The following is a 576,716-nucleotide window of genomic DNA, read 5'->3' on the forward strand; positions in this document are numbered from 1 at the left end:
TTTTTTTTACTTAGACTCTTTTTCTTTGTTTTTCTGTTTTTGGAGTTTCTATTGATATACCCTGAAGTTCAGAGATTCATTCCTTAGCCTCAGTCCAGGCTACTAAAGAAATAAGACCCATTTTTATTTGTTACATTATCTTTTATCTCTAACATTTCTTTTTAATTATTTTGTATTATTTCCACCTCTTGTTACGCTACCCATCTGTTCCTACATGCCATTTGTCTTAACAGTTACAGCTCTCAGCATACTACTCATAGTTCTTTTAAATCCTTGGTCTGATAATTCCAGTATCCTTGCCATATCTGAGTCTGATTCTGATGCTTGTTCTGTCTATTCAAACTGTTATCTTTTAGTATGCCTTGTACTGTTTTTTGTTTCCCATACACTGTGTACTATATAAAAGGAACCACAGTGAATAGGCCTTTAGTAATGTAGTGGTAAGTTGTAGGAGGAAAAGTGTTCTATATTCTTAGGATTAGGTCTTAGTCTTTTAGAGATTATGGTGCTTGGCACTGTGAAATTCACAAGTGCTTCTCAACTTTTTCCTCCACTTAGGTGGGGCAGGATGAGAATTGTGACTAAAGCTGGTATTTCCTTCCCCCATGTGGAGCCTTTGCCCATTTTCAAATTGAGTTGCTTTTTGTTGAGTTATAGTTCCTTATATATTCTAGATATTAACTACGTATCAGGTAATGATTTGTACATACCTTCTTGAATTCTGTGGGTTGCCTTTTTGCTTTCTTGATAATGTCCTTTGATCACACAAGTTTTTAATATCAATTAGGTCTAAATTAGTCACTTATTTATTTGAAAGTTAGGGTTACAGAGAAAGAGAGGAGAGATCTTCCATTTGCTGATTCATTCCCCAAATGGATGCAGCAACTGGGGCTGGGCCAGGCTGAAACCAGGAGCCAGGAGCTTCTTCTGGGTTTCCCGTATGGGTACAGGGGCCCAAGCACTTGGGCCATCTTCACTGCTTTCCCAGGCTTTTAGCAGGGGGCTGGATCAGAATCAGAATAGTCAGGACTTGAAATGGCATCCGTATGGGAGGCTGGCACTGCAGACAGCAGCTTAACTTGCTGCGCCACAGTGCCAGCCTCCTGTGGGTACTTTTTTCCCCCAATGTTTTTGTTGTCCCAGCTAAGAAGTCATCACCAAATCAGGAAAGAAAAAGAAATAAAAGGCATTGAAACTGGAAAGGAGGAAATAAAAATATTCATGTTTTCAGATGACATGACTTAAACATGAAAAACCCTAAATACTCCACCAAAAAAGCTATTAGAACTGTCAGTTCAATAAATTTGCAGGATACAAAATCAACAACAAAAGACATTAGTATTTTTATATATCAATACTAATATTGCTGAAAGGGATATCAAGAAAGCAATCCCAATCACAATAGCTACAACTATAAAATAAAGTACTTAATTTTTAAGCTTTATTTATTTATTTGAGAGGTAGAGTTACACACACACACACAGAGAGAGAGAGAGAGAGAGAGAGAGAGAGAGAAAGGTCTTCTATCCTCTGGTTCACTCCACAAATGACTGCAATGGTTGGAACTGGGCCCATCTGAAGCCAGGAGCCAGGGGCTTCTTCCGGGCCTCCCATATGGGTTTAGGGGCCCAAGCACTTCAGCCATCTTCTACTGTTTTCCCAGGCCATAGCAGAGAGCTGGATCAAAGAACAGCTGGGATTTGAACCAGCGCCCATATGGGATGCTGGTGCTGCAGGCAGAGGCTTAGCTCACTATGCCATAGCACCAGCCCCTACAAAATAAAATATTTAGGGAAAAAAAAAACTTAACCAAAGAAGTGAAAGATCTTAAAATGAAAATCATAAAACACTGATGAAAGTAATCATTGAGTACACAAAAAATTGGAAAGATATTCCTTGCTCATGGATTGGAAGAATTAACATTATTAAAATGTCCATACTACCTAAAGCAATTTGCAGATTAAATGGAATCTCTATCTTTTTTAAAAAACAAATTTAAGACATTGTATTTGAAAGGCAGAGTTACTGGGAGAAGAGAGAGTGAAAAAAAAATCTTTCATCTGCTGGTTCACTCTCCAAATGGCCATATCAGCTACGGTTGGGCCAGGCTGAAGCCTGGATTCCCATATGGGTGGCACAGTCCCAAGTACTTGGAACATCTTCTGCTGCTTGCCCAGGAGCAGCAGCTGAGACTTGAACTGGTGCTCAAATGAAATGCCAGTGTCACAGGTGGTGGCTTAAACTGCTGCACCATGCCACTGGTCCCTGTAGTCCCTATCAAAATACCAATGACAGTTTTTACAGAATAGAAAAATAAAGCTAAAATTCATGTGGAACCACAATAGACCCAGAATAGCCAAAGCAATCCTAAGCAGCAGGGGGAGGGAAGGGTAGAATTTAGCTGGAGGCATGGCAATACCTGATTTCAAAGCATACTGCAAAGTTATAGTAATTAAAACAGCAAGGTACTGATATAAAAATGACACATATATTGATATAATAGAGAACCCCAAAATATACCCATGTTTGTACAGCCAACTGATTTTTAACAAAAATGTCCAAAACATACATTGATGAAAGGATAGTCTTTTCAATACATGGTGTTGGCAAAACTGGAGGTATATATAGAGAAGAATGAAATTAGATTCCCTGCTCACCATATACCTAAATAAACTAAAGATGGATCAAAGATCTAAGTTTAAGATATAAAAGTATGAAACTGCTAGAAGAAAACATAGGGCAGACACTTGAAAACATTGGTGTAGGCAATGCTTTTTGTATAAGACCTCAGAAGAACATGCAACAAAAGCAAAACAAGACAAATAGAATTATATTAAACTCAGAAGCTTCTGCACAGCAAAGGCAACGATAGAGTGATGAGACATCTGACAGAATGGGAGAAAATATTTGCAGGCTACTTACGTGACATACAATTAATATCCTGAATTTATTGGGAAGTCTAAAAACAACAAAAAGACAACCAATCTATTGAAGAAATGGAATTGAATAGACATTTCTGAAATGAAGAGTTACAAATGCTCACCTAATTTATAAAAAATGCCAAATATCACTAGCCACCAGGGAAATACAAGTCACAAACAGAATTAAGTATCAAAAATCACCTCATTTGCTATAATGAATATTATTATTAAAAAGATAGAAGGTAACAAATGCTGACTAGGATGTGTAGGGAAACTCATACACTATTAGTGGGAATGTAAATTAGTATAGCCACTATGGAAAACACAGTGGAGATAACTTTAAAAAAAATACCTGCTATATGATCCAGCAATCTCACTATTGGGCATATATCCAGAAGACATAAAGTTACTGTATCAAAGAGATACCTCCTCCACCATGTTTATCACAGCACTATTCACAACAGCCAAAATATGGAATCAACCAAAGTGTCTATAAGCAAATGAATGGATAAAGAACAGAGTGTTATCCAACCATAAAAGAATGAAATCCTATCATTTGCAGCAAACCAAATGGAACTGGGGACATTGTATAAAGTGAAATAAGCCATGTGAAAGCTAAAAAACAAAAACGTACCTCAATCTGAATCCAGAATGGTGATTGCTAGAGACTGGGAGGGGTAGGGAGTTAAAAAATGGGTACCACTTTCTCTCTCTCTTTCTCTCTCTCTCTCACTGTCTGTGGCTCTATCTGTCAAATAAATAAATTAAAAAAAAAAAAGAAAGGGCACCAGGTTCTAGTCCTGGTTGCTCCTCTTCCAGTCCAGCTGTCTGCTGTGGCCCAGGAGTGCAGTGGAGGATGCCCAGGTGCTTGGGCCCTGCACCCGCATGGGAGACCAGGAGGAGGCACCTGGCTCCTGGCATAGCTCCGGCCATTGCAGCCATTTGAGGGGTGAACCACAGGAAGGAAGACCTTTCTCTCTGTCTCTCTCACTGTCTGTGGCTCTACCTGTCAAATAAATAAATTAAAAAAGAAAAAGAAAATGCGTACCAAATCAGAGACAGATCAAAAGAGCAAGTTCCTAGTATTGTACAACAGAGTGGGGTGACTATGGTTTATAATAACCTAGTAAATATTTTATAAGTAAATAGTGGAAAGGAGCTGCCAGCCTCCAATCCTAAAGAAATGTCAAAGGGAACATGCTGATTACTCCCAATACACATTGTATATACATGTATTGAATTATCACACTGTAGCCCAAAAATACATTTAGTAAAAATTTTAAAAATAAACTGCCAATTTCTGTGTGAATAAAAAACAGTACATTTGTATTAAAAGTAATTACCAATAAAAAGCATTTGCTCATACTATTTTGCTATTTGTTTTCTGTTACAGCTTTTTCATCCCTTATCTCCTCTTTTGTGTTTAGTTGATTATTTTTAGTGACCTGTCCTTTCTTCTCATTTCATCTTGTGTGTATTCTATAAATATTTTCTTTGTGGTTTTATAAACCATGGGGTGACATATTATTGGGATTACTAAAATTATAACAAAATGTTTTGAACCACATGCAACACTTAACTCTTACACAGTTCCATCTTCCCCCTTGCATTACTAATGTCAGTGATTAGCTATTTACATATTGTATCCCATTAACATAGATTCATAATGACTTTGTATACATTTATGTTTTAAATCTTGTAAAACAATAAAAGGTGGAGTTACAAGGTAAAATGATAATAATATTGGCTCATATATTTGCCTATGTATTTACCTTTACTGGAGATCTTTATATCTTTATAACTTCCTGTTCCTGTGTAGTATAATTTCATCCAGAAGTACTTCCTTTGGCACTTTTAAAAATTAATTAATTTGAAGAGGATGGAGGGAGAGAAAGAGAGAGAGAGAGAGATATAGCTAGATATCGATTGATCGATCTGCCATTTGCTGGTTCATTCCCCAAATGGACACAACACCTGGGGCTGGTCCTGGGAAGCTGACACATTACAAGCAGTGACTTAACTGGCTATGTCTCAACACCAACCTGTCTTTAGCACTTCATGCAGGGGTGCTGGTGCCGCAGGTGGAAGATTAGCCTAGTGAGCCGCGACGCTGGCCTTGTCTAGTTTTTATAGACTGCAGCTTGGTTCTGTGCTGGAGTTCTCCTTCACCATATAGCTGGGTCTGCTCTGTCTCTGAGGATCAGTCCAAGGTGAAAGCTTTAGTTCTTCTCAGTGTATCTCTTTTCCCTGGGCATGCACATGGCTTTCTACATTCTCCCATATACCTGGCTGCTTTTGAATGTCCTAATTTCTCCAAGAGTCTCACTTTAGCTTTTTATCTAATTTTTATCTATTAGGTCTAGTTGTTAGACCTAATGTAGTATCTTAAAATTATAATTATAATTTGTTTTAATGACCTTGGGGATGAAGAAGTTAGAAATAAAATCTCAGAGCTGATGAATTTGGATAAGTTTACCATGTGATACCTTTCTTAATCAGGAACTTCAAAGGCATGGCTGCTATGAATATATTTCTAGTGTTCAACCTAGATATCCATTCATACATCTTGTTCCAGAGTAAAACTAAATCAGAAGCAAAATCTTTTCTTACCCCACAAACAAACAAAAAAAAGCAGTGAGTTTTGTTTTAGAAATTAATCAAACCCTTCTGTTTATTTGCATTCAGGTGCATGCAGCCTAAGTGATTAAGAGAAAAATCATGGATTTAATTTGAGACTATATATAAAACAAACTCAAATCCCCTCCTCATTGAAAAAGAACAGAACAGTGAGTATCTTCTACATATCATTTCATAGTTGGTAATATCCAATTAGGAATTTGAAAATGTTGAACAAGCAATCCCTCAAATAGCTGCTTCATAAACTCTATCTCTAATTCTACAAGAAATATTTTAATTGCTTATCTGCCCATGATCCAGGAGAGGTGATTAAATTTCTCATGGTGTTTACTGGAACTCCATTTGACTAGATTAGAATCAGAAAATCTTTACCTCTCTCTGTAATTAATTTATTAATTTCTATTTATTTATTTATTTATTTATTTATTTTTTGGACAGGCAGAGTGGACAGTGAGAGAGAGAGACAGAGAGAAAGGTCTTCCTTTACCGTTGGTTCACCCTCCAATGGCTGCCGTGGCCAGCGCACCGCACTGATCCGAAGGCAGGAGCCAGGTGCTTCTCCTGGTCTCCCATGCGGGTTCAGGGCCCAAGCACTTGGGCCATCCTCCACTGCACTCCCAGGCCACAGCAGAGAGCTGGACAGGAAGAGGGGCATCCAGGACAGAATCCGGCGCCCCGACCGGGACTGAAACCTGGTGTGCCGGCGCCGCAGGTGGAGGATTAGCCTATTGAGCCGTGGCGCCGGCCTCTCTTTATTCTTTATTAGAAGTGAGAGTAGCAAGGATAACGCTATTTTTAAAGAATTTTTTTTGTTTCTGTTTACTTCCAAATGTTCTTGGTGCAAACATTCTCTTACAATTGAAGTATAAGAATTTTATTTTGGAAATATTAGCACAACTACAATCCACCCATCTAAGTATGAAAAGAAAGGGACAAACTTTTTCCTTTGGGGAAATATTTATTACATAAATCTATATACACCAAGATATACAAACACAGAAATGTTCCTCTAAATGTTCAGGTATAATGTAAGAAAGGTAGAAGTGTCACTGACTGCAACTGAATATCATTCATGGCACCTTTTGTAGAGAATCATCATCTGTATTTTCTGGATTAGCAAAAGTGAGGAAGACTTGTTCCAGGGTTATCTGACTGATGGAATAATCTTCTAAATCGAATTGCTCTTTAGCTTTCTCCAAAATGCCAAACATCTTTAAGAACAACAAAAAGAAAGTTACATTATGGTCTGATCTCCTCTCCAGCCCCTTATCCAGATGAGTTTTTCCTCCACTTTTCCCAACTTTTGTCAAGTTTATGTTGGAGGACAAGAGGCACAGACAGAAGAGATGAGAAAGAAGAACTCGTTAACTAAGAAGCCAAGAGGAGGCAGTTTTCTGTGCTCATTGTCCTTTCCACATGGACTCATAGTGGGAATGTGTGTGAAAAGTAACCCAAATGCCTCACTCCACCCACAATGTTAGGATCCCATTTCAGATCCAAATCCTAAGTAGTTCTCATCATTAGTGCTCTCTTAACAGATCATGTTAGAAGGGCATAGTTTCTACCATCACCTTTCCCCAGCCGTTGTCCTTGCAGGGAATATAGTAGTTAAGGATCTTTTGATTCTGGTGCTTCAAGTCACTACCTAAGAGGAAAAACAGTGCACATGAATAATCTCATAGATTCCATGTATAATCGCTGAAATACTGCTGCACCCATTTAATTATATACAGTGGAGGAGTGAATGGATGGGCTTAATGAAAAGCTGGATATGACCTCCCAAAACTCCCCACTCTTTTTGCTATATATGACATAGTTAATGCTTTTGATTTATTCATGAGGAACTAGGTTATGTAGAGTTCATAGCAATTAATCGGAGCACACAAACTTGCCAGTTTACATTCTCAATGTAAAAAATCCCAAGTTTAAAAAATTCTACTGTTACTACAATACTTTTTTCTAAACATAATGCTGAGAATATGAACTGGGAGAGTTGTCCTTTTCATTGTATGACATGAATGTACAGCATTTGAAAGGGAAAAGAGCAGGACAAATTTGCTTTGTCATGTTAGAGATTATGCAGTTTTTTAAAAGATTTACTTATTTATTTGAAGGTCAGAGTTACACGCAGAGAGAGAGAGAGAGAGAGAGAGAGAGAGAGAGAGGTTCTCCATTTGCTGGTTCACTCCCCAATTGGTCGCAATGACCGGAGCTGCGCCAATCTGAAGCCAGGAGCCAAGAGCCTCCTCTGGGTCTCCCATACGGACGCAGGGACCCAAGCTCTTGGGCCATCTTCCACTGCTTTCCCAGGCCATAGCAGAGAGCTGGATAGGAAGTGGAGCAGCCAGGTCTTGAACCAGTGCCCTTATGGGATGCTGGCACTGCAGGTGGCAGCATTACCCACTATGCCACAACGCTGGCTCCAAGATTATGCAATCTTGATGCTATATAAATCACTGAAGCCAGTCCATGTGTTCATGTCTCTTTTGCAAGTAAGAATCCACTGATGGTATTAAGAGGGTGGGTATTCGTTCCTAATTTAGAATACACAGAAGTATTTACACTTACCAATGCATATTTGCAACTTATTGCAAATTGAAATAACTTGGATTAAACATGTTTTAAAGAAAAATATATGTTTGTAATGGTGTAAGAATTTTCTTAATGTTAATCATAAGGCATGTACTGTGTTTTTGTTCATGCAAGTCTCTTTTATTGTGAAATATGAGCATTTCAAACACAGCATAATGAAATATTACAAATAAGCACTAATGAAAACACCCCATCAAGCTCAAGTATTAGTAATCTAGTTACTCATACATGTAACTTCCAAGCCTCAGTATCCCAAAGAAATAAGCAATAACTTCATCAATATTATGAGCGTTTCTTATGACATAGTGGGTTTAGCCTCTGCCTATGGTGGTGGTGCTGGGTGCTAATTCAGGTTCCAGTTGCTCTACTTTCTCTCAACTAAATAAACTCTCAAAAAACTCTGCCTCTTAAATAAATCTTTAAAACATTTTTCCAATACTATCAGCTGTCTCCTCTATCCCTTTGTTGTCTGATCATCTAATTTCTAGCACTTAAAACTGTGATGTAGAATTTGTTTTCATATCAACTATCTCATTTGTAAATTTTAATGCTCATACAAGTGTTGAAAGAATAATCTCCATCTGTTTTGTGAAATTATATATCTGCTGTGCTTTCATTATCTGTTAAGTTTTGTTCCTATTTGCTTTTAGTTACTATGTTTTCCTGTGGTGCATAACCACATTCTTTTCTATTGCACATATTTAAGTGAGATGACTTTTCTTATTTTTGGAGAGACATTTTCTGTGTGGGAGGTGGGATGGGACATTATTTGAAAGACAGAGTCACAGAGAGGGAGAGGCAGAGACAGAGAGAAAAAAGTCTTCCATTCACTGGTTCACTTGCCAGATGGCTGCAGTGGTTAGAGCTGGGCCAGCCTGAAACCAGGAGCTTCTTTTGGGTCTCTCACGTGGGTGCAGGGGCCCAAGAACTTGGGTCGTCTTCTGCTGCTTTCCCAAACACATTAGCAGGGAGCTGGATAGGAAGTGGAGCAGCTGGGACTTAAACCGGTACCTGTATGGGATGCCAGTGCTGCAAGTGGAGGCTTAAGCCACTACACCACAGTGCAAGCCCCTAAAATATAGTTTTGCAGCTGTGGGGTTCCTTCCCCTGAGTCTTCCGCATATTTTAAATAATTTGGCCTCTCAGTGTAGACTTTCTTCTGGTACTTTGTGATATATGCTTCCTGTGGTTATCCCCTTGCTCTAAGCTAAATTAAGGATGCTTTCCTCCAGATATGCACTTGAGTCTGCTTACAGTCAAAAAATGCTACTGACCACCTACTTCTGTCCACTAGGAACGTCCTGCCCGTATGTGGCAGTCTCAGTGCAAGCTCCCATATAGGAAGAGAGCGCAGAGCTTCATCTCCAGACCCAGTGCTGACAAGGGCAGCTGTTTCGAGTATTTGTATTGTTCTGCTGCACCACAGTGCTGGTCTCTGTTTCCTATTCTTACTGTGTAATCAGTATTTTCCATTCCCAAGAGAATAACATTCCAACTGTAAAGCTTGACTCACAAGAACTTCTATGATATTTTCTTTAACTTAGAAAAATGGAAACTAAGATGAAAAGCCGTAATTGCTAAAATCTTTTCAATGTCTCTGTTTTATGTTTAGAAAAGAGAAGTAAGGGACAGAAAAGACAGCTTCCGTCTTTGGTACCATGCCACGTGGGCAGAGGTGCTTACTGAATTTACTGCCCAGAAGCAAATATACTCTTGAAGGCACAGAAATACTTACTTGTTCTTGGTCATATTTTATTACCATATCCTGGATGACCAGAGTTATACTATCAGTGAGAAGACAAAAATCTTAAAGCTTTGCATGGACAGTATATGAAAATAACTGAGAATTATGATAAAAACATGACCTTAGAAATATAATTTATATGGACAGTACGAAGATAAAGCTGCCTTAATAAGTGATTCAAGAGTTTGATGACAACCTTTGTTTCTTTTGTGAAACTTATTAAAATAATCTGGCACAAGAGATTAGTAGTAACAAACAACCCTAAAGGGAACAGTATGAAAGATCAGTAAATACCATTAACTCACAGTAAACTGGTATTGGAGATATAAGCCATTTGGATGGTAAGAACGACAAATATAATAAAGTTAGCACAACTTCACTTACCTGGAAATGTCATTTTGATAAAATTTTTAAAAGGTTCCAACATATGCTCACTCTTGCCCTTAACCTTCAGGATGTAAATATTGCCAAACTTGTTCTTGAGATGCTGAGGGCTGCCCAAGCACATGAACTTCCCCTTCACCATGATGGCTAGCCTGGTACAGAGGGCATCACATTCTTCCATACTTGCAAAACAGGAGAACAAAGCAATGTAAGGCTACAAAATTTCTGTGTTGGTTGGAAACTCATGACTGGTGCATAGGGAGATTATTGATGCCATAAACAGGAGTGTCAATTTGTAAAGTCAACAACAGGAGTCACTGTGCACTTACTCCTCATGTAGGATCTCTGTCCTTAATGTGCTGTACACTGAGGCTTAATGCTATAACAAGTACTCAAACAGTATATTTCACTTTGTGTTTCTATGGGGGTGCAAACGATTGAAATCTTTACTTAATGTACACTAAACTGATCTTCTGTAAAAAAAAAAAAAAAAGAAATTATCAATTCCAAACTTGACTCTCACTGGGATTAAACATGACAATAGGTCTGATCTGATTTCATCATCATTTAAAAAAAATCATCTATTATTTTTCACTTTATGTTTCTGTGTGGGAACAAACTGTTGAAATCCTTACTTAAGGTATACTAAGCTGATCTTCTGTATATTAAGATAATTGAAAATGAATCTTGATGTGAATGGAAGGGGAGAGGGAGTGGGAAAGGGGAGGGTTGTGGGTGGGAGGGACGGTATGGGGGGGAAAGCCATTGTAACCCATGAGTCGTACTTTGGAAATTTATATTCATTAAATAAACGATAAAAAAAAAATTTCTGTGTTGGAGGACATGGTGTAGTTTAATCAGAGCTAGAGCTTTGTGATTGTCCCTTCAATCAGAAGTTGTATTTGCCAGTCACAAAACTCACAGTTGGGAAGTGGATGTTCAATGGTGAATAATAGAGTATTCAATCCTCAAATGGAACACTTCTTGAACTTACTGTCTTTTCCCCACTCTTCATTTTTAAAAACTCATTGAGGGCTGGCGCCATGGCTCAATAGGCTAATCCTCTGCCTGCGGCGCCAGCACACCGGGTTCTAGTCCCGGTCGGGGCGCCGGATTCTGTCCCGGTTGCCCCTCTTCCAGTCCAGCTCTCTGCTGTGACCAGGGAGTGCAGTGGAGGATGGCCCAAGTGCTTGGGCCCTGCACCCCATGGGAGACCAGGAGACGCACCTGGCTCCTGCCTTCGGATCAGCGCGATGCGCTGGCCACAGCGCACCAGCCGTGGTGGCCATTGGAGGGTGAACCAATGGCAAAAGACCTTTCTCTCTGTATCTCTCTCACTGTCCACTCTGCCTGTCAAAAAAAAAAAAAAAACTCATTGAGGATTCTTGGCTGCTCTACTCATTATGGTTAGCAAGAATCATAACTCCTAATGAAGAGCTCACATATTCAGGAAAATTCACTGTCTAATATTCTTGGTCTCAAATAATTCCCTCTTAGAGCTACTATAGCTCCTACCAACCCCAAACCATGCCTCTCAATGAGTCACATCCTACCAACCCCAAACCATGCCTCTCAATGAGTCACACCTGTGGGAGGTGATAACAATAGCTTTTCCACTGTCACGGGTCTTGGTCACCACATTCCAGAGCAGGCGTCGGGCCACTGGGTCCATGCCTGTTGATGGCTCATCCAGGAAGACAACTGAGGACCTTCCCATTAGAGCAATAGCAGTACTCAGCCTACGTTTGTTTCCTCCACTTCATGGCCAAAGGAAAAGAGAAAGTGAGAGAAGACAAGGCTGTATATATGTATTAGTTATTTAAAACAAACAGCGCAAATAACTTAAATGCTGAGAATCCCAGCAAACAATCCATCTGCAATGCTATTAGATGTAATTTTAACAAGGTAGCAAAGCAAAGTACCTACTTGTATATATACCTGCATGCATGTGTGTGCATGTACACACACACAATTTATTTTGAGGTATAGAGGAGTGACTTTATGTGTCTGATTTTGACAGCATTATCAGAGGCTTACTTTTTTTGGTGTCATGGCTTCTCAGGTACATAAGCCCCACCATAATTTAAAGGGCCTACATTCCTCTTTATTTGGGAGAAAAAAGAACCATAGAATTACCAGATAGAAAGATGCTCCCTTTGATGTTCATAGGCTAAAATTCAAATGGAAATGGAATTTTGAGTTTCATCTCAACAAAGGGAAGATATACTGAACTACATTTATCTGTTTATTACTAGAATCTTAAAACTAGAAAACTCTTAGATAGTTTCATATTTAGGGAATTGTGTGAGAGAAAAGCCTAGGTAGAGTTGTGGGTATTCATTTCAAACATTAAAAATGTAAGGAAATACATCAACATTAACAAAAAAAATAGCAGCAAGCATAATGACTCACCTATAGGTGCTAATAATCTTGTTAGCATGAGGCTCCAGTTCCATTGAGTTCAAATATGAGTTCACATACAGCTGAATCTGAGACTCAGAGACTCCCCAAACTCTGGCATACATTATCAGTATTTCTCGAGCAGTCATGTATTCCAGCAAGGCATCAAATTGAGGACAATAGCCAATTCTCGACCTCACCTAATTCCAAGAATTGCCTTATGTAAAGACCCAAGTCATCCATCCCACTGACCATCTACAGATAGGGTGGAGGAACCCGCAGCCAGCCTTTTAGGTCAGGATTCCAAGAGTCCTACTGAGAAATTTTCTTTTCTGAATGGCTACAAAACTATGACTGTTGAACCTTACTACATTGGAATAAAAAAAGTTACCTAATTCTGTTTTAACAATATTAGGAACGAAGAAGTGAGAAACAAAATCCCAGAACTCATTCAATTTGGCAGAGTATTAGGGGGCACAGCCATCATGGAGGTTTTTGCATTGTTTAACCTGCACAGTCATGTATATACCTTATTTCACAGAAAGACTGAACCAGAAGCAGAGCTTCCCCAAACTTCGTATCCTATCCTCAAAACAGGAGACCACAATGAGTGTTGTGTTAGTAATTAGCCAAACTTGTCTACTGATTTACATTCAGGCACACATAGCTTTGGTAGCTGCAGATAAAGCCATGAAATTAAACTAATATTAACACTGATTCCCAGATTACTCATGCTCATAGACTTGGAATGTTGCAAGCCTCTCTGCATGAGGCTGACATGACTTCAAAGGATTCAGAGGGCTACCATCTTTCCCACACTTTCCTTTTTTTTCTTTTCCTCTGTTAGGATCCAGACATTGGAGACTTGAACAATAAAAAACAACTACATATACAAAGAAAATTGGAAAGTGACTGTACTTTCTCAAGGAAAGGTGCACAATCAGAAAAGACCTGAGAAAACCTTAAGTTCACAGCTCAGGTTTATCTAAGTAAAAAACAGCCTACAACACCAACAACCCAAAATTCCAAACACTATAAATAAAAAACAGCAAATAAGGAGAATGGAAAGAATATGATTCCCAGTGTTACTATATTATCAATGAAAATTTATAAGAAACAGAAAAATATGGCCCACCCAAGAGAAAATAACACAGAAACTTTCCCTAAGACCTGACAGAAGATCTATTAGAGAAACACTTTAAAAACAACTGTTTAAAGAGGAAGATGTGAACAAAGCAAAGATAGTGATGTACAAACATAATGGGAAAATCATTAGAGATGGAAAACCTAAAAGGAAATAAAACAGTCTATAGCTTAGAAATACAATAACAAATAGATTCACCATAGAGACTTACAGGTAGCAAAGAGAATCAGTGAATTTGAATATAGGACAATGGAAATTGTTGAGTTTGAGGGACAGAAAGAAAAAAAGAGGTAGGAAAAGTGAACAAAACCTAAGGGGCCCTTGGGATATCATCTAGTGGACTGACATATCCATTGTGGTTATTCAAGAAGAAAGGGGGAGAGAGAATATTTGGGGAAATAATGGCAGAAAACTCACCCCGCCCCAAAAGTGAGTATAAACATCCAAGCTCAATAAACTTCAAGATGAACTCAGAGACCCAGAGCAAGGCATGTTATAATCAAACTGTCAAAAGACAAAGACCAGGAGAGACTATTAGAATTAGCAAGAGAGAAGCAACTCATCACATGAAAGGGAGCCTCAGGTGACAAAGCAGTTAAGGCACTTTGTGTTTTCTTGATCTGTACAAAGAAAGTTGATATATCCTACAAGCAATAAACACTTATGCTAACAAACAACAGGGGCAGGTGTTTGGTGCAGTGGTTAAGTTGCCATTTGAACACCTGCATCCCGTATCTGAATTCCTAGGTTCAAGGACTGACTCCACTTCTGCTTCTAGCTTCCTGCAAATGTGTACCCTAGGAGACAGCAGTGATGGCTGCTGTCCCACACAAAGAGACCTGGGATTGAGCATCTCACTCCTGGTTTTGGCCTGGACAAGTCCAAACTATTGAGGGCATTTGGGGAGAGAACCAGCAGATGGACAATCTATCTCTGTCTCTGTCTCTTTTCCTTTCAAATATATAAATAAAAATTTTAAGAAAACAAGAGGCCGGCGCCGCGGCTCACTAGGCTAATCCTCTGCCTTGCGGTGCTGGCACACCAGGTTCTAGTCCCGGTTGGGGCGCCGGATTCCGTCCCGGTTGCCCCTCTTCCAGGCCAGCTCTCTGCTGTGGCCCAGGAGTGCAGTGGAGGATGGCCCAAGTGCTTGGGCCCTGCACCCCATGGGAGACCAGGAGAAGTACCTGGCTCCTGCCATCGGATCAGCGTGGCAGCACACCGGCCGCGGCGGCCATTGGAGGTTGAACCAACAGCAAAGGAAGACCTTTCTCTCTGTCTCTCTCTCTCTCACTGTCCACTCTGCCTGTCAAAAAATAAAAAAAAAATGAGTATGGAAACCACTTGTACAACTTGTGAAATTTTGTCAAGGTTCCATTGATTCTGGAACCATGAAAAAGTGCTAAGTGAGCACAGATTTGAAATAGTTGGTCTACTGAAATGAGGTCATTTACTTAGTGGCCTCATATCCATGATCAAGAAACATTTTCTCCTATCTTCCTCAAATAAGATGGTGATGAAACCCAGACATATCTTGTGTTTTGACTATATTTTATTGCTATAGCAATAATCATTTTTTTCTTCAAGCATAGAAAAACAATGCAATAGCAATAGCAACAAAAAAGAAAGAATCCTAGCAAATCATAACTATGATCCAGTGTTACATCCCTGAAGATTCACTCAGTTAACCTGCTTGGAGCGTGACTTCTATTTGGAAAAGATAATTGATTATGACATAAAGTTAAACCTTATAGATAGATTCTGGAAAGATTGTGGTAGTTGGTGGCCCCTTCTCATGTAATCAAAGTCAGTCTATGGACTATTATTCCAGAGAAGAATCTCCAAATTCATCCTATTTTCCTCCTCTTGATTTCTCTTTTTCTAATTCTCCCTTGTTTTCTTCATCTAGTCCATTTATTTTATATAAAGTATAGGGAAAGTGTGTTTTGTATATTCATCTATTTTTACTTTAAAAAGTCTGTTGAATATCTATATGCTGACAATGAATAACCTGAAAAGAAAATTAAGAAAACAGTTTAATTTACAATAGCACCAAAAAGAATAACATGCATAGGAATAAACTATCTAAGGAGTTAAAAGTTTTGTACACTGAAAACTTCAAAACATTGATAAAAGAAAGTAAGGAAGATATAACTAAATGGAAAGACATAATATTATTAAGATGTCAAGTCTACCAGAAAAGGTTTACAGATTCAGTGAAATCTCTCTTAAAATCTTAATATTTTTTGTAATAATAAAAATATTTATCCTAAAATTCACTTGGAATCGTCAGGAACCCGAAATTACCAAAGTAATCTTGCAGGTGAAATATCAGAATCCACTGACTGCATCAACAGTATCAATAATAATACTTACAATGATTCCTATCTATTATCCTAGGCCATCAGTATTATCTGCATTCATGAGTCATTATGGTTCTCCAATTTTTATAAAGATTTTATTTGGGAGATAGAGTTACAGAGAGAGAGAGAGAGGAAGAGAGAGGAAGAGAGAGAGAGAGAGAGAGAGAGAGAGAATCTTTCCATTCACTGGTTCACTCCCCAAATGGCTGCAACAGCCAGAGCTGAGCTGATCCAAAGCCAGGAGCCAGGAGCTGCTTCTGCATCTCCCATGTGGGTGCAGGTGCCCAAGAACTTGGACCATCTTCCACTGCTTTTCCAGGCCATGGCAGAGAGCTGGATTGGAACAGGAGCAGCTGAGACATGAACCATGCGACCATATGGGATGCTGGCACCGCAGGCAGAGGTTTAACCCACTATGCCACAGTGCCAGCCCCTGCTTCTCCAATTTTATACTCTAATAGTATCTCACCTGTAGGACATTTCTGTTGATGCTAAAGCCATCAATGAACACATCCCCTGAGGTAGCACTCTCTTCTCCAGTCAAAATTTGGAAGGTACTTGTTTTTCCAGCTCCATTGAATCCAAGCAATCCAAAGCACTCTTTCTTTTGTATTGCAAGGGAGATATTTTTCACAGCCAGAATAACTGGATACTTAAAATATATCTAAAAAAAATCCATAAAAGACAACTCATCGAAGAATGCTTCTAGGTCAAATACAATAGATAACCTCAGTCCCCTATGGACCACTGCCTTAGACAGTTTCACAAGAATAGTTCTGTTCAATTGGGGGAATACAGATTGTAAAGAAAATATATATGCCTATTTATCTATATAGATAGATAAGGAGGTTGATCAACAAGCACCAAAGGCATGCTCTTAAGTAGGGATGAAGCCAGCATATGTTGGCTATTGAATGATAATACCTTTGTGAGTTCCTTAATAAGAACTACAGAATTCTGAAACTTCTCAGGATGCTGCAGTATGTTAATTCTCTCATTTTGTACATCTTCATCTTCGGATTTTCCAGAAAGTTTCTTGGACACCTGCTCCTGTATTTTCAAGACAAGAATCATGAGGTGGAGACCATTTAGGCACATACTCAAGACTGACTGTCTTTGTGAAAGCTAAATTGAGGGATAATGTTAAAGGTATAAAAACAAAAGGCTTGAGCAATTTCCAAGAGACTTTCTGCACATCAACTCCACTCTCCCATACAACTTAACTAAGTTTTAGTAGTAAATAGTTCTTTGGGGAAATGTGGCTGTGGGCCAGAAGATTGGCAAAAGATATTCACACAGTAGAGAAAGCATGAGTTAACATGCTACCATGTATAATTTAAATTTCTGAAGGACAGAATTTAAAGCCAGAGAAATTATTTTATAACCTGGATCCTCATCTCAAAGAAGTAGAGAAGCTTTAAAGAATATAGTAATGACAATGTAGTAATAACTTCTGCTCAAATTAAAAGGGAATGGGAGCTAAGATAATCAGCAAGGCTAAATCAACTTTTCCTAAGAAACTCACTGGGACCCATTACATATATTTTCAATATAATGGTACAGATATGAATACTGTTTTTTTTTGTCTTCACTATACAAAGAAGCTTCAGAATAAAGCTGTGTCCTGCACAATGTCCTGAATGCAGATACTATATACCATCAGGTTCTAGTCTCACATTGTCTCCCAGTCGCTTTCCCTTGAAGATTCTTTGTCCTGCTTTTCTGAATATGTATCCACCTCTTACTAAACTTAGCTCACTGAATGGAGGAAGTAGTGCAGCTGGCCCTAAAAAAAAATCCCTAATTGCCATGACTGATGAGATCATTTATTTCCTATATAGTTCACATCTTGAGGTTGTTCTTTTCTTTTTTTTTTTTTTCGACAGGCAGAGTGCACAGTGAGAGAGAGAAACAGAGAGAAAGGTCTTCCTTTTGCCGTTGGTTCACTCTCCAATGGCCGCTGTGGCCGGCGCGCTGCAGCCGGCGCACCGCGCTGATCCGATGGCAGGAGCCAGGTGCTTATTCTGGTCTCCCATGGGGTGCAGGGCCCAAGGACTTGGGCCATTCTCCACTGCACTCCCGGGCCACAGCAGAGAGCTGGACAGGAAGAGGGGCAACTGGGACTAGAACCCAGTGTGCCGGCGCTGCAAGGCGAAGGATTAGCCTATTGAGCCGCAGCGCCGCCCTGTTCTTTTCTTGAAGTGTTTCTTTTCCAGATGCTCCAGTGCCTGCGCCAAAAGTAATTACCACATGCATGTAGCCTCTAGACTGACTGGAGCTTTATCTTCACAAAAATTCCATATAGAATGCAGAATCACTGACCAATCATAGGAGGGCCATAAGCACTACAGACCAACCAGGAATGTACCCCTCAATCCCAGCTTCAATCTGTAAGATTGTTTATCTCTGGCCCCTTGAGGAGCCCAGAAATTAAGTAATAACTGGGTTAAGACTCCTTGCTCTATGCTTTGCAATAAACATCTTTCTTCCACCACCCCAGTGTCAGCAATTGACTTTCTGCATATTGGGAGAGTGATACTGATCAGTTTTGAGGCAGTTCTATATCAAGAACATGGGTCTTAAGATGTTAGAACAGAAGTTTGGCATAATTTTGAAGATAATTTTGCCCAGTCCTTTTAGAACACATTGGTTTTTTTTTTAACTTTTATTTAATGAATATAAATTTCCAAAGTACAATTTATGGATTACAATGGCTTCCCCCACTTACCGTCCCTCCCACCCACAACCCTCCCCTTTCCCACTCCCTCTCCCCTTCCATTCACATCAAGATTCATTTTCGATTATCTTAATATACAGAAGATCAGCTTAGTATACATTAAGTAAGGATTTCAGCAGTTTGCTCCCACACAGAAACATAAAGTGAAAAATAATAGATGATTTTTTTTAAATGATGATGAAATCAGATCAGACCTATTGTCATGTTTAATCCCAGTGAGAGTCAAGTTGGGAGTTGATAATTTCTTTTCTTTTTTTTTTTTTTTTTTTTTTTACAGAGGATCAGTTTAGTATACATTAAGTAAAGATTTCAACAGTTTGCACCCCCATAGAAACACAAAGTGAAATATATTGTTTGAGTACTCGTTATAGCATTAAATCTCAATGCACAGCACATTAAGGACAGAGATCCTACATGAGGAGTAAGTGCACAGTGACTCCTGTTGTTGACTTTACCAATTGACACTCCTGTCTATGGCATCAGTAATCTCCCTATGCACAAGTCATGAGTTTCCAAGGCTATGAAAGCCCTCTGAGTTCTCCGATTCTTATCTTGTTTAGACAAGGTCATAGTCAAAGTGGAGGTTCTCTCCTCCCTTCAGAGAAAGGTACCTCCTTCTTTGAAGACCTGTTCTTTCCACTGGGATCTCACTCACAGAGATCTTTTGCCAGCGTGTCTTGGCTTTCCATGCCTGAAATACTCTCATGGGCTTTTCAGCCAGATCCGAATGCCTTTAGGGCTGATTCTGAGGCCAGAGTGCTATTTAGGACATCTGCCATTCTATGAGTCTGCTGAGTATCTCACTTCCCATGTTGGATCACTCTCCCCCTTATTTATTCTATCGGTTAGTGTTAGCAGGTACTAGACTTGTTTATGTGCTCCCTTTGACTCTTAGTCCTTTCATTATGATCAATTGTGAACTGAAATTGATCACTTGGAATAGTGAGATGGCATTGGTACATGCCACCTTGATGGGATTGAATTGGAATCCCCTGGTATGTTTCTAACTCTACCATTTGGGGCAAGTCAGCTTGAGCATGTCCCAAATTGTACATCTCTTCCCTCTCTTATTCCCACTCTTATGTTTAACAGGGATCACATTTCAGTTAATTTTCAACACTTAAGAATAACTGTGTATTAATTACAGAATTAAACCAGTCATATTAAGTAGAACAGACAAAAATCTACTAAGAGGGATAATGTATTAAGTTGTTCATTAACAGTCAGGGCTATGCTGATCAAGTCACCATTTCCCATAGTGTCCATTTAGAACACATTGGTTTTCACTTTCAACAGTTTAAGAAATTAGGATTAGGGGCCGGTGCCGTGGCTCACTTGGTTAATCCTCTGCCTGCAGTGCCAGCATCCCATATGGGCGCCGGGTTCTAGTCCCGGCTGCTCTTCTTCCAGTCCAGCTCTCTGCTGTGGCCCGGGAGAGCAGTGGAGGATGGCCCAAGTGCTTGGGCCCCTGCACCCGCATGGGAGACCAGGAGGAAGCACCTGGCTCCTGGCTTTGGATCAGCATAGGTCCGGCTGTAGCGGCCATTTGGGGAGTGAACCAGAGGAAGGAAGACCTTTCTCTCTGTCTCTCTCTCACACTGTCTAACTCTGCCTGTCTAATAAAAAAAAGAAGAGAAATTAGGATTAGACTATTGTGTTTTTCCCCAAAATAAGACACCTCATGAAACACTGAAGTCACAACAGAGATCAAATGTGATTTGTTACAATCATGTTAAACATTCTGAGAGACTAAAGGATTAACTCTTTATGAGAGAGTGAGAATGTAAGTAAGACAACATGTAAAAAATTTTGAGACTTCCGGAATGCAATGTGAGAGATCTGCAAACTGTGCCCCAGTACAATTGGTGAACATTATTTTAAAACATAACCCAGGCCATACAATGAATGAATAAACATTTATTCAAGAAAATCTATTAAACTTGAATAGTGAAATCCTGTGGCATACAAATCATGACCAGCAGCTCACTTTCTCCTGCCCCCCAACCACTGTGACAGAATTTCACTGCAGGCAGGTGCATTCAAGGACCCAGGGCTCCCTTTTCCTTCAGCCTTCCAATCAAGGGCTGAGCTATCTTTCTTGAAGGGGCGGAATGCCAGCTTTTCTCATCCCATTGCCCGGCTACCTGTTCCAAAGGCTATGTTTTAAGTGAGTGTAGCTGAGATTTTGGGTCTTCCTTCTTACATGAGGGGCCATTCATGTGGTCTAGTGTGCTGTGCTATACTATATTTCTTCCTAAGGTCATAGCCCTTTCCTAGGTGTCAGGTGCAGCCAATGACTAGTTGATGCCGGGATACAAAGTCTGGTGACCTTATTTTGATTTAAGACCACTATGAAAGGCCATCATTCTTCAGAGCTGTCAGTAACATGGATCAAGGCTTCAGCTGCAACCAAACTTCAGAACTTTGATTTCACTATTCACTACACTCTGACTCATTCATAGGGCATAGGTTTCATGCTGGCAAGGTACATCAAGAAGACCAGAGACTAATATCCTCCACTGAGTACCCAGATCTTGAAGCAGAGAGGCATACCACTGTTCCAGCTCTGGACCGAGTTCAGAGATTTTTGCCTTCAGGGAGAGTTGGGTTGTTAAGCAGTTGATCTCCTTTGCTCTCTCCAATGTTATTCATTTCATATGAAAGAGAGTATGAAGATTTTAAACATTAAAGTTGCTCTAAAATAGCAATGGAGATTTTGGTGGAAAGCAATTAAGAACGAACTAATTGCTTCACTAGAGATACGAATTAGCATATAGGCTAATTTACCAAAAAGACCTAGGGGAAAATATAGCTATGAAGAGGTCCCCTAGGTAACAATGAACCTTAAATCCAGATCTCAAACTATTTCTATGACTCTCAGAGGAACAGCATCAGAGGTTTCATACTGCAAAGAAAATAGACTTCACTGAAAGCAGCCCAGCCTGTCAGGAAACAATTAACTAGAAAAATACAAATCTTTGGTGGAAGGGCAGGACCAACAGTCACTAACATTTATTGTACATATCATTATTTCAGACTAAGCTCTTGCACAGACTTAACAGACTGAAGAACAGAGGGGAAAACCAAATGAAGAAAACGATCAAAATCTCAAGGAAAGATGGGATACCCTCTAGTACATCAGTATTTGCATAATGAAAATGTCAAATAGAAAGGTGAGAGAGGAGTAAAAAATACCCAGATAAATAATGGCTGCAAATTTCCTAAATATGAGGGAAAACATTAATCTACATACCCAGAGAGCTTAGTGAACAAGTATGATAAACACAAAAATATCCATAGCAGCATATTAGTAAAAATGCTGAAACCAAATGACAAAGAGAAAATACTGATCAGGAAAGCCCTTATTTTTTTCCCCAAAGAAACCTTTTGTGTAAGGAATACAAACTTCATCTATTTCATAAGGAAAACTTTAGGAATATAGTGATTCTTCCCATCATGCCTGTCCTACCCACACTCTTACCCCTCTGCCACTTCCCTCTCCTATTCCCAGTCCTATTCTCCACTAAGATCCATTTTCTATTAACTTTATACAAAGAAGACCAACTCTATACTAAATAAAGAGTTCAACAATTTGCACACACACACAAAAATGTTCCTCAACAGTGGAGACAAGGGCTGTTCAAAGTCACTGCATCTTGAAGTTAATTTCACTTTTTTTTTTAGAAACTTAATTAACTTTAAAGAAGCACCCAAGAATGATACATCTTTTGACAGCACTTAGACATACTAATACAACTCCTTGAGGACAGAGGTCCTGCATGAGAAGTTAGTGCACAGTGACTCCTGTTGTTAATTTAACAATTAACACTCTTATGTATGGCGTCAGTGATCACCTGAGGCTCTTCACATGAGCTGCCTTGGCTGTGGAAGGCTTTTGAATCCACAAACTCTGTCAGTATTTAGACAAGTCATAAGCCAAGTAGAAGTTCTCTACTCCCTTCAAAGAAAAGTACATCCTTCTTTGATGACTTCTTTCCACTGGGGTCTTACCCACCGAGGTCCTTAATGTAGGACATTTTTTGTCACAGTGTCTTGGCTTTTCATGTCTGAAATGCCAGACCAGTAAGCCTTAAGGGCTGATTCTGAGGTTAGAGGAAAACACTTATTATTATAATTTTTTTTTTGACAGGCAGAGTGGACAGTGAGAGAGAGACACAGAGAGAACTTATTAACAGGAGAACCCCAGTAGGGTTAACAATTGATTTCATTAAGGGAGGAGAGAACTTCCACTTTGACTATGACCTTGTCTAAATATGATCAGAGTCGGTGAACTCAAAAGGCTTCCATAGCCTTGGCAACTCATGACAAGAGCCTAGGGTGATTACTGATGCCATAAACAAGAGTGTCAATTTGTTAAGTCAACAACAGGAGTCACTGTGCCTTACTCCTCATGTAGGATCTCTGTCCTTAATGTGCTGTACATTGTGATTTAATGCTATAACTAGTACTCAAACAGTATTTTTCACTTTGTGTTTCTATGTGGGAGCAAACTGTTGAGATCTTTACTTAATATATGCTAAACTGATCTTCTGTATATAAAGAGAATTGAAAATGAATCTTGATGTGAATGGAAGGGGAGAGGGAGCGGGAAAGGGGAGGGTTGTGGGTGGGAGGGAAGTTATGGGGGGGCATTGTAATCCATAAGCTGTACTTTGGAAATTTATATTCATTAAATAAAAGTTACAAAAAGAAAAAAAAAGAAATAAAAAATTGATTTCATTAAAAAAGATGTATTTATTTAAAGTGCAAAGTGACACACAGAGAGGGAGGTACAGAGAAAGAAATCTTCCATCTGATGGTTCACTCCTTAATTGGCTGTGATGGTCAGAGATGGACCAGTCTAAAGCCAGGAAACAAGTACTACTTCCTGGTCTCGCACATAGATGGCAGGGATCCAGGTACTTAGACCATCATCTTCTGCCTTCCCACATGCATTGGCAGGGAACGTGATTGGAAGCAGAGCAGCCAGGACTCACAACTGCTCAGACATGGGATGCTGACTTTACAGGTGGTGGTCTAACCCTCTGTTCTTCAGTGCTGGCCCCAATAATTGACTTCTTGTGAGAAAAAAATTACATTGAAAAAACACATTAGAAGCTCAAGCCAGCATGTGAAAGTTTAGTCTAATGGTTAAGATGCCCACATTATCACACAACAGAGTGCCTGGGTTCAATTCTTGGTTCTGGCTTCTGACTCCAGTTTCCCAACTGTGTAGCCCCTGGGAAGCAGTGGTTTTGACTGAAGGAGTCTGGTTCTTAACCACCCACATGAGAGACCTGGATTGAATTCTCACCTCTTGGCTTTGGCCCCTGCTCAGCCCTGGCTCTTGTGGGCATTCAGCTGTTATGGGCATTTGGGGAGTGAACCAGCGGATGCGAGCTCCGTGTCTTTGCCTCTTTGGGTAAATGTCCAAAGAAAATGAAATCATCATATTGTAAAGATATCTGCACTCCAGTGTTTATTGTGGCATTATTCACAATAGCTAGGATATAGAATCAATCTAAGAGTTCAAAGATAAATGGATTAAGAAAATGTGGTACAGGGCTAATGTTATGGCATAGCTCCACTTTTGATCCAGCTCCCTGCTAATGGCCTGGAAAAATCAGTGGAAGATGGTCCAAGTGTTTGGGCCCCTGCTACCCATGTGGAAACCCTGGATAAAATTCTTGGCTCCTAACTTTGGCCTGGCCCAATGCTAACCATTGTGGCCATCTGTGGAGTGAACCAGTGGATAGAAGATCTCTCTCTCTTCCAAAATAAATAAATAAATTTTTAAAAAGAAGAAAATGTGGTATATGTACACAGTGTAATGCTATCAGGATTAATAAAGAGGGGCATACTCTAATTTGTGACGGCATGGATAAATATCACGGAGTACATTATGTTAAGTAGAGTAAGTCAAGCACAGAAAGACAAATACCACAAGATCTTGCTTATATGTGGAATTCTACAAGTTAAACTCATAGAAGTAGAAGATAGAATGGAAGTTATCAGAAGCTTGCACATAATGGTGACTATAACAACACATTGTATATTTAAAAATAGCTAAAAGAGAAAAAAATAAAAATAGCTAAAAGATATTTTAAATATTTTCACCACAAAAATCCTAAGAATGTGAGGTAATAGATTTGTGAAACAACTTGATCTACTCATTCCAAATGTAAGCATATATCAAAACATCACATTGTATACCATGAATACATACAATAATTATTTGTCAGTTAAAAATACAACTTTTTAAAGCAAAGAATATTTTTTTTTGCCCAGGCAGAGTTAGACAATGTGAGAGAGAGAGACACAGAGAGAGAGAGTTATAGACAGTGAGAGAGACAGAGAGAAAGGTCTTCCTTTCCTTTGGTTCACTCCCCAAGTGGCTACCACAGCCGGCGCGCTGCGCCGATCTGAAACCAGGAGCCAGGTGCTTCCTCCTGGTCTCCCATGAGGGTGCAGGGCCCAAGCACTTGGGCCATCCTCCACTGCCTTCCCGGGCCACAGCAGAGAGCTGGACTGGAAGAGGAGCAACCAGGACAGAATCCGGCGCCCCGACCGGGACTAGAACCTGCATGCCTGTGCCTCAGGTGGAGGATTAGTCTAGTGAGCTGCAGTGCCAGCAGGAAAGAATATTCTTTTTTTTTTTTTTTTTGACAGAGTGGACAGTGAGAGAGAGAGACAGAGAGAAAGGTCTTCCTTTGCCGTTGGTTCACCCTCTAATGGCCACCGCGGCTGACACGCTGCGGCCAGCGCACCACGCTGATCTGAAGGCAGGGGCCAGGTGCTTATCCTGGTCTCCCATGGGGTGCAGGGCCCAAGCACTTGGGCCATTCTCCACTGCACTCCCTGGTCACAGCAGAGAGCTGGCCTGGAAGAGGGGCAACCGGGACAGAATCCGGCGCCCCTACCGGGACTAGAACCTGGTGTGCCGGCGCCGCAAGGCGAGAATATTCTTAATGTAGGAGATTTGCAATATTGTTCTACAATAAAAGATAAGTATGTGACCCAGTGGATATAGTAATAAGCTGGATTCAGTCATTCTAGTGGATGAATATATATATATATATATATATATATAGTGGAATGACTGAATCCATGTTTTCATATATATATTCATATAGAATATATTCATATATAACAACATATATTATATTCATATATGAATATATAATATACATTATATTATGATCATATATATGAATTTATATGAATTATATGAATATATAATATATGAATAATTATATATATTCATATATATTATATTCATATATATATGAAAACATCATGTTGAACACTACAAATATATACAATTTTGTCAAAAACAATAATAAAATCAAAATTTTAGGTTATGGCTAGTGCAGTGTTCATAGGGAATGCTTAACTTTAAAAGTTTGTATTAGAAGAGACTTAAAAGCCATGGTTTAAAAATGCTTATTAAGGAACCAAGAAAGAAAGAAAGAAATTAAGAAAGAAATATAAATCAAAAGTAAGTAGAAGGAAGGAAATTATAAAGACAAAAAAAATTAATGAAAGTGAAAATAGCAGTAGAGAAAATTCAGTCTTTTGAGATGATCAACAAAATCAACATAGTTTATTATAGGTACCTCAACAAAATTTATTTACATTAATTTAATTAATTTAGATTTAAAAATTTTCTGTAGATATAGACTTTTATTCAATAACTGAGGTAGTCATATATAGATACATGTTTTTCAGGCCTAATCTGCAATTCTCTTGGCATTGTTCTTAAGCTGTTCCATACTTAAGTACTCACCTTCTTGAATTTCTTATAGATTCTAAAGAAAACTTGTTGATTGAGAAATGTTCTTACTCTCCAAAAAGTACTCTCCCAAAGTAAAATGAAGAGAAGGAAAAGAAAGCCTGCAATACCCATGATAATAAAATACTTTCCAAGCATACCCTTTTCCAAAGAGTAAATAGTCTTCTTAGTATCTGGAAAGACAGAGAAAGAGAAGGAAGGAGAGAAGACAAGAGAACTAATGTTACTGTGCAACACTGACACCGGAGATTTCCAGATACCCTTGCACTTAGTCTCCATTATTAGTAACCACATACATTAACATGCTAAACAACAGAATTAAGTGGCAATATTAACTAAAGTACCTCATTTGCTAATATTTCCTAATTTTTTTTTGACAGGCAGAGTTAGGCAGTGAGAGAAAGAGACAGAGAGAAAGGTCTTCCTTTCCGTTGGTTCACCCCCCAAATGGCCTCTATGGCCGGCACACTGTGCCGATCCGAAGCCAGGAGCCAGGTGCTTCCTCCTGGTCTCCCATGAGGGTGCAGGGCCCAAGGACCTGGGCCATCCTCCACTGCCTTCCCGGGCCACAGCAGAGAGCTAGACTAGAAGAGGAGCAACTGGGACACAACCAGCGCCCCAACCGGGACTATAACCCAGAGTGCCAGCGCCTCAGGTGGAGGATTAGCCTAGTGAGCCATGGCGCCGGCCAATATTTCCTAATTTTTAAAATATAATATTGTGTCTGTTCCATGAGCTAATCATAGATACAATATACTTAGCAATTGTGTCTTTTTTTAGTTCCATTTGGACATGACAATTTGTCATATTTTTTCTTGTTTTAAAGCCATTGAAATTTTTGAGAACTAGTATTTTGTAGAATACAAATTAGGAGATCTTCAAATGGAATCTGTCTAAGTTTGTTTATATTATGTTTCATGATTCAACTGGGATTATGGGCTTTTTAGAGGAAGACCACACAGGCAAAGTGCTATTTTTATCATATAAAAGAAAAAAATTATTGAATTATCATTGTTGATACTGACCTTGATCCACTTGGTTAAAGTAGTGTTTGTTAGTTTAATCTGCTGTATATTTCTTCCTCCTTCTCCCCTCTTTATAATGTGAATTATAAATATCAAGATCAAGTAAATACATTTAAACACCATTTAAATATCAAAATAAATATCAGAATTCCTTTGACATTTGTATCAAAATACTCTCACAGATTCTTTTTCAACTTTGAGTTGTAATCCAATACTATTTATCTTTTGCTCAGATTGTGCCAGTTTTGGCCATAAATCTGTACCATTTTTATGAATCATATGTTGTATTTATAGTTCATATATAAAAATACAATTAAATTTTGTGTTCATATTTTATTCAGCAACCACATTAAATTATTATAAAATTTAAAAATTTATTAGGATATTCTTTGGATTTCTGGGTAGACCATCATACCTAGTATTTTTTTCATTTCTCATACTTTATAACTGCTATCATATCAAAGATTATGTCATACATACATATAAATTTTAACATAATATCATGATACCCATCCCCAAATTAAAAGTTTGCAAATAACTTGCAAATACTTATGTGTGCCTCCAGTTTTCCATCCTCCAGAGGTGTTTGATAAATTGTATTCTGCATTCCTGTTTTATTTACATACAAGTGGGTCATTATATGTACATTTAAATTAATAATATTTGAAATTTATAAAAATATTTCATTCTCTATGTTGTCTTCTAGAACCTGTTTTCTCTTTATGCTTTTCTAAAATTCTCAAACATAAAATGGAATTGAAATAATAGTACAATAAACACCATTTCCTCTACTTAGGATCAACATTGTTACTGTCTTGTCATATTTGCCCCCTAGTTTTGTGTGAATGTTGGCTACTTGTTTCTGTTAGGAATTACTTTAAATTTTCATGGGCTATCAAAAACAGTAAGACTGTCCAATGAGGATAATGGGTTTAGAATTTTACTTGGTTGCTTAGTTTACGAAAGCTATTTCTGTTGGTAGAGTGAAATAAATTTTCTATATAAATGTCATTTTGCTGTGGAGTGAGAGACAGATGGTGATGGTAGTGTGGGCAAAGTTTGTATTTTATAATTTATTAATTTATGTTTATTATTTTCTTCATTATAAATTTTGGATGGTTAATTTTATGATATCATAAAATGCACTCATTTATCTTTTTTTAAATGGCTCTTAGTCATGAAAAGAGATGACTAAGATTATCTCAGTGTGGTTTGGAGGATCAGTATTCTGATCAGATTCTCTGAACTTCTAACATCTTGATTTAATGTTTCAGTACTTTAAAAAACTCTTGTTTTTGAAAAAGCAATATTTCTAAGAAAATAACAACTTGGAAGACAGAATTGTGCCTGGGGTGCTTGATCTTGTATAGAAAGAAAGAAAAATATAGCATAAGTTTAGGGTCCTACTGAGGCTATCAGATAATCAGAAAACAGCTAAAACTATAAATAAAAAAACCATAAGGATAAATGTGACTTTGGATCAAGCAATGGTTTCTTTGATATGACGCCTGAAGCATACAAGCAATTAAAGAAAGAACAGATAAATTAGGCTTCATCAAAACTGAAAACAATTGTGAACATAAGGACACTATCAACAAAGAGGAAAAACAGCCCATAGAAAGGGAGAAAATATTTGCATATCATACCTACGAGAACAGTCTAATATCCAGATTGGATAAAGACAAATCACCCAATTTAAAATGAGTACAGAGGGGCAGTAGTTGTGGTTCAGCAGATTAAACCACTACTTATGATGCCAGTATTCCATATCAGAGTGATGGTTTGAGTTTTCTGGCTCAACACCCTGCTAATATGCCTGGTAAAGCAGTGGTAGTGGGCCCATAGTGGGCTCCTGGCTTCAGCCTTGCCCAGTCGAAGCAGTTGTGGCCATGTGGGGAGATGGAAGATCTCTCTGTGTCTGTGTCTCTGTCATTTTGCCTTTCAAATACACACAAAAATAAATCTCAAAGTGAGTAAATAATTTGAATAGACATTTCTACAAAGAAGATAGACAAATGGACAACAGGCACATGAAATGATGTTCAGTATCACCAGACTAGAGTACTGCAAATCAAAACCATAATGGGATGCAACATCTACCAGTAATACTATAATAAAAAGAAATAGAAAATAACATGTGTTGGGGAGAATATGGAGAAGTTGAAACCTTCACACATTGCTGTATAAAAATAGTCCCATCTCCCATGGGACTCAATCATAAGTACTCACATCACTAGATTTTACTTTATTTTTTTTTTTATTTGACAGAGTTACAGACACTGAGAGAGACAGAGAGAGAGAGAGAGAGAGAGAGAGAGACAGAGAGAAAGGTCTTCCTTCTGTTGGTTCACTCCCCAAATGGCCGCTACGGACAGCGCTGTGCCAATCTGAAGCCAGGAGCCAGGTGCTTCCTCCTGGTCTCCCATGCGGGTGTACTTGGGCCATCCTCCACTGCCTTCCTGGGCCACAGCAGAGAGCTGGACTGGAAGAGGAGCAACCGGGACTAGAACCCAGTGCCCATGTGGGATGCTGGCACAGCAAGCGGAGGATTAACCAAGTAAGCCACGGTGTCGGCCCCACTAGATTTTACTTTAAATGTTTCTCTTTCTTTTTCCTACCTCAGCCTATCCCCTAAAGTTTACTGTCTGCACAATTTACATTTTCGAATACTGAGCTTCCCCCTGAGGTCACCAACTATTGTTTAGGTAGGACCAGACTTACTAATCACTCCTTTCCTTCCCACACTTTACACTCTCAGCACAAACAAGATATTTTCAAAATTATCTAATAAATGATAGTTTCATCATACAGATTTTAAAGCTAAAAACGCATGTTTACCCTTTCGTTTTTCACAAATAGTGTTCCTTTTTTTCTGTTACTTTCATTTGTGTTTCTTTTCTCATTGTACTGCTCTTTATCACCGGAATCACTACTTCCTGCCTTGACCTACTACTTATTAAGAAGCACAGTTGAGTCCTTCAGTGTGCCAGATCCTTCATTAGACACTGGGGATGGATTTTATTTTCCCAAATAAGCCATAGGCAGGTGAGAGTGTGACTAATGTGGTGGTGGTCGTGTAACACAAGTGTTAATGCAATGACAATACAAATCCTTCCCCTGGAGGTTCTTTCTCATAGAGAGGATCTCATAAAAGCTGTTTGACACAGGGCATGTGACATGGGGTGCCTACTCAGTTTCCTCGAAATGACTATAAAAACACAATGAGATTGTTATGAAGATTAAAGTCGTCCACATAAGCTAGAGGTCAATAATCAGTAGCTCTTGTTCTAGCTTTGATGACTGCTATAAATTTACCTTGGGCTTGCTTTTGAGGCTTTATCATATTTAAAGAGGTTTTCCCCAGGCTTACCAAATAACTAATGTACTGAACATGAGTCCTAACTCCTTCCTTGGAAGGAAGGGCAAGTTGCTTGTATGTTTTGTGGTCTGCACTGGAAGCTAATTTCCTAGAGGCTCAGATATACTTACTTTCTTTACTACAATTAAGGTAGGCAGAGGGAGTCTTTAGAGCGTTGCACAGTATCTTCAAACTGTAGATATTAGTATATTCACTGAGGCACTTTGCAAGGTTGTAATTGGGAAACAACAGTAACAAATTGCGTAGAAACTGTTTGGTGCCATTCGATAAACTTCGCACTTAAGAAAGGATGATAGAATCGGGTTACTTTAGAGGGAATGAACTATCAACAACATATCCCCAGTAACAATCAAGTCAAACTCTGGGAATTAAAAACCAAATGATTATTTTTGAAGAACACTAATTACTTCCAATATATTTGTTTCAGTTTGTAGCTGGTGATGCAGTTTGTGCTTTAACTGTAAAATTCTCAAGTCTTTTTGGTGAGATAAGACCATCTAGATCTTTTTTCTTTGTGAAAAGGATTTTAATTATTATTTACTTGAATGCTTTGTGGTGTAATTCAAATTTTTATTATTTCATATTTAGTAAATTGCCTTTTTTTCTAGAAATGTTACAGTTTATTCAAAGTTTCACATTTGCTGGTTGATACTTGTCATATCTTCCTATATTTTAATAGTATATTAACCATATGTGTGTATATGTAAATATATTTATAACCATATATACGTGTATATACATGTATATCCATACATCTATCTCCTTCTTATTCCTAATATTTTCTTCTTTTCTCGATGGACTTGCCATTTTGTCAATTTGGTGAGTTTTTTTTTATCTAACTACTATGGCCCTGTTGAAAATCTCTAAATTATCTATTAATCTTTGCTTTAATTTGTTCATTCCTTCTACTTTCTTTGATTTGTTTTTTTTCTAACTTTTAAATTCAGATGGTTTCTTAAGTTTTAGCCATTTTAATGTTAGCAGTTAAGGGTATAAAATTTCCTCCAAATAATTCTTTAGCTGTTGAGTATTTGTTACTCTTCAGTTATAAATATTTTCTAATTTCTGTTATGACTCCCTCTTTGGCCTATTAATTATGTACAAGCATTTTAAAATTCCTAATTGTGTGTTCTTTTCCCAGTTATCTTTTTGTTACTGATTTTTAATTTAATTGCATAATGGTCAATGAAAGAATCCTTTTAGTAGTCTTCATTGTCAGTTTCTGAAAGATTCCATGTGTTTTGAGGGTTCTATATGGACTTATTAACTCTATAGGTTGATGTATATCATTTACTCATTTACCTCCCACGTTAACCATCAATTACAAGAGAGGCGTGCTAAGATCTCCTGTGATGTATATTTTACCTCTTATTTCAAATAACTCTGGTAATTTTGACTTTTATACACTTACAGATTTTATAGCTAGGCAAATACAATTTTGGAATTCTTACAACTTCATGCTCAATTAATCTGCTATTATGTTGTGAACATGTTTTCCTCTAATGTTTTATTTTCTTTTTACATTAAAAAAAATATATATCCATTACTCCTGTCAGTACAATCACTCCAGTTTTATTTACATGATATATCCTTCATCATTCTTTACTTTTTCATCTTCATTTTTTAATGGTACCTCCTGTAAGCAGCATAAAATGAAAATTTGAGGTTGAGAAGTCTTCTAGAATGGCACCTGTCACTTATCTAAAAAGCATGTTTGTTGCCATTTAATTTTATTATGACACATTTGAGTTAATTACTCTCATCCTATTACCTTACTATTTATTCTCATTTTTCTGTTTTATTTATCCCTTCCTCCTTCCTATTTTGAGTATAATTTAGTTTCAAATTCTACTTCTTTTGTATTGATCATCTATTGTGTTTTGAAAGTTATACTTTAAAAATATTCTTTCAGTGGTTATATTGGACATTTAAACATACAGATTTCTCTCTGGCTGCCTCAAATATCTTCTCTTTTACTTTGGTGTTCTAGTTTCATGATGATTTGTCTAAGCAAGGATTAAAAAAGAAAAATTCAATGAACTTTCTGAAACTGGGAATTTCTCTTTGAACAATCCTGGAAATGCTCAATCACTTTCTTTTAAACACTATTTCTTTCCTTTTTATTATTATTTCTTTGTGGACATATATTGGACCTTCTCATTCCAGCCTCCTAAATTTTCCAGCTTCCTAAAATTTCCAAACTCAGATGCAAAATAGAATCCTTGCTATATGATGGCATTATAAGAGGAGATGGAGATAGAGAAGTAAGTCCTCTAACACTCAGGCTCAGTCCTATCATTTTAATATGAGAATCCTAGATCTGGCATGATACCTATCACTGGCAGGCACTCAACATAAGTATATTGAGTTCCATCAAGTACAGAATTTCCCCCAAACATAGAATCTAATTGCCTTCTAAAGATTTTAGATATCTGTAGGTCTATTACCACTTATTTGTTATTGCTATCTTCTTGGGAAGGAAGAAATTTTGTTTAGCCCTTATACTTACTGATATCTACCGAGTTGTCTATGAGGATGCAAATAGTGCCTGAAAAGTAGTTGAATAGGATCAGTTTGACATAGGCAGAAGTACTTCCAGAAAACAGGAAGCTCAACAGATACGTGAGGGGAATGGCAGACCAGCCAAATAGTGTGAAGATTAGCATTGTTTCCAGAATGTGATACTCCATGATGTAAATATTAAGTTTGTAGTATCTGAATACAATCTGAAACACAGAGGGCAAAGAGATAAAGGCAAGGTGAAGGACAAGTATAAAAAGAAACCACGTCAGAATATTTAGAGAAAGAGAGTAAATCTGGTTTTTATTTAGTTGAGAAGTATTCATTAATTAAGGCAATCTGCCACTTAAACATGCCTATAACATGGAATAAGTTAGTCCCCTGTCTTCCTCACCAGAGGACATTCCAGCGAGCAGAACCACTGTATGTTTTTTGCTTTCTACTTGGAACAGTTGTTTAATGAAAGTAAATCACAGACAGGATAGGCATTTGGCCTAGTAGCTACACCACTAGTTAAGATACTCATATCCTTATTGGATTGCCTGGATTTGACTGCTGGCACCAATTCCCACCTCCAGCTTCCTGCCAAAACACAGACCCTTGGTGGTGACGGTTCAATAGTGAGATCCCTACCACCCATAAGGGAGATCTGGATTGAATTCTCACTTCCCAATTTTGGGTGTTTGGGGTAATTGAGGAGTAAATCAGCAGGTGAGAGCTCTATGTCTGTCCATTTCTGGTCTGCCTCTCAAATAGAGAAAAACAAAAAGTTCCTACACAAAGTCAGTATACTTCTCCCCAATAATAATAATAATGGGTGCAGGGGGCCCAAGCACTTGGGCTGTCTTCTGCTGCTTTCCCAGGTGAATTAGCAGGGAGTTAGAGTGGAAGTGGAGCAGCCGACACTGGAACTAGCGCCCATATGGGATGTCAGCATTGCAGGTAGCAGCTTTACAAGCTAAGCCACAATTTGGACCCACAGATAATCTGACCTTCCTCTTTCCTATTTTTATGCCTTTAATTTCATTCTCTCGCTTAATATTTGGCTAAAACTTCTAGTACTATTGTGAATAAGAGCATGAGAGTAAACACCCTTGTCTGGTTCTAGACTTTAGAGGAAATGCTTACAGCTTTCCTCCTATTCAATGTGATGCGGGTTGAGGGATTGTTCTATATATGATTTTGAGGTATGCTTCTTTGGTATCTAATTTCTTCAAGTTTTTTTTTTTTTGAAATCACGAATAGATGTTAAATCTTCTGAGTGCCTTTTCTATGTCTACTGAGATGATAAGATTTATATCTTTCACTCTGTTAGTATGATGTATTGTTTATTGATTTACATTTGTTGAACCATCCCTGCATCTCTGAGATACATCTCCCTTGATCATGATGAATGATTTTTTTGATGTGTTGTTGGATTCAATTTTTAGTATTATTACATCTAACTTCATCAGAAATATTGATCTAAAGTGTGTGTGTGTGTGTGTGTCCGTCCTTGTCTTCTTTTGAATCAGGGTAATGCTGGCTTTTAGAATGAGTTTGGAAGGGGTCTCATCCTTTTAATTTTTTTTTTTTTTTTTTTTGGCAACAGATTGAGAAGAATTGTTGTTAGTCATCCTTAAAAGTTGGTAGAATTCAACAATTAAGCCATCTGGTTCTGTGCTTTTCTATGCTGGAAAACTTCTGATTCCCAATTCAATTCTAGTAACCATTACTGGTCTATTTAAGTTTTCTATGACTTAATGGTTCAATCATATTAAGGTACATACATTCAGAAATTTATGAATTTTTGTCTAGGCTTTCTAATTTATTGATATATAGCTGTTCATAATAGTTCTTTCTTTTTAAATTTTTTTGACAGGCAGAGTGGACAGTGAGAGAGAGAGAGAGAAAGGTCTTCCTTTGCCGTTGGTTCACCCTCCAATGGCTGCCGCTGCCGGCGCGCTGCGGCCGGCGCATCGCACTGATCCAAAGCCAGGAGCCAGGTGCTTCTCCTGGTCTTCCATGGGGTGCAGGGCCCAAGCACTTGGGCCATCCTCCACTGCACTCCCTGGCCACAGCAGAGAGCTGGCCTGGAAGAGGGGCAACCAGGACAGAATCCGGCGCCCCAACTGGGACTAGAACCCAGTGTTCCAGCGCCGCAGGTGGAGGATTAGCCTATTGAGCCGTGGCGCTGGCCCATAATAGTTCTTAATGATTTCTTCTATTTTTATCACTTTATTATCTCTTTTTTCATCTATTTTAATATTTTTCTTAGTTTAGCTAAAGATTTATCAATTTTATTCTCAGAAAAACTTCATTTCATTGATGTTTTCTAATTTTTAAAGTTTTATTTATCTCTGTTATGATCTTTATTATTTCTTTTTACTAACTTTTAGTTTGGTTTATTTTTTTTATGTGTCCTTGAGATGCACTGTTTGGTTTCTTGATATGTTTCTATTCTTTAATATAAATGCTTATTGCTATAAACTTCTACCCTAATACAGCTCTTCTATGTCCCATAAATTCTGGTGTGTTTTATGGCCTTTCATACTAGTTAAAAGGTTTTTCTTTTCATCTCTTCAATGACTCATTTTTTAGTCAGTAGGATATTGTTCAGTCCCCAGGTATTTGTATAATTTCTAGATTTTTTTTGCTGTTAATTTCTATTTTTAATTCTATTGTGTAATAAAAGATATGATTTGATTTTTAAAAACTTGTTAAATCTTGCTTTGTGGTACATGTAGTCTATCCTAGAGAATGTGCAGAAGAAAACAATGTGTATTCTGCAGCTGTTGGATAGGAGGTCTGTAAATGTTAGGTCCATTTGGTCTGTAGTATAGTTTAATGTTTCTTTGTTGATTTTTCATCTGAATCATCTGTCCATTATTGGAAGTCCCTCAGCATTATTTATTGGAATTTGTTTTCCCTTTAGATCTAATAGTGTCTTTTTTATAAAATTAGATGCATTGCCATTTGATGCATATACATGTACAATTGTCATGTCTTCTTTCTGAATCTGATCCCTTGATCTTTGTCTCTTTTTATAGCTTTTGTCTAAACTCTATATTGTTTCATATAACTGCTCCTGCTTGCTTCTGGTTTCCATTTGCATAGGATATCTTTTTCTGTCCTTTTGTTTTCAGACTATTTGTGTCTTTAGTGGGGATGTGAGTTTCCTGTAGGTATTGTGTTGTTGGGTCTTGTTTCTTAATTGACTCATCCAATCTGTTTCCTTTGAGAATTCAATCCATTTCCATCAGAGTTATTATTGACAAGTAATGACATTGTAGTCATTAAAATTATCTTCCCTTTGTTTTGAATACCTTTTTTTTGAGTGTGTTTTTCACATGTTTTTATGATGGTTGTTATCTTTGGCTTGTGTATGTAAGACTCACTTAAGCATCTTTTGTTAGGGTGGTCTTGTGCTGATGAATCCCTTCAGTTTTTGTTTGTCTTGTAAAGTATCCATCATTTAAGAAAGGTAAGTTCACTGAGTTAAGTATTCTTGGTTGGCAAATGTTTTCTTTCAAAACCTAGAAAATGTCATTTCATATCCACTTGGCCTGTAAGGTTTCTATTGAAAAATCTGTCAATCTAATGAAAGGTCCCTTAAAATATTTTAAAAGATTTTATTTATTTATTTGAGAAGTGAATTACAGACAGTGAGATGGAGAGACAGAGATAAAGGTCTTTCATCTGCTGGTTTACTCCCCAAATGGCCACACAGGCTGGAGCTGTGCTGATCTGAAGCCAGGAGCCAGGAGCTTCTTCCAGTCTACCACGCAGGCACAGGCAACCAAAGACTTGGGCCATCTTCCACTGCTTTCCTAAGTCATAGCAGAGAGCTGGAATGGAAGAGGAGCAGCCGGGACTAGAACTGGTTCCACATGGGATGCTGGCGCTGCAGGTGGTAGCTTTACCCGCTATGCCACAGTGCTAGCCTCAAGGCCCCTTAAAATTAACCTGATACTTTTCTCTTACAGATTTTAGAATTCTCTTTGTCCTCTGTTTTTGAGAATTTGACAGTCATATATCACAGAAATGAACTTTTTTTAAAAAAGATTTATTTATTTATTTGAAAATCAGAGTTACACAGAGAGGAGAGGCAGAGAGAGAGAGAGGTCTTCCATCTGATGGTTCACTCCCCAATTGGCCGCAACGGCTGGAACTCCACTGATCTGAACCAGGAGCCAGGAGCTTCTTCCTGGTCTCCCATGCAGGTACAGCGGCCCAAGGGCATGGGCCATCTTCTACTGCATTCCCAGGCCATAGCAGAGAGCTGGATGGGAAGTGGAGCAGCCGGGACTTGAACCAGTGCCCATATGGGATGCTGGCACTTCAGGCCAGGGCGTTAACCCGCTGCGCCACAGTGCTGGCCCACAGTGATAACTTTTGTGGTCATTCTATTTGACATCCTATGATCCTCTTGTATTTGGATGTCCATATCTTTCTCTGTATTGGGGACATTTCCAACTGTTATGCCATTTAATAGGCTTTCTAAGCTTCTTTTCTTTGTCCTCTGGAATCCTCATTGTTGAATCGTTATTTGTTTAATGGTGTTCCAAATGTCCCAGATATGTTTTTGGTCTGACTTGGGTATTTCAAATTACTGTGTTCAAGTTCAAATATTCTTTGTTCTGCTTGTTCTGGTCTGCTGTTAAAGCTTTTGATTTGACTTTTTTTTTTCACTTCCTGAGTCTTTCATGTCCAAGATTTTTTTTTTTTTTGGTTCAAATTCAAAATCTCTTCTTTTTTACTGAATTCATCATTCTTGTCATGCATTGGGGATTTCTTTCAATTTTCTGTCTGTATTCTCTTGAACCTCTGAGTGTTACACTCATTCTTTTGAATTATTTAACAGATGTTACCTCAGTCTCTTTTTCTTTTGAATCTCTTACCAAAACATTATTATGTTCCTTTGTTGGTGTCATACTGTGTACTTCCTATGTGTGTACACTGATATTTGCACATCTAGTGGATTAGTTATTTCTGTCAGTTTTAATGAGTGGGTTTTATGGAAACAGGTTTTTGAAGACACTTCTTCAGGTATCACTTTAATAAGCTGTTTTATCTTTATTTTCAGTTGGGTGCTAAGTAGTCTCCCTGTATCTTTTATAGCCATTGATTGTAGTAGCAGTGGGGCTATGGAGAGTTCCTCTCAGACTCAGCAAGAGTGTGTATATCTCAGTAACAGGCCATGGGGAAAGGTCCATGGTCAATGGGACAACTGTTTTCAGTCCACTTGTGCATCACACCAGGGTGCAGGTCTTTGCCTGGTGCAGAGCAGACAGAAAGGCTGCATCTGTGAGCAGATACAGAGCCATTTGAGCTTTACCTGGTGCTGAGTCTCACCACAGCGGGTTCTACTTTCTAGTGGCTTTAGTCTTGTTCTGCCTATGCTGGAGGTTGGGGAGAGGGGATCAGGCTGAAGCCATGAGCCTAGAACTCCATCTGGGTCTTCCACATGAGAAGCAAGGACTCAAGTACTTGAGCCTTCATCTACTGCTTACCAGGAGAGGCGTTAGCAGGAAGCTGGATCGGAAGCAGAGGTGGTGGTACTCAAATCAGGAATTCTGGTATGGGATATGGGCATCCTAAACTGTGACTTAACCACTGTGCCAGACACCTGCCCCTGTTTTTGATAAAAGCCATCCCAACAGATATGATACCTCAAGGTTTTGGTTCACATTTCCATAATTAGAAAAATTGAGCATGTTTTGTATACTTTTAGGCCATCTGTATATTTTCTTTGGAGAAATGTCTATATAATTTCTTTAACATTGTTGGATTATGTTCTGGAATGCTCCTTTCACTAGGGAGTAGTGTGGTATACATTCAAATATGTTTTATTTTTGCTGTGATTCCTCATTACATGGGTATGAATGTCATGGGAATAAGAAAAATAAATCTCATTTAGCTCCCCAGTCTAAAATGTGTTCTCCAATGCACTTACTCCCATAATGTTCAGGATTGGAAATCACTGGGCACTAACTTAGCTTCCCAATAGTGATCAGGCACACAGTGCTCCAACAGGGCTGTGGGATAGAATTTAGATTTGTATTTTAACAAAACAACACTGAATCCTAAGAAGTGTCAAGATGATAGCAGGTATTCAATAACATTTTAAAAATAAATTGATGAAACTCAAAGGAAAACTATAGAAGCTGGCAGTGGTATAAGAAGAGTCAGAAGGACTACCAGGGAGTAAAACCTGACAAGACTGAGTATATGAGACACAGGAAATAGTTTTCAACCTATAGAGCAATTTTGATAGCACAAGTTGATAAGAAGATAAATTGGAAGCTGGTTCAGGAAAAATCAGTGTGCTGTTGCCAAAAAAAAAGGAATTTTCTCCTGATAAAGCATATAGGAGAGACAGTTTCTGCAGAGAAAATTTGGAATGTATTTTCTGAGGTAATGAGAAAACATGATTTACTGGCAGAGCTAGGTTTATGGAATCATTAGAATAGAAATTTTCCATGTGGTAGAGAAAGAAAACAAGCTCAAGAAACTTTATCTAACACTCACCATTAGTAATAAGAAAGAAATGAAGAAGATGATGAAATCACACAGTAAAGCAGAAATCCAGTACACAAAGACAGAGGTTCCACTCAAAAACTGGATATGCTTTGCCTTAGAAGTTTTCTCAGTCACTGTCAGGAGACAAAATCCACTGATCAGAATAGCCACACCAAGCTGTATATTGGAGGCCACCATATTTCCATTTTCAGTTCTACAGAATAAGGAACAAAAGAAGATATATCACAAAATTAACAAGGCAGAAAATATACATTTCTATCAATAGCTGTCTTGGGAATGTAAATGTTATAATACAGGCTGGGAAGTGTAACACTCAATTCTATTGAAAAGAACAGCATACCTTTCCTTATCTTTACTGTTAGGGCGTGGCTGAGGTTTGTTGGACACTGTTAAGGAAGCATCCTTGCCAGAAACTGACATGGACAGAACGTTGTCTAACACTGCTAGGGCCACAGATGGTGAATGATATGCTTCATTGTTGAACAGAACAGTAAATACTGTCTCATTTGTTTTCACCTCAATGGAAAGCGCGATAATATATAAACGATTATCACTATTTTCCATTAAGAAATTCAGTAGATCACCTAGGATAAGGAAACAAGATTGGTCAGTGTTTCCACAATTCAGGTAACCTACAAAAGATGCCTGTAAAGAGGAACAAATAGTTTTCTCATACCTTTCAATTTCCCACAATGATTGCTTAAAACAATTGCCATTCTCCTCAAGTACATTAATCCATCATTAAGTCTGAAAATCTCAGTTCATAGTAATAATGTAAACTACAATTGCAATGAGAAAACAGAATAGATCTCTCAACTTGCTTATCTGCCTTACATGGATTTTTAAGTAGTTCACTTACAGCACTGATTGCTTATCTTAGAGCTGACAAAATCTTCCTCCACAAAGCAAGGAAAACTAAAAAATGTTTAAAGAACCTACTTGAGTGCATTAGAGTTCTAGAAAAGCAATATACAGTTGAGGACTAAGACCTTGGGAAGAATAAAATGCACTGAAGTTAGTCCAACATTTTACAACTCTTTTTTTCTTTAAGGCTTTAATATGATTTATAAATGGTAGGAATGCCTGAATAAAATTTCAAGTTGTCAACAGGGACTTTGTTGGAGTGGTATACCCTAATAGTAGTGAGGAAGAAGTACAAGAGACATTCAAAGAGTTCATGAAAAAATGAGTATTGTGAAAAAATGCATTGATTTCAAAATTTTTATATCAAAATAAACATATCTTTCAATTACACATATCCATGAGCTCATTGAAATACCCATATAGACTAATTCTTAAGTATTTTCAATACAACCTCAAACCACTTTGATTCCTGATTAGATTTAGATCTTCCCTCAATCTTAACTACCTTAAATAAAATCTCTGGAAAAGATAAACTCATGTAGAATTTTTATAACTTTCATTGATATATTTGCCATTGAATTAACAAATTATAGGTATACTAAGAAACAGAACCAAGAGAAAGCACAGATAACAGAAAGAAATTCACAGGTGCACAAGAGAGAATTTACCAAATGTTGATATCAGAATTAAAAATCAAATCAATACTTCAATATATAATACAAAGCAGATTAAAAACAAGTAAAGAGTAGATAAGGGAAATGGAAGAGAGTTGATTAAAAAATATCAAGGAGAGCTAGATGACATCTAGCCTAGTGACTTATTTGATTCTGGATTTACTCTTTCCCTCACATTCAGTTCAGTTTGATATTATATTTGATTTTATGCTTATTTTGTGTCAGGAGTTGAGTAAGGTGCTGGAGATAGAAAGGAAGTCTTTGCTTCTTATAATCTAGTTTGAGAGATAGATGAAAAATACACAATTGTAACAGTGTGATAAACTGCATAAAAGAGGGATGTACCTAAATTATGGAAGATGAGGAAACATTTAGTTCTGTTTGGAAAGGAAAACAATATTTTTATGTTATTATTGTGCTATATTACTTCCTAAAGCTCATATCAACTTATTTCATGGCTATGATTAAAGAGTTACTAGTGTTCCTCCCAGTTATAATTAAGAAAATTAGATATGAGACATTAGGTAGGCATGTATTTCCTCATTGGAAAACATTTTCCTATAGTTTGGGCAAAGAGAAAGAGCAATTTCTAAAGAATTTTTGCCCTTTCTGTACACTAAAGATTAAGAAGTAAAAAAGGCATGAAATTTGTAATACAGGGAAACCATATAAAACTAGTAGTATGCAGTATAAAAGGCTCTTTGGCTAAGAAAATAAGAAAAGCTTAGAAATTACACGAAATTTTCTTAAAGCAAAATTAGTCTGTTGGAGCCTAAAGACCGTATCTCTATGCTCAGATTATTTTTAGCTAATGAACAGAAAGATAACATTCAATTGAAAATAGAGATTGATGGGGCTATTACATTGTTCCATTAAGTTTTTAGTCTCACTATTTGTATAACAGAACATATTCAGTTAATCATTTTTATATTTTTAAATGTGAATAGTGTACTGTATTACAAAAATAATCATTGTATGAATCAGAGAACCTCTTTACATGTATTGTTGGTTTAATAGTGTTCCTCTCTTATTATTGTAAGACAGGAGGAATAGGGATAATTATTTGCAATCAGCTAATCAATTATTTGTGGATTGTTAAACAGAATTTCGTTTTTAAGGAGCAATCAACACTTCCAAATACATTTTCACCCCCTCACAACACATCCTGAAGAACACAGAATAATCAAAGCAGACTTGCTATTCCTGTAGAGCGTTTGCTAACCTAAAGGACCACTGTCCATCAGGTGGCAATTACAGGAAAGAACATGGTATCTGTGAGGAAACGATTATACTTGAAAGAAAATAGACTTTTTTCAGAGAGGTAATGTGGTACAGTGAGTTCTAAGTTTGTGGATTCAAGGCAGATCAGGCTAAATTCAAGTCTCTATATTTCAGATAAGAGTCGGAGAACTCAAAAGGCTTCCATAGCCTTGGAAACTCATGACTGGAGCATAGGGAGATTACTGATGCCATAAACAGGAGTGTCAATTTGTAAAGTCAACAACAGGAGTCACTGTGCACTCACTCCTCATGTAGGATCTCTGTCCTTAATGTGCTGTACATTGAGATTTAATGCTATAACGAGTACTCAAACAGTATTTTTCACTTTGTGTTTCTATGTGGGTGCAAACTGTTGAAATCTTTACTTAATGTTTACTAAACTGATCTTCTGTATATATAGTATTTGAAAATGAATCGTGATATGAATGGAAGGGGAGAGAGAGCGGGAAAGGGGAGGGTTGCGGGTGGGAGGGAAGTCATTGGGGGGTGGAGGGAAGCCAATGTAGTTCATAAGCTGTACTTTGGAAATCTATATTCATTAAATAAAAGTTAAAAAAAAGTTCTGCAAATAAGCAATAAAAAAGTCTCTATATTTCCTAGATGATTGATGTGAGACAAATTATTTGACTCACTCAAATGTTAGTGCTTCATTTAAATGAGGGTAGTAAAAATATATACAAACATGATGACTTCAAATTAAATGATATACAGGTAAATATTTTACTAAAAAACACAACAAAATAATACTCAATAACAAATTAGACAATGCAAACTATGACTATTTCTATCTTAAAAATAAATGTTCTTAGTTACTAGTCCACTAAGTCTTCCAGAATTCTTCTTAATTCATGCTTAATTTCTCAGCAACTATTGGCACTATGGGTTCTTTCTCTCTCTCTCTCTCTCTCTACCTCCCTCCCTCATTCCCTCCCTCTCTCTTTTTACTTGAAAGGAATAACAAATGCCTTGTATTTAATCCACAACCAAAATGCATCCACTAAAAATTTACTGTTACAGCTAGTAGCCTTATAGAGGGCATTTCTTGATTCACTTAACTACTTCTAGAATATTGATGACTAGCAGAAAAAAATGTAGCAAATAGTCAAATATAGTTAAGATCCTTCTTTGGAAGTAGCACAATCAGATTATCTAACAGCAGTCCTTTTTAATTTTTATTTTTTCTTAATGGATCTTACCTTTCACTTCTTTAAGTTTTTGTTTCTCAGATATTAGCTTACTCTCAAGGAGTTTTAAAAAATTTGTAGTCAAATCAGAATTTCCAGAAATAGAATAAGGCACAATGGTCTGACCATATTCACCCAAATCCATTTTTCTAGCCTTCTCTTCAGCATTTGAAGGGTTAGCAACCTCAAACAGAAAGGCAAAGGAAGCTGCAAGTCCCAGTACCTGTACCAAAACCAGTTTCCAATTGCGCCAACTGAACATTATTCTCTTTAAGAACATGGCACGAAACTGTTGGCAGTAGAGGGAGCACTAAAGAAGGGAGAAATAAAACATGATGATAGTCATAGACCTAAACTTATCATTCATGGTGAAATTAATTAAGATGAATGCATTGAAATTTTCTGATACAAACACACATGGTATAATCATATAAACTTTATATACATACATACTTGGAATCTGAAGCACAGATGATAGAACACACTAGTATCTTTTGTCAGAATAAGGCAGGAGAGAAAAAGCTATGGATTATTTTTTGTAAACAGAGTTTCACTGGAACACAGCTATGTCCACTCACTGCTGGATTGTCATGGTAGCTTTCATAATACAATGACAAAGTTGAATAGCTGTGATGGAGACAATATGGCCCACAAAACCTTCAACATTTGTGGGATCTACCTAAAGTTTGCCAATTTCTGCTATTTGATTTTTTGGAAATTTTTATAAGATTTATTTATTTATTTATTTGAAAGGCTGAGTTACAGAGAGGCAGAGGCAGAGAGAGAGAGAGAGAGAGGTCTTCCATCTGCTGGTTCACTCCTCAGATGGCTGCAACAGCCCAATTTGTGCCAATCTGAAGCCAGGAGCCAGGAGCTTCTTCCAGGTCTCCCACATGGGTGCAGGGGCTCAAGGACTTGGGCCATCTCCCACTGCATTCCCAAGCCATAGCAGAGAGCTGGATCGGAAGTGGAGTAGCCAGGACTTGAACTGGTGCCCATATGCCCATATGGGATGCTGGCACTGCAGGCTGTGGCCTTACTCACTATGCCACAGCTCTGGCCCCTACTATATGATATTAAATAAAATGCTTACAAGTCTGGCTTTTGATTTAACACTTAAAATCTCAACAACATGAATTTCTTTAGATTCCTGATAACCAAGTTAACAAGTTGGTTTATAGAAGGAATAGATAATTTGGAAGGACAATGAAAGAAATGTGGTAACTCAAAGAGACTACCCAAGCTGAGGATCATTACTGCTTAGGGAATGATCTGTTAGGTAGTAACAATTTCTACTGCAGAATCTTAAAAACACAGGCTTGACTTTTTAAAAAAAATTAGGCTCACTAGTACCCTTACTCTAGCTTCAATAAACCAAACAATGTCTGGGCTATCAATTTGAAAAATAATATAAGAGAGAAAAAAGAACTGAGAATAATTGATGTGGTCTTTTCCTTCCAAGGTTTGTTTTTGCTCTATATTTTAGCATATTACCCAGAACCTATCCCTTTTGTATTCGTATGTAAGTTAGTGTGTGGCACAAAAGACTCCACCTCTGGTTGTGCTTGCAGTGGCTGAGAACTCCAAATGTCTTTCAGTTAAACATTAAAACAAAATACACTTTATCCAAAACAAATATACACCAGGTTTTTCAGTACAGGTGCTTACCCCAGTATTAAACCTAATAGAGCTTTCATTCAGTGTGGGAGAATGTACCCCCTGGACATCTGATGCATTCCTATTCTGGTTCATTGTGGGTTGGCTCATCTGCGAGGGAGGCTGCATGGCTAGGATATCTTCTGGTACATTTTCCATATGACTGACCCTGCATCAAAACAAAACAAAAAAGCAACAAAACAATGAACTTTTCATTTCAAACTCATCCCAGAATGTTTGGAGACCAGGAGTAGCAGTTCCCAACACAGAAGCTTCCTTGGTTTGCTCATGCCTGGCAGGATCATTGTTTGGAGGCAATATGGTAACTTTGGTAGAACAGTGATTCTCAAAGTCACCCCACCATCCGCCCCTCCTCCCCAGCCCTTACATTTCTAATATGTGAAATATTAAAGTTGCATGAGTGTACAGGAAACTGAGATGTAGACCTTTCCCCCCAAGGTTTGTCTTTTCTCTATATATTATCACTCACCTGAGGAAGACTTCTTCCATAGTAGTGATTGAAGCACCAAAGCTAGCAATACCCAGCTTTTCCTGTCTCTTTTCCAGGGCAGTAAACAGAGTTTCAAACCTAGAAGTAGAAGAGGGAGAGAAAAACTGGCACCAAACTAGATGGCTTTCATATTTATATCTTTTAACCTAAACTGATTTTCCCTTACCAGTGAATAAAATGTAGATCATTCTTTACTTAATTGCTTTTTATAATTTCATGCTTCTTGTAAATCAGAAAGGTTAAACAAATGGAGAGAAAGAAACTAACAAATTGCTTCCCAGTCTACTTGATTCTTAGATAATTATGGTCATTTTTTCAAATTGTTTTGTTACTTATTTGAAAGGCAGAGCAAGAATGAGTGAGTGAGTGAGTATGAGAGAGACAGATAGAGATCTTCCATCTGCTGATTCATTCTCCAAATGCCCAAAACAATCCAGGTTAGGGCAAGCCATAACCAGGAGTCAGAGTTCTCCATCTGGGCCTCCCATGTGGCGTCAGGGACACAAGTACTTGACACAAGTACTTGACACAAGTACCTGCTGCCTCTCAGGGTGCACTTTAACATCAAGCTGTTTGAAGCAGAGGAGCCAGCAACTTAACGGCCAAAAGCCACTGATCTTTTTTAGGATGATTGTCACAGGTAGAGTTATGTCTTCTTTTACTCCCTTTGATGGATAACTGGGCTAACTGGAGCATTTCTACTGCCTATTTCCTGAGTTCTTGTCATCTTAAATCCAAGAGTTACCATTTAAGTCCTCTTATTTTAATTAAATTTTTAAAAAGATTTATTTATTTGAAATGCAGAGATATGGGGTGGGGGGGGGAGAGGCAGAAAAAGAGACAGAGAGATCGAGAGATCTTCTATCCTCAGGTTCATGCTCCAAATGGCCACAAGAGTTGAGGCTGGGCCAGGCTGAAGCCAGGAACCTATACTCTATCCTGGTCTCCCACGTGGGTGGCAAGGGCCTAAGCACTCAGGTCATCTTCTGTTGCCTTCCCAGGTGTATTAGCAGGGAGCTGGATTGGAAGTAGAACAGCCAGGACTCAAACTGGTGATCATATGGAATGCTGGTGGCACCAGAAGTGGCTTAAGTTGCTGTGCCACAATGCTGTTCCCTGATTACATTTTCTTAATACTTCCCTTCATCTACTCACTAGAAGTGCTTTTTAGTCTACCAACATACTACACCCATGGCTATAGTCATTAAGCAGCATCTTTTTCTTCAGTGCAAATGACAGCTATGAAAGAAGTTGTATCTTACTAAATAAATAAATCTTGCTAAGTCAGAAGAAACCAGGAAAAGCAACCATGATTTCTGGCTATTTAAAAATCAACCACTTAGTACTCTTTAGATTCATACCTGTGTGCATATTCTTTGGGCAGAGTAAATGACAATTCAGTTCCAACATTGCTCTCCATTGTGGCTGCTGGTGCATAGTAATGAATCAATTTTGTGACTTCTTCAACATTACAATGAGGTTCCTTCACCATGACTATGTGGTATCCTACACCTGAGAAAATTCATTTAGAGGAATTCATAAAACAATTTTTGGATTTTCCATATTCCTGTGAGAGCATGCTTAGCTTCCTATTGCTTGAGTGAGCTAGAAGATACAGCATGAGACAAGTCATTTGCTTACAACTCTAATGAGCCTAGTAAATACTTCTTTTATAATTTCATTAATTCTTAGGAACTGATAATTATCTGGATCATTTAACCAGATAGAGCAGAGAAAGGATCAAGTCACTGTTATCTGACTTCTCATTTTATTGACACTTAAATCTGAGAGAACAATATTAATATTTGTTAAATGTATATTTATTGGGTACATAATATATGCCAGTAAACAGAACACATAAAATAGTTTTATTTATATATCTTTGATATATCTTTGCAAAATATTTTTTATACTAATTTAGTGCACTTCACTGGCCTACCAGAAGGTGGGGGTGGATAGGATAGCAGAGAAAAATGCTCTCAGAGCAATCTAGAACTTGTGAAAAACATTGCAGTGGAATTTTGATAGCTCAGGCCAAGACAACAGAGCTGAGGAAAATACCTCTGAATTTCATCAGCCCCTTGCTTCAATAGCAAGGGCAGAAAGGTGGAGAGAACTAAAATACAGAAAATGGACAGAAGGGAAGAACAGAAAAGAGGATTTGTCAGATCCAAAAATCAGGCAACTGGAATCTAAATTACTGAAATCTCCATAATCAAATTCCCGTGTGTGTGTGTGTGTGTGTGAAAGAGAGAGAGGAGAGGAGAGGAGAGGAGAGGAGAGGAGAGGAGAGGAGAGGAGAGAAGAGGAGAGAGGAGGAGAGAGGAGGAGAGAGGAGAGAGGAGAGACAGCAAGAAAAAGAATTTAAAAGCGATATGCATTCTTGGGGCGGAGCCAAGATGGCGGAGTAGTGAGGGCATGCACCGATAGTCCGGGAAAAGATAGTTTAATAAAAGTGGAGTTACTGTAGCCTCAGGAAAAGGCTCAGGAAAAAACTGCAGAGGAAACTCTTCCGGATCTAGTGGATGTGACATGGAGAACCTACAGGGAGAGCAAGGTTGACTACCGCGTGGAAGCCCAGCCGCAGAGTCTGCGCGCCAGCACTGGAAGGGGAGGTGAGACAAAAACCTCGGTAACCCGAGACATTGGCGGGGAACGGCAGAAAGAGCCTAGAGGGAATGAGGCCTGAAGCCCCACTGGGGAAAGTTCACCAGGCTGACTGGAGGAGAGAAAAAAATGAACAAATAAGGGGAACTGGCACGGACACTAGCGTCTCTCTCCACTCACCTTACAAAGCCGAGCAAGACAAAGAGCAGGTGCCATTTTACATATGTAAAGCGGTGCCCGCCATTAGCCAAGCAGAAAAACCTAACTCTGGTGGGGAGAAATAACAGGAGGTTAGGACCTAGTGAAAGTGTGGAGCTAATGAACTCAGACTGTTAAAAAATGAGGGGGCAGGCCGAGAGAACTCACCAAGTACACAAACTCGGTAACCTTGGCAACCCGGTGGGAGACTGCAGAGAAATTTGAGACCACAATGAGGGCTGCATAAACTCTTTGTGTGGTCCCAGGGGTAGAGCAGATGAATACACACAGGGGCCAGATTTCATACATCAACTACCCTCAATTCCATTCAGCTGTGTGGAATTACTTCCCAACTGAGTCAAAAAAAAAAAAAAGAGAGAGAGAGAGAGAGAGCAAGCGAGCAAGAGAACAATCTGGGTGAGTTACTTTGGCACACCCTTAACCCTGAAGAACCAAACAGAGCTCTCTGGCCACACCCATCACAGCCTCTAAAGATCCATCAAAAGCAGACAGTCCACTTAATCTAGAGTCATAGTATAACAAGAAAAAGCACCACAGCGAAGAAACCAAAGAATATCTCCACAATGTCAAACAAACGCAGAAACCAAGGTAACAAGAACAAGGAAGACACTACGATGCCCCGAAATGATAAAGACACCCCAATTCAAGATTATGAAGATGACGAGATAGAAGAAATGCAAGAAGCAGATCTCAAAAAATTGATAAGAACATTAAAAAGTTCTCAAAAACAAATTCTTGAACTACAGAAATATTTAATGGACAAGATAGAAAATCTCTTCTATGAAAATGAAATATTAAGGAGGAATCAAAATGAAATGAAACAACTAGTAGAACATGAAACTGTGATAGTGATGAGAAATCAAAAAGAAATGAAGAATTCAATAGATAAAATGACAAACACATTAGAGAGCCTTAAAAACAGAATGGGTGAAGCAGAAGAGAGAATATCAGACTTAGAAGACAGAGAACAGGAAAGGATACAGTCAAACCAAAGAAAAGAAGAGGAAATTAGAAATCTAAAAAATATTGTCGGGAATCTACAGGATACTATTAAAAAACCCAACATTCAGGTTCTAGGAGTTCCTGAAAGCATGGAGAGGGAGAAAGGATTAGAAGGCCTTTATAGTGAGATACTAGCAGAAATTTTCCCAGGTTTGGAGAAGGACAGAGACATCCTAGTACAGGAAGCTCATAGAACCCCTAGTAAACATGACCAAAAGAGATCCTCACCACGACACATTGTAATTAAACTCACCACAGTGAAACATAAAGAAAAGATCCTAAAATGTGCAAGAGAGAAACGTCAGATTACTCTCAGAGGATCTCCAATCAGACCCACAGCTGACTTCTCATCAGAAACCCTACAAGCTAGGAGGGAATGGCGAGATATAGCCCAGGTACTAAGAGAGAAAAACTGCCAGCCCAGAATATTATATCCTGCAAAGCTCTCATTTGTGAATGAAGGTGAGATAAAGACCTTTCACAGCAAACAGAAATTGAAAGAATTTGTCGCCACTTGTCCAGCCCTGCAAAAGATGCTTAAAGATGTGTTACACACAAAAACATAGAAACACTGTCATCAATATGAAAGAAGGTAAAGGAAGGAAACCTCACAGGAAAAGATCACAGGGAATTCAAAGCATATATTAGAAAATATCTTTGGCAAATGGCAGGGCAAAGTTACCACTTATCAATAGTCACATTGAACATTAATGGCCCGAACTGTCCAGTTAAAAGACATTGATTGGCTGATGGAGTTAAGGAACAAAACCCATCTATTTGATGCTTACAAGAAACACATCTTTCCAACAAAGATGCATACAGACTGAAAGTAAAAGGCTGGAAAAAGATATACCAGGCCAACAGAAATGAAAAAAGAGCAGGTGTAGCCATCTTAATATCGGACAACATAAACTTTACCACAAAAACTGTTAAGAGAGACAAGGAGGGGCACTATATAATGATTAAGGGATCAATTCAACAGGAAGATTTAACGATTATCAATGTATATGCACCTAATTACAGGGCACCGGTTTATTTAAAAGATTTGTTAAGGGACTTAAAGGGAGACTTAGACTCCAATACAATAGTACTGGGAGACTTCAATACTCCACTCTCAGAAATAGACAGAAGACAGGACAGAAGATCAACAAGGAGACAGTAGATTTAAACGACACTACAGCTCAAATGGATCTAACAGATATCTACAGAACTTTTCATCCTACACATAAAGAATTTACATTCTTCTCAGCAGTACATGGAACCTTCTCTAGGATCAACCACATACTAGGCCATAAAGCAAGTCTCAGCAAATTCAAAAGAATTAGAATCATACCATGCAGCTTCTCAGACCATAAAGGAATGAAGCTGGAAATTAGCAACTCAGGAATCCCTAGAACATACGCAAACACATGGAGATTGAACAACATGCTCCTGAATGAACAAAGGGTCATAGAAGAAATTAAAAGAGAAATCAAAAATTTTCTGGAAGTAAATGAGGATACAGCACAACATACCAAAACTTATGGGACGCAGCAAAAGCAGTGTTAAGAGGAAAGTTCATATCAATAGGTGCGTACATAAAGAAATTGGAAAGGCACCAAATAAATGAGCTTTCCATGTATCTCAAGGACCTAGAAAATCTGCAGCAAACCAGACCCAAATCTAGTAGAAGAAGAGAAATAATTAAAATCAGAGAAGAAATCAACAGGATTGAATCCAAAAAAATTACAAAAAATCAGCCAAACGAGGAGCTGGTTTTTTGAAAAAATAAACAAAATTGACACCCCATTAGCCCAACTAACTAAGAAAAGAAGAGAAAAGACCCAAATCAATAAAATCAGAGATGAAAAAGGGAATGTAACAACAGACACCGCAGAAATAAAAAAGAATCATCAGAAATTACTACAAGGACTTGTATGCCAGCAAACAGGGAAACCTATCAGAAATGGATAGATTCCTGGACACATGCAACCTACCTAATTTGAACCAGGAAGACATAGAAAACCTAAACAGACCCATAACTGAGACAGAAATTGAAACAGTAATAAAGGCCCTCCCAACAAAGAAAAGCCCAGGACCAGATGGATTCACTGCTGAATTCTACCAGACATTTAAAGAAGAACTGACTCCAATTCTTCTCAAACTATTCAGAACAATCGAAAAAAAGGGAGTCCTCCCAAATTCTTTTTATGAAGCCAGCATCACCTTAAGCTGGAAAAAGATGCAGCATTGAAAGAGAATTACAGATCAATATCCCTGGTGAACATAGATGCAAAAATCCTCAATAAAATTCTGGCCAATAGAATGCAACAACACATCAGAAAGATCATCCACCCAGACCAAGTGGGATTTATCCCTGGTACGCAGGGATGGTTTAATGTGCGCAAAACAATCAATGTGATACACCACATTAACAGACTGCAGAAGAAAAACCATATGATTATCTCAATAGACGTTTAGAAAACATATGATAAAATACAACACCCTTTCATGATGAAAACTCTAAGCAAATTGGGTATGGAAGGAACATTCTTCAATACAATCAAAGCAATCTATGAAAAACCCACAGCCAACATCCTATTGAATGGGGAAAAGTTGGAAGCATTTCCACTGAGATCTGGTACCAGACAGGGATGCCCACTCTCACCACTGCTATTCAATATAGTTCTGGAAGTTCTAGCCAGAGCTATTAGGCACGAAAAAGAAATTAAAGGGATACAAATTGGGAAGGAAGAACTCAAACTATCCCTCTTTGCAGATGACATGATTCTTTATTTAGGGGACCCAAAGAACTCTACTAAGAGACTATTGGAACTCATAGAAGATTTTGGCAAAGTAGCACGGTATAAAATAATGCACAAAAATCAACACAGGCAATACCACGGCTGAGGAAGAACTTCTAAGATCAATCCCATTCACAATAGCTACAAAAACAATAAAATACCTTGGAATAAATTTAACGAAGGACGTTCAGGATCTCTACAATGAAAATTACAAAATCTTAAAGAAAGAAATGGAAGAGGATACCAAGAAATGGAAAAATCTTCCATGCTCATGGATTGGAAGAATCAATATCATCAAAATGTCCATTCTCCCAAAAGCAATTTATACATTCAATGCAATACCAATCAAGATACTTAATGCCTTCTTCTCAGATCTGGAAACAATGATGATGAAATTCATATGGAGACACAGGAGACCTCGAATAGGTAAAGCAATCTTGTACAACAAAAACAAAGCCGGAGGCATCACAATACCAGATTTCAGAACATACTACAGGGCAGTTATAATCAAAACAGCATGGTACTGGTACAGAAACAGATGGATAGACCAATGGAACAGAATAGAAACACCAGAAATCAATCCAAACATCTACAGCCAACTTATATTTGATCAAGGATCCAAAACCAATCCCTGGAGTAAGGACAGTCTATTCGATAAATGGTGCTGGGAAAATTGGATTTCCACGTGCAGAATCATGAAGCAAGACCCCTACCTTTCAACTTACACAAAAATTCACTCAACAAGGATTAAAGACTTAAATCTATGACCTGACACCATCAAATTATTAGATAGCATTGGAAAAACCCTGCAAGATATAGGTACCGGCAATGACTTCTTGGAAAAGACACAGAATCACAGGCAGTCAAAGCCAAAATTAACATTTGTGATTGCATGAAATTGAGAAGTTTCTGTACTTCAAAAGAAACAGTCAGGAAAGTGAGGAGGCAACCAACAGAATGGGAAAATACATTTGCAAACTATGCAACAGATAAAGGGTTGATAACCAGAATCTACAAAGAAATCAAGAAACTCCACATCATCAAAACAAACTACCCACTTAAGAGATGGGCCAAGGACCTCAATAGACATTTTTCAAAAGGGGAAATCCAAATGGCCAACAGGCACATGAAAAAATGTTCAAGGTCGCTAGCAATCAGGGAAATGCAAATCAAAACCACAATGAGGTTTCACCTCACCCCGGTTAGAATGGCTCACATTCAGAAATCTACCAACAACAGATGCTGGAGAGGATGTGAGGAAAAAGGGACACTAACCCACTGTTGGTGGGAGTGCAAACTGGTGAAGCCACTATGGAAGTCAGTCTGGAGATTCCTCAGAAACCTGAATATAACCCTACCATTTAACCCAGCCATCCCACTCCTTGGAATTTACCCAAAGGAAATGAAATTGACAAACAAACAAGCTGTCTGCACCTTAATGTTTATTGCAGCTCAATTCACAATAGCTAAGACCTGGAACCAACCCAAATGCCCATCAACAGTAGACTGGATAAAGAAATTATGGGACATGTACTCTATCGAATACTATACAGCAGTCAAAAACAACGAAACCCGGTCATTTGCAACAAGATGGAGGAATTTGGAAAACATCATGCTGAGTGAATTAAGCCAGTCCCAAAGGGACAAATATCATGTTCTCCCTGATCGGCGACAACTAACTGAGCACCAAAGGGGAAACTTGTTGAAGTGAAATGGACACTATGAGAAACAGTGACTTGATCAGCTCTTGTGCTGACTGTTGATGTACAATGTAATACTTTATTCATTTTAGTATTTTTTTTGTTCTAGTACCATTGGTTGAACTCTGTAATTAACACACAATTATTCTTAGGTGTTTAAATTTTAACTGAAAAATGATCCCTGTTAGGAATTTGGAAAACATTATGCTGAGTGAAATAAGCCAATCCCAAAGGGACAAATACCACTTGTTCTCCCTGATAAGTGACAACTAACTGAGCACCAAAAAGGAAACCTGTTAAAGTGAAATGAACACTATGAGAAACAGTGACTTGATCAGCCCTCGCCCTGACTGTTGATGAGCAACTTAATGTTATCCCTCTTAGTATTTTTTTGTTTGTTCTACTTAATACTTTTGGTTGAATACTGTAATCAATACACAATTATTCTTAAGTGCTGACACTTAACTGAAAAGTGATCGCTGTTAAATATGAGTGGGAATAACAGAGGAAGAGATGTGCAATTCGGGACATGCTCAAGCTGACTCACCTCAAACGGTAGAGTTAGAAACATAGCAGGGGATTCCAATTCAATCCCATCAAGGTGGCATGTACCAATGCCATCTCACTAGTCCCAGTGATCAATTTCTGTTCACAATTGATCATAATGATAGGACTAAGAACCAAAGGGATCACATAAACAAGAATAGTGTCTGCAAATACTAGCTGATAGAATAAAAAAGGGAGAGAATGATCCAACATGGGAAGTGAGATACACAGCAGACCCATAGAATGGCAGATGTCCTAAACAGCACTCTGGCCTCAGAATCAGCCCTTAAGGCATGCGGATCTGGCAGAGAAGCCCATGAGACTATTTCAGGCATGGAAAGCCAAAACATTCTGGCAAAAAAAAAAAATGACCTAAATGAAAGATCTCCGCGAGTGAGATCCCAGTGGAAAGAATGGGTTATCAAAGAAGGAGGTACCTTTCTCTGAAGGGAGGAGAGAACTTCCACTTTGACCATGACCTTGTCTAAATATGATCAGAGTCGGTGAACTCAGGGGGCTTCCATAGCCTTGGCAGCTCATGACAAGAGCCTAGGGTGATTACTGAGGCCATAAACAAGAGTGTCAATTTGTTAAGTCAACAACAGGAGTCACTGTGCACTTACTCCTCATGTAGGATCTCTGTCCTTAATGTGCTATACATTGAGATTTAATGCTATAACTAGTACTCAAACAGTATTTTTCACTTTATGTTTCTGTGTGGGAGCAAACTGTTGAGATCTTTACTTAATGTATGCTAAACTGATCTTCTGTATATAAAGAGAATCGAAAATGAATCTTGATGTGAATGGAAGGGGAGAGGGAGTAGATAAGGGGAGGGTTGTGGGTTGGAGGGACGTTATGAGGGGGAAGCCATTGTAATCAATATTCTGTACTTTGGAAATTTATATTCATTAAATAAAAGTTAAAATAAATAAATAAATAAATAAATATTTTTAAAAAGATTAAAAAAAACAGTATTTAAAGAAAGACACCTCTGGTGCAGGTGTTGTGGTGTAGTGGATCAGGCCACCACTTGGCTTGCAATGCCTGCATCCTATATTGGAATGGTGGTTCACTGATCCGAAGCCAGGAGCCAGGTGCTTCTCCTGGTCTCCCATGCAGGTGCAGGGCCCGAGGACTTGGGCCATCATCCACTGCACTCCCGGGCATAGCAGAGAGCTGGACTGGAAGAGGGGCAACTGGGACAGAATCCGGCTGGGGTGCCGGTGCCACAGGTGGAGGATTAGCCCATTGAGCCGCGGTGCCGGCCAATTTCCTATTAATGTTTCCTGGAAGACACCAAATGAAGGCTCAAGTACGTGGGCTCCTGTAACCCACATGGAAGACCCAGCAGAGTACCAGCCTCTTGGTTTCAGCTTGGTCCAGCCCTGGTTGTTGTGGGCAATTGGGGAATGAACCAGTGGCTGGAATCTCAATTTCTCTCTCCCTCTTCCACTTCCACCTTTCAAGTACATGAAAAATACATATATAAACATTAATAAAAGTGGAATACATTCCCCTAAAATCTACATATTCACCAACATAATCACTAACATTCACAATTTACAGCAATTAATTCAAAGTTGTTAGATAATTCTAAGTAGAAGGAAAATGTGTGACTCATAACTGGGAAGGAAGTTAACAGAAACAGACCCAGAAATTAAGACCTACAAAGTAAAAAAATTGTTAAAGTTCACAAATATTAGACATGTCCTTAAAGAAAAGTCCTAGGGAGTCTTTCACTGAAGCAAAGGGAAGCCAGACTCTAACTTGGCAGGGTTTTATTTTCTATTGAAATTAATATAAATTTTAATTCCTGGTTAAAAAAAGAAAGTTTCAACAAGATATACATGAAAAAGAAATGAGAAGAAAATCAAGACATTTTACTATATAAAACAACTAAGCAGAAAATAAGAAAGTGATAGAGGAAATAGGAACAAAAGATCAATAAGGAATATATAAACACCAAACTACTAAAGTAATTCAATCCTTGTTAGTAATTACTTTAATTGTAAATGTATTAAATTCTGCCATCAGAAGATAGAGATTGGCAAATTGTTAAAAAAAATCCAACTATTTTATCTACAAAAGGCTCATTTTAGATCCAGAGACACAGATAGATTGAAAATGAAAGGACAAAACAGCTATTCTGTGAGTTGATGCAGCTGTACTAATACCAGATAAAGTAATTTCAATAATAAAAAGTTACAGTAGGGAAATAAGGATATAATATATTAATAAAAGATTCAATACAGTAGGGAGATACAAAAATTATAAATATTTACACACCTCATATCATAACCCTCAAATATATAGAGCAAAATTGGTACAAATGAAGGGAGAAGTAAAAAACCCTATAGTAAGATAATTGAAGGGAGAAATAACAAGTTCTACAGTAACAGAGATTTCAGTACTCATTATAGTATATAAAACAAACAGAAAGAAAATAACTAGGGATATAAAAGACTAATATAATAAATTAATTAGATACAACAAACATACAAAAAACTCCACTCAATAATAACAGCATACACATTCTTTTCAGGTACACACAGAAAGTTTCCCAGGACAGAAAATATGTTATTCCAGAAATCAAACCTCAGTAAATTTAATAAAAAACAGATACAAAATTATTTTCTCAGACCACAAGATGAAGTGAGAAATCAATAACAAAAAAATTGGAAAATTCACTAATATGTTAACATTAAACAATATACTCTTAAACAACTGAGGAGTCAAAGAAGAAATCATGGCGCGATTCCAGATGGCAGAACAGGCAAAGGGCAGACGGCTCTAGGCTAAGGGAAAATAGTTAAAAAAAAACTCATCAGGAATTATTACAAAGGCGTGTATGCCAACAAATTGGAAACCTAGAAGAACCTATTTGCAAATGACATGATTCAGGAACCAAAAGACTCCACTAAGAGACTACTGGAACTCATAAAACAGTTTGGAAAAGTGGCAGGTTATAAAATCAACACACAAAAACCACTATGCTCCTATCTTTATATATGAAATACATGAAAATTTTATCACCTTATATAAATAATGAAAATATTAAAAAATTAAACTGAATATTAGATAAGAGTATTCTAGAGTAAGTGATGAAGAAATTATATTTTATAAGCTACTGCTTAGGGAGAAAACATGGAAAGAAATATGAAATACTGAGGATGAAATGATGAAATTTTATTTAGATAGTAAAAGAAGATGGAAGCATAGGTAATTTTGTGTTTCCAATGTTCATAAAAATTCTTCATGTTGGAAAAAATTATTCTTCTAATACAGAATCAGTTTGATAAGGATTTGACAAACAAGAAACTAGAAGCAGAGATATCTGGTCCTCCATATTCCATCTATAATATCTCAATCTATAAATAAATCTGTTTATTTATCTATCTGTCTCCCAGCCATCTACTTCATAAAAGAGATAACTGCATTTTATTCAATTACATTTTAAGTAGGAGCCATGTGGGAAAAATGAACATAAAAAATGAAAAACACAATAAATATAAAGTGGGAAATAATTTTGCATCTTCAAGAAAATATGAGCATTATTTCAAAGGACTTTAGTTGAAAGTTAGTAGGATGGGAGAAATGAAAATAATAAAAATTATGCTCTGAGGGTATTATTAATAGCATTAATATTAATAATTATTAATAAATAATTAATGAAATTGTTGCATTATTAAGGCATCAATATCCTAGGAATGACCAAAGGGAGAGATACCATATAATTTTTTCAGGAAAATTGAAGAGCCACAGCACTGCAAGTATCCTTGGACCATGATGGCAATGCGGTCACCTAGAACATCAGCTTCATCCATGTAGTGGGTGGTCAGTAACATGGTACGATTCTGTTTATAGTTCTGAAGGAGGTCCCAGGTGGCCCTCCTTGAGGCTGGGTCCATGCCAGATGTGGGCTCATCAAGTATCACCACCTAAAGACCGGAAGGACAATTTGATGGCCATTGTACATATTATGTCCTTGTGCCACTAGTGTATTCTCCATCATGGAACTTATTTTGGCTTTGCATTTTCAGTCATTTTGCCCAGCTAAGACAGTAAGGTAAGCTAATGATATAATAAGCCAAGACAGTAAATTCAGACAAAACCGGATTAGGAATGTTGGAATAATTCTAAACTCTTGGCCATTTTATAACAACGAGGTTGATAATGTGAATTCCCTGATTTTCAGTTAGGAGGTTCCTTTTAGAATGTTAGATCCATATCAACTATTAAATTTGTGTCAGCTGATTTTTTAGACCATTTGCAGTATACAATGAGGATCAATTTTTAGTTTGATTTAGTTTTACCTTAGAGTCTCCTAAAAGTGCTATAATGATGGAGAGTTTGCGCTTCATTCCTCCACTCAGTGACTTTGAAAATGCATCACGTTTTTCTAGCAGGTTAAAAGCAGACAGCATGTGGTCAATTTCCTTAAGACACTTCTTTTGAGGTATTCCTTTTATCTAGATAAAGGAGTCAGAGTTTCCATGGGTGCTTCCCACTTTATTCTTAGAAATATTTTATACCAGCTCTGTCCTTATATTACCTATGTAGTGATTTATTCCCTTTGCCACTCTTTATAAAGGAAAATTCATCAAAAGTATTCTTGAACTTTATAAGGATATTTATAGTTGCTAAACTACCTGGAGTACATAAATGGGGGAGGGGTGTAAAGAAATGTATCTTTGGCTTACCGCACTATAGAATTGAAGGTGTTCTGATACTGTCAAGTAATTAAACAACAAATCCTGCTGGGGACACAACCCCAGTGATTTTCTGATCTGGACCATCTGGGTTGAGATATCATACCCATAAACATAGGCCTCTCCACTAGTAGGCGGATAGAGACCTAGAATCAAAAATCAAGAACAGATTGAGAAATAGCTTTTCTGAGGGAACTTGACAACCAACTACTTATTAGTACTTCAGCTTTGACATATATATATATATATATATGGATTACTCATTAGAATTAGCAATACATCTTGAAGAAAATTTCAGAAACTATTGGTTGCTATTTTGGGGGTAATGAGATTAGAAATAATTTGTTGTTCCAGATCCTTAACTATATGTTTTAATTTTCAATAAGTATGAATAAGTAAAAAAAAAAAAAACCACTTGAGTAGTAAAAAAGGAAAAGGTGTTAGATTATTCCAGCATTGCCATCAGCCATTTGATGAAATTTATGAATTATAACTGTGCACTACCTTAGATTTTGACAGATTCTTGAATTCTGAAAATGTAGCCCATAGAACTGTTATCCTTAAAAAATTTAAGTTCTAGATAGAGGAAATAACATAGCGTAACCTAGAATAATTTTAGAATGATTTAAAAACAATAGCATTTTATCTATAGCTGTCATAATTGGTTACATTTAATGGGGGAAATATCACTTTAAGTCTAGTAATTTGGAAATCCTGTTTTAAAAACACTACCATAAGGATAAATGTGTTCAGGTATGTCCATTATGAGACACCATATGTCCCAAATCACTCCTGTTGCCCTACAGTCCCATTTATTTCACATTTGTTCCAAAGTTTCTAAGAGGTTATTCTAATTCTAGTTGCTTTAAAATGAGAGTGGCTATTTGGCTCTTTGACTTCTAGCTTCTGTCATGGACACTTCATTTTTAGATTTAGTAGTTTAAATCTTTATTTCTCCTGGCCAATCTAGCTAAGCTTTGCTACTTTTATTATTTCAAAGAGAAAACTTTTGGTTTCATTAACTTTCTCTATTGTTTTTAATATTCTCTACTTTATTAACTTATACTATAATCCTTACTTACTTTTTCTACTTGCTTTGGGTTTGATTGCTTTTTAGAGTGTCGCAAAGTGGAAAGTTAAATTGTGTATTTGCGAACTTTCTTTTTCTTAAATGCAGACATCTGTAAGCAGAAATTTCCACTACTGTTTGAGTTTCATCCCATAAAATTATTTTCATCAAATTATGTTGTAATTTCCTTTGTGATTTCTGCTTTGATCATAAATAAATTGATTCCCACAAAATTGTGAATTTCCAAAACTTATTTGTCATTAATTTATAACTTTACTCATTGTGATGAGGAACTATACTTTGTGAGATTCAAATATTTTAAATTCACTGAGGTTTGTTTTATGGCTTACTATATCACCTATAATGGAGAATGTACCATGTATGACTGAGAAGTGTCAAACATGTTCAGGAATATATTCCAGTTTCTTTTCTGAGTAATTTATCTGCTTCTATTCTTTAACTTTCTTTTTTTCTTAAAGATTTATTTATTTGAAAGTCAGAATTATAGAGAGAGAGTGAGAAAGAGACAAAGGTCTTCCATCCACTGGTTCACTCCTGCTGATGGCTGCAACAGCCAGGCCTGGGCCCAGTTGAAGCCAGGAGCCAGGAGCTTCATCTGGGTTTCATGTGGGTGTAGAGGCCCAGGGACCAGGGTCATCTTCTGCTGCTTTCCCAGGCCATTAGCACAGAGCTGGATCAGAAGTGGAGCAGCCAGGAATCAAACTAGCACCCATATAGGATGATGGCATTGGAGGCGGTGGCTTTATCCACTATACCACAATGCCAGCCCTTCCCACTTCTTTTGGAGCTATTATTATTACACACATTAAATCTATAAGCATATATGTAATCAACTATAACATACTTAGTTTTCTGTTTAGTAAGGAAGCTAAGAAACAAAAGTGAGAAAGTATATATTTAAATATTTATTTATTTTATTTGAAAGGCAGAGTTACAGAGAGAGAGAGAGACAGAGACAGAGACAGAGAGATCGTCCATCCACTGGTTCACCCCCCCAAATAGCAGCAATAGCCAGAGCTGGGCCAGAACAAAGCCACGAGACAGGAGCCTCTTCCAGGTCTCACACATGGGTGGAGGCGCCCAAACACTTGGGCCATTTTCCACTGCTTTTCCAGGAGTGGATGGGAAGTGGAGCAGCCAGGATCAAACTGGCATCTATATAGGAAGCTGTCTGTGCAGGCGGTGGTTTAACCCACTACACCAGAGAGGAAGTATAAATTAATAGAGTTTGTTATATTTACCTTAGTATTTACCACTGTTGGTTCTCTTTAGTTGTTTCTGAGTGTGTGCTGCCCTCTAGCATAATTTCGTTATTCTACTATATTTTTTATTCTCACCTAATTTCTTTGTGCTGTTATTATCAAGTATTCACACAATATCTTTCTATATATTATAGGTCCAACAATAAAATTATATATGTACTTAATACAATTTCTTTTTAAACTACTTGAGGAGATAATATTTATACTATTTATTTTTGATTACCTATATTTATTAGTTGTGTATGTATACTCAAATGGAAGGTATGTTCTACATATATATTAAGGATTGTTATGTCTTGCTAGTGGATTGTCCTTTTTGTAATCATATAATATCTCTCTCCAAATAAATTCTAAATTTGAAACTTTAAAATGATTATTTGCAAACTTTAAAATGAAGTGTATTACTAAGTTACATGCCTCTGAAATGACCAAATTGTATAGGATACCTGAAGGCCTCATTGTTTCTGTATAAAAACACTGTTTGAACAGAGTTGAACACCTACCTGACAGAATGGACATGGTAGTGGATTTTCCTGCCCCATTGTGTCCGAGAAGAACAGTGATCTGTCCCTCATATAAATTCAGAGACAATTCCTTTATTGCTACTTTAGTAGTGCCCTTATCTTGGAAAACCTGTAGGGGGGAAATCCATGAATGCTAATTTTATATCTATAACAACTATTTTGGAAGAAAAAGCACCCATTTCAACTATCTATAGAAGAAACAATGCCACATCATTGATCTCATGAGGAAAAAAATAAAAGTATGAAATGATGAACCTGTGAAAAGGAAAAAAAAATGGATGACACAAAGTGAGTTTTAGAATTTCTTGGAATTACAAACATCTTCTGGAAATCTCATCCATTCCTGCTTTGTTTCAATTACCATCTGAACTGGTAATACCACACTCTTCTTCAGTCAGTCTTCATTCTAATTTGGAGGAATGACCAATTGAAAACCTATACATAGATGTTCATCTAAATTTCCTTACATGTAAACTAGAATTGCTTCCACTTAGGATACAATAGCTGGAAAGAACATCACTCCCATGCCAGTGACACGTGCAAGTTGAATAATTTACTTCTTTTGAACAAATCAGAGAAGTGGGGTTTCTAGGCAACCAACTAGCCTGAAATTTAAGGAAAGACAGACACCTTCAGTGAGAGATGGTACATGAATATCTGCTTACCTGGAGTAAAAATGGATGTTATTTAAGTCTGTAAAAGATTTTGACTAAATAAAGAGCTGGGGGTCTGTAACTAGCCTGCTTCCTGTGCCAACCAGGCCTGTTGCTAATGTCAGTGCTGCTTCCGCAGCTCCTGCTCCTTCCTCAGGAGATGGTTGATGGACTATGTACCAGAGCCACCTCCCTGAGTCTCAGGAGATCCTCAGACCCCCATCACTGCTATCATCAAGTACAACGAAAGATGGTACAAGGAGACTACACTACTGTGCCCAACTGGAATTAGCACCAAGTAGCTTACCAAATTGATACCCAAAGATACATCAAGACCTCCCTAATGAAAGATAAAGAGAACTAATCTGCCAGATGTGCAAATATCACAAAGGGACACAAGAGGCATGAAAAAGCAATGCAATATAAAACCCCAAATGTTTGAACACAACACATCAGCAACAACGTCCAGTGAAAATAAGATTAAGGAAATGCCTGAAAAACAATTCAAAAGGGGGCCAGCGTGTGGTACAGCAGGTTAATGCCAGCATTCCATACCTAAATGCCAGTTGGAGTCCTGGCTGTTCTGCTTCCAATCCAGCTACCTGCTAATGTGCCTTGGAGGGCAGTGGAAGATGGACCAAGTGCTTGAGTCCTTGCCTTCCACATTAGAGACCTGGATGGAGTTCCTGTCTCTTAGCTTTGGTCTGGCCCAAACCTAGTTGGTGTAGCTATTTTGGGAGTGAACCAGTGGATAGAAGATCTCTGTCTCTCCTTCTCTCTCTGTCACTCTGCCTTTCAAATAAATACATATTTGAAAAAATTCAAAAGAGTGATTATAATGATTATTCAAAGAGATACAAAAGAATATGGGCAGTTGACTGAAGGCAGGAATACAATTCAGCAAAGAAAGAAATCTTGAAAAAGAATCCAACAGAACTCTTGAAAATGAAGACCTTTATAAGTCCAATAAAGCTGGACGCCTCAGCAAGAGGTAAATAAAGCAGAAGAGTGAGTATCTGAACTTAAAGACAGGTCATACAAAATATTGAACCAGACAAAAAAAGAAAGAAAAAGAATGAAGACAGCTTTTAGATTTACAACACACACAAATCAAATAAAAATTAGTAGAATGACAGAAATAACAAAAATCAGAGCAGAAATAAATGAAATAGAGACCAAGAAAATAACATAAAAGATCAGTACACTTGCTTTTTGGCAAGATAATGACAAAACTTTAGACAGACTGACCAAGAAAAAGAGAATGCTCAAATAAAATCAGATATGAAAAAAGATATAACAAATAAAAAGGGTTTTATGAATAGTAACATACCAACAAATTAGAAAGTCTAGAATAAATATATAAATTTTTAGATACATATAACATACCAATTTGAACCATGAAGACATATAAAATGTGAGCAGACCAATAATAAGTAACAAGTCTGATTAAGTAGTCAAAAGGCTGCCAACAAAGAGAAGTCCAGGACTGAATGGCTTTACTACTGAGTTCTACCATACTTTTAAGGAAGAACTAACAAAATTTTTTCTCAAACTATCCCAAAAACTGAATGAAAGGGACCCTTCAAATCATTCTGCAAGGCCAATTTTACTCTGATACATGAATCACACAACAACACAACAAAAAGGAAAACTAGAGATCAATTTCTCTGATAAATATAGATGCAAAAGTTCTCAACAGAATACTAGCAAATCAAATTTAACAACACACCCATCACAATCAAGTGAGACTTACCATGGGGATGCAAGGATGGTTCAACCTACATAAATAAATAAACATAATACTTCCCATCAATATAATGAAGGATAAAAATATGATCATCTCAATAGATGTAGAAAAAGAATTCCATAAAGGTCAGTGTCAATTCATGATAAAAGCCCTAAACTAATCAGTACAGATGGTCTGTACTTCAAAATAATAAAGGCTAAATTTTAAAATTTTAGTTAAGATGCAGGGAGAGGGATAGGGATAGGGATAGGGAGAGAGAGAGAGAGAAAGAGAAAGAGAAAGAAAGCGAGAGAGCACCGTGCATGTGAGAGTGTTCCCACGTTCACTCATCAGATGCCTGCCACACTGTCTCCTAAGGTCTACATTAGCATGAGGCGAGCTGGGTATCAAGCCCAGGTACTCCAATATAGGAAGCAAGCATCTTAATTGGTAGCCTGAATGTGTGTCTGTTATTAAATATTTTTATTGGAAGCTTAGCCAGTGCATTTAGAGAACTAAATAAAAGATATACCAGTAGGAAAGGAGGAAGTAAAATTATCCCTGATACAATATAAATAGAAAAACCTAAAGGCATTGAAAAAAAGACTATTAAAACCAATAAATGAATTCAGCAGAGTTTGAAGATACAAAATTGACAGTATGTTTACATACCAATAGCAAACTCACTGAAAAAGAAACTATAAAGTACTCTCATACACAATAGCTGAAATAAAATATCCAGAAATAAACTTAACCCAGGATGTTTGCTTGTTTGTCATACTTTCTGAACTATGGCTAATATATCAGCGCTGGCTCAGAGTCTGTCAACTGGGAAGCTCAAGAGATATGGCACTAAAAATGGTGGTGAGGGCTGGATCCTTGATTGACAGGAAGTTACCCTTTTAAAGTAGCTTATTCAATTGGCTGGGAATTTGGAGATGGTTGTGGGTTAGAGGGGGCAGTTCATTCTACACAGGCCTTTCTTCCTTCATTTAGTTGATGGCTTAATTATGTTCACAGCCCAGAAGCTAACTTCTCTCAGAATAAGAAATCCAAGAGACCAAAGCCAAAGCTTAAATGTATTTTATGACTTAGCCTCAGAAAACAGTCATGTTGCTTTTAAAGTTTTTGATTTGTCTTACTTGACAGGCCTGTTCAAGGGCATGAAAATCAGGAAGCGTGTATCACTGAAGATCATCTTGGAGGGTACCTACTACATTGTGTGACAGACACATATTATTTTCCCTATTGTCCAGAGTGAGTTTTTGTTGTTTTGTGGGGCAAAGGCCACTGCACATCTTCAAGAAAGCAGAAAGAAACACGAGTTCTTAATATGGAGGAGTGGGCCATTTCTGTAGCCTAAGTGTTGAGGAGAAAGTAGCATTTGAGATTTTTGAGTCCTATGCGTCCCATCCTATGTCTCATTACCATTCATTTACAATAAGGCCCTCAATCCACATAGCTGAGAATTGAACCTTACCTGGAGTTCTATTGTTATGATCAAGTCTGGGGCTTAGTTCTCAGCCTTTTCTGCTGTTTGGCTGCTGAGAATGACAATTTCTTTATATATTTCCTAGGAGACTCATTAAATTCCACTTATCCCCTGATGGTCAATCACATACAATATTTCTTTGTCTCCAGTGTATAATTTCTCCCCAGCAATAGCTACCAAATTACACAGTCATAAAAATAAGTAATTCCCCCATATTTTTCAAGAGCTTGATGCATGCTACTAACTAGTGCATTTCTTTCCCTTGGTATACCATCCCAGTGCACCATCTATGAACTCTATACTGGTACCTTGTACCAAAATCTATCTCTCATGTTATCATTCACTTTCTTAATCAATTCTGGGTACCAATAATTGCCAGTTGGCTTCCCCCTAAAGTCTACTCTAATGTGGAAGTTAGCACCCAGGAAGAAAGAAGTTAGTACACAGGAGTGCTTTTGAGACCAACACCTGTGAAAAGAAGAGAATACTACAGATTTAGGAGAAAGACTAGTTAGACTTCAATACAATAACAACAAGTCAGCCCCACAAGGAATTCTGTGGCTTGGATGACTATTCAGAGCAGACTTGAACGGGAAGAAAGTTCAGGGCCTTCACAAGCCCAGCTTGAGTACTTATTGGATCTAGGCTCTTTAAAAGAAATAGGTCTAATTTGGAATGAGGTGATTCTGTTCAGCTAAGGTTACTGTTAGAGAGGGTGAGCAGTATCCACATGGCCATGTTTGTAGTGGGGCTTCATTGTATAATCTACCTGAAGTTTTTCTCTTCTCCATCCTACTGCTTAACTGCTATATCATTACCTTATTTATTTTCATAATGGCATTTACTATATATTATAATTATCTTATTTGTTCATTTGCTTGATTGTTAACCGCTTTTATTCACAGTAGAATATAAGTTCCTTGTGGGCACAGACCTTATCTCACTTTTTCATTGCTATATCAGGGCCAACAATTAATGAATGGTCATAGCTCATGTGTTCATTGAACCAACTCCATCTAGCCTCAACCTATATACATGTTAGTAATATTCACAAAAATGTTTCAGATGAGCAGATCTTCTGAGGATACCAAGGAAAAGTTTGAGTTTAACCAAAATTTAGACACTATGTAGTTCCATGTAGTATACATAAAGGCAGAGCAGACTACAGAAGTATAAGTACTCCAAAAATAAGTCAATTTTCAAAGACAGCCTTAGCTTTCTCCAAGCTATAGAGTTAGGGGCTCAGATCAAGCTTATACAGACATTTGAGAAGCAAAGGAATGTCACAAAATATATGAGTTACCTGAATACTGCTTGCCTGCAGTTGATCTAGATAAACTGAGAAAGCCAAGTGTCCTGATAAACACCCAAACAGGAGAGATTTCAAGTGGATGAACATAAACATTTGTGAGCAGAGATTAATGTTAATATACTAAATAATAATAAAGCTCCACTAGAATCTAACTTTTAAAATGAGATCAACTGTATAAGATACCATTATAGTTCATAGAAAATTTAAATCCATTCTGGAGGAAAGAGAAAATTTTGACTTTCATAATATATACATTTCATTTTGATCTTCCTTATAGGGAGTAAACATGATGGCTATAACCTTTCATTAACATATGATATTTTTCTTGGTATTTCTCATAATAACACTTATAATACATTGGAAACTAAACTTCAGTCCCATGAAGAAAAAGAGATCTCTGAGACAATACCTTGTGCAAGTGTTTGATCGTGATACCTGTTACCAAATCAGTAGGTTCAGCTTCAAAATACTTGCTTTGAATTGTTTCTTGAAACTGGTGTGTTTCAGATTTTTTCACAGGTGGTTCTCCAAACCAGTAAGAGGGCTAAGAATGGAATAAAAACACAATCACTGCCATGGAAATGAAAAAATTAAGCATTAGGAAATACTTTAAATACTTATGGTCTGTTAGCTTTTATATTGAGATGTACTGCAAAAACTTCTTATGACTCAATTTTGAAGCTACTTGGCTGTAATTTGAACTCCTTGGGTATAGCAGCAGACTATTCTACAGAAATCATAATTATTCAAGAGACACAAAGGAAAATCACTCCTAAACTAGAGTATAGTGAAAGTATTATAATAGTCTTTGTAAGAACTTTTTTGATCAATATATGAACAAAATATGATTTGTGAAAATACTGAGAACAGAAAGCAAGATGTATAAACCTTCTATTTTTCTATGGTTCTGAAATCTGGACTGATCAAGGAAATAAAGTTAACAGTGAATGCCCACATACAATTAAATCTCTCCTTGTTGGCATCTAAAGACCTCCCATGCACTAAATTCTTTAAGACAGAGAGTTCAATTATTTATGAGACACTTGCCTAAAAGCCAGATTAATTATGACACTTTATAAAGCTTGAGGTTTCATGCCATGACATACAGATTATATTTATGAGAGCTGAGTATATTAGAAAAGGGCTAGTGAGGGGAGGGGCGTTGTGGCACAGTGGGTTAGGCCTCCAGTTTTGATGGTGTTTTACTTCTGATCCAGCTTGCTGCTAATGCACCTGGGAAGGTAGAAGATTCAAGTACTGGGTTGCTGCCACACAGGTGAAGTTCTAGGTTCCTGGCTTCAGCATGGCTTAGCCCTAACTTTTGAGGCATTTGAAGAGTGAAACAGTAGATAGAAGATACATCTTTCTCTCTCTCCATTTCAAATAATGGTTTTTTTTTTTAAGAAAAATGCTAGTGAATTAGTAGAGCAAGAGTATACAAAATAAGGGTTATTTTACCTGACCTATTTATTCAGTTACAGATAATGTAAAATTAACTTATGATGCTTTTAAAGATATTAAAAAATAACTTCATCAGGACTGTGGTCTCTATCAATAACATAAGCATTAGAACTCACCTGCAAGAAAAAGTTCCATGGCTTGGGCACACCATACTTTCCTGGATATACAGCTTCTACATACCAAGTCACAATGAAATACAATAAAGCATCAAGTAGTAACATCCCCAGGATATAGGCAAATAAAAAGTTGTCTTGTTTGTTTGGTGAGAAGATGTTATTCCATTTAATTCCAGTTTCTAAGACATAGGAGGAGACAGTTAATTAGGTGTCTACTGGGACTAAAACAGAACTATCCATGTGTACTGTCATAAAACACTGAAGAATACAACATGTTGGTATTTTCTAGAGATTCATACTAGAGTCAGATACTTTCTTACACTCTTAGAACTTAGGTTGTCCCACAGGACATCTGAGTAAGTAATCCTGTAAAGTGCTCCCCCATTAAATGCCAAATAAGCAAATGATTAGAAATGATTGAAATAAAAATAAGGTAGACTAAAATTTCAGGAAAGTAGCTTTAAGAAAAATAAGCAGACCTACAGGTTAAGATGGTGGTTCCTCCATCTCCACCTCTCCTCTTGTTAAAAGTTCATGTTTACTAGCATACATAATTTTAAAAAACATAATCATGGAAAAATAGGGATGGATTCTATCTATAGGACAGAAGACTATTCATAAATACTACACTGAGGGAAAAAGAGAAGGAACTGTGTCATTTCATGCGCTACCACTAGACAGCAGGTGGTAACTCTAAAAGGACCAGAATGAGGCCTTATTAGATTTGCAGTATGTTTTTGGAGAGATGCATGCATGTGGTGGTATAAAGCAGAATTTTGAAGGACAGCTTAGCAGCATCAATCAATATTAACAGTGAATATCCAGTAAAATAACAAAGATATTTACTAAAACATGACAACATTTACAAGGTATATACTCACTCTTCACTTCTGCATCAAATATAAATTTAAATCCCAGTGCCATTGCATAATTAGAGCTGAGACAAGAAACTATCTTCTGGTTGAATGTCATCTGTCCATAGTTGACAGACAGGTTAGCAGCCGGAAGATAGGTGATAAAAAAACAGAAACCTCCCAGAGTAATAGCAAAATAGGCTGCAAATATAAAGGAAATTATAAGGTCAATTTGAGTAACTTAAAAAACTTAACCTAATATAAATTTAGTTGATTTATTATAATAAAATAAGCTCTATAAGAAATAGAAAATATCTGTTTCATTCAACATTGTTTCCCTCAGCACATAATATATTCGACACAGTAAATGTTCCAAAATATTTTTATTAAGGCTGAAATGTAACATTTTAGGAGCTAATTTATTCTGCAATATATCATTCTACGTGTAGTAGCTATAAGCATTACAATATCTAATGAAAATTTATATATTAATTTATTATTACTCAGCAAAAAAAATTACAAATGTAAACACTTCTACTGCTGGTACAACCTAGATTGTATTTCCAGACATCATGAAATTTAGTCTAGGGCTTTGGAGTAAGATGGCAAAATAGAGACGACCATACCACTCTAGTCTAGGGGTAAACAGTACAAAAAAACTGAGGGAGTACATTTTTAGGGGAGAGTTAAAGGGAAAACTGCAGTGGAAATTTTAAGGAAGGAGGAGGAATGCCATGGATTGGCATGGAAGGTGTGGACACATAGCACAAGCATGGATACAACACATGACACCAGCAGCCAAGAGTCGGAGAAAGCAAAGATCTGGAGCCCGAGTCAAGATCAGACTACAGGTGCCAACCAACTGGAGATACAGCCAGAGGGAGAGCGTAGCATGAGTGCCCCAAGTTGGAACACAGACCAGAGCCCCCTTGCCATACCAAGCACTCACCTCTGCATACTCAGTGAAAAAGCAGACACTCCACTAAGAAAGGGAGGCATATTTCAAAGATAAAAGACATCAGAGGAAAAAACACCAACAAATATTTCCACAAATGCCTAAAAATAAATGCAGAAATTTAAGAAACAACAATAAGGAAGACAACAAAACCTTCCCCCTACTCCCACCAAAGGAACACAATAGCACTTCAATATTAGAAGGTGAAGATGAACAGATTGATGCAATGCCTGATATGGAATTTAAAAGATTAATCATAGGATTACACAGAAGCAAATTCATGAATTAAAGAAATTCAGGGCCAGTGACATGGCTCACTTGGTTAATCCTCCACCTGTGGCACTGGCACCCCAGGTTCTAGTCCCGGTTGGGGCGCCAGGTACTAGTCCCAGTTGCTCCTCTTTCAGTCCATCTCTCTGCTGTGGCCCGAGAGGGCTGTGGAGGATGGCCCAAGTACTTGGGTCCCTGCACTCACATGGGAGACCAGGAGGAAGCACCCGGCTCCTGGCTTCGGATCAGCGCAGCGCTGGCCATAGCGGCCATTAGAGGAGTGAACCAACGGAAGGAAGACCTTTCTCTCTGTCTCTCTCTCACTGTCTATAACTCTACCTGCCAAATAAAAAAAAGAAATTCATACATGACATGAATGAAAAATTTTCCCATGAAACTGGTATTTTGATGAGAAATAAAAATGAAATATTAGAAATGAAGAATTTTCAATGTCAAAAAATACAATAGAAAGCCTCAACAATAGACTTGGTGAGGCAGAAGAAATAATATCTGAGCTAGAAGACAAATCTTTGGAAATTATTCAGTCAGACCCACCCACCCCCCGAAAAAAAAAGAAGAAAAAGAAGAAATTAGAAAAATTAAAAAAGTGTTGGACTTTTGGGATACTATCAAATGACCCAACGTATGCGTCTTAGGAGTTCTTGAAGATGTGAAAAGACAGAATGGATCAGAAGGCCTATTCAGGGAAATACTTACAGAAAACTTCCCTAATTTGGAAAAAGAGACATCCAAGTACACAAAGCACACAGGACTCCTTATAGTCATGACCAGAAAAGACCTTCAGCACAAAACATTGCAGTCCAACTTTAAACAGTAAAACGAAAGAAACACTGTAGTCAGTCTTTTAACAGTAAATAATAAAGAAAGTTTCTAAAATGTGCATGAGAGAAAAACCAGGTTAATTTCAGAGGATCTCCAATTAGACTCGCAGCTGGATTCTCATCAGAAACCTTACAGGCTAGTAGAGAACAGAAAGATACAGTCCAAGTCTTAAGAGAAAAAAAACCTGTCAATCCAGAATACTGTACCCTGCAAAGCTCTCACTGATGAATGAAGGTGACGTCATCATTATGAAAGAATGTGAAGGCAGAAAATCTTCTAGGAAAAGTACAAAGGAGATCCAAAGCAAACAATAGGAATATTTACAGATAAATGGCAGGGCCAAGTCATTACTTATCATTAATAACCTTGAATGTAAATGGCCTAAATTCTCCACCTAAAAGATACAGGTTGGCTAAATGGATTAAAAAACAAGACCCACTATTTTGCTATCTATACACCTCACCATACACACAGCTGAATCTGTGGACTTGGTAAACTGCCCTTCCCAATGTAGCTAGAACTCAGACTGGATTTATGACATTGGCTTTCCTGGGTCCCCATATTTCTGACTGCAGATCATGGGACTTCCAAACCTCCTTAATCATGTGAAACTATTCCTCTTAATAAACATCTTTTTATCTATAATAATAAGACTATTGGCTTTGTTTCTCAGGAGAATCTTGACTAATATAACTTTCAAATATTTTTTTGTACATATAATATATATACCTCCAATGTCAACTTCAGCTCTATAGGGCAAGCAGTATATTTCAAATATATCCAGATACACATTAAGCATTTATTAATTGGGTGTAAAGACTATTTCTTTCATTATTTGTTTCTTCCTCTTCACATACACCAGGCTTATCATCATATACTAGTAGACATTATTAGCTCATCCAAAAGAATATACAGAAGTCATTTCCATATCATTTCTTCTTGGTGAAAAGTTAGATACTGTATATGAGGCGGCAGCTGAAGTTGAAAGATCATTCAGATACAGTCTTATTATCATATGTATACTGTGTCATATCAACCTCTCAATCACATGTATTTTCTACCAGCTAGTCATTGCTCTCTTTGTTCCATTTCACATCATTCACATGAATATGGCATCTTCATTTTAGATAGAATGTAAACAGGCTATCAGTGAAGTGGCAACTAAGATTGAGAAGCTATTTCCAAATACCATTTTTGTTCAGGCACTGAAAGGAAAAATCTTAGACTCACCATTACTGAAGAATGTGCTAACCATAAAGCTGAAGCATATTGAGGGCATGGTATAAAATAGCAAAAAGATGAAGACAATAATTGGGTCACTGTATTCAAGGACTGAGACAGATTGAATCTAGAAAAGTAATCAGGAAGCCAGTTCAGTCACGCTTTAAGTGATATCACAGCAAAAATGAATGAGGAAAAAGGAAATATCTTAAAAATCTTTAACATTTCTGGTGAAACTTATGAAACTACTCAATGAGCTGATTAACCATTCATTTATTATAGAAGGTCCACTGACCTAGGTTTAAAATTTAGTTCACTGAGAGACTAAGCAATCTCTTAATTTCCAGAACAGAATCAACAAAAGCCACCTTTTCATTCCCTAACAATCTGAGATCCATTGGGCCCATGACATATTCTAAGTTTAGCTAGAGCATACTGTAAACACTTGCCTTGATATATAAAATTATGCATATAATGATGATGATAATAAAATACAAGAGGATGAATGTGAAGAAATAGGCAGTCCAGAGCATCCAATTACTGAGTCCTATCATGAGCTGGTATTCCTGTGGGAAAATTAACACAAATCAAATATCAAATAAAACTATTTAATCATGTAGTACCTTAGAGTCTATAAATATCATCTACTTTAATATCTATAACCATAAAGGGTTAAGTAATGAATACTATTATCTCCATTTATAGAGCAGGAAATCAAGTTCAGAATATCAAATAACTTCTTTAAAATCCTTCAGTTGGTAAGTACTGTGATTTTTTTTATAAGCACACATATCATTCCTCTAGTAATTTATCTGACATCAAAAACATCAAAAACAAAGCAATAAAACACTAAAACTAATATTCCCTTTCTTTTGATTATGTCCTTCCCTCATGTTTATTGCTGCTCAATTCACAATAGCTAAGATACAGAATCAATGCAGATATCCATCAACTGATAACTAGATAAAGAAAATGTAGTATATATACTCTATGAAATACTAACTCAGCCATAAAAAATAATGAAATTCTGGGTTTTATTTATTTATTTTTGCAACAAAGTAGATGCAACCAGAAACTATGATGCTTAGTGAAATTAGTCAGTCCCAGAAAGACAGATATATGTTTTCTCTGATATGTGGGAGTTAACATAGAATACAAAAAATGTATAGGAATGAAATGGATATTTTATGATTTGATAGTTGTTTTCAGTCCTTGTTTATACACCTGTGGTACTATGGCCTTCCTACTGAAATGACACAAAGTATCTTTGTTTGAACACATGTAATAGAACATAGAAAAAGGAAAACTCATAAATATATGAAAGCTAAACAATCAATAGATGATAAGAGATCATAAGGAAAATTATAAAATACCTTGAGACAATCAAAAGCAAAAATATAACACATGCAAACTTTGGGGAGATTTGGTGCAGTCAGTTCTCACAGAGAAATTTATAGCTATAAATGTCTACTTTAAAAAATAAAGATTTCAAATAAATAACCAAACTGTATATCACAAGGCCTGGAAAAGAAAGGCAAACTAATCAGTAATCTAGCAGAGGGAAGAAACTAATAAAGATTACAGTAGAGATAAATTACAGAAAAGGCAAGCAATAGAGAAATTCAATAAAAATAAAAGCCAATCATTTGAAGATATCAGCAAACTGACAAACATTTTGTCAGAAAAATTGAGAGAAAATTCAAATTACTCAAATCATAAATGAAAGTGGGTCATTACTTTGGATATTATAGAAAAAGAAAGGGTCATAAGAGAGTACTATGAAAAATTACATGTTCAAAAAGTAGATAGTGTAGATGAAGTGGACAAATTCACAGGAACATAAATTTTATTAAGTCTGAATTGGGGGTAGCACTGTGATACAGCGGGTTAAAGCCCTGGCCTGAAGCACCAGCATCCCATATGGGCACCGGTTCTAGTCCCAGCTGCTCCTCTTCTGATACAGCTCTCTGCTATGGCCTGGGATAGCAGTAGAAGATGGCCCAAGTCCTTGGGCCCCTGAACCCATGTGAGAGACCCAGAATAAGCTCCTGGCTCCAGGCTTTGGATCAGCTCAGCTCTGGCTGTTGCAGCCATCTGGGGAGTGAACCAGCAGATGGAAGACCTCTCTCTCTGTCTCTAACTCTCTGTGTAACTCTGTCTTTCAAATAAATAAAATAAATCTTAAAAAAAAGACTGAATTACAAAGAAATAAAATATCTGAACAGACTTATAACTAGTAAGGTCATCAAATCAAGAATCACACACACACACACACACACAAACAGAATAGAAAAACATCCAAGAAAGAACATTCCTGAACTAAATGGTATTACAAGTGAATTTTGCCAAACACTTAAAGAATAATAAATAAGAATTCTTCTCAAACTCTTAAAAAAAACTGAAACGGGGGCTGGTGCCATGGTTTACTTGGTTAATCCTCTGCCTGTGGTGCCGGCATCCCATATGGGCACCGGGTTCTAGTCCCGATTGCTCCTCTTTCAGTCCAGCTCTCTGCTGTGGCCTGGGAAGGCAGTAGAGGATGGCCCAAGTGCTTGGGCATCTGCACCCGCATTGGAGGCCAGGAGGAAGCACCTGGCTGCTGGCTTCCGATCAGTGTAGCTCTGGTCATAGCAGCCATTGCGGGGATTGGGGTGAACCATCGGAAGGAAGACCTTTCTCTCTGTCTTTCTCTCTCCCTGTCTATAATTCTACCTGTCAAATAAAAACAAAAAATAAAAAAAACTGAAATGTAGGCAGAACTTCTCAACACATTCTATGAGGCCAAAATTATCCTGATAGTAAAACCAGAAAAAGACATGACAAGAAAAAAAAATTATGAGGAAATAAACTCTTATGAATATTAATGAAAATTTCCTCAAAAGGATATTAGAAATCCATACTCAGTAGTATACTGAAAGGGCTCTACACCATGACCAAGTAGGATTTATTTCTGTATATGAGAAGGATTCAAGTACAAAAACAATGTAATTCAGTACATGAAGAGAAGAAGTGATAAAAAATTATCATCTTAATTAATATAAGAATATATTCAAAACATTTTTAAATGACAAAAACTCAATATACTAGGAACAAAAGGAAAATTGCAGAGTATAATAAGAGTGACGTGAAAATCTGAATATCGTACTATTTTATCTAAGATCAAGAAAAAGATACTCACTTCACCCTACTTCTTCCATAATTAGGCAAGAAAAATAAAAGGCCTCCAATTGGAAAGGAAGGAGTAAGATTGAAAAGAGGTAAAATAATCTCTAACGATGATATAACTTTAGTTGTTTATAAGCACACAAAAATTCATCAAAGTTACAGGATAAAACAAAATGAATACATGGGCACCACCATTGTGGCTCAGTGGGTAAAGTCAATGCTTGTGATGTAAGCATCCCATATCAGAGTGCTGGCTCAAGTCTTAGCTTGTCTGCTTCCAATGCAGCTCGTTGTTACTATGCCTGGGAAGGCAGCAAATGATTGTCCAAATGCTTAGGCCCCTGCCACTCGTGGGAGATGAGCATGGAGTACCTGGCTCCTGGCTTTGGCCTAGCTCAACCTTGTCTGTTGCGGCCATTTGAGGGATGAGCCAGAAGACAGATGATTTCTCTCTCACCCTCTCTGATGTGTGCTTTTCAAGTAAATAATAAATATACATATACCTTAAGAAACACACAAAAATTTTCTACATCTCGATACACTAGCAATATAGATACTCCATTTAAAAGGAGGGGGAACCCTCATTTACAAAGGCATAGAAATTAATATAATCGGGGTTGGTGCTGTGGCACAGCAGGTAAAGCCACCGCCTACAGTGCCGGCATCCCATATGGGTGCCAGTTCGAGTCCCGGCTGCTCCACTTCTGATCCAGCTCTCTGCTGTGGCCTAGGGAAGCAGTAGAAGATGGCCCAAGTCCTTGGGCCCCTGGGCCTGCGTGGGAGACTCAGAAGAAGCTCTTGGCTCCTGGCTTTGGATCAGCTCAGCTCCAGCCATTGCAGCCAATTGGGGAGTGAACCAGCGAATGGAAGACCTCTCTCTCTCTCTCTCTGTGTGTGTGTGTGTGTGTAATTCTGACTTTCAAATAAATAAATCTTTAAAAAAAAAGAAATGAATACAATTCTCTGGAATAAACTTAACTGGGGGGGGCAAATTATTTGCACACTGTTAACTATAAAACAATGTCTTTTTTCTGTTTCGTTTTTGCATTTGAAAGGCAGAGTTAGAGAGAGAGAGAGAGAGAGAGAGAGAGAGATCTAACATCTGCTGTTTCACTTCCCAAAATGGCTGCAAAGGCCAGGGCTGGACCAGGCCAAAGCCAGGAGCCAGGAGCCAGGAGCCAGGAACCAGGAGTTTCTCTGGTCTCACCCATGGGTGCAGGAGCCCAAGGACTTGAGCCATGCTCCATTGCTTTCCCAATCACACTAGCAGTGAACTGGATTGGAAGTGGAGCAGCTGGACATGAACCTGTGCCCATATTGGATACCAGCACTGTGGGCAAAGCCTTAACCTGCTTTGCCACAGCACTGGTCCCCAAAACAGTGTTGAGAAAAACTAAATACAGTATAGATAAATCTGAAGATATCCCATTTGTGTTTTAAAATTTTAGTATTTTTGAAATATGGGAATCCAACAGATCAGATGATTACCACTGGAAACATGGTTCCCAGAGAAGGGGCATGCTATACCATTTAGGCACAGGGAGGCACCAGAACCAGTCAAATGCTTGAAAGGAAAACATGGGCAAGAGCCTATATTATAGTTTCTGTGCAAGAGGCAAGGCAGGGTTATTGTACCAGGATTTGGTTCCTGTGCATAAATTCAGGAGGCTGCAGGGTAAGAGGCTGTCTCTAGTTGTTTGTTAACTGATCCTAGGGTGATTACGACAGGAGGATAGTGGCTCAACCTGTGAAAGACAATGAAACATGGTAATGAGTAGGGGTTCTGCTTTGGTCAGTTTGCATCTCCAGAATGCGGTCTGGGTAAGTGCTTGCTGTCTCTAAAACTGGCTTGTAGATGCATTCCTTTCAGAAGTAAGAAGTATAAAATGTCAAAACATCAAAAATATGGAAAATAGAAAAATGGATGAGTAATATACCATGTTCAAGATGAAAATACTACCCAATCAAAATCCCAGGGATACTTTTTGCAGAAATAGAAAAGCCCAAACTAAAATTCATATGGCACCTCAGTTTCCTTGATTAGATAAAAGTCCTTTTAAATAGAACAAAAAGTTGGAAGATTCACACTCTTCTATTTCAGTTCCTAGCAAAAAATTTCATTAACCAAGATAAGGTATTGACGTAAGAATAGGAATGTAAATCCATGGAACAGAATTGAGAACCACTAAAACAAACAAACAAACAAACAAACAAAAAACACGGTCAATCAACACTAGATACATGGGTTAATATTGCTTGCTGAGCCTCAGCAAATTCAAAAGCATCGAAATCCTGCCATGCATCTTCTCAGACCACAGTGGAATGAAGCTGGAAATTAGCAACTCAGGAATCCCTAGAGCATATGCAAACACATGGAGACTAAACAACATACTCATGAATGAACAGTAGGTCATAAAAGAAATCAAAAGAGAAATCAAAACTTTCTGGAAGCAAATGAAGATCACAAACATATCAAAACTTACAGGATACAGCAAAAGCAGTGTTAAGAGGAAAGTTTATAGCAATAGGTGCCTACATCAAGAAATTGGAAAGGCATCAAATAAATGAGCTATCAATGCATCTCAAGGATCTAGAAAAACTGTAGCAAACCAGACCCAAAACTAGTAGGAGAAGAGAAATAATTAAAATTAGAGAAGAAATCAACAGAATCGAATCCAAAAAAAAACATTACAAAAGATCAGCAAAACAAAGATCTGGTTTTTTGAAAAAATAAACAAAATTGACACACCATTGGCCCAACTAACTAAAAAAAGAAAAGACCCAAATCAATAAAACCAGAGATGAAAAAGGGAATGTAACAACAGATACCACAGAAATAAAAAGTCATCAAAAATTACTAGAGTTGTACGACAAAAAACAGGGATATCTATCAGAAATGGATAGATTCCTGGACATATGAAACCTACCTAAATTGAACCATGAAGACACAGAAAACCTAAACAGACCTATAACTGAGTCAGAAATTGAATCAGTAATAAAGGCCCTCCCAACAAAGAAAATTCCAGGCCCACATGGATTCAGTGCTGAATTCTACCAGACATTTAAAGAAGAATTAACTCCAATTCTTCTCAAACTATTCAGAACAATCGAAAAGGAGGGAGTCCTCCCAAATTCTTTCTATGAAGCCAGCATCACCTTAATTCCTAAGCTGGAAAAAGATGCAGTATTGAAAGAGAATTACAGACCAATATCCGTGATGAACATAGATGCAAAAATCCTCAATAAAATTCTGGCCAATAGAATGCAACAACACATCAGAAAGATCATCCACCCAGACCAAGTGGGATTTATCCCTGGTACGCAGGGATGGTTCAATGTGTGCAAAACAATCAATGTGATACACTACATTAACAGACTGCAGAAGAAAAACCATATGATTATCTCAATAGATGCAGAGAAAACATCTGATAAAACACAACACCCTTTCATGATGAAAACTCTAAGCAAACTGGGTATGGAAGGAACATTCCTCAATATAATCAAAGCAATTTATGGAAAACCCACGGCCAGCATCCTATTGAATGAGGAAAAGTTGGAAGCATTTCCACTGAGATCTGGTACCAGACAGGGATGCCCACTGTGACCACTGCTATTCAATATAGTACTGGAAGTTTTGACCAGAGCCATTAGACAAGAAAAAGAAATTAAAGGGATACAAATTGAGAAGGAAGAAGCCAAACTATCCCTCTTTGCAGATGATATGGTTCTTTATTAAGGGTATCCAAAGAACTCCACTAAGAGACTATTGGAACTCATAGAAGAGTTTGGCAAAGTAGCAGGATGTAAAATCAATGCACAAAAATCAACAGCCTTTGTATACACAGGCAATGCCACGGCTGAGAAAGAACTGCTAAGATCAATCCCATTCACAATAGCTACAAAACAATCAAATACCTTGGAATAAACTTAACCAAGCACATTAAAGAGCTCTACGATGAGAATTACAAAATCTTAAAGAAATAGAAGAGGATACCAAGAAATGGAAAAATCTTCCATGCTCATGGATTGGAAGAATCAGTATCATCAAAATGTCCATTCTCCCAAAAGCAATTTATACATTCAATGCGATACCAATCAAGATACCACAGACATTCTTCTCGGTTCTGGAAACAATGATGCTGAAATTCATGTGGAGACACAGGAGACCTCGAATAGGTAAAGCAATCTTGTACAACAGAAACAAAGCCAGAGGCATCACAATACCAGATTTCAGGACATACTACAGGGCAGTTGTAATCAAAACAGCATGGTACTGGTACAGAAACAGATGGACAGACCAATGGAACCGAATAGAAACACCAGAAATCAATCCAAACATCTACAACAAACTTATATTTGATCAAGGAACTAAAGCCAATTCCTGGAGCAAGGACAGTCTATTCAACAAATGGTGCTGGGAAAACTGTATTTCCACATGCAGAAGCATGAAGCAAGACCCATCTTACACCTTACACAAAAATCCACTCAACAAGGATTAAAGATCTAAATCTATTACCTGTCACCATGAAATTATTAGAGAACATGGAGAAACCCTGCAAGATATAGGCACAGGCAAAGACTTCTTGGAAAAGCCCCTGGAGGCACAGGCAGTCAAAGCCAAAATTAACTATTGGGATTACATCAAATTGAGAAGTGTTTTTTTACTGCAAAAGAAACAGTCAGGAAAGTGAAGAGGCAACGGACAGAATGGGAAAAATATTTGCTAATTATGCAACTGATAAAGGATTAATAACCAGAATCTACAAAGTGATCAAGAAACTCCACAACAAAACAAACTACCCACTTAAGAGATGGGCCAAGGACCTAAAAAGACATTTTTTTTTGACAGGCCGAGTGGACAGTGAGGGAGAGAGAGACAGAGAGAAAGGTCTTCTTTTGCCGTTGGTTCACCCTCCAATGGCTGCCACGGCCGGCGCGCTGCAACCAGCGCACTGCGCTGATCCGAAGGCAGGAGCCATGTACTTCTCCTGGTCTCCCATGGGGTGCAGGGCCCAAGCACTTGGGACATCCTCCACTGCACTCCCTGGCCACAGCAGAGAGCTGGCCTGGAAGAGGGGCAACCGGGACAGAATCCGGCACTCCGACCGGACTAGAACCCGGTGTGCTGGCGCCGCAAGGCAGAGGATTAGCCTAGTGAGCCGCGGCGCTGGCGACATTTTTCAAAAGAGGAAATCCATATGGCCAATAGACACATGAAAAAATGTTCAAGATCACTAGCAATCAGGGAAATGCAAATCAAAACCACAATGAGGTTTCACCTCATCCCGGTTAGAATGGCTCACATACAGATATCTACCAAAACAGATGCTGGCAAGGATGTGGAGATAGAGGCACACTAACCCACTATTGGTGGGAATGCAAGCTGGTAAAGCCACTATGGATGACAGTTTGGAGATTCCTCAGAAACCTGAATATTGCCCTACCACATGATACAGCCATCTCACTCCTCAAAAATTACCTAAAGGAAATTAAATTGGCAAATAATAGAGCTATTTGCACCTCAATGTTTACTGCAGCTCAATTCACAATTGCTAAGACCTGGAATCAGCCTAAATGCCCATCAACAGAAGACTTGATAAAGAAATTATGGGATATGTACTCTATAGAATACTATACAGCGGTAAAAAAAAATGAAATCTGGTCATTTGCAACAAGATGGAGGAATCTGGAAAACATCATGCTGAGTGAAATAAGCCAGTCCCAAAGGGACAAATATCATATGTTATCCCTGATCAATGACTTCTGAGCACCTAAAAGGAAACCTGTAATAGTGAAACTGACACTATGAGAAACAATGACTTGATTAGCCCTTGTCCTGACTGTCGAGGAACAGCTTACTATTTTATTCTTTTTAGTATTTTCTTGTTCTACTTAATACCATCGGTTGAACTCTTTAATTAACACACAATTATTCTTAGGTGTTTAAATTTAACTGAAAGTTGATCCCTGTTAAAAATAAAAGTGGGAATAAGAGAGGGAGGAGTTACCCCAAATGGTAGAATTAGAAATGTGCCATGGGAATTTAAAATCCCATTAAGTTGTCATGTACCAAGGCCATGTTACTAGTTAAAGTGGTCAGTTTAAGTTCATAATTGATCATAAAGATAGGATAAGTGTAAAAGGGATCACATAAACAAGACTAGTGTCTGCTAGTAATAACTGATAGAATTAAAAAGGAGAGAATGATCCAACATGAGAAGTAGATACATAGCAGACTCATAGAGTGGAAGATGCCCTAAACAGCACTCTGGCCTCAGAACCAGCCCTTAAGGCATTCAGATCCGTCTAAAAAGCCCATGAGAATTTCTCAGGCATGGAAAGCCAAGGCACTGTGGCAAAAAAATGACCTAAATGCAAGATTTCTGTGAGTGAGATCCCAGTGGAAAGAACAGGCCATCAAAGGAGGTACCTTTCTCTGAAGGGAGTAGAGAAGTTCCACTTTATCTAAATAAGATCGAAATCGGTGAACTCAAGAGGCTTCCATAGCCTTGGCAGCTCATGACGAGCCTCTATTGATTACTAACATCATAAATAAGAGTGGCAATTGTTAAATCAACAATGGGAGTCACTGTGCACTTACTCCCCATGTAGAATCTCTTTCCTTAATGTGTTGTACTATGCGAATTAATGGTAAAACTAAGTAATGCAAACAGTACTTTATACTTAATGTGTTAGTGCAAATTGTTGGAATCTTTACTTAGTATATACTAAGTTGATATTCTGTATATAAAGATAATTAAAAATTAATCTTAATGAAGAATGGGATGGTAGAGGGAGTAGGAGATGGGAGGGTTATGGGGTGGGTGGTTATGGGGGGGAAACCGCTATAATACAAAAGTTGAACTTTCAAAATTTATATTTATTAAAAGTTTAAAAAATATTGCTTGATGGGGATCAACAAATAGTGTTGAGAAAACTGGACAACCTTCATGAAAAAGAGTGAAACAGGATTCCAACCTAAAATCACATACAAGAATTAATCTTAAATGGATAAACAATCTAAATATCAGAGTTAAAAACATAAAAATTTTAGAGAACATCAGGGTAAATCTTCTTAATTTTGGATTTAGTAAATGGGTTCTTGATATTACATAAAATAAACAAATCACAGAAGAAAATATATCTCGGCCAGCACCACGGCTCACTAGGCTAATCCTCCGCCTTGCGGCACCGGCACACCGGGTTCTAGTCCCGGTCAGGGCACCGGATTCTGTCCCGGTTGCCCCTCTTCCAGGCCAGCTCTCTGCTGTGGCCAGGGAGTGCAGTGGAGGATGGCCCAAGTGCTTGGGCCCTGCACCCCATGGGAGACCAGGAAAAGCACCTGGCTCCTGGCTCCTGCCATCGGATCAGTGCGGTGCGCCAGCCGCAGCGCGCCGGCCGCAGCGGCCATTGGAGAGTGAACCAATGGCAAAGGAAGACCTTTCTCTCTGTCTCTCTCTCTCTCTCACTGTCCACTCTGCCTGTCAAAAAAAAAAAAAAAAAAGAAAGAAAATATATCTCAACACTGATTGCATTTTCTTTGCATAGATAAGAGGGCTTCAAAGAGTTCATGGAAGAATTAAATTAGAAGATAATGTACATTTTCCAGTAACCGTCCAAAGTCCCTTTGGATAGGCACAAGTGGGACTGCTGGATCATAAGGTAGTTTCACTTTATATTTTTTGTGGAACCTCTATATTGTTTTCCATATTGCCCTACCAATTGACACTTCCACCAACAGTGTACAAAGGTATTCTTTTCCCTACACCTTCACTAAATTTGAGTAGTGTGTATGACTTTTGCACACAATTTTATAGTTAAAACCAATTTAAAAGTAATAGGAGAATGCACCATATTTATAGTTCAGAAGATTCAATATTACAGGATATCAATCATAATTTGTAATCTCAAAATGTCAGTAGCATTTTTGAAATTAAATGATTATAAAATGGAAGTGAAAAGATATGAGAATAGCTAAGAAGTACTTGAATAATAATAATAATAAGGAGGCCTGTTCCAAATTTCAAGAATTGGTTAAAAGCTAGAGTACTGTCATGGTGATACTATCATAAGGATAGAAAGGAGAAACATGTCACCAGATGCGTATGTGGGTTCAATTTATTTACAAATATTATAAAGTGAAATGGAATTGCAGTGCAAGATTATCATTGTATTAATAAGTGGTAATGTATCAATAGGTTATCTCTATATTTTAAAAATAAAATTTAAATTCTGCCCAAATCTTAAATAAAATCAATTTCTTTTGAATGAATACCTTAAAGTGGAAAATAATATAAAGTTTCTAGAATATTAGAGATAACATCATGATTTTGTAACTATCTTTCTTTTTTTTAAAATTTATTTATTTGAAAGTCAGAGTTACACAGAGAGACGAGAGGCAGAGAGAGAGAGAAAGGTCTTCTATCCGATGGTTCACTCCCCAATTGGCCATAACAGCTGGAGCTTCACTGATCCGAACCCAGGAGCCAGGAGCTTCCTCCAGGTCTCCCACGCAGGTGCAGGGGCCAAAGTACTTGGGCCATCTTCTACTGCTTTTTCAGGTGAAAGCAGAGAGCTGGATTGGAAGTGGAGCAGCCGGGACTCAAACCGGCACCCATATGGGATGCCGTCGCTTCAGGCCAGGGTGTTAACCCACTGTGCTACAGTGCCGGCCCCTCTAATATTTCTTAAATCAGATATAAGAAGCACCAAGGGAATGCTATTGGGAGGATTATGGAATACAAGGTCCAAGATTCACCGTTTCCACAGAAGTTCAATTTGCAATTACCCACAGGCAAGAACACCTTTGTGAAATCCCCAAACTTGAGGATAAGCCTGAGACACTTGTGTGGACCACAGAACCTAATAAAAATTGCATTTGAAGGGTAACTGCATTATTTGCATATTTATCCCTCCCTCTCCCAGACATCAGCACAGTACAAGAGAAGAGAAGGAAAAGAGAACTGAAGTTGAAATGTTCAGCTTCCTTAGCATTGCAAGATGCTTCCTAGGAAGCCTAGTTTAGACTTACCTCATGGGGAACACAGGGAATAATGGCATGATTAGATTACCTGTAGCCAGATAGAAATAAAAGCAGGGAGGTAGAACTCACAGTGATCAGCTTGTGGATTTTGGTGGTAGCTCTGGACTCTCCAGCAGTGGTATCCAATCAGAGATACCAACTATTAGCACAGCCCACCCACCAAGTTGAGTTGTCTGCTTCTGGAAACAGTGGGAAGTTCTACCTGGCTTCCGGTCAGACACCATGATCAGCCTCAGACCTCACCCCAAGTCTATGCCTGGGGACCAGATATCTACTATGGTGCATTTTGATGAACAGCAGGGACTAGATCTGATCCATCAGGGACTTTATTTTTTAATTTTTAAAAGACTTATTTGAAAGAGTTTTCAGAGAGAGAGAGGGGAGGAGGGAGGGAGGGAAGGTGAGAGGGAGGAAGGGAGGGAAGGAGGAAGATCATTTGAAAGGCAGAGTTAGAGAGAGGGAGAGAAGGAAAGACAGAGAAAGAAAGAGAGATCTTCCATCTGCTGGTTCACTCCACAAATGGCCATCACGGCCAGGACTGGGCCAGGCTGAAGCCAGGAGCCAGGAGCTTCAGACAGATCTCCCTTGTAGGCAGCAGGGGCCCAAGTAATTGGGCCATCTTCAGCTGTCTTCCCAGGTACATTAGTGGGTAGCTGGGTCAGAAGTGGAGCAGCTAGGATACAAACTGGCACTCATATGGGATGTTGGCATCATAGGCAGTGGCTTAACTCACTGCACCACAATGCCAGCTCCCCATTTAATCAACATTCTATTCAGTTTCAAAGTCCACTGAAGTCTTCACTCAGGAAGGAAGATCCTGCCAGAGTGCACTTTGGAAAAGAACAGGAATTGATACTTGACTCATCTAGGAGTTTAAACAGCACCCAGATTAGTCTCACAGACAACCCTGAGCCCAGCAAGGCAGGGAAATGCCCACTAATGTATATTTTGGCAAAACACAAGGGCTAGACCTGTCACATCTGGGCATCCAAACAGTGTATTGTTCAACCACAGAGCCTCCCTTAAGGTCCCATCCAGTCAAGTAAGATAAATCTCAACTGTGCATTTCTACAGAGCACAGCAGCTGCTACTGTCAATCTTGGGAAGTAACTCCAGCTATCCCTGGGGCCCGGTCCCCAACCGCATCCAACTGAAGAACTAAAATAGTGGTAACACTATTTTATAAAATATAGAATACAAAATGTGGCCCGTCTGGATCATGGGTGATTTCAGTGCTCAGCCAACAGTTCCATCTGATTGCAGAGCCCAGCTAGTATCTTACCAGTAGAGCCAGGCCACCCAGACTCAGAGCAAAGGCAGTCACTCAGGCATCTTTTTGGTCAGAACCTGAAAGCAAACTCTCCCTTCCCAGAGACATTACCATCTGGGCCATCCAGATTCACAGGCTCAATAGTGAAAATCCATACCTGCCAAAGAAAAACCTTCGAAGCTGGAGGAGGTGACTGTCTTCTCAAATATGTGCCAAGAATTCCAAAGCATCAGGGAATCATGACACCTCCAAAAGAAGCTAGCAAACAAATAAAGCTATAACAATGGTTCCTAAAGAAATGGAGATCTATGAAATGACTAACAAAGAATCCAGAAAGAATATCCTTCTGAAGGAAATACAGCAGATTACAATAATATATAGGTAGAAAATAAAATTTGAAAAAATACACAAATAAAAGTTTGATAAACAAAAAGAATAATAATTGAACCCAAAAATGCAATAGAAAGCTTCAACGGCAGGTTCAATCAAGTAGAAGAGTTAGTGAACTCAAAAACAGGACATTTGGAAGTACATAGAGGAATAAAAAAAAAATTTTAAAGAGATTGAGAAAGGCCTACAGTTATTGTGGGACACCAAGAAGAAAATTGACATCCATAATGAAGTTTAACAAGGAAAAGAGAGATGAAAGGAGACAGAATATTTTTAAATAATGACAGGAAACTTTCCAAATTGGGAGAAAGAGGTCAACACACAAGTATAAGGAATATTGAGGGAAAAAAAAAAAGGTGCATTGAGTCTTTCAATCAAATTCAACTGAAAGAGGAATTCAAAAGACAATCAAACTATCAAAAATTTGGAGAAAAAATTCTGAAAGCATTAAGAGATAAGAAGTATATCACACATGGGGCCAGCACCGTGGCTCACTTGGCTAATCCTCCACCTGTGGTGCCGGCATCCCATATGGGCGCCGGTTCTAGTTCCGGTTGCTCCTCTTCCAGTCCAGCTCTCTGCTGTGGCCCAGGAAGGCAGTGGAGGATGGCCCAAGTGCTTGGGTGCTGCAGCTGCATGGGAGACCGGGAGGAAGCACCTGGCTCCTGGCTTCGGATTGGTGCAGCGCTGGCCGTAGCGGCTATTTGGGGGGTGAACCAACAGAAGGAAGACCTTTCTCTCTGTTTCTCTGTCTAAATCCACCTTTCAAAAAAAAAAAAAAAGTATATCACACAAAAGGGATTCTCAACATGGCAGATTTCTTAGTAGAAACCCTGTAGGTCTATAGTGAGATGATATAATCAAAAAGCTGAAGGGATCTTCCATCACTCTGGTTCACTCCCTAAGCAGCCACAATGACTGGTCCTGGGCCAAGCTGAACCCCAAACAGTTGGGCCTTCTGCTGCTTTCCCAGGTACATTAGCAGGGAGCTGGATTGGAAGTGGATCAGCTAAGACTCAAAATGGCACTTGGACAGTGATGCTGGTGTCATAAAGTAAACCAGCAAATGGAAGACTTTTCTCAATGTCTTTCCCTGTCTGTAACTCTGCCTCTCAAATAAATAAGTAAAAATCTTTTTAAAAAATTTTAAAAACAGAGAACTAAATAAAGGACATCTGACTTGCAAAAGAGGATGTCAACAGTCCCAAGTTTCAGTTTAATGATTCTATATGAGGAAACTTTAAAAAATTTGTGGCGGATGGAATTAAAGAATAAAATTTTTAAAACATAAATGTTGTTTCTCCATTTCTGTTTTATAACCATAGGTATGATTAATTTGCAAGTAACAGTTTTCTTTTTTTTTTTTAGCATGCTTGACTATTTTATTTCGGGTTAATGCTTAAGACATGGTTATCAGGAAGTATATGGCCTTTTAGCTTTAAGATGAAAATCTGTTCTTTTTTTAACTTTTATTTAGTAAATATAAATTTCCAAAGTACAGTTTATGGATTACAATGGCTTCCCCCCCATAACTTCCCTCCCAGCTGCAATCCTCCCCTCTCCCATCCCCTCTCCCCTTCCATTCACATCAAGATTCATTTTCAATTATCTTTATATACAGAAGATCAATCTAGTATATATTAAGTAAAGATTTCATCAGTTTGCACCCACACAGAAACACAAAGTGTAAAATACTGTTTCAATACTAGTTATAGCATTAATTCACATTGAACAACACATTAAGGACAGAGATCCTACATGAAGAGTAAGTGCACAGTGACTCCTGTTGTTGACTTAACAATTTGACACTCTTGTTTATGGCGTCAGTAATCTCCCTAGGCTCTAGTCATGAGTTGCCAAGGCTATGGAAGCCTTTTGAGTTCACCAACTCCAATCTTATTTAGACAAGAAAGTGACAGTTTTTCATGTATCTCACTCAATATTATAACAGCCCTTTAAATCAGATATTAATAATCTAAATTTTCACTTAACAAAATAAGCTATAAGAGTATGTAACGTGTTACAGAGTAGATAATAGAGCCAGGATTAAAACCTATTTTCATGAGAATTCCCAAAACAAAGTAGGTACTTTACAAATAAATAAATACATAATCATTGAATAAATCATTGGTTAAACCAGTGATGACTGGATTTTGACTAATAGAGCAGTGAGGCTTAACACAACATGCTCTGGACTAAGGTATACTACTGGAAGGAACTAAAGAGGTTTTAAAGAATCAGAGGTCCATAGAAAAAGGGAATTGAGTTGTAGCTCATCTTGACATAATTTTAAAGTACAGTAGATTATTTCTTTATTCCAGACATGTTTTAGAATATTTGGTGTTTAAATTATATTTTTAATATTCTTGGAGGCTTATATAATTGTAACCAAAAAAAAATCTCACCAAGAATTCCAATAAACACAAAAACTAGATGTAAGTGCTCAATACTTGGCTGCTGCTGAAACATAACCATCTACCAGTTTTGAGTGTGTAAAAATAGTCCAACCCTCCAAATACAGACTGAAAATTTTCTACAGAAACTCTATCGGCGGCGGTTGGGGCCCAGTGCCTTGACCAAGCCTCACTGCCCCAGCCACAGCCCATGCAACCGCACGCATGCCAACAGCTGCCAGCGAAACCCTGGCTGAGCCACACGAAGGCATGTCAACTGGAGCGAGTAAGAAGTGTGGAAAAGATATTGCCATCACTCAAGTTGCTCCACAACAGCCAATTAATGAATATGGGTTAAACGCTGATCACGGATTGGACAACGATAGGGAGTCTACCTCCAAAAGAGATCCTGAAGATAGGAAATCACAAAGGAATTCTAAGGAAAAGACATCAATGCCAGCAAATGGAAGCAGTGTAAGGGATATGGCTGTCATAAATAATGCTCCACAGGAACATACAAATGGCAAATTAGTTCATGCCTATGTGATACACAAAGATACAGAATCTATTGTGCGATCAGACGATGAATCTGTAGAGTCAACTTCAGATTCTCAGACTATTTCTACAAATTCTTGGAAGAAATACATTAATCAATCAATGGCAGCAGATGCAAAAGGAAAAGATATGAATGAACCACTGGAAGCATTTGCTAAGGAATATGCTGAATTGATGCCTCGTCTGGAAGCAATGCATCCTTTTTGGAAAACACCAGTGGGAATGAATGAAGTACAAATGTACAGACAAGAAAAAATCAAGTTAAAACCAATATTGAAACATCTTGAGAGGCATTTCCTTCATCACTGCAATACTAATCAATATAAAAGCACAGAACTTGAATTAAAAAGTTCTTCTCCAACATGTAATAACATTAAAACAACACCCAAGGAAGAAAGAGAATGGTTTGATAGAAGTAAAAATAAGCAGTTTGAAGAAAAAGGGCAGCGTTGCCAAAGTAATGAAATGGAAGAGTTAAGAAACTTGCAGGCCAGTGCCGTGGCTCACTAGGCTAATCCTCCCCCTGCGATGCCAGCACCCCAGGTTCTAGTCCTGGTCGGGCGCGATTCTGTCCTGGTTGCTCCTCTTCCTGTCCAGCTCTTTGCTGTGGCCCGGGAGTGCAGTGGAGGATGGCCCAAGTACTTGGGCCCTGCACCTGCATGGGAGACCAGGAGAAGCACCTGGCTCCTGGCTTCGGATCGGCACAGTGTGCCGGCTGCAGCGTGCCACTGGAGTGGCCGTTGGGGAGTGAAGCAACGGAAAAAGGAAGACCTTTCTCTCTGTCTCTCTCACTATCCAATCTGCCTGTCAAAAAAAAAAAAAAAAAAAAAGAAGAAGAAGGAGAAGGAGAAGAAGAAGAAGAGAAACAACTTGAAGTGACACATAGAACACTAGAAATGGATGCAAGGACTTCAAAAAACAATTTGACTCAGTTCCAATAAGCAAATCATCAACATCAGGAAATTGTTGACAACACTAAGAGGTCTCAAAATCATCTAGAAAACTACATATCAAAGTTGGAATGTGAAAATGCCAAACTAAAAATCAAAATTCAAGAGCAAGTGATATTAATTGAACAACTACAGAAAAAGTCTGAATATAAAAAGCAACACATAAAGATGCTTGCTGAAATAAATGAAGCTCTGCAGGACGAACTGGACCAAAAGAGGAAGAAAAATTGTGATTTAGAAGACAAGATAACTCAACCAAAGAAACCCTTTTTTCAAATAAAAAACATATTTCATGCTTATGACAACACAGTGTGACTACCATTGGAGACTTTAAAGCCAGTCAATTAAAAATGGATATTAAGAGTCATATGTTACAGCAAAAGTTTCAAACATCGGAACATACCAAAAAGAAAGCTCCTCAGGAAGAATGTGATAAAGAACTGGAGAAACAAAGGGAATTCCATGTAGAAGAAGTACAAGTTCGAGAAACCTTAACATGTAAACTGAATAAGACGAATGAGGAATTAACAGTGGTTAGAACTGAATTTCTTCAGGAGACACAGAGGAATGAATCTTTACCCAGCACTAGTACTATGAGGCCTGCTGTACAGTCATCTAGTGTTGGAAACGTTAGTGATGGTTTAATATGCAAAGAAAACCATGTCCCACAAAGAAATTTAAGAATTCCTACCTCACAGCAACAGCTTTCATGTAAGCGCACACTGGACTCCTCGTACATGGTTAGATATGTTGTCTTTTTTTCCTTTGGGTTTTAGACTGATGATATAGTCATTTTTGATTTGGTGAAACACTGATTATGACTGACATATATGCTAATTGTCACAACTGTCTTCATCATATAGAAAGGAAATAAGTGTATGACTTTTTTACTTCATAGAATAAATGAGGCCGGCACTGTGGCTCAATAGGCTAATCCTCTGCCTGCAGCGCCGGCACACCGGGTTCTAGTCTTGGTCGAGGCGCTGGATTCTGTCCCGGTCGCCCCTCTTCCTGTCCAGCTCTCTGCTGTGGCCCGGGAGTGCAGTGGAGGATGGCCCAGGTTCTTGGGCCCTGCACCCACATGGGAGACCAGGAGAGGCATCTGGCTCCGGGCTTCGGATCGGCGCAGTGTGCTGGCCACAGTGCACCAGCCACAGAGGCTATTGGGGGAAGGGGGGTGAATCAATGGAAAAAGGAAGACCTTTCTCTCTGTCTCTCTCTCTCACTGTCCACTCTGCCTGTCAAAAATAAATAAATAAAAAAAGAATAAATGAAACCAAATGAACACATTTTAAATTTCTTAAAAGCTGCATTTATGTTAGCTTTTAGAAATTGATTATTTTTACCTATAACTAAAGGTATAGTTTGGAAGATGATGGCTTATTTTCCAACTGAATTTGCATTGACTGTGGTTCAAGGCATTTTTAATGTTTTGTTGCAACGTCCAATTTTTCTTTTATTCTTTTTTTAACTTTTATTTAATAAATATAAATTTCCAAAGTAAAAAAAAAAAAGAAACTATCACAAGAAAAGTGGAGTTACCTTCAATCGATTTTCTTTTTCCCACACAATAGATTGAATTATGGTAAGATGATTCATAGAGAAGATACATACAATTATTAAAGGGATGAAAACAATAGCAAATAAAAAGAAAACATCATGATAATAAGATGGATATGGAAATCTCTGAACAAAAATCTTGACTCCATTAAACAGTGTTTCTGTAGCTGTGTTGTTATGATGCCGCATGATGGCCTTATCCAGGGCATGCTGCACAGCCAGGAACCCTTCACTGATGTACCCTAAGTGAGAAAACAGAGACTGCTAAGTATAACAGGCCAAAATATAGTGGGACTGAACAAAGAACAGGCAATTCAAGTACCGCCATGTGCCCTATCATGACACTTCAGAGAAGAATGGACCGCATATATGATGGTCACTGACTGACCTGGCCACTGTCTTATCTGTGTAAGTACATTCTATTGTGTCTGCTTAGTGAGGAGATTGCTTAACACTGTACTTCTCAGATCTTATTCCTGTGACTACATTATACATCACTGCATGTCAAAGGCAAACAACAAAGCTAACTGTTATAATAAGGTTCTTCTCATAGTCTCAGTCTCAGAGCAGCTATCATGGAATCACCACACAAGTGCATAATGATTTTTGTCATCTGCAAATAAAAATAATTTCACTCCTCTTTTTTTAAACTTTATTCCTTCTTCTTTTTCCAGTGCAGACTAGAATTTCTGCTGATATGCTGAACAGAATTGATGAGAATAAGTGTTTTCACTTTATTACTGACATTAGGAGGGAAATGTTTAATATTTCACCAGTAAGCTACAAATTTTTCACATATCACATTGAGAGAATGCACTTTTACTGGTATTTTTGGTTGGAGAGTTTATATTTTTTTATATTGGAAAATGTTAATCTTACAGAAAAGTTACAAAGGCAGCACAGAAAATTCTTGTATACCATACCTTATTAATGGTGAGTTATACCACTCTATGGGAGTTACAGTACATAAATAGATCTACAGTGCATCTTTGGTATGACATTTTCATGGGGATTATTGCTTAGGTTAAAATGTCTAAATGAGGGCCGGCACTGTGGTGCAGCGGGTTAAAGCTACGGCCTGCGGCACCGGCATGCTATGTGAGCGCTAGTTTGAGTCCCGGCTGTTCCTCTTCCAATCCAGCTCTCTGCTACGGCCTGGGAAAGCAGTAGAAGATGGCCCAAGTCCTTGGGTCCCTGCACCCACGTGAGAGACCTGGAAGAGGCTCCTAGCTCCTGGCTTTGGATCAGCTCATCTCTGGCCATTGCCATCATTTGGGGAGTGAACCAGCGGATGGAAGACCTCTCCCTCTCTGGCTGTACCTCTCTCTGTAACTCTTTTGAATAAATAAATAAATCTTTTTTAAAAAAAGTCTAAATGGTCCTGAGAAGCAAAAAACAGAAACACTGCCAGATATTCTACATCAAGCTTCTCTAACATTACATCTTGCTATCACTGTAGTTGTCAAAACTAAGAAACTAACATTGTTGAAATACCATTTATAATTTATACACGTTTTATTTGAAATTTTCCAGTTTTCCCCCAATGTGCTTTATTTCTGTTTCGGGATTCCATTCAGGACATTGCACTGTATTTAGTTGTCAAGTCTCCAAAGTCTCTGATCTGTGAAAGCTTCTCATTCTCTCCTTGTTTTTCATAATCTTGAGTTTTTAAGAATACTGGAAAATATTTTGGAGAATGTTATACAATTGATTTTTCTCATGTTTTCTCATTAACTAATTGAAGTTCTGGGTTCTAGGGAAGGATATCACAGAGTGAAGGCCTTCTTCATCTAATTATAATTTATAAGGGGATATCTGATAGCAACATTACTTCACTGGTGATGTTAACCTTCATAACTATGGTTAACATAGTGTCTGCCAGATTCCTCCATTGTTAAGTTGCTGTTTACTTCTTTACATATCTACTCTTTGGAAACCAATCATTAAATGCAGCCTATACTTTACAGGAGTGGAATGTTTATGTTATCTTAAAATATTCCATAAGGAATATTTTTGTACATTTACACACATGTATTCTCTCTTGTCTTTATTATAAAGACAGAATCATTGACATTTATTTTATAATGTGGACTAAAACAAATTACTATTCTTGTTATTTTCAGGCTCAATTTCTTCTAGGCTTGGCCATTGGGAGCCCTTTCAGATTGGCTCCAGCATCAGTTTGGCTAGGCCAAATCCTTTCAACCTCCCTACTATTTTTTTGAAGTACTTCCTTACTTTCTGGCACTGTAAGATGTTTAAGAATCATCTGGCATTTTCCCTACCCAAATCCTAAATTCAGTCATGTCTCTAAAAATCCCTAGTTGCTTTTTTGTTTTTTTGAAAAACTACAATCTGGGTACTGGGTTGCTACTTATTGGCATTCCTGATGGACAGCCTTAGAAAATACATTTTATATTTTAAAATATATTTAACTCATATAAATGTGATCTTCAAAACTTTATGGAAAATGCTTATTATGGAAAAACTATCCATGGATTTCAAAAATTTGTGGACCCAATCAACTTTAAAAATTTTTTAATTTAGTTTTTTAATTATGAGGCAAGAGAGACAGAGATTTCCTATCTGCTGGTTTACTCCCCCAAATTCTCACAATGGCTGGGGCTGTGCTAGGCTGAAGATGGGAGCCGGGAACTCAAATCAGGTCTTCTACATGACTAGCAGGGATCCAACAACTTTAGTTGGGGAAGCTGGAATTAGGAGCTCAAACCTAGGCACTCTAATATGGGATGTAGGCATTTTAACCTCTAGGCCAAATACCCTCTCTTAAATTTATCTTTTAATTCCATTTTTAAATGTTTGCTTATTTATTTATTTTTATCTACTTGAAAGGCAGATAGAGAGATAGAGAAGAGAGAGAGATTGAGATTGATTGATTGATTGATTAACTTCCATCCACTAGTTTACTTAGTAAATACCCACAATAGCCAGGACTGGGCTAGGTTGAAGCAAGGAGCCAGAAACTTCCACATCTTCCACGTGGATGGCAGAAACCAATTTCCTGTGCCAATATCTGCATCCTCTTAGAGTGCACATTAGCAGGAAGCAGGAACAGAGGATGGAGCTGGGACTTGAAAGTTGGTACTCTGACTGATATTAGATGTGGGGATCCCAAATGGTGTCTTAATTGCAATTCTAAATGCTCATCCTTATCCACCTATTTATATTAACTCTTCTTTCTTTTGATTTTAGGTAACTTTTCCTGATTAATTACAGATCATATAATTCTGGTTTTTAAATGACAGTAGACACTAAAGGATAATTTTTGTTCTGTTTTCTTAAAGATGCTAGTTCTCTCTTTATTATGCAGCTACAGTGGGAAAGTAATGATTCAGATTCCTTAAGAGTTGAGTTTTGATTAAACTGAGCTCACTTTTGCTCTTAAGTAGTACAAGGGTATCTCAACTTATTCCTCTGCACAATTCCTCAATTACTGTGCCATTGTCAATGGACAGGTTAAATTTTGTCAAGTTCTGAAGTGGGACAAGGCTGGGCTGTGGTTACCTTGGGATCCAATTCCATCAGATTCTCACAGTACCATCACTATGAGACTTCATAAACTCTGCTTGCTAGCCCACTTCCTCTGCTGGTTATTCAGCAATACCCCTGTGTTTTAGGGAAGAGAAAACTATCAAACTGAAATACTCATTTTTGATTGTGGGCTCTTCAGATAATAATCCATTTTACCAATCCGCTCTATTGTTAAAACACACAGCCACATTATCTTTATTTCCACAAACTGTCTCTAAAACGTCTTTTTGACTAGAGAATAATATGAATATTTTCAGTATGGCAGGGAGAATTGTATGATAAATTAAATACATTTTATATTGTTTCTGTAATATACCGGGGGACATTCAGTGCACAGACTCTGGACATAGACTGCATTGAAGATTCAGCTACAGTGCTGAAGAGTCACTTAACAGCACAGATCATATAATCTCTCTGAGCCTCAGATACTTTACCTGAAAAATTGATATACCAAAACCTATCTCATAGTAGTTTGGAGTCAGGGTAAGCACTCAAAAATTTTAGCTCTTATTATTGGAGAAGAATAAAACAGGAATTTATATAATAACTATCTCTCTAGGACAGTTTATGGAGACAAGTAGGTAATTCAACAATAAGAATAGGGTTTTTAGGTGCTTCAGTTTATTAACATATTTTGTTTTTATATCCAGTACATATTTTAGTGTATTGGTATACACATACACACACTTTGTTAGCTTCAAGTGTAGAGAGTTGAGTTAATTATATTCAATCCATGATTCACTGGTTAATGTCACTTAATCCATTTTCTTTATTCCCTTATATGCCTTTCCTTCTTCTCCTTTTCATTAACAACAACTCTCATCTGTTTGACAAGTGTCTTTAGGCTTCTGTGTTTTCTTCTAAAACAGGGATTTGTTGGCACATACATTAATGCAAGCAAACCAAACTGTGTTAAAGTTTACTCAGTTCTGTTTTTAAGATGCTGTTACATGTATAGTTAATCCAGTCTTCCATACTAGTTGCCCTAACATAGGAGGTGGACTGACTCCAACACAAAAGACTCTGCCATTTACATTCCTATGGATCCACAAATGTGTTGTTGGGTTTTCTACTCAGGAGCATATTCTTAATTTAGCTTCCACTGCCAGACTGCTCTACAGAATGGCAGTATGAGCTTAGGCACCCTTCTTCTAGCAGTTCCTTTAGGTTTCCACATACATTCCTGGAAAATGTTAATTCTGCCAGCTTTCTACAATTTTCACCAGACTGATACTTTTTTCTTTTTTAAAAATTTTATTCAAGTTATACAAATTTCATGTATTTCACAAATACAGCTTAGGAACATAGTGATAGTTCCCACGTTACCCTCCCTCCAGCCCATGCTCCAACCCTTCTTCCTCCTCCCTCTCCCATCCCCACTCTTAATTTTTACAAAGATCTACCTTCAGTTTACTTAATAATCATAAATCTAACCCTACACTAAGTAAAAGAGTTCAACAAATAGTATAAAGGGAAAAACGAAAAACAAAAAACATTGTTCCTCAACAGAAGAGAAAAGGGCTTTAAGGTAAGGTCTGAGACTGGGTCCATAATGCAGCAACATCAATTGGAAAAAGCAAAAATTCCATTTTAAATTTTATGACTAGAAAAACATTCAAAATATGTTTTCCAAGAAAATAGCAATAACACACCACACAATTCCATCACCCTAACTTAGCAACTATTTTCTTTTTGAAAATTTACCCCAGTTTAGTGCTAATGAATATGTAGTTTACAAAGCTGTAGGTTTATAACACATTTCTGAACTTTGATTTTTTCAGAACATTCAAGATGATTAGTTTTGATGGCTGCAATGCTCTGTCAAATTATATTTTAACTTTTATCTCAAATTTTTAAGAATTAAGGTATATTGGTCATGATGCTTGTTTCCTTTGTTGAATAATTTCTTCAAGATGCACTTGCAAAATTATTGGTAAAAGTTAAGTTCCATATTAAAGACATCTTAATGGTAGTTTGTATAATTAACTTTAACATTATAGTTAAATTAAAAGCTACTTACCAATCTAGTAGAGTATCATAAAACTATAGTTATCTGTGTCAGTACATGAAAATATACAACTCAAGTCAATAAAGTCAAAATTTCACAAATAAGTCTATATCAAAATATAAAGACATGCAATTCCTTTTATCCTGGAAAGGATAAAAGTGGACTGTTCAAATGTACAGAGATGATGATGAAAGTTTAAATGAAAAAAAAATCAATACAGTAGGTTAAAAACAAATAGTTTTCACCACAAAGTTGAAGTTATTTAGTATGAATTTATAATAACCCTTACTATAGTACTGGGATATTAGGAGAAATACAATATCTTCTCACCTGGATTCCCCCCAAGTGCATCATGTTGGTTTCTGGGTCCCATAGAAGGCATGGACGGAAAGAGAGAATTTGTTAACCAGGATTCCTCTTCCAACTGAGTCGCAAACTTTCTGCTGTTCTTCTTAAAACTACTAAAACGCAGGTGGTATTTCACCTAGAAAGAAAAATAAGAAACAAACAATAATAAAAAACAAATAATATCAATAAGTAAAGAGAGAAAGAAAGAAAAAGCAAGACTCAGAAACAAAAGGAAGGAAATCAGGAATGTGTGGTTTTGAGCAGATTGATGAGCACCAAAATAGCTTCTGAACAACAGAAAGTGACAGCAAACTCATCGTAAGGCACATCACATAAGGCTCAGAAGTTTACTTCCCTTAAATCTTTCCTCTAATAACTGTGTGAAATTTTTAAAACTAAAGTATCACTAGTCCAAGTGATCAATTCCAGTTCACAATTGATCACACTGATAGGTCTAAGAGTCAAAGGGATCACACAAACAAGTCTAGTGTCTGCTAATACTAGCTGATAGAATCAAAAAGGGAGAGAACAATCCATCATGGGAAGCAGGATACACAGTAAACTCATAGAATGGCAGATGTCCTAAACAGCACTCTGGCCTCAGAATCAGCCCTTAAGGCATTCGGATATGGCTGAAGAGCCCATGAGAGTATTTTAGGCATGGAAAGCCAAGACACCCTGGGAAAAAAAAAAAAAAGAAGACCTAAATGGAAGATCTCTTCAAGTGAGATCCCAGTGGAAAGAATGGGGCCATCAAAGAAGGAGGTACCTTTCTCTGAAGGGAGGAGAGAACTTCCACTTTGACTGTGACCCTGTCGGAATAAGATCGAAGTTGGTGAACTCAAAAGGCTTCCATAGCCTTGGCAACTCATGACTAGAGCCTAGGGAGATTACTGACACCAAAAACAAGAGTGTCAAATTGTTAAGTCAACAACAGGAGTAGGAGTCACTGTGTACTTACTTCTCATGTGGGATCTGTCCTTAATGTGTTGTCCAATGTGAAGTAATGCTATAACTAGTACTGAAACAGTATTTTACACTTTGTGTTTCTGTGTGGGTGCAAACTGATGAAATCTTTACATAATATATACTGAATTGATCTTCTGTATATAAAGAGAATTGAAAATGAATCTTGATGTGAATGGAATGGGAGAGGGAGCGGGAGAGGGGAGGGGTGTGAGTAGGAGGGAAATTATGGGGGGGGGAGCCATTGTAATCCATTAACTGTACTTTGAAAATTTATATTTACTAAATAAAAAAATCACCATGCATTAATGGACTTTTAGTAGCAATTTACCTCAATAAATTATAATAATTATTAAAAAACTAAAGTATCAGTAACACTTGGATGTATACTGTGCATTTGCAGTAAGCAAACACAGTGGCAACTTGTATATTAATGTGAATGCATTCATTCCTAAACAGACAGCTGGCATGCATACAGAAATCAAATAGAAGAAAAAAAAAGTATTAATTTATCTTCCCATCGTCAGCCAAGGGTTCTAAGAAGAAAGTCTCTTCCTCTCCTAAAAGTGATTGTAAGAATCTTATACATAGGAGGAACATGATTAAGAGGTAACCGTGGAGTGCTACATAATTTTAATTGTTTAATGAAAAGATAATACAAAGTACATCATGCTGGGCCTGAGCAGCTTTACAAGACAGCAAGTGGATCAAGAGTTTCAAAAATCAGAAGGGTCAGATGAGAGAAATCAGATCAGAAAGGATGTTGTACATCCAAGTGATTATTTACATATTCACAAATCACCAACTAAATAAAGACAAAAGTTTCAGGAAATCATTTTATGCTCAAAGTCCTTCTTCCTCAAGGAGCTCAAATTCTACTTGAGGAAACACTGATTAGCTTGTGGCATAAAGTCAATTGCAGAGATATATTTAGAGCATTTATGGGAAGATGAAGGAAGAAACAAGTAGGCATGGGTAGGAAAGACAATGTAGAGTCACAGCAACAATCTTAGAAACCAACAGCAAGCCAAGTGAGAGGGAGAGCAAGACTTTACAAAAGCAGAGGGGTGGAGTTTGAAATATAACCAAAGACATTTTGCCCAGACTCTATATATAATATATTCTGTTGAGCCACCATCATCAGCCAACACTGAGTCAGTAATGAGGGAAGCTGACACAGATAGAAGTAGTGAGGGAGTGATAACAAAATGAAGAAATCCCTTTAACTTACAATGTGGTGACCATCCTTACTTTCAGTTACATTGACAACCAAATGTGCCCTCAATGCAGACTTGTGGTTCCATGCATACAACAGCAGAGACATCAGGTTCAAACTATTGGCCTCATCTCTACTTCTTGCTGGATATTATTAGCATCTTCCTCAGTGTCTGCAGATGTCCTAATTCTAATTCAGCCTGGCTAAGCCTCAGTTATTTTCTAGATTCAGAACTAGAAGAGACGAATGAGACTGCTTCAAAAGAGGGAAGAATTTTTCATAATTTGTTCCCTGCTAGTGAAGGTGTATTGGCTTCACTTTGCCAGGGCTGCAGACAACTGACACAGGTGAAAGTAATATCCTTATCAATTTTTCTGATGGTTCTAATGTAGAAATAAGGCCTTGTGGGTCATACACATAATATTTTTCTCATCAGAATAAACCACTGTGTAAATAAACACACTGATGAAGAAGTTAAGATTTGGAAACAAGCCTTCACTCTACTATATGTATAAGCAGTACAATCTTTGGAAAGTTACAGTCTCCCCACTTATGAAATGTCGCTTCTACTTCATTAAATCTCTGGAAACTGAAAGTAGAATTATGATGCTTCTATATGAAGTTTTCTCACCTTAAGTGGCAGGGGATCATTGCTATTCTGGAAGTCATGGTCAAAAACAATAGCAGCCAAAACGTTTTTAGTTTTATTATTTTGTTTAACATAATCTTCAAATTCTCTTTCCGAAGAAAATCCCAAAACTGTGGAGACAGAGAAATCTGTATGAGTTGTCCACATAATGGTGAAATGTATGACAGCCCTTCCCATCTGTTAGATGGGAAACTACTTCACATGGATGAAGAGTTATAGTAGTAAAAATTTCAAAACGCTGTTGCTCAAACACTGGCATAACAAATTGATATTTGGAGTGGACAACTCTTAGGAGTTTTTAAAATTTTAATCACAAGTTTAAAATAATAATTATTATAATATATATTGAAGCAGATGCTCCAGTGTTTTGAAATTTCCACCTTGAAGGAAAATTAGAAAAAAAAAGTTCACCTAATCTATTCAAAGTTTTATCATAAGAATTTATAATACCTAAATAAAAATACTTATAAGTTTGGGATTCGAATAATTTTATAGTTTAAACATATGTAGCAGTTATACTTCAATATATGAAATGACTGATGAATGATTTGGGCTAAAATAAATTAAACCTAACTGAATTTAACAGTGATTGTAGTATCACTGTACTCTCCCAAATCAAGTCAAAATATTTAGTCATTTTAAATATCTATATATGCATTAGTACATGTTAAAGATTTTCTTAGGAGTAAACATAAGTTTGATGTAAGTAGGATACCAGGGACTTCAACAGCCCATGGAGGGAAATGAAGTTCTATTTAAGATTTAGATAGCTTGACTGGTACAGCTTTTCCTCCAGCAAATCTGCAGTAATATGATTCTTAAAAGCTTCCATAAGAAGCATTATTATTGCAATTGTTGGTGATACTAGCTTGTGAGAACATCCATATCCTCACCAAGGTACTATCTCATGCTTCCAAAGTCCCCATTCCCAAGGTACACTCCTCTACTCTTAGTCACACTTGGTACGTACCTGGGTTCCAAGGTATGACTGTTTCTGAATCTCACAGTCATTTCCCCAAGCCACCTTGCTTGTGCCCACTGAGTTTGAAAAAGCCCGTGCAAACCAGCTCAGCTCTGCCTAATGCCTGCCCACCCAGAACCAAAAGCAGCCCTGATTACATAAAGCTCTAGTCTGTACGAGAATGGTGCTCTCTACCCTTGCCAGTAGTGGGTTTATCCCTGAATAAACCCGTACTGGCTATTGAGTTCGTGGTTTGTCTCCTCTTTGTCTTGTTCTTCTAGTTCTTCTACTCTAACATGGCACTTACTTGACATCTGCACAAAAAATAAATCATTACTATAGTTGTCATGAAACAAAGGAACAGCCCGGCCCAGAGGAAGAAAAGAGGGCAGGTGATCAGTGCAGTGATTAAGATAGACATCCACCTCCTTCAGTGGAGTACCTAGGTCCAGCCCTAAGTCCAGCTTTCTGCTGATGTGTACCCTGAGAGGCTAGTTTCCCATGTGGGAGGACCAGGTTGAGTTCATGACACCTTTGGCCCAGCCCAGTCCAAGCTATCATGGGCACTTAGGGGGTAAAATAGTGTATAGAGGACCTCTATCTGTCTGTTTTTCTCTGTCTCTGATTCTCAAATTAAAATAAAAAAACAGGGGAAGACAAGAATGATGAAGTCACAGATTATGCAACTAATCCTGATTGTGGGGCTAGAAGGCCAATGCTCAGCTTGGGATGTGACTGTGTTCTCAATGATTTGTCTCCTAGACATGTACTTGAGGCAGCCACTGAAAGAACGGACTCAGCCTTCCCACCTTTTCTGTCTAAACTTCAATGCTAGCCTTTAGTTAGCAACATGACAATTCCCCAAGAATGATAAAATATTTATAAACAGCTTTCTCCCTTAGATGAATCAGACATCCTAGCTTTATATGTTACTCCATAGGGCCAGTTAATACTCAGATGCCAATGTTTTTACCTTTTAAGTCATTTATCAGCTTCAAAAACACCCAGGGCACATAGCAGAGCAAGGATTTTTTGGGGCTTCTTGCTAATACTTCCAACACATGGTTAGGAGTGGGAGTGGTGTCCAAGATTTTAGCATGCATCTCAGCACATTAATGCAGCTCACGTAGGTTGCAGGTGGTATCAAGGAAGATCCAATCCATTTTGAAAAACCAAAAATTTACTGTCTTTCTAGCCTATTATACTAAACTAACAGTTGTGATATTTTGTGATACAAATATGCTATCAAGTACAAAATACTGTATTAGAGAAATGTGATTTTTCTTAAGGACTGTCACTAATGAGAAACTTTGATATAAAACTGCAGATTTATTATTGTGAGAAAAGGATTAATAGTAAGCATACTTGATTTTGCCAGATCCAGGGACACCTAGTAAGATAATTCTGAATTATTTTCTGGCAGCAATGTGCCTAGCTGCATATGGAATTAAAATACAAAATACAAGCAGTACCAGGAACTCCCAATCAACATTTCTCACTGTGATGTGATGAGCTAAGAGCCTTATGGAATCAATTGGTCAAAACTATGAAAACTAAGGCACAGGTAAGGCTGGTTTAAAACATAAAATCCAGGTCAAAGGGGTAGAGAGGAGTGGAACACAGGGTTGATTTCCTTAGACCAAGTACTCAAGGGCAAAATATGGTTAAGTTTGGTTACTTCCATTGCCTTGAATGAATTTAGGAAGCAATAACCTAAATTTCAAAAAGGCAGGTTTTACAGATGAGATAGATACGGTCTACTGTTTAAAACCTTTACTGTTTCTCTTTTGTTTCCTGTTTGAAGTGTTTGGTGAGACAGCGTTTCCAAATAGTCACTGGGAGTTTGGGCTTACAGGCAGTACTCCACAGAGGAGGGGGAAGGTGGCAGAGCAGGAATCTGTGGTTACCATGGTAATAAAAGCTAGCATTTACTGAGTGCTCACTATGTGCTGAGCATTACTCTCAACATTCATTTTAATTCATTTGATCTTCCCAACTACCCTATAATTGGGCATTTTTTTCCTCTGTTTACAAGTGATAAAGTATGCTCTTTTTTTCTGGTTTCTTATTGAAATAAAGCTATATAGAGAAATGAATGTGTGAAGATAGCGGTATGCTGGTTGTGTGATATAAACCACAGAGGTCTTCAATTATGAGCCATTTTACACTCAAGTCACTTGACATCTCAATCAGTTGTCATTTCTCTTAACCTTATTTCCTTTCCATCTCAGATTCCTGACTCTATCACTCCAACAAATATTCAAATTCTTCAACTCATCTCTTTCATTTTCCATTCCAGTAACGTGGCCAAAAATCCTCCAATATTAGAACAAAATAACTTACAACATATGGTAATTTTCTTAGCCTAATTTGTTTGCCCTGATGGAACACTAAACACATGTGCACACATACATGAACATAAAATTATTTTTAATAATATTTGAAAGGCAGTTACAGAGAGAAAGAGAGGGAGGGAAGGAGACAGACAGACAGACACACACACACGCACACATACATACATACACAGATCTTCTGTCCACTGGTTCACTCCCAAAATGGCTGCAACAGCCTTGGCTGGACCAGGCAAAAGCAAAGAGCCTGGGACTCTTTCCAGGTCTCTCACATTGGTGGCTGGGGCCCAAGCATTTGGGCCATCTTCCACTGCTTTCCCAGGCACATTAGCAGAAAGCTGGATTGGAAGTGGAGCAGCCAGGACTTGAACAAGTGATCATATGGGATGCTGGTGTCACAGGCTTAACCTGTGGCACCACAATACCAGTCCCAACATGCAACTATTTCCTTGAACCCTGGACTGGATACCTAGTTTTTCTTTCAAACTTTTTTATGCATAAAAACACAAATCCTGGAATGATGCAGTAACATTTGTCAGAACTGAAACCCAGCTGGAATGAGGAGCCAACAACAGTAAAGTTGCACAGGTGCACATCTGAGCAGTTCCTCTCCACCTTCCTTGCAGTTACTTTAGTTCTGCTTCTCCTGGTTAGGTTTCATTTTCTTTATTTCATCATTCTAGATCTCTTCACATGTCTAAAATCCTTAGACTAGATGTTTCAAATATGAACAAGATTATTTTGTTTTACACTATCTCAAAACTTCCCCCCCTCCTCCCTGCCTCAGCCCAATTGGAATTGTAGGTTTTGTCATGCTCATGCCATCATGAGACAGAATTCAAGGAAACCAAAAGACAGTTCAGCAATTCTCAACAACCTAGGACTTAACTAGCTGGAGCACAGCTTGTCCCAGCAAGGAAACACCTTAGAGAGAACTGAATCCTCCCCTTCTCCCTCAGGCCTGATTCTTTCACTTTCTACTATCTAAAGATGTCTGAGAAGTGGGGCTGGTAGAAGAACATTTGAGGCACGCCCTTGGAGGGTGGTTCATGTGAGATGTTGAAATATCACAATCCAAGTTTGGCCTAATTCTCTGTTTCCTGACTCACTAAGCAATCACTTGCTGCCACACCCACTGTAACCAACTTCCATCAAACACCATACTATGGATCCACTTGATACTGTAACCTCAAACTGTAAGATGAAGTAAATGCTTTTATTTCCCAAAGAAACTCCTCTCAGGTATTTTAGCTAAAGTAACAAAAAGTAGAAAAATACAGAAAATTGGTAAAAAGAAGTGGGGTTGTTACTATGAACTATACCTGAAGGTATGGAGGAGCCTTTGGAACTGGGCTGCTGGGAAAGTATACAACAGTGGACAAGCAGGATGGACAAAGCCTAGAATACTGTAAGCTGAGTGTTTCAAGAAATTCTGGTGATGTCTCAGGAGGCTAGAATGCTGGTTGAAATGTGAACTGTATAGGCCAGGCTGATGAGTTTTCAGATAGAAATGAGATTCCTATTGGGAACTGGAATAAAGACCACTGATGTTACATGTGGCAAAGAACTTGGCTGTTCAGTATCCCTGTCTAGGGAGTTTGCGGCAGGCTGAACTTAATGATGGTGGACTGACTTGTTTGCAGAGAAGATTTCAAAGCAGCACAATGTTCACACGGCAGAAGGCACATTAGGAGGGAGCTGGGTTGGAAGCTGAGCACCTTGGACTTGAACTGGCACCCATATGGGATGCCAGCACCACAGATGGCGGCTTAACCTGTTGCACCACAGCACTGGCCCCCACAAAAGTTCATAATAAACTTAAGAGGTTAATACCTGGTCATAATGATATGCTAACAAAGTTGTACTTGAGACATTTACTCGTGAAGATCCAGCTAAAAAGTTTATGTTTCTGCGGGGCCGGCACCATGGCACACTAGGTTAATCCTCCACCTGTGGCACTGGCATCCCATATGGGCGCTGGCTGTAGTCCCAGCTGCTCCTCTTCCATAGCTCTCTGCTGTGGCCTGGGAAAGCAGTAGAAGATGACCCAAGTGCTTGGGCCCCTGCACCCATGTGGGAGACCCAGAAGAAGCTTCTTGTTCCTGGCTTTGGACTGGCACAGCTTCCGCCATTGCGGCCATTTGAGGAGTGAACCCACGGACAGAAGACCTTTCTCTCTGTCTCTCCCTCTCACTGTCTATCTCTACCTCTCAAACAAATAAATATTTTTTTAAAAAAGGTTATGTCTTTGCTAAAACAATTTAATAATATGATTTCTACAGAAAATCTTAATTTCTAACCTTTCATGTTGGAGTTTAAATTGTCTTTCACATTTTCAACAATATTCTGTACTGCAGTACTTTTGGAAGGTACATAAGCCAATTCCCAAGGATAAGGAGTAGTAGCAGGAGCACCGATGAATGTAGGCACATTGTCAACTTGCTGAGCACTATAATTGAAAGGTCCATTCTTCTTTACAACAACAAATTTGCGTGCTAACAAAATTCCAACACCAAATACAATCGTTAAGAATATTTCTGTAAGTAAATTAATAATTCGCCGCTTCTATAGGAGGAAAAAATAAGATTATGTTAACTGACCTCAGAGGTCATTAATTTTGCAAATGGCTAATTCTTTTATATTAAGTTAAACAAATACTTCATGAAAGAATACATAAGTTGTCAAAAAGCACAGCTTCACTACAGAACTCTGTATTTGTCACATATAGCCCCTGAACTGGGAAAATGAAAACAGAATAAATTGAAATATGGTGATCAGGCTCTCATAATTTTCCCATGTGGCCAATGAACTATTGCAACAAAACTATGGATAGTTCAACTTACCTTTAAAATAAAATTCTTCCAGAGAAGACTCCTAAATGCTCTAAACTCCAACCAGGCCATTCTTCAACAAGAATGGAAGTTCAACTCTATGGAGGGAGAAAAGATTTAAATGAAAAAATATTTAAGAATATCTGACAATATGAAAATTTTACATACTTACTTAAATTTAAGTTAATTTGCTAATCAAGCCTTAAAAATGATAATAATAATAATAATAAGCACTTAAAATATTTGAGAAGTTGTTTATCCCTGCATTTTTAACTTATTTAATATCCTCTTATGTACAAAATGTCAAAGAACAAAACAAAAATCAAGGAATTATTGATGTAAGCTACCAACAAAACAGTATGTATGCTTACATAACTCCAAGCCTATAATACCAGTTTGACATGCAAATTTATCAGATTTGAGTATTATTGCCCTAATAATATTGTTGAGAGGAACAGATTGGCAATTAATTGAATGTTATATCCATCTAAAATTCATGTTAAATCCTAACGCCCGAGGTAATGATATTTAGAAGTAGGAACTTTGGGAGGTGATTAGAATGAGATTAGTGCCCTTTAGTCCCAGAGTCATTCCTCTCACTATGACAGGACACAAAGAAGTGACAGCCATCTGTGAGCCAGGAAAATGATCGTTTGCCAGACACTGAAGCTACTGTATATCTTTGTACCCAGCATTCAGAACTATGAACAATAAATGTCTTCTGATTGTAAGTCATGCAGTCTACGGTATTTTGTTATAGCATACCAAAGCAAATGGATTCATTCTTATATTTAACATTTGCTGAACACCTATCATGTGCCACACCAGGTATAGGAGAATTATGGGAAATAAAGCCAATCATTCATGATGTATTAATAATAATTATAATAATATAACATTAATTATTAATAACCAAGGATCTGAAGTTAGATGCTAGATCAAAATTCCAGCTCTACCACTAATAGTGTGACTTTGAACCCTGGACTTAAATTCTTGGAGGTACGAGGAAAAGAGCTAGAATTCAGGATCGGGAATAGGGATATATTAGATTAGGATCTCCCCTTACAAGAAAGGATGAACCTGAAGGAGACTGGCCTTCATGGGGATTTAGCACAGCTTTACACAATCTCAATCCCTAACACCAGATAAAGGTGACCCAAGACTTCAAGTGCCCACAGGTACCTGACATAAAAACAATAAATCTTTTCTGAAGAAAAATAAAAATTCCAGAGTCAACTACTCCTACGAGCATTTTCCCTCTGAATATAACATAATATAAGTATGAAAGCTATTAGAAAATCTCTATTACTAGTAATGAATATCCTTGCAACCTTGGGATAGGCACAGATTTCTTAAAGAGTATATAAAGGACATAAACCATTAAAAATGGGTTTTAGCAAAACCTAACATATGTCTATCAGAAACCAACATCAAGAAACTAGTAGAAGTCTGGGCCTCCAGGCCCACCCTGCATAATCACAGGTTCTGGGTCTGCACAGCACACACAGCTGCCGGTTTGGCCCCTACAGATAGATATAAGATCTAGACCTGCCCAGTGCCAGGCTAGCCTCTGCAACCTCAGGCTCAGACTGATACCATGGTAGACTGGGTCTGCAAAATCTTCCTACAGCTCCAACCTCCAGAGCAGTCCAGGAAACTAATTCTTCAGGCCTTCCCCAGGGAAAGCCAATTCCAACGGTCCCAGGCTCCAGACCAGCCCAAGCACTAGATAGTCCCTAGTGTCCTTGGGTTTTAGGCTCAAATCAGCATCAAAGTAACTTGCACAGAACCAGGTTCCAGACCCATAGATAGGCCAATCAGACCCAATAGCCTTTGGCTTTGGCTTCAAGGACTGGCCACCTGAGTAAGAGCTTCAGGTTCTCAGCACTGGGCTGGCCACTACAACCAAGGGCTTCAGGCCTACTCCAGCACCAGACTAGCACACCCGGGGACTATATCCTAAGTGGGCACCTGTAGACATGGGCTCCAGGCCTCCCTAGTGCTGGCTTTGTGTGCCCTGGTCCTGGGCTGTCTCAAATCCAAGGCCATCCCTTGTACAACTAGGCCAGAAAGTACAAATTCAGCCTCCAGGCCAGCATAAGAAGAAATAGGCTCTTAGCTGGTCCTCAAAGCCCCAGATGCTCAATAAGCCCCAGTGGCTCTAGGCACCAGGTTAATAACCAAACCATAAGCTAGGACTAGTCTTCAAAGAACCAAGATCCACGCCAGCTCAAGCACCAGGCCAGCCTCAAGTTCTGGACCGTTCCATGTGGTCCTGGACTCTACAGGATTTAGGGTCCAGGCCTGCTCCAGAACACAGGGGCCAGTGTCATGCCAGCAGACCTCAATGCCTGACTAGACCCAGGGCCTTAAGGTCCGAGGACATCTGCAGATCCATGCCCCAGGCCAGCCACTACAGAATCAGGAACAGAAGTGCCCTTAAAGACTCAGGTTCCAGGACCATCTCAACTCCAGGCCAGCCCCTACAGACTCAATCTCAAGGTCTACTCTACCACCAGGTTAGCTCCTCTGGACACAAGCTTCAGTCTTGGCTCCAGGAAAACAGCCTGGAAGCCCAACCTTATGGATCCAGGCTTTGGGTCATACTCAGCCAATCCAAGTATCAGATTCACCCACCTGTTGACCCAAGGACTTCAGCAGCAAACCTGTTCTTGGATCATGTCAGTTGGCCTGCTCAGAGTCACTGGATGGGCTGACTGGAGAAGGACTCTTAAACACAAAGCCAGTCTGCAAAGATTGGAATAAGTCCATAGCTTCTTCAAATCCATGGCAATAAGGAACATGAAAATCCATGGACACATTAACACAATAATCTCCCATTAGCTGAACTGAAAGAAATGGAGGTATATGAACTTTCTGACAAAGAATTCAAAATAATCATTTTAAGGAAGCTCAGCAAGGTACATGAAAATATAGAAAAAAAAATCAATGAAATACAGAAGACAAAAATGACTGAAATGCAAAATTTAACAGAAAGATTAAAATTACTTTGAAAAATAAACAAATTCTGGAGCTGAAAAATACAACAGAGACCATCAACACAGAAATGACCAAGCAGGGCAAATAATAGGTGCACTCTAAAAAAAGTTGTTTGATGATATACAGTCCAATATTAGAAAAGATGGAAAGGAATAATGAAAGCTTATGGGACTTATGAGACAGAATTAAAAGAGTGAATTTTTGAGTCATAAGTGCTCATGAAGTCTAAGAGAGAAAAGAATAGAACGCTTTGGGGAAAAATATAAACAACCAGGTACAGGAATTCCAAAGATTTCTAATCATTCTCAGATGAAACAAGACTCACCAAGAAATATTACAATCAAACTGTCAAAAATCAAGCATAGGGGCAGCCATTTGTCCTAGCAGTTAAGATGCTGGTTAAAGGGACAGCACTGTGGAATAGTGGGTAAGGTAAAACCACCACCTGTGGCGCTGGCATCCTAAACAAGTACCAGCTTGTGTCCCAGCTGCTCCTTTTCCAATCTAGCTCTCTGCGATGGCCTGGGAAAGCAGTAGAGGATGGCCCAAGTGCTTGGGCCCGTGCACCCATGCTGGGGACCCAGAAGAAGCTCCAGGCTTAGAATCGGCCCAGTTCCAGCCATTGCAGCCATTTGGTAAATGAACCAGTGGATGAAGACCTTTCTCTCTGTCTGTAACTTTACCTCACAAATAGATAAATCTTAAGAAAAAAAAAAAAAAACGATGCTGGTTGAGATACCCATATGAGAGTGTCTGGGTTTGATATCTGCTTCCAACTTGGTTGTAGTTCCCTGCTAATGCAGCCTCTAGAAGACAATAGTAATGGCTCAAGTAATTAGGTTTCTGATACCCACATGCAAGACCTGTATTTAGTTCTCAGATCCTCTTTGGCCTCAGCCAACCTCTGTCAAAGGCATTTGGAGTGAAAACTAGTGGCTGGGAGTTCTGTCTCTCAAATAGCATATAGCAGAGTTCCAATGAGGCAGCAGATTTCTCAAGAGAAACTTTACAGAACAAGAGGGAATGTGATGATATAGTCAAAGTGATGAAGGGGGTAAAAAAGACCACTGTACTTGCTAAGCCTGTCCTGCAGAAATGAAGGAGATAAACACTTTCCCACATAAACAAAAGCTACCTGAGTTCATCGCCACCAGAAGAGCCTACAAGAAAGAGGAAATTCTCAAGCTGAAAGAAAAGGTGCTAGGTAGTAACACAGAGATACAAGAAAGAATAAAACTCATTTGTAAATGTACACAAATTGAAAATATTCCAGTACTGTAATGGTGATATGTAAATCACGTATGTGTTTAGTATGAAGGTTAACACAGAACAATCCATCTTAATACTGAATACACATTTTTCTCCAATACACACTGTTAAGTTTCAAAGACACATTAGGCCACAAAATGAGTCTTTAAAAATTCAGGAAGACTGAAATCATATCAAGCAAGAATCTTTTCCTCCCACAATGTTATAAAAACAGTATATTTCACTTTGTGTTTCTATGGGGGTGCAAACTGTTGAAATCTTTACTTAATGTATACTAAACTGATCTTCTGTAAAAAAAAAAAAAAAAAAGAAGAAGAAGAAATTATCAATTCCCAACTTGACTCTCACTGGGATTAAACATGACAATAGGTCTGATCTGATTTCATCATCATTTAAAAAATCATCTATTATTTTTCACTTTATGTTTCTGTGTAGGAGCAAACTGTTGAAATCTTTACTTAATGTATGCTAAACTGATCTTCTGTAGATAAAGAGAATCGAAAATGAATCCTCATGTGAATGGAAGGGGAGAGGGAGTGGGAAAGGGGAGGGTTGCGGGTGGGAGGGACGTTATGGGGGGGCATTGTAATCCATAAGCCGTACTTTGGAAATTTATATTCATTAAATAAAAGTTAAAAAAAAAAAAACAGACTTTAGGACTGGCGCCGTGGCACACTAGGTTAATCCTCTGCTGGTTCTAGTTCCAGCTGCCCCTCTTCCAGTCCAGCTCTCTGCTATGATCTGGGAAAGCAGTAGAAGATGTCCCAAGTGCTTGGGCCCCTGTAACCACATCGGAGACCAGGAGGAAACACCTGGCTCCTGCCTTTGGATCGGCGCAGCTCCAGCCATTGTGGCCACTTGGGGAGTGAACCAACAGGAGAAAGACCTTTCCGTTTCTCTCTCTCTCTCACTGTCTGTATCTCTGCCTGTCAAATAAATAAATAAAATCTTTAAAAGAAAAAAGCCAGACTTCAGTAACAGGAGATATTTTGGAAAATTCACAAACATATGGAAATTAAATAACATGCTACTGAATAACTAATGGATCAATGAAGACCTCAAAGGGAAATTAAAAATATTTTGAGAAAAATGACACTGGAAACACAACAAACTAAAACCTACAGGATATAGCAAAAGTAATTATAAGAGGAAAATTTGTAACAATAAACACCTACAGCAAACAAGATCTTTTGTTTCTCTTTGTAAGCACAAAGTTAGAAGAAGGGGAGATAAAGATGAGAGCATACAAATGAAATAGAGGCTAGAAAAACAAAATAAAAGATCGACGAAACATCATGAAAGATAAATTTCCATGACATTGGTAAACATGTTATATATATAAACCCATATATAAACCCAAACGTATAGGCAACAATAATAAAAATAAAAATAGACAAATAGTATTACATGGAATAAGTTTCTACTCAGCAAAGGAAGCAATCAACAGTGAAAAGAAAACCTACAGAACAGAATATTTGCAAATCATACATAGTAGATAAAGAACCTAACAGCAAGAAAAAAACTAGATTAAAAAATGGACAAAGGATCTGAACAGATGTTTCTCAAAAGGAGATATATAAATGGCAGGAAGGATATGAAGAAGTGCTATCATCAGGGAAATGCAAATCAAATCCACAATGAGATGATCACCTCAAACCTCTCAGAATGGCTGTGCAACACTGTTGTGAGTTCTTAGGGAGGGTTGTTATAAACGAGCAACTCTGATCCCACCTAGGCCTCTCTGCGGGTGGATAGAGATGTAACCACTTCCCAGATAGAGATGTAACCACTTCCTGGCTTCTGCCTGTGCTTCTACCATTGTCATCCAGGCCATGAGGTGATGCAGCAAATGGGTGGGCCCTCACCACAGAGTCTATACTCTGCTGTTTGGGCTTTCAGCTTCAAAACTATGGGTTACAAAAACCTCTTTTTATTCATAAGTAGTCTGTGTTGGTAAACGTTTTTCATTTTGCTACTGAAAAGTTAACACAATTTCAATTATGAAAAAATAGGCTTTTTCAAAAAATTAAAGCTGTCATATCACCCTAGCAATCCCACTCCTAGTTATACATCCAAAGGAAATGAAATCAGTATGTTGAAGAAATATCTGCACTCCCCCATTCATTGTAGCATCAGTTACAACAGCCAAGACATGGAATTGGCCTCAGTATACATCAATGGGTAAATGAATAAGGAAAATGTGACCTACATTGGGTACTTCAAAAAGTTCACAGAGGGACCAGTGTTGTGGCACAACAGGTTATGCCACTGCCAGAAATACTGCCATCCTGTGTAAGTGCTAGTTTGAGTCCCAGATGCTCCACTTCCAATCCAGCTCCCTGGCTATGAGCCTGGGAAAGTAGTGGAAGATGGCTCAAGTGTTTGGGACCCTTCCATCTTATGGGGAACCCAGATGGAACTCTAGGCTCCTGGGTTGGGTCTGGCCCAGGCCTGGCTGTTACAGCCGTTTGAGGAGTAAATGAGCAGATGGAAGACATCTCTCTCAATCTCTGTTGCTGTCTCTCTCTCTCTATAACTCTGCTTTTCAAACAAATAAATCTTTTAAAAGTTCATAAAAATGTGCATTATTAAAAAACTGCATGGATTTCAAAATTTTTTTGCACACCAAAATAAATTGACCTTTTAATTCCATTTTTCCATGAAGCCTTTGAAAGAACTTTATATAAGCAAAGGAAGGCTTAAAAAAGAAGGAAATTCTGCCATTGTAACAACATGGATAAACCTGGAGAATATAATGTTAAGTGAAATAAGCCCAACTCAGAAATTCAAGTACTACATGATTTCACTTACATATGGAATCTAAAAGAGTTGAATTCATAGAATTACAGAGTAGAATAGTGTTAACTAGGGGCTGGATGGGATAGGTTGGGGTAGCAGTTGGGCTGGTATTGGCCAAGGAATATAAAATTTCATTTAGATAGGAGTAATAATTTCAAGAGATTTACTGTTCAATCTGGATACTATAGTTAATAATTCAATGTTATAGTCTTAAAAACTGCTAAGATTTAAACATTCATACCATAAAAAATAAGTATGGAAGGTAATATGTATGTTAATAAGCTCAATATAGTCATTATACAATATACACACATTTCAAAACAATATGGTATATGTTAATTACATACAACTTCTATTTGTGCATTAAAATTTTTATTAACGTTAAAAACATTCTAAAATTAATAACTGTACATTTTATAGGCTATTATGTAACATTTCAATTTGTATAAACAATGTATACTGATCCAATTAGGGCAGTCAACAGTTCTCTTTCTTTGATATTACTTTACAATTGGATAATGGGTACCAAATCAGAGTTAAATCAAAGAAATAAGTTCCCAATGTTACACAGCATGGTGGGGTGACTACAGTTCATAATAATCTGTCATATTAAAGTATGAATAGAAGAAAGGAGGTACAAGGATCCAATCATTAACAAAACATCTTTAAAAAGGAAAATAAGTAGGAAAGTCACTGACTGAGAGAAATTATTCACAGAAGACCTATAAGCACTGCCTGCACTGCTGCAACCCAATAATAAAAGAACAATCCACTATTTTTAATGGTTACAAAACCTGACCATATATTTCATTTAGAAAGATGTGTGTTATACATACATACTGCTAAAAAGCACAGGAAAAACATAACCTATTGGTTAAAACCAAATGAGATATCTTCCAACAGATACTAGAACGGTTAAAATATTGACAATATTAAATAGTTGAGCAAAAAGCCTCATTAATTATCCATGATCTGTAAGATGGTACAAATATCCCTTTCTACCTAAAGGAAGGTAATAAAATCTGCCCTGAGAAAAGTGCCTGCCTTGTACCAGCAGGAGGAAATCCTTCTCATGAGAGATGGAGTTGGCCTCAAAATGGCTCTGTATAAATAAATCTACAAAGATAGCCTTTCTCACCCAATAGTTGTCCCCATGCATTTCTTACTCACCACCCCTACCTAAAATCCCTTTGCATTGTCACTTTTCTACAACTTTATTATTTTTTGTTACATAAGTATATAAGTTCTTGTTCCTAACTACTTCTTCAGATCTCTTGTCTTCCTTATAATGACTTTCACATGCATATAAAAATAGTAAAAACAATTTGTACGCTTTGCTCCTGTTAATGTCTCACAACAGTTTACTTCTCTGGACTAGTCACAGAATCTAAGAGGGTAAAAGGAAGTTTTTTCCTTTCTTAAATGCTAAACATGTGTTTCTTTATGAGAGTCTGGAATTTGGGTATATGGTAGCAAAGGGTGCCTATGTGTTCAAATGCTTAACAACAATTTGAGGTATGAGCCTCTGGCTTATTTGGGTGGAAACATCATGAGAATATGTACAACTTTACAATTCAGGGGAAGAGTGTATCCTGACTCTTCATTGAAAGGAATGAGTTCATGGAGACAGAAACCAAGATGGTGGCCAAGTAAGATGCTTCAGTGACCACCTCTCAATAGAGACACCAATTTTAACAGCAATTCATACACCAAATCACTTTCACAAGAGCTATGGAAACTAGCCAAGTGTTTGTGGATGGAATCTCTGTACTTTCCCCAGTGTTAGGTAGAGACCTGTACCCTGGTATAACAGACTTGTTTTGGCATGAATAACTATGAGGGTCACAAGGGCTTAGTGTATACCCTAAAGATTGCACAGGGCCAAATGACTGTGAGACTCAGTTGTGACCCACCTGGCACCTGCCTGCATAACTGAGGGTCTGCCATTACATTCCCACAGCTTTAGCCACACAGCAAGGAACCACAGGACTATTTGAGGACTCTGAGAGGATGGTAAAATCCAACATTAAGCATATCTTAACAGCCCCTGTCCATAGGTCAGTTCCTTCAGATAGAGCCTCTGGACTTGCTTTAGAGAAAGTAGACCTCTATGGTTCCAGCTGATCAATCTATATCTCATTTAGTATCACGAGCTGTGGCTGGTAGGAACTGCATCATTCAAGTCCACCTTAACAGCTGACAAGGGGGGCTTTGATATGTTAAGACTGCAGATTGGTGCTTCCTCACATGGGGCACCAAATGTTAGGAAAAGAGGCATAGAACAGAGAGGAAGCAGAATACAAATCTACAGCAAGACCAAATTTACTCAGAGAAAATAAATCCGCAGAGGTGGGTGAGGAACTGCTGGTGTGCACATTGATGGAACATGTGGCAGGAGGCCCCAAACCCAGGGGAGCAGCCTTTTTATATGTTAGGAGGGCTAGGGGTGGGGGTGGGGTGGGAGCACTAGGCAGAGGTGAATTCCTCAGAACTGGTCTTTCCTGTAGCCACCTGACCTCTGATCCTGGGGAAGAATGTGGGGGTAGGGTGTAAAGACAATAGGGTGTGAGACAGAACTGAGATTCAAGGGCAAGGATAAATTCCAGTATTATCCTCTTTTGGCCAATGAGGGAGAATGGCTGGAGCTTATGTCTTTGTTCCATCATATACCACCCTCAGGCTGCAGTGGACTTGTTGGGCTGTGGGCTCTGGATGTGATGTAGCTAGCATTGTGGCATTAGTGGACATAGGGTAAGTCTGAGTCTGCCACAGGCTTCACAACAGGAATGTAGCAATGGACTGCTCCTTTTAAGCACTTCCCCAGTTCAATACAAACAACACATCAATTGCAGATTTGGGACACATTTGAGTTTGGGGAATATAACAGGAATGAATCAGAAGAAAAATATCAACAGCCGACCTGGGTAAAACCTTGACTTTTGGTGAAAGCTAATGTTCAAATAGCAGAAGTATCCACTGGCTGAGAGAAAATGCCGGCTTACAATTTCTAGGACAGCCACAAAGTCAGATTACTGTAACTAATTCTTCATGTGCTGATGATGTCAAACACCAAAAATCACCAGGAATTTCTGGGGAAACATGACCTCATCTAAAGAACAAGAAAAGGTGCCAAAAACCAACCATCTAGCAATTGAAATTTTCAAATACTTAGATGGAAACTTTCAATTATCTATTTTATAGAAACTCAACAAACTTCAAGAGAACACAAAGAAATGATTTATCATTCTAATAGAACTGATAAAGAGGTAGAAGCAACTAGACAAAATTAAACAGGAATCCTTCAAGAGAAAAGTACACCAACTAAAAGTAAAAAATGCAACAAAGGGGCTGGCGCTGTGGTATAGTGGGTAAAGCCACTGCCTGAATTGCTGGCATCACATATGGCACCTGTTTGAGTCTCGGATGCTCCCCTTTTAATCAGCTCTCTGTGTATGGCCTAGGAAAGTTGTGGAGGATGGCTCAAGTGCTTGGGCCCCTGCACTCACGTGCAGAGACCCAGAAGAAGCTCCTGGCTTCTGGCTTCAGATCAGCTCAGCTCTAGCAGTTTTGGCCATTTGGGGAGTGAACCAGTGAATGGAAGATCTCTCTCTCTCTCTCTCTCTCTCTCTCTCTCTCTCTGTTTCTACCTCTCTCTGTAACTCTATCTTTCAAATAAATAAAATAAATCATTTCAAAAAGTACAACAGGAAGAATCAGTAGCAGAACATGTCAAACAGAAGAAAGAATTAATAAGCTTGAATATAGGGATTGAAATACATGGTTAGGGAAGAACAAAGAATTGTGAGGAAGTAAGAAAGCTTAAATAAATTTGGTACAGCATGGAAAGAGCAAATAGCTGAATTACAGGGATTCAAGAGGGACTTGAGAATGCCAAAGTTACAGAAAGCATATTCAGAGAGATTATGACAGAAAACTTTCCCAAACTAGAGAAGATACAACTATCCAGGTACAGGAAGGTCAAAGCTGTTGTGCTCAGGAAAGCAGAAGGAGATGGCTCAAGTGTTTGGGCCCCTACTACTTATGTGGGAAACCAGGATGAATTTTCTGGCTTCCAGCTGGCCCAGCTCTGGCCCTTGCAGCCATATGGGGAGTGAACCAGCAGATGGAAGATCTCTCTCTGATTCTCTCTCTGTAGCTCTGCCTTTCAAATGAATAAAATAAAATTTTTTTAATGAAGAATGTTCTCATACTTTAAACAGTACATAAACATTCATATCCTTACTATCAAAAATGAAAAATCATAATTACTACATTATAATGTGAAGAGATAGCCAATGTAGAAACAAGTCAAATAGAACATCAAAATTTCAAAATGTGAGGAGAAATGGATAAGTATAGAATTATTTATTAGTATTTCTTCTCTTTGTGCTTTTTGTTTATCTCTTTTCCATTGTTGTTGCCATTTCAAATGAGCTTATGATAAACAAAAGTTTTTGTAAGTCTCATTGTCACCACAAAGCACAAAATCTATAATACATTTACTAAAAATAATAAGAATCAAAACATAAATCAAATAAGTGATATGAATGAAGATAGAAAGGGAGGAAAAAGAAAAAAAAAGAACCACAATAAAAATACAAAACAAACATCAAAATGGCAGTAGTGAGACCTTATCTATCAATAACTATCCTATATGTAAGTGGACTGAATTCTCCAATTAAAAGATACAGAGTGACCACATGGATAAAACAAAAAACAAGACCCAACTATATGCTGCTTACAAGGAACTCACTTCATTGCTAAGGATAAATATAGGTTGAAAGTGAAAAGATGGAATAAGACAGTCCATGAAAATGTAACCCCAAAGAAATCAGGCGTAGCCATACTTCTCCATACTTCTACAAATAAAATAGATTTTACATCAAAAGCAGAAAAAAAGACAAGGAAGGTCATTATAAAATCAATCCAGCAAGAAACAGCAATTAAAAATATATATGCATCCAATGGTGTAGCACCCAAATATATAAAGGAAATGTTAATAGACCTAAATGGAGAGATAGACTCCAATATAATAACAGGAGGGGATTTTTAACTCTCCACTTTCAGAAATGGACCAACCATCCAGATAGAAAATTAACTAAGTAACAGCAGTGGTAAATTGCACCCTAGATCAACTGACTATATAGATATCTAAAGAACATTCTTCCCAAGAGCTCTCAAGAGTACATGGAACATTCTCCAGGATAGATCAGATGGCATGTCACAAAACTAGTCTCAAAAAATTCAAAAGACTAGAAATCACACTGAGTATCTTTTCTAACCACAATGCAGTGAAGCCAGAAATCAAAAACAGGAAAAACTTTGGGAACCACATAAATACAAAGAAATCAAGCAACTTACTCCTGAACAATCAATGGATAAAGAAACCAAAAAGAAATTTTAAAATTGCTAAAAACTAATGCAAATAGAAACACAAAACAACAAAACTTACAGGATAAAAAAAAAAAAAAAACAGTGCTAAGATGGAAGTTTAAAGAAATCAATGCCTGCATCAAAAAAAAGCAGAAAGATCTCAAACAACATATCACTGAACCTCAAGGAAACAGAAAAATAACAAATCAAGTCCAAAATTTCTAAAAGGAATGAAATAATACAATTCAGGGCACAAATAAATGACATGAAGACTAAATTTAAAAAATTAAATGAGGGCCGTTGCCGCGGCTCAATAGGCTAATCCTCCACCTAGTGGCGCCGGCACACCGGGTTCTAGTCCCGGTCGGGGCACCGGATTCTGTCCCGGTTGCCCCTCTTCCAGGCCAGCTCTCTGCTGTGGCCCAGGAGTGCTGTGGAGAATGGGCCAAGTGCTTGGGCCCTGCACCCCATGGGAGACCAGGAGAAGCACCCGGCTCCTGCCATCGGATCAGCGCGGTGCGCCGCCCACAGCGCGCCAGCCGTGGCGGCCATTGGAGGGTGAACCAATGGCAAAAGGAAGACCTTTCTCTCTGTCTCTCTCTCTCACTGTCCACTCTGCCTGTAAAAAAAAATTAAATGAGAAAACCTTCCCTATACTTACTCATTAAAAAAAGACAAAAAAAGTTAGTACATAAAATCAAGATGAAAATGGAAGGGTTGTGTCATGGCACAGTAGGTTAATCCACCACTTATGAAGCAGGCATCATCAGGTTGGAGTCACAGCTGCTCTGCTTCTCATTTAGCTCCCTGCTAATGTGCCTGAGAAAGCAGTGGAAGATGGCCTAAATATCTGGGTCCTTGCCAGCCACATGGGAAACCCAGATGGAGTTCCAGTATCCTGGCTTTAGCCTAGCTCAGCTCTGGCTGTTGCAGCCATCTAGGGGAATGAACTAATGGCTAGAAGATCTCTCTTTGTCTCTCTCTGCCTCTCTGCCCCCCCAACCTTCCTGTAACTCTGCCTTTCAAATAAATAAGTAAATCTTAAAAGATGGAAATGCATTTATTAGGACTGACACCACAGAAATACAAAGTAGGTTATAGATTACAATGAACAATTATATGGCTACAAACTCAATAACCTCAAGGAAAGGGACAAATTCTTAGACACATATACCTTATCAAGGTTGAATCATGGAGAGAGAGAAAATCTAAACAAATAATGAGTAGCAAATTGAATCAGCAATAAAAAGTCTCCCATCAAAGAAAATTCCAGGACCAGATGGCTTCACTGCTGAATCCTATCAAACATTTAAAGATTTATTACCAGTCCTTGGGGCAGGCATTGTGGTGCAGCAGGTTAAGCTGCTACTTGAGACACCTACATCCCATATCAGAATATTTTTTTGAGTTCTGGCTACTTAGCTTCCAATTGGGCATTACTGCTAATGCATCCTGGGAGGTGGTGGTTAATACAGCTCAAGTGCCTTGTTACATACATGGGAGACTCAGATGGAGTTCTGGGCTCCTAGGTTTGGCCTGGCCCAGCTCTGGTTGTCGGAGGCATTTGGGGAGTAAACCAGTGAATGGAAGATTTCTCTCTCTCTCTCTCTCTCTCTCTCTCTCTCTCTCCCTCTCCCTCTCGCTTTCATTCTTCTTTTCAAGTACATAAAAATAAACATTTTAGAAAAGGACTAACTCCAATCCTTAAATTATTTCAAAAAATAATTATTCAAAATTATTATAGAATTATTCAAAATATATTCTATGAGGCAAACATCATATTGATACCAAAACCATATAAGGACACAACAATAAAAGAAAGCTACAGGCCAGTATTCCGGATGAACATAGATATAAAAATCTTCAAAAACACTAGCAAGAAGGGGCTGGCGCTGTGGCTTACTTGGTTAATCCTCCACCTGCAGCGTCGGCATCCCTTATGGGCGCTGGGTTCTAGTCCTGGCTGTTCCTCTTCCAGTCCAGCTCTCTGCTGTGGCCCAGGAAGGCAGTGGAGGATGGCCCAAGAGCTTGGGCTGCTGCACCCGCATGGGAGACCAGGAAGAAGCACCTGGCTCCTGGCTTCAGATGGGTGCAGCGCCGGCCATAGCAGCCATTTGGGGAGTGAACCAGTGGAAGGAAGACCTTTCTCTCTGTCTCTCTCTCTGTCTATAACTCTACCTGTCAAATAATAAAAAAAAAAGCCCCATAGCTAAAGTAATTAAAATAGCATGTCATTGTCATTATAACAGACCAACAGAGCAATGGAATAGAATAGAGACACTAGAAGTACACCAATAACCAACAGCCAACCAATCTTTCATAAAGGTACTTTGATAAAGAACATGCTTTGCAAAAAGGATAGTGTTTTCAATAAGTGGTATTAGGAAAAAGTGGATATTCACATACAAAAGAATGAAGCTAGACCCTTATCTTTCACCATGCACAGAAATCAACTCAAAATGGATTATAGGCCTAAATGTAAATCCTGAAACTCTGAAACTTCTAGAAGAAAACATAGGAATAGCACATCAGGACAAAAAGGACCTTTTGGATCAGATCCCAAAAGCACAGAAAACAAAAGCAAAAGACAAATGGTTCTCATCAAATTAAAGAGCTTCTGCCCAGCAAGGAAAATAATCAACAGAGTAAGGATACAACTTACAGAATGAAAGAAGATATTTGGAAGCTAAACATCAGAAAGAGGTTAGTATCTAGAATATTTAAGGAACTCAACTCAACAGCAAATAATCATCATCATCATCATCATCATCTTCGTCGTTAGTAAAATGGTGCAGTCTTAGCTGTGGCGATATCTACACCACGAACACCATCCTAGGCTCTAGCCCCCGCCACCACTGCCGGAAGCCAGGTGACCACATGGCCCAATCACAGGTGTCAGCTCTACCCCCCCACCCTAATGGGATTCACTGCTCCTACATCCCTGCCTGCCTCCCCCACAAAGGTTTAACAGGACCTGCTCCTGAACACTTTTTCCCCTCCCCACCCTTCCCCTTCTCTCCCCTCCCCTCCCCTTCCTCCCCTTCCTCCCCTTCCCTTTCCTTCCTCTCTCTCACTCACTCCCCTCTCTGTTTTTTTTTTTTTTTTCTTCCTCGCCCTTTCCCTCCAGTCTGTCCCCCACCAATAAACTCTTTCCCTTAATCTGGTGTTTGGTGTGTTTTGTGGCGGTCTTGCAATCATTATCCAATGAAAAATGGGCAACAATTATTTCTCAAAAGAAGACATACAAAGGGCCAAGAGGTATATAAAATGGTGGACATTACTAGTGATTGGGGAAATTAAAATCAAAACTATATTGAGATAGCACCACATTCCTGTTATATGGACTATTATGGAAAAGACAATAGAAGGTAAGTGTTGGTGAGGATGTGGGAAAAAGGGAATCCTTGAACACTGTGGGTAGGACTGTAAATATGGAACACAGTATGGAAGTGCCTTAAAAAACTAAAAATAGAATTACATATGATCCAGTAATCCCACTCCTACATATATATCCAAGGTAAATAAAATTAGTCTGTCAGACATCGACACTCCTGTGTTTAACACAGCACTATTTACGAGAGTCAAGAAATGGAAACAATCCAAGAGTCCATTCACTGATTAATGGATAAAGAAAATGTGGACACATACACACAAGGGAATAATACGCAGAAATAAAAAAGATGAAATCTGTCACATGCGACATACATGGAATTGGTCACTACATTGAGTGAAATAAGCAAAGCACAGAAGACAAGTACCACATGGTACAGTCTTAAAAAGGGTGGGGGGGCCCTCATAGTATTTTAAAGTATAATGTTAGTTATCAGAGGCTGTGAAGGGAAAAGGTAAGGGAGAGTTGGGGAAAGGTTGATTAGCAGAATTAGATTATACATCGATCGGAGTAAGATGTTCTGGGGTTCTACTGCATGCAGGGGTTAATATTAATGCACCACATATTTTGCTATGAAAAACAAGCTAGAAAATGGAATCTTGGATGTTTTCACTACAAAGAGATGTTGAATGTTTGAAGAGATAAATATATTTATCCTATTTGGACATTAAACAACATATACATATACTGAAACATCACACAGTACTCCATAAATATGTATAATTTTTACAAGTCTGTTAAATATTTTTAAATAAAGAAGAGACCTGCATATGGCTCCTCCAGATGCTAGTAGTGTCTTTTTCTTTATACAGTCATGTCACTGTAACATATCTTGGCGTGAGTACAACTATATGCTGAGTACTGTGAGTCCCAGCTAATCTTCAAATATGGAGGTCATCTTGGAGAACCCCTCAATCCAGGCATGAGAAGATTTTCTTTGATTATGATAATGTTGTTTTCACATGCATTTATCAAAAGACTGATGAGATTTACTATGAATATTTTACTACATGTAAATTATGATTCATTAAAACAACATGATTGGGGCCACCGCCTGCAGTGCTGTCATCCCATATGGATACCAGTTTGTGTTCTGGCTGCTCCACTTCCAATCCAGCTCTCTATTGTGGCCTTGCACCTGTGTGGGAGATCCAGAAGAAGCTCCTGGCTCCTGATGGGCACAGCTCCGGCCATTGAAGCCAATTGGAGAGTGAACCAGTGGATGGAAGACCTCTCTCTCTCTCTCTGCCTCTCCTTCTCTCTCTGTGTAACTCTTTCAAGTAAATAAATAAATCTTAAAAAAATGATAAAACCTATTTTTTTGAATGTTGTTATAACAGCCCAATGCTATAAGCAATAAATTCAGTAGAATTCAAGCCTAAAAGTAAAGGATATTTCATATTTCTAAAGTCTACAATTTATGATGAATATACTGTAATTCTATCTATGCTTCCAGTAACACATAAAACTCTATTACCAACACAAAATATTAATAACTACACAAGTACACTGAGTATAAAACAACTGAATAAAAACAGTCTAAAATTATCAACATTGACAAAAAATAAGTAGGAGTCCATATAATACCCTAGTTTAAAAAAAAAATCAGGTAGGGGCTGGTGCTGTGGCATAGCAGGTAAAGCTGCTGCCTGCAGTGCTGGCATCCCATATGGGCACCAGTTCAAGTCCTGGCTGCTCCACCTTTGATCCAGCTCTCTGCTATGGCCTGGGAAAGCAGTGGAAGATGGCCCAAGTCTTTGGGCCCCTGCACCCATGTGGGGGACCTGGAAGAAGCTCCTGGCTCTTGGCTTCAGATCGGCACAACTCTGGCCGTTGCAGCCAACTGGGGAGTGAACTAGTGGATGGAAGACCTCTCTCTCTCTCTATCTCTCTATCTCTCCTTCTCTGTATAACTCTTTCAAATAAATAAATAAATCTTAAAAAAATCAGATAATAAAGGATACATTTAAAATGATTGGAGGAAAAATAGACATAAAAGCTATTAACAAAAATATTCCACATAAACTAGAAAAAATAAAGTAAAAGTGAAGAAGAATAAATGAAAATAATAAAAACAGAAAATTCTAGCGTTAAAAAATAGACAGGGGCAGACACTTGGTATAGCAATTGAACAAGTGCTTGAGAGGCTGACTTCCTATGTCGGAGTGCCTGTGTTCAACACCTAGCCAGGTCCACTTCATGATTTCCACTTTCTACTAATGTTCACTCTGAAAGGTTCAAGAGGTTGGGTTTCTTTCACCCATGTGGAGACCCCTATTGCATTTTGAGCTCCTGGCTTCAGCATGGACCAGCTTTGACTGTTGCAAACATTTGGAGAGTACACCAGTAGATGAGAGATCTCTCTCTACAATTTTTTTTTTTAATTTTAAAAGATGAACTGCAGAAAAAATAACAAAACCCTGATTCTTCAAGAAAAAACAAAACCAACAAAATGTACAACTACCTTAAGAAGGGCTGCTGGTGATATAAAAATATATAAAATAAAGGAGAAAAAAGAAGGAATAACTGTTGAAGCAGAGGATTTTTTTAAAATCTTGAGTACTTAGTTGGGTAACTATACAAACATTTAAAAATCAGAATTGAAGGAGAAATATTTTTCTTTTTTTTTTAAAGATTTATTTATTTTTTGGAAGGCAGAGTTACAGGGAGAGATAGAGACAGAACAACAGCTGTGGCGGGGCCAGGCTGAAGCAAGAGCCTAGAACACCATTTTGGTCTCCCATGTAGTTTGCAGGGGCCTAAGCACTTGGACTATCTTATATTGCTTTTCCAGGAGCATTAGCAGGGAGCTGGATCAGAAGTGGTGTAGCTTGAACTAGAACTGGTGCACACATGGGATGCTAGCATTGGAGGCAGCAGCTTAATCCATTGTGCCAAACACTGGCCCCTGAATGGGAAATCTCTTAGGAGAATACAATATACCAAAGTAACCTTTTAGAAGTATAACACAGAATGATTTTCACTGAAGAAACACAAATACCATTGTATAGCAATAGAGAAATAAAGAAATGTCTCATAAAAGCATTAGATGTTTTCATAGAGAAATTCTGTCAATCCTCAAAATAACAGATAATTGCCACACTGCTTAAACTTTCTAGAACATAGAAGGAAATGATCAATTTGTCCTTAGGAAGTTTATTTAACAAACACTAAGCTGAATGCCCCCCTCCAACCCCCAAAACAACAGTAATTCTATCTAAATTAACACAAAAACACTGAATAGAACCCTATCAAACATAATCCAACTGCTTATTTTAAAATATTTTTCTTTCATGGTTCATATTTTGAGTGTACTAAGAAATTGCTCCCTACTAGAAGGCTATAAAGACTTCCTCCTGTGTTTTCTTTTAAAAGCTTTATAATTTTAGTTTTTTCATTGGGTCTATAACCATTGAGTTAATTTTTGTACCTGGAACAGGTGAGGGCAACACTTTTTTTTTTTTTCATATGGAAATCCAGTTGTTCCAGCACTATTTTTCAAAAGACTTTCCTTTACCCACTGAATTCCTCTGGCATTTTTGTGAAAGATAATTGACCACATTTTTTTGTGGGTCTACTTCTATATTCTCTTTGCCATTGATCTACATGTCTATCTCTTCACCAATACCACATAGTTTTAACCACTGTAACTGTGTATAGGAAGTCTTGAAATCTAGTTTTGTAGTACCACCAGCTTTGTCCTAAAATTGCTTTGATTAATCTAGGATCTAAAATTCTACACTATTACATCTTGGAATTTTGACAGGAATGTAGTTATCTTCTCAAAGCCTCACCAGCAGTGTGTTGTAAAACCTCTGAAATTGCGTAAGTCTGAACTTTAGTAATGACTTCAAAGGCATTTCTCTTATTGTGGCAAACTTGAGAATCTTTTAAGGACTATTTTTCTTCCAACTGTTTTCTTCCTATTTTTCCAATGGTTAGTCTCACCCCTTGTATTTGTAGCATTTTGTACATTAAAGAGATCATCCCTTTGCCACACAAATTATTTTTCTCCCAGCTTGTCACTTGTTTTTGGTTTTGCTTGTGCTAACATTTACCACACAAAAACTTTATTTGAATATACTTTGTTATGAAACTTATATTGCTGGTGGATTTTCACTAATGGAGATTTTTCTCATTCACATTTTACACTTTTCCAAATTGCTATCTACTTGTTTCAACACCATTTATTAAAAAGTGCATCTTTTGCCTAGTGACTTGTCAACTAAAGGGGATGTTACCAAAAGTATTTACTAAATTTCTCACGTGCACTTTGGTTTATGTCTGAACTTTCTATTCTGTTCCATTTGTCTTTTTTAGGATTTTCATTTATTTATTTGAACAACAGAGTTACAGAGAGAGAGACACAGAAAGAGTTCTTCCACATGCTGGTTCACTCCCCAAATGGGCACAACGACAAAGGCTGGACCAGGCAAAGCCAGGAGCTTCATCCCAATGGGATTCCTGTTTCTCTCCTTTCTCAGGCACATTACCAGGGAGTTGTATAAGAAGTGGAGCAGCTGAGACTTGAACCCATGCCAATATGGGATGCCAGTGTCACAAGCAGATTAACCCCCTGAGCCACAAGGCCCACTCCCTCACTTGTTTTTCAATTTAGGTACTAAGAACACACATTTTTAAATACAGAGATTAATTTATAGTATGCTTTAATATTTGGTAGAGTTAGTCTTCATCTGACTTATTTTTCACTGTTCTATTCTTTTATGTTTATCTTTTCACATAAACTTTAGAAACAAAAGTTACATATACTGAGAGAAAAATGATATTTTTATAACATTAGGTCATCCTATTCAAGAACAAGGAATGCTTTTTCATTTATTCAAATCTTTCTGAATTTTTTCTCATATAAATTTTACACATCTTTGTTGATTTTTTTTTACCAAATATTGTCTTTCCATTGCTGTTATATTCTCTTGTTTTGTATCTTTTAACAAGTTATTGTTCATATTAAAGTTATTTTAATTTCACATCTGCCACCATCTTGGATTTTTTATTGTCTGTGTTGGTTTTATAACGACCATGGTGTATTTTGATAAAAGACTTAGCTTTCTCTTAGTGTTGCCATGATATATGAGGTTTCAATAGCATACAGGATAGAGGGTTACAAACCCAAAGTAGGTCAAATGTTGAGCTTGCTTTACAAACCATGCACCACTTATCTATGTAACTTTCAGCAATTCTGTAACCTGTATACACTGCTCTTGAGACTCAGTTCCTGAAGCCTCGAGGATACCACAATGTATTGACCCTTCCCCTTAGACCTGTCCAGCAACACCCACACCTGTTACCCCTACTTCACCCTGCCTTAGGCACTAAGTGTTTAGATCGCACCTCCCAAGTTTCTCAACCAATGAGAAACTGGGGCAAGGGACCTCTGCAAGGAGCCGAATGTCTGAGGGAGGTGCCTCTGGTCACCCAGCTCTGGAGAGCGGGTATCAACAAACACCTCCCTTTCTGTTTCCGAGTCCATGCTTTGCTGGGTAGGGGGTTTCAGGTGGGCTTATTTCCCACAGTGTTAGCATTGATTCTCTAGGATTAAGCATTTCTATCTATAAATAGTAACAGTTTTACTGTCTTCTCTTGTCTGATTCCTTCCCCTAATACCTCCAATACGGAGTCAAACTGCAAAATGGGTGTCATGACCATCACTATGAGCCCGAGAACAGTCTCCGACAAACGCAACTGCCTGTAGCATTAATTTCCACGTATCTTTATTATTTACCACGTTCCAGAAAAACCAAGCATCACAGTCCCAACCCCTCCACCCCAGTTACACTCTTTGGCAGGGCCGGCCAAGAACCCAGCATTTTTCCGAGTTATTTCCAATCACACTGGACATCCACCCACTCTGAGGCGGGCCCGACCCTTATGCCCATTTCACAGATGAGCCCCGCAGAGGAGGGCCCCACAGCCAGTGAAATGGCAGGACTGGAACCAAGCCTGACTGTGCTTCCAAAACTTTCGCGGACGTAATTCAAACCCTCAAGTCTCTCCCGGTTTGTTCAGTTGCTGAGGGGAGGGTCGCGTGTTTGTGTCCAGTGGGCGCCCTTTCGGCCTCCAGGACGTCGGAGACGGGAGGCCGGAGCAGGGCCACTAGGGCTGGAGGCGGGAAGTCCTCAGGAGGGCCGCGACACTCACCTCATGGATTCCCAACGGCCACCTCAGCCACCGCCGCCGAGGGGCGCAGCTCGACCACGCTCGGCGCAGCCTCCAACGCCTTCCCCAACCGCCCAGTCGCGCAGGCGCCCCGCGAGCCGGTTTGTGGCTTGGGCCACGCGCGCGCGCGCGCGCGCAACCGAAGACAACGACTCGGGCTGGACGCCACGCGTGCGCCTGCGAGCCCCAGTCGCCGCTTAAGGCAGCTTCCCCAAACCCACCCCCAGTGCCTGCGACTTCGACCCTGGAAGGTCAGCGCTTGTGAACCTCCACCTCCCTCTCGTGCGTTCGCTACCCCGACTCCATCCCCCTGCATTTCTCAAGCTCCCCAAGGTCTTTAATACGTGCTCCTCTGGCCGGCTGCATCCCGTTAGCAATGCCCTATGTTGCTTAATAATTAGAATCACAGGTTCTGGGTTCCAACTGAAGGGGTGCAAATTCATTCCTGCACTACCTCTCAGCGCCCTTCGGAGCTGGACTCAACTGACAGGAGGTTAAGCTTCCTCAGCAGAGTGTCCGGGAGGAACATTGCAGGACAAGGGCACTTGGTTAAGGTGTAGCCTGATTTTGCACACTCCTACCTGGCTGCTGTCAGCAAAAGGTGTGAATATTCCGTGGCACTCACCCTCCTGTAAAGTGCTAGCACCAGGGAGTGACGCAGGTGCTGCATCGGTTGACTGTACGGCCAGTAACCCACAGCAATGTTTCCTGCTTACCAGACCCCAAACTGCTAGTTCCCATTCTTCCAGCCTGGGCAACTTATATCCTGAAGCTTGTTTCTCGCTTGTGCAACAGCTCTGGCCCTGGGCCAGCGAACTTCCCCATTGTCAAGTGAGCCATAACTACACCTTCTCCAAGGTCTGAATTCCAGCCTTTGGGAGGGGGGCCCTCTTCCAAGTTTGTTTTTTAAGAGTTCTCTTCACCTCCTTATTGTCTCATGTTTACTAATTCTTAAACGTTCCCTAATCAAATTACTCGATGGTTTCCTGTCTCCTGGTAGGGACACTGGTGGATATACCTGCTTACTTGCCGGGTGACTTTGGTCACATCTCTGAACCTTTCTGAGCCTCCCATGCGAAGTGAAGACAGTATTAGCACCTACCTACTTCAGATGGTCATGAGATTTTTAAATGATGCAATACATGAAAGTAGTTAACAGACTTTTTTTAAAATTTCTGTTAGATGAAGTGGGATGAGGGACAAGGGAAGGCTGTGAAAGAGACTACCAAAGTGAAGGAATTTTAAAGAGGGTCATTAATAAAGCTAAGTGGGAGGTCTTTATAAATTCCCTCTTGGAAAATCTGGGAACAAAGACTATATTGTCATAAAGACAATGTTACAGCTTAATAAAATTAGTTCCTTTTCCCTCTTTACTTAGTGGAAAGTGTTAAACTTATGATTATAAAATAAAGTATATCATTGTAAAAATTTAAAAGAATAAGGAAGGAGGATGGAGGGTGGGAGTGTGGGTGGGTGGGAGGGTGGGGAGTGTAGGGTGGGAAGTATCACTCTGTTCCTAAAATAAGTGAAATTTGTTCACCTTATTTAAACATTGAAAAAATATTTAAAAAGGGCAGCCAACCTAGGAAACACTTAAAAAAAAAAAGATTTATTTGAAAGGCAGAGTTACAGAGAGAGAAAGAGAGAAAGTAAGTCTTTCATCTGCTGGTTCACTTCCCAAGTGGCCGCAATGACTGGAGCTGGAGCTCCTGATCTGGAGCCAGGAGCTTCATCCGGGTCTCCCACATGGGTGCAAGGGTCCAAGGACTTGGGCCATCTTCCACTGCTTTCCCAGACCTTAGCAGAGAGCTGGATCAGAAGTGGAACAGCTGGGACGCGAACCAGCATCCATATGAAATGCCAGTACTGCAGGCTGTGGCTTTACCTGCTGTGCCACAACACCGGCCCCAAGGAAACACGTTTTGTAAATTCTGAAATCAGTTGCCAGAGATCTATGGCAGGTATGGAAATAGAAACCTAAGAAAGATACACTGCAGCTGACACCAATAGAACATAGACTAACTTTGGATATCACTCTGTCACTCGATATCCAATTATGGCTAAAAATGACTTTGAACAAGCCATCCCAGAATAGAGCAGCTTCATGGATTATTTTCATTTTGCAATTCAATGGCACCCATCCTGACTGATCATCTGACCATGAATCCTAAAGAAGTGGTTAGATTTCTCATATTGCTTATGGGCAGCAGTTAAGATGTCCTGTGGGATGCCTGCATTGTCTATAGCAAGGCCTGGGTTCAAGTCTCAGTTCTGTTCCCATTCCTGCTATGTACACCCTGGAAAGCAACAGACTCAAGTACTTGGCTCCCTGTTACCCATCTGGATTGAGTTCTTGGTTCCCGGCTTTGGCCTGGCCCAGGCTGTTGTGGCCATTGTAGATGAAAGACCTCTCTGCCTTTCAAATAAATCATTCAAAATGAAGAAGAAGACATTGTTTTCTTCCCTTTCCACTTCCTTGCTCTTTCTTTTCTTCTTAATGAAAATCAGAGGTGGAATAAGAGTAGAAAAGAAAATACAGTATTTTTAAGGAGTGTGTTTCCTTCTGTTCTTGGATTCTAAATATTTTCAGGGCAAAAATTCTCTTACAAAGGTAGAATCTTGGTTTGAGTTGATTTTAGACTTTCTGGTATGAAGTTGGTGTGTGTGCACACGCACTCATGCTTCTGGGAAAGATTTATTCCACGCTTTATGTGCTTCTTATCCATAACCAGATGCTAAAACAGAACACTCTTGCTCTACAGGCTGTTGCCTCTGCTAGCACATATTTCTGGCTGTTCCTAATCAAATATTCAGAATACTCAGGAACAAGTGCTCTTTCCCTCTCTGATAAATGCTGCTCCCATATTTTTAGGAGAGAAAACAAGAATTTAACCAAAGGTCTTTGGATTTGCACACACTGTATGCATAGGCCACCACTGAAATTTGCAAAGAAGGGAACAAACTTTCTCTTTGGGGAAAATCTTTATTACTTAAGTGTATTTACACCAAGATACACAAACACAGCAATGTCCCTCTATGCATCGAGGTGTAATGAGACATAAGGGTCACTGGCTGCAACTGAATCTCATGGCACCATATTTTAACGAACATCTGCTCTTTTATCTGGATTAGCAAAGGTCAGGAAGACTTGTTCCAGGGTTATCTGACTGATGGAATAATCTTCTAAATTGAATTGCTCTTTAGCTTTCTCCAACACACCAAACACCTTAAAGAACAACAACAAAAATTGCAGTTACTATGCAGTTTTCTTTCCAGCCTCCAATCCAGATGAGTCTTTACTCCACTTCCCCTAACTCATGTCAAGTTTATTTGGAGGACAAAAGTCACAGAAGGGCTAGACAACAAAGAATAGGAAATACTGAAGCCAAGAGGATGCAGTTCTCTATTCCCATTTTCTTGATGGATGTAGACTAACAATGGAATTTAGGGGAAGACATCAAAGCAATTGAGTTCTAGGGATATTGGAAAAGAAACCTGCAGCCTCTGCATCTGTCTGAATCCCAAATACTTTCCATTATTAGTGCTCTCTTAATATGCAATGTTAGAAGGACATAGTTACAATTACAATCATCACCTTTCCCCAGCTGTTTTTCTTGCTGGGAATGTAGTAATTAAGGAATCCTTGGCCTTCTTGCTTCAATTCACTACCTAAGAAAGGAAAATAGTACAGGTGAATAATCTTGCAAGTTTCACTTATAATTGCCAAAAACATTGCTTTATTAACTTAATTATGTGGGCTAACACAAAAGGAAAGAGAACTGAAAAAAGAATAACAATCTCTTCAGTGCACACAACATGGTTAATGATTCCAGAAGATGTAAACCCCATGGAATAATTATTATGTAGAATTCATGGAGGATATTAAGGACACAAAAATTTGTCATTTCGCATGCCCCAAGTAAAAAATGTGGGCTTTCTAATGTTACTACTAGACTTTATTCCTAAACAGTGTGCTGAGAATATGAAGTGGGAGGGTTTTCTTCCTGGTTATTTGAATAAGTGCATGTACAGTGTGTCTGAAGGGGAAGAGTAGGTCAAAGCTCTCTTGGTCTCCTCATGATTATGCCATCTCTATGCCACATGAAAGACAAAATCATACATATACTTGTAAATCATCAAAGTCAGGCCACATGTTCTTGCTACTATTACAAGTAAATTCTATTGGCAGAATGACAGGGAAGAACATAGTATCTATTTCAGTTTTAGAACAAACAAATGTGTTTGCATTTTTCATTTAATATTTATAGAGTATTACAAACTAAATTAACTGGGATTAAAATATTTATAAAATACATTTGTTATGGTGTGTGATTTTTCCTTTTTATTATTAACATATAATATCTTCATAGTCACATAGTTCTCTTTATTATAAAATCTTTCAAACATAGAGCTTAATGAGTTATTTAACACGAACACACATCGAAAACCACCCTATCCAGATCAAATAATAACCCAGATAGCCATCCTCATGTGTCACTTCACACCTGCTGTCCTACACTGAACATAACCAATGCCTTCATTGCTGTTATGAGCATTTCTTCTAAAAAATTATTTATTTATTTATTTGAAAGGCAGAATTACAGAGAGACGGAGGGATAGACAGAGATATTCCATCTACTGGTTCATTCCACAAATTGTCTCAGTGGCTAGGGCTGGGCCAGACAGAAGCCAGAAGCCAGGATCTTCTTCCTGGTCTCCCATGTGAGTGCAGGGGACCAAGCACTTGAACCATCTTCTGTTGCTTTCCCCAGGCCATTAGCAGGGAGCTAGACTGGAAGTGGAGTAGCTGGGACTCAAACCAGCACCCATATGGGATGCCAGCATCGCATGCAGTGGCTTTACCCACAACACCACAACATTGGTCCTGAGAATTTCCTTTTCATATTCCCATATATATATATATATATGAACTCCTAAAATTATAATTTGAATTCTCCTACTTTTGACTTTATGAATGGAATCATCAAGTGTCTATTCTTTCCTTCATTTTCATGACTCAGCATTATGCCTGCAAGTTTTGTTCATGTTGTTGCACACAGTTATTATTCATGCATTTTCTTTTTTGCACAGTAATCTGGCATATGAATATTCCATAAATTATTTTCATTTAACTACTAATAGACACATTCTAATTTATTTTATTGGGGTGCTTTTCAGAGATATAACCTTCTCTGCAGAAATAGAATTATGTTGTTTGTGATTTCTGCAAAAAGCATAAATGGTCACTTAAATTTCCTTGAAATTATATAGAATCATTTGTTCTAAAAATTCTTGATGGCTGTGATAAGTCTTTCTAAAAGCATATATTCCAACTGCCTTTTGTTAGTAATATTTATTTCCTTCTTTTTAAAAAATATTCACAAATTATTTTAAGACACACATACAAACACACACGCACACAGAGGGAGAGGGAGATAGAGTAGTAGCTGGCACTCAAATTAGAACTCTGATATGGGTTGTGGGTACCTCAAGTGGCAGCATAACCCACTGCACCACAATGCCCTCCTCTATTTCTTTTCTTTTTTTAAGGATGGATATTTATATAAAGGTTTTTGTTAAGTTCCCTTTTTATTCTTATATTTGAATAGCTATTTGTTCAAGAAGAATAAAAGGAAGGATTGGGCAACCACCACCTCATAGTTGAGAATGTGTCTCAAACGCATTTCCATTAAAGTGCGTGGGTCCAAATCCTTGAGGATCAGATAATGTTTTGTGTCCCTCTTTCAAGCTAAGCAAGTTGCTAGGACGGCACACAGTAAATGAGGTTTTCTGGTCATAGCTTCTCTTTGTAGGGATTAAGGTACCACATCAAATAGAACTCTGATACATTAAGTATTTGAAAAATATTTGCCAAATGAAAGTGTATGTAAATATTCATTTATTCATGGATTATAATGTCCATCTGCATAAATCATAGGCACATTATAATCTCTATGACCAATACTGAAGTAATTATTTTTCCTACACATTTTCTTCTTTTATCCATTTATTGCCTATTTTGCAATCTCCATTCTTATAATCACATTCTTTTCCATTGCCTGAAAGATGAAATTCCATCTCCTAACCTAATATACTAGGAACTACTGTAATTTTTTTTTCAGGCTACCAATGTGGAAAGTGAGATGAAAACAAGAATTATTAGAATACTTGCTATATCCATACTAAGATGAGGAAAGAGAGGTAAAGAACAGCAATAAATAGTTCCTGCCTCTTGTACTAAGCCAAGTAGGCAGAGAGGTACTCATAGAGCTTAGCATGGAGAAATGGAACTAGTTTTGAAAGCAAAGAAAGAAATTTAGTGGTTCGTTCTTGCTTTCAAAATCATATGCTGGATGAGACAGTAGAAAGCCAGTTACATTTTTAGCACAAGATAAAGTATATTAAGATTTATTGATTTCGTTATGGACTGAATGTTATCTCTTCCAAATTTTTTTACATTGAATGAAGCTGTAACCCACAATGTGATTTTGTTTGGAAATGGGGCCTGTAAGGAGATTATAACATTTAAATGAAGTCATAAGAATGGGCCTCTAATCCCTATGAGGAAAGTGATGTGATGTGTACATACAGAGTAAAAGTCCTATGAGGACACAGCAAGAAGGAGGCTGTCTTCAAGCCAAGGAGAGAGATCTTAGGAGAAACAAAACCTGCTGACACTTTGAACTTGGACTTTGAGCCCCAGAACTGTAAGACAATAAATATTATTTAAGCTACCCCACTTGTGGAATTTTGTTACAGCAACCCTAGCATACAATTACAGACTGTATGTTCAAATAATTGAAATTATACTCAAACTTTGTGGCTTTAAATTTGTGACTTGAGATAATAAGTAATATGAATAGTGCAAACATACAACTGCCCAACTAGCTCATGTTACTGGTGAGTAGTTCTGTTTTCAGGAAAACTCCTTAGCATAACCAGACATAAGTTTACAGGAATACACATCCAAATATAAACTCTTTATGCAAGGTCAAAAACATATAAATAACTCACAGGAAACAATTATTGAAGACATGCAAGATAAAGACAATGAGAATGGTAAGATTTAACACACTTCTAAGTGAGCCCAGCCTAATTTACCTGGGAAAACATCATAAATAAATGCTTTAAAATCATCTATTGTATCCTTATTTGTATCAGCCTTGAACTTGACATTCACAGTGTAAATATTGCCAAATTTGTTCTTGAGGTGTTGAGGGCTGCCCAGGCACACAAACTTTCCCCGCACCATGATGGCCAGCCTGGTACAAAGGGCATCACATTCCTCCATGCTAGAAAAAAAAAAAAAAAGATACCAGAAAGGTTAGCCTAAAACTGTCCCACTGGAAGATATTTTGTAATTCAAACATCCAGGATTTTGTGACTGTCTTTGAAATGGGAAATTGCATTTGCCCATCACATGTAGAAAAAAGGAGAGATTTTCAAATGCAAAATTGGAGAGGATTAAGTCTTCAAAGGAACTATAATTCCTACCCTTTCCCCATTCTTGATTATTTAATTCAACAGAGATTCTTGGCAATTCCACTTATTTTGATTACTAAAAAGCTCACCTACTCAGGCAAATTTATTGTCCAGTGTTGCCTGACCCAAATAATTCCCTCCCTCATAGTCATTACAACTCTCCCTAGCCCACAATCAAGCATTCCAATGAGCCACACCTGTGGGAGGTTATGATGATAACTTTGCCACTTTCACGGATCTGTGTCACTACATTCCAGAGTAGACGTCGGGCTACTGGGTCCATGCCAGTTGATGGCTCATCCAGGAAGATCACTGAGGGTTTTCCCATTATGGCAATAGCAGTACTCAACCTACGTTTGTTTCCTCCACTTGGTGGTCAAGGAAGGAGAGGAGAAAGTGGAAGAAGTATATGTATCTAAACATTACAGTAACTTAATACATCATATGAATAGAATATATATATATAATTCACATCCATATTTATGGTATGTGGAAGTGCACTTTAAAAAATTTTAAGTGACACATACCAATTGAAAATATTTATAGAGGATGATATTTCAATGCACATATACAATGTGTAATGATCAGAAGAGGTATTCTTTTGTAATGCAATAGCTACAATTCAAACAGAACAAGGTTTGTGAGTTTTATCTCTCAAAAGGAAGATGTGGTACTAGTGCATCTTTTCCACTGCTGGCTTTTCAACCCAGGCAGGGCATTATATTATTTCATAATCATTGCCTCTGTTTGTCAGTGGAATGCAGTATCACAGGGTGGTTCCACAATCTTGGCTGCAATGAGGACACTATTATGGTATAATATTTTACCTGTAGGTGTAGATAAACTTGTCAGCATGGGATTCCAGGTTCAGCAACTCCAACAACTTTCTCACATAATAGGAAATCCTTCTCTCGGGTACCCCCCACAACCTAGCATACATTGTCAGTATTTCTCGAGCAGTCATGTATTCCAGCAAGGCATCAAACTGTGGACAATAACCAACTTTTGACCTTATCTGAAATAACAGAATAGCAACAAGTTAACAGTAAGTTAATAGTATATATGGATGACATAGAGCATATAGTAAACATGGATGACATTGAGGACTCAAAATTCTTTAGTCCATTGTTCCAAGGGTGTTTTCCTCCATCCCCATACACTTTTTACAAAAAAACTTCTTATCTTCCAGTGATTGTTAGATATAGCTGGAGGCTACTATCATGTACTGGAATTACAAGATGTGTATAAATACATTTCTATAGGATGAAGTTATCTTCATATCATAATGTCATCGTCAATATATGAAACAAATGAAAAATAATATAAAAATGAAAATAGTATACCTATTTACAAAAGCATTACACTACAGTGCTGGCCCCAAATTTTAAGTTTTTTCACAAAAAAAAAGGTATGTGCATTACCATATTCATTGACTGAGTTTATTTAATGATCAAGTTCCCCCCTTCCACTCAGGTTGGACCAAGTGAGTAAGGTGAGTTGGATTTCGGTATTTCCCTTCCCTCAGCTTATTTAGGCTTTGATAAATCCCCAAAAAGTTAGGTTACTATTAGAGAATTCCTTCTAAATTTTTACAACACAATAACAAAATGCTCTGCATATTTAAAATATATGGTAATTGGGACTGGCACTGTGGCATAGCTGGTAAAGCCACTGCCTGCAGTGCTGGCATCCCATATGGACGCCAGATCCAGTCCCAGCTGCTCCACTTCCGATCCAGCTCTCTGCTGTGACCTGGGAAAGCAGTCAGTGGAATATGGCCCAAGCCTCTGGGCCCCTGCCCTCGCGTGAGAAACCCGAAAAGAAGCTCCTAGCTCCTGGCTTCAGAATGGCGCAGCTCTAGCCATTGTGGTCATCTGGGGAGTGAACCAGCGGATAGAAGACCTCTCTCTCTTTCTCTCTCTCTCTCTGCCTCTCTGTAACTCTGCCTTCAAATAAATAAATAAATCTTTAAAAAAAATAAAAATATGTGATAACTAATAGAGTATCAAAAATGTAATGTATTGGAGTGAAATGGACATTTTGAGATCGATGATTGTTTATAGCCCTTGTCTCTACTGTTGAGCAAGAGTACTATTTGTTGAACTCTACGTAGTATAGGGTTAATCTTATGAGTGTAAAGTAAACTGAAAATAAATAATTTAAGAGTGGGAATAGGAGAAGGATGAGGAAGAAAGGTGGGAGAGCAGGCTGGAGAGAGGATAGGGTGGGAAGTATCACTATGTTCCTAAATCTGTATATAAGAAATAGATGAAATTTGTGTACCTTAAATAAAAGCTAAAAAATGAATCTTGATTAAAAAAAAAGGTTCTTTTTCCTGTCCTACTTAGGTTGGTAGAGTAGAGGGATTTTTCTATAATAATCACTAGGAGAAGTAGGAAGAGCTCCATGGAGTAAAACAAAAATGTGGGGCTCCTAGGGACTGGGTCTCTATAGAGATTTTAATGCTCTATCCTTCTAATGAGCCACCAGCAATTCACCAATAACAGTTCAGGTTTTCCTGCCCTGGTACTGGTTCCCTCCATAGACTGTGCTCAGGAATTGGAGCCCTCACAGATGAATTGTGATTTAGTGTATTCACTTCTAAGTATCTCAAATTTGAGGGTAGTGATATGCCCTGTGACCCCTCTTTTCTTCTGATCTAAAAAGAGTGGTTTTTCAGTTTGTTCAGGTTTTCACTTGTTTGGATGGAGTGGTAACCTCCACGCTCCTTAAACGCCAGGCCAGAAACTTCAAGTCTAATTCATTTGGGGGAGGCTCCAGATCTTATCTGGCACACGTATTAGAGGCATTGCTTAGAGAACTTGCCTTTTCCAATAGCTTCAAAGAACACAAAAGATACTCTTACATTCTTCAGGGTTAAACTGTCTTTATAATCTGTTTTTTTTTTTTTTACAAATGTTGAATTCTTCTTTTTATTTTTTAAGTTTTATTTTACTTATTTGAAAGACAGAGTTACAGAGAGAGGTAGAGACAGAGAGAGATGTCTTCCATCTGCTGGTTCACTCCCCAGATGGCCACAACGATCGGAGCTGCACCGATCCAAAGGTAGGAGCCAGGAGCTTCTGCTAGGTCTCCCACATGAGTGCAGGGGCCCAAGGACTTGGGCCATCTTCTACTGCTATTCCAGGCCATAGCAGAGAACTGGATCAGAAGTGGAACAGCTGGGACTAGAACCGGCGCCCATATGGGATACTGGTGCTTCAGGCCAGGGCTTTAGCCCACTGCGCCATAGCACCATCCCCTCTGTTTTTTGTCTAAAAATATTTCTTTCTCTAGAATCCCTTGGATGAATCAGTAGTGTCAATATCAATGCTTATGATTCCTATCTATGATCTCCTACCACTTGCCTCTTTCTTGCACTTCAAAGTCATCATGCTTCTCATATCACAAACACTACATGTCTTACCTTTATGTTATTTTTGGTGATGCTGAAACCTTTAATGTACACATCCCCAGAGGTAGCACTGTCTTCTCCAGTCAAAATCTGGAAGGTAGTAGTTTTCCCAGCTCCATTCAATCCCAGCAATCCAAAGCACTCCTCATTTTTGATTGCAAGGGAGATATTTCTCACAGCCAAAACGGCTGGAAATTTAAAATATATCTTAGAAAATAAAGAAAACACAACAGACACATATAAAATAAAGAATACTTATAGTTCAAATACAATCAACACCTCAAACCCCTACAGACAACAGTCCTCAGACAGTTTCACAAGAACTCTTGTTTCTACTGAGAAAATACAAGCAGATCCCCAAAGAAGGAAAATGAGCCCTTGACACTGATGACATCATATGTTGGCCAGTGAGTGACATTACCTTTATGAGTTCCCTAATAATAACTGTGGCATCCAGAAATTTCAGAGGCTGCCCCAGAACTCTGTCTCTTTCATCTTCTACATCTTCGTCTTCAGATTCTCCAGATAATTCCCTGGACACTGTACCCTGCATTTTCAAGACAAGAATCATATATGTGAATGCCATGTGGCATCTGGTTCTAGACTGGATAACCTCAGGAAGGCCAAACTGGGGGCTAACTTCAAATATGGCAAAACAGAAGATTTTAATCATTTCCAAGAGACTTCCAATGTATCTCCTCAAATCTCAAGTACAAATTTATTCCCTACTACTAAAGTTGAGAAACTATGTTCCTAAGCATGAGCAAGCAGCATGTTCTATCAAAAGAGATGCTACAAAATGCTGCAGTTATAACAAATACCATTATTTTTTTTAAAAAAAAATGTATGAGGTGTAGTGTTACACACACACACAATCTTCCATCTACTGGTTCATTTTCCAAATGGCTGCAATGGCCAGGACTGGGCCAGGCCAAAGTCAGGAACACTCCATCTAGGTTTCCCATGTAGGTGGCGAGGGCCTAAGCCTAAGCACTGGGACCATCTTCCATTGTTTTTTTAAGTGCATTAGCAGGGGGCGGGCTAGTTCAGAAGAGCAGCTGTTGTAGAACAGGCATTCATACAGGATCCTGGAATTGTAGAGAGTGGCATAGCTGCTCTGTCATAACACTGGCTCCTATCATTAATTCTATTTAATAATGAAGCATATTCTGGCCTAGAAGATGCCAATAGAGTTGAGAGTAGGGAAAAGATCAGTTTTTTTCCTAATGGAAAGAAGGGAAAACATGGACAGCTTCATGTAGGGAACATCTAACCTGAATTTAAAAACAGTAATTAGGAATTCATGAGGTCTTACAATGGGGAAGACAGATGAAGGATGGGGCATTCTACAACAACTAAAATGTCACTAGGTGATACAATCCTATTGCACCACTGTCCTTTGTGTGGTCTATTCTTGACTGAAATGCTATATGGTATATAAAAGGAGAATTCCTGGGTGAGTGTATATATATATATATATATATATTCACATGCATATGAAGATAATGCTTTAGGAGATAATGCCAGATGGTTTCTCTGAGGGGGTGTCAGTTTACATTCCCAATTATTCTGCATCCTCAACAATAAGTATTTTGATATATATATATATATATATATATGTATATATATACAGAGGTGTCTCTCAGTGGCTTTAATTTACATTTATCTGATGACTAATAATGTTGTATACACTTATATATGTTTACTGGATATTTGTATATCCTTTATTTTTGAAAAACCAATGTCCATGACTCAGCCATTTTTAAATTGAATTGCTTGAGAGATACAAGATGGCTGGATAATGAGAAGACTCACTGGTTTCAGCCACAGAAAGGTACCAGAAAAACAAAAAAGGATCATGTTCCCAGAGAACTGACTGAGAGAAATCTTCAGTGGAGAATGGACAGAACAGAGACTCTATGGGAGAGAGGACAGACATGTAACAGCTGGCTGCATACCTCCAGTGACTGTTGTGGCTAGGACTTGCCTAGGAAGCACAATCTTCCCAGGGCAAGGTGAGAGGATCCTGCCATGCCCTGTTACAAGCAGTTTTGACTGAGGAAGAATTCCACAGTCCCTGCTGAGTTCAAGTCTGACTTGAGGAGCTGCTGGGGGCTCGGCATCCCATTTGCTCCATGAAAGGAGATCACATAGCTCCTCTGCCCTCCTCCCACCAAAGCACCAGGACAATCTTCTGAGGTGGAACTACAACTGATCTTTGTCCTGACTCAGGGATTGGCAGGCAGCTTGCTTTGGGTATAGGGCAGCTCGCAGGGCAGCTCGCAGATACCCTATACCCCGTGACTGTGAAAGCTCTGGGCATAGACCACCAAACTGAAAGGGACATGGCTTGTGATTGGGATCATGGGCACTTACGCAGATAGACTCTGGAAACGGAGATCTCAATAGGCTAAGGACAGATCTTGCAGAGGTCTCAGGGGTCACACTAATGTGCTCTATAGGTTTATGTGCTGAAGTGGTTTGGGTGCATAGGCACCATGAGCTCAAATGAGGCAGTGAATCAACTGGTTCATCTTGGCTGGGGCTGTGAGCATACCAGCCAGGGTCAACATCCCCTTCCCCTAACGACTATAGTCAAAAGAGCTAGCTGGCGCCGCGGCTCAATAGGCTAATCCTCCACCTTGCGGCGCCGGCACACTGGGTTCTAGCCCTGGTCGGGGCACTGGATTCTGTCCCAGTTGCCCCTCTTCCAGGCCAGCTCTCTGCTGTGGCCAGGGAGTGCAGTGGAGGATGGCCAAGTGCTTGGTCCCTGCACCCTATGGGAGACCAGGAGAAACACCTGGCTCCTGCTTTCGGATAGGCACAGTGCGCTGGCTGCAGCACGCCGGCCGTGGCGGCCATTGGAGGGTGAACTAACAGCAAAGGAAGACCTTTCTCTCTGTCTCTTTCTCTCTCTCTCACTGTCCACTCTGCCTGTCAAAAAATAAAAATAAAAAAAGAGCTCTACCACACCCAACTTGGGTGTCACTCTGGACTCTTGTACCACCCACAAAAATGTGGCCAGAGCTCCCTGGCATCATACAGTTTTGGAACTCCAGTGAAAGCCCAAGGCATCCTCCCAAGCCAGAGAGGCACATTTCCAAGAACAAAGGCTTCAGAAGAGATGAAAACAAGTGATTCCCTTGATGCAAAAAAATCAATATAGAAATACAAGAGATGACAAAGAAGGTAATATTATTCCCCAAAAGGAACATCATATATATTAATATTGAACTGTAAAGATAAGGAGATTGATGAAATGCCTTAAAAGTGATTCAAAAGAGTGATTATCAGATTATTCAAAAACATAGAGAAACAGTTATAAGAAATAAGGAAATCCATATATGACACAGACAAGAATTCTACAAAGTAATAGAGATATTAAAGATATACTAAATGGAAAATATCAGAAATGAAGAACTGAAGAAGTCAAAAGAAAATACAATGTAAAGTCTTAACAGACTTTGTGGGCTGGCGCTGCAGCTCACTAGGCTAATCCTCTGTCTTGTGGCGCCAGCACACCAGGTTCTAGTCGCGGTCGGGGCACCGGATTCTGTCCCGGTTGCCCCTCTTCCAGGCCAGCTCTCTGCTGTGGCCAGGGAGTGCAGTGGAGGATGGCCCAAGTGCTTGGGCCCTGCACCCCGTGGGAGACCAGGATAAGTACCTGGCTCCTGCCATCAGATCAGCGCGGTGCGCCGGCCGCAGCACGCCGGCCGCGACGGCCATTGGAGGGTGAACCAGCGGCAAAAGGAAGACCTTTCTCTCTGTCTCTCTCTCTCACTGTCCACTCTGCCTGTCAAAAAATAAAATAAGTAAATAAATAAAAACAGACTTTGTGAGGCATAAGAAAGAATATCTGATCTACAAGACAGGTCTTTGAAATACCTCAATCATACAAAGGAAAAAGAAATATAAATAATTATAAAGACTGAAAACAGTGTTTGGGATCTATGAGATACCATAAACGACTAAATATACGAGTCTTAGGAGTTCCTGAATGTATGGGAAAACAAGAATGACTTAGGCAGCTGATTCAGGAAAATAATAGCAGAAAACTTCCCTAATTTGGAGAAAGATATGGATATCTAAATATAGGAAGTGCATAAAACTCCAGATAGGCATGATCAGAAAAGATCTTGCTATGACACAGTATAGTCAAACTTTCAAAAGTAAACAAAAAGAAAATACCCTAAAGTGTGCAAAACAAAAATGCCAGATTACATTTAATGGATCCCCAGTCACACTGACAGCAGTTTTCTAAACATAAATCCTGCAGGAAGGAGCTGGCATTGTAGCACAGTGGGTAAAACTACCACCTGCCATGCCAACATCCCATATGGACCTTGATTCATGTCCCAGCCACCCCACTTCTGATCCAGCTCTCTGCTAACGGCCTGAGAAAAGCAGCAGCAGATGGCTCAAGTGCTTGTGCTTCTGCTACCCATGTGGGAGACCTGGATGGAGTTCTTAAATCCTGGCTTTGGCCTGGCCCAGCCCCAGCTTTTGCTGCCATCTGGGGAGTGAACAAGCGCAGGTGGAAGATTTCTCTCTCTCTCTCTCTCTCTCTCTCTCTCTCTGTGTGTGTGTTTGTGTGTTTCTTCCCCTCTCTCTGTAACTCCAATTTTCAATTAAATAAATAAGTCTTTAAAAAAAGAAACTTTGTGGGCTAGGCAAGAATGGAGACACATAGTCCAAGTCCTAAAAGAAAAATAATTTCAAAGCAGAATACTTTACCCAGTGAAGCTCTGATTTATAAATAAAGGTGGAATAATGATGTTCCAAGACAATCAAAAATTTAAAGAATTTGTCACCACCTAGCCAACCTTACAAATGACATTCAAGGATGTACTATGCACAGAAACAGAGAAAAAATAATCAGTATTGTGAAAGACTGTGAAGGCAGAAAACCTCTCAGTAAAAGAACAAAGGATATTCAAAACAAACATTAAGAATATTTTTGAAAAAATGGCAAGGATAAGTCATTATTTATCAGTAATAACTTTGGATGTAAATTGACTAAATTCTCCAATTAAATTGGAATAAAATGGATAATAAATAAAACTCATCTATACGCTGCCTACAAGAAACAAACTTCACCACTAAGGATACACACAGACTGAAAATAAAAGGATAGAAAAAGATACATTACTCCAGGAAAATGAAAATCAAAAATGAGCAAGAGTAGCAATACTCCTATCAGACAAATAAGACACTAAGACAAAAACTTTTTTTTGACAAGCAGAGTTAGACAGTGAGAGAGAGAGAGAGACAGAGAGAAAGGTCTTCTTTCCGTTGGTTCACCCCCCAAATGGCCGCTACAGCCGGTGTGCTGCACTGATCCGAAGCCAGGAGCCAGGTACTTCCTACTGGTCTCCCATGTGGGTGCAGGGCTGAAGGACTTGGGCCATCCTCCACTGCCTTCCCAGGCCACAGCAGAGAGCTGGACTGGAAGAGGAGTAACCGGGACAGAATCCGGCACCCCAACCTGGACTAGAACCTGGGGTTGCGGCGCCACAGGCAGAAGATTAGCCAAATGAGCCGTGGCACCAACCGACAAAAACTATTAAAAGAGACAAAGTCATTGTGCAATGATTCACGGATCAACTCAGCAAGAAAATGTGACTATAGTGCATGCATATGCACCCAATGTTAGTGCACCTAGTTATAAAAAAAGTGTTAAGAGATCCAAAGGGAGACATAAGTTCCAATATAATAATAATAGAGGACTTCAACACCCAACTTTTATCAGTGGACAGATCAACCAGAAAAAAATTAACAACAAACAATAGAGCTAATTTACACAACAGACAAAATGAACCCAATTTATATTTAAAGACCATTTCATCCCACAGCTGCAGAATACATTCTTTTCATCAATGCATGGAACATTCTTTAAGATAGACTATATACTTGGCCATAAAACAAGATTAGGGGCCAGTGCTGTGGCGCAGTGGGTAAAGCCTCTGCCTGCAGTACCCGCATCCCATATGGGTGGTGGTTTGAGTCTTGGATGCTCTACTTCAGATCCAGCTTTCTGCTGTGGCCTGGGAAGGTAGTGGAGGATGGCCCAAGTCCTTGGACCCCATCATCCATGTGGGAGACCCGGAGAAGGCTCCTGGCTCCTGTCTTCAGATCTGCACAGCTCCAGAAGTTGCCGCCATTTGGGGAGTGAACCAGCGAATGGAAGGCTTTTCTCTCTCTCCCTCCCTCCTTCCCTCTCTGCCTCTCTGCCTCTGCCTCTCTGTAACTCTGCCTTTCAAATAAATAAATAAATCTTTAAAAAAAAAACCCAAGTCTTAACAAATTCAGAAAGCTAAAATCCTTTCATGTATATTTCTTATACCCAATGGAATGAAACTGGAAATTAGCAACTTAAGAATCACTAGAAAATATGCAAACACATGGATATAGAACAACATGATCCTGAATGAACAGTGGATCATAGAAGAAATCAAAAAATTCCCAGAAATTAATGAAGATGACAATACAACATATCAAAACTTATGGGATACAGCAAAAGAAAAATGCAAATAAAAACCACAATGAGGTTTCACCTCACTTCAGTTACAATGACTTTCATACAGAAATCAACAAAAAATAAATATGCTGGCAAGGATGCAGGGGAAAGAGTACCCTAACACACTATTGGTGGGAATGTAAACCAGTATAGCTGATATAGAAGACATTATGGAGATACATCAGAAAGCTGAAAATAGACCTATATGACCCAGCACAATCCCACTCCTGTGAATTTACTCAAAAGAAAATAAATCAGCATATGAAAGTCAACTGTACCCTCACATTTATTGCAGCTCAATTCACAATAGCTAAGAAATGTAACCAACCCAGAGGTCCATCAACTGATGACTGGATACAGAAATTGTGGAATACATACATACATATATATATATATATATACACATACATACACACACACACACACATATATATCACATATATATACATACATACTATATGTATATATAGTATGGAATACTATTCAGCCATAAAAAAGAATGGAATCCTGTCTTTTCCAATAAAATGGATAAAATTGGAAACCATTATACTTAGTGAAATAAGCCAGTCCCAAAAAGACAAATACCATCCCTGATCTGTGGTAACTAGTAGAGTACCAAAAAAAGTAATGTATAGGAGTGAAATTGACATTCTTGAGATTTGATGATTGTTTATAGCTCTTGTCTCTACTGTTAAAGAAGTGTTTTTTTTCTTCTATTTGTTGAACTCTTTATTTAGTGTACAGTTAATCTTATGAGTGTAAAATAAACAAACTGGATCATCGTAAAAATTAAGACAATGAATAAGAAAGGAAGGAAGAGTAAGGGTGGGAGTATGGGCAGAAGGGATGGCATGGTGTGAAGTATCACTATACTTCTAAATGTATATAAATGAAATACACTAATTCGTTCACCTTAAAATTTTTTTAAATTAAATAAAAATAAAAGGATAGAAATAGAATAAGACACACAAAAAAGTGGAAAAACCCTCCATGTTCATGGAAGAATCAATATCATCAAGATGTCCATATGAAGCAATTTACAGATTCAATTTGATCCTAATCAAAATACCAAGGACGTTCTTCTCAGATCTAGAAAAAAAAGATCCTACATATCAGTGGAAATGCATAAAAAGTATACAAAAAAAAAAAAACAAAGATAAGAAAAGAAATCAAAGAATTGAAAAAACAAAACACATAACAAAGAAATTAAAATTCAAAAGTTGGTTCTTTGAATTTGAGTTTGATAACCACCTAGCAAGAGTAATCAATGAAAAAGATAGGCAGATTGGGAAAGAAACCACAAGTTCCCAACAAACACTAAACACAAAAAGAAATCATGAGGAGCATGTTGTGACACAATGGGTTAAGCCACTGCTTGCAATGCCGGCATACCACTTCAGATGCCAGTTCCATTCTTGGCTGCTCCCACTTCTGATCTAGCTTCTTGTTAATGTGACCAGGAAAGCAGTGAAAGATGGCCCAAGTCCTTGGGCCCCCACCACCATGTAGAGACTTGGATGGAGTTTTAGGCTCCTGGCTTTAGTCTGGTGTAGCCCCAGCAGTTGCAATCATTCGGGGAGTGAACCCATGGGTGGAAGATCTCTCTCTCCCTCTCTCTCTCTCTTTCTCCCTGTCACCCTGCCTTTCAAAAAAAGGATATGAATAAATTGATGTCAATAAATTCCTCCTTCTGATTATGCCCATTGCCCTCAGGATCAAGTCCAAATTTCTCAGCCTTATGAGGTCTTACCTGACTTGGGCCCATCATCTTTGGCAGCCATCTTTCTTGCTCTACACAACTTGGACTTGACTTAAGGCATAACTAATTATTTGCAACACTTTGAATGTTTCCCATCTTCTTACTTGTTGCTAAGTTGATTCCACTTCGACTTCACTTCCCTGAGCATCACACAGGATACATGGCTTGGTTTGCTGTCTTCCAGATACACTTTCAGCATTTTGTGATTTTAATCACAACACCTGTTTTCCTTATTGGTATTTTTGAGCTCTGATTTGATTCTCACCCTAAGGCCCTTCTTTTTGTATCTCTGTTCAAGTCTCCTTTCATCTCTCTTACAAGGTTTGGGATCTGTTAGCTCCTCTGGGACCTCTTTCAGGAGTCTGAGTCCTTATGTAATGTGATACCAGGCACATCATAGATGCCTAAGGAATAGCTTTGGAAGGTACAACCAATGACCTCAGCCTTGGGTGTCAGCCTTTACTTCCTAGAAGCAATGATGCCTAACTAGCTATTTTTTGTTGATTTATCCTGTGCCCACCCATTGAGAAGGACTGTACTTTCCTTTACAGATTAATATCTCAGCTAACAGGAGACTCTTACAAAGCAATAGGTGCTTTAGCATCTGTCTCACTTCTAGAGGCACATCCTGGATCCTCCCTGCCTTTCATGGCTCACCTCATTCCTCAGTGGTATCAAAACTTTGTTTGATTTTGTGAAGAAAGGCCATGGGAGTGGTAAGAATTTGGACTGAGGTCTTAGTTTATGGGCAAGTCTTACCAGTTCATCTAATTTGGTAACAGAGAGGCCCTTTTGTCCTAAAATGATCTCTCCTCTGAGAATATTTCATGTAGTGTTTCTCACAGTGTGGGAATGTGTTATGTATGAAAATTTTCAGATTATACTCTAGATCTACTAAATCAGAAACTCAGAGGATAAGGATGAGCAATTTGTAGCTCAACAAAGCTTCTAGGGGATTCTAACAAACACTAAAGTATGAGAACGACTGTTGCAGAGCATTGCTAGCATGTGTGTGCTACAGGTGACCAGTGTCAGTATCACCTGGGAAATTTTATAACTATGCAGGGGTCAAACTGGAATGAATGGGAAGTTTTGGGAGGGAGCAACTGTGATAGGACAGTTGTTCAAGGGAAAGATTTCTATTATAATCCATTCAATATATATTGCATATTATGAGTGGTAAAGATCACGATGTTTTTAAAAAAAACCCACAAATTCAAATTGTGATGACCTGTGAATCATATAGCTACTAGTCAACATGGATTGACTGCTTTTCACATATCCAGTAATTAAGTGAAGTATGTGAGAAGCTATGCATTTGTCTTAGAGTGGTCTTTAAGGTCCATGTTTAGTCACTCACCTTATTAAGCTTTTTGTAGATACCAAAGAAAATATATTGAGTAACAAAAGTTCTCAATATCCATGCATAGGTATCCATAAAGAGAATCAAGATGAAGTAAGCAAATCCTGTGGCAGCCATTGCTATTATATATCTTCCGATTGTATTTTCATTCACACTAAATACATCACGTGCCGCTACTAATGACAACAACAACAAAAATGGTAGAGGCTTACTTTTAAAACAATTAAGACAATGAACAAATTGTAAAAAGCCAACAAACAGGAAGTACTATAGAATCAAATTGAGTGGTTATCAAATCAGCTCAGAATCAATATATTTACTGGCTATTTACCTTGAATGCTAGGCAATAAATACAAATTCTTTGAGAGGCAGAAAATTTTAATTCTACAATTTTTGTGTTGGCAGTAGTTCCAGGCATCCATTACCAATAGGCACCGTACAGTCACAATCATTGTGTGAATGTTCACACTAACCACAGCACAGAGTAGCAATAGAGGCCCTCCTTGCTCTTCAATATTCTTTCCTTTGACAATACTGCAAGTGGTGGCTCTGAAGGTGTACAGCAATGGCAGAAAAATCACCTGAGAACACTCGGACATATAAACTAACTTGTCCAGCAATACTTTGCATTCATTTAAAAAATTTAATTGTATTACATTTTATCTGTAGGTATTCTTCAGTGTTGTCATTTTACGTAGTTTTTGTAGTAGTTGCTTCAGGTGTTACACTGACTACAGTCTAATGCTGCCATTCTTTTTTATCAGTTTGAATGAAGCATAGAAACCTTTCCATACTTTACATCCTTTTACATTCTCCATTTATAATGGTCTTGAATGTTTCTCTTTATTCATTGAGAACAATGTAAGAAAATGTTATAAAAATGTTATACATTTTGAAATTAGTTTTTTTTTTTTTTTGACAGGCAAAGTGGACAGTGAAAGAGAGACAGAGAGAAAGGTCTTCCTTTTGCCATTGGTTCACCCTCCAATGGCCGCTGCGGTCAGCATGCTGCAGCTGGCGCACCGTGCTGATCCGATGGCAGGAGCCAGGTGCTTCTCCTGGTCTCCCATGGGGTAGAGGGCCCAAGCACTTGGGCCATCCTCCACTGCACTCCCTGGCCACAGCAGAGAGCTGGCCTGGAAGAGGGGCAACCGGGACAGAATCTGGAGCCCCGACCAGGACTAGAACCCAGTGTGCCGGCGCCGCAAGGCGGAGGATTAGCCTAGTGAGCCGCAGTGCTGGCCTGCAATTAGTTTTAGAAAGTGTTTATTTTTTTCAAGCTCAAGACAAAAACTATATTGAATGCTTTTACTCTTTCCATTGTTCTTTCTTCCTTCTTCTTCTCCAAAGATTTATATATTTATTTAAAAAGTGAAATAAGACAGACAGAGAGAAACATCTTTCATCCAATGATTGACTCCCAAATGGCCACAACTGCCAGGACCCAAGTTAAGAGCCTGGATCTCCATCTGGTTTCCTATGTTACTGGCAGGAGTCCAAGCACTCAGGACATCTTCTTCTGCTTCCCAGGTATATTAGCAGGGAATTGGAACAGACAGAAGTGGATCAGCTGAGACTCGAACCAGCACTCTGTGGGATGCCGGCATCATGGATGCTTGATGTTCTTAAATTATTTATTTAATCATTTTCTTTCTGTTTATAGAGTTTCTGTGAGGCATTATCTTATAGTTTCTTTTTGTTACAAATTCTTGTAGTTGCCCTTTATTTAAGAATGTCTTCATTTTCATTCCTGAAAGACATTTTCTTTGTATAAGGAATTTTGGTTGACAGTTTTTTTTCTTCTAGCACCTGAAAAATATTGTCCACTTCCTTCTAGTCTTCATGGTTTCTAAAGGGAAATCTGTAAATTAGGAAAATTGGTATTCCCATATATGGGTAAGGTGTCACTTCTCTGTACTCATATTCTGGATATTGCTTTAGTAAGTTTACAGAAGTTTGACTATTATATTTTTGGCATAATTTTATTTTAATATGTTTTGAGTTTACTTAGTTTCTTGAGTCTATAGATTTTTATCTTTTATTTGGGACAATTACAGCTGTTATTTCTTAGATCATTTTTTCAGTTCTTCCCTCTGTCACTTGTCTTCTGGGACTACAATGAAACAAAATTTAAATCTTTGGTTATGGTGCCACAGCTCGCTGAGGCCTGGCTCATTCTTTTTCCCAGACTGGTTAATTTCTATTGTTCTAGTTCATTCAGTTTTTGCTCTCACATCTCCACTGGGCGTTAAGCCCATTTATAGAGTTTTAAATTTTGATTCTTGTGTTTTTCATGTCTAAAATTTTTACTTGGTTCTTCCTTAACTTTTCCTTGCTGAGACTTTTTTTTCTTTTGTTTCACACATGTTCATAATTGCTCAATGAAGCCTTTTATAACTGTTTTCAAATCATTGTCAGATATATTTTTATAAACAGCCTTACTGAGAGAATTAACATGCCTCAGAATTCACCCATTTGAAGTATGCAGTTCAGTGATTAATATGTACCTCCACCACAGTTAATTTTAGAACATTTTCATCTCCTCAAAAAAAAAATTCCTACACCCTTGAGCTATCGTATCACTCTTGTATCCCACATATTCTGCCCTAACTAACTGGTAACTTACATCTCTAGAGTTTCTAATTCTGTTATGATGTCTGCATTTTAGAAAATGGCAAAAGTGGGAAGCCCAGATAGAGTTTCAAGTTCCTGGGTTCAGCTGTGCTCCTGCCTTGTTTGTTGTAGCTATTTGGGGAGTGAACTAGCAGATACAAGCTCGCTCTCTCTCTCCCTCACCCTCTCACCCTCACCCTCTCTGCCTCTCTCTGTAACTCTTTCAAATAACTGAATAGTCCTTAAAAAAAAAAAAAAAGAAAAAAGATGTTTGCAACCCAAACTGGAGTACCTCGGTATTATACTGATCCCTGGCTATTGACTGCAGCTTCTTGCTAATGTGGACCTTGAGAGGCAGTGGAAAACCTGGATTGGGTTCCGGGCCCGATGGTTTGGCCTGGCCTGGCTTTGGCCACTGTGGGCATATGAGGAATGAAGCAGCAGATGGGAGCTCTCTTCTTCTGTCTCTGTCTCTCTGTATTTCTGCCTCTCAAATAAATAAAGACATTCTATTCCTAAAATCCACCATTAATAAAATAAAAAGACAAACCATATATTGAAATAATATATTGGCAAGTTACCTATCTGACAAAGGATTGGTATTCAGAATGTATAAACAATTCCGGCCGGCGCCGCGGCTCACTAGGCTAATCCTCCGCCTAGCGGCGCCGGCACACCGGGTTCTAGTCCTGGTCGGGGCGCTGGATTCTGTCCCGGTTGCCCTTCTTCCAGGCCAGCCCTCTGCTGTGGCCAGGGAGTGCAGTGGAGGATGGCCCAGGTGCTTGGGCCCTGCACCCCATGGGAGACCAGGAAAAGCACCTGGCTCCTGGCTCCTGCCATCGGATCAGCGCGGTGCGCCGGCCGCGGCGGCCATTGGAGGGTGAACCAACGGCAAAGGAAGACCTTTCTCTCTGTCTGTCTCTCTCACTGTCCACTCTGCCTGTCAAAAATAAAAAAAAAATTAAAAAAATTAAAAAAAAAGAATGTATAAACAATTCTCAAAATATATTATTAAGAAAATAACTCATTTAAAAAGTGGAAATGAACACTACGAGAAACGGTGACTTGATCAGCCCTTGCACTGACTGTTGATGAACAACTTAATACGTTATCCCTCTTAGTACTTTTTTTGTTTGTTCTACTTAATACTTTTGGTTGAATACTGTAATAAATACACAGTTATTCTTAAGTGTTGAAACTTAACTGAAAAGTGATCACAAATATAAGAGTGTGAATAAGAGAAGGAAGAGATGTGGAATTTGGGACATGCTCAAGCTGACTTGCCCCAAACGGTAGAGTTAGAAACACACCAGGGGATTCCAATTCAATCCCATCAAGGTGGCATGTACCAATGCCATCTCACTAGTCCAAGTGATCAATTTCTGTTCACAATTGATCATAATGATAGGACTAAGAGCCAAAGGGATCACACAAACAAGACTAGTGTCTGCAAATACTAACTGATAGAATAAAAAAGGGAGAGAATGATCCAACATGGGAAGCGAGATACACAGCAGACTCATAGAATGGCAGATGTCCTAAACAACACTCTGGCCTCAGAATCAGCCCTTAAGGCATGCAGATCCGGCAGAAAAGCCCATGAGAGTATTTCAGGCATGGAAAGCCAAGATACTCTGGCAAAAAAAATAAAAAGAAAAAAGAAAAAGAAAGAAAGAGAGAAAGAGAGAAAGAGAGAAAGAGAGAGAAAGAGAGAGAGAGAGAGAAAGAGAGAGAGAGAGAGAGAGAAAGAGAGAAAGAGAGAAAGAGAGAAAGAGAGAAAGAGAGAAAGAGAGAAAGAAAGAAAGAAAAAAGAAAAAAGAAAGAAAGAAAGAAAGAAAGAAAGAAAGAAAGAAAGAAAGAAAGAAAGAAAGAAAGAAAGAAAATGACCTAAATGAAAGATCTCCGTGAGTGAGATCCCAGTGGAAAGAATGGGTCATCAAAGAAGGAGGTACCTTTCTCTGAAGGGAGGAGAGAACTTCCACTTTGGGTACGACCTTGTCTAAATATGATCAGAGTCAGTGAACTCAAAAGGCTTCCATAGCCTTGGAAACTCATGACAAGAGCCTAGGGTGATTACTGATGCCATAAACAAGAGTGTCAATTTGCTAAGTCAACAACAGGAGTCACTGTGCACTTACTCCTCATGTAGGATCTCTGTCCTTAATGTGCTGTACATTGAGATTTAATGCTATAACTAGTACTCAAACAGTATTTTTCACTTTGTGTTTCTATGTGGGTGCAAACTGTTGAAATCTTTACTTAATATATGTTAAACTGATCTTCTGTATATAAAGAGAATTGAAAATGAATCTTGATGTGAATGGAAGGGGAGAGGGAGCGGGAAAAGGGAGGGTTGTGGGAGGGAGGGAAGTTATGGGTTGGGAAGCTATTGTGATACATAAGCTATACTTTGGAAATTTATATTCATTAAATAAAAGTTAAAAAAAAGAAAAGAAACAACTCTTTTAAAAAGTGGACAAAAGAAGTTTCCAGACACATCAATAAAGATGACAGAAGTGTGCTAAGTACATGAAAAGATATTGAGAAGTTTCATCACATATTGGTGCTGAATTTTTTCAAATATTTTCTTCAGTCTCTATGGAGATCACGTAATTTTTAAATTCCTACTGTTAATACATTGAATTAAATTAATTTTTATAATGAACACAATTGTATTTCTTTTTTTTGTCTTTCTTTTTTAACTTTTATTTAATGAATATAAATTTCCAAAGTATGATTTATGGATTACAATGGCTTCCCCCCCATAACGTCCCTCCCACCCGCAACCCTCCCCTATCCACTCCCTCTCCCCTTCCATTCACATCAAGATTCATTTTCAATTCTCTTTATATACAGAAGATCAGTTTAGCATACATTAAGTAAAGATTTCAACAGTTTGCTCCCACACAGAAACATAAAGTGAAAAATACTGTTTGAGTACTAGTTATAGCATTAAATCTCAATGTACAGCACACTAAGGACAAAGATCCTACATGAGGAGTAAGTTCACAGTGACTCCTGTTGTTAACTTAACAAATTGACACTCTTGTTTATGGCATCAGTAATCACCCTAGGCTCTTGTCATGAGCTGCCAAGGCTATGGAAGCCTTTTGAGTTCACTGACTCTGATCATATTTAGACAAGGCCATGGTCAAAGTGGAAGTTCTCTCCTCCCTTCAGAGAAAGGTACCTCCTTCTTTGATGACCTGTTTTTCCACTGGGATCTCACTCACGGAGATCTTTAGTTTAGGTTTTTTTTTTCCCCCAGAGTGTCTTGGCTTTCCATGCCTGAAATACTCTCATTGGCATTTCAGCCAGATCCGCATGCCTTAAGGGCTGATTCTGAGGCCAGAGAGCTGTTAGGACATTTGCCATTCTATAGGTCTGCTGTGTATCTCACTTCCCATGTTGGATCATTCTCTCCCTTTTTGATTCTATCAGCTAGTATTTGCAGACACTTCTTGTCTATGTGATCCCTTTGGTTCTTAGTCCTATCATTATGATCAATTGTGAACAGAAATTGATCACTGGGACTAGTGAGATGGCATTGGTACATGCCACCTCGATGGGATTGAATTCGAATCCCCTGGTATGTCTCTAACTCCATGGTTTGAGGCAAGTCAGCTTGAGTATGTCCCGAATTGCACATCTCTTCCCTCTCTTATTCCCACTCTTATATTTAACAGCGATCACTTTTCAGTTAAGTTTCAGCACTTAAGAAGAATTGTGTATTGGCTAATCCTCTGCCAGCAGCGCCGGCGCCCCGGGTTCTAGCCCTGGTTGGGGCACCGGGTACTAGTCCTGGTTGTTCCTCTTCCAGTCCAGCTCTCTGCTGTGGCCTGGGAGGGCAGTGGAAGATGGCCCAAGTGCTTGGGCCCTGCACCCGCATGGGAGACCAGGACTTATGTCTTTCTGAAGCATTTGATGTAACAAGTGTTGAAATTGTGCTTCGATGTTGTTTTACAATAAAAATTTTTTCACTATGGATTAAATTTCCTCAATAGTTACAAGGTTATTTGTTGAGGTGGATTTGTCTGAGAGGAGGAGCGTGGTGGGGGCAAGAGTTGTGGAGTCACCACACAGACCCCGGGAGTCGGGTGAAAGCAGGCCAGGGGCGAGCAGCCCACAGACTCGTTTATTTCACTTGATACAGCAACTTAAATAGCCAAGGCAGCCAATCTGGTCAAGGGGTGGTCTATGCCCTAACTAATCATAGCCTGTTGCCAGGCAGTTTCCAAAGCCATCCAATCACAGCCTGTTGCCAGTCAGACTCCATTGTCATGTGGTTTCTGAAGTCATCCAATCACAGCCTGTTACCTGGTAGTTTCCATTGCCAGCGGCCATCTTGGCATGGCCTTCTCATTCCACCACAGTTTTTTTTTTTTTGGTCTTTTTTTATGCTTTTTTTTAAACTTTCATTTAATGAATATAAATTTCCAAAGTACAGCTTATGGATTACAATGGCTTCCCCCCCATAACGTCCCTCCCACCCGCAATCCTCCCCTCTCCCACTCCCTCTCCCCTTCCATTCACATCAAGATTCATTTTCAATTCTCTTTATATACAGAAGATCAGTTTAGCATACATTAAGTAAAGATTTCAACAGTTTGCTACTACACAGAAACATAAAGTGAAAAATAATAGATGATTTTTTAAATGATGATGAAATCAGATCAGACCTATTGTCATGTTTAATCCCAGTGAGAGTCAAGGTGGGAATTGATAATTTCTTCTTCTTCTTTTTTTTTTTTTTTACAGAAGATCAGTTTAGTATACATTAAGTAAAGCTTTCAACAGTTTGCACCCCCATAGAAACACAAAGTGAAATATACTGTTTGAGTACTCGTTATAGCATTAAGTCTCAATGTACAGCACACTAAGGACAGAGATCCTACATGAGGAGTAAGTGCACAGTGACTCCTGTTGTTGACTTTACAAATTGACACTCTTGTTTATGGCCTCAGTAATCTCCCCATGCTCCAGTCATGAGTTTCCAAGGCTATGGAAGCCCCTTGAGTTCTCCGATTCTTATCTTGTTTAGACAAGGTCACAGTCAAAGTGGAGGTTCTCTCCTCCCTTCAGAGAAAGGTACCTCCTTCTTTGAAGACCTGTTCTTTCCACTGGGATCTCACTCACAGAGATCTTTCATTTAGGTGTTTTTTTTTTTGCCTGAGTGTCTTGGCTTTCCATGCCTGAAATACTCTCATGGGCTTTTCAGCCAGATCGGAATGCCTTTAGGGCTGATTCTGAGGCCAGAGTGCTGTTTAGGACATCCACCATTCTATGAGTCTGCTGAGTATCTCGCTTCCCATGTTGGATCACTCTCCCCTTTATTTATTCTATCGGTTAGTATTAGCAGGTACTAGACTTGTTTATGTGCTCCCTTTGACTCTTAGTCCTTTCATTATGATCAATTGTGAACTGAAATTGATCACTTGGAATAGTGAGATGGCATTGGTACATGCCACCTTGATGGGATTGAATTGGAGTCCCCTGGTATGTTTCTAACTCTACCATTTGGGGCAAGTCAGCCTGAGCATGCCCCAAATTGTACATCTCTTCCCTCTCTTATTCACACTCTTATATTTAACAGGGATCACATTTCAGTTAAATTTCAACATTTAAGAATAACTGTGGATTAATTACAGAATTAAACCAGTCGTATTAAGTAGAGCAGACCAAAAAAACTACTAAGAGGGATAATGTATTAAGTTGTTCATTAACAGTCAGGGCTATGCTGATCAAGTCACCATTTCTCATAATGTCCATTTCACTTCAACAGGTTTCCTTTTGGGTGTTCAGTCAGTTGTCACCAATCAGGGAGAACATATGGTATTTGTCCCTTTGAGACTGGCTTATTTCACTCAGCATGATGTGTTCCAGATTCCTCCATTTTGTTGCAAATGACTGGATTTCGTTGTTTCTTACTGCGGTATAGTATTCTAAAGAGTACATATCCCATAATTTCTTTATTCAGTCTACCGTTGATGGGCATTTAGGTTGGTTCCAGGTCTTGGCTATTGTGAATTGTGCTGCAATAAACATTAGGGTGCAGACCGCATTTTTGTTTGCCAATTTAAATTCCTTTGGGGGCCGGCGCCGCGGCTCACTAGGCTAATCCTCCGCCTAGCGGCGCCGGCACACCGGGTTCTAGTCCCGGTCGGGGTGCTGGATTCTGTCCCGGTTGCCCCTCTTCCAGGCCAGCCCTCTGCTGTGGCCAGGGAGTGCAGTGGAGGATGGCCCAGGTGCTTGGGCCCTGCACCCCATGGGAGACCAGGAAAAGCACCTGGCTCCTGGCTCCTGCCTTCGGATCAGCGCGGTGCGCTGGCCGCAGCGCGCCAGCCGCGGCGGCCATTGGAGGGTGAACCAACGGCAAAGGAAGACCTTTCTCTCTGTCTCTCTCTCTCACTGTCCACTCTGCCTGTCAAAAAATAAAAAAAATTAAAAAATAAAAAAAAAATTCCTTTGGGTAAATCCCAAGGAGTGGGATGGCTAGGTCGAACGGTAGGGTTATATTCAGGTTTCTGAGGAATCTCCAGACTGACTTCCATAGTGGCTTGACCAGTTTGCATTCCCACCAACAGTGGGTTAGTGTCCCTTTTTCCCCACATCCTCGCCAGCATCTGTTGTTGGTAGATTTCTGCATGTGAGCCATTCTAACCGGGGTGAGGTGAAACCTCATTGTGGTTTTGATTTGCATTTCCCTGATTGCTAGTGACCTTGAACATTTTTTCATGTGCCTGTTGGCCATTTGGATTTCCTCTTTTGAAAAATGTCTTTTGAGGTCCTTGGCCCATCTCTTAAGTGGGTTGTTGGTTTTGTTTTTGTGGAGTTTCTTGATCTCTTTGTAGATTCTGGTTATTAACCCTTTATCTGTTGCATAGTTTGCAAATATATTTTCCCATTCTGTCGGTTGTCTCTTCACTCTCCTGACTGTTTCTTTTGCAGTACAGAAACTTCTCAATTTGATGCAATCCCAATAGTTGATTTTGGCTTTGACTGCCTGTGCCTCCCGGGTCTTTTCCAGAAATTCTCTGCCTGTGCCAATATCTTGAAGGGTTTCTCCAATGTTCTCTAGTAACTTGATGGTGTCAGGTCGTAGATTTAGGTCTTTAATCCACGTTGAGTGGATTTTTGTGTAAGGTGTAAGGTAGGGGTCTTGCTTCATGCTTCTGCACATGGAAATCCAGTTTTCCCAGCACCATTTATTGAATAGACTGTCCTTGCTCAGGAATTGGTTTTAGATCCTTGATCAAATATAAGTTGGCTGTAGATGTTTGGGTTGATTTCTGGTGTTTCAATTCTGTTCCATTGGTCTATCCATCTGTTTCTGTACCAGTACCATGCTGTTTTGATTACAACTGCCCTGTAGTATGTCCTGAAATCTGGTATTGTGATGCCTCCGGCTTTGTTTTTGTTGTACAAGATTGCTTTAGCTATTCAAGGTCTCTTTTGCCTCCATATGAATTTCAGCATCATTTTTTCTAGATCTGAGAAGAAGGTCTTTGGTATCTTGATTGGGATTGCGTTGAATCTATAAATTGCTTTTGGGAGAATGGACATTTTGATGATGTTGATTCTTCCAATCCATGAGCATGGAAGATTTTTCCATTTTTTGGTATCCTCTTCTATTTCTTTCTTTAAGATTTTGTAATTCTCATCGTAGAGATCTTTAACGTCCTTGGTTAAGTTTATTCCAAGGTATTTGATTGTTTTTGTAGCTATTGTGAATGGGATTGATCTTAGCAGTTCTTTCTCAGCCATGGCATTGCTTGTGTATACAAAGGCTGTTGATATTTGTGCATTGATTTTATATCCTGCCACTTTGCGAAACTCCTCTATGAGTTCCAATAGTCTCTTAGTAGAGTTCTTTGGAGCCCCTAAGTAAAGAATCATATCATCTGCAAAGAGGGATAGTTTGACTTCTTCCTTCTCAATTTGTATTCCTTTAATTTCTTTTTCTTGTCTGATGGCTCTGGCTAAAACTTCCAGAACTATGTTAAATAGAAGTGGTGAGAGTGGGCATCCCTGTCTGGTGCCAGATCTCAGTGGAAATGCTTCCAACTTTTCCCCATTCAATAGGATGCTGGCTGTGGGCTTTTCATAAATTGCTTTGATTATATTGAGGAATGTTCCTTCTATACCCAATTTTCTTAGTGTTTTCATCATGAAAGGGTGTTGAATCTTATCTAATGCTTTCTCTGCATCTATTGAGATAATCATATGGTTTTTCTTCTGCAGTCTGTTAATGTGGTGAATCACATTGATTGATTTGCGAATGTTGAACCATCCCTGCATACCAGGGATAAATCCCACTTGGTCTGGGTGGATGATTTTCCTGATGTGTTGTTGTATTCTATTGGCGAGAATTTTATTGAGGATTTTTGCATCTATGTTCATCAGAGATATTGGTCTATAATTTTCTTTCAGTGCTGCATCTTTCTCTGGCTTAGGGATTAAGGTGATGCTGGCTTCATAGAAAGAATTTGGGAGGATTCCCTCTTTTTCGATTGTTCTGAATAGTTTGAGAAGAAATGGAGTTAGTTCTTCTTTAAATGTCTGGTAGAATTCAGCAGTGAATCCATCTGGTCCTGGGCTTTTCTTTGTTGGGAGGGCCTTTATTACGGTTTCAATTTCTGTTTCAGTTATGGGTCTATTTAGGTTTTCTATGTCTTCATGGTTCAATTTAGGTAGATTGCATGTGTCCAGGAATCTATCCATTTCTGATAAGTCCTTGTAGTAATTTCTGATGATTCTTTTTATTTCTGTAGTGTCTGTTTTTACGTTTCCTTTTTCATCTCTGATTTTATTGATTTGGGTCTTTTCTCTTCTTTTTTTAGTTAGTTGGGCCAATGGGGTGTCAATTTTGTTTATTTTTTCAAAAAACCAGCTCTTCGCTTGGCGGATTTTTTGTAATTTTTTTTTATTCAATCCTGTTAATTTCTTCCCTGATTTTAATTATTTCTCTTCTCCTACTAGCTTTGGGTCTGGTTTGCTGCAAATTTTCTAGGTCCTTGAGATGCGCTGAAAGCTCATTTATTTGGTGCCTTTCCAATTTCTTAATATAGGCCCCTATTGCTATAAACTTGCCTCTCAATACTGCTTTTGCCATATCCCATAAGTTTTGATATGTTGTGTTGTTATCCTCATTTACTTCCAGAAAGTTTCTGATTTCTCTTTTGATTTCTTGAATGACCCAGTGTTCATTCAGGAGCACGTTGTTCAGTTTCCATGTGTTTGCATACTTTCTGGGGTTTCCTGAGTTGCTAATTTCCAGCTTCATTCCACTGTGTTCTGAGAAGCTGCATGGTATGATTCTAATTCTTTTAAATTTGCTGAGACTTGCTTTATGACCTAGTATGTGATCGATCCTAGAGAAGGTTCCATGCACTGCTGAGAAGAATGTAAAGTCTTTAGATGTAGGATTGAAAGTTCTGTAGATATCTGTTAGATCCATTTGGGCAACAGTGTCGATTAAATCTGCTGCTTCCTTGTTGATCTTCTGTCTGGATGATCTATCTATTTCTGACAGTGGAGTATTGAAGTCCCCCAGTACTATCGTATTGGAATCTAAGTCTCCCTTTAAGTCCCTTAACAAATCTTTTAAATAGACCGGTGCCCTGTAATTAGGTGCATATACATTTATAATAGTTACATCTTCCTGTTGAATTGAACCCTTAATCATTATATAGTGCCCCTCTTTGTCTCTCTTAACAGTTTTTGTATTAAAGCTTATTTTGTCTGATATTAATATGGCTACACCTGCTTTTTTTTTTGGTTTTTGTTGGCATGGAATATCTTTTTCCAACCTTTCACTTTCAGTCTGCATGCATCTTTGTTAGAGAGATGTGTTTCTTGTAGGCAACAAATAGTTGGGTGTTGTTCCTTAAGCCAGTCAGCCAGTCTGTGTCTTTTAATTGGACAGTTCAGGCCATTCACGTTTAATGTGACTATTGATACATAGTGACTTTGCCCTGCCATTTTCCCGGAGATATTTTCTAGTATATGCTTTGAGCTTCCCATGCTCTTTTACTGGTAGGTGTTCTTCCTTTCCCTTCTTTCATATTGATGGCCGTGTTTCTGTGTTTCTGAGTGTAGCACATCTTTAAGTATCTTCTGCAGGGCCGGACGAGTGGCCACAAAGTCTTTCAATTTCTGTTTGCTATGAAAGGTCTTTATTTCACCTTCATTCACAAATGAGAGCTTGGCAGGATATAATATTCTGGGCTGGCAGTTTTTCTCTCTTAGCACCTGTGCTATGTCTCGCCATTCCCTCCTAGCCTGTAGTGTTTCTGATGAGAAGTCTGCTGTGAGTCTGATTGGAGATCCTCTGAGAGTAATCTGACGTTTCTCTCTTGCACATTTTAGGATCTTTTCTTTATGTTTCACTGTGGTGAGTTTAATTACAACGTGTCGTGGTGAGGATCTCTTTTGGTCATGTTTACTATGGGTTCTATGAGCTTCCTGTACTAGGATGTCTCTGTCCTTCTCCAGACCCGGAAAGTTCTCTGCTAGTATCTCACTAAAAAGGCCTTCCAATCCTTTCTCTCTCTCCATGCCTTCAGGAACTCCTAGAACCCGAATGTTGGTTTTTTTTAATAGTATCCTGTAGATTCCCAACAATATTTTTTAGATTTCTAATTCCTCTTCTTTTCTTTGGCTTGACTGTATCCTTTCCTGTTCTCTGTCTTCTAAGTCTGATATTCTCTCTTCTGCTTCACCCATTCTGTTTTTAAGGCTCTCTAATGTGTTTGTCATTTGATCTATTGAGCTCTTCATTTCATTTTGATTTCTCTTCACTATCACACTTTCCTGCTCTACTAGTTTCTGCGTTTCATTTTGATTCTTCCTTAAAATTTCATTTTCACGAGATAGATTTTCAATCTTGTCCAATAAGGATTTCTGTAGTTCAAGGATTTGCTTTTGAAAACTTCTAAATGTTCTTATCATAAATTTTTTGAAATCCATATCTTGCATTTCTTCTATCTCATCATCTTCATAATCTTGGCTTGGGTTGTTTTGTTTATTTGGAGGCATCATAATGTCATCGTTGATCTTGTTCCCTCGATTTCTGTGTTAATTGCTTGGCATGGTTAATTCTGTTTCCCTCACTGTGAGGGTTTTTTTTTTTTTTTTATTATACTATGTCCGTGTTAAGTGGACTGCCTGCTGTTGGAGGAGCCTTGGAGGCTTGAGATGGGTGTGGCCTGAGAGCTCTGCTTGGTTCTTCAGGGTTACAGGTGTGCAAAGGTGACACCCTCAGGTTATGCGTGGTAAATCTCTTTATTTATTTATTCATTTATTTATTTATTTATTTTATTTTATTTTATTTTTTGTTCAGGAGGTAAGTAATACTGCAAGGCTGAGCAGAATGGATGGTATTTAGCTTCAGCTGGCTTCTACCCAAAGAGTCTGTGCAGGCTCGGTTTCTCCTGTGGACTCCCACTGGGTTGCCTAGGCTACTGGAATGTAGCCTTAAGTCTCCCCTTTTATTATGTATATCCCAGCTCTTTGTCTCTTGCTTGCCTTTGCAAGGTTGGGGGAGAGTGGAACTTGTCTGTACCAGTATGCCCCCACCTTTTTATTTATTTATTTATCTATTTATTTATTTATTTTTCCTTCTCTCCTGTAGTCTGTTGGACTTTCCCGCTTCAAAACCCGTGTCCCTCTAAAATTCTGTCCGCCGTTTCCCCGCCAATGTCTCCGGTTACTGAGCTCACCTCCGCTTCCAGCGCCGATGTGTGGACTCGGAGCCCTGGGCGTCTCTCCTCTCCCCGCTGTTGTCTTTGTCACATAGCAATTGTATTTCTTAGATAAATCCAAGTCAATGATCATATATTCATTTAAATATTCTGCTAGATTCAACTTGCTAAAATTTTGTTACGAATTTTGTTCATTAGGGATATTGGTCTGTAAATTTTCTTCCTTGTAACTTCTTTAGTGGGTTATCAGAGTAATGGCATCTTCATAGAGTGAATTGGAAAAGGATCCTTCTTCTAACTTCTGAATGAGATTGTGCAGAATTGGCATTTCCCCCTTAAGTATCTGGTAGAATTCTCCAGAGAAGCTATCTTTACCTGAAATTGTCTTTGTGGGAAGGTTTTATATTATGTATTCAATTTGCATTACTCAGCTTTGATAATTTTTTGAATGTTTCTTTTTAAAAAGAATTGAAAATGGCATATGAATGCCATACAGTAAGATACTTCACTATCTGTGTATATTATGTAATATTCAAATCAGAGTAAACATCATCTATCTTCTTAAACATTTAACATGTCTTTCTGGTAAAAACCTTCGATCTCCCTTATTTAGCATATAACGCACTATCATTATCTATAGTCACCCTACTGTGGAAAAGAACACCAGATTTCTCCTTTCTGTTACTCAGCACCCACTGACCCAAGAACACACTCTAATAAATAATGCTGGTAAAAAAATGGATATCCACATGAAGAAGAATGAAATTAGCACCCCCCACCCTATCTCTCACCAAGTTCAAGAAACAGTTCAAAATAGATTAAAGATAAGACCTGAATGTATAAAACTACTAGAAGAGGCCATCGCCGCGGCTCACTAGGCTAATCCTCCACCTTGGGGCGCCGGCACACCAGGTTCTAGTCCTGGTCAGGGCGCCGGATTCTGTCCCGGTTGCCCCTCTTCCAGGCCAGCTCTCTGCTATGGCCCAGGAGTGCAGTGGAGGATGGCCCAAGTGCTTGGGCCCTGCACCTGCATGGGAGACCAGGAGAAGCACCTGGCTCCTGCCTTCGGATCAGTGTGGTGCACCAGCTACAGTGCGCTGGCCGCAGCGGCCATTGCAGGGTGAACCAACGGCAAAGGAAGACCTTTCTCTCTCTCTCTCTCTCTCTCTCTCTCTCACTGTCCACTCTGCCTGTAAAAAAAAAAAAAAAAAAAAAAAAACAAAAAAAAAAAACACCAAAAAACTACTAGAAGAAATATTATAGTAGATGTACTTTAGAACATTGGCGTGGGAAAGGATTCATTGGATAAGACTCTCAAAGTAGAAGAAATAAAAACAAAAAAGAGACAAATGAGATTACATCAAAACAAAGAGTTTGCATAGGAAAGGAAACAACTGAGTAAACAGATAACCTAAAGAATGAGAGAAAATATTTGAAAACTACAAACCTGATAAAAGGGGGAGGTTTAATATCCAGAATATATAAGGAATGCAAACAAATCAATAGCAATAAACAAACAAAAAAGCCCCACAAAAACCAAATAATCCAATTTTAAAACAGACATTTCTCAAAAGAAAACATGCAAATGGCCAACAGATATTTGGATAGACATTCAACACCACTGATCATTTGGTAAATACAAACAGAAGCATGATGAAATATTACCTCACTGTGATTAGAATGGCTATTTTCAAAAAGACAAAAGATAACAAGTGCTGGTGCATATGTGGAAAAAAGGGAACTCTTGTACTTTTGGTGGGGATGTAAATTAGTATAGCCATTATGTAAAACAGTATGGAAGTGTCTCAATAGATTAAAAAACAGAACTATCTTATTATCCAGCAATCCCATTTCTGGGCATACATTTTAAAAAATGAAATCATGGGGCTGGCACTGTGATGTGGTAAAGCTACTTCCTGCAGTGCTGGCATCCCACATGGGCACTGGTTCATGTCCCGGCTGCTCCACTTCTGATCCACCTCTCTGCTGTGGCCTGGAAAAGCAGTAGAAAATGGCTCAAGTCCTTGGGCCCCTGCACCCACATGGGAGACCTGGAAGAAGCTCCTGGCTCCTGACTTCAGTTTGGTGCAGCTCTGGCTGTTGTGGCCTACTGGGGAGTGAACCAGTGGATAGAAGACCCCCCTCCTCTGCCTCTCCTTCTCTCTGTGTGTAACTCTGACTTTCAAATGAATAAATAAGTGATCAGCTAATCCATACTATTGAAAAAATGAAATCAGTATGCCAAACAGTCATCTGCACTCCTAGGTTTATTGTAGCACCATTTACAACAGCCAAGAAACGGAAACCTAAGAGTCTTTCAACTGATGAATGGATAAATAAAATGTGGGAATACTGTCCTGATGGCAGAACAAGATGGCATATGAATAAGACACTTGGGTAATCATCTTTCCACAGAAATACCAATTTTACTCCCCAAGTCATTTTCTTTTCTTTTTAAATTTATTTGTTTATTTGAAAGTAAGAGTTACACAGAGAGAGGAGAGGCAGAAAGAGAGAAAGAGAGAAGTCTTCCATCCGGCAGTTCACTCCCCAATTGGCTGCAAGGGCCGGAGCTGCGCCGATCTGAACCCAGGAGACAGGAGCTCCTTCCAGGTCACCTTTGTGGTTGCAGGGGCCCAAGGACTTGGGCCATGTTCTACTGCTTTCCCAGGCCATAGCAGAAAGCTGTATCAGAAGTTGAGCAGCTGGGTCTCGAACCCAGCACCCTTATGGGATGCTGGCACTTCAGGCCAGGGCATTAACCTGCCACCCCACAGTGCCAGCTCCATCACCTAGTCGTTTTCACATGGGCTTCTCTAGCTAGTTGAGACCACAGTATCAGATTTTAGTAAAATAATAAGAAAAGTTGCATTGAGGAGTCTGCATTAGTGTGCATCAGGTTGAGCTATTGCTTATGAAATCAGCATTCCATATGGAAGGGATGCTACAAGTCCTGGCTACTGTGCCTCCAATCCACTTCCCTGCTAATGTGCCTGGGTAAACAGCAGAATTTGGCCTAGTCTTTGGGTTCCTGCCACTCATGTTGGAGGCTTGGATGGCTCCTGGCTTTGGATAGCCTCAGATGTTGCAATCACATGGGAAGTGAACCAATGGATGGAAGATCTATTTCTCTCTTTCTCTCTGTCACTCTGCCTTTCAAATCAATAACTATTTTTTTAAGAAAAAGATACATTGAAGATAGCATAAAGGAAAGTTTTCTTGGGTCACCTATCCCCCAGCATCAAGTAGTGCAGAGATGGAGTTAATTAACTCCAAATTAATTAACTCCAAATTTTAGACTTGAAATCCAATACCAGGCCCCACATGATAAAAATCAGTGCCCAACAGGGCCACAGGTCCCCTGACCCCAGGCTCATACCCGTAGACTGAGATGTGTGGCTAAGGGACTGCCTTCATCATTCCTTCCCCAAACTCTGGCACAGAGAAAAGACACCAATCACTGAGAGTATGGTTGGAAAGGGAATTTAGGACTTTGGCTTCAAGTGCAAAGCTAAGCCATAACAACAATATCCAGTGGCTGATAAAGGTCAGAGTTCCCTATACCTGGCTAGTTTTTTAAATAGAGCTTCTAGAGTTGCCCTAGCACTGCCCAGTGGGACAGACTTGTATTGGCATACATCACCACCCTCCGCCATGGGCTTGGCATGACCTCCTGAGATAGTGTAGGACCTGTTGATTGTGAGATATATATTTGATTCAGCTTAGTGCCTGCCTTGACAGCAAGGGGCAGTTGATCTTACTGCCCCTTCTCAAACCTTCAGCAGATAGCAAAGAACCATGGGACTCTATACTGGGACTCAGGATTGGCAGGGATGGTAAAATCCAAAATTAGGCAGATAACTATTGTCCTCATCCACAGGTTAGTGCTAATGGACAGAGCTTCTGGACCTGCCCACTGCCAAGTGCATAGACAGTTGAACAGACATGCCAGTTAGTATCATTTGTGGTTAGCTGCAGTGGCCTCAGGTTATGGATCCATTGCAGCAGCAGACAGACCATAGCAGTGTCAATGATGGCCCTACAATCTCCTTGCACTTATCTGGATAGGATATGGGCTCCAGGTGCAATCTAGGATTGTGGCATTGTGGTCACAGGACTTGGCATCTGGGCCTGCCCCAGTGCCAGGGAGAGGCTTGTAAGGATTGACTGCACATTTTTGGACACCTTCCTAGTTCATTCTGAGCAGGACATTGACTAAAGATTTGAGATAAATCTGAGCACAGGGTGTCACTGAGATAGTGATGGCACACTGACAAGAGACTTGTGCCAAACCTCAACTTGGGTGTCACCTACTGCTGAAGTAGGGGAGATGCCCATAGGCTCAGAGAAAATCAGTGGATTGCTTAAAATTTCTTGAACGTCTGCCTCAAAAGAAGCCAGATTACAAATACTTAAAAGAATAACCAATCCTTCAATGCACTGATGATTTCAAGAACTCTCAGAGAACTATTATTTCACTCAATAAATGAAATAAAGAGCCAGAAACCATTTGGAGAAACAATTTAAAATATTTGTTCTAAGGAAACTCAAAGAACTTTAAGAAAACATAGGGAAACCACTTAATAATCCAATAGTGAATTGACAGAGAGGGAGGTAATATTAAAAAATCAAACAAATTCTTCAATTGAAAATTACACTAGATGAAATAAAAAGCAAAATAGAAGTTATCAATAGAAAAGTAGATAAAAACAGAAGAAAGTTTCAGTGAGCATGGAGACAAGCTATTTGAAAATACACAAAGGAGGGGGAAAAATCAAAAGGAATGAAGAAATGAGAAATTTTGAACAGCATGAAAGGAGCAAACATCCAAGTAATTGGGATTCAAGAGATCTTTAAGAATGCTAAAGAGGTAGAGGAAGAATAGGCAAAGTGATAATGGGGTGGGTGTTCAGTGCAGTGGTTAGGATATTGCTTGGGATGCCTACCTCCCATAGTGGAGTGTTTGTGTTTCTGTCCAGGCTTCACTTCTGATTCTAGCTTCCTGCTAATGTATTCTCAGAGGTAGCAGGGGATGGCTCAAATACTTGGGTCCTTGCTCCTCACTTAAGAGATCCAGACTAATTTATTAATTCTGTTGTGCCCTGGCTCAGCCCCAGATATTGTGAGCATTCGGAGAGTGAGATAGCACATAGAAAATCTCTGTCTGCCTGTCTCCCTGCTTTTAAAATAAAATATAATAAATAACAAAGTATTTATAATTAAAAAACTGTCCAAACATAGAGAAAGATACAACTGTCAGATATAGGAAAGTCAAAGTTCATCAGTGAAATTCAATCCAACGAAGTCAACCCCAAGATCTATTATGATCAAGCTCTTCAAGGTTAAAGATAGAAGGTTCTCAGATATCAAAACTTCAAAATTTTGGGAGGAATGGAGTGCCAGTGTAGAGTTCATTATTCATAATTCTTATTTCCTGTGGTGGAATGAGAAGGCCATGCCAAGATGGCTGCTGGCAAGCAAGAGTCAGTTACTCAGGAATGGCTTCGGAACCCACCTGGCAACAGAGCATGCCTGGCAACAGGCTGTGATTGGTTAGGGAGTAAACTGCCCCTTGACCAGATTGGCTGCCTCAGCTATATAAGCTGGTGTACCAACTGAAATAAATGAGTCTGTGGACTGCTTGCCTCTGGCCTGCTTTCACCCGACTCCCAGTGTCTGTGTGGTGACTCCACGCCTCTTGCCCCCACCATGCTCCTCTTCTCAGAACGAATCCACAGCAATAGTTTCCCTTTCAGTTTCTTCCCATCTCTATAATTAATGTCCAGTTGTTACCATTTCAACATAGCTTGTTTAAACCAAATCATTTTTGTAAGCCTCATGGTATCCAGAAAGTAGAAATCTGTAATAGACACCAAAAGTAATAAACCAGTAATCTAAATATACTCTAGAGAAAATAACTTGCCACAAAGGATGATCGTAAGAGAGAAAGACAGAAAGAAACAATGATTAAAGTAGAAAACAAGTGTCAAAATGGCACAGTGCTCCAACCCATGTGAGAGCCCTTGGACCATGGCACTGAGCTCAGGACCTGGGGATTCTGGTGTTTCCAAATGACTGCCTGCCTAATTGGATGGTGACATAGTTTCTTAAGGGCCTTGCTATACTCTCAGTGGGTGTTAGCACTTTTCCGAGTGGGACACTATCTACTATGAAACATCTGGGCCAGGGAGTTGGGCTCCAAGGTCTAATTCACTGTGAATTCATGGGGATCAGCTATCTCCAGGATAGGGCCCTGGAAGACGGATCGTAGAAGGTCATGTATTTAGTAAAGTTTACAAAAATAAAATGTTTCAGCCATGAAAAAATGTTAATATTAAGATATTATTTATTAATAATCAACTTAAATGTGGGTAAATTAAATTCTCCAGTTAAATATATAGATGACCAAATGGATTAAAGAAAAAAGAAAGACTCACCTATATACTGCTAACAAAGAAACTCACTTTACTTCCATGATATGCATTAACTGAAAGGGAAAGCATGGGATAATACACTCCATGCAAAAGGAACCCAAAAGAATGCAGGTAGCCATACTTCTAGATTTTAAATCAAAAGTAATAAAAAGATACAAGAACGGTCATTATATTATGATAAAGAGTTCAATACAGGAAGAACCACTAATGCAAATACATATGCAGACAATATTAGAGCACCTAACCAAATAAAGCAAATATTGATAGACTTAAATGGAGGGATGGCCTTTAATACAATAATAATAGGGGACTTAAAAAAATAGAAGAGGAAGGAATTCCTTCAAACTATTTTTTATGAGTCCAGCATTACCTTGATATCAAAACCAAATAAGGACACAACAACAACGACAAAGAAGCTTTGGCCAATATCCTTGATGAAGACAGATGGCTAAAGTCCTTAACAAAATACTATCAAATTGAATCCAATGTCATAGTGAAATGCTTATTCATCATGAGCAAGTGGGATTCATCCTAGTCAAGCAAGGATGGTTCAACATATGCAAATTAATAATGTGATACATATGCTACATTAACAGAATGAACGATAAAGATTATATGTTTCAGAAGGTGCAGAAAATGTACTTGATAAAATTCAGCCTACTTTCATGATTTAGGAAAACACCTATGAACAAATTAGGTATAGAAGGAATGTGCATCAACATAATAAAGATCAAGAGCTAACAGCACACTGAATAGGGAAAAGCTGAAGGCTTTCTCTGTAACTTCAGAAACAAGACAAGTATACCAACTTTCACATTTATTCAAATAGTACTGGAAATTCCAGTGCTAACGTTATTTCTAGGAAACAGAAAGAAAAAAAATGGCATTCAAATACAGAAAACACCAAAAAAACTCCACCAAAAATTTGTTAGAACTAAAACTTACTTTGGAAATTTATATTTACTAAATAAAAAAAAAACACACACACACACAAAAATAAAATAAAATTCCTAAATTAAAAAAAAAGAACTAACACATTCAACAAAGTTGTAGGTTCAAAGTCAACATGCAAAAATCAGTAGCATTGTTATACACCGGTGCAAAATTATCTGAAAACTAAATCAAGAAAACAATCCATTTCCAATTGCTACCAAAAAAGAAAGACATACCTAGGAATAAAATTAACCAAAGTGGTGAAATATCTCTACAATCAAAACTATTAAACACAATGAAAGATATTGAGGAGGACACAAATAAATGGAAAGCTATCCTGCTTGAATGGATTAGAATAATCAGTATTGTTAAAATGTCCATACTACCCAAGTCATTCCCTATCAAAATACCAATGATATTTCCACAGAAATAGAAAAGAACACTACTAAAATTTTTGTGGAACAACAAAAGACCCCAAACAGCCAAAGTAATCCTGAGCAAAAAGAACAAAACAGGGGGCATTATACTATCTGAGTTTAAATATATTTAAAAGCTATAGTAATTAACCAGCATGGTATTGGCACAAAATCAAACAGATCAATGAAACAGAAGCCCTAGAAGTACACCCACAAATCTATATTGTTAATAAATATTTGAGGAACACACACTGGAAAAAAGGATAGTATCTTTAATAAATGGTGCTTGGAAAACTGAATATGTACCTGTAGAGGAATGAAACTAGGCCCCTGACTCTCACCATACACAAAAACCAACTCAAAATTAATAAAGGCTATGAAATTTGCTAAAACAAAACAGGGAGAATTTCTTCAGGAAATTGAAATAGGCAAGGATTTTTTTGGATCAGACCCCATAAAACAGGAAACAAAATAAAAAAATAGACAAATAGAATTTAATTAAACTAAAGAGCTTCTGCACAGCAATCTAGAGTGAACAGACAACCTATATAATGGGAGAAAATTTTTCTTGCTGTACTCTAATGAGGGCTTAATAATCAGAATATGTAAGGAACTCAACTTAGTTACAAAAAAATAGGCATGTCTCATAGGAAGACATTCAATGGCCAACCAGTACATGAAAAAATGCTTAATGTCATTAATCATCAGGGAATTACAAATCAAAATCACAATGAGATCATCTTCTCACTTCAGTATTGGCTGTTATCAAAAAGACAAATAGTAACCAGCATTGGTGAAGATGTGTAGGGAAATTTTGTACACTGTTGGTGGGAATGAAAATATAGCTATTGTGAAAAGTAGCATAAAGGTTTTCCAAAAATTAAAAATATAACACCACGTGAATCTAGCAATCACACTACTGGCTATATAACCAAGTGTAATGAAATCAGTGAGTCAAAGAGAAGTCTGCACACCCGTGCATAGTGCAGCACTATTCACAACAGACAAGAAAGGGATACAACCTAAGTTTCCATCAACTGATGAATAAAGAAAACATGGTACGTACATGCAATGGGAAATTATGTAGTGAATTAAAAGAAGAATGAAATGTCATTTTCAATTACACAGATCAAAAAGGAAGTCATTATTTTAAGTGAAATAGGTCATTTGTTAAGGTAAATAAGCCAGGTACAGGAAGGTAAGTACCACATGATCTCGCTCATTAGTGGAACATATTAAAAAATAATCTTAACAAAAGTTAAAAGTATAATAGTGGTTACTAGAGGCTGGGAGAGTGGCAGGGAAGATGGGGAAAATATTGACCAATGGGTAATAAGTTACAATTAGATAGGAGTAAGAAGTTCTGGAGTGCTTTTGCAAAACAGGGAGACTAGAGATAATAATAAAATGTACTGCATATTACATGTAATATACCATATAATATACTAGGTTAAAAAACCTAGATGACAGGGATTTGGATGTATTCATGTATTCATGTATTTGGATGTATTCATGTATTCATAAAGACATGTTAAATGTTTGAAAAGACAGCTTCACTCTGATTGGAAATTATGTGGTGTATTCACATATAAAAACATCACATTACCCCATAAATATGCACAATTTTAATGTGTCAAAAATAACATTTTTATATGCAAGAAAATTTAAAAAGTGTGATTTTTAAAAAGATGATTTTATAGAAGCTGTGAGTAGAGAAGTTGTTATTTTTTGTCTTTCAATGAAGGAGGCCAGCATTGTGGCATAGTGGGTAAAGCCACCGTCTGCAATGCTGGCATCCCATATGGGTGCTGCTTTGAGTCTCAGCTGCTCCACTTCCAGTCCAGCTCCCTGCTCAAGTGCCTGGGAAAGCAGCAGAGGATAGCCCAAGTGCTCGGGCCCCTGCACCCACGTGGGAGACCTGGAAAAAGCTTCTGGCTCCTGGCTCCAGCCAGGCCCAGCCCCAGCTGTCATGACCATCTGGGGAGTGAACTAGTGGATGAAAGATCTCTCTCTCTCTCTCTCCCTCCCTCCCTCGCCCCTGCTGTGTAACTCTTTCAAATAAATAAAAACATTCAGTCCTGGTGGTCAAATTTATTGGTGTAAGTTTTTCACAATATTCTCTCATCCACATAGTGGTAATTTGTTCTCTCTACCTCTCCCTCCATCCCTTTTTCCCTTCCTCTCTCATTTTACTTACACAGTTTATCCATAATTTTATCAAATTTTTTTTGTTTTTCCAAAAAGCTGGCTTTTACAAGATTTGTTTAAAAGGCAGAGTTACAAAATGAGAGAGAGAGAGAGAGAGCGCGCGTGCTTCCATCCAATGGTTCACTCCCCAAATGCCTGCAATGGCTGGATCTGGGCCAGGCCAAAGTCAGGAGCTGGAACTCCATCTAGATCTTCCATGTGGGTGGGCAGGGGCCCAAGCCTTTGGGCCATCTTCTGCTGTTTTCAGCAGACAGCTGGATTGGAATCAAGCAACTGGGACTCATGAGTCAAACCAGAGTTCATATGGGATGCCAATGTTGCACATGGTGGCTTAATCAGTTGCACCACAATGCCAGCACCAAAAAGATAGCATTTGTTTCACTAATTTTTCTCTATTGTTTTCTTTTTTTCTACTTCTTTGATTCATCCTTTCTGCTTATTTTGACTTTAATATTTTTTTCTAATTTTTTAGGGTAGAAAAATTAGTTTATAGAATGTATATTTGTTCAGTGACTGTATGGGAATACTTAAAAGTTTGTGGAAAAATGCAACTAAAATAAACTTTATACAAAAAAAATTGAGATCCATGCATTGTTTTCTCATAATATGCATTTTATCTTAACTTTCTGAAGACCTCTGATATGCACGGATTTCGAAGAATTTCTGAAGCAAAATTAATTTATCTTTTAATTCCATTTTCCACAAACTTTTAAAAGTATCTTCAAGTACACACACACATACGCAAGTGTGTGTGTGTGTGTGTGAATTTTGAAATTTATATTTTCATTTCTTATTTTCTAATTTCCAAATGGCCACAATGGCCAGGGCTGGGCCAAGCCAAAGCCAGAATCCAGGAGCTTCCTCCAGATCTCCCAAGTGGCTCAGGGGCCCAAGCACTTGGGCCATCCTCTGCTGCTTTCCCAGGCACATTAGAAGAAAGCTAACAACCAGGACTAAAACCAGTGCCTATATGGGATACTGGTGCTACAGGCCACACTTTTAATCTACTGTATCCCCAACTTCATTCTTTACCAATGTGCTCCTTTGTGTTATTCTTAAAATTTTTGAGAATATTTATTAACAATAATTATACATATTTCAATACATGTATAAAATGTATACTGCTCAAATCAGAAAAATCAACATTTCTCCTCTAACACATTGTTTATGATTAAAAGCTTTGTTGTATAGTTTTCACCTTACTAAATTTAACAACAGATACCATAATTTGCTATATGTTATATATAATTATAAATATATATGCACACATTTACATAAATAGTCATTTCAGACATTTAGAATTCATTGAGGAGGCCTGTTTTGTGATCTCTACTAGTGAAATAGTCTACATACACGTATAAAAAAAGTTCTACTGCTGAATCCTGTTGCTGAGAATGTCAATTTGATCCAGTTGGCTGTTAGAACGAATCACATCTTCTATATTTCTTCTGATTTTATGACTCTTATTGTTTCAATTCTTTTGAGAAAGTTAAAATCTCCAATTATAACTGTGGATTTGTCTTTTATTTTTCTTTTCATTACTTTCAGCTTTGGCTTTGAATCTCCCAACTCTATTTTATAAGTTTCTGAACCTGTGGCTTCTGCTGAGTATCCCTGTGTGGTTTATAGTCTTATTTATTCTGCAGATCGTTTAGGCTATACTTTGTGTACGGAGTATGAAACTACAAACTTGGTTGTTTCTTTGCATTTTACTAAATTTTTACAATGAATCTCTCTTTTCTCAATCTTTCCCCCTGAACACACCCATTTAAGTTTATTATTATAACTACATTTTGGGTTCAGTTCCCCATGAACTTGTCAGCTACTATAGTATAGATGACCTGGCTCATATTTGCGACATGTGCCCTGCCACTTGCCACATTCTCTTATCCCCAATGACACTGCAGGCATATGTAATAACTGATATAGGACCAACATTAGAGATTTTTGAAATGAAATTAAGTTATTATTCTATATCCTGCCTTCCTTTCTGCTTTTTTTTTTTTTTTTTTTCTTGTTTAAATGCTCCCATCGGCCGGTGCCACGGCTCAATAGGCTAATCCTCCACCTTGTGGCGCCGGCACACTGGGTTCTAGTCCCGTCAGGGCGCCGGATTCTGTCCCAGTTGCCCCTCTTCCAGGCCAGCTCTCTGCTATGGCCCGGGAGTGCAGTGGAGGATGGCCCAAGTTCTTGGGCCCTGCACCCGCATGGGAGACCAGGAGAAGCACCTGGCTCCTGGCTTCAGGATGCGCCAGCCGCAGTGTGCCGGCTGCAGCGGCCATTGGAGGGTGAACCAACGGCAAAGGAAGACGTTTTTGTCTGTCTCTCTCACTGTCCACTCTGCCTGTCAAAAATAAAAAATTTTTAAAAAATGCTCCCACCACCAAGAGAGTGACTTCCAACTTTTAAATACTCACCTAACAAACATTTGTATGTCTATTATATTACTGATCCCATATAAGACAATGAGGAATTTAACATTAAATTGGCATCTTCCACTCAAAAACTAGTGTACTGGGGGAGAGGGATGACAGAAATGTAAATGAAATCCAGACTACAATTATAACATTACCATGGAGATTCTTTCCCATGGAGATAATGTATTATGTATATATAAACTATGAATTTTAGCCGTATCTTGTACAAGTTGTGTGACATAGACCAAGTTACTTACATTTGTGTAAGATTTGTTTCCCTCAAAATAAAGATATCAACACATAAGTCTATGTATTACTGCAAAGATTCACAATAGTGTAGACAGAGCTGTTTGCCTGTGCTTAGTAACTGATCATTAATATCTCTGATAAGCCTTGGAGAGCCCAGGATACTCACATTCATCACAGTTTATGATTTTAGGAATGTTGTTCGAGGAAGAACATAAGTGAGTGTTTTCTTGGAAATCATAATATTTGGTGATGCTCATCCCAAGGTTATAAATTGGTAACAGCAGGAGTATATTAAGTATGAGGTTTTTTACAGTAGTGTTTACGCCTGCGATTAAAAAGATAACATTAACGTGCTTTACCTAAAGTGAACTGCCTCCAGAAAACAAAATCTCCCAAAGTTGATCATATTAAACTGAGAAAATTACAAAGTCATTACACCATCCTCATAAAATTCTAATCTCTTACCGCTAAATATACTACCTCTGATATCTTAAAACTGAAGTTCTGCCAGCAACCCAAATAAACCATGAAACTAAAGGGATGCAGCCTGCAAACATCTTGATTTTAGTCCAGTGAGACCTATGTCAGACTTCTGACCTAGAGCACTGTCAAGTAATACACTTTATAGTTTAAGCTACTAAATTTGTGCTAATTTGTTACAGTAGCAATAGAAATTAAAACAGAGACAAAGTGGCAGCAATGTGGTTAATTCAGGGAAATAACAAAACAGCACAATTCCTCCTATTTTTAGTTTACTATTCGGAGATCAATTTTTGTTCATATAGCTTAATATTTCCTCTTGAAAAGGTATGCAAGGAATATTAAGACCTTCATCTAATTCAGGGAATTCTTCAGTAGGAAGGTAAGACCTAACATCAGCTGAATTAACACAGATGAAGCTAAGATTTAGAGTGTGATTTGACAGAGGAATGGCAGCAGTCTGTGCTCTAAAATATTTTTATTTGTGACTGTTGCCAGTCCAGTCACTCTCTCCTTGAGTATCACGATCAAGGGGGAAAAATTTAAAGATAAATATTGTACAAACCCAGGCAAGCAAGGCTTGGGAGAAAGGGGACTGTGATAATGTTAGTGGCATAATTTGTTTTGCTTTGCACTCAACATAATGCCAAAATATAAATGGCACTGATAAAAGGCTGTTAACTTAAAATTAGCATAACTTTTTCCACAGAAATAAATAAAAATTATAATATTCTTATCTTCAAACCCAGTTTTTTATGTTTCTTCATAGGAGGTCTCTGGGAAACAGAAACTGTATGAAGCTCTTACCTTGAAGGGTGTTTAGTAGGAGATCCACAAGTACACCCAAAAATCCCATGCATTGGTTGAACATGAAGAGCTTGATGTAGGCACTGGTGCCACTGCTAAACAGGAAGCATGTCAGGTATATGAAGGGAATAACAGACCAGGCGAACATCATAAAGATGAACATTGTGTCCAGAAAGTGGTAATCACTGATCAATAAATCCAGCCCAGCAAGAAGGAACACCACCTGAGACACAGAGTACAGAAATAAAGTCAAAGTGAAGAAAAACACGCAACACCTGACAACTCAAGTTCAAACACAGAAGGAAAAAATTGTTCCTCTATTATAACACAGAACTATTGATTAAATCATTTTATTTATGAGCATGCCTGTAAGGTATTTATACTTTAAAAAATATTTAATTATTTGAAAGGCAGAGTTACACACACACACATATGCACATATACGCACACACATACAAGATCTTCCATCTCCTGGTCCACTTCTCAGATGGCTGCAACATACAGGGATGGGTTGAAGCCTGGATTTGGGAGGTTCTTCCAAGTCTCCCACGTGGGTGGCAGGGGTCCAAGCATTTGTGTCAGCTTCTACTGCTTTTCCAGGCCATTAGCAGGGAGCTGCATTGGAAGTGCAGCAGCCGGGACTTGAACCAGTGCCAACAGAGGGGCATAACTTTGCAGGAAGCAGCTTTACCTGTCACCCCACAACGCCGGCTCCACTTACACCTCTTCCTTACCAACGAGCAGAACCACTGTAATTGCATTTCTATTCCTTTTTGTTTTTCCTATGTGAAATGATTTTACTTTGTTGTTCTTGAACAAGATCAGAGTGCATTCTTTGTTCCCACACCCTCAAATAAGCCTATTGTCGATATTGCTAGAGATCAAATCACCTAGTAGGAAAACTTTTTAAAAATATTCTAATTCTGTAACTGCAGGCCATGCATCTAAGGGGCCGACCTTTTACTCCTCTCTAATTTTAAATTCTGTCTGTTGGCTTTACGCATTATTTCACTCCTCTTCTCCCCATTTCAGCCATTTGGTTGAGAGTCACCCAGGGAAACCCAAGGCTACAGGGGACTTAAGTAAGAAAACTGAGAAACTGTATAACTGCTAAAAAAATAAATTTCCAGACATGCTTTCATTAGTTATTGATTATAGCTCCTCTAAATATTCCAGGGTTGTCCATTATGTGCTGTCAAATGATTACATAGGAGGATCATTATGAAGTGGGCAATAGTACAAAAGGAGAATGTCTACTGTGTGATTGACAAAAATGTTAGGATCTCTGTGGGGAGCAACTCGGACTAGACTAAGTTACCGGAATTAAGACTTATTCTATGCATCTGCTCTCCCACAATATGGCGCTGAGAAGGGAGTAAACAACTTCTACGCAGCTGCCTCTCGCCAACTTGAGTGATGACCTGCAGGAGCTGATCCTGCTCCTGATTGGAGGAGAGCAGCGTGCTCGGCGTGTGGGTAGCAGAGTTGGGATTGGTGGAAGAGGACTATAAAGGAGGAGAGAGACAACATGCACCAGGAACATCTAAGGGGAACATCTATCTGAAGGAACACCTGAGCAGCCCCCGAGAGAGCTGGCCGGTGGTGTGCCGCTCCCCCGCGGAAGTGGGGAAAGTGGCAGGGGGGCCCGCCCCTCCACGGAGGTGGAGGGACGGCAGCCAACCCGGGAAGAACCAGCAGCAAACCTGGGGAGGGCCGAGCAAACAAAAGAACAGCGCAGGGTCCTGTGTCGTTCCTCCGCGAAGAGGGGGAGCGACAGATCTCTGTCCTTAATGTGCTGTACATTGTGATTTAGTGCTATAACTGGTACTCAAACAGTATTTTTCAGTTTGTGTTTCTGTGTGGGTGCAACCTGTTGAAATCTTTACTTAATATATACTAAATTGATCTTCTGTATATAAAGATAATCGAAAATGAATCTTGATGTGAATGGAAGGGGAGAAGGAGCGGGAGAGGGGAGGGTTGCGGGTGGGAGGGAAGTTGCGGGGGGCGGGGGGGAAGCCATTGTAATCCATAAGCTGTACTTTGGAAATTTATATTCATTAAATCAAAGTTAAAAAATGTTCTCAATGGTAGTAGAAAAAGTAATAAAGGCATCAATATACTTATGTAAAAGCACTCTAAAGCAGTTGTTTATATGAGGGAAACGCAAGGAACATGCTCAGAAGGGAGACAATAAAATTCACATTTGATCAGGTAAGGATGAGTTACAGTTTCATGGGAAAGCTCCCCTGACACAGAGTTAGTCTTCAAAGGTTGAGAAAGATAGGTATTTTCTCAAATGCAAAATTTTCAGTACTAAGGCCAAATCACACAAAGAAACAGGCAAAAACCAGGCCATTCAAGAGAAGAAAATAAAATGGCAGCAATCATCCCTAAGGAAGCACAAAGCTCAGACTTACTAAATAAAAATAAATTAAACTGTCTTAAATATGCTCAGAGAGCTAATGTAGAAATCAATGATTACAAGAGAATCACAAAAATAATATATGAATAAAATGAAAATATAAACATGATCTTTTCTAAGTTTCCTCATCTAGATAAATTTCAAAAATGTGTGCACTGAAATAAACTTATCTTTTAATTCTATTTTTCCGTGACATTTTGAATTTCACAAGAAAATTTAAAATTTGGAAAACAGTTAATTGGAAACTTTACAACTGAAGAACATAAAACTGAAATTAAGAACTCATCAGATAGGTTTAATTAATAGTAGGTTTAGGGGCCGGTGTGGTGGCATACTAGGTTAATCCTCCACCTGCGGCACTGGCATCCTATATGGGCATCAGGTTGTAGTCCGGGTTGCTCCTCTTCCAGTCCAGTTCTCTGCTGTGGCCCGGGAAAGCAGTGAAGGATGGCCCAAGTGCTTGGGCCCTTGCACCTGTATGGGAGGCCAGGAGGAAGCACCTGGCTCCTGGCTTCTGGCTTCAGATTGGCGCGGTGCGCCGGCTGTAGCAGCCATTTGGGGAGTGAACCAATGGAAGGAAGACCTTTCTCTCTGTCTCTCTCTCTGTCTATAACTCTACCTGTCAAATAAAAAAAAAAAAGTGGATGGATTTAATAATAGCATAAAGCAGAGTTGATAATCTAGAAAAAACATCAATAGAAAATATAAAAAGAAAAACTCAATAGAAACAAATTAAGTGTTAAAGATGTGTGAATGAAAAGACACATACATGTAAATGAAGTCAGAGAACATGAGAATAATCAAGAATTTGCAAAACTGGGGAGAGACATCAACATTCAGATTCTGAATATATCAAACAAAGTGAGTAAAAAGAAATGCAGGCACAATATAATGAGAATGCTGAAAGTCTAAGTCAAAGGGAGAAAACAGTGACAAGGAAGATTGAAAACCTTCCAAGGATTTACAAAGGACAACAGCCTACTCAGTGACAATAAAGAATGCCATAGAACAATGGGTATCACTAAAGTGCAGTGGGAAATGTCCTTCAAAATACTCCACAAAAGAGAAAAAAAATAAAGAAATAAACACATTTCTATTCAAACAAATCTGGAGGTTTTAATTTTTTTTTTGGTCATCAAATTCCCCCTAAGAGAAATATCAAAGAAAACTCAGTTATACTCCCACACGAGTCACTTAATATTAAACCCAACAATAGTGATCGTAACGTCCAAGGTATACACTGCTACAAGGCTTTACTTTTAAGATTTATTTACCATTTATACCTTTTATGAAAAAGTAGCTTTGGTGATCTAATCTAACAGGGGTTGGCAGACTACACCTGGAGCCATATTTGGTCCACCACCTGTCTTTGTGCTGCTTGCAAGCTAAGAATGTTGTTTACATTTTTAGAAAACTTACAACATGAAATTTCTATGAAGTTCAAATTTCAGTATCCACAAATAAAAGTTTTATTAAAACCCAGCCATGCTCATTCATTTCTGTATTGTCTGCGGCTGCTTTTGTGCTGTAATGGTAGAGCTGAGTAGCTTCAACTGGGACCATATGGCCTGCAAAGCCTCAAATATTTACTATCTGGCCCTTTTGAGATGAAGTTTGCTGACCCCTGATGTAATGGCTCTCATTAGGGAATTTTTTATTTCACCTAAACAAAGACCTTTGAGACAGTCTTGCAAGTGGCAAGGAACACAGGTTTCTGTGCCTCATCTTGTAGTACATACTAGTGATCTGATTACTAAGACAGGGCCTATTTTGATCATCAAATGCTCTATTTCCACAATATAGTGAAGCAGTCAGTACTGCCCTTTCTGAAGGAGTCTTATGGAGTAAATATTTATAAACATTTTGACCTAATAAGCTATACCTCTCAGTCTCTGCTTTGTCTCCGATTCTTTGGTAGTATGTTAGGCTGAAAAAATATCAGCTATTTAACCCAATTTACTTCTGAATTTTTGTTTTTATTACATAAAACTTTTGACATCACTGTTTCCTGAAGGCCTTGGTGTTAAATGCATGAGAAACCTTTTGCCATCTAGAAATTTGTTTGTTCATTGTTATTTGATTGTAATTGATGAAGTTTGGGATCTCAGTGATTCTAGTCTTTTTGAAATCAGATTATTAAATATCATTTTGGGAACTTTTTGTTTTTGAGTATGATATAGATATCCTGTTTTTTTAAGAGATGAAGTAAAAAATTGGTACATGTTGTATGCTTTGTAAAAAATTTTACTTGGTCTAATTTATTGCCTATACTAGCTCGTGTTGGAAAATAACAGCTAGAAAGTTAAACTAAGCTAATTTCTAAGTAGTACTACCTATAAATAACAAACAAGAGTAGGCATCACTCAGTTATACAGCAGATGACTAGTGGCTTCTCCATGCCCTGTACTTCTTCTCATTTAGCCTCTTCAGTGCTTGGTTACACCACTACTATAATACAACCTGAGGAAAGGGAGGATGGTGACTTTTACATCAGAGCTGCAAAGACAAAGCAGGAAGAGGTTGAAAAAGCTAAAACAAAGATGTTTTGGATTATAGCACATGTGAATTTGCCATCCATACTTGGCCTGTGCCCATTTTCATTGGACATTTACAGAGAAGTGCAACTCAAGTGGTGTTAGTAATAAAGACCATTACCACCACCACCACCCCAAACTATGTTATTTTTCTATGTAAGTGAATTGTTTGAAATGCTTTGAAAATCTTAATATTAAAAGGCATATGAAAAAAAAATTCTTTATAAGGAAGAATAATGTTCCAAATAAAATTGCCAGTAAGAATGTAAAGCAATGAAAAAGAGCACGTAATTATAAGTAAATATTATCTGCAAAACAAACATTTATTTATTAAAAATAAATATGTGAAATTAAAATGCTGATCACAGTAATGCAAAAAGTGGGAAGGAAGTAACTGGAAAAACAAAGTTCTAGGGTCTTAGTACTATCAGGGAAACTGAAAAGCAACAACTTACACTAATACTAATTAATCAAGTGCTAAGATCATCTTCAAGATAGTCATGAAAATAATTTTTAAAATGCAATGATTGGGAGCAGAAGAAAAGAGGGGAATGGTAATTCAAATAGAAAAAGAATAAGATGATGATATATAAGTATTTATCTACTCTGATTATAAAGCTAGTATTGTCACCCTGGAAAACAAACCTAACACCAAAAACATATTACTTACAGGAGATACTTTAAATATGAGGAACCAGAAAACTGAGTGTAAAAGAATGGTAAAACAAATACCAAGAAACAATATTCAAATAAAATTAGAATACCTTGATGCAGTGGTCAGCATACTGCTTGGGATGCCTGCATTTCATATCAAAGTGCCTGGGTTGGAGTCTTGGCCACAAATCCAGGGTCCCTCTAATGTGACTCAAGTAGTACTTGGGTTCCAAGACTGGTGTTGTGGCATAGTGGGCGAAGCCACCACCTCTGATGCCAGCATCCCACATGGGCACAGGTTTGTGTCCTGGCTGCTCCACTTCCAATCCAGCTCCCGGCTAATGGCCTGGGAAAAGCAGCAGAAGATGGTCCAAGTACTTGGGCCCCTGCCAATTGCATGGAAGACCAGAATGAAGCTCCTGGTTGCTGACCATATGGCCATCTGGGGAGTGAACCAGCAGATGGAAAATCTCTGTCTCTCCTTCTTTCTCTGTAACTCTTATATTCGAATAAATAAATAAATCTTAATAACAACAACAATAAAAAAGCACTTGGGTCTCTCCCACCAAGACTAAAGCTTCCAGCTCCCTAATTCAGCATGGTCCAGCCCAACTCTGGTTGCTTAGGGTCATTTGGGAAATGAACAAGCAGATGGAGGTCTCTCCAGTTTGTATTGGAGAGTAAGCACCCCAAAATTTTGCAGACAAGAAAGCATATTTTAAGGAAAAGAATGTAAGAGAGAAAGATTTCATTACGAGGCATATTCCACATTGCATTATCTGGCATAATTTGGAAAATTATGTTTATCTTTCTTGAGAGAATCAGGTTTAGTTTAAAATCACAAGTTTTCTATGTTGTACAGAAGACTGAACCCTCAAGACAATTTATCCAACACTCACCAGTAGTAAGCAGCAGGCAAAAAAGAGGATGGCAATATCCCATATCAGAGAAGAAAACCAGAAAATAAAGACATAGACACCACTCAAAAACTGTATGTGTTTTGCTTTAGTGATTCTCTCAGTCACTGTCAGGAGGCAAAAGCTACTGATCAAAATACTCAAGCCGAAAAACAAATTAAGGGCTATTTGGATTCCCGATGTTCTTCTACAAAAGAATGGAAAAGGGAGCACGCTGGTAAAACACCAAAGTGGAAAATATTAACAATAACTTTCTTAAGAACATGGTCAAATAGAGGAGGAGTTTATTTAAAGCATAAAGCTCAACTCTAGTTAAAATATATATATATATATATATATATACACACACACATACCTATTACTAGCGCTGTTACTAACATAACGAGGCTGAGGTTTGTTGAAGACTGTAATGGAAGCAGCAGAGCCAGAAAGCGACTTAAAAATAGCATTGTCTAACACTGCCAGGGATAATGACGGTGAATGGTAGGCCTCATTGTTGAACCAAAAGGTCAATTTAATGGCACCTCCAGCAATCTCAATGGAAAGTCCAATAATACATGAATGAGTGCATTGTCGATTTTTTGACAAGTATTCCTGTAGGTCACCTGGATTGAGGAAACAAAAGAATGGTCATAACTCAGCATACCATACAAATGACTTACTATGCAATGTAAAGTAACTCCCACAAATTTTACTTGCCAGATCTACTTTCCTTTTCCAATGTCTTACAGTTTCCCTTTCACATCTTGAATATTAATCTCGAAAACAGTCACTAATCTACATAAACCTCACACCTTTATTTCATTGAGAGTACACAGTCCATCAGCTATTAATGCCCTCAAATTCCTTTATCCTCATCAAAAAGTTCAGAATTAAATTTTTTTAAAGATTCATTTATTTATTTGAAAGTCAGAGTCACACAGAGAGAAGAGAGGCAGAGAGAAAGAGGTCAGTCTTCAATCTACTGGTTCACTCCCCAATTGGCCACAATGGCCGGAGCTGTGCTGATCCAAAGCCAGGAACCTGGTGCTTCTTTCAGGTCTCACACATTGATGCAGGGGCCCAAGGACTTGGGCCACCTTCTACTGCTTTCCCAGGCCATAGCAGAGAGCTGGATCAGAAATGGAGCAGCCAGGGCACAAACTGGTGCCCATATGAGATACCAGAATTGCAGGCAGAGGCTTTATCCGCTACGCCACAGCACTGGCCCCAGAATTAAAATTGTTAAAAAAAAACTTCCACTTCCAACTTTGACAGATTAGCATACAGAAAACTAAATCCTTGCTAAGAAAAACTGTAAAGCCTAAATAACCCCCACAAAATAAATCTGTTGGAAGGAGTTATAAAATTACCAAAGCAACAAGAGTTTTCAGAAGTTTCACAAGGGGCCAGCATTGTGGCACAACGGGTTAAGCTACTACTTGTGACATTGGCATCCTATACTGGAGCACCAGTTTGAGTGATAGCTGCCCTACTTTCAACCCAGCTCCTTGCTAATGTCCAAGAATGCAGCAGAAAATGGCCCAAGTACTTGGGTCCCTGCTACCCCTGTGAGAGAACCAGTTGGATTCCCAGACTTCTGGTTTTCAAGGACCCAGCCCAGCACTTGTGGGCATTTGAGGAATAAACAAGTAGATCTCTCTCTCCATGATGCTATGCCTTCAAATCAATCAATCAATAAGAAAATCTTTTTTAAAAGTTTCATGAAACCAAGGAGATAAAGAATAAAATTTCCAAGTCTATCCAAGCAGCCACAACATAGAAATGCAACATTCAGAGTGAGCATCGCAGAGAAGACAGCATCATAGAAAATTCTCTGTTAGGGATGGCAATGACGACCTGAGGCCTGATATTTATGGTCCATGAGCTAAGAATTATTTTTAATTTGTAAATAAGAGGAGAAAGCACAAGAGGCAATGAAGATGATGATAACAAAAACAACAATGATAGAATATATGTAGCTTTTTAAAACAAAATATTTTATTTGAAAGACAAAGTAATAAAGAGGGGAGAGACAGAGTGAGAAATATATCTTCCATCCACTTTTTCACTCCCCAGATGGCTGCAATGGCTGGGGCTAGGCCAGGCCAAAAGAGAGCAACTCTATCCAGGTCTCCCAGATGGGCGGCAGGGGTCCAAGTATTTGAGCCATCTTCTGCTGTGTTCCCAGACACAGTGGCAGGGAGCTGAATCAGAAGTAGAACAGCAAAAGAACCTAAAAAGTTATTTTTCAGAAGACATACAAATGACCAAAAGGTCCCTACTTTCAATTCTGAATATATAAGCTGGGATGTATTCTTAACTTTCTGAGAAACTGCTATATTGTTTTCCATGGCCATTGTACCATTTTATATTTCCACCCAGAAGCAGCATACATGGGTTTTGATTTATCCACATCCTTTTCAACAGTTCTTTCTTTAAAAAATGTTTCAATAGCAGCAATTCAAATGGATGTGAAGGAGTATCTCATTATGGTTTTGACTTGAATTTTTCCCTATGATTAGTGATTTTCAGTATCTATTTACAGTGCTTGTTGGCCACTTGTATATCTTCTTCAGAGTACTATCTATTCAAGTTCCTTGCCCATTTTAGAAATGGGTTTTTTCTTTTTGTTGTTGATGAGTTTTAGGCATCTTAATATATTCTAGGTAATAATTATTGATCAGACACATCATTTACAAGCATTTGTGGAGAAAGATTACTTTGGGGATTGTCCTTTTATGCACAAAAGTCTTAAATTTTCATATAGTTCAATTTAACTATTTTTTCCTTCTTTAAAAATTTATTTATTCATATATATTTGAAAGGAAGAGAGGGACAGAGAGAGGAAGAGTGAGAAGAGAGGGACAGGAAGAGACGGAGAAAGCCATCTTCCATCCTTTGGTTCACTGACCAGCTGGTGTTACGTCAGCATAAAGCAAGAAGTCTGGAACTTGATCTGGGTCTCCCAAAGGGTGGCAGGGACCCCAAGAACTTGGGCTATCACCTGATGCCACCTACAGTGCACATTAGCAGGAAGCTAGATTCAGAAGTAGATATAGGACTTGAAACCAGACACTATGATACGGGATATAAGCATCCCAAGCATTTTAACTGCTGTACCAAATGCTTGCACTTAAAATTTTATTTATTTGAGAGACAGAGAGAGATAAGAAAAAAAATACCAGACTGGGCTGCCATATGCTAGCTCATACTTCAAATGCCCACAATGTACAAGGCCAGCCCAGGCTAAAGCTGGGAATTCAATCTAGGTCTCCCATGTGGGTGGCCAGAACTGAAGCACTACAGCCAATTACCTGTTGCTTCCCAGGATGCACATTAGAAGGAAGTTGGAATCAATAGCAAAGCTGTGGTTGGGGGTGGTGCTGTGGTACAGTGGATTAAACCACTGCTGCAGTGCTGGCATCCCATGTGGGCACCAGTTCAAGTCTTGGCTGCTCCACTTCCAATCCAGTTCTCTGCTAATGTGCCTGGGAAAGCAGAAGATGGCTCAAATCCTTGGGCACATGCACCCATGTGGGAGACCCAGATGAAGCTCCTGACTCCTGGCTTCAGCCTGGCCCAGCCCCGGCTGTTGTAGCCATTAGAGGAGTCAACCAATGGATGGAAGACTTTTCTCTCTGTCTCTCCGTCTGTCTCTCTACCTTTCAAATAAATAAAAATATTTTTAAAAATTTTGAAAAAAGACTATCCTGGCTCCATTAGATGGTCTTCCCATCAATAAAAGTTAAAAAAAAAATTATTTGTGTATGAGAGAGTTTACTTCTGGGTTCTCTACCTTTTCTTTTTCTTTTTTTAAAAACTTTTATTTAATGAATATAAATTTCCAAAGTATAGCTTATGGACTACATTGGCCTCCCCCCATCCCGATGACTTCCATCCCACTCGCAACCCTCCCTTTTCCCGCTCCCTCTCCCCTTCCATTCACATCAAGATTCATTTTCAATTTTCTCTATATACAGAAGATCAGTTTAGCATATATTAAGTAAAGATTTCAACAGTTTGCACCCACATAGAAACACAAAGTGAAAAATACTGTTTGAGTACTAGTTATAGCATTAAATCACAATGTACAGCACATTAAGGACAGAGATCCTACATGAGGAGTAAGTGCACAGTGACTCCTGTTGTTGACTTTACAAACTGACACTCCTGTTTATGGCATCAGTAATCTCCCTATGCACCAGTCATGAGTTTCCAAGGCTATGGAAGCCCCTTGAGTTCTCTGACTCTTATCTTGTTTAGACAAGGTCATAGTCAAAGTGGAGGTTCTCTCCTCCCTTCAGAGAAAGGTACCTCCTTCTTTGAAGACCTGTTCTTTCCACTGGGATCTCACTCACAGAGATCTTTCATTTAGATTTTTTTTTTTTTTTTGCCACAGTGTCTTGGCTTTCCATGGCTGAAATACTCTCATGGGCTTTTCAGCTGGATCTGAATGCCTTTAGGGCTGATTCTGAGGCCAGAGTGCTGTTTAGGACATCTGCCATTCTATGAGTCTGCTGTGTATCTCACTTCCCATGTTGGATCTCTCTCCCCTTTATTTATTCTATCGGTTAGTATTAGCAGGCACTAGACTTGTTTATGTGATCCCTTTTTTACCTTTTCTGCTGATGTATCTGTCTTTATATCAGCTCTGCAATCTTGTGAGAGTTGTAGGTTTGTAGAAAATTTTGTCATAATGAAGTCTGTGACTTACAACATTTCTTTTTCTACATTATTTTGTCTGTTATGGTTCCTCGAGATTCCATGTGAATTTGGGGACTGGTTTTTCTCTTTTTTTTTTTTTTGACAGGCAGAGTTAGTGAGAGAGAGAGAGAGAGAGAGAGACAGATAGAAAGGTCTTCCTTTTCCGTTGGTTCACTCCTCAAATGGCCGCTATGGCCGGTGCGCTGTAGCCAGCATGCTGCGCCGATCTGAAGCCAGAAGCCAGGTGCTTCCTCCTGGTCTCCCATGCGGGTGCAGGGCCCAAGCACTTGGGCCATCCTCCACTGCACTCCCGGGCCACAAGAGAGAGCTGGCCTGGAAGAGGGGCAACCGGGACAGAATCCGGCGCCCCGACCGGGACTAGAACCCAGGGTGCCGGCGCTGCAGGGGGAGGATTAGCCTATTGAGCCATGGCACTGGCCCTAACTCTCTCTTTCTGTCCCTATCTCTGTCATTCTGCTTTTTAAATAAATAAATCTTTTATAATATTTATGGCCTTAGATAGAACCCGGGGTACAAGCACCTCAGGCGGAGGATTAGCCAAGTGAGCTGTGGCACTGGCCTGATTTTTCTATTTCTACAAAAAAGTATTTTTAGAATTTTGGTAGGGATTGCATTGAAGCTGTAGATTGCTTTGGCTAGTATTGTCTTCTTAACAATATCAATTCACAAGCATAGGATACCTTCATTTATTTGTGTGTATTTTCAGCAACATTTTGAGATTTCACTGGACAAGTCTTTCAGCTGTTTAGTTTTATTCATAAGACCATTTTTCATGCTATTATGAATGAAATTTTCTTAACTTCATTTTCAGAGATCATTGTCACAGTATTTGGCTTTTTATCCTGCCAAATTGATCAATTTATTAGCTCCAATAGATTGTGTGTGCTTATGTGTATGAGTGTATACAATTTCACAGAAATACAGTTTATGTATTTCAGGGATCCCTGTGTGTGGGGAGCAACTGGGAGCAACTCGGACTAGACTAAGTTACTGGAATTAAGACTTATTCTATGCATCTGCTCTCCCACAATATGGCGCTGGGAGAGGAGAAAACAGCTTCCACGCAGCTGCCTCTTACCAACTTCAGTGATGACCTCCAGGAGCTGATCCTGCTCCTGATTGGAGGAGAGCAGCATACTCGGCGTGTGGGCAGCTGAGTTGGGATTGGTGGAAGAGGACTATAAAGGAGGAGAGAGACAACATGCACCAGGAACATCTAAGGGGAACATCTATCTGAAGGAACACCTGTGCAGCCCCCGAGAGAGCCGGCCGGCGGTGTGCCGCTCCCCTGCGGAAGTGGGGAAAGTGGCCAGGGGGAACCGCCCTTCCACGGAGGTGGAAGGGTCGGTAGCCAACCCGGGAAGAACCAGCAGCAAACCCGGGGAGGGCCGAGCAGACAAAAGAACAGCGCAGGGTCCTGTGTCATTCCTCCATGAAGAGGGGGAGCAACATAATGGTGCCGTGACTCGGATATGAAGCCTAGGCAGGGCTTAGTGTCGTTCCTCCATGAAGAGGGGGAGCGACATAATGGTGCCATGACTCGGATAGGAAACCTAGGAGGGAAGAAGCAGGAAAATACCGGAGAGAGAGACTAGAAGAGCCTACGGGAAAGCTGGACGGAAAAGGTGCCGGAAGAAGCTATCAAAAGCCTAGGCATAGACTCAGATACGGACTACGGGGGGAAGCTGGGAGAAACCTCTAAGGTCGAAAGCGAAAGTGAAAGCTAGAACAAACAGACTCGGATACGGACTGTGGGGAGAAGCCATGAGAAATGAGGGAGGAATATTGTTGGAAGAAAACTTAGGGAAACATACCGGGTAGAGAAAAATGTTAGGGAGGATGAAGCCGCGAGTGCAGGCTGAAGCGGAGACGTAAGCTATCTTGGGATTCTTCAAGTCAGCCCGGGGAGCAAAAGGCGAAAATCTGGAACCAGAGGCAGAGACGTGGGCCGCCAGGTTGGAATTCGCCAGGTTAGTCCGGGGAACTTGGACTGAATGTCGGTGGCGGAAACGTGAGCTACGCTGTGTGATTCGCGGAAGCCACCGCGTGCAGAGAGAGCACGGGGCGTGAATAGATAGGGAACGCGGGGCTGGCGCGAGGCCATGGTGTGGGCGCGAAGGGCGTGGAGACCGCGGAGTGTGCATGCGAAGCCAAGCCGTGCAGAGCCAGGAGCCCGCTGCAGGGCGGGCGCCGGGAAGCCGCGCAGATGAGAGAAGCGCGGGCTGAAGCGGCTCAGAGCCGGGAAGCCGCCGAGAAGCAGCCTCGGGGCGGGCGCCGGGAAGCCGCAGGGATAAGAGAAACAGAAGTTTAGAAGTAAAATGAGAGAAATAGGAATGCTAGCAGATAGAAGTAAAATGGGAGAGATAGGAATGCCCGGAGATAGAGAAATAGAGAAAAATAAGGCCTCCCCTCAACATGGCAATGAGAGAGCTTGGATTCGGTCTGCCTTATTAGTAAGACGATAAGCACCTGTAGGCGGCTGCAGGTCACCGAAGACAGGCATGTTATCAACACCAATAAGTCTCCCCACAATACCGCAATGAGAAGGCTTGGATTCGGTTTGCCTGATAGGGCTTGTAAGCACCTGCAGGCAGTTCTAGCAGAGCAGAGCATGCGCTGCAGGGCACCGAACACAGGCACGCATCAGCGCCTAAAAACCTCCTCACAACATGGTGAAGAGAGGACCCGGATTCGGTTTGCCTGATTGATAGGGCTTGTAAGCACCTGTGGGCAACTCTAGCAAGCAGAGCAGAGTGTGTGCCGCAGGGCACTGAAGACAGGCGCGTATCAACGCCAAAAATAAAAAGAAAGGGGGATCTGTGGGGAGCAACTGGGAGCAACTCGGACTAGACTAAGTTACTGGAATTAAGACTTATTCTATGCATCTGCTCTCCCACAATATGGCGCTGGGAGAGGAGAAAACAGCTTCCACGCAGCTGCCTCTTGCCAACTTGAGTGATGACCTCCAGGAGCTGATCCTGCTCCTGATTGGAGGAGAGCAGCATACTCGGCGTGTGGGCAGCCGAGTTGGGATTGGCGGAAGAGGACTATAAAGGAGGAGAGAGACAACATGCACCAGGAACATCTAAGGGGAACATCTATCTGAAGGAACACCTGTGCAGCCCCCGAGAGAGCCGGCCGGCGGTGTGCCGCTCCCCTGCGGAAGTGGGGAAAGTGGCCAGGGGGAACCGCCCTTCCACGGAGGTGGAAGGGTCAGTAGCCAACCCGGGAAGAACCAGCAGCAAACCCGGGGAGGGCCAAGCAGACAAAAGAACAGCACAGGGTCCTGTGTCGTTCCTCCATGAAGAGGGGGAGCGACACCTGTGAATAGAGATAATTTTACTTCTTCTTCCTCATTTGAATGCTCTTTATTTCTATTTTTAATCTAAATATTCTGACCAGGATCTCCAGTATGTCAAAAAAAGGAGGGGGGGGGAGGAGGAGGGGGAGGGGGAGGAGGAGGAGGAGGAGAAAAGGAGGCATCTTTATCTTATTATTACCTTAGTCTTTTTTTTTTTTTTTGGACAGGCAGAGTGGACAGTGAGAGAGAGAGAGAGAGAGACAGAGAGAAAGGTCTTCCTTTTGCCATTGGTGCACCCTCCAATGGCCGCCACGGTCAGCGTGCTGCGGCGGGCGCACCGCACTGATCTGATGGCAGGAGCCAGGTACTTATCCTGGTCTCCCATGGGGTAGAGGGCCCAAGGACTTGGGCCATCCTCCACTGCACTCCCTGGCCACAGCAGAGAGCTGGCCTGGAAGAGGGGCAACCGGGACAGAATCTGGCGGCCGGACCGGGACTAGAACCCGGTGTGCCGGTGCCGCAAGGTGGAGGATTAGCCTAGTGAGCCGCGGCGCCGGCCCACCTTAGTCTTTCACCACTAAATTTGATGTTTGCTTTCCATTCTATCAAAATATATTAAAAATTTCATTTATAATAGCATGAAAGTACTAAAATTTTTATGAATAAAAAAGTTGAAAGACTTGGCCACCAAAATGACAAAATGTTGCTGAAAGGAAATAGACATGACATCTTGTGCCTATCAATCCCACTAGATGCTTTTTAACATTTTTAATGTGATTTTTGAATTCAGTTCTTGTTAACAATTTTCACATAGATATTCACCATGGCATTTTTACCTAAAAATATTATTTTCTTATAGTATCTTTATCTGGTTTTGATATCAGGGCTATGCTGGCCTCACAGGATAAGTTTGGAAGTATTCCCAGCTTCTAATTGGAATAGGTTAAGAAAAATTTGTGTTCATTTATGTTAAAATGCTAGGAAAATGTACCAATGAAGCCATCTGGTTTTGGGCTGCACTTTATTGGAGGTTTTTGATGACTAATTCAATCTCCTTACAACTTACATAGATCTTTGGAGATAATATTTCTTCATGACTAAGTCTTGCTAGTTTTTATATTTCTAGGTATTTGTTCATTTCATCTAGGTTGTCCTACTTTTTGTTGTGTAATTATTCATAGATATAATTTTAGTATAATTGGTAATAATGCCACTTTTAAAATTTGAGATATAGTTAGCAAGTCTTTTTTCCTTTCCTTTTCAACATATCTAAAGTTTTCTCAAATTTTTTGATTTTTTCTAGGAAAAAACTTTAGAATTTCTTGACTTTTGTTATATTTATTTTGTTTCTCTCTTCTCTAATTGTTAATATTTCCTTCCTCTGCTGGCCTTGAGCTTAGTTTTTTCTTCTAGTTAGAGGCGTGTAGACTTGAGGACTTTCTTTTTTAATGTAATCATTTAAGCTATCCATTTTTTCTCTTAGCACTGTTTTTGTACATCCTGTAAGTTTTGATATGTTTTGCTAATTTGCATTTGTCTCAAGATTTAAAAGGGTTTCCTTATGATTTATTCTTTAACTCAGTGGTTAAATGTGTGTTGTTTATGATTTCAATATATGTGTGTATTTTCTGTGTATCTTGCTGTTACTGATTTTCTACTGTGGTCATCAAAGATACTTTGTATGATTTTTAATATTTTTAAGTGTATTGAGGCTTGTTTTGTGGCATAATATATGTACTATCCTAAAAATATTTCTTTTATACTTGAGAAAAATACTCTGGTATTATTTACTGGAAATTTCTATGTATGTCTGTTAGATTCATTTGATATTTGGTAGTGTTCAGGTCCATTGTTCTTTGTTTATCCTACAGCTTGTTGGAATGTCCATTACTGAAAGTAGGATACTGAAGTCACCTACTGTTAAAGTAGACTTGTTTTTGCCATATGCCTATCAATCTTAGATGTACTTAGGAACTCTGATATTTGGTGCATATATGTTTATAACTCTTAGATTTTACTGGTGATTCACCCCTATTATCACTCACTATATAATGCCCTTTCTCTCTTATAATAGTTTTTGAGTTGGGGCTGCCATTGTGGCACAGTGGATTAAACCACTCCCATATGAGTGCTGGTTCTAGTTCCAACTGCTCCAGTTCCAAACCATCTCCCTGCTAATGTGCCTGGGAAAGAAGCAGAAAATGGCCCAAGTGCTTAGGCCCCTGCCACCCACATAGGAGACCCAGATGGATGTCAAGGCTCCTGGATTCAGTCTGGCCCATTCCTGGCCATTGTGGCCATTTGGGAAGTAAACCAGAAGATCTCTCTCTATATATAATTCTGACTTTAAAATAAAAAAATAAATCTTTAAAAGTATAAAAATACCTTTTGAGTTAAAGTAAGTTCTATTAGTGAAGCCACCAATAATTTCTTTTATTATTTGCATGAAGTCTTTTCACTTTCAACCTATGTGTGTCCTTAGATCTAAAGTAAATCTCTTGTAGATATATAGACTCTTTTTTTAAAAAAAAATCCAGTCTTCCAATCTATGCCTTTTAATTGAAAATTTAATCCATTTATATTTATAATAAATACTGAGAGGGAAGAACTTACTATTTCTATTTTGTTATTTGTTTTCTGTGTGTCCTATCTTTTGTTCCTCATTTCCTCTCTGTCTTCCTTTCTGTTTAGTTAATTTTTTTGTGCTGACATGTTGTAATTTTCTTCTCATTGCTATAGATTGGTTTTTAAAGATTTAAATTCATTGATTTGAAAGCCAAGGAGAGAGAATGAGGGAGAAGGACACATACATACATACATACATACACACACACACACACACACACACACGGAGGGAGGGTGGGAAGGAGGGAGGGAGGGAGAGAAGGAGAGAGAGAGAGAATCTTTTTAACTTTCCAAATGATAGCAATGGCTGGAACTGGTCTAAGCTGAAGCCAGGCACCCAGAAATCCATCCAGGTCTCCCACATGGGTGAAAGAGGCTCAGATACTTGAGCCAAGTGCTTAGGCCCCTGCCACCCACATGGGGACCCAGATGGATGTCAAGGCTCCTGGATTCAATCTGGCCCCTTTGCTGCTTTCCCAGGCACATTAGCAGGGAGCTGGATCAGAAGCAGAGTAGCCAGGATTTGAACTGGCGCTCCCATGTGGGATGCCAGTATTCCAAGAGGTGGCTTAACCCACTGCACCATAACATCAGCCCCCTCTATGTTTTTTTTCCCTTCTATTTACCATGGGCATCACATTCTGAAGTTGCCATCCAAGTGGCAACTTAACCATCCACAAATGCTCACTCCAAGATTACACTGTTATATACTGTGTAACAATTAACATAAGTTCACAGTCAATTTTTTTCTCTTGTGTTTTGAGTCATGTAAAGGAAAAGTGGGATTATACACCAAAATTACAACAGTAATAGTTTTTAAAAATTATTTTCCATTTATTTACCTTTGTTTACATTGTAATTTCACATGGCTTAGTTATGCCTAGTGGCCTTTCATTTCATTTTGCAGGACTCCCTTTACTGTTTCTTGTAGGGCAGTTCTAGTGTTAATGAACTCTCAGGTTTTGCTTATCTGAGAATGCTCCTGTTTCTCCTTCTTTTTGAAAAACTGTTCTGCTTGATATAAGATTCTTTCTTCACTCTATTTTTAATTTCAGCACGTTAAAACCATGCAAGACTTTTGCTAAGAAATCTGGTAATCTTATTGTGGATCCCTTTGTGTGATGAACTGTTTTTCTCTTGTTGCTTTCAAGATTCTCTCTTCGACTTCCTAAAGTTTGATTATAATGTATCTTTGTGTAGGCTTCTTTGAGCTTATCCTACTTGGAGTTCATTCTTGTTTTAGTGTATCCAAGTCCTTCCTCAAATTTGGGGAGTTTTCAGATATTCTTCTTCTAAAATTGCAATAATATGTATCTTGATATGCTTGGTGAGTTCCCGTAAGTCCTTTAGATTCCACTCATTTTTCTTCATTTTATCTTTTTTCTCCTCAGACTTATTCAGTTTGATGATTCTTTTTTTTTTCGTGTACAAGTTGGCTGCTAAACCACTCTAATAAAATTTTCAGTTATTGTATTTTTTAGTGCCAGAATCTGTTTTTAAAATGATTTCTACCTCTTTGTTGATATTTTCATTTTTATATGTTTTTTATTTTCTTTATTTTTTTGTCCATGTTTCCTCTAGTTTTTTGATCATATATAAGACAGTTGTTTTAAAAACTTTGTCTAGTAAATCCAAAGACTACATTTCTTTAGTATTGTTTCCTGAAGATTTATTTTCTTTGAACAGGGCATGTTTCCCTTTTTTTTTTTTTATCATTGTGATCTTTTGTTGAAAATTGGGCATTAGAAAAATAAGCCACCTTCTCAGTTTTTGTAGACTGCATCTATGCAGGGAAACAATGTCACTGCTTAGAACAGAATAAGGCTTAAATTCTTGTCCTAACTTTTCTGGGCATGTGTCTTCCTTGGACCTGATCTGATCCTCTGTCCCCAGTGCACTTCTCGAGAATTTGTGGCTTCTTCTAAATATCTTATTTCTCTGTGAGTCTCATATAGGCTTCTTAGGGCCTTAGATACTACACTTCATTTTGTTGCTCATAATCTCATGCCTCCAGGTGCTCATATGTTTGCAGTCTGCCTTAAGTTTTTCACACACCTCAATACCTGGCATTGCTTTCAGTGACCTGCATGCACCCTTATATCTAAATTATACCCTTATTCCTATTTGGGCTCCAAGCCAAATTCCTTTAGGCATCCCCTGAATGCCTGAATGTTATAAAAATAAGTTCCATTGTTTTCTTTCTTCCTCAATGGAAGAATCAGAAATTAGGCAGCTTCTTGTCAACTACACTTGGGTGAACCAAGAATAGGGGAAAAGCAAGGGTGAGCAAAGCTGCCACAAAATTTTCTATTACCTTGAGTGTGTTTTCAATTTTTTTTCTTGATTGGGTATCCACTCACTTACCTCAGGCCCTTGGCTGGCCTCTAGAGCTCCCATAAAGCCAATCTAGCTAGTCTGTTGTCATTTACTTGACATTCATAAGGGTGAAATGAGGGCCTGGGGTTTCCTAGTCCACCATCTTGCTAGAAGAATCACCTGAACGCTTGTTAATTAAGACAATACCTATGTACTCATAGGATAAAGAGGAAGATTTATTCACTAATTGTGCTATTTAAATTTTTTTGTATGAGAAACACGATGCAGTAGAAAAGAAACGATATTGTGAATCAGGGGAACTCATCTGCTTTCTCCTGTTTCCCTCTTCTATTCTAAACAACTATGTTACATCTGATTTATATGCGTTCATCTGGTGCTCCTGTATTGGAGGAAGTAAAGGGAGATACTGAAAACTTTTAGGCCACATAGTCTGTGATGCATATATTGTAGTGGTCTAGATAATTTTCAATATTTTCAAGTACATTTTCACCTTGAAATGTCACAATAGAAGCCCAAACAAGCAAGCAAACAAAAATCCTGCCAAAATGTACAGGTGATGTGATTTTCTAAAGTAACACTGTCCACCAGGCAGTAGCTGAAGGAAATACAAACAAAACACTCGTAAGGAAATTACCAATCTTGAAAGAGGACAGACTTGCTTTTTACAGAGATGATATAACATAGTGATGAGGAGTTAAAATTGCAGACTCCAGCCAAGCAGCCATAAAATCTTGTCCCTTCTCAAATACATATTGGATATAGAATTGGGGAAATTTACTTAATATAACCAAACTTTAACATCATCAACCTTACCAAATACGTTTTTAATACCAGTAAATGATTTATAAAAACTGTTGTCAAAAGCATGTGCTCAGTATGTATAATAAATTGTTATTATTACATGTAAAATAAATAATTTCTGAATAGCCTACCTATAAAACCTTCAAGTCCAGCTTGTCTTAGATGTGGCCAATCAAGGAGACTTGTCAAGGAGACTTGTGGGCAGTCTGCCTGGATGTCTGAAATTCCATGCTAAATTTTACAAAACAAAATATTGGGTACTTTTGACCATTCCCTCAAAGCTGCACAAATCACTGGCAGATGACCCTCATTCAAATTAACTAATAATTAATCCTTGCAGCCAGCATCCCTGAAGGATAAGTATTGCTTCTGATTGGGTTATCTTTCTGAGATTGGTTACTATTAAAAAATACCAAGTTGCTTAATATTCCAGTACAGCTCTTCTTTGAAAGTGATACAAGCAATTCATCTACTGGATTCCTTTTCCTTTTCAAAAACCTTACCTTGTACTTCCTGAAGCTTTTGTTTCTTAGCTTTTAGCATATCCTCAAGGACTTTTAAAAAATCCACAGCAAACGGAGAGTTTCCAGTAATTGAATATGGCACAATGGTTTCACCATATTGTTCCAAATCCATTTTCCGGGCAGGTTCTTCATGTCTCACAATGGTCACACCACTCATCAGAAAATAAACACTACCCAGAAGTCCCACTAACTGGAGCAACATCAACTTCCAGTTGCGCCAAGTAAATATTGCTCTCTTTAAGAGCATAGCATGGTACTGCTGCAGAAAACGTTTACACTGACAAGAGAGAAACATAGCATTACAACGGTCACAGAACTTAATGAAATTCATTAACATGTATGTTCTGAATCTTATGATAAAAGTTACAAACATTTTTGAAAATATAGGGGCCGGTGCCATGGCTCACTTGGTTAATCCTCCGCCTGCGGCGCCGGCATCCCATATGGGCACCAGGTTCTAGTGCCGGTTGCTCCTCTTCCAGTCCAGCTCTCTGCTGTGGCCCAGGAAGGCAGTGGAGGATGGCCCAGGTCCTTGGGCCCTGCACCCGCATGGGAGACCAGGAGGAAGCACCTGGCTCCTGATTTCGGATTGGTGTAGCTCCGTCCTTAGCGACCACTTGGGGAGTGAACCCAAGGAAGGAAGATCTTTTTTTCTCCCTCTCTCACTGTCTAACTCTATCTGTCAAATAAAAATTAAAAAAAAAAGACCCAAAAAATATAACCTTGGACAGAATATAGGTATTGTTCGTAGGCTAAGTAACAAAAAAAAATTGTTTTACGTTCAATGCGTTCTTTGAAAGGAACAAAGTTTGGCTTCTAATCTCATAACAAGAACCTCAAAAAGAACGATTTTATCATTAACATATTCATAGTATTGTTGCGCAGCATTATCACATTCATGTTTCTTAGTATTTAATCACTACCTTTCAATCCTACCTCCATTCTATTAAGGAAACATTCACACAAAATGTGCATATGCAACAGATTTTCAATCAAGGCTTTAATCTATGAGTTACAGGATTGTGGAAAGTCAGAAAACAGGAAATAAACTTACTTTTAAACTACAGTGTGTTTCTCTTCAATGTCTATATTTAAAAGGGAGTCCCATCAAAAATTTGAAAAATGTATATAAATATATTTTTTTCTCTAACTGAAAACTTTTTGGCAACCTGTAGTTAATTATATAGTTTTTCAGATCAACAATAGACATCATTTCTTTAAAATATGTTACACTATTTTCAATACCTCATAATTCATAATGGGAAAAAAATCTCAAATTAGTTGACCAATATGTACTACAGAATACAACCAGCATTAATTCTGCTGATTAGAAATAAGACAAAGTTTAGAAGGAGAATCTTTCTCTCACGTTGTTTTTGTGTCAAGAGAAAGTACCTTCTGGCTTTTTGAAGACTGATTATTAGATATACTTCTAAAATGAAACATCACTAATCCAGGAATCAACAACTTTCCTAGACTAGTCTATCACACCTGCATTCATCTCCATCTTGTTGAGAGGAGAAGTAGGGACAAGTGTTAGGACAGTGGAAATGTACAGACAGGAGAGAAGAAAATGATATTTTTTAAGTACCTGAGTTAGAAAAGTGCCAGGGGATTCCAATACAATCCCATCAAGGTGGCTTATACCAATGCCATCTCACTAGTCCAAGTGATCAATTTCAGTTCACAATTGATCACACTGATAGGTCTAAGAGTCAAAGGGATCACACAAACAAGACTAGTGTCTGCAAATACTAACTGATAGAATAAAAAAGGGAGAGAATGATCCAACATGGGAAGAGGGATACACAGCAGACTCATAGAATGGCAGATGTCCTAAACAGCACTCTGGCCTCAGAATCAGTCCTTAAGGCATGCAGATCTGGCAGAAAAGCCATGAGAGTATTTTAGGCATGGAAATCCAAGACACCCTGGGAAAACAAACAAACAAACAAACAAACAAAACACCTAAATGAAAGATCCCTGTGAGTGAGATCCCAGTGGAAAGAACAGGTCATCAAAGAAGGAGGTACCTTTCTCTGAAGCGAGGAGAGAACTTCCACTTTGACTATGACCCTGTCGGAGTAAGATCGAAATCGGTGAACTCAAAAGGCTTCCATAGCCTTGGCAACTCATGAGTAGAGCCTAGGGAGATTACTGATGCCATAAACAAGAGTGTCAAATTGTTAAGTCAACAACAGGAGTCACTGTGTACTTACTCCTCATGTGGGATCTGTCCTTAATGTGTTGTCCAATGTGAAGTAATGCTATAACTAGTACTGAAACAGTCTTTTATACTTTGTGTTTCTGTGTGGGTGCAAACTGATGAAATCTTTACTTAATATATACTAAATCAATCTTCTGTATATAAAGATAATTGAAAATGAATCTTGATGTGAATGGAATGGGAAAGGGAGTGGGAGATGGGAGCGGTGCGAGTGGAAGGGAAGTTATGGGGGGAAAGCCATTGTAATCCATAAACTGTACTTTGGAAATTTATATTTACTAAATAAAAGTTAAAAAAAAAGAAAAGAGAAAATTAGACAGTAACAGCACATTCAGATGTATAAATTTACATGTCTTTCATGCATGTTAGTGAAATTAGTAATTTTTACCAGGATCCTTTCTGAATTCTCAATGAATTAACAATTTTAAAAACTGAGGTAAGTTTTTGAGGAGTAACAATTTTGAGGTAAATGCAGATTAGCATTAGGTTCTTAGTGAAAATGCTTACCCCCCTATTAAGTTGAATAGTTTCGGTGGATTGGCGCAAGGTGTCACGACGTGTTCTCTCAAAATTTCTGGGCGCATTCATATTCAGGTTTCTGTATCTCTTCTGGATATTTTGGAGATCCTCATTTTCCTCTGCCTGATCACTGACCCTATATACAAACACAAACATGCACACACAACAAACAAGTTTTAACCAAAACAGTGGTTCTCAAATAATCCATTAAAGATTGTCACAAATTGAGGGGAAAATGTTTTAAAAAATGAAGGTTATATAATATTAACATTAATGTTGCGTAAAATAAATGACTTAAAGATATATAGTATAAAGATAATAGTATGTTGAGGAACAACATACTATTTTATTCCTTTTAGTATTTTTGCTGCTGTTGTTGTTGTTGTTGCTCTGTTTGTTCTACATAAGACCACTGGTTGAACTCTGTAATCAATGCACAACCATTCTTAGGCGTTTAAAAATTAACAGAAAAGTGATCTCTGTTAAACATAGGAGTGGGAATAAGAGAGGGAGGAGATATATAGGTTAGCACATGCTCACTCGGACTTACCTCCAATGGTGGAACTAGAAATGTGCCAGGGGATTTCAACTCAATCTTACCAAGGAGGCAGGTACCAATGCCAACACACTTGGTAAAGTGATAAGTATAAATACACAACCGATCAAAAAGATAGGGTATGTGTCAATGAGATTTCACAAATAAGACTAGTGTAAGCAACTAATGAAGCATAGAATTAAAAGGGAGAGAATGATCCAGCGGGGGAAACAGGACACACAGCAGACTCATAGAATGGCAGCACTCCTGCCTCAGAATCAACCCTTGGGACATTCGGATCTGGCTAAAAGGTCCATGAGAGTCTCACAGGCATGGAAAGCCATGACACGGTGGCAAAAAACAATCTAAATGAAAGATCCTGGTGAACAAGACCCCAGCAGAAGTAACAGGCCATCAAGGAGGGAGGTGTCTTTCTCTGAAGGGAGGAAGGAACCTCCACTGTGATACGGCCTTGACTAAACAAGTTCAGAGTCGGTGAACTCAAGGGGCTTCCATAGCCTAGATAGCTCATGGCAAGAGTCTTGGGTGATTGATGATGTCATAAATAAGAGTGCCAATTGTTAAATCAACAACGGGAGTCACTGGGTACATGCTCCCCACGTAGGATCTCTGTCCTTAATGTGTTTTACTATGAAACTTAAAAACAACACTACTAGTCGAACAATACCCTATACCTTGTGCGGTTGTGTGAGTGCAGCCTGTTGAAATCCTTGCTTAGTATATGCCAAGTTGATCTTCAGTATATGAAGGTAATTGAAAATGAAACTTGATGAAGGGTGGGATGGGAGAGGGGCAGGCCACAGGAGGGAGGGAGGTTGTGGGGGGAAGCCACAATACAAAAGCTGCACTTTGTGAATTCACATTTATTAAATAAATAAAAAAACTATATAACAAACAAACAAAAAAAAGAAAAAAAAGAACTTAATACTTTACCCTTTTAGTATTTTTTTTATGTTCTACTTAAAACTATTGGTTGAACTCTGTAATTAATACACAATTACTCTTAGGTGTTTAATTAATGTTATAACTAGTACTCAAATAGCATTTTACACTTTGTGTTTCTGTGTGGGTGCAAACTGTTGAAATCTTTACTTAATATATGCTAAATTGATCTTCTGTATATAAAGAGAATTGAAAATGAATCTTGATGTGAATGGAAGGGGAGAGGGAGTGGGAGAGGGGAGCGTTGTGGGTGGGAGGCAAGTTATGGGGGGGGAAGCTATTGTAATCCATAAGCTGTACTTTGGAAATTTATGTTCATTAAATAAAATAAAATAAAATAACGAGGATTATATAATATTAACATTAATGTTGGGTAAAATAAATGACTTAAAGATATAAGAGTATTTTTCATTTTTTAACTTTTTTGAGGGGAGCATGGTTAAGTCTCCTATGTTCTAAAAATTACAGTACAATAGCAAGGTTTTATATTTTATGATATTTCTAAGCATTTAACAGTTTAATAAATTTATTTTCTCATTTTTCTGGTTCAGACAATCTATATCCCTAGTAGTTTACAAAGCATATGAACACATAGTTGATTTGTCCCCTCAACTCAATGGAGATATGTACATAACTAACTTTTTATAAGGGAGAAAATACTAGAAATCACACTATAATAGGAGATTTGAATAAGTCTACCCATGAGAGTTGTGTAACAGTCAACAAAACAGCCACCAAATGCTGATTCCAACTCTGTATTAAATTCAAGGTAGTGTTTGTATCATGCTTGGTCACTGAGATACTACAGGAATTGATGCCACTGAAGACAAATATAGGTTTCTTTCTTGATATTTTTTCTAAATTTCTTCATAAGTCTTTTAAATTAAATTTTTACACAATTTTAAGATATATTCAATGGGAAAATGTTTAATATATAATAAATCAAAAGAAAAACCACTCAAATATGATTACTCAGATATGCCTGAATATATATGCATAGAAATGAACATATATGTATTATTCATATACACAATGCAAAATTAGTGCAATACTAAATTGCTACACAATTTACTTTTAAGATAATTTTATATATTCATTTTAATATATGTATACTTAAATTGTCATTTCTAAAATGCTGTGATAACACGATTCCATACATATCACTGTCCTAATAGGACACATTTTCAGATGTAGGATATACACATTTTAAAGCTTCTTATGTATCTTCCAATTTTTTTTAAAGATTTATTTATTTTACTTGAAAGAGTTGCACAGAGAGAGAAGGAGAGGCACAGAGAGAGAGAGAAGTCTTTCATCTTTGTTCACTCCCCAGTTAGCCACAACGGCCGGCACCAAGCCGATCGAAGCCAGGAGCCAGGAGCTTCTTCTGAGTCTCCCACGTGGGTGCAGGGGCCCAAGGACTTAGGCCATCTTCCACTGCTTTTACAGGCTGTAGTAGAGCTGGATCGGAAGTGGAGCAGCCAGGACATGAACTGGCACTCATATGGGATGCTAGCACTGCAGACGGTGGCCTTACCCACTATGCCACAGTGCTGGCCCCCAATATTTTTAATAACGAGTATATAACTGACATAGCCTTGAGAATTTATATCATTTGTTGCATACTCATAAAGGCTAAGTATTTTTTAATTTGGTAATGTTTTATTTTTTAAAGATTTATTTTTATTTATTTGAAAGGCAGAGTTACAGACAAAGAGAGAGAGAGAGAGAGAGAAGATCTTCCATCTGCTGGTTCACTTCCCAAATGACCAAAACAGCCTGGGGCTGCACCAGGCTGAAGCCAGGAGCCAGGAGTTTCACCTGGGTCTCCCATATGAGTCAGGGCCCAAGGACTTATGACATCTCCCACTGCTTTCCCAGGTACATTAGCAAGGAGCTGGAATAGAAGTGCAGTATCCAGGACTTGAACCAGTGCTTATACAGGATGCTAGCATCACATGCAACAGCTTAACCTGCTGTATTACAAGGCCAGCCTTGTCTTTATTTTAAATTCCTTCAAATTACTTAAACATTCAGTAATTATTAATTTTTAAATTACATATCATTATCTTTATGATTTTATACCATTTAATATTTTCTTCTAGAATTCAAAGATCTCATTTTTTTATTACAATCAATCTTTGTGTCATCTGTCTTAGAGTTCTAATATTCTGATGTACAAAATGTGAGGCCAGCACTGTGGTGCAGTGGGTAAAGCCATAACCTGCTGAGCCGGCATTCCATAGGGGTGCCAGTTATAGTACCAGCTGCTCCTTTTCCGATACAGCTCTCTGCTATGGCCTGGAAAAGCAGTAGAAGATGGCTCAAGACCTTGGGCCCCTGCACCCACGTGGGAGGTCTGGAAGAAACTCCAGACTCCTGGTTTTGAATTGGCCCAGCTCAGCCATTGTGGCTATCTGGGGAATGAACCAGCAGATGGTTCTCTCTCTCTCTCTCTCTCTCTCTCTCTCTCTCTCTCTCTCTGCCTCTGCCTCTCAAATAAACTCAGCCTTCCAAACAAATAAAACTTTTAAAAAAGTTTAAATTTTTATTTAGTCAAATATTCTCTTTCATGATTTCTGCACAGAAAAAAAACCCGAATATAATAAAACACTATATCCTCAACATAAAAATCAACCATTTTAAATATTTTGATAGTGTGAGCCAATTAAAATATATTAGCAATAAATGTAGATCTCTTAATAAGATTCTTAGCCCCATTTTCCCTACCTCTTTCATCAAGTCAACCATAATGTTTGAATGTTTAAATGTAAACTTCCAATTCTAGAATAGCTTTGGTTTTACAGAAAAGTAGCATAGAATGCAAACTTCCAATATACTGCTTCTTCTGTTTCCCTTATTATTGACATCCGTCATTACTACACTTTTGTCACTACTAAGGAACAAACATTGATAAGTTACTTAAACTCCAGGTCATTCATATTTCCCTAATTTTTCCATTAGTATCTATTTTTTGTTCAAATATCCCATCTAACACTTAGTGACATTTAGTCATAGTGTCTCCTTAGTCTCTGGCATGTGACAGTTTCTTGGCCTTTCCTTGCTTTCATGACCTTCGAGGTTTTGAGCAGAGCAGGTCAAGTATTTGGCAAAATTTCATTTGTCATATTTTTCTCAAGGTTAGAATGGGGTTGTGGGTTATAAGGAAGAACACCACAGAAGCAAAGGACCCTACTCCTCACCTCTTATCAGGGGATATATGTTAATGTGAGCAATCACAGATGATGTTGACTTTGACAACCAGGCCAAGGTAAAATTACATTAGTCTACATTGATATAGAGGATTAGATGAATAAATGGAAGAGAGGTGAATTTTCCCTGCAGAATTCCAAGTAATGTATGTATGCCCTATTCCTGAATTTCTCCAATCTAATTTCTCCAATCATAGTGAAAGCTGTTTTTAGTGGCGTGCTTCTGAGGAGCCCAGAAAGTGGGGGAAAAAGCAATTTTACAGTGGAAAATATAGGATATATTTTAATAATTTTATATTTATACTCATGCATCCATAAATGTAAAATTTTGTTTTATGGGTTTAAGCTTTGTATAAATGATACTTAACAGGAAGTCCTAAAAGCACTCCTTTTGAGACCAGCGCTGTGGCATAGCGGGTAAAGCCGCTGCCTGCAGTGCCAGCGTCCCATATCAGCATGGTTTGAGTCTCAGCTGCTCCACTTCTGATACAGCTCTCTGTTAATGGCGTGGGAAAGCAGTAGAAGATGGCCCAAGTCCTTGGGCCCCTGCATCCACATGGGAGACCTGGAAGAAGCTCCTGTGTCCTGGCTTCGGACCAGCACAGTTCCAGCCATTGTGGCCAATTGAGGAGTGAACCAGTGAACCAGCGAAAAGAAGACCTCTCTCTCTCTCTCTCTCTGCCTCGATGTAATTCTGACTTTCAAGTATACAAATAAAATCTTAAAAAAAAAAAAAAACTTCCTCCTCTAAAACATTATATGTTTTATATTTCTCCATGTTGGTATGAGAGGGAAATTCAGTTCATTCACTTCAACTGATGAACAATATTTAACTATATTTGGTATATTTTATTCACACAGTATTCATTCTCATATTTTACTGTTGCATCTTTGAGTATGCATTTGTATCTGCTTCCTTGGCATATGTGTGACAGTTTCTATATTGTATATATGTAACAGTGAAACTTCTGTGTTGTGAAAGGTATTTTCTTTTAGATTTATTTATTTATTTGAAAGTCAGAGTTATACAGAGAGAGGAGAGGCAGAAAGAGAGAGAGAGAGAGAGAGAGAGAGGTCTTCCATGTGATGATTCACTCCCCAGATGGCTGCAACGGCCAGAGCTGTGACAATCCAAAGCCAGGAAGCAGGAGCTTCCTCCAGGTCTCCCACGTGGGTGCAGGGGCCCAAGCACTTGGGCCATCTTCTCATCTTCTACTGCTTTTACAGGCAATAGCAGAGAGCTGGATCAGAAATGGAGCAGTCGGGCCAGGGCGTTAACCCACTGCTCCACAGCGCCGGCCCCAAAAGGTATTTTCAACTAGCTGGATACAGCCACATGTGTGTTCACCAATATGCTGGCACCAATTCATTGTACAATTAGCAGAACTTGAGAGTATTTTCTTCCTTTTGATTACAATCAATGCTGGTTATGCAAAATCAAAGGAAGTTTGATTATTCTAAGTCTTTTATGTTGAAATAGAAATTTTAGTGGCCAGCACCATGGAGTAGAAGGTAAAGCCACTGCCTACAGTGCTGGCAACCCATATGGGCACCAGTTCAAGTCCTTGCTGCTCCACTTCCAATCCAGTTCCCTGTTATGCTAATGACCTGGAAAAGCAGCAGAAGATAGCCTAAGTGCTTGGGCCCCTGCACCCATGTGGAAGACCTGGAAGAAGCTCTTGGCTCCTGGCTTTAGATCAGCCCAGTTCCAGCCATTGTTGCCATTTGGGGAGTAAACCAGCAGATGGAAGATCTCATGCTCTCTACATCTCTGTCTCTCTCTCTCTCTAACTTAGTCTTTCAAATAAATAAACCTTAAACAAAAGAAATTTTAGAATCAGTTTGTCAATTTCTACAAAAATGACTTCTGGCATTTGTATCATGGTTCAATGAAACTATATATAGATCAATTTGGGGAGAATCTATAACTTTAAAATGTTAGTCTCCTGACTTAACAAAGACAAGAAGATTTATTTATATCTATTTTAATTTCTCTCAGTAATAGGATGGCCCTAGTGCTTGGGACCCTGCACCCATGTGGGACTCCCAGAGGAGGTTCTTGGGTCTCGGCTTTGGCTGTTGTGGCCATTTGGGGAATTAACTAGTAGATGGGGGATCTCTCTCTCTCTCTCTCTCTCTCTCTCTCTCTCTCTCCATCTCTGTGACTCTGCCTTTCAAATAAATAAGTAGATCTTTTTTTTTTTTTACTTTTTTTAACTTTTATTAATGAATATAAATTTCCAAAGTACAGCTTATGGAGTACAATGGCTTCCCCCCATAACTTCCCTCCCACCCGCAACCCTCCCCTTTCCCGCTCCCTCTCCCCTTCCATTCACATCAAGATTCATTTTCAATTCTCTTTATATACAGAAGATCAGTTTAGCATATATTAAGTAAAGATTTCAACAGTTTGCACCCACATAGAAACACAAAGTGAAAAATACTGTTTGAATACTAGTTATAGCATTAAATCTCAATGTACAGCACATTAAGGACAGAGATCCTACATGAGGAGTAAGTGCACAGTGACTCCTGTTGTTGACTTAACAAATTGACACTCTTGTTTATGGCATCAGTAATCACCCTAGGCTCTTGTCATGAGTTGCCAAGGCTATGGAAGCCTTTTGAGTTCACCGACTCTGATCATATTTAGGCAAGGTTGTAGTCAGAATGGAAGTTCTCTCCTCCCTTCAGAGAAAGGTACCTCCTTCTTTGATGACCTGTTCTTTCCACTGGGATCTCACTCGTGAGATCTTTCATTCAGGTGTTTTGTTTTTGTTTTTGTTTTTTTTGTTTTGCCAGGGTGTCTTGGATTTCCATGCCTGAAATACTCTCATGGGCTTATCAGCTGGATCCGCATGCCTTAAGGGCTGATTCTGAGGCCAGAGTGCTGTTTAGGACATCTGCCATTCTATGAGTTTGCTGCATATCCCACTTCCCATGTTGGATCGTTCTCTCCCTTTTTGATTCTATCAGTTAGTATTTGCAGACACTAGTCTTATTTATGTGATCCCTTTGACTCTTAGTCCTATCATTATGATCAATTGTGAACAGAAATTGATCACCTGGACTAGTGAGATGGTATTGGTACATGCCACCTTGATGGGATTGAATTGGAATCCCCTGGTATGTTTCTAACTCTACCGTTTGGGGCAAGTCAGCTTGAGCATGTCCCGAATTGCACATCTCTTCCCTCTCTTATTTCCACTCTTATATTTAACAGCGATCACTTTTCAGTTAAGTTTCAACACTTAAGAATAACTGTGTATTGATTACAGTATTCAACCAAAAGCATTAAGTAGAACAAACAAAAAAAGTACTAAGAGGGATAACGTATTAAGTTGTTCATCAACAGTCAGGGCAAGGGCTGATCAAGTCACCGTTTCTAATAGTGTTCATTTCACTTTAACAGGTTTCCTTTTTGGTGCTCGGTTAGTTGCCACTGATCAGGGAGAACATATGATATTTGTACCTTTGGGACTGGTTTATTTCACTCAGCATAATGTTTTCCAAATTCCTAACAGGGATCACTTTTCAGTTGAAATTTAAACACCTAAGAATAATTGTGTGTTAATTACAGAGTTCAACCAAAAAAAATACTAACATGGATAAAGTATTACATTGTACATCAACAGTCAGCAAAAGAGCTGATCAAGTCACTGTTTCTCATAGTGTCCATTTCACTTCAACAGGTTTCCCCTTTGGTGCTCAGTTAGTTGTCGCCGATCAGGGAGACCATATGATATTTGTCCCTTTGGGACTGGCTTTGTACACTCAGCATGATGTTTTCCAGACTCCTCCATCTTGTTGCAAATGACTGGGTTTCATTGTTTTTGACTGCTGTATAGTATTCTATATAGTACATATCCCATAATTTCTTTTTTTTTTTTTTGACAGGCAGAGTGGACAGCGAGAGAGAGAGACAGAAGAGAGAAAGGTCTTCCTTTGCCGTTGATTCACCCTCCAATGGCTGCTGCGGCCGGCGCACCGCGGCCGGCGCACGGCGCTGATCCAATGGCAGGAGCCACAGGTACTTCCTCCTGGTCTCCCATGGGGTGCAGGGCCCAAGCACCTGGGCCATCCTCCACTGCACTCCCGGGCCACAGCAGAGAGCTGGCCTGGAAGAGGGTCAACCGGGACAGAATCCGGCGCCCCAACCAGGACTAGAACCCGGTGTGCCGGCACCGCAAGGCGGAGGATTAGCCTAGTGAACCGCGGCACTGGCCCTCATAATTTCTTTATAAGTAGATCATTTTTTAAAAAGATTTATTCATTTTAAAGTTAGAATTAGAGAGAGAAAGGGGGGAGAGAGAGAGAGAGAGAGAGAGACAATATCTTCCATCTGCTGAGTCACTCCCCAGGCAGCCCCAGAGGTCTGCAATGCCAAACTGAAGCCAGGAGCCAGGAGTTTCACCTGGGTCTCCCATGTGGATGGTGGGTGCCCAAACACTTGGGCCATCTTCTGCTGCTTTTCCCAGGGCATTAGCAGGGAGCTGGATCAGAAGTAGATTGGCTCCCATATAGGATGCCAGTGTCATAGGCAGCGGCTTTATCCACTACACCACATTGCCTACCCCTGACAGACTTTTAAAACTGATTTCACATTGCTACTTGTTAGTGGTCTGTTCAAGTACTCTATTTCTTCATGATTCAATTTTGATAAGAATGGATGATTCCAGCACTTTGGTCTTCTAGGTTTTCAAATTTGTTACCTGGTAATTGTTCATAGTAATTTCTTTCTAACAACCCACTGTATTTCTGTGATGTGAGCTGCAATGTATATTTTTATGTATATGAATCTTATTTTTTCTTATTTAGCTGTCAATTAGTTTACCTTTTCAAAGAACCAGCTCTCTTTCATTGAGTTTTAGGTCTTTTTCTGTCTATATAACATATGTACTCTGAATTTTATTACTTCTTTATTCTATCAATTTTGGATTTTATTCGTTCTCGTTTTTAAAGTTCCTTAAGGTGATGCCTTAAGTGTTTACTTAAGATCTTTCAGCTTTTTTGATATAAGCATTGATTGCAATAAACTTCCCTCTTAGTACCAAAGCTATATCCCATAGGTTTTGGTATGTTGTATTTCGATTTTCATTCCTTTTAAAATTTTTCAAAAATTTCCCCCTTGATCTATTGATTTTTCATTTCCATGTATTTATGCAGTTTCAAAAGTTTTTCTTGTTATTGACAGGTTTTATTGCACTATGATAAAAAATATACTTGATATGATTCTACTTTTAAAATATGCTGGTACTTGTTTTGTGATCTACCACACAATCTATCCTGGAGATCTTCATCTTTTGTGTATCTTTTACAGGTTCTTTCATTGTGGATAGCTTTAGGCTTGCATACAGTATCTTGTACATTCAACCTACTATTATTAATTTATAAAAACTTCATAAAAACTTTAATTGTACAGAAAACCTCTACACTTACTTCCCTACTCACCACCCACTAACACACACACACACACACACACACACTTTGTATTCTTGCATTGTTTACTTGTACATTTTTATATTGTGTATCCATTAACAAATTTTACCTTTCATATGAGGGATGAAAATAATTTGCACATTTTTATTGCAGAGTTACATTAATCTTGGTGCATAGGTATTTATATTCACCAGTGGGATTTATGATTTCATATCATTTTCACTAATGTTTAATATTTTCTTTCAGCTCTCTTAGGCATTTCTTGCAAGGCAGTCCTGGAAGTAACAAACTCTCCAAAATGTTCTTTCAATTTATTTATTAAGAACACAAAGGTGTGTATGAATGTATATGTAGGAGTGTGGGGAGGGTGCAAGAGAACAACAGAAGGGGCCAGCGCTGTGACGTAGCTGGTAAATCCACCACCCGCAGTGCCAGCATCCCATATGGGCACCAGTTCAAGTCCCAGATGCTCCACTTCCAATCTAGCTCTCTGCTATGGCCTGGGAAAGCAGTGGAAGATGGCCCAAGTTCTTGGGGTACCGTACCCATGTGGGAGACCCAGAAGAAGCTCTTGGCTCCTGGATCACCTCAGCTCCAGCTGTTGCGGCCATTTGGGGACTGAATCAGCAGATGGAAGACCTCTCTCTCTCTCTCTGCCTCTACCTCTCTGTAATTCTGTTTTTCAAATATAGTAAGTAAATCTTTATGGGGGCTGGCGCCATGGCTCACTTGGTTAATCCTCCGCCTGTGGCACTGGCATCCCATATGGGCACAGGGTTCTAGTCCCAGTTGCTCCTCTTCCAGTCCAGCTCTCTGCTATGGCCCGGGAAGGCAGTGGAGGATGGCCCAAGTGCTTGGGCCCCTGCACTAGCATGGGAGACCAGGAGGAAGCACCTGGCTCCTGGCTTTGGATTGGCGCAGCGCACCAGCCGTAGTGGCCATTTGGGGGGTGAACCAACAGAAGGAAGACCTTTCTCTCTGTCTCTCTCTCACTGCCTAACTCTGCCTGTCAAATAAAAAAATAAATAAGTAAATACAAAAGAGAGAGAACAATAGAAAAAGATAACCTTGGAAGTTACATTAGAAATTACATTAGTAAAGTCTAATCTGCAGTTTCTATGAGAACTAAGTTAAATATTCTCATACTAATGTGAATTTATATTTTTTCTTGGAGTTCCATAAATTTTTCCTTTATTTATTTAAATATAAGATGTGTAAGTCTTAGTTTTTGGTGGACTGCTATTTTAAATTTCGAACCATATTTTGTATATAACTTACCAAAAAAGAGAAATAAATAAAATAGGTAACAGGAAATAGAATACAAATAAATGTTTCAGATAATTCCAGAGATAAATTAAATAGAAAAAGTAAGATATTCTGAAAAAAATTAGTTGACAAAGTAATATATTCATATGTAATAAGAACTAAAGTGTAATTCTGCAAAAGAAGGGAACCTGCACTAACAAACATTAATGGATTGAGTTACCATTAGAATACAAAGCCTAGATTTATGGTTGCATTAAAAATTTTGGAAGAGATATCAGTATATCTAACAATCATACAGAAATAATTTTAAGAGAAGGGCACTGAAATAACTAAGTAACCAATAGGAGTGGGTATTAGATCCAATATCTGGTCTCATGCAAAAAACTAATTTTAATTGAGTAAAATAAAAATAATGCTAGAAGAAAATGTAGATAAATACTCCTCTATTTTCAAGATTAGAAATATTTTCTCACATATACATCAGAAAAAATATAAAATATTGATATAAATGAACAGTGTTTTAGATTTCTGTAATAAGAAATAATAATAATAAGTATGCAAATGAAAAGCAAATGACACAAAAATTCCATTAAGTTGGTTTGAAACTGCCACTTCTTAGTTTGGTGGAGTCTTAGAGGATCTATATAATCTCTTAAAGGATTATATAATCTTTCCCCTGCCTATGTCTTCACTGGCAAAGTGGATACTATAAAAGAATATATTTCATAGAATGCACTGGATTTTAATTATTAAATATCAATAAATACCATTTAGAATGATATCTAATTTATAGCAAAAACTCAGTAAATATTAACTTTTAATCAGTTTTATGTTCTTTTTGAGTCAATCTTATCACTGCAATCATGGTACCCTTTTTGGGGTAACTACTATGATCTAGCCATTGAACTTTATCTATTACAAACCTGCCATCCATCCTCATATTAACCCCTTTAAAAAGGTTAAACTGAATCTTGATGATGTTAAATAAATTCTGTGACATCTAGAAATTAGCATTGTTACAGGAATGGTTAAAAACCTAAATTTATCTTACATTACTGCTCATACTGTTTCTACTAAACCATGAATTAATTAATTACAATGAAAAAACTAGCTTAGTACACTGTGGAATCAGTACATGAAGGTGACAAAATATGCTCCTTAAAAAAAACATCCTTTGAGTCTTAGTAGTAGTATTTTAATGGATAAAGCAAACAGAACTGACAAGAATATATTATTATTTGCTTTCCTTTGCTGTTATATTTCTAACTCTAAATTAATCAAGTAATATTATTCTCTCTAGATAGATAGGTATAGTCATATGTTATACATTCATCAAAAAGTTCATAAATGTTGTGCTATTAGAAAACTATGTATGGTTTTCTTTTTTAGAAGTAGATTAAAAAAAAAGAGTTACAGAGAGAGAGGAAGAGACAGAAAGAGATCTTCCATCTGTAGATTCCCTCCCCAGATGGCCACAATGGCTAGGACTGGGCCAGGCCAAAGCTAGGAGCCAGGAGCTTCGATCAGTTCGCCCAAACATTTGGGCCATCTTCTGCTGCTTTTCCCAGGCCATTAGCAGGGAGTTGGATCAGAAGTGGAGCAGCTAGGACACAACCAGTGTCCACATGGGATCCCAGTGTTACAGGCAGTGGCTTTACCTGCAATGCTCGAAGACTAGCCCCATGAATTTCAAAATCTTTTCACCAAAATTAATTTTTCTTTTTATTTCATTTCCATGAACTTTTTGAAGTATCTTTGTACATTTCTTAGGTTTACTTTGTTAACTTGAGAGTCACTACGCTTTGTAGACACTGAGACTCACAAGATTGTTTTGAAGCCTGAAAGAATGAAATTTAGACCTCAGATAATACTTTTTGAAGTTTTCTGACAGCTAACCAGCTCATATTCCCTTAGAAGTATCCTGAATTCCCAGGATACTTTTTCTCTGAATTTCCACACAGTGCAAGTTGTGGGGAATCCCACAGGAGTCCCAAAAGAGTTACAGAGCACCACTAACCCAAAAAGAAAGAGAAAAAGCAAAACCAAAATGGAGTTACTTAAGCTAAGGCCACTAAGCACCAGGAACTGCCCAGACCATCTGTCAGAACAGACACAGGTGGTGAGGCCTGATAAGGACTGGGAGACATTACATCATAAGAAGAAGCCAACCAGCTGGCTACTGCATTACTTTACTGTCGCTCCCCCTCTTCATGGAGGAACGACACAAAACCCTGCCTAGGCTTCATATCCGAGTCACGGCACCATTATGTCGCTCCCCCTCTTCATGGAGGAACGACACAAAACCCTGCCTAGGCTTCATATCCGAGTCACGGCACCATTATGTCGCTCCCCCTCTTCGTGGAGGAACGACACAGGACCCTGCGCTGTTCTCTCGTCTGCTCGGCCCTCCCTGGGTTTGCTGCTGGTTCTTCCCGGGTTGGCTACTATCCCTTCCACCTCCGTGGAAGGGCAGTTCCCCCTGGCCACATTCCCCACTTCCGCAGGGGAGCGGCACACCGCCGGCCGGCTTTCTCGGGAGCTGCACAGGTGTTCCTTCAGCTAGATGTTCCCCTTAGATGTTTCCCGGTGCATGCCGTCTCTCTCCTCCTTTATAGTCCTCCTCCGCCAATCCCAACTCGGCTGCCCACACGCCGAGTACGCTACTCTCCAATCAGGAGCAAGTCCTACAATTTATTGGTTGAACTGGAGGCAGCTGTGCGGAAGCTGTTTAGTTCTCTCCCAGTGCCATATTGTGGGAGAGCAGATGCATAGAATAAGTCTTAATTCCAGTAACTCAGTCCAGTCCGGGCTGCTCCCCACACTTTACCTACACTACTGCACCACGATTGGCCACATCCAGAAGACCCCTAAAACACCATTGGTCACACCCAGACACCAACATCTGGTTGGTGACACCCCAAAAGATGAGCTTGTGATTGGTGACACATCAGGGCACATTCACTACCCACCCACCCCAGAAGGAGGATAAAAAGGCAAGCTTCACACCTGGCTCTTCATCCCCTCAGGGACCATGGCTCAGTGCACGTGGAACTCTGCCCAAGTCTTCACTGACTGAAGCTCTGCTCACCACTCTGCTAGAGCCAACCTCGCCTGAACATCCCAGCTGCTGCCCGAGCTGACATCGGAGCCGGACTGGACCTCTCATCAGTCACCTCTCCAACTGTTCACCTTGCTGTCCACTTTGGAACTTCGAGCCTACTGCCCAGAGTGCAGTCATCCCACCACTCCTGCCTGTAAGTGACTGTTCTGAGATCCATCTCTCCAAGTGGTAATAGAGATTTCGGACTCTGGACTTTGGACTTTGACTTTTCATGACTGTGATATGAACCTTGAGAATGCAGCATTCATATTACAACCTTAGCCATGAGTATTTAGACTGGTTATGCTTTTATGCTTTGTAGGTGTTATACTTCTTACTACTGCTGGATATTTCTGGAAGTTGCCTTACTCCTATATGTGTGTTTTGACCTATGGACTAATGACATATTAGGTGGTATTGACCTTTAGATGCGTGCATTGTATATATATTGAGTGGTATTGAATATTGAATAATAAATTATATTGAAAAGACTATCACAATTCTGTGTGATTCTTCCCTGTGCTCTGACACATTGCATTAGCCTTGTCGAGCTGCATGAGAAGTACACAAGTTAATCTCAGAATACAAACCACACACAAGTTAAGTAGGTTACAGTGCCAAGATTAGATCAAGATTGTAGAGTTCTCCCTAATAAAACCTTCAGCTAAATCCAAGACTTCTATGACCATGTAATTTTACTATCTAGGCCAATCCTAACTCCTCTATCCTTGAAAGACACAGGCACCTGAATCCAAGCCAGAAAGTCTGACACACAGTCTTTCCTAATACTCTCCTGCCTGGGTATTCAATAAAAGCAGTCAATCTTTATGCAGTCGCATAGCCTCAGGTTTAACACTGAGTGTCCTGTGTCCCTGATCTCTGATCTGCTGCTCTCACATAAGTTCCACAATTCACTGGTGCAGCATCACAGCACTAGTGGAGTGAGGTACATAAGGGAATCCACCTGGCATTAACAGACTAGCATAGCCAGAAATCTACTATGATTTCTACATTACTCCAGCATTATACAAAATGAGAACTGCTTTCCAACTGAAATATGATATTAAAAGAGGAGGTTTTCCTCTGCCTTCCTCATGCATAATCACTTACGCAAAGAAAACTTCTTCCAAGGTAGTCATAGAGACACCAAAGGCAGCAATGCCCAACTCTTCCTGACGTTCTTCCAGCTCAGCAAAGAGTGCTTCAAATCTGAAAGTGAAGAGAGAAGAGGAGAGTTAGCAGCAAAACATATTATTTTCATATTTATATTACTTGTTCCCAATTATTTTTTTTTCTCAGAAGTGGGAAAACTGTAAATCACTCTTCACTACAATGCTTGCTATAGTTTCCATGTCCCTGATAAATTACATATGTGAAACATGTAAAGAAAAAAGCCACAGCAAACTGCTTCCTGATTATCTGAGCAAATTATGAATAACTGACTTTTGGGGCCAGTGTTGCGGCATAGTAGTTCAAGTCTACACCTACATTGCCAGCTTCCCATACAGCTGCTGGATTGTGTCCCATCTGCTCCACTTCTGATCCAGCTCACTGATAATGGCCTGGGAAGGCAGCACAAGACAGCCAAAGTGTTTGGACCCTTGCTATCCACATGGGAGACCCAGATAGAGCCCCTCTGACTCCTGGCTTTGGCCTGGCCCAGCTCTGGCTATTGTGGCTATCTGGGGAGGGAAACAGCAGATGGAGCATCTCTTATTCTCTGTCTCTCACTTTCTCTCTCTGTAACTGTGACTTTCAAAAGCATAAATAAATATTTTAAAAATTGACTTTTTTATACGTTAATATGCATTACTAATTAAGACAATTTAGTTAATATATACCATGGCTCCTATGAAACACTAAATCAAATAGGAAAAGGTAAGTAGGTAGGAAACACTCAAATTAGTAAGTAGAAGACATTCAAAGCAGAGAATGAAGTAAGAATATTAGAGGTTAGGGACTGGGAGAAAACTGTTAACTCACAAAAGCAGGTAAGTTTTGCCATTTAGGAAGAATAGTTTTTCTCAGATTTCTTTGTATTTTATATTTAGAAGATTATCTATTCCAGAAACCTATGCAGCTCTTGAATCAGTCACTACTATATTCTCTCTAAAGTGGTAAACATGAGCAGATAAAGAGTTCACTACTATATTCTAAGGTGTAAACATGATAGATAAACAGGACAGAAAATTCTCAGTTTTGGAAAGCTCTGTCAGATTTTTCTCTATTTGAGACCAAGTTGGATTCAAAACACTCTACTTCATTATTGGATGGAAAAGGAATTTTCAAAATATTATTGTTTCTCAATAGTATAGTAAATGTATACAATAGACAATTGTACAATAGACATGTTTATCAGTTGATACACGGCAAGATCCTAAGCAGCACACCATAAACTCAACTCAACACTGATTATCCCTGTGGAAAAGGTTTATGAGATCCTTCTCTTTTAATTCATTTGCTACTGTAATGATAAACTTTTAGAAGTGAATTTGTTTATGCATATGTATATAGATTTACAGCAAACCCAAGGCTGGAGAAATCAGAATAAAAATTTATAATGAATAATTCAAGCATTATCATTGTAAATATTTTCTGATTTAGAACATAGATAATACAAATATTGAAATAAGAAGTAAAAATATGCCTACTACTCAAACATTTGTTTTAAATGTGATGTACATCTTTATTCCATTTGTGTATTTGTGTTTTCATATTTTTCACATCAAGAAAATGTTATAGAATTACATATCGAATTCTGAATTTAAAATTATGAGCGTTTTTCCAAAATTTCAGACTTTTCATATTCCTTCTTGTGAATATCCTATAACTTAATTAACTTTCCTCATCGTTTGCTATTTAGATTATTTACATTTTGATTTTATAGGTCCTATTTATTGTAAGTCTAATGAATTGTACTGTATGTTTTCTTAGACTATATTTTCTTTTCAAGGGCAAGGGATTATTGGAGGAAACCCAACAGACAAGAGGGAAGGGGCAAAGAAGGAAAAGAGGGAGAAGAACATAAGAGAGAGATCAAGAGAGAGAGACAGAAAAAGAGAGATCAGGAGACAGAGAGAAAGAGAGCCACATGTTCAGGAATAGGTCCTCTTAAATCTTTGCCAGGGGTGGGTAGGGAAGTAGGAGCAGCGAATACCATTAGGATGGTGGTGGGGCTGACACTGGTGGTTGGCCATGGGGTCACCTGGCTTCCAGCCATGGCAACGGTTAGAGTCTAGGATGGTGTTGGGGTGTAGATCACATCATAGATAAGACTGCGCCATTTTACTAACATCCCCCCCCCTTTTGTTTTTTTTATAAAGCAAGAGTTGTATAGGATTACATTAGTTCCAGAAGTCCAGGAAGGGTAGAGGGTCAATGATCTGCCTTTAGAGCTACTTCCTGTTGACATGGGGTGACAAGGTATTACCTGCTGGCATTGGACGAGGTTAGACTGTAATTTTGATCCCGAAATGATCAAAGTATGACTATATTCAGGAGTTGCTCACCACTAGTACTCAAATATAAAAAGGCAGTTTCAGGGCCAGCATTGTGGCACAGTGGGTTAAGCCACTTCCTGTAATGCCAGCATCCCATAAGTGTGCTGGACTGTTTCACTTCCAATCCAGCCCCCAGGTAATGTGCTGGGAAAGCAGAAGACAGTCCAAGTACGTGGGCCTCTGCCACTGATGTGGGAGACCTGGATGGAATTCCAGTCTCCTGGCCAGAGGGTAGCACATCACTGGCTGTTACAGCCATTTGGGGAGTGAACCAGTTGATGGAAGATCTCTCTTTCTCTATCTCTCCCTTTCTCCTTCTGTTCAAATAAATAAATAAATCTTTTTTAAAAAGACACTCTCATAAAAACCAAGTGGTTACTATTATTTAATTTTTTTTCCTAATAAGCAAAATAATTTTGAATATTTAGCTTAACTTTGTTCTTTTAAATCCAGTAATTTTGAATAATTTTATATATAGGCAATTTGCATGTTTGTCTTATTAAAATAATTATTTTAATCCAAAATTAATGTTTAATGATAAAACACTTTAAAACTATAGATAAAAATATTTTAAAATAAAATGAACATTGTAAATAATTCCAAAAATATACTATTATATTTACTGTGTTGTAATAAATAAGGATGCCATGAACATTCATGTACATAAATATCTGACTATGGTAAATATTTGCCAAATGTAGCAAATGAGTATCTGTGCCTGTTTTACTACTTTATTATATTCATAAAGATGGGTAGCAATTTAAAAATCAAAAATATGATGGGAAAGTGACATCAGCAAGACAGCAGAGTAGTAATACCTGGACCCTCTTGCCCTCTTGAAAACATTTATTCAATAATAACCCATGGATAAATTCTCTTTATGAAAAGTTTGGAAGCAAATTGAAAGGCTATTATACCCAGGAAAAATGAGAAACTAGACTCATCAAGGCTAATAGGGAAATTCGAGATACCTTCTCTTAAGAGACCCTGCCTCCAGAATTCCCTCAGATTTGAAGAAAATAAACATACTAGAGACTCAATGAGAGGCTGGTGCTGTGGCACAGTGGGTTAAAGCCCTGGTCTTTAGCACTGGCATCCCATATGGGCGCAGGTTCAAGTCCCAGCTACTCCATTTCCAATCCAGCTCTCTGCTATGGCCTGGAAAAGCAATAGAAGATGGCCCGCCTTGGACCCCTGCACCCATATGGGAGACCTGGAAGAAGCTCCTGGCTCCTGGCTTTGCATCTGCACAGCTCCAGCCATTGCAGTCATCTGGGGAGTACACCAGAGGATGGAAGACCTCTTTCTCTCTCTCTCTCTGGCTCTACCTCTCTCTGCAACTCTGTCTTTCAAATAAATAAAATAAATATTAAAAAAAAAGAAAAAAAGAAACAATGATTTTCAAGGAAGATGAACTCAGACATATTCATACCAAGATACATAATCGAATTTTTGAAAATCAAAGACAGGGACCGGTGCTGTGGTGGAGCAGGTAAAGCTGCCACCTGCAGTGCCAGCAGCCCATATGGGTGCTGGTTCGGTTCAAGTCCTGGCTGCTCCACTTTTTTTTTTTTTTTTTTTTTTTTTTGACAGGCAGAGTGGACAGTGGAGAGAGAGAGAGACAGAGAGAAAGGTCTTCCTTTTTTTGCCATTGGTTCACTTTCCAGTGGCTGCCGCGGCCACATCGCACTGATCCGAAGCCAGGAGCTAGGTGCTTCCCCTGGTCTCCCATGCGGGTGCAGGGCCCAAGGACTTGGGCCATCCTCCACTGCACTCCCGAGCCATAACAGAGAGCTGGCCTGGAAGAGGGGCAACCGGGACAGAATCCGGTGCCCCGACCGGGACTAGAACTTGGTGTGCCGGCGCCGCAACGTGGAGGATTAGCCTATTGAGCTGCGGCGCCAGCCTGCTCTACTTCTGATCCAGCTCTCTGCTATGGTCTGGAAAAGCAATAGAAGATGGCCCTACTCCTTGGGCCCCTGCACCCATTTGGAAGGCCTGGAAGAAGCTCCTGGCTTCAGATTGGCCCAGCTCCAGCAGTTGTGGCCAACTGGGGAGTGAACCATTGGATGGAAGACCTCTCTCTCTCTGCCTCTCCTTCTCTTTCTGTGTAACTCTGACTTTCAAATAAATAAATAAACATTAAAAAAAAAAAAAACCAAAGACAAAGAGAGAATCTTGAAAGCATCAAGAGAGAATCAATTCATCACGCACAAGGGCTCCTCAATAAGATTATTGGATTTCTTATCAGAAACTTTGGAGGCCAGAAGGCAGTAGGTTGATATATTCCAAGTGCTAAAATTAAAAAAAAAATATCATCCAAGTAACCTACATCTGGAAAAACTGCCCTTCAAAACAGGGAGTGGGGGGAATAAGACATTTCCAAATCAACAAAAGATAACAAATTCATAACACTAGACCTGACTTGCAAAAAAATGCTCAAGAAAGTCCTACAAGTTGAAATAGAAGGATATTGGAAAGTAACTTGAAAATGTATGAAAAACCAAAAAGGGAAACATAAAAAAACTAGTGCTATAAAAACTAGTATATGCCACAATATTCTGTAACTGTACTTTTAAGTCATCTATATAATTTAACAGATTAATACATTTTTAAAATTAGTGTTCTAAAATTTAATATTTCTGTAACTTTGGTTTGGAACACCACCTACCAAGACTAAATTATAAAGAAATACAACATCAGAATAAATATACCTATTAAGGAGATTAAACCAGTAATGAAAAAATTTTCTAACAAAGAAAAGCTCTGAGCCTGGTGACACTGGTCAATCCTACCAAATAATTAAAGAAGAACAACTGCCTATCTTCTCAATTTTTCCCCAGATTAAAAGAGGAAGGAATTTTTCCAGCTCACTCAATGAAGCCTGTATCACCCTTATACAAAAAACAGGAAAAGAAAAGTACAGACCAATGTTCCTTAAGAACACTGATGCAAAAATGCTCAACAAAGTAACTTCAAACTGAATTCAACAGCATATTAAAGAGTACAACAGCTAAGTGGGACCTATTCTTGGAATGAAGCAATGGTTCAATTTACTAAAATATATCAATGTAATATTGTAATATAAAATATATGTAATGCATAATATAGCAATGTAATATCTAGTATTTCTAGAATGAAAGAAAAAATTATCATTTCAATTGATGCAGAAAAAACTGACAATTTTCAACTTTTTTGATAAATATACTCAACAAACTAGGAATAGAAGGAAAGTGTATCAATAAAATAAACGTGATATATAAAAAGCCCACAGAAAACACTATGTTCAATGGTGAAAGACAAAAGCTTTTCTTTTAAAATCAGTAATAAAACAAGGATGTCAACTTTTTCACTTGCATTCAACATAGTACTGGAAGTTCTGGAAAGAACAATTAAGCAAGCAAAAGAAATAAAGGAATCCAAATTGGGGAAGAAGTAAAATTATGCCTGTTTGCAGATAATATGATCTTATGTGTCAAAAACTAAAACAAAGTCATTACAAGAAGAGAAAACCACAATGTAAACATACATCAAAACATTACACTGTATATTTATAAATTCACCAATTATTTTTCAACTAAAAATAACTGAAAGAAAAAAATAATAAGTTAAAAAATTCACTGGATGCTACTTTCCAAGAAGGAATTTTATACCAATAAAGCATCATATGAGAGGTCTTTAAAAAGTTCATATAAAATGCCCACTATGAAACCTGCATGGGTTTCAAATGTTTTCCCTATTGGCTGCCATCTGTACAATTAATGCAATCTAAAGGAAGTAAATTTTCTGACTACTTGTCAATGGACAATTAGAATAAGTTAACTGTCAAGCCCGAGGAAATCTGGAAGCATAATTTATGATTACCTAACACCATTCATCTAGCATTTTCTATATCCATACCTGTGTGTATACTCTTTCGGTAGTAGAAATGATAATTCAGCTGCAACATCGTTCTCCAAACTGGCAGTTGGTACATAATAAATAATCAAGTTGGAGACTCTCTTAACATCACAATCAAGTTTTTTCACTATGACTAAGTGGTATCCCACACCTGAAAAGATCCATTTAGAAGACCAAATTAAGCAGTTTTGAATTTCTTATACTCTTTGGAAACCATTCTTGGTCCCATGGTTCAAGTTCCCCAGGTGTACAGGGAAGAAAGTGTGGTGTGTCACAGTTATCTGCCTAAAATCCAAGGAGGTGCATTCAAAGAGCTTCCAAATGCTACTCTAAGAATGCAGGGATGGTTTTTTAGAGGGTGGTGATCAAGTCTGAAGAGGCCATCAAAAGTGGAGCTGTCCCTCTTTCATGTTGTAACCAATGAAGGTCATTCAGACAGGGGAAAAAAGGTGTGTGTGGGGGGGGCATCCATGGATAATAATACATGTTATGTAAGCAAATTTAGAGAACTACAGAAAAGCCTTCTGTTATTTAATCTCCCTTCCTATGAAACTGCAATCTGGGAGCTAGGAGGACAGTAATAAGCATTAATTAATTCGTTCAACTTATATTTATTGCATATCTACTATAAGCCAGGCACTATTTTAGATACAGAATATATAAGAATGTCTAAGGACATAGCAGTTAGCCAAAAAGCTAAAAATCATGACTGGGGACAGCATTGTGGAGTAGCAGGTAAAGCTGCTGCCGGCAATACCAGCATACCATATGGGCTCTGGTTCATGTCCCAGGTGCTCCATGTCTGATCCAGTTCCCTGCAGTGGAAGATGGCACAGGTGTTTGGGTTCCTGCTACCCACATGGGAGACCTGGAGGAAGTTCCTGGCTCCTGGCTCCTGGCTCCTGGCTCCTGGCTTTGGCCTGGCCCAGCCCTGATCACTGTAGCCATCTGGGAAGTAAATCAGCAGATGGAAGATTTCTCTGTCTCGTCCTCTCTATCTGCAACTCTTTCAAATAAATAAATAGTTATTTTTGAAAAAAAAAAAACAATAATTTATATTTCAGTGAGAAAAACCAGGTAACAGAAAATAATTAATAAAATGTATAGTGCACTACATAGTGTCAGTGTCTACGAGAAAAAAGGTAACAGTCTAGGGAAGGGCATTATGAAACAATGGTGTTGAAGTGCTGAAACTTTGGATATGAGCCAGGAAAGGACTCACTGGAAAGGTGCTACTAAAAAAGGTCTCTTGGAAGTGAGGCAGCTAATAGAGTTTATTCTACATTTTGAAAATATAGAAAAAATTCTCAGATTGAAAAAAAAGTCCATTATAAAGTTCAAAATATAGCTCTCATAGTTCTGTCCTTGATTATGAAAACAAAAAGGTAAGTCTTAGAAAGCATTAAAAGTTGCCTCAATACTTGTTCTAGGGGACCGGTGCTGTGGCATAGCTGGTAAAGCTGCCACCTGCAGTGCTGGCATCCCATATGGACGCCAGTTCAAGTCCCAGCTACTCCACTTCTGATCTGGCTTTCTGCTATGGCCTAGGAAAGCAGTAGAGGATGGCCCAAATCCTTGGGCCACTGCATCCACATGGGAGACCTGGAAGAAGCTCCTGGATCCTGGCTTTGGATCCGCTCAACTCCAGCCATTGCAGCCATCTAGGGAGTGAACCACCAGATGGAAGACCTCTCTCTATCCGCCTATGCCTCTCTGTAACTCTGCCTTTCAAATAAATAAGTAAATCTTTTAAAAATACTTGCTCTGGCTCAGTCACCTGCTTCTAGCAAGGAAGACATCATTATTTCATTTTGCAAAAAAAGAGAAGTGAGACCCAAAGTGTTGAATAACTTGTCCATCATTTAAAAGCTATTGAAACCAAGGCTGTCCTTGGTGTTCCCACACAATGTGCAAAGTAAAATTTTTCTGATGCTCTTCTATTTAATTATGGCACAGGAAGTCATTCAATTTTCCTGTACCCTCATTTTTAAATTTTTTAAAAAAATTTCTTCTTTGTGCAGAATTGTAGGCAGTTAACTGAGATTTGAATTATGCTCACCACACTGTTAAATTTACATGTCATCAGAGAACAAGATGCAATAAGCTGCTGATGCCTAAATAATGACTAAAGAAAGGAAGAGTTAAAGGTTAAAATAACCAGGAAGATCCTAGTTAACAGGGCTAAAGTTTAGTATGTGTGAGAAGAGACCTAATATATAAAACTGTATTACTTTTTCATTAATACATATTCAGGTTAATGAATACAATTAACATATAAAGTGCTAGAAAATACTGAATGGTGAAATAATTATCTCACTTGATCTTAGCCAAAAGGCTGAGAAGCAATTGAAGTCATTATCTCTAGTCCTAGCTTACCATCCATGTTTGGGTTTCATATATATAAATTCATCCATGTTGCTGGCCACTAACGTTCCCAGTTAAAAATTTTAATTAAAAATGTTTTAATGCAATCTATTCTGATTAAATATATAATCTATCCCTCTAAGAAAAACAACAGTCTCTTGCCTGATAAAATTTCTATTTTTAAGAGCCATCATGGGCCGGCACCACGGCTCACTAGGCTAATCCTCCGCCTTGCGGCGCCGGAACACCGGGTTCTAGTCCTGGTCAGCGTGCCGGATTCTGTCCCGGTTGCCCCTCTTCCAGGCCAGCTCTCTGCTGTGGCCAGGGAGTGCAGTGGAGGATGGCCCAAGTGCTTGGGCCCTGCACCCCATGGGAGACCAGGAGAAGTACCTGGCTCCTGCCATCGGATCATCGTGGTGCGCCGGCCGCAGCGCGCCGGCCGCAGCGCGCCGGCCGCAGCGGCCATTGGAGGGTGAACCAACGGCAAAGGAAGACCTTTCTCTCTGTCTCTCTCTCTCTCACTGTCCACTCTGCCTGTCAAAAAAAAAAAAAAAAAAAAAAAGAGCCATCATGAATATGTTTAATAGCAAATGAGCTTCAAATTATCATCAGTTTCAGTTTCTAACTCTGTTAAAGCTTTGCAGTAAGCTGGTTTCATAATCTACCAGAACTTAAAACTGTTGAATACTTTTGTTTTATATCTTGTTTGGATTTCCTTCATTTCATCTCTCTAAGTATAATCAAGTGCTGCATAACAACTTCAGTCAATTATGGACTGCATATATAATGGTGGTCTCATCATTTTATAATGGAACTGAAAAACTCCTTTCATCCACTGATGTCACAGTGTAATTCATTGTTCACATGCTTGTGGTGATGCTGGTATAAATAAACTTACTACACTCACTGCCAGTCATAGAAAAGTATACCACATACAGTTATTTATAGAACATAATACCTGATAATAATAACAAACAACGACGTTTGTTGGCTTATATATTAACTATACTACACTTTTTATCATCATTCTAGAGTACACGAATTACAAAGAGCCATGCATTCAATTTAAATAGTGGACCTAATGCAATAGGACACAGAGATCCACTGAATGTATATAGAAAAAAATTATGAGAATTATATTAGAAGAATAATATTAAGGCACCATATCTTTTTTTCAGGAAAATGGAGGAGCCACAACACTGCAGGGTCCCTTTGACCATGATGGCAATGCGGTCACCCAGGACGTCAGCTTCATCCATGTGATGAGTGGTCAGTAAGATGGTTCGATCCTCTTTAAACTGCTGAAGGACATTCCAGGTGCTTCTCCTTGAGACTGGATCCATGCCAGATGTTGGCTCATCAAGTATCACTACCTAAAGACCAAGAACAGCTTTCAGATATACTTAACTCACACTATGCTACTTATGGGATAATTTTTTTCATGGGGCATATTTAATATAAAATACAAATTGTAGACTATACTAGCATTAAGAACACGGTAAAACCCATGGCACTGTGGCACAGCAGGTGAAAGCCCCAGCCTGCAGCACCAGTATTCCATATGGGTGGTGGTTCATGTTTAGGCTGTTCCATTTACAATCCAGCTCTCTGCTTTCGCCTGGGAATGCAGTAGAAGATGGCCCAAGTCCTTGGGCCGCTGCACCCACGTGGGACACCCTGAAGAAGCTCCTGGATCCTGGCTTTGGATCAGCTCAGCTAAAGCAGTTGTGGCCATTTGTGGAGTGAATTAGCAGATGGAAGATCTTTCTCTCTCTCTCTCTCTCTCTCTCTCTCTCTCTCTCTCTCTCTCCCTCCCTCCTTCCCTCCCTCCCTCTCTCTTACTCTGACTCTCTATATCTCTGCTTTTCAAGTAGATAAATAAATCTTAAAAAAAAAACATGGCCACATTATATCAGCTAGGAAAGGTCAGGAACAGGAAATCCCTCTGATTTTCATTTGGGAATTTTCTCGTCTACAAATTCATGTCAGCACTCGTGTTGGTATCCACTGTACTTGATACATCAGCTGGAACAGGAACTCATTCTAATTTGTTATTTACCTTGGAGCCCCCTATAAGTGCAATAATAATAGAGAGTTTGCGTTTCATTCCTCCACTGAGAGACTTTGAAAATTCATCACGTTTGTGTAGCAGGCCAAAAGAAGTCAGCATTTTGTTAATTTCTACAGAACGCCTCTGTGGAGGTACTCCTTTTATCTAAAAAGAGAAGCCAGTGTTTACATGGTACTTCCAACTTTACCCTTAAAAAATTCTCATAAGAGAACATTTCCTAGATTTCAAGAAAGCTGAATAAGGAAAAGATGTGATGATTCTGACTAAGGGAAAATAGCATAAGAAAAGCAGAGGAAGTGTACTCCCAGGGGAAAGTTGTAGAGAAGTTTGCAGTGGAAACTCTACCGAAATAAAAGGAATACCATGGAGTACTGTGGAAACTGTGGACATGCAAGCAGTGAATGGGCACACCACACACAACTCCTGCAGCTAGGAGCTGAGAGAACACCAGGTTCTAGAGCAAGGTGAGGGCAGACTGCGGCAGCCCATGCCACTGGGGATGTTGCATGAGGGAGAACTTTGCAGACCACACTAAATTTGTGTTGGGCCTGGAGCCCTACCATGGGGCAGGGTACCCTTTAATCCAGTGAGGAAAAAGCACATTTCTTTCTCCCCAACCTCCTACAAGGGTACCCGGCAACCAGCAGGGAGAAGGTGCCATCTTGACCCAAGAAGAGTCTGTGGTAGCTCTCACATGTGCAACCAGGAGATTTAACCACAAAGAAAAAAACACATTTCCCATTGACTTTGAGTCTGGCTGGGAGGGTTGACAGAGGGCTGGGTACCCACTTAAGATCATGAAGTTCCCCCATCCTCTCAACCTATCAGATTCCAGGGCTCAAAATGCCAAGGCAGAGCACCCATAGGCAGCTGCAAATGACTATCCTCTCTCTTAGGATGGGACAGGCTTGTGAGACAGAGGGATCCTCTTCAAAGCCTGACTGTGGGAACCTTGTATACTGTGACTGTTGGAATCCTGTAACTGTATGATGGGGTGTGGGGTGTAGCTTGGTCATGGGCAATCATGTGTCTGGCATCAGAGGCTCACAGCTCCCTGATTGCCTGGAATGGATCATTGCAGTGGAATCTATCCTCATACTACGGACTGCAAAGATCCTTTCTGTGGTTCATGCGACAGCATGGATTAGGGTTATACCTACTGTATGCTAACCTCAGGCATTGTTCACCTTGGAAGAGAGGTGAGGGTGTGATTACACCAAAACTCCTGATCACACTCTTCCCCCCTGCTGACAACAGAAGAAATTACCATGACTAACTTGGGAGTCACCCCGGATTCTCACCCTACCCTTGAACACTGAGCAGAGTTCCTTAGCTCCATCCAACATACACTTCTGGGTATTCACTGAAGGAGCAGACACTCCACTAAGCCACAAAGGCAATGTTCAAAGATACAAGCCATCAGTGGAGAAAATCAATAAGTGTTTACACAAATACCTAAAAATAAACACAGAAATACAAGAAACAAGAACAAAGAAGTCAACATCTCTCCCAAGGAACAAAATAACTCTTCAATATTAGAAAGTGAAGACAAAGAGATCAATGAAATGCCTGAAAAGGAATGCAACAGAATGATCATAGGATTACCCAGAAGCAATAAGAAGCAACTCCATGAATTAAGAAAATCTGTACAAGATATGGGTGAAAAATTCTCCCATGAGTTAGAGATTTTGAAGAGAAAACTAAAACATTAGAAGTGAATAATTTAATATGTCAAATAACAAATACAGTGGAAAGCCTTAACAACAGATTTGGTGAAACAGAAGAAAGAATATGTGAGCTAGAAGAAAAATCTTTGGAAACATCTTGGTATGACCAAAAAAAAAATTTAGAAAAACTAGAAATAGTGCTATAGTGTTAGATTTATGGGATACTATCAAACAACCAAACATACGGGTCTCAGGAGAACCTGAAGGTGTGAAAAAGAGAATGGATTGAATGAATGAAGAATTAATAGAAGGCCCATTTAGTGAAATAATTATAGAAAACTTCCCTAATTTGATGGAAGGTACACCCAAATACAGGAAGCAAACAGAACTCCTAGTAGACATGCCCAGAAAAGATCTTCACCATGACACATTGTAGTCAAACTTTCAACACTAAACTAGGATCTTTTTTGCCTTTATTTGTTAAACTTCTTATTCAGTGAAGTAGTAGGCCTTTTTACTGAAAAGTAGATTTAAAATACGCCATCTCAAAGACTAAAAAATAAAAGAGACAGAAAGAAAGGCAGAAGATAGGAGGGTGGGAGAAATGGAGGGAAGAAGGTAATATCATTATGCTCTTAGACTTGTATGTATAAATTCATATTGAATGTTAAAAATTAATTAAAATCAAAATTTTTAAAATACCCCTCAAGAAAGAACTTTTCTTATATGGCTAACTAGATGTAAGCTGTTTCTTTTCTCCTTTATTGAAGATTAAAGAATAATGCTTCAGAAATATTTTAATAAAAGTAAGAATACTAATCCTTGGTCACACTGCCTGAAATATGTGAAAAGAGTGAGGGACACATGGGAGACCCAGAGGAAGCTCCTGGCTCCTGACTTCAGATCAGCACAGCTCCAGCGATTGTGGCCAACTGGGAGTAAACCAGCGGATGAAAGACCTCTTTCTTTCTCTGTCCTTCTCTCTCTGTTAACTCTGATTTTCAAATAAATAAATAATAAAATTTTTAAAAAAGAGTGGGTGAAAGGAAAAAAAAAATATATATATCTGGCTCACCACACAGTAGAAAAGAAGATGTTCTGACACTGTCATATTTGGAAACAATAGGTCATACTGGGGACACAAGCCCAAGTTTTTCCTGACTTGAACCATGTCTTTTGAGATGTCATATCCACTAATATAGATTTTTCCTCTGGTAGGAAGATAGAAACCTAGAATTAAGAAGAAGATATTTACCTTCAGTGAGGAAATTCAACAACATACTGTTCATTAGTACTTTAAGTTCATAGTGGCCTTGAAAAAGGATTACTCCCCAAAATTACTAATATCTCCTGTAGAAGAAGTCTGGCAAAAAGGTTAACAAAGAGAACTGGTGACTATGGTGATATCAGGCAAAGATATTTTATAAGGATAATACATATTGATAAAAAATTCAATCCATCAAGAAGCTATGGCAACAGTAATTAGATAAACATATGTAGATAGAGACACAGATATAGGTAAACATATCTAATAATAGGCATCAGACATATGAAACAAAACATAAAGGACTTGAGAAAGAAATATTCAGTCCTACAATAATAGTTGTCCATTTCAACATTACACTTTCAACAATTATGGAAAACTAAAGATTGTAATAAATAATTTTAGGTGTAATAATTAAATTTACTGGACTAAGAAACACCTAGAATCTTGGAAAAGCATTATTTGGGATGTGCTTGTGAGGGTGTTTCATGTGAATCTGAGTATACTAGGTGATAAAGACTCACACTCAATGTAGGTATGCATCATCCTATAGGGCCTAAGGTGAACACAGAAGATGAATTGTTCTCTTCTGTGAGTGCTTTTTCTCTCTGGGACATCAGAATATCACGCTAACTGGAATTTAGACTCTGGACTTGTACCAGTAACCCTTTGGGTCACGAAGCTTTCAGTCTGAGAGTGAGTTGTTACATTAGCTTTCCAGAATCTGAGGACTTTGGATTTGGAATGAGCCATGCTACTGGCATTCCAGTTCTCTACCTTGAAGATGGCCAGCCATAGGATTTCTCAGTTGCCATAATCATGTGATTAGGTATAACAGATCCACTCTTACATATGTCATACCCTGTTGTCTCTGTCTCCCTGGAGAACCATGCATTAGGAATAGAGAACCTGAACAATACTTTAGTCCAACTATACCAAAAGATATATAGAACATGTTATAGGGCCAGTGCTGTGACACAGCAGATTAAAGCCATGGCCTATAGTGCCGGAATCCCATATGGGCACCAGTTCAAGTCCCAACTGCCTCACTTCTGATCCAGCTCCCTGATAATGCTCCTGAGAAAGCAGAGGAAGATGGCTCAAGTACCTGGGCCTCTGCACCATGGAAGAGACCTGGAAGAAGCTCCTAGCTCCTGGCTTCAGCCTGGCACAGCACTGACCATTGTGGTCATTTGTGGAGTGAACCAGCAGATGGAAGACCTCTCTCCCTGTCTCTCCTTGCTACCTTTTAAATAAATAAATATTTTTTAAAAAAAAAAGTCATCCACAGCAGGATGGAATTAACAAATGAATATGGAGCATTCTTCAGGACAGAACTTATGTTAGGCCACAAAATGAGTTTCAATAATTTTAAAATAATTGAGATCATACAAAGTATCTCCTGCAATTACAATGGAATGAACCTAGAAATCAATAATAGAAGAAAATGAGAAATAGAATGGCAGATGTCCTAAACAGCACTCTGGCCTCAGAATCAGCCCTAAAGGCATTCGGATCTGGCTGAAAAGCCCATGAGAGTATTTCAGGCATGGAAAGCCAAGACACTCTGGCAAACAACAACAACAACAACAAAAAACCACCACCACAACAACAACAAACCTAAATGAAAGATCTCTGTGAGTGAGATCCCAGTGGAAAGAACAGGTCTTCAAAGAAGGAGGTACCTTTCTCTGAAGGGAGGAGAGAACCTCCACTTTGACTATGACCTTATCTAAACAAGGTAAGAGTCAGAGAACTCAAAAGGCTTCCATAGCCTTGGAAACTCATGACTGGAGCATAAGGAGATTACTGATGCCATAAACAAGAGTGTCAATTTGTAAAGTCAACAATAGGAGTCACTGTGCACTTACTCCTCATGTAGGATCTCTGTCCTTAATGTGCTGTACATTGAGATTTAATGCTATAACGAGTACTCAAACAGTATATTTCACTTTGTGTTTCTATGTGGGTGCAAACTGTTGAAATTTTTACTTAATGTATACTAAACTGATCTTCTGTTAAAAAAAAGAAATTATCAATCCCCAACTTGACTCTCAGTGGGATTAAACATGACAATAGGTCTGATCTGATTTCATCATCATTTAAAAAATCATCTATTATTTTTTACTTTATGTTTCTGTGTGGGAGCAAACTGTTGAAATCTTTACTTAATGTATGCTAAACTGATCTTCTGTATATAAAGAGAATCGAAAATGAATCTTGATGTGAATGGAAGGGGAGAGGGAGTGGGAGAGGGGAGGGTGGGAGGGACGTTATGGGGGGGAAGCCATTGTAATCCATAAGCCGTACTTTGGAAATTTATATTCATTAAATAAAAAAAAAGAAGAAAATGAGAAAAACACAAATATGTAGAAATTTAAAAACAAAGAATAAATTAAAAGCAAATCAGGAAATACTTTAATAAAATGACAATGTAAACAAAATATTACATAATTCATTGGATTCAGGTAAAGAATTGCTCAGAGAGAATTTATATAATGAAACACCTGCACTAAGATCAAATACCCCATCTTTATAGTAAGGAACTAGAAAATGAACAGTCAACCAAATTCAAAGCTAGTAGAGGAAGGAAGCAATAAAGATTTAAACAGAGATAAAATACATGTTCTCCCTTATATGCAAGAGATAAATTTTTAAAAAAAATCTCAATCTGAATACAGAATGTTGATTACTAGAGACTGAAAGGGTTGGGAATGATAAAAGATTTCTGGATTTAAAAAAGTAGGGAATCTAGATTATTAGCTTCAAGAGTGGAGAAAATCAACACAATGGACAAACTTTAGCTATACTAATGAGGAAAAAAATGAGAGAACTCAAAATACTAAAATCAGAAGAAAACGGGACATCAGTAGAGATCTTACAGAAGTAAAAAAAAAAGTTAGAAAATATTTTAGAGGCTTATAACAAGTAAAAATATTGCACTAGTAATCAAAATATTTCCAAAATAGAAAATCCTTGAGCCAAATGGCTTCACTAGTGAATTCTCTCAAAAATTAAAAAAAATTCATTTTAATGCAAATCATTCTTAAACTTCCAAAAAGAAAGTGGCAATTTTCTGGGATTACGAAATTCTCTATCTTAGTGGATGACTGGATAACACACACACACACACACACACACATATATATATGCATAATCAAAGATTAGAAATTTAAGCATTTAATTATAACAAAATTTTATGTCCAAAGGAAAGTTCTAATGAATATATGATATGCGTAGCAAACTATTTAAGATAAAGCATATTTATATCCAAAATTAACTGAAATGTCTAAAAATTGAGTTGACAGATATATTACAAGTATAGTAAAATATTAAAATGGTAGAACCAAATTTGTGGTTATATGGATATTCACTGAAAATCCCTTCAATTTAGATACATGTTTGAAATTTTCTTAATAAATAAAAATATGTATTCATTTAAGAATTATATATTATACAATGAAACAGTGCACATCAAACAAATGATAATCATTTGCTATGAATGAGAGGAGAATGGGGGAATGAGAAAAGAAAAAATGAATAAATAATGGAATAAATAAATTAAAATTAAAAGGAAGAGAGAGCCTTTACACTGATTAATAAGGATGGCATGCTAAGAAGTGAGAAGTTTGATGGAACCAAGATATACAAATAGACTCAATTTTCAAGTCTTATAGATTTTACTTTAGGAAATGAGATTAATCAACAAATACATATATCACTTAAATGGCAATGACGTCAATATCAAGAGTATACACATTCCCAAATTTGTACCTGTGAGAATGGATAATGTAGTAGTCTTTCCTGCTCCATTAGGTCCTAGAAGAACAGTGATCTGGCCCTCATAAAAATTCAAAGTCAAGTCTTTTATTGCTACAAAGGTAGTCTTATGTAATTTGAATTCCTGTGGAAAAGAATTTAAAAAATAATAACTTTTTAACTAATACTATTGCTTGTAACTTATCATGTATCCAGAGAAAGGGGGGAAACAGATCATTAGTTTCAAGAGTGGAGAAAATCAAAGCATAAAGGTGATAAATTTTTAAGCAATACTTTGAAGCAATATTTAGGTAGACCCTCAAAGTTGGTCTACAAATACCCCCTGAACAATCTTATCTGGTCTCCTTTTGTTCCAATTACTGTGTTGACGCTAATAATGCCATAATCTACTCCAGTCAATGTCTCTCTCCAACATTGCAGAATTGTCTTCTGGAAATCCATTATACTTGGTTGTCCAATAAGCACTCAAGATCTGAAAATGTGTACCTCCTACTATGTTCTTATCTCCATGAGTGGCACCAATATCTACCTAGATGTATAAATTAGAACTAGAAGCATACTTACCTTAGACATTTCTCTCTCTCCTCTCCCCATTCTCTCTCTCTCTCTCATACTAGAAGTCATCAGTCACTGATCACTACCAATCAATTCATTCATTATTTAACAAATGTGTTGAATATCTACTATGTACTACATATTGTGTAAGGTAACATGAATACATTTATAAACAAGACAGACAAGACTCCTTCTCTCATGACAGAAAAATTCTAGAAGGAAAAATTGACGAAAATCAACAAGATTAATGATAGAGACCTATTAGAAATCTGAGAATTTCAGAAAACACCACGTAGGATAAACATTAAAAATAAATTCAGACTTGAACTTGTCAATGGATTCATAGCTATGACACCAAAAGCACAATCAATGAAAGTAAATACAGATGAACAGGACTTCATCAAAATGGTCATGTAGAGAGAAAACTCAACCTACAGAATGTGAGGAAATATCTGCAAATCATATATTTGATAATGGTCAAGTGTCAAGAACATATAACGAATATTACAACTCTCCCCTCTCCAGCTTTTGATTAACAGGTGCTAAAATTATAGTTAGATAGAAGTTATGGGGTTCTACTGCACAATAGGGTGACTAAAGATAATATTAATGTCCTGTATGTTTCTCTATAAAAACAATAAACCAAAAGATAGGATTTTGGATGTTTTTATAATAAAGAAATTTAAATGTTTGAGAAAAGATATATTTCCCTTATTAGAGAGCATACAACGTAATGAAGCATCACATGCTACCCTATTAATACATATAATTCTTACATGTCCTAATTTCTTAAACAAAAAATAAATTTTAAAGCACATAAATGAAATATCACAATTCAACAACCAAAGCAAAAACAATCCAATGAAAAATTGGCATTTTAAATATGCACGTAGGAGACCCGGGGGAAGATCCTGGCTCCTGCCTTCGGATCGGCACAGCTCCGGCCACTGCAGCCATTTGGAGAGTGAACCATCGGATGGAAGACCTCTATCTCTTTCTCTGTCTCTCCTTCTTTCTCTGAATAACTCTGACTTTCAAATAAATAAATAAATTTAAAAAAAAATAAACCTTGAGAACATTAACTAAGTGAAAAGAGTGTTTAACTACAAAAAGCCATATATTATCCCATTTATATAAAATGTCCAGAGCAGAGAAATTTATAGAGACTGGAAGCAGACTAATAGTTTCTGAGGGCAGGAGGAAGGGAGAAATGGTCAGTGACTGCTTAAATGGGCTTGGTCTTTCCTGTTCAAATTATTAAAATATTCTGAAAGAAGATGGCAGTGATGCTTGAAAAGCATTGTTAATGTACTATATGCCATTGAACTGTAAACATTAAAATGGTTAGAATGGTAAGTTTTATGTTATTCATTTCTTAACATAAAAAGAGATTCCGAGTCAATCTTCATTCACAAGTTTATATAAAAATCAGGAATGTATATTTAACTATATATTATATATGTTATGTATTTTTTGCATCTAATGAAATGTCCACATGATTCTTCCCCTTTTTCACTTTCATGTCTTTATTTTTCTTTTTCTTTTTCTTTTTTTTTTTTTTTTTACAGGCAGAGTGGACAGTGAGAGAGAGAGAGACAGAGAGAAAGGTCTTCCTTTGCCGTTGGTTCACCCTCCAATGGCCGCCATGGCCAGCGCGCTGCGGCCGGCGCACCGCGCTGATCCGATGGCAGGAGCCAGGTACTTATCCTGGTCTCCCATGGGGTGCAGGGCCCAAGTATTTGGGCCATCCTCCACTGCACTCCCTGGCCACAGCAGAGAGCTGGCCTGGAAGAGGGGCAACCGGGACAGAATCCGGCACCCCGACCGGGACTAGAACCTGAAGTGCCGGCGCCGCAAGGTGGAGGATTAGCCTAGTGAGCCGCGGTGCCGGCCTCATGTCTATTTTTCTAAAAAATATTTGAAGGCAGAGATATGGGATGGGGATGGGAGAAACTTTCATCCACTGATTCACTCCTCAAACGCCTGCAACAGCCAGTGCTGGTCACGGCCAAAACTGGGAGCCAAGAATTCTAATCCAGTCCTGCAGATGGGTGGTAGGGATTCAACTACTTGAGCCATCACTGCTGCCTCTCAGGGCGCACATTAGCAGGAAGCTGGAATCAGAAGAAGAGCTGAGAGTTGAACCCAGACACTCCAAATGGGATACAGCTATCCAAGTGACATCTTAATCGTCATGCCAAATGCCCACCATCTTTTAAGGTGGTGAATTACACTGATCATAATTCAAATGGTGAGCAAACTTCATGTTACTGACATATATTCCATTACTCACCCTATAACATCCTTCTTACATATTGATAAATTCAATTTGTTAAACTTTCATTTAGGGCTTTTGCATTTATATTCATGAGGCACTTTGGTCAATGAATTTTATTTTCCTATCATGATCCTGCAATTTTTGGTATCAATTTCTACTCTTGATATTAGCCAAAGGCCAAGAAGTGACTGGTATCAATTTCTTAACTATTTGGAATAATTCCTCAGTTGGAGCTGTTTGCACTAGATTATTTATTTATGCATTTATTTATTTATCTGAAAGGCATAGAAACAGAGAGGGAGAGAGAGAGAGATGGGGCATGGATGGTGGCCGGGGGTGGGGTAGGGTGGATATTTACCTGTTGCAACAGCCAGTTCTGGACCAGGTTGAATTCAGGAGCCAGGAACTCCACCCTGGTCTCTCACATGGGTGGCAGGAGTCCAAGTACTTTGACCATCTTCTGCTGCCTTCCCAGGTCATCAGCAGGAAGCTGGATTGGGAGCAGAGTAGCTGGGATTGAACTGGTACTCCAATGTGGGATGCCAGCACTGCAAGGAGTGGCTTAACCAACTATACAATAATGCTGGCCTTCTTACTTCTTTTTTAATCTTTGCTAATTCCAATGTCTAGATCATTTTATACATGAAAATCTTCTATTATGTATTCTCACTCTTAGTTACCATTCAATATTTTCTACCTCTTCACATGTCTAGTTCTATTTTTCATTTGTGCCAAGCATTTTGTATTAAAAAAAAAAAAAGAAAGAAAAAAACAAACCTGGGGCTGGCACTGTGGAGCAGTGAGTTAAGCAGTAGCTGCAGCGCCGGCATCCCATATGAGCACTGATTCTAGTCCTACCTGCTCTACTTCTGACCCAGCTCCCTTCTAATGCATATGGGAAAGCAGTGTAAGATGGCCTAAGTCTTTGGGCCCCTGCACTCAGCACCCTGTTAACACCCTAGGAAAGCAGGAGAAGACGACTTAAGTTGTTTGGGCTCCTGCCATCCACATGGGAGACCTGGATGAAGCTCCTGCTGCTAGAAGATCTTTCTTCCTCTCTGTAACTTTAAGTTTCAAGTAAATAAATAAATCTTTAAAAAAAAAAAAAAAAAGGAGGGGGCTAGTAACAAATGTGAAATCTGTTCATCTTGAATAAATAAAAATTATAAAAAGGGCTAATATGATGGTATGATTGGTTTATACCATGTGTATCTGTTGAAAAATGTACATATAAATGTACATATATTTCATGTAAATCTAAAATTTTTAAAATTAAACACTAATGAATAAATACAAAATTAAAGAGATCTCATGCTTTATAATGGTAAGCTAGATTTTGTTGACTCTAACACAACAAATGTTTAGCATAAATCATGAGATTAGATACATTGATTCATGCCAGTCTTCTGTGTAGACCCAATAGCCCCATTTTCCCCTCTTAAAAATAGTTTTGGGGCTGGCTTTGTGGCATAGTGGTTAAGCCTCTACCTGCGATGCTGGCAGACTGTGGGAGCCCTGTGTGCTGAGACTATGGGAACTCTGTGACTGCAGGAGAGGGCACTAGGTACAGCTGGGTCTGTGAGAAATCATTGTGTGCAGCTTCACATGCTCAGAGCTCCTGATTGCCTGGAGATGGTTACTGTAGTGGGATCCATGTTTACTATGAGGACTTCACAGATCCTTTGTGCAGTTCATGCAGAAGTGCAGATGAGCATTGCATCCACTGAGGGCTAACACCCAGGCAATTTTCACCTTGGAAGAGAGGAGGAAAGAGTGTGATTACACCAAAACAGGTGACTATACCCCCTATTCTGTTAATAAGAGGAGATATACCATGTCCAACTTGGTGTGTCATCCTGACCATAGTTCCCTGGCCACACCCAGCACATACCTCTAGATATGCGCTGAAAGAGTAGACATTCCCCTAAGCCAGAGAGGTATACTTCAAAGATAAAAGCCATCAGAGGGAAAAAAAAAAAAACCAACAAGTATCTCCACAACCTAAAAAGTGCAGAAATTCAAGAAACAAGAACAAGGAAGATAACATGACCTCACACTAAGGAACACAACACTTCAATATTAGAATGTGAAGATGAAGAGATGGATGAAATGTCTGAAACAGAATTCAAAAGATTAATCATAGGATTACTCAGAAGCAATGAGAAGCAAATACACAAAGTAATCCATACATGACATGAGTGAAAATTTTTCCACTGAAATTGAGATTTTTAAAGAGAAATCAAAATGAAATATTAGAAATGAAGATCCAATAGGTCAGATAAAAACTACAGTGGAAAGCCTTAACAACAGACTTGGTGAAGCAGAAGAAAGAATATCTGAGCTAGAAGAGCAATATTTGGAAATTTTTCAGACAGACCAAAAAAATAAGACGGAGACGGAGACAGAGATGGAAATGATAAGGAGAAGGAGAAGGAAGAAAGAATAAAGAAGAAGAAACAATTAGAAAAAATTAAAAACACTGTTAAAAAGACCCCAACATACAGGTCTTAGGAGTTCCTGAAGGTGTGGAAAAAGACAACGGGTTAGAAGTTCTATTCAGTGAATTATTCACAGAAAATTTACCCAGTTTGGAGAAAGAAAGGTATGTCAATACAGGAAGCATACAGAACTCCTAGTATATGATCACAAAATATCGGCATCATGACACATTGTAGTTAAACTTTCAACAGTAAAACATAAAGATTCTAAAATGTACAAGGAAAAAAGATGTCAGATTACTTTCAGAGGGTCTCCAATTAGACTCACAGCTAACTTTTCATCAGAAACTCCACAGGCTAGGAAAGAACGGAGAGACATAGTCCAAGTCTTAAAAGAGAAAAAAAGTATCAACCCAGATTATTGTACCTAAAAAGTTCTCATTTATGAAGTTGTAATAAAGACCTTCCTGAAGAAACAAAAATTGAAAGAATTTGTCACCATTATTCTAGCCTTAAAAAAGATGCTTAAGTATGTGCAACACACAGAAACACAAAACGATAGTCATCATTATGAAAGAAGGTGAAGGCAGAAAAATCTCCCGGTAAAAGTACAAAGTAAATACAAAGTAAACAATAGGAATATTTATGGAAAATTGGTAGAGCCAAGTCGTTATCTATCAATAGTAACCTAAATTCTCCAATTAAAAGACACAGACTCGCTGAATGTATTTAGAAAAACAAGAGCCATTTATTTGCTGCCTACAAGAAATACATCTCACCAACAAAGACACACATAGACTGAAAGTGAAAGGATGGAAAACGATATTCCATGCTGACAGAAAGCAGAAACAAGCAGGTGTTGCCCTCCTAATAATATCAGACAAAACGGAATTAAATGCAAAAACTGTTAAAAGAGAAAAAGAAAGGCATTATGTAATTTTCAATTCAATAGGAAGATATGACTATAATAAATGTATATGCAACCAATTCCAGGGTGTCTGGCTATTTAAAACAAATGTTAATGGATCTAAAGGGAGACATAGACTCCAATACATTAGTAATGGAAGACTTCAACACCCAGTTTTCATCATTGGACGGATCAACTAGACAGAATATCAACAAAGAAACAACAGAGCTAATAAACACTGCAGACCAAATGCACCTAACAGATAACTATAGAACTTTTTATCCCATAGTTGCAGAATACACATTCTGGTATATATACACATTATGGAATACTACACAGCAGTTAAAAAATAAATGAAATCCTATCATTTTCAACAAAATGAATGCAACTGGAAACCATTAGACTTAATGAAAAAAGCCAATACCAAAAAGACAAATACCACATCATCCCTGATTTGTGGTAACCAATAGAGTACCTGAAAGGTCATCTACAGGAATAAAATTGACATTTTGAGAATTGATGATTTTATTTATTTATTTATTTATTTATTGACAGGTAGAGTTAGACAGTGAGAGAGACAGAGAGACAGAGAGAAAGGTCTTCCTTTTTTCCATTTGGTTCACCCCACAAGTGGCTGCTACAGCCAGCGCGCTGTGCGGATCCAAAGCCAGGAGCCAGGTGCTTCTACTGGTCTCCCATGCAGGTGCAGGACCCAAGGACTTGGGCCATCCTCCACTGCACTCCCAGGCCACAGCAGAGAGCTGGACTGGAAGAGGAGCAACCGGGACAGAACCCTGCGCCCCGACCGGGACTAGAACCCGGGGTGGGAGGAATAGCCTAGTGAGCCACGGCGCCAATAGCACTTTTCTCGACTGTTGAGGAATAGTGTTTCTTCATAGTATTTGTTTAGTATAAAGTTAACTGAAAATAGATCTTTGTAAAATTAACAATGGGAATAGGAGAGGGAAGAGGAGGAAAGGTAGGAGCATGTGCAGGAGGGAGGGTAGGGTGGGAAGTATTACTATGTTCTTCAATCTGTATATAGGAAATACATGACATTTGTATACCTTACATAAAATTTTAAAATAAATAAACATTTTAAAAAAGAAATACATAAAAATAGGCTTGATTTGAAATGCCTTATTTAAGGTTCAGTTTATGTATCCAGCATACACTTTGCTATCTCAGATCATACCTTGTCATCTTTAATTTGCATCAAAACAAAATTTTAGTGAACATTTTTCAGCTTCAATCTAAATTATTATTGTAGAAAAAAATCTGAGATAAGTAAAATGAAAGACCTGTGGACTCAGACATCCTTTGAATAATTATAAATAAAATAACCTCTTGCATTACCTGATGCTCAATTTGACAATGTGGTAGATGCATTCAGTTATCTACAATTCTTTAATACAAGCATAAGCCACTTAAATCCACTTTAATATAAATTCCCAAATGTCTAAATTTTAAGTATTATAAGAGCCTTGAGAAACTTCTTTACAAAAATATTAAATTAAAATAAGAATCACAAAATGCATATAAAAAAGAAAATGACCAGCATTTTATAAATGTAGCCAAGAAAGTTGTTAATTCTTTATGAATACAGTTGATATGAATCTAAAATAGCAAATTAATCATTATATAGTAATCACTATATTAATAAAACTTACAATGTTTTGAGCATACAAAAAAGATAATCTAGTCCTTATTATTTCTATAGCTGTTTGACAGAAATAATTTATCCATTTACCTCTAGGTTTTTTTTCCCAATTTTTATTGATAGGCTGCCATGACCTTCTCAAATCTATTTGGAAGCAGAAATAGCACTAACTGGTACCTGCCTACATTTCCTTTAAAATAAGAATTTTACCTGCCTTGTTTGTAACTGTATGCCTAGTACCAATTAGCTTCTGGAAACTAGTTAAATTTGTTGAATGAATAAATAAATTATGAGTACATGAAAGATTTTTGTTCTACTGAACACTGTATGTGTCTCAATACTGAGGTTTGAGGGAAAGACCTAGGAAGTGGTGAACTAACTGCTTTTAATCAGAGAAAGTCTCAAGAGCAATCTTGGAGTAAAGTATAAGTGGAGAAACAAGAAGATATCGGTGAGTAAATCTGGGGAAATAATCACATATGCTCTTTGATAAAATTCCATTAAGTTCCAATCTATATTAAAACTTTAAAATATTCAAAAAATTTTATTTCCTAAAAACACTAGTGAGAAGCCTAATTTTCCTATCTGGCTTTCTATGTTCAAATCAGAATCAGAATGCAATCTGTTAGAGGCAGGGAAAAACAAACAACATAAAAAAATCCTCTCCTTCATATATATATAGTGGAAACTGAAAAAATGATTTTAACTTCCACAAATTGTGAAATTAAAGGCTAGATTTAAGCTTAAGTAGCTCCTACAGTAGCAAGAGAATGCCAGAAGACATATGGATTACCTGAATAATACATGCCTGCAGTTAATCCAGGTAAAATGGAATTTATAAAACCTCCTTTCCAAACACTTGGATAAAAGAGAATTCAGTCAAAAAGTCTAATGCACAGCTTGTAGATCAAATAAAACCAAACAGAGAATGGAAATTAATATTTACATATCTAATCATCACAGTTATAGATTCTACCTCTGATCATGGGAGAATCATAGAAGAGACCATTATCATCTACAAAGCTGAATTCTATTTTGAAGAAAGAAGAAAGGAAACACATAGATTTTTATTTTGTTTTCATATATTTCATTATTATCTTCTCAAAGCTATTACACATGCTGATGAACACCTTTAATAACATAAGAGTAGAGTTACAGATAGGACAAACATTTCATTTATACTGTAGGTTAACTTTTATTATTATTCAGAAAGAGACCTGTGAAACAATACCTTACGTAAATGGTGGATCTGGATACCAGCCACCAAACCAACAGGTTCAGCTTCAAAATATTCATTTTCCACAAAACTTGAAAGTTCAGTATCTTCTTCCATCTTTTTGACTGGATTCCCAAACCAGTAGGATTTCTAAAAGAATAAAACCAAATCATTAGGATATCAATGAAAAATGAAATGATCTTAAAAGTTCATTATTTCATTTCACACTGCCTTTCAGATGGATTATAAGCAGACAATTTGACACTACATTTGGAACCAAAAAGCCTACAATACAAATTCCTAAAGAATAACCACAAAACATACGTGCTGTTTAAAATGTCACTAGCCAAGGGGCCAGCGTTTTGGCACAATGGGTTAAGCCACCACCTGCAATGCCTGCATCCCATACTGGTGTGCTAGTTTTGAGTCTGGATGCTCCACTTCCAATTCAATTCTCTGTAAATGCACCTGGGAATATAACAGATAATGGTCCAAGTGTTTGGGGCCCCTACCATCTACATGGAAGACCGAGATGCAGTTCCTGACTCCTGGCTTCAAGCTGGCCCAGCCCTAGCCATTTCAGCCATTTGGGAATTAAACCCATAGACAGAAGATCTCTCATTCTCTCTCCCTCTACTTTTGTCTCTTTGTCATTCTGCCTTTCAAGTAAATAAAGAGAGATAAAATGAAATCATCTCAAAATGGCACAGTGAAAATCATGGCATTGTGCTCGGTTGTGTCTCTTTATTTGGATTTTTGGTCTACTTGGGATCCCTGGAGATCCTGAGGACTTTCAATTTGACTTTGAGGTCAAAATTATTTTCATCAAGGGGCCAGAATTATGGTGTATTTGGTAAAGCCACTACCTGTGATGCTAGCATGCCATACAGGTGCTGGTTAAAGTCCTGGCTGCTCTACTTCTGGTCCCACTCACTGCTAATGGCCTGGGAAAGGCAATGGAGGATGACCCAAAGTACGATACAAGGTAAGTTCAAGTGTGCTATAGCACCGTAGGGATTGTTCACAACAATTTATTATATATGTTTATAAATAACTAGAAGAAAGTAATTCAAAGTTTCCATGCAGGAAAAATAAGCACTTAAGGAGATATAAATGCTAATTACCCTAATTTGTTCATTATACATAAATATACTGATTTATTATTGCCCATAAAAATGTATAATTATTGTATGTCAATTAAAAGAGAAAAAATTGAAAAAACAGATATGGGACAAAATTCATCACCCTCCTCAATAGGATCGAAGGATCCTACCACATATTTATTAAAATGAAATTTCTTTTGCAGAAAAACATTTGATTCTGTGACACATGTTACAAAGTTAACTCATGATAGCTTTAGTTGTGAAGGAAAAAAACAAAACAAAACAAAACACCTTAGTACAAGAAGAGTGAGGCACCAGGAAGAGGGTGTTAAAGGCAATGATGTTCCCTTTTCTGCAAACCAGGTACAAAAGTACTAGGGTTTCTCTAAATAACAGAGGCACTAGGACTTACCTGAACAAAGAAATACCATGGCTTAGGCACACCATACTCCCCTGGAAATACAGCCTCGACATACCAGGCCACAAGGCCATACAAACAAGCATCAAATAAAAGCATTCCGAAAACATGGGCCAAAGTGAAGGTATCTCCTGGGGTCACTGGTGAAGAAAGGTTATTCCATTGAAGTCCATCCCCTAAAACACAGTAAGATATAGTTACTTCAGATGCTCAACTATGATTAGGACAAAACCACCTAGGGTTAAACAATAAAGAAGAAACCTGGAGACAAGTACTATCTATTTAATATCTGAAGATGTCTGTAATTTTATGTTGTCCAAAAAGAAGTAAATAATTATGTAAGAACCTCTTCTGGTAGCCAAATCCAACCAAAAGTTAGGCAGCAAACAAAAATCACAGAAAGTCTGTCATTAAGCCTCAAAGCAGTAGGCAGATCTACAGGTTATGATGTAGTTCTACCCCTCCATTTTCTCCCTTGCTAATCTTCATTGGAATAACCAAGAAGACTTTTATTTATAAATACATTTATCAGCAACAAAAATAAGATTCAATGTCTTATACATGCAAGGAACTTAGAAGTCCTTACCTTATCCTAACAAGCAAAAATATGAACTGAACATCAGTAACTCTTCAGATCCATGAAAAAAGAAAGGTTATAGCATAAATGACCACTATCAAATTTGGAGGGACATCAAAGCATACACAACGAATCATAATTCACTGGAGCATAAACTGAGCAGAAACTTTGAAGGAATCAATACAAGATAGGAAAATCTGAGATATATTTGATGGATTTCTAGAGGTTCAGAAGGAACAAGCATTGGGACCTAAGAACTCTGGGTTTTGGCAGTGGGGGCAGACAGGACAGTAGGCAGGCATTTGGCTTACTGTTTAAAATATTAACTGGAATACCCATGTCCCATTCTGGAATTGATACCCACCCCTGCATGCTGACTCCAGCTTTCTGCTATTGTAGATCCTGGGAAGGCACGGTGATAGCTCAAGCGGTTGGACTCTTGCCACCCATGTTGGAGGACTGGCTTGAGTCTCCAACTTTCCACTTTGGCCCAGCTAAGCCTTACCAATGCAGGCATCAGGGGAGTGAACTAGTGAATAGGAGCAATCTCTCTCTGCCTCATAAATAAATAAATAAATAAATAATCCAGATGATCAAGTCATGGGAGATGGAGGACTTGGAAAAAAGCTTTTATGTGCTTTATCTTCAGGATCTCTATCAACTCCTTAAAGTAAAGGTCAAAGAAAATTCTTCACCCCTTGCGGCGCCTGCACACCGGGTTCTAGTCCCGGTCAGGGCACCGGATTCTGTCCCGGTTGCCCCTCTTCCAGGCCAGCTCTCTGCTGTGGCCAGGGAGTGCAGTGGAGGATGGCCCAAGTACTTGGACCCTGCACCCCGTGGGAGACCAGAATAAGTACCTGGCTCCTGCCATCGGATCAGCGCGGTGCGCCGGCCGCAGCGCGCCAGCCGCGGCGGCCATTGGAGGGTGAACCAATGGCAAAGGAAGACCTGTCTCTCTCTCTCACTGTCCACTCTGCCTGTCAAAAAAAAAAAAAAAAAAAAAAAAGGAAAGAAAATTCTTCACGTAAAGGGGGAGAAAAATAAATCACTTTGAAATATGCCAGATAATATACTTAACCAGTTCTGCTCTAAGAAAAACTATTTTTCCAGAACTTAACTCACTGTGGTTTTATCAGAGCCTAAACCTGGAAGAAGGAAAATAATCAACTCTAGCCCTTTCTAGCCATCCTATCTGTCATAAGAATGGAAAAACTGAAAAGCACTAGTTCCATAGTATAGGACATGTTAACTGTAATTTATATAGCAACTACTAAAAAAAGAAATACCTTTAAAATTAAATAAAAGGAAATAAAAAAGGAATCAAAACAGTATACAAAAATTCACTGAAAATCAAAGAAGTCAGTAATGGTAAAAATAAGAAACAAAAACGTTATAAAATATATAGAAAGTAAATTGCAGAGTTTAGAAATCAGTCACTTTCTTTTTAGTAAATTACCTTTAAGGTAATGGACTAAACTTCCAAAATAATTGGCAACAGATTAGGTAACATGGATGAAACGGACAGATTAATAAAAACACAAATAACAAAAAATGAGTCAATAAGAAATAGAAAATTTGAATAGACATATAAAAAGCAAATAAACAGAAGTAGTAAGTTCCAATATTTCACAACACTGTGAGATAACCACAGTTAACAATAACATACTATATACTCCATAGACTACTGTAAAAGAGCTGGTAAGCTCCACACACAAACATAAGAAAACAGAAAAGCTAGTTGCCTCATTTCATTAGTTTATACTATATGTATGTGTGTTGAAACAATGTGCTGTACTCTATAAAAATGTACAATATTATGTGTTAATTTAAAATTTAAAATGAATGAATAAAAATATCTAGGATACTAAGTAAATAATCAAAAACAAACAAACAAACAAAAAACCCTTACAACAAAGAAAAAAAGTCCAGGACCACATGGTTTCACTGTCAAAGAATTAGCACAGGGGCCCGTATTGTGGCATAGCGGCATCCTGTAAGGGTGCCAGTTCAAGACCTGGCTTCTCCACTTCCAATCCAGTTCCACTGCCAATGCACCTGGGAAAGCAGAGGATGATGGCCTAAGTGCTCAGGCCCCTGCACCCACGTGGGATACCTGAAAGTAGCTCTAGGCTCCTGGCTTCAGCACGGCACAGCCTCAACTGCTACAGCCATTTGGGGAGTGAACCAGCAGATGGAACATATTCTCCTTCTCTCTCTCTCTCTCTCTCCCTCCCTCCTCTCTAACTCTGCATTCCAAATAAATAATAAATAAATCTTTAAATTATTTTTAAATTCACATAGATCCTTCTCAAACTCCTCAAAAAGAAAACAAAAAAGATGAAGTTCTACTTTCAGTTTACAAGAGTGGGAATGGAGGGAGGAAGAAGGAGGATTGGAGCGTGAGTGGGAAGGTGGGTAGGGTGGGATGTATTGCTATGTTCCTAAATCTATATATATGAAATATATGAAACTTGGCATAACTTAAATAAAAATTTTTTAAAAGTCTTTAAAGGAAAAAAAGGATGAAGCAGTAAGCTTTCTGTCTCATTCTATTTTTTTATTTTCAATTAATTTCATACACAGAAAATTAACTCTATAGAAATAAAGTGTTCAACAAATTGTATGAAATATGTTCCTCAACAGTTGAGACAATGGCTGATCAAAGTCATTGTATCTCAAAGTTGATTTCACTTTTTATTTATTGTAAGCATTTTTCTGAACTTAATTAACTTTATTTTTTAAAATTTTTAAAATTTTTTATTTAATAAATGTAAATTTACAAAGTACAACTTTTGCATTGTTGTGGCTTTTTCTCTCATAACCTCCCTCCCACTGGCAGCCATCCCATCTCCCACTCCCTCTCCCATCCCACTCTTCATCAAGATTCATTTTCAATTTTCTTTATATACAGAAGATCAACTTAGTATATACTAAGCAAAGATTTCAACAGACTGCACCCACACAACCACACAAGATATAGAGTACTGTTCGACTAGTAGTTTTACCATTAATTCTCATAGTACAACACATTAAGGACAGAGATCCTACATGGGGTGCAGGTGCTCAGTAACTCCTGTTGTTGATTTAACAATTGTCTGTCTCATTCTATGAGGTTAGAACTACCCTGATTCCAAACCAGACAAAGAATCACAAAAGATAAGGCTACAGACGAATATCTTTTATGGATACAGATGCAAAAATCCTGAACAAAATACTAGAAAACAAAATCCAATAGCATTATACACCATAAACAAGTGGGGTTTACCTAATAAATGTGATGGCAATTCACATAAGAAAATCAAGCAGCTTTTTGCAATTGATTCGCAACCAGAATATAGATGTGAAAACTATCACTAAATCAAAGTCAAAATGGGAAAGAAAAAGATTCATATCAACACCACAGTGACTGGACACATAGAATTAGGCAAGTCAACCACCATTGGCCATTTTGTTCATAAATGTAGAGCAATGAACATAAAAATCATTGAAAATTTTGAGAAGGCGAATTCTGAGATGGCAAATGTCTTCTTCAGGTATGCCTGGGTCTTACATATGAAAGCTGAGCATATTTCCATTGACATCTCCCCCTATTCTGTGACTTTCACTGATAAACCAGGACACAAAGACTTTAACAAAAATAGATCACAGGCATATTTCAGACTGACAATGTTGTCCTGATTGTTGCTGCTGGTTTCAGTGAATCTGAAGCTCGTATCTACAAAGGTGTGCTGACCTTCTGGCTTAAACACCAGGTATGAAATAAATAATTTTTTGTGTTAACAACGTGGATTCCACTGAGCCACTATATAGCCAGAAGAGATATAAGGAAATCATTAAGGAAGTCAATGCCTATGTTTTAAAAATTGGCTACAACCCTGACATAGCTGCATTTGTACCAATTTCTGGTTAGTATGGTCACAACATGCTGGAGCTAAGTATGTTAATATGACCTAGTTTAAGGGAAAGTCCCCCATAAAAATGATAGCACAAATAGAACCATACTGCTTGAAGCCCTGGAATGCCCTACCATCAACTCATCCAACTGACAAACATATCTGCCACCACAGGATATTTACAAAAGTGGTGGTATTGCTCGCCTGACTCGTAAAAGTCATAGTACTAGACACTAACCACAACTCTTACTTAAGGCTTTTAGTCCCTTTAGACACTGTGTCTGGGCAATAGTGGGTGTGAGTGACGACTCAACCTCTGTTCTCCTTTTACAGGCTAAGCCATGGGCTCCAGTGGGTGCTTGGGTGACGACCCTGCCTTCTGCTCCCACATTCTCTCATTAGTCAGTCTGCCAGGATTCAAGGATGCTTGAATTCACGGATCTGACTCTACAGGTTGCAATGGGAACTTTTCTCTGACCACGTTCCATCTGATTCTTTAAGTAATATGGTTCCTCTCAAATTGGCTCCAGCCCCTAAACGTCAATGCCTCATCTTTAAAGTGGCCCCTGCATGTTGGCGCGTTTGGCCCTGAGGGATCAGCCCAAAGTTGGAGTGGTTTGACCTTGATATCATTCAAGATCTTTAACACTTCTGTGAGCATTCGGGAAAATGGAAGGAGATCCCATATGCTCAAGCTTTTCTATCTTTGATCTAAACCTTCCATGTGTACTGCTCTCTGGCCAAGGTCCTATTGGCCTCCAAAGTTTCCACTAGAGGTCAAGTGCCTAAGCCAAAACCTCTGCCTTCCACCTTTGTGGCCCCAGCTTTTCACTATCTCAGCTCACTATACCTCTCCCTCCCACCCAGCAATTCGGATTTTATCTTAGAACCAGGCCTGGTCCAAAGTCTACTCTCTCTGTCTTATCAGTTTGGGAATGATTGTCTCCATGCTTTCACTCTCCAGCCCTCGTCCTCCAACTGGTCTTTTGTCCCTCTCTTGTTCCAGTTTTACCATAAGAATAGCAAAGGAGTGGTAATCCCATTCTTTTGGGCTCCCTGCTTATTGAGAAACAAATTAGGTCTCCTACCCTTCTGATGGCTCTTTTGTTTTATCATGAGAAAGCCAGACAGGAAAATCAGGTTTGGTGCATTGACCTCTGGCTCACTGTCACCTTTGGGAATTGTCTTGATGCAGTCCCAAGTGGCTGACTATGATGTCATGGGCCTAAGGTGTTCTTAGGAAAAAGGTAACTGTAACTAGACACTGAGTTTGAAGGAATTTCTCTCGAAACTAGTAAGATCACTACCTTTAAAAATATTGCTTTGTAACTTGCTGAACTTATTTTCACAATTTATTTTAACAGGTTTCCAGGTAATCAGTACTCAATGAAACAGCAATGGGTAAATAGTACTTGTTTTCAATATGCATGCAATTTCAATTTTAATCAAATCAGATAGATATATGATATAATAGCAGCATCTTAAGTCATTTAGGTGTAACTGCTAATTTAAATTGAGTAAAGGCAAATGAAATAAATGCATCTAAATGTAAACTTTTGTATACTCAGCATGTTATATTCTATAAAAACTATTTGGGTTAGTTTATAAATTGTCTATGAAAATAGTTCAACATTGCTTGGAGTAACTCAGGCTGAAATTTGATGTGTTACCTTATTTTAAAATGTTATCTTAATTTGGAGATTTTTAACAGGTTATTGCAAAATGTAAATCAAGGGCATTGGCAGATGGAAAACATCACAAGTATACTAATCTATTCCTCTTTGACATAAAATTAGAATCTGATCCTATGTTAAAGTAATCTATTATGTTCTCTTGAATTCTCTGTTAAATTCTAAGTGAAAACAGCTGATTTTTTTTTATTAAGAGCTATGAGTTATTTAAATATGTGCTTATTTTCAAACATTTGAATGATCACCTTGTAACAATCATCAAATTTGGTCTATATTATGTCATGATGTTAAGGAATCTTATTTCAACCAGATATTTTGGATTTTGAGCCTTCTTGGCATCCTTGACAGGCATTCAAAAAATCAAAAATCAAAGTTTCAAAGAATTTAGACTTTGAAATTTCCAGTAAATTTTGAACTTCAGTTTTTCCAGTTTGGGCCCAACTGAAAAAAATCGAAGGACATATAAGTCTCTCATCTTGTAGAGACACCAACTAATCAGGCTATTTGGACTATATTAGAAGTACTATCAAGATGTGAAGTGGTGCTAAATTTTAAGTTTTTATAATATAAAATGCTACTGCTACATATGCCTGAAAGTTATAAAGTCTAATGATCTTGTGTTACTAGACATGATGGTTATCTTTATGAGAAGGGCCCAGAGGCTTAAAAGAGTTAAATGCTTTGTAAAATCCTACAGGTGCTTTCAAAAATACTGTGTGAAGTAAGCAAGTGCCTCTTGTTGAATTTATAGAGAGTTTATAATTTTAAACGTGGCAACTCAGAGTCTTTTGTCATCCACAGTTTTATATATCAGATCTATCATATCTGCTGCTCATAAAACTAAAACATTGTTGGTTCTGTGTTTAGCTGTCCTCCTATAGGTTCTGATGGACTTTTTCTAGCCACATCTATTGTATTCAGTATTTTGGGATGATTCTGTAAACAGAGGAAGTCAATAATGTATTATAGGTACCAACTGAGAGAAAGTATGGTTAACTGAGGTTACTAAGATCAGGAAGTAATTTGAATCAACTGGTAAATTAAAAAGCAGTAAAAGAGTTTAAAAGCTATTATTGAAAATGCTTTATGTTCTATCTTTTATGTTATGGGTATACATATTGTATGTCTACATGGGAAAATTTATTGAGTTTTAATTGGCTTACAGATAAAAGATTGCCCATAATTTAAACAGCTAAAATTAATCAAAGTTATATTTGATTCATGTGACCTGAATCTCTGTATCAGATGTTTTAAAATTGGTGGTGGAAAGCAACTAAAAACATTTTATATGTTTGTGCTTGAATTTACTGGTTAAACAAGCTACACCATGTTAGATACTTAAAAGATGTGTTTACAAATACATGTATTCTTAAAGTTTATAGAAGGCATTGGACCTTCTGGTAAATGTTTTCTTAAGTTGCTATCTAATGGTTGAAATCACTTGCTAAGTTTTCATTTGATATTGCTATTGTTAGTAAGCAATCTGGGACTTGCTCCCTCATTTCTCTATTCTAAGCCTGACTTGTTCTGTCATTTCTCTAGTCTCTTTGAGGTAGGAAACTGACTATACTGAAGGACTCTCTAGGACGCACAATTTAATCTTTAGACCTTATAAAAAGGATGGTTAACATTCTTATGTAATAGCATAGCCAAAATGAAAGCTTAAATTACGATTCTTCAGCTAGATTTACTTCACCATCAGCACAGTAAACAGGGAAGACCTCCCTTTAAGACTAAAGGGAAAGAAAGTTTTAAAGTAAGGACATAGCTTTCCTCATGGGCATTGTCTGCCTCAACATAAACCACTATATAACATGCCTGTAATTACAGACTTCTAGTTTAGGCCACCAAGATTAGAGATGAGACTTGAGCAACCCCTTGACTTGCATCCTCTGGTCTGCTTTAACAAAAACCAGGAGGAAAAAGAAGCTAGGCATCAGAAGCAATGTAAAGATTGGTGGCAGGCCTATTAAAGGTTGTTCTGTACAGTGATCTGCCCTCAAGGAGACCCAACAGGTCAGTCCTCTGCAGTGGCTTTCAATGTGGAAAGCCTGGGCTTCAGCAGAAGTCAGCTTGTGAAGCGCCCTGGCAGCTCTCCCAAGAGTTGGATCACTGGAAATGGAACTGCCCTGGAGTCAAGGGACAACCAGGTCAGAGGCACAGACTTTGCTGGCTCTAAGCTGAGAAGCCCTTCACTCGGCCCAGCTTCCAAGGTGACCACAGCTGCTGAGGAGATGGCCAAATAGGGTCAGTGACATTGCAGGCAGAACTGTGAATTTCCTGTTAGAGATGCCACCTGCCTTCACCCAGCCAGCTCTCCTCCCAGGCCAGCTAGGTAATGGAAGTCAACAGGGTGCCTTCCCCAAGGAGGTTCATACCTCCCTTAGGATGTACCCTATGTGACGAGATAGATAGGTCTAGGCCTCTTAACTCACAAGGCCTAAAGCCCACCAGATTGTTATCAAGCTCCTTCTATTATTTTCTATTTGCCTCTCAATCGGAGAACTTATTTGTGACTTAGCACCTTTCTTAGGTCCTCTCATAATGTCTCTGTCCTTGGTTCTAGACCCTATCTAGTCGACTTGGGCCTCTTCCTTTGTAACCATAGCCTCTACTCTACCACCAATGCTCTACTCCCAACCTGTATGTACTGATGGTCTTCTCCCCCACTTAATATTGTATGATTGTTTAGAATTTCTCTACAGACAAACTCCACTACGTGCCAAAGTTAAGTGGCCTTTCTCCCAGTCTTGGCTGGGATCAGCTTTAAACCATGTCCATTAAACTGTTTTCACAAGGGTCCAGAAAACCCCCTCATTTCCTCTCCTCTATGAAATCCTTTCATTACCTGGTTAATGCCACTCTTAGGATCATTGGTTGCTATTCTCACCCTGTATTTTATACTACCTTGTCTGTTTAAGTGTTTACAGCAGGTGATAATGGAACAAACCAAGGTCTTCAGCAACCAGGCGGTCAACCAAATGCTGCTACAGGTATATACTCAGCTCCCCACCCAGGAGACAGCAGCTTGAGACATCGCCCCATGCCAGCGAAGAATACCTCATCGCCCCATGTCAGCAGGAAGTAGCTCTAAAGACAGATCATCGTCCCTCTACCCCTCCTGGACTGTTGGGACTAATGTAATCCCATACAACTCCTGCTTTATAAAAAACAAAAGGGGGAATGTTAGGAAAATGGCGCAGTTTTATCTATGGTGCAACATACACCCTGATTTACATCCTAGGCCCTAACCCCCGCCATTGCTGAAAGCCAGGTAGCCACATGACCTAACTGCTATTGTCAAGCTCCACCCCCATCCTAATAGGATTCGCTGCTCCTGCTTCCCTGCCTGCCCTCTGGCAAAGTTTTAAAAGGACCTGTTCCTGAACCTGTGGCTCTCTTGGCCGCTCCTTCTGCTCTCTTCTCTCCTCTCTCGCTCTCTCTTCTCTGTGCTCTCTGCTCTCCTGTCCTGTCTCTCTCTCTCTCTCTCTTATACTCTCCTTCTCTCTCTCTTTTTCCTTCTTCACCCCTTCTCTCCAGCCTGCTGGGTTTCCCCAATAAACTCTTTCCCTTACAAAAAAAAAAAAAAAAAAAAAGTGGTGGTATTGGTATTGGCCCTGTAGACTAAGTGGAGACTGGTATTCTCAAACTTGGCATGGTGGTCACTTTTGTTGTAGCCAATTTCACAACTGAGATAAAGTCAGCTGAAATGAACCATGAAGCTATAAGTGAAGCTCTTCCTGGGGACAATATGGGATTTACCGTCAAGAACATGTCTGTCAAAGGTATTCATTATGGCAAGATTGCTGGTGACAGCAAAAAATTCATCAATGGAAGCAGCTAGTTTATCAGCAGCCATTGTTAGAAGAGAATTTTATAGTACTCAAAAGCTTAAAATCCAGTTTGGAGGCCAGCGCCATGGCTCACTAGGCTAATCCTCCGCCTGTGGTGCCGGCACACCTGGTTCTAGTCCCGGTCGGGGCACCGGATTCTGTCCCAGTTGCCCCTCTTCCAGGCCAGCTCTCTGCTGTGGCCCAGGAGTGCAGTGGAGGATGGCCCAAGTCCTTGGGCCCTTGGCTCCTGACTTCAGATCAGCGCGGTGCGCCGGTCACAGTGCACCGGCCGTGGCGGCCATTGGAGGGTGAACCAACGGCAAAAGGAAGACCTTTCTCTCTGTCTCTCTCTCTCACACTGTCCACTCTGCCTGTAAAAAAAAATCCAGTTTGGAAAGATTATTGGAGTCTGAGTGATTGCTTTACTACAAAAAAGGAATCCACATTGACTCCCACTTTCTCAGAATCCAAGCTGCTACAGTATACATTGCTAGACTAGAATCTGTCTTACAGCTCTTAGGGAGCTCCTGACACCAGTAGAAGCCCCTGGAACCAGTAGAAGCCCCTGGGACCAGCACATGCCTCAAAGAGGATAAGGCAGGCTTCTTAATATCCACAACTGCAGAACTGTGGTACACAAGTTCCATATGCCTCTTCCAGCTCAGGGACTGCAGCTACTGGTACACAAGTCCTGGCGGGATCTGGGGAAGTTACCCTCATCATCTTATGAAACACAGTTAACAGCAGAAGGGAACAAGCTCCATAATCAACCTTGACTTTCTACCTCTTATGGCACATGGCCTGAAACTGACAGTGCACAAGCCCTGGTATCAAATGTAACTGCCATGGGATCTGGGGACGGGACCTTATCCACATTCCACAGCTCCAGAATTGCAGCTTCCAATGCACAAGCCCCAGTATTACCCAATCTCACCACAAAGAATCTGGAGATGGTCCCATCCTAGTCCCATAGTTCTGGGCATGGCTATTGGTGCCACAAGACTCAGTACTACCTATACTTGTCCCAGGGAACATGGGATGGCCCCTTCTGCTTTCTATAGCTCTAAGACCAAAGCTGTTAGTGCCGTAAGACCCACAGTTATGCAAGCTCACTCTGTGGTACCTGGATAAGGTCACCACATTTTGAAGTTCTGTGACTGCAGCTATTGGTGCTATGATACTGAGTTACCCATGACTTCGCCATGGAAACTGAAGAAGGCCCTGTTGGCATTCCACACCTGAAGGTCTATGGCTGCCGGAACACAATCTACAGCACAATCTGTGCTCACCCCAGTGAACCTAGGTAAGGCTTCCTACACATCTCAACGGTGTGAATGTGACTATTGGTACTGTAAGTCCTATAGATATCTATGCTCACCACCGTAATTGTGGAGGTAGGCCTTATCTGCCTTCTACTGTTCCAAGACCTGAGACACCAGTGTATAATTCTCAGCATATCCTTATTTTGCCCCCACAGAGCTTTGGGACAGGCCCACCCAGTTTTTCAGCTTCAGAACCACAGATACTGGTTCCACAAGCCTCAGCATCACCCATACTCACTCCATGAGATAAGGGGAGATTCCTGTTAGTTACATAGTTCCAAGATTGTACCAGATGGCATCACTAGTCCAAGAGCCAATGAACTTGTTGTATAGGAACTGAGGATGGTTTCATACATCCTGAAGCTCTACAACTGCAGGTGTTGGCGTCATAGGCCTCAGTGTCACCAACACTCACCCTGTGGAACCTGGGTAAGGTTCTCACGGCATCCTGCAGCTATGAGACTATGGCCATTGGCTCATCCTGTGGAACCTGGGGAAGGTCCCCTCCAAATCCCCCAATATGAGGACTGTGGATGCTGATGTTACAAGCCCCAATGTCACCCACAGCCACCCTTCAGAACCTGAGGAAGGTACCATCCATATCCTGCAGCTCCAGATCTCTGATGATCAGTGCCACAGTCACAGAATCATACATACTAACCAAGCAGGATCTGGAAATAGTCCCCTCTGTGTCCTGAACTCTAGGACTATGGCTTCTGCAATCACAAACTCCAATGTGATTGGCACTTGATTCTAAAAGAGCCTAAGGAAACACACCTTTGGATGCCCAAAACTACAGCAGAATCACAACACTACTTCCATGAACTGGTGAAGTCTAAACAGTTGTGGCACTTGTAGACACACTAACATGACATGTAGCTGTAACATGGATTACAGCTGAAGAAATCACATGGAAGATCCACTTCTGGGCTTATCTAGAATGAAAGCCAAAGCAATGACCCAACTAACATCCCAAATCCCATCTAAACGTAAAAGTATTTTTCAGTGAAAGATACTCCATAAAGAAGAAGTAACTGTTACACATCAGACATTGGGCACAGAAACATAGGAACAACACAAGAAATATAAAGAAGCAAGAAAGCCAAAGCAAGGCAACTCCAGAGGATCAAAATATTTCTCCAGAAACAGATCATAACTTGATGGAACACTACAAAATACATGAAAAAGAATTCAAAGTAATGATCCTATGAAACTCAATGATATACAAGAGAATACAGACAATTCAAAGAAATGAGAAAGACATTGTGTGATATGAATAAGAAATTCAACAGAGATTATATAAAAAAGAACCAATCAGAAATCTTGCAGCTGTAAATGTCAATAAAAAAAATACAATTGAAGGTTTTACCAATAGAATAGACCAAGGAAAAGAAAGGATTTCTGGTCCTGAGGACAAATCCTTTGAAATACACCAGTCAGAAAAAAAAGAAAGAAAAACTTTTAAAGAATAAAAAAAATGACACATGGGGAAAAAAAATACCTCAGCCTCACATCACAAATAAAAACTTAACTTAAAATAAATCAAAACCTAAATGAAAGAGGTCAGAATAAATCAGTATAATCTATTATATCAATAGTTTATATATATAAGAAAAATTGTATGATCACACCAATTGACAAGGAAAAATCACGATAAAATCCAACACTCATGCATATCAAAAACTCTCAGAAAATTGGGAATAGAGAAGAGTTACTTCAGCCTATGAAAAAGCTTGTGAAAAACATCTACATATAAAACACCTATTGAAAGACTAAATGTTCTTTCCCTAAGATTGGATACAAAGCAAGAATGTTGGCTTTCATCACCCTTATTCAACACAACACTGGAAGTTCTAGGCATCACAATAAGTCAACAATAAACAAAAGTCATACTGATTAGGAGTGTTACAGAAGGTCAAGCTACTGCTTGGGACACTGTGGTCATCTGGGAAAATGAACCAATACATGGAAGATATTCTCACTCATTCTTTCCTCTCTCTCTCTCTCTCTCTCTCTCTCTGTCTCTCTCTCTCTCCCCCCTCCCTGTTCCCTTTCTCCCTTTTTCCTCCCTCCCGCTCTCTCTCTCTCCATAACTTTGATGTTTGTTCTTGCTTCCATCTTTAGCATAATTCACGTTGCTTTGATAGGGCTTCTTTTCAAACTGATATCTTATCCTTTTAGAATCTCAAACTAGATTCTGTTCAGACATGTAAGAGCAAGTTAGTATGAGTTTTGATGCAAAACATTTTGAAATCCATGTAGTTTTTGATAATACATATTTTCCAGGAACTTTCTGAAGACTCCTTGTAGATATAAAATCATATGGAATGATTTCTAGGATATATTTTTGCACAAAAAAACTTAGTTGAAAAAAATATACAGTATACTATTATTGTTATAAGAAAGTCAGGTAACAGAAAATACATATAAACCTTGTGATATTTTTAAAAAAATGAAATACAGGAAGGATAAAACAGAAATAGATAAAACTAATCACTTACAGAGTGGGACATAATAGGTTAGGAAGGCAATGACAACTTTTTAGTATAATAGCATTTATTTTTATTCTTTAAAAACTTTGTGAATGTCCTATATACTCAGAAATGCATATTAAATCAAACAATGACCAGGAAGGGCTGAGAATATAATGCATAGACAATACCAGATTTCAAGACATACTACAGTTATAATCAAACAACCTGGTACTGGCAACAAAATAGATGTGTAGACCAATGGAATAGAATAGAAATTCCAAAAATCAATCCACACATCTACAAATAACTAATCTTTGACAAAGGAACTAAAATCAATCAATGAAGCAAGCAGTCTCTTCAACAAATGGTGCTGGGAAAACTGGATCTCTGCATACTGAAGCATGAAGTAAGACTATTATTCTACACCTTACAAAAAAATCCATTCAAATGGATCAAAGCCCTAAATCTACAAACTGATACCATCAAATTACTAGAAAACTTTGGGGGAACTCTGCAAGACAATGGCATAGGAAAAGACTTCTTGGAAAAGAACCTGGAAGCACAGGCAATCAAAGAAAAAAATTGACAAATGGGATTACATCAAACAGAGAAGATTCTGCACTGCAAAAGGAAAAAAAAAACATTCAGCAAAGTAAAGAGACAACCAACAGAATGGGAGAAAGTATTTGCAAACTATAAAACTGATAAAGGATTAATATCCAGAATGTATAGAGCTCAAGAAACTCAACAACAACAAAACAAACAATCCAGTTAATAAAAAGGCAAAGGACTTGAACAGGCATTTTCAAAGGATGAAACTCAAATGGTCAACAGACACATGAAAAAATTACTCAGGATCATGAGCCATTAGTGAAATGCAAATTAAAACCACAATGAGATTTCACCTCACCCCAGTTAGAATGGCTCTCAAGGGGAAACCAACAAATGCTGGTGAGGATGTGGGGAAAAAGGTACCCTAATCCACTGTTGGTGGGAATGTAAACTGGAGCAGCCACTGTGGAAGACAGTATGGAGATACTTCAGAAATCTAAATATAGATCTACCATATGATCCTGCCATCCCACTCCTGGGAATTTACTCAAAGAAAATGAAATCAGCACATGAAAGAGTGATCTGTACCCCCTTATTTATTACAGTTCAATTCACAAGAGCTAAGAGATGGAATCAACCCAGATGTCCATCAACTGAAATTATATATGTGATAAAGAAATTATGGTATATATACATTATGGAGTACTACTCAGCTGTTAAAAAAGGAAATCCTGTCTTTTGCAACAAAATGGATGTAACAGGAAACCAATATACTTAGTGAAATAAACCAGTCCCCAAATGACAGATATTGTAATGTTTTCCCTAATCAGCGGTAACTAATAGAGTACCTAAAATGTAATGTATTGGAGTGAAATGGAAATTTTGAAATTTGATGATTGTTTACAGCCCTTATCTACACTGTTAAGGAACAGTGTTTTTTTTTTTCTTCATACTATTTGTTGAACTCTCAGTGTAGGGTTAACCTTATGAGTATAAAGTAAACTGAAAAGAGATCTTTGTAAAAATTAACATCGGGAATTGGAGAGGGAGGAGGAAGAAGGGATGGAGCATGGGTGGGAGGGAGGGTAGGGTGAGAAGTATCACCATGTTCCTAAATTTGAATATATGAAATATATGAAACTTACACACTTTAAATAAAATTTAAAAAAGAAAATAAAATTCATAGAGAAATAAATGTAGTTAACCTTACTACAAATTAATAACATAACTACACTGAGAGAAAAGTTAAGTAAGTTTTTTTTGTTTATTATTTGACAGACAGAGTTAGAGAGTGAGAGAGAGAGGTCTTCCTTCCATTGGTTCACCCCGCTAAATGGCCACTACGGCTGGAGCTACGCTGATCCGAAGCCAGGAGCCAAGTGCCTCCTCCTGGTCCCCCATGTGAGTGCAGGGGCCCAAGCACCTGGGCCATCCTCCTCTGCCTTCCTGGGCCACAGCAAAGAGCCGGACTGGAAGAGGAGCAACTGGGACTAGAACCCAGTGCCCGTATGGGATGCCGGTCCCGCAGGCGGAGGATTAACCAAGTGAGCCATTGCACTGGCCCCCTGAAGTAAGTTTTGAACACAATACTTCAAGTACATATCCTTAAGTAAATATAGAAAGGATTACAAGCAAATAATTATCATATTGGCTATTCACACTGGTATGGATTCTGTAACTATTTAACTGAAAAAAACAGTAAATATATTGATAATGGTTAGAGTTAGGATTCTCATGGTTGCAAAAGAAAATAAAAATATGTACTGGGAAAAATTTGATGATAAACATTTATGTTGGACTGAAACTGGGTATAACAGAATGAACTCACAGATTTTAACATAAGGATATGGATCTGGGGTGTCTCAATCTCAGCACTACTGATGTTTGGAGTTGGACACTTTATGTTGTGGGACTGTATTTTATGGGATACTTACTAGCATCTCTGGAGTGTAACTATTTGCTATCAGTAACAATCTTCAATAATGTCAATAAAAACCCAAAAACATCTCTAGATATTGCCACTGTTCTCTGGGTGGTGAAATAACCCCCAGAAGAGACTACTGACATACAGAAAATGTGGACATATTTGAGGGGTCTTCAAATACTTCCTGGAAACTATTATGAAGAAAACTGCATGAACTTAAACTAAAATAAACTTGTTTTTAAATTTCATTTTCCATGTAAGCAAATATATATTTATTTATGTTTGCATTTATAGACAAAAAGTCTTCAAAGTTATGGAAATATACTTATTATTTTAAAATATGTATATAGTTCAAAATGTTTTTGAACTAAAATCAACTTGTCTTTTTAAATTCCATTTTCTCACATTTTGAAGTACCCTCAAAACTGCATGCATACCATATACATACATAGTGCACATATATAATTTTTGCGATCAAGAAAATATAATAAAAAATACAGTTAAGAAACACTACAATCAACGTTTGCACCCCACCTCCTGACCAACCCCACACTGCCTGCCTTTTCTTTCTAAGGATCAAACCATTAAAGGCATTCTCACCAAGGAAAAACTTACCCTTCATTTCCATCTTGCACAGTAAATCAATGCCAATAGCTAATGCAATATTTGCAATAAGGCAGGCAGACACCTTCTGAGTGAGGCTCATCACTGCATACTGGTCTATGATGATTACTTGTGGAAAGAAAGTGAGAAAATAGAAGAAACCTGTAATGGCAACAGCCAAGGAAGCTGAAATGAAGAAAAATATAGTCAGTTTATACAAGCTAAAGAAGTTAGAAATAGAAATACCTGCATTTTATTACCAAGGAACCAATGCTTCTCTACATACATATAAAATCTAAAAAAGAAGTAAAATTTTGTTCATTACCACATCACTGGCCTCTGGTACAGTGTCTAATACTTAGTAGGTGCTCAATAAATATTTTTGTTTGAATGAAAAAAATACATGAATGATGTAAGGCAGAAACTTTGGAATTTATCTTCCTTCTTCTATTACTGCAAATATCTTATCATTGAAGGAAGTGCCTACCTATCTGTTTATAATTTTTATTTTTGTTCATCAACATTGAGCCTAACAAATTAGATGTACAATACTGGTGGTTCACATTATATGAAGATACCCATATCATTTCTATTAATTTTTAATTTTCATAGACAAAAATGAAAATAATGCTTTCCTACATACAATTTTTGTCTTGTTACTTTTCAAACCCATGTTTATGATACTCTAAAAAGAGTATCTAAGACAATAGAATCAGTATTACAGAAAACCACATGATTTAAAGTACTATGTATTATAAGAATTGCATTATTTTAGTCCAGTGAGAACAGAAAAAAAGAACCTAGATAATCTTTTTTTTTTTCTTCAAAGATTTATTTATTGGGGCCAGCACCATGGCGTAGTGGGTAAAGCCAACACCTGCAGTGCCAGCATCCCATATGGGTGCTTGTTTGAGTCCCAGCTTCTCCACTTCCGATCCAGCTCTCTGCTATGGCCTGGGAAAGCAGTAGAAGATGGCCCATGTCCTTGGGCCCCTGCATCCACGTGGGAGACCAAGAAGAAGCTCCTGGCTCCTAGCTCCTAGCTCCTGGCTTTGGATTGGCACAGCTCCGGTGTTGTGGCCAACTGGGGAGTGAACCAGAGGATAGAAGACACCTCTCTCTCTCTCTCTCTCTCTCTCTCTCTCTCCCTCTCTTTCTCTTTCTCTCTCTCTAGAGCCTCTCTTCTCTCTGTGGGTAACTCTGACTTTCAAACAAATAAATAAATCAGTTACAGAGAGGAAGAGGCAGAGGCAGAGAGAGAGATCTTTCCATTGGTTCACTCCCATAAGACTGGGAATAGGGAAGAGAGGAGGAAGAAGGGTGGAAGCATGGGTAGGAGGGAGGGTAGGGTAGGAAGAATCACTATATTCCTAAATTTGTATATGTGAAATTTGTATACCTTTAAACAAGAAGAAAAAATAAAAAATAAAAAATAAAATTAAAAAACTGATGAAAAACATCGAGCTATGGAATCAAAGCAAGAAACACTTGGGAATTTACCCCCAACAAAATGAAATCAGCATATGAAAGAATTTAGCTTTACTTCCTTGTTTATTGCAGCTTAATTCACAATAGCTAAGATACAGAGTCAACCCAGATGTCTATCAACTGACTGTATAAAGACACACACACACACACACACACACACAGAATACTACTCAGCCATTAAAAAGAATGAAATCCTGTCTTGCAACAAAATAGATGCAACTAGAAACTATTATGCTTAATGAAATGTCATTCTCAAAAAGACAAATATCGTATTTTTTTCTCTATGTATGTTTTTTCTCTATGTGACAGTTAATATAGAATATAAAAATGTATAGAAGTGAAATGGACATCCTGTTATATGACTGTTATTTTTAGCCTTTGTTTATACTCCTGTGGAATTATGGTCTTCCTACTTTTTACTTGTTGAATATTACAATTAGTGGGGAATTAACTGTGATTGTAGATTGGAGTAAAATTACGACTTTCTAAAACTAATGAAAAGAAAAGGAGGGAGGGACAGAGGGGAGCTGGGATGGGGAGGGAGGGAAGTATGGTTACTTTCTCAGAACTGTACCTATGAAATACATGAAATATGTTCTCTTTATATTAATAAAAATAAAGATGTATAAAAGAAAAAAAACAATAAAAATTTCTAACAGGACAGACAGAAAAGTACACCTAAATTTATCACACCACAAGTAGTGAAAACTCAAGTCAAAAGTATCCATGGCCGGTGCTGTGGCTCAATAGGCTAATCCTCCCCCTGCGGTGCCGGCACACCGGGTTCTAGTCCTGGTCGGGGCGCCAGATTCTGTCCTGGTTGCCCCACTTCCAGTCCAGCTCTCTGCTGTGGCCCGGGAGTGCAATGGAGGATGGCCCAAGTCCTTGGGCCCTGCACCCACATGGGAGACCAGGAGAGGCACCTGGCTCCTGGCTTTGGATCAGTGCGTTGCGCGGGCTGCAGCGTGCCAGCCACAGCAGCCATTGAGGGGGTGAACCAATGGAAAAGGAAGACCTTTCTCTCTGTCTCTCTCTCACTGTCTACTCTGCCTGTCCAAAAAAAAAAAAAAAAGTATCCAGTAAAGTATAAGAAAAAAAGTATAAGAAAGTATAATTTTCTTTAAAGCTAATGAAGATCTATAAATAAAACTAAATGCAGTCATTCTTGACAGGGGCAAACCCTTTCTGGGTAGAAAAATAGAAAACTCTTTTATTCCTTGGCAGTAATTTCATAATCTGGGTACCAAAAAGCATGAGAGGAGAAATTCTGATGAAACAAGGAGAAATCAGTCAAACCTTTGATAATGTATGTGCTGATACAGGGACTGAAAGAGCCTTAAGAACAAAATTACTCCTATCCTTCTACCAATTCTCAATCTTTTTCAATTTATTTTTCATATTTAGGACTATGACCCATCCTGAATGAATTTTTTGAGTATGATGGCATTTATAGTTCACATTTCAGTTCTTCCCCATAGACATTCAATTGACCCAAGCCTATTTATTAGAAAGAATATATTATCCATTGCACAAAGCAGTATATTCTTCATAAAATGGTGACCATTTATATGTAGATCTGTTTCTGAATTCTCTGTTCTACTGACCTCTGTAGTAGTCCTTTTAGGAAAAGCACATTGACTCCATTTCTGTAGCTTCATAGTACATTTTGGCATCTGTTAGCAAAAAAAAATCCTTCCAATTTTGCTTTTATAAAATAACATAGCCTATTCTTGACCTTTTTTATTTCCACACAACTTTGGAATCAGTTTATCATTTTCATATACATAAGCAAACATATGTATATACTTGCTGAAAATTTTAATTCAGATTATATGGAGAGAACTACTAACTTACTATTGAATCCTCAAACTTAAATAACCAAGAATATTTGCTAGTTTTCAGAATAAAGATCTTGCACATTTATTTGTTCCCAGATATCTTGTATGTGATGCTATGACAAGTGGTATTTTTATATTTCCTTTTCCAAAAGTAGCTAATATAGAACATCAAATTTTTGTTTATTATAGCTTAATTTCAGATGTCAACTTGACTGGGTTAAGGACTACCTAGAAAACAAAATATTATTTTGAGTGTCTGTGAGGATGTGTCCAAATGAGATTGGCCAATGTGTCTGAGTGGACTAGGTAGAGAAGTCCCACCCTCAGCGTTGGTGGACACCACTAATTGCCTTGGTGGGACTGGGGAGAACAAGAAAGAAAATGGCCCCTCAGAGAGCCATGCTTTGGATATCAGTTGTTGGCCTTAAAACTCCAAAGACCCACCAACAGCCCTCTTGTTGGTACTGAGCTTCCTGGTTCTGAGGGTCTTGGACTCAGACTAAGCCATTCTATCGACATCCCAGGGTCTCCAGCCTGCAGAAGTCCCTTACTGAGGGACTAATAAATCTCCAAATAAATCTCCTAGTAAATCTCCCTTCATATATCTGTGTGTATATATGTATATATATATATATACAGATATATATACATATATATGTATACATACATATACATATATGTGTATATATATATACATATACATACATTATATATATATATATATACACACATCCTACCACTTTTCTCTCTCTAGGGAACCCTAATGCATCTATTGACCATGTATTTTTGTGCCTTCGTTACAATATTAATTCTAATAGTTTATAGGTTCTTTTGTAATCATGTTCATTACAAATCTTTATACATTTATGACTTTCCTTGCATTATTATTAACTGAGATCTCTAATCTTCTCTATATTGTTCCAATGTTAGTATATGTGCTGCTGTAGTGAGCACAAACTGAGATCTCTATTACAGTGTTGAACAGAAAGGGTAACAGCTGACATCCTTGTGTGACTTCTGGGCTTAGGAGGAAGTTGTTCAATATTTTAGCATCATTGTGATGTTTACTTTACAATATTTATAGAAATTCCTTATCAGATTAAGGAAATATCCTTTCATTCTTAACCTCATAGGTTCATCCAGATATTGACTATTTCCTGTATCTTTCATTCCTTCCTGCATTCTCATGCTCTACTCTGGCAATGTATTTTTTTTCTACCAAAAAGCTCCCTCTACTGTTACTTCTCTTAGAAAGAACAGCCAAATTCACTCATAATTTCTTAATTTCCCTGCATTTTTGAAAAATATTTTAAAATGTATTATTAATATCTTACTAACAATTGTATATATTTATGGGGCACAGTGAGATATTTTGATATACACATACAATGTGACATTAAATCAAGTTAAGTAACATATCTATTACCTCACTTACCTGTCATTTTTGGATACAGTTGAAATTTATTTTCTTATTTTGAAATATATATTGGGGCTGGAACCGTGGCGCAGTGGGTTAATCCTCCGCCTGTGGCGCCAGTATCCCATGTGGGCACTGGGTTCTAGTCCTGGCTGCTCCTCTTCCAGTCCAGCTCTCTGCTGTGGCCTAGGAAGGCAGTGGAGGATGGCCCGAGTGCTGGGGCCCCTGCACTCACATGGAAGACCAGGAGGAAGCACCTGGCTCCTGGTTTCGGATCAGCATAGCTCCAGCCGTTGTGCTCATTTGGGGAGTGAACCAACGAGGGAGGACCTTTCTCTCTGTCTCTCCCTCTCTCTGTAACTTTACCAATCAATTAAATAAATAAAAAATCTTAAAAAAAGAAATGTATATTATTTGACAATTATTATAGTAATTATTATTGTGCAATAAAACATTTCTCATACCTGAAACTTTGTATCCTTTGATCAGAATCTCTTCTTACCCTTCCCTACCTCCCCAGCCTCTAATAACCATCTCTATACTTCGATGACAAACAATATTTTTCTTTCTGGGCATTTAATTCCAAGGTATAGGATTCTACTTAATCTTTCAGCATCTTAAAAATTTCATTCTAAGGCCAGAGCCGCGGTTCACTAGGCTAATCCTCCGTCTTGCGGCGTCAGCACAGTGGGTTCTAGTCCCGGTCGGGGCGCCGGATTCTGTCCCGGTTGCCCCTCTTCCAAGCCAGCTCTCTGCTGTGGCGCAGGAGCGCAATGGAGGATGGCCCAGGTGCTTGGGCCCTGCACTCCATGGGAGACCAGGAGAAGTACTTGGCTCCTGCCATCAGATCAGCACGGTGCGCCGGCCGCAGCACACTGGCCGCGGCGGCCATTGGAGGGTGAACCAATGGAAAAGGAAGACCTTTCTCTCTCTCTCTCTCACTGTCCACTCTGTCAAAAAAAAAAATTGTCATTCTATTATCCTCGGGATTTCATCATTTTGTAACTGAAAAATCATTATTATTACCTTTGCTCATTTGAAGTTAGTTTCTGGATATGTCTAGTTTGTAATAGTTGTATTATCATGAATCTAGATGAAATTATCTTTGCATTTATCTTAGAGTTTATAGAACTCTTAAATCCATGCATGTATGTCTATAACCAGTTTTAGAAAATCTTCAGCTAGTATGTGTGTGTGTGTGTGTGTGTGTGTGTGTGTTTGACAGGCAGAGTGGACAGTGAGAGAGAGACAGAGAGAAATGTCTTCCTTTGCCGTTGGTTCACCCCATCAATGGCCACTGCGGTTGGCGTGCTGTGCTGATCCGAAGCCAGAAGCCAGGCGCTTCTCCTGGTCTCCCATGTGGGTGCAGGGTCCAAGGACTTGGGCCATCCTCTACTGCACTCCCGGGCCACAGCAGGGAGCTGGACTGGAAGAGGAGCAACCGGGACAGAGCCAGCACCCCAACCAGGACTAGAACCCGGGGTCCCGGTGCTGCAGGGGGAGGATTAGCCTATTGAGCCGCGGGGCCAGCCTGGCTAGTATGTTTTTTGTTTGTTTGTTTGTTTTTGTTTTTTTAATTTTTTTTTACTTTTTTTTTTCTTTTTTGACAGGCAGAGTGGACAGTGAGAGAGAGAGACAGAGAGAAAGGTCTTCCTGCTCTGTCTCATTCTCTGTTCACCCATAGGGACTAAAATTAAACTTCTTTTAGAGTTTCTTACCATGTCTAAATGTCTCTTCCAATGTATCTTTTATTTTTCATACTGTTTAAAATTATCATACTGCATTTAAATCTGTGTGTTTTCTAATGACAAATTTTCCGATTAAGTAATACTCCATTCAACTATGTCTTGTTTGCTTTTATTTCTATTTATTCTTTCTTCTACTTCAACTGCTTCATTTTTAAGTCTGGCATGTACATTTGAGATTTTTATTCATATACTCTAGGGATCTTATAAAATTCCTTATTTTTATCTTTTTCCCAAATTCACAAATCTATGTTTATTGTAAAGTTCTTATCTGAAAAATCCAGTATCTAAATTATCTGTGGCTATCTATGGCCTACATTTTCTCTTAGTATTCAGTCTGTAAGTCCTTTTTATTTCTGCATTCTTTGTAATTTTTTGTTTTTTTTTTGTACATTGTAAAGAAAAAAATGAAATACAATTAATGTAATTAATTTTATAGCCCACTAAAGAGTTAACATTTCTTCAGGAAGGCAGATGAAATTCCCTAAGTATTTAGGTTTTGTCAATAATGATCTATTTCAACTTTGCTCTTACTTCTAAGGAGTCATTCTTTTTCTTTGAATGTCTGCTTCATTCCTAAAGTATAGCCTTTACACTCCTAGAATGTGTACTTCTGAAATCACAATGCAAATCTCGAGCGTTTGCTGACAGCTTGAATTCCTACCTCTGTTTCCCAGCATTGTAAGAATATCATGATTAAGGGATCAATTCAACAGGAAGATATAACAATTATCAATGTATATGCACCTAACTACAGGGCACCAGTTTATCTAAATGATTTATTAACGGACTTAAAGGGAGACTTAGACCCCAATACAGTAGTACTGGGGGACTTCAATACTCCACGCTCAGAAATAGACAGATCATCCGGTCAGAAGATCAACAAGGATACAGTAGATTTAAACGACACTATAGCCCAAATGGATCTAACAGATATATACAGAACTTTCAATCCTACAGCTAAAGATTTTACATTCTTCTCAGCAGTACATGGAACCTTCTCTAGGATTGACCACATACTAGGCCATAAAGCAAGTCTCAGCAAATTCAAAAGAATTAGAATCATACCATGCAGCTTCTCAGACCATAAAGGAATGAAGTTGGAAATTAGCAACTCAGGAATCCCTAGAGCATACGCAAACACATGGAGATTGAACAACATGCTCCTGAATGAACAATGGGTCATAGAAGAAATCAAAAGAGAAATCAAAAACTTTCTGGAAGTAAATGAGGATAACAGCACAACATACCAAAACTTATGGGACGCAGCAAAAGCAGTGTTAAGAGGAAAGTTTATATCAATAGGTGCCTACATCAAGAAATTGGAAAGACACCAAATAGATGAGCTTTCAATTCACCTCAAGGATCTAGAAAACCTACAGCAAACCAGACCCAAATCTAGTAGGAGAAGAGAAATAATTAAAATCAGAGAAGAAATCAACAGGATTGAATCAAGAAAAACATTACAAAAAATCAGCCAAACGAAGAGCTGGTTTTTTGAAAAAATAAACAAAATTGACACCCCATTGGCCCAACTAACTAAAAAAAGAAGAGAAAAGACCCAAATCAATAAAATCAGAGATGAAAAAGGAAATGTAACAACAGACACCACAGAAATAAAAAGAATCATCAGAAATTACTACAAGGACTTGTATGCCAGCAAACAGGGAAACCTATCAGAAATGGATAGATTCCTGGACACATGCAACCTGCCTAAATTGAACCAGGAAGACATCAAAAACCTAAACAGACCCATAACTGAGACAGAAATTGAAACAGTAATAAAGGCCCTCCCAACAAAGAAAAGCCCAGGACCAGATGGATTCACTGCTGAATTCTACCAGACATTTAAAGAAGAACTAACTCCAATTCTTCTCAAACTATTCAGAACAATCGAAGAAGAGGGAGTCCTCCCAAATTCTTTCTATGAAGCCAGCATCACCTTAATTCCTAAGCCAGAGAAAGATGCAGCACTGAAAGAGAATTACAGACCAATATCCCTGATGAACATAGATGCAAAAATCCTCAATAAAATTCTCGCCCATAGAATGCAACAACACATCAGAAAGATCATCCACCCAGACCAAGTGGGATTTATCCCTGGTATGCAGGGATGGTTTAATGTGCGCAAGACAATCAATGTGATACACCACATTAACAGACTGCAGAAGAAAAACCATATGATTATCTCAATAGATGCCGAGAAAGCATTTGATAAAATACAACACCCTTTCATGATGAAAACTCTAAGCAAACTGGGTTTGGAAGGAACATTCCTCAATACAATCAAAGCAATCTATGAAAAACCCACAGCCAACATCCTATTGAATGGGGAAAAGTTGGAAGCATTTCCACTGGGATCTGGTACCAGACAGGGATGCCCACTCTCACCACTGCTATTCAATATAGTTCTGGAGGTTCTAGCCAGAGCTATTAGGCAAGAAAAAGAAATTAAAGGGATACAAATTGGGAAGGAAGAACTCAAACTATCCCTCTTTGCAGATGACATGATTCTGTATTTAGGGGACCCAAAGAACTCTACTAAGAGACTATTGGAACTCATAGAAGAGTTTGGCAAAGTAGCAGGGTATAAAATCAATGCACAAAAATCAACAGCCTTTGTATACACAGACAATGCCATGGCTGAGGAAGAACTTCTAAGATCAATCCCATTCACAATAGCTACAAAAACAATCAAATACCTTGGAATAAACTTAACCAAAGACGTAAAAGATCTCTACGATGAAAATTACAAAACCTTAAAGAAAGAAATAGAAGAGGATACCAAGAAATGGAAAAATCTTCCATGCTCATGGATTGGAAGAATCAATATCATCAAAATGTCCATTCTCCCAAAAGCAATTTACAGATTCAATGCAATACCAATCAAGATACCGAAGACCTTCTTCTCAGATCTGGAAAAAATGGTGCTGAAATTTATATGGAGGCACAAGAGACCTCGAATAGCTAAAGCAATCTTGTACAACAAAAACAAAGCCGGAGGCATCACAATACCAGATTTCAGGACATACTACAGGGCAGTTATAATCAAAACAGCATGGTACTGGTACAGAAACAGATGGATAGACCAATGGAACAGAATTGAAACACCAGAAATCAACCCAAACATCTACAGCCAACTTATATTTGATCAAGGATCTAAAACTAATTCCTGGAGCAAGGACAGTCTATTCAATAAATGGTGCTGGGAAAACTGGATTTCCACGTGCAGAATCATGAAGCAAGACCCCTACCTTACACCTTACACAAAAATCCACTCAACATGGATTAAAGACCTAAATCTACGACCTGACACCATCAAGTTACTAGAGAACATTGGAGAAACCCTTCAAGATATTGGCACAGGCAAAGAATTTCTGGAAAAGACCCGGGAGGCACAGGCAGTCAAAGCCAAAATCAACTATTGGGATTGCATCAAATTGAGAAGTTTCTGTACTGCAAAAGAAACAGTCAGGAGAGTGAAGAGACAACCGACAGAATGGGAAAAAATATTTGCAAACTATGCAACAGATAAAGGGTTAATAACCAGAATCTACAAAGAGATCAAGAAACTCCACAAAAACAAAACCAACAACCCAATTAAGAGATGGGCCAAGGACCTCAATAGACATTTTTCAAAAGAGGAAATCCAAATGGCCAACAGGCACATGAAAAAATGTTCAAGGTCATTAGCAATCAGGGAAATGCAAATCAAAACCACAATGAGGTTTCACCTCACCCCGGTTAGAATGGCTCACATTCAGAAATCTACCAACAACAGATGCTGGCGAGGATGTGGGGAAAAACGGACACTAACCCACTGTTGGTGGGAATGCAAACTGGTGAAGCCACTATGGAAGTCAGTCTGGAGATTCCTCAGAAACCTGAAGATAACCCTACCGTTCGACCCAGCCATCCCACTCCTTGGAATTTACCCAAAGGAATTTAAATTGGCAAACAAAAAAGAGGTCTGCACCCTAATGTTTATTGCAGCTCAATTCACAATAGCTAAGACCTGGAACCAACCTAAATGCCCATCAACAGTAGACTGGATAAAGAAATTATGGGATATGTACTCTTTAGAATACTATACTGCAGTAAGAAACAACGAAATCCAGTCATTTGCAACAAAATGGAGGAATCTGGAACACATCATGCTGAGTGAAATAAGCCAGTCCCAAAGGGACAAATACCATATGTTCTCCCTGATCGGTGACGACTGACTGAACACCAAGAGGGAAACCTGTTGGAGTGAGGTGGACACTATGGGAAACAGTGGCTTGATCAGCATAGCCCTGACTGTTAATGAACAACTTAATACATTATCCCTCTTAGTAGTTTTTTTTTTATCTGTTCTACTTAATATGACTGGTTTAGTTCTGTAATTGATGCACAGTTATTCTTAAGTGTTGAAAATTAACTGAAATGTGATCCCTGTTGAACATGGGAGTGGGAATGGGAGAGGGAAGAGATGTATAATTTGGGACATGCTCAGGCTGACTTGCCCCAAGTGGTGGAGTTGGAAGCATACCAGGGGATTCCAATTCAATCCCATCGAGGTGGCATGTACCAATGCCATCTCACTGTTCCAGGTGATCAATTTCAGTTCACAGTTGGTCATGGTGGAGGGACTGGGAGTCAAAGGGAGCACATAGACAAGTCTAGTACCTGCTAACGCTAACCGATGGAGTAAATAAAGGGGAGAGTGATCCAACATGGGAAGTGAGATACTCAGCAGACTCATAGAATGGCAGATATCCTAAATAGCACTCTGGCCTCAGAATCAGCCCTAAAGGCATTCGGAGCTGGCTGAAAAGCTCATGAGAGTATTTCAGGCATGGAAAGCCAAGACACTCTGGCAAAAGATCTCTGCGAGTGAGATCCCAGTGGAAAGAACAGGTCTTCAAAGAAGGAGGTACCTTTCTCTGAAGGGAGGAGAGAACCTCCACTTTGACTATGACCTTGTCTAAACAAGATAAGAGTCGGAGAACTCAGAGGGCTTCCATAGCCTTGGAAACTCATGACTGGAGCATAGGGAGATTACTGATGCCATAAACAGGAGTGTCAATTGGTAAAGTCAACACCAGGAGTCACTGTGCACTTACTCCTCATGTAGGATCTCTATCCTTAATGTGTTGTACATTGAGATTTAATGCTATAATGAGTACTCAAACAATATATTTCACTTTGTGTTTCTATGGGGGTGCAAACTTTTGAAATCCTTACTTAATGCATACTAAACTGATCCTCTGTAAAAGAAAAAAAAAAGAAATTATCAATTCCCAACTTGACTCTCACTGGGATTAAACATGACAATAGGTCTGATCTGATTTCATCATCATTTAAAAAAAATCATCTATTATTTTTCACTTTATGTTTCTGTGTGGGAGCAAACTGTTGAAATCCATACTTAATGTATACTAAGCTGATCTTCTGTATATTAAGATAATCGAAAATGAATCTTGATGTGAATGGAAGGGGAGAGGGAGTGGGAAAGGGGAGGGTAGTGGGTGGGAGGGACGGTATGTGGGGGAAGCCATTTTAATCCATAAGTCGTACTTTGGAAATTTATATTCATTAAATAAAAGTTAAAAAAAAATAAAGATTTAATCAAAACAGCAAAAAAAAAAAAAGAATAGTTTTGTGTCTGCTTACCAACTTAGTTTCACATCTGTTATTTTTGATTGGGTATCTTAGCCTTCTTATATCCAACTTAGGAATCAGCTGAAAATGTGAGGTTATCTGTTTACACATTTCTTGGTTCACTTCTTGACTTCCTGTGGTCCAGTTCCCAAATAAACCACTTGCACTCAATTGTTATTTCTGGGCACGATTCCAGGTGAAATCAGCCCACAGCATCGTGCAAGCTATTCTGTCATGGCCATATCTAGGATGCCCATAGTCAAAGAACTTAATATGCCTATCAGTATTTGAGAGAATTAGCAGGTTTTTTAAATTTTATTTATTTATTTTTTTGACAGGCAGAGTTAGACAGTGAGAGAGAGAGAGACAGAGAGAAAGGTCTTCCTTTTTCCATTGGTTCACCCCCCAACTGGCTGCTACGTCAGGGGCACTGCACTGATCCGAAGCCAGGAGCCAGGTGCTTCCTCCTGGTCTCCCATGCAGGTGCAGAGCCCAAGGACTTGGGCCATCCTCCACTGCCTTCCCAGGCCACAGCAGAGAGCTGGACTGGAAGAGGAGCAACCGGGACAGAATCTGGCGCCCTGTCTGGGACTAGAACCCCGGGGTGCCGGCGCTGCAGGGGGAGGATTAGCCTAGTGAGCCGCAGCGCTGGCCGACAGTTTTAAAAAAATCAAGAATTTCTGTTCGGGACAAGATGGATAAATACATTTCACACTATCACTTATTAAGGGTAAAATATATGGAAAAATTATACAGATTAGCTAAAAGAAGACACTGAAAACTGAAGAAAGTAGGATGACTTGGAACCTTGGGACTCAACTTGGGATTCAACTGGATAAAATTTTTTTATGTGCTTTTAATGATGAAAGGCTGAAACATTCCCTAGAATATTGGAATAAGACAAAGTTCACTATCATAGCATCTACTGAATTAGGTATTCAAAGTCCCTGCCAGCACAGTGGCACAGAGCAAAATTAATGATATAAGGATTCAAACTGATTACTTGAATGTGATACTACTAATTTAGAAATCTATAAACATGAGAATTAATGTGTAACAAAATCATTAATACAAAACAGATACTTGAAAATAAACTCAAATATACATCACAAAGACTCAAAATGTAATTCTTAAGGACTGAACAAATTAATTACACAAAACTTTTTTCACTTTTATTTAATAAATATAAATTTCAAAAGTACAACTTTTGGATTATAGTGGCTTTTCCCTCCTACCCATAACCATCTCATCTCCTACTTCCTCTCCAATCCCATTCTTCATCAAGATTCATTTTCAATTACCTTTATATACAGAAGATCAGTTAAGTATATACTAAGTAAAGATTTCAACAGTTTGCACCCACACAACTTTTTAATTTTTTTGCTTATTTACTTGAAAGGCAGAGTTATAAAGAGAGAGGAAAAGACACAGAGAGAGGTCTTCCATCTGCTGGTTCATTACCCAAATAGCCACAGTGGACAGAGCTGGTCCAATCCAAAGCCAGGAGCCAGGAGCTTCTTCCTTATCTCCCACATGGGTGCGGGGACCCAGGCACTTGGGCCATCTTCCACTGCTTTCCTAGGCCATAAGCAGAGAGCTGGACTGGAAGAGGAGCAGCGGGACAGGCCATATAGGATGCCAGCACTGTAGGCGGAGGCTTAGCCTACTACTCCACGGCACCAGCCCTACACAAAACTTTTTTATTTTTTATACGTTTATTTATTTGAAAGACAAAGTTACAGTGAAAGAGAAAGAGAGACAGAGAAATTGATCTTTCATCCACTAGTTCACTCCCCAAATGGCCACAAGGGCCAGGGCTGGAGCAGACTAAAGCCAGATGCCTGGAACTCCAGGTCTCCCATGTGGGTAGTAAGGGCCCAAGGGGGCCATCTTGCACTGCTTTTCCAGGTACATCAGCAGGCTGCTGAATCAGAAGTGGCACAGCCGGGACTTGAACTGGTGACCACATGGGATGCCAGCATTGCAGATGGCAGCTTAACCCACTGCACCACAACACCGGCCCCTACACAAAATTTTTTAAGTACTGTTGCAATAAAAATTATAAGCAAAGTCAAAAAATCAATTTCAATTCTTATAAGACAAACAATAGCTTAACTAACACATCAAAAAGCTAATATATAGATATAATTTTTAATTAAAGTAATTATAGAGCAGTTTTAAGTTTACAGAAAAATTAAGTTGGAAGTACTGTGAGTTTCCACTCTCTTCTACCCACACAGACTGTTCCATTATTTACAATGCATTAGTGAGGTACATTTGTTGCAACTGATGACTCAATATCAATATAGTATTACTAACTAAAATCCATAGTCCTGTTTAGGTTCACTCTTTGAGTTATAGAAGTCATGTGTTTACTATTTCAATATCATGCAAAATAGCTTCACTTCCCTAAAAAAGTCCTTTGCTCCATCCATTCATCACTCTCCCCATGAAACTCTGCAAACAACTCTTGGCTTTACTGGCCTACCATTTGGCCTTTTCTAAACGGTAATATGGCTTGTATTATACATTTTTCAGAGTAGCTTCTTTCACTGAGAAATATGCATTTCAGATTCCTCCATTCTAGTACTAAAAACATTGTGGTACAGTCATAAGGACAAATATACAGGCCAATGGAAAAGAATTCAGAGTCCAGAAATAAGTCCATATATCTAAGGCCATAAATATTATAAAAGATTTATTTATTTAAAAAGCAGAGTGACAGAGATAGGGACAGAAAGAGAGAGTTAGGGCCGGTGCCGCGGCTCAATAGGCTAATCTTCCCCCTGCGGCGCCGGCACCCTGGGTTCTAGTCCCAGTCGGGGCGCCGGATTCTGTCCCGGTTGCTCCTCTTCCTGTCCAGCTCTCTGCTATGGCCTGGGAGTGCAGTGGAGGATGGCCCAAGTCCTTGGGCCCTGCACCCGCATGGGAAATCAGGAGAGGCACCTGGCTCCTGGCTTCAGATCAGCGCGGTGTGCCGGCCGCAGTGCGTAGGCCACAGCAGCCACTGGGGGGTGAACCAACAGAAAAGGAAGACCTTTCTCTCTGTCTCTCACTCTCTCTCACTGTCCACTCTGCTTATCAAAAAAAAAAAAAAAAAAAAAAAAAAAAGAGAGAGAGAGAGAGAGAATTAGGTACTTTCCATCTGCTGATTCACTCCCCAAATGCTTACAACAGCCAGGAATAGGCCAGGCCAAAGCCAGGAGCCCAGAACTCCACCTGGGCTTCCCACATAGGTGGCAGGGATCCAAGTATTGAGCCATCATCTGCAGCCATCCCAGGCATACTGACAGGAAGCTGAGTCAGAAGCAAAGGCACTCTGCCTTGAATTGGCACTCTGCTGGGCAACACAGGCATCCCAAGGAGCTTAAACTACAGCCATAATGATGCCAGCTACATGGTCAATAGATTTTTGACAAGGGCACCAAGACAATTCAATGGAAAGAAAGGAGAGTCTTTACAACAAATTACTCTGGAACAATTGAACATTAACATGGAAAAGAATAAACTTAGCTGCTTCCTTCACACCATGTACAAATATTAGCAAATCTATGAAATTTCAAAATTTATTAACTAAATTATTTGCAAACTAAAACCATTTTTAAAATCCAGAATATAGAAATTAGTCTTACAACCTAATAATGAAAACAGAAATATCTGATAAAAAAATAGAAAAATAACTTGCAGACATTTCCCAAAAAATGTATAAAATATCTAACAAGCTCGCACACACACACACAAATGCTCACCATAACTAGCCATAAATAACTGCAGTTTAAAACCACAAAGAGATACTATTTCATTCTTACAGTATGACCATAATTTTAAAAACAAAATAGAAACAAAACATTAGCAAGGATATAGAGAAACTGGAACCTTTATATACTGCTATGGTAATATAAAAATGATGTAGCCACTATGCAAAACAGTTTGGCAGTTCCTCAAAAAGTTAAACAAAGAGGAGCCCAAATTGTGATACAGTAGGTTGAACCACTGCTTGTGATGCCAGCATCCCATATCAGAGGGCTAGTTCAAATCCCAGCTGCTCCACTTTTGATCCAGCTTCCTGCTAATGTTCCTTGGAAGGCAGAGGATGATGGCTCAGGTGTTTGGACCCCTGCCACCTATGAGGAAGACCTGGATGGAGATCCTGGATCCTGGCTTTGGCCTAGCCCAGACCTAGCTGTTACAGCCATTTGGGGAATGATCCACAAGATCAACGTTCTCCTCTCCTTCTTCCTCTCTCTGTTGCTAGGCCTTTCAAATAAACAAATCTCTCTTTTTTTTTTTTAAGTTAAACACATGGACCAGCACTGTGGCATAATGGGTAAAGCTGCCGCCTGCAGTGCTGGCATCCAATATGGGTGCCAGTTTGAATCCCACTCCCCTATCCCCAATCTAGCTCCCTACTATTGCACCTGGAAAAGCAGAAGATGGCTCAAGGGGGAGACCTGGAAGAAGTTCCTGGCTCCTGGCTTAGGATCAGCCCAGCTCTGGCTGCTGAGGCCATTTGGGGAGTGAACCAGCAAATGGAGCATCTCTCTCCCTCTCTCTCTGCCTCTGCCTCTCTGTAACTCTGCCTTTCAAATAAATAAATAAATCTTTTTTAAAAATTCAAACACTGAGAATCTTTCATAAAAAAGAATTTTAGACTCACCATTAGTAAAGAATGTGCTAATCATAAAGCCAAATAATATTAAGCTGATGACATATAACAGGAAAAAGACAGTAACTACTGATGGATCACTGTGTTGAAGGATTCTCTCATGGACAATCTGGCAAAACAATCAGGAATCTGATTTAGACATAGTCAAAGTAGTATTATAGAAAAAAAATTGAAGAAAAATATTTAGTGGTCCCAGTGAAATGGGTCTCTCTGCTCAGTGAAATACAAATTAACTCATTTCTCACAGACCAATCATCTAAGTCTACTGCTTTGTTTGCTGATAAACTAAGCATTTACTGAATCTCTGCATTGGAATCAATGAAAATACATTTACTATTCTGCAAACTAAAATTCACTAAGACCCCCCCCACCCCAATTACTTTATCCCTCTCAAAGCTTAGCTGCAATACTTTGTATTAAAATAAATACTTGCCTTGAAAAATAGAACTGCACACAGTAAAGTGATGATAATTAAATATAACATGAGGTATGTGACAAAATATGAAGCCCAGAGCATACCATTACTGAGTCCTATCATGAGCTGGTACTCCTGTGGGAGAGTTAACACAAACCAAATACAAAGAACAATTTGTGGCTTTCAAAACACATTCACACATATGAGCTGATTTAATTACCACAATGACTTATACAGGTTAAGTACTATCATCCCATTTTACAGGGGAAAAATTCAAGATCAGAAGATTCTGTTGACTGATCAAGCCATCCCCTTAGGGAGTGACAATATTGTGACTTCAACTCAGAATTCTGAGTCTGGTGGTTTTCTCTCCAATAACTTACCAGTTATAGTTCTGTCATAATAAATCCTTAAATAAAAATTTAAAATTCAGAAAGACTGCCCTTCTTTTAACTATGTCCCCCTTCAGGAAGTAATAAGACAAAAAGTAAATAAACTTTAATTCCATTATAGATTAGAGCAGGGATAGGCAGACTACAGTCCATGAGCCAATGCAGACATCTCATACTCTTTTGTAAATAAAGTTTACTGACACACGGACATGCTCACTCACTTCTTTGTTTTACTGTGCCTACTCTCATCCTACAACTGATCTAAATCAAACCTCTGCATATATTAGAAAGGGTTACACAGCAGCTCTTCATGCTCTACAATGCTGTCTGCATGTTTCTGAGATCGCTTTTTAGTGCTTAAAAAAAAACTTGGATAACTTCAATTTTTATGAGCAATTAAATGATTCATGAACTTGGAAATACCCTAAGCCAGCAAAGAATCATGGAACTCTGTCATCAATGTGAACAGGGCAATATTGATAGAAAGTAAAAGGAAGCAACATACAGAAACAGCCTGACTGCACCTTGGTGTTTGCCTTATTTGGAACCATCTAAGCAGTTTGCAGCTTGTGACTGGCTGAAAGCTCAGCAGGGATGACAGGTCAAGATTCATGCACTTGTTACAAGAATATGCTCTTAAGTTAGGGTTCAGTTTGTTTATAAGTTAAGTTATAGTTAGTGTACTGATTACAGAGATAACTTTAAGCCAAATTTAACAATTAGGCCATTTTAGTCAGCCTCTCAATTCTGAGAGATTAAAACCTTGGGCACTGAAACCACTTTCAATTGCCATCATAATAGACTTGTTTTGTCCCTTTATGAAATTCACATCTAACAAGACCATATTCATTGTATGATTCTTTATGCTTTCTTCATGTTTTGGAAGTTTGGGTCACAATTCTGAGACAGAATCCAGATACCATAATCCTCAACGTCAAAATCCTGAAAGATCAAAATCTTTAAAGCCCCAAATTCCAAAAGATAAAATTCCAAAAAGGAAGTTTGGAAAAAGTAATTTAAAAAGTAGTTAAAACAACTTCATTTACATTTTAAAGGGTAATTTATTTGAAAAACTAAAAAAACAACAGAATACTTCTTAGACCACTTCACACAATAGGCAATAACAAATATTTTTACAAGAATAATCACTCAGGTATATAGAACAGTAGTCATATGTGTATAAGAGTTATAAACAGACAAACTATATTCATAAAGAAATAAGTAAAAAACATAACAAATGCATGCCACTATGGGTGGCAATTGTGTGCACACAAACTTTCATAACAGCAGTCATGAGAAACACCACAACAGACAACCTCAATCCATGATTGATCATCACCACATATATGGCCATTTTATCTTTCACAAATGCAGGAAGATGAAAGAGTGTATCTTCATTTCCTGAGGAAGCTTTAGCATTTTTATTCCATACACAGTGCTTATACACAAAGTCACCATCATGATAATGCACTTGTGTGGAATCAAATTTACAAAGCACTACATTAAAATTAAACTCTAACATTCTTTATACAACTTGTATCTCAGAATTGGAGATATGTGAATGAAATATACAGTGCAGGGAATTTTAAAAATGTGATACTGAAACAGGTGTTTTGTACAGTGTTTAACATACTGTTTTTGGGACACCTGTATCCTACATCAATGAGTCTGGGTTCAAGTCTTCTCTGCTTCTGATTCCAGCTTCCTGTCAATGCATACTCTGGGAGGCGGCAGTTCTAGTTTAAGTAGTTGAGTCCCTGACACCTGTGCAGAAGACACAGATTGAGCTCTGGACTCCTGTCTTTGACCTGGACCAGTCTTGCTGTTGTGAGTATTTGATGGAAGATCTCTGACTGTGTGTCTGTCTCTCTCTCTCTCTCTAATTAAAAAAAAATAAAAACCTTTTAAAATCTGAATTCTTAACAAGTAATGCTGACAATTTAAAGTAATAGTAAAAATTGAAAGAAAAAAACTAAAAAGAAAAATTTGACATAAAAAATGTACCAAAGGGGTAGATTATGGGCAATTATACGTAGATATCCAAAACAGCCGATTGACATGATCTTCAAGTATTTTTTTAAATACTAATATGTTTTCCCTGTTAAAAAATGTGAAGGATTGAAAAAAAATCAAGTGGCTGTAAATATGTGAATTTATTTCTGGGTTGTCTATTCTGCTGCTTTAATCTATAGGTCTGTTTTTACGCTTATACTATGCTTTTTTGATTACTATAACTTTATAGTATGTTTTGAAGTCAGATATTGGAATGCCCCAGCTTTGTTTATTTTGTTCAGGATTATTTTTGTTACTTGAGGTCTTCTGTGATTGTATTTTTTGAAATAAATTTTTCACTTATTTGAAAGGCAGGCAGACAGACACCTGGGCGTTGTGGTGCAGTGGTTTAAGCTGCCCCTTGAGACACCTGCATCCTATATCAGAGGGCTGATTCAGGTTCCGGCATCTCTGCTTGATTCATTTTCCTCGTAATGCATCCTGAGATGCAACCAGTGATGGCTCAAGTGCTTGGACACCTGCCACCCAAATGGGAGACCCAGAAGGGTTCTGGGCTCCTAGCTTCAGCCTGGCACTCTCTCTGTCACTTTGCCTTTCAAGTATATGAAAAGGAAACCTATTTTTCCTTGATGACATGACTCTCCTGGGAGAATGCCTTCACACTATCTGCATGGCAGATCTTCCACACCTAGTCCAATCAGGCTCATACTGAATCTTCTCTGAAAACACTTCCACAGACACATCCAAAATAATGCCTGATCAGTCTTCTAGGTATTGGTCCTGCCTGAAAGGATGCAATGATTCTGCACACAACCAAAAATACACTAATCCCCTCCTGAGAATTCAGGTTTCAACCCCTATTATATAGCCTTGAATGTCTTTAGTTCCAATGTGAATTGCAGATTTGGGCTTTCAGGGTTTCAACATTCAGGATTTTAATCTCCATGGATGGTAATTTTTGGATTATGGTGTTTGGGAATGTCTTTTAGAATTATGACTGGCACTGATATTTTTGTGATTCTAACTGTAAAGAAACTCTTCTTAGTCTAACTGTAAAGAAACTCTTCTTAGTCAAAGAAAAAAGGCAAGAAAAAAAAAAATAAAGAGCATCCAATTTAGAAAGGAGGAAGTCAAGTTATCCCTGTTCACTAAGAAAGAAATTTCATTCATAATACTTACTAAAACCAGCCACGAATAAATTTAACCAAGGAAGTAAATAACTTCTACAATGAAAATTGTAAGACATAAAGGCAGGAAGTAGAAGACATCAAAAAATAAAAAGATATCCTATGTTTATGGATTGGAAGCATTAAAATTGTTAAAATGTCCATATTGCTAAAGTAATTTACAGGTTCCATATATAACTTTGAAAATACAAATGACATTCTTCACAAAACTAGAAAGAACAATCACAGAAGACTCCAGGTATCCAAAACAATCCCGAACAAAATAAACAAAGCTGGAACATCACAATATCTGACTTCAAAACATACTGCAAGTTATAGTAATCAAAAAAGCATGGTACAATCATAAAAACAGACCTACAGATTAATGCAGCAGAACAGACACCCCAGAAATAAATTTATACCATTTAAAACCAACTGAGTTTTTTCAATCCTTCACATTTTTACATAGACAGCATATTAGTATTTTTGTCACAATAAATTAACTACCTACGGCCGGCGCCATGGCTCACTAGGCTAATCATCCGCCTAGCGGCGCAGGCACACTGGGTTCTAGTCCCGGTTGGGGCGCCGGATTCTGTCCCGGTTGCCCCTCTTCCAGGCCAGCTCTCTGCTGTGGCCAGGGAGTGCAGTGGAGGATGGCCCAAGTCCTTGGGCCCTGCACCCCATGGGAGACCATAAGTACCTGGCTCCTGCTATCGGATCAGCACGGTGCGCCAGCCATGGCGGCCATTGGAGGGTGAATCAATGGCAAAAAGGAAGACCTTTCTCTCTGTCTGTCTCTCTCACTGTCCACTCTGCCTGTCAAAAAAAAAAAAATTTAACTACCTACAACTTCCTCTATTTTTTATCCAAATTCCTTTAATTCCTCTAGTAATCAACATTCTGTGTTCAGATTGAGTCTTTAAAAAAATTAGCACTCAAATATAAGAGAGAACATGCAGAATTTGTTTTTCTATGTCTGGATTTTCACTAATGATGTCTTCCAATTCCATCCATTTTACTGAAAATGACAAGATTTCATTTTTTAAAAAAGATTTATTTATTTGAAAGTCAGAGTTACACAGAGAGAGGAGAGGCAGAGAGAGAGAGAGAGAGAGGTCTTCCACCCACTGGTTCACTCTCCAGATGGCCACACTGGCTGGAGCTGCACCGATCTGAAGCCAGGAGCCAGGAGCTTCTTCTGGGTCTCCCATGCAGGTGCAGGGGCCCAAGGACCCGGCCATCTTCTATTGTTTTTCTAGGCCATAGCAGAGAGCTGGATCGGAAATGGAGCAGCCAGGTCTCAAACCTACGCCCATATGGGATGCCGGCGCTTCAGGCCTGAGTGTTAACCCGCTGCACCACAGCGCCGGCCCCAAGATTTCATTTTTTAAAGCTGAATAGTATTCCACTGTATATATGTGTATGTATATGTATATTTTCTTTATTCATTTATATGATAGACAGCTTGGTTGATTCTTTGTTTTGGCTACTGTAAACAGTGCTGTTATAAACATGTTGGAACAGGTGTCTCTTTGATAGAATAATTTTATGTCCTCTGGGTATATACACAGAAGTGGGATTGCTGAATCAAATGTAAGTTCAATTTCTAGTTTTTTTTTTTTTTTTCATTTTTTCCACTTCTAGCTTACAAAGGAAATTCAAATTAAAATAAAAGTGAAATTCCACCATACATCCTCCAGAATGGTCAGAATTAAAAGGGACTAATATTGCCAAGTGTTAGCAAACATACAGAGCAAAAGTAATTCTCATTCATTACTGTTATGAGAATAAATTGACACACCACTTTGGGAAAATATTTGGCCTTATTTAATAATGTTGAAAACAGACATACTATATGCTCTACCACTTTAAATCCAGGTATATACCCACGCAAAAAATGTGTACATATGTACAAAATTTTCACAGCAGCCCACTGTAAAAGCTCAATATTGAAACAATCAAATGCCCATCAACAGCAGAGTGACAATCTGTGATAAATTCATTAAAAAGGCATATTATATTGCATTGAAAATGGCCAAACTACACTAAATGGAATACATTCATGGAATACCATGAATATGCTCACAGACACAAAAGGATAGCTATTGCATAATTCTACTTCAAGTTCAAAATCAGGTCAGGCTAATATAGAGCTTTAGAAGTTAAGATAATGATTATCTCTGGGGAAGAAAGTTTAGTAACTTGAAAAAAACATGAGGGAGTTTCTCGATTGCCAGCAATATTCTACTTCTTGACTACCACAATTATATAGACATATTCACACTTGATAATTAACAGTGCCGCACACGTAGATATGTATATTTTTATGAGGATTCTTCAAAAAGTTCAAAGAAATTGTTTATTACAAAAAAACTATGCATGGATTTCAAAAGTTTTTGAACCAAAATAAACAACTTTTAATTCAACTTTTTGAATAACTTTTTGAAGTACTCTCATATAAATATTCTTTAATTGGATTTTTTTTTTTTTTTGGACAGGCAGAGTGGACAGTAAGAGAGACAAAGAGAAAGGTCTTCCTTTGCCATTGATTCACCCCCAATGGCCACTGCAGCCAGCGCACCACGCTGATCTGAAGCCAGGGGCCAGGTGCTCCTCCTGGTCTCCCATGTGGGTGCAGGGCCCAAGGACTTGGGCCATCCTCCACTGCACTCCCTGGCCACAGCAGAGAGCTGGCCTGGAAGAGGGGCAACCGGGACAGAATCCGGCACCCCGACTGGGACTAGAACCCGGTGTGCCGGCGCCGCAGGCGGAGGATTAGCCTAGTGAGCTGCGGTGCCGGACCTTTAATTGAAATTTTAAAAATAAAAAGTAGCTAACACTTTAAGTAACATAATTTAGGTCTGCATGATATGATCTGGAGATACAAAGTGAAAGCTGGTAAACTGCAGTTGAAAGTTGAAAATACATTTCAAAGTTGTTATTCACTGGTTTGACAAGAGAAAGACATTCCAGTCAAAGAAAATAAAGAGGGTCTGAGCCAGCGCTGTGGCCTAGTGGGTAAACCATCACCTGCAGTGCCAGCATCCCATGTGGGCACCAATTCAAGTCCCGGCTGCTCCACTTCCAATCCAGCTTTCTGCTATGGCTTAGGAAAGCAGTAAAAGATGACCCAAGTCCCTGGGCCCCTACACCTGCATGGAAAGACCCAGAGGGGGCTCCTGGCTCCTGGCTTCAGATCGGCGCGGCTCCAGCCATTGCAGCCGGTTGGGGAATGAATCAGTGGATGGAAGACCGACCTGTCTCTCTCTCTCTTTCTCTCTGTAACTACTTTTCAAGTAAATAAATAAATCTTAAAAATAAAATAAAATGGCTCATAGTGAACCATGTTTAATTTGAGGGAAAAAGAACGTAATACAGAATAAGAGTAAGGAGCAAGGAAGAGATGGGGGGGATGGAAGGAAGAAAGAGAGAGGGAGAATATTAGGAAAATCAATCGGGCTGTTTCTGAAACAATAAGATCGTGAAAAATTCGTAAGAACTGCAATTAGAAAATGGCATTACCATAAATGTAGAGAAGACAAAACATGTGAGAGAAGAGAGAGCAGAAAGAAGAAAAATTTATATTGGTTGGCATCTACTGCACACAGGGACAAAGAAAACACACAGATAATGAATACTAACAGCTATACCTAACATTTCCTGTGCTGTGCACTAGCAAGTGGTATTATGACAATTCTTCCTATAGGAGTATTTACATCTCTATTATAAATATGAGGCACAGAGAAGTTAAGGAACTCACCCAAAAGTTACAGAGACGGGACGTTGTGGGAGTCTCAAGTTCTATATGGTACTGGTAAGACTGAGGTTTCAAGCAGAGTGATTGGGGGTGACAATTTCAACAGAGTAATAACCATGGATGCTGGGAAGAGGTACAATCCCTTGCCTAGAAGAAGAATGACTTTTCTGTCTATCCAAATCTGCCCTCATTAAGCCCAGGCATCAGGGAACAGTGTATTACTCAACCTCAATATAATTAGACAAGCCCCCAGAACACCCTAAGAACAATCTGATATATGGAAAAGAAAGTCCTTGAAAGAAGTATGTGCAAAGTTTCAACAACTAAATTTAATTATATGCATATCCATTTCTACTAATTTCTACCTCCAAATCCATCCTTAGCTCAGGCCCTCTCTGCTTTTCTCCTGATCAGTGACAGTTTCTTCATATCTGTTTCCTCACCTTAAGCCTTGCATTCTCCATCAAACTTAAGTGTATCTTAAATTTATCAAATATAAGAGCTCATAAATTATTTTGGCCTTTATCTTCCAAATGTTTGAGAAATTTAATATTTGACCTTTCTCCACAGCAATATTTTCAAATATCTGTTTAATCAATAAAGCTACACGCCAAATCAGGAATTTAGGTAACAGATAACATCAGAAAATGGATAAGTGGTATATTGTACACTGTTAATTGACTTATATTTGCATATTGTTACAGCAATACAATTCACTTTTCTAACTGTGTAGACATAACCAACCCTCCACATACATCTATTCCATAGGCCCAAAATATTACCAATAAAATGAAGTTACCTTTAGTCTGTTTTCCTTTTCTGACACAATGCTCCTGACGAGGGTAAATAAATTGTGAGAAAATACAAATAAAATAATCCATGGAAATAAACTTATAAAACTCCACATATGATCATCATGATAATATTCAGGATATGGAAATCTTCTAGCAAAAATTTGTAATCCAGCCATCAGTGCTTCAGCTTTGTCATTATGATATGACATGATAGCTTTATCTAGGGAACGCTGCACAACCAGAAACCCTCTATTGAGGTACCCTAAATGAGAAAACAAAGATTTTCAGGGATAGAATACAACAGTACAGCAATAAAACTAAACACACACACACACATACAACTTTTAATAAAGAAAATAAAACAATTTCACAAACACCTTTTTATCATTTTGGACAAAATATACAATAAATAGCACGGAAATGTATTAGCCTTGTCCCAAAACTAAAATACATATTACATGAAAATGGTATGGCTGTTTTATGCAATTTTATCAGCCAAACCGATTAAGAATTCAAGCAAATACTACACACACCTTTGGCCATGACTTCAATGTATGTGTCCCTCTGGAATTCAAATGTTGGAACGTTATATCTAATGTAAGGGTTGTCAAAGGTAGGATCTTTAAGAAAGTGATTATATGCATGCCCCACCCTCACAAATTAAATTAGTGCTCTTATATAAAAGAGATTGAAGATAGTACCTTCTATGATTAAATATGGTTTGTCCCCATGGATTCATGCAGGAGGTTAATTCCTAAGGACATGTTAATGTTATTGAGGTAGAAACATAACCTGGCTATGGTGTTTAGGGTGGAGCTCCCATGATTGACTCCTACTCACTTTATGAACAGGAAGAGGCACAAAGCTACAGACATGTGCACTCCTTGTCTCTCATCATGTGATGCCATAACTGCTGAAGGATTCTGCCAGCAAGAAGGCCATCTGCCTTGCAGTGACACAGCCAAGAGGGATCCTCATAAGAGTCTACACTCTGCTATTTGCCTGAAGCCTCCAAAACTGTGAGCCTTTCTTTAAAAGCTCAGGTATTTTGTTACAGTTAAAAAAAAATCTAATGCAGAAAACTAGTTTGGAGGCGATTATTGCTTTCTCTTTCTCTATGCCTCCCTTGGGAGTGCCTGTCCTGCTACTGTATTCTGGATGTCTGTAATTTTGGTTTTGTTCTTTTCTTTATTTCACAAGAGTTCATGGAATAAAAAGTTTGCCTTAAGTCTCAGATGAAAATTTAGACTTTTAAACTAATGCTGGACTGAGTTAAGACTCTGGAACTACTGGGAATGGCATGGTTGTTGTATGGGAGAAGAACATGGTTTTTTGAGGACCAAGAGCAGAATACTACAATTCCTGTATGGTGTGTTCCCCTGGATTCATGCAGAAGTTTAATTCCAAAAATCATATGTTAATGATATTAAAATGGCAGAAACTTTATGATATCTAAAGGTGGGTCTTTGGGAAATGATTCAATTAGAAAAGGCCATTAGGGTACAGTCACCATAACTGAATTGTAGGGGCCTTCTAAGGAGACACACACACACACACACACACACACACACACACACACGGTGTTCCCTGTCTCTTGCCATGGGATCTTACGCCACCTAAATACTGCCAGCAAGAAAGCTAACACTAGAGGGGACTCCTAGATGTTGTATCTCCAGAATCATGAACCAAAATAAGCCTCCTTTATTTATAAAGTAGTCTGCCTCAAGAACTTTGTTATACTAGTGGAAAATGTATTAACACAGTGCCTTAGTCCCTGTTGCCCTTTTCCCCTTTCACCATGTGAGGATCTGTCGCTCCCCCTCTTCGTGGATGAACGACACAGGACCCTGTGCTGTTCTTTTGTCTGCTCGGCCCTCCCCGGGTTTGCTGCTGGTTCTTCCCGGGTTGGCTACCGTCCCTTCCACCTCCGTGGAAGGGCGGTTCCCCCTGCCACTTTCCCCACTTCCGCGGGGGAGTGGCACACCGCTGGCCGGCTCTCTAAGGAGCTGCTCAGGTGTTCCCTTTAGATGTTCCTGGTGCATGTTGTCTCTCTCCTCCTTTATAGTCCTCTTCTACCAATCCCAACTCTGCTACCCACACGCCGAGTACGCTGCTCTCCTCCAATCAGGAGCAGGATCAGCTCCTGCAGGTCATCACTCAAGTTGGCGAGAGGCAGCTGCGTAGAAGCTGTTTACTCCTCTCCCAGTGCCATATTGTGGGAGAGCAGATGCAAAGAATAAGTCTTAATTCGAGTAACTTAGTCTAATCCGAGTTGCTCCCCACAAGGATCCAGTGACCATTCCATCAAAGGGATGTAACAAGGTACCGGGTTGCAGCACGTAACAATCCCTTACTAGATATGGAATTTCTAGCACCTTGATCTTACACTTTCCAGACTTCAGATTTGTAAGAAATAAATTTCTATTATTTTCAAATTGCCCAATCTGTCATATTTTATTATAGAAGTCTAGAACGGATTAAGACACCACTATACACTGGACATATAAATCTGCATATTCTTAGAATTGTATCTATGAACTATGAACTAGAATTGTGTCTATGAACATGAAATTTGTTCTCTTTATATTAATAAAATAATGTAAATTTAAAAGAGAAATGACATTCAAAATAAGAAAATTATACAATCTCATTTACAGTAACATCAAATAGAATAAAATATTTATTTTTATTTTTTTATTTTTTTATATTTTTTTTTGACAGGCAGAGTGGACAGTGAGAGAGAGAGACAGAGAGAAAGGTCTTCCTTTGCCGTTGGTTCACCCTCCAATGGCCGCCGCGGCCGGCGCGCTGCGGCCGGTGCACCGCGCTGATCCGATGGCAGGAGCCAGGAGCCAGGTGCTTTTTCCTGGTCTCCCATGGGGTGCAGGGCCCAAGCACCTGGGCCATCCTCCACTGCACTCCCTGGCCACAGCAGAGGGCTGGCCTGGAAGAGGGGCAACCGGGACAGAATCCGGCGCCCCAACCGGGACTAGAACCCGGTGTGCCGGCACCGCTAGGCGGAGGATTAGCCTATTGAGCCGCGGCGCCGGCCCGAATAAAATATTTAGTAATAAAGCTAATGAAGGAAATTAAAGACATATACTGAAAACTACAAAACTGCTGAAAAGAAATTTAATACACAAATAGTGGAAAGACTTTCCATGTTCATGTATAAGGAGAAATATTAATATCCATACTACTAAAGTAAACATTAATTTTAATAGCTACTTTATAGTCTGTCAAATGATTGATCATATTCTTTTTTAAGATTTATTTATTTGTTTGCAAAGTAGAATTACAGACAGAGAGAGGGAAAGACAGAGAGAAAGGTCTTCCATCTGCTGGTTCATGCCCCAAATGGCCACAACAGCCAGAGCTGAGTTGATCAGAATCCAATAACCAGGAGCTTCCACAGGGTCTCCCACACTGATGCAAGACTTGAGCACTTGGGCCATCTTCCAATGCTTTCCCTGGCCATAAGCAAAGAGCTGGAATGGAAGAGGAACAGCCAGGACACAAACTGGTACCCATATGTTATGCCAGTACCACAGGAGACTTAGCCTACTACACCATAGTGCTGGCCCCTGATTTATCATATTCTTAACTGGATCCAGAATACAAACTATTTTGACTGTTTACATTTTTTTTTACTGATAATGGTAAACTGCATGTAGTTTTCATCTTCTGTTGATTAATTTCTTAAAGAAAATTATCAGAAATATTAAACTTGAAGCCCTTATTGGTTTTTTTTCTTCTACATAATTTGTACAACTGAAAAAGAATTTAAAATTGCCATTGCATAATTAAAAATCATTCAGCTCAAAAGTATATAGAATGCAGGCCATGTTAATATATAAAATATGTGTCCATTCAGCAGATGGAAAATGTACCTAAGATTATATAAATGCACAGATACACAAAGTTTAGGAAATTATTTACAATAATAAAAAGACAATTTAAAAATGTATAAAATTCTCTATATGCTTAATTAAAAATAAATTGAAAAATTCACTGTTACAATAAACAACTTTTTCACATGTTGAAAGAAATGAATTATATACGTACTACCCACATGCAACAAAAGTAGTAATGTAACAGTGTGCTTAAAGATCTACTCACAAGGATCTCCTCCATCACTTTTATTTGGGTTCCTGGGTCCTAGTGTAGGTATTCTTGGAAAGAGAAAAGATGTTTTCCAGCCTTCTGATTGTCGGCTAGCAGGGACAGAACTGTAATTACTAAAACGCAAGTGATATGTTACCTAAAATGAACAATAGAAAACAAACATTTAAACCAATGAACATTGAAAACCAAATATTAATAGTGAAAGGAAAATAAAACACAAACTTTTAAATTGTTTCTTGGACAGTATGAACAATTTAGGATTGTGAATCATGAGAAACAACACTATTACTATAATATAGGACAAATAGCAAACCAAGCATGCTGAAATTACAGTCAAAAAGCAAAATCAACATGTTTTATCTGTCCCCTGTGAACTTTATGACATTTTGCTTCTGAGTTACACAATAGTGGCATCTTGATCATCATTGTGAATATATTTTTCTAGACCTAGAATCAGTATGTCTACTGAGTGAACACCAAAAGTCTATTACAGTGACACCAATAACATGAAAATAACAGATCCCAGGCTTCACCGCTGGAGTCCAGCTCCAACAGGTCCAGGGGTTCCCAAAGGTGTGAGAGGTGTCGATGTAGGAAGAAATGAGAGACATACTCACAGCAAAGCTGAAGGCGTGGCTCTAGCTCTCTAGCAGTAGACTTTATTTTTATATCATAAGTCACATAATGATTCTTTCTTCTTACAATAACAAGTCTGCTGTCCATTTTCTTAGAACCATTGACCTTGTATTTTATGTTCCCTCTAAATTCTATGTCTACATCTAGTTACAACTTCTTTGATTTTCAAGGGCATATTCAGAGCATGGGTTACAATCACAGACAGGTGCAAGACAATGGGCTGCCCTCACAAGCCAAGGCCTAGAGTGTTGCTGAGATATGCAGAAATTGGTTACACAAGATAGAATATTACCTTCCTAATCTAATCTTTACTAGAAGCTCCAATGTTCAAAGTAGGCCCTTTTCAAAATGTAGCCCCTCTTTTGCAATTATTTATGTAACTCTTTTCTTTTTTTTTTTAATTTATTTATTTGAGAGGTAGAGTTATAGACAGTGAGAGGGAGAGACAGAGAGGTCTTTCTTCCATTGGTTTACTCCCCAGATGGCTGCAACGGCTGGAGCTACGCCGATCTGAAGCCAGGAGCCAGGTGCTTCTTCCTGGTCTCCCATGCGAGTGCAGGGGCCCAAAAATTTGGGCCATCTTCTACTGCTTTCCCAGGCCACAGCAGAGAGCTGGATTGGAAGAGGTGCAGCCAGGACTAGAATTGGTGCCCATATGGGATGCCAGCGCCACAGGCAAAGGATTAACCTACTGTGCCACAGAGCTGGCCCCTCTTCAATTTCTTTATTGTACTTATCTAAAGGTTCACTTAGACCATTTCCACAGTTTTGTCATCCTAACCATTGTTGTATTTGTAGTACATATTGAATTAAAGCTTTAATAACATTTATCTTTGTTCTAGTGGGAAGTATATACCAGGGAGCCTGTTGCCTTTTAATTCTTTTCCACAAACAGCTCAACCTCACATAAAGCATCAACACCTTCTCCTAAATAACATTATGCTTGATTAAAATCCTACCAAGCAGTGGACATTTTGGGAATTATGAGACCAAGCGCTCTTCTGTAAAATTAGAAATATAGAAATCATTAGCGGGACCACCAGGAAGTCCCAGCTTTCTTATGCAGAATGTAGTTCCCAACAAACCTAAAACCAACAAGAGGACCGCAGCTGTCGTTCTCATGTCTTGCTGAGACAGACTTTCTGCTGTGACCCTGTCAGCCAGCCGAAGATGCCCTGGCCTCACCACTTCAACACCCATCCCACCACAGAATGAACAGCCATCAGCTCCTCACAGACAAGATCACTTTGTTTTGGGAAAAAGCCGGAATCATCTGTGTTGTCCACAGAGCTGAACTTAAAATGCATTAAGAGACCAGGATAAGTACCTGGCTCCTGCCATTGGATCAAGTGCAGTGCGCCAGCCTCCGCGGCAGCCATTGGAGGGTGTACCAACAGCAAAAGGAAGACCTTTCTCTCTGTCTCTCTCTCTCACTGTCCACTCTGCCTGTCAAAAAAAAAATCAACAGAAATAAGAATTGGTTTTTGGAAAAGACAAAATTGAAAAGTGTTTATCTACAATAAAAGAGAGGAAATAAATAATGAAAATAAATAATGAAAGAGAATATTATTACGATTGATACCACAGAAAGACAAGGTATCCTAAGAGGCTATGTGAACAATTCTGTGTCAAAAACTTAGATGATCTAGAAAAATAAATTCCAAGACACACAAAGCCTATAAGACTTAATCATTAAGAAATAGAAAATCTAAACAGATCAATAATAAATAATAATACCGTTAACTAGTAAAAGGTCTCCTGTCAAGGAACAACTAGAAGGATGGGCATTTGGCCCGGCGACTTAAGTTGCCCTTGGGATATCTACATTCAAAACTGAAGTGCCTGGTTCAAGTCCCAATTCCTATGTTCAGGATCCAGCTTCCTGTTAATGTGCATCCAGAGAGGCAGCAGATGACAGCTCAAGTAAGTGGGTCTCTGCCACCCACAAGGGAGATCCAAATGGAGCTCTGGGCTCCTGGCTTCACCCTGGCCCAGGTCTGGCTGCTGTAGTCATTTGAAAAGTAAACCAGAAGATAGAGGAACTCCATCTCTCTGTCTTTCTGCATTTCAAATAAACTGAAGATTTTAAAATTTTTAAAAGAAAGACCTAGAACCTTATGGCATATATTACTGTTACATCATACCAAACAATTAAAGAATTCATACTGAGAATCTGCAAACTACTCAAAAAATGGAATAAAAATAATAAATAATAAACAGGTAAGACTGTTTCCAAATTCTCTTTATGAGACAATTTTACTATGATACCAATGCCAGACAAAGACATCACAAGAAAACAACAGCCAACTTTCTTGGGGATGACAAATATAAAAATGTTCAATGAATACTAGAAACCAAACATAACAACATATTAAAATGATCAAGTGAGATTTATCCCTGAGATGCAAGAATAGTTCAACAAATCCAAGTCAATAAATGTAATTTATCACATTAATAGAATGAAGGACAAAAATCATGTGATCATCTCATAGATACAATAAAAGAATTTGACAAAATTCAATGTCCTTTCATTATAAAAGCTCTCAACAAGTTATGTATAGAATGAATATACTTCAATATAACAAAGACCACATACGATAAGTCCCAGCTAATATTATATTCAACAGTGAAAAAAAATGAAACTTTTTTTCTAATATTCAGAACACAGCAAGAATGGCTATTCCTGCCACATCTAATCAACACAGTATTGGAAGATTGCTAGAGCAATTAGACAAGGAAAATAAACAAAAAGCCTTCAAACAGGAAAGGAAGACATGAAATTACTGCTATTCACTCTGGCCTCAGAATCAGCCCTTAAGGCATTCGGATCTGGCTAAAAATCCTATGATAGTTTCTCAGGCATGGAAAGCCAAGACACTGTGGCAAGAAAAATGACCTAAATGAAAGATCTCTGTGAATGAGATCCCAGCAGAAAGAATGGGCCATCAAAGAAGGAGGTACCTTTCTCTGAAGGGAGGAGAGAACTTCCACTTTGACTATGGCCTTGTCTAAATAAGATCAGAGTTTGTGAACTCAAGAGGCTTCCATAGCCTTGGCAGCTCATGACAAGAGCCTCGGGAGATTACTGACGTCATAAATAAATAAGAGTGTCAATTGTTAAATCAACAACAGGAGTCACTATGCACCTATTCCCCACGTAGGATCTCTGTCCTTAATGTGCTGTACTATGAGAATTAACAGTAAAACTACTACTCAAATAGTACTCTATACTTTGTGTGTTTGTGTGGGTGCAGTCTGTTGAAATCTTTAATTAGTATATACTAAGTTGATCTTCTATAAAGATAATTGAAAATGAATCTTGATGAAGAATGGGATGGGAGAGGGAGTGGGAGATGGGATGGTTGTGGGTGGGAGGGAGGTTATGGGGGGAAAAGCCACTATAATCCAAAAGCTGTACTTTGGAAATTTATATTTATTAAATAAAAGTTGGAAAAAAAGAAATTATTGCTGATGCTGATTTTATATATATAATATACAAAAAGAATATAATATATATATAAAGAATATAAAGAATCTGGCTGGTACCACAGCTCAATAGGCTAATCCTCTGCCTGCAGCGCCAGCACTCCGGGTTCTAGTCCTGGTCGGGGTGCCGGATTCTGTCCTGGTTGCCCCTCTTCTAGGCCAGCTCTCTGCTGTGGCCAGGGAGTGCAGTGGAGGATGGCCCAAGTCCTTGGGCCCTGCACCTGCATGAGAGACCAGGAGAAGCACCTGGCTCCTGCCTTCGGATCAGCACGATGTGCCAGCCGCAGCACACCGGCCGTGGCGGCCACTGGAGGGTGAACCAACAGCTAAAGAAGACCTTTCTCTCTGTCTCTCTCTCTCACTGTCCACTCTGCCTGTCAAAAAAAAAAAAAAAAAAAAGAATATAAAGAATCTACCAAAAACTATTAGAACTAATAAATACAAACAGTAAAGCTCATGGAACAAAATTACACAAAATAAGTGGTATTTCTATGCATTAACAATGAACTATGAAAAAAAAAGGAATCAAGAGTACAAACACATTTACAATAGGTACCCAAAAAATACCTACACATAAATTTAACCAAGGAGATGAAAGTCTTATACAGTGGAAACTATAAAACATTTAAAGAAAGATACTAAAGAAGACATAAATAAGAAGAATCCTATGTTCATGGTTTGGAAGAATTAATATTGTTAAAGTATTCATGTAACCCACAGCAATTTAGAGATTCTAAGCAATCCCTTTCAAAATTCTAATATCATTTTTCATAGAAATAGAAAAAACAAAATTCATATGGAGACCAAAAAAAAGCCAAGAAAATCATGTGCACAAAGAACAAAGCTGGAGGCATCACACTGCCTGATTTCAAACTATACTACAAAGCAATAATAATTAAAGTAGAATGGAATTAGCATAAAAATAGACAAATCAATCAATGTAACAGAATAGGAAGCCCAGAAATGAACCCTTGCATCCATGGTTAATTGATTTTTTTATTTTTTGACAGGCAGAGTGGACAGTGAGAGAGAGAGACAGAGAGAAAGGTCTTCCTTTTTGCCGTTGGTTCACCCTCTAATGGCCGCCGCGGCTGGCGCTTTGCGCTGATCCAAAGCCAGGAGCCAGGTGCTTCTCCTGGTCTCCCATGCGGGTGCAGGGCCCAAGGACTTGGGCCATCCTCCACTGCACTCCGGGGCCATAGCAGAGGGCTGGCCTGGAAGAGGGGCAACCAGGACAGAATCCGGCACCCCGACCGGGACTAGAACCCGGTGTGCTGGCGCCACAAGGCGGAGGATTAGCCTAGTGAGCCGTGGCGCTGGCCCGATAAATTTACTTTTAAAAAGTTAAAGTGTATACAGTGTGATGGTTCATTACGTATATGTACTGTGTAATGATCAAATCAAGGTAGTTAGCGTTTCTGTCTCCTTAAATATTTTAAAAAATTTTTATTAACAACTAATAATGTACATTAGTGAAAAAAGAACAGTCTGTTCAATAAATAGTGTTGAGAAAACTGAGAATCTATATGCAAAAGAATGAAATAAGACCTTTAACACACAGTAAATACAAATAATTGATTAAAAGTAGATAAAAGATTTAATGACAACACCTGAAATTTCAAAACTGCTGGAAGGAAACATGGTGGGAAAGCTACATAACTCTGATATGAGCAATGATTTTTTTTTTTGGATATGACCTCATATGCAGAGGCAACAAAAGGAAAAATAGATAGATGAGATTATATCAACAGAAAATCTCCTGCACAAGAAAGAAATTAACACAATCTGAAGATTAAAAAAAATTTGCAAGAAGTTAACACCCTAAATACATAGAGAACTCAAACAAATATATAGATAGAAAAACAAACAGTCTGGTTAGAAATGGACAAGAGACATTTCTTAAAAGAATACATATAAATTAGCCAACAGATATATGGAAAATGCTCAACATCAATAATTATTAGTAAAATGAGAATTAAAGCCAGAGTGTGGTATGATCTCAAGCCTGTCAGAATGACTACCATCTCTTTTTTTTTAAAGATTTTTTTATTTTATTTATTTGAAAGACAGAGTTACAGAGAGAGGTAGAGAGAGAGAGAGAAGTCTTCTATCCACTGGTTCACTCCCCAGTTGGCCGCAACAGCCGGAGCTGTGCCGATCCAAAGCCAGGAGCCAGAAGCTTCCTCCAGGTCTCCCATGTGGGTGCAGTGGCCCAAGGATGACTATTATCAAAAAGAACAAGTATAGCAAGTGTTCATGGGGAAATGGGGAATTGTTGGTGGGAATGTAAATTGGTACAAATACTATGGACACTGTGTGGTGGTTCCTCAAAAATGAAAAATAGAATTACTATAGATCTAGCAATGCTACTGCTGGGTATATATCCAAAATATGTGAAAGCAGTGTCTCAAAGACACACTTGCACTCTCATGTTCACGATTTACAATACTGATGCCATACTTATTCACAATATCCAAGTCATGGAATCAGATAAAGAAAATGCTGTGTATGGACATGGTGGAATACTACAAAGCCTTTTCAAAGAAAATTTCTGTCATTTTTTAAAAAACATGGACAGAATTGGAAAACATTACACTAAGTGAAATAAACCAGGCACAGGACAAATACCACGTTTTCTACTTATACATGCAATCTAAAACAATTGAACTTAGAGGAGCTAGGAGTATAGTGGTGGAGGGTAGAATGAATGGGGAGATGATAGTAAAAGGGTATCAAGCTTTAGACAGGAGGAATAGTTTTTTTTTTAATAAACCTTTTGCACAGCATAGTGAACATAGTTAATAACTAGTTCACAGAGTAAATGTTAAATATTCTCACCAAAATATGGTGAATATTTTAGGTGATGGATTTGTTCACTAGCTCCATTACTCCACACGATATTCATAAGTCAGAACTTTCATTTTTATATAGATGACTAACATGAGTCAATTTACAAAAAAGAATATTAATTTCCTTTCCTATTATATCAGCAGATTATAGTACAGCAAAAATATCTCCTTCAAAAAGTGAATGTCAAATAAGAGAAAAATATCTTATATGTATTAATAGTAGCAGTGATAAAATTTGAATGTGGAATATCACCTACTTTAAATATTGAATGAAAATATAACTATATATCTAGAGATCTGAGTACACTTCAAAGTCATAGTGGACATCAGTAATTAAATGAACTAACAGACTGGTTTGCTGAAAGTGTATAACAGAGTCAAAACAGAGAAAACAATAAGATCAGAAAGACCAGGCAGACACACTAAGTCAAGGCAAACATACACATATTCATTTACTTAACACCAAGTTTTAAGTAGCTACAGCATGTTTAAATATTAATACATAATCCTTAACCTCAAGGAACTAACAAGGTATAACAGAGACACAGAAGAGAGAGAGGAAGTCTTTATACAGTATTCAGAGCAAGAAAAAGAACTAATGAGTTACTCAAAGAGACAAAAGAGCATAATCAGAGGAAGAAATGCAAAAAATAAAGCAGTGCATCCAGGAAGCTGCTACTGGTTCGTTACTACTAGAGCATAGGGTTCCAAGAAAGAAAAGGCCATATAAGGCTGGAGAGGTATGTAGAAACCAAGCAACTGGAGCTGGCATTGTGGTACAGTGGGTTAAACCACAGTCTATGAAGCTGCCATCCCATACTGGAGTGCCTTTTTCAATCCTGGCTGTTCTACTTGCTGTCTAGTGACTTGCTCATATGCCTGAGAAAGCAGCAGAAGATGGACCAAGTACTTGGGCCCTGCCACCCATATGGGAAACACTGATGGAATTCCTGGCTCCTGGTCCAGGCTACCAAGGCCATGTAGGGAGTCAACCAGCATATAAAACTGTCTCTTTCTCTCTTCTGCTCTCCCTCTCTCTGTAGAAGAAAGAAGAAAAAATTAAGATGAAAGAAGAAAGAAGAGGAGGAGGTGGTGGTGGATGAGGAGAAGAAGGAGAAGGAAGAAGGAGAAAAGAAAGAAGAGAGAGGAGGAAGGAAGAGAGGGAGGGAAGGAGGGAGGAAAGAAAAAGAGAGAGAGAGAGGGAGGGAGGGAGGAAGAAAGAAAGAGAGAGAGAGAAAGAAAGAACAAAGAGAGGCAGAAAGAAAGAAGGGAAAGGGAAGAAGGAGGAGGGGGAGAGGGAAGAGAAGGAGGAGTAGGAGGTAGCTGAGGGTCTTAAATCCCACGCAAAGGACCTTCCATAGGTAAAAGGAAACACCTAACATATTTAAAGCAGGACAGTGATGAAATCTTTTCTGTGTTATTAATAGATCATATGTTACCCATATAGAAAGATTAAGTCTTGGGGCCCACACTGTGGCATAATGGGTTAAGCCACCACTTGCAGTACACACATCCCATATGGGCACAGGTTCAAGTCCTGGCTGCTCCACTTCCAATCCAGCTCCCTGCTAATGCTCCTGGGAAAAGCAGCAGCAGATGATCCAAGTCCTTTGGCCCCTGTAAACAAATGGGAGACCTAGAAGTTGTTCCTGGCTCCTGGCTTCAGCCTGGCCCAAACCCAGTCATTGTGGCTATTTGGGGGAGTGAACCAGAGGATGAAAGATCTCTCTCTCTCTCTCTTTCAAATAAATAAAAATAAATCTTTTTTAAGAAGGAAAGAAAAAAAGTCTTGTACAGGAAAATCAGCTAAACTACAGAAGAGCTGGTGGTTATAGTAGGGTCTATATTACCCATTAAGTAAGAAAACATAGATAAGAAATTTTTTAGTACATTGTGGGGGAAAAGTACAGGCACCTGGGAAAGTTACCCAGGAAAAAATTGTCCAGAATCCATTCCAAACGATAGACCCAAGGAATAAACAATGAATCTTGCAACTGTAAATACAAAGCCAGAAGTCTTATGTATACCAATGATCCTTTATCAATATCAGCAGACACTTCTGGAATAGCAATTTGAATGAAATACATACATACAGAAAGAGTGAGAAGGGAATGGGGCAGAAAGAAGGAATACCTACTCTCCTACCCGTTACTAATCATTTTACTTCCTTCCATTAGCAAACATATCTAAATTCAAGATTCGGCTCTTTGCACACACTGTAGTTTGGGCGCTTCTCACACTACACAACTTGCCTCAAAGCTGTTTAAGCAATACACCATTTTCCATGTTCAAAGCACAATTTATGTCTTCTTTGAGGGATAACTCAATCTTCCTCAGTCTCTGTAGATGACTTACTTCATTTAAAAAAAGATTTATTTATTTGAAAAGCAGAGTGACAGAGAGGGAGAGTCAGAAAGAGATTTTCCATCTACTGCCTCATTCCACAATAGCCAGGTCTGGGTCGGGCAGAAGCCCAGAGCCAGGAACTCAATCTGGGTCACCCACATCAGTGGCAGGGACTCAGGTACTCAGATAATATTTCCCTGGTGCATGAGCAGGGAGCTGGATTGCAAGGGGAACCGCCAGAAATCAAACCAGTGCTCTTTTATGGGATGCCAGCAGCTTAATCACAGTGCCAGGCCCAAGATGTCCTAATTCTTTTTTTTTTTTAAGATTGATTTATTTATTTGAAAGGCAGAATTACACATAGAGAGGAGAGGCAGAGAGAGAGAGAGAGAGAGAGAGAGAGAGAGAGAGGTCTTCTATCTGCTAGTTCACTCCCCAACTGGCCACAACAGCTGAAGCTGTGCCAAACCAAAGCCAGGAGCCAGGAGCTTCTTCCAGGTCTCCCACGCGGGTGCAGGGGCCCAAGGACTTGGGCTATCTTCTACTGCTTTCTCATGCCATAGCAGAGAGGCAGATCGGAAGTGGAGCAGCCAGGACATAAACCAGAGCCTATAGGAGATGCTGGCACTGCAGGTAGCTGCCTTACCTGTTACATCACAGTGCCGGCCCCAAGATGTCCTAATTCTGATGCAATATACCTGATACTGAGTTTTTACTAAAGATTTTAGGAAAATAATTAAATCTAATTCATTCAAAAGAACAAGTGTTTTTTAAGATTTATTTATTTATTTGAGAGGTAGAGTTACAGAGAAAGGGAGAGATAGAGAAAGGGAGAGATAGAGAAAGGTCTTCTATCTGCCGGTTCACTCCCCAAATGGCTGAAATGTCTGGAGCTGGGCCAGTCTGAAGTGAGGAGCCAGGAGCTTCTTCCAGGTCTCCCACACAGGTGCAGGAGCCCACGTACTTGGGCCATCTTCCACTGCTTTCCCAGGCCATAGCAGAGAGCTAGATCAGAAGAGGAGCAGCCAGGATTTGAACCAGTGCACATGAGGTGCTGGTGCTGCAGGCAGCAACTTTACCTGCTATGCCACAGCAGCAGCCTTAGAATGAGCTTTTTATTACCTGGCTATATTATTATTTTCCTACCAACTATTTGCAGGCCCAGAGCGTCTGTATAGTCAGATAGATAGGGGAAGTTAAACTCTTTACTAGCTGAAGTTCCTATCACTATATTTTCCACCAGTATAAGATTTTTGGGTAGCAGACATAGTTTTCCCAACATAATGTAATGGTTAAAAGAATGAGTATTACAATAAATAGGGGGGTGCAGCATGGTGGTGTAGCAGGTAAAGCCACCTGCAATGCTGGCATACCATACGGTTACCGATTCACATCCTAGTTGCTCTGCTTCTGATCCAGTGCACTGATTATGGCCTTGGAAAAGCAACAGAAGATGGTCCAAGTGTTTGGGCCTCTGCAACCCATGCTGCAGACCTGGAAAAAATTCCTGGCTGCTGGTTTCAGCCTGGCCCAGCCCAAGCTGCTGCAGCCATCTGGGGAATGAACCAGTGGATGGAAGATATCTCTCTCTCTCTCTGTGTCTCTCTCCCTTTCTCCCTCCTTCCCTCCCTCCCTCTGACTTTCAAATAATATTTTAAAAAAGAAGCACAGGTATCAAAATAAGTTGGAGCTGCATTCAAATTCCTATTCTGTTATAAACAAGGAGTTATACTCTTGGGCAAATTACAATTTTTCCAATTTACAAAATGGAGTTGTTACCTGTATCTCCCATTAAATCCCTGAAATCTAAAGAATATTATTATTAGTTCTTTATTTAAAACTTTCTCACCTGAAGTGGCAAGCCATCCTGGTCATTTTTGAAGTCATGATCAAACACAACAGCAGCCAGCACACGAGCAGACTTCTCACGCTTAATGTAACTCTCAAACTCTTTTTCTGAAGCAAAGCCTTGAACTGTAAAGAGACATATGTTATCCACACATATGTCAAATGTCTTATGATCAAGCTTTACTATGAATAGCATAAATCCTATACTATAAATTTCAAAACATTATTACTTAAACATTGACATCACTGACCACCTTGACCATATGAGGTACACAAAAACAAGATAAACATATAACATAAAAACAAATTCTGGTAAACAGTATAAAAGAAATTTAGTTAGACAGTGTATATACACAAACCAAAAACAGCCTCCCACACGCTAATATAGAATATCTTCATGAATCTGAAGTAGGAAAATTTTTTTAAACTTGAAAAAGATAGACAAAATAGGCTTTACTAAAATTAGCAATCACTGTTCTTCAAAAGATACCACTAAGAGTAGAAAGGCAACACACAGAATGAGACAGCTTATAAGCAATATCTACAATCAACAATAAATATGTAAATAACTCCTATAATGCAAAAAGAAAAAATTAAAATTAACAAAAAATCTTAACAGGCTTGTCACAGAAAAAAGCAAAACAGGATATCCAAATATCCAATGATGTTGTGAAAATGTGTTCAATTAAATCAATAATCAGAATAAAATCAAATTGAAATTACAATGATTCTACTGCACACTGGCTATAATTTTGTGAAAATATATCTGTATTTGTATCCATTAAATGAAAAATATTAAGATTGTCCTTGGGGCTGGTGCCATGGCTCACTTGGTTAATCCTCTGCCTGTGGCACCTGCATCCCATATGGGCGCTGGGTCCTAGTCCCGGTTGCTCCTCTTCCAGTCCAGCTCTCTGCTGTGGCCTGGGAAGGCAGTGGAAGATGGCCCAAGTGCTTGGGCCCCTGCACCCACATGGGAGACCAGCAGGCACCTGGCTCCTGGCTTCGGATTGGCACAGAGCTCTGGCCAGCCGTAGCGGCCATTTGAGGAGTGAACCAATGGAAGGAAGACCTTTCTCTCTCTCTCTCTCTCTCACTGTCTGTAACTCTACCTGTCAAATAAATAAATAAATAAATATCTTTAAAAAAAAAGACTGTCCATTTGCTATATAAGCAAAAACATATAATTTGACCTACAATTTTAAGTTACTAATGCTGTCTTCTCTATCTCTCGTTTTTAACAGAATACAGGAAATCTGTCCCTCCATATGTGTATCTATAATCTGGTGATACATAGGCAGGTGCTCGCTTCCATTTTCAAACACATGGTGGCCATAGAGGCCATTTGGGGGGTGAACCAATGGAAGGAAGACCTTTCTCTCTGTCTCTCTCTCTCTCTCTAACTCTGCCTGTCAAAAAAAATAAATAAAATAAAATAAAAAACAAACACATGGGAGGCTGAGCTTACATAAACTCCTTTTGCTTAAAACTAATAAAAATTCTGTGTAAAACTTAACACAACACATAGCTAGTAATAAAAACAAAATAAAAAAAAGAAAAGGAGAAAAGAAGAGAAAGAGTGAAATATCTAGGTTCCATAAATGAAAAAGGGAAAGTTAAATATCTCATTTCTATTCTCTATTTTCTCAAATCCTACACTTTAGGAATAGGCAAATATTAGTTTTAACAAATATAAAAATTTCTTTTATATTTTTTATTATTTTATCTGAGGCAGGCAATTGGTGCAAAAGTTAAAACACTGTTTGGGGTACCGTATCCCATATTGGAGTGCCTAGATTGGAGTTCTGGCTCCACTTCCAATTCAAGCTTCCTATTAATGCACACCCTGGGAGGCAGAAGGTAATGGCTAAAGCAGTTGGGTCCCTGACACCAGTGTGGGAGATCCAGATTGAGTTCTGGGCTCCTGGCTTCATTCTGGTCGATTCCCAGTTGTTGCAGGCAATTGGGAGTAAAACAGGGGATGGAAACACACACTCTTTCCCTCTCCCTTTCAAATAAAATGCTATTCAGAATCTTTTGTAACTCCAGATGAATTTTTAAATTGTCTTTTCTTTTTCTACAGTAAAATGACAGTGGAATTTTTCATAGGATTAACTCAATTTGTAGATTGCTTTGGGGTAAACATCTTAACAATATTAATTATTCCCACACATAAATATGAATATATTTCCATTTTTGTGACTTCAATTTCTTTCACAAATATTTTACTGTTTTCTCTATATAGGTCTTTCACATTCTAGGTTAAATTTATCCCTGAGTATTTTATTCTTGTTGATTCCATGGTAAATAATATTGTCTTCTTGATCTCCTTTTCTAGTCATTGTTGGTATAAAGAAATAGAATTAATTTTATATGTTGAGTTTATACTACAGTCTTAATGAATTAATTTATCAATTTTTATATGGAATCTTTAAGGTTCTCTACACACAGAATCAAGTCATCTGCAAAGAAAGGCAATTTTACTTCTGCCTTTTTGCTTTTTTCTTGTCTGATTGTTCCTGCTAGTACTTCAAGCTCTATACTGAATACAAGTAGTGAGAGTGGGCATCCTTCTTGGGATCTTAGAGGAAAAGCTGTAAGTTTTTCTCCATTCCTCAAGATGTTATCTGTTCATTTTTTCAATAAATTGTCTCTGTTGTGGTGAGGAAATTTCCTTCCATGCCTATTTTTTGGACCTTTTATCATTAATGGATGCTGAACTTTGTCAAATGCTTAATTTTTTCATACATGCAGATAATCATATTGTTTTTATACTTCATTCTATCGATGCGTTGTCTGTTGCTGTGGATTCGTTCTGAGAGGAGGAGCGTGGTGGGGGCAAGAGATGCGGAGTTGCCACACAGACCCCGGGAGTTGGGAGAAAGTGGGCCAGAGGTGAGCAGCCCGCAGACTCATTTATTTCAGTTGGTACAGCAGCTTATATAGTCGAGGCAGCCAATCTGGTCAAGGAGCAGTTTATGCTCTAACCAATCACTGCCTGTTGCCAGGAAGGCTCCGTTGCCAGGTGGTTTCCCAGGGGGTTTCTGAAGCCACTCCTGAGTAACTGATGCTCGCTTGCCAGTGGCCATCTTGGCATGGCCTTCTAATTCCATCACAGTTGTCCAGACTGATTTATGTATGTTAAATCAATATTGCATCCCAGGTATAAATTTTACTTGGCTATGGCATATAATCTATTTAACATGCTAAATTTGGTTTGCTAGTATTATATTGAGTATTTTTGCATCTGTGTTCATCTGAAATATTAACTTGATATCAGGACAATGCTTATATCATAGAATATGTTTGGAAATATTCTTCCACTCATTTTTTGGAAGGGCTAAAGAAGGAATGGTATTATTTGAATATCAGGGAAGTTTTGGTTACTACTTCAGTCTCTTTGCTATTGGTCTGAGCAGGCTTTATTCCAGTCTTGGCAAGTTGTATACTTCTAGTAATTCATTCATTTCTTTTAAGTTATCTGATTTGCTGGTAAATTCATATAATTATTTATAATAGTCCCTTATGATTCTTTTTATTTTTGAGGTAACTATTGTAATGAGTCCTCGAAATTTCATTTGTGTATTCTATTTCTTTCTTAGTCTACCTAAAGGTTTGTTATTTTTGCTTATTTTTTTCAGGAAACCAATTCTGTTTTGTTTCTTTACTTTTTCTCTGCTCTACTTGATTTATTTTGGTTCCAGTGTGTATTATTTCCTTTCAGCTAATCTTGGATTGTTTCTTCTTTTTCTAGTTCATTGATGTATAAAGTTAGGTTATTTTAGAACGTTCCTATTTTTTAATATAGGCACTTATTGCTCCAAATTTTCTCTCTTCACAGTAGGTTTTCATAAATTATGTTTTTATTTGTCTCAAGACAAAGAGCATCATTTACTTCTTTTAGTCTTTACAGACTGGTTTCATCAAGTTAAGTCCATTGCCTATTAGGTTCCAGGCTGATGAAACTGCTTCCAGGAAAATGAGAAATCTATGCACAATTTTTCCATAATACACATTTTCCATGTTTTTTTTTTTTTTGAAGATCCCCTGTATGCACACATTTCAAAAACTTTTGCACTGGGGCCAGTGCAAAAAAAAAAAAAAAAAAAAAAACTTTTACACTGTGGTGTGGTGGGTGGAGCCGCCACCTACAATGCAGGCATCACATATGGGCTCTGGTTCGAATCCCAGCTGCTCTGCTTCCAATCCAGCTCTCTGCTACAGCCTGGGAAAGCAGTGGCAGATGGCCCAAGTCCTTGGGCCCTTGCACCCATATGAGAGACCCAGAAGAAGTCCTGGCTCCCAGCTTCAGATCAGCACAGCTCTGGCCATTGTGGCCATCTAGGGAATGAACCAGCAGATCAAAGACACCTCTCTCTCTCTCTCTCTCTCTCTCTCTCTCTTTGCCTCTACCTCTCTGTGGCTCTGCCTTTCAAATCTTTAAAAATTTTTAAAAAACACATCCCACAACATTAAAAAAAAAACTTTTGCACCAAAATAAACACCTTTTAATTCCATTTTCCACAAATGTTTGAAGCACCCTAATATATTCAACAAAAACTTTGACATTATAATTTCTGACCTTTAAAATTGACATTTAAATCCTTTTTCACCATCTCTATAATATTTTTTGCCACTTCACTCTTAGAAGGCACATATACCAATTCATACTTATGTGGAGTATTCACAAGGAAGTTGGGTAGTTCCACAGGAAGAGGGTTAAAAGTAGAAGCATTACGAAACTGCTTTTTTGCATTGCTGCGTAAGGTCAAAATCATTGCAAAGAACAGAAATATAAAGAGGATTTCCACAGCTAAACCAACTATCTGCCGCCTCTATAAAAGAAAAGAAAGCACTGTGTTAATTAACCTAAAAACATATCTATGTGTATTTATACTGCTGTGTACTCACAACATACACACAATACAAACATATCATTCCTCTTCATTCTACAATAAAAATCTTATACACTGCTGATAGGAATGTAAATTAATACAGCCACTATGAAAAACAGTAAGGAAATTTCTTTAAAAACTGGAAATGGACTTGCCATATGATCAGGCAATCCCACTACTGGGTATATATCCATAAGACATGAACATTGTATCCAAGAGAGATCTGCATTACCATGTTTATAGCAACACTGTTCACAATAGCCAAAACATGGAATCAACCAAGGTATCCATCAACAGATGAATGGATAAAGAAAATGTGGTACATATATACAATGAATATTATTCAGCTATTAAAAAGAGAATGAAATTATACCATTTGCATCAAAATGGATGCAAATGGAGGACATCATGTTGAAGGAAACAAGCCTGACACAGAAGGACAAATACCTCATGTTCTTCCTTATATGTGGGAGCTAAAATTTAAAAATCAAAAAACTAAAAAGAAAGAAATGTCTGTATACTGGTATTGCTGCAAATGCAACTTTATCAAACTTTGTCTTATATCTTTGTCAAAAAGATGGTTAGGAATGATATACTATAGTTTTAATGATCTATGATTATTTTAAGATTTACTATATATGGGTGAAGCTGACATCTTTTCATTTGATTACTGTTCATAGCCTTTATCTATATTGCTGCTGAACTATGGTCTATTACTTCTTACATGCTGAACTCTTTATTTGATGGAGCATTAAATCTTTGACTACAATGTAAATTAAATATGCTATTTCAAAAATTATAAAAAGTAATGGAAGGAAGGAAGGTAGGAAGGAAGGAAGGAAGAGTGGGTAGGTGATAGAAGGAAGTATAATTATAGTCTTAGAATTATTTAAGAACTACATTAAATCTTTCCCTTTATATTAATAAAAATTGTGTTCTAAGTGTTAAAAAAAAGAGTGGTTCTCCAGATTGTCTTTCTTTTTCACTTATTATTCATCCTATTGATTGGCCCTATGAGTATTCTACACATTTAGGAACTGGAAGTCATTATGTTAACCAAAATAAGCCAAGCACTGAAAGACAACTATCAGACAATCTCACTCAAAAGGGAGCATAAAAATGCTTACCTTACAGAAGTTACAGTGTAATGGTTATCACAGGATAGGGTGGGATGGGAAAAGGATGACTAAAGGGAATTAACTTATGATAAGATAGAAGTAATAATTAAAAAAAGAAATAATAAGTTCTGGTCTCCCGTTGCACAGTCAGATGACTGCAGATAATGTACTATGTATTTCTCAAAAAAAAAAAAAAACTAGAAGAGATTATTTTGAATATCTTCAACATTAAGAAATGTTCAATGTTTAAGGAGACAGACCTTTTTTGCCCTGAATTAAACATTATGCACGCACATATGTGGAGAAATAATGTACAGTAACCCATAAATATGTACAATTTTTAAATGTGAATTTAAAAGAAAAGAAAAAATAAGTACTACCTCTCACCTTGGAGCAAAAGAAAAAAGAAGCTGAAATGAAGTGAACATCCTACTTAAAAATTCCCCTTAGGTTTCATTAGCCTTTTCAACCATTTCCCAACGAGTTCTCCACTCACCTTTAAAAGAAAATTTTTCCAGAGGAGGGCTGAAAATTGCATGGGCCATGATGAACTCATTTGATCTTAAACAATGGAAGCTCAACTTTTAGGAAGAAAGTTTAATACAGTTTAAGTTACCTGAAAAAATATAAAATTTAATGAATTAAAATAAATATTTCACTGTTCTACTATTGTATTTTTATTTGACAGACAAATAGAGAGATCTGAAGCCAGGAACCAGGAATTCAATCCAAGACTCCCAAATGGGTAGCAGGAATACAGTTGCTGGAGTCATTGCTATGCCTCCCAGGGTCCACATTAGTCAGGATTTAGGGTCTCATATCCAATTCAGGCAATTCAATATGGGATGCAATTACTTTACCTGATGTCTTACCCACTAAGCTAAACACCAGCTCTGACTTTTATTTCATTTATTTGAAAGGTGGAATTACAGAAATAAGAGGAAAGGGAGATTGATTATATCTGTTGGTTCACTCCCCAAATGGTTCCAACAGCCAGGTCTGGTCCAGGCCAAAGCCAGGAGCCAGGAGCTTCTTCTGGATCTCTCATATCGGTACAGGGACCCAAGAACTCGGGACATCCTCAACTGCTTTCCCAGGTGCGATAGCAGTAAGCTGGATCAGAAGTGGAGCAAGCAAGACTTAAACCAGTGCCTATATGAGACACTGGAGATACAGGCAGCAGTTTAACCTGCTACACCACAGCACTGGGCCCTGTTCAGTGTTTTTTTTGTTTTTAAAGATTTATTTATTTATTTGAAGTCAGAATTACATAGAAGGCTGGCGCCGCGGCTCACTAGGTTAATCCTCCGCCTTGCGGCGCTGGCACACCGGGTTCTAGTCCCGGTCTGGGCGCCGGATTCTGTCCCGGTTGCTCCTCTTCCAGGCCAGCTCCCTGCTGTGGCCAGGGAGTGCAGTGGAGGATGGCCCAAGTCCTTGGGCCCTGTACCCCATGGGAGACCAGGATAAGTAGCTGGCTCCTGGCTTCGGATCAGCGTGGTGCACCAGCCGTGGCGGCCATTGGAGGGTGAACCAACGGCAAAAAGGAAGACCTTTCTCTCTGTCTCTCTCTCTCTCACTGTCCACTCTGCCTGTCAAAAAAAAAAAAAAAAGAATTACACAGAGAGAGAAGGAGAAGCAGAGAGAGAGAGAGATCTTCCATCTGCTGGTTCACTCCCCAATTGGCCGCAACAGCGGGAGCTATGCCGATCCAAAGCCAGGAACCAGGAGCTTCTTTCGGGTCTCCCACACAGGTGCAGAGGCTCAAGGACTTGGACCATCTTCTACTGTTTTCCCAGGCCATAGCAGAGAGCTGGATCGGAAAAGGAGCAGCCAGGACTTGAACTTGCACCCATATGGGATGCCAGCACTGCAGGCAGCAGCTTTATACCCACTACACCACAGCACCAGCCCCTGTTTTGTTTTTTATCAATTCTGAAAGATAATAAAAAATGCTTGAAATAACTGTTTGTCTGATACTATACATCATATTAATGATTAAATGCATGCCCAAAGGACTTCTAATATGTATGAGGACATTAGGCAATAGTGATGCAAACATAAGCAAGTTGCAGCTTATTTTCACAAAGAAAGATGAAAAGTATAAGAGCAGGCATTATAGTGTAGTGGATTAAGCACCTCTTGGGATGCCTGCAGGCCATCAGAGTGTCAGTTCAAGTTCAGCCTACTTTTCTTCCAACCCAGCTTCAAGCTATTTCCCATGAGAAGGCAACAAATGATGGCCAAAGAGCTTGGCTACCTGCCACCCACATGGGGAGATCTAAATAGAGTTCTGGGTTCCTTGTTTCAGCTTGACCAAGCCCCAGAGGCTGTGGCCATTTCAGGAATACACCAGTGGATGGAAGATGTTTCTCTCACTGTCTCTCCTTCTGTTGCTCTGCCTTTCAAATAAATAAATAAATAATTTTTAAAAGAAAGATACAAAATATAAATACAGCATATCACTTATTATTTGGATAGGCTCTGAGATAAAGCCTCACAAATTACAATGCTGAATACCAACTAATTTTTTTTACTACCTACTCTGTGTCATATCCTGTGCTAAATATTAGGTCAATTCAAAGCAATCATGACCTTTTCCTCCTAACTGTGACAGTGTGGTACAGTGATTAAGAATCTAGTGTCCATGGATGTGAGGGCGATCTGGCCACACATCTGTCACCCCATTGGTCGCCAAGGTTGATTCAGCTGATCTGGGTGGCTAGGCGGGTGTCCCCTTCATTCCTTGCCGCTCTATGTCCATCCCTCCTGAAGCTGCACGCTCGGTAGAAGAGGACAACCTTCCCCGCTACAGGAGGACCAGTCTTCGGTCAAGGGTATACAAGTAGCTGCACTCCCCTGCTACAACTTCCAAACAAGCTCTCAAGAATCTAGCATCTGAACATAGGCTGCTTGAGTTCAAATCCTAACTCCTGAAATAAGTCAGTCCCAAATATCATATGTTCTCCCAGATCTGTAACAACTGAGCAGCTAAAAGAAAACCTGTAGAAGTGAAACTGACACTATGAGAAGCAATGACTTGATCAGCCCTTGCCCTGACTGTTGAGGAACATCTTAGCATTTTATTCTTCTTAGCATTTTCTTTTTCTACTTAATACCATTGGTTGAACTCTTTACTTAACACAGAATTAATCTTAGGTGTTTAAATTCAATTGAAAATTGATCCCTGTTAAAAATAAGAGTGGGAATAAGAGAGGGAGGAGATGTACAGCTCGGCACACATTCCCTTGGACTTACCCCTAAGGGTAAAGCTAAAAACTTGCCATGGGACTCCAAATCCCATTAAATTGGCAGGTACCAATGCCATCTTACTAGTTAAAGTGATCAGTTTAAGTTCATAACTTATTGGGGCTGGCGCTGTGGCACAGTAGGTTAATCCTCCACCTGCAGCGCTGGCATCCCGTATGGGTATTAGTTCTAGTCCCGACTGCCCCTCTTCCAATCCAGCTCTCTGCTATTGCCTGGGAAAGCAGTACAAGATGGCACAAGTCCTTGGGCCCCTGCACCTGCACGGGAGACCAGGAGGAAGCTCCTGGCCCCTGGCTTCAGAATGGTGCAGCTCCTGTTGTTGTGGCCATCTGGGGAGTGAACCAACGGAAGGAAGACCTTTCTCTTGGTCTCTCCCTTTCACTACCTCTAACTCTACCGCTCAAATAAATAAGTAAAATCCTTTAAAAAATAAAAAAAGTTCATAACTGATCATAAAGATAGGATTAAATGTCAAAGGGATCACATAACTAAGACAAGTGTCTAATAATAATTGATAGAATTAAAAATGAGAGAATGATACAACATGGGAAGCAGGACACACAGCAGACTCAAGGAATGACAAATGTCCTAAACAGCACTCTGGCTTCAGAATCAACCCTTAAGGCATTTGGATCCGGCTAAAAAGCCCATGAGAGCATTTCAGGAATGGAAAGCCAAGACACTGACAAAAAATGACCTAAGTGAAATATCTCTGTGAGATCCCAGTAGAAAGAAGGGGCCATCAAAGGAGGTAACTTTCTCTGAAGGAAGGGGAGAACTTCCACTTTGACTATGGCCTTGTCTAAATAATGTCAGAGTTTGTGAACTCAAGAAGCTTCTATAGCCTTGGCAGCTCATGACAAGAGCCTTGGGTGATCACTGACGTCATAAATAAGAGTGTCAACTATTAAATCAACAACTGGAGTCACTGTGCACTTGCTTCTCATGTAGGACCTCTGTCCTTAATGAGTTGTACTATGATAATTAACGGTAAAACTAGTCCTCAAACAGTGCTTAAATTTTGTGTGTCTGTGTGGGTGAAAACTGTTGAATCTTTTAGTATAGAGTTGATCTTCTGTATATAAAGATAATTAAAAATGAATCTTAATGAAGAATGGGATGGAAGAGGGAGTAGAAGGCGGGATGGGAGTGGGGGTGGGAGGGTAGATATGAGGGGAAGAACCACTATAATCCAAAAGCTGTACCTATTAAATTTATATTTATTAAATAAAAGCTTTCTTAAAAATTTTAAAAATAACAACAAATAAAACCCTTAGAACATGAGGATAAATCTTCATTATCTGGATTTAGCAATGCATCCCTAGATAGAAAACATCAGAAGAAAATAGGCTTCATCAAAATGAAAAGTTCTTGAGTACGATCAAGAAGACGCAAAGATAACCCAAAAAATAAAGCATTGACAAATCGTACATCTGATAAGTGTTTCATATCTTGAATATATACTCTATAACTCAACCACAAAAAGATAACCCAATTAAGTAATGGACACAAGAATCTAAATAAATATTTCTCCAAATTATACAGATTACTGTTAAGTACACAGAAAAAATGATTGACAAAACAAATTATTAGAAAAATGAAAATTAAAAGCACAATGTGATGCTACTTCACATCCCATTAGGCTGAGTACAATAAAGCAAAATGTAAAATAAGCACAGGTGAGAACTTGGAAAACTGGAACCCTCACTCACTGATGAAAAAACTGTAACATGACACATGGTAATTCCTCAGTTAAACATAGAATTACTCTCCAATTCCATTCCTAGATATGTACCCAGGAGAGTAAAAGACAAATGTTCATACAAAAACACAGAAATATTCATAGTAACATTATTCATAGTCAAAAATGACCTAAAAGCCCATCAAATGAAACAAATACACAAAAGGCAGTACATCTCTCAATGGAATATCATTTGCCTTATAAAAGAATGAAGTACAGACACACGCTACAACATGCAGAAACCTTGAAGACATGCTAGGAGGCAACCACTACACACAAAAGGTGATATATGATTCTACTTCTATAGAATGTCCAGAATTCACAACCTAGGCCACCAAAAAGCAGATGTGGGATGGCGGTGAAGCTAGAAATGAAGGGTGACTGCTTAATGAATACAGGGTTTATTTGGGGGGGGGGGAGATAATGAAAATGTTCCAGAAGTAGACAGTGGCGACGGTTGCCCAGTCCTATGAATGTAATAAAAGCCAGTAAAGTATACACTTCAAAAGGATATATATATATATTTAAAAAAAAGCTAAATTCATGTGATTTGAATTTCATGTCCAATGTGAGGTAATGCTATAACTAGTACTGAAACAGTATTTTACACTTTGTGTTTCTGTGTGGGTGCAAACTGATGAAATCTTTACTTAATATATACTGAATTGATCTTCTGTATATAAAGAGAATTGAAAATGAATATTGATGTGAACGGAATGGAAGAGGGAGCAGGAGATGGGAGGGGTGTGAGTGGGAGGGAAATTATGGGGGGGAGCCATTGTAATCCATTAACTGTACTTTTAAAATTTATATTTACTAAATAAAAAATTTAAAAAATTCTAAAAAAAAAAAAAAGAAAAAGAAAAACTCTGAGAGCTAAAACGTTATTTCTACATAGTAGATGAGACCCTGAGGTCAAGCCCGTTGGTTCCAGCTAGATTAGAGCCAAAATATAAGCACACCTCCCAGGTCCTTCTATCCGACCACTGAGTTACAACCTGCCAAAGTTGTCGTCGCAAGGTGGAGTCAGGCGTCCAAAGGGCCAGGAGCTTAGGAAGGGAACGTCCTCTCGCACACGCGCTAGTAGCAAATGATTCCCTGATGGGCTCTTTTGCTCATGGGCCCGTATCAAAAACTCACGACAAGGGTTCCCAAACAGTCCCTTGCTACGCGACCAGCAGAACAGCCAGCCAGATACACAAGACCCAGTCCCCACTCAGGAAGTCAACTTCTGCGACCCAGAAAATAAATAAAACTCAACCCTAAGTCCCTAGCGGGTCTCTCTTTGCCTTTGTCAGGTGTATGGGGGGGGGGGGGCGTCCTTTCAGTCCTAGAGGCCAGAGCAGGGCCACCACTGGTCAGGGAGGAAGGGCCCCCAGGACGGCCCGCACACTCACCACTGAACAGTCGCTACCGCCACCTCCACCACCGCCTCCGCCGCTGAGGGGCGCGCGTCGACCGCGCGCGGCGCCTCTTCCCAACGCCCTCCCAACCGCCCCGCCGCGCAGGCGCCCCGAGGGCCGCTGTGCGCGCTCAGCCTCGCGCGCGCCCTGGGGACGCGCGTGAAGCGGAGGAGCCGGCTGCGCGCGAGGCCGGGCGGCGGGCGCGGGCGCAACCCGAGGGTGTCCTGGGCGCCAGAGCCCGCCATCCCCGGCCGCACTTACTTACCTTCCTGGGCATCCTCCCGCTTCTCCTGACTCACCGCGCACTGCGCAACGTGGGAATTTAGAGGGTGAAAATGCACCTTGGCGGCAAAGTGAAATGGCCAAGCGACTCAGTGAAGACAAATGTTTCAATACAATATTTTTTAAATTTTTTAGATAAAATACTTTGAGTATAAAAGTCCAATGATGGTTCTATATTGAAACCTGAAGTGAAAAGAGAAATCAGAAATTTTGATCCTGGCTCTATTGAAAATTTTATGATTCATGGATTTTTTTGTTTGCCATTTGGTTTTTTTTTTTCTTTTTTTGCACATTGCATTAAACGGTTTTATTTTACTATTTAGCTTGAGTCCTGAGTATTTTGTGTACTCAATATGTCCCATGTATTTTGTGCAGTGGGTGAGTACCTAAGTCACGAACTTGCTGTGCCCTTGTAACAGCTCCATATGTATGGTGACAGCAGAAGTCTAGGGAAGTGCAAGTGACCACCTCCTCACTAGACTGTTGGAAGTTAGCCTGGAAGCCCAGAGGCACAGGCCCTGGGCCCTCCCAGGACAAGGCCCAGGGGAGAATGGGGAAGGGGCAGTTACACCAGCTTTCTGGGTGCCAGCCCCTACCTTACAAGTAAGTCTTTTAAGTCATTCTTACTAATGGTAGTTTCCTTATTTTAATAATAAGCCCTCAACAATACCTAGCATTACTTTTTCATATGCTACTTATTAATAATACTTTTTAAATACATACCTGCTAAACACTTGACAAAATGATCGCATTTATGCCTCACCACAACTCTGGGAGGTCTGTTCTAATATTACGGATAATATCTCATTTTTCAAGTTGATGAAACAGGATCAGAGTTGTTAAGTCTCTTGTTCAAGATCATCTAGCATGTACCAATGACAGATTCAGATTGAAAGCCAATCTGGCTTAGTAATTCCCAGAGAAGGGCTCTGAACCTGAAGTTCCTAATCCTCTACCTGCAGAGGCTGGAATTTTAGCTGAAACGTATTAGCACTCCAATAAAAATGAAGGAACAAATTGCAGTGGATCACACCAATAGTTAAAGTAGGGAGATAATATAATGATTTCATAAATGTATAATAAACTCTCAACCACCATTCGTGATGAAAGTTCTTTATATCATAGAAGGGTGCTTATTTATGCACCACCCAACAGTGTGCTAACCCTACAACCTGAGCCAAGTGATGTAATGTCTGAGCTCAGTAACCCTTCTTTCCTCTGGAGTATTAGGGACAGGGTATTGTTTATTGTGCAATCCATGTCTTATCGGTCCCCACCGCAACACCAGCTTATACTCCTTGGTGCTGGTCACCTAATATTCTGAACCAACCAATCTTCCTAGCACCAATGCTGCTACTGCCAGCCTGGGGAGGAGAAAGAAGCCATTCCCACCCCATTCCCCCTCCCTTTTATAGGACTTCTTCCCAAAGGTGGTTACAGACCATCAAGTTAGCAACTAAAACCTTATGAGGGCCTAGGTGATGTTACCCAAAGCCTTATAAAGAGGTGATTTGAGGTAATTCACATACCAGTGTGTTTTCTGAGTAGTCATGCATTTATTTCTAGGCAAATTGGAATAGATTGAAACAGCACATGAATTAATTATGTTTGCTTATTTACCCTCAACTGAAGCCAAAGAGAGAAGTGTAATTTTAACAAAGTATAATAAATAAATAACAGAAATGTCATGAGGTATTGGAGCCACCACAGAACCTGGTGGGTAAACTCTTGCTATATGTGGTCAATTAAGAATTCTCTGACCTGCTCAAATGGTGTGAATACTATCCCAGACTAAAAGTATTGCATAAGTTTCATTTTGAAAATGCTCTGGAGTCTTGAGATACTTAGTTTCAGTGCCTCTGGTCCCAACACAGCTGATATAACCAAGATCAATATTCTCAGTGCTACTTTGCTGCAAACCTGGGTGATATTACTCAAAGCTTTATAAGAAGGTGACTTGAGGTACTTTGTAGACCAGCCCTGCTCCTACAGGATTTGCTCAAATACTAGAGCTCACTATTTAATCAGAGTTAAATTCCTTATTTCACAATGGAAGCAAATAAATACCTGGCTTTCCTGTTTCATATCTATTCATTGGATTGATGAGTACTTCTTTTTTTTTTGTTCTCAGTGAACCAATTTTTCTTTATACCTATCTGTTTTTAAAGTGAAATCAGCTTTTCCCAACTACTGCCATCTTCTCTCTTTGGTAATACTATATAAGAGGTAGATTTATTATGTGGTTACTCTGTGTCCTGCTAAATACTTTCCATATAATTTCTTATTTCATTGGCACATATTCTTGAAAGGTACTTCTACACTGTCTTTTACTATGATGTCACCATTCCTGAAGAAATGTCCTATGTATCTTCCACCCAAAGTACTGGGGAACCACTCCCACCTCCTGACCTTTCTCTCCTCTTGCTCACCTGTTTCATCCCATACATTGGCACAAAGACCCAGGTTCCTAAATGTTAAACCTCTTTGAGCATGTACTGTTTCTGAAGAATCACTCTTCTCAAGAATTCTCCAGTTCTATCTCTGGTTGCTTCTAGGCATCAGCCCCTCTGTTCTACCCCAGCTCATCTGGAAACTCACTGACTCCAAGGACTAAGCAACATTCCTTCCACTCTTGGGCTCCATCTGGCCTGAAATGCCCTCCTCCTTCCTTTTGGCTAGGGTAGCTAAATGGTTAGAACTCCACAGGTGAAGCCTGCCACCTCTGCTGACTTGCTGGGTGACTTTGAACAAATTCTTCCCCCTCTCAGAGCTTCAGATAGACTGCAAGGCACCTACATGCCTCAGAGGTTGTTGTACAACTAAATGAGATGATGTACAAAAAATGCATTGGTACTTAGTACCAAAATGCACTTGGTACTTAGTAAAGATCAATAATAACCTGTTGTGGTTATTGTTATTTCAAGTGTTGGTTTTTCTTGCTCCTTTATGACACCATTGTATGACCACTTCAGGTCAAAGTAATTTTTTTTTTTTTCCAAACCACTTACTTTTCTTAGCACTGATTTGGCAAGGAGGGTTTCCTGCTATGCAGCGTTAGTTACATGTTGTGCCTGTGCTATGTTATTTCTCCAATTCAAGTACGGTAGAAACTCCTTGAAGAAAAGACCCTGCATTTTGGTTCTTTGGGTGACACCTTGCCCTGGGTGAAGGTTAGCTAGGTTAATTAGCCTGAGAGAAAAGGGTGGCGGTGGGGTGGGGGAAAGGGTTATTGGGATTAGATTCCAGGAGGGGACAGGGACAGAACTGAAAGGCAAGTGATTAAGAACCCTCTGTCTCCTTTCATCTAAGATCTCCTAGCAGCTGGCAATAATTTAAAAAGTAAGAGAGCCCCTCCATCCTGTGTCCCTTCTTACCCACCACTTCTCCCCAGGACAGGCGACCAAGAAAGACTGCAAGACTGCGACAAATACTAACATTTCAAGGAATGTGGCTACTACAGCTGATCACAGGAATTGAGAAAGTGGACTCAAGTATACCAACTCCCAGCCTGCTTCCTCGATTCCATCCCTAGCTCGGGGTGGTGGGGGAGGGACCCATCCCATGCACTCTAAGGAGTCGGGGTGGGCAGAGGGGGCGGAGTCAGGCCTGAGGGGTGGGGCGGCTTTGCCCCGCCCCGGGAGGCTGGGCAGTGACCGGTAGGCGTCTCCGCAGCGCCGCGGGGCCCTCTCATATAAAGCACAGCCAAAGGAAAGTAAATCGCAGTGCCCAAGCTGAGGGTAGAAAGTAGGCGGCGACATGAGCCGGGCGCCAGCGTTCTTGAGCGCGGCCGAGGTGCAGGAGCACCTCCGCAGCTCCAGCCTCCTCATCCCGCCCCTGGAGGCGGCCCTGGCCAACTTCTCCAGCGGCCCCGACGGAGGGGTCATGCAGCCCGTGCGCACCGTGGTGCCGGTGGCCAAGCACAGGGGGTGAGTGCAGGCGGCCACCCCGGGGTGGGTGCTGGGGGGTGAGGGGAGGTTGTGAGTAAGGAAGGCCAGGACTAGAGGCAGGAAAGGAGGAAGAGGAGGAGCGCTAAGGGGAGGCTTGGGAGAAAGGAAGAGAGGGCTTGCTTAGTTATTGCTAATTAGCAACTGCCACTTAATCATGCACTCTCCACTGTGCCAAGTTGGCGCTTTACAGGTGTCACCTCGTTTAATTAACACATTCCCCCACATAAGCGGGTACTGATGTCACCGCTTTGCAGGTGGAAAGCAGACCCGGAGAGGTTAATTGACTTTCCCAAGCTGACACAGCTCGGAAGTAGCAGAGCTGGGATGATTTTCCCATCCAGAGCCACACTGTGGAAGGGAAGGGCAGAGGAATGGCCAGATGGGAGAGTGCCGGTGGAGCAGTGATGGAGGAGTGAGAGAGGAAGGTAGAGGAGAATTGATAGGAGACCTCAGCATGGATGGGAAAGGGTTGAAGCTGCTCCCCCTCTCCTTGTAGCTTCCTGGGGGTCATGCCAGCCTACAGTGCAGCAGAGGATGCTCTGACCACCAAGTTGGTCACCTTCTATGAGGGACACAGCGCCACCTCCACTGTCCCCTCCCACCAGGCTACTGTGCTACTCTTTGAACCAAGCAACGGATCCCTGCTGGCGGTGAGCAACTCCCTGGTGTGGGGGTGGGGGGAGGGCTGCTTTCAGATCTCAGATGAGAAGTTAGTCCTCCATGAGTAGGGGGAGTTCTGACCATGACCACATATGCCTCCCCCCACCATGATTGGATATCCATGACAATGAAACTTATCTGTGACCATGTCTCTTGTTCATATGACTGCTTAAAGATGCCATCAGCACCAGAGCCAACAGCTGCAGCCAGAGTGCTGCAGTGTGGAAATAATACTTGGTGATCACATCCTTCTTGCCTATGTTCTTGTCGTGGACTCAGATACACAGTTTGAACTAACCCGGTAGGACGGAAACATTTTTAATGACTCCCTATCAACATGGAGAGGAAAGGGTGTTCCGTGGTCTGTGGGAGTCTTTTCTGAGCTGTGTGCAGTGGCCTGTTGCAGGAGCTCACATTCACTGGGTATTTTTTAGGTGGCAGGCACTTTTCCAAACACCTCACATGTGTTAACCCACTTAATACTGAAAACCACATTATAAATTAGGTAATAACATCACCCACACTTTACAGATGTGGAAGCTGGGTCATGGGGCAACTATGCCAACGTACCCAGATTGAAGTAGCCAGTAAGTGTGAAGGCACTGTAAGTAGTTCATGTGAAATGCATCTTATTAAAAAAAAAAACTGCATGTGTTCATCTCGGAAAACTTTTTTATAAAGATTTTTTATTTATTTTCCTTGAAAGTCAGAGTTACACAGAGAGAGAAGGAGAGGGAGAGAGAGAGAGAAAGAGAGAGAGAGAGAGAGTTCTTCCATCCGATGATTCACTCCCCAGATGGCCGCAATGGCCGGAGCTGCACCGATCCGAAGCCAGGAGCCAGGAGTTTCTTCTGAGTCTCCCATGTGGGTGCAGGGGCCCAAGGACTTGGGCCATCTTCCACTGCCTTCCCAGGCCATGGCAGAGAGCTGGATCAGAATAGGAGCAGCCAGGACTAGAACTGGTGCCCATATGGGATGCTGGTGCTTCAGGCCAGGGCATTAACACACTACACCCCAGCGCTGGCCCCTCAAAAAACTTTTAAAAATTATTCTCTTTTGAGCCGGCGCCGTGGCTCAATAGGCTAATCCTCCACCTTGCGGCGCCGGCACACCGGGTTCTAGTCCCGGTTGGGGCGCTGGATTCTGTCCCGGTTGCCCCTCTTCCAGGCCAGCTCTCTGCTATGGCCCGGGAGTGCAGTGGAGGATGGCCCAGGTGCTTGGGCCCTGCACCCCATGGGAGACCAGGAAAAGCACCTGGCTCCTGGCTCCTGCCAGGATCAGCGCGGTGCGCCGGCTGCAGCGGCGGCCATTGGAGGGTGAACCAGCGGCAAAAAGGAAGACCTTTCTCTCTGTCTCTCTCTCTCACTGTCCACTCTGCCTGTCAAAAAAAAAAAAAAAAAAAAAAATTATTCTCTTTTAATTTTATTTTCTACCAACTTTTTAAAGGATCTTCGTGGCATTGCTAGGCTTCGCACCTGCCCAGTCTGAGTCCACAGCCTTTACCATCTTGAGACCATAAAATGCCTGTTCAGTTGTCACTTATTGAGCCCTTATTATCAGCCAGGCAGGAGATATTATTGATCACAATACAATTATGACAAATTCCTCAATAAACGTTTTTATTATCTCCCCTTCCCAATTTCTGGTGAGGTTGCTGAGGCTTGGATTAGTGAAACCACTTTGCTTGAGCTCCTGGTAACTGAAAGACCCAGGAATCACTGCTAGACTGTCTACCGTGGAGCTGGTACTCTAATTCTTGTGTTCTGTGTTCTATAAACTGGCTTATGGATCCTCCTTCCTTCTTCCTTGAATTTCTGGATCCCCAAGGAATACGTTTGTTACTCTAAGCAGAAAAGCTAGCTCTACCTGATCTGTGCTCATCCAATTAAGATGCCATCCAAACTACCTACCTGTAGGACCTGGGTCTTTGAAACTTGACCACAGGGCCTTAGCTCCTTGCCCAATCTGCTCAGTAGCTAGGTGCTTCAGCTAGCTACCTTTTGAGGGTCAACTGGGATGGATAACTTATTATGAGACAACAGTGCAAAGAGTGATTATTAACATCATCCATGCATAATTCTCAACCTTCACTAGCAGAATCACCTAAGAAGCTTTTAAAAATAAGTATGCCTGCATCCTACCCTCAGAGACTCAGATTCAGTTGATCTAAGGGTGGTGTTGGAATATCTGTTTCTTCACAGATTCCCCACATTGTAGCATAAGTTGAGAATCACTAAGGTAGCACTCCACGCTCCCTCCCCAAATGTCAATGACAATCATATTCCACAAGCCTCCCCCCTCCCTTACTTTGGTGTTTTAAGAGCATGAAAAAAAGGGGGGGGCAAATTCTGAGGGCCCACCATGTACTGGATGTTTCCATATGGGCCAGTGCATTTGGACTCACATTAACCCTCAGACTGGTTGGGATTAGTTTGTTTCTATAGACAAGGAAACCAATGCTTAGAGACTAAAATGTTCAACATTACCTATCAACAAGTGGAGGACTTCAATCCAAATCTGTTTCCAAGGTCAAGTATTTTGTAGGATTCTGTAACACTTCCTAGAGCTGCTTTTTCAGAACCACATCTGTCAGTCTAAGGGGTGGATGGGGATGACCTTGCTGACTGTCTCTCCTTCCCTCCAAGGTCATAGATGGAAATGTCATCACTGCTAAGAGAACAGCTGCAGTGTCTGCCATTGCCACCAAGGTAAGATGAGGGCATGGCTGAGCTGTCAGGCTTTGGCTGAGCTGGTGGGTCAAGTTGGGCTGCTCGATCTTGAAAGACTGAAGGAGAAGTGAGGAACTTTTTTTGGTTTTCCTGTAGACATAACTGAGACTCCATATGCCAAGTGTGAAATACCAGGTAAGCACAGTGATTTGTGAAGCTGTTAGCTACCATTTGATGTACATTACCAGATTTCCAGCACCTTGCATGTATCATTCTTTATCTTCCCACCAAAATGATTATCTCCATTTGCTGAGTATAACTGCAGCTCAGAAAGATTGTGTGAGGTTCCCAGGATTGCACAGCTTATAAATGATAGACTTTAATTAAAAACTTGACCTGGTTCCTAGAACTGTGTTTTTACCCCTGTACCAAACGATCCCTGTTAAGACAGGATGATTGCTCCATAGGTCAAAACCATTGCTACACAAGAGGCAGAGGGTGGGCAGAACACTTCTAAGCCAGACTCCTGTACTCATCCAGCCAGTATTGACTGTACTGCAGCAGTGAACACACAGGGGAGGTGGACAACAAACATTTTTAAAAACTTAAACTATGACTTTCTAAAAAAAAAGAATTTAAGAATGTTAATCTTTGTAATAAAACTTAATATATTTAATAATTGCATAATTAATATTTATTAATAAATAATAGTGTGTTCAGATCTTGCTAAAAAATTAAACCAACATAACCACATTGGACATTAGAAGTATGAATATAAAGCAGAATGGAAAGGTGTTGGGTGAGAGGACATTTACAATTGTCCCAGAAAGACCCTATTGAAAAGGTGCCATTTGAGTACAGGCTGCAGGTGGTGTGTGAGTGAACTCTTCAGACACATAGGGGCCACGTCAGGCAGGAGGAACAGCAAGAGCTGGGAGTGATGATGTTTCTAAGCAGCACTGAGGCACTGGGAAAAAAAAAAGATGTTATTTTTAGGGGTTAAAGAAAGGGAGGCTTAGAAAATGGAGTGTCTATGAAATGATTGGAATCTGGAATCTTTCACATTAAATGATGAATACAAGATCTCAGATGCTGCTTTTCCTAAGCAGAATAGAAATGTAGTGAGTAGGGAGTGGAGGGGGAGGGAAAATAGAGCAGCACAAACCAGGTGTTTTAGATTAAATGTCAAGGTTTTCTAAATACACGATGGAAAGAATATGAGGAATAATCTGATAATTGTATATTATGGGAGTAGACTACAGTACCAGCTCAGTAAACTGGTTTTTAATTATATGGAAACCAAATTTAGATCAAAATAAACAAAGACTCCTTGAAAGATGTTTGCAGGTAATTTATGATCAGAATGAATCCTATAATACTGCCTTGCATTTGTAGAGGATGTTGGCTTTTTTAAAAATAATTTCCAACTCATTGTGTGGACTTGGGGTTTTGTGAAGAAGACATGACAGGTATTATTATTGGCCTCATCTTACACGGGAGACTAGGGTCCCCTGAAATAGGGTAAGCAGGTACCTATGGTGTCTCCCAAGCCACATGGTCTTCTTGTCCTAGGTCAGTAGTTTCTTACACAGCTATGCAGCAGCATTACTTGGGAATTTAAAAAAAAAAAATACAGAGTTCCAGAACTACTAAATTGAAATTGCTGGCAGCTAGGTGTAGGAAGCTAGCCTTTTAAAAAATTATCCCTAGTTGATTCTGATGACCAACTAGGTTTGGGAATGCACTGTGGTGGACCCAGCCCTCAGTAACGCTAGGCTTTGTTGCATTAAGAAACACCTGCACTCCTAGAAGGGTCCAGAAACCTTGAAGTTTAGTCCTAGCCTTATTCCCTAGGGCTCATGTGGGCTATCTCAATAAGAAACAAAGAGTCTATTTTACTTTTTGCTTTGTTGAATGTTTTCTTGTTCACCTAGTCTCTTTCATTTAAGGCTTTGGAGTATAACAAGTATAGGACACTCTAGGGGTCTGATGTGCACAATAACTTCTTTGTGCTTGGGTTTTATATAACCTTAGTTAAGGATTCTGACATGCTTTTTCTAAGGTGACTTATCCCTCACATGGAATTATTTAACAAATATTTGAGTGTGTTCCAGGTGCCAGGATCTGTGCTCAGTAAGGGACAAAGAATTGAGCAAACCCAGATATATTTATCCATAATATGCTGTAATATTAATCCAAAGATTACACCAGTCAATGTGGAACTACACCCCTGAAAAGTGCTATGAGAGCACCAAATTGGTGATCTATAAAATCCAGGAAGGCTTTTGAGCTCAAATCTGAAGGATAATGGTTCCTCAAGAGAGGTAGAGAGGAAAGCATTCCAGAAAGAAGGAAGAATCTATGCAAAGGATTGACAGAGGCATAGATGCTTCGATCTGGAAGACAGCAAGTGTATAGGGAACATGCATGAGGGTGCTGGGGAGATGGAGGGCCAGATCCTATAAACCTTGGTAAATGCAAGAGAAAGTGGACTTTAGTTATTTAAATAAGAAACCTAGAAGATTCATATACAAGTTCTTTATTAACTATAAACTTATGAGAAAAAAAATGAAATGCCACTAATACTGATAAAATTGAATAAGTCTTATAAATATTTATACTATTTAAGAAAAAAGATGTCTGTGATAACATCATTACCAGATCAACAAATTTTCAAGTAAAGCAACCAAGAATTACGGGTTTAATTTCAGAGGTTTAAGGTCACTTTTACAGAATACTGTCACAATTTCTGAAGCACAAATGGGCCTCCACAAATAGATTCATAGTAACCAAGAACAGAAAAAAATAGTAGCAGTTAAGGAAATATTACCTAATTCTTTTTACCAGATAAAAGCATAAAGTGGTGGGTATTATGGATATTTTCATTTTAAAACATTTGCAGATCAGATTTTTTGAACTATATTTCATGGTACAGAATGGCACCACTCCTTCATGTCTGCAAATACTTCCAAGACTTTTGCTAGTAATTCATCGTACAGAAAACTCGCTTTCAAGGTTATACTCCAGAATATCAATGAGTAACATCATGAAAAATGAGAGACTCAAGGAGCTCAAATTTTACTAAATGAAATAGTAAAAAAGCAAAATATTCTGTGAAAGGCAAGTAATGTGTTTCACCTTTACCAGTGGTTCTAAACCAAAGAAGATTTTGCCACCTGGCCCAGAAATGGTTAACAACATTTGGAGACATTTTTGGTGCCCGCAACTAGAGGGGTGGGAGAGGCAACAGGCATCTAACAGATAGAGCCCAGGGCTGCTGTTCAGCCCCCATTTCTCCCCAGGACAGCCACCTTCCCCAGCAAGAAATGAGCCAGGCCAAAGTTCGGGAGTGCCAAGGTTAAGAACCCCTGATCTTCTTGTAGGTCATAATAAGTATGCACTAATTCTGTGTAAATAAGACTGCCACTGTCTTTATGGGGCTTACAGGACAGTTACAAGAAAATAAATCCATAAGCAAATAAATTGTTTGAAGCAGTGAATTTGATCAGGGAAGTCAGAAAGACTTCATTGAGAGATGACCCTTGATACAAGTTGGTGACAGACTGCAGCCCTCAGACACACATCTACCCTCGGGGGTATCTAAATGCCAGCTCTATCCTTGTCTTGACAGGGACACAGAGCCTGTGAAATGATCCACAAAGAGTGTATCAATTTTCTATGCACCCAAATAAACCTTTTAAAAATATTTTATTTATTAATTTATTTGAGAAGTAAAGTGACAGGAACAAACAGAAGGGGGAGAGGGAGGGAAGGAGGGAGGGAGAGAGAGAGAGAGAGAGAGAGTCTGTCTTCATCTGCTGGTTCACTCCCCAAATGGCCAAAAGCAGCCAGGGCTGGACCAGGCTGAAACCAGACCTAGAAAAAAATACTGGTCTCCCACATGGGTCAGGAGCCCAAGAACTTGGGCCATCTATCACTGCTTTCCCAAGTACATTAGTAAGGGAGCTGGATTGGAAGTGGAGCAGCCAGGATTGGAACTGTTGCTCACAGGGGATGCAGCTTCACGAGCGATACCTCAACCAGCTGCTCCACAATGCTGGTCCCAAACTTATCTTTTAATTTTACTATTTGATGAGCTTTCTGAAGTCCTCTTGCATAGCTGAGAAACCTGAGGGCACACATTCCAGGCAGCTCTTAGGAGCAGCATGGTGGGGCCAGCATTGTGGCATAGTGAGCAAAACCACCACCTGTGGCACTAGCAACCCATATGGACACTGGTTCTAGTCCCATCCACACCCAATCCAACTCCCTGCTAAGGGCCTAGGAAAAGCAGCAGAAGATGGTCCAAGTGTTTGACCTTCTACCACGCACATGGGAATCCCAGATGAAGCTCCTGGCTTCTGCCTGGCCCAGCACTGGCCATTGCCACCATCTAGGGAGTGTACCAGCAGATGGAAGATCCCTCTGTGTATCTCTTCCTCTCTCGGTAACTCTTACTTTCAGATAAATAAATAAATCTTAAGGGAAAAAGAAGCAGCAGCATGGTGCTCCAGGGCTTGCTTAGCAGGTATCTGAGATAGGGAAGCACAGAAGAAAAAACATTCACTTTGCAATATAGAAGTGGTTTTGCAGCCTCACAGTGTCATTTAATAGTTGTAGGACCCCTGAGCAGGTTACCTAATCTCTCAGGACCCTAATCTCCTTATCTGGAAGAGGAGAGTGACAATAGGAGTCTCTATAGGGCCTTCATACAGACTAAATGAGATTGTGAGGATAAAGCACTGGCATATGCTGGGTGTCCAGTGAAGGTTCACTCCTTCCTTTCTTCCCCATTCCACAGAGGGGAAACTGAAACGCAGAACAACATCTCCTGATTGCCTACATGCTCTCGAGGGAGCTGAAGATAAGGCAAATGTCTCCTGAAATTCAAACCCTGTTTGATTTGCACCTTGGCTGCTAGTGTCTCCTTTGACCTTGCCCCCCTCATTTCTTTCAAATAGTTTTTGAAGCCCCCCAGCAGTGAAGTGCTGTGCATCCTTGGGGCCGGGGTCCAGGCCTACAGCCATTATGAAATCTTCACCGAGCAGTTCTCCTTCAAGGAGGTAAGTCCAGGAGGAGTGGGGAGAGAAGAGGGAGAGGAGCGGCAGCGAGCTGAGTCTGTACTCCCTCACTGGGACGCCGAGTACTCAGAAATCATTAAGTTGACAGCCTGATCTAGGCTCTTGTTTTAAAGACTTCCAAGAAGCCCTGACGGAGGTGGAGAGTCTGAGAAGGTCAAATCACCTTTATTCAGTTTCTCAGTTCACAGGGCGTGTGCCTGAGAACATGGCAAGCTACTCAGTAAGTCGAAGGATTCTGTTATGTTCATCAGATACATTCGGGAAGCTGGAATCAGAAACAGAGTGAGCACTCAAACCTAGGCAAGTCAATATGCAACATGGGTGCCCCAAGTGACATCTTTACTACTTCATCAAACACCTATTCCCCTACAACCCCACTTCAAATGCTTTTTTATCTGCATTCAAAGATGAGCATTTACCATTTTCCAGTCTTCTTTTATCAGCTTTTTATAAGTTTTAATCATATGAGAATGCACAGTTACATATCCTGTCTTCATCAAATGATCTAACATGATCACCTTTACAGACTGTCCAATTTTTGCATAATATTTGCATAGTTTTCTATCAAGAAGGGTGACATGGTTAACTATTCCCTTGTAACTAGGAGAAATGTGTTATTTTCCACCTTGACTTTATTTCTACCTTGACTTTATTTAGACATTAAGTTTATTTCTATATCTGTTGTATTTCCTTATGAGAGATTCTTTAGGCCTTTTTTCAGTTGAAGGCTGACAACCTTGGACCCACACTTTGAAACCTGTTAAGCTAGCAAATACACAGCTTTTGATGAAGTCAGTAACACCCACCAGTCCCCAGAACCTTCCAGAATTGTAATTGTACCAGAATTCTTGGCCTTTTTGCTAGGCTTATCATTCACCTCCCACTCTTTACATACCCTCCCTACATACCTTTCAGAGATCAAGTTCCATGCAGGACACTGCCATAAGTCATCCTTTTTATGAATCTCACACCACTCATCTCCTTTACAAGATCTCAGAAGTATGAGTACTTAATCTGATGTGTATAAAGTTAATTGAAAATAGATCTTAGTAAAAAACAAGAATGGAATAGGAGAGGGAGGAGAAAGAAGTGGGGGGGGAGGGCTGATGGGAGGGCAGGTGCAGTGGGAAGAATCACTATGTTCCTAAGGTTGTATTTACGAAGTTTGTATACCTTAAATAAGCGGTTTCTAGGGGGAAAAAGTGTGAGTCACATACTCACCTGGCCCAGTTATCATTTGCATTTTATAGACATGATAACTGAGTGAGGTGAAGTATGAGTGGGCCTGCAAGAAATTCATGGAAAATGAGTACGATAAGAAATAAAATTATTCATGGATTTAAGATTTTTTTGCACCCAAAATCCTCTCATTCCATTTTTCCATGAACTTTTTGAAGTATCCTCATACTTTTAAGAACAGTAAGTTACAAAGCAAAGACTCTTTCTGAACCTGCCTGGCCCCAGAAGTTACTCTGCTAATCATCAAGCTGTACAGTAGCTGTTATGCTACTGAAACTGTGTTCTGTCCTAGAATTGAAGAACTTCTACAATTTCCTGAAAGAGAAAGTGGTAAAGAAAGCTCAGTCATGGTACTTTCAAATACCTGGCCAGGAGTCTGTCCAGATTAACACAGGATCTTTTAACAAACGTCCATTCTTCCTAGGGAATGATTTAGAGAACCACTGATGCTACTCCAGAGGGATTCAGCTTCCCCTTAGCACCCCTGGTCTCAGTGGAACCTAAGAGCCCAAAATAAGGCACCAATGTTCCTCTTCTTATCTCCAATGAAGGTGAGGATATGGAACCGCACTAAAGAAAATGCAGAGAAGTTTGCAGACACAGTGCAAGGGGAGGTACGGGTCTGTTCATCGGTCCAGGAGGCTGTGACAGGTGCTGATGTGATTATCACAGTCACCATGGCAACAGAGCCCATTTTGTTTGGTGAATGGGTGAAGCCAGGTGCGCACATCAATGGTAAGTACAGTGGTTCCACGAGCCATGAATAGGTAGGTAGTGGCCAGATTCTTCCCCAGATTACACTCAGGACCTCCATCTACAGAGCCGATTTACTCACTGTGCAGCATGTCCAGGGCCTTTTAAGGGCCTTGAAAATACATAAGCCCTGAAAAGTAATTGCTCCAAAATCTGAAAGGAAATTAGACATGAAACTAATATTGAATTAATTAATACCTTATAAAATGTAACATTGTGGCAAATTGTCAGTCACAACTCAGTTCTTTTTTTCACACATAAAATTATATGTTTTTATAGAGTACCCTGTGATGTTTTGATACAGGTAGGTATACATTTTGTAATATTAGAATCATGGTAAGCATATCTGTTGCCTCAAACATTTATCATTTCTTTGTAGTTAGCTGTGGAGGGAAAGAATTTCTGGTGTTCTCTGACATAGTAGGGTGATTATAATGATAATGTAGTGTATGTTTCAGAAAAGCTAGAACAAAGGATTTTGAATGCATTCGCAGCTCAGATATTAAATGTAATGAAGTAAAATTACAAAGTCCAAATTAATCACTTGGGTTTTCTTAAATTTTTTATTGATTTGAGTTCATTTTATTTGAAAGAGAGATGGATAGAAAGAGATATTCGATTCACTTGTTCACTCCACAAATGCCTTCAATAGCCAGGAGCCTGGAACTCCATCTAGCTCTTTCCCATGGGTCACAGGGACCCAAGTACTTCAGCCATCATCTACTGCTTCCCATGGTGCACATTAGTGGGAAGCCAGATTGGAATCAAAGGACCTGGGACTTGAACCAGGCATCTCAGAGCAGTTATTCCAAGCAGCGAGTTAACCACTATGCCAAGCTACCCCTCCCCAATCATTTATTCATAATTGTTAGAATTATACAACTTTTCCAGAGGCTAGCATTGTGGTATAGTGGATAAAGCACCACTGTGACCCTGGCATTCCATATGAGTGCCAGTTCCTGTCCTGGCTGCTCCACTTCCAATTCAGTTCCCTGCTAATGGCCTAGGAAAAACAATGAAGTATGGCCCAAGTTTTGGGCCACTCATATGGGAGACTCAGATGAAGCTCCTGACTTTGGAATGGCCCAGCCCTGGCCATTGTGGCCATCTGGTGAATGAGCCAGCAGATGGAGAATCGATTCTCTCTTCTCTCTGTCTCTCTCTCTCTCCTCTCCCCTCTCCCCTCTCCCTTTTCTTCCTCCCCCTCCGCTCTCCCCTCTCTCCCTCCCGCTTCCCCTCTCCCCACTCTCCTCCCAACTGTAACCCTGACTTTCAAATAACAAAAAGCTTTTCCAAAAAATTATAATACTAAAGACATTTCATGTGATTGTGATAGGGTGGGGAGTAGGAGAGAAGACTCAAAACATAAGGGTACCTGGCACTTCTGAAGATCTTCAAACAGCCCTAAGGATTATAACAAGAGATGTTCAAATACTATTGTATGTATTTTCTAAATACTATATATGTATTATATCATTTAATTCTTACAACAACCTTAGGAGGAGGGAATTATTTTTGTAACCACAATTTCACAGGTGAGTAAACTAAGGCATTTAGATTAAGTAATTTACCCAAAGTCAGAAGTTGTTGGAGGCAGAACTAGGATTTGAACTGTGGCACTCTACACTCAGTGGCCATGCTTTTACATCATCCTCCATATTATCTTCCAATCCTGGTGAGCAGAGCAGGCAAAGATGAGAAGATTTAAAGATGGCATCAAGGGCAGGCATCGAGGCACAATGGTTAAGATTCACTTGGGACACACACATCCCATATTGGAGTGCCTAGGTTCAAGTCCCCACTTGAAATCCCAATCCAGCTTCCTGTTAATATATGCACCCTAGGATAGCTTAAGTACATGGATCCTTGCTACCCACATGGGAAACTTGGTTCCTGACTTCAGCCTGGCCCAGCCTTGGCTGTTGTGGGCATTTGGTGTGTGAATCAGCAAAAAAGAAGGTTTCTCTCTCTCTCTCTCTCTCTCTCTCTCTCTCTCTCTCTCTCTGTGTGTGTGTGTGTGTGTCTGCCTATCAAATAAATATAAATAAAACTTGGAAAAACATAAAGATGATATTATACCCATGTTTTAGTTACAAGCATATGGTGTGAACTCAGAACTTAGCTCTGCACACATGGGCAGATGAGTAGGCAAGAGCTAGATAAAATAACATATTCATTCATAAATGTTTACTGATGCCACATGCCAGGCATGTTTCTAGATGTTGAGATGCCACAATAAACCATGTACTCAAGGTCACTGCTTTCCTGGTTGTTGCATTCTAACAGAGGGAGATAAGCAACAAACAAAAGAACACTAGATAAAATAGGTATTTATAACTAAAGATGAGACTCTGAAGGAAATAAGACATGATGTGAGAGTCTGATAGTGGAAGTAGAAAGTGGAAGGAGAGGTAAGTTCTTTATCAACAGGGTTATCTGAGAAGCTCTCTGAAGTCATTTTTCAAAAGTTCTGTTTATTCATTCATGAATTCATTGTTTGAGTGATAGATAGAGAAAGCTCCCATCTACTTGTTCACTCCATAAATGCCTGCAACAGCCAGGGATGGTCCAAACCGAAGCCTGGAGCCAGTAACTCAATCCAGATCTTCCACAAGAGTGACAGGGACCATACTAATTGACTCCTCACCTGCTGCCTTCCAGGGTGTGCATTATCAGGAAGCTGGAATCAGGAGCAGAGCCAGGACTTAAACACAGGCACCCCAATATGGGATGCTGGTGTCCTAAGCAGCCTATTAACAGCTGTACCAAACACCTGCTCCTGAGATCTTTGTTGAGCCATGGTCTGAATAGTAAGGAGGAGTCAGCCATGCCAAGAGCTAAAGGAAAGGCATTCCAGGTGGAGGGAACACCAAATGCAAGGGCCCTACAAACGAAGTGAATGTGGCACAACATGGAATGGGGCAAAATAAACTGGAAGTCTCAGCCTGCGGGAGGCTGGTGTCATGATGTGGGTCCAGGGAGTAGAGAAGAGGTGGATCAAGGCTGACTTTAGGGACAAAATGACCATTTCTGGAAGGACTTGAGAAGTCAAGAGGAACAATTTCTTGGTGAAATGGGTTCTCAAGGATGCGGCTAAATCTTCAGAGCTGATTTTTTTTCTTCTCTCTCTCTCTCAGCTTAAAACAGCACATTGCTCTCTCCCAGTTTCTGTGGTTCAGGAGTTGGGGTGTGGGTGAGCCAGCTCCTTTCTCAGTCTCCTGAGGATGAAATCAGATGTTATACATGCTGCAGTCTCATTTAGTGCCCAAGGTCCAACCTCACCCACTGTGCAGAACAAGCTCCTTATGTCCTAGGATGGAGGTCCACATTTCCTTGGGGCTTCCCTCAGCTCCTGGGGCTCTCCCACATTCCTTATCATGTGAACCCTCCTCCCTCCAACCTTCCTGTAGGCTGGGCCCCTCTCTCACTCTGAATCTCCAGGAAGGACTGACTTGATTTTCAGGCAAGGCTTCATTTACAGTTCCCTAGCCTAGAAACAAAATCGGTTTATATTGTCATTGTATTTCAAAAGAAGTTTATATTGCTAATTGTTTATATTGTAATTGTACATTCAAAAAAGTTTATTGCAAGTGCAAACAAGAGGACAACACCAAACAATAGAGTTGACTTAGTTTATAGCTCAACTGAGAGGCAGGATCAGTTCCGCTATTGAATACGCTTCCCTCATCTTGTCCCTACAGCACCCCACCAGCCAATCCTGCGACCCTCACTCATTCTCATCCCCACTGAAGCAAGGCCAGAGCCCAGTCTGAGACAGAACCCTCCTCTGCTGCCTGGCCCACCTCCAACTGTTTGCATGGCCTCACACAACCCTTTGGGAACTTGCTCCTAAGTAGCGATGGTCTGGGGGGAAACAGTGCATGAGGATGGATGGCCTGAGAAACTGGGGTGTTTTTTTCCCACCAGCTTATGATTATTTACGAGCTTCATTAGCTAGGGCTTTTGTTCACTAGAACTCCCCATACAAATAACCTTCAAGATGGACGTTTTGCACCACTCTTTTTGGAAATTAGAGTACGAGAGAACAGAAGAGGGAATAAATTGGGAAAATTGGAAGGTAGTACAAGAAGGCATATAAATGCTGCCTTATAACTATATAAGGCTTTATAACTGTCTTCAAAGCCAACAGATGTGTTTTGTTTGGACCATGAACTGTTCTAGAAATTGAGAAATAACATGCAAATAGATTTCCTGCTTCTCTTTTTTTTTTAATAAAGAAAAATGGGAGTATCTGTTAACAGTGGACATGTATTCACACATGGCAATAATTAGCTGGAGTGAACAACGGTGCTCCCGTGAGAAGGGCCTGCTTTCTGTGCACCTCCAAGCCAATCCCTTCTGGCCAACTTAGCTCCTTTTCATTGCCTGCCTGGTTCCACAGGCATTTGGTTGCAGCCGCCCCAGTGCCAGGAGGCCTGATGTGTTGCATTCATTGTTTGGCTCCTGGGATCTGTGGAGGTTGTGAAAGCTCAAGGCCCAGAAGGAGCCAGGTTTCTTGGTACTGGGGTTTCTCGGTGACCTTGATGCTGGGCTGTTTTGTCATGAGTTAAGAGAGAAGTAGTTGGGAGTGAGGCATGGGAGTAATTGAAGAGTGAGCAGGCAGACAGAAGGTAAAGAGGGTGGGGTACGTGATGTTTGTCTTTCAGGGTGTTTGTAAGGAAGTCATGGCTCCTGATAAGTGGGAGAGACGTGAAAGCCGGTGTGTTCTCACAGACTTAGGTTCACTGATGTGATGCAAAAAAATGTGTGAGGAAAATGGAATTAGATGTTTATTTGTGGGTATAAAAAATTTCAAAGTCCCTGCGTAGTTTTTTTTTTTCATAAAATGCATTTTTCATGACCTTTTTGAAGATCTCTTGTATGCATTGATTTCAATTTTCTTTTCATCAAAACACACTTATCTCTCTTTTTTTTTTTTTTTTTTTTTTTTACTGTTCTGTATCTCTGAGCAAATTTATTTTTAGAGGTCCTTATTGGTTTATGTTCATTTCAAAGGAAAGATTTGCATTCTTCATCTTAGTTATTTTCCAATATATAAAAGTTTGTCTTTCATTTCCATTTTCCATGAACATTTTGAAGTTCCCTCCTAGATAACCTTGGTGAGAACCTTCACTTCTCTGAGCCTCAGTTTATGCATCTGTTAAGTGAGACTCAAACATTGAAGCATACTAGTGAGAACTATAAATAGTATGTGTTAAACATCCCAAAGAGAGAAAGCACCCAATGAATGAATGCAAAGTCACCTCAAATCTTAGGAATGAGGTAGGGCATGAAATGGAAAACAATGGTAGGTGTTATTCTTAATAAACCTGCAGTCTTACTGATGGGGAGAGGCTTGGCCTGGGAGGGGGTTAAGGAGTCTGGATCTTTCAGCCCCTTCTTACCCAGGGGGATCCTTTTAGCATCTCTTGGGGCCATTTCTGTGCTCAGGGCTTGTTTTGCTGTTTCATAGCCATCGGTGCCAGCAGACCTGACTGGAGAGAGCTGGATGATGAGCTCATGAAGCAGGCGGTGCTGTATGTGGATTCTCAGGAGGCTGCCCTGAAGGAGTCTGGCGATGTCCTCTTGTCTGGGGTGAGCTCCCTCTCACCTGTCAGGGGTGTCATGAATGTCCCCTTCAGTTTGGCTTGCCCCAGGCCCTGGTCACCAAACTTTCTTGAGGGGAAGGAACCCCTTACCATCTAGCAAACCTTTTTTAATCCCATTGCAGAAGAACACGGCCATTATAGTGGTGACATGTGCCTTCCTGTCCCCTTAGCCTGGCGAGAGAAGCTTGGTGGATTTTCTACTGGGCTAGCCTCTAGACAGTGGGATTGGGGCAGCCTGGAAACCCACCCAGTGTAGCCAGCACAATAGGACTGTGATCGGCCACCTTCTGGCTGCCTTTTCCTCTTATGATACAAACATAGAAGAAGGAGGTTGCTGAAATGTGTATTCAGATAAGAAACTGCCTATTCCTCATGGACCTAGGGACCTGGCAGAGCAGCCTCCTAGGGACAGACTTGCATCTCCTACTTCATGAAATTACAAAAGCAGATGTTACTCAAAGAGCGATTTCAGGGGCCAGTGGTCTCCCTGATATCATCCACTTTACAAACAGTCCTTTTTTCGTTGTTTCGGAACATCGTGTGCTAGCTGCAGAGGCTAACCCTGACTTGAGCTTCGTGCCTGGGTCCATGTGTGTTTGTTTCACAGGCTGAGATCTTCGCTGAGCTGGGAGAAGTGGTGAAGGGGGTGAAGCCAGCCCACTGTGAGAAGACCACAGTGTTCAAGTCTTTGGGTAAGAACCATTGTTCCCTGGACACAACTCCAACCAGAACACAAAGCAGGTTTACCCACTAGTGGAAAGAGAGATGACTCATCAGGTTCTGTAGCTAAATCATGTGGAATCCATCCTCCTGGTCAATTATTTACATGTCTTAGCAGAGCATGACATGAACCTTAAGCCCATGAACCCTGAAATGGGCAGTCCTGTGTTGGAGTCCCTTCTCTGCCACAGACTGGATGTGTGTTCCAGGGCAAATGACCTGACCTCTGTGAACCAGTTTCCTCACCAGCTTCTACCTTGAATTGTTGTGAGGATCAAGATATGCATTGAGAATGATTTGCTCAGAAAAAAGTGTCAGCAATAAATCAGGCTTATAGCTAAAGGAAACTCAGAAGAGAAGTCCTTCAGAGATAGAGGGCAAGGAATAAAGATGTTAAAAGCAGAGGTCAGGAGTGATGCAGTGAGTTAGGCCACTGTGAGACACATGCATCCTATACCAGAGTGCTGGTTCAAGTTAGGCCTATTCTGCTTCTGATCTAGTATTCCGCTAATTCACCTCGGAGGTAGCAGATGGTGGCTCAAGTGGTTGAAGTCCTGCTACCATTTGGAAGAACTGGATGGAGCTCCTGGCTCCTGGTTTTGGTCTGGCCCAGCTCTGGTTATTGTGGCCATTTGGGAAGTGAACCAGTGGGTAGAAGATCTCTCTCTGTCCCCCTCCCACACCCGCCCTTATTTATTAAAATAAATAAACACGTGGAAGGGGAGGGAAGAGAGGAAGAGCTTAAGGGAAATGGCAGAGAACCAACCTGCACGAGATTCAGCCAGGAAGCACAGCCTGAGATAGCTTCATCCCCTCCTTCCACACCCTCCCACTTGTACTTTGAGGAGGGCACCCTTTTCCACCAGAGCTGGTGAGGGTAGAAAGCCAAAAAAGGGTGGGCTCCCAGTGGCCTGCCTGCCCCTTGGCTCAGCTGTCTCACTCTCCCAGATTTCAGGAGACAGAATTACATGAGAACAGATCTGATAGTCACTGCTACACCTAAAATATTGACGTACTCCCAAACCTGTTGGTACATAGCTGCTACCCTGAGTACCTTACAAATGCCTTCTGTCCATCTCCCACATCCTCTATACTTCTTCACAATCAAACAAGGAAAGCTGGAAGGCTTTGTTGGACATTAAAAGTGTTCTGGCCCCCCAGCCATCAGGATACTATGTCGTCAGATAGTATCCATGCATTGGCGGTTATTAAGTATTTTTAAAGTTGTTCCTGCACTGAAACATGGGCAAAGGCAGGGTGATCTTTGTCAGGGCTGGTTCACAAATACCACACTGAACTAGTTCTGTCTGAATGTTTCAGAGTTCACAGCAAATCTGATGTCATCTAGCTTACCTAACTCATTAAGTCCCAAGTTTTGGATTCTGGGGATATTTTGACATATTTATTTCAAAATTCCCACAGCTGGTATATTTATTGCTAAATTTAAATCTTTAAAGGTGTCCAATAAATAGGACAGTAGGACATAGTTAAGGAGATAAAGTATTGCTCCTAAAACCTGCTCTCCCCTTTTGAACAATTTTCATTGCCACCTTTAGAGATCTGGTTTATTGGCACATCCCTTCATTTAACAAATGCAAATTAAGCGCTGTATACACAGTATACACTGTGCTGGGTGCAGAGGTTAAGGTCTGTATCCCAAACTACAGGTAAAGTATCTTTCATCCAAAAAGCTTAAGACCAGAAGTGTTGCCTAGATTTACCAGTTAAGTATCTCCGATCTGAAAATCTGAAATGCTCTGAAATCCAAAACGTTTTGAGCATCATCTCAGCACTGGAAAAGTTTCAGATTTTAGAGCATTTTGTCTCAAATTTTCAGATGAGGATGCTTGTCCTAAGACAAAGAGATAGGCTAAAGTTTGATGGCCAAACCCAGCTTACCACCTATTTTTGCATGACCCTCAAGCTGGAAATGGATTTTACATTTTCAAATGATTTTTATGGTTATTTCATGACACATGAAAATGATCTGAAATTTGAACATCAGTGTCCATAGTAAAGGTTTATTGGAACACAAGTAGGTTCATATGTTTACCTCTTGTCTACAGCTGCTTTCCCACTATTTGGACAGAATTGAATAATGGTGGCAGACTATATGGCCCACAAAATCTAAAATATTTACTGTCTGACTCTTTATTGAAAGTTTGCAAACCCCTGAACTATACCTTGAAGGAAACACCATTTTTTCAGTGGGCATCTCTTGCTTAGTAACATAATCCCTGGCTTGTTCTGCCCTTCACAGAAAATCCAAGACTGAGCTTACTTCTGGGTATCAATCCCAGATGGACACTAGCAGCAAAAATATCTGACAGCTGCCAGTCATGGGGCCAGGGTTGTTTCAGAAAAAATTATGCTGGCAAAATGTCAACCAAATTTCTTTATGTTCCAGGAATGGCAGTGGAAGACATGGTTGCAGCCAAACTAGTGTATGATTCCTGGTCATCTGCTAAATAAAACAAAGATAGTTCATGTTGCTATGGATGCTGCAGCTTGAGGAATGTTGCAGCTGATAATCTCATAATTCTAGATCAAGTGGGGGAGCCCAGATTCCAGTGAACTCTGGTTTTGTGCTTATGTCTAACCCTAAATACTGGGATCCCCATTCGTGTTTGTAGTTGGAAAACAAAACCTCTGGTTGTACCAAGTTATAGTAGCATCTCTTTCCCTTGTGTTTTACTACCCTTTGTGTTTCCCTGCAATAAAGCATTTTCTGACTCTGTAGTGTTTGCTCTGCTAACTTCTGTATCTCATGGCAGGAGAAATGATGGTGATGAGGTTCTTCCATTCATTCCCTTTGGGAATTCTAGTGACTATAATTGAATATTTTTTATTTTTTTAAAATGGAGATATAACTCACATACCATAAAATCATTATTTCAAAGTGTACATTTCAGTGGTTTTGAAGCGCATGCACAGAGTTGCACAACTACCTTCATTCTCTAATTCTAGAACATTTTCATTATCCAAAAAGGAACCTGATGCCCATTAACAGTCATTATCCATTCACCCCTTTTCCCAACTGCTGGAAACCACTAAGCTACTTCCTACCTCTATGGATTTGCCGGCCCCTTCTGGACATTTCTCATACATGAAATCATACATTGTGTAGACTTCCTAAAATATAAAGGAACAATGGGTTTCTGTATAGATCAGGACTCCTTTGGTCACAAGTGGTAGAGACCACATCTCAAACTACCTTAAGCTGAATGAGTGAGTGAATGAGGGAATGCATGAGGAACTGAATGTGATGTCTCTTGTAATTAACAAGCACACAGGTAGCTGGTTTCAGCTATAGTTGTGTTCAGGGTGCCAGGTGTCATCAGGACCCAGTGTTGTTCCTAGGTTCTGTATTCTTCAGCATTGGATTAACAAGCAAATTGTCCCCTGCTGAGGCAGGACAGTTGCCAGCAGCCCCCCGAATTATATTCTTCTTTAGCAACCTTAGCATAAAACAGAGATTCTCTTCCTCCACAGTTAGAAGACTCAGAATTGAGACTCCCTGAATCATGTAGGTCACGTGCCCATTCCTGGGCCTGAAAGAAATGGAATAATGTTTGGCCACGCTTAGACCATGTGCCTGTCACCATTGTGTTGTCCAGGCAGATTTATTGGCCAGGCCTGTTTCACTTGCCCATCCTTGAGGTCAGGAGTAGAATCAGCCCATCTGACCACAACAACTGACAAAAGGGAAGGAGTCATTCACCTTGACAAGGGAAGGCAAAATCTACAAATGACCACTATGGAGTCTGTCTTGAAAAGGCCAGCAGGACTTACCTCTTCTACCTGCTCAACATACAGATGGGGAAACTGAGTTGCTGGGATGCTGTCTCCTGAATCATCAGAAGAGTTATGTTGCCTTCTCTTGCCAAAGACTCTGTCCAAATCTGGATGCCAGTCTATCCCAGGCTGGCCATCAAACAAATCAGCAGCAAAGCAAGGCATGGCACTTTATTTTGCTTTGTTTTCTTACCCACACTCCTCCTGGCACGGCCTCTCCATACTCCAGGTGGCTTAGCCAAAAGTTGATCATGTTTGCCAAGTGATCTGAACAGGGACCTTTGTGCTGAAATAAAATACCCACTTAGAGGTTAGCATTTGTCCTAGCTGTTAAGTCACCAGTGAGGATGCCCTTGCCCCACATTGTAGTACCTGGGTTTGACAAGGCTCCAATTCCTAACTCCAGCTTCCTGCCAATGCAGACCCTACAAGGAGGTGATGATGGCTCAAGTGATTCTTGCCACCTACATAAGAGACTTGGATTGAGTTCCCAGCTCCTGGTTTCCACCCTCTGGCCACTATAGGCATTTAGAGCCTGTGAATGGAAACTCTATATCTCTTTCAAATACACAAAAAATATACACATAAACCAGTTGCGCATGTCTCATGCCACTGGAGTTTTTCTGAAGAGATATGTAAAGCAGAGTGTGTGATGAGGAGGATATAGTTGGTATATTTCTTCCCTTGTTCTGTCCGCAAGAGTCCCTCTCCTAATTGTGTATTAATCTGCTAAATACAACAGGAAAGACATAGTCTTCAACCAACTCAAGAAAACACAGTCCAGAAGGGAAGACTGAAAAAGATAATTACACTACAATGCTTTGGTGTTGCAGGCACATATGGCACAGAGTGTCTGCAGGAAATGGATGCCACACACAAACAACGTAATTGAAGAGAATTTAATGAAGAGACTATTTAGAAAGCAGCACCTCAGGGCTAGCAACAGTAGGAAGTCACTGCCACTGCTAAACTTAAAAGAGCAGCAAGTAGAAGCTCACAAGTACTGAAGCTGTAACAGGGGCTGCCAGGCAGCAGCTGAGGGAAAGTGGGTACTGTCCCACAAGGAAGAAACAGGAGTAATAAATGCTCCACCTCTACCCTCTGGTCTCTTGCTATTACCTCCCTTTGGCCAAACCCAACTGGAATCCCAAAAGCAAGGGAGTTCTTGGATGCGGTTTGCAGAGGTCAACCATCTGGGACACAGAATAAGGTGTAAAATAGCAGGGAGGAGTTCTGGAAGGGCAAACAGACAACCTGAAGTTAGGAAGAGTTCTCAACCCAGACTAAGGGTAGAAAGAGGAGGTGAGTCTCTCCCTGTCCCTCACCCTCTCCCTCTCCCTCATGTTTTCCCTGTCTCTCTCCCTCTCCCATAACTCTGCTTTTCAAATAAATAAATAAACCTCAAAAAATGTCTCCAGACAATGTGAGATGTCCTTTAGGAGTTAAAAGGCAAGATCATTCAGGTTGAGAAACACTGGCTCGGTACAAAACAGGATTCAGTTCTGGCACGTTGAGTTTGAGGTACCTGTGAGATATTTAGGGGAGATGTCAGATAAGGCAAAGGCTTATGGATTGGAATCCAAAACAATGGTCTAGGCTGGTGACAGTGTCTGTAACTGATCCATGATATATCATGGCCTGAAATATAAATATACATTTATATACATTTATCACACTGTAACTTTTTAAACATCAGTGAAGTGTTCCCAGTTGTTTTTCTTTTAAAAAAAAGGATTTATTTATTTACTTGAAAGTCAGAGTTCCACAGGGAGAGAAGGAGAGGCAGAGAGAGAGAGAGAGAGAGAGGTCTTCCTTCCACTGGTTCACTCCCCAATTGGCTGCAATGGCTGGAGCTGGGTCAATATGAAGCCAGGAGCCAGGAGCTTCTTCATGGTCTCCCATGCAGGTGCAGGGGCCCAAAGACTTGGGCCATCTTCTACTGCTTTCCCAGGCCATAGCACAGAGCTGCATAAGAAGTGGAACAGACGGAACTCAAACCAGCACCCATATGGGATGCCAGCACTGCAGGCAGTGACTTACCTGCTATGCCACCGTGCTGGCTCCTGTTTTTCTTTTTGATTGATTTTAATGTCATGCTACATGGTATGCAGGGTGGGGGCCCAGGAGTCAATATCACTGGAGTGAGCTATTTAAGCACATAGTTAATGGTATATAAGTGGATATTTGAAACTCATCCTGGATAATAATCCTCTTGTTTTTGCCTCTCATCAAGACTTTTGTATTTTTCCAGTATCTTCTCTCAGGTTGGGGCTTAATTAGAAAAATCTGGAATTCTTAGAACATTTATAACTTTTTTATAGTGTGACATAAACTTTTTTATGAACTAATGCTGTCTGATGGGGAGGCTATGTCTTCACTGCTAAGAAGTTGGGAACTCTTGTTTATTAAAAGTCTGAAAATCGTAAGAGGCCAAGAACCCCCAAGAAGAGCATAAAAGTGTCTGAGGGGACTCCCAGGGGCCCCCAATGGCAAACATCTCCCCCAAGGGGGTGAAAATTGCACAGTTAGGCTCATTTCTGCCACCTTGACTGATGACACTCTCCTTGCTATGTAACTTGGGGCAGGGGGTGGAAATGATGCCTCATCAGGAAGATTCTGGGGAATAGGAGAAGAGGCAATCCCGGCATTTACAGTGATGACTTATAATAGAGGCAAGCTCAGACTCTGAGTGCCTTCTTTCTGCCAACTGTTTTTGTGCATATTACTGAAGGCAAATACAACTTGAGTTGATTCCAGAACAACAGACCACAGTATCTGTAAATATAATCATCCCCTAATGCAACACATTTATTCAATGACAGGCAAGCTTTCTGAATCCACCCATTGTGAAAGACTGGGCCAACTGCTCATCATATTTGAACATTTGTATCCTTCCTAAACTTATATCTCTGGTGCCTCTTGAAGTACCCAAAAGCATGCCAAAGATAAACAGCTATTTCTATCTTACACACATAATCAGTGGTAACTTTCATGTCATATAAATCTGGCCATAAAAATCCAATGGAACTTAGATATTCAGCAGGGGTTCAATTTGAAATTGGGATTGCCATTCACAAAAATATGTCAGCAGCATCTGGCCAGTTCATGTTGTAGAACTTAACACACATTCAGACATGCAGCAATGGTGATAAACAACAGTAAAAGATATATTTATAGTAAACATGAAAATGTCAAACTTTACCTTTATAATCCAATCTTCCCCACAAAAAAAACTGGGTTTTATTTTCCCTTTTCTAAATAGAAGGCATCACTTACTCCTAGAAAAGTCATTAGGTCAGACATTTTTCTGTATCCTTTTTCTCTTCCTCTACCCTCTTGCATAAGAACTCTGTTCCTCCACTGGGGTTGCCTTAACAAAATACCATAGACTGAGTGGCTTCAACAACAGACATTTATTATTTTTTTTTCACAGTTTTGGAGGCTGGAAGTTCAAGACTGAGAGATGGCAGTTTTTTTTTCTCCTGAGGTCTCTCTCTTTCAGCTTCTCACTGTAAGAAGAATTGTGTCCTCACTTGGCCTTCTCACTCTCTGCATGCATCCTTGGCATCTCTTCTTTTTCTTATGTGGACACCAGTTATGTGAGATTAGGGACCCATCCTTATGATCTCATTTAATCTTAATCCTGTCTCCAAACCTAGTCACATTGGTGGGTTAAGTCTTCAACATATGCATTTTGGGGGTATACAATTTAGTTTATGACAGGTACTCTACATTTTATTTCTTGCTTTACTCTTCCTACCTGCCACCCTGTCAGGTATGAGCATGATAGACCCATTTCTATTAGTTGTAAACATGTTAAAAGGTTAGATGCACTTGAATAGGGCATCAAGCCCCAGGCCAATGCCTCCACTGGTGCTTTAGTTTCCACCAGAACACAAAGTCAGAGTGAACCACAGCACCAGAGTTACAATCCCCAGCCTATGCGGATTAGAAAGAAAGCAGCAGACTAGTGGGATGGGAGTTTGTAAATTTAAGTACAGAGTTAGAAAAGTAAAGAAAGCTTCTTTTCCCTTTCTGTCATCCATTTGACCATTTCTTTATTCAAAAATATCGAAAGGATAACTGAAGACAAATGCCATTTTCTTGTTCTGAGGTTGTCTTGAGTGTCTTGGTGATGGTTTATTCAGATGGGGTATAGAGAATTTCCCAGACAGAATTTGGGCCTCTTAGGTAGGCCTATCCAAAACCCTAGAAACCATTCATGGTGGCCTGGCATTGAGCAGAGAGGGGATTTTGCCTGGAGTGCTTCCAGTGGGCCATGTAGACTCACTCTGTTGATCCACCACTCTGCATCAGAGACTGGTGTCAACCAGCAGCCCAGGCTGTTGTAGCACCTGCTTCCTTCTGTTGATGGCATTAAGTACTTTCTTCCTGGGACCCAAGTGCATTTGTATGTTCTGAAGGTCCTCATCAGAGCAAAGCAATAGAGCTTCTAGATCGATCTCCTCTCTCATGAGAATGGGGAGGACTTCCTCCAGATGATGGGACTGCAGGAAGACTTCCAGGGGAGTGGCATCGACCACATCCTCCTCCCACTCCACTTCAGCCTCATCCCAAGGCAGGTCATCTCCAGGGCTGTTGTCCTCTATCTCTTCATCAGCCTCTGCTTCTTCTTGTCTCTGAAGCAATTCCCTGGGCATTTGGAATTCCAACTCCCTCTTGCTGTCTGAGATGTCTTCAGGGATTGATACTCTGTTTCCTCGAAAAACAATATTTCCTAGACCTGGACGGTTGAGAATGGATTCATGTTGCCCACTGCTGTCCTCCTCTGCTGAGACCTGGAGCTTCTCTTTGAAGTCCTCCGAGAAGGAATCTTCTTCCTCCTCTCTGAACATTTCCATCACATTCTTCTGCCCACTTCTGCCTTCCCTTCCCACCTGCTCCGCTGTGTCTTTGTTTTTCTTGAACTTTAACTTGAAGGTATCCTTAATGCCCTTAGACAGGGATCCAAATGTACCGGAGGCAGAAGCATTTGAAAAGGATGACTTCGAGAATGTACCCTTGGATGAAGAGAGAGTCCCAGATTCCTCCTTGCTGTAGGTGTGGGCCATCTTATTCTGGTGCTTCTCCTGGATCCTTTCACACTCTTTGATCTGCTTCCTGGCATTCTTCTGAGCCTGCTCCTTCAGCCTGGCGACCTTCTTGGGGTTCATACTGTTCTGTACAGTGGCAGCCTTATCCAGGAGGGCCACACATTCATTCTGCTCCCTGCTGACAGCAGCATCCAACGGAGTCTGTAAGTCATTATCCAGGACGAAGATGTTGGCCCCAAAGTTGATCAGGAATGAGACACAATGGGCATGGCCATTGGAGGCTGCATAATGTAGAGGAGTATTTCCCCAGATGTCACACCGATCAGGATCCCCTCTAGAAGAGAAAATAGAAAAACATGTAAAATGTTTTTTTCCCCTCTAAATGTGAGATCCAAAAAAACCTAAAAACAAGAATAAAGAACAAAATGTTTGCTGATATAAGCATGTTTATCCTGCCTTGACACAGTTTTGAGATGCTGTAAATCCAAAAATGTCACATCAAGATACCACATGACCAGAAACAGAAAGAGCCCAACTCTATTCTGTGTCTCCTTTTTAGAAGAAAAGCTTTCCAAGAAATTCCCTAGCACAGCAACTCCCATGTCTCTGTGGCCAGAATTGAGTCACATGCCTAAGGGTAGGGAAATACAGTACCATATGTCACTTAGGTCAGTTAGAATTTCCTCCTGAAGATAAGGATAGAATTTTTCAATGGTGGGCTGATAACATTTAACAACTGGCTCATCTAGGAAAAGAATCAAAGCCTTGAGTTATAACATGCTCCCGTATCTGTGGTATAAATACTGTTACCACGCAAATTTCAAGCTTCCAATGTCATATTACTGAAAGCACAGAGTTTTAAAGAGATTTGCAATAGCACACTGTTATGAATTATTTAGGGGAGGGCATTTGGCCTAGCAATTAGGATGCCAGTAGGGAGCCCGCATTCCACATTAAAGCCTGGATTCAATACTCCACTCCATTCATTGACTTGGGCTTCCTGCTGTTGCAGACCTAAGAAGCATTAGTGATGGCACAAGTGACTGGTTCCACATGGGAAACCTGGATTGAGTTCCTGGCTCCTGGCTTTGGCCCCAGCTAGGAGCTTTTGGGGTTATTTGTTGAGTGAAATAGTAGGTGAGAGGTCTTCCTCTATGTCTCTCTGCCTCTCAAATAAATGTTTTTAAGAATTATTTTCACAATATAGATATGTACTAGACATGCCTAATCTTAAGAGACAATAGCAAAATGTAGTAAAATAATTAGGAAGTAATGAGTTTCAAGTGTTACTTTTTAATTTATTATAAAGTTCAAATTTATATTTTTCCTTTTTTTTGTTTTTCAAATTCATATTTTTATTTCTAATAATTGCTATATTTAACTCTCAAACTTCCTGGAAATTTAGCAATAACTTCTCATGAGCTGGTAAGAGGTGGTGCCAGCACACCAATAGCTAACCTCCCCTGAGTCACTTGTAAGAAAGTAAATCACTCAACAAAATGATGTCCTCATCAGAAAAAAAAGAGAGGAACAAGATGTTGAGTAGATGGCAATGTCTGCTACAACAATTATTCAGACAAAGGGTAGAATATTTCCCTTTCTCTTCAGCTTAATTCCAGTGTCACATATGTAAATATTTCTACAAGAGTTCAAGGTAGAACTTGGGGCATCATTAGATGTTATTAAAGGGGGCCGGTGCCATGGCTCACTTGGCTAATCCTCCGCCTGCAGCACTGGCATCCCATATGGGCGCTGGGTTCTAGTCCTTGCTGCTCCTCTTCCAGTCCAGCTCTCTGCTGTGGCCCTGGAGGGCAGTGGAGGATGGCCCAAGTGCTTGGGCCCTGCACCCGCATGGGAGACCAGGAGGAGGCACCTGGCTCCTGGCGCAGCGCCAGCCATAGCAGCCATTCTGGGGGGTGAACCAATGGAAGGAAGACCTTTCTCTCTGCCCCTCTCTCTCTCTCTCTCACTGTCTAACTCTACCTGTCAAATAAGTGGAAAAAAAAAAAAAAAGATGTTACTAAGGCCAGAGACCCAATGCCTGGCACAGAAACAGGGATACAGAAGGTGCTCAACACAAACCTGTGGAATGAATGAATGCTTATTGGAACCCTGCTCCAAGACACCAGCTCCCCTGTCTTGTGAGGCCTTTAATTTACAAACAGGCACAGACCTGGTGGAGGACAGGAGAGAGAGACTGAAAAATTCTCAACATTTCTGGAGAATAGAAGACTGAAACAGAAGAGCAGATCTATACCCTTGCAACTGAACTGATAATGTACCAGAACCCCTCCTACTCACTCCTTGCTACTCAGTTTTAGTTCCCAGATCAGTGGTCAGTTGACACCAGCAGCAGTATTTCTTGTTGAGTTTTCTAGAAATGTAGAATCTAGAACTCCAGTGAAGACTCACTGAATCAGAATTTAGAGTTTAACAAGATCCCCCAGATGATATTTAGACTCACTACAGGCTGAGAAGAACTGCACTAATTAACACGGACCAACCACTGGCCTCTCATTTGACAAATCAGGTTTGTAACTCCTCCTGCCTCATGCTTTTCAATTGTGAAAGCACTTTCACGTTCATTGTCCACCACCACCAATTATCACAACCTCCCTCTTGGAGAAGGAAGGGAAGGGTCATTATCATAAGAGTAAAATAAGACTCAGGGAGCATAATCGATTTGCCCAAGGGTAACAGGCAGTGCACCTGGATCCCTGGTGTCCCAGTCTAATTGTCTCCAACACAATACACTGTATGGTGACACATCCCAGCCTTCCCACTTCACCAGTGACAAGGCTTCAAGTTCAAATGAACTTTCCTACAACCTGGTACCCTGCTCTGCAAACTGAGGATACTACTACTACTACTCATAGAATTGTTATGTGAATTAGTTAATTCAAGACACATAAAGCATCAGAAAAGTGTGTGGCACATAGTGAATAGTCAGCAAACATTTGTTATTAGTATTTCCCTTGTGTCTAAACTCACAATCCTTAATTTCATAGTTCTGGTTTTTCTCACACCCATCTAGCAAATTCCTGCAGCACAAAAGCGCTTATAGTCTGAACTTGTCAGCTATATATGCTCTGTCTCCTTAACTAGATAATAATTCCAGAAGGCAAAGCCTGTGTCTTTCCTTTCTTTGTGTCATCTATTCCTAGCCAGTCTCAAACCCAAACCAAGCTGGTAACGTTAGTGAATGACTGAATGGAGCTAAGTTTTTTCTTCCAACAAAGTCATGGTTACGTGCCTGCTCTACCTAGAAAGGACATTGTGGCTGATGCTACCTTGAATAAAAGCAGAGGCAATATTGCCAGAGGTTTCATTTTTCAAGCAAAGTCAGAGATGCAGAATTTCATGTGCAACTTTTTTTTTTTTTATGTGCTGGCTCGAATTTAAAAGATAAATACAGGGCAGTCCAAATAAAACACATTTGTGTGCTAGATCCAACTGGTAACCCGGCAATTGGCGACCTCCTTCTGTGCAGAGAACACAGCATGAGCAGCTGCGGGGTTGGGTGATATTACAGGGCACACTTGGGGAACTAGGAGTGTCTATCAGCACCTCTAGAGTGCATGGAGTTAGGGGCAAGAAAAAGGAGTGAGAAGGATAAGGAAGGAAAGTGAAATTAAACCTTAGGAAAGCAAATGGTAAATGACACAGCTTTGCTGGCAGCCACTTTCAAGGCGGCTCTGGTTGGTCAGCCTGATTTAGTAGTTTTGGATCAAAGGCACCCTTTTCAGCACTGGCATGGTTGTGCATCTTAGGGGAACACAATGCCTCACCCCTAAACATGTGATTGCACTTTTTAACTGAACACCAGATTCAAAAGACTCCTCAAGTACACTAGACATTAAAGGGATTGTAAAACATCCAAGATGTTACTATAAACATAAACAGATTGATTAAATTTGCTTGAAATAATCCCTGGGTTGGATAAGGTTAAAAAAGAAATTATTGGGAGGAGTGCACTGTGGGTAGGGGTGTGTCAAGGTATTAAGAAATCTGGGTTAAATCAATTGCTTAAGGTCATAGAGCTAAGTTTTCCATCTCAATGGATTTTAAAGGATGCTTGCAAGTAGGGAAGAATAGCAGGAACAAAACCTGAGGGGACCCAAAATGTATGTCTTCTTTTCAGAAAATGTCAAACGCAAAATTCTGAATTTGCTGATGAAAATATCAGTAAGATGACTCTCAAGTTTCTCTAGTACATGGAAGCTGTTTCTACAAGCAAATCATTCTATGTACAGACTTTTCCAAATTGATGTAATGATTAATTTAAAATATGTTCTGCTGATGAATTTCATTCTAAATTCAGTCCCTGTCACCTTTCACATTTCTTGATAGAACCATTGCAATCATATCCCAAGTATTCACAAAGTGGTCCCCCTCATTTGACAATTCACAGCCAACAATGATGTTCTGTGGTTTGCTTGGGTTAAATTGAGTCCAGCATTTGTTAGTAAATGGCACCATCTTATGTAAAGGCGCCATCTCAAGCCCTGGACACCATCTTGGCTTCTCCAGGGCCCAACCTGGCTTGCTAGAAGTCAGGTGACCAAATGGCCCAACCACAAATGTCAGCTCCACCCCCACCCTAACGGAATTCGCTGCTCCCACTTCCTTACCTGCTGCAAGACTATAACAGGATCTGTTTCCCGCATGCGCTCTCTTGACCTCTCGTTCTCAACCCCTCTCACTTCTTTACCCTCTCTCGCCCTCTCCCTCTAGCCTGTGAGGTGTCCCCCACTCAACAATAAAACTTTCCTCTAACTCCAGTGTTTCGCATTTTCTGGTGGCCTTTCAGTGTTGATTTTTTTTTTCTCTATATTTTCTTCCCCAACAAGAAACTCACTGGAGAGCTTATAAAATAACCCATATTTTGCCCTTGGTTTTTGGTAGATTGGTGCACTTGAGCAATAATTTTTAAATTTGGGTTGGTAAACTAAATACACAATTGGCTTACATTAAATTACCCTGATCATCTATTCCATTTCAATTTTTCCTTTTGAAGTTGATTTGATTTTTTGGTGAAGTTCTTCTCAGAGAGCAATCATTCTTTCAAAAGTGTTTTTCTTTATAAAAATGAATTCTCTGGATTCCCAGGTGGCCACGAACATCCTCAGCGGTGGACGATTCAACATGGGCAGGGCCGTGGCCAGGATACTCAGGGAATTGCTGGGCAAGTAAGTGGGGGCGGGGCCTGCTACAGAGCAGTGCTGCAGCTGCTGTCCCCACTGCAGCTCCCCCATTGCCCTGGGGCAGTTGCTGCTGAGCTGGGCCACTTGGGCAGACAGCCCCAGTGCAGTGTCTGAGCTTTAGCTTAGAGCAGAGATGGTACTGCCTTGACACCAGAGGTTCATCCTCATATTTCACCATTTTCGTTTCCTCTGCATGTGAAGGAGATGGGAGAGGGTGGGTATCCTGTCAGAGGCAGGCAGGGCTGCTGCTCTGACCCTCATAGGTCCTTTTTTAATTTTTTTTAAAGATTTATTTGAATGGCAGAGAGTGAGAGACAGAGGTTCCATTTGTCATGATAGCCAGGTTGAAACCAAGAGCCAGCAACTCCACCAAGATGGCGGCCACATGGGTGGCAGGGACACAGGTGCTTTGGGAATCATCTGCTGACTTCCTGGTGCATTAGCAGGAAGCTGGATCAGAATATAGAATAGCTGGGACTCAAACCAACACTCTGACATGGGATACGGGGGTCCCAATTGGTGGCTGAATCTACTGTGCCACAACACCTGCCCCAAGGTCCCAGCTGGAGGGTGACTGGGCAGTGAGTGAGGAGAGGGGTTGGGCTGGGAACCCACATCCCTGGCCTCTGTATCTTCCCTTTGTTCTTTTTGGTCAAGGCACAGGAAATAAATTTTCTTTTGCCCATGAACTTAAAGTTGCTCCATGACCATCTTAGCTTTGTGGAGATAACAGCAGAGACAAGGATCCAGGGAAAGCCCGCTCCTGAGAGCTTCCTGCCTCTCATGGTTCAGGGCCACTTGGGCATGTGCTGGCTCTGTTCGAGGTCTTCCCTGTGTTCAGCAGGGGAGGAGACAGGCACACAGGAAAGTGATCCACCGGAGGCCTTGACTCTGGACCTCAAAACAAACCTGCCAGGACCTGAGCCCAGGCTGTGCTCACATGCTGCACTGCTCACAAGGCCTCTGGTTCTCCACCTGGAAAGCCCGTTGGAGCATGAGTTTTATGGGGTTCTTTTGATCAGCCTGTCTCCCAGAGGAAGCAGAACTGAGGAGCTCCTATAAGCCCAGAAACATGTGGACACAGTGGGGTCCATCCTGGAGACCAGTGGGGGGTTGGGTGACACCTATGGTAGCATTTGGAGAACAGAGGCTGCGGGCAGGATTGGGGTGCTAAGGTCACCACGTCACTTGGGGTCCACAGAGCTCAGCTCTATGCACAGCTATAAACCTTGAAGCACACCAGCACCTCTGTGAGCCACTCCCACCTCTGGGGGGGCTCTGGGCTTGCTCCAGGTGCCTCCAACCTTCCGTCTAATTTCATCTTTGCAGCGACTCTTGAGCTGGGCAGTGTCCATCAGGCAGGCACGCGTGGCCTGGTCTTCAACTGGTTGTGGATGGTGCAGAATTCTTCCAATCCTGCTCTCTGACTCAGAGCTCTGTGCTTTCCTTCCTACCTGTGGCCTGCAGGTGCCCCTGCCTCTGACCACACCCACTGTAAAGAGGGCTCTGGCTTGCACTGGGTCTTGAGAAGTAATTTGCATTAACTGAGACCCAAATCTGCCCACCAGCAGAGCAGGTTATTAAGTCAGAGGCATCACTGCTGATCAAAGCCATGTCCAGGAATGAAAAGAGGGCACCTGCATCAACAAAGCCTTGGGTCTCATCGTCCCCTGTGTCCTAGCTCCTGCCCGAGTGTTAGAAGGGTAATGGTGGTAACCCAGGATGGACAACCAGAAATATTCTGGTTATTTTGAACAATGTGTTCTTTAGAAACGACCCTGGGCATGCCTGCAGGAGGAAACAGTTCAATGGGAATCACAGTGAATTAGGATTATTTCAGGTGCTGAAGGTCATGGGTGCTGTGCTTGTTGGCTTCCCTGTAAGGCTGTGAAAGTGTGCTCTCTGGCTGTCATTGTACCCATGACTCCCGTATAGGATGTAGAAAGACGATAAGGCTTTGGGGTACAGCAGGTTATGCTACCACCTGTGACACAGCTATCCCATATCTGAGTGTCAGTTCAAGTCCCAGCAGCTCTGCTTCTGACCCAGGTTCCTGCTAATGTGCCTTGGAAAGCAGTTGAAAATGGCCTGGGTACTTGGGCCCCTGCCACTCAAGGGGAAGATGTGCATGGAGTTCCTGGCTCCTGGCTTTGGCCTGGCCCAGCCTCGGCTGTTGCAGCCATTTGGGGAGTGAACCAGCAGATGGAAGCTCTTTCTCTGTCTCTCTTTCTCTCTGTAACTCTGTATTTCAAACAAAATAAATCTTTTTTAAAAAAAAATCTGAGCCAGCACTGCGGCTCACTAGGCTAATCCTCCGCCTAGCGGCGCCGGCACACCGGGTTCTAGTCCCGGTTGGGGCGCCGGATTCTGTCCCAGTTGCCCCTCTTCCAGGCCAGCTCTCTGCTATGGCCCGGGAGTGCAGTGGAGGATGGCCCAAGTGCTTGGGTCCTGCACCCGCATGGGAGACCAGGATAAGTACCTGGCTCCTGGCTTCGGATCATCACGGTGCGCCGGACACAGCACACCGGCCGCAGTGGCCATTGGAGGCTGAACCAACGGCAAAAGAAGACCTTTCTCTCTGTCTCTCTCTCTCACTGTCCACTCTGCCTGTCAAAAAAAAAAAAATCTGAGACGAGGGGCCAGCACTGTGGCACAGTAGGTTAATCCTCCACCTGCAGCGCCAGCATCCCATGTGGGTGCTGGTTCTAGTCCTGGTTGCTCCTCTTCCCATCCAGCTCTTTGCTATGGCCTGGGAAAGCAGTAGAAGATGGCACAAGTCCTTGGGCCCCTGCACCCATGTGGGAGACCGGGAAGAAGCTCCTGGCTCCTGGCTTCGGATCAGCACAGCTCCAGCTGTTGCGGCCTTTTGGGAAGTGAACCATTGCTTTTCCCAGACCATTAGCAGGGAGCTGGATTAGAAGTGGAACAGCAGGGACTTGAACAAATGCCTGTATGGGATGCTGGCACTGCAGGCAGCAACTTTACTCACTACACCACAGTGCCAGACACCTGGCTCTGCTTCTGACTCCACCTTCCTACTAATGCATGCCCTGGGAGTAGCAGATGATGGCTCAAGTGGATGGGTCCCTGCCCCTCACATGGGAGTCCTGGATTCAGTTCCAGGCTTCCAGGCATTTGGGGAATTAATTGCCACATAGGAGCTCACTCACTCTTTGGCTCAAATAAGTAAACAACAATAAAATTTTAAAAGATAACAGCTCAGGGGCTAACATTGTGTTGCAGTGGGCTAAATGCCACTTACAATGCCATCATCCCATATTGGAGTGCCGGTTCAAGTCTTGGCTTCTCCACTTCTGATGTAGTTGATTGCTAACGCACTTACGTAAGCAGAGGAGTGTGGCCCAAGTACTTGGGCCCCTGCTGCTCATGTGGGAGACCGGGAAGAAGCTCCTGGTCTTGGCCTGGTCCAGCCCCGGCCTTTGCAGCCATCTGAGAGTGAACCAGCAGGTGGAAGAGCTCCCTCTCTCAAAATCGTGCTCACTTGCTTTCTGTCTTTGATGCTCTGCTTTTCAATAAATAAATCAATCTTTTAAAAAGATTTTAAAAACGCAAATTAAATAATGCACTATTGCCTATTTGATAGGCAATGATTAAAAAAATAGTTAATTTTATCAGGAGTGTAAGGAAAGAAATATTGCTGGAGGAGGAATAAAGTGGTCCAAATGTCCTGCATAATATGCACCAAAAGCCTTTAAAATGTGACACCCTTTCAAATCAACAAATTCAAATTTCAAATCAACAAATTTCTGCCTTTAGGAATTTATCCTAAGGAAATGTGACACCCTTGTACAAAGATGAATGAGTGAGGACGTTCATTCCAACTTGACATAACTCTCAAGTCAGAATAAAAACAGGGCCAAATAAAGTGTCATGCATAAGCAACTGAATGAACTATAGAATCACCATTAAGGGTCCATCAATAATTGAATGGAAAAAGAAAATATAGTATATATACACAGTGGAATACAAATCAGCCTTTAAAACAAGGAGATTCCGTCATTTACAACAATAGAGATAAGCCTGGAAGGATGTCATGTTAAATGGCATAAGACAGGCATGGAAAGCCACATACTGCATGACTGAACTTACATGCCAATTCTAAAAATGTTGAACTCATAGAAGCAGGGTAGAACTGAGGGAAGGCAGGGAACTGGGAAGATGTTAAACAATACAAAACTTCAGTTACAGAGGAGGAATAAGTTTAAGAGATCAATGGTACACATGATGGCTATTAATAATAATGTATCTCCATACAGGTATACTTGACAAATGCTAAAAGAACAGATTTTGGTGTTTCTAACACACATACACACACATGCACACACAAAACATAAATACATGATGTCATATATATTAATTACCTTGATTTAACCATTCTGCAATAAATATTTATAATCATTATATATCATAAGGTATACTATTTGTCAATTAAAATAAATAATGATAAAACTATAAATCAGAATATCATGGAGTCATTAAAAATTGTGGCATGGATCTCAACTCTTCAAATGGTTCATGACATATTGTTAAATAATTAAAAGAGTTTGGCACAGGTTATAGGACTGCATTTTTGAGGGATAAAGTTGAATGTGTCTGTGCCATACTTTCAAAACAAGTACAAAAGGATAGATGGATGATCCCCAATTTGTGATCATTTGACTTAACAATTCTTTGACTTTCCAGTGAAGAAACTGTGCTTTAAATTTTCATCTCTCCCCAAGCTAGCAAAATTGGATACTCTCCAGAGATTCTGGGTAGCCACAGCAGCAGCAGCTCCCATTCAGCTGTGCAGTCATGAGAGTAAACACTGGTGCTCTCCAGTGACCTGCGTTGCTAAGCTATAATGTCCAATAGGAAAATTATAAACATTATTAGGACACAGCCTCGCTGTAAGTTGGGGAACATCTATACAGTGGATCCATATGTTGGCGACTGTGAAAATTGGTGTGATTTTTTACCTCATTACCTATACATTTCTAATATGATATGAAATATTGTGGTAAGCCTGTACTCCCTTAAGAATCAGAGACAAAAGAATGCATGTCCATTTTAGAAAACAAAACCAATTTTTAAAGGCAAAATGAATTTTTTTGGTAATTAGGGTCATTATCCTTCCCATTGTAGGATAATACATGTAATACTTGCTTTCCATCCTGAAATTTTAGAAAGAAGAAAACATCTTCTAACATAATCCAATGGAATGGGCCTCAATAATTGATTAGCTTCTAAATTAAATTTTTCCTTCTTAGCAAAAGCAGTGTTAAAAGGGAAGTTTACAGCAATCAATGCCTACATCAAGAAATTGAAAAGGCATCAAATAAGTGATCTAACAATGTATCTCAAGGATCAGAAAAACAAGAACAGACCAAGCCCAAAATTAGCAGGAGGAAAGAAATAATTAAATAAAGAGAATAAATAAGCAAAATTGAAACAAAACATACAAAACAGTGGAATGAAGACCTGTTTTTTTGAAAAAAATAAGCAAAATTGATACACCACTGGCCCAACTGACCAAAAAAGGGGCAAAAAAAAAAAAGACCCAAATTAATAAACTCAGAGATGAAAAAAGAGATGCTATAACATAGACCATGGAGAAAAAGAATCATCAGGAATTACTAAGAACAGCTATATGCCAGCAAATCAAAAAATCTAGAAGAAACTGATAGGTTTCTGGACACATACAATCTACCAAAATTGAGTCATGAAGACATAGAAAAATTAAATAGACCAATAATCAAGATAAATATTAAATCAGTAATGTAGACCCACCCTACAATGAAAAACCCAGACTTCACTGCTGAATTCTACCAGACTTTTAAAGAAGAATTAATTCTAATTCTTTCCAAACTATCCAAAACAATTGAAAGGGGGGGAATCCCCCCAAACTCCTATGAGACCAAAACCAGGAAAAGATATACAACAAAGAGAACTATAGACCAACATTCCTGATGAACATAGATGCAAAATTCCTCGGAAAAAATACTAGCTAATTGAATCCAGCAACATATCAGAAAAATCACTCACCCAGACCAAGTGGGATTTATCCCTGGTACGCAGGAAGGGTTCAACATATGCAAATCAGTTAAATGTGATATATCATAATAACAAATCGAAGAATAAAAACCATATGATTATCTCAATAGATGCAGAGAAAGCATCTGATAAATTATAACATCCTTTAAAAAGGATTATAAAAACCTTAAGCAAATTGGGTATAGAAGGAACATTTCTTAACACAACCAAAGCAACATATGACAAACCCACACAGAGAATCATATTAAATGAGGAAAAGCTGGAAGCATTTCCACTAAGATCTGGGACTAGACAAGGATGACCACTCTCATCATGTCCATTCAGTATAGTTCTAGAAGTTTTAGCCAGACCTATTAGGCAAGAAAAAGAAATCACAGGGGATAAAAATTGGAAAGGAAGAAGTCAAATTATCCCTGTTTGCAGATGACATGATCCTATTTACAGGGAAACCAAAAGACTCCACTAAGAAACTATTGGAGCTCATAAGAGACTTTGGTAAAGTTGCAGAATATAAAATCAATATACAAAAATCAATAGTGTTTATATACATAGATAATGGGATGGCTGAGAAAAAAACTTATGAGATTAGTACTATTCATAATAGCTACCAAAAAAAAATCCTTGGAATCAATTTAAACAAGGAAATAAAAGATATCTACAATGAAAATTATAAAATATTAAAGAAAGAAATATAATAAGACACAACAAATGGAAAAATTTTCCATCTTCATGGATTGGAATAATTTATCTCATCAAAATGTAAGAATTAATGTCATCAAAATGTAAGAATATCATTGAAATGTCCATACTACCGTAAGCAGTTTACAGATTACATGTGATCCCAATCAAAATACCAATGACATTCTTCTCGGAACTAGAAAAAACAATGCCAAAATTCATATGGAAACACAAGAGACCTCAAATAGCTAAAGCAATCTTAAACAACAAAAACAAAGCCAAAGGCAACAGAATACCTAATTTTAAGACACACTGCAGGGCAGTTATAATCAAAACAGCCTGGTATTGGACAGCTCTAATTTGATTCCAGACTTTTGTTAATGCAGACCCAGGGACGCAGTAGTGATGGCTCAACTGACTGGGTTCCACCCACGAGGGAGGCTAGACTGAGTTCTCAGCTTCTTGCTTCATCCTGGTATGGCCCCAGTCATGGTGGAAATTTGGAGAGTGAACCAGTGAATGGGAACTCCCTGTTTGTTTGTTTATCTGTTTGTCCCTGTCTCTCTCTCTCTCTCTTTGCCTCTCAAATAATTTAAAAATGAAAATTTACTTATGAAAACTCACCTTTTTTTTTTAAGTCTATTCCAGGCCAACTTAACACAGCATATCTTAAATGCTTCTGTGTAAGAAAATAAAATCTAAAATGTACTGGAATCAATGACTAGAGTTGAGAAAGAAGGACTAGAAAATGCAGAGTCAGAAGAATTTCTGTGCCCACAGCCAGCACTTAATAAATATGAGCAAATGGGCTAGATTGTGATATTACATTGAAATAAATTTATGACTACGTCAGATTAGTGGAGAAAGGGATGGGCTGTATACAACAAATTGAATTGGAATAAATGACTAAGTAGAGAACACATAGAGCGTAACTTCAGATCTTAAGGCAAAATAAATTATGTATCAAGTATTTAAATGAAAAATAAAACTAAAGAAGTGCTAATGAAAATGTTAGTTGGGATTGCAGGGGTGGGGGATGGTGGCTAGTGTTGTGGCTTAAGCGGTAAAACCACTGCCTGCGACTCTGCAATCCCCTGTGGGCACCGGTTCATGCCTCGATTGTTCCACTTCCAATCTAGCTCCCTGCTAATGACCTAGGAAATACAGTGGAGGATGGTCTGGCTGCTCCGGCCCCTGCTACCCATGTGGGAAACCTAGAAGAGGCTCCTGGCTCCTGGCTTTAGCCTGGCCCAGCCCTGGATGTTGCAGCCATCTGGGGAATTTACCAATGAATGGAACATCTATCCGTCCCTCTCTCCAATTCTGACTTCCAAATAAACAAATAGGTCTTTAAAAAGAAAATGTCAGTAAATATTTAGGCATGATCTCAACATTAGAATTGTACGGCAAAAATAGATTTATATACTCTCTACATGTATGTATGTTTACATTTGTATATAAAATAGCTGTTGTCAAAATATAAACTGTTAATTGTGAAAATATATTTGTAATATATGACAAAGGTTGATATTAACTTTAAAAAGCCTTTTTATAAATCAACGGGAAATGTTGAAGATCACAATATAAAAGTGGGGTAAAAGGGCTAGCACTGTGGCATAGTAGGTTAAGCCTCTGCCTACAGGGCTGGCATCCATTATGGGCACCAGTTTGTGCCCTGGCTACTCCACTTCCAAACCAGCTCCCTGATAATGGCCCAAGTGCTTGGGTCCCTGCACCAACATGGGAGACTGAAAGAAGCTCCTTCCAACACCTGGCTTCAGATTGGCCCAGCTCTGGCAGTTGCAGTCTTTTGGGGAATGAACCAACAGATGGAAGACCTTCCTGTCTGTTAACTCTGCCTCTTGAAAAAATAAATAAATCTTTAAAAAAAAAAAGTGGGGTAGGGTTATCAATAAATAGTTCACAAAAGTAGAAATACAACATCCATTAAGCATAAAAGAAATTCTCAACCTCACCAGTAACTAAAGAAAAGAATGTTAAAGTCACATTGATGTATCATTTTGGACTTATCATATTTGTAAAAATGGGTACCTATTTTGTGAAGAACAATTTGTCAATATATATACAAGTCTTTAAATTGTACACATTTCTATGGTTTGAATGTCTATGTACTCTCCAAAATTCATGTTGAAATTTAATCTCCAATGCAGCAGTATAAAGAGGTGCTGCCTTTAGGAGTGATTGACTCATAAAGGCTCCACCCTCATGAACAGATCCAGGTGCCCTTGTAAAAGGGCTTGGTGGAGGAAATTCACCCTTTTTTCCTCCCTTCTCTCCTTTCTGCCTTTTGAAGATTCAGCCTTCCTCCCCCAGGGAGGAGCAACAAAGTACCACCTCTAGGTTCTCACCAGATGCTCAACCTGATATAGCCTTGATCTTGAACTTCCCAGCTGCAGAGTGTAAGAAATAAATTCTTTTTCCTTGTAAAGTACCCAGTCCAATGTATTGTGTTAGAGTAGTGCAAATGAACTAAGTATATGCCAACTGATTGAGAAACTTCACTTGGGAGAATTTATTCTCAAAAAAGTATGAGAAAAGACTTATGTTTAATACTCATCACAGCATTGTTCAACTAGGAAAAATAAAGTATGTGTCCAGTAGAAGGAATGACTAAGAAATATATTTGTTGACTAGAATACTAAGAAGTCCTTGAAAATTAAATTATAGAAGATGTATTGACATATATTGACACATATATATTATATACACTATATCTACATATATATTTATATATAACATATCACTTGTAACATAAATGTTAACACTACGGCATCATAGTACTTTTTTTCTTTATATTTTGTGTTCATGTGTGTGGCTTAATTTTCTGGTTCAGCTAATGTTAACTTTTGTAATTAAAGACCGGTAAGATGATTATTGTAAGAAAATATTTCAGGCTTACAGAGAAGAGAGGGAGAACATCTGAGTACTGCCATTTAAAGTAGACCTCAAGGGGCTGAAATTGTGCATAGGATGAAAACAATTCCTTTGGCTCTGGCATCCCATGTGGGCTCCAGTTCCTACGCCAGCTGCTCCACTTCTGATCTAGATCCCTGCTAATGGCCTGGGAAAACAGTAAAACATAGCCCAGGTGTTTGAGCCCCTTCTACTTCCATGGAAGATCTGGAAGAAGCTCCTGGCTCCTGGCTTCAGCCTGGCCCAGCCCTGGTATTGCAGCCATTTGGGGAGTGAGCCTGTAGATAGAAGCTCGCTCACTCTCACACTCTCGCGCGCGCTCTCTCTCTCTCTGTGTCCCTCTCTCTCTGTAACTCTTTCAAAAAAACAAATCTTTAAAAATAAGTAAGTAAAATAAAGTAGACCTTGAACAGGACAAGGACTCTGCTAAGAGAACAGAATGCTTAGCCCTCTCCCGGTGGGGACAAACTCGCTCACTGGTTTGAGAGTAACTGACATCTTGCCCTTTGTGAAAGGAGGTATACATAAATGCTCAGCAGAGGAGGGAAGTTTGGGAAGCCTCAGCTGAGTGGGAGAAGCAGTGAGATGACACAGGGTTGGGATCTGGAGAAAGCTGACTGTGGGGTGGGGGTGCCTGGGATGGGAAGTCATACATCAGATAAGGATGGGAAACATCAACTTCACTCACATCCTCCTTTAGCTCTCAGGGGGGCCTCAACTCTCCCAAGCCCTGGTTCTTCTTACTCTTCAGAAAGTGCCCCCCTCTTCAATAAAGGGTGTCAGCATCCACAAACTGTCCAAGTCAGAACCTGGGGCCTTGACCCTCCCCTTCCTTTGCCCACACACAGTCACCGGTTCTACATCTAAACTGCCACTCAAATACATCCACGTCTCTACATTCCCACTGACACTACCATAGTCCAGGTCATTTCATCTCTACAATTAAAACAGCCCCTGAACACTCTCTCTGACTGCTACACAGCTCCCTGAGTAAATTTTATGAACATAAATCTGCCTGGTGATTCCCCTGCCTAACCCACAAGACATGGCTTTCCAGGCTTTTAGAATAATGTTCAACTCCTTAATAGTGGTCTCAAGGATGTTGGTAACATGGTCACATTTCTTACACTTGTCCTGTCCCCATTCAAGCCATGACCAGCAACATCCAACTTCTTCAGATCCTGGAATCTACAGTGTAATCCACAGTGCTCAGTGGTGGGGGAAACTTCTCTTCCATCTTCAGCGCTTCGAATCCCAGCTGAATTGCTCGCCCCTTAGGAAAGCTTTTCCTACACCCTGAGTAGGATGAATGCCTGAGTTATTTCATGCCTTCTCATTTCCATTTCTATAAGACCTGTCATGTCTTCTACTCTCAGATGTGATCACCATCACAGAAATTGTATCTCTCTTACTGATGACAGCATGCCCAGTGGCTAGCAAAATGACTGGCATGTAACAGATACAAAATGAATAGGTATTGAATTTAGTTGGCTTCTTCATTTACATTTTATTTTTCCCCTTTCTTTACTCATCTTGGGTTGTAGTTGCTAATACTGCCTAGCTCCTCTGGTCACAGGCAGAAAAAGCAGAGAAAAGGAGCTAGCAAAACTGCTGTTTTAAAGTTCGGAGTGGGGGTAGTGTGTGTGTGCTGTGGCTGACAGAGCCAGCAACTCTCTTCAGCAATCATGAGCTTGCACTGGGATTGAATATTAACAAAAAGCTGTGGGATTTTAAAGGCATTTATGAAAATTTATAATAAAAATATGCCTTTTATTCCAATCAAGGTTGACAACTCAAAACCAAGTAGAACCATGATCTCTATTTAAATTTCATGGAAAAGACTTGAGAGGCATGGAATTAATTTATCTTCCCTGCACCCAAGGCAGGTAACAACACCTTAGAGTTTAGTGTCTCTCCTATACTTGTGCTAAGGAATGAGCCACTCTCATGGCACCAGTTCTCACTGTAAAACTAGTGCCTCCCTGGGCAGATTTTTCTGCCTTTCTCTAAAAATTCAATTATTTAGAAAGTCTAGAAAGAGAACAAAGTGTTTGCACTGACTTCTTTGTCTCCTGCTGCCGACTACAAAATCCTGCTATCAGGCTGGCGCCAGGGCTCACTAGGCTAATCCTCCGCCTGCAGCGCCAGTACCCCAGGTTCTAGTCCCAGTTGGGGCGCCAATTCTGTCCCGGTTGCTCCTCTTCCAGTCCAGCTCTCTGCTGTGGCCTGAGAGTGCAGTGGAGGTGGCCCAAGTGCTTGTGCTTGGTCCCTGCATCCTCATGGGAGACCAGGAGGAAGTACCTGGCTCCTGGCTTTGGATCAGCGTAGCACACCGGCTGTAGCGGCCATTTCGGGGGTGAACCAACAGAAGGAAGACCTTTCTCTCTGTCTCTCTCTCTCTCTCATTGTCTAACTCTGCCAGTCAAAAAAAAAAAATCCTGTTATCAGCACTGTTTCCCACAGAAGACATTATGTTGAACTTACCCTCTGCTGCAGATAATTTCCAGGGCTTCCAAGTTCCCATGGTAGGCTGCCAGGAGAGTGGGAGTCATGCCATCTTCATCAGAGAGATTCAGATCTCGCTTGGTAGCCTCTTTCAGAAGTTCCAGGTAGCTATCACTGGCAGCTTGGTGGTAACGAGTGGACATTTTCCCTCCTCACCAAAGGTTGGCCAGATGTCTCTCCCCAGGCACAGTAAATGTTGGCAGGATAGCCTGCCTGTACTGCTGGTTAATCAGTGACAAGAATGAGTATCACAGGGCAAAGCTCATTCCAGCATCAATCCATGGAAGGGAGCCAGAAAGGCTCATGACACTGAACTTGGACCTTTCTTTCTGGAATGGCCATGACATTGAATATTATAGCCTGCTGTGTTCATCTTGAGTGTTTTGAGGCACATTTAATTTTTGCTATGTCCATTTGCAAGTATTGAATGTGATACTGCACATGTAGGCACCAAACGAAGAAAATAATTTCAAAAATATTCAGAACTAGTTTAGTTCAACTGGGGAAATCTTTTTTAAAAAAATTATTTCCACTTAATTTGAAGGCAGAGTGAGAGGGACAAACAGTAAGCAATCTTCTCTTTACTGGTTTACTCCCTACGTGCCCACAACAGCCAAGGCTGGGCCAGGGCAAAGTCAGGACCCAGAACTCAATCTGGGTCTCCCATATGGGAGGCAGGGGCCCAAGTACTTGAGGCAATACCTGCTGCTTGCTAGAGTGCAAATTAGCAGGAAACTGGATGGGAAGTAGAGGAGCTGGACCTTGAACCAGGCAGCATCATAACTGTGGCACCAAATGCCCGCCTTGTATTGCTGGCATTGTGCTATGGCAGGCTATGGTGGCACCCCATATCAGAGTACCTGTTCAAGTCCTAGCTACTGTGCTTCTGATCCAGCTCCCTGCTAATGCACCTATGAAAGATGTGGAAGATGGCCCAAGTGCTTTGCCCTCACTAGCCATGTGGAAGACACAGCTAGAGTTCCAGGCTCGGTCCTTGTCCTTGTGGTCATTTAGGAAGTGAATCAGTGGTTGGTTAGAAGTTTCACTTTTGGCTGGCACCATGGCTCAATAGGCTAATCCTCTGCCTGCGGCGCCGGGCACACCAGGTACTAGTTCCAGTCAGGGCGCCGGATTCTGTCCCGGTTGCCCCTCTTCAAGTCCAGCTCTCTGCTATGGCCCAGGAGTGCAGTGGAGGATGGCCCAAGTCCTTGGGCCCTGCACCCGCATGGGACACCAGGAGAAGCACCTGGCTCCTGGTTTTGGATCAGTGTGGTGCACCAGCCGCAGCACGCCAGCTGCAGCGGCCATTGGAGGGTGAACCAATGGTAAAGGAAGACCTTTCTCTCTGTCTCTCTCTCTCTCACTGTCCACTCTGCCTGTCAAAAAAAAAAAAAAAAAAAAAAGAAGTTTCACTTTCACTTTCTCTCTCCCCCGCCCCGCCCCATAAGGAACACAAAATTAAACAACTTTACCATAATATTAACAAAAATTAACAGGAGACTATGATACTCCTGTCATATATACCTAATAGCAGCCCTCAGATAGGAAAAAAATTAGAATTTACAAAAAGTAAAAAACTCATAATCATAGTGGAATATTTTAATATACTCTCTTAATATTATATCAGACTAAAAATTAGTAAAGATTTAAAGATTGGAGCACAAGTAACAAACTTGAATGATCATATATAGACAGTTCCACCCAATAGAAAATGCATGTTCTTTTCAACCACATAAAGAATATGAGTATTTATAAAAACTGACCACCAAATAGAATCAGCGCAGGTCCAACAGATATCAAATAAAAGAGTTCATGAAGACAATGTTCTCTGAAGACGGTGCAATAGAATCAGAAAGCATCCCCTTCCATGACTGGATCAACCATACACGAACACATATATTCCTTATTGTGTAATTTTTACTTTATTTCTTTTTAAAAATTATTTATTAACTGTGAGACAGTGAAAGAGAAAGCTCATCTGCTGATTCATTGCCCAAAGGCCTGCAGTGGCTGGGGTTTGGGCTGGGGCACAAGCCAAGAGGCAGGAGCTCCATCCAGGTCCCATACACAGGTACCAGGAACCCAACTACCTGAGCCATCACTGCTACCTCCCAAGAACTTCACTGGCAGGAAGCTGGGGTCAGGAGCCGGAGCCAGAAACAGAACCCAGCAACTCTGATGTGGGATATGGGCATCTTAACCTCCAAGCAACCAACCATTTTGCATTATCTTTCTGTCTGCTTGATCCACCATAAATGTTTTCCCATATTATTACAAAATTGATGTGTGAAGATCTGTTTTTGAAGTCTGTAACAGTTTATTCCTCATATCTTTTTTTTTGTCCAACTTAATTATTGCCAAGTCTTTATTTCAAAATGAATTATTTGTCCATTCTGAAAAAGTACCAAACTTTCATCCAGTTTCTTCACAATATTAATTGGCTTCAAGGGTCATTGTTCCTTTTTCTGGTTTGTGTGAATAGCAGTAGAAACTGTTAGAAACAGCCTGAAGAACAGTGTTGTTGTTTTTTTTTTTAATTAAAAGAACACTTTGTTTTTATTCCAGAGATAGTGACATATCCAAACATGATTGTGGATTCCCTGAGAAAAAGATAAGCTTGCTCCTCAATTCAGTTTTGCATGATTCACTTTAATTAGGACACAATGGCATTCATTAATGCTTCCTGAAATAGAAACATGCACATAAACCTGAGGGAGCATTTCTCAGAGATGGGTCATTTGAAGTAAAATCCTGATTGCCAAGAAGTCTGCTACAAGAAGAGGAGGAAGAGAGGTGAGGATGACCTTGGAGACAAAAGAGTGACAAAGCAATTTTGGAGGAGGGGGAGAATGAGAGACAAATCAAGGAAGAGAAAGGAATTTCTCACAGCTTCAATGGTACTTAACACATTGGCCTTAAACTTCTCTGTGGAATGGTAAAATACCTGAACTTCAAAAAAAAAAAAATGGTAAAGATTCTGACACTGTCTGCATTTTCTTGGGAAAATTCCTTTCTTGGGAGAAGAGTACAGACAGGGAAGAGAAGTGAGACAAATTCTCCTGAACTTGAAGCTCTTCTGTACCTCATTCCTTCAAAGTGAGGTTAAGAAAGAGAGTTGACTTCAGAATGAGAAGACCTGGAGAGCTCATAGGACCTGGGGCAAATTATCCTGAATGTTCATTTCCTTGAGGATAAAATTGGGAGATGTTGCTAATGATCCTAATGCCATCATCAATTTCACAGTAGAAAGATGAAGTAAAATTCCTTACAAATGACAAGGTATATGTATTTTTTTTTGACAGGCAGAGTTAGACAGTGAGAGAGAGACAGAGAGAAAGGTTTTCCTTTTTCCGTTGGTTCAACCCCAAGTGGCCACTACGGCCAGTGCGTTGCGGCCGGCATGCTGCGCTGATCCGAAGCCAGGAGCCAGGTACTTCCTCCTGGTTTCCCATGCAGGTGCAGGGCTCAAGGACCTGGGCCATCCTCCACTGCACTCCAGGGCCACAGCAGAGAGCTGGCCTGGAAGAGGAGCAACCGGGACAGAATCCGGGACCCCAACCAGGACTAGAACCCAGAGTGCCGGCACCACAGGTGGAGGATTAGCCTAGTGAGCCATGGCGCCGGCCAACAAGGTATATTTTTGCAAACCAAAAGAAGTTATGTGGCTGTGGTTTAGGGAGCAGATAAAGTGAGAGTTTTAGCTCGATGATTGATCTATTTTCTTATTCTCTAAACCCCAAAGGAAACAAAATTTGTGAGAAAGAGGGCAGAAGTTAATAAAAAGAACTAATGGAGATTTGCATGAAACACACACACTGAGAAGTCTTGGTACTTGCAGGACAACTGTGGATTTGGGCTGCGTGTTTGGACTGGATGAGTCTTGTGGAAATAAGTATTGAATCTGTTCTAAGAGTATGCTCCTGGACTCTCGGGAGGGCAGAGAAGTACTGTTGCCAAGTGCACGGTGCGCCGGCTTAGAGGATCAGAGCTGAGTGGCAGTGACTTCTAGTCCAGGCCCTCCTCACCCTCCTGCTGGAGCAGCCACCCTCAGTCCCTACCTCTCTGTACTTCTGCAATGCCAGTAGCACTCAGAAATCTCCTTCCAGTGACTTCTGTGTCCCCTTGGCTGTCACTTAGGTTCAGAAGGAATGGGTTTTATGTCCTGCTTCTTTTTTTCTTTTCTTTTCTTTTTTTTTTTTTTTTTTTTTTTGACAGGCAGAGTTAGACAGTGAGAGGGAGAGACAGAGAGATCTTCCTTCTGTTGGTTCACCCCCCAAAATGGCCATTATGGCCCGCACGCTGCGCGGATCTGAAGCCAGGAGCCAGGTGCTTTCTCCTGGTCTCCCATGCGGGTACAGGACCCAAGCACTTGGGCCATCCTCCACTGTCTTCCTGGGCCACAGCAGAGAGCTGGACTGGAAGAGGAGCATCCGGGACAGAATCGGCGCCCCAACCAGGACTAGAACCTGGGGTGCCAGCGCCGCAGGCAGAGGATTAGCCTAGTGAGCCCTGGGGCCGGCCTTCCTGCTTCATTTTTCTAAAACTCTGACACGTCAACGTACTATCTGAATTTTGACTATTTAGCTATTTCACTTTGAGAAGCCCTTCTACCCAGACACCACGTCCTTTTGCCAGTAACTCAAACAGGGGCAACTGGCCTCAGGGCAGCACTTGGAGTCCCCCACCTGTGAGTCCCCCCCCCCCAATATAGCAATGGCATTGTTGACTTCTCACTGTTATGTTTGTAAGTTTGCCATCTCTCCTGTCAAAAAAACAACTACCTGACAACTAGATGACCATACCAGTGAGTTCAACCCTGGCCAAAAGGAACCAAGGCTGCGGTAAAGAGTTTACCTTGGACTCTAACTATAAAACAAAGGCTCAGGAAGAAGAAAAGAAGGGACAAAGATTAGTGGTAGTTGATAGTTTCAACCTATTTCCAAGAAAAACCAACTGGCAAAGTACAAACGAAACTTCTCTCCCATTGTTCAAAAAACCATTCATGGTTAATTGGGGAAGAATTCAATAGTTTATAGAGCTAGAAACACATATTTTAGTAATGAGATTGCCCCCTGCACCCTAAGAGATCTGGTTTTCAAAGCAGACTGTGTCTGTTCTTTGAATCTATTCATGTTTAATTAAAGAAGAAATTCACTTGTGTAGTGGGGAAGCATATTTTTGCGCAATAAGGAAAAAGAAAGATCTGAGCGGAACACTGCTTCTTAACAAGATTACTTCATCTAATGAGGATCTTATTATGAATGTTAATGGAAATAAAAACAATAACAGAAAGCAAAAGGGATTTAAAGGGAGTTACAAAAGTCCTGTTGTTACATGGGAAATTTACAGGAACCAAGCAAGGGCACACAGCTGTATATGCTGAACTGGGGTTTATGAGGAACATCTGTTGATAAAGACAGGTTTCAGTGTACTATCCAGAAAATGCCACCTATTCATGTATTCTTTTCTCTTTAGCACAGTAATAAAATTGTTGAGCCTATTTGATGTGGATTTTTCCTATTTAAGAGAGACTTGAACAACCTTGCTTCGAATTTAAACACATAAATCACTTTCAAAATAAGAGAAGCTCTATGCTCCCACACTGAAGGTCATTGGTGGTGTTTTCCTAAGAAACATTGTTAAATACAGACATGAGGCAATCTAAAGGGACCATTGTCTCCCCTTTTGTTTTTCCTTCTTCAAATGGAAACATTTATGAAAATATTTAGGTAGATAAATGCACTATTGAAACTGTAATGTCCCTGAAGTATTGATTGGGTTTAATTTATTCACATAAGTTTCAAGACACTCAAAGCCCTATTTTTCCGCCAGAAAAATAAAGACAGAGTTGTTATTGTACCATCTGGTTTGCATGAGAAGTCTCTTGGCATCTCTTAACCGCACATTTTATAAATGCTAAATCCCAGATGGCATACATTGTAACAGTGGAGAGTTTTATAAAGGCTTCCAAAAACAAATTCTTTAAAATTTGAATACAGGGTAGTCTAAGCAGGGGCTATGAATTTAAATTTTACACTTGAATCAGTTGGCTTTGTAAGCTGGATAAATTTCCTTTCCCTTTCCCTTCTGTCTTTTTCTTTTCCTAATTATTAGTCTCTGACTTGAAGATTTGAATCAACATAATTCTTCTACCACTCGTTTCCTTCTTTAACTCTGTGACCTGAATCCTTGACCAAAACTCAGAATTACAGGAACAATGATCATTGAAAAACCTATATCAACTGCCAATTTGTTTTAAGATGGCAAAATTTACCACAAGGGAGGTATGATACCGCGCCCTTTAGCAAGTCATCAGATACCATGAAAACCAAAGCTGGTATTTGGACAAGGAAGACGAGCAAATGTGAGCGCCAACCATGTGCTGAAATACATCCAGAGTAATGGTTCAGAGCACAGGTTCTGAAATCAGATGCTAATAGGCATTAAGTCCAAAATTGAATCATGCCTTTAACTTGGGCAAATTACTTCTCACTTCATCTCCTCGTCAGCAAAATGAAAAGAATTTTCAATTATTATTCATAGAAGTGTTGCAACTAATTACTGCTTTAATATTTGTAAAATACTCAGCACAGTTTAGGGTGTGCAGTGAGTACTCAATGAATGTAAATTAGTCATACCAGCACTAGACGTAGTAGAAACAATAGTGGGAAAGTAGGTAAACTCCCTTCTTTAGGATAATCATAAACATAGAACCATTTCATTTTCTACACACTTCTTTTTCCTCTGCATTTTTTTCTTCTCAATAACAACAGCTGGGACTTGGTTTTGTGTTAACTCTTATCATGGTATACTAAAAAGAGGATACATATTATAGGCACACAGGCTTGGATTTTTCAGTCTGGGTTTTGTGTTGGTGTAATAGGACTGTTACCACAGAGTACAAGATAGTGGGTGACTTAAACAACAGAAATTAATTTTCTCATGGTCCTGGAATCTGATAGTGAGGGATTAGCAGGGTTGTTTCTTTTTGGGGGCCATAAGGAATGATCCATTTCATGCTACTCTGGGTTGCAAATGACCACTCTACGCATGCTCACATCGTCTTCCTTCTGTGTGTTCCTGTGACCAAACCTCCTTTTTTTTTTTTTTTAATTTTTTTTGGACAGAGTGGACAGTGAGAGAGTGAGAATGAGAGAGAGAGAGAGACAGAGAGAGACAGAGAAAGGTCTTCCTTTGCCATTGGTTCAGCCTCCAATGGCCACCACGGCCGGCGCACTGCGGCCGGCACACCGCGTGATCCGAAGGCGGGAGCCAGGTGCTTCTCCTGGTCTCCCATGAGGATGCAGGGACCAAGCACTTGGACCATCCTCCACTGCACTCCCTGGCCACAGCAGAGAGCTGGCCTGGAAGAGGGGCAACTGGGACAGAATCTGGCACCCCGACCGGGGCTAGAACCCGGTGTGCCGGCGCCGCTAGGCGGAGGATTAGCCTGTGGAGCCGTGGCGCCGGCCAAACCTCCTTTTCTTGTAATCACACCAGTCATATTGGATTGGAACCAGCCTAATACTTCACTGTAACATAATCACCTCTGTAAGGATTTCATCTCCAAATATAGTCACATAGTGAGGTACTAAGGATTGGGACTTCAACATGAATTTGGGGGAAGGGACACATTTAGCTCATGATAGTCTTCTACTTACCAGCAACTGGGGGGGATTGCATTTCAAGGAAACTTCATTTCATTTTCTTATTCCTACTGTGGTATAGGTCTTTGCCTTCTAATTAAACTTGTTTCTAACTGACATGATTAAAATTGTGGTAGAAGCCTTCCCAAGGTCAGAAGAAGAAAAAAGGAGGAATCTGTCCTGGGAATGAAATATGGTTGTTCTCTGCTTGCCTATGAATGCTTCAACTGTAGTTACTATCTGCCTACATGTAACCATGTACAGTACAGAAGAATGGTGTTAACCCTTGCAAGACAGCTTATGGCTCAGTATATGTATGGAAAAAAAAATCATCAATAACTATGTATGCATGGGCAGTATTGTATCAATTCCCATGGCTACCATGTAACATTAGAATATCCAATCAAATGTATGCATGTAACCATATAAGGGAGACAAAAAGGCTAAAACTATATATTAGGAAATACCCCCTGTCTGTTCAGAGCTCAGGTTTTTGAATAAGAAATTCCACCTTGGGGCTGGTTTTGTGGCTTAGTAGGTAAAGCCGCCATCTGCAGTGCTGGCATCCCATATGGGTGCCGATTCAAGACCTGGCTGCTCCACTTCTGATCCAGCTCTCTGCTTTGGCCTGGAAAAGCAGTAGAAGATGGGCCAAGTCCTTGGGCCCCTGCACCCATGTGGGAGAGACCCGGAAGAAGTTCCTGGCTCCTGGCTTCAGATCAGCACAGCTCCAGCCCTTGCAGCCATCTGGGGAGTGAACCATCAGATGGAAGACCTCTCTTTCTCTCTCTCTCTCTCTCTCTCTCTCTCTCTGCCTCTCTGTAACTCTGCCTTTCAAATAAATAAATAAATCTTTAAAAAAAGAAAAAAAAGAAATTCCACCTGGGCCTTATGCCAGCATAAATAATAAAAGACTACTTCCTGTTAAATTGCCTTGGTGTCTTGTCTCTTTGCATGAATCCCACTATACTACCTTAATTATTTATGCATTAGTGTCCAGCACCAGCCTTGTACATAAGCAGCTTTTTAAAATTTTATTTGTTTATTTGAGAGACAGAGAGACACAGACAGAGTTCACTTGCACTGGTTCACTCTCCAAATGCCCACAGCAGCAGGGGCTGGGCCAGGCCCAAACCAGGAGCCAGATCAGTTCATTTCTCCCATGTGGGTGGCAGGGACCCAACTACTTCAGCCATCATCTGATGCCTCCCAGGTTATGCATCAGCAGGAAGCTAGAATTGGGAGCGGAGCCAGGACTTGAACTCAGTCACACCCATATGGGTTAGAGGCATCCCAACCAGGATTTTAACTACTATATTAAGTGTGCACCCCAACAGCAGGTCTTGCAAGAATTTTATTCCTAGAGAGACTCATCAACTCACATAGTTTCTGAGACCCACCTATCCTTTCCCTGTATTCTGTGAGATGTAAATGATACAGATGTGGTTTATAAAACTTGCAGGGAGACCCAATCAGGAAGGAGTGAATTATAGAGGTGTGAAAAAGGAAGGTTTAACCTGTTACTTGAATGGGGCTGGGCATTTCTGTGAAAAATATGTTTTAAAGATTATACAAATGTGAAAACCAATTTCTTTAACCATGGGGTTGTGGGGAGTAGAGTAAAAAGCATAGGGACAAAGGGAAACCTAGATTTAATTCCCAGGACTATCTCTAAATAACTGGAACCTAGAATTATTGCAGCTATGCAGAATCCTTTTTCCTCAACTGTAATATAAGGAGGTAGCAACCAAATTCTCTATCATTTAGGTTTGATCAGGGAAGCAAAACCATATCCTGAGTGATGCAGAGTAAGAGATTTATTATAGGGTTTAGATTACACAACTCAAGAAGCTGTGTAAGCCATCAGCAGGGCTACATCTTCTGCACCTGGTGCTAGCCCTAAAGCCCGTTATCGCCAGTGACTGGGAAGGAAAAAAGGGATGTGAAGTGGTGAAGATAAAGGGTAAACTAGAACCAGCAGAGGAAAACTGGAACCCAGGAGAACAACACAGAATGCGTGTCTGCCGCATCACCTCCAACCTTGATGATGCAGGTGACTGCGGGACAAGCTGCCACTTTCCCTCCAGGAACTGTACATGCACCGAGCTGAGGACTCAGAATAGTTGAAGGGGTGCCAGAGAAGCTGCAGGTTCACCTCCTACTCCATGACAACAAGATGAGCCAGCAGCTCAACCACAGTACACATAGTCTCCATGGCTTTAGAAGTAAAAAGCCCTGGGATAAATATAGCCTGTAGATGTCTTGTTTAACAGATCCAGGATTTTGAAAATATTTTTTAAATTAAGTGCCAATACTTAAAATTGAAGAAATGTAATAGAATCTGGGTTTTCAGCTTCAAGATGCAAAGCTGAAGATCTTGGCAGTGATCTCTGCGCGAGCTGAGTGGCAGCTGCCCCTTTAGGTGAGTGCCAGTTCACTTCAGTCTCTACTGCTTTGGGCTGTAATCTTGAACCTGACAGTGACAGTTTGCTGCAATCTTTAATCACGCTGAAGCCATTTCCTTATGCCCAACCCACCTCATGCATGTATTCTGTCTGCTTGGCTTAAGTAGCCATGTCTGTTGGTATGCAGGGTCCCCCCATTACCTCTCAGACCTGCTACACCCTGATCATCCCCAATTTCTCTCTAAGCTAATCAGTCACCTAATAGATATCATGCATCTATATGAAACCCTTTTTTAACCATTTCCTGTATTTGTTTCCAACCCCCAAGAATCAAAAGGCTATTCTCAGTGTAACATCCTGAGAAATTTACACCTACCCTCACAGGGTTGTGAGACTTCAGATAATTGATATATTGCACCATCGCAGGTGAATGCCTGATTAACAGAAAGAGGACACACACTTGCAAGAAAACTTCCCGATTTCACCAAGGAAACAGAAACTGAAGAGAAGTGGTTACATCAGGCAGAATTTGTTTCTGTGTTTTAGTACCACCTTATCCTGTTCCTTCAGAGTCACTGCTGGGTAAGCACCAGACATAGACACCTTCCAAACAAGTAGAAAGCTACCACTGTTAAAAACAGCAGCCATTTCTTGCTATATCACTGCCTTTTTATTTGCAGGCCACTCTAGGGGAAAAAATTACATATGCATACAGACACCCAATATATACATACCACCAACCTCTTACACGTATCAACTTCTCTTGGCTCCTTAACCAAGTATAAGCAATCAGTCAGTATAAGCAAAGCCACATAAGCCATCTGGGGCAATGAAAAGCAAATGTGTATCAGTTTTCCCAAACATCGTCTCTGTCTTTCTCCATACATGCATGAGGTGTGTAGCACAGTGCCAGGCTCAAAGTTGCTGCCCCTAGGGCTGGCTCTGTGGCATAATGGGTTGAGCCCCCACCTGCAAAGTCAGCATCCCATACGGTTAGAGTCCTGACTACTACACTTCTGATCCAGCCCCCTGCTAATGTGCCTGGGAAAGCGGTGGAAGATGGCGCTGCAGCCATCTGGGAGACCTGGATGAAGCTTCTGGATCCTGGCCTCGGTCGCCCAGCCCCAGCTGTTGCAGTCATTTGGGAACTGAACTAGTAGATAGAAGATAACTCTCTCTCTTTCTCTCCCTCCCCCCTCCCTCCTTCCTTCTCTCTCTCTTTTAAATAAATAAAATAGATTATATCCAATGGGAAAGAGAGTTTCCTAAAGCCATACCATGGTGCCATTAATAAGAGAAGGTAAAAGGATACCAGACAGTATTTAAGTTGATTCATTAATGCTAAGGTCTTACATAAGTACTTATTTGGTCTCCACCATGAGAAAGCAAACCCCCTGAAGGCAGAGTCTGTGTGTGTGCATGCACTTGCACAAGTGTGTGTGTTGCTTTGTTGGAGACTTCATAGTTTCATGGTTGCTCAATAAATGCTTCCTACTTCCATAGGGTGATATCTTCAGTTTCATACTTAAAACTGTGGTCATTTTGAAATAAGAACCCTAAACCATAAAGATACTTCCTATCATAATCATGCAGCACAACAAACCACCCAAAACTAAGCAACATCAAACAACAGGCAGTGGTGTTGCTTGTGGGTCTACAGTCAACTGCACAATTCCTCTGTGCTCAGCTGACCTTGGCTGGGTTCAGACATTCATCAACAGTCAACTAGTAGGTCTGCTGAGGACTAAGTCACTCAAGGATGGCCTTGACTTAGATACTGTCCCTGATCTTTGTGACTACCACCTTGCAGGCTAGGCTGGGCTTATTTTTACAGAGGGAATATGGGTATACCAGGCCTCTTGAGACCTAGGCTCAGAACTGGCACACAATCACTTTCCACCACAGTCTATCAGCAAAGCAAGTCATAGTCAGTTAGATTTGGGGACAGGGTGGTAGTGAAATAGACTGACTGTAAAGGCACATTGCAAATTGTGGGAGCACAGGGAGAAGTGGGAGATTTAGAACATCACCTTAAGAACTTTAATGTAGATTAAATTCTATCCACTGAAAGAAATATGCTACATTGCTAAGAAACCTTTTTCTATTCCTGTGGTAACTATTGCCCTAGTTACAAACCACAGAGTAATCGCTAACATTTTTATGTAAATAAGCTTTCAGTTAAGGTTGTATATAAATGAGCTTTCATTTAGAACTTCTGAGCCTTACTGAAGCTGCCTTCCTTTATAAGTTGATAAAGCCCTTGTCTAGATTTTTTTTTTCCCTGAATCCATTACTCACAAAGGGCTCAATCAACTTGGATCTGTCTAAAGGTCCAAAGGGGGAGATGACATTAACATCATATACTTAAATTGTTAAAGGAACTGCTTATCATATGATATTCAAGAACATTCTCATTGGCATAGTCTATCTAACTTTTCCAAGTTAAATTTATGTTTGATATTTGGAAGCTATTTTAAGCTGTATTAGCATAACTGGTAGAAATTTCTATGTTTCTCACTCATATTTTTCTTATACTGCTAAATTCTAATTAATGCCATCTTGTACTTTTAAAGCTAAGCAAACTGCAAGAGAAGAACAGAGCTTTAAAACACCCCCTCACACACACATGGAAAATTAAAATAAATTAGAAAGTGGGGCAGGGAGGGTTAGCATCAGGAGATGCTAACCAGGAGACCAGGTTTCTCACTGGACCTCCGTCTGCTACTGACTTGGTAAATGGCCTTAAGCAAGTCACTAAATCTGTTTAGACTCAGTGTCTTTATTTTATGGTAGGGAGCTGGGTTTTATTTGGAAGGTTTATATCTCAGATGCATTCGCTTCCATTCCACTGGGTGTTGACCTTGAGTCTTTGACTCTACAGCTTCTTTAGATTACTCAGATAGAAATGAGTTTTAATTTTTAATGTTAGCATCAAACATTGGGGCTTTTTTTGCTTACTTGTACATTTTTAAAAAATTATTTTAGCACTAATTTTACATGTTTATAGTCTACAGAGTGGCATTTCAATACATGTGGTATCCATCATCAGATGAATGGATAAAATCCTTTTATTTATTTGAGATGGACGAATAAGGAGAAAACACTCCCATCCACTGGTTCTCTCTCCAAATGCCCACAACAGCTGGGATTGGGACCAGGCTGAGAGCTAGGAAATCAATCCACATCTCCTGAGAGGCGGGAACCCAACTACTTGAGCTAGCTCCACTGCCTCCCAGGGTTCACATTAGCAGGAAGCTGGATCAAGAGCTAAATCTGGGAATTGAGTCCAAGCTCTCAGATTTGGGATGCTAGCAACTAAACTGCTAGGCTAAATGCCTGCTCCCACTTTAAAATTATTTTAATCAGTTACTTTATCCCTAAACTAAATCAAAACAGAAGTGACAAATTCCAAAAAGCAGGAGTAACCCATGCTCCCATCTCTTATTCCTATTCCCAGGGATAGTATTACAAATTCTTAAAGCCACAGGAGCAAGAACACAAATAAATCAGTGGTGACAGTGGTTGCAAATGCCCAGAGCAGCCACTTGGACACTGTTCACCCTCGGTCATAGCCTTCTAGACTTTAAAGGCAAATGCATTTTTATTTATTATTTATTTATTTTTGGACAGGCAGAGTTAGCAGAGTTACACAGTGAGAGAGACAGAGAGAAAATTCTTCCTTCTGTTGGTTCACCCCCAAAATGGCCACCATGGCTGGCGCGCTGCACCGATCTGAAGCCAGGAGCCAGGTGTTTCTCCTGGTCTCCCATGCAGGTGCAGGGCCCAATGACTTGGGCCATCCTCCACTGCTTTCCCGGGCCACAGCAGAGAGCTGGACTGGAAGAGGAGCAATCGGGACTAGAACCCAGCACCCCAACTGGGACACGAACCCAGAGTGCCGGCGCCGCAGGCAGAGAATTAGCCTAGTGAGCCGTGGCGCCGGCTGCAAATGCACATTTGTATAGCCACATGCAGACACATCAAACTATTCACACACACCTAGGTCTTTCATGTTTCTTTTTAAATGCAAAACATGAAACCTTACTAATTATAGGGCTCTGAAATTCCAGCTTCATTGTGGACATAGTTCACATCAAGATCCACAGGTCTGCATGAATCACAGCTAGTAGCTGACAAGTATTCCAAAGTTTACCTAGCCACCTCCAGATGATGACATTTAGGTTTTCTTCCATTAACATATTTACAAGTATTGGGGATACTATGACAAATAATTTAGAATTTAAGATTTATGAGCTATCTTTATAAGAACTGCACTTCAGCAAGGAGGGTACTTGGCCAAATGAGGCTCATTGGAAAGGGTGGGGGAAACATACAACTGAGGGGCCGGCACTGTGGCGCAGCAGGTTAAAGCCCCAGCCTGCAATGGTCCATCCCATATGGGCGCCGGTTCAAGTCCTGGCTGCTCCACTTCCAATCCAGCTCTCTGCTATGGCCTTGGAAGGCAGTAGAAGATGACCCAAGTCCTTGGGCCCCTGCACCTGCGTGGGAGACCCAGAAGAAGTTTCTGGCTCCTGGCTTTGGATCAGCTCAGCTCTGGCCGTTGCTGTCATTTGGGAGGTGAACCAGCAGAATGGAAGACCTCTCTCTCTCTCTGGCTCTACTTCTCTCTGTAACTCTGTCTTTCAAATAAATAAAATAATTCTTTAAAAAAAAAACATACAATTTAAAGAGACCCACTTTTTAAGTTAAATATTTATAATCTAACATTTCTATTAAAAGCTTTAGTTTTGGCCGGTGCCACAGCTCACTTGGCTAATCCTCCGTCTGCAGCATCAGCACCCTGGGTTCTAGTTCCGGGTGGGGTGCCAGGTTCTAGTCCTGGTTGCTCCTCTTCCAGTCCAGTTCTCTGCTGTGGCCTGGGAAGGCAGTAGAGGATGGCCCTAGTCCTTGGGCCCTGCACCTGCATGGGAGACCAGGAGGAAGCACCTGGCTCCTGGATTCAGATTGGTGCAGTGCACCGGCCATGGTAGCCATTAAGTATGTAATATATTTGAAATATTAAGATAAAATTTTTTACTTAAAAACTAGTTTCTCCTACCTGATAGGAATCTTATTATGAGCAGTCATTTCTTTCTCATTTTCTTTTTTTAAAATATTTGAAAGGCAGAGTTACAGAGAGTCAAAGAGAGTGAAAGATCTTCCATTTGCTACACATGGCCACAATAGCCAGTGCTGGGGCAGGCTGAAGCCAGGAGGCCTTGAGCTTCTTCTGGATATACCACGTGGGTGCAGGGGCCCACGGACTTGGGCCATCTTCTACTAATTTCCTAGGCCATGGCATAGAACAGGATCAGAAGTGGAGCAACCGAGAGTCGAACAAGCACCCATATGGGATGCCGGCACTGCAGGCAGCGGCTTTACTTGCTACACCACAGCTCCAGCCCCTCTTTCTCATTTTCAAAGCCAGATGCACTGAACACATTTGTATCCTGCAGGGTTTTTCTAAAGTAGAATATTCTAGAGATTATTCTTATGGGCCTGGAGCCATTTATTCCATGTCTGCCCCAAGCATAGCACTGGCCTGATTCAGAAGAGGCCAATGAAAATAATGTCTGGTACAGCTGCCGCTGCCACCAGCCCCTTAGGGGACCTTGTTCTCCTCGTAACTCCAGCTCAGGGTCTCTGTGGTTCCTCAACCTCCCAGAAGCCCCCAGTTGGGGTCTCTGATCATTGCTGCCATTTCCAAAGAAAAACTTCACACTAGGAGAAAGGCACAGTCTTAGGTATGGGATGAAGGGGACTTTGGGAGGTCAAACAAGCTTATTAACCTATCACCTCCGTGACAACCTTCTCAGTAGGTCTCTGAGTCTTGTGTGTGTGCTCCTTCCTCCAATAGCTTTCTCATCATTGTCTTAATCATCCTGGTAACAAACCTACTTTACATTTGTAGAAAAGGGGCCACATTTTGGGAAATAGGCTCAGGAAGAGTGACTACCACTCTGTAAGGAAGTCCCTTCATCATCTCAACCCCCAGCCTCCAAATCTGCTTATTTGGATTTTAACCCCTCTCTAATCAATCAATCAATTCCACAAAGAGACTGACCACTGGCAACCACTTATTTTGTTGCCTACCTCCTCTGGGTATTTTCCAGATTCTCCTGATCATAAGAATCACCTGTGTTGCTTATTAAGCATTCCCTACCCAGATCCCTCCCCTGGGTAGCCTGAATCAGCACTTTTAAGTGGGACCCAGGAATCTGTGATGTTAATGAGAACCCCTTGTGATCTTTTTCATCAGCAAAGCTGGGAAATGCTGCGCTAACTGTCGATGGTATTTCAGACACCTGTAACTGAGAATGCAGAAAGCAAGAAAGGGAACATATAACTCAGTCTTTGCAAGGGCTACACTGCTGCTTGCAGGGTTTGACAATTATGGTCATCAGTTATGGAACTTGGGCTCTGGATATGTTGGTGTCTCAAAGAGCAATGAGAGATGCTGAGAAGATGTTAGTTGATAAGGTTTCAGGAAGTCTGAGTCCTCACCCTAGCCCCGACATTCAGTGGTCAAAGCTTAGGCAAGCTACTTTACCTTAGTCTTCTCACCTGTAAATTCCCTAGTGCTACACTCTAGGACCTCATTTACATCACTACTCCCTTTTGACTCAGGAATTCTACTTCCTGGAACTTTTACTGAGGACTAACCCTCAGTACTATAACTTTAGGGAAAATTGGGATCTTTTGGACAAAATATTTACAACTCAAATATGGAGTGAAACGGTGGTGGGGCTTATGAGAAAAGAATGTGTATAAGCATGTTATGATATTGCTGTATGTAATAATGCAAAAATGGAAACCATCTTAATCCCATTATTAAGGAACAGTTACACAGTCCCTGATGTATCTCAGCGCTGGACACTGGACAGCCTTAAAAACAGCAAAGGAGATCTTTAAGAGCAAAGGTGCACAACTTGTTGTAAAATTACAACAGATTACAAAACAGAATCTAAACTTTGATCCAAGACTTGCCGGTTTGGCTTTTTGAAATTTATATGTGGTATTTTCTAGAAAAGGACTATAAAGTTACATATCTGAGTATTAGCAGTGGCAAATTATGGGTGACTTCTACTTTTTCTCTGTATCCTTCTGTAGTTGCACTTTTTGTAGTAAATGTAAAGCTTTTATATTTGGAGTGATACTTCCTCTATTTTTTTTTTTTTTTTGACAGGCAGAGTGGATAGTGAGAGAGAGAGAGACAGGGAGAAAGGTCTTCCTATGCCGTTGGTTCACCCTCCAATGGCCGCTGCGGCCAGCGCACCGCGCTGATCCGATGGCAGGAGCCAGGTACTTATCCTGGTCTCCCATGGGGTGCAGGGCCCAAGGACTTGGGCCATCCTCCTCTGCACTCCCTGGCCACAGCAGAGAGCTGGCCTGGAAGAGGGGCAACCAGGACGGAATTCGGCGCCCCGAACCGGGACTAGAACCCGATGTGCCAACGCCGCAAGGCGGAGAATTAGTCTAGTGAGCCGCGGCGCCGGCTACTTCCTCTATTTTTAAAAAGGTGCTTCTCGCACCTGGCTAGGGTGAGCTCCACAACAGCCAGAGAGACCAGAGGATACTTAGAGGAAAGGTGTACTGGCATGAACAAGACACGTTCTTTTCTCATAAGCCCCACCACCCTTTCACTCCATATTTGAATTGTAAATATTTTGTCCAAAAGATCCCAATTTTTCCCAGAGTTATAGGGAAAACACCAATTCACTCACCTGGAACCAAATTCAGGGAACTCTGGTTTCATGCCTAGCCCAGAGAGCAGCTGCCAGAATACCCAAGGCAAAGGTACTTCAGGAAGGGGAAATGCCACTTCTTCCCCAAAATCCCTCTCAGCTGGGAGGGTGCCTGCAGATTCAGGTGCCCCTAACGGGAAGAGGGCAGGGCCATAGCCCATTTCCGGTATAAAAGCACAGCGCAGCAGCTCATGTGCCTGCTGGATTGTGTGGTCTTCCTGTCATGGCATATCAGCCAACTGGGGATTCTGGGAGTCTCTCTAGTTGGCTCAATGCAGGATGCAGGTGAGTAATTCTGGGAGCAGGGGGAAAAGATTGCCATGGCCTAGCTTGACGAAGTTCATGTTCCCTTACCTCTCTCCTCCATCCTCTTCTAGCGCCTGCACATGGCTATTTCTCTTCTTCACTCTTGTGACTTCGGTGAACTCGATTTATTTTCTTCAGTTGTCGGATCCTGCCTTCCCAGGTATGCTGCGTCTTGCAGGGAGGGAAGTCCCCCTTGGCAGTGAGGAAGGTTACAGCAGCAGGCAGTTGGCCAGGAAACACGGGCCTCTGTGTACTGCCTTCCTTACCTGGGTCAAATCACTAGATTCTTCCACTGCCTCATCTGGACTTGCTATGCCTGCTAAATGAAAGCACCTGTGAAAACGCCTGTACTACTTTGCAGGGCCTCCCTGCCTCAAGCTTGGTGGCACCCACAGAACAACAAATCATAACATTGAACCCCATTCTCTAAGAGCAGTGGAGCAGTGGTCTTCACCTACCAACTCATGACAGGGAAAATCAGGGGTGTTTTGATTGAACAAGGAGTTTTTCCCGGATATTCACTCATACCAGAGGTTGTAGAGCAGCAAGGTGTGAGCACAATTTGGTCTAAAGAGAAAATAAGCGCCCTTGTGATTTCTCAGTTTTTAACTTTAATTTGCAAAGCACCTAGAGAAAGCTTTTGTTCTTTTCTTCACAAAGCCATCATCTACATCTTCAGCTCCACCATCAAGGTTCTGACCTGGCTTCCACAGAGGTGTTTGTTAACCCTAAACCAGGATTCCCCCTGGAGTGCTTCAGAAACCTATGAGCATGCCTTTCAGATTTTGGTATGTTGCATTATAGTTCTCTGACTCTGCTCACCAATTTGTGAGCTCTCCAGGGACAATCCTTGTCTCTCAACTGGCTTCCTTCCCTGATGCAGGGCTGTCTCCACACACTGCTATAGTGACTGTGCCTTCTGTACCTCAAAAAGATCCACATGTTTTTTATTTTCCAGGAACTGTCACCTGTAACGAAAATGAAATAATAGTAGAGTTTCCCAGCTATGTTGGCACCAAGACATTGCATGCATCTGTGGTAGGTAGGTAATTTGTATTGTCTCACCTAAGTTTTTTAATATTTACTCATTTTTTTAATGTTTACTCATTTGAAAGAATTCGAGAGAGGGAGAAACAGGAGGATGGATCTTCCACCCACTGGCTCATTCCCCAAATGCTGTAACAGCTAGGGCTGGGTCAGGCTGAAACCAGGAGCTTCATCTGGGTCACAAGGGCACAAGCACTTGGGCTATCTTCCACTGCTTCCCCAGGAGCATTAGCAGGGAGCTGGATTGAAAGTGGAGCAGCTGGGACTCAAATCAGCACCCATGTGGGATGCCAACACTACAGAGGGTGGCTTAACCCCCTGCACCACAGCATCAGCCCATCACCTAAGTCTTTAATGAGTATAAGACCCCATTGTCTGGTGCACAGAGTATACAAAGTCTGGAGTAACTGGCATTCAATTCCCACAAGTCCAGGAAGGCCTGTGGTTTGCATGATGCCATCAAGAGTGGAAGACTGTTTCCTTGAAGGTAGTCCTACATCAGAATCTCCTAGGAAACTTACAACTTCTAGTCACAGCATCTCACAGCTGGATCAAAAGTGAGATGATTGTTGTACTTTAGAAACAGATTGGCAGGCTGGCTTGGTTCTCTAACTTTGGCTGACTCTGCCACTGAAATGTGCTCCTTGGCTATCTAACTTGCTCTAACTTCTACAGATCCCCTTGGTGTTGAAATGCTGAACTGTACCTATATCCTGGACCCAGAAAAGCTAACTTTAAGAGTTCCATATAAGGCCTGTACCAGGGCAGTGGTAAGTAACAACTTCGAGGAATGATTTGGGAAGTACTAATGTGGTAATCACTGAGAGTAAACCTGGTGGTCCAGGATCTAGGCTTTGGAGTGGAGCAGTGATTCAACCAGAGGTGTGTGCTTCATTTTGTTTTTGCTTTAACCTGTCCCGAGGACACTTGGCAATGTCTGGAGATACTCTGGGTTACTAAAACTGGGGAAGATACGGGCTCCTAGTGGGTACATGTCAAGGATGCTGCCAAATACTCCTGCATTGTCCAGGGTAGCCCTCATAATACATAATCATCAGGCCTGAAACGGCAGCATTGAGACAGCCTGGAGTTTGAGTGTTTGAGCCCTTTAACCCCATCTCTACTATCATCTCAGTGTGACCTTAAGCAAGTAGCCTAACCTAAGTCTATTTGCATGTTGCAAATGGGGACAATAACTTTTCCACAGGATAACAGAGGATTATGATACTATACAGGTGAAGATTGGGCACACAGCATAGCTAAAACAAATGCTCAAATCATCTATAACCCCCATGTGAGATGGGAGGCTGTTGTTGTACTTGCAAATAAGGAACTGCTAGCTGGTAAAAACAGGTGTTAAAGTTAACAGCAGCTAAGACTTAGGATTTATTGACAAGAACAGGTATTGGGAGCAATAAAACCAATGAAAGTGGAAGTTTCCAGGCTTTAGGGAGCAAAGAATTGCCTGGGGAACATAGACTTGGGTAGTACAGGTGTAACTAGTGTAGTGACTGAGTAGGTCTGGGATGAGTCCTGGGAGACGTGCTTGTTTAACAGACCACACCGTCTGATTCTGATGCAAGTAGTCTGTGTTCCTTGGACCCTGCCCTGTAATAGGCTTGCACCATAAGTCATCTGGTCCACTGAGACCTTTGTGGTTTTCCAATGAAATCATGTAAAAATATCCAGTGACTGATCGTTAGTGATCAAACTCCCATTCTAAAATGGACCTCCCCACTTTAGAAGGCTTGGAGTTGCACCCTTTGACACCAAGGATCTGAAAACTACAGCCTATGGATGACCAAGCAATGCCTATGTCTTTGGTTGTTTTGTTTGTTTGTTTTTGTCTTCTACCTATGAGTGGTTTTCCAAATCTAACCATTAAGTTTTTAGAGACTTAAACTCCTGGATTATATGTGGCCCGTAATCTAAATTAGTTGCTATCTTAACAGAAAGATGGGCATAATGTCAATGATGGCTTTGCCCACCACAATGGCAGTTACCTTGGTGCTCAATAAATGGACACGCTTGACTCTCCTGGGTAGAGGCCATATACTGACCACGACTATGATACCCAGACACAGGGTAGATACAAGAGAAATAAACTGAGCTGTAATCCCTGATGCTCAAACTGTTGTCAATAAGTCTTTACTAGGATATCTCAAACGGCCACGCACAGAATCTGTTACAGGAATAAGACATTTTCCAAAACTTTGCATTGGTAATTTGAGGACTTTGCCACACACACGGGTCAGATGGTGTCTTGGAATCACCTTTCCCACTAAGCAAGTAACATTTGCTCTGCTTACTATGCCGTTTGTATGCAGCACGGCGGATACCAGCTGAGCATCAGAGTCATGAACAACAGTGCTGCTTTAAGACACACAGATGTCGAGTATCAGTTCTTCTGCCCAGTAGAACAGACCCTGGAGTTCTCAAAATCGGCAGCCTGCACCAAGGATTTCATGTCTGTAAGTGAAAAGGGCTCACAACTGCACGTTTGGCTCCTTCAAGGGAAGTAAGGTAGTATTCTCAACAGTGCTGGGCTTAGAACTTGGGTAGAATTTCAGTCCTGTATTCACTACTCGTTGACGGTGTGACCGTAGTTGTTTAACCACGCTGGGGCTTTGTTTTCCACTGCGAAGTAGAAGAATAACACTGACTTGTAAGGCTAGCTGTAAGAATCGACAGTATTTACGCATTAAGCACACCGTGGCTACAAACAAAGGGTGCACCTGGTAGTTGTGATGACATTAACAATCATTTAACAAGTACCAGCTTCCAGGCTCTATCACAGATGTTAAGACATAGTACATGAGTAAAACAGTACAGTCACATCTTCGTGGAACATAAGTGTGGATAATATTGACAATGGACAAACATAAGTAACTCATACTGAATTGTTACACTGATGGAACTACATGATTTTACACTGCATTCAACTTCTAAGGACATAGTAAAAGATGGCACATTCAAGAATCCACTGTCTAAGTTTATAACTGAAAGGGAGTTTGGATTTCCCAACTGCCCTTTGGTAGTGAATTTAAAGGTAAAACCGGGATTTTTGGTATAAGAATCAAATAGCAATCACTGTTTTTCACATAGCAGGTAGCACACTTCAGAAGTTTTCTATAGCATATCAAGGCTTCACATAATGTTACATATTTTTATTTTTGTCTTCCAGCTTTCCTTTCCACATATTCCTACTGGCCTTGGTGATAGCACTATGGTAGGAATGTAACTTTTAAATGACGTACTTCATTAGCCTTTAATTCTATATTAAATGTTTCCCAAGACTTTTATCTAATGTCTTAAGTGTGCCCAGACCTCTAAACAAACCTCTTGAATTCAGGTAAATGAATCTCAGATGGGATGGATGGTTCAGGCTGGTCATGGTCCAGGAGCCCAAACTCTGAGCCTGGAGGAGGCCAAAGGACAAGGATTTGGTGTCCTGATTGATGACAACAAGATGACCCTCAGTGTGCTACTCAATGCCACTGGAGTGACTCACTATGTGGTAGGTGTAAAAATACTTATGTAACCCCAAGGCACACTGGTATTTTTAAATCCAAGTGTGTGATCTCAATCATGTCTTGCAGTTAATGATAAAACTCATTGAGCAAGTACTTTAATGCCAACTTTGTACCAGTGACTTGGCACTAAATACCTAAAGATGAACAAAACGGCCATGATCCATACCTTGATCTGGTCTTTTGTAGACTTGAACCCAAATATAACACAGAATAAGGGTACTCTTAAGACTTATGAATTGAAGTGTTGGGTCTTGGTTATCTATTTCCTATGTTTTGTTCTATAGTAAGTGTGTGCTGTCCACATCGGTGGTGAGACACTGAATTAAATGGATTCATGTGTTAAAATACTTAAGGCAGGCCTTGGCCCACAGGTATGCAAGCATCAGCCACTTTAATAAGAACAGTGCTATTTCACATTGAATATAAGCTAATTCGAGTCCTATAAATACTAACTGCTGATACAAGATCTGACCTTATTTTATAGTATCTGTTGGATGTCTAGGCAACACTGGCTTTCCAGATGTTTCAGGAAGTGACACTAAGACTAAAACACCTCCAGAGTGATCCCTGGACAAAATACCTAAGTTACATTTGTGTCAAAATGGCTCCCTGTATTTAAACATATGCTCTAGTGGTTCTTAATGGTTAGATATTCAAGTAAACCAACACCTTAAATACATATTGTCCCTCCAGGAAGGTACCAGTCATCTCCACACCATGTTTCTGAAGCTTTCATTGTTATCTCCTGGACAGAAGATGACTTTCCCATCACGAGCTATTTGTCTGTCAGGTGAGGCTCCAGGAAGCTGCAACTTTGGTTGTGGAAGACATGGTTCTGGGGCTTAATCAAGACTAGTAATGGGCATCCTGTCACTCATTCCTTCCAGGTCCTGTGACTTGTAATGCTACGCATATGACTCTTACCATACCAGAATTTCCTGGGAAGCTAGAGTCTGTGAGCATTGAAAATAGGAACATCACAGTGAGCCAGCTGCATGACCAAGGGATTGATGTAGAAGCAATAAATGGCTTAAGACTGCATTTCAGCAAAACTGTTCTCAAAACAAAAGTATGTTCTGTTAAAACCATTGAACTCTATGAAAGCCTGACCTCAAGTACACTTGTATGGGTTGTCTTGATAAAACTGACTTGCCCATAAATGAATTGCTGGTGTAACAGTCACACTTTGGAAGACCTCATTGGATCACTTTACATAGTGAATTTTCAAGTGACTGAAATTTAATCTCTAACACCAAGCCTCCTTGATATCTGAAATAGAATCTAATGTTGTCTCTCAGTTCATCAGGCAGTACAAACTTAGCAAATATCTAATGGGGAACCTCTCCTGTTCTACGAGCAGGACAGCTTGATCCAAACAGCAGGATCCCATCTGGTTTTCAACCAGGCCAGTCTTGACTGATGCGATTGCCAGGGACAGAGAGAGTAATCTCAAGTTGGGTTGTGTGTTTCGCAATGGCATTTTGTAATAACATCTGTAGAGTCCTTTTGACTCAGACTTGGTAGAGCTCTCCACTGTTCCTTGGAATTTGATCTGTTAATTCAAGCTCTAATGCCTAGTACAAAGAGCTTGCAGTGCTGGGTACTTCAGGGCATGAATTAAGCAGTAGATTTCCTGCCTGGGGAAACATCCTGATCTGGGGAAGTGATAGGGTCTCCCTTCTTTGGCTTAAAGAGAAACCAGATAAGCCTGGAGTATACACTGTAAGAGTTTGGACTTCCTTCCTGTCTCATGACTTCTCTGGGCCCAAGACAGGCTGGGATTGTTAGTTGACACTGTTCTCTCATTGCAGTTTTCTGAAAAATGCCTCCATGATCAGTTCTACATATCTTCACTCAAGTTGACCTTTAACTTGGAACTGGATACAGTATCCACAGTGATTAATCCCGAGTGCCCTTGTGACTCACCAGCTTCTATAGGTGAAGACTTATTAAAATCGCCTTTTTCTTCCTTGACTTTTGTGCACATGGCAAAGCATATAATTGCAGATTTGAGTGTATTGTTTGTGGCTTGAAAAAGAGTGGTCAAATAAGAAACATTAGTCCAACTGCCATTATGGGGACTTAAGCATTACAACATTTCTGAAACACTGATATGAGTAAGTGGTAGATCTCATCATAACTGCTCAATGTTTAAATATTTAATATCTCAGGTTAGAGGCTTGAGCCCACCAAAGGAAGAATGTCTCATAGTTCTAATGAAAAAATCATACCTGTAAAAGATTGTCCGAATCTCCTACAGATGTCCCCAGTAGGAATATAATGGGCATCTTCGATCTTGCCTCTGCTCCTGGGGTCCTGTTCACTCTGTATCAGATTAAGCTAAATGGGGAAAAATTAGTTCTGCCTCGATTTCCCCCTCAAACCACTCAAGATTTCAGTATAGTTTGCATGCATGCTCCTTATCAAATACTTGGAACCAGTATTTCAGAATTTGGGTTTTGGTTTTTAGTTTTGCACTTGGAAAGTCTTGAAATATTTGTATATCTATATTACCTATCAATCATCTCTAACCTGAAAATCTGAAATATGAGGTGCTCCAAAATTAGAAACTTCAAGCAACAGCTTCAAGATCTCGGGGCACTTCTGACTTAGGGTTTCAGATTTGTGGTGTAGGAATGCTCAAGTGTATGGAAAGAAGGGATATAGTAATAGCACAAGGTACCTTAAGCCCCATTAAAGCTGATCTCAAATTACGAAAGCCTCTCATCAGAGCTTTGTCCTTCAACTCTTATCCCAGACAGTACTACTTTCCATGTCTCCTGGTACTTGCCCTCTTGGAAGGGAAAATCATTCTCGTTCCTCACACAGCAGCTTCACTGGGGTTTAAGCTCCCCCTTGTAACTCGAGCTGCTTATTAAGGTATTTTCCCAAGACTTAAAACCCAGTGGCTCCTGCCAAAAATAATTTGCTTCCCTATAACATTTCCAGGTTGATAATATCACATGGCAGACAAACTGCCTTTCTCTAAACCTTTACCGCTGTCTAGTTTCAGGTGAGCTTTGCACCCAGGATGGGTTTATGGACTTTGAGGTCTACACCCACCAAACCAAACCAGCTCTCAACTTGGATACCCTTAGGGTAGGAAGTTCATCCTGCCAACCTGTCTTCAAGGCTCAGTCTCAGGGGCTGGTAAGGTTTCGCATACCTCTGAACGGATGTGGAACAAGACACAAGGTTAGTACTGGCAGATGATAGTATGTCATTACTTACCTTTGAAGTAACTGGTTGTTAACAAACTATCTCAAACATTTAAGTTTGAAGATGAGAAAGTCATCTATGAAAATGAAGTACATGCTCTCTGGGAAAATCTCCCTCCAAGCAAAATATCCAGAGATAGTGAATTCAGGTGTGATACTAATTGATAATTCTTAAACAGTTCATTAACAAAAAATTCTCTGAACCATAACACTATGCACACACTCTTACAGAATGACAGTGCAGTGCTATTACACCAGAGATGACATGCTACTCAATGCCAATATCAAAAGTCTTCCTCCTCCTGTGGCCTCAGTGAAGCCAGGTCCACTTGCTTTGAGCCTGCAAACCTACCCAGGTGAGATGTTGCTTCCTATCAGATTGTCTTAAATACTTTAGGGAACTTTTCCTTAAAATGAACTTTCTGATGCTGCCAGAATAATGAAGGAATGACATTTAAGCATATGTTGCAAGCATTAACTACTTGAATATGGGAAATTTCTGTTCCATTTCAGATGAGTCCTATCAACAGCCTTACAGGGTCAATGAGTACCCTATAGTGAAATACCTCCGCCAACCAATTTACATGGAAGTGAGAGTCCTAAATAGAAATGACCCCAATATCAAGCTGGCCCTAGATGACTGCTGGGCAACATCTTCCATGGACCCAGCATCTCTCCCCAAGTGGAGTATTGTCATGGACGGGTAGGTACTCTCCATACTGTATGGTTTCCCAGGTAACCCATTAGAACTAGACAGTGATAAGAAAAAACCCTCGTGGACTTGAGACGAGCAATAAGTCACAATGGCCCTGATTTAGTCCTAGTTTCTTAGTCATCAGCTCCTGATCTGAGTGACTCTTGCTTTCTAATTGAATCTTTTTCTCTATTTTCAAATTTAAGGAATACAAATGTCTTAAACTTTAATAATATAGTTATTTTTCCCACCACATCAGGCCTGCCACCCACCATACTCCCATTCTTCCTCCCCCCTCTCCTTGCCAGTTCCATTCTCCATTAATGATTCATTTTCAATGAACTTTGTACACAAAAGACCAACTCTATACTAAAGATTTCAACTATTTGTGCATGCGTGTGTGTGTGTGCCTGCATACACACACACACACACACACTGCTACAAAGGCATTTGTCTCCCCAGCTCCACTTTCTATAGACTCTTTTGATGTACATCATACTGTGCTCTTCATAAAATCACCTTCTAACACATACAAGTACAATATGTCAGGGTTTTGCCCCTCCTGTCACTAACACATACTGCTTGGGAAGCAAAAGGCACTTGGTAATATGAAAAAAATTAAGCCAGTGTCTGTGCAATTTGTCCCTCTTGATGAGTTCAACTGACAAGTGAACAGATACTTATTTTTAGTATGTAATAGAAAAATAGCATGTACCTCTTAGGACACTTCATGGTCACCATTGTATAAAGTCAAAAGAGGTAGACTGGGGCAGGTGTTTGGCCTGGTGGTTAAGAGGCACTAAAGGACATGAGGCATCCATTTTCCAAGTACTGGATCTGAGTCCTGGCTCTACTTCTGATTCTAGCTTCCTACTAACACCATAAGAGGCAGCAGGTGATAGTTCAAGTACCTGGGTTCCTGCCACTCCTATTAAAGACCCATGGATTGGGTTCTGGACTCCTGGCTCCTGGTCCATCCCCCAGCATTTGGGGAGTATCCCTCTAAAATCCCTCTTGCTTCCTTTCAAATAAGTTAAATTTTCAAGGCCCACCAAGGGGTGGTCATGTGACACAGCATGTTAGGCTATAGCTTTTGATGCCTGCATCCCATATCATAGTACTTGGAATTGAGTCTCATGCCTGCTTCCTGCTAAAGTGACTGGGAGTTAGCAGACAGTGGCCCAGATATTTGGGTTCCTGTTACCCATGTGAGAGACCTAGATGGAGTTCCCGGCTTTAGCTTGGCCCAGCCCTGGGGAGTGAACCAGTGGATAGAAGATTGCTTTGTGTCTCCCAATCTGGCTCTCTGACCCTCTCCATCACTCCACCTTTCAATCTTTTTACTTTATGGATCGTTTTATTAAAGAAAATGAATGTACTGGTAGAAGGTAGTTGTAACAGCAGTCCTGAAAATGTTAGGCATGGCTGCCCTTGAATAAATGCTGAATTAGACTCTGCCGTGCACATAACGGATTCATCTCTGGTTTGTGCCTTCCAGCTGTGAGTATAGCCTGGACAACTATCAAACTAACTTCCACCCAGTTGGCTCCTCTGTGACCCATCCTGAGCACTACCAGAGGTTTGATGTGAAGACCTTTGCCTTTGTATCAGAGGCCCAAGCACGCTCTAGCCTGGTAGGTGATTAAGAAGCCACCTGGCACAGGTTAAATGTTGCTACACTGATTCCACCGGACTCCATTCTTTCATCTCCAGGTCTACTTCCACTGCAGTGCCTTAATCTGCAATCAACACTATCCTGACTCTCCTTTGTGCTCTGTGACTTGCCCTGGGTCATCTAGACACAGGCGAGGTAAAAAAAAAAAAAAAAATCTCAAATCCCCATTACTGTGAGTCTCACTGAAAGCCAGCCTTAGTCTCTAAGAACTGAAGATTTGAAAGGGACAGGTACAACTCATTCTCCACTTAGTCCTAAGAGCCTGAGGATCCCGCCCCCTACCAGTTCAGTTTGCCTCATTCACATGAGTCTGAAATGCATAGGTTCTTGGAGGCTTCATTCCACTTCTCACCACAAGGGCAGGGAAACCTATGGGCAGGAGCAGGAGAATCTGCTCTTGGGGATCCCCATCAACTTCTCAAGCACCTGTTCCAGAGGCCAGAGACAAACCCAGTGATCTATCTCAGCCACAGGGAACACCGAAGAGGAGAGGGTGACAGCCAGCCTCCCAGGACCCATCCTCCTGTTACCGAGTGGCTCTTCCTTCAGAGGTATGGATTTAGAGCATGGAGTACCTCCTGGTCTCAAGTTCTTAGCTTTCTATGTGGAGAGAATAATGCTCTCACAAATATGTGCTCATGGTATAACTACACAGAAGAAAAGACAAAAGTCTCTTTACTAAGACAGGCTTCCTTTTAGTCTGTTGTATACCCTTACAGAAATCTCCCTGTCATACAAGTGGTATTGCATATTCCACCTAAAGATGCATAGATGGCCTCTTTGCTTTAGTCCTCTTACACCCTTACAAAGAGGCATATCTCACTGTTAACAGCCATATAAGATTCCACACAGCTCTACCTTAGCTGTGGTCTTCGTATATGGACATCTAGGTTATGTCTATTCTTCACCTTAATGCCATACTGGAATCTTAAGTCTTTGCTTACATCAAGAAATGCAGGGTATGTTTCTAGTAGCCTGCTACTAGATTGGTCAGAAGAATATGTATGTTTTAACTTGCTACTGCCAAACCTCAGTACATGCAAAACTAAAGTTATGGATAGCCATCTCATAATACATATTTTCTATTCAAGAGGTCTCAGATGAATAGATTTCAAGGTTTTTTTTTTTTTTTTGCACCAAAATCAACTTACCTCTTTATTCCTTTTCCATGAACTTTTAAAGGTATGTTTAATAAGTTACATTCCCATTGCCATTCTGTCTCCTCACTTCAGATAACCTTACCTTTGGGCCTGGAATTTGAAATTGAGCTAACTAAAATCCCTCACTAACAACCCGTAGGATCACTCAGGGGTTGGCTAACGATATTTCTTTGGGCATCAGGATTTTGGGTTAAACAGACTGAGGGCCCAAAGTACTTCCCAGGTGTGAGCTTGTTGGATCTAAGACTGACAAAAGCATGTGGGACTGGCCAGGAGAAGAGGGAGTGGGAGGAGAGTGGCTCACAGGACAAGGCTCCACCTTGTTGCAAATTTCCAAAAGCTCTTTGAAATGTCATTCCATCCCCTTCTCTGGGAGCCTTACTATATGAAGCTTCAACTTACCTTGAAGACTTAAAGCTGATCCTAAGACTTGACTGCTTACTTCCAGGTGTTGGGGATTCCAAGGAGCATGGGATGGCTGGAGATGTTACTTCTAAAACAATGGCTGCTGTGGCTGCCGTAGCAGGTGTAGTGGCAACTCTAGGCTTCATCAGTTACCTGTGTAAAAAGAGGACCATGATGTTAAGTCACTAACTTGACTTGCAAATAAAATGGTTGAAATAAGCCTCTTGCCTTCCGTAAGATGTCTTGGTGTGGAAGGACTGTTGGTTACACATTCACTGTACGGAACAGTGACTGAAATCTCCTTTGCAGCCTTCCCCCTGTATGGATGTAGTTCAATTGCTTCCTATCATTGGGTCTTTTTATTTTTTTGACAGGCGGAGTGGACAGGGAGAGAGACAGAAAGGTCTTCCTTTGCCGTTGGTTCACCCTCCAATGGCCGCTGCTGCTGGCGCTCTGCGGCCGGCGCACTGCACTGATCCGAAGGCAGGAGCCAGGTGCTTATCCTGGTCTCCCATGGGGTGCAGGGCCCAAGGACTTGGGCCATCCTCCACTGTACTCCCGGGCCGGGCAACTGGGACAGAATCCGGTGTTCATTGGGTCTTTTCTGAACCCTCACCCCCTCACCTGAATCCTCTGGCACTCCCAAGCAGTAGAGGGTTTAGCTATAGCCCACCCGGGGAGAGGGTACATTTAAGTAAATCTAATGTTTCACTTTTTACTCACATAAACATAAAAGTTCAGGGGAAGTGAAATTATTTTGGTATGAACATTTAAACCATGCATATAAGGGGTCTTCAAATTCATAAATGCATATTACTGTGCATAGGTTGAGTTTTTTTGTTTAAAAAAATTTCCATATTTTTTCCATGAACTTTCTGGAGTGCCCTCTCATCTAGGATAGAGAGGCAGGAAGCTATCGCTGATCATTGGCACAATCTCCCTTCATGTCGCACCCCTGCAAGCGGAGGAGCGGCACCGGGCCGGACACTTATTCCCTTGCTGTAGTTTTTTTCTCTAGCAACGCAAGAACAGGTAAAGAGAAGAGCGAAATAACGAGCTCCCCAGTGAACTCTCCACCAGCCCGGAGACAGTAGTTGTTTTAGAAAGTGCAGTTGAGTCCCCTTTTATAGTCCTCTTCCACCAATCTGTGCTCCGCTGCCCGCGTGCTGAGCACGCCGCTTTCTTCCCATCAGAGGTCGGGTCAGCTCCTGCAGCTCCTTAGTCAAATTGATGAAGCAGCCGAAGCCGCTGTGTAAAACTTGTTTACTCCCTCTCCGCGCCATGTTGTGGGAGCCGGGCCCTGCTTCCCACACTTCAGAAGAAGTGAAAATAGATGTTCCCAAGAAAAGTGTTGCTTCAAAGTATTTCCTAACTCGGATTGATCACTAAGAAGTAGATGACTTCCCTTACAATGACTTAATCATGCACATGAAGAGAACTAAGCCACATTCTCCCCACCCCCACCCCCCAGTCCCAATCTAAAGACCAATCCCCCTTTTCCTGGGGATGGGGAGGGGAGGTCAATAGAAGGTGCCAGCTTCCTTTGCAATTTGCAGCAGTCCTAGTGTTGACAGAAGCCTCTATAGCTGAAACTGAGCCTGGAGAGCTGCTTTGCCATTTCCTGCACGTGATCATTTCCTCCTCCTTAGGCACCTTCAAGAAAAGAGCCTTCCCTTTCCCTAGGCTAGAATCCTACCATTAATGTCCTCTTTACCCTGTAGCTCTCGCAGACCATCTTCAAGATATCTGGTGTGGAAATAAAATCATTTGTGCCTTTTCAACTAGAAAGTTTGGATCAAAAATAGAATTTTTGTAAAAGAACATAAAATTTTTTTAAGTTTCTATACATGGAGGAAATATGAAAGTAGAAACATGAAAGTCTGTATGTTTGGACTTTAGCTCTCAACTGAGTTACCATCCTCCTGAGGCTTTTCAAAGCCTGACCTTGAGACTCAGGAAGGAATATGTCCATGTGATACACAAGACTCACAGGTCTCTAATTTTTAGATTGACTTCTTGTTCCTTCTTTCAACACATCTTTTGTTTCTAAACCCTTTTATTAGATTTAAATATGGGTAAAACCCTGGAACAGGGAGGGAAAACAGCATTTATGTTGTGTGGAAAGTCTGGAATTTCTAAAGTAATGTTCAAAAGCTCAAGTCATTCTTTGGATTTAAAGCATTATTCTAATGACAAAGCAAGAAATGGTCGTTGCACTTTAGAACTGGAAGTAAACTGTGTTGTACTCTTTTAATTTTGACAGTTACAGAGACAGAGGAAGGTCTTCCATTGTTCCATCGTTGGTTCACTCCCCAAATGGCCGCCATGGCTGGCGCTGCACTGATCAGGAGCCAGGTGTTTCTTCCTGGTCTCCCATGCGGTGCAGCAGCCCAAGCACTTGTGCCATCCTCCACTGCCTTTCTGGGCCACAGCAGAGAGCTGGACCGGAAGAGGAGCAACGCGGACTAGAACCTGGCGCCCATAGGGGATGCCGGTGCCGCAGGCAGAGGATTAACCGAGTGTGCCACGCACCGGGCCCCCTGTGTTGTACTTTCTTACCGGCACCTTCAGAGTTCCTGGCTGCTAAAATGAATTGTTGACCCTCTGATGTAGGCTAAATGACAGCTCCCTTCCCGGTGTCTACATCCTAATTCCTAGAGTTTGTAAGTGTCGTTCCCCTTACGTGGCAACACAGTCATTGCAGACGTGACTTAGGGTCTTGGCACAGAATATTCAGGTGAGCCTTATGAGGGTCTTTACAAAAGGCAGGAGGGTCAGTCAGGTGACACCTTAGTGGAACGCAGTGCCACTGCCCTGTCTGGGACTGTCTCTTCTGGCTGGAACCATGGAGGATGCCAAAAAGAAGAACCCTGATGTGCCAAAAACACTTAAGAAAAAGTGAAGGGATTTTTGCAGAACTGAAGATTAAGTGTCTAAGGAGGAATTTTGCCCAAAATATGCTTCGAAAGCACTCTCCTCGCTTTATCAAAACGCTAAGCACTACCACAAGGAATGCAGGCATATGTGCAGAACTGAAATTCGAGTAATGAGGATGGCAAGAAAAGCTGGGAACTTCTATGTACCTCTAGATCCTAAACTGGAATTTGTCAGCAGTATCCGAGGTAGCAATGGTGTGAGCCCCCAAGTCTAAAAATTGTTGCAACTTCATCTTCACCAGATCTTCATTGGCAGTTTTGTTAAGCTCAACAAGGCTTCAGTTAACATGCTGAGGATTATGGAACCATATGTTGCATGGAGGGAGGGGAGTTGGTAACTGAATCTGAAGTTAGTAAATGAGTTGATTTATAAGCATGGCTATGGTAAAAATCAACAAGAAGCAAATTACCTTAATAGATAACACTCTGATTGCCTGTTCTCTTGGTAAATACGGTATCATCTGCATGGAGGATCTGATTGACTAGATCTATTCTGTTAGAAAACAAGGAAGCAAGTGTGGGGCCGACGCTGTGGTAAGAAGGTTAAGGCTCCACCTGCAGTGGCAGTATCCCATATAGGTGCTGGTTTGAGTCCTGGCTGCTCCACCTCCAATACAGCTCCCTGCTAATAGCCTCGGAAAGCAGCCAAAGATGGCCCAAGTACTGCACTTACATGGGATACCCAGAAGAAGCTCCTGGCTCCTGGCTTTGGATTGGCTCAGTTCCAGCTGTTGTGGCCATTTGGAGAGTGAACCAGTAGATGGAAGACCTCTTTCTCTCCTTCTCTACCTCTGTCTTTCAAGTAAATAAATCTTTAAAAAAAAGGGGGGGGGAAGCAAACATCCTGTGGTCCTTCAAGTTATCTTGTCCATGAGATTGGATGAACAAAAAGGCCACCCATTTTGTAAAGGGTGGAAATGCTGGCAGCAGGAAAAACCAGATAGATCAACATTATCAGAATCATGAACTAAGGTGTCTACCATGATATTTTTGTAATATGGTCATCTAGTAAACAGTAACTACACTCACACTGAAATGTAGTTATATTGGTGTTTGCTTGCCTCTGCCTTCCCATAACTACTATGGCAAATCTTGGTGTCCGATAAAATTAAGCCAAACCAACAGCCTTTCACAAAACAGGGCCCAGTTTATAAAAAATATTTCATGATTTGTATTTTTTCTCCATGAAAAATCTTACATTTTCACCTTTGAATTGTGCTATGATTCAAAATAGGCTTATTCTAAGAAAATCTATCTCATAGGCATCTGTGCATAATTAGTAGGTAAGGTAATAAAAGTTCCATTTACTTTGGCTTGCCTGTAAAGAACGGCATAAATGTGCTGTTTTCCTTTGCCATTCCATTTTTGTCCTTATTTTGCATGCTTTGCCCATCACACGTTGTGACTGTTATGATGGAAAAATGAAGTTTGTGCTCACAGATGCAAGTTATTTTGGAGTTTCTTAAGCACTCATAATACAATTACTAGGCAAAAACCTTGAACTAGAAAGTTGGTGTTTTATAAATAACATTCATGCATATTGTTTAACATCTCACCTACACTAGTGAACTGGAAATTCTGAAGTGTAGAGAATAACACGAAGTACATAAAATGAAAGCAAAATTCTTTGTGGTCCTTCACTTTTGGTGCAGTGGTTCAAATGCAGTGTGAAATGGATTCCTCAATAAATCGTTAATTGGTTTTTAATTTTAAAAAATTGTAAGACATTTTAGGCCATTGTGTTCACTTGTTACAGTGGCCATAGGAAATCAAACCACTCTACTTAGTTGCTATCCACAACTTGAACAACACATTGCTAAAAAAATACTTGTGATATAGATGAGTGACTTGAATCCTAGATTAGCTTGCCCATGATGTCATAGTCCCCTGAACCACAGAACTAGAACATTTCTTCGCAAGTTGATCCATCTATGTATAGTTATAGGTCAAGTTCGAAGCCCCCTGGACTCTGGGCTGTGGTTCTGATGTGTTGGCCACAAATGCCAAAGCAGAACTTTGAGAGTGGAAAGCCAAACTGGCTGTGATGAACACTTGTTGCCATGGCAGCCTGGAATAAGCATAATAAGCACTTGATTAAAGTCGTGTTCTTAACTTTTGAAGGTATGCATCCTACTGTGTCTGGGGGAGGCAACCTAATCAGAGAGCAACTGTGTGGGCAGAGAATTGAGCTCTGATCCTGGAAGCCTGCACCTGCATCCACACTAGGGTTTGCAACCTCCCTTATTAGGTAGTGATGAGTTGTCATTGTTAACACAGTTGTCAAGGGTAGGATGAAAGGGCTTTCTAACCCTCTCTGGACAGTTTTCATTGAGGGTGCAGAGGCTGAAATGAACTTGTGGACCTTGGGACGCCTCCTCAAACATATTTTTCCTTCTTGCCCCATTCTGCTGCTTCAGAAAGTTCTAGGATAGGTAGGGCACTGTGGCAAGATTTAAGCCTGGATTCTGGATCTATATCCTCTTAGCTGTGTAACTTTTAGGCAGGTAGAGTGATCTCTGATCCTATTTCCATATCTGTTAAATGGGAAGAAAAACCATATAGGAAGCAAGCAAGGGTTCAGTAATACAATATTGATATATGTGCTATCCAGTCAGCACTGTTATCTAAACACCAAGATAACAATAGAACTGTTCTAAGAATTCTAGGTAAAACCTCACAGGTAATATGCACCATAGTCATGGATTGAATGAAGCTATTAGATAGATTAGTGTTCTTAATCAGGCACATAATTTTTAAAATATACAAAGCTAGAATCCTGAAACAGTGGGATCTGAGCATATATACACTCTATGAGAGGCTAAATGATGGGCCCCAAAACATTCATGTGCTAATCCCTGGGGTTAGGAACGTTCCTTTATATGGCAAAAGGAACCTGGCAGACATGATTCGGTTAAGCATGTTGAGAACAGAGAATTATCTAGATTATCTAGGTGAGCCACAAATCCAATACCTCTAAAGAGGGATGAGAAAGCTATGTAATGATGGAAGCAGTGATACACTTTGAAGACAGAGTATAGGTAGATACTAGACACTGTGAAAGGTAAGGAAATGGGTTCTTCCCAGACCCTCCAAAAGGATCCAGCCCCACTGACACCATTTTAAAAAAATCTATTAATTGATTTGAAAGGCAAAGTGACAGAGAAGGAGAGACAGGGAAAGAAAGAGATCTTCCATCTGTTACTTCACTACCCAAATTTCTACAACATCCAGAGCTGGGCCAAGCTAAAGCCAGTAGCCTGGAACTCCCTCTAGGTTCCCCACATGGGTAGCAGGGACCCAAGCATCTGGGCCATCATGTGGTACCTTCCCAGGCACATTAATGGGAAGCTAGATCAGAAGCAGAGCAGCTGGGATTCGAACCGGCACTCTGACATGGGATGCCAGTGTCACAAATGGCAATTTAGCCTGCTGCACCACAATGGCAATCCCCCCTTCTCCACTAACACCTTGAATTGAGTCTCCTGAGGCCCCAGATCTGGCTAAACCATCCTTCACCCTGACACTGATCACACAACATCCAAAGAGTCTCATGTTGTGCTAAGCACAGTTACGACACAAGTACATGGGGACAGACAGTCCAGGGCTTAATCCATTAGAAGGGGTCTCCTTGTGTTTTCATTTCCATTCTTCCCTCCCTGCCCACTTTGTCCCTGCCAAGAGAACCTTGTCTTTGCTCAAATCTGGCATCAGTGTCCTGATGGGCTGGAGATATTCAAGAGAGGCCCTGATTATTCTGCCAAAGATTTGTTTAGACACGTGCATGTGTTATGGTTCTGTCCAGTGAGATTTAAGGGGGAATTGAGAAGGGGCTTCTGTCTTTTTTTCTCCTTGTTTCAAAAAAACTATATCCAGCTCACCCCTTTTCTACCTGACTTTGAATGTGGTTGCATGGCATTGTTTGTGATTCCTCAAGTTGTGGCAGCCACATTGGCACCATGAGGAAACCAACCACAGGACACTTTGAGAATGACAGAGCAAAAGCAAAGTGAGTCTGGAACCTTGGTGGCTACATTGTGTTTCCTGGATCATCCCTGGAACCACTCACCTCTGGATTTCATGTTTAGTGAGAGCTTATGGGTTCTCATTTTTTAAGGGAGTCATTTTGTTTCTGGTAGGGAAAGCATCTAAACTGACTCAAGCTTAAAGAACTCTAATTTTAAAAGAAAGTCTGTGACCATAATATGCGTCCATATCAACACACCACGTTACATGTAAGCTTTTCTTTGGATTAATAGCCAATTTGGTGTAGACCAAAAATAAGAGTACTTGTTGCTGACAAATCTATTTTGCTTTGCCTCCTCAAGGACCAGAGTTTGGCTGTGTTTCTCTTGAATTTCCACTGGTAACTGCAAGGGAAGTGATTTGATGAAAAGTGGAGTACAGGGGCTGGCGCTGTGGCACCCCGAGTTAAAGCCCTGGCCTGAAGCGCTGGCATCCTTTATGGGCACCTGTTCTAGTCCCAGCTGCTCCTCTTCTGATCCAGCTCTCTGCTATGGCCTGGGAAAGCAGGAAGATGGCCAAAGTCTTTGGGCCCCTGCACCTGCATGGGAGACCTGGAAGAAGCTCCTGCCTGGCTCCTGGCTTCGGATCAGTGCAGCTCCAACTGTTGCGGCCATCTGGGGAGTGAACCAGCGGATGGAAGACCTCTCTCTCTGTGTCTCTACCTCTCTCTGTAACTCTTTCAAATAAATAAAATAAATCTTTTTAAAAAAAAAAAAGAAAGAAAGAAAAGTGGAGTATACAGTCGACCCTCAGTAACCTCACGGTACTTCTTCCAGGACTTCTGAAAACACCAGAATCCATGTATACTCAAGTCCCTCATGTAAAATAGGGTAGTATTTGGATATAGCATACCACATTCTCCCATGTACTTTAAATCTCTAAATTAGCTAACACCTGACACAATCAAATGCTATGCAAATAGTTATTATACTGTATCATTTAGGCATTAATGACAGGAAAAAGAAGTGCATGTGTTCAGTACACATGCCATATTTTTCCAATTATTTTTGATCCATAGTTGATTACATCCATGATTTCAGAATGCAGCCACAGAAGACATACTGTGCAAAGACGTTTGATTCAAAGTAGATAGCATGGTCTCTTATTTCTCACCCACACGTAGGGTTCTTTTCCTCTGAATTCTGTTCCGGGGAGGAGGGGCAGAGAAAATGCCATGGAGTACTGGACACAGGAGACGTGAGTTCTAGCTCTGGCGCTGCAGACTTACTGCAGCGGCCATGGATAAGCAATGTTTTCCTCTCTGGCCTCAGGTTTAGCCATGTGCATGAGAGGGTTGGAGATGTTTATTACCTGGGTACTCATGGTGTTGGTGGGAGGATTCACCAGGAGCTGGTCATCAGAATGAAAACTCGGGTCCTGCTGCAGATCTATGGACTCACAATCTGCCTTTTAACGGCACTGCCCCCACCCTTCCGCCGCCAGACAAACGCATGTTAAAGTTTAAGAAGCCTTAGCCTGATACTTCTTAGGGCTCCCAGTGCTCTTGTGTCTCTGTAGAGCCAGCTTCAGATGGCCTGGGAGTGAGCGCCCTCTACTGGTTAATATATGGACTGCTGTCTTTAGGAACTCATTTCCCTTCTGCTGGTTATTAAGAAAACGATGGAGTTTGAGGCTCCAACACTACAAAGGGGCATAGTGATTCCTGGAGCATGTGACTGTGGGCTTGGGTCATCTCTTGAGTCTGTTTATTAAATTTTAAAATTAACTTATTTGAAAGGCAGAGAGATAGAGACAGACACAGAGAAAGATCTTTCATCTGCTTGTTCACTCCATTAAATGCCCCCAATAGCCAGAACATGACCAGACAGAAGCCTGAAACCCAGTCCCTGAATCTCCCGTAAGAGTGGCAAGGACCTAAGTCCCTGAGCTATCACCTGCTGCCTCCCAGAGTGCTCATAGCAGGAAATTGGAATTGGAGGTGGAGCCTGGACTGGAACCAGGTACTCCAATATGGGATTTGGGCATCTTTACTGGTGTCTTAACTGCTGTACCAAGTGTCCACCCCTCCTCCTGAGTTTAGAAAGGCTGTACAACATCCTCAAGAAGAGGGCCCACACACGAAGGACGTCCTCTCTGACCTGGAGGGCTGTGGGACCTGGTAGTCTACCTTTCTGACGTCTCACCCTTGTCATGAATGTCTTACCAAGAAGGCAGCAGGGAGGAGAGGGACCGTGTCTGAGCAGAGAGGCTGGCAACAACAGTTAGTCTCTAACTAGCCCCGAAATCTTGGATGGGTGAATTACTTTTTTTTTTAATTTCTTCTTCTTTCAGTTGAAGACGGGATAGGGATGAGAACAGAATAACTTCTCAGGACTCTATTGAAAGGTCAAGAACATAAGTGACGTGAGCGCTCTCTGAAAACAGAAAACAGAGGCAGGCATTTGGTGAAGTGGCTGAGATGTCACCTAGGATGACTGCATCCCATATGGAGTGCCTGGTCTGAGTTCTGGCTCTTCTGCTTCTGATCCAGCTTCTGGCGGATGCACACCCTGGGAAGGACTTGGGTCCCTGCCACCTACATGGGAGACCCAGATGGAGTTCCTGGCTGCTGGCTTTGGCCTGGCCCAGCCTTGGCTATTGTAGGCATTTGGGGAGTGAACCAGAAGACGAAAGCTGTCTCTCAGCCTTTCAAATAAATAAAAGTTTTTAAAAGAAAACAGGAACTATTTTATGAGAAGAGTGTGCTTCCCTGCTGCCTCCCAAAGAACTGGCTGCTCTGGGACAGCTCTGGTCAATTCTGGTCCCGCCCCAGACCATTTCTGCTATTGTGTGGCCTGAATCTCTTAATTCTTATTATTTGTCCAGGTCAGGATTTTTCAACACCAGTGCTACTGACATGAGGGCCGCGACAGCTCTTCATTGTGGGGAGCTCTTCTGTGTTTGGTAACATATTCAGCAGCATCTCTGGTCTCAACCCACTAGAAGACAGCAGACAATCCATCCCCCCTACCCCACACACAGGGTCATGCCATCAAAAATGCCTCCAGACACTGCCAATTGTCCCCCAGGGGCAGGAAAATCTTTCTAGTCAATGGAAAATATTGTTCAGGGACTTCTGTGTCTAAGGGGGGGTGAGAGGGGGCAGAGGCACCATTATAAGAGACTAACAGTCAACAGGAGGTGACCACATCAGGGATGTAGCACTTAAAAAATTATTTTAATTTATTTTTATTTTATTGTATTTGAAAGGCAGAGTTACAGAAAGAGAGGGACAGAGAGAGAGAGAGAGAGAGAGAAAGCTTCCATCCACTGGTTCAGTCCCCAAACAGCCACAATGGGCTGTACTGGGCCAGGCCAAAGCCAGTAGGCAGGAGCATCATCTGGGTGCAGGTGCCCAGGGACATGGGTCTTCTTCCACTGTTTTCCAGGCACATTAGCAGGGAGCTGGACTGGAAGTGGAGCAGCCGGGACTCAAACCATCACCCATATGGGATGCCTGCATCACAGGCGGCAGCCTAACCCTCTACAACACAATGCCACCCCACCCCAACCCCAATGTAGCACTTTCATTGTACAGAAACCACCTGCCTCAGTTCCCAGTGGCTCGGGGGTTGGGTGGCATTCTCAGTGCAGATTGAGGAAACCAGTGACACAGAGGTTGTTACTTGCCCACCGATCTGTCCCATAAAGGCTGTTGAGTGGGGAGACTCCGCACATGAAGGAAACACTGCTTGGTGGAGGGCTGAGCCTTGAGCTGGGTCACAAAAGGTGGGAGTGTTTGGAGCTGGGAGGTATGGAAGGGGGATTGTCAGTCATGACATGGATTAAGGAATAAGGCCAATCCCCAGAAGACCGCAAAGGCAGGCGGGGGGAGAGAGGTTAGCATTTAAGAGCACATGGCTTACAAAGTAGGTTTTGCAGCAAGGCAAATTGGCTTTGTTGTTGTTGTTGTTGTTATTATTATTATTATTATTTTGCCAGGCAGAGTTAGACAGTGAGAGAGACAGAGAGACAGAGAGAAAGGTCTTCCTTCTGTTGGTTCACCCCCCAAAATGGCTGCTACGGCCGGCGCACTGTGCCGATCCAAAGCCAGGAGCCAGGTGCTTCCTCCTGGTCTCCCATGCGGGTGCAGGGCCCAAGCACTTGGGCCATCCTCCACTGCCTTCCCGGGCCACAGCAGAGAGCTGGACTGGAAGAGGGGCAACCGAGACAGAATCCAGCGCTCTGACCGGGACTAGAACCTGGGGTGCCGGTGCCGCAGGTGGAGGATTAGCCTAGTGAGCCGTGGCGCCGGCCGGCAAATTGGCTTTGAATCCCATTTCTAATTCTGTGTGTCCTTGGGCAATTTGATTTCTCAATCTTTTAGTTTCTGCATGGTTCAAATGGGCAGCAGTGCAGACTGACTGAAAACAAGTAGTGATGTGATGTGTGTAAGGCAGATGCTCAGTAATAAACACACACCCTGGACGCACTGCTAACATGATGACTATAAACAGCCACAGTGTCCGTGTGCTGGGGATTGATAATCATTCCAAACAAGCCAATATTAAACTGTGTCTTAAAAGTTAGCGATATCTTTTGAGTAACTAGTGAGTCATAGTCCTCCACAGCTTGGCTAACAATAAGCCTTTTAACACATTTCTCTTCCACTCAGCTTTAAATAATTCATACCGGCATACATTTTGACAACTCTTTTTCACGGGCTTATCCTGTAGCAGGCATGGTTCCAGGGTTTGGTACATTATTTCACTTCATTTTGCTTTAAGCCCAGGCAGTGTGAAGAACAGAGACTGAAATAATATCGTGATTGCAAACCTCGACTTTGATGCCACATTTCTAGGCTGAACTGGGTGAGCCATTTAAGCTCTGAACTGTGGTTTTACCTGTACACTTCGTAAGCCGATGGAATATGAAAAATATTCCATAGTGGTGCTTGGTCTTTGGTCATAGCTTGACCCAAGAGGAAGGAGTTAGTACTTCCAAGTGCTGTGGGAAAGAGTCTTGCATTTGGCAGTGTTTGAAGCAAGGCTGTTTATGTAAACAGAAATATGTTTCGAAACGATCTCTTGGCTACTCTCTGTAGAGCATCCTGCAAGAAGTTTGCGTAAAGCCCTAGCACTGAAAATAATCCCAATGTGTGTATCCTCATCCCGAATCCGCCCTCTAAGCTCTCTCGGTGTCAAAAAGGCCTATCTGACTTAACACAGCAAAGCAGGGCTTGCATTTTCACACCCCGCTCACCTCAGGAAACAGTGACACAGTCTACTCACCACTGGCTCGGGTTAGAGCTCCAGGTACCAACGTTGTGTCTCCCTCTCCTCCACCCACTTGCAATCTACCACCAAAGGCTGCGGGAGGAAGGTCCCTGTTACTTCCACCCTAGTGTGAAGTTTTCAATCAAAATCAGTCTGCGCTGGACTTCTGCATGCCTCTACACTGGCCTCCCTGCTCACAAGCTATTGATCATGGAATGATTTTTTTTCTAAGTCTGATCGTGTCACTGTCCTATGTGAGAGTCTTCATTGTCTTCTCTTGCTCTTTGGTGTGGACTTCTTGCCCTGTGAAGTTCCATGTGATGAGCTCCTCTCTCTCTCTATTTACCTTTTCCTCACTGGGCCAAGCTACACATTGTTTCTTTCGCTTTTTTTCTTTTTGAAAAGATATTTATTTATCTGAAAGACAGAGTTATAGAGAGAAAGGGATGGAGAGAGAGGGATTTTCCAACCACTGGCTCACTAGCCAAATGGACACAACAGCCAGGGCTGGGACAGGCTAAAGGTGGGAGGCTGGAATTCCATCAAGGTCTCCCAGATGGGTAGCAGGAGTTCAAATACTTGGGCCATCTTCTGCTGCCTTCCCAGGCACATTAGTAGGGGACTGAATTGGAAGCAGAGTAGCTGGGACATGACCTGGCACACACATGCGAGGCTGACATTGCAGAAGGTAGCTTATCCTGCGGCACCACACCAGCTCCCTACATTGTTTCTTAAACACATTAAGTTCCCGCCAGACTCTGGGACATTGGTTTGCTGTGCCCTTTGCCAGGAAAACCTGCCCTCCAGTGCTTGGCATGGCAGCAACTTCTGACTCTTTGGTTCAAAGAGAAGAAATTCCTGATCGCTGTGACTGAAGTAGACTCTCACAAATATTTACCACTCTAGTACTTTTCTTCAATGTATGTATGTATCACAGTCTAACATATTGCCGTAGTGGGTAGCCTCTAACGTGGGACCCATGACCCATCTGTGCTTTGCCTACCCTGGTGCGATTCCCAGACCTTCTCAAGTGCAAGTGGTTCGCATTACTTGCTTCTAACCAGAATACAGAAAAAGCAACAGGAAGTTCATTACGCATACATGTTATTACCTAAGAATGTGGTGTCCACCTTGCTAAGAGACTTTCTCCTTTCAGGACTTGGAAACAAAAAGCCACACCGTGAATGGACACCTGGGGAGGGACATACAGCAAGGAACTGAGGACTCAGTCCTACAGAAAGCAAGAAACTGGGTGCTGTCCTTGACAGCAGCAACTGGGATGTGGATCCTTCTCCAGTCAAACCTCAAATGACAGCCCAGCGCTGGCAACACTGTGATTATGGCCTCTGAAAGGACCCAACCAGGCTGTGCCTGGACTTCTGACACAGAAAATGTGAGATAACAAACATGTGTTCTTTCAAACCAATAGTTGGCAATGACTTGTGACACAGCAACAGATAAGGAACACACTTGTGCAAGGACTCTTACATTATAAAGTAACTTGGGAGGGTGGGCTTTGATGCAACAGTTAAGACAACACTTGGGATGCCTGCATCCCATATCAGAGTACCTGGATTCAAGTCCCAGCTCTGTTCTTGAACCCAGCTTCCCATTGATTCAGACCCTAGGAGGCAGCAGTGATGGCTCAAGTACTTGGGTCCCTGTCACCCTTGTGGGAGACCAATTGAGTTCCCAGCTCTAGCTGCTGCAGGTATTTGGTGAGTGGGTCGACAGAGTAAGGCAGTTAATATCAGACACTTGTACAAAGGAAAGAGACAGTCAGTAAACAGCAACTTTGTGTACTGGTACACCTATGGTATTGGCAGAAACAGGCAGTTCTTATCTGTACAGGAGACGAATCCACCTTTTAGTGCCAGGTATACAAAATGTCATGGCATACAGAAGTTTCCATACCAACTTAAGGCCTTTAAGCCCCACTGTGGCAAGTAGCAGCATTTATTTTTGTCTGCCCAGTAAAAAGGTCATTTGCTTCTGATCTTGAAGCTGCCTCCCATCTCTCTGCACCCAAGCATCTCCACCCTGTGTGCAACAATGGAGCTGACCTAACTCTTCCCCTAGTGCCTGAATGGATATAAGTCCCAGCCCTCTTATCTGCATATCCCCTCCTCTTGGCAACTGTGATTGGTTGGGGGTTGTTCACATGACCAAAATCTGTCCAATCAGAACTGACAACAGAACATTTCTAGGTACTTTGGAAAAATAGCAGCTTTCTAGTCCAGTACAGAGTGCTAACTAGAGCTGGGACCTCTATATGGGGTAAGCCTGCCTGAAAAAGCAGCTCAGGTGGGGAGAAGCAGGCATGAGAAATACCTACTGATACTACTTACGCATCTGAATCCATCTGTGCCTTAAGTCTACCCTTGGCTTTTTAGTTGCATGAAACAAACCCCTCCCCTCACCATCCCCAGTTTTGAATGTCACTAGCAACTTAAAAAATCATCGTCACCCAGGATCTGCCATGAAACTGACAGAGAAGGAATAGGCAGGTAGGCCTTGTGGGGCTGAGGGTAGGGAGGGAGGCAGTAGACAAAAAGCTCACCAAGACAGTTAATAAACTGCCACAGCAAAGAAAACCACTGGAAGCAGAAAATCCACAGGATGTTTTATTTTTATTTTGTAGTCCTTTACCAATCTTTTTGGAAGAAATGTCTTAACAGGATAAGTTCTTTAAAACAATACAAAAGTATCAAGTACAAATACGTAAAAAATTAACAGGATTGAGTATTCAACAGTAACAGTGGAAAGCAGGCCTTTAAGACTTTTATTTTAAAAAGACTCTTGGCTATATAGTTAAGTTTGGATTCTATTTTCCAAATTTGGGAGGCTGTTATTCCCAAATGGTACAATGCTTTCTGATTGAAAGTGAATAGTTAATAAGGCAGAAGAGCCTGCTCTGTTTTAAAATACGTTTTACCTCTTGTTTTAAATGAGTGACAAATATAAACAGCTTCCCGCATTTCTAAACACAAAAATAAAATGAAAAGAAACCCATTGCTGCCTCCTCTTGGGTCTGTAGACATAAGCCCTGAGGCTCTAGGTCTTAACCCAGATCCCTGCCAAGGTCAAGACCACATACTTGAGTGGGAGGTGACACATCACCCTGGCCAACTTGGCCGCTGCAGGATCCAACAAACACTAAAGTGGAAAAGCCAGAAGACACATCTAAGGAGTGTCTTGACTACTCAGACAGCTTCTCTTGAGTCATGACCCCACAGAGTGGGCGAGATCCAACAGCTTCCCTGAGGTGCTTGGAAAAGGGCTCTGGTTCTGTTCGGTCGGTCATTCCTGGTAGAGTCCCTCAAAGTCTGCAGACTTCATAGCCAGCTGACAGTCGCCACTGGGGTTTTGCTGTGATGGGGGTCTGTTCAGTAACAAGAAGAGGTGGTTAGCTCTAGAGCCAGGTAGAGGGTATACATAGCTGAACACACAACATTCTTGGCTGCTTTGTTTTCAGCTGCCTCTCCCAACCACACCAGTTCTGGGGCTAGGCCAGTTTTGTGCATGAGGAAACTGAGGGCACAGGATGTTACAACCACTGGGTTGGGAGTAGGGTTGTGGCTCCTTTCTCCTGTTCTGATATTTTGTGTTCCCCAATCGTCTGCGTCCTCACCACAACCCAGTGAGAAAGGCAGAGCAGGGAGCAGGTCTACTTTACCAACTGGGAAGAAAACGGAGGTCAGAGAAATTAAGCAGTCTGTTCAAGGCAACACCAAGGAAAAATGGCAGAGGCTAGGATTCAGACCCCTAACTTTTGATTCCAATTAGTCTTCGACAGCTTCAGTGGAAAGGAGGCAGAAGGTAAAGAAGAAAAATAGGTCTTTCTTGGTCCCTGTGACTGTAGGTTGCGGGAGGCAGTGAGAGGAAAGGTAGTGCGGTTAAGAGTAGCTTAATTGGATCTATGTATTATCTTTGAATTTCAAAGAGTTCTGCCACCACTGACTGACACCCCACTGAAGTCTGGTTAGCCAGTACACATTTCCACTGCTTTTCTCTTTATGAGTCTATGCTAGGGAAGATGAGAAAGCTGAACACTCCCAGCTTGGAGTTCCCATCTGACAAAGTCCTAGCCAATGAAGTCTGCTTTGGGAGGATGAGAAGAGGTCTTCAGGAAGATTTCGTTCACTTGATACTAAGGATCAGATTCAATTAGGAGCACTCATTTACCACCAACCCCCTGACCCCCCGACCCCCATCCTGCCTCGCATGTAGCTGGTGCACTGGGTGCTAACTGTGGGCATACAGAAAGGCTGAAGGTTCATAATATATATATGCAGCAGCCCTGGGCTACCTACAGCTTTTTGTTATGTAATAAAAATGAATCCCTATTTTTTTAAAGATTTATTTATTTGAAAGTCAGAGTTAAAGAGAGAGAAAGAGAGAGGGAGAGGGAGAGAGACAGAGAGACAGAGAGAGACAGAGAGAGACAGAGAAAAACATCTTCCATCCACTGGTTCACTCCCCATATGGCTGCAACAGCCAGGGCTGGAGCAGGCTGAAGCCAGGAGGCAGGAGCTTCTTCCAGGTCTCCCGTGTGTGTAGCAGGGGTTCAAGTACTTGGGCCATCTTCCGCTGCTTTTCCTAGACCATTAGCAAGGAGCTGAATGGGAAATGGAGTAGCCGAGACATGAACCAGTGCCCATACGTGATGCCAGCATTGCAGGCGACTGCTTTACCTGCTATGCCACAGTGCTGACCCCATGAATCCCTATTTAAGTTCCTAAATATTTAGGATTTTTTATTTACTTGCCACATAAAGCAGTCCTACCTGATAACAAAAAAAAAAAAAAAAAAAAAAAAAAAGAATAAAGTCTTTCTTTTTTTTTTAACATTTATTTATTTATTTGAAAGTCAGAGTTACAGAGAGAAAGAGACAGAGAAATCTTCCATCTACTGGTTCACTCCCCAGATGGCCACAATGGCCAAGGCTGGGCCAGGCCAAAGCCGGGAGCCAGAAGCCTCCTTCGAGTCTCCTACATAAGGTAGCAGAGCCCCAGGTACTTGAGCTATCTTCCACTGATTTTCCTACGCCATTAGCAGAGTTGGATGGGAAGCAGAGTTGCCAGGATACAAACCAGCTTTACCTGCTACACCACAAAGCTGGCCCCATTGCTCTTCTTCAGAAGTGAGGAGGCTAGGTATGTTCTGACTGGTTTGGGAGACTGAGTGTGGTGTGAAATACGTGATTCTGGTGAGTCTACAAACAGACACAGGTGCCTCGGCTCCCTACTTTCCCCTAGAAGACAGGGCCTTGCAGGTCTCACTGTGTCCAAAACAAAGCAGCATAGTCTTTCCTCCTCAGAGGCTAGTTAATCCACAGAGGAGGCAGCTCCATGTATTTTCTCAAAAGATTGTTTAGGGGCAGGCATCTAGCATCGTGATTAAGATGCCACATGGGGGGCCAGTGCTGTGGTGTAGTGGGTGAAGCCGGCTGTTCCACTTCTGATCCAGCTCTCTGCTATGGCCTGGGAAAACAGTAGAAGATGGCCCAAGCCCTTGGGCCCCTACACCCACGTGGGAGACCCAGAAGCAGCTCCTGGCTTCGGAACAGCGCAGCTCCAGCCGTTGCAGCCATCTAGAGAGTGAACCAGTGGATGGAAGACCTCTCTCTCTCTCTCTCTCTCTCTCTCTCTCTCTCTCTCCCCTTCTCTCTGTGTAACTGACTTTCAAATAAATAAATAAATCTTTAAAAAAAAAAAAAAAAGGATGCTACATGGGAGGCCAGCATCCCATATTAGAGTGCCTGGTGCAAATCCTGGCTACTCCGCTTCCAATCCACCTTCCCGTTAATGTGCACCCTAGGAGGCAGCAGGTGATGGTTCAAGTTCTTGGTTCCACGCCACCTACACGGGAGATCTAAGAGTTTCAGGATTCAGGCTTCAGTCCAGCCCAGCCCCACCTCTTACAGGCATTTGGAGAGTGATCCAACAGATGGAAGATATCTTTGTCTCTCTACCTTTCAAACTAATTTTTAAGATTGTTTAGCTGATTTTTATAAGTACACCTTACTGTTTTCCTTTCTTTTGCTTTCTCTTTTAAAACCACCTTAATTGTTTGATGTTTTAGGTCCAAATTCCATTACATCATGGAATACATTGTATAGTTCTCCTTTTATCCTCTCATTTTTTAAAAAAAAAAGATTTGTTTATTTATTTGAATATCCCGCATGGTGCACGGGCCCAAGGACTTAGGCCATCTATTACTGCTTTCTCAGGCCATAGCAGAGAGCTGGATCAGAAGTGGAGCAGCCAGGACTCAAACCAGTGCCCCTAAGGGATGACAGCACTGCAGGTGGCAGCTTTACCCACTATGCCACAGCACCAGCCCCCTTATCCTCTCATTCTTTGAGGGGATTTAATGCAGAAGTTATTTTTCTTGAGTTTTATTTTTTTTTTAATTTTTTTTTTTTTTATTTTTGACAGGCAGAGTGGACAGTGAGAGAGAGAGACAGAGAGAAAGGTCTTCCTTTGCCGTTGGTTCACCCTCCAATGGCCGCCGCGGCCGGCGCACCGCGCTGATCCGATGGCAGGAGCCAGGAGCCTGGTGCTTTTCCTGGTCTCCCATGGGGTGCAGGGCCCAAGCACCTGGGCCATCCTCCACTGCACTCCCTGGCCACAGCAGAGAGCTGGCCTGGAAGAGGGGCAACCGGGACAGAATCCGGCGCCCCAACCGGGACTAGAACCCGGTGTGCCGGCGCCGCTAGGCAGAGGATTAGCCTAGTGAGCCGCGGCGCCGGCCCTTTCTTGAGTTTTAAAGAATTCAATAATGAAAGGGCTCTCAGATGAAAACTATGTTCATAATATATGCCATTTTCTCATTCTCTCAAAAGTGACACTTTTCACTTCAGAAGCTTCACAGACGATGTGTATTATGAAAAATCCATGCATGGATTTCAAAAACTTTAGCACCACAATGTACTAACTTGTTGTAACTTGTCTAACAGGATCTACTGACAGGCCCTAAGACAGATAAGACATCATTTTGAAGAGTCCTACCAGAGCAACATGAATTCTGCTAAAATTGAAACAAGAATAAACACTAAATTAATGCTGGAGCTTGGGTGGAAGAAAGTGAAATCATTGATGCTTTTCACAAAGTTGTCAGGGATAAATGGCCCCAAAGAAATCGGTTCACAAAAGGGTAACTTGTTTAAGATGGGACCAGACAATGTTGAAGATGAAGCCAGCAGCACTAAACCACTCATATCAACTTGCAATAAAAAAATTCATCTTGTTAGTGCCCTAAGACTGACAATTAACAGCAGAAACAGCCAGTACCACAGACATCGCAATGGTTCAGTTCACATAATTCTGTCCAAAACATTAAAATGGAAAAAACTTTTTGCCTAAACCATTGCACCAGATACTGCAAACAAGAGCAGAGCTTTCAATGGAACTTTGGCACAAATGGGATCAAGATCCTAAAGTATTCTAACAGGAAGTGAAACCTGGCTTTACCAGTACAATCTAGAAGACAAAGCATAATTAGAACAACGGCTGAGTCAAAGTAAAAGCAGTCAAAGCAAAAGCAGAAGGGTTAAGAGCAAAGGCCACGGCATTTTGCTTGTTGACTTTCTGGAATGTCAAAGAAAAATAACATTTGCTAGGTACAAGAATGTTTTAAGAAATTAGCCAGGGAACAGCACTATGGGACAGCAGGTTAACGCCCTGGCCTGAAACACCGGCATCCCATATGGCCACCAGTTCTAGTCCCAGCTGCTCCACTTCCAATCCAGCTCTCTGCTGTGGCCTGGGAAAGCAGTAGAAGATGGCCCAAGTCCTTGAGCCCCTCCCTGCACCTACGTGGGAGACCCGGAAGAAGCTCCTGGCTCCTGGCTTTGGATCGGCACAGCTCCAGCCATTGTGGCCAACTGGGGAGTGAATCAGCAGATGGGAGACCTCTCTGTGTGTCTCTACCTCTCTCTGTAACTCTGTCTTTCAAATAAATAAATCTTAAAAAAAAAGAAAAAGAAATTAGCTGAAGCTTTAGCAGAAAAATATCCATGAATCATCAGAAAATACTTCATCATGACAACATTCTTTCTATGGGAAATCATAAAGCATCCAGATTTGGGTCCTTCTGACTTGTTTTTGTTTCCTAACCTTAAAAGAATCTTTAAAGGGCACCCATTTTTCTTCAGTTAATAATGTAAAAAGGCTACGTTGACAGGATTAAATTTCCAGAACCCTCTGGGGGATGGACTACAAAGTGTCTTGAACTTCATGGAGCCTAGCCTATGTTGAGAAATAAAGTTTATACTTTTACTTTGTGATTCCATTTTTTCCATGAACATTCTGAAGTTCCATAATAAATTTGGAAGATCTGCGTGACTCAATGAACCAATATCATCCAAATGATCAAAGCATGAAATTACAAAATCATGCATTGTAAAGATCCACTTAAAGTACTAGATAAACCATTGGATGTTAATATGACAGAGTACCAAAATTTCACATTTCAACTAACCTTTAAGAAACTACTATTTGTAGAGTTTTGGTGTACTGTCTCAGAAAAAATAGCCACTCTATTTCTCAACACATGAATAACAAAGGATAACATTTTGATAAGAATTTCAAGGGCTCTTCTGTAGAAAAACGAAACTGAGGATGTTGATTCTTGCAAAGGAAGAATTGGCAAACAATGGCCCTTGGGCCAAACCTAGTTGGCTGCTTGTTTTTGTAAACAATGTTTATTGGGACATAGCTATGCTCAATCATTTGCTTATTATTATTAACTTACCTAGATTTAGATCCCTTCTCTGTTACTCTCAACTTTTTGGGTTGGCTTTATTTTCCTTATTACAGAATGGGCTAGTGGGGATCATTATGTGAGGTAAAACCTGGAAAGAGCTTAGCAGAGTCCCTGGCACAGGTATTAGCCATTATCACCAAATTAGCAAGAGCTTCAATGAAGTACAGTGTACTTCATTGAGATATAAGACTCTAAAATCAACACAAAGGGGAAAAAAATAAATCATTAAAAACAATCACTTTTGAAAATTAGCACATTATTTTCAACAAAGTTGTGGAAAATGCAATTTAAAAGGTAAGTTGATTTTCATGCAAAAATATTTTGAAATCTAAATCTATTTTTTTTTCATAATACACATTCTCCATGCATTTTTTGAGGGGTCACTACAGTCATCCAAGTGTTCAGTGAAAACCCGAATGTATTCCTCCCCTCTAAATTACTTTTGTACATTAACCAACTTCTCTCCACCCCACCCCAGTCCCAGCCTCTGGAGACCATTATTCTGCTCTCTACGTCTACAAGATTGCTTCAGACACCATTTAATGAGTGAGATCATGCAGTATTTGTCTTTCTGTGCCTGGCTTGTTTCATGTTACATAATATTTTCAAGGCTTATCCATGTTGTCAGAAATAATAGAACTGAATAGCATGCCATTGTACATATACAACATACAATGTCCCATTGTGTTTATACACATTTTCTTCATCCATCCATCTACTGAAAGACACATTGATTCCATCTCTCGGCTATTGTGAATGCAGCTGCACTAAACACAGGCGTGCAGATGCCTCTTTGATAATATGATTTAATTTCCTTTGCATATATACCCAGTAATGGGATTGCTGGGTTGTTTGTTAGTTCTATTTTTAATTTTTTTGAGGAATCTCCATATTGTTTTCTATAATAGCTATACTAAAAACACCTTAATTTGACTTTTGGAAGTTAAATAGAAATTTTTCTAGAGGAATCAATAACCACCACTTCATAGAGTTGCTGTGACAAAGAAATGAGTTGTGTGTGTGACAGATGATAACAGCAAGAGGCTGCTTGAAAGTCCATTGTAAATTCCCATTTAATGTCTGACATTATGGAGAACTACCAGAAATATTCAACTCTCACAATTTTGCTTTGAGACAATAGGGGTTAGGGTATTATTTGTAAAAATCCCCGCATGGGGTGGGCATTTGGCACTGTGGTTAAAACGTTGCTTGAGATGCCTGCATCCCGTATCAGAGTGCCTGGGTTCAAGTTCTGGTTCTGCTCCTGACTCCAGCTTCCTGTTAATGTACACCCTGAGAGGCAGCAAGTAACAGCTCAAGTATTTGGGTCCCTGACAGTCATGTGGGAAACCAGGATTGAGTTCCTGGCTCCCAACTTCAGCCTTGCCCAGCTCTGGCTATGGTGGGCATTTAAACAATGAACCAGTGGGTGGGAGATTTCTTGTCTATTTGTCTCACTACCTTTCAAACAAGTAAAATAAATAATTTTAAAATTATGATCAATTATTCCATGAACACATATTTACCTGGGAGAAAACCAGAACCTGATGAGGCTGGAGACCACCACGTAGGACACTACGATTGCCCCCGACATGGTGAGTGACACAAAGCTCAAGCCACAGAGGACGCAAAGCAGTGAGAGGCCACCCACGGAGATGACCAGTCCTAAAAGAGAACATGGTTAGGAGAAGCATTCATCTAAAACAGGTTGAAAACTGGCAGACCCAGAACAGTGTGTCTAAAACAATGACAGTTAGTTTAGGTTTCTTAGGTGAGATCTCCCACAAAAATCCAAGTTTCTGGCATGGTTTCAAAAGGAGGTCTTCTCACCACCTCAGTGCACATCTCTGCATGGCAACAACTACCTGGCCCTCTAGCGGCCTTCAATCCCCACCATCCCTAAAGTGTACTATATGTGGGTGCTTTGCTCATTTTTTGTTACCTGTCAAATTTGAGACTCACAGAAGATAACAAAAACACACTGCTGGAGGTAGGATTCTAACACAGATTCCAGTCTACTCTGGTAGACTGCCTTCTATGTGACTTTAAACAAGAACAAGAAGCTCTGACAGAATGGCAGATGCCCGATACACACTGTCCTCCCAACTGAGTCATTTTTCAAATGGGTGAATAACTAAGCCGCATACCTTCCAGTAATATGACTCCCACAAGAGCAGCCAAGAAGGTCAACACCACAAAGAACAGGAAGAACCCAACCGGAAGGGCCGACATGACAAGGAACACCAGCAGGGTTAGGGCCAGGAAAGGATGTCTGTCCAGGTACTGAGCCACTGGAGACTTCATGAAGGCCACCACCTGTGGGCAAAGGACAGGGAGCCAGGATTGAGTGTCATGCCTGAATCCCAGGTTGGAAGCATCCACCCAGGATGTGGCAATATAATGACAAAACATAAAGTTGGAAGGCTCATGAATAATAAGTCACTACCAGATGTCTCCCAAGACATGAGTCACCCAGGCAGCAATTTAAGGCAGTGTGCACAGGTAGTAAGTCTGAGAGCCCCACCCAACCTCAAGCCTTGTGAAAGGAGGAAAGATAAGTCAAGGCACTCCTGCTCAACACTGCTCTCTTGGGAAACACCCTCAGCACATGTGGAACACACATGTAATCTGTCACCTACTATACAGCTGAGGTTTTCACATTGCAGTCACTAAGGCACAAAGAGGTTAAGTCCTAGGGACTCAGCATCACCTGGGGACTTGTTAGAAATGCAGTATCTCGGGCTCTGCCCCAGGACTGCTGAATCAGATTCTGCTTTTGAAACAAAATCTCCAGGTGACTTGTACATGCATTAGTTTATGGGGGGTTAGAGGAAGTGATAGGGAGGGAAGGAGGAAGGGAATATTATATTCTTAGGATTGTATCTACAAAGCACACTGAATCTGAAAATAAGAGTGAAGAAAAAAAAAAAGAAAGAAAGAAAGAAGGGGCCAGCATTGAGGCACAGCAGGTTAAGCTGCTGCACGCATCATGGGTACCCTTCTTAGGCCCCACACCTTCTCTCTCCTCAGCGCTTAAATTCTGGACCTAGTTCCCTTTTAAAGTTTCCAGCACTCCAGAACCTTTCTCCTACAAAACTAATCCTTCCCATGTCTCATTCCTTAGGGCCTTACAGGCCAGCAGCCACAATAAAAATATAATTCAAGTTCAACAATCACAGTGCCACCGGCCAATACATGTGTGCCTCGTAGAAGCAAGTGTTTACATAAGTGATTCAAGTGGTGAAAATTTCAGGACAAGCTGAAAACAGGAAAATTCTGTTCTTTATTCTGATAGCAACCATAGCACAAGGCTCACCCTGTTTAACAGAAAAGGCCGTTCCAAGAAGCCATTGCCATCTGACTTGGGACTTCAACTCCGCCTCCTAGAGGGATCTCTTGAAGCACGGCAAATCTCACTTCCTGCCCGGCCACAATAGGGCACAATGCTACCCACTACCCTATTGTGACAAAAAGCCACCAAACACTTTGCTATTTTGTTTCCATAGCCAGAGGTGACTGTGCCAGAAATCACCTTTGAGCTGGTGCTGCCCAGACTGGACACTCCAATTTCAGTGCCCAGGGAGCCCTTACTAAGTGAGAGAAGCTGATAGCGAGAGGCAGAGGGGCTGCGGGGGTGGCCATGCAGGACCACCTGCATGGTGGCTGGCTTCTCAAGCTGCCCCAGGTTGTCCCGAGTGCTGGCCATTCTGGCCCATGCATACCACCTGTGTCACTGGCAGACTGAACTGTTCTCTCTGACTCTTCCCATCAAAAGGGCCCCAGAGAGCACAGTGGGGAGGAGCCCAGGGGTATTCCAGGTAAGGAAGGCAGCAATGCACACAGCGAGTGTTAGGTTAGCACAGGAAGGCCTGTGTGGCAGGATGGGACAGTGAGGGTGTCAGACTCAAGGGTTTACACCTGCACTACCCAGCACTGCAACCGCATGTGGGCCATCCAACCTTGAAACGTGGCTTGTGCAACTGATGGCCTGGATTTTTTTTTTTTTTTTGTATTTGACAGGCAGAGTTATAGACAGTGAGAGAGAGAGGGAGACAGAAAGATCTTCCTTCCATTGGTTCACTCCCCAAATGGCCACTACAGCTGGCGCTGCGCCGATCCAAAGCCAGGAGCCAGGTGCTTCTTCCTGGTCTTCCATGAGGGTGCAGGGGCCCAAGCACTTGGGCCATCCTCTACTGCCCTCCCAGGCCACAGCAGAGAGCTGGATTGGAAGAGGAGCAACCGGGACTAGAACCTGGCACCCATATAGGATGCCGGCGCTGCAGGCGGAGGATTAACCAAGTGAGCCACGGCACCGGCCCCAATGGCCTGGATTTTTCATTAAATTTAAAAACATACTGGTGGAGGTGGGATTCTAACTCAGAACTGATCCTTGATTCAGTCATTGGACAGTTTCTAAGCATATTTCAAAAAGGTTGGGCACACACAGCTACTCTTTTCAACTGAGATGTTATAAAATCTGAACATAGAAAGTATTTTCAACAGAAATTGGCATCCCAGGTGAGATGTGTTGTAAGTGAATTAAAAAAATGTAAACAGATGTATAGAAGGAGATAGATGGATGTATGGACAGATAGATAGACAGACAGATAGTCCAAACCTAGGCTGGTGCAGAGATGAAAAAGATGGGGGAATGTGGTATGAAAGTGGAACATCAAAAGAAAAATTGTTTTTCATAGGGACAGTTCATCTTGGTGATCCAAGAGTAAAACAAGATTGCTCCTTGAAGGAATCCACTTTCTTCTTAGCCTCTTCTGAGTCTGGACTCTACAACCCAAAAATAGACAATCCCTCAGATGTACACAGAGACCATGGTAAGATGCAAAGAGGCTGGCGCCGTGGCTCAATAGGCTAATCCTCTGCCTTGTGGCGCCAGCACACCGGGTTCTAGTCCCGGTTGGGGCGCTGGATTCTGTCCCGGTTGCCCCTCTTCCAGGCAGCTCTCTGCTATGGCCTGGGAGTGCAGTGGAGCATGGCCCAAGTCCTTGGGCCCTGCACCCACATGGGAGACCAGGAGAAGCACCTGGCTCCTGGTTTTGGATCAGCACGATGCGCCGGCCGCAGTGCACCAGCCGCGGCAGCCATTGGAGGGTGAACCAATGGCAAAAGGAAGACCTTCCTCTCTCTCTCTCTCACTGTCCACTTTGCCTGTCAAAAAAAAAAAAAAAAAAAAAGATGCAGAGAGTTAAACTGGGTAACCAGCTTTTCCCAGGCAAGAAGCATCACCCTGCTAAGCCGATCTGCCATAGTAGGAAAGGGCATGGGTCAGCCAAGTCTCACCAAAACGGAGAGCACTCATTAAACACGCAGGTGCCCAGCACCGTTTCAAGTGCTTTCCATGTATTTCCTCATCTATTTTTCCTTACTATTCTGTGAGGCAGGTAATGAGGAACAACTGAATATTACCTAAATCCATGGGGCTAGAACACTGCAATTAACTTTTCATTCTTGTGGCAACAACAGGAGACACAATAGGAGGATGGGAAGTGGGAGAGCTTATTACTCAGTAACATGCTCCAGTTTGCAGTGCACACCCTGGAGGCAGCCACAGTTTCCAACCTAGGATTTCCAGGCACAGAGCCGCACTGAAGAACCCAGGGCTGCCAGGTTGGGATATCATGTGCCTGGCTCTGTGTTAAACCTTCTCAAACAGCAGCACAGATAATCCTCACTACAAGCTTATGAACCTGGCATTGCTTATTTTAGAAAAGAGGAGGTGGAAGCTCAATGAGCCAAAGTGACTTGGCCAAGGTCAGACAAAGGTGATTTATTTATAAATAGGCACTTGGGCTTGGGAGGATCCAAAACAGGGACAAAGTGGACAGATCAGAGGACATGAAGCTTCCACCTGGGGCCACACAGCAGCCAGACACATACTCTGGTGTCAGAATGCATAAGACAAATCAATGATTCTTTGTCCCTTGGTACCACAAGGGATGATGAGGAATTGAGATCATTTAAAACCACTGATGATGACAAACCAAAGGCACTACATGATGGCTTCTCCCAGATTATAGTCTCTGGGTGGCCTCTGGCATAGCATTCAGGGTTGGCACAGAGGTGCCTGGGGACATTGTTCAAAAGCATCTTTGTGGCAAAAAGGTCTACAGGGGACACAACTATTTCATCACAGATAATCCACATCAGGATGGTTACCTGCACAGCCCATGTTCCATCTCTTCACATGGAAAGGCTACAAGAGGAAGCTAGACAGCCAAGAGAAGGGTGTTGAGAGTTATCTCTGACTCCATCTACTTACCAGATCCCGGTTCTAATTCCTCCTGAAGCTGGGCCAGGTTCACACTTTCTGCCCTTGGTTTCAACTTTAGTATATGTGCTGCCAAAGCGAGCACCTGCCTTGGTTTCAAACTCAGCCTTACAATTCCCAAAAGACTTGGAAACCCCCCCCCCCGCCCCCCACGCCATTTACTTGTTTGCTTGAGCTATTTTGAGCAGGTTTCTGTCTCTCTCAGTCTAAAAGAGAGACAATTAAGACTTGACTTGGGGGCCGGCGCTGTGCACAGTGGGTTAAAGCCCCAAACTGCAGTGCCGCTGGCATCCTATAAAGGTGCCAGTTTGAGTCCTGGCTGTTCCACTTCCAATCCAGCTCCCTGTTAATGTGCTTGGGAAAGCAGCAGATGACCCAAGCCCATGGGCCCCTGAACCCACGTGGGAGACCCAGAAGAAGTTCCTGGCTCCTTTCTTCAGATAGGCTCACCTCCAGCCATTCCAGCCATTTGGGGAGTGAACCAGCAGATGGAAGACCTCTCTTTCTCTCCCTCTCTCTGTAACTCTTTCAAATAAATAAAATAAATCTTTAAAAACAAACAAATAAACAAAAAAACCTGACTGGGCTTCAGAGGCTTCCAGGAAGAGATGATGGGGCTGTTTCCTACGCTCCACCTGGAAGCCCAATCTATTGCCATTTGGAGTTCAAAGGACTTACTAACATCTAAACTTCCCAGATACAGGTAAATTATGGTATGTCAACCTGATGCACTTCACTGATATACTTACCTTCTGTAAAAGTAACTGTTCTGAAGATCCACACTTCAACATTGAAAAATCACAGTACATAGTATCAAGCAAACATAAAATACAAAACTGTACCTGCCATAATTATAACCACTATTGGGTAAAAATTACACGCATAATCCTCATCCTCATCACTTCCACCACCACTGGATTTGTTAGTGATGAGTTTACAAGTAGTTTATTCTCCTTTTGCCTTCAATACTGCAGAGTTCTTCATAAAATTAATATTGATAAAGGCCGGCGCCACGGCTCACTAGGCTAATCCTTCGCCTTGCGGTGCCGGCACACCGGGTTCTAGTCCTGGTCGGGGCGCCAGATTCTATCCCGGTTGCCCCTCTTCCAGGCCAGCTCTCTGCTGTGGCCAGGGAGTACAGTGGAGGATGGCCCAAGTGCTTGGGCCCTGCACCCCATGGGAGACCAGGAGAAGCACCTGGCTCCTGCCTTCAGATCAGCGCGGTGCGCTGGCCGCAGCGCGCTGGCCGCAGTGGCCACTGGAGGGTGAACCAACGGCAAAAGGAAGACCTTTCTCTCTGTCTCTCTCTCTCTCACTGTCCACTCTGCCTGTTAAAAAAAATTAATATTGATAAATACAACCAAAATGTTTTAAATATTCTACCTCAGGAGTATCTAAAGAACATCAGGACTTGGACAACTGATCATTTTTCCTATCACTCTGGGAGTTGGTTGGCCCAGAACCTATTCCAATGAACATGGCTGAGGATCTGGAATGAAGGGGTGAAGAAATGCTAAGGCATGAGTTCAAGTGCTTTGAAATACCTACCTGAGAAAGTTGCTGTGAATATTAACAAAGGCAAGCTGGTCAGACACCCAGTACAGGGTTTGGCATGCAGTAGGAACTCAGTCAATGTTAACACACAATCCTAATTATTCATGGATTCCATATGTGTGAATGTGTCTACGTGCCAACAGCTCTCTCTAACTCAAAATCAATACCTGTGGTCCTTTCACATCATAAGAGGACATGCATAAGGCAGCAAAAAACTGAGTCACCTAACATGTACATTCCTAGTTGAGGTCAAATAAGGTGACAATCTGGCTTCTTGTTTCAACTCATTTAACAAGTGTCCTCCCCATGGTCTATTTGGTACTACATTTTTCAAATTTTTGTGCTTCTGCTTGGTTATTACACTGGCCCCCAAGTAGAGTACTAAAGTGGTATCTAGTGTTCCTGAGCACAAGGGAGAAAACACATGTTAGACAATACATGTTTGTTCCAGGCACAAGTTCGAGGGCTGCCGGCCCTGAGCTCTATGTTGATGATCACAAATACACATTAAATAACCTTTAAGCAAAAATGCACATAAAATAAGGGTACATATCGATCAGTTGATGACCAGGAACCAAATATGGTGCTCCCCTAGGAGCAATGGTTGGAGATTTGCTTATTCAGCACTTACTTACTTACTTACTGCAGTGACTTCGCAGAATGTAACCACCATAAGCAATGAGAATCAACTCTTGTGAAAAGGGCATGAGGACTTTACTTATTGAGCTAAATTTTGAGCCTCAGCCAGCTGACTAGAAAGCTACTTGTACAATTTAAAAATAGCTTGGTAAATCCAGAGTCCCAGATGGGTTCTGGAGCGAGTCCAGAAAAGGTCTCTGTAGAGTTTACTGCTCTGAACTGCAAAGAAGTATCTCCTAGAGTAGACCTTAATGTAGCTGTGCTGTCCAGAACAAAAAACCGATCACAAAACAGCTTGTTTTGTTACACATACATATGCACTTTTATGGGTATATCACATAGGGGAAAAGTGTCTAGAAAAGATACAACAGATGTGAATAGTATTATCTCTGAAAGCTATTTTTCCTGCAGACAAAATACTGAAATACATGCAAAGCACAAAAATAAACATGGAAGAAGGCAAAATATAGGATCACAAGTCCGATTGCTATTGAGTAGCTACTGGATACCTGAAAAAATGGCTAATTTGAATCAAAATGTGCTGTAGGTATAAAACATGCAAAGGATTTCAAAGAGCATAAAAAATGTAAAACATCTCAAGGGTTCTTTCATTAATAACTTTTTACAATGATTCTAAGTTGAAATAATATTTTAGATATACTAGGTTAAATAAAAGATCATTAAAATTCTACCTGTTTCCTTTCACTTGTTGAGTGTGGCTACTAGCAATCACATATGTGGTGCATATCATATTTCTGTGATTTCTAGTGGAACACTGGGCTTAAGTCTTAAAGTAGGCCTTGGTCCCTAGTTTTTATGGGAACAAGTAAGCTAAAATAAGCAGCCAAACAAGAAAAGAATGGTTTCGTTAGCACAAACTGAGAATGGCCTCTCTATACCCAACTAATGAAATTTCAATTCCCTTTACAAGTGGTCATTCAACAAAATTCTGGACTACGAGAGATGAATTCAAGGTATTGACTATTACTTCAGGAAGTCTCCTTAAATTGGAGGTACCAGAAAATATTTCATCCTCCACTCCTTCAATCTTATTCCTGCAATACAGATATAATGGCCGGTACTCCAGCAGCCATTTTGGATGACGAATTTGAAGGTTATAACTTACAGAAGGCAGGATGGTGAGCTAGAAACAATACTGACATACCTTCAAATTTCTTCTGCTTGCAAAGAAATTACTTTCTATCTTGTTTACACTCATGTTACTTTGGGATTTTCCATTATATATAATGACTGGACACTGACCTTTGAGTTATTCTTGAAAGACTCTATCAGCAAAGACAGCTTCCTCTGTAACTCTTGCAAGTCCTTTGAGATACTCGGGGACTCTTCTTTCACCATCCTGAAGGTTACTTCAATCTTCTTGAGGATTAATTCTCCTGTCAGTAAATCAATGGAGTGCGCAGTCCAATCCCTCATGCCACTTCGTCTCTGTCACTGGAGAAAAACAAAAATGTTTCTTAAATCATTAAAGGTCTCCATCCAACTGGTTCCACAAGAACTCCTCACACACTGAGGGAGGGCATGCAGACAGTGGATAACTTGGCAATATTTATCCAAATTTCACATTGCACACACTTTAACCCAGCAACCGAAACCTAAATAATCAAACAAGTTTATAAAAATGTAGCCAAAGGACGTGTAGCACATCGCTGTTTATAATATATAATGACCGGCAGGACACTGGGAAGAAGCTAACTGCCCTTCAGGAGGAAACTGACTAGATAATGGTAAATTCAGTCACTAAAATGATGTTACTAATCAGTGACATTAAAAAGATGTTCAGGGGCCAGCATCGTGGCTCACTAGGTTAATCCTCCGCCTGTGGTGCCAGCATCCCATATGGGCACCAGGTTCTAGTCCCAGTTGCTCCTCTTCCAGTCCAGCTCTCTGCTGTGGCGTGGGAAGGCAATGGAGGATGGCCCAGGTGCTTGGGCCCCTGCAACCGCATGGGAGACCATGGCTTTGGATTGGCACATTTGGGGAGTGAACCAACAGAAGGAAGACCTTTCTCTCTGTCTGTCTCTCTCTCACTGTCTATGACTCTAACTTTCAAATTAAAAAATAAATAATATTTATTTTTTATTTAGATGTTCATGATACATTTTTTAAAAATACTCCAATTTGTTACAAATATGTCTTTTATGTATATATTGCAGAGTAAAAGATATTGGACATATAACTATTAACAGTATCATCACTGAGAGTCTTTTTTTTTAGCATGGCAAAACACTGAAAAAAAAAAAAAACAGAAAGCAAGCTGAGGACACTATTTCAAGGCACACTGACCTTAAAAAATAAAAATGCCTTTCTAGTGAGACAATGATGTGGCCAATCTCTTTTCTTTATTTACTACCCATATTGTACAAGTTGGTTCCCAATGCCCTAAACCAATCTGTTTACTTGTGGGTCTCTTCCCAGTTTTGAGAGCTGTGCCTTAGGGAGAAGACCTTGCCGCAGTACATCCTCTGACTAAGGAGCCTGGAATTTCTGGGACGCTCCCAACCTCACATCATTTTTATTTATTTTTAATAAGGGCAGTTGGCTAAATACTTTTTTGATCCTTGCTGAGCTTTTATACTCCCCCCAAAATGGCTTATTTTATGATCCCCCAAACAAGGTATCTTTTCCATTTCTCCCTTACCATTGACCCCCTGACCTGTAACACAAATGCCTAACGCATTCAGTCACAGTGGCCAAAATTAACTGAGAACCTCACATTTATTTACCATATTGAATATCCTGCATGCTAATTATGTGAGTTACAAAGCAGAAGTTTCCCAATAGCTACAGGGTCTTGTGGGCAAATGAAAGCGCATTTTCAGGGCTCCAGCTAGCGCTGTTCTGCCTGTGGACAGGGAGGATTAAAGTCCCTCCACCCCATCTTCCATCTCTGAAGCCGCAGCCGGCCCAGACCTTGAATTTGAGATGTTCCCAGCACTCGGTTCTCCTAATCTCATCTCCGCAGCGGGTAGAAACAAGCCCAATTCCCAGGCACATCTCCTTTGGCCTGGGAAACCCAAGCGCCAGACCGGTTTGGGAAGTCCGATGGGAGCTAGCGTGGGGGAGCACGCCACCGCCAAGCCATCAAGTGCATCGACCTGGCCAGCGAGTTCCTTACCCCTAGTCCCTGGCTCCTCGCAGGGGTCTCCGCGGGAACCAGGCAGCCTTCGCCGCACGGACGGTGCCACCTGGCGCAGCCACAGGTGCCCCGCCAACCCCCAAAGCACCTCGCGGCTCTCGCGCCCCCGCGGGCAAACGGCCACCCTCTAACGGTCCAGCAGGGAGGGGGGAAGAGCGGGTCGCATCTCTGGCTGGGGGAGGGCGCCTGGAGCCCACCCTAACCACCTCCTTTCCCACTGGGGCCCAGTCTTTCTAGTACTAGAAGCGGGGGGCATCCCAGCGAGGAGGAATGGGATGTGACCAAGCCACGCGCCGCGCCCGAGAGGTCACCGAGGCTGAGAAATGGGGACTCGAGGCGGGCTGGGGTGAGGGGTGCCGAGTAAAATCCACCCTTGCACTCGCAGCTCCTCTCTCTCGGCAGTGACTCGGTGGAGAGGACGGCACCCATTTTCAATACTCCTAGGCAGGAGGTTTGACTGCACGTCTTCCCAACCGGGTCTCCCGAAAGGAAGACGGTCTCCGAGGCAAGGTGGGGTTGGTCACCCTTTTACCAAACCTTGGCGTGCACTCCCAGGCGCGTCTGTGAACTCCCAGACAAGGAGACACCCCCTTATCAGTGACCCCGGAACCTGTGCACACTCTCGAGCCGCCGCCCCCGCGCTCTTCCACAAGTTCCCCGCGAGCCAGGGGGTCTCCGCGGCCGAAGCACCCTGGGCCGCGCGGCCCCGAGCGTGGCGCTCTCACCTGGTCCCGCGGCCGCGCTGCCGCCGCCGCGCCTGTGTGGGGAGAGCGGAGGGAGGCAGGAGGAGGAGGAGGAACCGGAGCCGCCTTCCCCGCCCCTGGGCGCGCGCGCCACCCCGAGGCTCCGCCCCCTGCCCGCGGCCGGAAGGTGGGCGAAGGCTCCGCCGCGGCGGCGGCGGCGGCGGCGGCGGCGGCCTCGCGGGTTCTGTGAGGCGCGCCGGGTCGCTGGGCCAGACTTGGGGTCCGCCCGGACAATCCCCGAGAGGTGTAGGGTTGAGGAAACAGAGGCTCGGAGAGTGTCCCTTCCGGCGGCCTGGGCTTGGAGTGAGAGTGCCCGGATCACCTCAGGGTGATGCTGAGGATGGGTTTTCGAAGGAACTTAGGGTTTCGCCTCCTAAATTCGCAGACTCGGCTCTTCTAGAAGCATCTGTGGCGCTGAAGACACAGGTGCAGGTGATGAGGTACCAGCTTGGCTGGAAGTCTTTAGTCGTTACCCTCAGGGTTAAAGGTTATGAGTCACAGAGCCTTAGAGATGGATTTGATTAGTTTTTTAAGTTGTTTGACAGGCAGAGTGACAGGGAGAGAACGACATAGACACATCTTCCAGCTGCTGGCTCACTCCCCAAATGCGGGCAACAGCATTAAGGCAGGCGCCAGGAAGTCCATCGCAGTCCTAAGTGCATGGGCCATTGTGGCCTGCCTTCCAGGCACGGTAGCAGGAATGCTGACTTGGCAGTGCGGAGTAGCCAGGGCTCTCTCCCAGGTGGGATGCAGGTGTCCCAAACAGCAACTTAAACCGCTGGGCCACAGCGCCCACTGCTGGCATCTCTCTTGTACTTATGGTAAAGTTTTGAGCCAGAGCTACAGCACAGATAAACCCAAATCCCTCAGTTCTAAGGATCCAAATACGAGCGAGCAGGAACTCAGGTTTCCTGGCCCAAATCCACAACCTATTAGAGCAGACTTTCTCAACAGCAGGGTTGTTGACATTTTGGGGTGGTAGTTCTGTTTCTGGACTGTCCTGTGTATTGTGGGATTTTAATAACAACCCTGGCCTCTACCCATTTCATACCAGTAACAAACCCCCTCCCAGAAGTGGTAACAGAATGTCCCCAAATATTGCCAAATGCACCCTTGGGAACACAGTTGGCCCCTGTTGAGAACCACTACCAAAGGGCATACTGGGAAAGACCAGAGACTGGAGGTTCAACAGCCTTGGACTGTGGTCCCAGGACTGACTCTTAATCTGTGACCTGGGCCGAGCTACCTCTCTGAGCCATGGCTTCTTCTGTAAAATGGGGCCAGAAAGGCTTCCATGGTGGTGCAGTGGGTTAAGCTGCCCCCTGCGACACCAGCATCCATATAAGCCCTGGTTCGAGTCCCAGCTGCTCCACTTCTGATCCAGCTCCCTGATAATGCACCTGAGGAAATAGTGGAAGATTGCCCAAGTACTTGGAATTCTGCCACCCACATTGGAGTTTTAGGCTCCTGGCTTCACTATTGTAGTCATTTGGGGAGTGAACCAGCAGATGGAAGCTCTCTTACTCTCTCTAACTCTGCCTTTCAAATAAGTAAATCTTTAAAACCAAACAAAACCTGGGACAGAGATAGGCCCAAGGGTTGGTCTCCAACTGTACAATTGTTGGGCACTTTCCATGTGCATGGGCCTTGTTGACTTACCTCTCCTCTGCAATCTGTGTCCATAGCAACCTGGAGAGAAACTCTAGGTAAAGAGCAACAGTCACTGGACTATAATGAAGACTGATGCAATATTGGCTGTAAAGAAGTTATAACTTATATGGTACATAATAGGAGTTTAAGAACATTTGTTGCTATTATTAATTCTGCAACCCAATAGTCCTGGAAATAATCAGGCTGGTGGATAGAGAAGTAAGCTTGGGGATAATGATAATGGTGATGATGAGGATGAAGGTGAGGAGGAGGAGGAGGAGAAGGGGGAGGATAAACTGAGGGCTTCTACTCTAACTCCTCCACACCTCCACACACACAGGGAGCTAAGTGGAGAAAGGAGAGCATAGCTGGCGCCGCGGCTCAGTAGGCTAATCCTCCACCTAGCGGCACCAGCACACCGGGTTCTAGTCCCGGTCGGGGCGCTGGATTCTTTCCTGGTTGCCCCTCTTCCAGGCCAGCTCTCTGCTGTGGCCAGGGAAGGCAGTGGAGGATGGCCCAAGTGCTTGGGCCCTGCACCCCATGGGAGACCAGGAAAAGCACCTGGCTCCTGCCTTCGGATCAGCGCGGTGCGCCAGCCGCAGCGCACCAGCCATGGCGGCCATTGGAGGGTGAATCAACAGCAAAAAGGAAGACCTTTCTCTCTGTCTCTCTCTCTCACTATCCACTTTGCCTGTCAAAAAAAAAAAAAAAATTAAAGAAAAAAAAAGAAAGGAGAGCATAAACGGACAAGTCTCCCTAAATTCTTAAGCTTCAGGCAGTATTATTTGGCTTCATGCATTTTCTTGGCTACAATTATAATGGGTCTCTTTCGCTTCCCCTGCCTCCAAGGGAAAACATTTGTTTTTATTCTTGTTTCTGCCTTAGTATGACACACTGCAGCCATCATTCCTGGGATAGATGTTTCTTTGGGAAGCCAAATCGCCTGGGATTTTTGTTTAAGAGTGCCATCTAGGGGTGCTCTGTGAATCTTCCGATTTCTCCCATCTGTGAATCCTCTAATTCCTCCCACCTCTGGCATTTTTGTAGGACCAGCCAGGTTTTGTTTCTCCTTATTGTTGACTGCCTCTTCCACTAGTAATATTCCAGGACTGCCAGGATCCTTAGAATCTCTCCATAGCATCAGGACTTGGCTCTAAATGTACATTTGATAAGTTGATAAAAATAAGTCCACATAAATACTCTCCTGTGCCTTCCCACAATTACTTGCTGCAGTGGACTAAATGCCCCAGCCCCGCCCCTCACCCCAAACTCTCATGTTGAAATCCTAAGGGAGGTATTTTTCACAGTGATTAAGATTAAGATACTTGTCAGAATACCAGCCTCCTGTAGGAGAGTGCCTAGATTCAAATTGGCTCTGCTCCCAATCTCACCTTCCTGTTAATGTGCAGCCTGGGAGGCTGTAGGACACCCAGCTAGAAGCTCTTTGCTTCAGCCCTGGGTTTTCAGCCCTAGCATTTGAGGAATGAACCAGCAGATGGAGACCTCTCTCTCCCTGTCTCTCTCTCTTTCTCCCTGTCTCTCTCCCTGTCTCTCCCTGTCTCTCCCTCTCTCTCCCTTTCTCTCCTTTTCTCTCCCTCTCTCTCCCCCTCTGTCGCTCCCTCCCCTTGTTCCTCTGTCCTTCAAAGTAATTAAATAAAGAAGAAATTCCAATGCCCAATTTGATAGTATTAAAAGGTGAGCCTTTGGGAGATGATTAGGTCATACAAATGGAGCCCTTATAAATGAGATCAGTGCCCATCTCAAAGGGAATTAGAGGTCCCTCCAGCCCCCTTTCTATCAGAAAAGGATGCAAGGAGAAGTTGGAAGTCTACAACCCAGAAGAGTCCTCACTGGAACCCTACTATGCTGGCACCCTGATCTTAGACTGCCGGCCTCCAAAGCTGAGAAATGAATGTCTGTGGTCACCCAGGTTGTGGTACTTTGGTATAGCAGCCCCAACGGACTAAGACATTTGCTCCAGTTAAGCAATAATTTTAGGCTTCAGAAAAGATTTTCCAAGAGCATTGGGCTGTGAACTAAAAATATGTAAACTTCCCAGGAAGAGATAGAGACCCTAAAGTGTTAATGCTATAGAGATGGGGACAGCCTAGAACCTAGATGACCTTTCGCCTCCCCATCTTGCCAGCTGTAGGAAATAAACATGTAGCACACTTAGTCAAATATCAGTTTCAAGTACACAATTGATAGCTTTTTAGTGGAACTACGTCCAAATGTTGAGTGGGTTACACTTATACTAAAAGTTCTTTTACTTGAAAAAGTGTTTATCTGCAATTCTAATTTAACAGGGCATCCTGTATTTTATCTGGCAACCCTAGGCACTTGTAGTTGAGGGGGTAATAGAACTTGTGGTATACATCTTGTATTGGGAATTACCACATGAAGTTAAATCAGATGACAATACTGTGTAGATTGTCATCTGTAGATGAGTAGGTGTAGATGAGGTGGCTGGGGGTGGGGGGTGGGGTGGCACTTTCAGTCTCTTCTGCCAGGAATTTTATTTACTTTTCATCTTTCTCAAACTACACGTATGTAGGGTTTTGATGAAAGCTGCAGAAAAAATTCCACAAACAGGTTCAAGTTCCAGCTTTGCTGTTGACATAACTGAGTGACCATAGACAGGTTATTTAGTGTCTTAGTTTCCTCAACCATAAAACTTGGAATAATTATAATTATGTTTAGGGTTGTTGATGTGATTCAGAGAGGTGATGTTCATTCGCTAAGAGATTAGCACTACTGCTAATCAACAGAAGCCAGTAGTGTGGATTTGATGTTTTTGAACACAGATAAACTTAAAGGACACTAAATTTCAGATGGGGGCTCACACACAAAGTCACAGGGCTCCATGGCACTTACCTAGCCCGTTCTAGTTCTTCAGCTCATTGGATTAATCACTCTTTTTTTTTTTTTTTTTTTTTTTTTACAGAAAATGAGGTTTCACACCCAATAAAGCAAGCCTGAAAATAACCCTATTTCTGTCTAAAAGTCTGAAGCCCGTGCCCTGGCTCATGTATTCCAAAATGTATACACTTTATGGAAGAGTGTGATAGTGTTAAGTGATGACAAAGCTCAGGGTTATTGTGACAGTGTGGATCAATTACAAGGAAAGGGTAAGAAAAGGGAGAAATGGAAGTACTCGGTGCTGTGCCAGTACTCTTCACCAAATATCAGAAGCGTTTGTGTTCTGGGCAGGGGCTCGGTGGTTTCCACAAAGCAACTGGACACAGTGTCTTCAGAAAAGAATTCAGATTGTATCGAAGCTACTTATGAGTCAGGTCAACTTGGGAATGTCACCTCTCTCAGTTTGGGTTTTCTTATTCATAAAATGGGGACATCATGGAGTTTGGGGAAAATTAAATTAAAAAAAAAAGATATGCAAGCAAGGAACCTAAAAACAGTAAGTCAAGCTTTGTTTTGAGACAGCTCTGAAAGCAGCCATGTAATGTGTGCTTTGAACATTGGAGCAGCAGCTACTATCATCCCTTGTGTGTGAGTACTTGTGTATGTGAATATGAGTGCTTGAATTGCTGTGTTTCTAATAATACTGATATTAGCCACAACATTTACAGAGTGCCTGCTGTGTCAGTTCACCAAACTATCCCAGGGTCCCCAGATGTAGCACTTAGTGGTGTTAAAACGCAGGACATCTGCCATTTATGAGTCTGCTGTGTATTCTGCTTCCCGTGTTGGATGGTTCTCTCCTTAATTCTATCAGTTAGTATTAGCAGACACTAGTCTTGTTTATGTGATCTCTTTGACTCTTAGACCTATCATTATGATCAATTGTGAGCTGAAATTGATCACTTGGACTAGTGAGATGGCATTGGTACATGCCACCTTGATGGGATTGAATTGGAATCCTCTGGCATGTTTCTAACTCTACCGTTTGGGGCAAGTCAGCTTGAGCATGTTCCAAATTGTACATCTCCTCCCTCTCTTATTCCCACTCTTATATTTAACAGAGATCACTTTTCAGTTAAATTTAAACACCTAAGAATAATTGTGTGTTAGTTACAGAGTTCAACCAATAGTATTAAGTAGGATAAAAAAAAACTAAAAGGGATAAAGTATTAAGTTGTTCATCAACAGTCAGGACAAGGGCTGATCAAGTCACTGTTTCTCATAGTGTCCATTTCACTTCAACAGGTTTCCTTTTTGGTGCTCGGTTAGTTGTCACCCTTCAGGGAGAACATATGAAATTTGTCCCTCTGGGACTGGCTTATTTCACTCAGCATGATGTTTTCCAGATTCCTCCATTTTGTTGTAAATGACCAGATTTCATTGTTTTTTACTGCTGTATAGTACAGCACTCTGGCCTCAGAATCAGCCCTTAAGGCATTCGGATCTGGCTGAAGAGTATATGAGAAAAACACTTAAATGAAAGATCTCTGCGAGTGAGATCTCAGTAGAAAGAACGTGCCATCAAAGAAGGAGGTACCTTTCTCTGAAGGGAGGAGAGAACTTCCACTTTGACTATGACCTTGTCTAAATAAGATCGGAGTCAGCGAACTCAAAAGGCTTCCATAGCCTTGGGAACTCATGACAAGAGCCTAGGGTGATTACTGATGCCATAAACAAGAGTGTCAGTTAGTTAAGTCAACAACAGGAGTCACTGTGCACTTACTCCTCATGTAGAATCTCTGTCCTTAATGTGTTGTTCAATATGAATTAATGCTATAACCAGTACTGAAACAGTATTTTACACTTTGTGTTTCTGTGTGGGTACAAACTGTTGAAATCTTTACTTAATATACACTAAATTGATCTTCTGTATATAAAGAGAATTGAAAATGAATCTTGATGTGAATGAAATGGGAGAGGGAGTGGGAGATGGGAGGGTTGCGGGTGGGAGGGAAGTTAAGGGGGGGGAGCCGTTGTAATCCATAAACTGTACTTTGGAAATTTATGTTTATTAAATAAAAGTTTAAAAAAACCAGAAGGTTCCAGAAAGACTGGGATGAATTGTTAGTCATCCTTCTAGCATGTGCAGATTGCTGTGTAAGTATTGTCTTATTAAATCTTCAGAGACCAGCCCAGTGAGTTAGGTACTCACATTATTACAGATGGACTTGGAGAGATGCAGCAACTTGCCTAAAGGCACACAGCTAATTAATGGGAAGAGCAGGATCTGAAGCCAGAACTCCGAATTCTTGATCCCAAGAACTTCACCATCACACCCTGTGCTTTTAGACCTTTCTGGAGGCTCCATTTCTTGCTGCTATTGCAGAACTCCCTCCCATCTACCTTTCTATTGAAAACACTTCCTGCTGCCCAGCTGGATCTCCAGAAAAGGCAGACACCCAGACATGGAGCTAGGTCAAGCCTGGTCTTGTTCGAAGGCTTAGCAGAAGTCCCTCCTCTCCTTAGCGACAGACGCTGAAGCTTGGTTACTGGCCCTGGGGGTACAACCTCCATCAGTGTCAAAACGGTCCAGGGAGGAGGAAGAAGAATGTAGGTTGCTGGGGGTTTGTTTGGAGTAGTGATTTCTCCCTGGTCTCTATATGGACCTGTAACTCCGCTTCAATTTTTCCTCTGCAGTGAACTCCACCCTGTGTGTTCCTGGAAAAGTTCCAAGCGAGGAGCCACACAAGGGAAAAGAAGAGGGACCATTGCTGGAAGAGTAGAAACCAGGGCAAAAAGCCTTCAAAATCCCAGTGCTGTGCCTTCTTTCTCCAGTTTCCCTTTCTCTCGTCTTCTAACACGGTTACTCCTCAGAGGACTGATGTCTATGACCTCATAGATGCAGCCCTGTGAACAGAACTTTCAGAAAGTTCCGTCATTGGTGTCATTCTCTTTGTGCTATAAGGAAATGTGAATTTCAGAGCAACTGGATAGGAGAGGAGCTCCTGTTCCTGGAGAAGCTGAGAACTCAACATTTATTTTTTTCATAGGCACAATTAGAGTGGACACCATGAGCGACAGGAATTGCTCAATTCAGAAGGTAGGTGTGAGATTTATGGCGGACATGTCTTTTTTTTTTTTTTTTTTTTTTTTTGCCTGTATTTTCAACATGTAGGGAATAAGAGCACATATGGGAAAGGGGATTCTTTGATCACAGAGCAAGTAACATGTTAGATTCCATTGACTGAGCAGGTATGTTAATCACATTTTTATGATGTGTGTTTTGAAATGTGATTTATTTTTTATTGTATTTATTTTTTTTTTTTTTGCTGAAGTAGACTTTTAGGCATCTTCAAGTTTTGCTGTTAAAAATTCAGGAAGAGACACCTATTTGCTCTTTTTCCTTCTCTTCTGAGGCCATTCAGCCAAATATTCCAACCAACAAGTCCCAACTCTGGCTGCACACCAGAATATTCTGGAAATATCTTTAAAACATAGGTTTTTTTTAAAGATTTATTTTATTTATTTGAAAGACAGTTACAGAGAGAGGTAGAGACAGAGAGGTCTTCCACCCACTGGTTCACTCCCCAGATGGCTGCAACAGCCGGAGCTTCACCAACCCGAAGCCAGGAGCCAGGAACTTCTTCCAGGTCTCCCAAGCGGGTGCAGGGGCCCAGGGACTTGGGCCATCTTCCACTGCTATCCCAAGCCATAGCAGAGAGCTGGATGGGAAGAGGAGCAGCCAGGACTAGAACTGGAGCCCTTATGGGATGCTGGCACTTCAGGCCAAGGCTTTAACCTGCTGCGCCACAGTGTCGGCCCCCAAAACATAAGAGTTTTAGCCCCACCACAAAATATTTTTGATCCAAAAGATTTTAAGTGAAGCACTAGAATTTATATTTCAAACTAAGACCCAAGTGATTCTGGTGTAGGAGGGCCTCAGACAAGTATTTGGGATCTGCCTCCATGAATATGCAGACATCGCATGTAATAAAAAGTAAGTAGCCCATTCTACTCAATCTAGTACCATTCTACTCAATCTAGTCATAATAATCCTAATTGTAAAAACCAAAATCCACTAGATTACCATATAGAGAAATGCCCAGATGAGCACTTTATATTGAAATTTTATCAAATTAAAGTGGATTTGTTGATCATAACCAGGCTCATGCCCTAAAGTGAAAACTCCTTGTAATTTACTAAAGAGAAAACTTAAACTTTAGTATTGTTTTTTGACAGGCAGAGTGGACAGTGAGAGAGGAGAGACAGAGAGAAAGGTCTTCCTTTGCTGTCGGTTCACCCTCCAATGGCCGCCGCGGCCGGCGCCGGCACACTGTGCTGATCCGATGGCAGGAGCCAGGTGCTTCTCCTGGTCTCCCATGCGGGTACAGGGCCCAAGGACTTGGGCCATCCTCCACTGTACTCCCTGGCCACAGCAGAGAGCTGGCCTGGAAGAGGGGCAACCGGGACAGAATCCGGCGCCCCGAACTGGGACTAGAACCCGGTGTGTCGGCGCCGCAAGGCGGAGGATTAGCCTAGTGAGCCGCGGCGCCAGCTAAACTTTAGTATTTTTAACAAACCATTTTTCATTGCCAAGTGGTCCTTACAAAAATCTTCATCTCCTCCCCTTGAAGGTGCCTCAGAGAATTCTTTGCCTGGTCAACAGAACTCCCTTTGCTGTGTCCTAGGATTGGTTTATAGATTTGCCGGCCTTATGTATGACTCGGGTGTTCCTGTCCCACGGACTGAGATGTTTTCTGCTTTTAGAATATGACTCTGTAGGCCGACGCCGCGGCTCACTAGGCTAATCTGTCGCCTTGCGGCGCCGGCACACCGGGTTCTAGTCCCGGTTGGGGCGCCGGATTCTGTCCCAGTTGCCCCTCTTCCAGGCCAGCTCTCTGCTGTGGCCAGGGAGTGCAGTGGAGGATGGCCCAAGTCCTTGGGCCCTGCACCCCATGGGAGACCAGGAGAAGCACCTGGCTCCTGCCATCGGATCAGCGCCATGCGCCGGCGCTGGCCGCGGTGGCCATTGGAGGGTGAACCAAGGGCAAAAGGAAGACCTTTCTCTCTGTCTCTCTCTCTCTCACTGTCCACTCTGCCTGTCAAAAAAAAAAAAAATATGACTCTATATTTAATGACTCAGTCTGTACCTCTGAACTACTTCAAAATTTTATTTAGTTCTGCTGATTTTCTGCTTCTCCTCATTGTGAACCACACAATTCTCATGGTTTTCTTTCTTTGTTATCCCAAGAATGATTTATCTGTTTGCATGATGTGGTGTGTCTGTTGTCTAGTCTGAGTGCTGTTACTGACTCAGCTGTCCTGTGTGTATCCCTTCGATAATCTTTTTCACTGTGAGGAGGCACAGTGCAATTCAGTCTGGCTCATATCCCCCCAAAAAATCTAAGAGCTCAAATAATCAGAAAGTCCAAGTTGGAACCAGGGGTCCAGTCGATGTCAGTGAGGGTCTGTCTGTCTCCTTCTTGTGGCTCTGCTTTCATCTATGTTGGCTTTATTATAAGGCAGACTTTCCCCTCCATAAGGCAAAGGTAGATGTTGGGAACACCAGTCATAAACATTCTCACAGTGACTAGTAAAAAAGGGAGTGCCTCTTCCTCACTAGGTCTAGAGAAAATGTTAGGGAACACTGTATCAACCCAGCTGGGGTCATTTACTTATCCCTGAACCAGTCAGTCCTGTGTATATAAGAATGGAGTATTCTTAATTGGTCAGGCCTGTTGCACATGCCTTGCCCTGGAGCCATGAGCTGTGATCCTCCACACATTACAACATAGATCACAATTGAAACAGGGCCAGTTCTGTCCATTGGGGTTAAATTCTCTTTTTTTGTGTGGGAAGAATAACTTCCCAATTGGTATGAGGGCTGAAAATCAGGTTCACCCAACACTAAGCAGAAACATGAATGCCAAGATCCCTCCGAAGTAATGTTAATATTGTCCTTGACTGCTGAAGGTCAGGGTTCCACTCTCATTCTTATTGTAACTCACTCAGGATGTTTGAAGTTTGTGGTATTTGCTTGTTGCTTTTTTAATGAAGATTTTTTATTTGAAACAGATTTAAAAGCTAGGCCAAAGGAAAGATTTTCTATTGACCACATAACATCCTCGCTTCCAAAGATGAAATACTGACAGCCTTCACTTTCAGTTTGTGAGCTCAGGCATTCCTATAGTTAATAAAGTGCCGTGAGTGAATCTGATTGGCCAAAATTTCTGAGAACCACTAACTTAGGCCATGAGATCAGCGAACCATTCTGTGTTTAAAAATCCCAGGCTGAGTACATATCTTTATGTGTTTACCTGTTTATGTTTAATTTTAAGATCCACAACCTTCCTAAAGTGATTTTCCGTGTGACATTTGCTATTTCCAAAGTGTCGGCAGGATGCAGAGTAATATATATTTAGAAGCTACTGACTTAGAAAACAAATTGGCCTATTATGTGACTGGGAGGTTTTCCTACCTTCTCTCAATCTTGATTTCTTAAGCTAGAATGTAGGCATAAGAAAATCTCATAATGTTGTGCCTGGCCCTTGGTAATTTGAAATAATGATAGATATTATTGCTGTTATTGTTATCTGATGAAGTAGATGTTCCAAGGGAGATAAAGGAGGTTAACTTGAGTCAGCAGTGAGGGGTTGGTGGGGCATGGGAGCTGGCACACTGCAAATAGCTGAGTCATGTATCTGTCTTCCACCCCCACACCCACCAATTATTTTGAATGATTTTTTCAAATAAATTGATGCAATAATGTTTCATCTTATAAGAGTTAAGTCCAAAATCATTGCCAAAGGCGAAAGTCACAGAGAACCAAATTGCCCTTGAGAATCCCTCAAACCTTTGAAGTGCCGTACAACACCTCTCAGGCCAGCGGTTGCTCCATCACAGTGCCGAGTAGTTGTCCTACATATAAGGGCTGAATCTTAAGACAAAAACACACATGATACCCTTCAATGCTGCAGTTGCTTTCAGCTCTGTTCAGGAGAAGTGGAAAGGCACTTAGTGACTGAGGCTTGCTGTGGAAGATACAAGTTCACTCCCAAGTATATACTCCTTGAATGGAATAGTGGATTTAAATATCCACACTGTTTAAATGATGATTTTCCTTTTCACATGAAGCACAGAGAGTTGCTTATGTGTATTAAACACACATAAAATACAATCAGTGCTACTACCTGGTCAAATTTCTGTTCTATATGTGAGATGCAAGAGTCCATTATTAAAAGTCAACCTCTTTTAATGACACCTTAAGATAGAGTGCCTCATGGGCAAGTCTAGTATCTGCTGACACCAACCGATAGAACGGATAAAGGGGAGAGTGGTCCAGCATGGGAAGTGAGATGCTCAGCAGACTCATAGAATGGCGGATGTCCTAAATAGCACTCTGGCCTCAGAATCAGCCCTGAAGGCACTCGGATCTGGCTGAAAAGCCCATGAGAGTATTTCAGGCATGGAAAGCCAAGACACTCTGGCAAAAAGATCTCTGTGAGTGAGATCCCAGTGGAAAGAACAGGTCTTCAAAGAGGGAGGTGCCTTTCTCTGAAGGGAGGAGAGAACCTCCACTTTGACTATGACCGTGTCCAAACAAGATAAGAGTCGGAGAACTCAGGGGGCTTCCATAGCCTTGGAAACTCATAACTGGTGCATAGGGAGATTACTGATGCCATAAACAGGAGTGTCAATTTATGAAGTCAACGGCAGGAGTCACTGTGCACTTACTCCTCATGTAGGATCTCTGTCCTTAACGTGCTGTACACTGAGGCTTAATGCTATAACGAGTACTCAAACAGTATATTTCACTTTGTGTTTCTATGTGGGTGCAAACGATTGAAATCTTTACTTAATGTACACTAAACTGATCTTCTGTAAAAAAAAAAAAATTATCAATTCCCAACTTGACTCTCACTGGGATTAAACATGACAATAGGTCTGATCTGATTTCATCATCATTTAAAAAAAATCATCTATTATTTTTCACTTTATGTTTCTGTGTGGGAGCAAACTGTTGAAATACTTACTTAAGGTATGCTAGGCTGATCTTCTGTATATTAAGATAATCGAAAATGAATCTTGACGTGAATGGAGGGGGAGAGGGAGTGGGAAGGGGGGGGTTGTGGGTGGGAGGGACGGTATGGGGGGGGAAGCCATTGTAACACATGAGTCGTACTTTGGAAATTTATATTCATTAAATAAAAGATAAAAAAAAAAAAAGATAGAGTGCCTGAGGATGTCCTCAGAATCTGAACACTTCCCAGTGAGAGGTGAATATCTGAGTTTGTTCATAGATGGGAAGCCAAGCAGAAGATGCTGAAGAAGAGGCAAACTGATGTTTAAAAAATCAACCATATATAATGGATGGGAAGAGAAGGGTGTTTTGTGGGGAACCCTCTGTGCCTAAAACGTTTTGGGGGGAGCTCTTTAATCCTAACCAACTTCAAAGGCTTGAAAATATTTCCTAATTTCTGAGGATTGGCTTTCTTCCCATATCACACAGTTCACCAGAAGTGACTCAATACATCACATGAGCCACTCCCAGATGAGACCAGAGCTGCCCCCTCTGCCTGCTTCTGCTAATGAAGAACCCTCTGAACTCTATCAGGTATGTTTACCTGGCTGTCAGCTCTTCTCTTGAGGGTGACAAGGCAGAGAATGCACCTTGCCTCTCTAGGTATTCAACAGGTACTCGTGGGTAGTGGAGGACTGACGTCAGATTTGATAAAAGAAATTAGTTGCTTTGGTCATTTCTGTTACCAGGAGAGGCTGCAGCAAGTGTGGGAGAAAGATCTATGCTCTCATACAAAAGTGAGTTAGAATCTGGCCTTCCTGCTCACCTGCTGTGTTATCTAAACTCTGTGAACTTCAGCATCTTAATCGTAAAGTGAAGGTAAATATACCTACTTTATAGCCATGCTCATAAGGAATAAAGGCAAGGCTCACAAAGTTATTTTTCATTCCCGCTGTTTCCCCTGACATCAGAAATTATGCTCACAGTAGTCAGAGAAGTGCAATTGATGTCCATTCAGAAGGTATTTCCACCAAGTGTGTAGGAAGTAGAGGTGTCCCTTGTCATGTTTCACTGTGCATTTCCTCCCTTAGACCATCATGTCACACAGCTTTTACCCTCCCTTGATGCAACGTACATCATGGACTCTGGCTGTGCCCTTCAAGGAGCAGCATCACCACCGTGGACCCAGTGACTCCATTGGCAACAACTACTCCTTGATGGCCCAAGACCTAAAGCTGAAAGACCTGCAGAAGATCTACCAGCCAGCTACCATCAGTGTCCCTAGGGTCAACACTGACCACCAGTTACCATCAGGTACTTGTGGCAGTTTACAATACCTGTGCAGAAGTGGGCTTTGGTGTGAAACTTTCTAACTGTGTTCTAGTTGGATCGCAGCTAACTTTGGGATAACTTCATTGAGCTTTATTCTCTTAATCTATGCAATGGCAATGATTGTAATATCTAACATTTATGGACAACTTACATACACCAAGCACAGTTTTGTGTACTTGTGCTATTGATTACTACACGACAAACTGCTCGCATAACTTTGTGGCTTAAAACAACTACTGTCTATCTTACAGTTTCTATGGGGCAGGAATTTGGACATTTGGGTTGTTTGTGCTTAGGTTCTGTCACAAGCCTATAATCAAGGTGTCAACCAAGGCCACAGTCATATAAAGGCAACTAAGGAAACCTCTTCCAGACTTACTGACAACCTCAGGTCCTTGCTGGCTGTTGGCCATAGATACCAGCTGCTTGTCATAAGGGCCTTTCCATAGGGCAGTTCACAGCATAGCTTCTGGCTTCCCTTATGGCAAGTGAGGGAAAGAGCAGGTAAGAGAAAGCCAGCAAGAAAGAAGCCACTATGACTTTTGGAATTTAATATTAGAGGGATTAAGTGTCAAAGGGATCACATAAACAAGACTAGTGTCTGCTAATACTAACTGATAGAATAAAAAAGGGAGAGAATGATCCAACATGGGAAGCAGGATACACAGCAGACTCATAGAATGGCAGATGTCCTAAACAGCACTCTGGCCTCAGAATCAGCCCTTAAGGCATTTGGATCTGGCTAAAAAGCCCATGAGAGTATTTCAGGCATGGAAAGCCAAGACACTCTGGCAAAAAAAAAAAAAAAAAAAAACAAAAACAAAAACAACAACAACAACAAAAACCCCCACCAAACCTAAATGAAAGATCTCTGCGAATGAGATCCCAGTGGAAAGAACAGGTCATCAAGGAAGGAGGTACCTTTCTCTGAAGGGAGGAGAGAACTTCCACTTTGACTATGACCTTGTCTAAATATGATCAGAGTTGGCAAACTCGAAAGGCCTCCATAGCCTTGGAAACTCATGACAAGAGCCTAGGGTGATTACTGATGCCATAAACAAGAGTGTCAATTACTAAGTCAGCAACAGGAGTCACTGTGCACTTACTCCTCATGTAGGATCTCTGTCCTTAATGTGCTGTACATTGTGATTTAATGCTATAACTAGTACTGAAACAGTATTTTACACTTTGTGTTTCTGTGTGGGTGCAAACTCTTGAAAGCTTTACTTACTATATGCTAAATTGATCTTCTGTATATAAAGATAATTGAAAGTGAATCTTGATGTGAATGGAAGAGGAGAGGGAGCGGGAGATGGGAGGGTTGTGGGTGGGAGGGAAGTTATGGGAGGGGTGGAAAGCCATTGTAATCCATAAGCTGTACTTTGGAAATTTATATTCATTAAATAAAAGTTTAAAAAAAACTCAAAAAATATTAGAGGGGACATCCTATCATTTCTGCCATATTCTGTTAGAATCGAATCACTGATCTAGCCAACATTCAAGGGAAGGAGGTTCCACAGAGGCATAATACCAGAAGTACTCTTAGAAACTGCTCTCCACGGTATCTTACATATAATGATGTACTTAATCCCACCAAGTTCATGTATGTATCAGGGCATGCTTTTGTAATTCTTCTTAGACATATTTTGGAAACCCTTAATCTCTCTCAAGCTCATTTTCATGTTTCATTCCTCTCTCTACTATATTTGGGTGAATTCCTCAATTACATCTTCTGGTTCACTAAGTTCTCTTCAGTTTTTTCAGTCTTGAATTTATCATGTCTAGTAAGTCTTATTTTTTTTTTTAGTTTCAGATTTTCTATTGAATTCTACTTGTAGTCTCCTGCTCCCCCGTCCCCCCGACCTATTGCTTAGTATGTTCTATGATCATAGTCCTTTCATCACACTTGGAGGATTTATGTTTCTCGTGGTTCTTGGCAATGCTATTTGTTTATTAAATACACGCACGGTCTCTAATATGTTATCTTTGCATGTTCCAATTTCAAGGATATACATCAAACATTCCCCAAATGCCCAAGATCATGATGTCCAGGAACTTATGTTTGAAAGTCAGAGTTACACAGAGAGAGGTGAGGCAGAGAGAGAGAAAGAAAGAGAGAGATCTTCCATCCGATGGTTCACTCCCCAATTGGCCATAATGGCTAGAGCTGTGCCAATCCGAAGCCAGGAGCCAGGAGCTTCTTCCAGGTCTCCCATGCTGGTGCAGGGGCCCAAGGACTTGGGCCATCTTCTACTGCTTTCCCAGGCCATAGCAGAGAGCTGGATGGGAAGTGGAGCAGCCAGGTCTCCAAACAGCGCCCATAGGCGATGCCAGCGCTTCAGGCCAGGGCTTTAACCTGCTGCTCCACAGTGCCAGCCCCCCTACTTCACTTTGAATACCTGCTAATACTCTTGGGAAGCAGCAAATGATGGCTCAGGTACTTGAGTCCCTAACAACCAGACAGGAGACCTAAATGCAGTTCTTGGTTCATGGCTTTGGCCTGACCCAGCCCCAGCTCCTGACTTCTACCTGCTTCTGCACCTAGGAGCTGAGTTTATGACTTTTATTTCACACTACTTGTTTTTGAATCATATAGAAGGACATTTTGTTGAACAGTGAATACAGTGTCTTTATTTTTTAATGAGTATTTTGTCTGTTATTATTCTGTTTTGAGTATTTTGAGAACATGTAAATATGAACTCAAAATACATCTTAGCTTGGAGTATTCAACTCACTTGATTCTCCCAAAGTATCGATTTTATATTAGTATGTCTTTAACACTTCTCTATTACTTATTAATTCCTCAGACTAGAGACTATAGCAAGGTTAGTAGCTAGTCTAATAACATAGTTTTTATATTTTTATTGAATTTATTTGTAGTTACCTTCTATTTATTGCAAGTGATACTGGTTTTTCCATTTGGACTAGTCATGTGAAATTCCTTCCTTTAACAGCGGCAGCCATTTGGCATAGTGGTTATACCTGTTGGGGTACCTGTGTCCTGTATTGGAGTGTCTGGGATCAATACCTGGCTCCTGACTCTATCTTCCTACTAATGCAGACCCTGGAAGGTAGCAGTGATGACTCAAGTGATTGGGTTCTTGCCACCCAAGTGGGAGACCTGAATTAAGTTCCTGGATCCTGGCTTTGGCACAGGCCCAGCCCTAACTATTGCCAGTATTTGAACAGTGAACCAGTGGGTTCTGTGCATATGTGTGTGTCTGTCTGTCTCTCTCTGTCTCTTTGTCTTTCTGTGTGTCTCTCTGCCTCTCAAATAAATAATTTTTAAAATTTTTATTTTAATAAGAAACACACTAAGTTTAAAAGCCTGAGTCTATTTAATAAGAAATATTAAACAATAATATAACCACTAGTAGTTAGAAAATAGAGTATACAGTGCTGGGAAGTGAATTGACCAGGCAGTTAATACTTGTCCAGTGTATAGATGAAGAGAAGCTAGATTCATCCCCATTTTACAGTTGGGGAAGCCGAGGCCCAGCGTGATGGATTGGGGTCACATAGGTGATTAGTAATAGAAATGGGACTAGAGCCTGCATCTTCTTTTTTTTTTTTTTTTTTTTTTTTTGACAGGCAGAGTGGACAGTGAGAGAGAGACAGAGAGAAAGGTCTTCCTTTTGCCGTTGGTTCACCCTCCAATGGCCGCCGCGGCCGGTGCACCGCGCTGATCCGATGGCAGGAGCCAGGTACTTATCCTGGTCTCCCATGGGGTGCAGGGCCCAAGCACTTGGGCCATCCTCCACTGCACTCCTGGGCCACAGCAGAGAGCTGGCCTGGAAGAGGGGCAACCGGGACAGAATCCAGTGCCCCGACCAGGGCTAGAACCTGGTGTGCCGGTGCCGCAAGACGTAGGATTAGCCTAGTGAGCTACGGCGCCGGCCGAGCCTGCATCTTCTGCCTCATCTCACCACACCATCTTTGGTCCCTGGCTTATTCCAAAAGTCATACGCCTGTGGACAGAATGGCCCAAGGCCTCTGCCAATCACTGATGCCTTCCTTCTCTATTTTCTAGCAAGTAAAAGCCCATCAGAGCCCATCAAGAAGAAAATGAAGTTTTCTTCCAGAGACAAAGAGGATTCCATTGGGTAAGATGTCACTGTGGGGATCAGAGAATCTGGGGACTTAGGATGAACCAACTCATTGAAGCTTGTGCTGCTGCTCGGCACCAAAGCAGTCACATACCCAGTGACTCATGGTTTTTCCACCAGTTGCTTAAACCTCCAAATGTTAGGCTCTAAACATAAATTAACTGGGCATGTGTTTGTCGCCCTGATAAGATAGCACTTGGGATGCCTTGCATCCCATATCAGAATGCCTGGGTTCATGTCTTGGCTCCCTTCCTAATTCCAGCCTCCTGCTCATGCATACCCTGGGAGGCAGTGGTGATGGCTCGAGTGCTTGGGTCCCTGCCACCCAAATGGGAGACCCAGTTGAGTTCAGGTTCCAGGCCCAGCTCTAGCTGCTTATTGCAGGCATTTCGTGGAGTGAACAATGGATGGAGGACTTTTGTCTTTTTGTCTGTGTTTCTCTGCCTTTTAAATTAAAATAAGTAAATAAAAACACTTTTTAAAAATAACCAACTGAGCAAAGCCAGTACTAACACACACATGAATTGTTGAGTATTAAGGGCATCTTTGAAGTATACACTCATACTGATAGATGACACAAGGCTGCTATTACAGAACCGCACTTCCTGGGTTGAAGAAAGTAGGCCTGACACCAAGCACCAATGGCTGAACTGTGTCTGCTTTTCAGGATCAGCTTGGCCTGCAGCACCTCCACCTCACTACCCATGAAGAAGGAAGTGGAACAATCTTTGACCCTCCCAGGAAGCAGACCTATGAGTCCAGAACAACAAATCAATGTGATGTTACAGCAGGAGATGGAAATAGAAAGTAAGGAAAGCAAACCATCTGAACTAGATCTGGAGGTAAGTTCTTGTTGGACCTTTTCTCTCAGTTTTCTAAGTCTTTCTCTTGGCATCTCAGTGAATCTACAACAGGAAAGAATAGCAGAGTCACCTGGGGAATGTTTTTAAAATACCAAAATCTGGACCCCATGACAGACTATGGAATGGAGGGTGTGCATGTTTGTGGGGGGGGGGGGGGTGGACAGCAATGATGCCTAAGGGAGTTGGGTTTCTGCCATCTATGTGGGAGACCTGGATTGAGCTCCTGGCTCCAGCCTGGATCAGTCCTGGCTATTCCAGGCATTTGGGGAGTAAAACAGCCAAAGGGATAACACTCGCCCTGGCTCTGCCTCTGCCTCTGGCTCTGGTTCTTGTGCTTTCTTTCACTCTCTGTCTTCATTCCTCCCTCTCAGTCTTGCAAATAAGTTTTTTAAAAATTCTTTTAAACTCATGGAGACTGAGTATATGCAATTGGCAAAATTCCAGGCTAACCCCTCTTGCTATCAGACCCCATTCAAGAGCAAGGATTATTCCCATTGTCTAAACGTAGAAGTGGGGGTGTAGACTAATAAAGAGATCTTGTGGCTTGTAGCTGTCAGAGGAGGAAAATATCCCCGAAGCCTGAGTGAGACCTGTGTTAGTTCTTCTACTCCAGCCATGGGCTTTTGAGTTCAGAAAACAACACAAACACACCAGCTCAACAAAAATGGCCAGTTTGATCCAGTGACCTCAGCAAGCTTATTTATTTAGGGTTTTGCCTTGAAGCTGATGAATGGCTCAGTGGCTTTGAGAACAAATCACTACAGCTGGGTGAGAAGCACAACATGTGGGAAATGGGTTTCAAATCAGCTTTGACTTTCATTGCCAATGACCAGTGTGCAGATGAGACTGCTGCCAGTACTTGCAGCTCACCTCTTTCCAAGTTAATGGAAGCAGCTTATTATAGGTACTCCTTATGACGATGGCATTGCATTCCCACAAACCGATTGTACACTGAAAATAGCCCAAGTAAAACATATGCATTGAATACACTTAACTGACAGAACATCCTAGCTTCGCCACACAGCCCACTGTAGAGGGGTGACTGGGAGCTGTGGCTGCTGTCCTGGCCAGCGCTGTGAGAAAGCAATGTACTGCACAATGCTAGCTGGGCAAAAGACAAAAATTCAAAACTCAAAGTTTCTACTGAATGTGTACTGCTTTTGCACCATTATAAAGTAAAAAAAAAATCATAAATGGAACCATCTTAAGTCGGAGACTGTCTTTTTAGGATAGAATTGCCAAAGTTCTCTGATTTTAAGAACTGTTTGGGTGTCATGTAGGGAGTAAAATTCTTGTTAAAATATAGATTCCCATGGGGCGCCCCCTGGCTGCAGCTCCTGTAAATAATCTGCGCCTTGCTGTTTTTATCTCTCATAATAATAAAAGATTTGTTAATGGAAAAAAAAAATATGTAGATTCCCAGCCTGTTCCTCATGCAGATAGGTTTTATCACACATCTCCTCCAGGTGGTTCTTATCTTCATGCAAATTTGAAAATTTCTGTGTAGCTGTTTAGAGCAGAGATATTTTGTTATCAGCCAGACCTGGCCGAAGCCCTAGTTTCATCTCAATGCTGGTGGCTTTTCCCAGGCCATTAGCAGGGAGCTGGGTTGGAAATGAAAAACCTAGGACTTGAACAGGCATTCATATGGGATACTGGTGTTGTAGGAGGCAGCTTTACCTGCTACACCACAATGCCAGCCCCAGGGGCATGGATTATTTTTAATATTTATTCATTTTCATTTATTTGAGAGAGCGAGAGAGAAATAGAAATCTTTCATCTTCTGGTTCACTCCCCAAAGGCCTAGAAGAGCTGGGGCTGAGCTAGGAACCCAGAATGTGGTCTGTGACTCCCTTGTGGGTGGCAAGGACCTAAGTACTTGAGCCATCACCTGCTGCCTCTCAGGATGCCCACTAGCAGATGGCTGGATTATTTGAGTCCACTTCAGAAGCTTGTCATTTCCCTTAATAAAAGTCATCAGACACACTGCCTTCATCCTTGGCTTCCATACTCATCCCACTGTTCCTAGCTGCAAATCCTTTGACAAATCCTTCCTAATATGTCTCTGTCTTCTGTTGAATCCTGTGGAGTCATGGGCAAAACTTGCCAGTGATGTCATTGCAGCGAAATCTGTAAGTGTGAAAAGCAACGGGCCCAGAAAGTGTGATTGTAGCAAGTGAAGGGTGAGGATGGGTGCTGTATGAACAGGCTCTCTTGGCACCTAATGGGTGGGACTGGTGGCCACAGTTGCCCAATCACAATTTTTTTTTCTTTTTCTTTTTCTTCCTGGTGGTTTGTTAATGGAAGAGATACTATTACTACTTGAACAATGGAATACGAAAAGACATGATTGCCCCTGAGGAGGACAAAGTGATGGTTCGGATTTCAAAGCTGATTTCTAACTCACTGCTAACAAGTCCCTTCCTAGAACCCTTGCTTGTTGCCCTCGTGGATGAGAAGGAAAATGACTATTATGGTAGCCTCATGAAAAGCATTGGTAAGGTTGAGCATAAATGGGGTTGGAGATTTCTATGGGAAGGATGTCTTCTTTCTTTCCATTGTATCAGTTGCCACGTTGGTTCCACTAAATATGCCAAAACTCATCTAACATTTAATTCAAATGCCCCCACCGTTAATGTCTACAACAGCACTTTCCTCACTTTAACGTGCACCCACATCATCTGGGGAACTTGTTAAATGCAGGTTCTGATTCAATAGATCTGAATGTAAGGCAGGGCCAAGAGTCTATGTTTCTTTTTTTTTTTTTTAAGATTTTGGCTAAGATCAAGTATAGTATTTATTTATTTGAAAGAGTTGCACAGAAAGAGGAGAAGCAGAGAGAGATAGAGAGGTCTTCCATCTGATGGTTCACTCCCCAATTGGCCACAACAGCTGGCATTGTGCCGATCCAAAGCCAGGATCCAGGAGCTTTTTCCAGGTCTCCCCATGCGGGTGCAGGGGCCCAAGGACTTGGGCCATCTTCTACCACTTTCCCAGGCCATAGCAGAGAGCTGGATGGGAAGAGGAGCAGCGGGGACTAGAACCAGCACCCATATGGGATGCTGGTGCTTCAGGCCAGGGCGTTAACCCACTGTGCCACAGCACCGGCCCTGATTCTATGTTTCTTACAAGTTCTCAGGAGTTGCAGATGTGACTGATCTTGGAGCAATGCTGTGTGTTAGCAATAGCTTACTCAAGCTTCATAAACTAACTCAAGGAGCAGGCACATGGCCTAGTGCATCCCATATCGGAGTACTTGGGTTCAACTCCCAGCTCTGGCTCCTGATTCCCGCTTCCTGCTAATGCAGATCTTGGGAAGCAGTGGTGATGGCTCAAGTGGTTGGCTTTCTGCCACCCACCAGTGAGACCTGGACTGAGTTCACAGCTCTCTTGTTTAGCCCTAGCCCACCCCAGCCGTTGCAGACATTTAGGGAATAAACCAGTGAATGGGAGTTCTCTCTCTCTCTCTCTCTCTCTCTCTCTCTCTCTGCTTCTCAAATAAGTGAATAAAAATTATAAATAAAATCTAGCTCAAACCAAATATTTTTGCCTGTCACTACATTCCACAGTGGTCACTCCATCCTCTGCATTCATTGCACTTGCTTGTCTCTACTTTCAATTCATCCTGCTTTAAAACTTTGCCCTTGCCTTTCTTTCTTTTTTTTAAGATTTATTTTATTTATTTGAAAGACAGAGTTTCAGAGAGAGGTAGACAGAGAGAGAGAGGTCTTCCATCCGCTGATTCAGTCCCCAGATGGCTGCAACAGCCAGAGCTGTGCCAATCTGAAGCCAGGAGCCAGGAGCTTCTTCCGGGTCTCCCACGCGAGTGCAGGGGCCTAAGGACTTGGGCCATCTTCTACTGCTTTCCCAGGCCATAGCAGAGAGCTGGATGGGAAGAGGAGCAGCCAGGACTAGAACCAGCGCCCATATGGGATGGTGGTGCTTCAGGCCAGGGTGTTAACCTGCTGCGCCACAGTGCCGGCCCCATCTTCCTTTCATCTTTAGCCTAGTGTCTTGTGCACACAGTAGGTCATTGGAAAATATTTGATGACTGGTCAGTAATATGAGAAACACATCAAAGAGCAGGGGTAATCCTACTAGTTACTCATGTTGCTATTCTGTGTGGACAACAGATAGCTCTAGTACACTGTCTAATTATCTTTATTTTTCTAACTAGCTTCTAATGGTGTCAGTGTATTGGCTTCTTGTATACCAAGGCTCCTAAAAATAAACATCTAAGATCCTTTCAATTCCAGTTCCAATTTATTTTTCCAATATTTTCACCTTTAACTTCACTACTGTACCTGAGCTTTCTGCTGGTACACAGCTCACAGCTCTCCATAAGCATGTCATACAAAGTGATGGCACTGCACCTCCTTACATGCTTTCCCTCTGCCACTGATGCTCTTCCCTTCTTTTTCTAACAAACTCCTACTCATTCTTTATGACCCAAAACAAATGTTACTTCCTCCATGAAGCGTTTACTACTCTTTCTCTCCTTAGCATGTAGAATATTTGGCCTCTAAATTTTCTTCCATAAGTATCTGGTGAAGTCTGTTGTGTTAATTTTTTTAAGATAGATTGATTTATTATTTATTTGACAGGCTGAGTTACAGAGGGGGGTATGGGAAAGAGAGAGAGACCTCCATCTACTGAGTCGCTCCCCAAATGGACAAAATGGCCAGAACTGGGCCAGGCTGAAACCAGGAGCCAAGAGCCTCATCTGGTGCAGGGGCCCATGTACTTGGGCCATCTTCCAGCAGGGAGCTGGATCAAAGTGGAACAGCCAGGACATGAACTGGTGGTTGCCGGCATCAAAGGCAGCAGTTTAAACTGCTATGCCACAACACTGGCCTCTGTTGTATTGATTTTTTTATGTAACTATTTTGGTGTGAGAAATTAATGACTTATTAAGGTATCAGAAAATACCAGTTCACTGTCAAGCATGGTGCTAGCTATCCTAACATGACTCAACTCCAGGTCCTAAGTGCCTAGAATATCTTCAAAAGAAAACACATACAACAATTGGGTTACACCCAGGATTGGCCATAATTGAAGGGGCATTTTTCAGTGCAAATGGACAGAGGATGATTTACATTTTAAATGTTTTATTTTGGGTGGGTATTTTTTTTTTCAGATTGTTGTGAAATTTTATTTTAGTCAGAGAGAAAGGGAAACAAACAAGATCTCCCATCCACTCTTTCACTTCTTAAATGTCCACAATATCCAGGGCTTGGCCAGTCCAAAGCCAGGGGCCAAGAACTCAATCCAGTTTGAGGCAGAGACTCAATTACTTAAGCCATCATCTGCTGACTCCCAGGGTGCACACTAGCAGGAAGCTGGAATGGTAGTGGAGCTGGGAGTTGAACCAAGGTACTCAGATACGGGATGTGGACACCCCAAGCAGTGTCTTAACTGCTGTGCCAGATACCAGTCCCATGTTTTAGGTGTTGAAGCTAAGAGCACCTTGAGATCCATGCTTAATAACAGGGTATTTTCCCTCTTGGTTCTAGTTGATTACATCCTCATGGACCCAATGGAGAGAAAAAGGCTCTTCATCAACAGTGTCCCCCGCATGTTTCCTCAAAGAGTTATCCGGGCCCCTGTGCCCTGGCACAGTGCCTACAGGAATGCCAAAAAGTGGAATGAGGAGCACCTGCACACAGTGAACCCCATGATGCTGAGCCTGAAAGACCTGTGGTTTACAGAGTAAGTGCCTCCCCTCCCCTTTCTTTGTTTGCATGTAAGACAGCCTGTCATACTGGGCACAGTGGGAACAGCCTTGACTTTGCAGTGAAATCAGAACAAAAATTCTAGATTGTGGAGGTTTTTATTGTTGTTGTTTTTGTTTGTTTGTTTTTTAATGGGCCCCTCAAGAAAGAGTGTAGATCCTGGTGGGAAAATGAAGACATCAGACTTCACAGAAACACCAAGTTAATGAAATGATGAGCTGTTGCCATCTGGGTTGTTCTTTGGAAAATTAGAGGCAGATATGTTTACTTAATTTTGATTGGCTGAACTTATCAGTAGCTCGTATATTTTGTTTGAGGAGGACATCTAGCTTTGAACGTGTTTAGTCTTAAGGAAGCCTTGTTGCTTGGAGAGCAATCTTGTTTTTCTTATAATTTTCTCATTGTTTTGCTTTTATTTTAAAAAGGAGTTGAAGATTAAGTCAACCTAGGGCAAAGCTCACTGATAAGAAATAGGTGCATTTCCTTCCTTGAACTGAATTCAGTTTTTGAAAGCATCAGAGGTGCCAGTCAGGATACTGAAAAACTAAAAAAGTCATTTTCCAACTGGGCAGAAATGTATAGAGTGATATAGAATGAGCCCTGAAACTAGACTTCTTGGATTCTGGTTCTTGCTGTTACTAATTATGTTAGGTGGGATAAGTTAATCCCTCTGTGATCTTGTTTCTTTATATTCAAATGTGAATATTACAAGGGTATTTCAGAACAATCATAGGATTGTAGCTTAAAAATACATTTTTTAAAGATGTATTTATTTATGTGGGAGACAGGGTTACAGACAGAGAGGTGGGGAGACAGAGAGGTCTTCCATCTGCCGGTTCATTCCCCAAATGACCACAATGGCCAGAGCTGAGCCAATCCGAAGCCAAGAGCCAGGAACTTCTTCTGGGTCTCCCATTCTAGTGCAGGTGCTCAAGCATTTGGGCCATCTTCCTCTGCTTTCCCAGGCCATTCGCAGGGAGCTGGATTCCTGCCCATATGGGATGCCAGCACTGCAGGCAGAGGTTTAACATACTCTGCCACAGTGCCATTCTCTAAAAATACATTTATTATGCTGAAAAAAAATTTTTAAGATTTAATTTTTTTTGAAAAGCAGAATTACAGTGAAAGAAGGGGAGGCAAAGAAAGGGGGAGAGAGAGATATCTTTCATCTGCTGGTTCACTCCCCCAGATGGCTGTAACAGCTAGGACTGGGCCAGTCCAAGTCCAGTGGGTGCAGGGCCCCAGGCACTTGGGCCATCCTTGGCTGCTTTCCCAGGTGCATTAGCAGGAAGCTGGATTGGAAGTAGAACAACCAGGATTAGAACTGGTGTCCATATGGGATGCTGGCACTGCAGGCAGTGGTTCAACCTGCTGTGCCATATCGCCAGCCCCTGAAAAACAAATTTTGAAATCCATACATAGTTTTTACATAGTATACATTGTCCATGAACTCTTTGGAGACTCCTTATAACAATGCCTACCTCATGGAATTGTTTGGGTAAAGTGTTTAGAACCGTGTCTCGAATACAGTACTTGTTCAATAAAGGAAGGTATTACTTTAAATATAACCATGTTGGGACTGGCGCTGTGGCTCAGCAGGTTAAGCTGCTGCCTGGAGTGCAACCATCCCATATGGGATGGTTTGAGTCCTGGCTACTCCACCTTATCCAGCTCCCTGCTAATGCACCTGGGAAAGCAACAGAAGATGGCCCAAGTACTTGATTCCCTGCCACCCATGTGGGAGACCTGGAAGAAGTTCCTGGCTCCTGGCTTCAGCTGGCCCATTCCTGGTCTTTGCAGCAGATGAAAAATCTCTGCCTCTCTTTCCCTCTCTCAGTGTAACTCTGACTTTCAAATAAATAAATAAATCTTTAAAAATAAATAAATAAATACAACCATGTTTATGGACTTGAAAAAAAATTAACATGGAAATCAATGAGGGAATCTGTCTTAGAGTTAGTAAAATTGCCAGAAGCTCAGTGCTGAGCAGATAACAGATAAGCATGTGCTCTTGAGTTTAATTTGATCATGCAGCAGTGCAAATTAATGAATGGATAGCTTCTACTGAGAAGATTCATACCATTTGCTGTTCACGCTTTCCTGAGAAGGTTATTCAGGCAAGAGAGGCATGAGGGTGAACCAAAATCATTTAGAAGGTTTTTATCAGCTGAACACAAAAATACAAATGAGAAAGATTCATTAAGGAAAAACATGCATATCAAGAAATATTATGTGAATTGCATATCAAGAAATTCTTAGATCTGAAGAAATTCTTAGATCTTAGTGGTCAGTTAAGGGTAGTTGATTCAGAAGCTAGAATGAGGGTTGTGGTCTGAGGAAAGAGGAGAAACCTAGTCTGGCAAGTGTAGGAATTTTGTTAGGATTTGACTGAAGATGAGTAAGAATTATCAGGCGATGATAAGGGTTAGCTTCTAAGATTGCCTGCGAAACATGGACCGCAAGTGAGGTCCTCAGGGTTCTGTCCTTTCCTAGCAATGCTTTGTTCCTGGCCACATAACATAGAGGCTTAGTTCACCACCTCCACCAAAAAGAACTGGAAATTTAGGCTGCGGGAATTTTGGAAGATGAGAAAAATGTCTTGCAAGGTCATTAAAGTAGATGATGAAAATGAGACAAGAACTTAGACAACCTAAGAAATTGGGCCAAAATCTAGTTTGGGAAGTGATTAGTCAGTGAGTGTTGATTTAAAAGAGGACTTTATAAATAAATGAAATAAACTTCAGGAAGAACATTGGTGGACCTGTGTGCTAAAAGAGGCCTTGGGTAGTGTGGCAAAGAGGACAACATCCATTGATTTGGGAAGAACAGGCGAAGGTGAGAGCATCATAGGAAAGCAGAAGGAGTTTCATCCATTCATTCAACAAATATATATATATATATAAATATTTAAAGATTTATTTATTTGAAAGTCAGAGTTACACAGAGAAGGAGAGGCAGAGAGAGAGAGAGAGAGAGAGAGACAGAGAGAGGTCTTCCATCTGCTGGTTCACTCCCCAATTGGCTGCAACTGCAGGAACTGTGCTGATCCAAAGCCAGGAGCTTCTTCTGGGTCTTCCTATGTGGGTAAAAGGGCATAAAGACTTGGGCCATCTTCTACTGCTTTCCCAGGCCATAGCAGAGAGCTGGATTGGAAGAGGAGCAGCCGGGACTCGAACTTGTGCCCACATGGGGTGCCAGCACTGCAGGCTGGGGCTTTAACCCACTGTGCCACAGTGCCGGCCCCAGAGCTGCTTTCATAAAGACCTTGGGCTGAGCTGCCCCATGGGCCCCTAAAGACAGGCATCAGCATGAGTTGGAGAAGTGTTGCATGAACAAGATGCAGGCAGCCCTTTTCTAGCTCTGTTTCCTTTTGCAGGATTGCCAAGTTGCCCAACTCCTCAGGGCACTCACTATTCATGTAGAATACAATAGGGATAGTACCCTTCATAATTGACCAGTACAACAACACTGCAAAGCCACATCCTTGGTTGATCAACATTTAGCTGCTAAACCCAAAGGGTAAATAGGAGGGGGAAAGAAGTGGAGTGGCCTTGAAGGGAGCTACTTGTTATTTCCTGCTCTTTGCTGTCCATCCCTACTATCCTACCCAGACACCCTGGAATTTTCAACCTCAGTAATAATTGGTGATGTTACTCATGTGAAAGAGGTAGAAATGAATGTATGTAAAGTCCAAATGTTCTTCTCTTTCTTGGCTTCCAAATGTTTCATTAAGATACTTACTTTTTCATTCATTCATTTAAAAAAAATAGATGTCTCCTGGTATGTGCTAAGCATTTAGTGCAGCGGATTCAGCAGTGAGTTCATTTTTGAGGGGGAAAACAGACAAAATTAACCCAATAGATAAGTAAGTTATATGTATGTTAGGAGGTGACAGGTGCTATGGAAAGAAAAATTAACCAGAGTCATGGGGATAGGGGGTGTGGCTTGTATGGGGGTAGAGTGGGCATGCCACCCCATAAAGTACTTTCATCTGAATCCCACCCTCTGCCTCTCCTGAGATGGACGCAGACTAACACTAGAATTCATTGCCTGGCAAGCAGCACACTCACTCATTCTGGCACCTTGGGCAGGGCACTGCCTGCACAACCATACGACAGTCATGGGTAACTTTCACTGTGAAGTTCCTATTTTATCAAAGTCTTGAAAGTGAGGAAGTTAGCCCTACGGACACAGGTTGGGGGTAGGGGTAGGGGGTGAATACTGTAGGCAGCAGGAACAGCCTGGGCAAAGGATCCAGACAGCAGCATACTGTTCTCGGAGCAGTAATGAGGTATATCTGGAGCAGAGAGAGCTGGGTAGTGGGAGAAGACGTCAGAGAGGAGATGGGGAGGAAGAAGAACAAGAGTTAAGGCACAGGCTGCAGAGGGCCTTGTAGGCTCCAGATAGGACTCTGGCTTTTACTCTGCAATGGGAAGTCATTGGAAGGTGTCCAACTCAATGGTATGATCTGACATTTTTTTTTTTTTTTGACAGGCAGAGTGGACAGTGAGAGAGAGAGACAGAGAGAAAGGTCTTCCTTTGCCGTTGGTTCACCCTCCAATGGCCGCCGCGGCCGGCGCGCTGCGGCCAGCGCACCGCGCTGATCCGATGGCAGGAGCCAGGAGCCAGGTGCTTTTCCTGGTCTCCCATGGGGTGCAGGGCCCAAGCACCTGGGCCATCCTCCACTGCACTCCCGGGCCATAGCAGAGAGCTGGCCTGGAAGAGGGGCAACCGGGACAGAATCCGGCGCCCCGACCGGGACTAGAACCCGGTGTGCCGGCGCGGCTAGGCAGAGGATTAGCCTAGTGAACCGCGGCGCCGGCCCAATCTGACATATTTTTAAAAGATCCCCCTGATCATGAGGAGGACTCTCATTGCTTCTCACTGGCTAAACCTCCTTCACCTTCATGGTGATTTGAGGACCGAAAGAAGCAGGTGCATTTTGGTTCAGACCAAAGCAGTCTTCCACATTGTCTTGTGAGGCTCACCCAGAGGCCACACTGAGGTCTGGGTGAAACCTACTTGACAGTGAAAGATGGTGTTTTGCATGGCCCTTTCCTCTGTATCTTTAATGTTGTGAAGTACTTTGATTTGTCCATTTAATACCCAGAATTCTCAGCTAGCCAAATACCAGTCATTGCCAAAGTCTTGCTCCCCAAAGGGATTATCCAAATTGAGGTGTGCAGGAAGGGTCAGTAAACACCTACTGAGTTGATTGATTTATCTCCTCTTTGCAAGAGTTCTTTTGTCATGACACAGTAGGTTAAGCCAGAGCCTGCAACACCAATATTCCATATCAGAGCTCTACTTCAAAACCTGGCTGCTCTGCTTCCCATCAGCTCCCTGCAAATATACCTGGGAAAGTAGCAAAGATGGCCCAAGTACTTAGGCCTCTGCCACCAATGTGGGAGACCCAGATGGAGATTCAGGTTCCTGGTTTCAGCCTGGCCCAGATACGGCCATTGCGCCCATTTGGGGAATGAACCTGCAGATGAAGGATCCTTCCCTCTCTCTGTCCCTCCCTCTCACTCTGTAATTCTGCCTTTCAAATAAATAAAATACATATATTTTTTAAAAAGTTATTTTGGACTAAGCCATTCCTTCCTCAGACTTGTAGCTTTGTCAGATATAATAGTTTTACTCAACTTTCTTCTCACTGAAAAAGGAAAACATATGCCCTCTGAAACTGCCCTACAAAATTCATTAGTGGTTATTTCACATATTAGGATTTTCCCTCTCTTTTGGCAGATTTCAAGATCTCAGGTTTGTTCGAACAGCAGAATTACTGGCAGGAAAATTACCTCTGCAGCCTGATGAGTATTGGATCGCAATCCAGAACCACTGCCAGGAGGCACGCCAAATTCTTCTCAACAAGTCAGTATCTGACCTCAGAAATGAGGCTGTGTCACAGTGTCATAAACACTGAGAACTGGCCGGCGCCGCGGCTCACTAGGCTAATGGCGCCGGCACACCGGGTTCTAGTCCCAGTCGGGGCGCCGGATTCTGTCCCGGTTGCCCCTCTTCCAGTCCAGCTCTCTGCTATGGCCCGGGAGTGCAGCGGAGGATGGCCCAAGTCCTTGGGCCCTGCACCTGCATGGGAGACCAGGAAAAGCACCTGGCTCCTAGCTTCGGATCAGCGCAATGTGCCGGCCGCAGCACGCCGGCCGCGGCGGCCATTGGAGGGTGAACCAACGGCAAAAGGAAGACCTTTCTCTCTGTCTCTCTCTCTCACTGTCCACTCTGCCTGTCAAAATTAAAAAAAAAAAAAAAAAAAAAAAAAAAAGACTGAAAACTGGTTCTCCGCCTGAGAGTGGCGCATAGTTTGTTGACTTGTGACTGCTAGCCTTCTCTGTCTTCTTCCTTCTGCATTCCCAAGCCCCTAAAGTCTAATGCCCAACTCACCCCTCGTCTCTAGGCTTCTCTGCCTCTTTGAAATGCCCTCATTGCCCTTCTTTGTGAGAGTACCATCCTCATTACCTCCCTCTGGGATTCTGTCAGCCTTGATGCTGGGATGCAGGACAGTACATTTGAGTGACTTGGATTTGGATGGTCCAAATAAACAGCCTCAAATTTCCAAGGTTTTCAGATGCTTAAATAATTCCTTTCTCCTTTGTAAATGCTCTCAGGACTATATCTAGAGCCAGAGTAATTCCTTTATTTAAAATGGTAATGATAAATTCAATCCCATCGAGGTGGCATGTACCAATGCCATCTCACTGTTCCAGGTGATCAGTTTCAGTTCACAGTTGGTCATGGTGAAGGGACTGGGAGTCAAAGGGAACACATAGACAAGTCTAGTACCTGCTAACGCTAACCGATGGAGTAAATAAAGGGGAGAGTGATCCAACATGGGAAGTGAGATACTCAGCAGACTCATAGAATGGCAGATGTCCTAAATAGCACTCTGGCCTCAGAATCAGCCCTAAAGGCATTCGGAGCTGGCTGAAAAGCTCATGAGAGTATTTCAGGCATGGAAAGCCAAGACACTCTGGCAAAAGATCTCTGCGAGTGAGATCCCAGTGGAAAGAACAGGTCATCAAAGAAGGAGGTACCTTTCTCTGAAGGGAGGAGAGAACCTCCACTTTGACTATGACCTTGTCTAAACAAGATAAGAGTCGGAGAACTCAGAGGGCTTCCATAGCCTTGGAAACTCATGACTGGAGCATAGGGAGATTGCTGATGCCATAGACAGGAGTGTCAATTGGTAAAGTCAACAACAGGAGTCACTGTGCGCTTACTCCTCATGTGGGATCTCTGTCCTTAATGTGCTGTACATTGAGATTTAATGCTATAACGAGTACTCAAACAATATATTTCACTTTGTGTTTCTATGGGGGTGCAAACTGTTGAAATCCTTACTTAATGCATACTAAACTGATCCTCTGTAAAAAAAAAAAAAAGAAAAGAAAAAAAAAAAAAGAAATTATCAATTCCCAACTTGACTCTCACTGGGATTAAACATGACAATAGGTCTGCTCTGATTTCATCATCATTTAAAAAAATCATCTATTATTTTTCACTTTGTGTTTCTGTGTGGGAGCAAACTGTTGAAATCCATACTTAATGTATACTGAGCTGATCTTCTGTATATTAAGATAATCGAAAATGAATCATGATGTGAATGGAAGGGGAGAGGGAGTGGGAAAGGGGAGGGTTGTGGGTGGGAGGGACGGTATGGGGGGGAAGCCATTGTAATCCATAAGTCGTACTTTGGAAAATTATATGCATTAAATAAAAGTTTAAAAAGAAAATAAAAATAAAATGGTAATGATAATAAGACCTACTAATGGGTTTTTATTGTCAGTAAAAAATGTGTATAATAGTTGGCACATATTAACTGCTCAGTAAATGTCATACTTACTACCTCTGCAGCAATGACTCTTGCCAGCTATGACTATTACTATTACCTCTGCAGCTATGCCTATTAATAGTAATTCTCTGATTGCCAGAGACTCTCCAGCAGTTAGAGACAAGTCATGGTAGGATGAAATGGCCAATGGTTTCCTGTGGGAACTGGAAATTGGGGGGCATGGGAGGAAAGGAACAATGAGGCGTCCGTTTCTTCTCTTGGTTGTCTAATTTCTACTCTCAACTTCTGAGCAGCCCCTGCCATATTAGAATTTCTCTTCCTAAATTTACTTCCTTGTCTCCTGTTTCTCTCTTTTCCCCTACAAAGTCTGAATCATAGACCAGAAAGAAGCTGGATGAAACATCCCCAGTTTCTTATGCCCCTTCACCCCAGTCTCTAATATACTGAAGGAATTGTAGACTCTTTAAGCAGAACATGCCATCAGTACTCCCTGTCTTTTTGAATGAACAATCTCTCAATTCACATCTTACTGCTTTCTTCCCAGGAATGGGGTGTTGGCCGGTGATGTGGCCAGTACATGGGAGTCTCAGTGTGCAAGGCTGCTTAGTGGGAAGCAAGCTCATCTGCCTCATCACAGCAAGTGGACAGATGGCTGAGAGGGCCCCTCAGGACTTAGAAAGCTCACATAGATGCCTTTCTGTCTTCACAGGTGGATCCCCGCCTGTGCCCAGCTTTTTATCTCCCAGAAGAAACAGTGGGCCCATTTCGCTCCCAAAAGTGATTACGACTCCTCTCGAAACATTGAGGAATATTTTGCCTCTGTTGCATCCTTCATGTCCCTCCAGCTCAGGGAGTTGGTCATTAAATCCCTTGAGGACCTCGTTTCCTTTTTCATGATACACAAGGTATGGAGGGGAACCACAGTCAGCACTTTTGAAGAACGACCTAGTTAGTACTAGAAAATCATCATGTGTGTTCTCAGCTGTGAGCCAGGCGAAAGGTTAAAATCTTGACTTGCACATATCAGGTAATTATTAGTTTATACATATGATTTCTTTAAGTACACAGCAAACTTTCATGAGAAAATCACCCACTGTTACATTGGTAAAAATCTACATAAGTGGAGAAATTGTTAGGATTTTTAAAAAATTACCTAAAATGGAATCCATACCTCTTACAGTATATACAATAAAAAGATCACTTTTTCATATTCTGTGCTATAGGAATGAGTTGAAAAGGTTTCTTATCAATCGTTGCTTTGATGTTTAGAGTGTTCTGTGTATTCATTGAAAATAATTGACTTTTGTCTTTTTGAAAGGGGCACCACTAAAGAAAGGCAGCTTTGTTGATCTAATAATTTTTTCATAAAATTACTTCAGTGTGAAGATATAGTAAAAGCTTAAAACACTAGTCCTAGTTTTCAAACCATCATAGTGTCCTCTAAATTTATAAAGCCTAGGGATCAAGGAGTTTATCCTTTGTCCATATTTTACTTAGAAAGACTGACAAAAATTAAAAATTGATTGTAAAAGGTTAAAATATAAAGCATTTCTTTCAAATTAAGTAAATATGAACATCAAACAGCTGACTCTTTGCTCAAAAACATATAGAAAACAATGCTGCTGAGTTTTGACTGCAGTGTTAGCACTCCAGAGAGGACCACCGTACAGATGGCACTGTAATTAACTACTTTGCTAAACAGAAGAAACCCAGACATGGAAACAAATGTCACTAAAAGTTTCCATTCAAAAGGAAGAGTAAAATCTTTATATTTCTGAAAGTGGAGGAAATTTGCAGATACTTGTTACACTGTAAATGTTCAACAAATGTCTATCACTCATCCTTAAACATATCTAGAAATCTCTAAAATCAGTTACTTAGACAAGTCCTTTTTTTTTTTTTTTTTTTTTTTGACAGGCAGAGTGGACAGTGAGAGAGAGACAGAGAAAGGTCTTCCTTTTTGCCATTGGTTCACCTTCCAATGGCCACCGCAGCCAGTGCACTGTAGCCGGTGCACCGCACTGATCCGAAGCCAGGAGCCAGGTGCTTCTCCTAGTCTCCCATGGGGTGCAGGGGCCAAGGACTTGGGCCATCCTCCACTGCACTCCCGGGCCATAGCAGAGAGCTGGCCTGGAAGAGGGGCAACCTAGACAGAATCTGGTGCCCCGACCGGGACTAGAACCCGGTGTGCCGGCGCCGCAGGCAGAGGATTAGCCTATTGAGCCGCGGCGCCAGCCTAGACAAGTCCTTTATAGCTGCCCTATGGCAATTTCATTAGGCACTCTAGTTTATGAAAGATATCTTGTGTTACCTGCTTTTGTAGGGAATTAGAAATACCTCTACATCAATATTTTTGTGGTAGGAAGGTTGACATTTTGAACGTCTGAATGCACATGCTCATAAGCAACTCCACCTGAGGGCCACAGGTAACTGTTTACAATTTTGTGTTCAGTCAACATGCTGATTGCACACATGCTGTGTGCTAAATGCTGCCATGGATATTTCTGGGGAGAAAGATGAGTCAGACATTGATCCTGCCCTCAAGTATAGTGTATAATGGAGAAAATTAGGTGCACATATAAATCCCTGCAAGACAGAAAGGAAGGAGAGGGAAATATGAGAGTGCAGAAGTAGAGGGATTCTCAGGGAAAAAGAATATTTTGAGCAAAATTTTGAAGGATGGGAAGGAATTAGAAGTTAAGGTGTGAGGCTGGCATTGTAGCATATAGCATGTAAAGCCACCACCTGCAATGCCTGGCATTCCATTTGGGCACTGATTCAAGACCCAGCTGCTCCAATTCTGATCCAGCATCCCTGCTGATGCACCTGGCAAAGCAGCAGAAGATGGCCCAAGAACTTGGGCCTCTGCACCCCTGCTCGTGGCTTCATATCAACCCAGCTCTGACCATTGGGTAATGAACCAGCAGATGTAAGACATTCTCCACCCCCCCCCTTTTAAAAAAATTTATTTCTGTATTTGAAAGTCAGAGTTACAGAGAGAGAGAGAGAGAGAGAGAGAGAGAGAGAGAGAGAGGTCTTCCATCTGATGGTTCACTCCCCAATTGGCTGCAACGGCCGGAGCTGTGCCAATCCAAATCCAGGAGCCAGGAGCTTCTTCCAGGTCTTCCACGTGGGTGCAGGGACCCAAGGACTTGGGCCATCTTCTACTGCTTTCCCGGGCCACAGCAGAGAGCCGGATTGGAAGTGGAGCAGCCAGGACTTTCTCTCTCTCTCTCTCTCTCCCTTTCTCTCTCCCTCTCTCTCTCTCTCTCTCTCTCTCCCTTTACCTATCTTTCCCTGTAAACTCTCGGCCTTTCAAATAAATAAATAAACCTTTTTTAAAAAAAGAAGAAATTAAAGTGTGTCAACTACCAAGGAAAATAAACAATAAAGGCTTCGGAAAGGGAGAGAGCATTAGTCCAGAGTGGGCTATACTACTGCAGCCCATATTTTAAACTTGAATAAAACGTGGTAACCTCCATTTTCTTTTCATGGTGCTCATATGGCCCTATAAATGTATACAGTTCACTCTTTTGATTTTGGAAGGCCCAATTTTGAGATTGTCCTACCTTGTGTCTCCTGAAGGATGGGAATGATTTCAGTGAGCCCTACCAAGAGATGGAGTTCTTTATACCTCAGCTAATCATGATCAAACTTGAAGTCAGTGAGCCCAATATTATCTTTAACCCATCATTTGATGACTGCTGGGAGTTAATACATAACTCTTTCTTGGAGATTATTGACAACTCTAATGGGATTCCCAAGGTATAGTATTCACTTAATCATCCATTCATCTTTTTGTTCACTTACTATATAAATATATTTAAATAGTTGTGTGTACAAGATACAGTCAATGTGATTTTCAGTTAGGGGAGTTTCACTTTGGGGATAGACTCTTTTTTTAAAGATGTATTTTCTTTATTTGAAAGACAGAGTTACAGAGAGAGGCAGAGACAGAGAGAGAGGTCTTCCATCCACTGGTTCACTCCCCAGATGGCCGCAACAGCCAGAGCTGCGCTAACCCAAAGCCAGGAGCCAATCGCTTCTTCCGAGTCTCCCATGTAGGTGCAGGGGCCCAAGGACTTGGGCCATCCTCCACTGCTATACCAGGCCACAGCAGAGAGCTGGATGGGAAGAGGGGAAGCTGGGACTAGAACCAGTGCCCATATGGGATGCCGGCCTTCAGGCCAGGGCTTTATCCCACTGCGCCACAGTGCCAGCCCCAGGAATATATTCTTATATCCCCTTGAACTCAGAAAGATGATTAGGGTAATAAAGAAATCTCTGTGCATCCCAGAATTGTACTTCTAACAAAGGCATTAAGAGTTACTGCATGCATCCCTCTGTGATGCCAACTACAATGTGTCCCATGCTATACCCAGTGTGGGTTAATAATTCATTATGGCTTGGTGACCATGAAATTGCCACGGATTTTTATAAAATTATGTCTGATTGTGTTTATTTCCTTGTTTTAGTCACTCTAGATTTCTAGAGGAGAGAACAAATCTCCCCTTCCTGGCCTAGGCCCTTTCCAGGGCAGAGTTACTAACCAGATTCCAAATACTTGTTAGCAAACTTTCACTGCTAGGCAGGGTCATCCCTGTGGATGTGGCATTTCTTAGCTCTTCTGAGTCTCTCTGGATGGTTGATGTGGCAAGAAGGTGAGTGTCTAGTTCCATATGGAGAAGGGACCTGTGAGTCATTCAGGTTCTCTCTCTTCCTCTCTCTCTGTGTATGTGTATTTCTCTCCCACCCCACCCCTATGCCTCTCTCAATGTTAGAAATACCTGGATGCTCTTGAGCATTCTTCATTTTTTTAAATTTTTTATTTGACAGAGTTATAGACAATGAGAGAGAAAGACAGAGAGAAAGGTCTTCCTTCCGTTGGGTCACCCCACAAATGGCCGCTATGGCCGGTGCACTGCACCAATCCAAAGCCAGGAACCAGGTGCTTCTTCCTGGTCTCCCATACCAGTGCAAGGGCCCAAGCACTTGGGCCATCCTCCACTGCCCTCCTAGGCCACAGCAGAGAGCTGGACTGGAAGAGGAGCAACTGGGACTAGAACCCAGCGCCCATACAGGATGCTGGCACCGCAGGCAGAGGATTAGCAAAGTGAGCCACGGCACTGGCCCTCTTGAGCATTCTTCTTTTTGTAACCCTATACCCAGAGGATTCTAAGAGATCAAGATAAAATTGGAGATTATGGGGAAACATGAGAAGTCAAATACTCCAGTTGATTTCACCAGAGAAACTTGTAGTTGGAATTTTGAACCCAAGCAAAACCATGTGGTATGTGGGTAGGGAAAAAACAGTGGGCAGTTCTGCAACCACAATGTCCCTAGGAAGGAAATGACAGAGAAAATCTTATAATGGAAAAGGATAAACATGAGGCTTGGAGATAGACAGATGAAGCAACAACATTGGAGTTCTCCTTCACTGCTATTGATAGGCAATGTTTGCAAGCAGCTGGGGTAGGAGAGCCCAGGACTCCTGTGACTGCTTCCTCGAACAGCCCAGCAGGGGCTGGTCCTAGATTTATTGGATTATAATCCCAAGAAGGCATTTTTACAGGTCACAGTCTTTCCCTAGGCCCAGTGAATACCAATGACTTCATCAGATTATGAGAAAAAACAACACAGGCTGAGTTCTCCATCTACTGATTGCCACAACACTAGCTCCCTGCTTGAGCCCCTCAGATTACTTTATTTCTGAACGGAGTAGTGAAACCTCAAAAGAATGCTTCTTTCAGTTGATATCTAACATCGAGCCGCAGATGGATAGTACTCCCATCCCTTTGCTTTATTCATAATTAAACATGAATCGTAGAAGTTAGGGGAGAAAGGCAGCAAGAGACTTTTGAAAATGAATAGCATTCAAGGTACAGAAGGAAGGTTTGTTTGTCAGCATTACTAAAGGAAACCAAAGGGGGCCAGTGCTGTGGCATAGCTGGTAAAGCCACCTTCTGCAGTGCTAGCATTCCATATGGGCACCAGTTCAAGTTCCAGCTGCTCTGCTTCCAATGCAGCTCCCTGCTAAAAGCTTGGGAAAAGCAGCGGAAAGCGGCCCATGTGTTTGGGCCCCTGCAACACACATGTGGGACCTGAAAGAAGCTCCTGGCTCCTGTCTTTGGCCTGGGCCATTGTGGCCATTTGGGGATGAACCAGTGGATGGAAGATATCTCTCTCTCTCACTCTGTAACTCTGGCTTTCAAATAAATAAACAAATCTTTTTTTAAAAAAAATAAAGGAAACCAAAGTAAGTATTAAAAATAATTTGCCTTAGCAGTTTTATCCAGTAAAACAGTACTGACTGAATACTGAACATGAACACTGAATACTGAAAAGAAGTGACTGAGAGGCAGAAATAAAATGGAGTTAGATGAAATAAGGGAAAGGTTTCATAAAACTGGAAACGCAATGAGTAAAATTTAAATCAACATTTTCAGTCATGTCAGTGCATCACTTTAATAATCAGAAGAAAAACATACATTACTACAGAAAAGGGCTACCAGGGCCCCTGTCTCTGTCCTGCTGGGAGAATTCTTTCACTCCGAGTGCCAGGGAAGGCAACAGTTAGAGAAGGGCACAGTCAGGAGCCTTCAGGGTGATGACAAGACCAAGAAGTCCAGGATCAGAGTCTCAGGGAGATAAGGAGAAAGTAACATTTACCTGGAAAGGACATGATTGTTCCTATTTCAGTTTCACACATTGTGCTTTAAGGCATCAGAGAACATCCAGGTTGAAAGGTAAACGGAAGACTTCTTCCCAAGAGATAATCCGTTGTCCTGCTCACATGTGCTCTGTTGCATGGCCTGGGGCCTCCAGTTGTTTCTTCCTAAACCATTTCATCCCTGTGACTGACCAGTGCCAGTCCCTCCATCTCTCTGCCTTCAGCTACTGTCTGAAGCATAGCCGCAACAAAGAAACTGCACCTCCACTGGCTTAAAAATCTTTGCGTTGGCCCAATAGGATACAGATCATTTGCAGTGGCTTTTCCCCCTTTCTGAATTAATGTGTTCTCGTCAGAGGTACATAATTCATTTAATGCAGTAAAGCGTTCTCAAGGTCTTTTCTGAAATCTGTCACTAAAAATTTCCTCAGCAGAGAGGGCAATGGAAGACACCAGGTCCCTGGTAGTGACTTTGCGGCCTGCATAAGTCATACAAAGAACATTCTCGGACACACATTTAGGAGTTGGAGAGTTCAGCTCTTGGGAAAGATACACTTAGTGCCTCATGATTGTAAAGCTGTAGCTTTTTATTTCTTCATGAACTGAGAGAATAACTTAGTGTATCTCTTCGTTTTTGCATACAACAAAATGGAGGTTCACAGCAAAGTTCCTTAAGGTTGCATGGTCATTTAGTGGCAGAGTCAGAATTAGAACCTATATCTCCAATGACTGTTCATTAGAGAGGAAGGGGGGGGGGGACCACTGTACTGAAAGTTTCCCTTGCAGGTATTCTCCCTGCAAGTCCCAAAATCTGAGGATGCCCAAGTCCCATACATAAAATGGCATAGTACTTGTGTATAGTCCACCTACATCTTCCTGTACATGTTAAATCATTTCTAGATTACTTATAATACCCAACACAATACAAATGCTGTATACATAATTGTTATGTAGTATTGTTTAGGGAATAATGATTTTTTAAAAAGTCTTTGCATGTTCTGTACAGAAGTAGGTTTTTTTTTCCAAATATTTTTTGCCATTGATTGAATCCACATGTGGTACATATATGGAAGGCCAACTGCATTGATTTACTTATACAATAAGCATTTACTAAGTGCCACACTCTTGCCTGGGCTCTACAGATGCAATAGTAAAGAAGTAAAAAAAAGAAATCCAGGCCCTCACGGTTTTATATTCTGTGATACACCTAAAACAGTGCTTTACACATTCACTTAATTAAAATTGTGATGAGCATTACGTACAAAAAGTTGATAAGGTAAGATTTGAACTGGGAAACCTAGTATACACTGGGGGACTAGGCGAACTCTCTAAGGAATAGTGACTCAGAAGGAGTAGGGGTTTGAAAGATGAATAATTCAGGCAAGAAGGAAAGAAGAAAGAATTGAGGGAGAGGGAAGAACAGGGTGTTTTCAGCTCCATCCAAGAGGAAACAGAGTTAAAATGCAGCTGATGTCCCTGGAAATGAATCCATTGAAGGAAATTTTTTTGCGGTGTTGTGCTATCTCCTGTCTTATGTCTTGTGGCCAAACATGGTGGTTTCTCCTTTTCAGGTAGAATCTATCCTGTTCCCAGAGCTGAAAGGATATAATTTGATCCTTGGAACCATCAACTCTGAAGAAGAACTTGTTTCTAATTTTATGGATCAAACTTATGAGGTGTTTAAGAAAAATAAAGTTGGCCCTCACAAGTAAGTGGGTTCCACCATTACTTTATTGTTAGCTAGCCTTAAGGATTGTTTTACAGGTGTTTTCTTTTATTTTTTGTTTTGTTTTGTTTTGTTTTAAGGCAGAGTTACAGAGAGAGAATCTTCCATCTGCTGGGTCACCCCCCAAATGGCTGCAAGAGCCAGAGATAGGCCAGTCTGAAGCCAGGAGCCAGGAGCTTCTTTTGGCTCTTCCACATGGGCGCAGGGGCCCAAGCACCTGGACCATTTTCCACTGTTTCCTAGGTACATCAGCAGGGAGCTGGAAAAGAAGTGGAGCAGCTGGGACTTGAACTGGTGCCCTATGGGAAATAGGCATTGCAGGCAGTGGCTTTACCCACTATGCCACAATGCCAGCCCCTGTAATATAGTTAACTGTCATCAAATGAGCAATCTTTGTTCCCATGCACCCAAAACGTAGACATAATAAGAATAACCAATAAAATGAGAATTATTGTTTTCTGCCATTTTCAGATGAAGAAATTGAAACTTTCCCAGTGTTACATAGCAGGTAAATCAGAAACTCAGCATTCAAATTTAATGATGGATCCATAGCCATTATCAAAGCTGTGGGGCCACATGAGTTTTGGGAGCATTTCTGGATTTTTGAAAAGTTCCACAGTGTATGTATTATATATGAAGGTACTTCAAAAAGTTTGTGAGAAAATAGAATTAAAGGATGAATTTAGGAAACAAATCAGTTAAGATGCCATTGGGGCCAGCGCCGCGGCTCACTAGGCTAATCCTCCGCCTAGCGGCGCCAGCACACCGGGTTCTAGTCCCGGTCGTGGCGCCGGATACTGTCCCGGTTGCCCCTCTTCCAGGCCAGCTCTCTGCTGTGGCCAGGGAGTGCAGTGGAGGATGGCCCAAGTACTTGGGCCCTGCACCCCATGGGAGACCAGGAGGAAGTACCTGGCTCCTGCCATCGGATCAGCACGGTGCGCCAGCCGCAGCGCGCCGGCCACGGCGGCCATTGGAGGGAAGGAAGACCTCTCTCTCTCTCTGTCTCTCTCTCTCACTGTCCACTCTGCCTGTCAAAAAAAAAAAAAAAAGATGCCATTGGGGGCACCCGCATCCCATATGGAAGTACGTGGGTTCAAATTCTGGCTCCACTTTGATTCCAGCTTTGTGGTAATACACACCATGGGAGGCAGCAAGTGATGGTTCAGTTTGTTGGGTCCTTATTGGCCGTGTGAGAGACATAAATTGAATTCCCAGCTCCTGGCTTCAGCCTGGCTCAGTCCCAGCTTTTGGGGAGTGAACCAGCAGATAGGATATCTCTCTCTCTCTCTCTCCCTCTCACACACACACACACACACGCACACACACATATTCGCACTCTCACTTTCTGTGCCTTTCAATAAACAAATTTTTTAGGAAGATAAGTTCATTTTGGTTAAAAATTTTTTTGAAATCCATGTGTAGCTTTTTCTTTTTTTAAATTTTTTATTTAGTAAATATGAATTTTCAAAGTACAGTTAATGGATTACAATGGCTTTTTCATAACACATTTTCCATGAACTTTATGAAGACCACCCATTCTGGGACAGGCATTGTGATTTAACAGTTAATCTGCCACTTAGGATGCCCCCATCTCATTATCAAAGATCAGAGTGCCCGGATTCCAGTCCCACTGCTGCTTCTGATCAAGTTTCCTGCTGATCCATATGCTGGGATACGGCAGGTGACAGGCCAAGTACTTGGGTTTCTAGCACCACCTGGAGACCATGATTGTCCTGGCTCCTGTTTTTGGGCTGGCTCAGCCCTTGTTGTTCAGGGCATTTGGAGAGTGATCCCTCAGATGGAAGACTTTGTCTGTCTGTCTATCTATTCACATCAATAGCCTCACATCAAGTTAGGCCAGCTTTTGCTTTGAAATGAATTTCTGTTTTTAGAGTTTTTTTGATTTATGGATTAAAGAGAAAGAATTGAAGACCAGTTATGTGAATCTATAGGCCATGCCTGTTAATCATCACAATGTAGACCATCTCACAGTTGCCCATGTAAGCGACCACTAGTAGAGTAACCATGTGAGGTGGCTTTGAACCAAAGCCTTTTAAGAGCAAAAAGGGTGTTATTAACAATTATCGTGGGATAACAGGTGTAAACCTGAACTGTTCCAGGAAAACCAAGACATATGGTCACCCTAACCCAAAGTTTCTTGACTGTAGCTCTATTGATATTTTTAACCACCAAATTCTGTATTGTGCAGGGCTTTCCTATGTATGGTAGGATGTTTAGCCGCATCCCCTACCCACTAGATGTCAGTAGGAACCGTCCCTCACTCCCAAACCCATCCTTCCCAGCCTCCCACCCCCACCACCAGGTATAATACCAAAAATATCTCCAGAAAGGGCAAATGTGCCCCTGGAGGCAAATTACCCTCAATTGAGAGCAACAGCTAACCTGGTCTGAAAATTATGGCCTCAAATTTGCAAGCCCTGCCCTTGTGAAGTTGATTGGGGGCTTCTATTTGAAAATTCTGTTTTCTTTATTCATGAAATCATATGCATACTCCTTGTCTTTCTGGACCAACAGTTCCATGGATTTTTCTTTCCATCTCAGTTTCAGAATCTGAAGTTCTGGCCAACTCTTACAAGTGTAGCATTGGGCCCCATTGAGTTAATTTGCATACTTAGCATTGTCTTTATTTTAATTTAAACTTATTTTAGGTTAGATCATCCCAAACACTCCCTCCAATTTTTGGAAAATCTGCCCAGCCATTTTTGCATGATCTGATAGCAGAGAAACTTAATTTTATTTAATACATTGTAAGCTCATTAATTCCAAATTCTCATTTTAAAATCAGAATTTTGGAGCTGGAATGAAGGATAGGAACTATTTATTTTGTACATTTATTTTATGTCAGCATAGTATTCATTGCTTTATATATACATTATAAAGATTTACAAAATTCTATCAAGTATTAATTACAATCTCTACTTAAAATTGAAGACAGTGATCTTTAAAAAAGTGAAATATCTTGTTTAAGTTCAGGGAGCTAAGAAGTGGCAAACTGGAATTGGCAAAATTTCTGAATTCAGTGGACCTTTAGCTGCATTATATTTCTCTTTACTGGTTTAAGCTAATTGTTAAATGCTGTTATCTCTCCATGTGCCACTCTGACTCATCTAATTTGTGTGTTTAATTTTATGCTCTTCTATATGGAAGATATTTAAATGTATACAAAAAATACAGTGATTTACTGGATAACACAGCAGAGCAAGACATCACTGCATTCCTGCAAGAAAATCATGAAATTGAGGATTTTGTGACGGTAGGCAATACCACTTGATATTTCTCACCTTGGTGACATGTGCTCCACCCACTCTAATGAGTAGTCAGTGTGTTTCATTAGAGAACATGTGATACTTACCATTGGTGTAGAGTTGGTGGTAGGGGGAGGTCAAGGCTGGGGACAAATGGGTAGAGGCTCAGAGGCAAGTCAAGGTACTAAATGTGCTTCTTTCTACAGAGTATCAATGGCATAAAAAAGCGGAGAGGTGAAATTGCCTCCATGCATGTTACTGTGCCTTTAGCCATGTTCTGCCTTGATGCCATGACCCTAAATTATGATCTCTGTGAGCGAGCCCAGAATCTGAAAGACCGTCTGATTCAGTTCCAAGTGGATGTAAACCGGGAGACCAATACCAGGTATCATAATTCTGTGCACAGACAGCAATGATATTTGGTGCCAGTGGGGGAATGGAAAGTGACCAAAATTTGTGCCTTCTAGCAGTAACTGGACTGAAATTCTAGTTCAACTTTTTTTCTGCCCCAAAGTGAGGGTAATAGAAAGTTCAAGTTAGAAGACCTACAATGAGGAGAAAACTCTGTGGAGTCTGGAGAAGAAAAGAAAGCATCCTTTGGCAGTTTCTGTCTGATCCTGCAGCCTTTGCTTTCCCACAGGCAACTTTAGGACAATGCAAGCTGCTTCCTAGGCTTGGCAGTTCATGGTCACAGGCCCTTCTCACAGTTCATCTAGAATATATTCTGAAACACAGGGTACTTACAGGTACCCCTTAGACTCACTGCAGGGCAGACTTCTGTTGTGTAGATCTTGGGATTGTGCTATTCAACCATAAACTCTATGGTAAATCAAGACATTTGTGGTTGTGAGGGAGAAAAACCCAAACAAACTTGCTTAGGTAAAAATAGGGAATTGGGGACTCACATGTTGTAAAGTTCAGGAATTTCTAACTTCAGGGTCTAAACATTTGAATTAGTGTATAATTCCCCTTTGTCAGCTCATCTTTCCTTTGTGTTGGCTCCATTGTCAGACTGGCTGTCTCTGGTTTGTAGGCCCAAGCAACACCAGGCTTTCTGCCTCCCAGAGGGGTGGAAGTTTCATTTTCTCCAACAGCCTCACAGAACTCATAACCCTTGAGACTTTGGACTGACTTGGGGCATTTATGTACTGTTGAACCAAATACTGGCAAAGAGGGTGGCTTCAATCTGGCTGCTCTTCCCATGCCTGAACTGGGTGTCAACCCCATCTACACCCCATGCACTGAGAAATAAGAAGGGGGAATGAGAGCTCAGAGATGGACACAGAAATTATCTGCTACAATGCCTTTGTTTGAATGTTATAAAATAGTTAATACATGTTATCCTAATTTACTTCCTCAGAATACTTTATAGTTGTCCTGTATCCTTGGGGGATTAGTTCCAGGACCCTGCACAGAGACCAATATTCACAGATGCTCAAGTCCTTTAGATAAATGGGAGAAGTATTGGGATAAGACCTATCCACATCCTCCTAGATACACTTTCAGTTCTCTCTAGATTACTTAGACTACCTCATACAACGTACATTTATGTAAATAGTGGTTAAACTGTGTTGTTTAGGGAATAATGACAAGGGGAAAATTCTGCATATGTTCTGTACACATACAATGTTTTTTCAAATATTTTCTGTCCAAGGTGAGTTAAATCCATAGATGCAGAACTCACGGAGTGCTGACTGTATGGACCAATGATTTAGAAATAGTGACCACTGTTATTTTATGTCATATCATGAATTGTTCATACATACACACATATATCCTTTTAGCATTATAAGGTTTATAAAATACATATCAGAAACATGCCAGCAAGTTAATGGCCATTTTAGCTACCATTTCCCTGGCACATTATAGCCCAGGCACTATATAAGCCTCCTGCATACTATAGATTTAATCAATCCTCTTGACAGCTCTAAGAGGTGGGGTTGTTGCTCTCCCCATTGTGTTGGTGAGAAAACTGACAGTCCAACAAGTAAGGCAGCAAGTGACCACCCATGGATTAATCTAGTGTCCATGTTTCCATCATCATGCTCAGCTTCCTGACTGAGTGATGAAGTGGTCTTTTCCTGGGTTTGGAGCCAGAAGACTTGGTTTTGAATCCAAGATCCTCTATTTACTAGAGTAGGACCCCTGGCTTTACCTCTTGGATCTTCAATTTCTCAGTAAAGGTTTGGGGGCAGCACAGTGAAAGGTTTTCAGCCTTCATAGTACTAAAACACTTTCTTGGGAAAGTTTTAGCCATCAGGTTTTTTTTTTTTTTTTTTTTTTTTTTTAAGCAATAGTCCATTTGTTCCTGTAAAATCAAAGCAACTTGGTGTCTTTTTTTTTAAGATTTGATTTATTTATTTGAAAGTTAAAGTTACAGACAGTGAGAGGGAGAGACAGAGAGAAAGGTCTTCCGTCCACTGGTTCACTCCCCAAGTGGCTGCAACGGCTGGAGCTGCGCCGACCCGAAGCCAGGAACCAAGAACTTCCTCCAGTCTCCCACACAGGTGCAGGGGCCCAAGGACTTGGGCCATCTTCTACTGCTATCCCAGGCCATAGCAGAGAGATGGATCAGAAGAGGAGCAGCCGGGACTAGAACCGGCACCCATATGGGATGCCAGCACCACAGGCAGAGGATTAACCTACTGCGCCACAGTGCCAGCCCCGCAACTTGGTGTCTTAATTGATCAATACATTCATCTTTATCAAAATAAGTGTATAACTTTGCTTTATTATAAGTGAAAATAATGACCCATGGACCCATGGATTTCAAAGAATGCAGAAACTCCAGGTTGATGGCCTATTTCTGAAATGTTTTTCTTCTTTAAAAATAGTGACTTTGATTCACTTTATCTTCTCATCAGCCTGAGTGATAAATAAGATCTCTTACATAATAGAAGAGAAAGTGATGCCCAAAAAGAAATCTAACTTGCTCAAGTGAGTTTAAGGCTTCTGCTGCTGAGCCCTATCCTTTCCATTTTACTACCATGTAACTGCTGAGCAGGTACTGTCCTGTTTGCAAAGAATGGATACGCCCCAGAATGGAATGTTCTGGGCGTAAGGGCAGGGGTGGTGTTACCTTGGAGTGCATCAGTGAGAAAATGGATGCGCAATCCATATCCACCATAGGTACATTTCTTGAGAAAAAATTGAAGGCCCTGAGGACCTATCCCTTTTGTCTGGCTGCTGCAGGGTGAGACGTTTTATCAAAACAATAACAATGGGGTAGAGAGGCCGCAGGTCAATATAGACTTATTTGTCTCCCCTATGCCAGAAGAAAGGCTTATGGGATCCTTGGCCTTTTATATTTTAAGTAGCTATCAATACATGTATAAAGCTGGGTTGTCCTCAGTTTGTCCCTGGATATTGTTAAGGTATTATGTTGGTCAGATTCCTGATATCATTGACCCATATGCATGATCTTTAAGAGGTCTAGGAGTTGGTACATCTGTTCCCAACCTTTTGGACTCTTTCAATAATAGCCAGTGGCCACATGCTACTTATTATGCATTCTTTTTTAAAAAAATTTATTTATTTATTTATTTGAAAGACAGAGTTAGTGGGAGAGACAGAGAGATCTTCCATCCAGTTCACTCACAAATAGCCACAACAGCTGGGGCTGTGCCAGGCCAGATCTAGGAGCCAGGAATTTCTTCCAGATCTCCCACATGGATGGCAGGGGCTCAGCCTCTCGGGCCATCTTTGCCGTTTTCCCAGGCCATGAGCAAGGAGCTAGATCAGAAGTGAGGCAGCTAGGACTGAACCAGTGCCCATGTGGGATGCTGGCAACACAGGCAGCGGCTTAATGAGCTATGCCACAATACCAGCCACTGATTATGCACTTTTACACAAAACAGAAGAAGGATGGATTCTACTCAGATAGGAACCTATTAGACTTAGAGTTCTACCTGTATTATAGTAGGCCAGACTGCAACAAATAGATCAAACCCATCATGACTGGAACACAACAGAAGTTTCTTTCTTTCTCTGGGTAGTTCTAAATTGGCGGGAGAGAGTCTCTTTGTGCACTCAGAAACTCAGAGGGTGACTTTATAGCTTCAGCACATTAAGGTCACTGTTAGTATTGACATCCTAGACCATCATGAGGAGGAAAGAGCAGGGAAGAGTAGGCAAGGACAATTTTATGCCCTTTTCTCATCACTACTTCCCATTTCCCCTGGCTAAAATTCAGTCATACACTGAGGACTAAATTGTGTCCTGCCCCTTCCCCTGCCGCCCACATCATATGTTAAATCTCTAAGCACTAATATGACCATGTTTGGAGATAGGGACTATAAGGAGGTCATAACAGTTACATGTGGTCATAAGAGTGGGCCCCTAATCCTGTAGGTGCTCGTATTAAAAAACAAAACAAAAAACAAACAGACAAACAAACAAACAAAAAAAACACCAGAGCTCTCTCTCCACCTTATGAGGACACAGCAAGGTGACCATCTGCAAGCCAGGAAGAAAGCCCTCACCAAGAATCCAATTGGCTGTCACATTGACCCGGGACTTCTTGCCTTCAGCACTGAGAGAAAAGTACATTTCTGTTGGTTAAGCCTCCTATTACAGCAGCCTGAGCTGACTAATATATTACCCAACTGAAATTACACAGGAGACTGGGAAATATAATACAGCTGGGAGTCCAAGAAGTGGAGAATGCACTGAGCCCATGTAGTGCATTAGATGATTTGTCTCCACAGTTTCTGAGTTGTGTGAAAGTTCTTTCCTAAAATTCAGGTATAATCTTCAAAACTGTTTTGATAATTTTCTCCTCAGTGCAACACAATTAGTGTTGCTTCATTATGGAGAAGTTTCCAAACATTAAAGATGGAAAATTGAGGAACAAAACATTAAGAGGAGTGATTTTCATCTGTGATGTGTGGCCATCAACACGTGCTGATCAATTAATGATAACAACAAGCTGTACTAGCTGTTATTGCCAACATTTTCTGAGGGCCATCCTGTGCTAGGCATGGATGTATTGCAGATAATTCACTAATATTGGAGTTTTATTACAGTTAAGATGCTGAAGACTGCCAGTCATTTGCTTTCATAAAACTAAAGCATATTCAAATTATCCCTGTTAATAATATCAGGTTTTTTTTTTTTTTTTGACAGGCAGAGTGGACAGTGAGAGAGAGAGAGACAGAGAGAAAGGTCTTCCTTTTGCCATTGGTTCATCCTCCAATGGCCGCCACGGCCGGCGCGCTGCGGCCGGCGCACCGCGCTGATACAACGGCAGGAGCCAGGTACTTATCCTGGTCTCCCATGGGGTGCAGGGCCCCAGTACTTGGGCCATCCTCCACTGCACTCCTGGGCCACAGCAAAGAGGGGCAACCGAGACAGAATCCGGTGCCCCGACCGGGACTAGAACCCCGTGTGCCGGCGCCGCAAGGCGGAGGATTAGCCTAGTGAGCTGCGGCGCTGGCTAATAATATCAGTTTTCATGGCCTTGTGTTTGAGAGAAGTGAGAAAATAGATCTAGTGATCAAGAACTTGAACATAACTTTCTCTGTGCCATTGGGCTCCACCTGCAACACATAAGGAAACTTGCTGATACATTGTTGAGATGATTACAATTTAATTTGGTGTTCCACTTCAACAACAGTTTTGAGGGATTGGTGACTAGTACTCTTACTGTTGTTTTGGTCTAAATCTAGACTCTACCCTGAGAGGGATTACAATGTGTTTATTAAGAGTTCGGGCTTTAGAGTCCATTTACCCAGGTTCAGATCTTGGCTCTGATCCTGTATACAATGTTACTTCGGATAAAGTTACTAAGCCTTAATTTCTTCTATAATAAATATAGGCAATATTACTAATACTACCTAACTCTTAGAATTGTTGTGAGTTAATATATATAAAATGATAAGCATGGTACCCAGCACCTAGTAAGAGCTTAGTGCATGTCAGATATTATTGCAGTTACTACCATTATTATGCATGTAGTGTGCTTGTGAATATTACTGTCAAGGATTTACAGATAGAGAAAAGTTGGAAATTGCTGTACAAGTCTTCAAATAAGAATCATGTCTGTTTTGATGAGTCTTAAAGTCATTTGAGATAATAATGATGGCTGTTTCTTTCTCTAGCATTTGTAATCAATATAGCACAATAGCAGACAAAGTTAGTGAGATCCCCGCCAATACTGAGGAGCTGGTATTCCTCATTGAATTCTTAAAGAAATCCAGTGATGTCACCGTGTTCAAACTGAGGAGGCAACTTAGAAATGCAATTGAACGGCTGCAGTTCCTGATGGACTACGCAGACTTGCCCCGTAAGTCCCATGCCATATGTGCACACATAAATGCATATGCACAGTAATATTTTTATGTTTTATATACATGAAATACATAAAAAATATTTTATGACCATATGTCTAGGGATAAGGAGTGTTATAGGAATCCTACCACTACATATAGGAAAAGCTGCTTTTGAAATATCCCCATATGTTAGAAGTACTAATTCCATGCTTTTAACCCACAGTAATTTGAATCATACCCAGGGAATCTTGTTAGCCAAAAAGAGGACATATATGGACACCTCTATTTCTTAGATGTTTGTCTTGGCATCTTGTGTTTGGTGTTCCTAGAAAAGTCACTTCCACATGTAGATTCATTTTTATAAAAGGGTAGATTTCACTCATCCATAATCTGAATACAGTCCCACCTTTGGAGAGACCAGGACTCCTTCCCTCATGTTCCTGCATATCTACAAAGGACAGAGCTAGTTAGTGCCCCTTGAAGGCTTACTGGACATGTTAGAGATTCTGAAGGAAAAGTTGGTAAGCTCTCCACAAGCCATTTCCCATTTGAAAACACCTGTGCATTATCTCATGCTCTTAATAGATGTTGGGGGCAAGGAGCAGGGGCATTGATGGGAGGGAGAGATGGAGACTGGGAGTGGGACGTGGGCCCCCAACCATTAACCTAAACTTCATGAGATGTGCCCTTGACCATGTGTATACACACTGGACACTCTCACTGTAGACTCTGCCTCCTAGATTCACTAGGAAACTTGGGGCATTTTAATTGGCCAAAGCCATAAGATGGGTAGGGCATCTAGCATTGATCCTATTACTACCACTGAACCAAAAGGAAAACCACGACTCAGATGAAGTGACAGAGTTTGAAGGGTGGAACCAGGATATCAATCCAAGTTTCTGACTCTACCCACACCTAGCCTGGAAATGCAATAAAATGGAGCGGTTAAAACATAGTTGATTAGAGTTGTGGAGTTGGTTAGACTTGGATTTGAATTCTTCAGTGCCGCATTCTAGCAGTGTGACCTTGACCTCTTAACTGCTTTGTTTCCCATCTGTAAAAACAGAGAGAATAGTATCATCTAGCCTGGTCCTTAGTAAATGCCTGATCAGTGTTGGCTATCCTTTATGCATAGTGGGCTTCTCTAGCCTCTGCCACCCCACATGTGTTTGTACTAACCTCTTATTCTGCTGAATTAATTTCCCACGTGTTGATCTGTGATGAGCAGTCCTGCAGCAGACTGTCTATGTTTTGCAGAAGAGGATATCAAATTGAACAGCACTCTCTTCCTCTGGCCAGACCAGATTGAAGAAATCTTTGAAAACAGCCAAAACCTGCTCCTTAGCAAGAGGGACCAGGCAGAGATGGATCTGATTAAAAGGTACAGGGAGATTCTGGGGTTTGTTTTGGAAATGAGACTTGGCTTCATTACCCATGCTGCAGGTTCCCGCTCCTGTCTAGAGACCCCCACCCAGCAATGCGTGGGCAAAAGCTGAAGACAATCAGTGGAGATGGGATTTCCTTTTGCTTCCCACTAAGGGATGTTCTATTTAAGCCTGCTTCACTGTAGTAACCCCTGCCAGTATCTCCCCTCCCTGCCTGGAATAATTGGAATTTGGCAGTGCAGAGAGGAAAAAAAGGCAAAAATAGTGGCATGTAATAAGGACTTCTGCAATAATAATAGTGATACTGTCAGCCCTACATTGGAGACCACAGATCTGTGAGATATCAGGACAGGGATAATAAAGGCATGCTAGGGGGTTTAGAAATTGCCTACTTGGCAGCTTGTCTTTTCCAGTGTGAATGGGGCTGTAACCATTTATTCCTTCATTGTTTTTTTAAGACTTTTATTTATTTATTTATTTGAAAGTCAGAATTACACACAGAGAGAAAGAGAGGCAGAAATAGAGGTCTTCCATTCATTGGTTCACTCCCTAATTGGCTGCAAAGGCCGGAACTATGCCAATCCAAGGCCAGGAGCCAAGAGCTTCTTCCGGGTCTCCCATGCGAGTGCATGGGTCCAAGGACTTGGGCCATCTTCTACTGCTTTCCCAGGCCATACCAGAGAGCTGGATCGGAAGTGGAGCAGCCAGGACTCAAACTGGCACACATATGGGATACCAGCACTGCAGGCGGAGGTTTTACCTGCTACGCCACAGCGCCAGCCCCATATTCCTTTATTGTTTATCTATTCAGTTGGTATTGGTTATGAATTTTTACCATGTGCTGTGCTATATTCTAGATATGTATTGCATTTTACTGCTAAATAAATAGAGACAGAGAAAATAGAGACATGTTAGAAAATCCTACAGTGTCAAATGAAGTGGGTCAAGTGCCATACACAATGCTAAATACACACACACACACACACACACACCAGTGTGCAACACCTGATTATGGACCACTGAGTCATACCAGTTACCCTGTCTCATTCATGCATAAAACTCCCACTGCCAAATTTTAGCTGCCACAATCCCTGCAAACACTTACAAGAAAGGAAAAGGTTAGATAAAAGTGTGGCTTTCTGCACAGAATGGAAGTTTAGGATCACGGGTGAACCCTTTTAGTTGCTCTCTTAAAAATATGACCTAGGTCTGCTCCCCTAAAGATATGAAACATTGTGTATATGTGTATGTTTACCTACAACCTTGTTCTTCCAAATGGATACTGTCCACTGAGAATAGAACTTAGCCTGGGAGATGAAACTAACTTCTTTTTAAGTGAACAGACTATATTTTTGGAGCGATTCTAAATGTACAACTAAATTGAGCAGAAAGTACAAAGATTTCCTATGTACCTCCCTAGAACCCCATGAAACAAACTCACAACCTGTCCCATGGAACTCATTTTCATGCTTAATCAGGAAAGAAAATCATTCTTTGTTAGCTTGATGAATGAACAGGACCAGGTTTCTTCATCATTTTGAACCTTCTTGTTCCTCATTGGGAAAAAGGGATAACATTAGCACTGTCCTTACTGTTCTGAAGGATGAAATGGGACAGGCTGAGATTGGACTTACATGATACTTGACATTCCAGAACATTAAGCTTCCTTCTTTGTTCCACAATGAGAAAAATGCTCCCCAACTTGCAAACCACTGCTTTACAAGCATACTTGTAGAATATTACTGTTAAGACTCATGGGTAACAACAGGTGCTGTTGAAGAGAGTAAAGATCAGCCCTGGGAGAAGTGGAAACAGTTGTCGCTTGTGATGAGAGAACAGTGCTGGTTTCTTCCCTCTGTTGGGTGACTCTATGCAGGATCCCATCAACTGATATCCTGAGCTCTTGACAGCAGAGGTCAGCAGAGGAGCGGCGCTAGAGAAGGCTCAGTGAGGCATCCCTGGGCTGAGTCCTCCCTCTGTTGAACACTTAAGTCTTGTGTTCATTATTATGCATTAATCCTGAGAACAGTTTATGAGGGGGGTTGAGCAATAGTCACGCATTCATCCATCTTCTGTGAAAAACAATCCTGCTTCCTCTCCAAGAAACTTGGCCTTATTTTCCCAACCCACATTAATTTTTGGCTTCAGTACCAATTATTCTCCATTTGCTGCTCCCACCCCACCCCAATCCCCCCTCCTCCCACTCTGTCTGTGAGCCTCCAATTCCCTTATCTGTCAGATCCAGGCAGATCTCTGCCATTGGAGATTCCTGCAGGAGATTGGAGAGTAACTGGGGGGCTTTTTCTCTTTTCTCTCCCTGCACGGCCCTAGGGGCAGCCCTCTGGATGATGATGTCCAGTACATTCAGTGCAGTTCTCCTTGTCACCTCAGCCCTAGCTCTTTTAGGGCTTCTCTTATGAGTCTAATTTCTGGGTGTCTTACTATCTACTGTTTGTTCCTTTAGCCCTTAATCCATTTCTGTAAGTAGTCATTTCATTGAACTCTCTTTGAACATTAGAGTGAAATCTGCTTCCTACCAGAATTTTGACCAACCCACTGTCTTTAAACTCCTCTCTTAGACTCCAGGTGGTTCCTCAAGTACAACTCATTTATTCAACCTCATTTCCCAACTGCACACTATTATATATAATATTTATGACATGAAAGGACTTTGCAGACTCTAATGTGCTAAGCAATTACAAGAAATTAAGAACAATAATAACAGTAATATTGTAAGGTATACTGAGCTTATATACCATTGCCCTCTGGGAAGAATTCAAAACTGCTTTTATCAGAGATTTCTGTATGTGAGTACAGTATGTAGAGTCTCTAAAAGAATTTTAGCGATGTGAAAAGGCAACCTGCAGCCTCTAATTGAATAGGTAACAAAAGAATAATTGGCTTTGTCCCTTCATCCCCTCATTTTATCCAGCTCAATAATGGGTTCCATCATCCTGAAAGCTCCAGGGAACATACATGATAGTTAGCGTTAGGATGTGAGCTGCTCTCTGCCATCAAAGTACAACAGAAAAGCCTTCTAACCTACAATGGAAAATGACTGTTCTTAAATTTCCATAGAATGTTTGCAAAACTTGGCCATATTTTAGGACTCAAAAAATATTCTAAGGGACTTGTGTTGTGGCAAGCAAATTAAGCCACAAGCTACGACACCAGCATCCTGTATGAGCACTGGTTCAAGTCCTGGCTGCTCTACTTCCAATTCCCTTCCCTGCTAATGAGCCTAGAAAAGCAGTGGAAGATGGCCCAAATACTTGGGAAACAGATGGGGTTGCTGGCTCCTGGCTACACAGAACCAGAGGATGGAAGATTCATTTCATTTTCATTCTCTCTCTTTCTCACTCTCTCTCTTTCTCTCCACCCTCTTCCTCTTCCTCTCTCTGTGACTCCTTTCAGTAAATACAATAAATCTTTTTAAAAATGCTAAGAAGCAGAAATTATATAATAGTGTGTATTAGTTATCTGTTGCAGGATAAGAAACCATCCCAAAACACATAGCAGCCAAAAACAAAACAGAAATGTACTGTTGTGCAATTTCTGTGGGCTGAAAGCCTAGGTGCAGCTTTGCTGTATGCCTCTGATTCATGGTCTCCCTTAAAGTTGGGGTCAGAATGGGTGAGCATTCTGGGTGAGCATCTGATTCTGGTCTCACTCATGTGATTATTAGTGGAGTTCAGTTCCTCATAAGCTCTTGGCCAGAAGCTGCCCTCTCTCCCTTGCCATGTAGTCTCTCTACAGAATAGCTCACAGCATGGCAGCTGGTTTCCCCCAGAGCAAGAGAGAGCCTGAGAAAAAGAGTGAGCAAACAAGATATAAGTCAATCTATTTGTAGCCTAATCTTAAAAGTGGCATCCCATCCCTTCTATTCATTATATGGGCTAGAAGTGAGTTACTGGACCTAGCTCAAACTCAAGGGGAGCCAACTACTATGGGTATGAATATCAAGAGGTGGTGTTGTTAGGGATCAAATCGAGGCTGCCTGACACACAGTATAATGAGAAATGAAACCCAAATCAAATCACTTGCAAAATTAACTTTCTTAAATTACTTCTCAGAAAAAAAATTAAAGTTCCATTACAGAATTGACTCAGATAAGAGCCAAATTTGTGGAATGTCACTGAAGCTATTCTCATAACAAATTCCACTATTCACTCAGTGAATATTGATTGTTTTCTGTGTGCCCAAAACTCTGTTGAGTGGTGAAGATGCTCAAAACTCTATTGAGTGCTGAAGACACAACAAGGAATTAAGGAGACAAATTTTACATGTGTGTGTGTGTGTGTGTGTGTGTACTTTCTAGTGAATGTAAAAAAAACACTGTGTAGTCATTATTATGTACCAGACTAAGTTCTGAACATTTTTGATGTTAACCTTGACTTTAAGTAGATACTTTTACTATCCTCAAGTGACTTACCCAAGGCCACATAGCTACTAAATGGCAAAGTGGGGATTGTATCTAGTCTGTCTAGCTCCAGAACCCATCAATTTAACACTATATTATTTCTTTTTATTTTTTGACAGGCAGAGTGGACAGTGAGAGAGAAAAACAGAGAGAAAGGTCTTCCTTTGCCGTTGGTTCACCCTCCAATGGCTGCCGCAGCCGGCACACCACGCTGATCCGAAGGCAGGAGCTAGGTGCTCCTCCTGGTCTCCCATGGGGTGCAGGGTCCAAGCACTTGGGCCATCCTCCACTGCACTCCCTTGGCCACAGCAGAGAGCTGGCCTGGAAGAGGGGCAACCGGGACTAGAACCCAGTGTGCTAGCGCCGCAAGGCGGAGGATTAGCCTAGTGAGCCACGGCTCCGGCCAACACTATATTATTTGACCTTATTAGGAAGAGGGAAAGGTAAATTTGAGACCCACTAATAATATAGCTGAATGGATAAATCTCTGGAAACATCTCTCCTGATCACTGTAGCTAAAGTAGCCTTCCACTTCCATCTGCCGGTCAGTCTACCCTGTTTTATTTTCTTCAGAACATTTATTGCCATCATAAGCATATCATTTCATCTTTATCTCCTCTGTAGACTTACCCATCCATCCATCCTTCCATCCTTCCATCCCTCCATCCCTCCCTCCAAGTTTATTGTGTACAAGCACCACAAGGGTAGAGAGCTTGATAACATACTTCACAACTATAGTCCCAATGCCTAGGGCAGTTCTTGAATGTATTAAGCACTCAGTAATAAATATCTAATGGCTGATGAATAAACTATATATAAACCTGCACACAGAAACATCTGGAAATGCTTAATCACCAATAGGCTCACAGCAGCCCCATCTCTGGGAGGTGAGTTTACATGCAGTTTAACTGATTTTTTACTCTTTATTTATTTTTAAATTGAAATACAGAGAGAGAGAGAGGCAGAGAGAGAGAAAAGGAGAGTGAGAGATCTGTAGGTACCAGAGGATCAAAACCTTCTCAGGCTTGAAAATCAGAGAGCAATGCTGCTGTTTCAAAAGAGCACAAAATGGGAAGTCCACACATGACTAGGCTGTTTTTACTTTCAGGTGTTCAGAATTTGAGTCAAAACTTGAGGGCTACAGCAAGGAACTGGACGGTTTCAGGAAGCGTGAAGTGATGACTACAGAAGAAATGAAGAACAATGTCGAAAAGCTTAGTGAGCTTTCGAAGAACCTAAACCAGGCGCTGGTGGAATTTGAGGTTTGGGATCTTGGGATGGGTGCTTATGACTCTGTACTGATCTGTTGTGTTTTTTTTATACTTTCCTAGTAGCAGTTTCAGGTGGATAGTATTGATTGGTAGATTGATCAACCAGTTTTGTCATTGGTACTTTTAACTACATTTTTCCACCCACTCTCATTAGACCAGACATTTTGTTAGGCATTGAATTCACAAAGAAATTATAATAGGATGATGGCTGCATGTTTACTGAGCGTTTATTATGTGTATGACAATGTGAAAAGGGCTTCCCATGCAATATTTCACCTAAGGCTTGTAACAAACCTCTGGGGGTAGGAACAGTTGCTATTCCATTTTCCCCTATGTAAAGTATGAGAACTAAGACTTGGAGATACAAAGTAACTTTCTCCAGAGGTCATCTAGTAGGTTCTTTAGCCATTAAAATTCTTAACCTCTGAGGCAAGTTTGTGTCAGAGGCTTGTAAACAGTTAATCAGCTAAAGTGTGCATGAAAATAGAGATAGGGCTGTGGAGATGATGGAGTAAGTTGCCACCAGCTAGGTCTCAGTTACCCTGGTGCTCATTGCTTGAATTCATGCCTTATTTTCCTCTCTTACTCTCCAGATGAATGACTGGCTCTTTAAAGTGCTAACGGCTCTGCCCTGGTGGCTTCTACGGTTTAGGAGAATCACCAACCCAATAAACAGAGTCCTCTTTTGCCTTGCAGTTGATCAATAAGGAGGAAGAACTGTTGGAAAAGGAAAAGAGTACCTTCCCTCTTCTGCAAACCTTGATAACCAACAAGATGCCTTATGAGCAGCTGTGGGTAACAGCCTATGAGTTCAGCACCAAGTCAGAAGAGTGGATGAATGGTAGGCCATGGTCTCCCTCTGCTGGGACAGATGGAGATGGGGGAGGGATCGTATCCACCCAGCTAATTCTGAAACAACCTTTGTTCTTCAAGTCATGGTTGGACTTTTCACTGGATTCTGACATGCCAGATTAAGATAGTCACAGTCAAATTTTTCTGATGTGATAATGAAGGAAGGAGGAGACCAAAGATCCAGATATGTTTCCTGAGTAAAACTGAGTTGGCAGACACCCAGATCCATGGACTGGGCCCGTAACTCAGAGAGGCAGATGGTGGAAGGGTAAGATGGCAGGTCTACCATGGCACTGCTTCAAGAAATGCCAGAGTGCCATAGGTTTCTGTAAGCTACCTTTTACTCTAAGCTCTGGCCTCTAAAGAAGTTCTGAGGAGGTAGAATCAATAGGACTTAATCATTAATCTGATATGGGATAAGGTGCAGGGAGGAACAGGGAAGAGCCTCAGGTGACTTCCAGATTATTGGCTAAGGCAATTTGGTGGATATCTCCATTGCTAAACAAGAAAAGTGACAAATATTGGTGATATGGGAAGGACCCATCAACTTAAGTACATTGTGTTTGATATATCTGCAGATATCCAAATGGGAATATTCCCAAATGGGAATGATTACTATGTACATTACAGATAAAGCCATGGATAGCAGCATCTGTGGAGGATAAAATCAGAGACCCTTAGGGTGGACCCTTAGCTTATTCTAGTGCATCAGGATTTTAAACAACTGTGATAGACATCTGTATTGCCAGTTTTCTGGGTATAACTTTGATTGCTTTATGAGGATGAATTTCTAAAATTGAAATGCCTAGATAAAAAAGGATGTGTTATGCAAATTAGGACTTCTAAAAATCCTTTTGTTGTTTTCCAGAAACGTTCTAAGTTCTAGTTTATTCTTCTTCTGGAATTGTTTTTAGAATGTCCATTTCTCCACCCTCAACAAACATAGGAAATAATAGCTTTGAAAACACTTTTGTTACAAAATGGCATCATTTTTCACTTTTAAGAAGTACTCTTTGGCCAGCACTGTGGCTCACTAGGCTAATCCTCCACCTTGCGGCACCAGCACACTGGGTTCTAGTTCCAGTCGGGGCGCCAGATTCTGTCCCGGTTGCCCCTCTTCCAGGCCAGCTCTCTGCTGTGGCCCGGGAGTGCAGTGGAGGATGCCCAGGTGTTTGGGCCCTGCACCCACATGGGAGACCAGGAAAAGCACCTGGCTCCTGCCTTCGGATCAGCGCGGTGCACCGGCCGCAGCGCACTGGCCGCGGCGGCCATTGGAGGGTGAACCAACGGCAAAGGAAGACCTCTCTGTCTCTCTCTCTCACTATCCACTCTGCCTGTCAAAAAAAGAAAAAAGAAAAAAAGAAAGAAAAAGAAGTACTCTTTTGCCTTAATTACCATTAAAGTTAAATGCATATTGAGAAGGTAGAGTCCTTGTTTTATAAAAGCCTGCTAATTTGCTCTCCTATGTTTTTCTATTTGTGTGTTACTAAACTCCCTTATTTAATGTTCAGTTTTAAATATTTCAGTTGATGCTCTTAATTGTTCTAGGTACTCAATCATACCTATATGATTAGAATATTTTACCTTATTTTAAGAATCATTTTCATACCTCCTCTTTAATTTACTTTTCTGAATTGACTAGCACTTCCAAAGTAAAGCAAATAGTGATGGTAGTTGGCACATTTGTCTTATTCTTGGTTCAGTTGAAATTCTCCCAGAGGGTCACCTTTATACATTTAACTTTTTGTTAGGCTAAGAAAGTGTTTATAATTTACCAGGTGTTTTCATTAGAAATAGATAACTATTTTTTTTAATTTTTCAAATGCTTAAAATTTATATGCAGTAAAATTGACATTTTGGTTCTAGAATTTTAGTGCCATATAGATTTATGCAACTATCACTACAATCAATACTTTTACACAATACTTTTATTTTCTAAGAGTTTCCTTGTACCACCCCTTTGTAGTTATCTTTTCTCTCTCTCTCTTCCTCTCCCTTTCCCTCTCCCTGTACATGTAATGGCCTGTACATGTAATGTTAAATTTATACGTATGCATTTCTTTTTTGGGAGCTATTATAAATGACACATTTTAAAATATCAGTCTCTAGTTGGTCCTTGCTAATATACAGACATTTGGTTAATTTTTATTTTATATTTTGTGCTGTTCCTACATTCATGGATAGCCTTGCTTGGGATATTGATCAGGTCAGCAGATTCTTTTGACTGTGAGGCTTTTTTTTTTTTTGACAGGCAGAGTTAGACAGTGAGAGAGAGAGCGAGACAGAGAGAAAGGTCTTCCCTCCGTTGGTTCACCCCCTAAATGGCCGCTATGGCCAGTGCGCTGTGCCGATCCAAAGCCAGGAGCCAGGTGCTTCCTCCTGGTCTCCCATGCGGGTGCAGGGCCCCAGGACTTGGGCCATCCTCCACTGCACTCCCGGGCCACAGCAGAGAGCTGGACTGGAAGAGGAGCAACCGGGACAGAATCTGGCACCCTGACCGGGACTAGAACTTTGGGTGCTGGCGCCACAGGCGGAGGATTAGCCTAATGAGCTGCGGCACCGGTCTAACTGTGAGGATTTCTTCTTATCTCCCTAAGTTTGCAGGTCTATATGAGACTTATCCAGAAAGCTTGTGCTTCTCCCAATATCCATACAATTAACACAATTCTAAATCTAGGGAATTAAAGGTATGCACAGCTATCACCTGCCTGACAGTCTGACATTCCTTCACCCCATCTTTTCTATTTCAGGACCCCTCTATTTACTGAATGCTGATGAAATCGTAGAGGACATAGGGAATATGTGGAGGACAGCATATAAATTGACCAAGACCTTAGTTGATGTGCCTGCACCCAGACGCTTAGCAGAGAACTTGAAAATGAAGATTGAAAAGTTTAAGCAGCACATTCCTATCCTCAGTATTTCTTGCAACCCAGGAATGAAAGACCGGCACTGGCAGCAGGTTCTTATCACCACCCGTTCTCAGGCAGCCCAGCCCACACCTGGTTCTGGCAGCCCTTTAGAAGGCAGGGTGTATTTCAGGGTCAAGCGTCTCCTTTTTGAAAGGAGAATTTGCTGGAGGCCAAGGGATAGTAATGAGAGTTACATCCTTTGGAAGGAGGAGGATGGGTGAGAGATGGCATGAACTGCCCTCTTTGTGAACAGTTGGCCCTTTTCTTTGGGATTCCATTGAGGGAGGTTGAGTATTTGCTGATCTAGCCAATGGCCACACAGGTTCTCCTTGTCTCCTTTCCTAAGCAAATGGCTGATTGAGGTCCTAGAGGATTATAGGAGTGTTAAATTACAGTGGGAGGGTCTTGATTCATTCTCCTTGACCTAAGATACACAAAAATGAAAGTCATACCTTTCTCTGGGGGCTGCTAATAATGCCAGATGATTCTTGCGCAGGCTAACTTTGGTGTGAAGTTTCATGGTCAAACAGTCTATGTTCAGAAGCAATTTTGCACTGTTCTTTCAGCTCCCTGAGCCTGCAATTGAGAATAATAAATACTCTTGCTAAAAATAGTTGGGATTTTTATAAGCAACCATGTGTGAAGGTGATAAGTGTGGTGTGAACACTAAGCAGAAAAAAGAAAACACTGTGCTTCTAAAATAATCATCACATTCAAGGGCTAGCAATCACCTTGAAACATCCTCTCCCAGGGTGTTGCTCTGTGTGGAGGTGATGAGACTGGCTTTCCGTGGGCTGATTCGTCTCTGACTTGGCCTGGAATCCTCTCTCGCAGAACCATGTATTAGACTGAGGATGGGAAAATGAAGATTGAAAAGTTTAAGCAACACATTCCTGTCCTCACCATTTTCTGCAACCCAGGAATGATAGACTGGCACTGAAGCAGGCTCTCTGTTTCTGGAAGGAGCCAATCTGACAATACATGTATAACCTCCAAGAGAACAGAGCCCTTAATAGTGGCTGGGACCATTCTGATTTCCCCAGGAAGACAGAGACACAGGATTTTTCTATAGGGGGAAACTACTTTCAGTTTCCCAGAAAGTCTTGAAACTCGAGACCTAAGCAAAGAGCAGAGTGCCCTAAAGGAAGACAGGGAAAGTTCATCGGAGGAGACTTCTGATTTTGAGGGCTCTGCAGAGGATAGCTATCCTCACATGGTGCTCATAGGGTTCCTCTTCCTGTGGACCTTGCTTAACTAGAACCTTGACCCACTTGAAGGGTTAAAGAGGTTGGGTGGACAGGAGGCCTCTTTTAGTGCCAGGTTTCTCTGGGACATGGCACTACGAAAAATGGCCTCACCAATTTAAAGAATGCTGCAGAAGGACTGGGAAAGCCATCCTTTCTATCTAGTACTTCCTCTGTGATAACACTATTCTTGTGTGGGCACTTGACAAATTCATGCCATTCCTAGACATTAATAATTCCCATTTAAAGACCACTTGGACAGATTGGAAAAAATCCTTCAGAGTTATGAAAAACAATAATTACAATAATAGCTACAACTTACTGAGTACCAGCTTTGCACAGTCAGCTTTACAAAGTGATTTGCAGGGAACTAACCAACCATAGATTAGACATGTACAGACTTTTATTCATGTCATTACTCACTAAACAGTATAGTATAACAAATATTTACATGACATTGACATTGTATTGAGCATTATAAAGTGATTTGAAGTATATGGTCAGATGTAAATAGGTTATCTGCAAATACTATGCCTTTTATATAAAGGACTTAAGAACCCACGGATGGGAGGGAGGTGAATCCTGGAGCTAATCTTCCACAGACACCAAGGGACTTTATTGAGTACTATGTTGCATACTTTATTTGGATTCTCTCATTTCATTTGCCTGATAACCCTGTGAAATAGGGACTATGATTAGCTCCATTTCTTAGATAGGAGAACTGAGACTTGGGGAGATTAAGTAAGTTGTCACATGGCTACTCAGTGGTAGGGAAGTGAATTAGAATCTGGGTCTGTTTGAATCAACCTAAAAAGCCGAATAGAGGACGAGAAGTATCAGATCAGAGGGAAGGAGGGAGTGAACAGTAGGGAGCAGCAAACCTTAGGTAGAAGTGGAGCAGGGACCCAGGAAGGTGACTGCTAAAGACTGAGCCCCTGAACTGGAAGCCCATTAGACTGAGTGGTTGTAAGGCAGCTCAGAAAAGTCAAAGGTCACTGGATGCTCTTAGCCCATTTCTGCCTGCATTGAAGGTTATATCACTAGACACCCCAGTGACAGCCTCAGACCCAGGGAAGTCATTCTCTGCCCTAATGCCCAATTCAAGGGATCCATTTGTCCAGAAGCTGGTTTTGACAGGGGTCTGAGAAGGATAAAACACCTACAGCTCTGAAGTCTAGAAGATAGATCTTGTAAGGTCATGTGTTGACTATGCTGAAGTTTCTGGCCATTTGCCAGAACTTAAGCAGGAAAAACCAGTGCTCTATGCTTGGGACACAGACTTTACAGCTATCAGCAAAGGGTTTGCTATTGTGGTTTCAAAAGAGCTGGAACAGGGCCACACCTGACCTTAGGAAGAGACCACGCTGGTGTGTAGCAAAGCTGACCTCTAGGACAAGGATTGTGCTGTCCAATAAAAAGGCAATGACAGCCATATGTGTAATTTTGACATTTGTAGTAGTCACATCTTTAAAAAGAAATGGGTGAAATAAATTTTACAAATAGATTTTATTGTAATAGAATGTATCCAAAATATTATCATTTATAGATGCAATCAATATGAATGTGTTAATGTTTTTAGAGTTTAAGGAATATGGTTGGTGTGTCTTTAAACTGATAGCAATCTCAATTTAGAATGGCGACATTTCAGGTGCTCAACACAAGGGGCTAAGTGGCTAGATATTGGACAGTACAGGTCTAGGCTGTTGGAATTAGAGGAGGAGATGCATTATCAATCTCTGTAATTAGCAAAAGCAATTTAAATCATAAAATTGCCAATCTCCGAGTCCTTACTATGGGCTAAGTACTATGACAAATGCTTTTTATAGCTGTTTCATTTAAGTCCAGAGTCAGTGGGTTGTTCTAGGCTGTAACTTTATGTCTAAGAGGATAAATGAGGGCCCAAAGTCACCAGGAAACAGTTGTGCAGATTGCATACTGCTCAATTCCAGGGAATGGTGTTTTTGTGCGCTGAGTATGAATTTTGCTTTCTGGAGTTATGCAGTGTATCACTTGCTCAACTCTAAACTGAAGACCTGTGAGAAATGCTAGGTTACAATAGATAAGAGCTTTGGAGTCAGAATTGGATCCAAGCCCCAATTCTGTCATTTATTAACTGAGTGGTCTTGGACAAGATGCTTAATTTTTGAGTGTGTCAGTTTCCTTCTGTGTAAAATGGAATGGTAATACATTAGTACCCTACTCATTCCATAGTGAAAATGAAATGAATGCATAAAGTTCTTCAAATAGTGCCCATCACGTGGGAAGCTCTCAGTAAATGTTATTTTTATTTTTTCCATTACCTTAGCATTCCTCCAGGTGTCCTCAGAACTCAGATGGGAAGCCATTAAGTCACCTGGTTCATTCATGCTTTCACTCCATACATACTTCCTGATGCCTACTAAAGGCCAGCACCCATGCTTCTTGAACTGGCACCCTTCAATACTACAAGGGCCAGACAGAAAGAAAATTGAACAATTGGTGAGGCTTTTCATACAGTCTCATTCCCATGCAGTCCCCATTCTCCTCTTAAACACATAAGACCCTCATATTGTCTAGATCCTTCAGTCCTTGAGTTTTCAAGTCATCAGCGCCTTCACTTAGGACCTTTCTCTGGGATACTTGCACTGGAAGTACACTGGGGGCTGTCTTTACAGCAGAGGGATGAGGATTTACAACAAGTAGAATAACTGGGTGAAAAGGGAAATATATTAAAGGGGATGCCTTTCCTCCTTCCCTGAGTCTTCAAATCACAGAGTGTGGGTGTCTGTCTGTTTTGTGTACTCATGACCTCCTCCCTTTATTCTGATTGTGAACCTTCTCTCATGGCTGAGGTTTTGCATAGGCCTGGGAGCACATAAGCAAACCAGACCCAATCCCAACCTTCAGAGTGTTCACAAACTGATGGGGAGACCAGCCAACCCCAGTAAACCAGATGCAATGCAGTGTGGGCTCTAGGCTGCCTCCAGCCCTAGTCTTGTACTGTCCTATTCAGTAGCCACCAGCCACAGATTTCTGATTAGTTACATTTGAATGAATCAAAATTAAAAAAAAAATTTTTTTAAAGAGGTCTGGTCATACAAGCAACATGTCCTGTGCTCAACAGCACAGGTGAACATTTCCATCATCATGGGAAAGTGCGATGGGACCATGATACATTAGAGAGCAAGAACTTGTTTTTCTCTTTCCTTTGCAGATAAGTGACATCGTTGGCTATGAAATAAAACCAACTGAAACTACTTGCCTCTCGAATATGCTGGAATTTGGATTTGGCAAATACATTGAAAAGTAAGACTCACCTCTTCCTCCAAAAAGTTTTTTTTTGGTTAAAGTATCTGTGGATCTTCCCCACAATATGATTGCCCTCCTATCAGACTGTATTTCTCCTAGTTTAGGATGACTTGAGACTTTAACAGCCTGAAGTTGGGCAGACTAGCTACTGGGGAAGCTTTCATTTTCAGCTATAAAAGCTGATGATGGGTTGTGACTAGAAAAGTAAAGACAGGGATTTTATTTCAAAGGGAAATTAAAAAAAAAAAATCAAGGTCTTTGAACCTGAGCTTCAAACCCAACTTTCAGTGGCTTACAGCAAAAACCCATTTAGCCTCTGTGGGCCTGTTTCCTCTTCTATAACAAACAACAAACTAGGAGTGGCCTCCTGAGCTCTAAAATTCCATTAAACCTATTTTGTCACTTTGTTTCTCCCTTGAATGCCTTTGGAGATTGTGTGTGACAAGTGGTGTTATTTGAATTGCTGTTTTTAGAACCCAGTTCTCAGGATCCTGTTTGCTTTCCCACATGTCTTTCAGGGCAGAGCATGGGGAGATGTTGTGTGGCCTGGAGTGAGACCCTCTATTAGACGACTGGGCTCAGTAATAACTGGACACATATGTTTCTCAGAATGTGGTACTCAGAGCCACTGTATCAGCATCACATGGAAACTCATTAGACATTCACATTCTTTTTTTTTTTTTTTTTTTTTTTTTTTTTTTTTGACAGGCGGAGTGGACAGTGAGAGAGAGAGAGACAGAGAGAAAGGTCTTCCTTTGCTGTTGGTTCACCCTCCAATGGCCACCGTGGCTGGTGCGCTGCGGCCGGTGCACCGCGCTGATCCAATGGCAGGAGCCAGGTGCTTTTCCTGGTCTCCCATGGGGTGCAGGGCCCAAGCACTTGGGCCATCCTCCACTGCACTCCCTGGCCACAGCAGAGAGCTGGCCTGGAAGAGGGGCAACCGGGACAGAATCCGGCGTCCCAACCGGGACTAGAACCCGGTGTGCTGGCGCCGCAAGGCGGAGGATTAGCCTAGTGAGCCACGGTGCCAGCGACATTCACATTCTCAGGCTCCTCCCCCTCCCTCTGAATCAAATTCTGAGTGGGCAGCCCTGCAATGTGTGTTTTAACAAACCCTCCAGGAGGGCACTGTCCAAGGAGGGGGAGCCACTTGCCACATGTGGCTATTGAGCCCTTAAAATGTAGCTAGTCTGAGTTCAACGTGCTGTTAAACATAAGGGTTCTTCAAATAGTTTGTGGAAAATGGGATTAAAAAGTGTTTATTTTAGTGCAAAAATTTTTTGAAATCCATACATTGGTTTTTTGTTTTGTTTTTTTTTTTTTTTTTTTTTTTTGGACAGGCAGAGTGGATAGTGAGAAAGAGAGAAAGGTCTTCCTTTGCCGTTGGTTCACCCTCCAATGGCCGCCGCGGCCAGAGCACTGCGGCTGGCGCATCACGCTGATCTGAAGCCAGGAGCCAGGTGCTCCTCCTGGTCTCCCATGCGGGTGCAGGGCCCAAGCACTTGGGCCATCCTCCACTGCACTCCCAGGCCATAGCAGAGAGCTGGCATGGAAGAGGGGCAACCGGGACAGAATCTGGCGCCCTGACCGGGACTAGAACTTGGTGTGCCGGTGCCGCAGGTGGTGGATTAGCCTATTGAGCCACAGCGCCGGCCCATACATTGTTTTTCATAATATGTATTTTGTATATACTTTTTGAAGATTCCCTCATATGCATTCATTTAAAGTTTTTTTGCACAAAATTATCCTTGTCTTTTAATTCCATTTCCACAAACTTTATGAATACCCTTATATAAAATAAGGCTAGATGCCACGGCTCACTAGGCTATTCATCCGCCTGCGGCGCCGGCACCCTGAGTTCTAGTCCTGGTTGTGGTGCCAATTCTGTCCCAGTTGCTCCTCTTCCAGTCCAGCTCTCTGCTGTGGCCCGAGAGTGCAGTGCAGGATGGCCCAAGTCCTGGGGCCCTGCACCCGCATGGGAGACCAGGAGGAAGCACCTGCCTCCTGGCTTCAGATCAGCGCAGCATGCCGGCCATGGTGGCCATTTGCGGGGTGAACCAATGGAAGGAAGACCTTTCTCTCTGTCTCTCTCTCTCTCACTGTCTAACTCTGCCTGTCAAAAATTTAAAAAAATAAAAATAAATAAATAAAAGGAAAAATTATGCAAAATATCTAATGATATTTAATATTATGTTGCAATGATATTTTGCATATGAGTTAAATAAAATAAATAACAAATTAACTTTACCTGTCTCTTCTTACATTTAAAAATGTGGCTACTAAAAACTAAAGTTATGTACATGGTTCATATTGTACATCTAATGGACAGCACAGATCCAAATGATTCTGATACACACCACAGTCTGAGAACCCCGCCTCCACTGGGGGCAGAGCAGTGTAACATAAGGTGCTTCCTAGCACACAAATCTATGCACCTGAGTGCCCTGATCCCCTCTGATACCAGCCTTACTGTCCCTCCTTAAAGAGTAGACCTAGGGGCCAGCGCCATGGCACATTAGGCTTATCTTCCGCCTGTAGCACTGGCATCCCATATGGGTGCCGGTTCTAGTCCTGGTTGCTCCTCTTCCAGTCCAGCTCTCTGCTGTGGTCCGGGAGGGCAGTGCAGGAATGAATGCCCAGGTGCTTGAGCCCCTGCACCCACAAGGGAGACCAGGAGGAAGCACCTGGCTCCTGGCTTCGGATCAGCTCAGCACCGGCCATGGTGGCCATTTGGGGAGTGAACCAATGTAAGGAAGAACTCTCTCTCTCTCTCTCTCTCTCTCTCTCTCTCTCTCCCTCCCTCCCTCTTTCACTGTCTGTAATTCTACTTGTCAAAGAAATAAATTTTTAAAAAAATCTTTAAAAAAAAAAAAAAGAGTAGATCTAGAGGGGTAGTTGCTTGACCTAGCAATTAAAACCTTGGTTGGGACACCAGTGTCCCATCTGGGCGTGCTCAGGTTCTTTTTTTTATTTTATTTTATTTATTTATTTGCCATGCAGATTTACAGACAGTGAGAGAGAGAGGGACAGAGAGAAAGGTCTTCCTTCCATTGGTTCTCTCCCCAAGTGGCCACAACGGACAGAGCTGCGCCGATCTGAAGCCAGGAGCCAGGTGCTTCCTCCCAGTCTCCCATGCAGGTGCAGGGGCCCAAGCACTTGGGTCATGCTCCACTGCTCTCCCAGGCCACAGCAGAGAGCTGGACTGGAAGGGGAGCAACCGGGACTAGAACCCGGCGTCCAAATGGGATTCCAGCGCAGCAGGCCCCCAGTGCCCGGGTTCTATTCTCAGCTCTACTTGTGACTCCAGCTTCCTCCTAATGCTTACCCTGGGAAGCAGTGGTGACGAGTCAAATATATTAGGTTCCTGCCACCCATGTGGGAGATTTGGATTGAGTTTCTAGTTTCTGGCTTTGGCCAGGTCCATCCCCAGGTCTTAAAGGCCTTTTGAGAATGTTTCTCTCTCTCTCTCTCTCAATGTGTGTATGTATAAATAAATTCTTAAATATTAAAAAAAAAGGAGTAGGCCTAGCTACATTTCTACCAGATGCAAGTTGCAGTTGGCCTTCCATGTCTATGGGTTTCATATCTGTGGACTCAACCAACCACATATCAAAAACATTTGAAAAAGTTGCATCTGCACTAAATGCATGTAGGCTTTTTCTTGTCATTATCCCCTAAACAATACAATTTAACAACTATTTTCATAGCATTTACATTGTTTTGGGTATTATAAGTCATGTGGAGATTATTTAAAGTAAACAGGAGGAGATACATAGTTTATATGCAAATTCTAAGCCATTTGGTATAAGAGACTTGAGGATCCATGGTTTTTGTACCTGTGAAAGGTCCTGGAGCCAACACATGAGTTCCGGGAGGACAACATTCAGATTGTAGCAGGCAGGTAACCTGAACTGACTGCGTGTTCGGTACTCAGCCAGGAACCTGTTACTGAGTGTAGTGTTCCCTGTCTCCCACTCACTTAGTTAACACATCTTTATCACAGCACGTAGTCAATGAGCTTCTCTAGCACATTTGGGTGAGGTCAGCTCTTGAAACACTTTAAGGAGTCCCTAACTGACTAATCCCACTTCTGTGCAATTATTTACACTTTACATCGTACCCTAGGGTTAGTCATAAGGCACATTCCAAGCATTCTGTCTTAGTAAATTGTACCAACAACTCCTTGCCATGAGCAAATGGGGACTTGAGGTCTGTCATGAGACTTGGCCGCATGGCCACCTAGCCAGTGACTGCTGGAGGCTATTCAACTGTTTGTCTTATGCTTCCCTGGGTTGGCACATGCCTGTGTTAGTCATTCCCTATATGCTTACTCACTTTGGCCATTTTCCAAGGATCACATTTAGGATGATGGCTCATGTTGCTGAAGTCTGGGCCATTGTTTGGCATTGTCTGTGCTTAGTCTACCTCCCTTTGAGGCTAATGAGGCCTCTCAGCTCTATTTAGTTGGCCCTGTTTGGCTGACCACATGTTCTTCTTAACATGCAGAGGGGAGAAGGCACATAGTGGAGGCGGAGGAAATACCAGGTGAACAATCAGAGGAACTGGTTCCAGACTTGTTCCAGCACTGCCTAGCTGTGTGGGTTTGGTCATGTCACTTGCTTCCTCTGCACTTCAGTTTCTTAATGGCAAGTGAAGACCAAACAGTCTCTTCTATAGTCTAGGATACAGTGGAAGACAGGGTTGGGGCAGAGAGGGTAATCCCTGGTTTCTCTTCTAAGAACTTTGTTTTTCAAGTCTTTGGCCATACCTGGGTTTTAAGACCCAGAACTCTGAGTGGGAACAAGAAGAAAGAAATTGTCTTCCCCTTCTCTCCCTCCATCTCCTTATCTATGGAATGGAGGAACTTAGATGAGTGGACCCAGAGTACCAGGAAAATAGCAGGTGTTTTTGAAAGGAGGAGAGAAGGGAAGAAGGGCAAAAGCCATCATATAAATTCACAGAAATTCAAAACCTGAACTTCAGGGTGAGCAACTCTGCAAAACTTGGGAGGTAGCTGGCAAATTTTAGAGCAGGACAGCACACATTTTGGTAAAATTAAGGGCTTTCTACAGTTCTCTTAAGACAGCTGAAATGCCTCCTTCAACAAGTTTTCTCTGCCTCCTGTTCATGTTGCTGTTGCTAATTTTCTCTCTTTAGATTGGAGCCCATTGGTGCAGCCGCCAGCAAAGAATATTCCCTGGAGAAAAACTTGGAGAAAATGAAGTTAGAGTGGGCTAACATGACATTCAACTTCATGAAATACAGGGACACTGTGAGTTTCAGTGCAAGCACAGCCCCCTGAAAGCAGCCCGGTGTATTGCATTGTAGACGACAGAGGTGATTCATCCAGAGTAGTAATCCCTCTTAACCAGATTGCCTCCTCCTGTCGCCTTCCTATGCCCATCATCCTTCCTCTCAGGCACCACTTGAGGACGCACTTTCAAATCAGATCAGGGCAAGAGACTTTCTCAGATGAGATGTACTGAGGAAGCCTCCCAAATTAGGATCTCCCAGAGAGGGCGCAGGCTCCTGTGCAAGGGTCCTTCATGATGTTCCTGGAAAATGTGCAACATGAAAAAGCTATACCTGGATTTCAAAACAAATTTTCACACCAGGGTAAACTTGTCTTTTCATTCCATTTTTCCATGGACATTTTGAGGTACTCATATAATTCCAAAGCTGCTCAGAGGTTTCAGAAGCATCCCAGGGGTGAACAGTGCCTCGAGTTTCTTGAATGTTAATATGTACAGGAATCACCTGAAGACCTTTAGTTAACGTGCAGGCTCAGATTCAGCTGGGCTGAAGCGGGGCCTGACGTGCTACAGTTCTAACTCCCAGGTAGGACTGACCACGTTTTGAATAGCAAGGGTGTAGATTTCCTTCTTTCTACTGACACAGAGAACTATAGGTTTGTGCATTGTGCATGGAGATACATAAATCTAAAGTATTTGCTCAGTTGTCTCTAGGGTATGCCTTGCTTGGTATGGGTCATGGGGTGGGGATGGGGGCTGCTACTCTAAGTGAGCTGTAAATTACAGAGGCAATAGGCTGATACCCACATTCTGCAGACCATTGACTTAAAAAAAATATTTGTTTATTTGGAAGTCAGAGCTGCAGAGAAGCAGAGGCAGAGAGAAAGAGGTCTTCCATCTGCTGGTTCACTCCCCAAATGGCCACAACAGCCAGAGCTGAGCTGATCCAAAGCCAGGAGCCAGGAGCTTCTGCCAGGTCTCCCATGTGGGTGTAGGGGTTCAAACACTTGGGCCTTCTTCCACTGCTTTCCCAGGCCATAGCAGAGAGCTGGATTGGAAGTGGAGCAGCCAGTCTCGAACTGGTGCCCATATATGGGATGCCAACACTGCTGGTGGCGGCTTCACCCACTATGCCACAGCGACGGCCCTGACCATTGTTTTTTTATTTTTATTTTTAAAAAGATTTATTTTATTTATTTATTTGAAAGAGTTACAGAGGGAGGTAGAGACAGAGAGAAGGTCTTTTATCTGTTGGTTCACTCCCCAGATGGCTGCAACAGCCAGAGATGTGCCAATCTGATTTCAGGAGCCAGGAGCTTCTTCCTGGTCTCATGGGTGCAGGGGCCCAAGGACTTGGGCCATTTTCCACTGCTTTCCCAGGCCATAGCAGAGAGCTAGATTGGAAGAGGAGCCAGGACTAGAACTGGCGCCCACAGACCATTGGTTTTTAATGTGGTGCTTCCAACACTGGCTGCACGGAAGAATCACTGGGATATTTTTAAAAATCCCAATTGATTCTTCCTAGGTTATTTGTCTTTGGGGTGCCTGGGAATCTGCATTTTTAAAGAACCCATAGTTTTTCTAATATGCAATGTGATTTAAGAACCAAAACACTGAAGGCTGCCCCCATACCTCCCTCCTCCCCTGGTATACATATCCTGTTTATGGGTTCTTTCCCTGCCTTTGGTTTCAGTAGTTAGGATGCCTTGATTTCACTTGGATAAGAACTGCCAAAGAGAGAGTAGGAGGGAGGAGAACCCAGGCACTGGGGCTTATCATTAGACCCTCTCTCAGCAAGACAAAGGCACTGTGGGTCCCAGAAGCGTGATGCTGCTCCATCTGATTGGATTGGATCCTGCTGTAGAGGCCATTGGGCTGATATGAGGAGTTAAGCTAGGGAACCTAGGAACAGCTCAGTGTCACCTGGACCATCTTCAGAATTTTTGACTGAAATAGCTATAGTCCAGGATCAATGGCAAAATGAGAGTCAAGATACCATTTATTAATAGTTGGACATACTGGGGCCAGTGCTGTGGTGCAGTGGGTTAAAGCCCTGGCCTGAAGCAATGGCATCCCATATGGGTGCAGGTTCTAGTCCCAGCTGCTCCTCTTCTGATCCAGCTCTATCCTATGGCCTGGGAAAGCAGTAGAAGATGGCAAGTCCTTGGGCCCCTGCACCCATGTGGAAGACCCAGAAGAAACTCTTGGCTCCTGGCTTTGGATTGGCACATCTCCGGCTGTTGCAGCCATCTGGGGAGTGCACCAGTGGATGGAAGACCTCTCTCTCTATCTGTACCTCTCTATGTAACTCTGTATTTCAAATAAATAAAATAAATCTTAAAAAAAATAGTTGGACATACTTCTCAGTGCAGAGCTTTTGGTAAAAAGTAGATGAGAGAATATGTCCTCAACCCAGATGTAGACTTGGAAGAAGTATAAACAGAGCAATAAAGATCAGACTCACTACTCTTTATTAACTTGTTTGCCACAGTGATTCAAGAGGAAAGTGCCATCCACAGGGGCTGACCTTTAAGGCCCAGTAACCTCACTTAGTAGTAAAATATGACCCATCATATGTATAGGACAGAGCACTGCAAACTTAACTGGTTCAGGTGGCCTTTTGTGTCATAAGTATTTCTTCATGGTGCCCCTAAGCCAAAACAAAGACAAAATGCAAAGCAGTTTTGTTTATAAGGTAATTAAGTCCAAACAACTTAATAAATATTTTTGTTCTGTCAATCTCTCAAATGTTTAAAAAATAACGTATAAATCAAACAAAAATACTTGTATTTCACTTTCAAGTAAGTGCAATAACTTACTGTGAGTTGATTGCAATGCATGGGTCTGGGTCTACCCAGTCACACTGGCAGCTGATTCTTCCTAAGGGAGAGGAGAAGCAGCCACAGGGAAGGAAGCAGCAGTCTTCCTCCCTCTATGGACTCTACTTGCAGGTCTGCATTTTTTTTTTTTTTTTTTTTTTTTGACAGGCAGAGTGGACAGTGAGAGAGAGAAACAGAGAGAAAGGTCTTCCTTTTGAAGTTGGTTCACCCTCCAGCACTGCGCTGATCCGATGGCAGGAGCCAGGTACTTATCCTGGTCTCCCATGCGGGTGCAGGGCCCAAGGACTTGGGCCATCCTCCACTGCACTCCCGGGCCACAGCAGAGAGCTGGCCTGGAAGAGGGGCAACCAGGATAGAATCTGCTGCCCCGACCGGGACTAGAACCCGGTGTGCCAGCGCCACAAGGCGGAGGATTAGCCTAGTGAGCCGCGGCGCCGGCCAGGTCTGCATTTGATTTCTGCCAAGGTGGACAATGAGTGTTTTCAAGGAAGAACATAGAAATCCCCCCCTCTGGCAAGAAGTAGATTCCTGTCCCACTGGGATGGAGTTTGCTGTGTGAGGTCCTCAGGGATCAATATGAAAAATAGGAGGGTGGGTATTGTGATCCTGTGGATTGAGTGTCTTTATTTGTTTGGTTTGCAGGATACAAGCATCCTGTGTGCAGTTGATGACATTCAGGTGTTACTCGATGATCACGTGATAAAGACCCAGACCATGTGTGGTTCCCCATTCATCAAACCGATAGAAACAGAATGCCGGGTAAGAGGAAAGGAGTTGAAGGTTTTGTAATTTCGGTTAGCTCTGGGTGTCTCAGAGGAAGTATCTTTGTTAACTTTATGCTGATTGGAAAAAGGTAACAGAAGACTGAAAGCAGTAACCATCCAGGTAAGCATATGGCATGCCAAGCATTTGTAATGGTCTATCAAAAAGAGAACATGAGACTTGACTACACCAGATACAAATATATTTGGAAACGGCTTCTGGGCTATAGTACTTAAGAATGTAAATGGCCTGGGGGTAGGAGTTTAGCCCCCTTTGCTCTTTGTTTGGAGAAGTGGCCTAGGCCAAGGGCACAGAGTTGTTTAATTCAAACTCTTGTTTGTTTCATTCATTGCTGTATACACTTTGCCTGCAACAGTGGTCAGAATACAGAAGGTACTCAGTAAGTTTGAGGGCTTTTCAAAAAGTTCATGGAAAATGTGCATTATTTCAGAATTCTTTGCACCAATGTCAACTTACCTTTTTTTTTTCCCCCACAGGCAAAGTTAGATAGTGAGAGAGAGAGAGACAGAAAGAAAGGTCTTCCTTCCATTGATTCACCCCCCAAATGGCTGCCACAGCCGGCGTGCTGCGCCGATTCAAAGCTAGGAGCCAGGTGTTTCTTCCTGGTCTCCCATACGGGTGCAGGGCCCAAGCACTTGGGCCATCCTCCACTGCCTTCCCGGGCCACAGCAGAGAGCTGGCCTGGAAGAGGAGCAACCAGGACAGAACCGGCACCCCAACCGGGACTAGAACCCGGAGTGCCAGCGCCGCAGGCAGAGGATTAGCCTAGTGAGCCGCAGCACCGGCTCAACTTATCTTTAAATTTCATTTTCCATGAAATTTTTGAAGTAATCTCAAATTTGTTTTTTTAGATAAAGGAAATAAATAAATAAGTGAATCTATCCATTGTTCAGTCAGTGGGCCTGTGGTACAGAGGGGGCAGTTTAATGATTCAAATATAAAATGTTAAATTCACAGAGATGGGAAGAGAAGTTAGTGCGTGTGCAGGGAAGTTTGGATGCCTGGTTGAAATGCCAGGCCACTTGGCTATACCTGGAACCAATCTTCAGTTCAGAGGACATAATAGCCCAGATGCCAGAAGAGGGCAGGAAATTTACCACTGTGGACACTTACTGGAAATTACTTATGTCCCAAGCGGTAAGTATTATTCCCAGCACATCTTGCCCACAGGAATGTGGGATGCCATAAGATGTTCCTCATTGCACGTTATTGTCATCCTTCTTGAAACTTGTAAGTAAATTGGATTGTGGCAAATTTTATATTTTTGTATCTTTCCTCTAATGGATTAAAATTTCAAACACAGAAGCATGTAATATGGAAAGTAGAAGCCTTTTAAAATCCTGCCTCTGAGAGGTAAGTATTAGTAGGTTGTTTTATTTAACTACCATTTCTAATGAGATTTAAGACTTTATTATAAGATGATGCAATAACATTTTCATAGATTGAGAATCCTTTTAGCATTCAAGTAATTGACTGCATTGTTACTCAGTTATTTAACTAATTTTTTTTGTAGCCAATATGGCTCAGACATCCAGCTAAGATCCAGAAAATAGTTGAAGATGATAAGAGTTTGATTTCTGCCTATATAGAACTAACTATCTTGTGAAGAGACAGGTTTAAATAAATTAGAGCTGTCGTAGAAATATATGCAAATAACTTTTAGCACACAGAAGAGTGATTTAGTTGTCTGAAAGTGTCAAGGTAGGCCTCCAAAGCAGGTGACATTGGAATCAAGTTTTGAGGGTTGTACAGTTCACTGGAGCATCTATTAAGAGGTCATATCTTTTTCTTTGTTTAATTCACGCTTGCTGAAATTGGAATACACTTAGAAAGAATTTGTCTCAATGAAATTGATCTGCTCTGCCTGTTTGTGGGAGTGAGATAAATGGGAAGTAATGCTCAGTCATGGGAGCCAGTTTTATATGAACTACGGTTCTTTGGTTGCAAGTTACAGAAACCCACTCAGGGAAATTCAAACAAAAAGACCAAGTGAGCGTCTCATATTCCCAAGGACAGAAAGTACATACAGGGGGCTGTGGCAAAACAAGCTGCGGTCGGCAATGCCAGCATCCCATATGGGTGCCAGTTTGAGTACTGGCTGCTCCACTTTCAAACCAGCTTTCTGCTAATGCACTTGGGAAAACAGTAGAAGATGACGCAAGTGCTTGGGTGTCTGCACCCACATGGGAGACCCGGAAGAAGCTCCTGGCTCCTGGCTTCAGCCTGGCCCACCCCTAGTCATTGTGGTCACTTAGATCCACCAGATGGCAGATTCATTCTCTCTCTTTCTCTCTCTCTGTAAATAAATAAATAAGCCTTTAAGAAAAGGAAAGAAAGGGCATAGACCTCAGTCTCCCCAAGGACAGGTCTAGAACTCAGAAACCTCTAAGAAAGTCAGAGTTCTCTTTCCATACATGCGCTCTGTGCCCCTCTTCCCACACCTGCTTCAGTCTCTCTGCAGACTGGCTTGCTCTGCCACTCAGTCTCATGGCTGGAAATGAGCCTCGCACAGCTCCAAAACCCGCTTGTTCAGGAGGCCAAACTAACTCATACAGAATGTCATTGTCTGAGTTCTAACTCCCAGAAGTTAACATGTAATTAACTTGGTTAATTTCAGGAGCCAGAACCCCACCCTACCATATGGAACAAGATCATGTTATAGCAGCATTCACCCCAGTGGGATTAGGAGGGAAATTAGGAGGCAGCTGGCCGGGCAGGAAGCATAGTTCTTGAATTTGTCACACAGTCATTGCAATGATTAATCTCAGAAGTTGGGAGCTCCGTGACGATTCTTGCCTTTTCTGATGGAACCCAGGTGAAAGATACTCGGGTTCTGGTGGCAGCAGACCAGCCACGGATGAATGAGAAGCTTCAAGAAGCCAACCTTTTGTTGGAGGACATCCAGAAAGGGCTGAATGAGTACCTGGAGAAGAAGAGACTGTTTTTCCCCAGGTATCCATCGTTGTTCTTTTATTGAGAATTACCCTCTTGGCTCATACATTAGTAGAATTACATTTTTTCATACTTAGAGTTGGCTTGGACCAATCTATTCCTTATTCTTTGCTGGTTCTCCATTCTCCCAAAAGACAGCATTCAGAGTGGGGTGTATGCTTGTGGTCTATGCAAGGGTGGGGAACTTTTATTCTGACAAGGACCATCTAGATATTTTTTATATCATTTGCAGGCCATACAAAATTATTAACTTAAAAAATAACCTGCTATAGATTTATTAAATTTTGAGTCCTATCTGTGGTTGCCTTGGCAGGGCCAGACCAAATGATTTCACAGGCCTTATAAGGACCTGAAGCTGGACATTCCCCACGCTTGACAGGGAGATTGAATGGGCACAGTGAATCAAACCCACATTTTGGCCAAGAAGCATTGTCTTTTCTCCTGACTAAAAAAGTGTAGTGCCCAGGATTAAGAGCCTGGTCTTGGAAGTAAACAGTCCTGGACTTTCCTCTTGTTAGTCTTGAGACTTTCTGCAAATCTGTATGAGCTTCAAGTTCTCTACTGTGAAGTTGGGATATGATAAGGGCCCCTATTTTGCATATTTGTTGTACAGACCAATGAGCTAACATATGTAAAACGTTTAGTTCCTACACTGTGTGTTTAAGAAATGTCAGCTAAATTTTTTGCCATCAAATTGTGTAGTTTCTGGGAGGTATGTTTACATTTGACTGTTTTTTCCCCATGAGAACCATTGTTCTTCTGTGTAAAAGTCAAGGTAGTTTTAGAGGGCTAGTTCCAGAAAGGAAGGTCCTCAGTCCTAAAAATCCATCATTGTCTAGTTCATTGTGGGTGGCCATTCTGTCATTTGACTTTTGATTGGTATGCAGGCTTGATGCTAATTTGATTTTCAGAAAAGTAATTTTAATGTTCCTTTACAGGGAGACAAAGTCAGTTCCCTGCTCTCCACTGACCTCTGCTTCAAGCAAAAACAAAAAGGATTTGTTTGGAATTCATAAATGTCTTTGGTGTCTGTTCAATACAGTGTTGTCCAATATAACTTTCTGCAATGATAAGAATTTTTATATGTGTGCTAAGATGGTATCCAGTAGCTCCATATGGCTATTGAGCACTTTAATGTGGCTAGCATGATTGAGAAAATGAATTTCTAATTTTATTTAATATTAAATTTTTCACATAATAACCACTTGTGGCTACTGGTTTCTGTATTGGACAACACAAATATAATACAGAAGAAAAGTAGAGAAACCTTGATTTGGAAGCACAAAATATGAGAAGAGATTAAATTTAGGAAATACATGAGATTTGGCTTCTGATCCTGTATCCACTATTATTTCTAATAAAAATAGGAGTAGTCAACACTAAAATAACATTTTTCTTATGCTAGGATACTGCTCTAAGTGCTTTATACTTAATTAACTTATTTAATTCTCACAATAATCCTATTATGTTGAAAGCATTATTATTATCATCATTTTATAAATGAGAAAATAATTTTCCTAAAAACACAAGACTGTTAAATGGCCAACCTGGAATTCAAACACAGGAGGTTTCGATAAGATAGTCATTTAAACTCTCTAAGCTACATTTTCTCACCAAGTTAAACACACACACACACACACACAGTATCTCAAATTTCATTATAAAGTTTTATTTTATAAAATAAACACTGTCAGCAAACACTTTGAAAGTTATTGTCACATAAATTAATTTTATCTTGAAAATACAGCATACTAAATAATTAATTTAATCTACATAATTGTATTAATTATTATTTTATGACCATTTAGCCTATTCATAGTAACACATGATGGAGATAGAAGAAGTGTAAGCCCATGGAGAACACCCATTTGAATTTCACTGAGAGCGAGAGAAACTGACACCCCCTAAGATATTGGTTAATCAGCCAACAGTTAATTATTGGTCTCTGCCTTCTTGCTCTACACTGCAAAGTCAGTTTGACTTGATGTGTAACAAACACTCCAAAAGTTAGAGGCTTAATAAAACAACTGTTTGTTTAGCTCACAATCCTACAGGTTGGCAGATTGGATTTGTCTCAGCTGGGTGGTTCTTCTGGCCTCGTCAGAGCTCACATGTGACTATAGTCAGCTGTAAGCAGGGGTAACAAGAACAGTTGAACCATGTATCATCACCTTCTAGAAGGCTAGCCTAGGTTTGTTCACATGGTGGTGGTCACAGGATTCCTAAGAGCAGCAGGAGTGGAAACTTCAAGGCCTCTTGTTAGGCTTGAAATTCGTGCAAACTCACGCTCACTATATTCGGTTGGCGGAAGCAAGACAGAGTGAGCCCAGGGTCAAGAGATGTGAAAATAGACTCTACTCTTGATGACAGGAGCTGCAAATACTGTGACCACTTTGGTAACCCACTAGATTCAGTGAAGATTGTAGTCACGTGGTCCCTCCATTGTGGAACTTTCAGCCTGGTTGTCGCAGTAGAGGGACACATTGTCTGAAGGATTGTTGTTGCTGCTTTTAGGGCCTAACGAAAGCAGCAAAGTTGTCTTTTTATCTGTAATTTAAGAGATGGCAGAAGCCTCTACATGTAAGTAGGGTGACTAGTAATATGCCCTTTCTGGTTTCATACCTGTACCGTTTTCTGGCATACTGGGAGAGAAGGAAAGACAAGTAAATCTTTCTGTTTCCTCTTACCAGTGAGTCTCAACACTGATTGCACATTAGAATCATCTGGAATTTTTGAAAAGCTGAGTTTCCCCAGACCCAACCGCAGATCAATTACATCAGAAGGCCTGGGCACTGGAATTTTTAGACAGTCCCCCAGGTGATTCTAAAATGCTGTCAAAGTTGAGACCACTGGGGGCCAGTGTTGTGGCCCAGCAGGTTAAGCAGCTGCCTGGGACACCAACATCCCATATGAGAGTCGGTTTAAGTTCTGGCTGCTCCACTTCCAATCCAGCTCCCTGCTAATGTGCCTGGAAAAGCAGCAGAAGATGGCCCAAGTGCTTGGGCCTCTGTCACCCATGTGGGAGACCTGGAAAGAATTTCAGGCTCCTGGATTCAGCCTGGCTCAGCCATCTGGGCACTGAACCAGTGGATAGAAGACCTCTGTATATGTGTGTCTGTCTGTCTGTCTGTCTGTAACTCTGCCTTTCATGATCTCTGACCAAAACCATCTCCACCTTCTAAACCTCAAATAAAAATAAAAACAGTGGGCCTTAGAGAAGACCCTAGGACATAGCTTATATTCACCTGGGTGCGATCTGCCTGTTAGGGATATTATCTGGTTGGAGAAAGTTCTTGGGAGAGGTTCTAGCTACCCTCTTCTTTTACTTTGAAATAGGTTCTTCTTCCTGTCAAATGACGAGCTTCTGGAGATCTTGTCTGAAACAAAGGACCCCCTCCGCGTGCAACCACACTTGAAGAAGTGCTTTGAAGGAATTGCCAAGTTGGAGTTTACAGACAATCTGGCCATTGTGGGCATGATCAGCTCGGAAAAAGAAACTGTTCCATTCATACAGAATATCTATCCAGCTAACGCCAAAGTAACTTCCCTTACACATTTTTGGTTCTTTTTTCCATGCAACAGCAGAGAAAGACAGAGAGAACACTGGCGAGGCATTTGGACTGTATTTCTAGATGGCCTGAGTATATAACACTTGGGTCCATCAATTAGCCACTGGGAAATTTGGGGAAGTCATTTAATCTTTCTGGGTCTCAGTTTATACATCTCTAAAATGGGTATTATGCTACAGGCTGCATGACATAATTAAATTTGTAGAAGGATTTCAGGCTAACTTGACATAGAAGCAGTAGCAGGAATTAGATCCAAGTAACTGGTGCTGTTTTGATCTCCTTATGTAGAGGCCATTTAAAAGTGATCCTCTCAGAACAATAGTTTCCTGTGGCACTTGTTTGTAAAGGGTCATGGAATCACTAAGATGCTGCTTACCTCAGTTTTCATAACTTGTGTCCTTATATAATGAGTAAGGTGTGAATTCCATTCCTACTGAACAAGAAAATACACTCAAGTAGAAACACACACTCTTGTCCTTGCTTTTTTGACTGTTTTGCCACCTACACCTGTAAACGGCTCACTTGGCTAATCCTCCGCCTGCGGCACCGGCACCCCGGGTTCTAGTCCCAGTCGGGGTGCCGGTTCTGTCCCGGTTGCTCCTCTTCCAGTCCAGCTCTCTGCTGTGGCCTGAGAGGGCAGTGGAGGATGGCCCAAGTGTCTGGGCCCTGCACCCGCATGGGAGACCAGGAAGAAGCACCTGGCTCCTGGCTTCAGATCAGCACAGCATGCCAGCCGTAACAGCCATTTAGGGGGTGAACCAATGGAAGAAAGACCTTTTTCTCTGTTTCTCGCTCTCTCTCACTGTCTTAACTCTGCCTGTCAAAAACAAAACCAAAACAAAACAAAACAAAAACAAAAAACACCTGTAACAACCAGAAGTCATATCACTAACCCAGAGCAGCTGCTGTTACCTGAAATTCTAAAACCAAATAATTTGCTGTACATTCAAATTACCTATGGAGCTTTAAATACAAATTTTGTATTTAAACAAAATACAAAAGCCTATGTTGCATCTCACATCAATTAAATAAAAAAATGTCTGGAGGTGGGAGTCAGACAGCTGTGTTTTATAAAGAGCTCCAGATGATTCCAGCACACAGCAAAGTTTGGGAGCTACTGAAATAATGTATGAATCAAACCTGTTAAAAAAATTATTAATTGAAATGTGAGTGTTTTATTTGCTTTCAGAGAACTTCTCTGTTTCAAAAAGTGACATGAAAGAAATCCTTATTGCCCTTTAAGGAGGCATACAGTTCTTAGAATACTAGAGATGAATGTAAAGCAAATGGTTAAAGAATATTGCATGGAAGACATGCAAAGCTTTTGGCTTCCCTCTAGCCCTGTCCAGAGAGAAAACTAGGTTCTGCCCATGGACCCTCCCTGTGGGCAGTAGTTAACCTACTGCCTCTCTGTGTCTTGTCCTGCAGGGCATGGTTGAAAAGTGGCTGCAGCAGGTAGAGCAGATGATGCTTGCCAGTATGCGGGATGTTATTGGACTTGGAATTGAAGCATACGTCAAGGTAAACAAGAATCAACGTACACATGTCAGGATGTTGGTTTTATGAAGGGGGCTTTGGGGAGAAGGTTAAATGGATCAGCTCAATTACCCCCTATGCTCTTTACTTATAAATCCTAGGGCAATGAACATGTTTTAGTGAAAATATTTGCAGTTAGAAGCAAGTAAAACAACACAAGAGTGTTGACTGGTATCCTTGGGTTTCTACAGGCCAGTCCTTTTTGTCAGATAAAATTGATGGCACCAGTTCTATTTAGAGCCCCTTGCTATTAAGCATTTACTTGCATCATATAGCTGCTGGATGGCACAACTCATTGAGTTCCTAAAGCTTTAGTGGAAATTGGTGTAACATACAGCCTAAGAGAAAGTAACCTGTCACAGTGAACCTTTAGTTGTGCTTTATCGAGGTTCATGCTGGCAGAACCTAACTTTAGTCCATTCTCGTATTAGCCACACATTTTCTTACCTTCAGGCTCCTCCTTCATTCCCAGGACCCCGTCTGTGCATCAAACAAAGCACATGCAATTAACACCTTCACCTAAAGTATTGGGCACTGACCCTGCTGCCCCTCATACTGCAAGTCAAAGGCCAATCCTTGTTTTCTCTGATACATTGTAAATCAAAAAAGAAAACAGCGTTGCTACTGGTATGAAATTGTTTCACCCAACTGAATCTATAGTAAGAGTCAGTAGACTTTTTCTGCAAAGGGCCATATGGCATTTTCAGCTCTGCAGGGCTGCACTCCCATTACAACTAGTTATCTTTGCCCTTATAGCACAAAAGCATCACAGACAATATGTAAAATGATAGGCAGGGCTGTGCTCCAGTGACCTTTTATGTACAAAAACAAGCATGGCCAGATCTGGTCCTCATGCCATAGCTTGCTCACTCCTGATCTATTTAAAAAAAAAAAAAAAAACATGGGGAGCAAAGGGCATGGCTAAGAAAACTATTGCACAGTATTGCAATAAGATGTTGCCATTAAAAATAGTAGATTTTCTCCCTGAACATCACCTTGATTATGTTTTTTAAAAAATTGCCAAATGGAAGCATAAAAAAAGAGTTGAAGAAATTGTTAGTGATTTTGTTTTTCATAAAATTCAGAGAGGAAGTCACAAATCGATAAACCTAGAGATGTCAATCCTTATAGCATCTAAGGGTGGGGAGGGTTTTGTATTTGTTGTGTGGGTGAGGTGGTGGGGCGTGTTTTCAGATAGTTTAAACCACATGTGATAATCCTACAATAATCCCCCTTGCCTTTCTCAGGTCCCTCGTAACCAGTGGGTCTTGCAGTGGCCTGGTCAAGTGGTTATCTGTGTCTCCTGCATCTTTTGGACTCAGGAGGTGTCCGAAGCCATAGTCAAAAACACCCTACCGGTAAGTGAGCCTGCCTTGGAGCTTGCAGAGGGTATCCAAGCATCGACCAGGATTTGAATGATATATCTTTAGAATAGCCATGTTTTGTTTTTGAAACAAAAATCATTTTGGCTCACGGTGTCATAGAAGCCATGATTGTCTTGAAGACAGTGAGTTTGGAATTGGGGCTGTAGTAGAATTGTATAGTGTGAGACCCTGCACAGTCCTTCCCAGATACAAATTCTAAGATTTATCAGCCTTTGCCCCCGGGGATCCACCTGGCAGACTCTCCACCAACAAAGACCTATTTGTCTTCCTATGCCAAGAGACCACCACTGTTTTCCTCCTTTCCTACATTACAGCCCCCTCCTCACCATTCCTGGTCGCAAACAAACCCGTATCCAGCCCTTTCAAGTTTTAGAAACAACACTTTTGCCCTCTGTGACTGCATCTCTGGGATAATGTATGCTGAATGATATGCCTCTGTATTCTAAAAGTGGCAGGTGTTGGTGCAGGATGATCATCAGTCCAGCTGTCCATTATTCATTTAACAAATATTTGTTTGCTCGGTACTGTGACTGCTACTAGGTGAAGGAATCAGAGAGTTGATCAAGACAGACATAGTCCCTGTCCTCATGGTTTTGTAGATTAGTGGCAAGATAAAATGACTCTTACATAGAACGATTATAAGGAAAGAACAGCAATACAGAAGTGTGGAGAGCAAGGAGGGAAATGAGAGAAGGAAAGACTTCACAGAAAAGCAGTATCTTTGAGGAGACCTAAAGTATGACTAGAAATTAGCAGAGAATGGGAACCAGAGTGTTCTAGAGAGTAGAACTGGAATATGCAAAAGTCTGCAGATGAAAAACATGATGCATTGCACAACTGAAGGTACTGTGGTCTGGAATAGCTGTGGAATGGGCATAATTAAGAGAGACATGGGAGCAGCCCCTCCACCAAGGGCTTTACCAATACCCCAAGGGCAATGCAGAAGCATGGAGAAATTATTTTTTTATCTGTTCCAGGGACTTTGTTATTAATAACCATAACAACCACTGTTATTCACTGGATGTTTTATTCACATCAAACATTGTACCAAGTGCTTCATAGTACTCTCTCAATCCTCAAGCATCTTTTTTTTTTTTTGTCTTTTTTTTTTTTTTTTTTTTTTTGACAGGAAGAGTTAGACAGTGAGAGAGAGAGACAGAGAGAAAGGTCTTCCTTTTTCCGTTGGTTCACCCCTCAAGTGGCCGCCACGGTCAGTGCGTTGCGGCCGGCGCGCTGTGCCCATCTGAAGCCAGGAGCCAGGTGCTTCCTCCTGGTCTCCTGTGCGGGTGCAGGGCCCAAGGACCTGGACCATCCTCCACTGCACTCCCGAGCCACAGCAGAGAGCTGGACTGGAAGAGGAGCAACCGGGACAGAACCAGTACCCCAACCAGGACTAGAACCTGGGGTGCCAGCACCGCAGGCAGAGGATTAGGCTAGTGAGCTGCAGCACTGGCCATCCTCAAGGCATCTTAAAGAAGTAGCTATAATAATCTAGATTTGATAGACTCAGAAGCTTAAAATCATGTTCTCAGAACTACATAGCTAGGAAGTAAGGAAGGTGAGATTTGAATCTAGGGTGCTCTTTTTTTTTTAATTCATTTTAAGGACAAGTGTTTAGGCATAGCATTTAAAATACTGCTTAGCGTGCATACATCCCATATCAGGATACCTGGATTCAGGTCCCACCTCTATTCCCAGTTACAGCTTCCTGCTAATGTACACCCTAGCAGGCAGCAGAGAATGACTCCAGTAGTTGGATCCCTCCCACTTGGGAGGCCCAGATTGAGTTCCTGTTTCCAGGCTTTGACCTGGCTCAGCCCCAGCTGTTGTAGGCATCTGGAGAGTAAACCAGTAGGTGGAAGATCCCTGTCTGTTTTTTTTTTTTTTTTTTTTTGTCTCTGTGTCTGTCTCTATCTATGACTTTAAAATAAATTAAATAAATAACATTTTTAATTCATGTATATTTTTAACCTCTTCATTTTTCAGTAAATCAGGCCTACAAATAATGTTACAAAAATAATACAAAGAGTTCCAGCATACCCTTCATCCGGATTCCCTAGATATTAACATGTTCTATATCCACAGTGCAGTTATCCAAATCACGGAATAAACAGTGATACAATAGTATGTTCTGTTCTATAGATTGTTTAGATTGCTAATTTAAATCTAGTCAATTGCCTCACTAACACATTTTTTTTCCTAGTCTAGGATTACAAGTTGCATTTCATTTTCAGATCTAAATTGTCTCCTTTAATCTGAAAAAGTTAATTCTGGCTTATAATACAGTAAAAGTCACCCTTTTTAGGATACAGTCCTGAGTTTTACCAAATGCGAACAGTCCATGTAGGCACCATCACAAGCAAGCTATAAAATAGTTCCAGACCACCGAACATCCCCTCCTGTACCTGTCATCAACTTCTGTCCCTACTCTAAGCGTCTGGAAATTACTAGTCTCTTTTCTGCCCCTGAAGTTTTATCTTCCACAATATCATAAACCTAAAACTGTACAGTCTTCTAAATCTGGCCTTTTTCAATTAGCACAGTGCATTTGAAATTCATCTAGACATTATTGACTGGGGGAGAGGGAGAGGAAGCTTTGAGGCATAACATGCAGGAAGGAGTCTGGCCTAGGCCACTGGGTGGTTGATGATGTCATTCCCTGAAGGGATCACCAGAGAATCCAGTTTAACCACTTCTCCCCTCCTCTACTCCTGCCAGGATTTTCTGAAAAAGAGCAACGATCAGATTGCACAGATTGTGCAGCTGGTGCGAGGGAAGCTGAGCAGTGGAGCTCGACTCACTCTCGGGGCCCTCACGGTCATCGATGTCCATGGTAAGCAGCGAGACTTGTCTTAGCGTTACTGACTGTCCAGGATGGCAGCCAGGTTTGCTTCTTTCAGTTCTCCTGGGTGGAATGATGCAGGTTTTCCTTCCTATTAGGGCAAGGCCTCTCCAACTCAGAGAAGATGGCAGAGTAAGAGGTGAAGCCAAAGCCAGCTCATGTCTCCAGCCCATTTCCCCTCTCTTCTCATCCTTATTTCCAGCAGCCCTCCAAGCAGGACTCACTGATGGCCAAAGCCATTTGTGAGAGGCACCAGGCTGGAGTGGTTTCTGTGGGTTAGCCATCTAAGATTGTTGAATATTCACTAGGTGCCAAGCTTTGCACTACATTGTTTGATTTTCATATATAGTTCATTGCTTGAGAATCTGAGGCTTAGAAAGGTAAAGGACCTGCTGAGACGCTCACAGCATGTCAGTGGCAGAGGCTCCAATGTCTGATTTCAAACCCCAGGGACTAGAAACGGATGGTGATGTGGGGAGGAGGTGATTAGATATGATGATGCCCTCCATATCTTCCTTTAGAAAAAAAAAAAAAAAAGAAGGAGAAAAGGAGAGGGAATAACTAGGGTCTTTGAATAAAACAAACCACCCCCACACCCTCGTTCCATCATCACCATGGAAACGAGGGCTGGACCAGGCTGGTTGCCAGGTGACAGCATCTCTCCTGCTCACACACCCAGCTTCCTAAGGCATTCGTGGCATCCATTTCCCCTCAAGGTTGATGCTCATTTCAGTTGAACTTCACCTGAATAGACTGGCATAATCAGAGAGGGAGGAGAGAATGTGTTCTTCAGTTGGCCACATACCCAGCTGGTAGGAGCAATGAATACAGCCATGGTATTGCCCAGAGTACTCCAGAGTGGTTGCTTTTACAAGCACAAACATGCACACACACATACACACTAGATAGTGAAAGTGTCCCCAGTACAATCCCTTTAGATTCACTTTCCTCTTGGATCTTTCATACAGAACCTACTCTTGCTACCATCCTATAGGTTCTCTCAGTGAACCTAGAAGGGAATTAAATTCTTCAGGAGAGATATTGGTGTAATCTTGTAGGACTCCTCTCTACAGGGCTCCAGATTTTACTCTAATAAAGACGGCCTTTCTCACAGAGAGGCAGGAGACTTGCAGAAGCATCCCTTTGTCAAGTTACATTTCTAAGATCCACATTCTGAGCCTGCTGTACCAGCTCTGAGATCTCAGTAACTCTCACCCTGTGAGTTATCTAAAAAGTAATTAGTGATTTTCATAAACCTATATAACTCTCGAGCATCAGAGCTTATGCCATTGTGAGAAAATTAAATTAGGCTCATAATCCTATGAGAGAAAGGAGGAAAACTAGAAACGTATGTCTCAGCTGGTTTCTCAGGCCCCCAGATGGAGAGGATGATCTCATGATGGATTCATGGGGATGCCTTCTGCTGCAAACTGCCTGGCTGTGTCAGAACAAGGGACTGCATCCTTCTTGGATACTCTAGAGACCTGGAACAGACAAAGGGTCATACTGAGGCTATGACAGCATTTGGGGTCACTATATATTGCAAAGCCCTGTAAATTAGTCTCCCAAGATTTTAGCAATGATAACAATAGCTAGTATATAATATTTTATATGTCACACACAATATTCTGTCTTTCTTGCTCTCACTCCACCCCGTGTGTGTGTGTATAATATATATTGATCTAATCCTTATAATCATAAGTGGGTACAACGTTATCCCCATTCTACAGATTATACAACTGAGGGACAGAAAGGTTGAGTAACTTGCCCAGAGTCCTATAGCTAGTTCATGGTGGAACCAGAGTTCAAACAGAGGCAGTCTGATTTTGGAGTATGCACATTTAATACATCTACTGTACTACTTGAGAGAAGACAACTCAGGAGATTCTCTGCCTGAGTCTTTGGAAGGAGGCAAAGACCAGCTCTGATAGAATTTGCTGCCTGCAGTTGGGGCGGCGGTGGGGTTGGGGTGGTAGGCAAGCAGAGTGGTACCACTTGAAACTGTTTGGAGAGTGAGGAATGGCCTTGAGAGCACCCACTTCTAACTGAGAAGCCGGAAGAGATGGGAGAATTCTGATGGCTGTGCATGTGTATTTCTGCCTCTGTGTCCCAACAGCTCACGATGTAGTGGCCAAGTTAGCTAAGGACAACGTCTCTGATCTGAACGATTTCCAGTGGATCTCACAGCTGCGCTACTACTGGGTGGCAAAGGACGTGCAGGTGAAGATGATAACTACAGAAGCTTTGTATGGCTATGAGTACCTGGGAAACTCCCCCCGACTGGTGATTACGCCCCTCACTGACCGCTGCTACAGGTAAACTCTGAGGCTCCGAAACCTGAAGAGGGAGTAGAGAACTCCAAAGGAAAAAGATTGGGAGAATGTTAAGGCATCCTGGGGGCATTACCTTTATCCTCTTCATTTCAGATTCTTAAGTTTTTAGAGTTTTCCCATAGTCACCATGGTCCCAAAGATGGGCTGGAAACTAGGCTCTTGGTAGGAGTCCTAGTGTAAATCAATGCATTTGAACCGGTAAGTGTAGGATTGATATGTGACCATGAACATGACATGGGACTGAAGTAGAAAGCTCTCCAATAATAAGAATCAAGATGGTGTCTGGAACTCATGGCCAAGAAATAGGCAAGGGGTCAGATCAAGGATCGAAACAAGGAGTCTCTAAGCTCTGCCAGCCCTGCTAGCTCTGCCAGCTATCTGATGAAGAGATAGGATCATCTTGTGCTCAGCAAAGTACTTTTCCATTTCCCTTGAATTCATTGCAATAGAAATATGGATTTATAAACTTGTCAATTTTGTGTGATGTTTAGATATCTTTTATATATTTGCTTATAGTGAATTTTTTTAGATTGCAAAAATAATACTCGAGAATATTTTCTCATTCACAATCCCTTGTTTTCTGGGGGCAGCGTAGTGGCATGGCAGGTAGAGCTGCAGCCTTGCTTTGCTGGCATCCCATATGGGTGCTAGCTTGTGTCCCAGCTTGTTGCTGTGGATTCGTTCTGAGAGGAGGAGCATGGTGGGAGCAAGAGGCGGGGCGTCACCACACAGGCCCCAGGAGTTGGGTGAAAGCGGGCCAGAGGCAAGCAGCCTGCAGACTCCTTTATTTCAGCCGGTACAACAGCTTAAATAGCCAAGGCAGCCAATCCAGTCAAGGGGCGGTTTATTCCTTAACCAATCACAGCCTGTTGCCAGGCAGGCTCCGTTGCCAGGTGGATTTCGAAGCCATTCCTGAGTAACTGACACTCGCTTGCCAGCAGCCATCTTGGCATGGCCTTCTCATACCACCACACTAGCTGCTCCACTTCTGATCCAGTTCCTTGCTAATGCCTGGGAAAGGCAGCAAAAGATGGCCCAAGTACTTGGGTCTCTATCACCTATGTGGGAGAACCGGGAGAACTGGCTGGCTTCTTCCTGGCCTAGCCTGAGTCTTTGCAGCCATCTGGGGAATAAACCAGCAGATGGAAGATCTCTCTTTTCTCTGTCTCTCCCTCTCTCTCTGTAACACTGCCTTTCAAAAAATAAATAAATCTTTTTTTTAAATCACTTGTTTCTGTGTCCTATAAGTTTAACTTTTTAAAATTTTATTTATTTGAATAAGTAAGGCAGAGAAAGAAGAAAGACAGAGACTGAGAGTTACAGACCTATAAATACAGCTCTCCCATCTCCTGGTTCACTTCCCAAATGCCCACAATCATCAGGACTTGGCCAAGCCAAAGCCAGGATCCCAGGTCTCAGTCTGGGTCTCCCACATTCGTGGCTGGGACCCAACTACTTGAGTCATCACCTTCTGGCTCCCAGGGTGTGCATCAGCAGGAAGCTGGAATCAAGAGTGGAGCCAGGACTTGAACCCCAGCACTTGGATACAGGATGTGGACATCCCAAGAGGGATGGCGAATACCTACCCCTGTGGTTTTTCATTTATGCATTCACTTATTGCACTCATTGTTCAACAGCCATTTGTTTCTTTAAATAATTTGTATTGCATATATTTATGAAATGTAATATGTTATAAGGTACACAGGTAGTTAAATAACCACTATAATGGTATAAATTAACCTATTTATCATCTTACGTAGATAGCTATCCCACAACCCCCCAACTCCTTGTGGCAAGAGCACCTATAATCTACTCATTTAGTAAAAATCCTGAAAATGATATATTATTATTAACTGTAGGCCTCTTGAACAATCACTTCTTTTTTAAAAAAAGAGATTTATTTATTTATTCGAAAGGCAGAGTCACACACAGAGAGAGAAGAAGAGTCAGAGAGCGAGAGAAAGAGAGGTCTTCCATCCACTGGTTCAATCCCCAGTTGGCTGCAACGGCCAGAGCTGCACCAATCTGAAGCCAGGAGCCAGGAGCTTCTTCCGGGTCTCCCGCACTGGTGCAGTGGCCCAAGGACTTGGGCCATCTTCTACTGCTTTCGCAGGCCATAGCAGAGAGCTGGATCGGAAGTGGAGCAGCTGGACTCAAACAAGCACCCATATGGGATGCTGGCACTGCAGGCACCAGCTTTACCTGCTATGCCACAGCACCACCCTGATCAACTAATTCTTGAAGTGCACATGTCAGATGCTGTATTAGTTTGCTGAGGAAGAGAAGGAACTCAAAGTTCAGAGTGTAGGTGGAGAAATATATTTCTTTTCCCCATTCCATCAGCACTGATAATCTTTGGAATATGGAGTTTATGAGTATTTTTTACTTTTCTTTGATTAACTTATATATGGATTTTTATGTAGAGAGATTCATTTGTTCATTTTTTCTTTATAATTTTTGATTTGTCACATTCACTTCAAATGTAGATATTATATACATAACCATATATGCTATTTTTCTTAAAATCAGAGATATTAATATCACAGAATGAGGGATTTATAACAGTGATCCTAACATGGTATGATTCAGTGAAGCAATATTTGTAACTAAATACAAAATGACATGACACCCACACAATTTTTATATTCCTTCTCTCTCTCTATATATATATATGTGTGTGTGTGTGTGTGTGTGTGTGTGTGTGTGTGTATTTTGACAGGCAGAGTGGACAGTGAGAGAGAGAGACAGAGAGAAAGGTCTTCCTTTTGCCTTTGGTTCACCCTCCAATGGCCGCCACGGCTGGCACGCTGCGGCCGGCGCACTGTGCTGATCCGAAGGCAGGAGCCAGGTGCTTCTCCTGGTCTCCCATGGGGTGCAGGGCCCAAGCACTTGGGCCATCCTCCACTGCCTTCCCGGGCCACAGCAGAGAGCTGGCCTGGAAGAGGGGCAACCGGGACAGACTCCGGCGCCCCGACCGGGACTAGAACCTGGTGTGCCGGTGCCACTAGGTGGAGGATTAGCCTATTGAGCCGCGGCGCCGGCCTATGTATGTATATTAACTTCCACAAATAAGAGAAAGCGTGTGATGTTTGTCCTTCTGGGTATGGCTTATTTCACTTAGCATAATGATATCCACTTCCATCCATTTTGTTGCAAATGTCAGGATTTCATTCTTTTTTTATGGTAGAGTGATATTTTATGCTAGAGTAATATTCCATCATGTGTATAAATCCCACATTTTCTTTACCAGTCATCAGTCTTCAGTTAATGGACCTCTAGGTTGATTCCATGTCTTTGCGGCTATAAATGTGAATGAAGGGGCCAGAACTGGGGTGCAGTGAATTAAGCTGCCACCCGCAACAGTAGCATCCTGTATGAGTACCAGTTTGAGTCCTCACTGCTCCACTTCCTATCCAGCTCACTGCTAAGGCTCCTGGAAAAGCAGCAGATGATGACCCAAGTACTTGGGACCCTGTCACCCATGTGGGAAACCCAGGTGGAGTTCCAGGCTTTGAGCTTCAGCCTGGCCCAGCCCTGGCCATTGCAGCCATTTGGGGAATGGACCAGCTAATGGTTCTCTCTCTCTCTCTCTCTCTCTCTCTCTGTCAATCCTTCCCTCTGTAACTCTGCCTTTCAAATAGATAAATCTTTTTTTTTAAATGTATATACATATTCCTTTATTCAATCAGTCATCCAAACACATGTTTGTGGATACACCAGGCACTGTGCCAGGCTCTGAAGTTACGATTAGTAAAACAGAATTTTTTATGATGATGTGTTGGAAAAAAATGATGATGTGTTGGTTATATGACCAGGGGAAATTTTTAACTACTTGTATGAGTCAAAGTAAGTAAAAAGCTAGTTTCTTTCCTGTGTGTTAGGACTCATGCACTGAGTTCCTGTTTCCTTCCCCTTAGGACGCTGATGGGAGCTTTGAAGCTGAACCTTGGGGGAGCTCCTGAGGGTCCAGCTGGGACAGGAAAGACAGAAACCACCAAAGATCTAGCCAAAGCTTTGGCCAAGCAGGTAGGGAAAAGACATCCAACCCACTCACTCTTCCTGTCCCTCTCTGGACTCCTCTTCAGGGAAGTGAGCATGCAGTTCAAGGTGGTTTGCTGTAACAGGCAGAGTGGGGCCCCAGCACTTCCAGTAGAACAAGGAGAGAGGAGCCCTACCCATGTCTGATGTTGCAAGGTAGTTTGGATGCAATGGATCCATCCTAAAGGGTAACCACATCCTCCCTCTTTCTAGTGTGTGGTCTTCAACTGCTCAGATGGTTTGGATTACAAAGCCATGGGGAAGTTCTTCAAGGGTCTCGCCCAGGCTGGAGCATGGGCCTGCTTTGATGAATTCAACAGGATTGAGGTAACTTTGGCTTTATGTTATAGAATGGAGGGGTTGAACATGGAGGGGCCTTTTTCTGGGCTCTTAAATCCACGATGACAGGGCCTTATGTCTTCTCTATGACCCTTGTAGAGAGTTTATACTCAATGAACTAAGCAAAAAACAGGAGATGGAATACATATTTTATACACATATCCCCACCTCCCTATTCATTCACTGGTTCATGTGCTTTCTTCGGCAGTACATATCCATTCACTGGCTCATTCAAAAATTAATTGAGCAGCTCCTAAGAGGGTACTTCAAGAAGCTTCTGGGAAAATGAAATTAACAGCTGAGTTTATTTTAGAATAAAACAATTTTTTAGAATAAAACAATTTTGAAATACATGCATAGTTTTTCATGAATTCACATTCTCCATGAACTTTTTAAAGACCTCTCCTATGTGTCACTGACGCTGCATATGTTTATGATACAAATTAAGAAATAGTCAGCTTAGAAAATATTACAATAGGCTGGCGCCACGGCTCATTAGGCTAATCCTCCACCTGTGGCACCAGCACCCCAGGTTCTAGTCCTGGTCGGGGCACCAGATTCTGTCCCGGTTGCTCCTCTTCCAGTCCAGCTCTCTGCTGTGGCCCAGGAAGGCAGTGGAGGATGGCCCAAGTGTTTGGGCCCTGCACCCATATGGGAGACCAAGAGGAAGCACCTGGCTCCTGGCTTCGGATCAGCGCAGCATGCTGGCCGTGGTAGCCATTTGGGGGGAGAACCAATGGAAGGAAGACCTTTATCTCTGTCTTTCTCTCTCTCACTGTCTGACTCTGCCTATTAAAAAATATTACAATAAAACAAAGGGTAACAAAAATTAAATGAAACAAATAGAATATGGTAAAGTCTATAGCGGTAATAGAAAAGAGGCATCAGAAAAACATGGGCGATTAATTCTATTTGAGTGGGGAATGAGATCAGAAAATATAAACATGCAATTTGAACCAATAATCACTCCTACTGTGTCAAGCACTACTCCAAGTATTGAAACAAAGTACTGTAGAAATTCCTTACACATGCACACACGCATACCAATTTTGTTGTTCTTTACCAAAAATCCCAAATCATCCATCTAAGTTTTTTTTTTTTTTCAAAAGGCAGGAAAACACAAAGAGACCAACAAGGCTCCCATCTACCAGTTCATTCTCCAAATGTCCACAATAGGCAGGGCTGAAGCCAGGAGCCAGGAATTCAATCCAGGTCTCCCACATGGGTGACAGGGACCCAACCACCTGAGGCATCATCTGCTACCTCCCAAAATCTGCATCAGCTGGAATTGGGAACTAGAGGCAGGACTCAAACCAAGACTCTCTGACATGGGGCGTGGGCACCCCCAACCTGCATCTTAACCCCTAGGCCAGATGCTCATGACCTGCTCCTAATTTTGAATGTGAAGATCTGGTTTTCAGATGATTGGGTTCTCTCTCTGATAAGTGAAGGGGACTCTGACAGAGTGGTGTGGCTGTCCCAAGTAGGAGCTCACACCAGCCAGATATTCTCTCTCCAGGTAGAAGTGCTATCTGTGGTAGCCCAGCAGATTCTCAGCATTCAACAGGCCATTATTCGGAAGCTGAAGGTGTTCATCTTTGAAGGCACCGAGCTCTCTTTGAACCCCACCTGTGCTGTCTTTATCACCATGAACCCCGGGTATGCTGGCAGGGCTGAACTGCCAGATAACCTCAAGGTAAACATCAGTTTGTGTAAATGATGAATGTATGTGACAGAATAGAAGCTTCTAGAGGTGGGGATCTCGTAGAGAAACTCAACAGGGCCAGGTGGCATTTTTTTCAGCTGTGAGAGTAGGAGAGTATCAGTGGTGCTAAGACAGTTCTTGGCCCCAAAACACAACCACCTCTTCAGCAAGGTCTCATGGAGGAGTGGGAGAATACATACATCATGACCAGTGGCAAATAGAAAACCTGAACTCTAGAGCAGCGATCACAGTTTGAGTTGTCTGCAGAGGTGAGACAGGTGATACAAACCAGAGAAGCAAGCTCGGCACAGTGAGTGAAACCCTACTGAATGCCCTTTCTAGAGGCAGCAGCCACCTCTTAGCTCCAGTGTGCTGTACAAAGCAGGAATTGTCAGATCTCAGTTTTTCAGAAAGAAACCAGAAATTTGGATTTTTAGATCCTGACTCTACTTTAAAAAAATCATTGTAAGCTAAAACAAAATAAATCTGTTTATAAAAGAGCATCAGATTTCAATACAGAGAACTCTGGTAAACCTGGACTGGACCACATGGAGTGCCCACTTCATTCCTAAGCTAGATAAACCTAAACTGGATAAGCCTGAGTAGTTTCCATACAAAGACAGGCAACTACAGAGATAACAAGACTGCATGTTTGTCCCCAGTGTCTATGCTGAGCTGGCCTGAGTTATAACCAGGGCAATATCTATTGACTGGCCTTTCTGCTAGTAGAAGAAAAATGCCTCTGAAAGGGAAGAGAGCCAACAAGGCCATCTTCAGGGGAAGGTGTCCCTACATGCCCTTAGCATGCTGCTTTTACAAAAGGAACAATGACCCATGGGCACAAAATCACTAGGTCTTCTCATATGGGAAGAACATCTACCACCTGAGCTTCATGACAGAAGGACCAGAAGAAACCTTCAGGCATGCTACTTTACTGATTAAATTCTAATTTATTGTACTATCCTCTTGGGTGGAAGTCATAAGACAGACCCATACACACCCAATCTGCTGACATGTACACAGCACTCCATCTGCTAGAAATCCATTCTGATTAGTGCCCTGGATTCTTAGACCACTTCTTCTTTCTGAAAATGGAAGAGAATCAGGGAGATCCTTTAAGTAGCTCCCCACCCACTCCAGGTCAACATTAACCATTGAGTGCCAAAGTACAACGTGGACTTAGATTTCTCAGTTTTTACTGCCCAGTTGTAACTATCCCCTGCACCCATCCCAGCCATCACCCATATTAGATCTGCACAAACAGCTTTCATGAAGTAATGTAATACAGAAGAAGTCACCAGGGGATGGTGTCAGGAGGCCTGGACTCTGGTCCCAACTCTTCTTCTAACTAACTGCAGGACTCTGGCAAGTCACTTCTCCTCTAGGACCTAAGATAATTACCCGATACTTGATGTTTATGGAGCACCCCATGTGTACCACATACTTTTATAAGCACTTCATCTACATGATAGCTATCTATTCTTATAACAACTCTATGAAAGGGGACAAAGTTGTTAGTCTATTTTGAAATATAGATCTGAGTTCTAAGAGAGCTCATATAACTTGGGCACAGCTGTTAGATAGCAGGACAGGAACTCAAGATCTATCTGACATCTGGATTATTTTGATACATGTCGGTTCAATGTTCCTAATTGATTTCTAATGTCCATATTGAACACTGGGAAGCTCTCATATTTGGATTATGCTATTAGATATCCTTTTTTGGCACAGGATAATGAGCTGTCATTGGAATACCAGGACCTAAAGCTTTTCAACCATTGAAAGGCCCAATGTGACAGTATGTATCTGGACAGGACCATTGGAGGGGTTAGTTGAGCAGTGGATTCAACCATTAAAAATGGGCTCTCTGCACTAACACATCCTCCAACACTCTTTTCCAGGATTGTCAGTAGAGTAGCCTGAACAAACATGCTACTTACCTTTGCCTCTATAGATTCGCCTTTCGCCAGTACTCGCCGTAGTGTTCAAGTTCTGATTAGTTGTTCCTTTTCTAGGCCTTGTTCCGTACAGTGGCCATGATGGTACCAGATTATGCCCTCATTGGAGAAATCTCCCTGTACTCTATGGGGTTTCTGGACTCCAGAAGGTATGGTACATTGGTTTTCAAGTGTATGCTAAAGTCTTTTAAATAGTATTTCTTTGTGTGGTGGATTGCTCTTTGTAAGGAAAGAGGGAAATGTAAAAAACTTGCTTCCTCTCCCTCTCCCCTAGCTGATCTGGGAGCACAAGAGTATAGCCCTCCACTTGTTTCTGACTCCATTCCTAACTGGGATATGTCCCAGATTCCCAAGAAAGGGCCTCCTCTCTCTTCACATATGCCTGGATTTCTGTTGAAAAAAGCAGCCACTGATATCTCCCTCATCCTTCACTCTAACCCATTCACACCCACATTACTAAATGGCTTGAGGCAAGATAATAAAACAAATGAAATTATTCCAAGATTGGAGAGAAAAATTTAATATAATTTACTATTAAAGTATAATCAATACAACATTTATTGGCTGCAAGTCACTGGGTTATCACTCATTCAAGTATTACCCAGGTTTTCAACACACACACACACACAGGCCAATGTGCACAAAGACACACAGAATGGCACATGCAAGTAATCATTGTAAAATGGCTTTTCGGTCAATTGATTTTTTTGTCATTGTTAAAACAGATGTCTCCACAAAGCCCTAGGTGTCCTTGTAGCTTTGGTGCCCTCATTTGTGATGTCAGGGGCTACAGACATTTTCAAAATAGAATGTGTAATCAAGGAGGCGTAATTTGTTCTTCCCATAGTAGACCTGGATTACACTGATCTGCTCACTGATTTACTTACTCAACTGGCAAATCTTTATTGAGCTGCCTCCCTCATCCCCATCTGCTAGGTGCAGATGAACAACATAAAGTCTTTGTTTTGAAAGTGAACTGATTTTGTAAAGAAAATCTCCATAAGGGGAATGCATGTAAGTATATCAGTGAGGATAACCCTGACCCCCAAATATCAATTGATTAGCATAATGTAAGTTTATCTTTGATTCTCTGCAAACCTAAAATACGTGTTTATGATCAGGGTAGGTTTCTCCCAGGTGTAGTTTACAAGCCCTCATCACTCACACCTCACCTCAAGGCTTTAGCACATGACATGGAGGTTCTTTTTTTTTTTTTTTTCTTTTGACAGGCAGAGTGGTTAGTGAGAGAGAGAGACAGAGGGAAAGGTCTTCCTTTGCCGTTGGTTCACCCTCCAATGGCCGCCATGGCTGGCAAGGCAGGAGCCAGTTGCGTCTCCTGGTCTCCCATGGGGTGCAGGGCCCAAGCACTTGGGCCATCCTCCACTGCCTTCCCGGGCCACAGCAGAGAGCTGGCCTGGAAGAGGGGCAACCGGGAAAGAATCTGGCACCCCGACCGGGACTAGAACCTGGTGTGCCGGCACCACTAGGTGGAGGATTAGCCTATTGAGCCACAGCGCCTCTTACAGAAGAGGTTTCTCCAGGCCAGCCCTGGAGTTGGTGGTATCCATCAGTCACTTCTATTTAGATTTTACTAGCTGGAACTCAGTAGTGTGGCCTGCCCTAACCGCAGGCCAGGCTGGGAAATGTGGTCCAGCTGTATGTCCAAGAAGACTAAGAAAAGACCATGTGTACGAGTCTACATGTGTTGTATGCTTAGTACATTACATTTTAAATGTTTTTCTTTTAAATTTTAAAAGTAATGTGGACATTGAAAAGAATTTATGATGTTACAGAAATAAAAAGTGTGATTTTCCTATCAGTAACCTTTTGTCTCACTTCTAAGGATTAACATTGTTAGCAGTTTGATATATTCTTCCCAAATTTGGTTGTGTGTGCATACATATAATCATACATATATACAGGTATATAACACATACTTTCACATAGAGTACATGTTATACATACATGTGTGTGTATGTGTGTGTGTGTGCTATATTTCATCTTAACTTTCAGAATCAAGTCCATGAGCAAGCCTATTACTGAAGGGGGAAGGGACAAAGATGTTGAGAATGCCTGTTAAGTGGGATACGGTCATCCCTAGGAATCTGCCAATGTGATGTATCTTTGTTCTCCCAGTCTTGCCCAGAAGATTGTTGCGACCTACCGCCTGTGCTCGGAACAGCTGTCCTCCCAGCATCACTATGACTATGGTATGCGTGCTGTCAAGTCTGTGCTCACTGCCGCAGGCAACCTGAAGCTCAAGTATCCGGAGGAGAATGAAAGTGTCTTGCTGCTCCGGGCTTTGCTTGATGTCAACCTGGCCAAGTTCTTAGCTCAAGATGTCCCTCTGTTCCAGGTATGCACTGCCTTAGCACTTCGGCTTAGGACCAAGGTTCAACTTCTGAAGATGAAATGCTTTGTTTGATACCTCCTCCACCTCCTCTTATATCTCCTGACCTTCTTTCTTCTCTAGTCACCACACCTATTATCTGATACCTTCCCTGCAAAGGTTAAGTAACTATGGTGATAGCAAACATCCCTGTCTAGTCCTAATTTTATTTTTTTAAAAAGATTTATTTATTTATTTGAAGGACCCAGACCATCTTCCACTGCTTTCCCAGGCCATATCAGAGAGCTGGATAGGAAGTGGAGCAGCAGGGACTTAAACCAGCGCCCATATGGGATGCCGGCGCTTCAGGCCAGGGCATTAACCCGTTGTGCCACAGCACCGGCCCATAGTCCTGATTTTAATAAAAAGGATTTCATGGGTAGGATAATATTTGCTGTTGGGTTTCAGTAGTTGTTCTGATCCAATTTAATTAGTTTGCTTTTTTAATTATTTTAATACCTGTCTTCCTTACTGGAATGTGAGCTCTGTGAAGAAAGAAATCAGGGCTGTCTTGTTCATTCCTAGTATGATGACTGGAAGACAGTGCAGCCACATTACTTGCTGACTTCTAAAATTATTTAGGAGGGAAATCATGTTTTACAGATAGTGTTGACATTTGTAATGTTGGATGAGTTTTGGCACAGGAAAAATGAAGTGTGGAACTTTTCAAGATTTCCGCTGTCTATATAGATCTCATTTTAGGAAAATGTTGAAATCTCGTATGTGATACTTCATCCTTTCCACCTTCTCTTGAATGCTTATTAACAGGGAATTATATCAGATTTGTTTCCTGGAGTTGTTCTTCCAAAGCCAGACTACGAAGTTTTTCTGGAAGTGCTGAACGAGAACATCAAAAACATGAAACTCCAGCCAGTACCTTGGTTTATTGGGAAAATCATCCAGGTTGGTTCCATGTATCCATATGGGGATGTCTGAGTTTCACTGTTTGCTGGAGTAAGAAATGAGAAAACTTACAGCATACTTAATGTGAACTGATAACAATCAGAGGTGCCTCAGTGGAGACAGAGGTAAAACAACAACAGAAACCACTTAATAATTTGTTGTTAAGTTTCTGTTTCTAGGAGTTTAAAAGCCCAAATTTAAAATCCAGTATTTTTTCTTTGACCATCTTCCTTAGGGTTTTTATTTTTTCTTTAATTTGAGAATAAAACAGACTTTTGAACTTTGAATTACTTAGAACTTTCTCAGTTCCAAATGATGGAAGCCCAACTCAAACTTCCTTAATAAACAAAAAGGAATTTATTCACTCAACTAACTCAAGTTCAGAAATATGGTACCCTCAGATATAGCAAGATCTAGGTTTTTAGATAATATCCTTAGCAATCTACCTCTTTTCATTTCTGAGCTCTCTTGATTCATATTTGATTCTCGGTTGGGCCTCCCAAAAAACTCAGACTTATATTGTCCCAAATAACAATCCCATAACTAAGATGTGTATCACTCTGTAAGCACAATTCTCAGAAGTAGCTTTGAATGGTTCTGATGAGGTCACATGACCATATCTGAACCAATTACAGAGGACCAAAACTCCTCCTCTCCCTCTGCCAGAAGTGAAGATGGAGTTGGCTCCACCCAAGTGAGGTCAACCAAATGATGGCTGCCCAGAAAAATTGGGGTGCTGCTATCAACAGTCAGGAGAAAGGATATTGAACAGGAAAACTGTGCTGATAGGTCCTCCTCTACCACCTCAATGGTCACTACCTTCATTTACACCCTCCTTATAGCTTACCTCCAAAGTGAAAAATAATGAAAATTTATCTTTAAAACATAAAAAGCTTCAGGTCTTCCTTTTCTCTGAGAGACTCACAATCTAAGGGAAGAGGGGAAAAAACATAAAATTTTACATAAACATAAATGACCAAAATATTTGTGTTTCAACTATCACAGGCTACTTGTCACAGACAGAAAGGAACAATGAGAAAACTCACGAAATGGGCTTCCCCACAACTGTTGATTCCCAAGTGTAAGGAATGAAATTATGTGGAATGTTGTTTATATATTTTTTAAAAGATTTTGGCCGGCGCCGCGGCTCAATAGGCTAATCCTCCACCTAGAGGCGCCGGCACACCAGGTTCTAGTCCCGGTCGGGGCACCGGATTCTTTCCCAGTTGCCCCTCTTCCAGGCCAGCTCTCTGCTGTGGCCCGGGAATGGCAGTGGAGGATGGCCCAAGTGGTTGGACCCTGCACCCCATGGGAGACCAGGAGAAGCACCTGGCTCCTGCCTTCGGATCAGCATGGTGTGCCAGCCGCAGCACGCCAGCCGTGGCGGCCATTGGAGGGTGAACCAACAGCAAAAAAGGAAGACCTTTCTCTCTGTCTCTCTCTCTCACTGTCCACTCTGTCAAAAAAAATAATTCATTTATTTTATTTGAAAGGCAGAGTTTCAGAGAGAGGGAGGGGGAGACAGGAAGATTTTCCATCTGCTGGTTCATTCACTCCCCAAATGGCCACAATGGCTGGATCTAGGCCTGTCTGAAGCCAGAAGCCTCTTTTGGGTCTCCCACCTGGGTGCAAGGACCCAGCACTTAGGCCATCCTCCGTTGCTTTCTCAGGCACATTAGTAGGGAGCTGGATCTGAAGTAGAGCAGCCAGGACATGAACTAGTGTCCATATGGGATGCAGCACTGAAGGCGGCCCCAAGAATGTCATTTATATTTTATAGCATAGAGCCTGGCTCAGAAAGAACATTTTCATTTACTGAAAGATCTAATCAAGTTAGAGCAGCAAGGAAGCCTCAGAAAGAGTGCTTCTGATAGAAATGCAGTTTGCTAAATGACCACCATTTTCTTTTCTTTTTAAAAAGTAAATGGCAACAATGTAATGAAAAGATTAAAGGTACTGAAGTCAGAGAGCTCTCTCTCCAAATCCTGTCTCCACCACTGAAGAGTTTGGGCAAGTGACTTAACCTGTTTTGGACTCAGAGTCTCCATCTGCAAAAGGTGGATTAAACGAAACAATTTGGGCAATCACTTGATACTTAACATATAATTAGCTATAAAGAATAGTAGTTTCCATCCTTTATGTAATCTGAGACACACATGTTTATTCACCCAAAAGATACTTAAACAATAAATCACAAAAAGGACTGCATTTCACCTGAGCTAGAAGTGGGAGTGATCTCTCTCTCCCACCACTGGTTCCTCACTAGCTTCTGACTCAGTTGTGGTGTGGGGAGATTTGCAATGAATAACTTCTTGTTTGACATCTCCTCCCAGATCTACGAGATGATGCTGGTAAGACATGGCTATATGATTGTTGGTGACCCCATGGGTGGCAAGACCTCTGCTTATAAAGTGTTGGCTGCAGCTCTGGGTGATTTATATGCAGGTAAAGCTCCCCTCCTTGGCTTCCAGGGAGGACCAGACTCCCCCCTCACTTGGCTGGCTCCATGGAGATAATGCCAGGCTGTTAGTTATGCCAGCCCTGGAGCGTGATGTCAGAGCTAGAAATAGAACATGGCGCACAGATGTCTACAGGCGGAAAATGAAGGGGGGAGGGGACTTCTGGCAAGGAATTTTATGTGCACATTCTTAAGACTGCAGGAATTTTCTCAAATACTAAACAGTGGCTTCTCCAGAGATTCCTCAATGAAACTCCTGTCATTAGCCTAAGCAAAATCATTCTAAAAGCAGTCATTTCATGCTTCTTTTCTTTTCCTTTTTTTTCTTTCCATCCATTCTTCCCTTCCCTTCTTCCCTTTCCCTTTCCTGCCTCACTTTTAAGGTAGAGGACATGAGCTCAAACTTTTTTATTTAATTTATTTATTTTTTGAGAGAAAGAGAGAACTGAGAGAACTCCCATCCACTGACTGGTTCATTCCCCAGATGCCTGGAAGGATCCCTGTCTGAAGCCAGAGCCAGAAATTCAATCCAGGTCTCCCATTTAGGTGGTACAGACCCAATTATTTAAGATATTACTGCTGTTTCCCAGGGTGCACATCAGCCAGAATTCTGGAGTCAGGACCTGGAGGTGGGTATCATATACCCAGGTATTCCAAATAGAGGATGCCAGCATTTTATTTATTTGAAAGGCAGAGAGAGGAAGAGGAAGAGAAAAGGAAAGAGCTCCTTTACCTGCTGATTCACTCCCCATATGGCTGCAACAGCCAGAACTGGGTCAGGCCAAACCCAGAATCAGGAACTCCATCTGGGTATCTTATATGGGTAGCAGGGACTTAAGTACTTGGGCTGTCTTTTGCTGTCTTCCCAGGTGCATTAGCGGGGAGGTGGACTGGAAGTGGAACAGCAGAACTCTGGCACTCTGAAATGGGAGTGCTGGCATCACAAGCAACTACTTAGCATGCTGTACCACAATCCCAGCTTCTTGGGACACCAGCATCTTAACTACTAGACTGCACTTATGAATCTGACTCAGACTTGGACTAAACTTCTCTTATCCTCTGTTTTCCCAGCTATGAAATGGGATTATTGTGAGAATTAGATGAGATTATCCAAGTAAATAACCTAGTACAGCACCTACTCAACAAGTAGAAGTATTGGTAGGAAAATAGTTAGGGGTTTTCATTGGTTTATACCAAAACTTATGGTTTTGAAAAGTAATTCCTTATTGTGCATGCATTTACATTATTGCTTCAAGTACTTCATTTAATAACATTGGATGACTGAGTTGCTGTTGGATTTTTGAGGTTTTGTTTTGGAGACTAACTCAGCAAGCGCAGTAATAATTTTGGCATTGAATTCTAGTTGAGAAAGAATACACCCCATTGTCTTTGCCTCAGAACTCTGCAGAAGTGATTATTTAATTCATGGTTCAGGCATTCCACCTTTTCCTTATTTTGAAGGGTATATAAAAGTGTCACTGTTTTCTGCTGTTAAATACATATGCTGTGCTGTCCATAAACCTGTATATTCCATTCGGGTCCTAGTACTTCAACAGTGTGCATTCCCCAGAGGACAGTTGATAGCTTGAGCAGTTGAGGAAAAGATTTCAGAGCTAAACTAGCCCTTCAGATGAAGAAGGGTAGCCATCACTTTCCAGAACCTTTTTTTATATGTCAGCTGTCCCTCATCTCTGCCAAAGCCAGAGTTCTTAGGGTGCCTGTGAGAGCCAGACATATAAAGAAGGCTGATAATTACATCTCGCCTTTATTGCTTGAGTTCTTTTAGACCCGATCATACTTACTTAGTCTTGGATTTGACTGGCACATTTACTGTATTTGAAATCAGAGTCAGAAGAAAGTATGGTGAGAGACTAATGTATGTTGTAACCCACAGTTTAAGGCATTGTATACTCAGATATCCTGATCTTCATAAGGATTGAACATACATTATATAAAGACTTTCCTTATAGAATGTAATCATTAAAGGTTCGTTGGTCTTTTTTTTTCTTTTTTTTTTTTTTTCTTTTTTTTTTTTTAAAGGCAGAGAGATAAAGATCCGCTATCCGCTGATTCATTTCCCAAATACCCACAAAAATCAGCACGGGGCCAGGCCAAAGCCATGAGTCAGGAACTCAGTCTGGGTCTCCCACATGGGTGGTAAAGATTCAGCCACTTTTACCACCACCTACTGCCTCACTTCTTGTGCATTAGCAGGAAGCTGGAATTGAAACAAGAGCTGGGACTTGAATCTGGGGACTCCACCATGGGATGTAGGCATCCCAAATGGCATCTTAACCACTGTGCTGAATGCCAGCCCCAGTTGCTCTTTGGAGTGGCATTGCCTCTTGTCTAATGTTCTGATTTCACCGGAGCCTTTGTAACTGATGTTGGACCTTCTTGCCCAGCTAACCAGATGGAGGAGTTTGCTGTAGATTACAAGATCATCAACCCCAAAGCTATCACAATGGGTCAACTGTATGGGTGCTTTGACCAGGTGAGCCATGAATGGACAGATGGTGTCCTAGCCAATGCTTTCCGGGAGCAAGCATCTTCAATGTCTGATGACCGCAAGTGGATTATATTTGATGGACCAGTGGATGCTGTTTGGATTGAAAATATGAACACTGTTCTGGATGACAATAAAAAGGTAGCTATTGATGCTGATATCACTTGTATGGGAGAGGTGTAAACTCTTATTGAAGTGAGTGATTGATCAAAACTGTATATATAGATTTTTTATTAAGAATAAATGCTCCTCAAGAGAATTAACAGTTAATTCATGTATTATGTTTCTGTTTGTACTTGAAGTGAGTAGAATAAGAGCATTTATAGACAATGTTTATAGTAGTTAAAATTGTTGATGCTACTGTCAGATTGAATTCCTACCTCTACCAGTGAGCTATATTGTATAGGGCAAGAGACATAACTTCTCTGAATCTCAATTTTCTCATTTGTAAAAAGCAAATAATAAAAGAGTTATGGATAAATAAATGAGATAATATACCCATAGTACCTGTACTAGTCAGTTTTTCATTGCTGTAGTGAAATACCTGAGGCAACTAACTTTATAAAGAGAAATATTTATTTAGCTCACTGTTGGGGAGATTCAAGTCCAAGATTAGCTTACCCCATTGGTTCTGCTTCTGAAAGGGGCAGTGAATGGCAATGATGGAGTGTATGTGGAGAAGGGGGTTATACGATGAGCTAGGAAGCAGTTATAAGCTTATATAACTTAGGCTTACATAACTAACCCTTTTGTGATAATTACCTTCTAAGGGCATGCCTCCAGTGATGTATGGCTTCCTATTGAGCCCATCTCCTAAACATCTTAATTGAACGAAGTTTCCACACTCTTAGTACCATTAAGTTAGGACTTTGGAACTCAGATTCTACATGAATTTGGAAGTCAAATCATACTCCAACAATAGCAGTACCTAATGTACGGGATGTATTTTGGTCATCCATTACTGTATATCAAAGTAAGCTAATATTTAATAGCCTAGAATAACTTTGTATTTTTCTCATGATATTTGGGCTTGGAATTTTGAAAAGACTCCGCTGGGCAGTAGGTCTGTAATTATTGTGATTTCACTTGGGGCAACTAGGACTGGAGGAGCCACATGAAGATGGCTTTGTCACTTAATGCCTGGTGGAATCATTCCTCCCTTGCCCCTTTCTTTTGTTCTCCAAATAGCATCTCATCTTCCAGGCCCCTCTACATGGATTGGGCTACTGACTTGGTGGTCTTGGGGTAGTGACACTTATGCTGTGACTGACTTCCAATAAGCAGAAAGTGGAAGGTTCCAAGAAATTAAGGGCTGCATTTGGAACTGACATAGCATCACTCTCTCTGAATTCTAATGGTCACAGAAGTCACAGAGCCTGACCAAATTCAAAGGAGTAGAAAAATAGACTCTGCCTCTAGACAGAGTCAAACAAGGCTACACTGCAAAAGCACGTAAGGGAGGGGAGATACAGTACATCAATCTTTGAAAAAATACATTTTGCCACAGTACATATAGTAGCTAAAGAGCTTGGACTTGAACCAGGTGATCTGTTGTTGAGCATTTGTGGAGATACTCATTGGTTTCTCCCCTCTCCCCCTCCTCCTCCTCCTCCTTATTTATTTATTTATTTATTTATTTATTTTTTGATGTCTGCTTTCAGTGAATCTCTAGAGGCTTATAGTAAGTGTACCCAGAGAGCTCTGTTCAGTTCTCCAGGGTTAAAGACCTGCCTAAGGTGACACACCCAGGTTTGGCATGGTAAATCTCTCTCTCTCTCTCTCTTTTTTTTTTTTTAATCAGAAAGGAGGTTTATTTTGCTCAGCCGAGTGCCTCTCCTCAATGGAAGCCAGTGCCTGAGCACTAGCCCCAGTGGGTAGAATATTTGCTTCTGTCCCAAGGACCACACAAGGGATCTGTGCAGTCCTCATTGTAAGTTCAGATTCCCCAGCAATGTCTCTCACCAGGTAACCAGGAACCCCTGAGGTTGTGGAGTCCCCCCACTGAGACTGCTCACAGTCCCAGCCACAGCATGAGTCCTCCCACAAACCCTCGGTTTTTTTCACAGTCTCAGTACAGAAGCTTCATACAGTCACAAGCTCCTGGCCCCCTGTTAGTTCTCCCCACCCAAGTCAGGGGTCTCCACTCAGATGGTTGCTGGGTGCAGACATGAGCTGGCGCAGCTGTTACATATCTCCAAAATGGAGATATCGGCTTGTTACAGGACATCATTGTAAAGTGATCCAGAAGAGAGAACTGTGTCCATCCCGTGCTTTGTTTTTGTTTTTATTTTTTCTCCTCTAGTTTGACTGGTACACTTTCCCCTATGGCGCTCCAAGTCGGGTTTCCTCTAGGCTCTTGCTGGCCACTTTTTCACCAGTGGCTTGGGCTGCTGCGGTCTGGTCTCACCTCCCTATCCAGCACTGGTATATAGCTCTCTGCTGCTGGGGTTCCTAGCTGTGGGCGCCCATGCCCTCCACGTAGGTCCACCAGTTCTCTCTAATTTCGGTAGAGTTTCCTCTGCTGTTTTCTCCCTGACTCCTCCCTGAGACTACACTCTCTCCACTTTTTTAAAACTGTCTTCTCCTGAGCTAGAGCAGTAAGTTCCTTCTCCACCATCTTGGAACCTGCTGAACCAGGTGATCTGAGTTCAAATCCTGCCTCTGCTGTGTAACCTCATATGTAACCTCATACTGTCAGTGCCTCAATTTAATTATCTGTAAAATGAGGATAACAGTGACACCTCACAATGTTGTTAGGAAGATTAGATAAATTAATATTTGCAAATTGTTTATACTAATTCCTGGCATATAAGAAGTGCTATGTAACTATTTGATAAGGTAAAATAAGAGAAGATCACCATTTAAATAAAGAATTCCTACACTGAGAATGCATTGTTACCAAATCAAAATATATTTTCTGTGTTTAAATGTCACGAGAGTAAAAATGAGTCATGTTCAACAATAGAAGGCATAATTACCAAAATTATATGCATACACTAATGATAGCATAATTTTGATTATATATATAACATATAAAAATAGAAATAACTTTCATTAAATGATTTGGACATTATTATTTAAATTCATTGTACAAATTTATCAGCTGGGGGAGTTGGCGCTGTGTGCTAAGCCTCTGCCTGTGCCACTGGCATCCCGTATGGGCACCAGTTCTAGTCCTGGCTGCTCTTCTTCCAATCCAGCTCTCTGCTGTGGCCTGAGAAAGCAGTAGAAGATGGCCCCTGAACCCATGTGAGAGACCTGGAAGAAGCTCCTGGCTCCTGGCGTCAGATCAGTCCAGCTCTGGCCATTGCAGCCATTTGGGGGGTAAAGCAGTGGACAGAAGACCTAACTCTACTTCTCAAATAAGTAAATAAAATCTTAAAAAACAACAACAAACACAAATGTATCAGTTGGTCTTTAAACTAGAAGTATGAAGGGTGTCAAAATCAAGGAATTTCTTACCAGTTTTTCTCAGCTCTGGGTGTATATCAAACTATAGTCCCAGATGTGATTTGTGTTTTACTTTTCTGCATACTCAGAGATGACACAGCTGGTGATGTCAGCCCCATAGCAGCTGTTTGACATTCCTGGGGATGTCTGCAGTAACCTTTTTTAGGATGGGCTCGATATAGCCCAGGTAATGTGCAGGAAATTAAAAAAAAAATTTTTTTTGTTTATTTATTTGAAAGCCACGGGGAGGGAGATCTTCTATCTACTAGTTTACTCGCTAAATGCCACAAAAGCTGAAGCTGGGTAAAGCCAAAGCCAGGACCTGGGAACTTAATCTGTATCTCCCATGTGAGTGGCAGGCTCCAAAGTATTTGAGCCATCATCCTGCCTCCCAGGGTGTGCATTATTAGGAAACTAGAATCCAGCACAGAGCCAGAAACTTGAACCACATTTCAATATGGGATATAGGCATCCCAAGTTACATCTTAACACCTAAGCCAAATGCCCACTTGGGAAAAATTTAAGTCACACTTTAGGATGAATAAAGGAATTGGTAGTGTTTTCTTCTCTGAGGATCAAGGCCTCAGGACTTGTCTTATGGGTTAAACAACTCACCTGAGCCCATGTAGGCAACTAGGAAGTGGTGCCATGTCTGAGTGTATATTGCAGGGCTCTTCTTTAAGGTTGTACTACTTTCTGTGAGGACATGCTTGCTAAACACTAGGACTTCCAATGGTTTTTCATTCCATTTCAAAAAAGATTTATGGAGACATTCTTGTCACTTTAGCCATGAACTACCACATGGGGAGGGTGGAGTGGAAGGAGGGTTGAAAAGGAGTCTTTTGTGAGAGAGCTGAGCAAATAAAACAGGATGAGGACAGACAAGTTCTATGTGTTTATTTTTTTTTTAAGATTTATTTATTTATTTATTTGAAAGGCAGAATTACAGAGAGGCAGAGGCAGAGAGAGAGAGAGAGAGAGAGAGAAAGAGAGAGAGAGAGAGAGAGAATCTTCCATCTGCTGGTACACTCTCCAAATGGCTGTAGCTGCTGGAGCTGGGTCAATCCAAAACCAAGAGTCTGGCGCTGCTTCCAGGTCTCCCACGTAGGTGCAGGGCCCAAGGTCTTGGGCCATCTCCTGCTGCTTTCCCAGGCACATTAGCAGGGAGCTGGATGGGAAGTGGTGCAGCTGGGACTTGAACCGGTGCTCATATGGGATGCCAGCGACGCAGGCTGCAGCTTTACCTGCTACTCCACAGCACTGGCCCCATCAAGTTCTATGCTAAACACTGAAGAAGAAATCTGGAAATATAATATGTCTTATAACATCTCTTCTTCATCTAAGGTTATAATTCAGTGATTTCCCGTTTTTCCTATTTAAAATTAAAGCTGGACCATGAGCATTGTGCAAAACTCTCTTCTAGTTTTTTTTTTTTCCTTTTGCCATTTTATAGACTGTATATTTTTCTTTTCATCTGTCTCCTTTCTGTAGAAGTGAACCCTAAGAGAACAAGGACTTGTGTCTGTTTTATCCCATGCACCTAACACAGTGCCTGGCACATAGTAAATGCTCAAGAAATGTTTGTGGAATGAATTCAAACCAGCTGTGTCTCCATGGAGGCCTTTCACTTGCAGATGGAATTTGACCCCTGTGCCTGCCCCCCACCCACCCCTCTGCTCTGCCTTTGCAGCTGTGTTTAATGAGTGGCGAGATTATCCAGATGAGTCCCAAGATGAGCCTGATCTTTGAGCCAGCTGACCTGGAGCAGGCCTCCCCAGCCACAGTGAGCAGGTAAGTCAGCTTGCAGTGATGCCCTGAGAGAAGATGTGGCCCCACTACCCCTAAGCAGGAGGACAGCTGTAAAGCCCCACAAATGGGATTGAGCCTCAGCAGATCACTTATGTCATTGGCTGTTCACTTTTGTTTGTCATGAAATCAGTCTTCAATCCACAGTGCTGGTGGAAGTCTGAAATTAAACAAGCAAGTGGAAAAAAGAGTGTGATATAATCTCCTAAAGCTGAACCCATAATGCAGCAATTCTGCTCCTCAGTAACTTTTACTGATGTACAATAGGAGATTTACACAAAAATATTTGTAGTAGCACAACTCACATGAACAAACACTTGGAAGCAGCCTGAATTCCATTATCAGGAGGGAATTTTCAATAAAGTATAATATACTCATAAGTTATTAAATTGGTACATAGCCCTCAAATTTTTAGAAATTAAAATGAAGGCCTGCACTGATAATGCAACTATATGGATAAAGCTTAGCCAATATGTTACAGATAAAATCATAGCAATGTTCCCAAAGTGTTTAAAAGCCCATTAGTGGGCCTGCGCCACGGCTCACTAGGCTAACCCTCCTCCTGTGGCGCTGGCATCCCAGGTTCTGGTCCCAGTTGGGGCGCCGGTTCTGTCCCAGTTGCTCCTCTTCCAGTCCAGCTCTCTTCTGTGGCCCAGGAAGGCAGTGGAGGATGGCCCAAGTGCTTGGGGCCTGCACCCACATGGGAGACCAGGAGGAAGCACCTGGCTCCTGGCTTCGGATCGGTGCAGCACGCTGTAGCAGCCATTTGGGGGGTGAACCAATGGAAGGAAGATCTTTCTCTCTGTCTCTCCCACTGTCTAACTCTGCCTGTCAAAAAAAAAAAAAATAAATAAATAAATAAATAAAATCATAGCAATGTTAAAAATAAAAGCCTTGAAACATTAGCTGTAGCATGGTTCCCTTTTAAAATTATTTTAAAAACAGATAAAATCAAAATATATACATTTTAGGAATGTATAGAGATGCTGTAAAACTCTAAAAGGAAAGAAACCAAGGAGCAGGTGAACACGAGGTTCAGGTGGGAAAGCTCAAGGGAGTAGGATAAAGAAGTCCTTATGTCAGGATCTTGGCCTCTCTCCAGATGGCGGGTTCATGGGCCCTTAAAACATTATTGAAAACAATCAACTAAGAAAGGCCAAACATGGGCTAATGATCAGGGTCCCAAGGGTAATAATTAATCCAATTCTGTGCAGCTGAGATCCATGAAGAATAAAATTTGCCCTCATTCCCAAAGGCAATGTGAGACAGTAGGAAGAGCACATGGCACCTCAAGCTGGCTTGGGTTCCTACCCTCACTGTTACCACTTAACTAGCTGTGTGGTCTCTTGTAAGTCACTTAAGCTCTCTGAGCAACAGTCTCCTCATGTCTAAAATGCAGGCCACAAAGAGGACTATTCAGAGATGAAGGCTTTCAGGGCCTCGAAACGTGCCTGGCATGCAGCAGATGCTCAATAAATGTAAGCTGGTGTCAGAAGCCAGCAAGAGAGCGTCTAGTTTTAGCAAAACAGAGAAAATAGTACTACATTAAGTGTTGCGTGTCAGTATGTGAGTATTCGTGGTAATGATATTATTTGCCATTTATTAAGAGTTTCCTGTGTGCTGGGCATGGTGCTTAATTCTCTGTTGGCAGTTTCTTGTTTAATCTTTATGTTTTTTAAGATTTACTTATTTATTTATTTGAAAGGCAGAGTTACAGAGAGGCAGAGACAGAGCCAGAGAGGTCTTCCAACCACTGATTCACTCCCCAGATGGCCACAACGGCCAGAGCTGCGCCAATCCAAAGCCAGGAGCTTCTTCCAGGTCTCCCATGTGGGTGCAGGGGCCCAAGGACTTGGGCCAGCCTCTACTGCTTTCCCAGGCCATAGCAGAGAGCTGGATTGAAAGTGGAGCAGCCAGGTCTTGAACTAGCACCCATATAGGATGCCAGCACCACAGGCAGTGGCTTTACCCGTTGCACACAGCACCGGCCCCTTGTCATTGAATCTTTACAACATCCTTATGAACTACTTGTTTTTTATGTTCCTCAGTTTACAAAGACACAAGTTCAGAGACAGTGAACAATCTGCCTAAGGTCATTTGGTGGCCAGTAGGATGTGGGGCTGGGATTTGAATCCAGGCCCTCCTGGTTCTCAAGATCTTGCTCTTTTCACTGGTTTCCACCCTTTCCTCACAAAATCTGTGTATCTTCCCCTTGGCCTGGAGCTAGGAATGTTCCAGCCCTTTGATCACCATCACTGCCTGCATAAACTTCACCCTTCCATGCTTGGGAGCCTGGATGTGAGCCAGGCTGGTCCTCTGTTTGTGCTTCCCAGGTGTGGGATGATCTACATGGAGCCCCATCAGCTCGGCTGGAAGCCCCTGAAGGATTCCTACATGGACACCTTGCCCCACAGCCTCAATGAGGAGCACAAGGAATTGGTGAGACCCATAGTTCCCCTTCCTCTCCATCCCATCCCATCTTCCTACTCCTCAACTCAAGGCCTCTTAGGAACCTTCATTGTTCCAGGATAAAAAAAAGGGGGGGCTTGTCTCCAGTTTTTTCTTATTTTCTAGCTGCGTGCCATTTCTCCAGCTTCTTCATGTGGTGAGGATGGTGTGATGCAGTCAATGTCTCCTTTCTGTTCCATCTGCCCCATCATTCCTTGGCTCACTAGTGGGGAATTATGGTGCTGAGGAGCATTCTTTATGTGGCTGGCTGCAATGTTACCCCTTCTCCCATTGACTCACTGGTAGAAGTTACTTTAGAAATGGGACCAAGTTAGGAAGAGATGTGTTCCTCTTTGTCCTGCCATTTCCTATCTGTGTCCTGAACTCCACTAGAACCAATTAGAAGTACGTGCTTTGCAGCTACTATGAGTGACCATTCCCTTCTTCCCTCCCTTCAAGATGTGGGAACATCTGGGCTAGATGGGTACCTGACCACACTCTGCAACAGGAGAAGCAGAAGGGAGAGCCTGTGTTTGTGGTGCCTCTTTTCCTTTTTCATGTTATAAAATTAGAAAAGTGAGTCAGGTGATTTTTAAAAAAGTATAAATGAGGTTGGGAGTAGATACAAGTAGATAAAAGAAGTAAGGATTACCCCAAATAAATATATATGTGCATCTAGTGAGTCCCTGAAACTCAGCCCCAAATTTAGCTCTGCATTTCTTATGGCTGCATTATATAGGAATCTCTCCTTTATAAACATTTAACATTTATTTGTAAATCAGCTATTTATAATTCATAATATTTTATAGAAACAAAATTAAATATGAGGGTATGTCGAAAGTTCATGAAAGTGGAATTAAAAGATGTTTATTTTGGCACAAAAAAATTGTAAACCACACATAACTTTTTCATAATACACATTTTCCATGAACTTTTTGAAGATTCCCTGTATAGTAGCTGGGACCTACGGCTACCTCCTGCATCCTGTAACTGACCCAGAGTAACTCTAAGCCTCCCTGAGTAGCCAGCTCTGGACAATGGAATGAGAATGGGAAACTGAGACAGCTGGGCCTTTGGAACTAGCAAGGAGGAAGCTGGAACAGGAGTCATGCTGCCTGTAGGCTTTTCCCAGTGTACCTCCACTCAAAAGTAATCAACAATCTTAGCCGCATCTCCAGCCTCCTGAAATGAACTCATTTTTTGGTAATGTCTCCCAATCTCACATAGCTTTCTATTCTCAGGTCAATGACATGTTCATGTGGCTTGTCCAGCCCTGCCTAGAATTTTGTCGCCTTCAGTGTAAATTTGTAGTGCAAACATCTCCCATCCACCTTGCCTTCTCGATGATGAGACTATACTCCTCTCTGCTTGGTAAGCGCTACCCAGAATTCCCTAAGCCACATGGGGGTTGGGAGTGTCTTGGCTATTTCTTCTGCTGCTACCTCTTTGGCTCCCTTTGAGTTACAGTAGGACAGCTCTTTGGTATAGTACATGCAAGCCTTTGAAGTATAGATAGTAGAGTCTGGTGAAGAGTCTGAGTATTTAATTTTGATCTAACATGACTTTTCTGGGTTTTCTTGTGCAAATTATCCCATCTTTCCTCAGTCTAAGATTCCTAATCCACATAACAGGGATGATAATTCCTGTTCCTCTCTATGTGAAAGGCATGTCCTACAAGATTAATTTAGGTGAAACATATGAACATCCCACAAAGAATGTCCTAATACATAGAAATGTATTTGTCATAATATATTATATATAATAAAATATAATGTATATGTACATATATATATATAAGAAATTTTCACACATTATCAAATACTTTTCCATGCTGCTGGGAGAACTAACAGCAGAAAGGCTAAAGAACTGACCAAAGCTGGAAGACCTAGGTGATAAAATACAGCAGGCTCCTGGGTATCTGTTGGCAGGATGGGTGTAAGAGAACAGCCTGATGGGAAGACAAGGGATGCCAAGGGGAAGGGAGAAATGCTTGAAAGATGAACTTTATCCAGTTCTCAATTTTCCACTCAAAGTAGCAAGACTCAGAAACAACCGTATCACCTAAGGGCTCATTAAAAAAAAAGAAGCACCTGAGACCCTGTCCAAACCAACTTAGCCATAAACTGCTTTTACAGATCCTGAATGATTTATGTGCACATTAAACCTTGAGAAGCACAAGGGAAATGGTAAAGAGTTTGACATTTTTGAGCCTTCATTGACTCATCTCTTACACAAGTATAACCATATCTCTTTAAGTTTGTTATGTAAGTTAAATAAAAATGAAAGTAGATAGAGAATATTCTGGGAAGATCATGGCATAGAAAGCAGCAGGAACCTGTATCCCCATCTAGACAACAATTCTACTGGCATATTACATATGCCAGTATATATATAACTATTTTGAAATTCTGGCTTAGAGGACAAATTGAGATTAATTTTTATCAGTTTCAGCGTTCAGTGTGGAAGCTGCTACTCTGTCTTGATCCCTCGTTGCAATAGAAGGCAGTTATACACGTGTTCCAGCAGCAGCTTGTACACAGCGTACAGGAGCAAGAGTGGGCAATAAGGATCTGATTACTGGTCACTGCTTCTGGTTGCAGAAGCACAAGCACAGAGACAGGCTGTCATTTCTATGCCCTTTAACCCTCAGGATTGCAAGCTCTGCCACCTCAGGCTGAAACAACTTCTGAGAAATCCAAAAGGCCAGCACCTCCCTCACCCCTTAATTTCTCTCTTTTTCTACTTTTTGGTAGATAGACATTTAATAACTAGGGCATTCAAAAATAACCACATATACAGGAGAATTTAGAAAAGCAGCACAGATGGCCAACGAAAGATACAGTGTCGTAAAGGATCTGAAGAGACTTTAAGACTGTATCTTGGCTGGTGCACCGTGGCTCACTAGGCTAATCCTCTGCCTGCGGCACCGGCACCCCAGGTTCTAGACCCAGTTGGGGCGCTGGATTCTGTTCCAGTTGCTCCTTTTCCAGTCCAGCTCTCTGCTGTGGCCTGGAAGTGCAGTGGAGGATGGCCCAGGTCCTTGGGCCCTGCACCCGCATGGGAGACCAGGAAGAAGCACCTGGCTCCTGGCTTCGGATCAGCACAACACACCAGCCATAGTGGCCACTTGGGGGGTTCAGTGAACCAATGGAAAAAGGAAGACCTTTCTCTCTGTCTCTCTCTCTCACTGTCTAACTCTGCCTGTCAAAAAAAAAAAAAAAAAAGACTGTATCTGGAATCTGATTTCCATAGTTACCACTTTGAACTATTAGATTCAAATGCCCAATATGCAACAACATAAAAAACCCAAGTGCACAAAAGAAACAGAAAAGCATGCTCCATTGAAACAAAAAAAATAAACTGACAGAAATTGTACTGTAGAAAGAAAGGTTCAGATAGTGGACCTACTAGACACAGACTTTAAGACAACTATCTTAAATAGGCTCAAGAACTAAAGTAAGATGTGTCAGAAGACAGTAAAATGATGTGTGAACAAAATGGAAGTGTCGATGGAAAGATTAAAAAAAAAAAACTAAAAGGGAACCGAAAAGAAATTCTGGAACTAAAAGATACAATGACTGAAATAAAGAAAAAAAATACACTAGAAGGACTTAAGGCATAGTTGAGCAGGCCAAAAGAGGAAGCAGTAAACTTGAAGACAGGACAATTAAAATTGTCAAGTCTAAGGAACGCAAAGAGATTGAAGAAAAATGAACAGAAGCTAAGGGACCTGTGGGATGGACATTCAAGCAGCCCAACATACATATTGTGGGAGTCCCAGAAGAAGGAAAAGAGAAAAGTGGCAGAGAGAATATTTGAAGAAATAAGGGTTAGGCTGCTCCATCATGTTTATAGCACTGTTGACAATAGCTAAGATATGGAATCAACCCAGGTGTCCATCATCAGATGAATAATGAAAATGTGTGTACTCTCTGTGTGTGTGTGTGTGTGTGTGTAATGGAATATTATGTGGCTATTAAAAATGAAAACCTATCATTTGCAGCAAAATGGTTTGTACTGGAGGACATATTGTTGAGTAAATAAGCCGGATACAGAAACGCAAATACTACATATTCTCCCTCCTATGTGAAAGCTAAAATTAAAAAAAAAAAGATCAATCTGAACATAGAATGATGATTACTGAAGTCTAGGAAAGATGAGAGGGGTAAAACAAGTTTGGATTTAAAAAAATAGAAGCTGGGTGTACTTCATTTATTGTGACAAATATACTAATATGAAATGTTAATAGGGGAAATAGAGTGAGGGCTATATGGGAACTTATTGTATTACTACCTCATTATTTATGTTTTATACATTTAGAATTAATAATAAATATATAAATAATGGCTGGAAGCCAAAATTTGATTAGGCATGAATATAAATACCCTATCCCATATCATAGTGCCTGGGTTTAAGTTTCAACTTCTGTCTCATTCCAGCTTCCTTCTAACATACACCCTACCCTACTGCTTTCCCAGGCCATAGCAGAGAGCTGAATTGGAAGTGGAGCAGCCGGGACTCGAACCGGCACCCATATGGGATGCCGGCACTGCAGGCAGTGGCTTTACCTGCTACGCCATGGCGCCGGCCCCTAATTCTACTTCTTTGATGTACCTATGGTAGATCAAAGTAGAATGCTGGTTTATAAGGAGCGTGGAGGGAGGATGGAAGAGAAGGTTATTGTTAGTAGGCACAGAACTTCAGTTCTGTACAGTTGAAAGAGTTCTGGATAGGAATGGTGGTGATGGTTGCACAACAATAAGAATGTACTTAATATCACTGAACTGGAATCTGAAAATGGTCACGATTGTTGGGGCCAGCATTATGGCACAATGGTTTAAACTGTCTGTGATGCCAGCATCCCATATGAGCACCAGTTCAAGTACCTGCTGTTCTACTTCTGAGCCAGCTCCCTGGTAAGGTGTGCTTTCCATTGCAACCATTTGGGGAATGAACCAACAGATCGAAGGTCTCTCTGGCTCATTCAATCACTCTGTCTCTCCCTGCTCTCCCTCTTTCTGTAATTCTGCCTTAAATAAATAAATGAATCTTTTTAAAAAATGGTTACAGTGGTAAATTTTGTGTTATGTGTATTTTACTACCGTAAATAAAATGCAAAAGGATCTGACAAGTGACGGGCACTCTCAATATCAGTCACCTCTCCGATCCCTTCATAGAAAAAATTAGCCAGCTCACATGTTTTCTGTCTGTGCCACTCAGTGCCTTTTCCTGAGGTTCTCTTTTCTTACTGTTAGATGAAATCAAGCATATAGAGGAGGAGGAAATGGAGTTATATGAAGGTCTCTCAAGTCAACAGATCTTTCTCTGGCTACAAGGACTGTTCCTCTTCTCGTTGGTGTGGACTATAGCAGGCACCATCAACGCTGACAGCAGAAAGAAATTTGATTTATTTTTCCGCAACCTGATCATGGGCATGGATGATAATCACCCAAGACCCAAAAGTGTCAAGATCACCAAAAACAACATCTTCCCCGATAAAGGTATTTTAGCACTTGTTTGTTTTGTTCCACTATAATAGTTTGAATGATATGTTGCAAACCCAACCAAACTGTAGACCATAGGAGCCCTTTGCAAAAGCTAAGGAATATTGTAAAGTTTTCTGGGTGGGTTCACCTTTTCACAGCAGGATGGTCCTGATGTCAAGATTTTATAAGGGACTGGCACTGTAGTATAGTGGGTAAAACTGCCACCTACAGTGCCAGCATCCACATGGCACCAGTTCGAGTCCCTGCTGCTCCACTTCCTATCTAAATCTTCGCTATGACCTGGGAAAGCAGTGGAAGATGGCCCAAGTCCTTGGCCCCTGCACCCACATGGGAGACCCGGAAGAATGTCCTGGCTCCTGGCTTTGGATCGGCTCAGTTCCAGCCGTTGCGGCCATCTGGGAAGTGAACCAGTGGACAGAAGATCTCTCTCTCTCTCTCTCTCTCTCTCTCTCTCTCTCTCTCTCTCTGTGTCTGCCTCTGCCTCTCAGTTACTCTGCCTTTCAAATAAATAAATAAATCTTTTAAAAAGATTTTATGGGATACTTAAATGCTTTTTATTTTTTAAAAAAGATTTATTTATTCAAAAGGCAGAGTTACACTCACGGAGAAGCAGAGACAGGGGCAAGGAGTATCTTCCATCTGCTGGTTCACTCCCAAAGTGGCCACAACAGCCAGAGCTGCACTAATCCAAAGCCAGCAGCCAAGAGCTTTTTCTGGGTCTCCCACGCAGGTTCAGCAGCCCAAGCACTTGGGCCTTCTTCTACTGCTTTCCCAGGCCATAGCTGAGATCTGGATAGGAAGTGGAGCAGTTGGGACTTGAACCGGTGCCCGTGTGGGACGCTAGCACTGCAGGTGGTGGCTTTACCCACTATTCCACAGCACTGGCCCTTAAATGCTTTTTAATTTTTAAAATTATGATTTTTTCAAAAATTACTTATAACTGCGTTGCAAATCAGAATGAGAAATAGAGCCATTTTTGTTTTTCTTAGTCCTTTCCAGTACTATTTTGTGTGTTTGCATGCTTCATATCATGGTGATAATGTTATTAATATTTCTTTAGTTTTGACATTATAATCTAATATATTGAAATGGTTTTGATTTTGCTACATGATTTTCAAAAGAACTGTTCTAATGTCTGTGAATATTCTCCTATATGTGTGTGTGTGTGTTATCATTTACTAAATTAAAGATGTTTCTTTAAAGTAGCTTTTACTGTTTTTTTCTGCCATCCAAGTAGCACATTAACTTAAAACTTAGAAAATACAGAGAAGAGAATACAAGAAAACTGAGATCAGTGGTAATCCCATTATTCACAAATGCCACTTTTTATGTTTTTTCTTTCAGTTTTTTAAACTATTTCTACAACAAAAAATAGGGTGATGCCATAAATATGTTCCAAATAGCTGTAGTCTTTGTGATTGTTTACAAAAGTATATAAAGGGTTAGGACCTTGATGGAACTTTCAGGAGTGAAAATAATGTATAGGCTGGTGCTGCGGCTCAGTAGGCTAATCCTCCACCTGCGACGCAAGCACCCCAGGTTCTAGTCCTGGTCGGGGCACCGGATTCTGTCCCGGTTGCTCTTCTTCCAGTCCAGCTCTCTGCTATGGCCCGGGAGGGCAGTGGAGGATGGCCCAAGTGCTTGGGCTCTGCACTCGTACGGGAGACCAGGAAGAAGCACCTGGCTCCTGGCTTTGGATCAGCACGGTGCGCTGGCCGCAACACGCCGGTCGCAGTGGCCATTGGGAGGTGAACCAACAGAAAAGGAAGACCTTTCTCTCTGTCTCTCTCTCTCTCTCTCTCTCTCACTGACTAACTCTGCCTGTCAAAGAAAAGAAAAGAAAAGAGAAGAGAAGGGAAGGGAAGGGAAGGGAAGGGAAGGGAAGGGAAGGGAAGGGAGGAAGGGAGGAAGGGAGGAAGGGAGGAAGGGAGGAAGGGAGGAAGGGAGGAAGGGAGGAAGGGAGGAAGGGAGGAAGGGAGGAAGGGAGGAAGGGAGGAAGGGAGGAAGGGAGGAAGGGAGGAAGGGAGGAAGGGAGGAAGGGAGGAAGGGAGGAAGGAAGGAAGGAAAGAAAGAAAGAAAGAAAGAAAGAAAGAAAGAAAGAAAGAAAGAAAGAAAGAAAGAAAGAAAGAAAGAAAGAAAGAAAGAAAGAAAGAAAGAAAGAAAGAAATGTATATATTAAGAAGATTTGGGTTATGCAGATAGGTGCATTTGCTAGAACTTAGTGAATGTACACATAAGATGTGTGCATTTCATTGTAAATTTTATATAAAAAATAGCAGTGGGTATTTAACTTAATAGTTAGGATGCCTGCATCCCACCTGGAGTATCTGGATTCAGTTCTGGCTCTGGCTCTTAATTACAGCTTCCTGCTGATGTAAAGCTCAGGAGGCAGTGGTGATGGCTCAAGTAATGGAGTTTCTGCCTTCTGCCTTCCACATGGGAGACCTGGGATTAGTTCCCAGCTTCTGGCTCCTGCTCTGGTGTAGCTCCAGCTGTTGCAAGCTTTCGGGAAATGAACCAATGGTGGGAGCATGCTCACTTTCTTACTTGCTCTCTCTTTCTCTTTCTGTCCATCTCTCAATCACTGAGTTTCAAATAAGTAAGTGATTTTTAACTGTTTTTTTTTTTTTTACATTAGGTCTGTGATCATTTCAAATTAATTTTTGTGAAAGCTATGATGTTTGTGTAACTTTGTTTTTGAAGGTAGATGTCTTAATTGTTCTAGGACCAGTTTCTTTTCTTTTCTTTTTTTTTTTTTTTTTTTTTTTTTTTGACAGGTAGAGATATAGACAGTGAGAGAGAGAGACAGAGAAAGGTCTTCCTTCTGTTGGTTCACCCCCCAAATGGCCACTACGGCTGGCGCTACGCCGACCCGAAGCCAGGAGCCAAGTGCCCCCTCCTGGTCTCCCATGTGGGTGCAGGGCCCAAGCACTTGGGCCATCCTCCACTGCCCTCCCGGGCCACAGCAGAGAACTGGACTGGAAGAAGAGCAACTGGGACTAGAACCTGGCGCCCATATGGGATGCCAGTGCCGACTCAGGCAGAGGATTAAGCAAGTGAGCCACAGTGCCAGCCCCATAGGGCCAGTTTCTGAAAAGACTGTTAATCTCTGTTGAAATGTCTTGGCTCCTTTGTCAAAAATCATCTGACTGTATTTGTGTGGGTTTTTTTATGGACTCTCTAGTTTGTTCCGTAAACCTGTTTGTCTAACACTTTTATCAATGTCATACTCTTTTTATTGTTGTAGCTCATAATAAGACTTAAATTTGAGTAGTATCAGTAGTCCAACTTTGTTCTTTAATGTTGTGGTGGCCACCATGATTCTTTTTTTTCCTTTCCATATGAACTTTAGAATCAGTGTCTAATGTCCACAAAATAAGTTTCTGGGGTTTTTATTGGGGTTTTATTGACTCTAAGTCAAGTAAAGAACAGAGATCTTAATAGGTTTTAGTCTTCCTGTCCATAAAAATGGATTATTTGGACTTCATTGTTATTGTTTACCTCATAAGATCTTTTATATTTTACTTAGCTTTATACTTAAGTATTTTTCTCTCTTTTTTTTAGTGATAATGTAAATGATAATGTGTTTTTAATTTGAAAGTCCACTGGTTCGTTGCTGGATTCAGGCTTTTGGGTATTACTCTTACATCTTGCAACCCTGCTAAAATCACTTATAAGTTCTAGCAGTTCCTGTTGATTCTTTGGGGGTTTCCTACATAAATAATCATGTCATCTATAAATGAAGATAAGGTTTATTTCCTCCTTCCCAGTATTTGTTCCCCTTTCTTGTCTTATTCCATTCACTGGAATTTCCAGTGTGATATCCATTAAGAGTGATGAAAGGGAACATCTTTTTCTTGCTTCCAATCAGCGTTGACCTCAAGTATGATAATAATTGTAAGGTTTTTGTTGATGTTCCTTATCAAATTGAAACAATTCCCTTTATTCTTCAAATTTACTGAGAGTTTTGAGCATAGATTTTGTATTTTATGAAATGCTATTTCTGAATCTGTTACTATGATCATATAATTTTTCTTCTTTAGCCTATCCATGTGATAGATTACATGAATTTGATTTTCAGATGCTGAGCCAGTATTGTACACCTAGGGTAAATCCCACTTGATTGTGATGTATAATGTTTTTCATACATTGTTGGTTTGATTTGTTAATATTTTGTTGACAGTTTTTCCATTATGTTGATTAGAGATAGTGGTCTGTTGTTTTCTTTTATTATAATGTTTTTAGTTTTGGTGTTAGGGTAACCCAGGCCTCATAGAGTGATTTAGATTCCCCATGTTTTTATTTTCTGGAAGATATAGAGAATTGCTATCAATTCTTCCTTGAATTGTTGGTAAAATTCCCCAGTGGAGCCCACCTGGGCCTGATGTTTTTCTCTTTTGAAAGGTTAATAATTGTGATTCAATTTCTTTAATAGATAAAGGCCTGTGTAACTTATCTATTTGTTTTTACGTGAAATTGGTGTGTTTTATTTGAATTACCAAAAGTTTGCACATAACAATTGTTTATAATGTGCCTTTATTATACTCTTAATGTCCATAGAATCTGTGGTGGTGGCCCCTCTTTCGTTCCTGATATTAGTACTTTGTTTCTTCTCTATTTTTTGCTGGTTATCCTGGATAGAGGTATATCAATTTTTTTATAATTTTTTAAATGTATTTTGTTTTTATGAGAGACAGCCAGAGAAAGAGCTGCCATCTGCTGGTTTACTCCTGAGATGCCCAAAAGCTAGGACCTCAATCCAGGTCTCCCACATGGATGACAGGGAGCCAACCACTTGAGCCATCACCTGTTGCTTCTCTAGGATGCATCCCCAGAAAACTGGAACCCAGAAACTCCAATATGGGATGTAACATCTTAACTGCTGCACCAAATGTTCTCTCCAAGGTTTATCAATTTTAAATCTTCTACCAGCTTTTGGTAGCGCTTGGGTAGTGTTTGGGCCATCATCCACTGCCTTCTCAGGTGCATTAGCAGGAAGCTGGATCAGAAACAGTACAGCAGAGACTTGAACTGGCACTCTAGTGTGGAATGCTAGCGTCACAACTGGCAGCTTACCTTGCTGCAACACAATGCCAGTCCTGTCATTCCACAAATTTTTAAAAAGCTGTGTTTTCATTTTCTTTAGTTCATAATTTAAATTTTCTTTTGTGATGTCTTCTTTGGTCCATGTATTGTTTTGAAATGTGTTGTTTAATTTCCAAGTATTTGGGGATTTTCCAGCTATCTTTCTCCTTTTGGTTTCTAGCTTGATTCCACTGTGACCTGTGGTTATTGTATTATGTCTATTCTTTTAAGCTGGCTAAAGCTTTTTATGGCCCAGAATACAGTCTGTCTTGGTAAATACCCCATGTAAGTTTGAGAAGAATATGTACTGTGCTGCTGTTGGATGAAGAAATCTATAAATGTCAACTAGATCCTGCTGTTAACTATATTCTTACTCTTTTACTGACTGCTTTATGGCAATTACTGTTAGAGGCCTATTCAACTATATTATAAGGCTTGTCTGTTTATTCTTAAAATTCTACCAGTTTTGCCTCATATATTTCAGCCTTCTGTTTACACTTGAAATTTGGAAATGTGCCTAATTTAAATTTCTTCTGTCTTTTTAAAATATTTTATTTATTTATTTGAGAGGTAGAGTTACAGACAGTGAGAGAGGGAGGAGACAGAAAGGTCTTCCTTCCACTGGTTCGTTCACTCCCCAAATGGCTACAATGGCCAGAGCTGTGCCAATCCTAACTAGGAGCCAGGAGTTTCTTTCAGGTCTCCCATGTGGATGCAGGGGCCCAAGCACTTGGGCCATCTTCCACTGTTTTCCCAGGCTATAGCAGAGAGCTGGGTTGGAAGAGGAGCATCCAGGATTGGAACCAGTGCCCATATGGGATGCCGGTGCCACAGGCAGAGAATTAACCTGCTGTGCTACAGCACCAGCCCCAGTTTCTTCTGTTTTTAATTAGAAGTGAAGTTATAAATGTATCATGGAAGTTTATTTTTCTTGTGCTCATTTAATGTTCTGTAGGTTTTGGATTTGTTTTTTTGAAAACAAACATGTAGATATCCTTGTGTTTGCAAGTTTTTTGTCTGAAATGCAATGCATCCTCAGGCAGCAAGGGAAAATTTTTATTCTCTGGCTCCTGTATCTATTATCTCTTCTTCCTGTTCTTGTGTTTTTTTTTCCCCTAATCAGGATAGACTTTTCATTTTAGTCTAAGTCACTCACAACTTCAATTATTCTTTTTATTGCCTTGGATGCCTTTAGTTTTGCTTTTGTATCTTTTGTCCACTTAGTGTAATGATTAAAAACACAGGCCATGGAATGAAATTGTCAGAATTTGAATACTGGCTCCAACAGGTATTAGTTGGGCAACCTTGTTTTTTAAGATTTGTTTTGTTTATTTAAAAGGCAGAGTAACACAGAGAGAGAGACAGGTTGAGAGGAAGCAGAAGAAGGAGAGAGGGAGAGGGAAGGAGGGAGAGAGAGAGAGATTGATTGATTGATTTTTCCATCTGCTGGTTCACTCCCCAAATGGGCTGGTCCAGAGCCAGCAGCCAGGAGCTTCTGGGGTCTCCCACGTGGGTACAGCGGCCCAAGGACTTGGGCCATTCTTTGCTGCTTTCCCAGGCTCATTAGCAAGGAGCTGGATTGGAAGTGGAGCAGCTGGGACTCTAACCCACATCCACATGGGATGCAGGCACTTACCCACTATGCCATAAAGCCGGCCCCAACTTCTCAGTTTTGATTATAAAATTTGAACAATTATAGTAGGATTTCGCCATGATGCTCTTATAAAAATTAAATGAGTTAATATACATAAAAATACTTTGAATAAAGCATATGTTAAAAGAATTAAATATTAGCAATTTTTATTGCTGTTATCAATATTACCCATCTCACTTTTTATCTCATCTTGCCTTTTCCTCTTACCATGTTTTTTTGTATGAATTTCTGTACCTATTTCATTATAAATTATGCCTTTTTGTGTCTTGTTGAGGATACCAAACTCCTGAACTTTCTTTTTGAGTCATGCATTAAACAAGTTTTGGTGAGATGTTCTTGTAGCTAATCTCCACACTATATTCCTCTATGTTGCAATGTGTTTTCATGAATTCCATATGTTGTTTTCTGCCTTTCTCATCTTTCAGGATTGATCTGTTTAATGCTGTATTGTGCTTGATTCCATTCTTGGCCTGCTTCGTGACGACATCTTTGTTCCTTTTCCACAGCTAGCAGGCTATGGATGTGCCCAGGACCCACTCAGTTTCTGAGTAACTTTCCCCCATCCTGTCTCTGGTCTACCAGGATGGCCTTACCTCCTCCTCCATGTCCTACTCAACAGACGCAGCATAAGACAAGCCATAATTCCCAGCATGCACTGCAGACTGGCTTCTTCATCTCTCCCAATAGCAGCTACTCTACTGAAAAGCAGGTTCAGTTTGGAAAAGGCTGTTGATAAGACTGAAATGACACTTTACAAGTGACCGTTGTGAACGTATCCATAGAAAGTGAAGCTTTGCTTTGGTGTCTGTAGTAAACACACATTTCTATTTTCCTGCTAGTTTTCAAAATTCTCACTGTTTTTGGAGATGACCAGGGTAAATAATACTCATAAAAAATGCCTTTAAAAGGAACCCAAATGCTGCAGACTTTGCTCTAGATTAAGGAGCAATGGGGTGGCCAAGATCCAATGACCACATGTGATCAACTAATGCCATCTGTTGGAAGCAGCCTTCTCTTTCATCTGCGAACATTCAATAAAAAGGGAAATTGCTCAACAGAGGGGCTGTCTAATTCTTCACATTGGATTCACTGATGTTAAGGTGCCATGGCTGTAATCTTCTTATTCATTGTAGACTCTGCTGTCTGCCATCTATAGGGAAATGGTCTGGTAACAGGAGGATGATGAGCCAGTCCTTGCAGACTAGTACTTGGCAAGCAGATGGACAGCTGCCTGCTTTTCTGTGCTTTATGTAACATGCATCTCTGAAGCCTGGGGCGGCCACTGAGGAGAAACCCAGTAGACTTTCCTGCATTTCCTCAAGCAAGCTCTTAAGATATTTCTCAGTCTAGCTCATCTGCTTTCTAATTAGAAGCAATTCTGCCCAGATTCTTTCCATTTTTGTTTCCAATGACACCATTCCTCATTTTCCTTCCATGCCTTAATTTTTGGTAGAAAATTGGGAAGCTCCTAGCCAGAACTCATTTAAATCAAAATACATGTTTTTAATTATAAAGTATTTAAAGGTGCTGTCTTTTTAAATATAAGAATTTTATCAAGATTTACATACCATAACATTCACAAATTTAGGTGTACAAATCAGTGACTTTCAGTAAATTTACTTACTTGCGTAACAGTTTGAATACTGTCATCACCCCAGTAAGGTCTTTTATGACGATTTTCCATTAATCCTTGCTCCCATCCACAACCCCAGGCAACAACTACTCTACTCTCTTGATTTACAGTTTCTGGATATTCTGTGTATGTGGAATTATGTAGTAGGTGTCCTCTTGTGTTTTACTTTGTTTCTGCTCTCTTTATTACCATTTTTAAAAGCTTAAAATGCCTTTTTATCCTTTTCTTTCTTTTTTTTCCCTTTTTATCCTTTTTACAGCAGCTCAGGGATAAAATTCTAAAGGGGAGACCTCCATAAGACCTTTCCCAACTTCACAGGACATTGTTTTCTGGGTTTTACATGTTTTGGGAGCCATGGGGTAAATGACTCTCAAATAAATGCTGGAGGAACTATGCTGGGGAGTGTAAATTAAGGAAAGCAAGCAGGCCTTTAGAGGATTCTCTAAAGTTTGAATTCATATCATCTGGTGATACCTTGTGTGTCAACTCAGGGATTTGCTGGTCTAGAAAGTGCTAAATTTCCCTCTATTCACCAGTTCATTTTGTGACCTTTGAAAAATTGCTCACTTCTTGGCCGGTGCCGCGTCTCACTAGGCTAATCCTCCGCCTGTGGCGCCGGCACCCTGTATTCTAGTCCCAGTTGGGCCGCCGGATTCTGTCCCGGTTGCTCCTCTTCCAGTCCAGCTCTCTGCTGTGGCCTGGGAAGGCAGTGGAGGATGGCCCAAGTCCTCCCTGCATAGGAGACCAGGAGGAAGCACCTAGCTCCTGGCTTCAGGCCATTTGGGGGGTGAACCAATGGAAGGAAGATCTTTCTGTCTCTCTCACTGTCTATAACTCTACCTGTCAAATAAAAAAAGAAAAAGAAAAATTGCTCACTTCTAAGTTGAATCATCCACTGAAATATCCACTGAGGGGGGAGAGGGGTAAAGTTAGGCTAGAGGATGGCCAGAGGTAATAGAACTTCTTTCTGCTGTTCTCACCTTTCCACCTTTGCACCTGGACCATTGGTTGAGATATATAATCACAATGCAAAGGCAATGAGAGCCATTACTCTGAATGGAACCAAAGAAACCTAGAACTGTTACTAAGTGCCTTTCTGTGTGCCCAAAGCTATGCTAAATACTTGACACATAGAGTATCTTATTTACTCTCCACAGTGATTTTCTGAACTTGACATAAAATCAGGCCTGTTTTACAGATGTGCAATAGTAACCTCAGTCAAGGTCACACAGCTGGACAATCCACTTTAACTCCATTAAATATTTTTTCTTTGGCTTAAATGTTCTTAGCTCAACATCAGCAAGCAATGGGGGAAGAATGCTTTACTGATTCATGTTTTTAATGAATCCTTTTTTATTATGAAAGTAATTCAATTCTATTACAGGCAAATTATAAAAATGTATTTCTTTATTCATACCAACCTATTATAGGTTTTTTAGTTTTCAAAAACTCTTTTCTCTGCTTATGTACCTGCTTTCATCTCTCTACATGGCCACCATAATGGTTATATTCCATCTTTTATTCTATTTTTATCTGTCACTGTTTATTAAAAAGTTCCTATGTTAATAATTAGTTTTTGCAACAGTCATCTTAATGACTGAAAAGCATTCCATCCATCTTATGAGACATCATTTTCAGTGGTTTCCTAATATAAGACATGTAATTTATTTCTTTGTTATCACAGATGGTATTACATACTCATGTGTACAGATTATTGCCATATGATACATTATCAAAAATGGGATTTATGGCCAGCGCCCTGGCTCACTTGGCTAATCCTCCACCTGCGGCGCCGGCACCCGGTGTTCTAGTCCCATTTGGGGCGCCGGATTCAGTCCCAGTTTCTCCTCTTCCAGGCCAGCTCTCTGCTGTGGCCCTGCAGGGCAGTGGAGGATGGCCCAAGTGCTTGGGCTCTGTGCCCACATGGGAGACCTGGAGGGGGCACTGACTCCTGGCTTCAGATCAGCACAACCCGCCGGCCGTACTGGCCATTTAGGGGGTGAACCAACAGAAAGGAAGACCTTTCTCTCTCTCTCTCTCACTGTCTAACTCTGCCTGTCAAAAAAAAAAAAATGGAATTTCTGACTTAGAGATATTTCTCTGTATCTGTAAGCATCGTGCCAAATTGCTTTCTAAAAGTGATGTAGGTAACAAGAGTTGCAGAGTGGCGTAAAGCTGCAGAGTGATGTAGGATAACAGAAGTTCCTAATGAAATGCCTAATGAAATTAACAACAACCAATTTAATCCTAAAAATTTCCTAGCAATAACAAAGAAAGAGTTTCAACCTAAGTCTCTAAACATTGAAAAGTGGTGGACAGGGAGATGGGGCAGATGTTTGGCGCAGGAGTTGAGACACCTCTTGGGACATCTACATCCCTTGTCAGAGTGACTGGATTCAAGTCCCTGCTCCACTGTCAATTCCAGCTTCTTGCTAATATGTACCCTTGGAGGCAGCAGGTGATGGCTCAAATACTTCCTGCTACCCACTTGGGAGTTCTGCATTGAATTCCTGGACCCTACCGTTGGCCTGGCCCAGCCCTGGCTGTTGCAGGCATTTGGGGAGTGAACCAGCAGATGGAGGACCTATCTCTTTCTCTCTTTCAAATAAGTAAAAATAAATTTTAAAAAGGGGTAGATGTAGTGGGCATTATGGCACAGCCAGTTAGCTGCCACCTGCAACACTCTCATCCCATATGAGCACTGGTTTGAGTCCCGGCTGCTCCACTTCAATCCAGCTCCCTGCTAGTGTGCCTGGCAAAGCAGTGGAAGATGGCTTAAGTATATGGGCTCCTGCCACCTGTGTGGGAGACCCAGAAGCAGTTCTAGACTCCTAGCTTTGGCCTGGCCTAGCCCTGGCCATTGTGGCCATTTGTGAAGTAAACCAGAAGATGAAATCTCTCTCTCTCTCTCTCAGTCTCCCTGTCTCCCTCCCTCCCTCCCTCCCTCTCTCTTTCTGTGATTCTCTGCCTTTAAAATAAATAATCTAGGGGCTGGCGCTGTGGCACAGTAAGTTAATCCTTTGCCTGCAGCGCTGGCATCCCATATAGGCGCTGGTTCTAGTCCCGGCTGCTCCACTTCCAATCCAGCTCTCTACTATGGCCTGGGAATCCAGTGGAAGATGCCAAGTCCTGGGGCCCCTGCACCTACATGGGAGACCTGGAAGAAGCTCCTGGCTCCTGGCTTTGGATTGGCGAAGCTCCGACTGTTGCAGCCATTTGGGGAGTGAACCAGAGGATGGAAGACCTCTCTCTGTCTCTCCCTCTCATTGTCTGTAACTCTACCTATCAAATAAAATAAATAAAAATCTTTAAAATAAACAATCTATTTTAATAAGAAAGAGTAGAAGGAAGAGAAACAAAAGGTTCTGGTATGGTGCATCTTTTAATCTAGAACCTGCCACTCCACTGTCCTGTTAAAAATGATGTAGATGGAAAAGCAGATGAGTTGACAAAATTATGAAAATGCTCACTGGTAATAACTGATGTGGAGAAAAGTGGCTTATGATTGTTGCTGGGCAGTTGCAGAAAAGGTCTAAGCAAAACCCTCAATCATGGAAGCCCCTGCATAATGCTGGAAGACTTTAGTTGGCTCCAGGAAAACTACACGGATTTGTGTCTTCCAGAACCTTAGGGTGGGTAGAGGTGCAAGCTGAATCCTACAAGAGCAGGACTTGTTACCAGTTGGGGTGTGAGGAGAATGGGCCCATGGTTCAGGAAAGTTGACCAAATTTCAGAGTGTGGAGAGCCTAGGCCTCCCAGCAAGGGCAACTGAGTACTTCCCTTTCCTCAAACTACAGAAAAGAAAGCCACACCCCACTCCTTGTATTACGACTCAGAAAGCAGGGAAAGTAGTCCATTCCCAGATAACGTAGGGAAAGATAGCAGCAAGAATTTACCTTATTATATCAAAACAATAATGGCTGGTAATTGTCCAAATGTAAGAGAGAGACAGACACAGAGACTAATAGAAAGCATGATCCAAGAAATAAAATACTTCTGTTGAAAGAATTTAGCAGTAATAGGAATTTATTATTTTTTTAAGTTCATAGAGGAATTGTGGAGTGCACAGGAAAACAGATCTATAGATAAACTGAGTGGAATCAAAAATCTAGCAGCCAAACTCTCACATTTTCGTTGACTTGATTTCTGGTAGTGATGTCAAGACAATGGGGAAAGAATAGTCATTTTAAATAAATAATACTGAAACCATTTAATATATGACTGTAAAAGGATGGATTTGGATCTCTATCTCACATCCTTGTCAAAAATTAATGCAAAATAGATCAATCCCTTAAGTAAGAAATCCAATACATAGTATAGACTGTATATGCAAAGATATAAATGCATTTTCCCTAAAACAGTAGCAGTTTCTATAGAAAGTATGCTCTGTTCCTAGAAAAACTGATACAGAATAATTGACCAAAAGATACAATTTGATTAACTTATGGAGCCACTGAGGCAGACTTTGTGCCACAGTGGATTGGGATGCCCCATCTCATACTGGAGTGCCGAGTCTAGTCCTAGCATCTTCATTTTCCAATCCAGCTTTGTATTAATGCATCCTAGGAGGTGATTTCCCAAGTGATTGTGCCTCTGCCACCTATATGGGAAACCTGAATGGAATTCCTCGCCCCACCCTGGTTATTATGGGCATGTGAGAAGTGAACCAGTGGATTGAAGATCTCTCTCTCTCTCCCCTCCCCCAGCCTCCTTCCCTCCCTCCTTGTCACTCTGCCTTTCAAGTAGATGAAAATAAGCAAATAAACATTTTAATTTTTAGACTCCAGGATAAAAGAGATTCCATCAGGCAACTAGTTGGGGGTGGGGGGAAGATCAGGGAAATACCTGACAGACCTCAGATTCTGCACAGCAACTTAAAATATAAGAAAACAGAATAGAGCAAGGTCTATATAATTCAGAGAGAACAAAAGTGGCACAAGAGTAGTATCCTCAGCCAAACATAGTTGAAATACAAAAGCAGCAGGCAGACATTCTTAAACATGCAAGAACTGAGAGAACTGGATATCTATATGTCCTTTCTTGGAAAAAAGAAAAGCAATTAACTAAGAGATGAACCGAAATAAAGAACTCTTAAGTGGTCTTTGTTAAAAGGCCTGACTTTGAGCATTGAGTTAAATATTGTACAGACCTAAGACTAAGGAATGAGAGAATTATGGTTGCAGAACAAAACACGAATGTTATAAACAACTGACAAAAGTTATGTCATCATCAACAACAAAAGGAGCTAGAAGGGAGGAGGTGGGAGGGGGAGTGAGAGTTAATCATCTGATCGTTCGTAAAGGCATTAATTAAATTGGTCTAAAATTGAATCACACTTGTATTTCCCAAAAAATGACGTGCTGTTGGGACTTGTTTTAAAATATTCTAGACAGGGTTGGCATTTGGCACAGCAATTAACATACTGCTCGGGACACCTGCATACCACATCTGAGTGCCTCTGTTTACGTTCCTGCCTGCTTCCAGTTCAAGTTTCCTGCTAATATGCATCTGGGAGGTAACAGATGATGGCTCAAATATCTAAGTCCCTGTTACCCATCTGGAATTGAGTTCTAGGCTCCTGGCTTTGGCCTAGCCCAGCCCCAGGTGTCGCAAGCATTTGGGGAATAAACCAGCAGGCAGAATCTCTCTCTCTCTCTCTCTCTCTCTCTCTCTCTATCTCCCTCTCTCTCTTCCCCTTTCAAATAAATAAGTACTCTTAAAAAAAAAGGAAGAGGAGGGGAGGGGAAGAAGGAAAAGAGAGAGGAAAGAGGGAGAAAAAGTGGAAAGAAGCAAGGAAAATTAGCATGATGGTAGCTGGTGATGGGAAATGGGTGAGGTAGGAATTGCAAAATGTGACAATTATTGAAGCTAGATGGTGAATAATTGATAGTTCATTATGCTATTCTCCCTACTGTGTTTTAACTTTTCACAACCACAGTAGCAAAACTAAAGTAAGTGGTTTTTAAAAAGCATAATGACTTAACTCTTTAAAGGCTTACAACTTTTTTTTCAAGATTTATTTATTTATTTGAAAGTCAGAGTGGGAGAGAGAGAGAGAGAGAGCAAATGCAGTCTGCTGGCTCACTCCCCAAATGGCCACAACAGCCAAGACTGTGGGCAGGTGAAAGCCAGGAGCCTGGAACTTCATCCTGGTCTCCCACATGGGTAGCACAGCTCAGGTATTTGGGCCATCTTCTTCTGCTTTCCCCAGCACATTAGCAGGGAGCTGGATCAGAAGTGGAGCATCTGGGACTCAAACCAGCACTCTGATATGGGATGTCAGCTTCATAAGCAAAATCTTAACCCCCTGTACCACAATGCCAGACCCAGGCTTACAGTTACATTTTTAAGTTAGGAAAAACCTCTTAGGACCCAGTATCTCTTGAAGTGAAATATGATGTTTCTACAGTTCAGTAGATTTTTTCATTTCATCCAGGTATTCTTTTCTTCTGCTATATTCAAGTAAAATTAAATTTCATGTTTCTGTTTAAAGACAGATGTCAGAATATTCCATTCTTATACAACCCTCTCATCTATCTTTCCTTCCATCTCCAAAATGTGTGTGTGCCTGGAAAGAGGTCTAGAAGCATTGCTGTCAAGTTGTTTGTGGATGTAGAATTTGAGTGATTTACTGAAATTTAAAAAAAAAATTTTATTAATATAAAGAGAACAGATTTCATGTTTTTCATAGATACAAGTCTAAGAAGATAGTATACTTCCCTCCTGAATTTTTAAAAATTATTTAAAAATGCTAGTTATTTACATTATTAAAAACTAATTTGGTAACTTTTGTAATCAGCACTTATCATTTTTATACAAATAAAAAGGTCATTATTCCTTGAAAAGTGTTTCTTCAGTTTGTACAGTTACCAACAATGTGTAAGTTTCACAATATGCCAGTACTGTTAATTATACATGCCTATAGAAGAGGTAGTCAAATACCTCAAATACAAAATGTAAACTCTTAATGTGCTAATGGCCTGTTCTGTTTCTTTGGGTCCAGGAAGCATCTATGATTTTTATTTTGTCAAACAAGGCAGTGGACATTGGGATACATGGACAGAGTATATCTCCAAGGAGGAAGAGCATATCCCTGCCGGCGCAAAGGTAACAGAGGAGCCTTGGCCATGGAAAGTACCCAGATATTTTCCCAGGTGAAGGAATTAAGAGTTCTCTGCTTCAGAAAAAGATTCAAACAGGAGCAAGAACCCTAGAATCAGAGAGACCCAGATTTCCCCACTAAGACTTCATTCTCTGCCTCAGTTTACTCAACCACAAAATGGAAGAAAAACACTTAAAGGATGGCTGCAGGTGGTATCCATAAACATCTGGAACATTCTAAAAGCTGATCAATGTGTGTTGATATTCTGATTAGTATCATTACAGTAATACCAGGAAGGTCATCGGTTCACCTCTTGATCATCTCAGAAAAAAAAAAAAAGATATTTTAAAATGCTCAGAGAAAGATTTCCTTGATCAAAATTCTCAGAAATGCTGTTTCTGATTAATGGGTTTTCTGGTTAGCAGATGATTCATCTATAATTTCTGTTCATTTCTGTCCTTCTGGAAAAATTTTCCAGATGTACTTCTATTGATAGAGTTTATTGGACATGATTTATCTTTGGTGGTGGAGGTGATTGTAAGTCTCTCAGGTCTGGGGTGGACTAGAAGCTGGTGGATGAGACAATGGGAATATCGACAGCCCAGTCAGACAGCAGGCACATAAGCCCCACACATAAGGACAGGTTAAGCAGAGGTGAGTGTGTGCTGACCTCAGGACACACCCTGGGGGCTGAATGCTATAAAGAAACCCTCAACCCTGAGGTCCTAAACTTTAATTCTTCTTAAAGACATAATTCAGCTGAAGCCAGGGGGTTGAAATCTTGCTAAATTCATGCAGATAAGAGAGTCCATTGTAGAATACGTTAAAGACTCAAGATCATGAAGATAGGGGAGAAGAATTTAAATCCAAGTTTCTTGACAGTTAACACCCAGCTCCTGGGCCCAGGACCAAGGCTCTCCCCTGTTTTTGTGGTACAGGTCTCAGAACTCATCATCCCTACAATGGAGACAGCCCGGCAGTCCTTCTTCTTGAAAACCTATCTGGACCATGAGATTCCGATGCTGTTCGTGGGTCCCACAGGCACTGGCAAATCAGCCATCACCAACAACTTCCTTCTACACCTTCCCAAAAATACCTATCTGCCCAACTGCATTAATTTCTCTGCCAGAACCTCAGCCAATCAGACCCAAGATATCATCATGTCCAAGCTAGATCGTCGGCGGAAGGGCCTTTTCGGTCCACCCTTAGGGAAGAAAGCAGTGGTGTTTGTGGGTAAGGCATTGTCCTGGGTCTGGATACAACCAGGTTTTACCTTCCACGCTGCAAGAAAGCAGAGCTTCCCACTGTAGGGCCACTACACTGTTCTTTTACTCTCTCTGGGGGGTAAAATATTTCTGGTTAATATAATTTAGTATTTATTCCTTATCTTTCCTTTTTTCCTTTCCATTTAGTGAGTAGAAGTTCTAGAAGGAGACTATGATATGTGGCCTCTGGCATCTCCAAAAGCAACAACACTTTGAAATGAACCCCTTATGCCATTCTGTGTCAGATAAATATGTTGTCAGTAAATGAAGGAGCCCAATAATTGCTCGAGTATTTGCGAAGCACACATCATTTTCTCAGGACTTTGCCTGTTTACAAAGCACTTCATTCATTTCACTGGAGCCTCACAATCTATGAGGTTGTTAATCACCATTATATTTTTACTAGACAGTTAATTGAGGCTCCAGAAGGTTAAGTTCCCTGTTTAAGATGAAAGATCTAGAAAATTCTGGAGCCATGACAAAAACCTAGGTTTCTCAGCCAAATACACTGCATTTTCTACTGTCTTACTACTGATCCATGGAGTTCTCACTAAGTACAGTGATGTCCCACTCTTCTGGATGATCTCATGCCCTGTCTTTAAAACCCACACATTAATAGTAAGTTACGTCTATCAATAATCTTGCCAACTAACATCAGTTCCTTAAAGCCCAGGATCCTATTTTATTTTATTTTCCCTTTCTTTTCTTCCTTTCATCTTCTCTAACATCCTGCTCTTCCTCTACATTTTTATGGGATGTTGAAAGCCAGTTTAATCTTTGCAGCAAATATATCTGTTAAAAATCTTGATTTTTAACTCTAGGTATATTTTGGCTTAATATCACTTACCTTTAGTTCCTCATATTTAACATAGAAGTAATTCTATCTTGCTTATAAAGTCATTATTTGGGTTAAATGAGATAATTTGTATAAAATTCCTAAAATGTTATCTGACGCAGATTGAGCACTCAATAAATGTAGGTTGAAGAAAATTAAAGGGCCCTCCATTGTATTGAGTGTCTCTTATATGCCAGGACTATGGGGAAATGCAGTCTCTACCCTCAGGGAAGTCATTATCTTTTTTGCCATTTTGGTTTTGCTCGTATAAAGCCTTGCCCCCATTGTAGTTCAACTGTTACCTTCTAGCTGAATTAAATATTCTGTTGGCTGGGAGCTTGATGGTCTTACTCATTGTCATATCTCCAACAATTTACAAAATATCTAATACATAGTAGACAATCAGTCAGTATATGTTGGTTAAGGGAAATGGGAAAAAATTAAATGCCTGTTTGTTGATGTTAATCTGTGTATCTTATAGTCACAAGGGGCAGAGATCCCATTAAGGCAAGAGAGTTCCAGAACCCAGGAAAACCCCTTCCACTGACTGAGCCCTGCATGGAGCAGGGAGGGGACAGCTAGACTCTCCCACAAAGAAAATTATCTCCTGTTACTTCCTGTGACAGCAGAGGAGTCCATGGAGTTAAAAGTGTGCGGTTTGGCTTCTTTCCCTAGATGACCTCAACATGCCAGCCAAAGAGGTATATGGGGCACAGCCCCCCATCGAGCTCCTGAGACAATGGATTGACCATGGTTACTGGTTTGACAAGAAAGACACAAGCCGGCTGGACATCATGGATGTGCTACTTGTGACAGCCATGGGACCTCCTGGGGGAGGAAGGAATGACATCACTGGTATGTGAAAGAGAGAGCTCCTTCCTCTTGTCCCCTCTACCCTAGCAGAGCTGAGCTACCTTCATGAGTGGGAGTTTGGTGCAAGGCACATTATCTAGAAAGAGCATGGAGCAGAAGTGTGTCGAGGATACAGCCTAGGTGTGGCTGAGCTCCAGAATTAATATTGCAAGCTGTGTGAAATGGGATGGGAAGATGAAAAGAGGAAGTAAGGAGTCTTTAGCTAGGTCTTAGAGAAACAGAGCCTATTTGAAAGGAAAGTTCAGTGTAGCCAGCATGTATCCCGGGAGAGAGGCTAGATTAAGGTCAACTGGGGGCACATGACAAAGTCACCCATTGTATTGTTACACTTCCATGATGGCCATGGACAATCACCTAAACCAAAGTGGCCTAAGCAAAATAATCATAATAGTAAAATAAACAGGAGTTCTCACCTATTATTAAAAATTCAAGAAGTTACTTTTCTTCAGATACAACTTGATCTATCCAGTTCTTAGGCATCTGTTTATTCTATATTCATTTATTCTTGGGCATCTATTTATTCTATATTCATTTATTCTATATAAATATTTGGTTAAGAGTCTTCAAACCATTCCTAGACTTGGGTTCTGTGACCTTGAACAAATATCTCCTCTCTGGCACTTAGTTTTTAATCTATAAAATAAGGAAAGTGGTCAGGATGATCTCAGGTGTCCAAATCATCACCTTCCACTTAAGTATAGAGTTGAAGAGTGTCTTTGCATTGGGTTTAAATAAAGCAGTATCTCAGGTACTTAGCATCCATAAACTCAACATCTCTGTCACCAGTGAGAGAGAGAGAAGCTTGGTCTGTTACTTTTCTCTGTTCTAGCTATTCAAAGGAGAATATCTGTTTCCAGCACACATCACAAAAGAGTAGTTAATAACTATTATTTGCACAGCAGTGGACAGTTTTCAAGCTAGATTTAAAAAAAATCTTTGAAAAGAGCCTATAATAAAGCCCAATGCCCAAAGACAGCCAAAACCACAGATGAAGTCAGGTGTATTAAGATGTGGCAGCCAGAGTGTCTACACACCATGGAGTGCTATGTGATTCCTGCTGATGAGCTAAATAGACTTGTCCTGGGTGATTTCAGGGAAGACTTAGGGAAGCAAGAGCTCTGTTCTGGACTGGATACTCTCAAGGAGTGGAGACAATCTGATGAATGTGTGCCTTTATCATTTTTATCCAGGAGTCAGAAGGAATGAAGTGAGGTAGAACTGTCACTTGGTAAAGCAGAGACACTCACATTGGCTGAGAAGAAAGAAGTTTGGTCATTTTCAAGGCTGCAGAGCAGTCTTGTTTCTGTACTGTCCCTTCACAGCCATAGAATTCTCACATATGATGAATTTAAAGAAATTAAATGTAGGGGTCAGCACTGTGGCACAGTGGTGTTTTTAGAGAGAAAGATATGCAGGCAAATATATAAAGACAGAAAGTAGATTATTAGTTGCCAAGGACTGTGATAAAATGGGGGAAAGATTGTTAATTGTTACACTATTTCCTTTAGAAATGACAAAAATGTTCTAATATTATAATAATGGTTGCATAACTTTGAATTTACTAAAAATCATTGAATTGTGTACTTTAATGAAGTGAATTGTGTGGTATGTGACTTACTGAAATATCAGTATGACATATGTGTATATATATATATATACATATATATGTATAACTTCTTCTTATACCAAATTTCATATATGTAACAGTAGGTAGATATGGAAGAGAGACCCTGAATTAATAGTGGTTGATTTGAGCAGGGAAAGAATGGATTTGAGAGGTATGTGAAAAAAAGGAAATATTCACTTTCTACAAAAGTATTTCTCATTTATGTGACTATTTATGCATTGCCTTTATCTTTTAAAAACAATCTTGGACACCAGACTAATTCTGTTAGCTAAAATTTCTTCAGTCATAGAGATACTTCATAGCTATACTGACCCATGCAATAGCCACTTGCCACATGTGGCCCTTGACCACTCGAACTGTGGCTGAGAGTGAGGAAAGCCATTTTAATGTTATTTAATATTAATTAAGCTCAAATAGCTGCATGTGGCAGGAGGCTGGCATGTTGGTAAGCACAGCTCTCAAATGTGAAGGCAGAAGGAAAACGAACTCTCCTCTATCTCAGAGCCACTGGGTCCAGGAAGTGTAAGTGTGTATTCACACTTACATGTGTGTGTGTTTTCCAGGACGATTCACCCGCCATCTGAATATCATTTCCATCAGTGCCTTTGAAGATGACATTTTAACCAAGATTTTCACTTCTATCGTTGACTGGCACTTCGGGAAAGGGTTTGATGTGGTATTCTTAAGGTGAGAGGTTCCATGTCTTCCCAGATATTGGCTGGGAGTTTCTCAGGCCTGGCAGCTCCTTGACTTGTCTGCCTTCTCCTTCCTCCCAAGGTCTGGAAAGATGCTGGTACAAGCCACTAGGACAATTTATAGAGCTGCCGTGGAGAACTTCTTACCAACCCCCTCCAAGTCACATTACGTCTTTAACCTGCGGGACTTCTCACGGGTCATCCAAGGGGTGCTGCTTTGCCCTCACACCCACCTGCAGGTGAACTGCTATCATTTCTATTACAAAGATCATTCAGCAGTTTCCTTGATACGTGGAATCTATCATGATAGTAATAACCTTTATTAAGTACTTTGTCTCAGTATCATGCTGAGTATTTTATAAGCATTATCTCACTTAATCCTCACATTGGGTTCAGGATACTACTTGAGAATACCACTTCAGGTACCACCTTCCAATCATTCAAATAATTAACTGTGGATTTTTAGGATGTAGAAAAACTTATCCGGCTTTGGATCCATGAGGTTTATCGGGTCTTCTATGACCGGCTGATTGACAAGGAAGACAGACAGGTCTTCTTCAACATGGTGAAAGAAACCACCTCCAATTGCTTCAAGCAGACCGTAGAGAAGGTGAGTGGATTCCGTGATCATTCGGCCTCAGAAGTGGTCCCAGATGTTGGAACATACTACCCTCAGCTTCCACTATAGACTGAGGACCCTGCTCTCTGAATCTTGGGAAGCAGTATTACATCAGCTAGTCATTTGATTTGTGATGTTTTACTCTGTGCGATTTTGCTTCCCTTGCATAGTAACATGTAAGTTTGGATCCATTCACAGTGGTTTAATATATGATGTTATTTGTTTATAATTAACTTAAAATTTAACTGAACCAGCAAATGAGAGACACAGACCTCCTCATCCTTCAAATAAATAAAATAAAATAATCATTTTTATTTTAAAACAGAAAGAGAAAGCATCTAAAACATTTCTACTCTGGCACAAAGTAGGGACCAGGGCCAGGACCTGTACCTCTCTCTGAGGAAGGAGCAAGCTTATAGAAAAAAATGTCATCCTTTGACTGCCTCCTTGGGGGCCTTCAAATCAGAGCACCAATATTTTAACCATTTGGTAAATAGACCTTCATCTTCATATTCTCTTTAATTTCCTTTCATCATAGTCCCTACAACCATCAGATCCACATACTATTTTTAAAAAATAAAACAAGAAACACTTGATGAACCATGACTCTGAAGGATGTACTCAGGAGGAACAAGCACATCTGCTCCCCTCCCTCCACACCACCCCCTGCCAGCCTGGCTGGGTCACTGGCCAAAGGCCCAGCTGAGGCTTATCTTTCTCACAGGTCCTCATCCACTTGTCACCCACTGGAAAGATCGTCGATGATAACATCCGTAGTCTTTTCTTTGGAGATTTCCTCAAGCCAGAAAGTGACCCCAGAATCTATGACGAGATCACTGACCTGAAACAACTCACAGCAGTCATGGAGTACTACCTAGAAGAGTTCAACAACATCAGCAAGGCCCCCATGTCCTTGGTCATGTTCAGGTTCGCCATTGAGCACATCTCCAGGATCTGCAGGGTCCTGAAGCAAGACAAAGGTCACTTGCTCCTGGTGGGCATTGGGGGCAGTGGGCGGCAAAGTGCCACCAAACTGTCCACATTTATGAACACATACGAGCTATATCAGATCGAGATCACTAAGAACTACACGAGCAACGACTGGCGGGAAGACCTAAAGAAGATCATGCTGCAGGCCGGGGTGACCAACAAGAGCACTGTGTTCCTCTTTGCCGATAACCAGATCAAGGACGAGTCATTTGTCGAGGACATCAACATGCTGCTGAACACAGGTGACGTGCCCAATATCTTCCCAGCTGACGAGAAGGCTGACATTGTGGAAAAGATGCAAACGACAGCGAGGACAGAAGGAGAGAAGATGGAAATCACTCCTCTTTCTATGTACAACTTTTTTATTGAGAAGGTGAAAAAGAATCTTCATATTGTGCTTGGTAAGAAGACACAAACTCACTTGGCCCCTTTTTCCTGGGGATTTCAAGGTCTTTTCAGCACCCTAAGTCTAGTTTCCTTGTAAAGAGTCCCAGGGTGTATCCATCCAAGGGGTCAGGGTCTGGACTTCCTTTGGCAACTTCTCCCACTCTCCTGAACAGGTATTTTCAAACCTGTACCACTGTCTTCCATTCTCTAAATTCTCCTCTGAGAAAGATCATGTATTACCCTTGCACATAGCAAAGTCCCTGTCTCTGTGAATGACATCCCCAATCCATCCAGAAATCTCATAGCTGTAAAATCTTTTGTATTTAAAAGCAAGATTTATTTAAGTCAGAGAATTCCTGGTGGAGTGGCCAGGAGGGCGTTCCAAGAGAGGAAAACCCAAAGGGACTTGTGATACTGGGGTTTTTAAGCACAATTTTGGGGAAAAATAATCTGCCAATCAATAGAAAGCAAGAACAAACCGATCAAAAGACCTGATTTATAATCTTTTTACCCTGTCTGGCTTGCTCATGATAAAACAAAAGAGCCAGCCGGTACCACAGCTCACTTGGCTAATCCTCTACCTGCGGTGCTGGCACCCCAGGGTTCTAGTCCTGGTTGGGGTGCCAGATTCTGTCCCAGTTGCTCCTCTTCCAGTCCAGCTCTCTGCTGTGGCCTGAGAGGGCAGTGGAGGATGGCCCAAGTGCTTGGGCCCAGCACCCGCATGGGAGACCAGGAGGAAGCACCTGGCTCCTGGCTTCAGATAGGCGCAGCGCATCAGCCGTAGCGGCCATTTGGGGGGTGAACCAATGAAAGGAAGACCTTTCTCTCTCTCTCTCTCTCTCTCTCTCTCTCTCACTAACTCTGCCTGTCAAAAAAAAAAAAGCCATCAGAAGGGTGGGGTGGGATATCTAATTTGTTTTACAGTAAACTGGGAGCTCAGAAAAGTGGAGTCACCACCCCTTTGCTATTCTCATGATGAGCTTAGAAGCTCCCAAGGAGTGGGACAGGGGCTTTTGACCTTGCTAAAGATAACTTTTCAGGGAAGAAAGCACTTTGCACTCTAACTTTCCACTGGGACCAACCTGACTGCCCGCTAACCCGTCTGACTCCTCACATTCCCTCCCCCAGGAGAATAGACCCTAACTTCTGTTAGGAGGTATGGGAGGACAACCACCTGGCTTCTTCAAGCTGAGTAGGGGTGGAGTAGGGAACTGGAGTCAAGATAGGGTTCCAGCAGGAGGTGGCCTCTCTAAGGGGATGCAGTGTCAGCTGGAAGAAACTGCTTCCATCCGAGGTTTCATGTGCATGGCCATCTAGAATTTCACTGTTTCATGTCTGGAGAAAATGAATCTAATAAGCAGATTAAACTCACAGGGTCTAAAACAAAGGACAGAGTTATTATTAGAGGATCTAAGAAAGGTACTTTCCAAACCATGAGAAATTTTTCCCATTCGGAAGCAAATAGAGACTGAGAGAAGGGTCTTGATAGTAACCAGGTGGGTATTAAGGCCTAGCCAGGTATGAGGCCCAGACCTATCTATCTCTTCACATGGGGTACCAGAAGAGACATCATAAAGGAGGTGTGAACCTCCTTAGGGAAGGCACCCTGTTGACTTTCATTACCTAGCTGACCTGGGACAAGAGCTGGCCTGAATAAGGTAGATGGCATTCCTAAAAGGAAATTTACAATTCTGCCTGCAATGTTACTGACCCTACTTGGCCGTCCCTTCACCAGCAGTGGATACTTTGGAAGATGGGCCGAGTGAAAGACTTTTTTTCAGCTTAGAGCCAACAGGGTCTGCAGCTCTGACCCAGGAGTCCTTCAACCCCCAAGACAGTTCCTTTTCCAGTGATCCAGCTCTTGGCTAGCAGAGCTGCCAGGGCTCTTGATAAGCTGACTTCTATGTCCATCTAAAGATCTGCCTATCCACAACAAAAATCTATGCTATTTGAGGTGGACTGGCTTGTTGGGTCTCCTTGATGGCGTATCACTATGTAAAGCAGCCATTAATTGGCCTACCACCTATCTTTATGTTGCTCTTGGTGCCTAGCTTGCTCCTCTTCCTCCTGGTTTCTGGTAAAGTAGACCATGGAAGAAGCTTTAATGTCAGCCAAGCGGGTGCTCAGTCCCATCCCCTATCTGGTGGACTGAGCTAGAAATCTAGTCACAGACGTGTTCTGATAGTGGTTTTTCTGTGAGGTAGTGAGGTAGTGAGGGCACTCATGTGAGTGCCCATGAGGAAAGCTATGTCCTCACTTTAAGATGACCACCTTATCTATAAATTTTGAAGTCATTAGTAAAACTTTTCTCTCCCTTAGTTTGATTTGAAAAGGGGGGTTTTGCCTGTTAACTATGCCAATGGCAAAATAAATCTAGCTACAAAATCCCAATTTAAGTTCTCATATTGGCTAGGCTATTTGGTCTCTATGTGACCAGGCTATTATTACAGAAAATTGTTAGCCATCCCTTTTATAAGGTATAAAGATCAAACTATGCATCCTGGAGAGTCCTTCAGAATAGAATCAGTTTCCCATCTTGAAGAGAATAGAAAAATGAAGGAACAAGTCAAGCTTTCATAACTGTATTTAATACTTCTCTTTCATTACCAAGTCTTATCCATTTTTACCTTCTCTCTCTTCTGTCTATCCTCTTATCTTCATCTCTTCCACCTTCACATTAGCTGAGCCTCCATCCTCTCTCCCAGACCTCACTTCTGTGGCCTTCTCACTATTCTCTCTACCTCCACTCTTTCCCATTCCAGACCTTTCTGTTCCACTGAGCCAAGGTGATTTTCTTCTTCACATGTTGAAAACATAATCATTGTGTACATTCACAAGTACATACACACAGAGAGAGATTAATTTCCATTAGAATAAGGAACAAAATTCCTAACCTGTGATCTTTTAAGGCCACTTGCTGGACTGTCCCCTATATCTTCTCCACCTTTGTCTCCAACCAAAGTGTTCTTCTCTCTGGTCTTCAGCCATACTGACCTCCTCACACTTCCACCTATGCATCTTGCTTCCTCCTCTCACACTGAGTCTAAATAAACAGTGGATAGAATTTGGGGTATAGAACCCAGAATTTGTGATTGGACAGATATGAGGTCAGAAACAACTTGATGGCCCACAACTTCCATGTGGGGCATCCCTGGCTCCCTTGTATCTGTGAGTCAGTATACATGGAGTAAGTAGATCAAAAGGCTCCAGTCACTGGCTGAGCGACCTGAGGGATGCTGAAGGGGACAATATGAGAAGTGTACGGGAGATTACTCTGAGAGCTATAATAATTTATATCAAGGGCCGGCGCCGCGGCTCACTAGGCTAATCCTCCGCCTAGCGGCGCCGGCACACCAGGTTCTAGTCCCGGTTGGGGCACCGGATTCTGTCCCGGTTGCCCCTCTTCCAGGCCAGCTCTCTGCTGTGGCCAGGGAGTGCAGTGGAGGATGGCCCAAGTGCTTGGGCCCTGCACCCCATGGGAGACCAGGAAAAGCACCTGGCTCCTGGCTCCTGCCATCGGATCAGCGCGGTGCACCGGCCGCGGCGGCCATTGGAGGGTGAACCAACGGCAAAGGAAGACCTTTCTCTCTGTCTCTCTCTCTCACTGTCCACTCTGCCTGTCAAAAAAAAAAAAATAATTTATATCACATCATAAAGTTACATGCAAATGCCTCATGATTTCCCTAGACTTCTCAGATACTCCTCATGGCTGATCACAGTTATATCCTTGGAGCACCAAAGGGAATCATGAGCTCCATGCCCTTACCCTATCCGAATCCTTGGAAATATCTGCCTGCCCCCCTGGGTCTCCCTGCCTTGCAGGAAGGACATTAACAATGTCTACTTTTTATTAGCCATGAGTCCAATTGGAGATGCCTTCAGAAACCGCCTGCGGATGTTCCCTTCTCTGATCAACTGCTGTACAATTGATTGGTTCCAGTCCTGGCCCACAGATGCTCTGGAGTTGGTGGCCAACAAATTTCTAGAAGATGTAGAACTTGATGACAACATTCGTACAGAGTAAGCATTAGCTGCATTTTTGTACCCCAAAGATTCCAAATGGAAAATCCAGATGCTGGCTTAATTTTTGTCATTATTTTAAAGATTTCTCAGTTTGCACTTTGAAAATGTAGTAACACTTTTAAATCGAATCACATTTAGATATTTAATAAAGAACTTTTCCTGAAAGGAAGAATAAAATCTCATTGTTCTGAATCATCCTAGAGATTAACTGTTGCCATAGCTATGAGGACCTGTATATAATAATATAGCTATTTCAGTAGTCTCCAAACTCACATTCACCACAAAACAATATTGCTATCGAGGGCATGAAAATCAGTAAATATGAAAAAACATGTTCTATTCTGGGTAAATCACACATATGCCCCCCAAGAAAGGCACTTAATTTTGGCTAAAGTAATAGAAGAGATGAGAATGATGACCAGACTGATTGCTCCATGAAAGTAGACATTGGGTAACCCACCTTGTCTGCCTCAATATCCTTACTGGCGAGCAGGTACCTGGTGCTAAGTAAATTCAATTACTATGAATTAAATGAATGAATGAAAAATTAAGAAGTAAAGTAGGCATGGATCAGAGTGTTGATAGACTTAAATTTCATTTTGAGAATTATAAACTTTATTCTCTAAGCTAGAAGGCCTTTAACTTGGGTACACAGGCACAAGCGTAGAATTTAGTGGATTATATTCGATGGATATGAGTGGAGATAAATCCCATCTTCATTTTACTGGCATCCAACTGGTATTTTGCATTTCCTTCAATGACAAACATAGGCAATGAACCTCAGTTAGCAGGGCCTGTGACTGTCACCAGTGGGAGCCACAGTTTTTTTTCATAACTCATTTGGTCATTGCAAATACTTGGGGATATCATTTTCTTCAAAGTTACAGTAGTTTTTAGACCTGATACCCAGTCTTGTTATTTATTACAGAGGTTAGCAAACTATGATCAAGTTCAATTTGCAGTCTGGTTTTATAAATCAACTTTTACTGGAACAAAACCATGTACATCCACTTACATATGAGGGATCTTCATTCAACACATTCAAGGGATATGCATATTACATATCTTTTAATTCTACTTTTTTGCAGACTCTTTTAAGGAAGTGCCTTTATATACAGCTGCTTTTGCAGTCAGTGGCAGGGTTGAGTTGTTGCAATATACACCACATGGCTCCCAAAGACAAAAATATTTACTACATGACTCTTTGCAGAAAAAGTTTGCTGACCCTTGATTTAATGCATCAATAATGAAGCACATATATTGCTATGTCACAAATTTGGTTTTGAAAATATTTTTTTTTTTTTTTTTTTTTTTTTTTTTTTTTTTTTTTTTTTTTGACAGGCAGAGTGGACAGTGAGAGAGAGAGACAGAGAGAGAAAGGTCTTCCTTTGCCGTTGGTTCACCCTCCAATGGCCGCCGCTGCATCCGGCGCACCGCGCTGATCCTGGCAGGAGCCAGGAGCCAGGTGCTTTTCCTGGTCTCCCATGGGGTGCAGGGCCCAAGCACCTGGGCCATCCTCCACTGCACTCCCTGGCCATAGCAGAGAGCTGGCCTGGAAGAGGGGCAACCGGGACAGAATCCGGCGCCCCAACCGGGACTAGAACCCGGTGTGCCGGCGCCGCAAGGTGGAGGATTAGCCTATTGAGCCACGGCGCCGGCTGAAAATATTTTTAAGTCTATTTCAGTGCAGTTGCTTTCATTGATAATCCTGTGTATTTTACTATATGTATTTTATTTTTAAAATATTTATTTGAAAGAGTTACAGAGAGAGAGAGAGAGAAAGAATTTCATTTACTGGTTCACTCCCCAAATGGCCACAGCAGTAGGGCTGGGCAGCCATGCAACTGGGCCATCTTCCACTTCTTTCTCAGGCACATTAGTAGGGAGCTGGTGTACACGCCCTCTATCCTGTTAACTTATCTTCAGATAATTTTGGATTCTGGTGGGCCATAGCTAGTGTGTATGCCTTTTCATGTCCTCACATCTGTAATCAAATTTGGGCTAGACCTCCCTGGAGGAAGTTGGGTCGTGCCTAACTGCTTTGATATCCTTGGCAGGGTCGTTTCCATGTGCAAATATTTTCAGGAGAGTGTAAAGAAGCTGTCGCTCGATTATTACAACACACTTCGCAGACACAACTATGTTACCCCCACATCCTACCTTGAACTGATTCTGACCTTCAAGACACTCCTGAATAGCAAGAGGCAAGAGGTGGATATGATGAGAAACCGCTACCTGACCGGCTTGCAGAAACTTGACTTTGCAGCTTCGCAAGTGAGTACTGCCAAAACAGAACCAGAAACATAAGGGCCTAGGACAAGCTGGATGTGGTGGGGCTACTTGTTCAGGAGCAGAATTTAAGAGGGCACCAGATACAAACAGTATCTGACCCTGTATTTGCAGAGCTCACTTAATTTAGCTCATCCCAATCCTGGCCCCCAAGGGATCATGACTGTGTTTAAGATTTTGCTATTAGGTTTATCATATATTTTTTGCATTAATTTTTATTTCTTAAAATTTGCAATTCAAGTACAATTTATCTTGAGTTGTTGAGGGGGTAGGGTTGGTGCCGTCTTAAATTTTGTGCCCAAGGATGGTGTCTCACTTTGTCTCATTGTTGGGAGGAACTGGGCAGGAAAAGGCAGTGGTTATGAGCAGGGCTTTGTGAAGTCAAACCTGGCTCAACTCTAGCTCTGTGACTTATCAGCTGTAGAACCCTGAACACAATGATTTCACCTCTTTGAACGTTAGTTTTCTCCTTTATTAAAAAGGTGATAATAACTTTGACTGCACAGAGCTGTTACGAAGATTAAATGAACTGACCCAAGTATAGCCCTTAGCAAAGTGCATAGCATATAAGTTATTAACTGATCTGTTCTTGGAGCCACTTGACAAACCAGCAAAAATTATAGCGATATTAAAAGATGAACTTTGAGCATCAACAAAGAACTGAGGCAACAGATTGATTTATAGTAGGCAGACCTGTTTCATGTACAGAAAAACTACCAACAGTACATCAGAGGCAGCCTCTATTGCTTCGCCCCTGGAGGTATTGGGTTCAGCTTTGGGCCTTGGCTTTTAGAGAGGTGTTGAAAACAAGAGTCTGTCCAGATAAGGGTGAGCAAAATGTATAATTGGAGGAGCAGAAAAAAAAAAATCTTTTCTAGATAGTCTAGACCAGAAAGGAGAATGGCAGTGCTGGTTAAGGTGCCTCAAGCCCTCCTACATTCCTGGGTTGGTGTCTGAGAAAAGTATTGTTATCGTCACCACATTACAAACACACACACACACACAGAGAGGCCAGATGAGTTGCCTGTGATGACACAGCCTGCCATATGGCTGAGCCAGAACTGAAACTCAGACCTGTGTGATGCCAGGGTCTGTGGGACACCGGCTACTGTGCTTTACCTCACACAGGTTTGATGAGAGCAGTGGGTACAAGGATAAGAAAACACTCTTTTAATTTGAAATCCAGTCTGTGTGTCTGAGCTGCCTTGAAAGGCAGAATCAGGACCAGTTAGGAAAACTGCATGGGGTAAACTCCAGCTCTTCAACAGAAATATCTAATGGATGTACTTGTCTGAAAAGTGGCACATCTTACTCTCCTAAGTGGTAAGCTCTACATCATTAGGCACCGGCACCACAGGTTCTAGTCCCAGTTGGGGTGCCAGATTCTGTCCCTGTTGCTCCTCTTCCAGTCCAGCTCTGTGCTGTGGCCCGGGAAGGCAGTGGAGGATGGCCCAAGTGTTTGGGCCCTATACCCGCATGGGAGACCAGGAGGAAGCACTTGGCTCCTGGCTTTGGATGGGCGCAGCGCGCCATCGCGCAGCCATTTGGGAGGTGAACCAATGGAAAAAGGAAGATCTTTCTCTCTGTCTCTCTCCCTCACTGTCTAACTCTGCCTGTCAAAAAGAGAAAAAAAAAGTAGTAAAGCAAACTAGCTCTATCACTAGTTGAAACTTAAAAAAAAAAAAAAGAAGAAGAAGAAGAAGAAGTATACAAACAGAGGCCAGGAAACCACTTGGGAAGAATGTTTTAGAAGGCATCAGACAGTCTGAGTTGGCTCAGGCTGCTAAACAAAATACCATACACTGGGTGGCTTCAACAGTAAACCTTTATTTCTCAGTTCTAGAGGCTGGGAAGACCAAGATCAAGGCAGCAACACATCACTGGTGGGTGGTGGGGGTCCCTCCCTCGTTTGCAGCCACCTTCTTGCTGTGTCTTCACGTGGTGGAAAGAGATCTTCACATCTCTTCCTTTTTTATAAGGGCATTTATCCCATCATAAGTCCTACCCCCACCCCACCCCACCATGACCTCATCAAACGCTAATTATCTCCAAAGGCCCTAGCTCTACTGCCTTCAAGTTGGGGGTTAGACTTCAACATAGGAATCTAGAGGGGACAAAAGCATTCTGTCAGCAGCATTGTTGGAAAGAATAGCTTTGAAACTTTCTTCTATATCAGATGTCTCAGCTATGTACATTTATTTCACAGTCTTTAAAAAAATGTATCCTTTTAAAAAAAATTCTTAGCTTGATTTTGCTTTATCTCTCCCTGCCCCCAACACTAGAATCTAGGTTCAGTGAAAGAAGCTGTGATTTCTTTTTTTTTTTTTTTTTTTGACAGGCAGAGTGGACAGTGAGAGAGAGAGAGACAGAAGAAAGGTCTTCCTTTGCCATTGGTTCACCCTCCAATGGCCGCCGCGGCCGGTGCGCTGTGGCCGGCACACTGCGCTGATCCGATGGCAGGAGCCAGGTACTTATCCTGGTCTCCCATGGGGTGCAGGGCCCAAGCGCTTGGGCCATCCTCCACTGTACTCCCTGGCCACAGCAGAGAGCTGGCCTGGAAGAGGGGCAACCGGGACAGAATCCGGCTCCCTGACCGGGACTAGAACCCGGTGTGCTGGCGCCTCAAGGCAGAGGATTAGCCTAGTGAGCAGCGGCGCTGGCCTGTGATTTCTTTTAATTTTTCATTTACCATGATGTCTAGTGCCTAGCATAGTGCTTGTTTACAGCACACAGTATGAACTTAACTCAGTGTTGAAAAAAATCAAAGATAAACACTTGTCAATACATACCTGATCCAAATGTCTGAA

General features: G+C 40.8%; 7 protein-coding genes, 1 long non-coding RNA gene and 1 pseudogene across 30 annotated transcripts in view; 4 read left to right on the plus strand and 5 right to left on the minus strand.

Moving 5' to 3' along the window:
• Positions 1-6,496: 6,496 nt before the first annotated feature.
• Positions 6,497-130,006, minus strand: LOC100353012 (phospholipid-transporting ATPase ABCA3). 4 transcript variants are annotated; one of them, XM_051847877.2, is made up of 32 exons: positions 129,875-130,006; positions 107,896-107,981; positions 107,353-107,617; positions 101,723-101,850; positions 98,892-99,045; positions 92,984-93,243; positions 74,125-74,241; positions 73,685-73,802; positions 70,414-70,587; positions 69,533-69,711; positions 68,365-68,499; positions 63,240-63,377; positions 62,752-62,881; positions 59,888-60,042; positions 59,501-59,656; positions 58,915-59,125; positions 47,689-47,839; positions 46,307-46,405; positions 45,829-45,985; positions 44,173-44,470; positions 40,498-40,741; positions 40,146-40,350; positions 33,625-33,841; positions 31,226-31,393; positions 26,706-26,884; positions 17,107-17,232; positions 16,652-16,846; positions 12,691-12,878; positions 11,865-12,035; positions 10,279-10,460; positions 7,130-7,203; positions 6,497-6,769 (listed from the first exon to the last, which is right to left on the minus strand). In XM_051847877.2, the coding sequence occupies exons 2-32, from the start codon at positions 107,953-107,955 to the stop codon at positions 6,629-6,631; spliced, it is 5,175 nt and encodes a 1,724-aa protein (XP_051703837.2). In that variant the 5' UTR covers positions 107,956-107,981; positions 129,875-130,006; the 3' UTR covers positions 6,497-6,628. The 4 variants fall into 4 exon arrangements, with proteins under 4 accessions (XP_051703837.2, XP_051703838.2, XP_017197999.2 ...); XM_051847878.2 differs by having other exon boundaries at positions 107,353-107,547; positions 129,875-129,972; XM_017342510.3 differs by lacking the exon at positions 63,240-63,377.
• A 2,849-nt stretch (positions 130,007-132,855) lies between these two features.
• LOC100352755 (phospholipid-transporting ATPase ABCA3) lies at positions 132,856-315,947 on the minus strand. Of its 10 annotated transcripts, none has more exons than XM_070064642.1 (31): positions 315,809-315,829; positions 309,900-310,019; positions 307,973-308,225; positions 303,392-303,516; positions 292,220-292,361; positions 288,106-288,362; positions 279,994-280,110; positions 279,552-279,669; positions 262,776-262,892; positions 245,889-246,070; positions 244,389-244,523; positions 235,314-235,443; positions 231,351-231,505; positions 228,597-228,752; positions 227,700-227,910; positions 224,174-224,324; positions 217,884-217,982; positions 202,247-202,394; positions 199,492-199,789; positions 185,573-185,822; positions 185,200-185,404; positions 178,688-178,910; positions 177,567-177,725; positions 150,426-150,604; positions 141,211-141,336; positions 140,802-140,996; positions 138,202-138,389; positions 137,572-137,742; positions 136,994-137,184; positions 133,488-133,561; positions 132,856-133,118 (listed from the first exon to the last, which is right to left on the minus strand). In XM_070064642.1, exons 2-31 carry the CDS (start codon positions 309,957-309,959, stop codon positions 132,993-132,995), a joined length of 4,941 nt encoding a protein of 1,646 aa, XP_069920743.1. In that variant the 5' UTR covers positions 309,960-310,019; positions 315,809-315,829; the 3' UTR covers positions 132,856-132,992. The 10 variants fall into 10 exon arrangements, with proteins under 10 accessions (XP_069920743.1, XP_069920742.1, XP_069920745.1 ...); XM_070064641.1 differs by having other exon boundaries at positions 262,776-262,949; XM_070064644.1 differs by lacking the exon at positions 307,973-308,225 and having other exon boundaries at positions 262,776-262,949; positions 315,809-315,947.
• Positions 315,948-319,739: 3,792 nt separating this feature from the next.
• Positions 319,740-339,513, plus strand: CRYM (crystallin mu). Its single transcript, XM_002711835.5, has 8 exons — positions 319,740-320,022; positions 320,540-320,693; positions 323,349-323,411; positions 328,334-328,435; positions 330,244-330,427; positions 335,919-336,040; positions 336,662-336,746; positions 339,182-339,513. The coding sequence occupies exons 1-8, from the start codon at positions 319,853-319,855 to the stop codon at positions 339,244-339,246; spliced, it is 945 nt and encodes a 314-aa protein (XP_002711881.1). The 5' UTR covers positions 319,740-319,852; the 3' UTR covers positions 339,247-339,513.
• ANKS4B (ankyrin repeat and sterile alpha motif domain containing 4B) lies at positions 330,995-364,369 on the minus strand. 3 transcript variants are annotated; one of them, XR_011384664.1, is made up of 3 exons: positions 362,978-364,369; positions 343,772-345,957; positions 330,995-333,663 (listed from the first exon to the last, which is right to left on the minus strand). XR_011384664.1 is itself a non-coding variant. In XM_002711815.5 (2 exons), exons 1-2 carry the CDS (start codon positions 363,139-363,141, stop codon positions 344,883-344,885), a joined length of 1,239 nt encoding a protein of 412 aa, XP_002711861.4. In that variant the 5' UTR covers positions 363,142-364,369; the 3' UTR covers positions 343,352-344,882. The 3 variants fall into 3 exon arrangements, 1 of the variants encoding a protein (XP_002711861.4); XR_011384663.1 differs by lacking the exon at positions 330,995-333,663 and adding an exon at positions 342,283-342,534; XM_002711815.5 differs by lacking the exon at positions 330,995-333,663 and having other exon boundaries at positions 343,352-345,957.
• A 13,665-nt stretch (positions 364,370-378,034) lies between these two features.
• On the minus strand, positions 378,035-392,968 carry LOC138847045 (uncharacterized). The gene is made up of 3 exons (XR_011384665.1): positions 392,830-392,968; positions 387,912-388,020; positions 378,035-384,784 (listed from the first exon to the last, which is right to left on the minus strand). It is a non-coding gene; the product is annotated as an uncharacterized lncRNA (long non-coding RNA).
• On the plus strand, positions 381,106-393,193 carry ZP2 (zona pellucida glycoprotein 2). The gene is made up of 17 exons (XM_017342508.3): positions 381,106-381,260; positions 382,059-382,142; positions 382,823-382,917; positions 384,475-384,618; positions 385,332-385,376; positions 385,500-385,664; positions 386,374-386,470; positions 386,568-386,749; positions 387,492-387,618; positions 388,688-388,875; positions 388,956-389,047; positions 389,130-389,254; positions 389,412-389,601; positions 391,091-391,226; positions 391,306-391,402; positions 391,735-391,818; positions 392,876-393,193. Exons 1-17 carry the CDS (start codon positions 381,137-381,139, stop codon positions 393,019-393,021), a joined length of 2,121 nt encoding a protein of 706 aa, XP_017197997.3. The 5' UTR covers positions 381,106-381,136; the 3' UTR covers positions 393,022-393,193.
• A 920-nt stretch (positions 393,194-394,113) lies between these two features.
• Positions 394,114-402,098, plus strand: LOC100351995 (large ribosomal subunit protein uL30 pseudogene; annotated as a pseudogene).
• Positions 402,099-407,618: 5,520 nt separating this feature from the next.
• On the minus strand, positions 407,619-426,297 carry LDAF1 (lipid droplet assembly factor 1). Of its 2 annotated transcripts, none has more exons than XM_051847892.2 (5): positions 426,141-426,297; positions 423,519-423,710; positions 415,924-416,092; positions 415,303-415,441; positions 407,619-408,389 (listed from the first exon to the last, which is right to left on the minus strand). In XM_051847892.2, the coding sequence occupies exons 2-5, from the start codon at positions 423,690-423,692 to the stop codon at positions 408,308-408,310; spliced, it is 564 nt and encodes a 187-aa protein (XP_051703852.1). In that variant the 5' UTR covers positions 423,693-423,710; positions 426,141-426,297; the 3' UTR covers positions 407,619-408,307. The 2 variants fall into 2 exon arrangements, with proteins under 2 accessions (XP_051703852.1, XP_002711860.2); XM_002711814.5 differs by lacking the exon at positions 426,141-426,297 and adding an exon at positions 425,395-425,533.
• Positions 425,786-576,716, plus strand: part of DNAH3 (dynein axonemal heavy chain 3) — a 191,403-nt gene continuing 40,472 nt past the window's right edge. For 2 of the 8 annotated variants that reach the window (XR_011384660.1, XM_070064651.1), the window contains exons 1-51: positions 426,316-426,598; positions 427,844-427,938; positions 433,365-433,767; positions 439,177-439,281; positions 439,779-440,001; positions 444,050-444,122; positions 444,793-444,967; positions 447,296-447,485; positions 450,502-450,697; positions 456,469-456,594; positions 459,240-459,435; positions 462,116-462,295; positions 466,772-466,908; positions 470,095-470,200; positions 470,399-470,577; positions 476,291-476,475; positions 477,719-477,842; positions 483,375-483,528; positions 484,234-484,378; positions 487,140-487,351; positions 491,739-491,830; positions 496,991-497,105; positions 500,568-500,684; positions 501,666-501,845; positions 503,524-503,660; positions 506,997-507,198; positions 508,658-508,750; positions 510,013-510,123; positions 512,869-512,983; positions 515,109-515,307; positions 519,243-519,351; positions 519,577-519,690; positions 521,222-521,398; positions 523,423-523,514; positions 525,502-525,721; positions 526,523-526,657; positions 528,991-529,102; positions 531,521-531,762; positions 536,762-536,862; positions 539,211-539,316; positions 540,567-540,696; positions 544,581-544,826; positions 560,208-560,311; positions 561,245-561,539; positions 563,082-563,261; positions 565,470-565,593; positions 565,684-565,840; positions 566,068-566,211; positions 566,945-567,611; positions 571,452-571,617; positions 573,678-573,894. Coding sequence is in view for 6 of the 8 variants with exons in the window: in XM_070064651.1 (XP_069920752.1) it covers positions 433,738-433,767; positions 439,177-439,281; positions 439,779-440,001; positions 444,050-444,122; positions 444,793-444,967; positions 447,296-447,485; positions 450,502-450,697; positions 456,469-456,594; positions 459,240-459,435; positions 462,116-462,295; positions 466,772-466,908; positions 470,095-470,200; positions 470,399-470,577; positions 476,291-476,475; positions 477,719-477,842; positions 483,375-483,528; positions 484,234-484,378; positions 487,140-487,351; positions 491,739-491,830; positions 496,991-497,105; positions 500,568-500,684; positions 501,666-501,845; positions 503,524-503,660; positions 506,997-507,198; positions 508,658-508,750; positions 510,013-510,123; positions 512,869-512,983; positions 515,109-515,307; positions 519,243-519,351; positions 519,577-519,690; positions 521,222-521,398; positions 523,423-523,514; positions 525,502-525,721; positions 526,523-526,657; positions 528,991-529,102; positions 531,521-531,762; positions 536,762-536,862; positions 539,211-539,316; positions 540,567-540,696; positions 544,581-544,826; positions 560,208-560,311; positions 561,245-561,539; positions 563,082-563,261; positions 565,470-565,593; positions 565,684-565,840; positions 566,068-566,211; positions 566,945-567,611; positions 571,452-571,617; positions 573,678-573,894 (7,935 nt within the window). In the remaining 2 variants the exon portion in view is untranslated. Of the gene's footprint in view, positions 425,926-426,315; positions 426,599-427,843; positions 427,939-433,364; positions 433,768-439,176; positions 439,282-439,778; positions 440,002-444,049; positions 444,123-444,792; positions 444,968-447,295; positions 447,486-450,501; positions 450,698-456,468; positions 456,595-459,239; positions 459,436-462,115; positions 462,296-466,771; positions 466,909-470,094; positions 470,201-470,398; positions 470,578-476,290; positions 476,476-477,718; positions 477,843-483,374; positions 483,529-484,233; positions 484,379-487,139; positions 487,352-491,738; positions 491,831-496,990; positions 497,171-500,567; positions 500,685-501,665; positions 501,846-503,523; positions 503,661-506,996; positions 507,199-508,657; positions 508,751-510,012; positions 510,124-512,868; positions 512,984-515,108; positions 515,308-519,242; positions 519,352-519,576; positions 519,691-521,221; positions 521,399-523,422; positions 523,515-525,501; positions 525,722-526,522; positions 526,658-528,990; positions 529,103-531,520; positions 531,763-536,761; positions 536,863-539,210; positions 539,317-540,566; positions 540,697-544,580; positions 544,827-560,207; positions 560,312-561,244; positions 561,540-563,081; positions 563,262-565,469; positions 565,594-565,683; positions 565,841-566,067; positions 566,212-566,944; positions 567,612-571,451; positions 571,618-573,677; positions 573,895-576,716 lie in introns of those variants that run through there. The other 6 variants (XM_051847851.2, XM_051847854.2, XM_008257841.4 and 3 more) reach the window with 6 other exon arrangements.

This window comes from Oryctolagus cuniculus, chromosome 19 (assembly GCF_964237555.1).
Source record: "Oryctolagus cuniculus chromosome 19, mOryCun1.1, whole genome shotgun sequence".
Classification (NCBI taxonomy): Eukaryota; Metazoa; Chordata; class Mammalia; order Lagomorpha; family Leporidae; genus Oryctolagus; species Oryctolagus cuniculus.

What these genes read in the sequence shown, in the direction of transcription:
- LOC100353012 (XM_051847877.2), bottom strand. Translation starts at nt 107,955, where the DNA reads ATGGCCTGGTTGGAGTTTAGAGCATTTAGGAGTCTTCTCTGGAAGAAT. An exon ending in TTATTAAGGAACTCACAAAG is followed by an intron (nt 16,847 to 17,106) that starts GTATTATCATTC and finishes GATTTTTTTTAG; the next exon opens with ATATATTTTAAGTATCCAGT. An exon ending in AAGATTATTAGCACCTATAG is followed by an intron (nt 12,036 to 12,690) that starts GTGAGTCATTAT and finishes TTGGCCATGAAG; the next exon opens with TGGAGGAAACAAACGTAGGC.
- LOC100352755 (XM_070064641.1), bottom strand. Translation starts at nt 309,959, where the DNA reads ATGAGTTCATCATGGCCCATGCAATTTTCAGCCCTCCTCTGGAAAAAT. An exon ending in AAAAGGAAAACAGACTAAAG is followed by an intron (nt 280,111 to 288,105) that starts GTAACTTCATTT and finishes ACTCTCCCACAG; the next exon opens with GAGTACCAGCTCATGATAGG. An exon ending in CATGGTATTTCTTTGTTCAG is followed by an intron (nt 244,524 to 245,888) that starts GTAAGTCCTAGT and finishes TTATTCTTTTAG; the next exon opens with AAATCCTACTGGTTTGGGAA.
- CRYM (XM_002711835.5), top strand. Translation starts at nt 319,853, where the DNA reads ATGAGCCGGGCGCCAGCGTTCTTGAGCGCGGCCGAGGTGCAGGAGCAC. An exon ending in AGCAGTTCTCCTTCAAGGAG is followed by an intron (nt 328,436 to 330,243) that starts GTAAGTCCAGGA and finishes TCTCCAATGAAG; the next exon opens with GTGAGGATATGGAACCGCAC. An exon ending in GCCAGGTGCGCACATCAATG is followed by an intron (nt 330,428 to 335,918) that starts GTAAGTACAGTG and finishes GCTGTTTCATAG; the next exon opens with CCATCGGTGCCAGCAGACCT.
- ANKS4B (XM_002711815.5), bottom strand. Translation starts at nt 363,141, where the DNA reads ATGTCCACTCGTTACCACCAAGCTGCCAGTGATAGCTACCTGGAACTT. An exon ending in GAAATTATCTGCAGCAGAGG is followed by an intron (nt 345,958 to 362,977) that starts GTAAGTTCAACA and finishes TTTCTCTTCTAG; the next exon opens with AGGGGATCCTGATCGGTGTG.
- ZP2 (XM_017342508.3), top strand. Translation starts at nt 381,137, where the DNA reads ATGTTCCCTTACCTCTCTCCTCCATCCTCTTCTAGCGCCTGCACATGG. An exon ending in TCCAGAGATAGTGAATTCAG is followed by an intron (nt 389,048 to 389,129) that starts GTGTGATACTAA and finishes ACACTCTTACAG; the next exon opens with AATGACAGTGCAGTGCTATT. An exon ending in GAGCCTGCAAACCTACCCAG is followed by an intron (nt 389,255 to 389,411) that starts GTGAGATGTTGC and finishes GTTCCATTTCAG; the next exon opens with ATGAGTCCTATCAACAGCCT.
- LDAF1 (XM_051847892.2), bottom strand. Translation starts at nt 423,692, where the DNA reads ATGAGGGATTGGACTGCGCACTCCATTGATTTACTGACAGGAGAATTA. An exon ending in CTTTCAAGAATAACTCAAAG is followed by an intron (nt 416,093 to 423,518) that starts GTCAGTGTCCAG and finishes CTTTGCCCACAG; the next exon opens with GTGGTGGCCTTCATGAAGTC. An exon ending in AGGTTCTGGTTTTCTCCCAG is followed by an intron (nt 408,390 to 415,302) that starts GTAAATATGTGT and finishes GTTACTGAACAG; the next exon opens with ACCCCCATCACAGCAAAACC.